The 576,716-nt window shown below is 39.6% G+C and overlaps 3 protein-coding genes and 1 pseudogene across 12 annotated transcripts; 2 read left to right on the forward strand and 2 right to left on the reverse strand.

The window, feature by feature from the left end:
- Nucleotides 1-814: 814 nt before the first annotated feature.
- Nucleotides 815-258,997, reverse strand: PAK5 (p21 (RAC1) activated kinase 5). 2 transcript variants are annotated; one of them, XM_037017616.2, is made up of 10 exons: nucleotides 258,682-258,997; nucleotides 144,652-144,799; nucleotides 90,454-90,668; nucleotides 41,284-42,069; nucleotides 25,959-26,450; nucleotides 23,669-23,802; nucleotides 18,391-18,517; nucleotides 6,815-6,940; nucleotides 5,090-5,224; nucleotides 815-2,973 (listed from the first exon to the last, which is right to left on the reverse strand). In XM_037017616.2, exons 3-10 carry the CDS (start codon nucleotides 90,655-90,657, stop codon nucleotides 2,818-2,820), a joined length of 2,160 nt encoding a protein of 719 aa, XP_036873511.2. In that variant the 5' UTR covers nucleotides 90,658-90,668; nucleotides 144,652-144,799; nucleotides 258,682-258,997; the 3' UTR covers nucleotides 815-2,817. The 2 variants fall into 2 exon arrangements, with proteins under 2 accessions (XP_036873511.2, XP_036873512.2); XM_037017617.2 differs by lacking the exon at nucleotides 258,682-258,997 and adding an exon at nucleotides 258,185-258,638.
- Nucleotides 258,998-443,462: 184,465 nt separating this feature from the next.
- On the forward strand, nucleotides 443,463-481,719 carry ANKEF1 (ankyrin repeat and EF-hand domain containing 1). Of its 9 annotated transcripts, none has more exons than XM_073236933.1 (10): nucleotides 443,463-443,876; nucleotides 448,475-448,848; nucleotides 451,103-451,302; nucleotides 452,027-452,176; nucleotides 453,247-453,370; nucleotides 456,696-457,518; nucleotides 458,953-459,179; nucleotides 460,382-460,545; nucleotides 461,735-461,872; nucleotides 481,567-481,719. In XM_073236933.1, the coding sequence occupies exons 2-10, from the start codon at nucleotides 448,503-448,505 to the stop codon at nucleotides 481,654-481,656; spliced, it is 2,262 nt and encodes a 753-aa protein (XP_073093034.1). In that variant the 5' UTR covers nucleotides 443,463-443,876; nucleotides 448,475-448,502; the 3' UTR covers nucleotides 481,657-481,719. The 9 variants fall into 9 exon arrangements, with proteins under 9 accessions (XP_073093034.1, XP_036873309.1, XP_017529673.1 ...); XM_037017414.2 differs by lacking the exon at nucleotides 481,567-481,719 and adding an exon at nucleotides 467,087-470,832 and having other exon boundaries at nucleotides 443,469-443,876; nucleotides 448,480-448,848; XM_017674184.3 differs by lacking the exon at nucleotides 481,567-481,719 and adding an exon at nucleotides 467,087-470,832 and having other exon boundaries at nucleotides 443,472-443,876.
- On the reverse strand, nucleotides 480,251-553,713 carry LOC108394214 (uncharacterized). Its single transcript, XM_073238066.1, has 10 exons — nucleotides 553,699-553,713; nucleotides 552,909-553,496; nucleotides 535,924-536,190; nucleotides 535,020-535,128; nucleotides 527,585-527,675; nucleotides 526,785-526,858; nucleotides 525,640-525,751; nucleotides 512,470-512,634; nucleotides 499,839-499,970; nucleotides 480,251-483,299 (listed from the first exon to the last, which is right to left on the reverse strand). The coding sequence occupies exons 1-4, from the start codon at nucleotides 553,711-553,713 to the stop codon at nucleotides 535,072-535,074; spliced, it is 927 nt and encodes a 308-aa protein (XP_073094167.1). The 3' UTR covers nucleotides 480,251-483,299; nucleotides 499,839-499,970; nucleotides 512,470-512,634; nucleotides 525,640-525,751; nucleotides 526,785-526,858; nucleotides 527,585-527,675; nucleotides 535,020-535,071.
- On the forward strand, nucleotides 522,330-535,007 carry LOC118972176 (cytochrome c oxidase subunit 1-like; annotated as a pseudogene).
- Nucleotides 553,714-576,716: the final 23,003 nt, after the last annotated feature.

Raw genomic sequence — 576,716 nt, forward strand, 5'->3', positions numbered from 1 at the left:
CTGCAGAAAAGCAGCCATATTCCCCTTTAGTTAACCCCGTGATGCATGCCTCCAGTGCACTCTCCACGTTGGGCACCCCATAACGTAGTCAAATGGTTTGTCTTGACATTGGTCCCTGTCCCCTCTCCATGTTCCTGGGGTCTTCTTCCCCATCCTGCAGTGGCTTTAAGGATGTGCCTGGGGGGAGGCTGCCTCCATCTTTCTCTTTATTGGCACATGATATATTACATCTTCTCTCACTCTGCTTTCTCAGGCTATTTCCTGGGAGTTTTTACCTTCTCAAATTTCCAGATGAGAAATGAACTCTATATACAAGTGTCTCTCTCAGCTTGACCTCTCTTATCACTCAAAGACAAGAAGGGACCCACGCTTTCTTTGAGGCAACGAGAGAACTCTTACTTCACCTTCTCTAACTCAGAACAATCTCTTTTTGATGTCTTTTGTTGGTAAAAGCCTTCAGATTAGTTCAGCATCTTTGGGACAGGTTAGTGGAGTGGGAGGCTTTAGCCATGAATCTGGCTTTCCTTGAACTTGGCTTTCCAGAATTTAATAATTATTTCCCATTAATATTGTTATCTACACCATAGTCTTATACTATTTGCAACTCCTGGGATGGGAATATTTGTCCTTGGTTCATGTTATGATGATGTTACATATACCTTTATACCAACTCATTGATAACAACTCATGATGTTACATATACCTATCTACCAACTCAATCCCCAAGGTCATAAAGAAGCCATTCTTGGTTACTCAGGAAAACAAATTTGGGAAATCTCTAGAGTTTCTAATAACACAATAGGAAAAAGGCAAACATTTATTTTTATTTGCAAGTGCAGTTTCTGCCAATCATCAGTGCTCACAAAACCTTTTAAGCTACAGTAACTTTCAGTAAACTCAAATAACACTTTAAAAAATACCCAGTGATAAGAAAATTACAGAAAAATTTCCATTACACTGTTGAAAATGTTTGGAATTCAAAATCCACTATTTTCTGCAGTGGTTTTTAATATTTGTTCTGGTTAAAAAAAAAGATTCTCTCTTTCTTTTCTCTCTACTTCTACATAGTCCTGTTCCATGAACTTTAAGGACTGCCATTTTCTGGATTTAGACTGTTTTATTTCTTACATACTTATATTAATATTTTAATATTTTACATAAAACATTGTGTTTTATGAAACAAAATTATAGATCCTATTTATGATGTGGCATTTCCAGTTTGGGGGAAAACTGGAAATCTAATCAGTAGCAGGTCATTTTACGCCTTTCTTTTCCTTTTTTAACTATAATAAATAATTAGCAACCTATTAATTACAAAAATTCTTAATTATGCTTAGAGCAACCAGAGCATTTTCACAGATTTAAATTCGTATTTGTTACGGTAAGTGAAGTCATTTAGAAAAGCCTCTGGATTTCCAGTTTGATAACACATGGCTTTTGTCTGATGCATAATTAACAGAAACTAATGATGACTATGTAGCTCTTTCAGAGTTTTAAAGGCAAATCTATATTGGCCTACAGTTAACATGCAAATTCATCCAACAAGCAACACAAAAGGTACTGTAGTAGTCATTCATTTTTACCAACATTCAAGAAGATCTAGTCAGCAGCACGACTCTCCTATATCAGAAACATGTAATCACACGGTCACAACTGAAGTCAGATCACACCTGGTAAAATACCCCTTTCCCCCTTCCTACTTCATCCTTCAGAGTTAGTTCAGACTTCCAGCACGAAACATAAACAGTAGTGATTAATACTGTGGTACGAAGGTGAATACAGACAAGAGTTTGGTGTGCTAGCATACAGAGCTTTAAAAACAGTGACAAATGAAACCAAACGTCTTGCCCCACTCTCTCGCCTTTTCCTTGGGGAGACTGGAATTCTTAGGGCCTTATTGCAACATTCACTTTGGGGGACTGAGTCTAATGATCCTAGCAATGAAACTGTTCCTTGAGAGGGAAATTGGGCTACAGGGGACACTGTACCTATTTGAGGGAGGATAAGGGAAAATGTTCTTTTGTGATGAATCGCCTTGAAGGAAAATGTGATTTTTCAAATTTTTTTATCCCAAGGAGTAGTTTGGTGGTATACTGTGGCTCAAATTTTATTATTTTTGGTTGGGTAAATGAAATGTGTACCACCATCACCATCACTCTTAATTCTTCTTCCATCACATAAGACACTTGTTAAGATAAGAAAGTTATTCTGGTGACTGAGAGTCATTCAGTATTCAAAGTTCCTAAAGAATCGTTGGTTCTCTGAAAGGGATAAAAAAAGTAGGAAAGGCTTTGTTCAAACTCTTACTAGTAAACAAGTATTACTTCAACTGATACAATGGCTACGTGACATCAAAGTACTATAAATTATCAAAACTATCATACAGAAAAATTACAAATTCATTGCAAAATACATTACACTGCTACCATTAAGAAAAAAGTGCTTTTTGTTTCCTTTCTTTTTTTTTTTTTGCCAGAAAAGTATTCTTTCAATATAGAAAATCCTATGTGTTACCCTGCATGTGGCTAGGATATATCATAACGGAGTTTATACTAAGTCCTTCTGATTTGCTGGATGAAAGGCTGAAAAATATAACAATGACTTATTAAAGCCGTGTTTCAAATGACCACGCCAGCTATCAGTGGAGAGATGCCTGTTTAAGACACAAGAAGATGCCCTGGTCTGTCAAACCCTGCCTGTCCCACCTGTCAGCTGGTTTGAATGCACAGGCCTTCTGCATGCCCTGTGGTTTCCTTGTGTCCTCCTGAATCAGTCTCACGTCCTCATCTAGCTTTGTCACCTATGTGAATCCTCTGCTCAGTGATGTCTGTATTGTCTCATGAGGGGAACAATGCAAGATGGTGGACCTGCCAGTTTCAGGAATGGATGTCCAAGGAGTGTCTGGGCTGTGGCTCTTTGAGAGGGCTCCCTCACCAGCATCAGGTCTAGGAATCCCCGCAGCATTGAAGAAACCTGTGAGAACACAAGATACCATCCTAAGGACTAGCACAGAAACCCAACCCAGTTCCCCTAAAATGGTTTCCCAGCTAATGCCCAAGAAAAGTCATTCTGTGGACAGTGAAAGTCAGCTCGAAGGGAAAGATGTTATGGAAGTAAAAGCAGATACGCCTCTACTATAATACCTGGTGTTTTCCTTACCTTCTTCAAGTTGGACCTAATAGGACTTCATGATAGCGCCATGAAGAATGATAATTTATTTATTAAATAAAATAATAATGGTAATAATAGTGACAATAGCCGCTGTTGCAAAACCCTTCCTAGGTACAGGCACTGGTCACACATGCTTGATAAAAGTTGGGTATAAACATGGAATAGCTTTATTTTTCTAGCAACTGCAACCATCTTGGCTTTGTGGAATCCCCTTTTCTGAAGAGAAACAAATCTCTGTCAGGTTACCTGACACAGACAGCATTTTTTCCTTATTTTTTTATAATTTACTTTTTTAGGTTTATCATACATTCAAGTGCATGAATATTAAGTATATGATTTACAGCTGTTTTTTTTACATATATATAAACCTGTTTACTCTCCATCCCTTTCAAAATATAGACCCTTTGTACCACTCCACAAGGTGACCAAGGGCCCCTTTCCTGTCAATACCCATCTCCCTGCAGAGAGTCCACTATCCTGACTTCTAATAGCATACATTTATTTTGTCTGCGTTTGTCCTTTACAGAGATGGAATCATACAGTCATATGCTGTCAACTCTTTCACTCAACACTGCAAAATTCATCCCTGATATGTGTGGCAAAGCTTTATTCTTTTCAATGCTGTGTGGTAGTAACAGTTGAATTAAATCATATATTATCTGTCCATTTGGGAAATAACCCTGGGCAGCTTCCAGTTTTTAACAACTGGAATTAAAGCTGCTCTTGTACATGATATGAAAGAACATCACTCATTTCTTTTGGGTGTGGGACTATTGTGTTACCATATTATTTCAGCCACTTTTCATTATTTAAACTTATTCCAATGCAGTAGAAATTTCAATCTCCTGTTCAATTTAAGCAGTCTTTTTTTTTTTTGCATACCTATGTGAGTGATTCTACTGGGGCTCTTCACTAAGAGTGAGGGAAGAAAAGATGCTACCATTACAAACTGTTCTCCTCATCCCCTCTCTTAAGGTCATGAGGCAGATATGGGAGGGAAGGTGTGCATATGGTCAGTGTTTATAGTACTAATCCTATGCAAATGGCCCCTCTCAGGAAGCTCTGCCCCTACTGGGGGCCCCTAAATTGCTGGTTCTTTGACTTGGCCTCATTATTTTGGAGCCTGGCTCTACTTGGCAATCCTTGGGAAACAGAAAATCCCCCACTTGGTCCCTTGGCCATGTCCTCCATTGCCCAGCATGATCTAGCCCCTGCCTGCCTCTCTGCCATGTTTTACCCTTTCCCATTGCTCACTTTGCCCCGCCAGGCAAGCTTTCCAACTTGGCATAGGGCCTTTGCACTTGTTGTCTCCTCTGCCTGGGACATTGTTCTCCCATTTATTTCACAAGACTTGCTCCTTCATTCTATTCATATTCTGGTTCAGATGATCCCTGCCCAGAGAGGACTTGTTTCATTCCTCAGACTAAATGAGCCCTCAGTCCCCTCTTCTACACACTGTTTTATTTGCTTCAGAGCATGTACCATTCTTAGAAATTATATTGTCTTCATCCATTTGTTTGTTATCTGCTTCCCCAACTAGAATAGAGCTCTCTGAGAGTCACGAAATCTGGGATCTTGTGCTGTGACACCCCCAGCAATTAGACCAGTTCCCAGCATATAACAGGTGCTCAGTGAGGGAGTTTTGAGTGGAGCGCCTGGTTTCCTCTTTCACCAACCCTATGGGAAAGCGCCAGTCATACCCCCATGTTACAGACGAACTTCAGAGACCGAGCGGCTGAATCACTTGCCCCATGAGTGAACCAGAAGAGCTGAGATTTGAATCCAAATGCTCTAATCTCAAAGTCCATGCCCATAAACCAGGATCTACTCCTGGAAATGACAGGCCAGTCTTTAAACTACAGAGAGACTGAAAAATCTAAGATGATTCTCAACTTCAGCAACAGATGCTGCTTCTCACCTTGTGTAGGTCCTTCACTCTTGGAGGTAAACTGTCCCGGATCCTCCGCATTGCCTGGAGGGGAGGCTCATTGAAGTAGGGGGGCTCACCATCAATCATTTCTATTACCATGATCCCGAGGGACCAGATGTCCACCTGTCAGGCAGAACCCACTGGTTATCTGAGGCAAGGAGACCGCTCTGAAATGGGTGTGCCCAGGGAACCCAATAGATTCACACTCGTTCATAAATGGAAGCGGTATTTACAATCTCCCAAAACTTACAACACAGATTTATAGGCTGAATTATTGAGTCACTGAGATTTGCTGATAGTTATTATTGTTTTTTAAAGACAACCTCAATGAAGATTCTGCTAACTAGGTACACAGGAATAGCTTAACATTCTGAAGTTTAGAACTTTTTTCTACTGTTAATTTTGGGGGTTAACTGTCTATGAGGGCAGATGAGAAAACATCCAAAGTTTTATGTTATGAACATAGAGAAAAAAGATTCACTTAAACCATAAAAAAATTAGAAAGTTTCTGGCATACTCATGACAAATTGCAATGAGCTACATTGTACAACATGGTATATTTTGATTCTGTCGTTAATTTGGTTTTTAAAAACAGTTCTCTCCCCACTACTTTGGGGCTCTTGTCTTTTTGTTTTATCATTTTGAAGCAGCATACACAAAACCCTGCTTTATAAAGTCATTTTCAGGAACTGGAGAAAAGAAAAGGAGGAGATGACAAGCAATTCTTCCTGAGTAAAGAATGGGCAGCCAGGACAATGAGAAGACATAGCTGTGTTATAAATTCCCAGCTGCAGTCATTTCCCCATAACGGCCTCATTACACCTCTTATCAGTTAGCTGCATTCCTGTTACAACTCCTGCAGTGACCTTCAATGGGAATTTATGCTCTTGGAACCACACTGAGAAAAACAAGTCGAGCACTCATCCAAGGTCAAGCAAACAAAAGAAAGAGACCAGAGTCCACCTTAACTTATGCCAATATCCTAGCTCATTGGTCCATGCCATCTCCTCCAAGCTTCTCTCTTAGAATCTGCCTTCTGCTCCATAATGTGTGGAAACACCGTGTGCCCCGCCGAAAAAACTCCCTGCCTCCGTGTGTGGAGTCTTGCACGCCTCAGGGCTTCTGCTGACACCATTTCCTCCCTAGAAGGCTTTTCCTCCACTCCTTCTGGACCCTCATTTTCACAAAACCAAACCTAATCTCTTACTAGATTATGAACGATGGTTTACTTGCTAGAGGACACTGAAATTGTACCTTATTTTAAAGTATGTTATAATGTTTGTATATGTTTTTTTCTGTGGGAAAACATTATTGCTCAGACAAAGATCACATCAATCTTGCGGAGCTTCTTCTGACCCTCTATGCTTTGACCGCCATTCCTGTTCCTCTGGGTATCTCCGGCCACTTCTCAAGTCACATTGTCTGCTTCGTGTATGCCTGCTACTGAGGGTGTCATCAAAGTTGAAATGATTTATTTCCCAGGATCCATTCTTAGGACCTAAACGAATAGCCCTAGATTGATGTGGCAGTATCCTCAGTGGTGGCCAGTCTCCTTTCTGCCACAACCTACTTGTGACAAGCCTAGTGGACGGAACTCAAAGATGGAGTCAGAAGTCATTGCCTTAATCTGTGGTCATTAGCCAGCTCAGAATCCCTGCATCCCTGTGCCTATGCAGGCCCTGCCACTCCCAAACAATGACTGTCACCCCTTACCTCTGTCCCATAGGGCAGCCTAGAAATCACCTCAGGTGCCATCCAGTAGGGAGTGCCAACCAGTGACTTCCTCTTCGGCACCTCTTTGGAAACTTGAGCACAGAAACCAAAGTCAGACAACTTTATCTGAAAAGGAAAGGAATGCAACAAACTAACGATTTAAAAATACTGGCTTCCAGATAGAGAAATACAGAGGCAGTTTCAAATTCAAAACAAAATAGTCTCATTAACAGGTCTTGGAGACACCAGAGGAGGTGTAGGAAGACCCTTTAATGGACAAACCTCTTAGGGCTCCACCAGGGTTGACTTACAAATGTTCAAACTCCTCTGCTTGTATCTTTTATAAAATTATGAAACCAAAAAATATTTACACATCAAATATACTCCCAAACAACAAATTCATTAAAATTGAAACCCACAACTTTTTGATCTCATGGATAACGCTTTGGTAAGTAAATTGTTATTCTCAGTGTGATTTTGTATAAATTTATAAATTTGTATAAATTGTATAAATTGTTGCAGTTTAGGTTCTGTATTGAACACATTTAGATTTCTAGGTACCATGAGGTGATTCAACTTCATTTCTGTATCTGAATTATTGCAAGACCTCATTTATTTTTTATGTATTTTTTTATTGAAATATAGTTGATACACAATTTATATTGGGTTCAAGTATACAACACAGTGATTTGACAACTGTGTACATTATTAAAATGCTCTCCCCCACTAGTGCAGTTGTCAATATAGAAAGAGGTTATGGAACCACTGACTATATTCTCTATGCTGTACTTCAGACCCATGATTAATTTATATTATGATTGAGATTTTGTGCCTCTTTACCCCTGTCACTTATTTCACTCAGATGCCCCTATCCCTCCCCCATGGTAACCACCAGTCACTTCTCAGTGTCCCTGAGTCTACTGCTGTTTTGTTCATTTTGTTTTGTTTTGTTTTGAGATTTCACATATAAGTGTAATCATATGGTATTCGTCTCTCTCCACTTGGCCTATTTCACTTAGCATAATACCTTTTAAGTCCTCATTTATGTAGGATGTTGTGATATCACTTTAAGTATTGAATCCCTTTTTCCTTTCTTTTTTCCTCTCTGCTCATGATAACTGAAGTTGCCAATGTGAACATCAGTGCATATGGAAATATGGTCATGGGAACTGGATGTTAGCGCTTGGTTATCAAATGTTTAGGTGGTCATCCTAATGAGCCCGTGTATATATGTTATTTATCTTAGATGTAATTTATAATCAAAAAGAAAAATAACCCTGGAAACTCTTGCACAGAGCTTTTAAGAATGCACATTCTGTACCATAAGGTACCCTGCCAATGTATATATTACAGATGACCTCTCTCAATAGGATTGCCATTTAGGGTTGTTGATGATGGTAGAATACATTCAAAGAAAATCATGGCTCAGACATTGGTTGGCATGGTTCAGCATGGCCATTTGAAGTTAAGATTTCTATAGATCAAAGGTACTGTCTCTAAACCACAAATTCTCCCCTTGCTTCTCTCCAGATCTCTGAACTTTTCTCAACCTTTTTCTCTGGCTTTGTCTCTGCTGCTCACACCTGAAACACTGGGGTTTCCTAGGGCTCAGCTCTTAACTCTCACTTCTCTTTTCACACACTCTTGCTAGATACTCTTTTTCTTCCCATACTTACTGCAGACCTCTCTCCTCCATTCTAAACCTACACTTTCATCTAGTATAATGTTTCCCCATGGAGTTAATTTTTGTGAAGGGTATAAAGTCTGTGTATAGATTCATTGTTTTGCATGTGGGTAGCCAGTTGTCAGCACCATTTCTTGAAGATAAGATATCTTTGCTCCAGCGTATTGCTTTACTCCCTTATCACAGATCAGTTGACTATTATTCATGGTGGGTCTATCTATTTCTGGGCCCTATATTCTGTTTCATTGGTCTTTTTGTCCATTTTTTCTTTTTGTCAGGTAGTATCAGTCTTGTGACAGGTTCTCCTTCCTCAGTATGTGTTGGCTATTGTGTTGTTTTTTGCCTCTCCATATAAACTTTAGAATCTGTTTGTCAGTATCCATAAAATAACTTGCTGGGACTTTGACTGGGACTGCATTGAACCTACAGATCAATTTAGGAAGAAATGATCTCTTGGCAATGTTGAGTTCCTCTATCCATGAACATGAAATATCTCTCCATTTATTTAGTTTTTTCTTTTTCTTTTTTTATCAATGTATCACTGATACACACTCCCATGAAGGTTTCACAAGAAAAACAATGTGGTCACCACATCCATCCCCACTTTATTTAGTTTTTTAATTCATTCATCACGGTATTGCAGTTCTCCTCATATAGATACAGAGCTAATATAAATGGCATTGTGATTTTAATTTTAAGTTCCATTTGTTCATTGCTGGTGTACAGGCAAGCATACACTTGCCTATATTAACCTTATATCCTACAACCATATTATGGTCATTTATTAGTTCCAGGAGTTTTTATCGATTCTTTCAGATCTTGTACATAGACAATCATATCAGGTCTGAACAAAGAGTTTTATTTCCTTTCTTCCTAATCTGTATATCTTTTATGCCTTTTATCTTATTACATTAGCTAGAACTTCCAGAATGACATTGAAAAGGAGTGGTGAGAGGGGATATTGTTGCCCATTTCCTAATATTAGTGGTAAAGCATAGTCAATGTTTAAGCATACCTCAAGGCCCTGATCACTTTTCACTTCTTCCAGAATTTTTCTCAGGAGCACATATTGATCTCTCCCCTCTCCAAATTTGAGAAAAGTTAGCACTCATTCAGTCTGGAACTGTTTTCTGATGCTAACCTTGTCCCTCCCATTAAAAATGACCTTCCTCAGGGACAACAGCTCCATCTTTTGTTCCTTAAGAGCTGGGAAAACAGTAGATACTCAGAAAAGAAACACATGCTACAAGATTGATTTTATGTTGACACATATTTGGCAGCAGATCATGGGATAGAAAACACTGGTGCTCTTCATGAAACCATCACTGACTCAACTGTACACAGTTCTTTCTAGAATCAAAGTTGCAACACAGATTAAATGGGGGTAATGTTTTAGAAATTATTAATATTTTTTCTTTTTCCATTTCCTTGTTCATGATCTTCTTTCTAATCAGGCCAAGGCTACAGTGGTGTGGTTTAGGGTGCGAGGAGACTGGATTGCTCCAGATGGAATGCTAGAGAAAGCTGGTTTAGTGGAAAGATGATTTTCTCAATTGCTTTGGCATATCAAAAATCAAAACCAGATGCCTTAGAACACAGAATTTCCATGTGGTATGAAGAAGAGAGCTCTGTGACCACACAGCCGGTCCATAATTCTTATTGCCCTATTATAAAATAATAATATATAATTCAGAGAAGTGAAAATCCTATAGTCCGTCCCTTTTTGCCTGGGATTATTTGCAGAAGAAAACAAAGAGTTGATTTGATTGTGTCAGGAGCCAACTCTTCATTATACATCATTTCCCACCATCCCAAACAGATGGTGGTAGGCTTCATAAATATCTGATAGCATATATCCCCATACAAAGAAGGAAGAAGAGAAGCCACATGCATTTATGTTCAGAGGTAATATTAAAAATACTTAATAACCAGATTCATCTAGACCAATCAGAATCTAGACATTAAGTTGAACAATGTCTTTGAGTTGTCTTGGGGACCTTACATCTTTAATAAGGCATGAGACATTCCAATAAAGAAATGGGGTAATGGGGGATATACTCCAATCACTTCAAACAGTGACTATTAACCAATAAACATGAAAATACTGTAATATTTTAACAGTATATAGAGATATAATAGGGAATGCCAGCTGAACATCAGCCTTGGCTGTGCCCAACATGGCTTCCCTGGTGAAATGGCACAACACGGTGGGTAGAAGTGGACTTGAGGCAGGCTACTGGCTTCCATGGCCTTTGTGTGCAGGGGTCCAGAAGCTCCTCCAAAACTCAGTGAGGGAATGAGCAGGTGCCTGGCACAAGCCTATGGTTGACATGAGGAGGCAACCTCAAAGATGGCTTTCAAGATTTGAGGCAAGAAACTGGAGTTGTAAATACTGCACAGATGCCCTCCCTGAAAAGTCCAGCAGCTGTTAGGTCCTGTCAATCCTCAGTGGTCACCAATCTGGGTAGCAGAAGAGGCCAGTTCTGCCAGGGGAGCGACCGGAGAGAAACAAGAAAATACATCTTATATTCTTCATCCTGAGGTTCCATAAGCCACATTTGTACCTTATCCTCCCAGACTCCCTCTGGAGAAAGATGAGGGTAGAAGGTACGAAAAGGCAGTAGGTGGTGCCCACAGCCAAAATACTGAGGTTTTAAAGGTATCCATTAAACCTTACACGAATGTGGCTGAACTTAGATAGAAAATGTTTAAATTATTTAAGCAGACTAAATGTAATGAATTGAATCAAAATAAGGTTTTTTTTATAATTGAGTCAGCAAGGCTTTGTGCAGAAATCTAGGTTAGTTTTAAGAAATACAGAAACTATAAATCTGTATGTGCACATGTGTGTGGTTATTTCCAAAGCTTGAGTGTGAGCAAATTTGCAATCCTATACAGATAGCAGAGAAGGAACACTTTTGCCAATATATTTTGTTTGCCTGTAAATTTAAGAAATGTGAATGGTTAAGGAGGTGAATGTATCAGCATTTTAGTATTGGCAGTTTTTAATTTCAGCATCTCTTGTGTGGTTTTCTCTGTCAAAACATGAAAAAAAAAGACCCCAAGCCTGACAGACTAATAATTATCTCCTGATAAAATGTAAGATGAGAGACTGAAACTCGACACTTGGAATCTAAGCCTGTTCCTCTGCTGTGGAAGTATAAGCACTTTCACGTGATCTTTTTTCCCACTCATCCAAGTACATAAAAGAGACAATTTTCTAAAAGAACATAATTGCACACAACATTCATCCAAATAAATCTGCAAGTAGATAATGAGAACTCAAGTAATGAGTATAATAAAGCATTGCAGGCAGATCTTAAAAGCAAGTCACACAGACTCTAAGCTGAGCCATATTTTAGATAGAATTGCACAATGTGGCTACTTAGAAAACCACCTTTGTCTCACTAATGTGGTTAGGCTAAGAAAACTGCAGCTAGCACATTACCACCCCCTTAATGGAGGAGATGTAGCTTGTTCCACAGGGGCCAGACAAGGAATGAGAAGTCAGAGCTCAGATCAAGCTGCTATTTAAATCGGAGATCCTATCCATCTCATGTATCCATCTCATGTGGCATAAGGGGCCCCACAAACACATGGGAGGGAGGAACAAAAGATATAATCTACAAGATAGCTACAGGTTTAAAACAGAATGTAAAACCCTCGTTCTGTAAATTGCATGCACTCTAAAGGATTCTTGTGTCTGCTGCAACTTTTTGCTAAGGCAAAGATAGATGCTTTTGTGTCTGTGTCCTGCATGCTTCCTATAAAGCAATGGTATCCAAATTATGTAGCATTAGCGTCCCCTGGGAACTTGTTAGAGATGTAGGTTTTTGGGTACCACCCATCCTGATCGAATCAGAATTTTGGGAGGTGGAGCCCCAGGAATTTGTTTTTTTGCCTAGGTCTTCAGTGGTTTTGATGTTCACCAAAGTTTGAGGACTTCTGTTTTTGGGCCCAGAGATAAAGGAATGGAGAGAGGTACAAAAATGGACCAGACAGAAGATGGCACCTCCAGCTTAGGGACCACTTCTTCAGCTACCTGATGCAAGAGGAGAGGGTGGGCACCGTAGCGGCTAAGCTGGAAGGCGATGGAGGCCTGCCCCGCTGCCACTTGAGAGAGTGCAGAGAGCAGTAAGAGCTTGCCCAAGACTTACAACAGTAAAGGAGGGGCACACAAACCTGGATCTCCTGACTTCTCATGCTGTGTTTCAAAGTAACCTCTGTAGACTAGCAGGAAAGGGAGGAGGGGGAGAGTCTGGTGTATCTCAGAGACTATTTGAAAGGAATGAATTTAAGCAAGCTATTTAATATGTACAATCCTCTGTTTATTTAAGAAGAGCTTTGGGGAGGTAATCTCCAGGTCTTTTCGCAACTATAAAATTCCAGTTACCTGAAAGATAACAAAGCTCAAATGCTTAAGAAGGGAGCCTAGCACATGTTATCAGTGTATTAAATGGGCCTGGTGGAGACAATGGAAAACTAGTGGTACATGCCATTGGTAAAGAGACACTGACTGCCAGCTGATCGTCAGGGGTACAGTAAAGAGGAAGTGGAAAGGTCACTGGCCCCGTTTGCTAGTCTGTGGCCCTCCACCTATCCTTCACCCTCACTCCGAATCCTGTGGGAGAGAGGCACACACCAGTGAATTGCCTCTGGGTACCATGTTAGTTTGGGCACCCCAGAAGCACACCCAGAGAAAAGGATGTGATGCAAGTCATTTATTATGGAGATATGGGAAACACTAGCAGTGTCACAGGGAGGTATGACAGGGAAGGGAAGGCAACCAGGAAGTGGGGAGTGACCAAGCAAGCTACCAGTGTGGGAACAAGAGCTTCATTTTGCTGAGGAAGCCTGGGAGACTGTGCAGAGCAAGTGCCTTTGAGATATTCCATCCAAGAGCGAGAGAGCTGGGATATCCACACACCAATTCCCATCACTTGTTTCATGGCTGCTCTGGGAGTGTGGATGTTAATTTCCTGAAGTTTCTAGCATGCTCTGTACTGGAAGAGCAGACTACAATGGCCAGAAGAAGTCCCCAGGCAAAGAGACTCAGGTGGCGGCATCTGAGGTGGAGCTAGAGGGGCTGAAATAGGAAGGCCATGCAGCCATGTCTGTGGCACCATAGCTGTGGTGCTATTTACCCTCATCCACCATGGCGCTTCCATTCCTGCCATGTGAGCATTCAGGTAGTACTATCAGATACTTGGATTTTTCTAAAGACAAGAATCTGAAATTTTATGTGAAATCTCCCAATTCTTAAGTTGTGGCAATCAACTTAGAGTAAAAAAAAAAAACAACCATAAAGAACACTTGTACTTCATGTAATTCCCACAAACCTTTATGATCTACTCTTCATTTTCCCTTTCAAGCCCAAACACCACATTCCATCTGCTTAACACAAATTAGTGACTCCTTATGTATTATTTCTGTCATGGACAAATATGAACACTTTGCTTTCAGTTGACAGCAACTAATTTCCTTTGTAGTCTTTGAAGAGGCCAGAAAGGATTTATCCTTTTAAACCAGAGCAATTCACCAACTTTTTTTTTACAATTCTGAAATAATCATAGGTTCATGGGAGGTTGCACAGAAATGTGCACCCAGTCCTTCCTCATGCTAGCAACTTACACAGCTATACTGCACCAAGAAACCGATGTTGGTACAGTCCACAGGGCTTATCCAGATTTTATCAGTTGTACATGGACTCATTTGTACACCTAGTGTGTATACTCTTCAATTTTATCACACTGTAGACTTGCAATAAACACCACCACAGTCAACATACCCACCAGTACCAATACCCTAATTTTTATAGCCACACACCCTAATCCCGAAACTTTGGCAACCACCAATGTGCTCCACATCTCTATAACTCTGTTATTTCACAAATGCTATCTAAAGGGTATTACGTAGTGTGCATCCTTTTGAGAGCAACTTTTATTCACTCAGCATAATGTAATTGAGGTTTAAGTTCTTACATGTATCACTTGTTAGTTCCTTTTTTTTTTCTGGGTATAGCTACACCAGCTTGCTAAACTGGTCACTCTTTGAAGGCTGTCTGTGTAGTTTCTAGTTTGAAGTTACTATGAATAAAACTGCTGTAAATGTGTATGTACATTATGTGTGGAAGTAAATTTCCATTTCTCTGGAATATGCACCTAAGAGTTCAATTACTGCTCACATGGTAAGTCCATTTCTAGTTTTGAAAGGAACTGCCTAACTTATTTTGCAGCATGGCTGCCCCATTCTGCGTTCCCACCAGCAGTGTGTGAATCAGTAGGACTATCACTATTTTTCACATGAGCCATTCTGACAGGTATGAGGTGATAGCTCTTGGTTTTAATTTGCATTTCTCTAAGGGCTCATGATGTCAAACATCTACCAACAGGAAGAGAACCCAGTACACCTTGTGTGACAGGCAGTATTTCCCTGAAGTGCCAACAATCATACTGCTCAGTCCATGAGCTCTTCTTACCATGTGACTCAATTCTCCCCACATTAAGGACGGTTTACATTCCCTGCCGTTGAATCTGAAAGGGCTGTGATACAGTGGAAGTGACATGATGAGGCTTTGAAGTTAGGCCATGAAAATGCCACGCACATCCACCTTGTTTCCTCGGGATGCTCATGTTTGGAATCTGGGCTCCATGCTGTGAGGAAGGCCACGTGGAGAAGCCACGCTGAAGGGGCTGGGCTGACAGCTTCAGCTGAGCTCCCGGCCACCAGCCAGGAGGAACGCCCTGATGTGGGAGTGAGGAAGACTCCAGATGCCTCATCTAACCACAAGTCAGAGTACCACTGGCCAGCGGAGCCTGGCCAATTCTCAGAGCCATGTGAGAACGCCAAAATGACTTTTGATTTAAAACCTGAAGTGTTGAGCTGATTGTATGACAACAGATAGGTGAAAATGTCTTCTGTACTCTAAAACTCCATGCTCTGATAGATTAGTATAAACTGTATTCTCAGCCTTTTCTCGGAGTAGCCACAGTCCATCGTGGCTCTCCTTCTTATAAAAACAGGTTTCCTTTCTGTGTAGACACAGAAGCCCACTGGGGTCATTACGGCAAGTTGTTCTGAAATGTGAATGATCATACTCCCACCAGCACGACCAGGAGCCACAGGATAGGCTCAACGTGCAGTTAGTTCCCTCTTCCTGGAGCACTGCCATCCCTGACAGCCAGAGGCTCCGCTCCCTCATGTGTCTCTTCTGCAGTGTCACCACTTCCCAGGGGCCCACTCCAACCCACCTCATAAGAGACATGCCCCCACCCCGTTCAGCAATTGTTCTCCACCCTTCCTACCCTGCTTAAATAAATAATTGTAGAAAATTTAGCACTCTAGTTACCTGTCTGGTGGTGATCTTATTAGCGTATTTATTTGTTTATTATCTTACCCCCATGCTCCAAAGAAGCTTATGGAGAGTAGTGATTTTCTCTCTTCCTCCTTAGGACCTAGAACCGTCGCTGGCACACAGCAGACATTTGTCAGCTGACATTTACTGCATGAGGGAGTGAACAAACCAATCAGACTAAAGGCACTCACAATGTACCAGTCTCTGTGGGCTCTTTGCTGGGTGCATAGAAATGCAGGACATGTTTCAAATGTAGGTTCTGCCCCCGAGAATGACCCTGAATGATTTAATAACTTTTTGTACATTGTGGGCGGGGGAGATCTTTAAGTAAGCTGATTAAGCTATAAATTACTATGGTGTCCCATGTCTGATTTTGACATCTGACATATACTTAAAGGAAGCCTATGCCATCAATCTCCAGAAACAAGGAAAGAAAGACTGGCTTGAAACTGCCTTGCTTTCTTATTTTGTAAACACCAGTCCCAAGAAACAATTTGTGGACCACTTCAATGCTTTGCAGACTGAGTTCTGAAAGCACTTTGTCGAGGTGCTTTCCTGAATCAGGCTAGTGGAGGGTTCCAGGGCCTTTTCTATAGCTTCCCTGCTTTATGAGACATTGTGCAAAATGGCTCATATCCTGCCACAACCTATCTCCACATCCCTTTACAATGAGACTTTGTACCTTCTCCCATCAAGAGGTAGAGTCTTTCCTCACCCCTTGTATCTAGGCTTGACCATGTGACTTACTCTGGCCAAAGGGACATGAGAAAACAAGATAGAAGCAGAGGGTTCAAAGTGCTTGTGCATCATGGTTTGCCTCTCTTGCTGCTCTTGGGAACCTTGCATGGCTGCCTTGTGGATAAGCCTGGGAGAGTCTGCTGAGAGACGAGTGACACATGGCCCAGTGACCTCATGTTCCTGCTGGGAGCCAGCCAAGTGCCAAGCAGGTGAGTGAGGCCATCAGCTGTAGGCTGACCGCAAATGGAAGAGTGAGCTTGGCTGATGCCATGTGCAGCAGAGATGAGCTGTCCCAACTGAGGTCAGCTCAAAGGCTAACTCAGAATTGTGGGTGATTAAATGGATGTTGTTTTAAGTCACTAAGTGTAGAGTGGTTTGGTATGTAGCAAAAGTTGACTAATACATACTCCCATGCTCTCTTTTTAAAAAAATTTCAACCAGAGTAATGTAAAAAGCAGGACTTAAAACTGCCCATTAAACAGAATCCTAATTTGCAAATTACATATACACATACATGGAAATATGGGAAAAATGAGAACTGAGATTCAGGGTGATCTAGCCTTTATACTGTGCTGAATTTTCCACAATAAAATTGACAATCTTTCTAAAACAAAAAAAGAAAATCCAAAGAGCTTGGGCAGTCTCTTCTGGCTGTACTCTGATTAACCCTGGGCCAATGTAGATGTGACATGAATGTTTTCCAAATAGCTATGAGTGTGGTCATAAAAGATAGTTACATTAAAGGGATGGCCAGCTCCATTCATCCCAGGGATATTACCTCAGGGAAGCATTTCAGGGAGGTTAAAGGGCCTACGTGGTAAAGCTCTGTGCTTCAAAAGTCTTCCAATCTAACCAAGCCTTCCTTAGAATGTCAGCTCATTCTTCCCTTGGCTGTAGTATTCTATGTTTCATCCCCTGGTGTGGCTGATGAGTTTCAACAGAATTCCATGAGCAGGTTACAGGGATGGGAAATGCAGAAATATGGGTCTGGAGATACATTAGTGTGATAGGTATCTTCTGTTTGTCGTTTCAACTCCACCTATTCTCCTCCTCTGAACCCTGGGAGGCCAACCTTTGTTGACTGCAGAGATGGCTTCTGAATGGGTTCAGCCAATGGGAGCACCATAGAAGATCAGAAGGAAGGAGCAGAGTGAGATTGGGTATTCATTCCTCCAGCTCCTATCCTGCAGGTTCACTGTAGTCTGGGTCTTGCTGCAGATCAGAAGTCCTGCTAGGTCATCCTCTTCACACAACAACTCTATTTCCAGATTCGAGTAACTAGTTCCCTGCCTCACCTTCCCAGGTATGGGGTAGTAGAGTGGGTCTACTGCCTAAAGTACTGCACAGATCTTCATGCAATTATGACCCTTCTAAGTGGACCCACACTTTTATCCAACTCTTCTCAAATTCCCACTGGTATTTATCATCTGTTTCCTGCAGGGGCTCTGAGAGATATTGCAGCCATGAGCAGTCACACAAATAGGGTGGACAAAGTCCTAGAAATATCCCCTCATCTCCGCCAACAAAAATAAGAGCATGGCAGAAAATGAAAAGAAATTTCCATAGCTCCTATTACTTCCTGCACTTATTGTTAAGGTGGAAAATTATCCATCACATTCGGGTCACAGATAATTCTGACTAACAGGATGACACACAGGACTGTGATTTCCTTTTTGTAAGCCTGCTGGGGAGAGGCAGTGGGCGACTTCTGACTAAGGAATTTAGGATTATGAGAAAGTGTTCTTAGGAGGATAATGCCCATCATAGACAAAGTGATGAGGCCAAACACAAAAAGCTTACCCGGCCATCGCTTGTCAGCAGGATTGAGTCACTCTTTATATCCCTGTGAATCACTCCTTGATTGTGAAGGTAGGAGAGAGCTCTCAGAACCGACAGACAGACAGTAGCTATCTGTTCTTCATTCATTCTAGAAAGGAAATGACATTTAAGGAGCAAGGACAGGTTTAAGAACATCTTTGAAATGATCAACAAAAGCATCTCCCTTGGGTCCCAGTGAACTAGTCCATGCGCTCCAGCCAATGTTTGAAAGAAAAACAAGTCTTTGGGATCTGATTCCCAGAAACCTAAGCTTGTCACTGAGAATGAGGGGCCAGATAGAAGCCAAAAGAAAGAGACCTCCATTTGCTGGCCTTTGGATCATTAATGAAAATATACTTTCTTGAGCTCTGATGGCTAATTCCTTAGGTAATGATAAACCTCCTACAGAAATAGTACACTCAATAATTAAGTAAGGTTCTAGGTGTGGCTGCCAGGTGACCTCGAGCATGTCCTTCAACTTCCTCAGGTTTTTTTCCTCATCTTTGAAATGGAGATAGCCATTGGTTTCTTCAAGGCGGGACTCAGGCAAAGTGGTCTCTGGGTCTCTCATATCCCCCTCTGGGGCTTTTCTTGCCCCCACTAGCCCTCTTCTCCCTCCTACAGGAACTGGAGGTTTCTGTTGCTCCAAGTCCCTCTGTCAAGGAGGAAACAGGACCTAGTTAGTTACTAGTAACTAAGCATGATACTTTAGTGGATGATACTTTAAGAAATGGGCCATGGGTATAAGAAGGGAAGCACAGCATTGGACACATGCTCCCACATTTCATGGCTGCACCCCCACAAAGAAGATATTTCTGGTTTCAGAGGAGACTGAGGTCAGGAGACCTGCCTAAGGTTACACAGTTAACAGAGTGACCAGATCGTGATTCCAACCCCATCTCTTTTTCAGTTCAGAGCTCATGCTTCTCCACTGTCCCCATTGCATCACGCTGCCATTGCAACTCAAAAGAATGAATTTTCAGCCATGGAGGAACCTAGGTAGGAGAATTATTTAGACAGGAGGGGCTGTTCAGTGCCCTCATAATGACCCATTCAGGCATTTGCCTAACTCATCTACGTATAAAACTTCCCTCTCTTGGAGATACTGTAAGGCCCAAAGAGAACTATCGCGTAAACCGAGGAAACTGCCAGGAGACGCAGAGGGTATAACTGACCAGAGCCCCAATTTAAGGACTGACTTGGGAAATAATCCCAAGTAACTCTTAGCTCAGCAGAACAAGGACATGGATGGCCCTGAATTTGTGTTTCAGTCTTACTGATGCTAGAAAACCCTGAGTAAAATCAGGATGCAAAGTAAAATCCAAGGAAGTAGCCCATTAGAATGTTGAAAACATGGAGTGAATGAGTATGAAGAAACATGCCCTTCCCTTTCAAGGGGACTCTTCCTGAAATGAACTGGACTCATGGAGGCTGGAGAGAAGAAATGTTCTTATCTGAAATAGAGTGGAAACCTACAACTTCTGTGTCCTTGGTTGTGTGGTGAGAAGGATGGTCATTGTGATGAATTGTGTTCAGATGTGTCCTATGGCCAATTTTCACATCTGCCCAAAGCATATTCTTTGAAGGTTTAGCACATCAGCAGCAGAGACATGCTCAAATATACCTTAAAATTAATTCAGGACCAAGAATCAACATGTTTAGTAAAAATATTTGTTTGGATTCCATGAGATTTGAATTATTTGAAGCAGGCCTATGGATTCTTTACAGGTCAACTATCACAAATATTAATTGAATCTGAGCCTCCATCACTAACAAAAAGTTCACCTTTAACTGGAAAATGTGACAAATGCAACTAATTCTGAATTCAATGGCTTTGTAATGTACAGAGCCCACTGTAGAAAGGCTGGTGCTTTCCTTCTGTAGGGAGGAAGCTCAGATTTGGGATAAAGATGCCTCAGATCTGGAGTCAACTCCAAATTCAAATTCTGGCTCCATCAATTGTTAAATATGTGATCTTGAGAAAGACGCTTTTCATCTCTGAGTCACAGCTTCATCACCTAACACAGGCACATCAACACCTCTGAGATGTGTAAAGGTTACATAACTTAATGTATGAAGAACTTGACAGTGCTTGGCACTTTACGTTTTCCTCTACAACCCTCTTGCTGGAAATCAGTAGAATATGATGTAACAAAATGCTTGGTAGGGCTAAAACTTCACTGTGCCTAAGAAACATATGAGCATCTGACTAGATTGTAGATTCTTTTAGCTGGTATGGATACAGTCTGAAATTCTGCATTTCTAACAAGTGCCTAGGTGAAGCTGATGCTGCTGGTCCCCAGACCACATTTTAAGTAGCAAGAGGTTAGATGTTTAATCAATCAATTAATCAATCAGTTATGCATTTATTGGATATCTAGTACAGCAACTTTGAATGACCAGCTTAGGGATTTCAAATTCTAAATATTCATGGTGTTCCTTGACATACAATTTCTTCTTGCTCTCTGGAACTACTCTGCCTTCAAGAGGAAATTAGTTGACAAAACTGGGTGGAGAGAAGTGGAAAACAGAATGAATCTGGAAAGCATAGCTCTTAAGTAGATCCCACTGATACAAAATAAGAATGGAAAAGAACCTTGACTAAAAGGGAGCACAATTTAGCTATCTGAGGCTCCGTAAGGCAAGAAAAATATAATTTTAGTATTTGTTTTATATGTAAGTCACATGTCTTATCCTTAGGTCTCTTCATTCTATTTGTTTCTCTGATTTAAGATGATCTTGTCTGTTTTGAGGGTGGTTGTGTCCTATGGCGATACCAAGAGGAATCTGCCAGCTGAAATGTTGGTGATACATGTTCAGTGTCTCCCCTCACATTCTTTTGATTTTAGATGGTTACTACAGACTCAGGGATGTATGGGGTCAAGGGTGAAATGTTGCCTCATTTTAGTGGAGAAACAGTAGCATATTCTGCCCCTCCTGGGGTCTCCCAGTGCCTTGCTGCCTTGTTTACCTAGTATTGTTCATCTGGATTCACTTATGATTTGGGTGCCATTTTAGTGTTATCATCTAATACCCAATGCCTCTCCTTCATGACAGTCTTTTTTATTATTATTAAGGTATGATTAATATACACTCTTATGAAGGTTTCACATGAAAAACGATGTGGTTACTACATTCACCCATATTATCGAGTCCCCCAGATATCCCATTGAAGTCACTGTCCATTAGTGTAGTAAGATGCTACAGACATGACAGTCTTTCAACTTTTTGCAATTTTACTAAAAAGAACAAACTTAGTTTCCTAAATGTATCATGACTTTTTTTATATGTCTGTGCCTTAGAACCTTGCTTTTCCAAGTGTGATCTATGAACTAACAGCACTGGCATTGCCTGGGACATTGTTAGAATGCAGAGAATTATGTCCCTCCCTATTAAATCAGGATCTGCATTTTAGTAAGATCCACAGGTAATTCATATGCATATTAAACTTTGAGAAACATTGTTTTCGCGTGTACTCTTTTGTCTGCCTTCATTGCCCTTTTTCTCCCACTTGCCTTCTTAATAAACCCTTATGCATCTCTCAAAACTTATCTTAGGTATCACCTTGTATTGGAAATCTTTCTGGACTCTCCTGAATATTGAGGTGCTCTTCTGTGCTACCTATATACTTCTTTCCAGTTCTGCACAGATTTTTTTTTTTTTGCACAGGTTTTATAATGTATTTACTTCTACTCTGTAACTTCCTTGAGGGGATGTATCTGAGCCTTATTCATTTGTATCTTTTGTATCCCCAGCACTTAGGAAGAGCCAGGAATATAAAAGGTGATCAGTAAACACTTGATGAAGTGACCACAATTGACAAATCAGGGAAGCAAGCAGCTGATACAACAAAGGTAATGAACCATGGTTACCTGCAAAGCTATTTAAAAATAGAATTGAAGAATTTCTCTCTCTTAGGTAGATCTGTTATTATGACAAAACTTGGGCTGCTCTTCCATCTGCTCTTCCATCTCTCTCTTCCTCCTCAGGTACCCTTGGTGGTGTCAACACATAGCAATGCCATGAAAACTCAGGAGAATGAAACTCAGTTTTAGAAATCTATATAGGGATGGGAAATTCTATTATTTGTCACTAAAACTCCATTTTCAGGAGCTTGCTGACTTAAAATCATTAGGCATTCCTGAACTTCTGGAGGGCAGGAAGTATTTTTTTATACAGAATATCATATTGGTTTTGAGTATACAACATAGCGATTTGACAGTGATCTATAATATTACACTAGTGACCCTCTAGTGTGGTATTATCTGTGAACATAGAAAGGTGTGACAGAACCATAGACTATATTCTCTATGCTGTATTTTCATCCCTGTGACTAATTTATATTGTGATTCAGTTTTATGCCCCTTTATCCCTTTCATCTATTTCACTCACCTACTCCAATCCCTCTCCCATGGTAACCACCAGTCACTTCTTAGTGTCTATGAATCTATTGCTATCTTGTTTGTCTTGTTTTGTTTTTAGATTCCACATATAAGTGAAGTCACATGGTACCTGTTTTTCTCTGTCTGGCTTATTTGACTTAGTATAATACCTTCCAGGTCTATCCATGTTGTCACAAATGGCAGGATTTCTTCTTTTCTGTGGCCAAGTAGTATTTCATTATATATATGTACCACTTCTTTTTTATCCATTCATTTGTCAGTGGAAACTTTGGTTGCTTCCATATCTTGGCTATTGTAAATAATGTGGCAATAAACATAGGGGTGCATATATCTTTTGCATCAGAATTTTTTTTCTTCAGGTAAATTCCTGAAATAGTATTTCTATTTTCAGTTTTTTGAGGAATCTTCATCCTGTTTTCCACAGTGGCTGTGCCAATTTACATTCCAATCAACAGTATAGAAGGGTTCATTTTTCTACACATCCTCACCAACTCTTGTTATTTCTTGTCTTCTGGATTATGGCCATTCTGACTGGTGTGAGGTGATATCTCATTGTGGTTTTGTTTGCATTTACCTAATGACTGGTGACATAAAGCATCTTTTCATGCACCTGTTGGGCATCTGAACATCTTCTTTGGAAAAATGTCTATTTGGGGAGAATGTTAATTGAATGAATCAACTTTACACATGTAGTATTACAAAACACACTTGGAGAATATAGAGAAGGGTAGATACATTCCCTGACTTCAGAGAGCTTACAATTTATGAAGAGTTCATAAAGATTGCCATTGGAGCCTCACTCAGGAGAATAATAATAAACACTTTGAATTATATGACTCCATAATAAAGAAATTTACCTGGTATGAGTAACAATGTCTGTCAAGGCACCACCTTCTAGAAATTCCATGACAACCCAGAGCTCGTCGCTGACAAGGTAGCTGTTGTACATGTCGACCACATTGTCATGGTGGTAATCCCGCATTATCACAACCTGGGCAAATGCAAAGATGCTTTTTAACTTGCAGTGGTGAAATTTGACATTTTATTCTCTTGTGGCCATATCTGTGCTGTGAGTACAATTGGTGAAGAAGTATAGATTGTGGGGAAATTTATTTAGGAGCTTACTAAAGGCGAAAGGATGGCATTGAATAGAATCAGAACAGAAATACAAGGAATCAAATTAGTAAATGCAAAGGAAATGTCAGGCCAACCGGACATTGGGTCAAGGAGAATGAGGAGCGAAAACAACAGAGCCATGGCAGCCTTTCATTCACAGGGGTAGGTTAGTTGACTGGTCTGGTGGGATATGATCAGAAATCTTTAAGGGTCTGCATCAAAATGAACCATCCATACTCTGCTGTTGGCTAGCCTGGCAAAAGGGTCACCAGCTCACGGTAAGTGAGTGAATGGTAAGCGAGTCTCACAAGTGAATTAACAGTTAGTAGGGGTGGGGTCACATGAGATCAGCTTATTTTCTTGGAAGAAGATCTGGATTGGTACAGAGAGGTTTAGGGACAAAGGATAGGTCTAAAATGCAAATATGACTTAGTCATAAAAAAGCTACCTTGAACCTTCTTACTTGAGAGAGCTTCCAGTAATTGCTGTCCTGTGGCTGCTTCTGGTGACATTTTTGGAATGAGTGTGAAATAATAAATTATAGAGTTGTTTATGTATATTATATTGCCCTGTCTGTTCTGACATCATGATTTGGAATTGCAGACTGAGGAGAAGCTGAAACCCCTTCACCTGGTGCTCTCTGTGAGGGTTGAAGCATGCGGCAAAAATGAAGACCTGAGGGCTCCAGAGGGGCAGGAGGCTCCTGGTGGTTTCACACGAGCTTCCAGAGAGGAGGGATCCAAAATTACAGCTGGTTGCATTTTTATGGGGTCTGTGTTTATTGCTCTGAGAGTGAGGAGACATGGGTGGCACATCCTTTGCTGGGGAATGACATATTATTTAGTACTGGAATTCTGACTTGAAATCTTTGAGACTTTGATTTTCCATCCACAAATGCTTATCTCTCTCCTCTAGATGCTCATAAAAGTATTAAATGGACAGTACTTCAAATGTTTTGTGTCCCTAGACATAGGTACTCATGTTTTTCCACCAGTTTGCATTTTAGAGCTCTCAAACAATAAGTAAATGTAAAAAGCAAATGAGAAAGTGGAAAATATGTAGAAAACATATAGAAAAGTGTTAACACCTTAATATATTAAGAGTGCTTACATTCCAGTAAGACAAATGTACCATCCTTATTGAAAGATGCAAAGGACATAAAATTTGGTGAAGTAATAAAAATGACGTATAAATACATAAAAATAAGTTCAGCTTCACTAGTAATAACAGTGTTAATTAAAGCAGTAAATTTTACTCGTGTCTATCAGATTAATAGATAACAATGATAGTATCCAATATCATTGAAGATGAATCAGGATATCAGTGGGGGATCCAAATTGTTACAAACTTTCTGGATATCAATCCTATATATCATTTCTAGGTAGAAAAGATACAAAGAGGAAGTAATGAAATTAATGTAGGTTATTTCTTGGTTTGTGGATTTATGGAACATTTTTTATATTTTCCATGTTTTCTAAAGGAATAATTCATTATTGCTATAGTTAGGGAAAAATATTTTAAAGTTTCTGAAGAGTGCTAATAGTCCATTGGTAAACTCACCTCTGTTTATTGTGATATAAAAAAATGGCTACAAAGGGTATACATGCTATCAAAACAGTGCAAAATGTATGTATACCCATGTAGACAGTGTAGCATAAGGCTTTGGAATCTGCTGCATTTCAAATCTCAGCTCTGCCATCAACCTGTTGTATGACTCTGGGCTGGTCACTTAACCTATTTTGAGCCCAGATTTCCTTGCTGCTAAGGTGATAACATCTTTCTGTCTCACAGGTTGTTGTGGGACTCAAACCAGCTTAGTGCTTAGCACAGTAACTAGATCCACATGATGTACTTAATAGAGTAAGCAGCCATACATGCAGAGAAAGACGACAAGGAAGGACTATGGGGGCACTCTTTTTGTATTTATATATTCAGTGCTTTCTAATGCCCTGAAATGTACATGTGTAATATTTTTGAAATGGAAATAAATGTTACATAGGAGAGAAGGGATGATCTGAACACACAGTTTACCTCATTAAAAAGCAGTTCTCGTCTCTGTTGCTTGCGGAGGTCCATTTTCTTCACTGCCACCTGCTTCCCTGTGTGTTTCTCAGTTGCGATGCACACAATGCCCGTAGACCCTTCTCCGATTTTGATAAAGTTGTCCAAGTATTCCCTGGGGTCTCCTGGGCTGACCACCAGCTGCAGGGCAGCGCGAAACTGTTCATGGGACACCCTGGAGGGCTGCTGGTCTGAGGAGGAGCCCCAGCTGGGTGGGGGGTAGGTGCTGGATGAGATACTGAGAGAGCTCAGGTACGAAGCTGTGGAAATGTACTGCGAACTGGTCTGCAGTGAGGGGTGGTGGTACAGAGTGGCTTTGTGGTACCCGGATGGGTACTGGTTGCTGCTTGAGGAATAGCCTGCTTTGCTTTGACTTTGAGGTAGTTTGGCGGGACCCCTGGGGTAGGTGTCGGACCCTGACAGTGGAGGGCTGAGGACCATCTGTGCTCGATCATAATCCACCTGGGAAGATAGACATGGATGGAGAATATTCACATGCTAGATCTAAATGCCACAGCCAGTCAGTGAATGAGCCTTCCCCCCAGCTGGCCTGAATGAAGAGAGAGCACCACTGCACGCCTGGCCAGGGGTGAAGCTCACCTTGTGAGGTGCCAGGCTGCCCCTGCTTCCATCCTTTATCTATTCTCCAACCTCCTCATGCAGCCTCTTTCTTCCCCTTTCATTACTAAAATCCTCAGAAGCAGACTCTGAGACCTGGATGTGAATGCAAAGTAGTAGGAGGTGATGCCAGGAGTTAGGAAGTGAGACAGGGAGGGGAGACTGCCAGTGAAGGGTGAGTCACAGAGCATGATGGTTAATTTTATATATTAACTTGGCTAGGCTATGGCACCTAGTTGCTTGGTCAAAAGCTGGTCTAGATATTCCTGTGAAGGTTTTTGTAGATGTGATTAACATTTAAAGCAGTAGACTTTGAACAAAGCAGACTACCCTCCATAATCTTGGTGGGCTGCATCTGTTCGGTTGAAGGCTTTAAAAGAAAAAATGGAGGTCATCCAAAGAGGAGGCAGTTTTGCCTCCAAACCACCCGTGGTCTTAAGACTACATCAACTCCTGCTGGAATTTCCATGGGCTGACCAGTCCTGCCTGCCAGCCCTTGCCATCACGTGAGTCAATTCCTTAAAATCTCTCTGTGTGTACATGTACACACACACACACACACACACACACACAAACCCTATTGGTTCTTTTTCTCTGGTGAAACCTGACTAGTACACAGAGCAAGTACCTCCAAAGCAATAGAACTTAAACCTACAGGGCAACTCTAAGCCCTGAAAAGCTGTGCAGAACATGTGCCTCATAACTGTCCCATCTGAAAGGCAGAAAGCTGGGGTATTCATGCACCAGCCCCCCTCAAACACTGTTGAATGTCTGCTCCCATGGATATTGATTTCCTGAAACCTCTGGCCTGCATGTCCTGGGCCAAGCAGGCTCCAGTGGCCAGAGAAAGCTCTTATACCAGAATTTCTTAACCTTGGCACTGTTGATATTTTGGGCCAGATAATTCTCTGTGAGGTAGGGGGGCTCTCCTGTGCACGGCAGGACTTTTAGCGGCACCCCTGGACTCTACCTACTAGATGTCAGTAGCAGCCCTCTTCCCAGTTAGACTGTCAAAAATATCATGAGATGTTGCCAAATGTCCTAGGATATGGGCAAAACTGCCCTTGGCTGAGAACCACTGCTTTAAACAAAGGAAAACAGTGTTGGCAGGTAGAAATAGATGATGAGGCTGAGGCAAGTATTCACTATACTTGGGTAGAGGCCTTCCCCGACTCAGTGCTCCACGGGGGGAATAATCCAAGGTATATTTGGTGTTTAGGCTCTATTTTCTTTGTAGGAATGAAAGACTCCATTCTTCATTAATGAATATTAGTCTTTGGCTAGCATTTCAGGGAGAAATTTTTGGGGTAGGAGGCCTTTTCCCATGCTTTTGAACTCACATCCTGGATGGTGGTATGTACTATCAACACACATAACTTAGCAGATATATGTAAAAGGAAAACATGGCTCTCTGAGCTAAATAGCTTGTGAGTATGGATAATAAGGCAAATGCATGCAAGAGTCTCACCAAATAAGTACAAACATAATGGACAGTAACCAAAATTTGCAGGAATGTGTATGTACGAAAGGGAAATTGTTCAGCCCTCAAAAGGATTCCAGCAAAGCACATGCTATCTGATTATGAAGAATGCACTGCAGGTACTTAATGGAGGAGAATAAGTATGGAGGGCAGAAATAGCAGGGGAGAGGGAAGCCAGCAAGGGGCTTCTATGACACTAGGTGTACATTCTCACATTACCTCCTGGAAGGGATCAGGAAGGAGCTCTGACCAGCCTGGAGTGACTGAGGTCAGGGATGGTGAATATACCATATCATAACCAAGGTGGCCTCTTTGCGTAAGACCAAGTGCTAATCAATCAATGCACTCTTGTGTAAGTGAGCTGGGTACACAGAAGGTGCTCAAAAGAGATTTTCTGATTGGACCTCAGGCACCTTCTTAACATAGAGCACCAGAAATTCTCTATCACTCTACTGGGATGTACATGGAATGACATTTATGTGCTCACTCCCCACCATCCACTCCAAGGATATAGATTTGTTCTAATATGGTGGGTACTGGACTCTTGTGGCAATTTATTAAAATCAATATAAATTAAATTAAACTTTAGTTCCTCAGTCCTACCAGTTACATTTTAAATATTTATTAGTTATTCCATTGGACAGCATAGATGTAGAGCATTTCCCCCACTGTGGAAAGTTCTATTCAGTGGTACTGCTCCAGATGAATTCACGGCTCCCAAGTAGTACATTTATTCATTAATTTATTTAGTCCATAAATTAATCTTTGAGCAACTATTTTATACTAGGCACTCTTTCAGGTGCTGTGGGAGAGTCCAGCGATAATCAAAATGATAGTATGTCTGCCCTCCTAGCATTTAGGTTCTAGAGAAGGAGGCAGATGATGAAAAAGGAAACCAATAAAAATACAGTATGTAGTCTGGTAGGAAGTGATATGAAGAAAAATAAAGCAAAGTGAGAGGGTTAAGAGCAAGGAGGTGCCATCTGGGATATAAGAGCAAAGGAAGGCCTCTCTGAGGGGGTGCCATTCAAGCAGAAACCTGGTTGAAGCAAGGGATCAAGCCCTATGACTGTGTGGGGAGGGGTTAATCCAGGCAAAGAATACAGCACATGCAGGATTCTAGGCAGACACAAGTTTAGGGAACAGCACAGAGTCTCCTCTGGAGCAAAAGGGGAGGCAGCTTGGAAAGGACAGAAAAGCAGGCAGGGGCACCAATCACGTAGCCCAGGGCAAGGGTGCTGGCATTTGCTCTGAGTGAAGTGGAAGCCATTCAAGGTTGCTGAACAGAGAGGAGAGACATGATCTTGGTTCTCTGGTTGCTGGAGAAGAGATTCTGGTGGCAAGAGTGGAAATGGATGCCAGGTAGCTTATTGTAGTCAGTGTGAGCTGCGATTAGGGTAGGGGCTGTAAGTGGAACAAGACTGGTGGGTCTGGGTAGGGTGTGGAGATAGAATTGACAGGGTCTGCTGATGGACTGGATTAAAATCCACAGGTCCAGGAGCAAGATTTTCACACAATGGATTCTGTAAAATTGCTACACGGCCCCAGTCTCAGTTCTTCTGCACTGTTCACGGGATCCTGGATGACAGTGCTGCCCTGCGGCACGTCCAGCCATGCAGCCCTTCCCAGCCTGAGAACACCATAAGTTACTCAAGCATTACACTTAAGACCTTTGCACCAACTGGCAGGGATCAGGATTCTGCTAAGCTAGGGTCCTGTCCAGTTGACAGAACAGAGAGAACCCAATGCTTTTAAGAGCCTTTCTGACCATCAGTTTCCTGTTCTGTAAAATGGAGATCATAATACCTCCCTCACAGGACTTTTATGAGGCTCAAATGTGGCAACCTACAGCAGCCTAGTGCTTAAGAAAACAGTTTTTGGTTCAAAAACTTCTTCTGCCACTTACAGCTTTAGGCAAGTGTGTGACATTAGGCAAGTCATTTAAACTCTCTGTGCTTCAGTTGTTTCATCTTTGAAATGGGAGTAATAATGATAATACCTATTTCCTTTGGTCCTTGTGAACTCTGAAGAGTAGAATGCACATCAGATGATTTGAACAATGACTGGCCAGTAAATTCTAGGTGGAGATACCATTATATGAAGTGCTTAGCACAGCAGTGGGAATGTACAAGAAAATAAATGATAACTAAAACATTAAAAAAACTAACTAGTACTTACTGAAGATGTACAATGTACTGGTAGCATATATATACCCATATATTAACCTTCAAAATAATCAGACAAGGTGCCTTTAATTATAATATATGGAAGACTGTATTATAATTAAACTGCTGTATTCAAAATCAAGCTGATTTTTTTCCTAAGCCCCTGGATTTATACTATATACAAGGAAAACTGGTATATATCTGTGATGGGGGTACAGGCAGTAAAACATCAGCAAAAATTAAACAACTGGGTTCTTCCTTTAAATGAAGCTCGAGATTAGTCAAGCCCAGGCTAATTACAAGGCCAGCATATTAGGGGAAGCCGGGTCTATGACTTATTTTTTAAAAGTGTGTCCTGGGAGACATCACATGCCATCATCTGCCAGTATCTTCCATGCAGGATTTGCTCCAGTACTTTAAGTGAAATTGAATTCATTCCCCGCAAGCATGTATAATTGATCTCTGAAGATATATTAAAAATAAAAAAGCTGCATCATGTAGGGATTGCAAACACTGCTCCATGTTATATTAAGCTACTTTTCTTCTTTATCGACTGTCAGCAGCATTATCAGTGTCTACTCTTAACAGCCGGCATGTGGCATAAAGAGGACACTTGCCTGCACGAATGGGACAGTTTCCAGTCAAAGATGGAATGCAGAGTTGCTCACTGGGAGCTAAACACCTTTGAAATTAGGTCTCGGAGTCAAAACGCCATTCTTATCTTTCACGGCTGCCAGTAAGAGGCACACACACTTAAAAAAAGTGATGGATGAGGAGCAACCACTATTGCAAAAGACAATTTTTGGAACCAAACTCATAGTGCACTCATCAAAGGAGAACTGACTGCTTCCAGGGAGGGCATACATGGTCTTCTCAGCTCCCACCCATTCAAGGAGAAGATGACAGATTAATAGCTGACTGTGAAATATCTAAGTGACCCTATTCAGGGCCACTGTGTCACTGACCCATGGTCCTTCAGTTGGGTCTTGGTGACCCAGCTGTGTGCTCTATGAAGACGAGGATCACTGACCTGCGCATTTGTGGCAGGACTCATTCTTTTTTTTCCCCGGGAGCAATTTACCCCATTTATTGTTGATCAAACTGAGGCTCAGGGAAGTGAAACAGCCTCCTAGAAATCCTAGGCAAAGGGCCCCACATCCCAAAGGGGACTGCACAACCCAATTCTTCTGCTTACATCAGCACCTCCACTCCCAGGGGGATAGAAGCTCAGCATTTGGGCACCACAGACTGCCTTCTTGCTTGTCTTGGTATTTCTACCATTAGCTGTCACCTCCCCAGTCTGCAAAATCAGGGCTGGGGCACTTGGTCCTCAAGAAAAATGCAGGAACCTTTCCCTGAGAGCCAAAGAAGGGTCCTTTCCATTAATCAGCTGCTCCATTAGAAGCCTATTCTCCCAGGAATAACACACTGTGATGTTAGTAATATGCAGATATTCCTCGACTTCTGATGGGGTTACATCTTGACAAACTCATTGTCAGTTGAAACTATCCTAAATCGAAAATGCATTTAATCACCTAACCTACTGAACATCACAGCTTCACCTAGCCTACATTAAACATGCTCAGAATGCTTGCATTAGCCTGCAGTTGGGTAAAATCACCTAATGTAAAGCTTAGTTTATAATAAAGTGATGAATACCTCATGTAATTTGTGGCATGCTGGGCTGAAAGTGAAAATGAGAACAGTTGTCTGGGTACAAGAAGGTTGTAGGTGCTGGTTGTTAACCCTTGTAATCATGTGCTGACCAGGAGCTGCGGCTCGCTGCTCTGCCCAGCAGCACACACCATATTGTTAGCCCGGGACAACATCAAAATTCAAAATGTGACGTACAGCTTCTACTGAATGCAAATCACTTTTGCACTATTATGAAGTTGAAAAATTGTAAGTCAAACCATTGTCAATTGGGGACCGTCTGTACTTGACATTTGCTGAGTGCTTTCCATGTGCCAAGGATTATATTAAGCACTTTATATACAAAGTTGCATTTAGACCTCAAGTTACACAATGAGATAGGTTCCAGAATTGTGCCATTTTACAGAAAAGGAGACTGAGGCACAGTGAGTTTAGGTAAGCAAAGGTCCCAAAGCTATTAGTAAGTAGAGCTGCAATTCAAATCCCATATCAATTTAGAATATGGGCTTTTGATTAAGCTCAAAGAGACAGCCTTTGATAATAAGAGGGTGGGCACAGTCAGGACAGAAGTGGACACAGTGCAGAGTGACAACTACAGAGCTAAAGTCTGGTGAGAGTGCTTCAGTGGGAGCCCAGATGTCTGAGCAGCCTGGGGCAAAGTGCACTAACTGGGCCAGAAAATGATGGATGATCATGCCTGGAGGAGGGGGATGGAAGAAAAAAAGTCAAGGCTTTTTTTTTTTTAACAGTCTTGGCTTAGAGAAATTAGCTCAAAATACACCAAAAAGGAATAATCATCACAGCAAAATGAGTTGATCATCTGTGTACATAATTCATCACTTTCAGTTTTGCTTTGGCTGGGGCAGAACTTTTGTTCAGTTATACCACCCAAACTTTCTTCCATGTGTTCTTCTAAAAAAGCAAGCCCACACTTTCTTCCATAACAAGTCCTCTGGCCCTTCCTACATGGCTCTTAAACTGTTATGATTATTTACTTGTCCTACTCAAAAGTGTCTTTCCCTTGATATCCTATATTTGGAAGTGGGTGAAAACGTAAATGGTAAAATTTGTCCATAATAGTGTTGACACACGCACACACACCTTCATGCACATAAGCAAGTCTCGCAAGGAGTAAGCCTTGAACTGTGCAACATTTTCTACAACCAGACTTACAAATAAATTCTAGAAAACAAAAAGAGTACATTTGGAGTCCTATGGTATCTTGAGGGGGATGTAGGGTTTTAATCATTTAGTGAAACCACACAGCGGTGGAATTTTACCAGTGAAAGGCACAGATATTGAATAAGCAAATCCAGTGTACCTCGCACCACCTATACCCCAAACCATTCCCAGAATATTTATTCATGTTGTTTACCTCCCAAGACCTTATTGCAAGGACATGGGGATGGGAGCTCGGGTAGAAAGCTGCAACACAGGAGAGAGAACACTAAAGAGATGCCAGAAAGTCTTTTCCCTGAGACCTGAAGAGAAGTCCTGGGTTCTCCCTGAGGAGAACAGTCCTCTGATTGTGTGAAAAAGTAACTTCATACAAATGAGACCATGGTGTGCATCCTTTTAAGGGGGATTTTCCACATGGCAAGATGTAACAAGAGAAGATTAGATTGGTTGGTTTGCAAGTTATCACCCAGGCTGCCCAAATGTTAGCTGTAGTTTTACAAGACAACTAATTGTCACTGAAAATCAGATACTTTCTAAGAAGGAATTCTCACTACAGGACACGTAACATACCTGAAAGAACATCCAGTCTTGTTCTCCTTCCTCTTTGAAATGGCAATAACATACATTCATTTTCTAGTTTCCTGACACCTTTAAGTAGACCTATAAGTTAGTTCCCAAAGAAATGTCTTTCTTCATGTCTCTACTCAAACCCAATCAAAGACAAAGGCCAAAAAAACAAATAAAAGCTGTATCATATGTGAATAAATAATTCCAGTTAACACCTCAGCTGGACTACCCTTCCCCAACGAGCCTAACATCTCCAAGGGTAGGGTCAGACACAGCCTTGTGATGTATCACAATTATAAATAATTATAGCAATGAATTCATTTAATCAATCAATTTCACCAGCAGTGTGCTGAGGTGGACAGGGCATAAAACTCCACACAGCTATCAATTGCTCCGATTACAGCTGGCTGTCAGCCAGAATTCCCCTGATCCATGTTCATTCAATGCACATTAATCTGAATTTGGCAGTGTAATCAAGGACCTAACTGAACTGTGAAATTGAATTCTGCAGTAGAACATCATTTGACCATTTTATGCCAAGGTTGGAAAAAAAGCCTTTGTGGGGGGAGGGTGGGAAAAAGAAAAGGAGGAAAAACAATTGTGCTGCAGCATCTGTTTGTCACAGAGGCTTTCTGAGCTGGTGACAGGGAGGCCATGCTGGACTGTGCCGGACTGGGGAGGGGGTGTGTGCGCGCACATGGCCTAAGTCCGTGCCCACAGAATGGGGATGGCACAATGTTCTGGGAAGGATGGAGAGTCTTTTTTGCTACGTCCCACAGAGCTATAGGGATAGGAGGCAGCTGGTTCCAGTGCCTGGCTGTGATGCTCCAATATACCTTTTCAGAGTACAATAAAGCAGAGAGACTGCTCATCTCAAAAACGAAAATGCCAGGCTGAGTGCTGCCGGCTCTACATACATAAATCAAATGTGGGATAAAATTGAATCATGGGCCTTTATTCTCTGAGCAAGCAAAGGACATCTTAAATTGTCCTTATGTGACCCAAAGCAAAACATAACAGGACCAGTCATGGCTTTGGGAAATGAAAACAGTCGGCCTGTAAGAATTCCATAGGGACTCCGTAACTGACTTTCTCTGCAGGGAATTTGAGAGACTGGAAGGTGATTCATTAAATCCTGTGACTCGAATGTGTGTTTATTCTCATGCATCCCTCTGCTTGTGCCCTGAATTTCCAGTTCTCCCTGCGGTGGGCAGGAATTCCGCTGCTGGGGACGATTCCCCACTTGCCCACAGGGTTCTGACAGCCTGGCCCATGGCCGCTGGGCTCATGCATCTCCATCCTTGAGTCTCCAACTTCTGCTTTCCCTGCTGAGGTGGCTGCCATCCTGAGCGCTCCAGTCTGCCACTCAGACTGCAGGGTGTTAAGGAACTGTTCCTTCTCCAGCTGCATCCTAATAAAACTGGCTGCTCCTTCTGCTTGAGGCAAAACTTTGACAAGTGCCCAGCCACAGTTAGTTTCCTCTGAATTTCATATTTTCAGTGGAATGGCCCTATTTCATGGCCTACTGTATCCATCCTGGCTGGATGGCAAAGGGATGTAGCACACAGTTTGAGCTGACTTCCGATTTCAGTAAAAGAGGCAGGCATGCATTATCACTGCTAATGAGCAGTGATCATGAGCAGCAGGCCCTGGTGGGACCTAAACAATTAAGATGCCTACTTATAGTCCTAATGCTGAGGGCTTGGGAAGTAGGACAAGTACTGGATGGTCAGATACTTGCTGGATTTCCATGCAGTAAAAAAATCATTTACTATAGTTAGTTAGCACTTTGCAAAGAAATCTCCAGCACCATGACACTGGATTCCTATTTAGGTATGTGGCAACTCAGACCTTATGCCCCGACATTTGAAGGGTCACACACTTCCCTGCCTTACCAAATATATGTCAAGTACACAATGAGAGTCTGGATGAGTGGCTCATGGCCTCTGCAAAAAGGCAAAGCCTAGTTATTGGGAGCAATGAACAGATCTGCGATCACCAGTCTCAAGAATATGGGTATTTTTGGCTTTCCTCCACCTGTGAATTGTATATCCATTTAACCCTCTCTGGTCGCTGCTCCAAACACGGAAGAATGCATCCTCTATTCAAGAGCAGATTACTCTGACCTGCCATCTGTCACTGCCTGCAGTGGCTTGGTGCTCTGTACTTCGGAACCCATGCCTTTAACTGCCAGAAAGTACTGACAAATGGGAGCTACAGGATAGTGGTTCTCAGCGAGGGCCGATTTTGCTCCCTCTTGCCGCATGTGTCACTTGGCAGTCTCTGGAGATATCTTGGTTGTTACAAGGGAGGGGTATTATTGGCAGTAAGTGGTAGAGGTCAGGGACACTGCTAAACATCCCACAGTACCAGGACATCACCCACAACAAAGGCTTATCAGGCCCAGATGTCGACAGTGTCAAGGCTGAGGAACCTAAGAGGACTTCCCTGAGGCAGGTATTACAAGGAGCTTGTAAGAAGGCAGGTTGAGGGCTTGGTGCCTGTAGAAGCTGTTTCTGTGCCATCAGGGGTGTATCCAGTGTCTGATGAAGGATAAAGCCCAGGGAACTGGGCCCCAGCTCTGCTATGAGCTGATTGACCTGGCTGTTCTGAACCTCTCAAAGCCCCAATTTCCTCATCTATACAAAGGCAGCGAGAATGGCCACACTGCAGGGCTGTGAGGCTCAACAGGGCAAAGCAGGGCACATAGCGAGTGCTCAGTGAAGTGGTGGAATTGTGATTACATTGGGGGCTTCTCAAGGGATGAAGGTGCTGACCCAAGACACAGGAGCGGCTGCATCCTGGTCTGTGCTGAACACCAGAATGAGCAAAATCAAATGCGTGATCAACCATATCTCCAGTCAGTTTCCCTCGCTGTAAGGCAGACTTGTCTGCAGGGGAGGACAGAAAGATTCTCTTTCCACATCTGGCCTTTCTTATAGTTCTGTGGTGTAAATGGTGCCATATAGATTTGGTTTGGCTTTATTTTTTCAGCAAAAAAACAAACAAAAAAACATTAAAAAGTAGGGAGATGGATGCCTGTTTCTCCAGACTTCGTAACACCCTTGATTCCTCTGATGCCAAGAGGAAAATTAGGTAACACTGGAGGAGTTTTTCCTGTGGACTAACATCTCACTTTTTTTTTTCTTTAGGCCCAAATGTAAAACTGGTGTCACTCTATGTACACACACCTCCTCACTTCTGCTCTATCTGGAGACCTACACAAGTTTCGTGCTTTTATCCTCTTATTAGAGATGTGAACGGCACCCACCAGCCTCTAGGATTTTCCATGAGGCAAAGCCAAATTATCTGAGTCGTGGTTGCTATTTCTACCCTCAGCAGGAAATCCAACTGTGATTGGTTGATTTTTGAGTACAGTTCTAAATACACAGGCACCTAGCTAGGTCTTTTTAGAAATGTTTTATTTTTAATCAAGTAAACGTTTTAATTACTAACATGCCTCCTACCTCCTACCCTCCTACAAAACCTGCTCATGACTTTTTCATGGGCCTCCTGTGAAACATGGACTAGCAGCTTGCTTCTTTGGAGTCCTGATTCTAAAGGCTGAAAAACTCTGGGTAGAAGTCCCTAGGGGCAAATATATTGGTTTTTTTTTTCCCTGAGTCACAATTATATCTCTGTTGTTTCTGGGTTTGACATAACCAGATATCAGAGCAGGTCTGCTTTGCCTTATATTTGGAGATCTATAGGAAGAGGGATTCAGCAAGGAATGGAGCAAATTATCACTTCCCTAACCCCCTCCTTCTCTTTACCCTCTTCCTATTCCTCTCCTTAAAGTTCTGGTGGCCACTGTGGCATCTCCTGGGTTTTACTGGCAAATGCAGCTGAATCCCAATTTAAAAACAACCCAATTTAAAAAAGGGCAAGAACCTGAACAGACATTTTTCTAAAGAAGATATACAGATGTCCGATAGGACATATGGGAAATAACTTATGCCCATAAAATGAGAAAAATCCTGGACTTGGAAGAACACCAGACCTGGATTTTTGTTCTTGTTTGGTAACCAGCTAATTATGAAACCTTAAGTGTACCATGTGACTTTCTGGACCTCAGTTTCTTCTTCTGGGAAATGAATGGGCAAAGGTTGCTGGTGATGATATTAAATCCTAAGTGCCTCTAAGGTTTGGGCTAATGGGAAAAATTAATGAAGTACACTAGGCAGGGCTTGTCCCTTCTATCAGGGCAGCCTTTGCCTCCAACCAAGTCTATTTCCAGTGCTATATGAACATGTGGGCCCAAAGATACCAGATCACCATATTTTTCTCAAGAAAACCCTGAAACCCAGAAGTGGAGGCTTCTAAGTGAAAGACCTTTATTTCTTTTAGATGTTAGAAATGACTACTGGGTGGGCCAAACATGTCAATGGGCCAAATGTGGCTCCAGGGCTGAAAGGTTACTGCCTCTGAACAAAACTCTATGATCATGACCTAAAAGAGCTCCCTACCACAAGTATTCAAATATACCACAGAAAAGTAATAATATTTGACCTTAAAAATATTATTTGACCTTGAACAGCCAAAGCAATCCTGAGAGAGAGAAGAACAAAGCTGGAGGAATCAAACTTTCTGATTTCAAAGTAAATTATAAAGCAATAGTAATCAAAACAGTATATCAGCATAAATGCAGACACACAGCTCAATGGCACAGAATATATAGACCAGAAATAAATCCATGTATATATGGTCAATTCATTTTCAACAAAGAAGCCAAGGATATATGATGGGGAAAGGGTGGTCTCTTCAATAAATGGCTTTGGGGAAAATGGAAGCCATGTGTAAAAAAAATGAAACTGGACTCCTATCCTCCACCATACACGAAATCAAATCAAAATTAATTAAAGACTCAAATACAAGACTAAAACCATACCTAGAAGAAACCATAGGGTGTAAACTCTGTGACATCACACTTGAAATGATTTTTTTGATTTGACACCAAAAGACAACAAAAGCAAAAATTGGTAAGTGTGACTACATTAAACTAAAAAGCTTCTGCTCAGCAAAGGAAACCATCAGCAAAATGAAAAGGTAATCTATGGAATGGGACAAAATACCGCATATCCAATAAGGGGTTAATATCCAAAATATAAAGAGAACTCTTACAACTCAATAGCAAAAAACAACCCAATTTAAAAAAGGGCAAGAACCTGAATAGACATTTTACTAAAGAAGATATACAGATGTCCAATAGGTACATGAAAAGGGGCTCAACATCACTCAAGAGATTAATACAAATCAAAACCTTAATATGACTTCACACCTGTGGATGGCTATTATCAAAAAGACAAAAAATAACAAGTGCTGGTGAGGATGTAGAGAAAAGGGAACCCTTGTACACTGTTGGTTGGAATGCAAATTGGTGCAGCCACTATGGAAAACAGTATGGCAGTTCCCCTCAAAATTAAAAATAGACCTACCATCTGATTCAGTAATTCCATGTTGGGGTATATATCCAAAGGAAATGAAATCATCATCTCAAAAAGATATCTGTACACCCATGCTCACTGCAGCATTATTAATAATAGTAAAGGTATGGAATAACCTATGTGTTGGTTAATGGATAAATGAATCAAGAAAATATATACACAATGGAATTTTATTCAGCCTTAAAAAATAAGGAAATCCTATCACTGTGACAACATGGATGAACCTAGAAGGCCTTATACTAAGTGAAATAAGCTATGGTATCATCTATATGTGGAGTCTTAAAAAAAACCATCAAACTCATGTAATCAAAGTAGAAAAATGGTTGCCATGGTTGGGGGTGTGGGCAGGGAGAAGGGGAGGTTGATAAAAGGGTACAGACTTTCAGGTCTAAGATGAATAAGGTCTGAGAATCTCATGGATAAAATGGTGACCATAGTTGATAATACTGTGTTGTCTAATTGACATTTGCTAAGAGAGTAAATCTTAAATGTTCTTAACCCTCTCCCACAAAAAAACATAAATAGGTGATGGATATGTTAATTAACTTGACGTGGGGGAATCCTTTAAAAAAATCATGCATATCAAATTATCCTATTATATACTTTAAATATCTTACATTTTTGTCAATTACACCTCAATAAAGCTGAAAAAAAATTACATTTTTTACCCCTAGATAAAGTAAAACCACTGATGTTCAATACCCAAGGATTCAGGTATGGACTGTGTTCATTTGATATTTTTACTCCAGAACTATGAAGGGGTTCCCTCAGTCAAGTGACATGCACAGGAAATCAAATTAACTATCTTGTGCATCATGAAACTTACGTGTGGCTTCATGTAGCTTGTGTCTGTTGGTTAATGAGACAGACCTCTTTACAACAATTGTATGGCAAGAACATAGAAAATAGAGGCAGTCATGATACCCTGACAGTAGAAGTTCAAATAAATAACACAGTGAGATGAAAAACATTCTCACTATTTACATTTTACCTGGACATACATACTTCAGGTCTTTATTTGCTCAAAATTAATTTTCATTTTATATATTGGGAACTAAAGTGACAGTTCTTTGTTTTTTCTAAAGTATGGCTTAAGTCTCTCCCAGCAGGTTCCTGAAGAAACTTTCCTCAGTATTTTGGATGGGGCTTATAAGAAATCATTGGCAGAGAAAAAATACTACCTACAATCAATAAAGCATATGAATGCAGGCAGGCTTGCCTTCAGTTTTCTGGACAGCCCACCGAGCCACCGAGGGGAGAGCATTTGGTAGAATCATACATGATCACACTCTTGAAGTAGAGTCCCACTTAACTGGTTTGCGACCTCTGTGTAATATACAGCCTAAAACCAAATACCCCATTTTCACTTTGCTGTACAGAGGAGGCAGCAGAAGCATTTCTAAGTTACCATGGGAGAACAGACCACTTGCATGTTCTCCAAGGTATTTTCCAAACTGTGTGCTTTCAGGATCAGGGACTTCTCCAGCAGTGGTTCCCGAACTTTGGGATATCGTGGACCAAATTTCAAAGCAAATTCGCAGCAGCAAACACCTTTTGTTAAAAAAGGTGCTAAGAGAGGAATTACAACAAAACCAAGCAAAATAAAAAGCATGCTGAGAAAGGTCTGACAACCAGCTTCTATCATCTCAAAATTTCATGCAAAAAAAAAAGATATTTCAACACTAAAGTAGTAGACAGTATGTACTCTCAGAGAGAAGGACTGTCCCTTGAGTTGAATAAAATTAACTCCATTAAAAACTTGCATATTTGCCTGATGTTTTTTCCTTTCCAACAGATCCATGTAAACTTTGCGAGAATTCAGGATCCACTCACTGTATTACTCCATCAAATGATCCATGATCGTATACTCTTTAACAGAAAACTTAGTACAATAAAGTATATAATATTTAGTCAAAGTATGTCAGAATCTTTCATATATATATATATATTTGCCTAATCAGAAGCCTTACAGGAGAACCAGAAAGACTTTGATTTTAAGGAATAAAGATGCCTTGCCCTGTATCTTCTGGCCATGGGGCTTGTGGACACAAATCAGGTAGGATTTTGATATGCATTCTGACTTATAAAACAAACTGGCAAACTTGAGGACCTGACTGTGTAAGAAGGCTGTGCTAGCACTACCTTTGTGGACGCTCCTGCACTCACGAGAAGGAGGTGGTGAACGTTACCTTTGGAATGCACATTGTGGGCTCAGATAAGCGAGGGTAGGTATAGGAGTTGTACGAGTGTCCCTGGGGGTGGGTTTTAAATGCACTTGCTCCGAAGGGCATCATGGGCTCTTGGAGCCCCGAGCCCGACCTGGACCTCTGCCGCATGGTGGGCTGAGGGCTTGTCTGATTCAGGTACGATGACTTTGGCCTCCTGTCATAGTCGTCCAGGCTGGGCCCCCATTCACTTTCGCTGTACGCCAGACTCTCCTTGGAGCACCCGCTGGTCCCTGCAGTTCTAGAAGGCGTGAATTGGAATGGGTAATCTAGGGGGGAGCTGCTGGAGGCTCTCTGGTACCCCCACTTGAGGTCACTGTATTCACTTGGTTTGCTCAGTGAGTCCAAGTGTGCCTGATAATCGACAGGAAATCTGGCGATACTGGATTTCAAAGGCTTCATCTCCGAATAGTAGGCCTCCCCGTGTTTCATCTTCATAACGTGTCCGTTTTGCTTGGCTGCATGGCCACCTTTAAAAAATGGATCCAAGTCATCTCCACAGAGACCCTTCTCTCTGTGCTTCTCGGTGGTGTACTCCGCAGTGGTGTCCGATTCGCTGGAGTACTGTGAGCACGTGATGAAGCCGTTCTCCTCCCGGCGGCCTCGGCCATGGCCGCAGGCGCCCTGGTCCGGCGTGGGTGGGCTTTCTTTCCTCAGGGAGTTGGAACGGGTCACCGAGATGTTGTCAAAATCCTCCAGCAGGCCATTGATGGAGGCTTCCTGGCAGGGCTTGTTTCCTCTAACGATTGTCTGGGAACAATAAAGAGAATACTATTTAATGAGGACATTTCACGCTTTTGAATCAGTGGAGGAATTCCACCCCCACTCCATCCAATTTAAACTGCAGAGGAAAAAAGACCACAGGAACGTTGCGTAACAAAATGGTAAAGAAAAGCTGTTGATTGATTTCAGTGGTGAAGTAAATCAAATATTAATAATCTCAAATTGCAGATTTTGCCTTACCTTTAATTGAGCTCAATTAAATATCTTAAAGACATTTAGAAGACTATACAGGCTATCATTGTCTTATTTCCCAGTTTATGGGGAATACCTTCCCCTGATTCTCTACTTAAAAACAAACTCTAACCATCTGACGAGTTGATGATTGTAACTTCAACAGCTTTAAAAAGCGTATTTATTATTTTGTACATTCATTATTCAGATGATTTGCAAAACCAGTAAGCATTGTCCTGTGAGTGTTAACATACCCAGAAATGTACATTTTTTACCCTTTTAGGGAAGACACAGAAAAACTGAAGCTATCAGATTTTATAGAAGAGGAAGGCACTTTCCAAACTGTAAACAGAGGATGAACAGCAAGAAGATGACTTGGGAGATTTAATTTGTGATCAAATGTGATTTTCTTATTAACTGACTGTGATGTTTGTTATAGCCGCACTTTTGTATCATCATCACTGAATTCTGGATGGCTTGGTAATGATTGAGTCTTAGTGACAAATTTGCCAAGCCCAAATGTTCCCTTTAATGAACCTAAATAACACCAGAATGCCAGGCACAGAAAGAAATCACACACCACTTACAAAGCCAGCCAGCTGTACCTTGATGATGACAAGGTTTGCAGCAAAAGATGATGGGGGTGGATAAGAGAACAAAGAACAGGTTGTGACTTGAAACTTTCAGGATTTTAAGAGAAAAATACTTTTGAGCAAGTAACAAGAAGTTCAAAATCATCTGTTATGCAATAGAAAATTTCAGACTGGAGGGAGAAGTCAGTTGTCTTAGAGCATATTTTTTACAGATCAGAGCTTCTCAAACTATCCATGGTGAAAGACAAGGTTATGGTTTCCCCCATCAGTTTTGGATTAATACTTTTGGCCTATGCCCTTCTCTTTTAAATAAAAGTTTAATTTTGGAATAGCTTTAGATACAGAATAGCAAAGAGAATACAGAGTGCTCTCAATAAATATAGCTTCATATATAGTGTCCCCAGGTCCCGCCCAGGATACCTCATATTTATTTGTCACGTCTTTTTAGTATCCCCTGGCCTCTGACAATTTTCTTGTTTTTTGATGATCTTGTCAATGTTGAGGAGAACTGGTGAGGTGTTTTGCAGAATGTCCCTCAAATGGCTATGTCTGATGTTTCTCTTACGGTTAAACTGGGGTTATGGGTTTGGGGAAGCAAGACCACAGATTTAGGTACCAAGTTCAGCACATCACCTCAGAGTATACACCATCAGCATGGCTTATCACTAATGATGTTGACCTTGATCACCTGGCTGAGGCCATGTTTGCCAGGTTTCCACTCTGTAGTTGAAGTCCCCTTCTGTCTCCCTTTTCCACATTACACTCTTTGAAATAAATCACCAAGTGCAGCCCATGCTCAAGGGGTGAGGAGTAAAGCTCTACCTCCCTTGTCTACAAAAGTATTTGGAATTCCATACAGGAGACTTTTATATTCTCCCAATTTATTTATTCAATCATTTAGTTGTATCAGCATGGATGGAGTCATGGAAATTTGTTCTATACTTTGGGTTATAATCCCATATGACCTAGTTGTTTTCTTGTCCCAATTGTTCTAGTTTTAGAATTAAAAGTTCTTTTAGATTGCCTGCTGTGTCCCTTTCACAAGCCCCCATCCTCTTACTTTTTGAGCACTTCCTTATTTTCTGCACTACAAGATGCTCTAGGCTCATCTCACATTTTCTCTGCCCTTGAACTAATATCAGCCATTTACACCAAAGAGCCCTGGTTCCTTTGATTAGATAATGATATGAGAAACTATTATCTGGGTGCTGGTGTGTGCAATGGTTCCAGGCCTTCTCAGCCAACAGATAGAAAATAATGTATGTATACTTGCCCATCTGTGCACATGCATCTATAATCAGATCCATCTGTATCTATATTAAGAGGTATCTGTAACTACATGAAGCTATAAGCCTTAAAATTATTGATGAATAAAACCTGTGTACCATGAACATGGAGGTGTGGTTGCAGACATTTGAAAAGAAAAACATTTTATCTACAGTAAAACAAAACCCAAAACAAACAAAAACTCAAAGACTCTAAAGCATAGTTGACATAAGACATGGCCTTTTCTCGGATCTCCTTTTTTGCATTTGATAATGTTCACTGATGCTGTAAAAAGATCACTTTTGAAGGAGGCACATGCTTTTCTCTTTTTCAATGAAAACTATTACATCAGTGTTAACAAGCAGAGGCTTGCAAAATGTAAATATTTATTAAAAATAAATTGTTAATCTGCCCAAAAAGAATGAAAATAAAAGGGTACATAAAAGCCTTATTTAATCAGGAACATCAGGTAACTAGAACCAAGAGAGTATTTGTTTCTGTGGCATGAGTTTCGCTTTAAGGAATTCATAAACAGCAAAGCAATAATAATGAAATCCGAACATGCGGAAGTTTACAACACAGTTTAACCAGGCTGCAAAATGTGAGGACCGCTATTTATTGCTGTCAGTACCTGGTGTTTATTAAAGCAAGATTGTGCAGTTTTATAGAGATCAATAATATAATAACTGTCAGAGTACTGGTGAATTTCATGCTGCAGAACAGCCAGGCATTAAAAATCAGTGCGACCCAATCTATTTGAGTTTGACGCCATGCTTCCCATTGTCTTTCCGTTGTATGTGGACCAGCTCAGCGTCTGCCCCGGCTCCTGTGACAGCGGCCATATTTCATAGTGCCCCTTCCTCAGGCTGCTGGCCAGCGATAAGCTATAATGGATCTGTCCGTAACAACAGCTGTCTCTCTTTGTTTTGGGGAAAAGATGAAAAAGTGCCTCTGTTCTCACAGACTGTATTAACCTTGACAATAATGAAGTGTGTAATTAACAGCTTTGCCCTAATAAGACCTCCCATTTCTTTTTTCAAAAACAATGTCTTCTCTCCTCAAGAATGCATTTCATTTTGTCACTCTGGGCAAACGCTTCTTAGGAGGTCAATAAACTAAATATTCCAGGACGCTCTCTTTAAGTATCTACTTTTAAACAATTTGTCTAAATCCTCACCCCATTTGCAGAGAAGTAGTGTCCTTGTTTATATTACAGAATGTACCTGGAAATGATTCTGTAACATCTTCCTATGTTGACAGATAGTAATTGCACTAGTGGCGGGTGAGAATTTAATACTGTGTGTAACTGTTGAACCACTGTGTTGTATACTTGAAACCAATATAAGATTGTATAGCAATGATACTTCAATTAAAAAAAAATGTGGCTGGAAACAGCCGGGTGCATGATTGCACTAAACAAACAGACCTGGTATACTAGACTCCTTAGGGCAAGAAATGCTAATTTTCAGTCATATTTTCTATCAAAATACCCCAGATCTTCTATTTTCTTTCCATTTCCTACATACATCATTTTTGGTAGCCACAGGGAGTGGGGCTAATTGGGTGAGTGGTGGTTGAGAATCATATTATTTCTGGGAAATATGAGAATTATGGCAGGGTATCTCAGAGTGGCAGGGGTGGTGTTTTCTAACCACTAAGACCTTTTGAATAAATTATGTAATAATCTCAGTTATGTGGAAGCCAAATAAGCCCATTCCTTGACTATCTAAAAATATTGCTATGTTCTGCACAAATTATAAGAAAGCAGAATGTAGTTAAGAAATATTTTGTAGAAATTGACATTTCCTCATTAAGTGGAAAGTGTTCTGTTTGCCATTTTCCCTACATCTAAATGCACAATGAATCCAACATATTAGTGATAGTTCCATACAAGGACAATCCCTGCAGGTGACTTTCTATTTGTTGTTAATTTGGCAGCACTGTGAACAGTTTACAGCCCTGGTTCTCCCTGCTTAGCCTGTGAGGCCACTGGGCTCAAGTCAACTGAAGTCAGGGTGATCAGAGTTAATAGTTAGAAGTGTTTTATGTTTGTGTTTAAAGTCAGTTTGATACTATGAGTATTGTAGTTGGGAACTGAACTATTACTTGCTTGCTGTTTTCTGGTTCAGTGTCTAGGCAGCAGTGGGGTCTAGGGAAATATCTCTATTCCTTCATTTACTCATTTACTCCAACAAAAAAACCATTTCTAGGTGCAGGGAGTACTTGCAGATGAATGAGACAAGATGCCACAAGCTATTTCTTAACTTGGGTAGTTGATATAAGAATTTAATTCTATTCTTTAAATATCCCATGTGCTACATATCCATGTCTTACTTAGCCTGACTTCCTCAAAAGCAGAGCAGAGACAAAGGCTTGCATGTGAGTAGTTTATTTTAGAAAGTGAGGTTAAGGTCAGCAAGGAAGGTGACCCAAGAAGGAGGAATACAACTCAAGGGGTGCATTCCTGAGCCGGCCATCTGTGGACCAGTTCTCAGTTCTTCTGAGAAGTTATGAAGTCTGTGTCACAGAACTGACCATTCAAGGGAATGAAGATGGAAGTATTCATGGACCTGCTTCCACATCCTGGGTCAGGATGGCTGAGGACTCCCACATGCATCCCACAAGGTGGCAGTAAAACAGGGGTAAGCGGTGCAACCACGGGGAGCAGCAGGTTACCTCAGCAATAGCTGGAATGAAAAAGGTTGGCCTAAAAGATGTGAAACAGGACACAGAGGTGTCCAGTGCACTTTTTTTAGACAGATATTTCACAATTTAAAAAATTAAAAATGAAAGCACACGGGGCCCCTTCTCATGAGCCCATGGGCACGGATATCAGTATTTTTGATCAATGTAGCAGATATTTTACGTGGCCACCAAAGATGTGTGCTCTCCTTCCATGGTGTAAAGTTATTGCTGCAAAACTGTTTCAGACCAATGACCACATTCCCAGAACCCTCTGCATCTACATAGACCATGGGTCAGTTGTTACCCATAGAAAATGAGCTCTGATGTGTATCTCTTCCAGGCTAACATTACAAAGAAATGCCTTTGCTTCTCTTTATTCTCCTGTCTGCCAGCTGAATGGAGAAAATCTAGCAGGATATTCTTAATTGCTAGGGGATGCCAGAGGCACGTGTAGACTCTGCATTACTGAATGACCACGTGGAATGCAACAAAAAATCCACATTGCATATTGAGTGAGAAACTTCTACTTTGCTGAACTAATTTACTGAGATGTAAGGGCTGATATCTTATATCAGCTGGAATTATCTTAACTAATATAATGATAAGGATTATAATGAGTCCAGAATTAGAAAGCAGATCATGAATTAAGGAGTAAGCAGGGAAAGACTTTATCTTGGTGTTCCTATCAAGTGTGCCCCTGCTAACTCTCTATAACTGGCATTGGTTGGCCATGGAGCCCAAGACATCCACACCAGCTCCACGGATATGAAGGGACAGGCGCTGAGAATGTCCTGATTGAAGAAATCACACTGGACACCTGAAGCCTGAGACAGATGGAGCACTAAGAGCTGTGAATAGGACTGCTTATCTCAGCTTGGTTTTGGGGTATCGGTAGGAGTGTGACATGCATAAACAAATGTTTAATTTTGCATGATTTTATGATGAGATAGAAACTCATGCAGGAGAATGAAAGAAGGCACATTCATCAGAGTGTATCACACAGACCGATCCTGCAGTTTGGTATTAGTCCTTGTGATAGATGGCTTGTGAAATGGGCACAATTATCCCCTCCCTATGCAACTATGACTTTGCAAGTCTTCACATCTGGAGATGGTGGAGTCTATGTCCCCAGCCTTGAATCTGGGATGGCCACATGGCTGGCTTAGGCAAAAGAGAGTGGCAGAAGTGACACTGTACCACTTCTTAGTCTGGGCCACAGGAAGCCTTGCCAGCTGTTGCCTTCTATGTCCTCTGCCTCTCCTGGGTGAACAAGCTTGGGCTGGCCAGCTGGAGGATCAGAGAAGAGCCAGTCCTACCAAGGCCAACCTAGATTAGCCAGCCCCAATTCATCTGTGGGCCCCTTTCCTCCATGCTGGCCAGGGAGACACAGGAGAAAGCAGGTATGAAAGCTAGGATCTGGGCCCATTTTATACTAGGGCAGGTGAACCAGACTCCAGTTTAAAGACCGTAGGTAGGGAATGGTAATCCTTGATGTGGTTAAAGAACAGGGCATTTATATGAGGAAACTCATTAGAGGTAAGTGCTGGGGTGGCAGATTTCTCTTAAGCCGTACTAATCACTATACCACCCTATATCTGCTTTTGCTCATAAAGGATGAGTCAGCATGTTCCCATAGGCACAGGCCTGGGCTTATCTTGGAGTTGGTCTTAGTTTTTTTATGGCTGAAATGATTTGTAACTGGTATAGCCTCATAGTTAGAATTTTGGTTCTATTTACATAAGCTATTTTTAAAAATCAGTCAAAAATGGGCATTTTGGTAATTATGCAAAGTTTCATATCATCACTTAAAACTTCTTAAGCCATTAGACATCAGGTTGCTTCAGCAAATTTAGGTTATTTATAAGGTAAGGCATCTAAGCCTTTCTATGGGAAAATTTGTTTTATTCTACCTTTTAAAAGTCATAAAAAATTGAGATGTTTTAATATATCAAGAACTTTTAAAATGTAACTATTAGGAAATGTAAAATAAAAGAAGTAGTTTGCATTATATCTCTACTGGATAGCTTTGATCTAAAGTGGGGATTGGCAAACTATTGCTTGGGGCCAATTCTGGCCTGTTTTGGTAAATAATATTTCCTGGTAAATAAGCTGTATCCATTTGTTTACATACAGTATGTGGCTGCTTTTGCACCACAACTTGAAGAGTTGAGACCATGTGGTCCATGGTCCTTCCCAGAAAGAGTCCGCTGACTCTTGATGTAGAGTGTCTCCAGATGTATAGATCCTTTTTTTATTGAGGGGTGGTGTCTAGGGTTGTTCTAGTATTTGATTCATGGGCTGTGCCATAAAAGAAAGCAGTCACCCGGTGAGATGAGGGTGCTGGGTCAGCGGTAGGGGGTCCCTGGGCACAAAGGGCCACCCAGCTCTGTGGTTCTATGGCAGAAGGGGACACAAAACACAGGTCTCTCCAGTCCTGAGGCAATTCAGTTTGCGGGCCAAGTCGATCCACCAGAATAAGAGACCATATCCTGTTCTCAGAGGAATGTTAAAGAGCCATCAGCACGGCAAGTTGGTTGAGTTCTTTGGGGTGGAGCTCAACCTCTGTCATCAGAGATGTGATGGGCATAAATAAGAGCTGAGCACCCCCCTTCCTCTACCTAGGATCTGAGCATTAAAAAAATTTGAGATAAATAAAATGACTGCCACAGTTTTATGTATTGTTTTCAAAGAGCCTCTAGTCACTAATGTTGACCGAAGCACTCACTGCAAGCCAAGATAATTAGAAATGTTTTACCCATATTTAATATTTACCACAAGACCCTGAGATTGATGGTATTATTGCCTGTGTGTACAAAAGAGGGAAATGAGGCTCAGAGAGGCCAAGTAACTCATCCGGTATCATTCAGCTAGTAGGTGAAGGGTGTGGGGAAAACAGAAGTTCTTATGGCCAGGATCTTCACCTGACCCTAAACTACCTAGAGATGTAATGGGCCTATTGTTAGGCTACTATTTCCACAACCTAGGCAATGAGCAATTATAGGCAACTGAGTATATAAAGAGCTCTGCCTAGTGCTCTGGGTGGAGATAGAGAGGAAACTGCAGATCTGCAGACTGTTGGACGCAGACATTATTCTAGTGCTTGACCTACCACCATGAGAATAAAGCTGGGTAATAAACTCTTTTACCCCAAGAATATTTCATTGTCATTTCTCAGTCTCACTGAATCCATAGTGAACTTGTCTGGGGCTCAAACCCTTAGGGAGTACAAAGGTCAGAAAACAAGACCCGCTTTTGTCTCTTAACAAATATTGCCTCCCCATGTACACAAAAATCACAGCACATCCTGACAGCATCCTCACCTTTAACCTCTGAGTGTGTGGAAAAGACAGCAAAAGCACACCAGGACACTCTCCACTCACTCTTATACAATGAAGGGAATGTAAGTATGCACTGTGGCAAAACAACATAAAATATTTCCAGAAACAAACTTTAAGAAACAATGTTTTAAACTCAGAATTATGGGAATGGGGGGAGGGGGAAAAAGAAGTTGACTGCTCTTGGGAATAATTAGTTTTCACAGCAACTTCAAAATTCTGTCACTGCAACAAAATAAACATCTTGTTATATTGCATTTGCTCAAGATTCTGACATTTAAAAATTTAACAGCTGAAAAAATGCGTAGTCTACACATCAATTGTTACCCTCCCCGTATTAAAACAAACCAATTAAATGATTCTTGAAATATTGCTAATATGCAATGCTAAATGTCATTTTTTTTTGTTTTCTCTTATAGACTATATAAAGAAGAGCAAGGCATATTTATTTTAAACTTGGCCAACAAAATTTTACCTTTGAGTGTCTGAAACTTACATTTCTGTTTTCTTCAACCTGACATTTTAAGCAATCTTAAAACATGAATATGATATCTTCAAGGCATAATAAATGTTAAGAAACTTGTTAGTCTAGACATAAAATTGTTAGGCAGTTAAGATTTAAAGTATAAAGTTGGTACTGTAATTATGTACTTAATATCTCAGAAACGGACTGCTCTTAGATGCCAGGAAAACATTATATCCTTGTGGACAAAAAGAATGGTCAAAGCTGGGCTCCAGATCTTCCAAATATTTCACAGCTGAAACCTGAAAACCCCAATATCAAAGTCAGCTTTACCAAACATTTCTACTTATTAGCCATCCATGTCTACTTAGTGACTGAAGTCAGGGTGATTATTTCCAGGGAAAGGGTGTTTCCTGGCAAGAAGCTCAAGGGAATTCCTACCATTCCCACCACAGGAACCTGGTGACCTTTCATCTCCCAACTCATCTCGCCCAGAGAAGCCTGCAAGTCTGTGGGGTTTTCCTTCCACACAGAAGTGCTAACCCAACATTTCTTTGACTTAAATAAGCTATGTGTATCATAAAATCATGCGGTTTCCTTTTATTGCAAAATGAGACTAATTTTTTCCACAAGTGTACCTATCAATCTACTTACCTATCCATCTAACCAGGACAAAAAAAAGATGGTTCACATTTAAATGAGTTTCTCTTTGAAACACAATACAAGGTTTAAGAATGCACCTGGAGGTTTTCTAACAGCCCTTGGGAAAGGAAAGGCACTGAGAAGTTCTGCTTCATCGGGAAGCTTCAACTGCAGCAGCTCTCAGCCACAGCTGGGAATTTGGACTCACTGCTGATCTTATGACACCATTCAGGAAGCCAGGGCCCTCTCCCCAGGCCAATTCTGTCTCTCGTGGTGGTTCCAGGTGTCAGTAATTTCTAAAGCTCCCAAGGTGAGTCCAAAATGCAGTCAAGTTTGGGAAGGACACTGCTGGTAGACCTTCTCCCACAGCTACCCCGAGTGTGGTCCCACAGCAGCAGTCCCACCTGGAAGTCTGCTGGGACTGCAGAATCTCAGCCCCCCATCCAGAACTGCTGAATCAGTACACGCATTTTAATGAAACTTCCAGGTCATTCACCTACATGCCGAAGCCTGAACAGCATTTGCCTGAGGTTCCATTTTCATAATGTGAACAATTTCCACACACACAAAGAAAAAATATTCTTTAATCTTTAAACTCCAGATTAGTAGGGTCATTTCTTTGTTTTATAAAAAAAGAAAGAGTGCGGGGGCGGAGCCAAGATGGCGGCGTGAGTAGAGCAGTGGAAATCTCCTCCCAAAAACACATAGAGCTATGAAAATATAACAAAGAAAAATCTTCCTAAAATAGAGACCACAGGACACAGGACAACATCCAGACCACATCCACACCTGCAAGAACCCAGCGCCTTGTGAAGGGGGTAAGATACAAGCCCCAGCCCGGCGGGACCCGAGCGCCCCTCCCCCCGGCTCCTGGCAGGTGGAGAGAAACCGGAGCGGTTTTTTTTTTTTTTTTTTTTTTTTTTTTGGCGAGCGCTTTTTGGAAGCCTTAGAGGGACGGGCCCCCGTTGCTGGGGAGGCAGGGTGGCGGGACCGGTGAGGAGGTGCCTGGGAACGGCGCGGGAGGACAAAGAATATCCCGCGTTTCTCCCTGCGAGACCTGGGGGCGGGTGCCTGAGACCAGTGCCTGAGGACGGAGGAGGTTGTGCGTTTTTCCCCTTTTTTTTTTTTTCTCTTTTTGGCCAGCGCTTTTTGGAAGCCTTGAAGGGACGGGGACCCCAGTGCTAGGGAGGCACGGTGGCGGGACTGGTGAGCGGGTGGCTGGGACCGGCGCCTGAGGACAAAGAATATCCCCCGTTTTTCCCTGCGGGACCGGTGGGCGGGTGCCTGAGACCGGCACTTGAGGGCAGAGGAAATCGCGCATTTTTCCTTTTTTTTTCCTCTTTTCTGCGAGTGCTTTTTGGAAGCCTAAAAGGGACAGGGACCCCGGTGCTAGGGAGGCAGGGCGGCGGGACTGGTGAGCGGGTGCCTGGGACCGGCACCTGAGGACAAAGAATATCCCGCATTTTTCCCTGTGGGACCGGTGGGTGGGTGCCTGAGACCAGCACCTGAGGACGGAAGAAATCGCGCGTTTTTCCCCTTTTTTTTCTCTCTTTTTGCCGAGTGCTTTTTGGAAGCCTTGAAGGGACAGGGACCCCGGTGCTAGGGAGGCAGGGCGGCGGGACTGGTGAGCGGGTGCGTGGGACCAGTGCCTGAGGACAAAGAATATTGAGCGTTCCTTCCCTGCGGGACCGGTGGATGGGTGCTTTTTGGAAGCCTTGAAAGGACAGGGACCCTGGTGCTAGGGAGACAGGGCAGCAGGACCAGTGAGCGGGTGCCTGGGACCGGCACCTGAGGACAAAAAAAAAAAAAAAAAAAAATCGCTTGTTTTTTCCTTTTTTTTCCTTTTTTTTTTCTCTTTGTTTCTGTTCCCTCTCTCATTGTTGCTGCTGTTGTTTTGGTTTGGAGAGTGCTTTTTGGAAATCTTAAAGGGGCAGGACAGGTCACTTAGACCAGAAGCAGGGAATCTGGGGATCTCTGGGCACTCTAACCCCCTGGGCAGCAGGGAGCACAGAAGCCCCTTACGAAGATAAATAGTTTCCTGGCTGCTCCCCCTCCAACGGGGCTCCACCATTTTGGAGGAACAGCCCCAGCCAGGCCAAGCCCACAGCAACAGCGGAGATAAACCCCAAAGCAACTGGGCAGGAAGCAGAAGCCCTGTCTGCGCGCAGCTGCCCAGCACAAGCCACTAGAGGTCGCTATTCTCCCAGGAAAAGGCTACAAACCAACAAGAAGGGAAGCTCTTCCAGCGGTCACTTGTACCAGCTCTGCAAACTATCTCTATCACCATGAAAAGGCAAAACTACAGGCAGACAAAGATCACAGAGACAACACCTGAGAAGGAGACAGACCTAACTAGTCTTCCTGAAAAAGAATTCAAAATAAAAATCATGAACATGCTGACAGAGATGCAGAGAAAAATGCAAGAGCAATGGGATGAGATGCAGAGAAAAATGCAAGAGCAGTGGGATGAGATGCAGAGAAAAATGCAAGAGCAGTGGGATGAAGTCCGGAAGGAGATCACAGATGTCAGGAAAGAGATCACAGAAGTGAAACAATCCCTGGAAGGATTTATAAGCAGAATGGATAAGATGCAAGAGGCCATTGAAGGAATAGAAGCCAGAGAACAGGAACGTATAGAAGCTGACATAGAGAGAGATAAAAGGATCTCCAGGAATGAAACAACACTAAGAGAAATATGTGACCAATACAAAAGGAAAAACATTCGTATTATAGGGATACCAGAAGAGGAAGAAAGAGGAAAAGGGATAGAAAGTGTCTTTGAAGAAATAATTGCTGAAAACTTCCCCAAACTGGGGGAGGAAATAATCGAACAGACCATGGAATTATACAGAACCCCCAACAGAAAGGATCCAAGGAGGACAACACCAAGACACATAATAATTAAAATGGCAAGGATCAAGGACAAGGAAAGAGTTTTAAAGGCAGCTAGAGAGAAAAAGGTCACCTATAAAGGAAAACCAATCAGGCTAACATCAGACTTCTCAACAGAAACCCTACAGGCCAGAAGAGAATGGCATGATATACTTAATGCAATGAAACAGAAGGGCCTTGAACCAAGGATACTGTATCCAGCACGACTATCATTTAAATATGATGGCGGGATTAAACAATTCCCAGACAAGCAAAAGCTGAGGGAATTTGCTTCCCACAAACCACCTCTACAGGGCATCCTACAGGGACTGCTCTAGATGGGAGCACCCCTAAAAAGAGCACAGAACAAAACACACAACATATGAAGAATGGAGGAGGAGAAATAAGAAGGGAGAGAAGAAAAGACTCTCCAGACAGTGTATATAACAGCTCAATAAGCGAGCTAAGTTAGGCAGTAAGATACTAAAGAAGCTAACCTTGAACCTTTGGTAACCACGAATCTAAAGCCGGAAATGGCAATAAGTACATATCTTTCAATAGTCACCCTAAATGTAAATGGACTTAATGCACCAATCAAAAGACATAGAGTAATAGAATGGATAAAAAAGCAAGACCCATCTATATGCTGCTTACAAGAAACTCACCTTAAACCCAAAGATAAGCATAGACTAAAAGTCAAGGGATGGAAAAACATATTTCAGGCAAACAACAGTGAGAAGAAAGCAGGGGTTGCAGTACTAATATCAGACAAAATAGACTTCAAAACAAAGAAAGTAACAAGAGATAAAGAAGGCCACTACATAATGATAAAGGGCTTAGTCCAACAAGAGGATATAACCATTCTAAATATATATGCACCCAATACAGGAGCACCAGCATATGTGAAGCAAATACTAACAGAACTAAAGAGGGAAATAGACTGCAATGCATTCATTGTAGGAGACTTCAACACACCACTCACCCCAAAGGATAGATCCACCGGGCAGAAAATAAGTAAAGACACACAGGCACTGAACAACACACTAGAACAGATGGACCTAATAGACATCTATAGAACTTTACATCCAAAAGCAACAGGATATACATTCTTCTCAAGTGCACATGGAACATTCTCCAGAATAGACCACATACTAGCTCACAAAAACAGCCTCAGTAAATTCCACAATATTGAAATTCTACCAACCAATTTTTCAGATCACAAAGGTATGAAAGTAAAAATAAATTCTACAAAGAAAACAAAAAGGCTCACAAACACATGGAGGCTTAACAACATGCTACTAAATAATCAATGGATCAATGAACAAATCAAAATAGAGATCAAGGAATATATAGAAACAAATGACAACAACAACACTAAGCCCCAACTTCTGTGGGATGCAGCGAAAGCAGTCTTAAGAGGAAAGTATATAGCAATCCAGGCACACTTGAAGAAGGAAGAACAATCCCAAATGAATAGTCTAACATCACAACTATTAAAACTGGAAAAAGAAGAACAAATGAGGCCTAAAGTCAGCAGAAGGAGGGACATAATAAAGATCAGAGAAGAAATAAACAAAATTGAGAAGAATAAAACAATAGCAAAAATCAACGAAACCAAGAGCTGGTTCTTTGAGAAAATAAACAAAATAGATAAGCCTCTAGCCCAACTTATTAAGAGAAAAAGAGAGTCAACACAAATCAACATAATCAGAAATGAGAATGGAAAAATCACGACAGACTCCACAGAAATACAAAGAATTATTAAAGACTACTATGAAAACCTATATGCCAACAAGCTGGAAAACCTAGAAGAAATGGACAACTTCCTAGAAAAATACAACCTCCCAAGACTGACCAAGGAAGAAACACAAAAGTTAAACAAACCAATTACAAGCAAAGAAATTGAAACAGTAATCAAAAAACTACCCAAGAACAAAACCCCGGGGCCGGACGGATTTACCTCGGAATTTTATCAGACACACAGAGAAGACATAATACCCATTCTCCTTAAAGTGTTCCACAAAATAGAAGAGGAGGGAATACTCCCAAACTCATTCTATGAAGCCAACATCACCCTAATACCAAAACCAGGAAAAGACCCCACCAAAAAAGAAAATTACAGACCAATATCCCTGATGAATGTAGATGCAAAAATACTCAATAAAATATTAGCAAACAGAATTCAACAGTATATCAAAAGGATCATACACCATGACCAAGTGGGGTTCATCCCAGGGATGCAAGGATGGTACAACATTCGAAAATCCATCAACATCATCCACCACATCAACAAAAAGAAAGACAAAAACCACATGATCATCTCCATAGATGCTGAAAAAGCATTTGACAAAATTCAACATCCATTCATGATAAAAATTCTCAGCAAAATGGGAATAGAGGGCAAGTACCTCAACATAATAAAGGCCATATATGATAAACCCACAGCCAGCATTATACTGAACAGCGAGAAGCTGAAAGCATTTCCACTGAGATCGGGAACCAGACAGGGATGCCCACTCTCCCCACTGTTATTTAACATAGTACTGGAGGTCCTAGCCACGGCAATCAGACAAAACAAAGAAATACAAGGAATCCAGATTGGTAAAGAAGAAGTTAAACTGTCACTATTTGCAGATGATATGATACTGTACATAAAAAACCCTAAAGACTCCACTCCAAAACTACTAGAACTGATATCGGAATACAGCAAAGTTGCAGGATACAAAATCAACACACAGAAATCTGTAGCTTTCCTATACACTAACAACGAATCAATAGAAAGAGAAATCAGGAAAACAATTCCATTCACCATTGCATCAAAAAGAATAAAATACCTAGGAATAAACCTAACCAAGGAAGTGAAAGACTTATACTCTGAAAACTACAAGTCACTCTTAAGAGAAATTAAAGGGGACACTAATAAATGGAAACTCATCCCATGCTCATGGCTAGGAAGAATTAATATCGTCAAAATGGCCATCCTGCCGAAAGCAATATACAAATTTGATGCAATCCCTCTCAAATTACCAGCAACATTCTTCAATGAATTGGAACAAATAATTCAAAAATTCATATGGAAACACCAAAGACCCCGAATAGCCAAAGCAATCCTGAAAAAGAAGAATAAAGTAGGGGGGATCTCACTCCCCAACTTCAAGCTCTACTACAAAGCCATAGTAATCAAGACAATTTGGTACTGGCACAAGAACAGAGCCACAGACCAGTGGAACAGATTAGAGACCCCAGAAATTAACCCAAACATATATGGTCAATTAATATTTGATAAAGGAGCCATGGACATACAATGGCAAAATGACAGTCTCTTCAACAGATGGTGCTGGCAAAACTGGACAGCTACATGTAGGAGAATGAAACTGGACCATTGTCTAACCCCATATACAAAGGTAAACTCAAAATGGATCAAAGACCTGAATGTAAGTCACGAAACCATTAAACTCTTGGAAAAAAACATAGGCAAAAACCTCTTAGATATAAACATGAGTGATCTCTTCTTGAACATATCTCCCTGGGCAAGGAAAACAACAGCAAAAATGAGCAAGTGGGACTACATTAAGCTGAAAAGCTTCTGTACAGCGAAAGACACCATCAATAGAACAAAAAGGAACCCTACAGTATGGGAGAATATATTTGAAAATGACAGATCTGATAAAGGCTTGACGTCCAGAATATATAAAGAGCTCACACGCCTCAACAAACAAAAAACAAATAACCCAATTAAAAAATGGGCAGAGGAACTGAACAGACAGTTCTCCAAAAAAGAAATACAGATGGCCAAGAGACACATGAAAAGATGCTCCACATCGCTAATTATCAGAGAAATGCAAATTAAAACTACAATGAGGTATCACCTCACACCAGTAAGGATAGCTGCCATCCAAAAGACAAACAACAACAAATGTTGGCGAGGCTGTGGAGAAAGGGGAACCCTCCTACACTGCTGGTGGGAATGTAAATTAGTTCAACCATTGTGGAAAGCAGTATGGAGGTGCATCAAAATGCTCAAAACAGACCTACCATTTGACCCAGGAATTCCACTCCTAGGAATTTACCCTAAGAACGCAGCAATCAAGTTTGAGAAAGACAGATGCACTCCTATGTTTATCGCAGCACTATTTACAATAGCCAAGAATTGGAAGCAACCTAAATGTCCATCTGTAGATGAATGGATAAAGAAGATGTGGTACATATACACAATGGAATACTACTCAGCCATAAGAAGTGGAAAAATCCAACCATTTGCAGCAACATGGATGGAGCTGGAGAGTATTATGCTCAGTGAAATAAGCCAAGCGGAGAAAGAGAAATACCAAATGATTTCACTCATCTGAGGAGTATAGGAACAAAGGAAAAACTGAAGGAACAAAACAGCAGCAGAATTACAGAACCCAAAAATGGACTAACAGGTACCAAAGGGAAAGGAACTGGGGAGGATGGGTGGGCAGGGAGGGATAAGGGGAGGGAAGAAGAAGGGGGGTATTAAGATTAGCATGCATGGGGGGGAGGGAGAAAGGGGAGGGTGGGCTGCACAACACAGAGAGGACAAGTAGTGACTCTACCACATTTTGCTAAGCTGATGGACAGTAACCGTAATGTGGTTGTTAGGGGGGACCTGATATAGGGGAGAGCATAGTAAACATAGTATTCTTCAGGTAAGTGTAGATTAAAAATTTAAAAAAAAAAAGAAAGAAAGAAAGAAAAGGGGGATTACTCCTTAACAGGATAAAACTATTGGTAAATCAAAGATCAACGCATGCTTTAAATATCCTTAATGTTGATCACTTAAAGGGTGTCAGATGATCAGCTATGGAGGTACTCTTTTCTGATAATATTCCTTTCTCTTAATTAAAAAAAAAAAAAGAAAGCAGTTACTGTGTGCTGACCTCCAATGAGTTCTGCACAGTGGTATAGAGGGCATGTCAAAGTGTGGGCAAAGGGTCTGTTTGTTTCTACGCAGAAGATCAAGGCCTAGCTTGGATACCCAGAAAATGAACTATGATACGATATGAGGAGGAGCTTCCGGCATCAGCACTCTCTGGAGGACTCGTGCCAGGGGATGATCATCAAAAAGCCTCCACAGGGATCCGGATGATGCTGCGGTTGTGGCTGCATCCAGCCCACCGTCTCCTGGACTTGCCATAAGAAGGAGGAGGGAGATGTCTAGGCTGGCATGTGCATACAGTGAGACAACGAATTTGACTGGATCTGTACTGTTGGAACTCAACCAGGAGTTGGGAGGGGTGCAAGTTGTAGCACCCCAAAATCTCATGACTATAGACTATCTATGGTTAAAAGAACATATGGGATGTGAACAGATCCCAGAAATGGGCTGCTTTAATTTGTCTGATGGTTCAAGTACAGTTGGACAATATCCATCATATCATAGATAAATTTTCACAAATGCCTAGGGTGCCTAAATGGTTTTCTTGGCTTCACTGGAGATGGCTGGTAATTATAGATTTGCTTTGTTTATGTCACCATATTCCTATTATGTTAATATGTGTGTGCAAATTAGTTAGTAGTTTAAAACCTATACATACTTAAGGTACTATACAAGAAGATATGTCAAAGAAATAATCAATCCTCCCATGTTTCCTTCATATGCTACATCTATAGCTTTTCTTCTTCCTTCCTAATTACAAACCTTAAATAGAATTCGTGCCTCATATCGAATTTACCGAGTATCATAATTCCTCCAGGTGGTAAAGATACCTCAAGACAAGTGCTGGGCATAGAAGCCACAGGGCATAAATCTGCAAAGAAGTAAAAAGCTAACCTTTGCAAACAATATGGCTTCTCTCTCACTTACCAACTTTACATTTCCCTGTATGGCCCCGGAAGATGACTGGTTAGCCAGAGACGGGTAAGATTCCTCAAGGGAGGAACAACCTAAGACAGGCACAGTCGCAGGGGGGCCATCAGGTGAGAATTTGGGGATCAACAGAGGTGAGGCTCAGAACCTCACCCCCCCTGCTTTGAGAGAAATCTTCTGCATCCGTGGATGTCTTGCTGCCCTTGTCTAGCCTGGATTAATACTTAGTCCATAGGCACACACCTGATCATCTGATCATCTATATTTGCCTTCTTACAGCACTAAACTATGTTTTCTACCTTTATCTTGCATCTACCTACCACTTCAGCATTTTATTAAAAATAAAAATAATAATAATAATAGGAGAAATGTGGGATCAACATATAAATCAAGTACAAAAATCAAATGAATATTCATATTTGACCTGATGGTTTATAGGTCATATTGCATGATCAAAACCGAAAGTTTCTGTGATGAATGCCCTTGTACTGTTCACCATGTAAGAATTTATTCACTCTGTAAGAATTCGTTCACCATGTAAGAACTTGTTCGTTATGCTTCAGAAGATTGGAGACTGACGAGAATTAGGCTTGAGATGGATTAATGATTGTACATTGAGCATTGACCCCCCTATACTGAATTTTATTGTTGTTAACAACCATTTGATCAATAAATATGAGAGATGCCCTCTCAAAAAAAAAAAAAAAAAAAAAAAAGAAAGAGTGCTCCAAAACAGAATAGAGAAAATGATTGATTCACAACACAAAGGGCAGCTCTGGGGTGTTATGTTTCTAGAACCTGTTCTAGGACTTAATGTTGGAGTATATTTATCCTATTATGACTGCGTTCAAATATCCCTGAGGGCAAGTTTAAGGCTGGAATGCAGGAGTCTGAGAAGAGTTTACTGGATAATCTTGTTCACCCATTCAAGGATATTAACAGAACAGCAAGAGCCCTTTCACCAGCACAGAGAGAAGAACCACTTCTCTCCCTCTCTCTACGGGGGATGATGTAACCTAGCCAAATTTATAGAGTGGGAGATATTACAACTCCCTTTCCCTAAGTATCTTAGATAAAGCTGGACACATAAACACACACCTCAGAAGAGAGTCAAACAATATTGTTTTTCTTTTTTCTAAAATTGTATTCCATCGGTCAGGTTTCATATTATGACAACAAATTTAATAAAAACACGTTATAAAAAATGTTATGCAATCCAGTCCTGCTTTTGCCCCCAGATTTTCTCATAGTTCACATGTCATTCAGTGTCTTCATAGAATGAAACATTTGTTTACGAATCAGAGTTAGAAAGCTTTGCTTCCCTATAAGAAAGACTGTGTCTCCCACTCTCTTTTTCTATTGATAAACATTTTGTAATTGTTTCAACTGTACTGCCAGGATGCTTGAAAGAAATAATATTTGGGCTTAACTATTGTTCACATGCAATGTCTGCACATTGGTGTTCTTTTTTCTTTTCTTTCTTTCTTTCATGATTTATATTTTTCTAGCTCCTCAATCTTTGTATTAAAATTTGCTAAGCTTTCATTATGTGGGATTTTATTTCACATTAGTGACAATCCTTTCCAGAAACAAAGTATGCTTTGAAAATTCTTCTCAATTACCAGTTCCAATGTTTAACCTTCTTCTCTTATAAAAACACATTTAAGTAATTTTCAGCAATTTATAAATCTCTTAGTGAAACTCAGGATCCTGCAGAAAGGTCATTAGTTAGGGTCTTTCCAAGGTTGTTTTTACTTATTAAGAAAATACTAGCTTATTGCACAGAAGGAAAACCTAATAAAAAGCTGCCAACATCTTTAGCACATCAGAGAGAGACTACAGAGCAGTGGTGGCTTAAGAGCTTTCAAAAATCCTTACAACCAGACTGCACTCAAGAACAGATAAATAAGATCCGTGGGAGGGAGCCCAGGCACCAGTAGCTCCAAATCGTTCCCAGGATAGCCAATATTGAAAACCTGTGTCCCAGTGCACTGCATCTTATGTATTACCATGCATACAAATGTCCGGGGCATCTTCTTAACATACAGACTCTATTTCAGCAGGTATGCCATGGGGCCTGAGATTCTGAATTTCTGAGTCTCTGAGGTGAACCTGATGTTTCTGGTCTGCAGAGCACACTTTAAGTTGCAAGGTCCCAAAGAACAGAGCAAGTTCCTTGGATGGCTGAGCTGCAGTTTGCATTTGCAAGGAAAATGAAATCATCACTATGGGGTGAGAGAGCACTGGACTGTGAGCTCAGCAATCTGGGTTCTAGGCCAAGTTCTGTCATTGGCAACTCAGAAGCCTTCATCAAACCACTTTATCTTGCTCGGTCTAGTTCCTGTCTGTACTGAGATTTGCCTGGCTTCTTTCCAACTCCAAAATTCTGCCGTTTTGAAGATTTTTCCATGTTTAAGCTGCTCTAAAGAGTTAGAACTCCTACAAAGCGTGAAGTGTGCAAAGTAATTGGATTGACTGAAATACAATCTGACAGGTGCTTAATGCCTGAGAGAAAAAATTATGTGCACAAAGTTGAGTGTGTGTATATTGCCCTACACTTTTAAATTCCTAGAACCACTGATCCTCTATTATAAACAACTCCTAGATTAGATACATGAGCCCATCCTGTCACAGACCATTTGGTGTCCTATAGTTCTCTGTTAACAATGTTGAACTGTGGTAGGTTGATGGCAAAAATGTTGCCAAGTCTCCTCTCTTGTCTCTATCCAGGTCTTCTGCAATGCAACTGAAGCTCTGCCCTGACAGGACATGGGGTCTGTTTCCATTCCTCCTGATACTGGCTTTGGCCACATGATTTGATTTGCTCTGGCTTTTGGAATGCAGCCATGCTTTGGACCCTCCCCTGCTGGCACTCAAACAAGCCTGAGTTAGCCTGGGGAACAATGAGAGACTCGTGGGCCAGAGACAGGTGATCCCAACTGAGGCCATCCCTGTCCGGCCAGCCTCCAGCCCACTCAGCCAACCATGGACGAGTGAGTGAGCCCACAGGAGATGAGAAGAACCGCCAGCTGAGCACAGCCCAAACTACCAACTTGCAGTGTTGTGAGAAACAAAAACACTTGTTTTAAGCTCCTTAAAAAAAAAAATCATAAAATATAATGTAAGATTTATCATTTCAACTATTTTGAACTGTATAGTTCAATGGCATTAGGTACAGCCATCACCACTATGCAAGTTCAGAACTTTTTAATCATCCCAAACAGAAACTGACCCCCCTTAAAAAAATACCTTCCCCTCTGTCTTCCCACTGGTCCCTGGTAATCTCTAATCTACTTTCTATCTCTATACATTTGCCTATTCTTGGTCCCTCATATAAGTGGAATCATACCATATTTGTCCCTTTGTGTCTAGCTTATTTCACTTAGTATATATCGAGGTTCATCCATGTTGGTGCACATATCAGACTATCATTCCTTTTTAAGGTGGAATAACATTTTATTGTATGCATATATCACATTTCATTTATCCATTCATCTGTTGATGGATCACCTTGTGGCTATTGTGAATAAGGTTGCTGTGAATATTGGTGTACAAGTATCAATTTGAGTCCCTTCTTTCAATTTTTTGGGGTATATAGTGATAAGCAGAATTGTTAGATCACATGGTAAGTCTATGTGTAACTTTTAAGAAACCACAGAACTGTTTCCATAGCACTTGCACCATTTTACACTCCACCAGCAATGCACGAGGATTTCAATTTCTCCATATCCTTGAAACACTTATTTTCCATGGAAAAGACTTTTATGATAGCTATCCTAATGGGTGTGAGGCAGTATTTCATTGTAGTTTTGATTTGCGTTTCCCCAGGGACTGGTGATGTTAAGCAGATTTTCAAGCACTTAACTGGCCACTTGTGTATCTTTTCTAGCAAAGTTCTTTGATCATTTTTGAATTGTTTACCTCTGTTGTTGATTTGTAGGAGTTTTTATATATTCTGGATATTGATACCTTATCAGATATCTGATCTGCAAATATCTTCTCCCATTCTGTGGCTTGTATTTTCACTTGATAGTGTCTTTTGATGTATAAAGTTTAAACTTCTTTTCTTTTGGTGTCATATCCAAGAAATTATTACTAAATTCAATGTCATGAAGTTTCCCCTTATGTTTTTTTCTGAGAGTTTTATAGTTCTTTTAGCTCTTCAGGTCTTGATTGATTTTGAGTTAATTTCTGTATATAGTGTTAGGTAAGGGTCCCACTTCAGTCTTTTGCATGTGGCTCTCCAGTTTTCCCAACACAATTTGTTGTAAATATTGTCCTATCACCATTGAATAGTCTTGGCACCCTTATCAAAAATCGTTTGACCATCTATGTGAGGGTTTAATCTGGGCTCTATATTCTGTTCTGTTCCATTGGTCTAGTTGTTTATCATCATGCCAGCATCATACTGATTTGATTTTTCTTGTTGTTTTGTAGTTAAGTTTCAAAATCAGAAAGTGTGAGTCCTCCAACTTTGCTCTTTTTGTAGACAGTTTGGCTATTTGGGGGCCCCTTGAGATTCTGTATGAACTTTAAAATGGGTTTTTCTATTTCTGCAAAAAAGCCAGGTTGAAATTTTGATATTTTGAGATTGTACTGACTTTGCAGATCACATTCTGTAGAGTCATATTAACAATATTGTCTTCAAACCAATGAAGGAGGGATGTCTTTCCATTTATTTGTGTCTTTATTTCTCTTAGAAATGGTTTGAGAGTGTTTTAAGGTCTTTCCTTTCACTTCGGAGTGCTTTGTTAACTCTACTTGTGATAATAGATGGCTGACCCTTCATTGAGATTAGTCTAAGCCACGGACTCTAACCTACTGTTTCTTCACTGGCTAAAAAACTCCAAGCAAGGGATTAACCTTACTCATTGCAAAATGGGTTGTCAGCGAGACTGCTTCTCCCCTGTCCTCATGTCTTCAGGAAGGGGCTTCCACTAAAATAATGCTCTTTTTCTCTCTTGCTTCCCCTACTCATTTGTCTGGGTGTGACAGGGAGCGTGACTTACCTGATAGGGGAGAACGGAGGAGGGCTGGGGCACACCCACAGCTCAAGGGCCCTTCTCTTCCTTTTCTGGACAATCTTCCTATGTATGCCTGAGTATTCTTCTACCTCAAGGCTGCGAGGACCCACAGCTTCTCTTGTCAGCAGTCCCTCTCTGACCCAATATTGGCTGGAGATGAGTGTGTAAGCAAGTGACTCCCCCTGGAAACCCCTGGGTTAAAGTCAGCTGTGCAGAGCTTGCTCTTATATTTAAACTGGGGGTGGAGGTATGTATAGTCCAGGGCCTCATTAGGAAATGGGGCTTCACAATCATAAGGCTGATATCTGCATTGCATCTATCTTTCCTGCAGTAAATACAGGGGCAAATCCTCAAAGATATTTACATTGTCCTAGCCTCAAGGGCAAGCATAATAAACCTGGAAATGATAGTAGGCCAAATAGAAGAATTCAGGAACTAGGGGAGAGAATTGCTGGTGGGATGGTGAAGGGAAGAGATCAGGAGGAGAAAAGGGTCCAAAATGGAAAGGGTGGATTCTATAACATCAAGTTATGCTTTATTAATCACTTGCTATGTGCTATCCTCTATTGCTTGCTTTTAATCTTCCCAACAGCCCTAGGAAGCAAGTGTTACTAAACCTCATTTTACAAACGAGAAAGGAAAGTTACAATTATTGTCCAAGGTGGTTTTGATTTTTCACCCCCCTTCCTGTAATGACTGTACATCCCACTCTGTGTGTGTGACTTTTTAGTAGGTCCAGTAGAGGATGTAGAGTATGTATACCTGATCAGTTGACTTTGAGCTTGGCCATGTGTCTTGCTTTGGCCACTGGAAAGTTGGTGAATGGACACAGGCAGAGGCTTTTACGTGTTTGCATGGTTTGGCTTTGCTCCTTGAGTTCTTGTGATCTTCCCTGAACAGAACCTAACCTGGGCAGTTGCTCATCCAAGAATCACGCCAAAAAGCATCCACAGCAAACTTGAACCCAACCTAAAACCTGTAGCCAGTCTCAGCTGTCCTGAAGCCTAAATAAACAGTGACCTTACCAGCCTGCAGATCCACAAGCAGGCAACATAAATAAATGTTTGTTGTTATAAATCCATTACACGTGTTGACGCTTGTTTGCTATGCAGCATTTTTGCAACCAGAGTTGACTAATCCAACAGTGGTGAAGTCAGGATTAAATTCCATGAATGTCTGAATTCAGAGTCCTTGCTTATAACTTCCCTAATACACAATCTAGAGAAAAATACTGCCCATGGCTAGCCCCATTGTACTTATCAGGGGACAATGCTCCTCAGTGTCTGAGATGTGCCTAGGGCACATGCTCTCTTGCCATGCATTAATCATCTTTATGGACAGAGCTCCAGGCTGATTTATCAATCAGGCCCTGAGACTAAATGTTCCTTCTGAAGTTTACTCTATTCTTATCATTTTGCACTGAAGGACTTTCCCATGTTAGACTGGTAGCTAGTCAAAAGTTTGGTTTACATGCAACCTTCTACAGAGCTGAGATGCAGAGCTGCTCCAGATCAGTCAAATGTGACCACAGCATCTGAGCAAAATGCAGAACGGATCCTCTTTATCAACCAAAGTTGGCTTTCCTTTTAGGAAATAATCTGAACTTAATCTAAGAATTCAATTCTTCACCATGCCTGAATGTATATGTAATAGAGTGTTTGCAGGCAAGAATACCAATTTACTTAATCTAGTCTTTAAGCAGAAAACAACAAAATAAAAATCAAAAAGCAAGCAAACAAAAAATAACGTGTCATCAGTCACGCATTTTAGCTGCTATTCTTCTAAGCCACAGACGGTTGAGACAGAGGTGGTTTTGATGGGAAAGCCAAATTGATTAATTTTGCTCTATTTTGTCTTGGCACAGAACCCAGGAAGCTGGGGGAGACCACTTTCAACACAGAAGCAGCACAAAACATAGCAGGCTGGTCAGTACAGTAACCTGAAGAGGAAAGATCATAGATGCCTATAGATGAATAAGCAACCAAATTTCCCACAAACTACCTGACCAATGACACAATGGCTTTCCAGGTAGATGAAGCTCTCAGGGAGTCATGCAACCTTCAGCCTCTCCTAGGCAGTGCCTTTGGGAAGAAGGAAGGACATGTGAGCTGCAGCCAGCTCTACCTATAGGGAGGGGTCATGCATCTACTTGACCTCTATCAACTCCATCTTTTCTGTTTTCTTCCTCCTGTTTCTGCGAATCCTTCCTCCTTAAGCCACCTCATTCCCTGAAGCTTTTAAGTTTCTGCCCTACTTTAATCAGAGAATCAGCACATCCTGGCACCTAAGGGTTTGGCATCTCCCTGGCTAGTGTCCAACTCACCCAGGTTTCTGCTCCTAAGGAAAATTCAGGACTGCCTTTTCACATTGTATTCCTTGACCAGCCAATGTCCCTCCCGCATTTGAGTGAGCCAAAGCTGTCTGGATCCGCAGTCCATCATTCCGCCTTCGTGCTACCAAACAGCTTCTGGATTCAAGTTGCTTTTCTAGATTTATGGATAACATTATAATTCTTTGATGTCCTACATATTGCTGGGTGTTCTATTTTTCTCTCTGTGTTTAATCTGCATAATAGCACTATCAGCTCTATCCTATTATTATTCCCATTTTATAGATGTGGAAACTGAGGCCTAAGCCAGTAAGTAGAAAAGCTGGGTGTTTGAACCTAGGCCATGTGGCCACAGAATTCATGTCTTAGCTGGCATGTCCTCATTGCTAACATTTAAAAAAATGCTCTATCTTCTAAGAGTTATGACTTAACATCTATTTTCAAGTTTAATCCACTCTACAACCCTACAAATTGGTGGAATTATTATTAATTGTTCCTGTGTGAGACAAGGTGCTCAGATACCGCTGATCCTCCATAATGTCTTTCTATTTGATTTTCAATCTCGTTTTCAAAATCAGAGGGAAAATATTTTAAATATCAAGTATCTTCTCCACAAAACCCAACAGGGAATTTTTCAAGGAAAAATGCATGTGCAACTGTGTACATATTCTCAAATGAAAACAAGATTACTAGGGAGTGTCGAAAAATTAATTTATAGGTTGCTGAAACTCTATCTGAATCATTTAGATTAAATCTGCTTTGCTGGCAAGTTCACTTCCACTGTGTTCTATTACCGGTGGTAGATTGGTCCTGACAATGCTAGTAAATTAAACCGTCCAGCTGATGCTCCTTCATCCGACACCACTGGTAACAGAAGCAAAGACTAAAGAGAGAAGGAAAACTCTAGTAATGAAGGATATCCAGTGCAGTGAAGGATAACACAAACCATCAGCAGATTTGCCAAATTAATGATACCCCTTCATCAAGTTATGCCCATTATCTGGAATGCATGAATTCAACCCCCCTTCTCAGGGCGAGAGAAAGGCTTCCCTCTGCAGGCAGACACCAGGCTCTGTGTGGCAGGGTACTGACAGCCTCGCGATGCTGGATGGGGAGCGGGGGACTGTGCTCTACATAGCCTGTCTAGTAATGAAGAGAAACTTGCCTGTGCTTCCCCAGGCCCAGGCCAGTGGCTCTCATCTGCCAGCTGACTAGCTGGCCTTCAGGTAGAGTCTGAGCCATGAGAATGAGTCAAAGGAAGAGGTCATCCTCAGTTGAAGCCCATTTGTGCCACCCTAAGCCCCTGAGCTGGTACCAGATTGAGGAGAATCAGAGACATCACACCTACTCCCGTGCAGGTGGCCACACATTCAAGCTGAGAGCAAACCATTCCTGTCCCTCTGTAAGGCTGGCGTTTATGGTGAGGGATGGCTCTGGGCAAATGGACCCATGGTCTTTGAGCTCTGAGGCCAACGGTCACCCACCAGTGGTCAAAGCCATCAGAGGAAGGGACATCAGGGATTTTCTGCATTTGGCCATTAAGCATGCTTTACTGAAAGATTTTACATTAGCAAAACAAAAACACATTAAAGGTGACCAATCCTGACAAATTTTCTATTCTAGGAATTTGGACACCATGGCCCATATACTAGCTGGTGGATCTTTAACACAGATTGTAATATCTTCCTGTTTAAAATTCTATTGAATCCTCAAAAATCGTCGCGAACGGAGTGCAAAGAAACGCAGACAGGACAGATAACACTTTAAAATCCAGACCACAGAAAGTTTGTAATGGGCAAGCACCAATGTAAGAAGTAAAATGCAGAATGGGAATTTTCCCTCGAGTTAGCCAAGTGTAGTAGGTGTTTTTTCTATTCATTGTAAATTAGATGCGGCCATTGTTTTAACTACAGGCAACATATTTCAAAAAGACTCAAGCCTGCCCTCTGGTGTTGGAGATAGGTAAAAGCAACCGCAGCTACTTGCGGTGATTTTGAATTGTGTTGGTGTTAAGGCTGAAATCACCCTGATAATACACAAAACCTAGTATGTACGGGATGCTAATGAAGTCCAAAATTGTTTCTGCACTGAATATTCAGATCTAGACTAGCACTATGGAGGGTATCTAATGAATGGAAGAGTTAGCCTGTGCCATCCACATAGACTACTTTATGTCAAACACATCCCTTACATGCTACCCCTGGAAGAGTCTGACAGTGGCTCTGCACACAGCCTGTGCTGTCAGTTATCTCGGCTAGATTTTCTGGCTTTCTCAAGCAAGTTGCTGGGCATGGGGTGGGGACAGTATTGGCCTGCCACTCCCCACTGGAGAGCCAGCTGGCAAGGTGCAGAGTGCTTGTAACATCCTTGCTTAGAATCATATGTTTAATATATTTAACAGAATAGAATGTGGGAAACGTGCCTGGTATTTCAATTACAAATGGGCAAGTATAAGGTGCTAACATATTTACAACATCCTAAGGTATTTCCTTTTTTAAAAAAAGTATTCCCTTTGGACTTTGTAGCAGACACTGTTGATAATCTGCTGGGGTCCACATGGGTCCCATTTACTGTTCTTGTATGCCTCTCTCTGGCTTCTGTGTGCTTTGCTGCTAATGACCTATTCCTGTAAGTCCTCCTTAAAGGAGTGTCCCCTACTGTCTGACTTCTGGGACCACTCTGCCTGTACAGACAGTGGTAGGGCTTTGTGTCCCACCCTGTTCCTGGGGTGATCCTCAGGCAGTCTGCTTGTTGTGGGAGACATTATGGTCTCCCAGGGACTCCTCCTGACACAGCCCTGTTCTTTTTTAATTCTTTAACAAGTATGAGCAATGTTATTCTGCTACAAGACCACCCCCGGCCCCACAGGCTAAAGGTGACTGGTCCATTTTGGAGAATGTGCCAGGGGTATGTGTTAAACTCTGAAGCAGAAGGGACACTGGACATCCAAATCCAAAGCTCTCGCTGAGGCCCACCCTCTGGGCCCTGGCGACCTCCCTGCCCTCAGCTCGCCCACCCGGCCCCTGCTCTTACTGCCTGGTGCCCCTGTAAGCCCTTCCCACCTTAACACCTGTTCTTTTCCTAGCTACTCCCAGACTTGCTCCTCATCTATCCCTGTCTGCTGAAATGTCACCTTATCTTCCCACAGCACTTTCTCTATTACTGTCCCTGTCACTTTCCCCATTCTTTGCTTTATTTTTCCTCCTGGCACTTATCACCATCTGATAGTTATTAGCTTTTACTTCATCTCTCCCTCACTAGACCAGAAACTCCATAAAATCAGGAACTTCCTTTTACATATCATAGGTCCCTATCAACTAGAGCAGGGGTCAGCCAAATTTTTCTGTAATGTCCAAAGAGTAAGTATTTTTGGCTTTGTAGGCCATACAGGCTCTGCGACAATCAGTTAACTCTGCCATTGCAGCATGAAAAGCGACCACAGACAATACGTAAATGAAAGAGTGTGGCTGTGTTCTAAAATAATTTACAAAAACCAGACTTCCAGTTTCTGTTCCAGCAGGTAAGAAGCCTGGAAGTTGCCTCTGGGTCCTAATAACAAGTAAAAAGTTGAACAAACTGAAAAATCAACAACTTTCCTTAGTGATGTCAGAGAAATGAGGTTACAGGACAAACTGCTGCCCCCAAATAGAGAGAGAAATAAAGACAGTCGCAACTTGCTGGAGCTGAAGCTCCTGAGTAGAAACTTCCCCAGGAACCAGTAACAGGGTAGAAAATTTTGATCTGCAATTGACAAATTGCTGGAGGCTCAGTATAGACAAGCCTGAGAGTTTAAGGACTTCAGGAGGGCCCAGTCATAGTGGGGCCTACACACTTCTGTGAGTTTTACCTCCAGAAGCTCAATCTGGTTCTTACAGTGAGTATCAGAAAGATCCGCATGTGTTTCCAGCAGGGGGAGGAGGAAAAGAAGCCATTTTGAAATATGTCAAAGCATTCTGTTCTTCTCAATAGAACTGCAAATTTAAAATTCCCTAATTGCATGAAGCAATTGCAAATTAAAACAATGAGATACCACTACACACTTAGTGGAATGACCAAAATCCCCAACATCTGACACCACTAAATGCTGGTGAGGCCATGGAGCAGTAAGAACTGTCATGCACTGGTGGGGGGATGCAAAGCCACTTTGTAAAACAGTTCTGTAGTTTCTTACCAAGCTAAACATACTTTCTCATAGAATCCAGCAATTGTGCTCCTTAATATTCCACCCAAATGAGTGGAAATGTCCACACAAAAATTATAGCAACTTAATTTATAATTACAACTTGGAAACAACCAAGATGTCCTTCAGTAGGTGAATGGATAAACTGTGGTACATCCAGATGGTAGATTATTCAGTGCTAAGAAGAAAGAAGCTATCAAGCTATGAAAAACATGGAGGAAACTTAAATGCATGTTACTAAGTGAAAGTAGTCAATTGGAAAAGGTTTCATAGTGTAAGATTCCAGCTATGTGACACTCTGGAAAAGGCACAACTATGGACATGGTAAAAGGATCAGTGCTTGCCAAGGGTTGGGGAGGAAGGAGAAATGAATGAGTGGAACACAGAGGACTTTTAGAGAGGTGAAAATACTCTGTATGAAACTATAACGATGGAGACTGTTATTGTACATTGTTCAAAATCCATAGGAACAACACCAAATGTGAGCCCTAAGGATAACTAGCTAACTAGGGTAATGATGTGCCAATGTAGGTTCATGGGTTAGACAAAATACAGCCTTCGGGTGGGGGATGATAGTGGGAGAGGCTGCATATATAATGTAATTACATATATATTATACATATAGTTTTAATATTAATTAGTATTAGTATACTATATGTTATATATATTATATGAAATATATATTGCATATATATATGGGCAATGAGATGTATATACATGTGTATATACATGTGTGTGTATGTACATATTTATATACAGGCAATGGGGTGTATGGGAAATCTCTGTACTTTCTGCTCAGTTTTATTGCGAACCCAAAACTGCTCTAAAATTGAAGCCTTTAAATAACACCTACACCAATCAAGCCCCCCATACATATGGCCACTAGGTCATAGCTCATTGGCTCCCGGCCTAGGTCCTGCGTTGAGGGAATGAATGAAAGGGTAAGGAAGTGTGTTGTTGTTGGCTGCTGCATAACAAATGATCCCACAACAACTGTTTTATTTTGCTCATAAGCATGTGGGTGGAGAATTTGTGAGTGCTGTCGGCTGGGCAGTGTCTGTAACTGAAGTCAGACGTTGGCCAGGCTGCGGGCACCCAGTGCGCTTGCTCACATGGCCGGGAGCTCAGCTGGCTTGCCTACCGGGCACCAAGCTCCCCGCGTGGCGGGGTCTCACGCGATGCGCGGCTTCCCCCAGCGCGGGCGTCCAGAGTGAACCCCGCAGAAGTTGCACAGCCTCTCCTTACCCAGGCCCGCGAGTCCCGCTACGGAGCTTCTTCCGTATTTTCCCGCTTACTCACCAATCAGAAGCCCAGTCTGATGAAGAGGAGGGAAGGTAAACACCACCTTGGACTGGAAAAGGGTCAAGGAAACTGTGGCCAGTTTTTAAAATCACACAAAGCAATGTTGAAACTCTATACAACTACACTTCACTTGGAGCAGGGGTGGTGGGCAAAGAAAGGAACAAATAAATATTCATCAGGGACAGACCGTGAGACAGGCATCAAGCCAGGCACGTGGCAGACATCAGCGCACACATCTCCCGTAGCAAGTATCATGTCTCCCCTACCACAGACAGGAGGAACCAGGGACAGGGGGAGATCAAGGAACTGGCCCAAACCACGTGGGCAGTAAGCAGCAAATTCTGATGCAAAAGCCAGATCTGTCTGATGCTTGTCCTAGTTTATGCTCCTGGGGACACAGCAAGGGGAAGCAGCCCATAAGGAAAGAAATAAGAGTTCCCTTTGGCTAAAATCTTGATGCTCTCTATCATGGTGCTTTGTAAGCGTCAGGGTGCACACCTATCACTTAGATGTCCTATTAAAATGTAGATTCTGATTCAGCAGGTCTGGGGTGCACCTGAGACTCTGCATCTAACAAGCTCCCAGGAGATGCTGAAGTTGCTGGCCTGTGCACTGCGCTGGGAGAAGGCTGTATGGCAGGATAGGGTTACATGCTGGGGTACGGTGCCAGACAAAGCACATATCTTTTCCTAGACACCCGGGAACTTGAGCTTTCTATGAGCAGTTAGAATCTAAGGACAGAAGCTCATGGTGGGCAATGAGTGGAGGTGGAGCACTGTTGTATCCCTTAGCAGTCTGTTGCTCATTGCCAGTAAGAATGGGAAGGAGTTAGACATTTCCATATTCCTCTGGGCACATTTTCTCTCACTTCTCTCCAGTCTTTCTGGAGTTGTGTAAAAATACAGATGGTTGCAAAAAATTGTACTGCTGCAACTGTGTGTGATTCAGACACAACCTAAATTCAGAAAAAGGCCAACTCATAAATCAAGAGAGAACAAAACAATTATTACAAGTGAGTTCATGAGGTAAGATTTGCTTATCTCACTACAGCACTGGCTTCCCTAATGAAATGCAAATTTTATTGCATTTTTAACTGGAAACACTGGAAGTTTGAGCTTCAGTATGTCCATATCTGATGTAGCAACATAACATGCTGAAGGTGTTATCCACTGCTTATTGATTCAGTTAATTCTGACTCGGAGGCTGTATAAACTGTTCATGGACACTAGGTGGCACCTTTGCATTTTTCTTGAATAAGCCAGAATTTAAAGCTGAAACCAACAGAAAGAAACCTGTTAAACCAGTGGTTCTTTGAGATACTGAATCAAACTCCAAGGGCGTGTCTCTGGGGATTTGTATTTTAATTAATTCCCAAGTGGAATTTTTAAAACTGTTGGTTGATGTGCTGGCATTAAAAACAGCAGACCCAGTTAACCCTTAACTGAAAAATGAAGAAACTGAAGCAGAGATATCGTTAGTTTGCCAGATCGAGACTAGGACCCAAGAAACCTGACTTTTGTTCCTAAATTGTGTCCTGAATTTGAAGACACACCGTGGAAAAAATATTGATGCTACCAAAATAAATTACACAACTATTTTACCTTCAATGAGCTAACATTAATATGAAAAACTTTTGATAAGTATACTGTACAGAAGATGGTAGACTTGTAATGTGGCTGCGTTCCCAGTAGAGGACAGCATACTCTAAGGAACACAGCACTCACACCATCCGAACGAGGCTGTAGCTGTACAGTAAATAAAACTTTAACAGATGGGATAAGTGCCTAATGTACAAAGTTTCAAGTCATTTTACGTACATGTATAAAAACATCAGGTGCCCCCAAAATTTCATCAACATACTACAGTATAATCAGAGTAAAGAAACAGCTCTGCTCATGGTTGCAGTATTTTCGGTAAGATTCCCTACTCAGTGTTACTGCTGGGATATAGGTTAATACAAATGACACGCTATTATGGACTGGAACATGTTAATTCAATCATCAAATATTTATCGAGCGCCTGCTTGGTGACAAGCACAGTTCTGTAAGTAGAATGTATTAGCAAATTCAAGAAAGCTGTGATGAATGCACATATTCCTAAGAGCATATGCTTCAGGACTGAAGGTTTTAAGCGGAGGTTAGGAAGGCAGACTCTCTTCTTTATTGCTGTTTTGTTTTTGGTAGACCAGAGGGAAATAGAAGAAAAAAGATAGCATGGTTGTATTCAGTCTTAGGAAACTTAGATGCCATCTAGGACTTGGCAAGAGGTAATAAAAAGCAGTTCCATTCTTCCCCAGCTTTTCCTTGAAGGAGACACAACTGCCTAACCATGGCCATGTTTTTTATGCCTCCTACCCCTTTTCCATTCCTCTCTACACTCTTCCTTCTCATGGCATCCCTAACAAATTTCTCTAGTCCAGTCCTTCTGCGATACTGGAACATTCCTGATGGGCATCTCACTACTCTCCCGGTGGCCCCTTCCAGTGCCGGAGAACACACACAGTTTCCAAGTCCTGCTCTACTGAGAGTGCAGTCCTGGGGCTTCTCTGTCCTTCCTCTAACTTGTCTCTTCCTGTTTTTCCTTCCAGAAGATTCCTAGAGTATCCTGAAGTCCTCTCCCACAGGGCAACCACTCTGAGACTGAGTCCTTGACACAGGATTCTCAACCTTCTTCCAATGGCCTCAGCTCTCAGTTCCCCAGCATCTTGGCCACCTTTCTTTGGATACACTTGTTAGACATTGTCCAAGCAAGAAACGGAATGAAACTGACACCTTTAGAGCACAGCTAACACGGCAGGTTGCTTGGTCAGGACAACCAGGTGGGTGCTGACGCCAGAAAAGTGAGAACCTCCGCCGTTCCAGCCCACGCTCTGTGTGCCCCTTTCCAGCACCCTACAGAGAAGTGTACGGATCACACCTGTAATTAATACCCCTCTGGAGTAAATGTTCTTGGGAGGCTTCCTGAGCTGTGCACTGCTGTGTCCCCGGCATGTGGCCCGGCACTTGGCCCATGGCAGGCATGTACTGAAACAAATGGGAGAATGAAAATCTGAATGTGGGTCTCTTCAGAAGGATGGCAGGAGCAGGAGGAGGAAGTGGGAACCACAGTGACCCAGGCATCGCTCCCTTCTTCTCCATGTCCAATTCTGGTCTGTCTACTTCTCTCCACCAAATGGCTTCTGGGGACTACAGGCAGCTGGACATCAGCAAAGTTCAGGTGCTGAGGACATCTCCACAGAGAGAGCTAGTGGGCTTGCTTCCCCTGAGCAATGGATGGGTGGAAAGCAGGGGCAGATCCTGGGAAGAACATAGCCCACAGCACAACGTGGACCCAGAGTGAGGGGGACTTCACCAGCACGGTCTGCCTAGCTCTGGAGAAGTAATACAGACAGAAAAGCCAAGCAGAGCCTCTGCCCTTGAGGCTGGGGACATACAAGGAGACTGTGGCAGAAGAGAGGGGCTTTCTCCAGGTGTCTCCATGGGGAATGGATCAGCCTGCACTGCAGCATGAGTCCCTAGAGGCAGAGCACTCCACCTTCCTCTAATTGAGGGACCACTGCCACTTGGAAAGAAAACAGCTAGGCCTGGGTATCAGTGAGCTGGAATATGAATGTGTGTGTAAATGCATATGTGTGTAGTATGTATAATATATATATCTCTCCAACTAAAGGGTCCAGCAACCAGAGAGAGGTGTCAGCTCAGAGCAAGTTAAAATTATAATCAGCAAACAGTTACTATAAGAGGGAGGGGACAACTTAGATGGAAAAAGCAAGAATGTCTGTGATGGTTCAAGTGTGGCACAAAAGCGTATGTCTAGAACTAGACAATTCTGTATGTGGTTTGAAGGAGGTGATGGTGAACTGCTGTGGCCTGATACTTGGGAGAAATGTCTTAAAAATGGCAAAAATACAGAGATGAAAATCATGAGGTGGAAAAAAGAGACTTAACATGCAAAATAACAAGAGTGCCAAGAGAATGAAAAAGAACAGATGGAGGACATAGTTTAACAAATAATAGATGGGCATTTCTCTGTGCTAAGGGAAGACCTGAGTATGCAGTTAAAAGGGTTCACTGAGCTCAAGGCAGGACTGATTAAAAAAAAAGTCACACCTCAGCATATCCAGGAAAATTCCTCAACTCTAAAATAATTTATATCCTTCGAGGAGAGGAAGAAGAATATCAAAGGGCTTATTTTCTGAACTCCTGAAGTGTAACGGGCATGGGGCACACACGGGGGTGCCTGACCATGTCCCCTTTACCGGGAGCTGAGTACTGGTGCTAATAGCACCCCACTGTCCACTTCTCCTGAGAACTGTCCTCAGTTTCCTTGAAGGGGCTCACGCCCTTCTTTGGAGTGGCCTATAGCCAGTGACTGATAAGTGGGAATAAAGGTCAAAGCTGTTACCTCCAGGTGTGGTGACCCTATAGAGCCATTCACACCTCAGAGCTCCCTGTGGGATCAAGCTGAGCTAGACTCCTGCTGAAGCCACCTCTCTGCCCGGCTCACTCTTCTGTCCTTCTTATCTCATTGTTACAGGTTTCTCCCCTTCAGTTAATCACTTGTACAAGAATCCCATCCCAGGTTCCAGGAACACACCCTGAGGGACAGGGACCGAGAAGCCTGTACTCAACCAAAATATAATTCACTTATCAGTAAAATCATAACCCAACCTCTACATGATCCTATATTAGAATTAAGAAAGGGAAGCATTCATACACTCACTGTAGAGCTAATACCAAAGTCAAGACACCTTCCAAACATCAAACGACCTAGACCCGTCTTATTCAATATGGTAGCTGCTAGCCATATGTGACTATTTAATTTCAAATTCAAATCAATTTAATTTAAAATTTAAAATTCAGTCCCTAAGGCACACTTGCCATATTTCCATAGCTCAGGATCTCTAAGTAGGTAGTGGCTACCCAACTGGGCAGCACCAATCCAGAACAATGACCTCAGGATGAGGCCAGCCTTGAAAGGAGAGGAGAAAGTCGAGCAACCAGCTGGGTGTGCACTCTGGCTCTGTCTCTGTCTCTCAATATATATACATACATATGAACTAAGAATGGATAAAGACATAATATTGCTAAATAAGGGTCTTAAGATAATGGAAATTTTAATAGCTTAGTGCTAGAAACGTAAGATAATTTCATAAAAATCTAAGAGTTTGGGAGATGTGAGCGAAATAAAAATATCCGTGGATAAGGGGAAGAAGAGGTGAACATTTTCTAAATATACTGCCTTACTGGAGTGGGGATAGGGAGGACACAGCACCTTGCAGGGGGACTCAGCACATCTCATTAGGGGAATTAGTTGGGATTTTGTTTATAAAATAGTAAAGGAGGAGGTATCTGATCCCAAGGGTAGAGAAAAGGGGAGAATCCATTAGTGGAGTGGAAAAGTGGGACCTCCAAGTTGACAATGCAAAGCAACATGATCAAATGAACAAGAAAATAAGCAAAAGAAAAAAATTACAAGATAATGTTAAGTGAAAGCACTCATATGGAAGAAAAAAAATATATGAGTCATGCTACTAACTGTAACTGTATTGAATTCTGATAAATGACAGAGTGGAGACAAAGTAACTTAAAACTAAACAACTCTATGCTGTTTCCAAGAAAATGCTTACACATACACACACAAAAGAAAATACAGCATCAGACAAAGATATACCAGATAAGTATAAACCAGAAGAAATCAGGTTTGGAAATATAAACATCAGACAAGGGGGCATTTAAAGTTCAATGCACTAAACAAATGCTTACTAAAGTAAAACGATGTCTTGCAACAAACACAACAGAAAACACAAGAAAACCCATAAAAAACTTGGCAAAGGATCTGAACATGCAATTCATAGACTAAGAAGTCCAACGGTCAACAGTGATATCAGGTGATGATCAAACAGACTAGCAGTCAGAGAAAAGAAATGAACACCACAATGAGCCCCTCCTTGGAACTGCAAATATTAGAATGGTTTATGATGCCAAGGCTTTAGGGGTGGGGTGAGATTTATGGCAGGGGGTGGGGTGAGTTTTAAGGGATGGCAGGTTGCACGGGTATCACCAGTCTGGAGAGACATTTGGCAACTCAATTTAAGGGTATATATGTCTTATGACCCAACAATTCCACTCTGGGGTGACAGTATGCCCTGTAGTCAAGGAAAATTTTAACTCAATGCTGCATCTGAGGTCCAACATTAGAGAATAAAATATCACACGGAAAGCATGTTAAAAATCACAGTCCTAGAGAGGGACTTACATCTCTCTCTCAGAATTTGGCAGAGATAGAAAATTTTTGCTGTAAAAATAAATAAGGCATGGGAGAATTGTACCAGGAAATTCAAATTTGGCCCGATTCTATAAAAATTTAAGCCTCTATTAGTTATCAGTATGTCAGTCATGGATGTACACATCTCACATCTCAGCAAGTGCTGGCACAATGTCTAGCGTGCTGAGCAAATACATGTTGAATACCTAACAAAGGTATTGCTGTGGTGAATAAATTAGAAATAGTATTTGAACACTCAGAAGGCGCTTAGGAAGGGTTTTCCTGCCATGCCCAGGATTGGGTGGAAATATTACAGAGATAAAGCAAACAGAGTTTCTTCCAAATTATATATATATTTTTAAATTAAGGTTTAGGTTTTCTCCTCACATCTCTGCCTTGGAATATGCTATTAATGCCGTTATTCCCTCAGCAACTGTCCATCTTAAACACAGCTCTGCTCCCTGGAAAGGCCCTGGCATCTCATGAGCTGGGTGGGGGTGTGTTCCAACTCTGTCATTGGATAATTGTGCACGTTTGGCAAGTCTCTGGTGTTCTCTAAACCCCAGATTACCAATCCGTAAAATAAGGATGACAAAAGCTACCCTCCCATAGTAAGGTTCCAATGCAGACATGTCTCCTCAGATGTACTAGTATCATAACTCCAGCTCCATGCCCTGGAGTGAGTTTGTAACCCATAGAGAAAACCAAATTGGTAATCTGTTACCAGCAAATTTGGAAGTCAAGTGCACACATACCCAATAGTCACACTGGCTTGTAGACAACTGAATTTTGTAATTGGGCATAAAATAGTTGTGAGGCTTTAACATGTACAAGTAGCCTTTCGTGAAGATTTAAAAGATTTTTACTGCTGACCTCCCCCCCAACCTTTGCCACCACCAACCACTTCTACTATCATCCCCATCACTACCATCTTGAATTTGCAGAGGATTCTTTTATTTTGAAGTTCTTTATTGTTTGCTTTGATCCACATGACAACTTTACAAGGCAGGACGATGTAGTTTCGAGTGGAGAGAATGTTAACCCAGCACGAGAAAGGGATGTGTCCTCAACTACAGCTAAAATCATGCCACAGAGAGATGACTAGCACCCGGATGTCTTCCCTCACTGAGCCAAGCTCACTCCTGAGGGAGGAGACAGTTCTGAGCATAGATTTTTGGTGTGAAGTTATCAAAAGTCAGGTGAAAGTTATTTTTATTTGCTTTTTTTCCTGTGTTCTGGGAGAATCTCTCTGGTTCTTGCTAATTTGCAAAATCTTGTTAATCCCTTGGCTTTATTTTTATTCATTAACTTGGAAATGTGAAGCATAGCTGATGGGTTAAAAAATTGTTTCCTGTTTTAGGCTCTTTGTTCCTAAAGCCAAATCACTGACAAACCATGAAGATCCGAGGATATGGAGGTGGAAAATCACAGCAGTCATGTCACATGTGCCACAAGGAACACCCACGATTTGCCAGGTTGGATTTTGGAACAGGTTTGGAACTGGCTAATGGGGCTAATTGGGCTCTGAAACTGGAAGGTGAGAATCTAAAGAAGCCAAATAACTACAGGTAGTACCTTGCATTCAAAAATTCTACCTTCACATAGAAGAATGGAAATTCTCACCCTTTTGGATATAATGAACTTCCCAATTTAAAGAAAATTAGCACTCAACATAACTAAATGTCCAACAACAGACCTAAGACATTGTTCCTCAGCCATTTTAGCAGGAGGCTAGAACAGGAGGGTTTATCTTAAAAATATCTATGGATATTGCTTTGCCTAATAGACTGAACCACAGTGAAATCACACACAATCTACAAAGTTCTTGAGAAACTGTTTCAGTAGAAACACTGATAGCTTGGACTGCAAGGGACAGAGACATTACAAAGGAGGCTTTCAGATCCCTCCTCCCCAGTCCTACTGGCAGTAGAAAGCAGGTTGATACAACTACTTGGCAGCAAACATGGGCTACCCTTCATGAGAAAGTAGGCCAGAACCAAGAACCTGAAGGGTGGAGCCTGAGCCACAGAGGATTCTTCCCGAGCCCTGAAACCCAATCAAGGAACATCCACCATTTGCCAGGTTGGATTTTGGAACAGCTTTGGACCAGTGCTTCCTTTTTACCTTTCATTTCTTTTGTACTGAACTGTAATGTCTATAGCTATTATCCTATTCCTGCCCACCATCAACCATCATAAGTTGGGAAAGCTGATGAATAGACTTGTCTCTTCAGTTTCCCAAATCCACAGCTGGAGAGGAATTGTGCCCCAGTGGTTATACTTAGTAGGTTATACTGAAGCACTTCTTCCATACCCAATCCTGATTTAACTGTGAGCTGACACAGTAACAGACGGACACTTTGGGAATTGGGGCAGGGGTGAGTGCATTTTGCATGTGGGAGGGACACTGGGAACCAGAGTGCACAAGCCCTAGAGTGACCCCCAATCCTCCAACTTCCTGGTGCCCATGCCTTTGTGTAATCCCCTCTCCATGAGTGTGGGCAGGACTTGAGGCTTGCTTCTAACCAACCTAATATGGCAAAGGTGACAGGATATCCCTCCCATGAATTTTTAGATGATATAGCAAGAGTGATGGGATATCACTGTGTGATTATGCCATGATAGATGCATAGGGCTCCAAGCTGTGTGCTGTCCCTCTCCTGCTGGCTTTGAAGAAACAAGCTGCCATGAGTTCTACAAACACAAGGAAATGAATTCTGCCAACAACTGAAATGAGCTTGGAAGTAGATTCTTCCCCAGTCAAGCCCCCAGAGAGCAATGAAGCCCACCTGACCCCAGCTGTAGCCTTGTGAGAATTAAGCCCAGTTAAGCCCAGTTAACATGTACCTCAAACATCCAGACAAAGAAACTGTGAGGTAAGAAGCATGGGTTCACTTAAGCCATTTGGGTAATTTGTTACGCAGCAATGGGAAACTAATACAAAGATTCTCCATAGGCAAAGGATTGTGCGATGATGGCAAACTCTTAGGTGAGTGTCATTTTGGCACAGCTTTTTTTCACTGAGATTTTAATATGCTTATAGTGAACATTAGTAACATCCAATCATCTGGATCGATGTGCTGCTTGGAAATCATGAAAGCATTGATAAATGACTTTATCACTCATTTAAATAGTTGACAATATACATGTTGTATCTAAAATTTCATGGGGTGATGGTTACATGAGTGTGTAAACATGTCAAAATTCATTGAGCTCTTCACCAAGATTTCTGCACTTTATTGTATGTACCTCAATAAAAATATAAAACTGCATGACAAAATGATAAAAACTATAGGATCTGACAGTGCCCCCAAAGAAACTTAAAGCTGCCATTCTAGTGCCCCAATTTCTGTGAGATGTTAAAGGAGAGGTAAAATTATATCCAGTTCCAAGCATGTGTGGGAGTCACTGAGAGCCACATACTTTTTTCTTTTGATTTAGAAGGATTATTTTCAGTTAGGTCGTTCCTGCCAGGAGAGAAGAGCTGGGGCAAATAAGGCATTTCTGAGAATATCATCTCCCTTTATATAGAATTTTTGTTATAAAAGCAGAGCCATCCTCCCTGGATGAGTTCAGCTGCCAGGAAGTCACAGCAGGCCACTCAATGGTAAACCAACAGAATTCTGTAGAGATGGTTGTGATTTGAGGGTTTGCTGTTTGACCTCAAATATGATTGCCTCTGGGAGCAGTAAGCCATCCTGGAGAGCAAGCAGCCTGTGTTTGCACATATACTCCTTTGCTTCTTGGTGCACACTTTCACTGATAGTTCCTGTTTAAATAGTTTGCTTAATTTACTGGAGAAGACTTGTGGATCACATGCATAATGAAGGGCTTTGAGTCCAACTAGAAAATGAAGTCATGGCAGTACTGATAAGAAATTGTAGTGAGGGAGGCACTTAAATGATGTCCATGTCGAAATCTTGAGTGCTAGTTCATGGGCTAAATTTTCTAAATGCTTGAATCAGAAGCATCCCCTGTACACAGAAAGAGTCTGACATCTGGCATTAACTTGCTCTGACCTCGAGAGAATCACTTTACCCTCCCTGAGTCTCAGTTAGATGAAAAGGCAAGACTAGATTAGAAGGAAGTGATTTTTTTTTTGACTTAGCATCTTTTATGCATGCAACATTTTCCCAAGCCCTAATACACCCTTATCATCGGGGGCGGGGTGGTGCAGTCATTGTAAACATGGGTTTTTGAGTCAGGTTTAGGGCTTGAATCCTAGGCCTCTTCCAGTTACTAGCTGTGAGATCTTCAGCAAGTTCTTTAACCCTGATACCACTCTTCACCTAAAAGATGGAGTAAATACCACCCAGCTGAACACCTGATTTGGAGGCCAGGATCATGTCAGTTGCCCAATAATGCTGAGTAACAAATGACTCCACCCTCAGTGCTCCATAATGAGCCTGGGCCTGGGCAGCTGCTTCAAACCAGGGATGCAAGTGATTCTGGCCCACGTGCTGCTAGCTTTTCCGGAATCGCTGAACTGTCCACGGCATGGACAGTGATGAGGAGGAGCACAAAGGGGCCTCTTGGCTGTAAACTGCAAGCCTGTGCTCACATCACCCCACTGGCCAGCACAGGTCACACGGGCAAGCCCAAATTCAAGAGGTGGGGAAGTACTCAGACCTCAGAGGTTGCAGTGAGAGGAGTGAAGAACTGAGTTCAATAACTCTGTCCTCCACCGACGGCATATGTGAAGCGCCTATGAACACAGGCTGTGCCTGATCAGTACCTCACGGATCATCCACATCTCTGATTATGGTGTTGAGTTTCATTGCCAGGCTTCTCAAGGCCAATCAATCTTTCCTGTGCTACTGGAAGCAAATTGGAGAATTTCCCCTGCTCAAAAATACAACCACTTCACTCACCAGTCTGGTACTGTAATATATAAAGGCTCTTTCCTTGGAATTAATGTCTTCCTCTTATGCTTCTCTTATCAAAAGCAAATACTTTGGAGGTGGAAGGGCACACAAAGTAATCATTAACCTTTTAGGGAAAAGGACGCAGAAGGAGGAGAGAAAGGGTGTGGGGCAACCAAATGCAGCTGGGGCTCTGTCACCCTAGGCAAGGGGTACAAATAAGTACTGTGGTATAAGCTGAGGAATTATAAGATGTATAGTGAAATAATGAATAAATGAATCAAAATCATACAATCAATATTTTTATTAGCCACCAAATATAGGTGTAACAACATATTTTGCAACTATTAGGACATATTTTATCTTGACTGTTTTCGTTTATGTGAGTTTGCTCTTTTTTAAGGTTGAAGTAGCTGAGAAGACTTGATATGGCCAACATGATATAGCCTCCCAATGAAATATTTGGGAGACTCTGACTAGTTAATATTCAAATGTATAATATAATTTGATCGATACAATTAATTCAATAATTAGTAGGTACTGATAGTTTTTCTAGAAATATTGCTTAACAGATCTGTAATTTTATCACACTATTAAACTAAGTACAAATAGCAGTGAATGTATTTTTCTCCCTGCACTAAAGCTCCTTAGACAATTCGGATCTGGCCATACAAGCTTGCAAAAGAAATATGGGCACTCTCTTTTACAGATGAGGGAACTTCTGTTCAAAGAAGTAGGCAGGTGACTTATCTAAAGCCACAGAGTTTATGAACTGGCAGGTTTTGGACCTAGAATGTAATGTGCTGACTCCTCGGGCTTCCTCTTGCCATTTCTAAGTGTCCAACTGGGTAAACATCAGGGCACTGAATTTCATGCTAAAGAAAGATGCTTTTATGCTCAACATTATATTTTAGTAGAAACACATCTAAGAGGGGGAGGTGGTAAAACCACAAGGACCTCAGAGGCTAAGAAAATCATGGGGGGGTCCATGATTTTTACTAGGGTACCCAGTGGAGAACAGTCACATGAAAAAAGAAAGGGCCGGATTCAGCCCAACTGAAGGTCAGTGTGAGGCTCTCCTGTTACAAGTCATGAAGTAGGCACAGGAGCCAGAAAAGTCGTGATGAAACAGCCTTCAGCTTGGAATTGCTGGGAGTTTCATTCAGCTAAGAGCCTGAAAACCCTCTGATGCATGTTTGACACTCCTTGGTGACAACCCTCAGACGGTAGAGGGGATGCTAAAACAAATCATCCTTCTAGACTCAATTTTGGCCAGTAAGGAAGAGCGCACAAGTTCTGAGGAAATGAGAAGAAACCTTGGGAAAAACTCTTACTCTGGGGCAAAGGGAAATAATGCTGGAAAACATCAGATAGTTGTCCTGTATTTTAGGAATGCTGATTACAAAAAATATTCAAAGAAAGGGCGAGTCCATGGAAACAGCACTAAGAAGGATGACATGGCTCTAAAAATTTAATTCCTGATGTAAAACTGTGAATCATGAAGAGAGAGAAAGGGTAAAGAATTACAGAGCACATAAGGTGGAAGCATTCATTGTTTGATGAGCTTCCAACATACACTGTGACAGAAGAGAAAACAAAATAGTGACACTAGTCTTCAAGAATGGGGTGGCCAGACCTGAGGAATTTACCTCTCTCAATTTTACCTGTGTTTGTGAGTAGGGTAGTTCTTAATGCAAAGATGTTAATGCAGTGGTAGGAGATAAACAAGAAGAGAACCTCAGCTTTGGGAGATTATGAAACATAGAAGATGACAAAGATAGAGGAAACCCAGTCAGAGCCAGTTTTGAGTGGGATTCTCTGTGAGCCTTCAAACTTGAAAGGGTAGAAAGGAGATTGCTACAAAGGGTTTGAAAGATCAGTTAGAAAGGGAAATAGTGAATAAGGATGTAGGTGTTTTAAATGACTTCAAAACTCTTGGTTTTGACAAATTATATTCTATGACCCTAAAAAAGGGAGGGAATATTCCTAATTCAGTTATCTTTGAGACAGTTGTAGAGACTAGAAATTTAGCAGCCAATTGGAGATGACAAAAGTCTCTGTTTTCAGGGAAAAAAACAAACACACACACCAAAAGCTATGGGTAGAGTTGTAGAAGCCACAGATAATCAGATTTTATGTCAGTCCAAAGGCAGTGGTTCTCAAACTTTCTAGTCTCAAGAGCCTTTTATAATTATTGAGGACCCCAAAATACTTTGGCTTACGTTACATCTATCAAAATACACTGCATTTGGAATTAAAACTGAGAAACATTTAAAACGTAAGAATACAAAACACACAATCCATTTCAAGTCAGATCAATGACATCAACTCATATCATGTGGCTTTTAGGAAACTCCACTGTATACTTAAGAGTGAATGAGAGTGAAAATAGGCAAATGATGTATTAGTATTTTTATGAAAATAGGTTTGATCTTGCAGACTCCCTAAAAGAGTTTGAGGGACCCCAAGAGGTTTCAGACTACACTTTGAGAACTGCTGCAAGATCACTTCTCACCATGTGCCCAACAATATTATTTATAAACAGCAAATACTTGGCAATATCCCTTAGTAGAGAAATACATAAGCTGTAAAAAAGCTATTATTTTTAAATAAGCTAATTTTCTACATATCAATATGAATGTGTCTCATAACCTATATTGCATTTATGAGATACAATGTGAATATATTTCATGGTAAGTAAAAAAGCAAGTTAGAGAATATTATAGTTTGTCACTTAATACAATTTAAATATGCAAAATAATACTATTAACATTATTTCTATAGTTCTACTTGAAAATGAAAAATAAATTTGAAGTAAATATTAAGATATGCTATTTGTTCACTTTAGGTAGAAGTAACAAAGGCTTTTTGATATTATCCTTTATATAAATATATATATTTTTAGCATTTTCCAAATGATTTCTAGGCTATTACAAAGGTGATCATTAAGTTCTGGCTTCTGTCCACCTAGGACAGTATTTCTTAAAGTGTGCCCCCATCCATTAGCAGCATCTGAAAGCTTGTTAGATGTACAAATCGTGGGGCCCACCCCAGACCTATTGAATTGGAATCTCTAGGGTGGGTCCCAAGAATCTGTGTTAATAGCAAGCACATCAGGAGATTCTAATAAAAGCCTAAGTTCAAGAACCACCAGGCAAGAACAAATCTGATCATTTAGCCTACCTTTTGCATAAATGCATGTAATTCAGCAGGAATTTTGATATTATTTAAAATGTTCTTGTGGACAAAATGACATTAGATATAAAATGGAGTTTCTCAAAGATATTTGTCAAATGTTTTAAAGGGATCCTCTTCCCACCCCAGATTTTGGGTGTTCAGGTTATTGTGGTGTGCCCACATGCTTGGGTACATGAATTTTAACTTTTGCCACAGGTCCAAACTAACCTGTGTCTTCTGGTTACATTTTTGAAATTTTGGAAATTTTGGCCAGTGTAAACTTGTACTGATTATACCATATGTGAATAAATTCCTTTATAATCACCTAAATCAAGGTTCTCAAAGTGTGGTCCCTAGACCAGGGCATTAGCAGCATCTGGAAAGCTGTTAGAAATGCACATTCATGGGCCCCATCCCAATCCTGCTCAATCAGAAGATGGGGAGGGCCCAGCAATCTGTTTTATCAAATCCTGATAAAACTCCAGGTGATTCTGATGGACTCCAGTTTGAGAAACACTGACCTAAATAAATCTCCACAGAAGAAGTGTGTCCTAGTAAATGTGACAAGCAATTTAAAGAGGGTTCTAAATAGGAACAACTGAAACTCAAATCAGAGAAGAGAGTGTGGGTTACAATGGTGAATTTCTCCCATCTTTTTTTGTTCCCTTTAAAGGAAAACTTGACCAAATTAGAATTGTTGGTTCTACTTGGACAACTTGGCTAAAAGGGCTTTAAATCTGGACAACTCTATTCACTCCTTTCTGTCAATTTACTCATAGCTTCTTATTTCAAGGATTATTCTGACTGCTGAGATCTATTTTGCCTGGCACGCAGTACACATGGTCTCAAGTGGCTTGGAAGATATCTCCAGAGAAGGCATTTCCAAAGAGGGGGATCATCCAAACTGCATGGCACACTTTGGCCTGGAACCCTTTATTTCCTTATTCTGAGAGGCTGGTGGTCAGCCAAATTCTCTTGGACCACCAACACTGTCTCACATGCCAGTATCACTGCCTGCACTCATAGCATCTGGAAACAGAAAGGATCAACTGCATGGAGTTTGGGGGAGTATGAAGTACGGGTTTCTTGGATGTTCTCCAGTTAAAAGCATTTGATCAACTCTACCCTTCCTGGGGAAAATTGAACCTAGCTGACTACTGCTTTGTCACTCCTCGCCTGTTTTTATTTTTTTTCTCATTGGCAAAACTGTGCCTGAAGTCCCATTTGCAGAAATCCAGGGTTCGATTGATACTTGAGATGTATTTTCCAGTCATCTCCCAGTTAGTGTGTCAGTGTCTAGAACAAACGTTTCCGTTTCTTACAGACTGGATGCTCACACATGGGCATCAAGGCTGGAAGCCCACATAGTAAGACAGTCATGGGGCTCAGAAGTTCAGCACTTAGGAAACCTTGCTCCAGCTCTTGGTGGGGCTCATTAACTCTGTCAAAGAGGATGAGCCAACCCATCCAGGAGATGGACGAAATGAGCTAGAAGGTCCTCTTAGGTTCCTACAGCCACTGAGCATGGTGAATTATCACTGAGATGGGAGCTTATTCCCTCACTGCTGGCCAGGACCTGCTAGGATCTGGACAATTGAAAAATTATGGTGAAATTAATCATACTCTGTCCTTATCTAATAATAAACATGCTCTCTAATAAAAGAGTACATATCCTCGGACTTGTGCTAGGTTGTCACACTAAGACTCTGCCTCCTTCTAGAATGCTCCTCATCAAATGATAAATGTACTCAAGGGTAAGAAAATAAGCCCTTGTTTCACGTGGGCATTTTTTCATTCACAATGATGATCAATAGCTGAGGATTCTTCTGAATTTACTGCATATTCCATTTTATGGGTTTTATAAAAACTTAGGATATGAGAAAAATAATGAAACTAAAAAGCAAATTCTTTCTAATCCCAGCTTCTTTTTAGATACGGTCCACCCTATTACTTGGTCATTAGTGAAGCATTAGCTGCTCTTAGAGAGAAACACATTTAATAGCAGGACGCTGCCCAATATTAACCAGTAGAGTTGGTTAATTGTTCAGTTTCTATTAAATATTGATCAATATCTGTTTTTAAATGTGAGGTTCTTTTTTATGTCCCTATAGATTTATCTTCTCATATAACCATCTTTTGAGTATTTTACATTTTAGGTAACCTGAAAAGTTTCCAAATCTTATCACAAAATCAAATTCTCGAGATATAAGACGAGAAGATTCTGTATTGATCTTTGATCAGAACACACCCACATGTTCAATATCAGAATAAAATGACCAAGACCATGTAGAGATGATGGAATAACAATTGTTAACTTACTTAGCTCATGTGTTATAAGCATGCCCTGTAATTTATCAGCTAGGCTTTGTATCCTTTAAAAATGTGCCTGCTTTTATTTTTCAAATGTATCCAATATTTATGTTAACATACAATAAAGTATTTGTGCAGCTGTCTACTAATACAATGACTAAGAGATATAGAATAGAATCTTATCTATTGGATAACATGATGATAAACTTCAATGATGTTCAATTTCCTTAGGGAACTTTCAGGGAATTGCTTGATGGTCTACAGAACTCTTATTCTGAGGTACAAAAGGAAACTGCAATGACTGGATTTCTTTGTAGTCTCCTGACATATCTCAAACTTACTGGGTCTGATTTCTGCTTTAATGCAGTAATTTTTATGAACATTCCTTGCCAAAAATCAACTAGCTGTTTGTTTAAGATAAATTATATCCTATTCTAGGACAGAAATGACTCACTTTCATTTGAAATACTCGAGACTATAAAGACAAATATGTATATATGTATACTTATTAAAATATATTCAATGATATGTAAAACATGTACATATATAAATACATATGTATACACATGTATGTGTGCATACATACATGAAGTCATTTATTATGTTAAAACCTGTCAGTATTAAATTTTATATAAAATAAAAGTTTAAACATTCTGAGGGCAAATGCAAAACAACAAAATGTTGCCTAATATGACATCTAATCAGAGGTTATTGCCAATATTTACCAGAGGGGATAGATAATATTCTTCAGTAAAAGGACTAGTCAATACCATTTAAAGCAGAAATAAAAATTTCCTATTTTGTGATTGCATTTTATGTGTCTGATTTAATAAAAACCTCACATCTGAAAGCTGAGGTTCCTTTCCATGTGTTGCAATTTACAATAAGTGGTGAACTTTATAATTACTGAAGAGTAATTGTGGATAATCTAGATATTTAACAACAAACCCATGATTGAGACATTTTAGAGCTTTCCTGTAAGGATGGTAACTGCATCAAATGAGAACGTACTTAAGCCAACTCAAAGACAGAACCCTCGCCATACCTTCATGGGGGCCAGCTGGATGGGAGTGATGCACGAAGGGTCTACCATGGGCTTCGGCCTGTTGGCAGTGTCTGCTAACAGGCTGTGCCACTGCTGGGGGAGGCCAGTAAATTTCTGTTCTTGTGGATCAAAGCCAGTATGAACCCTGTGTTCGAAGTTGGAAGGGCCAGATATTTCGATCTTTTTCTTTTTCTTTCCAAACATGATGCAAAAACCTGTGAAATACAAACAGAGAAGAGGCAGGTGTTCAGATCTTGCCAGTAGAAGACCATAGGAAAATTATTAAATCAGTGCCAGTTTTCAATTATTCCTCTATGTATCAGCTGCAAAAGATCAAAGTTTGGTTTTCAGGGTGTGTAGATTAGGTAATTTCATTAAAAAAAATTCTGCTCTTTCCTTGTACTTGCCATGTGGATTACAGTTCCCAGCCCCGCTGATTTTGGACTTGGTCACATGACCTGCTTTGATCAATGAAATATGTTTGGAAGAGCAAGCACACCAGTGCAGAGCGGTTTTTGAAGGCACAGTATGTTTCCACTTCCCCTCTTGTGCACTTGCCACGTGGCATGAAGATCTTTCTGGTGAATGATACTCCCTCAGCCTTGGTTCTGGAAGAAGAGATGGATGAAGCACACACAAATCTGAGTTCCAGTCTGGAGCCAAGCCCAGATTAGCCACAACTAGCCACGGGTGACTCATGAGGAAGAAATACATGCTTGTAATTAGCCCACTAAGATTTTGGACTTGTTTGTTATGTGGTATTATCAAAGCAAAAGCTGACTGTCACATGGGGAGGAGCATCTCAAAGTCTGACATGCACTTGAAATCTAAAACATTTGTATGACAAATATGTGTACACATAAAGAATGGGGTTAATAATTATATTCAACACTTAAAATTATTATTAGGGTTAAATAAGTAAACATTTGTAAAACACTTTGAAAAACACCTGGCACAAAGTAAGTGCTGTGAGTATTAAATGTTCTTCTGGACAAATAAATATACAAGAAATTTGACTGGCATTGCCTGCACAGAGGGGAGCCAGGGGGACAAGGCCGGCAGGAAGACCCACTTTGCACTGTATATTATATTTAGAATTTTGTACAATATATTTACCTCTTTGAAACAATGTATTTCACCTAGTTACAACATTTTCTGTGACCAGGGCACCTCTAGAAAATAGTCATTGTGTGCTTTATGGTATTGAAAATGTGTTAAGACAACCTGCTTCCTAGATGACTGTATTTTTTGCTGGAACCTTGTATGTGGAAGGGACAAGGGCAGTCCCTCTGGCCTCTTCTTATAACTGCACTAATCCCATTCATGAGGTCCCACACTTACGTGCTCATCATTTCCCAAAGACCCTACTTTCTAATGCCTGACCTTAGGGGATAGAGCTCAACATATGAACTTTAGAGGGACACATTCAGGCCACAGTACTGGATATATATTCTCTTGACAGTAATCAGGTTCTTCACAGCATTAACTCCCCCAGCCTCTACTGAAATCCATTGTCTCATTCATCCTGGTTGTTATTTCAGACCAATTTGGAAAACAGATGTAAGGTGGTGATGAAAAATGAGTGAAAGATGGATGAGAAAGGCTCAAAATACCTTGATATGCTCTCTTTCTTGGAAAACATATTTATACTTTTTAAAAAACATTCTTCAAGTACCTTACTACAAGTAGGTTAATAAATATCGGTTAACTGATTTTACACATTTGAGAACATGGAAGCCAGAGTTAAAGGAGTAACAGAATCCAGTTGTAGTGGACTGTCACAGGAATGGCCTCTGAGGTTTCATCCTTGTCCATGCCCTTGGGTGGGCGACTCCCACACAGTCTCTGGACCTGGGTGTGTAACTGATTGCAGCTAATAAGACAACAGAACCCATCACACAGCAAGAAATGTGCCTGCACATTTGGGTATACCATCCTGTTGCTCTTGGAACCAGCAGCCAGCATGAGAACAAGGCCAGGCTATCCTACCAGAGGATGACAGGCGATGTACCCAGTCACTCATGAGCCCAGCCAAAAATCAACTCTGGAAGCAGAGCCACCTAGCTGACCAGCAGGTGACTAGACTAGGTGAGTCTAGTCAAAACCAGCAGAAGAACCACCCAGCTGAACTAGACCCAAAGTGCTGACCTATAGAATCAGGACACAGATAAATGACTGTTGCTTAAACCATTCTATTTTGTAGTAGAAAAAGCTCAACTAATAGCAAAGACCTGTTTATTATCCCATACCTTGCATCTTTAGATGCCCGTAATTTTTTCTCTTTCTGTTTTAGCTGCTCCAGAATCTCAAGTAACAGCATCCAGTCTGGGTAACTGTATTAGTTGTTATACAACTGTGTTAACTCAAAGGAGTCTTGATTGTAATGCTACTGACTGGTTGGATGAGGGCCTGGAACATTTTCAGTGGCCAGGAAATCATGTCAAACAAGTAAGTAGCTCTATGAACCATCTCTCAGCATTATTTAGTGAAAATAAAAATACATTAGAAAATATAATTGAATTATGTGCTGGCTGAATCTACTTGGCATTTTGATAAATTTTATGAACATATTTTAAAAAACAAGGTAGCAATTATCTTAGAAAAATCATTTGAGAACAGTTCTTTTTGCAGGTATTCATACCTGAACAAACACTGAAAATGCTATGTCAAATATATTTAGAACCACAACAGAAATGTCTCACTATTTCCTTTCTGACTGTTAATTTCCCAGTGGTCACTATGCCATTCAACTGAGAATGTAAATAAGAAAATATTAATGAACAATTACTATTCTCTTTTTAAAATAAGACAGTCATGGAGAGGCAACCCATAGCTAAATTAATTTACCTATGCTGTATCCTGTGATACTATTCAACTGTAATTTAAATGGTAATAAATATAGTTCTACATATCTACTAAGTTTGAATTAAGGAGTTACAGAGGAAGCAACATAAAAGGAAAATTTTTAAATTCCAAATCTTAAAGCAATGTTCCCAGGAAGCTCAAAGTTGACTAAATGCAGGGAGAGAATCTTCATGCTGTATAGTGATACTCCATTAGTGATGGTCATTGGTCTAACAGCAATGAGGAATCTCACACTCCACTGAAAGACAGAGTCCTGAGGGTTTTTACACTACAAAGCAGAGTGACACATGGTAAAGAACCCTCTTAAAATCCCAACATTTGTTTGATAAATTGTTTTTTCTCTCTGTTGTGTCTATGCTTAGTCTGTACTTGGCACAGAGGGAAATGTTCATGCATCTGATCTCACTTAAATCTCATAATAACCCTATGTGGGGGGTCCCCAAGACCATCCCCAGGTTTGATTTGCTAAGAGAATCCCCAGTACTCAGCATATACTCATATTCATGGCTGTGATTTATTACAAAATCAGCAAAGGGAAAAGGCACATGGGCAAAGTCTAGAGGAAAGTAGGTGTAAGCTCCCAGGGTCCTCTTCCACTGGGCTCACAAAGGACGTGGTTAATGCCTCCAGCACTGAAGAGTAACAACACACATGAGATGCTGTCTCCCAAGGAAGCTCATTAAAGACTCAGTGCCTCAGACCTGTATTCAATATTGGTCATGCTGATACCCTCTGCCAAGCCTGTGCCAAAATTCCAGACTCTGGAAGGAAAGGAGAGGTTCAAGAGAAACCATAAGGTTTGCATGAACAGTTCAGTCACTGGGAGCTACTCTTATCAAATAATGGGGGGTACCTGTGGGTATAATTGCAATATTTCCAGAATCTCTTGACTGGCCTCTATACCAATAGGTGTTTCCAAGGGGTGGAGAGAAGTAGTTCATCTCCATATCAATAGGTAATTACAAGAGGGGTGGTGAGCAAGCATGCACCTGGTTTGGAGAGGCTTAGTGAGGTCCTTTTGCAGCTGGATTGCAAGAGACATGGGTGAGCTGAAGTAGACAACTGCTTGGAAGTCATAAATGGGTTTCTCCTACTTTATTTCTCCCTTTGACTGATTTTGGCTTCAAAGGTTATTTGCCCCAAGGTGGAAATATATTTTCCCCCTGGAGTTACAGTACCCTCCTACAATCCTATAATAAGGTAACTATGAGATTCTGGAGGATTCTGAAATGGGACTCAAGCCCAGGTAGTCCACATCCTCTGAAGTGTTCTACACTTGTTACCTGGACACCAGCCCCACCTCCACTACACGACATACCTGTAGCTCTGCAGTCTGAGAGACAGTTCTCCTGTCTGCATGGACATGATTCTGGATTTGCAGAGTTTGTGGAATAGTTAGGATAGCTAAACAAGAAGGACCTGGAAGAAGCCCTTTGACAACAGCATCAGCAACAGCTAACATGAAGTGAGTTTTTCCTGGAATCAGACATTATCTAGGCTCAGTATGACAGGCATTCTCTATATTCTGATAACTCTGTGAGATAATACCTTTATTTTTCAAAGGCAGGGAATGAAACTTAGGAAGGTTAACTTATTTGGTTTCTCAAGGTGACAGGGTTAACAAGGGGGCAGATACGGACTGAAATCCAAGTCTACCTAACCTCAGACTCAGTTTTGAAGGGCTGAGCTTGACTGCCTCATTGAGAAATCTTCTTCCATTATCAGTATGCAATTACTTTCATTTAAAGTGAATTTTAGGCAAACCCAATAATCATGTACCTAGAACCAGCCTGGCATGCATAGGGGGGCTGGGCGGGCCTCCCAAATCCTTTATGACATCATCAAGCAGCAGGGAATTTGGAGATGAACAACAAAAATACATGTCACCCTGCAAGATGTAAGCTCTTTAAAAAATAAAGGATTATTATAAAGAAGCCATTACAGAAAAGGAGAGAGATAACAGGAAACTGGTGGGGGGAAGGGGCAACTGGAATAGAAATAAAACATAATCATAATGCAAATCTTGGCTCAACAGGAAACAGTGACAAAAGTCACAAAATATAAGGACTGTTAAAACCAAAAGTAGTCCCCAAAAATTATATTGGGAAAATAGGAGAGGTGTGCTAAAATCTGTCTATCAAAAAAACTAAATTAAAGCTAAATTCTACCTATCAAAGCAGAAAATAAAAGGATGGAGATGCCTAAATTAATATAGCTGCATACATGCATTTTTTGTGGGAGGACATACATAAAAAATTAGAAAAGAAAAAATCCAGAACTTAAGAAATGCCATGGTAGCCTCTGGGAAACAGAAGCTGGAGTTAATGGGGTAGATCAGGGGACCACTGGATTTCTTTTACTTTTTTGTAAGCCATGGGTAGTATATTTCTTTCCTAAAATATTTTTAAACCAATTGAAAACAAACACTTGTTAGAATTAACATGCATCAGAATATATTCAAACAGAATTTAAAAATCCATCCTTTGGGTTGATGTTCAGAAAAAGATTGATTTATAAGGGTAGTCAAGTAACAAGAGGGCTACCAATCATCATTTTGAAATTGTACCTAGAGAGGAGCCATCACAAATGATTGGTGTAGCTGTTAGCCCTTGGGAAATATAGCAGATGACAATTCCGGTGTCCAAATGGCATCAGCCCATCTAGATTCTCTCATCTTGCCTGGTAAGTGGCAGTCACAACAAATGAGTATGCATGAAGGTGTGTGAATCACTAATAGATTGCCAATCATAGGCCCTTTATCCTTCTTTCAATTGTTCTATATCACTTGCTAACGTTTTGAGTATTGGCAAAACCTACCTAACTCTGTGGTAGCCATGACCACTGAAGTGTTGTGCAGCTTAGGAAAGAAATACCCCCTTTAACTGTTGAATTGCACATTTACAATTGGATGAACAGACTGACACGTGTAAAGAAACCATGTATGACAGTTAAGACATAAACTAATACCCCCTATTTCTAGTCTCTCTAGAACCTGTTTCTTAGCTGAAAGGTCCTCAGTTTATAGTATAAGCATTGTTTTGTCTAGGGTTCTCCTGAGAAACAGAACCAACAGGATTTTACATATATATATGAGGAGATTTGTTATAGGAGTTGACTAATGCAGTTACACTGGTCAAGATGTCCCATGATCTGTCTGCAAGCAGGAGAACCAAGAAAGTTTACTTAATTCAGTCCAAGTCTGCTGGCCTGAGGATCAGGGGCTGATACAGTGTAAGTCCTGGTCTGAGTCTGAAAACAAGAGAATCAGTAACATCAATGTCCAAGGGCAGAAGATGTCTCAGCTCAAGCAAGTAGGGAATGAATTCACCTTCCTTTGTCTTTTATTCTATTTGAGCCCTCAAGGAACTGGATGATGCCCACCCACATTTGGGAAGGCCATCTGCTTTATTCGGCTCACCACTTCAAATGCTAATCTCGTCCAGAAACAGCCTTGCAGACACATCCAGAAATAATGTTTTGCCAGCTAACTGGACATCCCTTACCCCAGTCAAGTTGACACTTAGTATTAATGACAATAAACATGTAGGGGAGAATGTATAAGGACATTCTTGTTTATGCAGAAAATAAAGTGACCTTGCAGGTATATTTCAAAACTCTACCAGACTGCAAGCATGCTTACTGTTCCAGAAAATTGCCACTAACACTTTTGATTTTCCTGAATATTTTTGGCTCAAAAGTCAGTTTCAAGACTGAATTATATTGTCAACTTTCTTGTTCAAAGTGTAACTTTTTAAAATATATATAGATAGATACACATGTAATTTAATTTTTAACCACTTCTGCCATTGTTTATTACTGTGTAGAGCTGGACTATTTGGTAAATGGTGGTATAATGATGGGAAATATTTGCAATTTAAAAAATGTTGGCTTGCTCATAAGGAGTTTTGAATGGAGTTGGAATCACAGGATATAAACTCACAAGATACTAGTTTTCTAGTGGATTCAAAATTAAGAAGGTATTTGAGACCCATGCTACAATGTGGATGAAACTTAAAGATATTATGCTAAGTAAAATAAGCCAGACACCAAAGGATAAAAGTATGATTCCACTTCTTTGAGATACCTAAAGTTGTCAGTCATAAGGACAGAAAGTAGAATGGGGTTGCCGGGGGCTGGGAGGACAGAAAAATGGGGTCTTACACTTGAATGGATCACAATTTCACTTTGGGAAGATGAAAAATTTTGGAGATGGATGGTGGTGATGGTTGCACAACATGAACGTACTTAATGGCACTAAACTATACACTTAAAAATGGTTAAAATGGTGAATTTACATTATGCATATTTTATAATAATAAAATAACAACAATAGGTAGCAGTGTGGATATGTTGAAGGAGATTTGACCTGCATGGGAGGTGGGGGGAAGCAGTTAAGAGAGGGGGGCCATGTTGCAGATGGGGTGTGGGAGGGACCCGGAAGATGAGCAGGGCTGGAGCCTATCTGTTAAACCAGCTTTAGTTCTCATCCCCCCTCACCACCAGAGTGATAATTGGTTCAACCCTTGGCCCTGACAATGACTTAGGAATATGCTTGCTGAAGTCACGATTCAGTGTAATTTCTGGACTATTAACGTTTTCAGCCAGACAGCTGGATACTTAGAGTAAGATCACAGAATTTAAAAACAGTGCCTTTAATGTACATCTCAGGAGCGAGTCTTTTCTCCTTGACTTCTTCATGAAGCGATTTTTCTTTTCTTAGCCTCAGCTTTATTCTGAAGAACTTGGTCATTGTAATAATGGATATTTAAGTATTTCAGAAATACCTGCCTATGTTCAGATAATTTAGGCATAATGACTGGCCTGTCACTGGTAGAAGAAAGATGGCTGTTTGAGAACTTGTACTGCTGAGGGCATGGCACCAGCCACGTCATCCCCTGGTTGAGATGTCATTGCTCAGTTATGCATTTGTCAGAGCCCCAGAATCAGAAACAGAACATTCACCAGGCATTTAGTTACGTTGCTTTCAGGTGAAATATAACACAGGTCACTCAGGTGGGGGAGTCAGGGGATAATATAAAAAAACTTGGAAAGCATTCATACTATAAACAATAATTACATATATAAACCAAAAATAAACTTATTTTCTAAGGAAAAATTGTTGTGTCCAAAAAGATGTAAATGACACAGTTTCTATTCCTTGGGTACTTTTATTTCGTGTCTCTTGGACATCATCCGTGGCACAGCCATTGTGTTACACAAGGTGCTTCCCACTCCAGGAAAACTGCTTCAAAGCATGTTGGGTCAGTAAAAAGATGATTTATGGACCTGGTCCCCATTTGTATTATAGACACTCACCTTCCAGTGGCATCTGCTTTTCTGACATGAACCCTAATCCAGCTACACCTGCATTCTCAACAGTGGGAACCCCTTTTTTTGCTCCTGTGGAACTCACTCTGACTTCCAGTTTCTATCCTTTGGATGTGAACTGAGCCTTCATACCTCACTCCTCATTTCTTATTCATCCTTCTCAACTGTGTGAATCTCTTAGGCACTTGCCATTGTTCCAGTTGTGTGGATCTCAATGATCTTCTGGCTTCTTCTCCTCTACTGATTCTGTCCTGATTCTTCTGGAATCTGTGGCAGCAGTTGGATTTCTCATATCCGTTCTCCCACTTGTACACTGTTTGGAGCCCTTAACCATGCAAGACCACTCTGGTCTGACCCAATTTTCCATCCTGGCTTCAATTCATCCATCTTACTTTTTTACTACCCAATACCCCAGGACTCACACAAGGCATGCTTTGAGGAAAACATACTTAAATTTTCATCATTTTCATACTGACCAGAGTGATACATAATGTTAAAATGGTAGAAGAAAATCATGGTTCATAGAGGAGCATCAACAGAGTAGGCACTCAAAAAAATAAAAAAATTGCAGAAAAATGTGTTAAATGTTATGGTCAAAAGCCACGATTTCACCATGGTGATTGTATACCATAAGTTCCCTTCCTCCTTAATGCCAATGACCCCAAATACAGAGCCATAACCCAGACCCCTCTCCTAAGCTCCAGATTTAGGCATCCAAATCTCTTGGGTTCCTCGCACTCCTGACACTCAGGATCTCCAAAACGAAAGTCACGATCTTCCTACTTCTCAACTTGTTCCCTTCTTTAGATCTCTCCATCCTCATACACAGCACTAGTATAAAATCAATGTATGTAATTGGCTACAGTAGTATACAAAACAATTGTATACAATCCTAGTATAGTTGCATCCAATTGCTGAAGCTGTTCTGGGAATCCCCTTTGATGTCCCCTCCTCTATCATCCTGCACACCCACTTCCCACCAATTCCTTTCCACTCTGCTCCCCAAATGTCCACTGTATCTGTGTATCTCTCTGAATTCCCACTTAATTAGTTTTCTATTGCTACTGTAAGAAACTAACAAAAATTTAGAAGCTTAGACAATACATATTCATTATCTCACAATTCTGGAGATCAAAGTCTGCTGTGGGTCTCAATAGCTGAAAATCAAGGGATCAGCAGAGCTGTGTCCCTTTCTGCAGGCTCTACAAGAGAAACCATTTCCCCTCCTTTTCCAGCTTATAGAGGCCACCCGCAGTCCTTGGCTCTTGGCCCTCCTTTCATATTCAAAGCCAACATTATTGTATCTCTCTCTGTGCCTTGTACACAGCTCTGCCTGACTCTGCTCTTCTGCCTCGCTCTTCTGCCTCGCTCTTCTGCTCCTAAGGACCCTTATGATGACATTGGGCCCATTTGGATAACCTCCCTATTTTAATGTCAGTTTAGTAGCACCTATAAGGCTACCCGCAATCCTAATTCCCCTTTGCAATGTAACCTAACATATTCACAAGTTTCAGGAACAAGGTAGGCATTACTCTGCCTGCCAGACTGTCACTACCACAATCTGTGCCACCATCACTTTCTTCTAAGCTACTACAAAGTCCTCTAGCTGTTTCCCTTCAATTAAGTTTGCCCCCTTCCAAGCAGCCCTTCACCTTGCAGGCAGACCAAACTTTCTCCTAAGCCTTTTCTATGGCTTTGCACTGACCTTAAAAACAAAACCCTACTCCTTATTATAGCTCCCAGGGCTCCCTGGGTCCACCCCCTGCCTACCTCTTTAACTGCATAACTCTTTGTCCCCTTCATTAAGCCTTACTGCCCTCAGTCACCTCCGTTACCTTAAAGGCCCTTGCCCCTTCCAATTTCTGCCTCCCTCCCACCATATCAACCCCCCCAATCTTGACCCTTACTTTAAGTCTCCCTTCTGGTCTTAGATCAGATGCTTCCTCAAGGAGGCCATTTTTGAACCCCAGAATTTCTTCTTATGTTCTCCACAGCTCCTTATATAACTATTATGCTATAAAAAAGATTATTTCACATTAAAGAAGTAATGCATGAACACAAGCTGGTTGTGGACAGTTCAAACAATAAAGCAGCACACAGAATAACAACAGGCCACAACTGCTCCCATCACAAAATCCCAAACCTGAACCTTCTGTTTGATTGTGCCGTCCCTGCACACAACTTGTATTTTCATACATTACATTATATCCACTGTTGTGGGATTTGCTTTTTGTGTCATTTAACCTGTTTTGGCTTTTATGATTTTTTAGAAAAAAAAGCAAACCTCCATCCACTATTTTTCCATATCAATACACATATCAATACTCACCTTTTTTTTAAAGTCCCCATAGCATTTTATAAAATGGAACATACTGTAATTCATCCATTGATTCCTTTATTGATTAACATTTAAGTGTGTGTGGTCTTTTTTTATTTTGACTATTAAAAACAACATTCCAGTGAGAATCCTCATGTGGGTATCATTCTGCATAAATTTGAGCAGTTCTGTGGCATAACAGGTAAGATATGGAAATAATGGGGCAAAAGGCATAAGTAGGCTGCTAGGGCTGCCATATAAAGTACCACTGACTGGCTGGCTTAAACAACAGGAATTAATTTTCTCACAATTTTGGAGGCTTGAAATCTGAGATTAAGTTCAGTGGGCTGCTTCCTTCTGAGGCCTCCCTCCTTGAATTATTGATGATCATATTTTCCCTGTTTTCACATGGTCTTTCATCTGTGCCCAATTGTTCCCAGTTTCCTGGGACACCAGTCATATGGATTAAAGCCCACACTAATACCCTCATTTTAACTTAATACCTCTTTAAAGACCTTGTCTCCAAACACAGTCACATTCTGAGGCAGTTAGAGTCTCAACATATGCATTTGGTGGGGGTAAGGGGTGGTATAATTCAGCCTGAAACAGTATGTAAGTTTAAAATTTTTTAAATGCTAGCAAGTTGGCTTTCAGAAAGCCTGGATCATTTTCCTCTCCAGCCAATGTTGTTGGAAAGCAAAGCTGGTCTTCCCTAGTCAGCCATGAGCCCCACAAGTTGATTTATCCATGCCTGGTGACAATTTTGGGTTAAATCAGATTGGCAGCCCACAGGGTGAGATTGGCGGCATGTGATGGGCATGGCATTGGCAGAGTGGGACAGAGAACACAGGCTGTATGTGGGTTCCTTAAACTTTCCTTGTAAGTTTTTATCACTCCTTCAACTATATTTCATGAAGCACTTATTGTGTTCTAAGCACTGTAGGAAAAGCAGGGGTGGGGTGGCAAGACTTTATGGAGTAGAGGTGAGAGACTTTCTAGCCGGGAGAAAACACACAGGTGTAATGATGTCTGGAGTCAGTCTTCTGGGTTCAAATCCTGGCTCTGTCATTTTACCAAGGCAAATTAATCTCTTCATGCTTCAATTTTCTCATCAATAAAATACAACTAATAATATCTATGTCAAAGCATTGTTGTATTTAATGAGTCAATGTCTGTTATGCACATAAAACACTGCCAGACACAGAATGGACATTCAATAATTATTTGGTAATATTATTAAAAAGAAAGAAAGAAAACATTATAGAGCATAAAAAGTACTATGAAGTTAATGAAATAAGGTCATAGATATAGACCTTGTCTCTCTACCTAATAGAGCTGTGCTATTCGATATAACAGCCTTAGCCACATGACTACTGAACCCCAGAAATGGGGCTAGTCCAAACTCAGATATGCCGTAAGTGTACAATATACACCAAACTGTGAAGACTTAGTGTAAAAGAGAGGTAAAGTATTTCACATATGTGTGTGTGTACTTTTTACTTTGAAATAATGCAGATTCACAGAAAGTCACAAAATAATATAGAGAGGTTCCATGACCCTTTATCCAGTTTCTCCCCAAAGTCACATCTTACATAATTATAGCATAGTATCAAAACCAGGAACTTGGCATTGGTACAATGTGTGCATGCAGTAGTATGTATTTTATCACGTGTGAACATGTGGAACCGTCTGCACAACCAAGATACAGAATGATTGAATCACCACAAAGACCACCCTCTTGCTACCCTATTATAGTCACTCTGACCCTCCTCCACCCTGGTAACCACTCATCTATTTTCTATTTCCATAAATTTGTAATTTTGAGACATAAATAAATGGTATCATACAGCATATGACTATTTGAGATTGGTTTTTTTTGTATTCAGCATAATGCCCTTGAGCTCTAAGTTGTTTTCTGATTCAATACAAAAACAATTTTGTTTCTTTTTATTGCTATATAATATTCCATGAGATGGGATACTAGAGTTTATTTACCATTCAGCTATTGGGGGATACTTAGGTTGTTTCCAGGATTTGGCTGTTATAAATAGAGCTGGTGTGAACAATAGCATACAGATGTTTTATGGTCATGACATTAAATTTTTATATTGAGTATGTATTAAAATGATAATATTTTGGATTAAGGAAAATATATTACTAATTTCACTTCTCTTTTACATTTTAAAATATGACTTCTAGAATATTTAGAATTAAACATTTTAAGTATTTAACATTAAATACGCCTTGTATTATATTCCTACTGAACAGCACTGTGACAGAGTAACTGTGAGGAGAGTAATTATGTGGCTACTTTTAGATATTGTTGAAGAATGCTCAGATAAGAACATGGATGGATAAGAAGCTGTAGGTCTTACACAGCTGAGACAGAGCATTCCAGGCAAAAAGTACACCAAAGATAATGGCCCCAAGATAGAAAAAGACTTGCCTTGATCAAGAAACAGAAGCAGCTTATCTGGCCAAAGCAATATTGATTGAAGGGGAAAAAGAGTGGCCTATCAACTTGAGACAGCCATTGCCTAGACAACTCCAGATTCTCCAGTGTCCTTTTGTATTCTACTCCATTGACACAAATGCCCAAATGTCTCCATCAACTTCCTGAGGGTGACAGGTAGAAACTTTGATCCAGACACTATTTCCAAAGTGAGTCTTTAAGTGGAGTAGAGTTTCCAAACAGACATTGACCCCTATATTAATCTTGGCAATACCATTGCCATTTGTTTGCTTAAAACTTACTGTTAGTTGTGAGTCATTTAGTTTATCAGTTAGTTTTTGCTGTGTAACAAACCATCCCGTACTTCATGACTTATGGCAACAGCCACTCATTGAGCTCACAGTACTGTGGGCTGGCGATTTGTGCCGAGCTCAACAAGGCAGTTATTCAGGTCTTGCTGGGCTTGCTCAAGTGTTCTGTCAGCTGTGGACTGGCTGGAGACTGTCTGGAATAGGCTGGCCACATGAAATCCAATCTTTCAGCATGTGGTATGGGCTTCTTATGGTGGTACCAGGGTTCCAAGAGACTGCAGAAGTGAGGCCTCTTGAGACCTAGACTAGGAATAGGTCCACTGTTGACTCCACTATATTCTATAGCCAAGGCAAGTCATAAGGCCACCCTAGATTCAAAGTTCGGGGAAACTGAGTCCACCTCTTGAAGGAAGGAGCTGCACAGTCACATTGCAAAGGGTGTGGCCACAGGGAGAGGTAGTGAATTAGGACCATGTTTGGATCTACCACAATTAGTAACAGTAGTATGCCAGTAAATGTTTAACAAGTGGCTCTGGGAAGGGGGCAGGCAGGGGGCTCTGATTGTAGTGTTTGTCAAATATTCCCACCATGGCTGATTTCAAACTACCAAAGTGACATTGGCAAACAAATCATTTTTAAAAGATATGCATAACTGTTTCTTACAGGTCCATTTAAGCCAGCTCCAGCCCCTCACAGAGAGTAACCTCTAAATCTGGGAGCAGGTCATGGAATGATCTGATTTCTGGCACTCGCCCATCAGCAGAGCACACCAAGAGCCCTGCACTCTCTTTCAAAGGCTGCTGCAGGGAGCTATGTGCCCAGCAACATGGACAAAGGCCTCCCAGGTCCCATATTGTGTATAGAGTTTTCAGAGGTCTTTGTAACAGAAACTATGAGATACATGATAGATGCTGCCATCATCTAATTCTCAAACTTCTCAGGTAATTGAAAATAGGATCATGCGTGTGCAGGCACACACCCACATATGTAGCTGGCAATGAGAATCAGATCTCCTATAAATCATAATTAGAAACACTGTCAAGTTTAACACCATTAGAGATTACTTTATTTCCTTCAGTCCCCAAGAAGATAAAAATTGCTGCATCGTAATTTCACATTGAGCAAAAGAACATTAAGTGACCTTAATTGTGCTTTATTTAGACTGGGCAGGTGGGTCACACAAACACTTGCCTAATTTTGCTCTTTCTCATCTGAGGGTCATATGCTGACACCACCTCCTGGTGAGAATATGGGCTTCATCTGAGCAATGGCAATGGTACTTTATTTCCAAAAATAAGTTATTATCATTGCCACTAACTGAAAACCTCAGAGTTGGGCACCTGCTTCAGTCTACAGAAGAATAAGTTGGCAAGCTGCCATATCTAATGTTTCTAATCATATGCAGTTTACAAATAGAAGACTGGGTTTAAGAACTTCTTTCCCTACTGAAGAATATTGGCTAAAACATCAAGAAGGGATCTTGCTGCTGTGAGTAAAGAACAAAATTTCCTTGGCAGTTAAATGCTACAAACTTATAGTACAGTTTTAGACGATCAATATTTTTTAAAACATTAAACCACTGGAGTTGACCATTAGGTATTGTTGTGTCTTCAAACAATTCCTCATTCTGAATAAATAAGAACTGTACTTCTGATGGAGTGTCAGCTTCAAACTGAAGTTTCCATGTGTAGAAAACCCTGCTTCAAGGTATAATTCTCACCTTCTGGCTTTTCTCCTCACATTTGCTTCTCTATGACAGCAAGCATGCCAAAGGCAAAAAGCCAAAATAGGGTTGATTGGTGCAGGCCAAGTCAGATTAGCTGAGAGGCCCAATAATAGCAGCAAAAACAACAATGATTTGCCTCCAATCCTTTAATGTAATTCCTCTCCAAACCCTAAGTTGCCCACTCTACTGCAAGAGTACCCCAGAGTACTCACTGAATGCCTGCCACCCAAGGCTCTCAAACCCCAGAAGAGCCCAAGGATCATGCTGGCAATGGGAATAAAGATAACAGCGTGCTAAAGGTTTCAGAGTTGGGCAATGAGGCAAAGACAATACCAGCAAATTGTATGGCAGACCAGCTGTGTAGACATGAGAAGGGATTTGTATTCCAAGCTCACTAGACCTGTTGTAGAGCAACATTATTTTAACTTGTCTCTATTTTTTCTTCCCTCAGTCCTCACTCCATCTTTTCTTTATCAAGTATATTACTGAGCATCTACTATATGTAGGTGCTGTTCTGGGTGCTGAAGACTCAATAGGACAAGGAAGATCCTTACCACCCTCTGGGGCTCTTTCCAGGCAGGAGAGAAAAGCAAAATACAAATAAATAGGTCAACTACTTAGTGTATTATATTAGAAGGTGATATAGCCTGGGCAGAGGGGAAAAACACAGGGAAGGGGGATAGTGAGGGGTGGTGTAGGGGCATAGAAATTTTAAATTGTGCAGCCAGGGAAGATAAGATGTCCTTACAAAGGAGGTATCTGGGCAAAGATCTGAAGACAGTAGGGGTGCAAACCATAAGAATATCTGGGCAAAGAATTCTAGTATGAAGTAACAGCAAGCTCAAAGGCCCAGATATGTGGACGTGCCTGGTGCACAAAACTGAAGGTTGGTTCATGAGCTGGAGAAGGGGGAGCAAGGGGACAGCGAGAAATGTGGACAGAGACAGAATGAGAAGTCAGATGGCACAGGGCAGTGCTCTTCAAGTGTGGTCCCCAGACCAGGAGCAGCGTCATTTCACAGTTCGTTAAAAATGCAACATCTTGGGCCTCACCCCAGATCACTGAATTAGCAACTCTGGGGAGTGGGACCCAGACAGCTGCGTTATATCAAGCTCTCCAGATGTTTCTGAGGCACTTAAAATTTAAGATACAGTGGTTTAGGGCATCATCTGCCACTGCAAGGAATTTGGGATTTTTTTTCTCTGAGTGGAGTAGGCAGGTAATTTGAATCTATGGTGTCCTGATCTGACACAATATTTGATCTGGGTTAAGAAGTGATTATCTGATTCTATTTTTCTAGGTAGATTCATCTGCCTAGACCACAGGTTGGGGAAATGCTCATGTAGGATCTGCCCCCTCAGCATAGCCTTCTAGGGGCTCTCTTTAGCTTCTCTGGAGGGTGGCTGGTCCTGGAAGAGACAAGCCCATCTGATACCAATACATTGGAAGAGAGAATGCCCTTCTGATACCAATACACTGCAGTGGAAGCCTGGGTTTGTCTGCAGGTCTCCATCACTGACTCTTGAATAACTGCAGCACAGAAATTTTTCTCTGTTAGTTCAAGATTCAGCATTGTTTGGTGCCCACCTGATGGGGAACTATTTGTCAACTCAGCAAAATATCGGCAGTGGTGTATATACCATGCACTTGGCATTAATATCAACTGTATGTCTTACTGTAATCACTCTGTAGTCCTCCTTTCTAGGATAACATGATCATGTCCAGTGTGATTATGGGATGCTGATATGGAATGATGATGCTAGACAAGAGTACCTTAAAGTTAACAGCCACAACAACAAAATGTTTCATCATGTATATGGATTTGACAGATTCCCCCTTTTGTAATGTGAAACTCACCCCAGGAAGTGGGTGCCCAGTCTGGTACTTCATTCCCAGTTCCCTTTGTACCCAGATATTGCCACGTGACTTGTTCTGGGCAGCAGAATGTGTGCAGAAATGAAATAAGTCAACTCCAGATCAGGGCTTTCCTGCTGCTGGATACAGAGAAAGATGGAAATATAAGGTGGTAAAATTTCTAGCTAGAAGGAGCCCAGGTCCTGGAATTGTTGCATGGAGGAGACCCACCTGCTGACCAGGAGCACCTGCACTGACCTTCATGCAAGAGGGAAATAAAATATATTGGGTAAGCGAATGAAATGTTGGGGTTTAGCTGTTACTGCAGTGAGCATTATCCTAATATACATGTCGTGTTTTTTTTTTTTTCCTGACAACAACCCTGTGCTGTCAGCTAATAGTATTAGCCTCTTGTCAAAGAGAAAAAAGCTGAGTGTTAGGATGAAATCACTTGCCTAAGGTCACTCGCCTAGAAGGAGACAGATAATAGGACACATGTCAAACTCTTCTGGCCTCTCTGGTTTTTACATTGTATTTAGTGAGCCAAAAAATGACACACAAATATGAGAAAGCAACAACAGGGATTAATAGCCACTATGCCAAATTTCAGTGGTTACACCCTCAGGAAGATTGCCAACGAAGTTGTTAATAAAATGTTTGCATATTTTAGGAGATGGACTCTTTTGTCATGACAGTAGCTGAAACTTAAAATACATAAATTTATACATAATTTTTAAATGCAAAAATTAATAAAGGTAAAAACACTGCAATGGTAAAACCTGCAGTGGTTTCAGGCAATGTTTTGTTTTGGCCAAACCTTGATTTTATTCTAGACGTTTTGTGTTCCTATGAAACAATTCCACTGTGCGTAACCTCCAGGAGGGAAATACTGCCAGAGTAGTAAGTCTTAATTTCTCTATCTTGAAACTGTGTCTAAAATGTAACACGAAGTTTCTAGAAGGGTTACTTCAATAGCATTGTCATTTTCCTCTCTCTGTTATGCATGATAATAACTCTTCGAAATGAAAATCTGAAAAAATGCCAAAATGCATTTTCCTCAAGAACTTAACGCTACTGTTTCATTTGGGGTGGTCTGTTGGGGAACAGTGGGATTTCTGGCTCTTTTAACATGGAAAGGAGCTAATGGTTCCTACTTTCAATACTATCAGAATAATGAAATATGTACACTCAGCAAAGGCTGCCCTTCACTTTGAAAACCTAAAGCAGGGCAGGGCTGCACTTTGAAGCCCACATCCAATACGTTTTTTTCTGAGTAAAGAGAAAGAATCTACATTACCACTGAGAAGGTCACTTTTAAAATATGTTCCCACAGTAGAAGAGAGGTGCTTTTGAATGAAAAGAATAAAGTTATTGCTTTATACATCTATTTTTCTACATACAACTGGCTTTATTGCCTACTTGCTCAAGAGCCCCAAAACTGGAAATTACCCATATCCCCACCAGTAGAAAGCATGCATAAATTGTGGTATATTCCTACCATGGAATGCTATGCAGCAATGACAAGGAAATAGAAAAATGTTTAATAAATTTCACAGACATACTGACTGAAAAAAGACATACAAGTGAATTGCATACTTCATCCTGTGACAGGAGGCTTTACATTTAGGTCACACTCAGGCAGAAGAACCCCTTTCATCAAAGTCACCCTGTAGGGTAGAAAGGGCCCCAGGCAATTTGTCAGAATGCCTGGTTTAGCGTGAAGACTCCTCTCTGGGATTCAAGTATCAGCTGAGCAAGGCTTGAAAGAGAGGCTGTAGACCCTACCAACCAATGTTTTAATCCTAAATGAAGGAAGCCCAACGTTTCCTCTTCTCTCTCCAAACAGTTTAAAGCACTGACACCTTCTTTTGTGTATGAACAAAGTGATCACAAGAGATTCTTAAAAATCCAATTGTTTCCCATAGTAAATCAGACCTTCAAGATCCTGTCTAGCTCTAAAATTCTGATTCTGTGATACTTTGAGAATGTAGACTTTGATAATTAGCAGGATATATATTTAAAATGGTTGGAAAACGATGATCTTACAGTATAATCTATCCAGACACAAACATTTTGGTCAGGCAATGGAACTCTGTCAGATATCCTTTAAATCTCATGGAATATCATTTCATTTCCCAAAAGAACCAAGAGAGTATTTCCTGCTGCTGTTGTTTTAATTATTTCCTTCCGCATTCTCCTATAGTTATCATTCTGTATCCTTGGCAGTACCAAAGGCAGTAGTCATGCATGGATGACGGTTATTGTTTTAAAAAAGATGGTTCATAGCCCCTAGCTTCCTGTTATGTATCATAGCCTCATAAACACAAGGCTAAAGGACATTTAAAATCTGAAAAATATTCATTGAGACACCGTCCTGACCCATAAATGTCAAATTATTTCATTAAAGAAGAGTCTCTTAGAAAATGGGCATGGGGAAGGAGGCATACCTTGGCAATACAACTTATGGGGTATAGAGGAACAATTGGATAATCATCATTGGGTATCAGTTATTCAAAAGTTGAGTTACTTTATAGAGTAGCAAATGTGGCACAGAATTAACTGTGCCCTCCTGCCTCTACCCCCAATTTCTGCCTGAATTTAAATCCTCCGTGGCTAGAATAACATAATGTTACATTTACATACATGCCTTCAGCAGGATGGCACATCATGAAGGCTAAGTTGTTCACTTTTTCTCCCTTTCTCAGGGCCAAGAAGAAAAATAGCTAGGACTAGGCGGGGAGTCAGTGGATAGATCAGCAAAAAGGCAATTGGCCTCTTGGAAAGGGAAACCATGAACTTTATCAGAGTATAAGCTGACAGTGAGAACCACATTTTTGTACATTATCTTTAATACTACACTCAACCAATAAACAAACGCATCTTTGAGAAGCTGAATAAGCTGTATCTGGACACCAGGACCACATTTGCTCAATGATGTAACAATCTCTATCCTACTGGGGAAATTTATTGAGACACTTCAATATTGCTAATTTGATTTGGGGATACCGCATCTAAGATACAGTTAGCTAAATGCTGAAGTGAAAGGGAATGTCCACTTATATACTGGACACTTATTCGAGAAAGCATGGTGGAGCCCTCTTGGCAGATCAGCACAGGCTCCTTTGGTGGCCTGTCAGTGCCCAAAGGCAACAGCATATTCAAGCAAGTTCCTTTCCTTGGATCTATAGCATCATGAAAGATATTTTTTAATGTATCATTGAACACAAAATCCAACCTTGTACTAATTGTAGAAGTCAGTGGAAGTATGTAAAACAAAGAGCATTTGGAATAAACATGGTTGAAATTGTAATGGGAGATGCTGCAATACATGTGCAACATACTGTTTAAGACATGTATAGAAAATATTCAAATGGTAAGCAATACCCATTTTTTGGAGGTAAAAAGTGGTCTGGTTATTTTTCATTTAAAAATGTGTATTTAGGATAGTTCCTACTAATCTGAGTTAGGATAGTAACTCGGATTATTATATTTACACGCTCTTTTTTATTTCCTATATGTTTATCTATACACATGGCATTGTGAAATATATAGTGTTCTTCTAGAAATACCTTGGAGAAACTGAGTTTTATATTTTTACTTCCACTTTTAAGTAGTTACCTTATTTTTAAGTGATTCACATATAACTTTTCTTCTATATTTAGGTGTAATCATATTAAGTGTCTTCCTCTATTTTCCTGAGAATAGAATTTCTTCTTGGATTACAAACTGAATAAATCTCTTCTTTTGGTTTTGTAAGTAGGTGTTAAAAGAGGATTTTGTTTTCCTCAAAGAAAGGAAGGTCTTTAGGTATATCATCAAGAAACATCCAAGTGGGGCACCACTGCCATGGTCTGAGATGAGAACTGGCCCCTCTGATTTGGTTTGGAGCTGAGAATTGGCCACACAACTGTTTCCGATTTTCCTTTTCAATTTACTCTATAAGGAGAAACAGAGGCAAGCATAAGTTCTTGCAAAGGTAGCCTTGAGTTTAAAATGGAACCTGCTTCTGTCACAGGACTCCTAGAAAATCAACTACATCTTTCAGAAAGCTAGATTAGAGCTTTTTTCTTAGTCTTTGAAGGTAGAATTTGGAAGGAAGGAGGGACGAAACCAAGGATAGAAGGAGAAAGGACTGTACTTTCTTATAGAAGTAATGGTAGAAATGGTCATACACTATGGATAAATTCAGCTTGTGAAGGCAGCCTAAGACCTTATGCAACAATTTTAAAAATTGTTTTTATGGACATTTTTTACTCTAAGCAATACTTTCCCAGTGTCACTGGAAAGATACCCATTTATGCCCATAAGATTTATTGGATGCCCGACATATGTCAGTGCTTGTGGTTATTTAATATATGTGAAATCCTCACACACAATAGACACTCAGTAAATTCTAAAAAGCAGAAGTTAGAAATCAGTATCTTCTCAATCCCAAATTTATAATAGTGAATTTTCTTTCCTTCTTTTCACTCTGTCCACATATACAGGTAACCTGTATATATACAAAGAGATGACTCTTGAGCCATAGTCTACATTTGGTAATTCTTGAATGGCAACAGCTTCACCCTATAAAGGATGCAGCAAAAATAGTTCTGCATTAGGTGCAGTGGTGATAAGAAGAACCACGGGGTCTCTTTTGAATCTAAGGTGTAGGACAAAGAATAATGTCCAACTCCTCTTCTTTCTACCTGCTCATCTCCATGCCAAACAATTCCCCACACAAAAGGAAGACTTAATGGGCAACAAAGAAAACTTAACACACATCTTTGGGGGCTTAAAGATGGTGGCAAGAGAAGTGAGACAGAAACCTCCTCCCAAAACCACACATAATATGAAAATATAGCAAATACAACTAATCCTGAAAGAGCGACAGGAAAGAAGACTGTGACAGATTGCCTGGGGAAAAGAGAAGACCTCATGGAAAAGGGTAAAGTAGCAAGGCCGTGATCTGGTGGGGCCCTAGCCCTTCCCCCACTCCAGCTCACCAGCAGGAGGGAGAGAATCAGAGCAGGGAGTGGGTGGAGGCCTGGGATTGCTGAACACCCAGCCCTGAAGATCTGCTCTGGGAGCATGAACCTAAATTATATGGTGCTCTGGAGATTAGTGGGGTTGGAAATCTAAGACAGGTGGAATACCTGGAGACACTGAGATTCCAGCCACTGTAGAGAACAGGAACCCACAACTGGCCACTCTGGGACAAAAGAAACGTAGGCACTCTGTGGGACTTTCCAACAGCAAAAGGGCTGCTAAAGCACAAGGATTGCACAGATCCTGCTGCTCAGGAGAAAGGACAAGTGGACAAAAATATCCCGGAACACTCAGCCCAGCAGGTTGGGAACTTTTGGTAGCTTCAGGCGCTCTATATCCCTGGCTGGCAATGTAGCTACGAGGAGTGGGGGAGGTGGGTGGGGAGGGAGGGAGAAGGGTATTGAGGGGCATTATGATTGGCACACATGGTGTTGGGGGTGTCATGGGGAATACAATGTAGCACAAAGTAGTGACTCTGTAGCATCTTACTATGCTGATGGACAGTGATTGCAATGGGGTATGTGGGGGGGACTTGGTAATATGGCTGAATGTAGAAACCACAATGTTTTTCATGTGAAACTTTCATAAGAGTGTATATAAAAAATACCTTTAAAAAAAAGAAATTTTAACACAGAGGGGCAGACAAAGAATGTTTTTAATGTGTTTGAAATCTTATTGCATTTAAAAATAACACAAAATAACAGTTGTCCTTCCTGTTATAACAGATGGAAAGAACCTGGCACCTTGTCCTTAACTAATTTCCAGGAAAGGGACTCAAAATGTGTTTATTATCATATTTATTGGAAAAGAGATAAAGAACTCAAATGAAATGAACCTCTGAAATCTCTTCCCCTGAATGAAAGGTATAACTTTTTACAATGAGGTATATGTTAGATATGTGAGTTGTTAGTGGAGTAGCAATGGGCCACATGTGGCTTTTAAGCACTTAAAATGTGTTGATGTGGTGAGGAATTTTTAACTGTATTTAATTGTAATTACTTTTATTAAATTTCAGTAGTCACATGTCTAGTGGCTACTGCACTGGACAGTACATCTCTAAAGGCTGGACTTTATATATTGTCTGAAGGTAATTTACTAGTGTAAATAATTCCCCTATAATTTATCTGATTGATTTCATGATGATTTACTTGCTTCCTAACTTTTCCAAATATGTTTGTATAATACTCAAGTTAAAAATTCCTCTCTAGCTCCTTCTGGCCATCAGGATACTGTTATTACATATTTTGTGAGACATTTCTGCCTATAGACCCCTTCTGGGCAATTTGCCTCCACTCAGTCCTACTGAATGGGAATCTGATCCTTGCAGACTATCTGACTTTCCCCACTAACCCAGTGCTCCTGGAGTACTGGCCCCAGTGCAGTCTATTCACAAGCTGGCTCACTAGTAACTTAAACCCGATGAGAAAAATTAAAAGGGGCTAATTGGAGACCTGGATATGGAATCAGGAATCTCAGTGATTCTACTAGTTAGCATGCAAATAGAACCAAAGAAATACAGTATGATTTGTGCTACTGAAGGATCTGCACAGCCTGATGGTCCCACCTGAATTGGAGAAGCTCCAAGAAAGCTCAGCAGCAGAAACAGAATGCGGATGGCCAGCCTTGCTAAAAGAAGTACAGAACTGTCAGCTCCTGACAGGCAAGGCAAGTCCCATAATCTGTTTTCACTATGGTCACTATGTTTTAGATATTTCTGAGATCCCAAATTCTATCAATGATTCCTCACTCTTTTTTCTCAGCTATCTGGAACCTGAGAAAGTCTCTGTTCATTTAGGTATATAGATTCAACATATGCATGTGGAATTGAACCATTCCCACCACCACCAAAGAAAAGAACTTGAGACTCCATGGGTCCCAGAGGTGATGATCCCGGGATCAATCCTAGAGGAAAAAAAAAAGGTGTGCACTTTATAGGGTGAGTTGCCTTTTCCTACATGTCTCTCTTTGAGGGTCTTCCTTTACTAGAGATTGCTGTAGAGTCATCTTTGCCACTGGAATTTCTCTTCTTTTATGTTAGAAAGAATCTTCATAGTTTTTTTAAAATATTTTAAATATTTCTAGATTTTCATAGGACTTAATTCTTATAAAGTTCTTCTTAAATTTTACTACCTGCAGGTAGACACTCCATTTATTTCAAGAGATATAAAACAAACAGAGCCGGTATAAACACTTTGTGATTAGCAACAATGCTTCATATATAGACTAAGCAAATCACAGAGGAGCTACATTTAAAAAAACCTCATTTGCCACGGCAATCTTAATTAAGTCTGTTATTTGAATATGAGGGAGAGCATGTAGAAGCAGTGAGGCCATCCTAGTCTCACAGAGGGTGGCAAAACTTGGTGTGATTCTTGTGGTTTTAGGTTGAGTTCCTAGAAGCAGAGCCTGAAGCAGGGATTTGGTAGTTTATGATTTCTTGAGGGAATGTTCTCAGGGAACCAGGGTAGGTCAGGGCTAGGAGCTGAGGAAGGATGTGGCCTTAGGTGGATCTGGTCTCAGCCTAATCCCTGGAGGAGTCCTGGGATATCAGTTGCCTCACAGACAAGGGGGTCAATGCTCACTGCAGCTAGGAGATGGTACCCAGGCCAGGTCAGGGGGCCTGGGGAGCTGGGTGGGACACTTTCAAAACCCACCACACACTTTTTTCTTAAACATAAAAAGTGTAAGCACTGAATTGAGCAAAGGAGTTCCCCAGATTGAGAGTGATCAAAGATGGAGAGATCCTGGGGGCTTTTTAAGTAGATAGACTTGAATACAGATACTGAAAAATGATACAGAAGAGAGGGCAAGAATTAAAACAGTCCTGCTGAACACCTGCAGAGCACAGAGATCTTTCTCTAATGTCAAGGTGACAAAATGAGACAATAGAACACTTGGCAGTGACAAAGGATTTAGTTTGAAATTGAAAGAGCAAATATGACCAATGGTGATCAGTACCAGGCATGGCGTATAGTAGGTATTTTTATATATTTGTTTAACATTGAAATATAATAATGAACAAATGAATGAACAGAACTAAACAGATCAATAATTAATCAATCCTTCCCAATATTCATTTCCCAATCCTTTCCCAATATTACATTGTTCAGTTCACATTTTTAAAATTAAAATTTACCAGAGGAAGAAGAAAAGCAAACTACACAGCCATCAAAAATATTTATGGATAATAAACAAATCAGTTAACTAATACCCTGTGTCTTGCTGCTTATTTTGTTAGTTACAAGGCTATGTGGTAACAACGTGTTATGAGCAATGTTAATTTCTCAATTCTATGACACTTCCCTGCAACACAGCTATAATTGTAAATTAGTAGAGCAAGACAATGAAATAACTGCTTTAAGCAATATATGAATTATTGAAATTAGATCAATCCAAATCTTTTATGTGAATATGTAAACTACCACATATGAATATTAAAATTTCATAATTTGTTATTTTTGAAGGATCTAATAAACTAAGATTACTGTCTTCCCAAAAAGAGGAGAGGTAGAGGAGAAAAGGCTTCTTCTGAATTCTTACATTCCTTTTCAGTATGAAAGTTCTTTCAAAAGCAAAGATAAAAGAAAATTTTTATTGAAACAGTAGATTAGCATAGGCACAGACATCTAAATACATTCATATATATGAAACACAGTGTCTTGTCTTTGATATAAAATCATTCTGACTGGGGATGATTCACTTCCCAAAGGCAAAAGAAACTCTGTCAATCACCTCTCATAATTTTGTTCACAGTTTTATATATTTGGTGCTATTTAAAATGTTTATTAGTTCATATTTTGTATACTGCATATGTATTTATTTTCAGGTAGTTTATTTTATGTATTAAATGCACGTGTGATATTCTAACAATAAAATTAGAGGTTAGTGGGTCCAAATGGCTGTTGGCTAGTGTTTCATAGACTAACATTTTAGCACTGAAGATTATCTACAGATAGGGGAAAACAAATATATCTTCCTAAAAGAACTGAGAGCAACATCCTTAGGGGCACACCAAAAAGGTATTCTTTTTCTTTCTTTCTTTCTTTTTTTTTTTGTATGTAAGGGGAAGAGAAGCACCTTCTCCTTTATCTTAAAAAGTAAGACTATTCACTTCATAATATATTCTGCATGAATACAAAGCTTAGGTTTTCCTCTGGGCTTAAACTCTCCTCTAACAAATCTCATCTACTTAGGCATTCTAACAAGATGCAGCACTTTCGTACTCTGGTTTCTGCCATCTAGCTCTAGCCCAGAGCTCTGTACTTATGGAAAGGAGTACAGAGTACAAGGCTGAGAGGCTCAGGCTGCTAGGCCCTCCGTGGCATTTACCTTTTTTTCCTAATTTCAGTTTCCATGTTTGGGAGCTTGGGCCTGAACCCACACAGCAGTGGGCAGCCTTAGACATTAGTTTATCAGGAGGGGCCTGTGGGACCACACTCATGCTTCTAAAATGATGTTGTTCACTGCAAGCATCTACTAGCTCCCATTTCCTTGGAGATAAAAAGTCAAAACTCTTTTGAATACATGCCAATTTCTCACCCATGGGTTCTTAACCTAACCCTGAAGGGCCAGAGCTTTGATGAGAAAATTTGTCATTTTATTTTTATTAACCATTCATAGAAACTTAAATTTTCCATGTAGCAACAGACCATAATAGTAGTAACAGTATCTGTGACACTTTCAGTTTCAGAAATCACGGATATTTTCATATCACAAAGTTTTTTCAGTGTTCTGATAATTGCAACTCAATATAACTGAAGTTATTCTGAGTAGGGCCCTTCACCAGATTACCACCCAATGGCATAAACAAAAGTCAAAAGCCTATTCTAGACTTATTTCTACTGGTTCCCTCTCCCTACTCTATGCTTCTGCTATAACATGCATATGCTACCCAACACATTCCTTTCATGACCTCATGTCTTGATCTCATAGTTTCTTGCTTGGGATCTTCATCTTTGATGGAAAATGAGTGTTTAAGAATGTTTTGGAAAGAACAAGCTTGATGAAGTCTTCCCTGATGTCACCAGGCAGAGTTTGAATATCTCTCTTCTGTGTGAATGGATCTATTTTGAGTCTGTGTGTCTGTCCCTTCCATTACACCTATGTCTCTAAGATGATAAATACCACTTTTTTTTTTCAGCTCCCAACTCACGGCATAGTAACTGTCACACTGCAGGCACTCAAAAAGATGCTTAAGGAATAAAGAGGAGGGCTATTTTCTGGGGAATAATACATTAATAAAGCATGCTGAACATAGGGCACAACAGCAGAGTGATACAGTGATGTGGCAGAATCCACTTGCTCAGAAATGATAATTTCTGAGTATAAAATGGTGCTCTCATTTACCAGCATCACTGTTTCTCATGAAATCAAATTACTGTGATTGCAAATAAATTCCAGTATAATAAAGCATCTCTTCATGTTATAAGCAGGGCTGGCTCCAGGCAAAATTGTGCAAGACAAAAGCCTGTCTCAGGAGCCCTGACACCCCTTCTCATCAGCCTTGTCCATCTTCCACAAAGGCTCCTTGTATACCTCCCAAGCAGGCTCTTAGGGCTCTTTTGACATCCCAGCATGTCTAGGGATACTCTCCGTAACATGCAGTCCAGGCCTGTCCTTCTAAGAGTTCAGACTCACTTCCACTCTTTCAAAAACTCTGCCTGCATGATCCACTCAGGCAGCCCTGTCTTGAGAAAGCTGATGATGAGTTTCAAATAAAGCTTCAGCCATTGATCTGATAACTACTACTGAATATTCACTGAACACTTTTAATGTGTCAGGTGCCCTGCCATGGTCTAGGATACAGAGGTAAAAGCAGAGTCCCTGTCCTCGAAGGCTTCCTAAAGAGATAGGCAACGGGAATTTTGTCTATAGCTTTGTTAGGCAGCACAAACAGGGGCACTGTCTTAGTTTGGGGTCTCAGAAGCAGATCCATAGATGAGAGTCTGGAGCAAGCCTTTTATTAGGGAGGTAATCCCAGGATGCATGGAGAGTGTGTGGGAAAGTGAGACAGGAAGAAAAAAACACCCAATCCAGGGTATGTTTTCAAGCAGGTTATATTGTCAGCAACTGGGGTTCAGTCCTGATGGGGATCCCCGGGGGTGGTGTGGAACATACACCAGAGTTGTCCTGAGGCAAGGAAGTGGTATATTTATGCTATTCCCATTGTTCACTGGTTTGGAACTGCACTAAGCACATTAACTCCTTGGCATCTCCAGCCTGAAGTGTATGTGGCCTGAGCAAGTTCCTGTGACCAGAGAAAGGAGAACACAAGGTGTTTGTAGAAGGAAGAGTGCTAAGCACCAACAGGGTCTTCCAGACCAGAGAGGGGGTGCTGCTGAGGAAGGTTTGCCAGAGGACAGGAAGCCTGAGAGGTTCCTAGACAGAGGAACACTTCTGATCTAGCATATGATCAGTGCTGGTGAACATTTCATGCCCACTTCTAAAGAATATTTATTCTGCAGTTAGGTGTAGTGTTTTCAATATGTCACCGAATTCAAGTTTGCAAGTTATTTTGTCCATATTTTCTAATTATTACTCTTTTTGATTTAACAAGTTACCAAGAGTTGTGGATTTGTCTATTTCTCCTTTTAGCTCTATCATATTCTATCAAATATATATATATATATACATGGTATATTATTCAGTACAATGACATTAAGGAGTTTAATATCTCTGTGGTGGAATGACCCTTTAAATACATGAAGTATGATATATTTTTCTCTCTAAAAATGCTTTCTGTCTTAAAATTTGCTTAAGTTTTGTACAAACATAACTATATCAGCTTTTTATTTTTTATGCAGTCTTTTTTATTAGTATTATTACTTCAACCTTTGGGCATCATTATATTTAATGTATTCCATCATTAGCATCACACAATGCTTTCCTTTGTATTTAATCCACTCTTTAAAATTTTGACTTAATTTTTTAATCCCTGTATATTTAATGTAATATAGTTGGGTTTAAATCAACTATATTGCTGAAAAAGTATTTTCTCCACCTGTGCTATGTTCCTGTTTCTCTGCTTTCTGGCCTTGTTATGGATATATCAAGTACTTGTCATTCTTTTTCTCCCACTCTCTACTAGTGGATTAATTACATATTATTTTGTTCTTCTTTGAATCATTTCACTAGAAATAATGACATGGGATTCTTATCGTTTTGAATAGTAACAATATAAGTGTATGTTAGTAGTTTTACTACTTCTATTCACTATTCAAAGAAAGAATTTTAGGATGCTTTCCCTAATTTATACTATCTTTTGAAATTCTGTACAAATTTAAAACCTTTGAGACATCATTATTTTATACAGTCAATATTCAACTATATATACTATTCCTCTTGGTCTTCTTTCTGCATGTTGGTGTTTGCTTCTGAGATCATTTTATCTCTGCCTAAAATTCTCTTTTCAATGCAGGTCTGCTGGTAACAAATTTTGTCACTTTTGTTATTCTGCAAACATCTTTATTTTGCCTTAATATTTGAAGATTTCTTCACCATATAGACTTGTTTCCTTTCAGAACTATAAAGATGTCATTGTATTGTCTATTGTTCTTATCACTTCTGTCAAAAATCAGCTGTCAGTATTATTGTGGTACCTTTGAAGGTAACATGTCTTTTTTTTAATTAAGATTTACTTGTTGTCTTTAAAATATTAAGAAATTTTATTGTAATGTGCCCACATGTGCATATCTTTGAATTATCCTGCTTGGAATTCTGATTCCTTCTTAAATCTGGGAATTTGTATATTTTCTTGAACATACTAATCACTACTATGTTAAAGTCCATATGAATAGTGCCAATAACTGTGGGTAGGATTCTAATTATCTGTTTTATTCCTCTAATTTTTAAGTCATTTGATCCTATTCTTAGCATTTCTGATAAATTTTTATTAAATGCTTGACATTCCCTAAGAAACCTAATAAAAACTTGAATCTGTGGCTGTCATTATCTTCTTATACTGAAGTATGACTTTTTTAAGGCAGACAGTTACAATAGGGACAATAAAGGTAATACTGTCTGCATTGGGTTTGCTGTAAGCTGGTTTCAGAGTGTGTTGTTTGATGGCTAATCCGTAGCCCAGATGGTTTATCCCTGAGCTAGGTCCTTCTGTTTATAGGGCCCCTTTTTCTTCTTGTACCATGAACTCTTATTTGCATCTGTCAGGCCCCATGAAACTGGGACATTTGAAAGCTCCTATTGGTTTTCTACCCTTTCAGATGATGCTTCTCACTTGGTTCCTTAGCTTCCCAGCCCTAAGATATTTATTTTAACTGCTTTGAGAGAGAAATTTGGGAAGGGGAATTGAACGTAATATTTGTTGATTAACTACAATGATTCAGGCACATTTTATAATTGTATTATTTGGGTCTGTACTGGTATCTTATGAAATACATAGTATTATCCCTACATTCCAGATATAGTCTGTAGCACAGAAAAGTGAAGTGACAGAGCAGTTATACAGCTGGTAAACAGGCAGAACAAAGATTCCATGCCACTCTGTTACCAAAGCATTATGCTTAGAAATGTCAAACTTAAAAATTAACAAATTTTCCAAGATCAAAGAAAGTTGGTGGTGTTTAATTTTAATAACCAATATGCATAATGTATTTTGCCTGGCATACTAATGGCACTTAGTAAATAATTTAAGATAAGTCATACAGTATCTGACTAGCCCATGGCTTTATCTGTTTATAGAGTTTTATTACATGCATTTCTTTTAATGGTACACAGCAAATTGGAGCCAGGATGGCTGGGCAGATAAATAGAACTACTGGTCATTGCCAGGGTGTGATCTGAAGATTTCAAAGAAGTTTCCCTTATCATAAGCATTTTTACCATTGACCTTTCTTGTGGCTAGCATCCATTATTAAAATACACGTTTTTTCTAAAATTTTCATTTATGAAAAGGATAGAGGACAAATTCTTTCACCAAAAACAACTAGTAAAGCTTGACAAATTATTATGGAACTCTGTTCCAGGCACCAGAAAGCTACTTAGGCAGCCAGAACTTGAGAGGCCAGGGGATGGAGAGAAGGGGAGTGCATATGGTGACATTCTGAGTTTCATTTCCTCTGAAAGCGTTTACGTGACACAGAAAAATTACAGATCCAAACCCTCAAAAGCCATGCACACATCAGTCACCAAAAGGCCAAGACACTGAACTGAAATTTTAGTAGCCTGGGGAATTAAAGCTTGAATATTAGGGCTACAAAAACTTGAGGACCCAAGGTCCTGAAGAAATAGGAAACACAGTGAGGTGAGCCCCACCATCTGTGCCACCTTGTGTTCTTGAGGCTGGGTATGTTTTTATACAGATTTAAGAAGGGAAGTCTATTGCAAATATTCCCTTTGCATGAGTCAAAGAGGTGCTTACTATCTTGGCCACAGCTCCTCACCCACTGGAATAACAGCATTTTACATATGGAAGGGTCCATGAATCAAGTATAAATTCCTAATTGTGTTCAAGCTCTAGGAGGCAGCTTTGTGGATTCTGTGAAAGCAGCTATGGGGTTGGCATTTACTCTAACTCCATTCTAGGCATTAGGTTGCTATGGTTTAAAACTTCATACTCAAGTAAACTGCAATCTCAGAACACTTGGGTACTATTAGGTAGGCAATGATACCCTTCCCTTTAGGGACTGATGCAATCCTACCTCGTTCATTAGAAACGTCTAGAAGAGATTTCACAAACCAACTGAGGAATTCTGTTCAAATATTCACATACTCTCTCTCAAACTTCTATTTAACCAAAAATATCTCATGCTGCAATTTAGCCTCTGTTTCTGCTCACAGAAGGAATGGAAAATTGCATGTCCCACACTCTGTGCATAATTATATTTTTACATAGAGAGAGACCTCAATTGACCATACTCTTGGGAATGAAGTTCCTATCAACATTCTCATTCATGTTGAAGGTAATTTTTATTTCTCAGAAATGTCAGACAGCAAAGCTGCCTATATTTGCAGCTGCAATATAGGTTCCATTAATGCAGGACCAAATGAAGATAAATAAGACTTATTACAATCCTAGGTGAATCTGTTTTCTGCCTCTTTTTCTTTGTACACATGGGTTAAGCTAAGAAATGAAGTTGTGACAAATTTCCTGTTTTCTCGTAAACACATCATTAAGTTACTTTCCAGCCACCCTTCCAGCCATCTGTGGTCGTAGAATTAAGTTTAGACCAGTGAAGTAAAGGTGATGGTTGATTTATCCTGTTTTATTCCAGGCATGTCCCCTAAAATTCCCTTAAGTGATTCCTAGCACTCTTTTCCCTCATAGTCCAGTTGAATAGAGAAAGGGGTGGAACTTTTAAGACAGTTTTCTGTAACACTGGCCCCTGACAAACACTGTGTTTGAGCACACTGGATACCTTTTAAGAATGTTCTGGTTGGGAACTTTTAAGACAGAAGGTCCCTGATGGAACTTGCAGAAGGCTGCCAAGGCAGGATCATTCACAGTGAACTGGAAAGTGACTGGAAAAACACTTGTACTATGCTAGTCAATGAGAATTTAATTTCTGTTACAGAAGCTAGGCAGCTATCATTATAGAGAAATGAACCAGAATCTGCAGGTGGTTAAGAGCACATTTACCCTCTGGAAATAGGCTTGCCTGGGTCCAGATCAGGGCTCTGCCACTTGTACTTGTTACGTTACTCTGGGAAACTCCCTAAAGATTCTGTTTCCTGAATGAGTATGTGAAAGGCTGTTGGCCCAGAACTCCTGTGGGACTGAGAACTGAAGAAGAAACAAACAACTTTTGCATTAAAGCACTGAGAGTTTTGAAGCTATTACAGCAATTTGCCTACTCTGACTAAACCAGAAGGCACTGAAGATGGGAGACTCATCAAGGCATGGAAGGCTTCAAGAAAGGGCAGATTCAAGGTTAGGAAATGCACAGAAAGGAAGCTATTGATACATTGTCAGTTTTCTTTTTCATGAATACTATGGGCATATTGGTTTGCTAAGGCAATATCCTAACCCTCTTTTCTTTCCCAGGAATGTTCACACTGCCTCCTGAATGACCTCTTTTGCTTTCTATAAATACATCTCTGCTCTCCACTCGCATGAAAAAAGTAATGATCAAACTGATTAAACTCATTCATGTGGCATGTTTCTTCAATCAGGCATGAGTATTTTTAAGCCTTTTCAGGAAAGTAAGGAGATTCCCCCACTTTCCCAGTAAATAGGGGGAAGATTTTCTTTTGACTCAAAGCTAGTTGGAAAGCAGACCTGATGGCAATTTGGGGACCTTTGGGGTGGGAGTGGGGGCACACCTGCCAGGCAGATGCCCCTCACTCTTGGAAGAGCTGCTGTACAGAGAATCTACCCTGACTCTCTTCGTTTATTTTCCTCAGACCTCCTGCCAGCCCCAACCTCTCAGGGTCTATGGACACCTGCTCTCCTAACAGCCCTACATTTAGTCTCTTTCCTCCTTGGGGATAGTTGAGTCCTAATATCTCTGGTCTTAATCCAACTCTGTCCTTGCTTTTATAAAACATTGGCCCCTGACAAACACTGTGTTTGAGCACTCTGGATACCTCTTAAGAATGTTCTAGTTGGGTAAACTTTATATTGCTTAAATTATTGCAGGCTTAGTTTTCTTATCTGATAATGGTGTTCAGGAGTCAACTGTGTTCCCCCCAAAATTCATATGTTGAAGTGCTAACCCCCAGTGCCTCAGAATATGACTTTATTTGAAAATAAGGTTTTACAGATGTAATTAGTTAAAATGGGGTTGGCCCTAATCCTGTATTAGTGTCCTTCTAGACTGGGGAAATTTGGACACGCACACATACACAGAGGGAACACACTAAGTGAAGATGATGGCAGAGACCTACAAGCCAAGGAATGCTGGAGATGCCAGAAAACCGGAAGCTAGGAGAGGGGCAAGGGACAGCTGTCCCTCTAACAGCTCATGGAAGGAACCAACCCTGCGACACCTTGACTTTGGCACTGGGAGCCTTCAGAACTGCGAATCAATAAATCTGTTCTTTAAGCCAGCCAATTTGTGATACTTTGTTATAGCAGCCGTAGCAAATTAACTCAAAGGAGACAACAATACCCATGTAATTAGGTTGTTTTGAGGACTTCAAGAGGCAATACTTATGGTGCTCATAGCACAGTGTCTAGCACATAGTAAGTGCTCAATAAATGTTAGCTGCCAATACTACTTCTGCTACTACTTACATATAGAACACTTAATCAGTCAATTGCATCATCTGTGTTCTGAAGTGCAGCCCAATTCTGCCTGTATTATTTCCATTCCTGCCCTTGAAGTTTCTGAATTAAAAAAATCTATTCTGTTGGAACATTCTTGAGTAGCAATCTTCTTGATTAGCAAAGCGTTGTTACATGCAATGAACAATATTAATTGATCCTTTAGACTTCTTTTTGTTGCACTAAATGAGCCTTTATGTTTTTCTTAGTGGGTCTTAATGCCTTAATTTTTAATTATCTCTTTAATAGCTAAGAAAGGCTCTCCAAGTTCTTCAGTAACAGAATATAAAATCTGACATAGTATCAGAAAGAACTGAGATTTTAACGTGATAAATTGCAGTATGTGAGCATATATTTTTGTGTGCTCTACCAAATCCAGTATTTGCCTTTCTCTATGCCTTCAGAGGCTGAAGCACACAGACCTCTTGGCCCAGACTCCCTTGGTGACTGATGTCAGGATGGGTTTGGCCACTGGGGAGGCACTGTCAGATGACATGACGGTAGAAGGAACCTCAGGTGGTATTTCTTTCCTCTCACCTTCCTGCTTTGGCACCTTGTCTCTGAAAGTAGCTGCATCCCTCTATGATCACAGCACAGAGCCTGGAAAAGTTCTTGCACCCCTGTGTCCTTGGGCCTGGGGATCATAAAGTCTTCCTGTTTGCTTCGTGAACCCTGTCTCTACCTCTGCAGGCATCCCCTGCATTGAAGTCTCTTTATCTGAACCACCTGGGCGGATTTTTTTCTTACCTGTTCTCTGACTGAGACGCTCTTGAAGTCAGAAGTTGCCCCTAAACAGATCCTGAAGCCAGGTTTGAGTGCAAGTTTAAGAAGTATAGGGACCAGTGTTAGGGAAGTGGTTTGGGGAGCGAAGACAGCCAGCTAAGGGGGAGTTAGTTAGCCAGTTACAACGTGTGTGCCTGGGGCTCAGTCCTGCTGGGGATCTCTGAGAAAAGGTAGAAAACACGTGCCTCACCTAAAAGGTGAAGGAGCTGTCTGCTTGAGAGACCAATGGGCAGAGAGTTACTCCTGGCAGTGTTAATTCACTGGAACTGCCAGCCTCTCTTGTCAGGATGGAAAAGAAAACCTTCAGTGCCAGATCTGCACAAACGGGCAGCTGGGAGCAAACGGGACAGCTCAGTGTCTGCAGGTGGTGCTCAGAGTCCAGCTACTGCATGTATCAAGTCTATGTATGTTTCCTTTTAGACATACTGCCAACATCCTCATTTTAGGGGAGCTTCAGTCATACCATCCCTCCTGGGTATTATCAGATGACACTTTTACCTGTAGTCTATCATTTTCCATCTTGCTTGTAAATGACTTCTCCTCCCTAAATATGGTTCCTTGTGCTTTTCTTTACTGGATTTTATTCTGACACTTCCAATTTTACCACATCATTTTGAATTCTGATTTCCTCTATTACACACTGAAAATATTACTTTACCTGATTCTCATCATCCAGGGGCTACTCTGAATATTATTTGGGTCAGGGATTCTCCATGACTTTTGAGAAGCTAGAAAAATAAATAAATGGTGATTAATTTCAAATGCTGCAAACTGTGGCTCCAGATATTCCCAGGGTCCCTAAGGTGCATTCACTTATCTATTTAGTTAACATTTAGGCTGTGTCCACCATGCACCCAGCCCTGAGAATGTTCTGAAGCAAATTATAGAGTCTGTGTTCAAATAAATAAATAATTGAAGTGGAACATGACAAGTGCTATGTGGGTGAATGTGAGTGTGTAGGGAGTGTGGGGTGTGTGTGAGATTACCCATTCCAGAATTGAGAATTGCATCAAAGATGTCTCAGAAGTGAGACTGGGGGAGATGTGGACTGGGAGTTGCAGGGGGCAGGGTCTGGGATAAGGATGCTCCAAATATTTAAATAGACACCAAGTTGAGAGGCTGGTGCCTTCTGAGGAGGTGGAAATGCTGTAAAACTGGGTGCAGTGCAACCATGGTGGAAGCCGAAGGCAGGGCATGGATATAGATGCATAGTCATCAGAGGGTCGACTTTGCTGCCTTCCCACTTCCAAACTAGACTTCTTCTGAGAGCCCCACAAACAGCCAGAGTGAAATGGCTTGCTTCAAATTCTGCTTTTCTCCCTTGTCCCACTTGTGTCCTTTAGGAGACAAGAGTTCTCTGCGAAGAGGAGAGAGCTGCTTCGGAAGGGAGTTGAGACTCTCCAAGGCCTTTAGGAACAGAGAGAAGATGTCTGTGTGCTCACACAGTTGGCAACCACCCCTAACCCAGGTGGTCCCCACTTCTGCGGGCTGCTCATCTGGCCTGGGAAGGCACAGGGCTCTCCTGCTAAGGGCTTCTTAGCACCCTTGTCTGCCTAGCAACGCCTTCCCACAGCAATGCCCCTGCCTTCCTCTTAGCCTCCCTGAAAAACCCGGTGCAAGTAGAGTCTAAGAAACACAGGTAATTCCTCCCAGATGCTCACAGAGCTTGCGCACAGGACAGCAATGAGGAGGGAGTCAGGGGCTGTAAACATTTCAACTTTGGGTCTCCTTGCCTCAGCTTCCTCATCAGCAAAAAACCTCCCAGGGGTTTTGTTCAATGTGTTATCCTACAAAAACAACATTAGTGCTATCTACATTTTAACGAGTTATTTTCCTCATCAGTCCTACAAAGTGATGATTTCCATGGGCTGAGAGTCTCAACCACGTACAAAGTACAGCCGTGTCAGCGTGGATAGAGTCCCACAGCGGGAGGCACAGTGACAACGGGGACTCAGGCCCTTCATTGTAGATACACATTCTGAATCGTTAGAAAATGTTTCCCTTAGACTAACAACTTCATAACATCGGAGTGATATTTCAAACTGTTGCCATAGAACCATGCATCCTTATTGCCTTTGTTTCTCATAATTAAGGTCTGAAGTTTTCCCTTCTCAGGTACTTCTTCATTTGTTTTCTGCGTCAGGAGGTGTCGCTGCTCTGTAAACACCCTCCCTGCTGCAGGAGCCGTGGGCGATTCTGTCCGCCACATCCCAGTCCTTAAACTCTGCTTCTGAAAGAGGAAGGAATCAGGATGCAGGATAAATTCACCATCGTTTGCTTCTTTTCATTCTGCGACCAGCCAAATTCTGTACTCAGCCAAGTACCAATTACCCGTGATCAGTGTGCTATGATGAAGTTCAAGAGCAGATGGACACCCAGTTGGTTTCAAACACTTTTTATTCTTCCTCCTTCTTTACCCCTTGTCTTCCTTTGTGTCTATGTCTGGCAGTCTAACTCTCTTGGTTTCCCTAACCTCCTTGCAACTCCACCAAACCAACAATGACTTCTTTCCCCAGCCTTTCAGAATTTAATGATTTGGAACTTAGCAATGAAACTTCCGGTAAGCAAGGGACATCCTCCACACTGGCTTGGAGAAAGCTATCTTTGGTGACTTGGACTAGATAAATGGATTATTATTCAGATTCTAAGTCTTTATCCAAAATGATTTTATGATCTCTTGTATCCCATAATCATTACTTTTGGGTTCAAAGTACATGGGAATTTGGGATAAGAATCATTAAATAACCAAATCTCTCTCAAATATCTGTGAATTCAGGTATAGAACATATACATGTATATTTATAGTCATGTGTGGAGATCACTAGAATACATCTGAGCTTTTAAGCCATTTCTAAGGCTACATGATCACCAAACTGGCCCTGTGGGCAATAAGAGCTTGTAAGAACCTTTACACACAGATACCAACAGGAAGAAATTCTTGTTTGAGGACAAGATGCTCTATTGTAGATCTTTGAAAAAGCGCACCTGACTCCACACTCAGAAAACTGTCTCTCTATATAGTGAGTCAACCAAAAGTATCATATAATAGGTGGCTATTTATAAATGATTCACTTGGGTCAGCTGATAGAAAAATTGCGAGCAACTCTGCCCCTGGTCAGAAAGGCAAAGGACAGCTGTGGTCATGAGAGGAGGAATCAGAATGGCAGCTGGAGTCCTGTCCTCCCTGAGGATTTGTGGTGACAGCCTAATACTGTGGATGACTACTTCCCAAAGAGAATTACCTTCTGATCAAACACAAGGTTGCTATGGCACATCATGTCCTTTTTGAAAGGAGAAATATGTTGTCTGGTGCTAGGCTCCCCTAGAAAGCAGGGTCTGGGACAAGGATTTGAGTATAAGCGGCTTATCTGTGAGGGAGTCCCAGGAAGCAATGGCAGGGAAGTAGGGGAATGACTCAGGGAAGGGGGGACCACCAATGCAAGTGGAGTTAATCAGCAAGTTACTGCTCCAGGTGACTGGGTCTCAATCCTACTGGACCTCTGGAAGGTAGTGCAAAGGTGCTTCAGAGTTGTCTCCCACCCCTTGTCCCTATGTCCCACCCAGAAGCTGGGAAGCTGCAGTATTTATCCAAGAACTCTTATCCACCATTGGTCGAGAGATACTGCCAGGGGTTAACAACCTTCCTCATCACTTCTGTCTGCCCCCCACATATAGGCTGAGCAGCCAGAGAAAGCAAAGGGGAGACAGGCAGGGGGACAGCTTCACAGAAACATGCGTAGATATGCCTAAGAAGAGATGCACCCATAGATGTTTCAAATGCAGGGGTTCTGGGGTTATGGAAAGAAAATCCACAGAGGTACAATAAACTGGGTAACATCTGTATCAAATGATGGATGCACTTGATTACCAAGGACATTCACGTGGCGTGGGAGAGGGTTGAGGAAGGAAGAGTGAGGGTAAAGAAGAAATGCTGTTGTAATTAACAGTCATCAGAAAGGTCTTAGGCAGGTCCGCCACCAAAATCATAGACTCTAGAAAGAAAAGGACCCACAGTCATTTTCTCAACCACCCATCCAATCAGTAACATGTTGATTGACCTGAATTTGGTAGAGTTTAAATCACCTTATTTTTCTAAAACCACTCCAAATAGACTCTTTTGCATGGTCCTTACTCTGGACAAAAAAAAAAATCTGTGAAGACACTATAGATTTTTGGTCACTCTCAATTACAATGATCATCTCATTTTAATAATTAGGATTCATAAGTTAAGCCACAAATCTTATTCTATCATTTACAAGGAAAAGAAAAATGAAATCACACAACTATATACCCTCTTAAATTCTTTATATCCAAAGAATATTGCCCATTATTTTGTTATAGAACAACACTTATTTCCTCTCAAGAGCACCTCATATTTAGTCTGCAATTTAAGATATTTTATTTTTATAAACACTTTTATTTGGGGTAATTAATTTTGATCTTTGATTAAAAAAAAAACTTGTTTTCAAAAGATCTGACAGGTGGTCACAAATCTCAATTGTGCCTTACCTTGAAAAACATCTCCCTCTAAACGACTCTGAGGTTGCTAAGCTTACTGCCCAGAATCAAATTTAAATCCACGTGCAAAGAGATCACTGAACTGCCCAGGTATATACATCACTCGAGTATTCCAACTTCGGTTATGTACATCCTCCCTACCAGAGAATCAACATTTAGTAATTCCTCATCCTAACAGAATTCTTGAGCATATGTTTAAAAATTTTATGTATAATAAATCAGCCAAATATCAGAACCTGTTTCACCAGTATTGCTTCTAACTTGACATTAATGTCGAGATATACTAAACCCACATTCATTTGTGAAAGCAATAAGAAGGTTAAGATCACTGCTGCATTCACCTTCTTAAATTACTCATATTACATCTTCCATCTAAAATGCAAATACACTCCTGGAACAGGATTCAGGAGAGTTAAGTTTCCACCTTTGTTACTGTATGAAGAGATCTATCTATGAGCCCTCATAAAGATCAGCTACAATTTTACATCAATTGGAAGTTCCTCTATGTTTTATTCCATGGATAAACTTTCGTATATGATTTAAATGAAGGTATTTGATACTACAGGAATTCCAACTCTCAGTGATTTTTTTAAAGTAGCAGATTCAACTTTATTCATTTAGCTGTTTTATTTGGAGGGAATAAGACATTGTTTGGGAATTAATCATTATCCCAGTTCTTACACATCCATTATGACTTTCTATCTAGTTGTAAAATTAGACTTACCAAACTTTAGAAATGTGTAATGATGTGAAATTATGGTGTGGTCACGACAAAGCTCTAAAACTGGAATGCTGGATATTATCCTGGAACAAGTGTGAGTGTAACCTAGGTCAGTACCTGCTTAGCAGCTGGATAAACTTGACAGGCAAGCACTGGATTAGTTCTTAATGCAACATATAAAGGGAAACACTTTCCTACCCCACTCACCACCAACACACAAATTCACAAAACAAAAAGTCTATCTCACAGGTTTACTAACAGAATTAAATAAAATTAAGTACATGAAGTGACTACCCCAGTAGAAATTCTAGTTTCTCCCTATCAATCTGACAACACATCTCTACTTGATTCTGTGTGCCATGCAATCTGAGTGAATCAACATATGGTTCCACGAATGACAAATAAGTCATTTATGATGAGAGAATGTAATTGACCATTTGTGGAGGTAATTGATATTGCTTTGTCAGAAAAGGGATAAAAGTTTCATTCTTTGTAAATCTGACATTATTCATGATGATCTAAGAGTGGGATAAGTCCTTCATTTAAAATGATGCTCTAACACAGTATATCAGGGAGAAATTGATTGGACTTTTCAATTCCACCAAATGAAGAAATTAGTGCAGAAATGAGAGCCTCATTATAACAGTTTATCTCCCTCTTCCATTCTTTCTCCGTCTCTCTTTTTTCCCTCCATTTCCACCTTTTCCTCCTTCCCTGGTTCTGTCTCTCTATTCCACTCTCACATACCCCAATGCGCAATCTTAATAAAGCCAAAGAACAGTAATTATAATCATTTCTAACTCGAAGAGCCATAAAACACATTACATTAGTAGAAACTTGTCAGTAAAGTAGTCTTGCAAAGTAGTCATGAATAGATGTTACATATCCCTAAATCGCAATCATATACTTAGATACTAAAACAAGAAGTGCATTTGAGAAAATGAGTTTTGAATCATATGATTTTTAGTTCAATAGTACATTATAAAAATATGCATTAAGATCAACTTCCTACTGGTGAAGAATACATCGATATACTCACTAAGGCTTCTGAATAAGCTGTGCTGAACAAATTATACCTTCCAAAATAATTCCTCTAAGTAATTTATCACTTCAATCTAATGCAATAACTGGATGACAGCTGCATAAACATATAATTGTTATAAATCTTTGGAAACATATGGAATTTTTCAAATCCCATGATCTACAGTACATGCCTGCCATCAAGGTCCTTTATTTTTTTAGCTCTTTTTAATGACAAATTGAATTATATAAATCTCCATAAGCCAGATAGCATCTGATTGAATGTAGAATACACTAAACTTTAACCTTCCATAATCCAGTGGTCATGATTTTTTATTTTCAGTGATAGGTATTTGATGTATTTAGGGTAAATAAAATGGACTGAGAGTTCCAAAATTCTCATTAGCTTAAACATTTTCAGTAACCTATAGTTGCAACCTATAGTTTTAAGTTGTGAAATACAGCTATGGCTGTGTGTGGTGGAGGGATGTGGGGTGTGTGGTGTGATGTGTTTGTATGTATTTTAAAGAGGAAAGTTACTTTTTGGAGGAGAATTATGAAGGTTTGACCTTGACTTCTTTTTGTTAAAGAAATAATTTTATTTTAGTATAGCATTGTGGGGAAAATTGAACTTTCTGACCAGGATTCCCACCTGGCCTTAATAGCATCCACTGTTTATATAATAAGGGTATGTTTGCAGTGAGGAGATTGCTGGTCCAGGGTGAGGGTGGAGAGGAAGCACCATTCTCTCCTCCCCTCCCTTCCTGGTATGTAATTGGTCAGGTGTCCACGAGTCACTGGGACCCACCCACAGAGTTTCTCCCAAGGCTGGCAGGGAGCAGAGTGTGCAGTGAGAGAGAGAGTGGAGCAGCTGGGGTTTGAAGCAGGGTGTGCTGCCAGAGAGAGAGATGAGCAGCCTGGGCTCTGAGCAAGGAGATACTGAGCCATGAGAATAAATCCTTTCATTTCCCACTTTTGAGTCTTTGCCTTTCTTTGGTCTCACCAAATTCATAAAGAACTTGCCCCAGGTGAAGAATGCCCTCCTCCCAGAGCTACAAGCATACATACATAAAAGTATAAAATTACAAGGGTACAGCTTAATGAATTTTCACAATTCCTGAAACCACAGTGCAGATCAAGGAGAAATGTGCCAGATGCTTTACTCAATCTGTGCTCTGGTCAACTCTACCAAAGATAAAGCATTATCCTGACTTTCCCCACCTGAGATTGGTTCTACTTGATTTTGAAATCTTGATGCATAGAATCACACACATGTATTCTTTTAGGTCAAGAGTCTTTGATTTGGTAGTTTGTGAGATTTATTGTTGTATGCCACATTCTTCCTTACTGCTATCTCATATTCCACTGTATGATTATACCACAAATTTATAAATTTGTTCTAATGTTGATGTATATTTGCCTGGTTTCCAGTTTGGGGCTATCAGAAATAATGCTGCCACAAATATTCTAGTACTTATCTTTTGTTGAACACATGTATGATGCATTCCTGTTCGATATATACATATGTAGGAGTAGAATTTCTGGGTTGTGATCACATGTATATATGAGTTTAGTAGATAGTTCCAATCAGCTTTTCAAAATGGTTACATAATTTACACTCCCACCAGCAGTTTATGAATTACTTACATCTTCATCCACACTTGCTATTGTCAATTTTTTCCATTATAGCTATTCTGGTGGGTATGTAGTGGCAACTCATTGTGGCTTTATTTTGCATTTCCCTAATGATTAATGAGTCTGAGCATCATTCACATGCACTGATCGCTTGGATGTTCCTTTTTGTGCACATCTTTTCAAGTCCCTTGCCCATTTCCCACTGAATTCTCTCCCTTTTTCTAACTCTTTTAATGGAATGCTTTGTAAGTTCTGGGTAGAAGTCCTTTGTTGTATTGTATTGGATACAACATATGCATCGAAAAATACATACATATTGAAATATATGTATTGAAATATTTTCTCACACTTTATTATTTTCTTTTCCACTCTCTTACTAATGCTTTTGATGAACATGTGCTTAATTTTAATTAGGCCAATTTTGATATCTTTTCATTGTATCTATAACTTTCTATGTCCAGTTTTAGAAGTCTTTGCTTCTACCAAGGTCATGAATATATTCTCATATTCTTAGATTTATAATCCATCTGTAACTAATTTATTTGTATTGCCAAAGGGGTCCCAACGGATTCAACTAAGGGAAGTTCAGTGGACTTTATAACCTTTGCTTTTAGAGAGCATTTCTGAGCAACTCCAAGGAGCTAAAGACAACTCGGGCAGACTAATCCAACTGCTATACATTAATTAAGGTTAAAAAGATGGTCAAGCATCTAGTGAACACATGCACTAGTGAATATAGTCTTCTTCACTGTAATTTAAAACAGATGGAAGAGGATATTGTTGAAAAGTATACCACTTATTTATACAGAATGTACAATACTTTCTTCTCCTTGGCTAGTAACCCTTAAACTCTGAAAAAAATCCAAATTCTACAACAAAACAAAAACACCCTCCAAATCTTTGGTGTACACATTTCAAAAATCTTCAGAGACCAGTGTTTTCCAGTAGAAATACAACACAAACACCAAATGTTAATTTTAAATTTCCAAGTAGCCACATTAAAAAGATCAAGTGAAATTAATTTAAATATATATTTTATTTAGCATAAAAGATCCAAAATATTTCATTTCAACATGTGGCACCAGCCACATTTCAAGAGCTCAAATGCTGAATGTGGCTAGTGGCTACCATCCTGGACAACCTTAGCATAGACAGATACATGAATTCATAAATATAATAGATCAATCAATTTTATATTTGTATTGTAGCCAACTATTTAAAGAATAACACAGTGGTTCTCAACATATAGCCTCTATATGGACAGCAGAGGCATCACCTTGGGACTGTTAGAAATGCCAGTTCTCAGCCCCATCCCAGACTTTCTGAATCAGAATCTCTAGGGAAAGGTCTAGCTATCTGTGTTTCTGTGATTTTTGATGCGTGCTCCAGAACTCTAGAAATAACAGGGTTATTTTCATTTTATTCAATGATATTAACTTTGTATTAGAACATTATAAATATATTGTCTGATCTGAAACATAAGCATTTTTGGGTGGTGTGTAGCCTTACAGTCAGGTTATCACCTCACATATTCCAAATTAGACCTCTCATGGCATGACAAACTGTCTAGTACTCTCTGCAACACACATGTGGGAGAAAGCTTCTTTTTTGTTTACTGATGATTCCCAGTTGCCACAGACATCTATTAAATTTGCAGAAGCAAAGAGTTGGGCACACACAGCAATCATCAGAGCAAGGAAACTGTATTATAGAGAAAGGGAAATAACTACCTTTCCTTTATTCGTTCTGTATGAATAAAGTGAATATATAAAGAGGTGCTTGAAGAGCCTTTATTTTTTCAATATTCATTTCTTTGGCTTTGGATAGATGATCTTGATATGTGATCTTAAAACCCACTTTTTTACATTAATATCTCCTCAAAGGCAGGGAGCTCTCCCCATACTTCTCACTGTGGTATTCCCAGCATCATAGCACCCCTTCTTGGGGTTTCTGAGTCTGCTGCTGTTTTGTTCCTTCAGTTTCACTTTGTTGTTATACTCTACAAATGAGTGAAGTTATTTATTACTTGTCTTTCTCTGCCTGGTTTAGTTCACTGAGCATAATACCTCTGGCTCCATCCATGTTGTTGCAAATGGATTCGTTTTCTTCTGATGGATGAATAATATTCCATTATATATATATATATAATTCCACCTCTTCTTTATCCAATCATCTACCAATGGACACAGGTTGCTTCCATATCTTGGCTATTGTAAATAGTGCTGCCATAAGCATAGGGGTGCATGTACATTCCCACGAATGGTGTAGGAGGTTCCCCTTTCTCCACATCCTCACCAGCATTTGTTGTTTCTTGTCTTTTGGATGTTGGCCATCCCAACTGGTGTGAGGTGATGTCTCACTGTGGTTTTCATTTGCCCTGATGATTAGTGATGTGGAACATCTTTTCATATGCCTGTTGGCCAGCTAAATTTCTTCTTTGGAGAGGTGTCTGTTCAGATCCTCCACCCATTTTTTAATTGGGTTGTTTGCTTTTTGGGTGTTGAGGTGTGTGAGTTCTTTATATATTTTGGATGTTAACCCTTTGTCGGATATGTCATTCACAAATATATTCTCCCATACTATAGGATGCCTTTTTGTTCTGTTGATGGTGTCCCTTGCTGTTCAGAAGCTTTTTAGTTTGGTATAATCCCATTTGTTCATTTTTGCTTTTCTTTTCCTTGCCCAAGTAGAAGTGTTCAGGCAAAAGTTGCTCATATTTATATTCAAGAGATGTTTACCTATGTTTTCTTCAAATAGTATTATGGTTTCATGACTTAAATTCCATCTTTGATCCATTTTGAGTTAATTTTTGTGTATGGAGTTAGACAGTAATCTAGTTCCATTCTCTTACATGTTGCTATTCAGTTTTGCTAAGACCAGTTGATGAAGAGGCTGTCCTTTCCCCATTGTATGTCCATTGTTCCTTTATCATATATTAATTGACCATATATGTTTGGGTTAATATCTGAACTCTCTATTCTGTTCCACTGGTCTGTGGGTCTGTTCCTGTGCCAGTACCAAATTGTCTTGATTATTGTGGCTTTATAATAGAGCTTGAAGTTGGGGAATGTAATCCCCCCAGCTTTGTTCTTCCTTCTCAGGATTGCTTTGGCTATTCAGGGTCTTTTGTGGTTCCATATGAATTTCAGAACTATTTGTTCTAGTTCATTGAAAAATGCTCTCAGTATTTTGATAGGGATTGCATTGAATTTGTAGATTGCTTTAGGCAGGATGGCCATTTTGACAATATTAATTCTTCCTATCCATGAGTATGTATTTCCATTCATTGGTATCTTATTTAATTTCTCTAATGAGTGTCTTACAGTTTTCAGGGTATAGGCCTTTCACCTCCTTGGTTAGGTTTATTCCTAGGTATTTTATTCTTTATGGTGCAATTGTAAATGCAATTGTTTTTCTGATTTTTCTTTCTGCTAGTTCATCATTAGTATATAGGAATACCACAGATTTGTGTGTATTAATTCTGTATCCTGCAACTTTGCTGAATTCAGATATTAGGTCTAGTAGTTTTGGGGTGGATTCTTAGAATTTTTTATGTACAATATCATGTCATCTGCAAACAGTGACCATTTAACTTCTTCCTTACCAATCTGGATGCATTTTATTTCTTTGTGTTTTGTATTGCCATAGCTAGGATCTCCAGTATTATTTTGAATAAAAGTGTTGACAGTGGGCATTCTTGTCTTGTTCCTGATCTTAGAGGAAAAGCTTTCAGCTTTTTGCTGTTATGTATGATGCTGGCTGTGGGTTTATCATATATGGCCTTTATTATGTTGAGGTACTTGCCCTCTATACCCATTTTGTTGAGGGTTTTTATCATGAATGGATGTTGAATTTTGTCAAATGCTTTTTCAGCATCTATTGAGATCATCATTTGACTTTTGTCCTTTCTGTTGATGTGATGTATGATGTTGGTTGATTTTCAAATATTGTACCATCCTTGCATCCCTTCTACTTTACTTTTTTCAAATCTACTGAGGTCCCTCCATTCTTCTCAATAGAGCTAAATTCTCCCACTCTCAAAAGGCTCCCCAGAGACTCAAGGTCATATGAGACTATGAGTCTCCATAGTCATATCCAAGTCTCCAGTCCTCTACCCTACTCAGTCCAACATCTGCCAACATGATGTCTTTTGTTTATACTTTTTGCACCATTCCAATTCATAAACTTTCTCTTGCCATGCAGATGCCGGCTTCTTAAAAGCTAGAACCACAGTATACATTGTTTTTTTTTTAATCTTTCCTACACCTAGCTTAGTGCATAGAACATATTAGACATAATTATGCCTTGACTTAGACGAGATACTTTTAAACAATATATATTTTTTTAGCCTACCAGTCCTAGCTTACCAATGCTATCCTGGTATAATTTACAGCTCTCCCTTTTACTCTCAAACCAGCCAAAATTATAGCCACACCCTAGGCCTGAATTGCATCACAGTCTGCCCTGCAATGGCCAAAGATAAGTCTTTCAAAGCTGCCATAGATGCCCTTTGGCTTTCAGAGCATGTCTTAAGTTGGCAATTAATTACCTTCAGCCTAACATTTTCTTTTTGTTGGTCAAAAGTAGTCACCCTCCTCCACAATCCATATAATCATCTTTGCTCTAATATTCACATGTGCTGCAGCTAGTTGGTGTCCTAACACTTGACCCTCCACCCACGTCTTATCCCAATTTACTACAGGTGAAAGCTTAAATAACTGTGATGCTACTGCAGACCAGGATTTAATTTTCATTCCAATTTACCACAAAAAAGAAATGTGGTCCCTATTGCTTTTAGACAGTTTAGTAATCCAATTCCAAAATCTATCCACATGGTCCTTTCTATAAGTACTTGTTTTAGGTTAGCTTCCCAGGAAAGTGACCCTGAGACAGGCATTAAGTGCCAATGCTTTAATTACAATATGCAATCTCAAGGCAGGAGAGAGATAAGAAAGGAAATGAGGCAGCAAGGCATAGGAACAAGACAAGGTGATACGTTATTGTTCTGGCCTCTGTGTTACAATGAACCATGACGAAGCACAGCTTGACAGCCCAGCAAACACACCTGCTAAGTGATGTGGACACCTGCAAACATGCTGTACAAGGACATATGCCTTAGAATCAGCCATCGGAGAATAAATGGAGAGGGGATTTATCTGCCTTGCTTCCTCCTCTCTCCTGTAGGAGCAAACTTTTAAGGATCTAGGTTAGTGGGTGTCAGCCAGGGACAATTTTGTCCCCCAGAGTGACATTTGACTAAAGATGTTTTTTTTATGTCTATAGACTTTTTTTTCTTCTTATCTCAACTGGAGAAACTATTGGCCACTAATGAGTAGAGACCACGGATAATGCTAAACATGCTATAACACAGGACAATATCCCACCATAAGAATTATTTAGACTGAGTTGTTGTTAGTGCTACTGCTGACAAGTCCCATTCTAGGTGATGGTGCAGCCAAGGGAATCTGAAGAGGTACGTGAGATGTGTCTGACAAAACAACCCAGCAGAAAAAAAGACAGATGATATGGAAGACATTTCACAGGAGAGGAAACACAACTGAACCTCATTAGTAGAGAGGGAACTCACATCACAATAAGGTATCATTTCAAACTCAATTATCTGGCAAAAATTATGTTACTGACAGCACCAAGCAAGGGGAGAATGGGTCTCAAGGGGAATTGTCATTTACTGCTGGTGGGGATTGTAAACTGCTACCATCTGTTTGGGAAAGATTTAGTATTACATTGTAAAGCTGAACACTTACACATTTAAGGTGACCATTCATGCCAGTTTGCCTAAGGCTGTCCTGGTTTTGGTACTGAAAACACTGCATCCTGGTAAACCTGTCAGTTTCCAGGCAAACTGGGATGGTGCATCACCTATATCTTATATCCTAGCAATTCACTAGTTATGTATATAGCCCAGAAAAATTGCATGCACACCAGGAAATACATAAAAAATGATCATAGTACCATTGTCTATAGTAGAAATTTCAGAAAATAGAAATGTTAATCTACAGAAGAATAAACTGCTATACATTCACATAAAGTAATATTATTTAGCTGTGAAAATGAGCTACGGCTACATGTAACAACATGGTTGAATCTCAAAAACATTCAAATGAAATGAGTAAATCTGTAAACTATATGAGTATGAAATCACTATTACAAAGCTCAAAAGACAGCAAAAATTAATAACATTAAATACAAATACATCCACATTTGGGCCAGTTTTGGAGGATATGGTAGGAAATGGCAAATTTAGAGCAGTGGTTACCTCAGGAGGGAAGGGGAGGAGATGAAAAGGGGAGGCACTTTATTCCCCAAGGAAAAATTAACTAATCAATTATTAGATTCCCAGAGTGTTCATTGGATTTTTTCATCTTTGCTATCAAAGATTTAACTATGTCATTTATTTTCCTTTGGCTGTTATTTTCTGTTTATTTTACCTCTAAAAAAAAATTCATCTCCATCTCACTTTTTAGAAATAGGGAGCAAAGAATCACCAACATATTTGGGAGAGAAGAATGAATGTAATACATTCTCCAAGCCAACAAGGGTATTTTGGCCCCTGGTTCTCCATTCACAGGTCTAGTCAGCATTAACTTCCACAGTCAAGTTCCCAAGGAGTGAGTGATGCTAACTTGTATCAGCCTGTTAAGCCTCACACTACAATTTGCTGCTGTACCTGGTCACTTGGGAGAGCACCACACATAAACACAGGCCCAGAAGAACAATAAAATCACCTAGGAACTAACTGTAGAATAAGACTTCTATTTAATTTACACAAGTCAGTCTCAGAGCAAAGAAATCCATGAACTGAAAATTATCATTTCACACATACATCCCAATGGAAACATGCACAGATCTCTATATAACTATGTTCCTGATGTCAGTGGGACCCAAATATCTCAGAAACCTGCCCCGGAACTTGGCCTCGTGTGAGTTCAAAGCCATGGAATTTTAGCTTGGGACTGAAATCTAAATATCCTTTATTAGTTTCCTCAAAAACCACTCAATAGGCCTAGCATGCTTACTGAAGGCACATCACAGGAAGAGTTTCTATCCTGTTATCTGCGCCATCGCATTACCTCCCTGAAGCCAAAAGGTCATATGCTGAGAAGTAGACACTTGCATTCAGGTCTACTCTCCACCTCATATTTTCCTCTAAGAACCCATCAAGGTATCTCTTTCTCCCTCCCCCTCTTTTTGAAATAAATACAAATCCTACAAATCATTTCCTAAGAGAAAAATCTTATGATTTTACTAACCATATTGCTGTAGCTATCTGTCCACCCACCTATTTATTTATTCATTCATTGACCTGATTTTGCTCATCTTCCCATGTACTTATCATTTTTTTCATAAACATTATTCTTCCCACAAACTAATATTCATTTTCCTGAATTCAGGTACATTCACATACTTCTAGTCTTGAATCTTGCTCTCATTTCTTGCCTCTTCTCTTTCCCTCAACACCTGTCTTCCTTCCCAGGTCAGCTGACAGCGTCAGGGGCACCTTTGCCTTTGAACACTTACTGTCCTTCTCACCTTAAATTGGCTTCCTACTTTATTTGGTGAGGGAACACTTGCTCACCCTGTATGCTTCATCCAGATGTTTCTCTTCTTGGTAGACTGCAATCTAGATATTCCCCTTCCTGTACCAATGCCCTTCTGCAATATGACTTCGAAGCTTCTCTGACTAAGAAGTGGAATCTACATCCACGTTCCTTAAGTCTGGGCATGCACTGTGAATTGCTCTGGCCCATCTAATGCAGCAGAAATGATGGTTCTGAGCCTAAGCCTTGCACTCTCTCATTCACCCTCTTAAGTCTTCCTCAGCCACCATGTGAAGAAGCCCAGGCTAGCCTGCTGATGAAGAGAGTTAACCCTGCTACACTTGCTCAATCTCCAGATACGTGCATGAAGCCATCTTAGGCTACCCATCCTGTGGCCAACCTGTCAGCTGATGATGACAAATGAGTGAGCCTAGTGCCGATCAGCCAAGCCTCACCCAGATCAGCAGAACTCAACACAACCATGGATGCACATGCAAGAATGTATGCTTATTGTTTTAAGCCTCAAAGTTTTTTGTTATGCAGAATTATTGATACTCTTCTTTTTTATCCTGTTTAATAGTAGCAACATACTTCCATTATAGACCTTATAATACTACATGTTGTCTTATCTTTCTCTTCTTGTTCTCCTTGAGAACAGGGGCAATTTTTTGTTTTGTATCCCCAACATCTTAATTGTGTCTGCCAACTATTCAATAAATGGCTGTCAGAAAAATATCAATAATTAAGTAGTTATTGAAGGACTTCAATGATGCCCAAGGGATGGTTTTGGAGGCAAACCAGGGTCAGAATACCAACTGTATTTCCTACATGTATGACTCCAGAGAATTTGATTAACCTTGCTCAATCTTACCTGCTCATTTATAAAAGGAAGGCTAGAATAATGTACATGCTGCAAGACTGTGGTAATTAAATGTCTGTATACATTTTACTGTATCATTTTATGTAGTGTGTGTGTGTGTATGCAATTTATACACACACACAGCATAAAGCATTTGATATAGTACATGGCTTAGGGTTACTTGAGAAAGTATAGCTCTATTAATATGATCATGATCATCATCATTTTCACTTCTTGTAGCATCAACTGTAGGTTCTCTACACATATCCCCTTGGCATTCTTGACCTGATGGTGGGTTCCAATGGCAAACATGTGGGACTCTTTAACTGAGGGCTTCCTCTTGCTGCTGGAGTCCCCTTGACACCCATCTATCATAGGCTACAAGTTTTGGGAAGCTAACAGCCTACACTTCTATCCAGGGCAGCAGCCCTCAACCAAGGCAGATCGGAGAAGCTGGCTATATATCCCAATTCCCTTGCCTTGATTAGGATAAATCCAAGGGATGTTCTATGCATATTCCAGAATTACCTAAAGGAATCATGTGCGCCTTTTGCTCACAGCAGTGATAAGGTACCTTTTATACTTTCCTTCTCTGCCCCATCTCATCCCCACTCCACTACAAAAGCATCCTATCACTTTCAAGTAAACACCAATAGCCAATTCTTTTTGTCTCACCATGTGATTCTATGGAAATCAACTTAAAACATTATATTTTTTTTGTTTTATTTTATCATTACTGATTCAGAATTCAATTACTTTTTTTTCAGGGACTTTGACTTTCATTGTTTCATTGAAGAGCTTAGTTTTTTAATGATGTGTCCAGCTAATCAAATAGTTGTATCCAGTGCAGTGAATGACAAGACCAACCACAAAATGTCTTCTTGGATATTTTCGTTATAGCTCAATTCTCTGAACATACACGGACAAGGTTGACTTGCAGTTGATCTTGGATAGTTCTGTGTCTATCTTGAAGAGCACCTAGAACCAGGGTATTGATTCCTGGCCAAGGCAGAGGTGAAATGTACTAGTTAGTGATTTATAATGTGCAGTCAGAAGTCTAAAGCTTCCCCAGAGGCATCCTGTACCAGCTTGTCTATGATGTTTATTGAAATTGTATGGATTGATGACTTGTTTATGAAGATCTGTCTACCTGTTCACAAAGCCTTCATTTAACTACCTGGACTATAGAATACGCTGCTCAGTAAGCTTTATCCTAAGCTCTGCTGAGACTAAGGTGTCACACATGCATCTTGGTGGTTCACAATCGAAAAACTAAAGATGCACTTATGTGATGGAGGAAGGGCTCTGGGAACTATACCTGGAAGTCCAAGTCCTCTCAGATGTTTGCTGGGCTTTCATTCTACTGCTGCACCCTATCCTTTGCCTTTATTACAGCCTTACATGGATCTACTTTGTACAGTCTTGAAGTCTTCAGTTACCTGGCACCATATAATTGCTGCACTGAAGCTGTTCTGATGACCAGAAGACTTTTGAGAGGGTCTTAGGTGGAGGAAAGAAGGCTTCCCACAGCACCCAAGTTTAGAACCATTTCAGAAGTTTATGAGTATTGGAAAGCAGGGCTCAATACTTTGCTGAGCTCTTAAAATATTGTTCCGCTGAGTTTTGAAAACCCTTCTGAACACAGACTTTGAGGCTGGCCCATGCTCCAACAGTGGCTGTTGGCTTCTTGAAATCTTGGATCTACCTGCTAAGGTCACTATGTAATTCCCTACTCCCTCCCCACTCCTCTGTGGGCTTTGCACACCGGTCACATACCCCAAGACATGAAGCCCCCACTGTGGAAGAGTGTTAACTTCTCTGGCAAATGTTGCATAAATCCACACTTTCTTGCCTTTTTGAAATACCAATTGCAAGTTGTATTTTAGCTGTTCCTTCTATGTTCCCACTAGGAGTAATCCAGTAGGGAATTTTCATCTTGAAGTCATGCTTGAGTGACTTGAGCCATCAGTACTTTAAAAATGCTTAGGTTTCTTCTCTATAAGGGCACCTCCATCCAGGTTGTCCCTCTGTGATGTGAGTAATAATGTCCTCATAAGTCAGGAACCATGCTGGAAGCAGGAGAGAAGTTGCAAAAGCCTCTGCAAGGCTCAAGTCTCCAAGTATTACAAGATAACCTGCCTACAACATGAGGTTTCAGGGCTGAATTTATTTCTTTTCACCTCTGGGCATCAACCCTCTCTAAGTTTCAGAAGCAGGCCACAAACACGTACAGCTCTTCTCTGAAACCACAGGATAAATGACCATTTCACTACTGCATACTAAAACACAAGCAGCATACCCTTCATTCGGAAATTAGAATTGTGTTTGGGGATTCATAAAGACCACTGGCAGTCATCTAGAGTAGACCCAAAATGTATTGCAAATGCATCTTTCTTCAGTGCCGTGTCCTTAAGCCAACTCATCCTTTGCCAATTTTTGTTTTATTGAGCTATAACTGACATGTAACATTGGATTTGTTTCAGGTATACAAGATTTGATATTTGCATATATTGTGAAATCATCACCACAGAGTCTAGTTAGCATCTCTCACCACACAGTTACAAGTCCTTTTTTCTTGTGTTGAGAACTTTTAAGATCTATTCACTCAGCAACTACTGAGGATGCAATACAGCATTATTAGCTATAGTCACCAGGCTGTACATTAAACCCACAGCACTTATTTGTTTTGTAACTGAAAGTTTGTACCTTTTGACCATCTTTAACTCTTTTGCCCACTCCCCACCTACTACTTCTGACAACCATCAATGTGTCTTCTGCATCTGTGAGCTGTTTTTTTTTCTTTTTTTAAGATTCCATATGTAAATGAGATCATACAGCAATTGTCCTTCCCCATCTGACTTATTTCACTTCATGCAATGTATTTGAGGTCCATCCACATAGTTGCAAATGGCAATATTTCCTTTTTTATGGCTGAATAATATTCCATTGATATATATGTAAAATTTTAAAGGGCAAGACCATAACATAATTTATTTCCCTACCTTTTTATGATGGCTGTGGATGAATCAGACTCCAGAGGAGTGTGGCTATTTCTGTTCTGCAACTTTTCGTTGGAGTTCTTTAGTGTTCTTCATTTTTCTTCAGTGTTCATTTTGGCAAGAGGTGGAAGCATTTCGCCACAGTGTATTTCTGTAACAACATGGCACCAATGTGAATCAGAAGCCTGCCAACATGACACTCTGTTTAAAAATAAATATATAACCTCATTTACTTCATATTCTCCTACATGCTACACATCTTTTCTTTATTGTTCCAATCACTTTCTCAGGAGTGCAGCTACTGATCTGTATATGATGATCAAGATCTCCAGGCAGTGTTAAGGTCCCCTTAGCACCTTGCCTGCATCTGTCACAGCACTTTCTCTAATCATTCCACTGACCATCTATTGAAGTCCATTTTTCCAATAGATGGTAAGCCCTATGGGGGTAGAAACTGTGTCTCTGGTCCCTGAATTTCTGGGGCTGAACCCACTAACCACTAATTAATAATTATACATGTTTAATAAAGTTGATTCTCATTATTTTCAGTAGTTATGTTCTACAAAGTTGCTACAAACACCAAATTAATGAATGCTGAAATACTGCTCCTAGGGGACTAGGTTTCTGCTAGTCTCTGGTCTCAATATTCTCATTAATCAACCAATTTTTAACCTTGTATTTTATGTGTCTTTCTTTAAAGATACTTTATTTAATATATAATATTGATTCATTAACATTCAACTCAGCCAACAGCACTAAACTCATGCCTGAACGAAGCTCACCTAAGACATGTATCTTTTTCATAAGGCACATCACAGCCTTCTTGCACTTAGGAATACTAGACAGCACTTCGGCACTATGTTGGGGGCTATTTCAAATAACAAAACAACAATAATAAAAAAGTGAAAAATAGAAAAACCATAAGAAGGTGGATCTGCAAATACAGAAATCAATGAATAATGAGGATCAACTGTATGTACATTAGCTGAATCAAAGTTATATGTAGATCTCTAAGTGTCTAACCTTGATTTTCATTCATAACAGCAGTGCCATTTAAATAAGTAAATAATAAATACTATTGATTAGGACAGAAAGGGACTAAATACAGATTTCATATGCTTCATGAAAGATACAGGAGCTGAATATAGTTATTATCTCCTATCCTATTAAAAAGACAAATTCCAAATCCTAGTCCTTTTTTTCTTCCTGATATGAATCATGGCTCATCCAATCTTCAGACAAGTCCAAAAAAAACTTCCCTTAAAGTAATTATAGGTTGATAGTCTACCTTCCATTCCAGGAGAACCTAAACTGCTCCCAGAAGCCAGCTCCATTTTTCTCCTGGGATAATAAGAAATACCTGCTTTTACTTAATTACATGCATCAGTTAACTGTAGGTACACAACGTACACACTTAGCTGACTTGTATTTTCTGTCAAAATGCCAGTACTTTGGGACATAAAAATGGAGGTATCACATTTCTACTTCCTAATGCATTTGAAAAATGCTCAAGACTTCCTTAGGAATACAGAGTTCTGTTTTAAAGCTGTTGCAAAGATTTTCCAATTAAATTTACTTTTCAATATTTTAAACTGGTTAAGTTTAACCTTGATATATTTGTAGTTCATGAATGTAATTTGTTTGGAAAATCATCTTAAAAGCATATGTTAAAAACATAGGTTTTCATTACCATTCTTAAAAACCTATGTTTTAAACAATTATGGCTAAGATCAGTAAGACTTCCTAAAAATAATATAAAATAACAAGATATACTAGAAGGATGGCTCTGAAAACTGAGTTCTTACATGCTTTTTAGTTAAAAAAGCAGCTAAAATATAAGTAGACAAATTCACTTTAAAGTCTTGGCATAGTCTCTTCATATATTTCAGAGTGCCAGAAGGTAAGTCACCTTGTTAGGAAGTGAGATTTCAGGATTTATATAATCATATGGGTCTATCACATAAATTCTAAATATTTTACAAAAGTAATTATGTTGATTCATAAAAATAAAATAAATTAAATGCATCTTATATTTTATTACTACCATTATATTACAATTTCTATATAATTAACCAATGTTTTGAGCTTACTTTGTAAGAATTATCATTACTTTAAATTTCCTATTTTTACTGCAAATAAGTAATAAAAAAATCAGATGCCATTAAATTACTTTAAAACATGCTTAAATCATCACTAAAACTCTCAAATATTTTTCTCTTTAAACATGTACTAAGAAACCTTTATCTAGATATCTCTGATAAAGTCATATTGCCACTACTGACCTAGAAAAGAAGATTTGAATGTTCAGTAGACAGTGCTCAGATAAGAGCTGTATCATTCTGAATGTGTTGATAATGTACATCTTAAAATGAGGTACTGATGCCAGTTAAATGTAATATTTGCATTTCCAACCTTTAAAAGGAAGGGCTTGGCTTTGGAATTGATAATTTGAGCCAATTCATTACAGACAGCTGCACAATTTAGGCCAATTCATTATTCCTCAAGTTTATTAATTCATCTGAAAAAAATGGAGATGGACACCATTTTCTCTGGCATAGAGTGGTCCTTAGGATGAAGTGAAAATGGCCAATATAAAGTATCTAGCCAATACTGAATAGTAAAGAATGTTAGTTCTTGTCTTTATTAAGTACAACACCAATCCAAGCAGCATTTTAGATAATTGAATTTAGCTCTTAAAACCAAAAAGCAGAGAGACCTGTCACCTGTGAACTGCAAAAATCTAAGTTACAGTTTCCCTACATTTTGACTTACCAGCACAATACACATCTCTATGGCTGTGATTGTGTGTGTTTGTTATAAAAACCAAGATATATTACCCATCAAACAAGCATGACTAAGTTTTTAACACATAAGCCTATGTCATTTTGTGCATTTCATTTTCATGCATAGTCTGATATATCCGCCCTCAATATTGAGCTCCTGACCATCAGGTCAAACAAAATCCCAAAAAACTACGTTACAAATGGCATCTGACTCTGAGATAGAGATTTACGACTGGGCTCATTGGCGATTTACTAAAAAACTCTAAGATGCTATTTAACATGAAACAGAACAAAGATTTAGCATCAACCATATTAATGCAAAGAGTTCTAGTCCCTGAACTCTTTTTTTTTGTCTCCTCTCATTCAAGGCTGAGAGCATTTCTGCAGATACAGTTTAAAGTGGTTTAGAGACAGGATGAAATGGTGCCATCAACCCTACAATCTTAGAATGTCTGTTGCATTATTCACCTTTTCACCCACTTGTACTCAGAGATGCAAATGTGTAAATGGTAGATTTTGATATGTCGTCAGTGTTATTATGGTAGAAAAACAGGACTTTTTTCTCTCTCTCTTTCAAAAAGAACAGGCTATGACCTTGGCCTCATTAATCTTGAGTTCTGACCAAATGAACTCCAATGGGTTATAAAATCATGAAAAATGCTAAATCCCATCAGGTCAAGTTTTCCAATAACCCTCAAGCACTGGGGTAAGCAGAGAAAAATAAATGGGTTGTATGGAGAAAACCTAACACACAATTTATTTTTTAGCCTTTTATTTTTTCCCACTGGGATAGAACCTTTCCAGAGGAAATCAAAATGGATCATCGTTCTTGAAAATATATCTTCACCACTGTGCCATATTACAATAGCTTTTTCTTTGTGTATACTTTGTAACATGAATAATTCTATCCTTTTAGCTAGATGGTATACTTGTCATCTAATAGGAGAACTCTAGATATACAAAACAGTTTCATTACCAGGTTTGATAGTATAAAAGCCAAGCAGAAAACAAGCTGGCAGAGACAGCATAATATAAACCACCTCTGAGGACTTGAAAACAACATCACATTTGTTTCCTGCTACTCATCTGCCCCTCTGTGATCTTTGTCTCTCTATATAATAAAATATTTATAGCCAGAACTCAGCATACCCTCCTTTCTTCACTGTTGGAATAAGGTGTGTTCTGCCTCCACAGGAGAAATCAACATTATAGAGACTCTAAAAATTTGAACACCTAACTTTGGAATATAAGAAAACCTGACCCATTCAAAAACAGATTTTCTTTCATTCAAAGCAAGATAACTGATGTGAGGGACGGCATTTTTGCAATGGTTATTTATGCACACACTTGTTGACTGCACCGAATCGTCTCTAGGGAAACTTCTTGGGAGCCTACAGAATTATGTGCCGCCTGGATTTCCTCAAATATGGATGGAGCACTATTTTGTTTTTCTTTCCAAGCAAAAATGAGCCTTGATTTTTAAAACCCAATCTCATCTTTTCCTACAGGAAAATACCCTGTTTGAATGTTTGGCTTCTATCTATGAGACATGTCCCCTGAGACAAGGGAAGGATTGAGCTTTTCAGGACTGTGAACTCTTCGTAATAATCTCATTTTGAGGCTCTCTTCATCTGGAAGAACAATTTAAATGGTTGGCTTTTATTTTAGGAGTAACTATTCTTTGTGCTAAAAAACCAAGTGAACAATCAAGTTTGGATATATTGACTTTCTAGTTGAATAGAGAAAGCAGTTAAAGTTTTTATTTGCTACATGCCCCAGGTTCTAACCCCATTGGCAAGTACATGCTTTTCAAACTTAATTGACTAAACCATTCTGTATTGGGCTCATTTCCAAGGTAATGACTGCATGTGCTCACATGGCACATAGTCATGCAATTTCCAAAGGATTAAGTGAGATGATGTACATTTAAGAAACTTAGATACTCAAGCATCATATGACATTAGGTTGCGAAGAGGCATTTTAATTCCTACGTGTTTGAATTATCCAGAAAATAAAGTTAGTCTCACATAGAAAACAATAAAAGATAACAGCTTAAAACTTGGTGATAATGTCTCTGGAATATGAGGGTTCTCTAATCTCCACTTCAATGGATCTGCCCTTTCAAGCTGAGCCTGCTGAGCTTAGATTTCCAAAGACAGATGAGGAAATGGGGGAACAGTGGTAAGAATGGTGGGGAAAGAGACACACAGAGAAGGGACCAACCATGAAGTCCATACTTCCAACCACTCCCCTCTCTACGGCTTCTTAACTGGGGTCTTAACTTTAAGTCCTTGGGCTCATGTAGACAGAATTCATGGATTCTGTGAACTTGGATGGGAAAGAAGTTATACCATTATTTTCATTAGCCTTTAACAGGCAAAATATCCCAGGAATATTCTAAGTACTTGTGGCCAAGAAAATGTAAACTTTCTCATATCACATTACAACTGCTGTAGACACCTTGAAATATCCGCTACACTCATCAATTCTTTGAATATAAGGTAGTTATTAGATCTGTCAGTAGGCCCTATTATATTTCAAACTAAAGAAACATGTATCAACATAGCACAAATTTATTTTATTTAATGTTTTGATAACTCTTTGTCAATGTAAGTGGTTTCCTTTATAACCCTAGGTACTGTATTTGATGCATTTTAAAACATAATATTGCCACTGTGGTAACCCAGCAATTCTACTCCTAGATACATAGCCCAGAGAACTAAAAACAGGTACTAAAATTTTGGTACTGGAATGTTTACAGTAACATTATTCACAATACCCAAAAAAGGGAAACGCAAATGCTCATCAACAGATAAATGGATAATGAAATATGGTATAGCCAGACACTGGAATATTATTCAGACATAAAAAGGAATGGAGTACTGATACATCCTATAAAGTGGATAAACCTCAAAAATATGCTAGTTTTTCAATGAACTAGAGCAAATAATCCTAAAATTCATAGGGAACCAAAAGAGTCACCAGATAGCTAAAGTAATCCTGAGAAAGAATAACAAAGCTGGAGGGGTTATGATCCCTGACTTCAATCTATACTACAAGCTACAGTAACCAAAACAGTATGGTACTGGCACAAGAACAGATCCATAGATCAATGGAACAGAACGGAGAGCCCAGAAATAAACCTCTGCATATATGGTCAATTAATAAACGATAAAGGAGCAAAGGAGAAAAGACAGTCTCTTCAACAACTGGTGCTGGGAAAAACTGGACAGCTACATGTAAGAGAATGAAACTGGATTACTGTCTAATTCCATACACAAAAGTAAACTCAAAATGGATTGAAGTCTTCAATGTAAGACATGAAACCACAAAGCTTTTAGAAGAAAACGTAGGCAAAAATATCTTGGACATAAGCAGAGGTAATTTTTTCCTGGACACATATACTTGGGCGAGGGAAACAAAAAATGAACAAGTGGGACTAGATAAAACTAAAAAGCTTCTGTACAGCAAAGGACACCATCAGCAGAACAAGAAGGCACCCTACAATATGGGAGAATATATCTGTAAACAATTTATTCAATGAGAGGTTAACATCCAAAATATATAAAGAATTCACACACCTCGACACAAATAAATAAATAAATAAATAACCCAATAAAAAAATGGACAGAGCGCCTGAACATTTTTCCAAAGGAATACAGAGGGCCAACAGGCATGTGAAAAGATACTCCGCTTCACTAATCATCAGAGAAATGCAAATCAAAATCACAATGAGATATAACCTCACACCAGTTAAAATAACCACTATTCAAAAGACAAGAAATAACAAGTGTTGGTAAGGATGTGGAGAAATGGAAACCCTACTACACTGTTGGTGGCATTGTAAATTGGTATAGCCACTGTGGAAAGCAATATGGAGGTTCCTCAAAAGACTAAAATAGAAATACCATTCACCCAGTAATTTTACTTCTAGGAATTTACCCAAATTAAACAAAATCCCTGGTTCAAAAAGATATATGCACCCCTATGTTTACTGCAGTATTTTTTACAATAGCCAAGACATGGAAGCAACTTAAGTGTCCAACAATAGATGAATGGATGAAGAAGATGTGGTACAGATACACAATGGAATACTATTCTGCCATTAAAAAAAAAAACAAATCCTGTCATTTGCAACAACATGGACAGACTCAGAGGATATTATGCTAAGTAAATTAAGCTAGGCAGAGAAAGACAAATACCATATGATTTCACTTACTTGTGAAATCTAAAAACAAAACAGAACAAAGAGAATAGCAGGACTCATAGACACTGAGAAGTGACTGATGGTTACCATGGGGAAGGGGTTGGGGTATTCATATTTCCCTATGTACTTCCAATATACACTTAGAGATATATTTCAGAAAACAGAGAATGACTAGAAACTTATAAAGATGGTATATTTAGGTTTCATAACAAACTATACATTTAAAATGGCCAGAAGTGATAGACATTACTCTTTCTGTGATAAAGTTTTCCTATGTTGTCAGTTCCCCCATATTCCATGGGACCTATTTTGGGAATATCTTCATGTTAGGTATGACACTTCTAGTACTTTATTCCACTTCCTTTTACTTTTTTTTTCATTAAACAAATATATAGTACAATACCCCAGAGTAACATATGTTATGAAGCAAAAAAGTTGGTCAGACATGAGTGACAGGAAGTTACTAGAAAAAGAGATCAAGCAAGAGACTTCCAAGAAGTGGCATTTGAAGAGAAGCTTGAATGAAATAAGTAAATGAGTAATATGGACAGTGGGGTCAACAGTAGTTCAGTCTATGGAGACAGCATGTGCAAGTGCCCTGAGGTCATGAACGCTCATGGAACAACATGAAAGGCCTGTGTGGCTGTAGCCAATAACAGGACCATTGGTGGCCCCACAAACCATGATAAAGATTGTGCATTTTATTGTAAATCTGATGGGCTGAAGAGCTCTAGCTAAAGGTGATCTAGTTTCTATTTTAAAAGTGTCTGTAGGTATGAGGAAAACACTGCAGGAGGTCAAGATTGAGAGCAGGAATAGTAGTTGAGGCTATTTAGGTAACATATGCAAACGATGATATCAGCTTGCACAGGGCGGATGGTAGTTGAAATAGTGGAAGTGGTCTCATTCCAGATAAACTTGGGAAGTATCAGGGACTCATTGATGGGTTGGCTATGGTATGAGAGAACATATTTCAGCCTGACATGGCAGAGCCACTTACTGAACTGGGACGCCATTGGAGAGCAGATTTAAATGATGCCTTAGTCTGTCTGGGCTGCTATAACAAAATGCCACGGACTAGGTAGCTTATAAACAACAGAAATTTCATAAATATTTATGCATTTCTCACAGCTATGGAGGCTCCTGGTGTGAGATGAAGGGGCCAGCGTGGCTGGGTGAGGGTCCTCTTCCAGATGTGTGTGGAAGGGGCTAGGAAGGGCATATATCCCAGTCCTGAGAGCTTTACCCTCATGAGCTAATCATATCCCCAAAGCCCTACCTACTATCATCATCTTTAGGGGTTAGAATTTCAACATACGCTTTTTGCTGGGGACATAAACATTCAGGCCATAGCAAATATGTTGGTCACAAAACTCAAGAGTTCAGTTTCGGACATTGTGACAGAGTGATGACAAAAAAAAAAAAAAGACCAATTCTTCATCTTTCACTGTATCCATGCTTTTTACCATGTAACTTTTTAGGTCTCTCCCTCTCTGACTCTAGGTTTAGCTAAATGAATCTGTTTGGCCAATGGGACATTAGCAGCTTCCCTGTATTTTGAAATACATGTGCAGTTCTGTTTTTTTTCTTACACACCTGCTGTTATCATGAAAACATGTCCAGGCTAGCTAATACAGAATGAGAGACACAAGGAAGAAACAGTGTGGCCCTGGTCACCCCAGCCAGAGGCGTCCTAGGTAAGTCAACAGCCACCTGATGAGTATGTGCAAACCCAGCCAAATCAGCAGAGCCATCTTGTCAACCAGCAGTGGACTGATGATGCATGAGTAAGCTCAGCCTATCAGCTGAACCCTGCAGAGATGCAAGCTGAATAAATGTATAAATAATTGTGTGCTAGTTGTTACACAGCATTTTCATGGCAATAGATGCCTGACAAAGGATTTTCCCTCTTCACCCAGATATGAGGAACAGTGTTACCTTGTGCCAGCCAATCCTAGAGGCTGTGAGTGACAGACCACTGTTCTTAATATTCTAGGGTGCTTGTGTGTTACTAAGAGAATGTAAGGAGAAATTAATAACAGAATCATCAATGAATGGATCACAAAACCCAGGCTCTCTTATTTGTACAGGCCCATTCCAAGAAAGGCGCAGCCTAGTTGAATGAAAAATAACCCTTTTTAATTTACAGTCTAAGAAAAATTATTAAAGTTTTGATACTGGAGTATGATAGTTTGAAGGATTAATGTTACATTTCAGAAACTTGTCTCCAGTGTAAGATCTCAGGGAATATCAGGATTTCTTTCAATTGCCAATACTCAGCTACTAATCTGTCATCAAAGTCCTCATTGGCTGGGCTTCTGATAGCTTTCCCGCTCAGGAAAAAACAGAGATAAATTTATCATGAAGCTAATAAAGCCAAAGGCTCATTATGAACATCAAGACACTGGGGAGGACCCTGAGGAAATGTTTATGTGGACATATTTTTGCAAAATATGCAAAAAGTAAGATGTTTTAACAGCAACTGGTTAAGACAGCTGTCTCTTTACTTTCCAACTCCCTGTATCACACTTCTCTATGTGTTGCGTGGAACTGGGGTAGTCAGAGCTATTTTGGGGCTATAAGGGGAACTTCAGAAGGGGGTGCATTTGGTATATAATTAGTGGGCTATATTTATGCATTTTGCTGTCAATTTGCATTATAGTTCAGTTATTGTTAGTCATTCCAATATGGCAATGGCTTCCAGGAATTTTCCAGCACCTCCATGTACTCATTGACCCATCACCAATGGCACAAAGATGCAGGACTTGAGGGCATATTGCAATATAAGTGTGCCCTGCAGCTCCAGATGTCTGTGTAGGGAGCAAAGTTTACAAAGCTTCTTGTGCTTTGTTACATGGGCACAAAATGCTGTATGCTAAAATGAATTTTCAAAGATTCACAAAAATTTTGTTTAGAAAGGTGATGAAGTCTGAACAAACCATTTAACGGCAATATGGAAAGTTGTTTAAAGGTGTCATTAAAACAAGTGAAAAATTAAACTTTACCACTTTGTATAAGAAGGGTATCTTTTTATGTCATCTTTATATCTTTTTATTAAAGAATGGAGGAAAAACTAAGAAAACATTAATGGAATCTGAAACAATTAAAAGGATTAAATCATTTTATTCTGACAGGGAGAAGTCTCTTCTACTAAAATAATTTTCAGACCACATCCTCCATTCAGGAGGGAAATCCTGAATATAACTATGAATAGAAGTAACAACCAGTTCTGGTTTGATAATTCAATTTATAAAGAAGAGTGAATCATACAAACCCTGGGAAATATTTAAATTGTTCCTGATTTGACACAAATTAAGATGTGAAGATAACATAAAACTCATCTTAGTCATAGCAAGGAAGATATTGACAAGTAACCAGTGATACAGTTTATCAAATTAAAAGGTGTTAAGTACACAAGTACATTGTTAGATTTTTAACTTTGTAAATTGTTAGTCAGTGTACAACTTTAAATGCACTGAAATCTTAGGGCTCACATATTCAAGAAATGTGGTGGAGGTTTTCCAAAATTTGATAGTCCCAAAAAAAGTTTACAGATGCCCTTACTGATAAATAAGATAAGATGCCAAAATAAGCTTTTCTAAATGTCAATAATAAAAAATAAATTTCAACCAGACATCTTAAGGAAAGGCTATGTTATGTTTCTATTCTCTGATTAGAAGGATGTTTTTCAATAATTTTTGTATTTAAAGCATTCATCAAACCATTTTCAGCCAAAATATATCAGGATCAAGGTATTATAGGAATGGGGTGGGTAATCTTAATAAAAATATATTGCTTTTCTGATTTTGTGATTCTTGTATTGTTAAATTTTTAACTTTGTGAATTGTTACGAATTATTTTATTCTAAGTAGTCACATTCCTACTTAATTTTGTATCCACAGGCACACCTTCTAACTCACGAATCTTTAGGTTTTTGGGTCTTGATTTCTAGGCCATTGGCTACTTTTCCCAGTATGACTTCTCAGAAGTTTAAATTTAAAAAGTCAACTAAAACATATATACAAAGCATGAGTATAGTTCAATCAATTTAGAAATCTCAGAGTCAAAAGCAGCAGCTTCGACAAACCTGTGTGTCTTTGTGATGGCTACACATACCAATTTTATTTCTGGAACTCATCTGCAACCAGGTGGTGTGGTTCAATAAATTGAAATCCTGATAAGGGCAAAACTGATTCTAAGTGAAATTGATGCAAACCAAATGCATGAAAAAATGGAACTCAGGAATAGAACTTTGATTCTGGAAGGAAAAAAGCAGAAGGACTTTTGATCATTTGATTAAGGTAGTATCATCTATGTACTAAAATGTTACTATTTCTCCCCCTTTGTAATCAGTAAGTATATCGGGGTGACACTTTAAGACTATGCAAATATCCTGTTGTCCACAAATGTTAGCCCACTAATTTTAGCATACATCAGTGGACTATGTCCACAATAATTATTACTATGATATTGGCCTAATGGTAATTTTCTATATCCTCTCATTCTTTCATTGGCATTTAATTCCATTTACTTAATCAGAATTCTTTCATAAAGGAGAATTGTCCTGCCACCCTATTTACATATTCAATTATATATTTATATCTGCATGTACTTGGAATATTTTATTCCATGAGATTTAATTCAAAATTCTGATTTTGTTGCTCAAATTGTCCCATATTGGCTATCTGGAACTCCACCAGGTTGGTTCATAGGGCCTTCTGTCAGGCTGCTCTTCTTTTTTACCTCAAAAAATACAAGAATATTCTGGACAGTTCTTGTGTTTTCCCTGCTCTGGCCATGGAATCAATTACTTCTCAAAAGAGTCTTGGTTCCTTTCATGGAGAATGGCATTTAGAAATCAAAATCTGGGTATGTTCTTTGCCAGTGGGGTGTCATTGATTTTAGACTCTCTCGGTGGATAAAGTTAGGAAGTGTCAAGTTTATGAAAAATAAGGAAAGAATGAATAATTGTCTTGGAGGAGTCCAAGGAGACATGACAACTAGATGTAATTTGAGATCTTGGATTGAACAGAAAAAGGACATTAATAGGAAAACTGATGCTTACTTTACAGCAGGAGTTGCAGACTATAGCCCATGGGCCAGATCTGGCCTGCCACCTGTTCTTGTAAATAAAATTTTACTGGAACATAGATACTCTCATGCATTCACATATTGCCTATGAGTGTTTTTATGTTACAATGGCAGAGTTAAGTAGTAGTGGCATAACCTAAAATAGTTACTATCATGTCCTTTATATAGAAAGATTGCCTGGGTTATTGTCTTGTACTATTTTTAAATTCCTAGTTCTGGTAATTGTAGGACAGTTATGTGAAATGTTATCATTAAGGATGAAGAGTGTACAAAAACTCTTACTATTTTTATAACTTCTCTGTAGATCTAAAATTATTTCTAAATAAATTAAAGTAAATCTAAAATAAAAATTAAGATATTTGAATTAGATGCTAACATAAATATAGGAAATTTCACATAAAATTTCTGTATTTGTGAGTTTTTTTGAAAATCAGGGTCCTTGATAACATTACCCAACAAAGTAAAATGAAAGTTGGGGGCCTGTGGTTAATATGTCTGATACTGCTGGTTATTGACTCAGTATTGGTTTCCATAACATCAGAACCCTGATTTTGTTTGTCATGAAGTATCAGTTAAAAGATATTTCCTAACCTATCTTATAGCCAGAGTTGGTCGATGTATAAGCCTGAGTGTTTTAGTAAGACTTAAGGGAAGGCTCCTTAGAATGGATCAGAAGGCTGGCATGAGCCCTTACCCATTCTATTGCTCTTTACCCAGAAAATCAATGTGATGTCTGGCATTTTAGAAGTCATCTTAGACCATGAGGTGAAGATAGAAATCATGCATTTAGCCTCACTTCAGGTAGGGATCCAAGATAGAAGCAGCTTCTGGTAGGTTTATTGCGACCTACTTTTTCACACCCTTGTCAACATCTTCATCAAGATGTTTATGCCCTTGTCAACATTTCCCATCAAGAGGTGGAAACTGTTGCCGAACTTATTTAATCCGGGCTAGTCTTATGACTTGATATGGACAAGAGAATGTGGTAGATGTGACAGAGTATCAGTTGTGAATATAGACCTCAACAGACTGATTCTACTCTTGCTCTCAGAAACCTTCCACTATGTGAAACATTCCATGCTAGAGAGTGATGGTGGGTCAGATGGAATGGGACCCATTTGTCCTAGCTGTGAAAATCCTAAAGCCAGGCCCCCAAATACATGAGAACACCCAGTCAAGATGAACAGAGCTACTTACTCAACCCAATGCTAACTACAGATGCAGGTGGAACACCAGCTAAGACCAGAAAATTCTCCCAGCTGATCTGTACTGTAGACCTATAAGCTAAGGAATGTCCTTCTTGCTTTATGACACTGAGCTTGGGGTGGTCTGCCTGATACAACCTACATCTCTGAGGAACATGGAGTCATTACTGTGGTCTCAGACTTCTTACCTAAGATCAACCTTATAAGAGAGAAAAAAAAGCCTTCTTTACTACATCACCCCTATTTTCAGCCTGTCTTATTTGTTACCAAACAGAATTCCTAACTGATAGAAATAGGGCATAAACTGTCTACTTTTTACAATCCCACTCATCATGCATCACCCATTTACGTTACCTGCTTTGCCCCTGTAGCACTTGAATGTGTGACTTCTACTCCACAGCCACATTTTTTTAACAGAGGAAGAATGATGATCTGTCATTCTCACTTGGTACTTTGAGGCTCATTTAGTTTAATAGATTTTTTTTAAAAGGAAGTGTCTTAGAGAACAATCATATGTAGTGCTTTGTAAATCTCATACGTACCCAAACTACCTGATCTATAGGACTGTGGCTCAGAACAGCATTGGAAATACCCATGGGAGACAAAAGAAATAATTGAAATGATGTTTTTTAGAGCTTTTAAAGTTCATTAAGTTCATGCCAGCCTCCCTATATTGCCAAGTGCTGCTGGAAGTTCAATGAAATTCCTTTAGAGATGAAATGTTTCTCTTAGAAAAGAGTAGCTCCAAACATTACTAGAGAAAAATGTGAAAATCCAGGCTATTGTTTCCTTTAACATACACACATATGGCTACAGAGAGAGAGAGAATTTGAAGTTCCAAACAGGTGCTAATCATATTCTTCTAAAAATAGTCCTAACAATGACATGCAAAATAATTAGTCACATATGTATCATATGTGACTAATTATTAATATAGTGAATGTTTAAAATATATAAGAAGTGAAACCTATCAGTTAAAATACATAACAACAATTAATAGTTTATATCTAATAAATAATACAACTCAACTTGGTCCTTTTATATTTACTTTTTAAAACTAATAGCACTTTTCATCGTAAACTTACCAAGAAAAAAAAAGATACTTCATAACTGGTTTATAACTGGTACTCTACTTGCTGTGTTTTCAGAAAAAATTAACAGATACTTCTCCTATGGAGATTTCTACTTTTTGACAAAACCTCAGTTTCTTAAGAATCTCAAGAATCTCAAGCCCATGTAATTTTAAATTTCCTAAATTTAGCTGCTTTTAGATTTTCTAAAGCTATATTGAAAAGATAAAAAGAAACAGGTGAATTAATTTTAATAATGAATTTTTTAAGACCAATATAGCCAAAATATCATTTCATCATATATTAATGAGATGTTTTCATTCATTTTTGCATAACAGATCTTTGAAATCCAGAGTGTTCATTACCTTTACAGCACATCTCAATTTGGAGTAGCCACATTTAAGAAGTTCTCAGTAGCCACCAGCCACATGCAGTTAGGGGCTACCATACTGGACATATTAAGTCTAGGGTACTCTATGACTTATTGTGATGATTTAAAGATCTTAGGAGTGACAGTAACTAGAGAAGAAAAGGATAAGCTTTCAAATATTATAGATTAATGAAAGTTCCAAGAAGAATTTTATAGAAATAATACTAGCGATACAAAAGTGGACACCAACTACAGTGAACCCTGGAACAACACAGTTTTGAACTGCATGGATTCATTTATACACAGATTTTTCTCAATAAATGTATTGGAAAATTTTTTGGAGATTTGCACAATTTGAAAAAACATCTTTCTCTAGTTTACTATATTGTAAGAATACAACATATAATACATATAACAAACAAAACATGAATTAATTGACTATCAGTAAGGCTTCTAGTCAACAGTAGAATATCAGTAGTTAAGTTTTGGGGGAGTCAAAAGTTATGTGCAAAGTTTCAACATTAAGTGGGATTGTTTGCTAAACCCTGTGTTGTTGAAAAGACAACTGCAGTTGGATTTTTGTTTTAGTTTTTAAATATGCCTGTTTTAAAGCAGATTTTTTGCATTATAGAGGATGTACATCATTAGAAATTGTCTCACTTATAACTCCTATACTTTGCAGGTAGAGTTCTATTGGGACATTAAAGTATGCCAAATTAGTTAGTTAAACGTCTCAAGCAAATAATGAAACACATTTATTTATATTCTGCACCATATATAATAAAACATAGTAATACAAGAAGTCTGAAGTGAATATAAATGTCAAAATTAACAGCACAATTTTATAACCATCTTTCAATGCAATTACTAGTCTTTAAAACAGAATTCATTTACATTAAAAATGACATGCTAGGATTTTCTCCAGAGTCAAATCAGTTCATTAAAATAATCTATAGATTTGGTAGGTCAAATAAGAGGTATAGAGGTTAGGTTGCATGTTAATAAGCATAAAATCTTTAGATAAAAATTAGTGCTATGAGAAAATGAAAAACTTTTCTAAAAGTTTTTTAAATAAAAACATTTATTTTAAAATAGCTTATATACTCTAAAATCAATAAAACACTGCAAGCCTTAGGGCTGTCAAATTACCTAATAACTCAATTATACTAAGAATATGTGATTCTTAGGGCAGATTTGAATTTGCATTCCATGACACTGTGAAACAAATAACTTGCAGCAAGTATAAATGGCAAAAGTTATACAATAAAAAGTCTCTGACTCTATATTGTTCATATGTTCATTCTAAAAAAAATTGGAAAATATGAAAGATAAAAATCACTCAGAATCCCAGCACCCAAGACGTTGCTGACATTTTAGTCTGTACGTTTACACACTATGCCAATATAATTATTACTGCCAGGTCTTGGTGATATAATAAACTTATGAGGTTTCTCTTGTAGATCTGAGCTGATAATCCCACTTGGTACATTTGTACCAACACACTTCCCCTCTCCTACACAGCCAACTACTCAAAGGTTGTACAGAATTCAGAGACACTTTAATCTGGGGTTGACCTGTCAGTATCTTCCCATCCTTCCTCCCACTCCATCCCTCTCAATCACAACCCCACATCCTACCTACAATCCCTCTCAATTATACAAAACTCCTATAAGAAGACCTCTGTCTGAACACACTTTCTTCCAGTTAGCTCAAAGGTTGTAATATCCTCTTATTCAAGATGAGATGGTGCTTGCATAGAGACACAAATTACCAGCTTTGCTTATTTACACTGCTAAAACAGTAGAATTATCTGGAAGGGACATTGTCTTCTATCTCTCACTGATAAAGTTGGTCCTGGCTGATAAACAAACCTTTTTGTTGCATCTTACTGAGCTTTACTTTGTGCCTGGAAGAACTTTTCTCAGAACTAGTTTCGACAATAAACATTTATCAAGTGCTTAAAGAGCTGGCATTGGGCTGAGGATGGGATAGTGAACTGTACATGAATGAGACACAGTCCTTTAGTCTCACAGAAGTAATAGTGTAGTAAGGAAGATAGTTTGCAATCAGCTAAACAAATACATAATTACATATTGCAATCAATGCTATGAAGGCAATGAACATTGATATTGAGAGGGAGAATATGACATTGACTGTTTTAGTGATTGCCAAGATGATCCAGAGGTTTCTTGCCTACTGCATCAGCACTGATCCTTCTGCTCAGAACTATAACAACTATGGTAAAAGAGACTAAAACAGAATGAGGTGAACCAAAAGTTCTATACCGGTTTTGACAAATTTTGAATAGCTTACTGATGTACAGTCATTTACATGGGTATGGCTCTTTTAACAAAAATGGAACTCCTTCCAGATCACCATGGAGAAAAAAGTGACTTTAAGAAGCTTCTATTAGACTTCCTATTGTAATAAAGGGATGTCTCCCTTTAACAGTATTGTGGGCACTCTGCCTGTGAAGTTGACCTCAGATATGCTAAAAGAAAATCTGTAATTGCAAAGTTTATGCCAGCTTTTTGTAGTAGGAAGAATGGAAAACCGGAGAAATTTTTGGATCTTTGTTTCCAACTTTTAAATTATTATTTCTTATGGCTATCTATGGTCAGTGATCCTTGATTTTACTATTGTAATTGTTTGGGGATGCTATGAACCATGCTCACATAAGATGGTGAACTTAATCAGTAAATGTTGTGTGTGTCCTAACTACTGTACTGACCAGCCAGTCTCCTGTCTCTCTCCTTCTCTTCAGGCCTTGCTATTCCCTGAGACACAACAATATTGAAATTAGGCCAATTAATAACCCTACCATGGCCTCTGAGTGTTCAACTTAAAGAAGATGTGGTAGAAATAGCAAGGTAACTAGAATTAGAAGTGGAGCCTGAAGATGAAATTGAATTGCTGCAATCTCATGATAAAACTTTCATGGATGAGGTATTGCTTCTTATGGATGCACAAAGAAAGTGGTTTTTTGAGATTGAATCTACTCCTGGTGAAGATGCTGTGAAGATTGTTGAAATGACAACACAAGATTCAGAATATCACATAAATTTAGTTGATAAAGCAGCAGCAGGGTGTCACAGAATTGACTCCAATTCTGAAAAAAGTTCTACTGAGGGTAAAATGCTATCAAACAGCATCACATGCTACAGATAATTTGGAAATACCCATGGGAGACAAAAGAAATAATTGAAATGATGTTTTTTAGAGCTTTTAAAGTTCATTAAGTTCATGCCAGCCTCCCTATATTGCCAAGTGCTGCTGGAAGTTCAATGAAATTCCTTTAGAGATGAAATGTTTCTCTTAGAAAAGAGTAGCTCCAAACATTACTAGAGAAAAATGTGAAAATCCAGGCTATTGTTTCCTTTAACATACACACATATGGCTACAGAGAGAGAGAGAATTTGAAGTTCCAAACAGGTGCTAATCATATTCTTCTAAAAATAGTCCTAACAATGACATGCAAAATAATTAGTCACATATGTATCATATGTGACTAATTATTAATATAGTGAATGTTTAAAATATATAAGAAGTGAAACCTATCAGTTAAAATACATAACAACAATTAATAGTTTATATCTAATAAATAATACAACTCAACTTGGTCCTTTTATATTTACTTTTTAAAACTAATAGCACTTTTCATCGTAAACTTACCAAGAAAAAAAAAGATACTTCATAACTGGTTTATAACTGGTACTCTACTTGCTGTGTTTTCAGAAAAAATTAACAGATACTTCTCCTATGGAGATTTCTACTTTTTGACAAAACCTCAGTTTCTTAAGAATCTCAAGAATCTCAAGCCCATGTAATTTTAAATTTCCTAAATTTAGCTGCTTTTAGATTTTCTAAAGCTATATTGAAAAGATAAAAAGAAACAGGTGAATTAATTTTAATAATGAATTTTTTAAGACCAATATAGCCAAAATATCATTTCATCATATATTAATGAGATGTTTTCATTCATTTTTGCATAACAGATCTTTGAAATCCAGAGTGTTCATTACCTTTACAGCACATCTCAATTTGGAGTAGCCACATTTAAGAAGTTCTCAGTAGCCACCAGCCACATGCAGTTAGGGGCTACCATACTGGACATATTAAGTCTAGGGTACTCTATGACTTATTGTGATGATTTAAAGATCTTAGGAGTGACAGTAACTAGAGAAGAAAAGGATAAGCTTTCAAATATTATAGATTAATGAAAGTTCCAAGAAGAATTTTATAGAAATAATACTAGCGATACAAAAGTGGACACCAACTACAGTGAACCCTGGAACAACACAGTTTTGAACTGCATGGATTCATTTATACACAGATTTTTCTCAATAAATGTATTGGAAAATTTTTTGGAGATTTGCACAATTTGAAAAAACATCTTTCTCTAGTTTACTATATTGTAAGAATACAACATATAATACATATAACAAACAAAACATGAATTAATTGACTATCAGTAAGGCTTCTAGTCAACAGTAGAATATCAGTAGTTAAGTTTTGGGGGAGTCAAAAGTTATGTGCAAAGTTTCAACATTAAGTGGGATTGTTTGCTAAACCCTGTGTTGTTGAAAAGACAACTGCAGTTGGATTTTTGTTTTAGTTTTTAAATATGCCTGTTTTAAAGCAGATTTTTTGCATTATAGAGGATGTACATCATTGGAAATTGTCTCACTTATAACTCCTATACTTTGCAGGTAGAGTTCTATTGGGACATTAAAGTATGCCAAATTAGTTAGTTAAACGTCTCAAGCAAATAATGAAACACATTTATTTATATTCTGCACCATATATAATAAAACATAGTAATACAAGAAGTCTGAAGTGAATATAAATGTCAAAATTAACAGCACAATTTTATAACCATCTTTCAATGCAATTACTAGTCTTTAAAACAGAATTCATTTACATTAAAAATGACATGCTAGGATTTTCTCCAGAGTCACATCAGTTCATTAAAATAATCTATAGATTTGGTAGGTCAAATAAGAGGTATAGAGGTTAGGTTGCATGTTAATAAGCATAAAATCTTTAGATAAAAATTAGTGCTATGAGAAAATGAAAAACTTTTCTAAAAGTTTTTTAAATAAAAACATTTATTTTAAAATAGCTTATATACTCTAAAATCAATAAAACACTGCAAGCCTTAGGGCTGTCAAATTACCTAATAACTCAATTATATTAAGAATATGTGATTCTTAGGGCAGATTTGAATTTGCATTCCATGACACTGTGAAACAAATAACTTGCAGCAAGTATAAATGGCAAAAGTTATACAATAAAAAGTCTCTGACTCTATATTGTTCATATGTTCATTCTAAAAAAAATTGGAAAATATGAAAGATAAAAATCACTCAGAATCCCAGCACCCAAGACGTTGCTGACATTTTAGTCTGTACGTTTACACACTATGCCAATATAATTATTACTGCCAGGTCTTGGTGATATAATAAACTTATGAGGTTTCTCTTGTAGATCTGAGCTGATAATCCCACTTGGTACATTTGTACCAACACACTTCCCCTCTCCTACACAGCCAACTACTCAAAGGTTGTACAGAATTCAGAGACACTTTAATCTGGGGTTGACCTGTCAGTATCTTCCCATCCTTCCTCCCACTCCATCCCTCTCAATCACAACCCCACATCCTACCTACAATCCCTCTCAATTATACAAAACTCCTATAAGAAGACCTCTGTCTGAACACACTTTCTTCCAGTTAGCTCAAAGGTTGTAATATCCTCTTATTCAAGATGAGATGGTGCTTGCATAGAGACACAAATTACCAGCTTTGCTTATTTACACTGCTAAAACAGTAGAATTATCTGGAAGGGACATTGTCTTCTATCTCTCACTGATAAAGTTGGTCCTGGCTGATAAACAAACCTTTTTGTTGCATCTTACTGAGCTTTACTTTGTGCCTGGAAGAACTTTTCTCAGAACTAGTTTCGACAATAAACATTTATCAAGTGCTTAAAGAGCTGGCATTGGGCTGAGGATGGGATAGTGAACTGTACATGAATGAGACACAGTCCTTTAGTCTCACAGAAGTAATAGTGTAGTAAGGAAGATAGTTTGCAATCAGCTAAACAAATACATAATTACATATTGCAATCAATGCTATGAAGGCAATGAACATTGATATTGAGAGGGAGAATATGACATTGACTGTTTTAGTGATTGCCAAGATGATCCAGAGGTTTCTTGCCTACTGCATCAGCACTGATCCTTCTGCTCAGAACTATAACAACTATGGTAAAAGAGACTAAAACAGAATGAGGTGAACCAAAAGTTCTATACCGGTTTTGACAAATTTTGAATAGCTTACTGATGTACAGTCATTTACATGGGTATGGCTCTTTTAACAAAAATGGAACTCCTTCCAGATCACCATGGAGAAAAAAGTGACTTTAAGAAGCTTCTATTAGACTTCCTATTGTAATAAAGGGATGTCTCCCTTTAACAGTATTGTGGGCACTCTGCCTGTGAAGTTGACCTCAGATATGCTAAAAGAAAATCTGTAATTGCAAAGTTTATGCCAGCTTTTTGTAGTAGGAAGAATGGAAAACCGGAGAAATTTTTGGATCTTTGTTTCCAACTTTTAAATTATTATTTCTTATGGCTATCTATGGTCAGTGATCCTTGATTTTACTATTGTAATTGTTTGGGGATGCTATGAACCATGCTCACATAAGATGGTGAACTTAATCAGTAAATGTTGTGTGTGTCCTAACTACTGTACTGACCAGCCAGTCTCCTGTCTCTCTCCTTCTCTTCAGGCCTTGCTATTCCCTGAGACACAACAATATTGAAATTAGGCCAATTAATAACCCTACCATGGCCTCTGAGTGTTCAACTTAAAGAAGATGTGGTAGAAATAGCAAGGTAACTAGAATTAGAAGTGGAGCCTGAAGATGAAATTGAATTGCTGCAATCTCATGATAAAACTTTCATGGATGAGGTATTGCTTCTTATGGATGCACAAAGAAAGTGGTTTTTTGAGATTGAATCTACTCCTGGTGAAGATGCTGTGAAGATTGTTGAAATGACAACACAAGATTCAGAATATCACATAAATTTAGTTGATAAAGCAGCAGCAGGGTGTCACAGAATTGACTCCAATTCTGAAAAAAGTTCTACTGAGGGTAAAATGCTATCAAACAGCATCACATGCTACAGATAATTTCTTTGTGAAAACAGGAGCCAACCAATTGTGACAAACTTCATTGTTGTCTTATTTTAAGAAATTGCCATAGCCACCCCAGCCTCCAGCAACTACCACCCTGGTTCATCAGAAGTAATCAAAGGTGAGGCAGGACCCTCCACCAACAAAAGGATTATGACTCATTAAAAGCTCTGATGATGGTTACTATTTTTTAGTAATAGAGTATTTTTTAATTATATATATACATTTTTTTCAGACATAATGCTGTTGTACACTTAACAGACTGCTGTATATTGCAAACATAACTCTTATACGCACTAAGACACTAAAAAATTCACTTGACTCACTTCATTATGATATTCACTTTATTGTGCTGGTCTGAAACCAAACCTGCAATATCTCTGAGGTATGCCTGTATTTTGGATCCTCTCCCACTAAAAATGACCCTGATCAGACAAACAGAAAAGAGACAATCGTCTCTTAAACCTAACCATATCAATAATCACACTGACTGTAAATGGTCTAAATACACCATTAAAAGGCAGAGATGTCAGATTGGAGAAGCACATTTTATAGGTAAATATACAAATAATTGAATGTAAAGAATAGAAAAAAATGCTAAAACTAATCAAAAGAAAGCTAGAATGCTATATGACAATCAAAGCAGATTTTAGAGTGAAGAACATTACCAAGGATAAAAACATTCAATAAGGAAAATTCAATACCCAACCATACTAAACACTTATACATTTAAGAACAGTTTCAAAATATATTAATCAAAAGCTGATAGAACTGCAAAGGAAAATAAAAAATATATAATTATTGTTGGAGACACAATGCCATCTCAATAACTGATAGAATAAGCAGACAGAAAATCAATAATGATATAGAAGACTTGAACAACACGAACAACTGATTCGGCCTGATTAACATTTATAGAATACTTCAACCAGCAACAGCAGAATAAATATGTTTGTCAAGAACACACAGAACACTTACCAAAAGAGACTATATCTTGGGCCACAACACCAGTCTCAATTAGTTTAAAAAATTCAGTCATACAAAGTATGTTACCTGACTATAATGGAATTAAATTAGAAAATCATAACAGAAAAATCTTTAAAAGTTCTCAAGTACATGTAGACTAAATAACACACTTCTAAATAAACCTTAAATAAGAAATCAAAAAGGAAATTAGAAAGTATTGAGAAGTAAATGAAAAAAATTTTAAATATATAAAATTCATGGGATGCCACTACAATAGTATGTAGGCACTACTGCACCTAGGTTTGTAATGCTAATGATTTGTAGTACTAATATTATATTCATTATAAAAGAACATAAGAAAGATCTCAAACCAGTGACTCCATCTTTCATCTTAACAAAACTAGAAGAATAGCAATTAAACCCAAAACAAAAGAAAGTGAATAATACAAATCACTGTGAAGGTCAATATATAGCATAAAAAGGGGAAAAAATTAATGAATTCAAAACCTGGTTCTTGAGAAAATTGAAAAAATTGATAGCAAGACTTATCAAGAAAAAAGAGATGACATAATTTATTTACAAATTGTGATTTTTTTATTGACCAACATAAAAAAATTACAGAAGGTACATCACTACAGAGTTTACAAATATTGAAAGGATAATAAAAAACGTTATGAACAACTTTATGACAATGAATTTGTGAACTTGCGTGAAATGGACAAATTCCATAAAAGATACAAACTACAAAGCTCACTCAACTGCAGTACCATACCTATTAGAGAAATTGAATTTGTCATTTAAAACATTCCAACAAAGAAAACTTGATGCCTAACTTCCCTGATGAACTTTTTCAATCACTTAAGAAACAATAGCAATTCTACACAAACTCTTCCAGAAAATTGGCAATGAAGGAATTTGTTCCAACTCATTGTTTTCAGCAAGCATTACTCTGTTATCAAAACCCAAAGGAGATATTGTAATAAAAGAACTACACACCAATAACCTTTATGAACAAAGATGTACAAATTCAAGTAATTTTTGAAAGTGAATCCAACAGTATGTAGAAACATTAATATATCATGGCCAAATGGGATATATTTGAGAAAAGCAAGGTTGGTTTACATTTGAGAAATCAATGTAATTCACCATATTAATAAGCCAAAATAATTATATTCTCAATAGATGCAAAAAGAGCCATAACAAAATCCAACATCCATTCTTGATGAAAAACTACAGAAAACTTGGAATTGAAGGGAATTACCTAACTTTATAAAGGGCATTTATGCAAAAAATAGAGCTAACATCATATTCATAATAAAAGGATTGATTTGTTCTTCATCTTAGAGGAAAAAATAGATGAGGATTTCTCTACTCTCGCCACAACTATTCAATATCATTCTAGAGATATATTTAAACTGTCTTCATTCAGAAAAAATCTGACAGAATCTACAAACTACAGAAAACAAATTATCAAAAATAAAAGATAAATACATTGAAATAAATTGCATATACTAGCAATGAACAGTAAAAGTTGAAAATTTTAAATGTCATTTAAAGTAGCTTCCAAAACTCAAATACTTAGGAAGGTGACAAAACTACATTCTGAACTGTAAAAGATTACTGAGAGATATTAAAGACCTAAATAAATGAAGATATATATCTTGATTTTTGGGTATTGAGTCCAATATTGTTAAGAGATCAGTTCTTCTAATTGGAGATACAGATTAAATGCAATGTCAATCAGAATCCCAGCCCTTAAAAAATAAAAAAAAGAAAAAGAGTCTAAAATTCATATTGAAATTCCAACAACTTAGAATAGCTAAAAACAAGGTAGAAAAATAACAAAGTTGGAGTAATCAAGATAGTATAGTATGATGTTTAGACAAACAGATCAATGGATAAAATAGAGTCCAAAAATAAAACCACAGATATATGGACTACTGATTTTCAACAAAGAAGCAAAAACAATGCAGTAGAGAAAAGGTAGTCTTTCCACCAAATGCTGTGCTTTCCAACAATTACATATCCATTTGCAAAACTATGAATTTCAATCATAATTATCACCATATAAAAATATAATTTAGGATAAATCATAGACCTCAATGTAAAACCTAAAACTATAAAACTTCTAGAAGAAAACATAGGAGATAATCTTAGTGATCACGGGTAAGGCAAAGAGTTCTAAGACACAACAACAAAGGATAAGGCATAAAAGAAAAATCTGAAAAAGTTAAGCTTCACCAAAACTAAGGATTTTTATTCTTCAAAGGACTTCTATTCTTAATTTGTATTAAGAGAACAAAAAAACAGGTCGAAGACTGAAAAAGCCTTTTTAAAATCATAAATCTGGTAAAAGGACCTGTACTGAGAATATATAAAGAACCCTCAAATATAAAAAGAATCTTAAAAACCAGCAGACCTAATTAACAAGATTTGAACAGATACTTCATGAATATATTGATATGAATACAGTGAAAATGTGCTCAATATCAATATTCCTAATTAATCATTAGGAAAATATAAAATAAAAATACAATGTGGTGTCATTATACTCTCACTGGAATTAATTGCTATAATTAAAAAGATTAACCATACCAAGTCTTGGTAAGGATGTGGAAGAATTGGCACTCTCATACATTCCTGGGGGAATGTAGAATGGTATACAGACTTTGGAAAATAGTTTGGCAGTTTCTTAAAATATTAAACAAATGCCTACTGTGTGATCCAGCCATTTCATGCCTGGGTATTTACTCAAGAGAAATCAAAGCATATGTCCATTTAAAGCCTTGTGCATGCATGTTTGCAGCAGTTTTATTGGTAATAATCAAAAATAGGAAACCACCCAAATCTTCATCAGTTAATGTATAAACAACCTGAGGTATATCTGTACTACAGACCACTGCTTTAAAATGAAAAGGAAATGAATTCTTGATACATGTTACAACTTGGCTGAATCTCAGAATAATGAGGTTTGAGTGAGAGAAACAAGACCAAAAAAGTGTGCATACTATATGGTCTCATTTATATAAAATTCTAGGAAATGCAACTTAACACACAGTGACAAAAATAAGATCCATGGTTGCCTGGGTATAGAGACAGGAGTGAATAGGGAGGAAAATGGGAGAGACATTTAAAAGTCCACAAGAGTAAGAACTGGTGGTTGCCACCGGGAAGAGGGTGTGGAATGAGTGAAATACATGAAAGGGATCAAGAGGCACAAATTTCTAATTATAAAATAAATAAGTCATGGGGACACAAAGTACAGCATAATACAGCCAATAATACTGTAATAACTTGTATGGTCACAGATGGTAATTACACTTATTGTGATGAATATTTGTAATGTATATAAGTGTCAAATCACTATGCACCTGAAACTAATATTGTATGTCAATTGTACTTTAATTTAAAACACAACAATTTAAAAAAGAGGTCACAAAGAACTTTTGGGGGTGGTGGAAATGATCATTGTCTTATGTTGATGGTTTCATAGTTGCATGCACATGTCAACATATACAAAATCAAACACTTTAAATATGGGAAATTACTTATATGTCAGTTATACCTCAAAAAGTGTTTTTTTAAAAAAAGATATTCAGTTCCTCAGTCATACCAGCCACACATAAGCCTGATAACCTTACAGGGCTAATGGCTACTGTATTGTCAGTGCAGATAGAAAACATTTCCATCAAAGCTGAGAGTTCTATTAGACAGCACTGTTCTAATTCCTATATTGTAATTAAGAAGTGAATGATAAATTTTAAAAAGCATACAGGGGTTACTCTTCCTCTCACAAACATCTCAGTACTTCATCCATTATTTGCAGAACTCTAATATATGCAAAGGCTTTCAAATATCCAGATGCCACACCACACTGAAAAATGCTTTGTTCAGCAACACAAGTTCTTTGTTTTGTTTTTTTGCTGTTATTTTTTTTTAAATCACAGTTTGCAACCATTTTATAAGTGCCCACTGTCCTCTCTACTTGGCTACAGTCATGGAAAGAACCAAATATTTCAGCTCAGTTAAATGATTCCATATATGGCCTTTCCTTAGACACAGAGATAATAGGAAATTTGGATGTATTTGGGGCACAGTCTTTGTGAAATACACTAGTCAACAATCGCTAAGAGTTCTAACACTACCCTTAACATATTTTATGGAAGTTTAGTTTAAAATTCAGGAAACAGATGAACTAAATTACCTACTCACAAGAGTGCTCTTTTTAATTTATTCTCTCCTTTCTCTTGATTTTTACAGTCTTCCAAGAGCTAAATGACATCAGTTTCATATATGAACGTATCTCTGCCTCACCTTGTTATCAGGGGTCAATCACCTCTGTGATTGAGACTGAATTGGATTCTTTCCAATTCAAACTGAAGAGAATCCCCAATTGAATGACTGATAGAGGGGATAAATATTTTATCTTCAGATGTGTCCAGTTACAAGAAAACTGATAGGCTCAAGCTAGAAGCCTATCATCTGTTTGTCACCGAGACTCTCAGTATGGAACTAGTAAACATGGAAATGGGAATCAAAAGGCCTAACAACAGTTGGCCATTTACCCCTGAAAATGGGTCCACGCTAACTCAAGCAGTGGCTGCCTTCATTTGGTCTAGCTTTTGCTCACTTCAGTGTTCTCATGACAACCAGAAGCTCTCTTTGGCAGTTGTACATTTTTCATATTTTTAAAGGGAAAAAAGTAACTGAGAACTTTGCTACAAAACAATTTCCAAACGTGGAGTCTATAGGGGAAAGAAATTAAAACTTCTCTTTGGTGGTAAAAATGTTGGAGCCACCCCCAGATTTCATCAGCAAACCCCTTAATTAAGAGTTAATATTGTGGAAGGGATTAGGGGACTGTTGGCAGAGGACAGGGCCTCAGCACAACTGGGGGATTAAAGGGAAGCCTGGCAGCAAACTGAAGGCTCTAAATACCTGGGGCTTATTTGGGGACATGTCTAAGACAATCTAGAAATAATGTGAAAGGCAGTGTGTGTGCTTGCGTGTGCACCGGAAAGGGAGGTGGGGAGAGTAAGGGGCCTGGCTCTATCCTATTTGTATTTCTAACCTGTTAAATAACAGATCAATAGATTTGGTAATTATCCCCATTAATTAGTTATTAACCTCCTTGTACCACATATTTTGCCTTGTGACTTTGGAGTTGCTCCCAAAGGATTAGTTATATTTCTCTACTTCAGTGACTTGTTTTGTCCAACAGATTAACAGTTTACCACTCCAAGGCTAGGTCTTGAGACCTCATCTGTTTGTGCCTGTGCTCTTACAGCACTAGAGAACATGCTCCCCTTGAGAACACACCCAAGCTAGCCTACTGGAAGATGAGGGACACATGGTGCAGGGCTGAGTTACCCGACTCTTCCAGTTGAAGCCAGCCTAGATCGGCCATCAGTCAGCCAAGATCATCAGAGCTGTGTAGCTGACCCCTAGCTGATCCAAGACCCATGAGCAATAAGCATTTATTGCAATATGCCAGAGGTTTTGTATTTGCTATACAGCATTTTCATGGTAGCAGGTAACTGCTGTGGCACCACACACTCTGAAAAGCTTGAAAATGGGAGCTTAATTAGAAGTCTCTCAGGTCCTATACAGCCCAGCTTTCTGCAACTGAACCACACAAGGTCTTGGGCTGACCCATCAAAATCTTTTCCCTGTCACCTTGGACATACCTATCAGACTGTAAGGCCAAATACTACCCCCAATCAGCCTCTAGTTAACCTTATTTAGGCAAGGTCCCCTTATTGGATAAACATCACTTACTAGTTTATGTACTTCCCCTTTCAAACTGTCTGCAAAATTGAAAGACAGGAGTAACAAATGTATGGTTCCAATATTGCTGATGAGACTAAAGGAAAGAAAGGGAAAACCGGCAATATATACCCTATAAACTGTCCACATTCCAGATTTACCTGAGCTCACCACTATTTCTATACTCACCGAACTTCACTCAGTTATGTTATCCACAGCCCCCTGAAGGCATTTGAATATGCCTATCATGGTTAACAGGACATTCTGATTAAGCTCCTGGAAGAACTCTACTCTGTTGATTAAGAGTGATACGACTTCAGGCAAGTTGCTTGACCTCTCTTAGCTTCAATTTTCTCATCTATAAATTGAAGATTAATACCTGTCCAGAATACCTCAGAGGGTTATTCCAGGAGAAAATGTGATAACATCTATAAGATTAATTTCAAAACCCTAAGGTTGCTCTACAAATACCAGGCTCTGCCATGAGCACAGCTGCTCAGGACAAACTCTTTGTTAAAGGAGTGATAATGCAATCAGTTAAGATCTGGGAGTCTCTTGAGGTCTTGCATGGAATCTTTGATATACCCACTTTTTAAAGCAACACTAAGTAGGATCCCAGTATTCCAGCAAAGAAAAGAATCCACCCTGTTCCCTTTCCTGAAAGCAATACTTTGAGTGTCCAGCCAACACTGGAAGTAGCTACCCAGAGATCTCGCTCTTTGGTCCTTACTTTAAATCCTACATTTAAGAAGTATAAAGAGAAGCTAGAGTCCACAGTGATCTTACATGAGTAGGTTTTTCTTGAGGCAGACGAAAAAGGAGAGCTTAATAAAGCAATGTGTTATCCAACCCTCACCGCCCAAGGCCATTCAGATGCCACACAGTGTTGACCTTCTTAGAAAAGATTCTAATGATGATTTCCTCCCTATACACCCACACATTACAGTGAATCTGTTCACAGCAAGGAAACCAACAGACAGATGGCACTGTAAATATCAGGTGCCAAGCAGACACTGTTTCTTCCATGCAAAAGCCAAATAAAAAGTGAAAGAGAATCATCTTCCTTTTATTATTGTTTCCATAGCAAAGGTTAAGTGGGAGGCTAAAGTAGATCTGCCCATAAATAAAAACAGAAGCCCCATTATTCCATCTAAGTAATTCTCTCATCAGATCAAAGTAGGTTTTTAATTGTTTTTAATCTCATGCAATAAAGGCATCTAAATATCCCATAAATAAGTTACACACACTGATGATCATTCTTTTAGCTGAAGCCCCTGAGGTATCTTCAGGATAAGCAAATATAAGAAGTTCTCTTTAAACATCAGACATTATGCCTCACAACCCTTGCTCTGACATAATTTTCTTCCATTTCTGCTCTTTGCTCCATACTCCTGCTGTAGAAAACACACACCAGCAAAGTCATTTCAGGATGGACCATTTCAGGATGGATTTTCTAGATTTATTTATGTACGTGCTCTCCAAATGGTAAAGTTTTAAAAATGAATATTCTATAAGTAGTTTTATGTACTTCCCCTTTCAAATTTCACACAATTCATGTGTGGGAAAAAAAATTAACTATGAATCTACCACTTCTCACTCTCTTCCTTTTTAGGATGTTCCCCAGGAAATGCTGATGTTGACAAGATCAGATCTTCTTGTAAACACTGTGATAGGATTTACTAGCAAGAAGACAACCCAGAAACTTCCTACCTAAGGTCTTGGCAAGTTATTCCTGCTCTGCCTGGATTGCTTCATGCAATTAATCTGGAATTTATGGTTTTATGGGATGCAACCTGCTGGGGAATGGACATAAGTCAAATAGTCTCTTTACCTGTGTGACTAATCAAGTATAAAACCTGAGAAGCCCTAAATTTAAAGGGTTTCACCTGAACTAACTTATATCACACTTAACTAGCATTAGTCAGTTACTCCTACACCAAAATGCATCCCAGTGCATAAAAAGGAAGCTTTAGAAGCTGCACTGAGTTTTTAAGGCCTCTTCAGAGACAGATGTTGGGATGTTGAGATTGAGATTATGTTTTGCTTATACTCTTCAATAATTATTAGTAATGATTGATGTTGGCTAAGGTCCATGATTCACTGTGGAATCTAGATGCAATATCTATTATTTAAGAACAATGAACATTTTAAAGGGAAATTCCCTAATTCTTTGTAGTCTGCGGAGGCTGAGGAATGGGCCCACCACAAGATATTCACTTCCTAATTCCTGGTACTTGTAAACATTACCTTATATGGCAAAGACTTTGCAGACAATGATGAAGGATCTTGCGAAGGTGGCTTGCCAACGCGTTTCAGCCCCAAACAAGTTCACTATGGGTTCAAAGGGTCTGAAAAAATGACAGTGGAACTTTCTTGGGGTGAAAGGGTTTATACCCAAATTTAGTCCCACGGTGACAGGTCAAGCAGTAGAATCCCATCCACTCAGAGCAACTCTTCATGCAGCAAGCTAGTCTCTGCCTCTGGGCCTCTCTGCCCCCACAGCTGTCTCAGTCTCTGTCCTCAGCACTACCACCACTCCAGACTCTACTCTCCTGCAGCCTTGTAGCCCTGCAGCCATGCAGCCATGCCACTGTGTCCCTCAGAGCACCGGGCAGAGCTCTCTATATGGTGATTCAGTCAATAATATTTCAGTGCCAACAGGTATGGAAACATTAGCCTAGCAGTAGACCAATTACATCATTAAGTAGTTTAGGGTCAGTTGAGGATCCTGGCCATTGGAACTTCCATTTTCCCCACAAATGCCTGAAACAGCTTATTAATTAAAAAAAAAAAAAAGCCTGACAAAGCAATATGGCTTCTTCTAGAACAAAACATTTATGCTATTAGCTCATTCAACTGCAAAACTGGCCTGCACTGCTAATATAAGAGCTAGACCATGTACGCTTATTAAAAACAAGGACTTTTCTGAACATTAGCATCCCCAGGATGCAGCTCTCTGAGGACATTTAAAATATGTCCAATGAGTGCATCAGAGAATTAAAATATTAACAAATAAAGAGTTTGGGAAAAAAAATCAGTTCATGCTGGGTGACTAAGTGGATGGATAGATGGACTATAAATTGAATTTAAGATTGGCAGACCATGTAGACTATCCCTGATGACAGGCAACATCACAGCAGAACTCTTCCACACTTAGGAGCTCTGTGTGGTGCAATGACAACCTTGAATGATGTTCCCTCCAAGCCCAACGTTATCTCCTCTGTGACTTTGGCCTAGTTGTGTGTCTGGATCTACCAGCTTGCACACCACAGCTCTCTGCCCTGAATGCTTTGTTCCCATGTCCCTTTCAGTATTAAGTTTTGTTTTCTGTGCTTCTGTTATTTGAGCAACATCAGCTCTTTCTGGCTAGGCTGAGAGGCCACCTAGGGAATGTGCAATTTATTTGCCTATGAGGGGAGCTGCTGAAACAGTCCAGTGGCAGGTGAATGGAAATGAGACAGACCCTTTGTTCCTCCCAAGTCACGCTCTAAAGAGTATGTCCTCAGTGCTTGGTTTGAAAGTAAGTCATCCCTAGTCAAAAGTAAGCAGAACAAACATAACAAAGCTAACAAAGTAGTATTAATCATCTGACAACTGGGGTCATTCTTTCTTTTTCTTCTCTCAATTTCAGAGATTAATTGAAAGCTGTCAGTACTAAGTTATTTCCCATTAAACCACCATTGCCTTAGCCAAAGGCTTAAAATGGTGCACTTATCTTTATATATATATATATGTCATTTTTCATGCTGAGTGATGTCACATCAAAAAGCAATTTTCACTTTTAATATACAAAATACATTTGACATCTCACATGACTGTCACGAGGGACTGCAACATTGGTGACTCAGTTTCTCTGTGAGATGAGAAATCCACAAGAAGGAAACCACCCTTTACAGCTGTTAAATTTTAGCTGATGATAGATGGTCAATTTAACATCCATAACTCATTTTGGCTAAGACACTACAAAAAGTGATCAACCTAATTTATCAGTGTGGTTAATTCAGTGTTTTGGGAGTGCTTTATATTATGTCGCCCATTCACCTCAATCACCTACACTAGTGCTTCTCTAGCGGCAATATGCACACAAATCTTTTGAAATGCAGGTTCTGGCTTTGTAGGTCTGGGGTAAGGACCAGTAAATCTGCATTTTAACAGACTCCAGGACACCAATGCTCTGCTCCCCAGATTACATTTTGTGTAACAAGGCTTTGAAGGAAAAGAAAATTAGCTCTGCTGAAATCCTCAAACTCTGGGAAGAAAAATATGAGAAAAAAGAAGGTGGTGAGGGGGGGAAATGTCAAGGTAAAAACACGAGGAAAAAAATTGTGGGTCTAGTTTAACAGAATGTATCACGTTCTCACTAATTGTTACCCTGGCTCTCCCACCCACCAGAAAACAGTGATAAAACATCTACACCAAGCAGAAGCAATGTTTTAAGATGACTCAGAGCAAGCCCAGCATTAATAAAAGTGTTTCCAAATCTCTCCCATAGAGAATAAGGCCTTCTCTGGTAATGACCTTCCAAAAACCGACGTTGCTCTTCCATTTGGGGTTCCAGGCCCTTCCCTTTAGGTTGGTGGGTCTGAGGTGGCCTCTGCCCACCTCTCACACCTTAGACACCTGCTGCATGAAGGGCTACCTCTGCTGTGGTGGTGCAGGTCTTGGGAATGCATCCTCTCTAGATAAGTCTTTGCCCAGACTTCCCAACATCCAGGAGTGGCACAGACATCCCTTTAGCTGAATTAGAAAAGCCAACAGAGCCAAATCTCTATTTTTTTTTCTTGCTATACTTATTACATTGATGTACAACTTACTGCAGTAAAGCACACAAGACTTAAGTATAAGACTCAATGATTACTGACATATTTGTACACCCAAATAACAAAAACCCAGACCAAGGTCTAATGCAGTGCTGTCCAATAGGATCTTCTTGAAAAATCCTGAAAATCCATGATTATCTACGGACCACAAAATCAAGAAAAGTGTTTTGCATATATATAGCACCTATCCAGGGTTCACTTATGGAAAGAGGAGGATAATAAAGATCATAAAATAAGTACTAATTTAAATGTTTATTTTGAAATACCTGTTAATGTGAGGTCATTTTGCTGTTCCATTAGTTGATATAATAACCTGTTATTTCCTGCTTTTTATATTAGCCACTAAATTAATGCTTCTCAAAGTAGCCAATAGACAAATTTTTTAATTCTGATCAGTAGCAAGATAAGCAACTTGCACAAGGATGAATCAATTTGCTATTTCCTTCAAGAAAGTCTTATACAAGAGAAACATCAGCTGGACTAAACAGTGTGCTTAATAATTTATGCTCTGGCACAAGTTCTTTAACTCATTGTTGACCAGTAGCAAGCAGTTTACAGATGGCACTGGTCCATGGACCATACTTTGAGTACTGTTGCCTTAGACTATGAGCTCTTAAAAGCTGTGTTTCCTGAAGAGGAATTACCCAAGCATTATTCAGTTCTGACTCCTCGGTGCTTTATGATTCCTGGCTCTTAGCAATTATCCAATAATATATTTAAAACGAACAATTGTTAAGCCACATAGATCTTCAACTATTTAACACATTAACCTTTATCAGTTTCTGCCCAGACTTTCTACCAGAGGGAATTATTCTCTTGCTGGTGGCAGCAAATGCTTGCCTCCCCAATACCTCCTAAAACATACAGTGAGAGTGATCAGACTCAATAGGAAACTGTTAAATAGGCTAACTCTATGTAATGAAACTCTATTTTAAGAAAAAAATCACAGCTTTTTAAAAAGAGTGAAATATAACAATGACCAAAGAGGCTCTAATTTTAAATTATGGCTATGATTTTTTTTAATTAATAAAAAATAATTGGGAAACCAATATAACAAAACTTTTAATCCTCCTAAGTGAGACATATATGTGGTGTCATATAGCTTACAATGCCATCATCATCTGCACTAGTCATAGTTCCTATTGGCCCGATGGCCCCAACAGCCACTATCACTACCAATAAAATAGACTTTCTCCCACTCTGATTCTTTACCTCATAGTTTAGGGTATCTGACTGCCCCAAACACAGGCCACATGCCTGTGCCCCAGCTGCAAAGAAGGCTGTAAAACTGAGCGTCTAGCTTCTCTGGCTTCTACAGATACCCAAAGAAAGGAATTCTCCCAGCTGAAAAAATGGATTACAGATATTTGGCAGCTCTCCCAAATTACAAATGCACATTGTGATGTGTTTCTAGACTATTCATGCTAAGAGATGATATGATTACTAATGAATCGATACACATAACATATAGATGACCTCTAAGTTAAAAGGTCCTCTCGCCATCTTCAAAACACCAGATATCTCTTGTTCAAAACGTAGGTTTTGCAACTAAAAACATTTTAGCCGAATCACTTTTAAACGTTATCCACCTAGGGAGAGGCTTTGCAATGTATGACTTCCTCCTCCATTTCTCCCTCTTAAAATGTATTTCCCAAGGCCATCATCTAATTAACAATCACAAAGCTTCCTGCAATACAACTGCCTATGAAAGGGCTGGCTTCATTAGCTTGCTTTTCTCTCCTCTTTTCTTCTGATTAGCAGCTGATAAAAGGAAATCAAAAGCACCTGATACCCATTTTTCATGATGGAGAGATTTCATTTCTCTCTGAAGCATGAATAAAATTCAATTTCAGGGAACTCTCTTCTCCATTTGGAAAATGAGACCCTGAACACTGAGGCCTTCATTTGACAAAGACCCCTTTCTGAAAATGTTTCCTTGCATAGTATCAAGCAAGATAGTAATAATATTTATTTTGTAAATGTCACTTCTCTGTACACAGTATCAGATGCATTCACTTTTAATTCTGTCATCCACCCCAATTCCATTTACACATTAAAAGATCATTTGTCATGATCCCTATTTATGTGTAACTGAGTATACTGCCATGAAAATATGGGGGAAAAAAAACCCCTACATCTTAAAAGGAATGTTTTAAGTATTCCTCAGTTTTGTTATTTAGTAAAAGTTTTATGTAGGAGTCTGATCAACAAACATTTATGAAGGGATTGCTATATGCAATGATGTGCATAATCAGATAATGTCTTCAGCTTTATAAAGCACACATTTTGGTAGAAGAAATAGGCAATAAACATGTAAATTAACACACCAAGCAGTATTGTTAAGGAAGTGCACAAAGCAGTGTGATGGAAGGTAACTGGGAGAGTCCTATTGATACCAGTGGTTAAGGAAGGACCATCCAGTACATGTGATTGTATAAGAAGAAATAAATCTTGTGAAAAGCTGGAGAAGGAACATATCAGGGAGAGGGCGCAGCAATTAAAAATCTTTGAGACAGAATATACTTGATATGCTCTCAGGCTTCAAAGGAGGCAGGTAAGGCTGAGCAGAAGTCAGATCACTGTGAGGTTATGGGCCATGGAAAGGAGTATAGATTTATTCTAAGAGTAAGAGTGATGAGTGACAAGAATTGATTTACATTTTTAAATGATCACCATGCCTGCTGTGTGGAAAACAGATTAGAGATGGCTAAGAGTGGAAGCAGAGAGATAAATTAGGGAGTTCCTGTGACCAACCATGTGAGATGGTGGCTTGGATTAATGATAGTGAGAGGCTTTTTTTTTTAGTGAATTATTAAATTTTGTTTAGTTAGAGATACATTTTAAAAATATTTTAGTGATAGAACTGATAAGAATTACTGACCGATTCAACATGGGGAATCAACCTGTGGCAGATTGCAAAACTAACCTCTAATTCTCCACCCCTCTCTGTACCCCAGATCATTACAAAGCAACCTTGCAGCTCTGCCCACCAGAGGTGGAGGCTGTTTCCCCAAATCTTGAATCTGGGCTGGAACTTGTGATTTGCTGTGACCAACTGGATGAGAAAGAAGAAACACCAAAACAGTTCTGAGGCTGGGTTTCAAATTGCTTCATAGCTTCTACTCTCTCGGAACCCTGTTACTGACATGAAAACCCACTGAGACTAGCCTTCTGGAATGTGAGAGACTGTATGGAAAGATGCCTGGTCATCCCAGCCCAGCAGAGGACATCCTAGACCAGCCAGACCCAAGTGGATCTCCACCTGATCTCAAGCCGACCAGCTGAAAACAACCAGACCTGTGTGATAAATAAAAGCAGCCCTAAGGTAATATTTATTATAATAAGAGAAAGGCCATGTTACTCAAGCATATACTATAATGTATCATTGGAGAGTAGCTCTACATTAAGATATACAACAAGCCAGGAAATAAAATTTCTGTGCTTTAAATTTCACATTAATTAATAATACCAAGTAAGGATGCAGGAGTTTACATGTTACAAGTTTCACAGAGGAGTTTTTCTTTTCATTCCAGGTGTCCATGAACATGGAGTCAACCACTTCTTATTTTACTTAGTAAGGGTATCTTACATCTACACACACTCATTGCTATCTACTTCTCTTAGCCCTATCATTTCATGAAAGGTGCTCCATAAAGAGAAATCCCAGTGGAAAAAGCTTATGAAGAGCATCCCACATTTTTCATGTTCTGCCAAGGCCTATTGAAAACATGGTCCCAAATCGGTGCTAGTCTATAGACTATTATAGAAGAAGAAGTGTGGGAGAAAGGCCACAGAAATGTGCATGTGGGCCATAATGTGCCCCTGGACAGGTCATTTCATCATCTGTACCACAATTTACTCATCTACAAAAAGGCAATAGAGGCTTGATGACCATCCCAACTTCAACATTGCATAACCGGAAGAGCAAGACTCTTTTTTTAGGTCACTCCCACTGAGGAGCACCTAGCACAATGCCTAGTTAACAGACATGCTCACAGTTCTTTGGTCTTTTCTATCCAATAATTCATGTGGGATGCAACATAAAGCCATCAAGGAAAACTCCAAAGCTAAGTCATAAAGCCTCAGAATATTGTCTCCATTTAATCCCAACACAGATTCAAGTAAAATGAGTAAAAGGGGTTTGAGGAAAAGTTAAATTTTTTACTAACTTTCCTGGAGGCAGAAAAAGTGTATGTGATGAAAAAAGTATCCTTGTCATTAGGTTGGGAGGTGGTACTAAACCACCCACTGGTGGGGAGGGAGCTCATAAAAATCACATCATGCTTTCAATACTTTGCATGACTCAAATTCTAGCCACTGTCACATGCTTGATAATGTTTTCTCTAAGTGTCTTCATTTTTATGCCAACAACTATCATATTATCCCCATGTTATCTAAAGGTTTTGTTATTTTCTTAATATCACATTTGGGTATGTGGTCAGAGGGCATGACTGATGCCTTGGTTTCTAACTACATGATCAGGATGACCATGGAAAATGGAAAAAGAAAGGGAAAAATTTCAGTCTGCAGTGGAGACCCGACCAAGAACAAAAATCAAAGAAGACAGGGTAGTAGTTACGGACTTGTGTTCAGGTACAGAACAGTTTCAGACTACTGGGATCATTGAGTAGTTTTCCATTCTGGAATTCTGAGTTTCTTTATAAATGAAAGCTTTCCCATCAAGTACCAACAATTCCTTTATTTTAACCATGAATTCTGAGAAGTATTGAGCAGTGAAGGCCACCAATGCTAAAACCTGAAACTCTCCTCCGTAGTGGCTGCTCACACTCTTGTTTGGAGTTCTTCCAGTGGAATTTGATACTCATGTGTTGTTTCTCTATTGCCAGAGATGGTTTTCTCACTAAAAAGATGTGATCCTCATTTTCAGTCTGGTAGTTCTACTAGACTGATTTCTGGATAACTCTAGTAACCAATGAGGATGTAAATAGGGACAAAGCAGGAAAAAGAACCAACAGAAGTCTGTGTCATACAGAACACAGCCAATAGGAAGTGTTGTTAATATTTATAGAGAGCTCAGACCCTGCAGTCAGAAGAGTTTGAACTTCTATCATGCCTCAGTCAAGTTACTAATGATTTTTGCCTCTGTTTCCCTGTAGGGAAAATGAAAATGAGAATATATCCCTCACAGGACACTGTGAAATTAAGTAACAAAGTATATCAAATAACAGAACCCCCAAATAAAAATAGAATAAATAGCAGTCCTTAAGGTCTCATGTAATAAAGCCACCAAAAATAGGTGGTTTTAGAGTTTTTCTAATAGTACATCAGGGTTACAAGTCAGCTTTTCTGTGATTTTCTAAGCCTTCCTCAATATCACAAGATAGGTAACATAGCTTTAGGAATCTCTTTTTATAAGGGAAGCAAATCTTTCCCAGAAGTTTCACCTCCTCCAAGGCCTCCCCTCAGGACCCACTGGTCAGGATTGGGCCATGTGCCTATGCCCTATGTGCAAAGGATGCTAAGAATGTCCATGTGTGGGATTTTTAGTTTCTTTAATGGCAGTAGGATTCTCTCATCAGGGAGGAAGTTCAGGAGAAAAACTAGTGGGTTGGCAACCAACAGTTTCTGCCACATATGGAGCAGTGAGAATAGCTGCTGGCAAATCAGTATTGACATTAAGCAAAAAATAATAAATGTTAGCTTCTCTTGTTACAGTTCTGCCAACTTCCACCCTATATGTAGTAAATATTGCCACTGATGCCATGTAGCCCCCACTGCCCATCAAGAACGGTTCTCTAGCCTCCTCTAGGGAATCACACTCTCCCCCATTTTCTATAGTCTTGACAGGAGTTAGTAGTTCCTTTCTACTGCTGAAGCACTAAGGACATCTGTACTCATACATTCCCGGTAGAACCAGAGGGGCACATGTGCCTTGAGGCAGGACCAATTTACACCTTCTCTCAGATCTTTGCATTTTCAGTGAGTGATGATGATAGCGGATAACCAAAGAGGTGGCAGGGCACAGCCGGAGTCTACCACCATCTCCCTGTTCCTGCTGTGTGTGGTGCTCTCCACAGTCCCCATGTCAAGTTAGCCTCTAGATGTTGCCCAGATCACCTTTCCTGGGCCACTCTGAGTACAGGCTGCTGACAGCTTACCATTGCCTCTTTCTGCAAAGACCTACCCTCATCAGACAGGAAGGCCCTCTCCAGGAGTGCCTGGGAGTGGTGATTTGCTGAGTCCACCTCATGCTAGCTGACAAGAGCATATTATGCACCTTTCTTCCCAACTCCAGATTCAATAGCTGTATCCTGGTGGCTTGAAAGAGGCTGTGGTGGGAGTATTTACACCATAGAAATTGGCAAGCAGTATAAATCTGGTTCTCACCTACCCCAGAGAGCCAGAACATCACTGCCTGGGAGGCTACACTCCATCCAGAGGCCATCCACAGTCAGTACAAGAACTGGTACAAGAACGCAGAAGGCTAGCAATTCTAGCAATTCCCTAATGATACTTCAGCTGGAGCCCCCTGCAGAATCAAGCTGAGGTCAGATTTCACCTGAAACCTGATTTTTTTTTTGCTTGATTCCTCCTCCTGCCTATCCTGTTTCCCTCACTCCTTTACAGCTTTGTCTACAGAGCCTTCCCTTTATAAGACATTTGCACAATAATCCCCTCATAGGCTCTGCTTCTAGGGACCCCAACCTCAGCCACTCTGAGAATGCCCTTGGCTCTTGCCTGCCTGCAATGAGGCACAAGACTTCTATTTATCCTCTTAACCCCACTATCTTTCCAATAAGTTCTTTTTGCTCCAGATAGCCAATGTCAGTTTCTAGTTTGCTGGCAACCGCTGTAAGATTAGGAAATAAGCTGTATAGAAAGAAATTCAATAGCCCCCTTTGCATACTGGGAAATGGCTTAAGAAGTTTCAGGAAGCAATATATCCTAGAAAATTAAATCTGTGAAAACAAAACATATGATCTTAAGTATTAAATCAACTGACCTAATCTGACACGTTAAAGATGTTTAAAAAGTAAATGCAATTTTTTCAATTAGTTACATTAGCATGATTCCAATAGCCAAATGAAATACCCACACTCATTAAAAGCAATTATTATGTAATAAAACACTCTATTATACCCAGCCAGTTAAATCCTACTGAATCTTCCTAGCATAATATATTATAGCTCCAGAAATATCCTGCATATGCAATCAGCTGCAGCAAACTGTATGCAAGTGTCATTGCTTCACTTAACATTTTAGTGTCTCAAACCTCAAAAGTCAATTATGCTTTGAAAACATCACATCTTTAAATTATTAAGTGCTTTCACATTTCACCCAATGAATAAAACAACTTTAATTAACAGAGAACCCATAGCCTTGTTCACATTAGCAACTCAAATAAAAACCTCCTAGGGTTCAACTGGAAATATGGAAATGTAAAGTCTTTGACCTGCTGGCAGCCACTTTTCAAAGTCTATAAAGTTTATACCAACAAGATGGAATACACAGTGATCTAGCCAGGCATCTGACAGCCCCTGGGAAAGTCTGATGTTTGAATTGGCCATAAATTAGGCACCAAGAGATGCAAACTATGGCAGTGCAAACATCTAACCAGACTTAGTGCAGCTTGTTTTACAGTACAGGAAAATCCATAAAAGTCCCCTGTAAATTAGTACAAGGAAAGAATCTAAATCAAGATTCTAATTAAAGGAACCCTGAGGCGAAAAGTTCTGAAAAGTGAGAAGTCCTCTTAAAGAGGATGTTGAATAACCACTATCAAACTTGTTTATTTTTACATATGATATTTGAGTTTTGTATATGGCATTTGATTATAGTAACATAAAGCCTAGTAACACACTGCAAGAACACTTTGCTAAGATGGGTTCTTCCCAGTGTAAACAATGGACTTTGGGAGCTAATGCTGCATCAGTGCAGGTTCATCTGCTATAACAAATGTACCCTCTGGTGGGCAAAATTAGCCCCAAATCAGGTGGGGGTGGGGTGGCTATGGAAATGCACATACCTACCTGTTAATTTTGCTGTGAACCTAAAACTTCTCTAAAAAAATACAAAGCCTTAAAAGAAAATATAGAACCTATCCTTCAAGCCATTTATTTATATGATAATCTGTTTACTGTCTGTGTTCCCTACCAAAATGTAAGCTCCATGAATGCAGACTGTGTCTCTTCACCCAAGGGGCACAGAGCCTATAATGGTGCCTAGCCCAAAGAAGGTGTTCAATATTTAGTAGGTAGAGGCAGAAAGGAAAAGAAGATAAATGAGGACCTAATTTTTAACTAGCAAAACCCTGTAGTTTAACAAAAACAGCAGCAATACATTTTCAAAGGCATTAAAAATGTAACAGTTTTCAAAATATCAATAATCAAAATAGTTCTGTAAAATAAGCAGAAGACTACATTTTGCAGGTTTCATATCTTGAGAAATTGGAGGAACATAATCTAGTTAAGTAAAGCATCATTTGGGCCAAAAACTGTTTCTGTGTATTTGATTCCCTGATGTACTGGGTAGAATTAATTTTGGGTGTTACTCAGAGAGTAACTAACACATGCCCACAAATGCAGGAAACAGTAAGTCAAATACAGGACCATCCTAGAACTGCACTGCTCAACAGTAGCTATTAGCCTCATATACTTGAAAAGTGGCCACTGTGAACTAAAATGTAAGATACACAGTACATGTAAAAGGCATATCAATAAAGTGAAATAGCTCGTTAATAATTTTAACATTGTTTACAGATTGAAATAACGATGTATATTTTACATTAATACATCAAAAAAAGTAAGCTGGATTTCACCTGGGTCTTTTTACAACTTAATATGGCTCCTGGAAGATTTTAAATTTCATAGGTAGATCACCTTAGTCATTCACATTAAACTCTTTGAAAGGTGCTGCACTAACTTACATCCTGCCACTGCACGGTGAAGCCTCCTGTTGCCAACACCTGTAACTTTCTGTCCAGAGGAATCCTACCAGACCAAAGGAATACACTTGGCCCTTCTGTAGGGTAAGCAATAGTGTCAAATAGTAAATAACCCTGACAACAGCCTCTAACCAGTGGCAGAGTGTGGGCTGAATAAACACACCAGCTTTCTCTTCTTTCATTTGGGACAATTCAGAGGCATATTCTGCAGCATGTCCTGGAGTTCCGCAGCAGGATGGACTACCAGTTGTACCTAAGGGCAACTCCCTTGGTAACATCCTCTTCAGTGAGTTTTCTCCCTTCCTTGTCTTACTTCTACTTGTCCATGTATTCCTGCAATTACTTCCCCCAAGAAACTATACTTGCATTAGAACCCTCTTGCAAGGTCTGCATCTGGGAGATCCAAATTCACATGATAAGAAAAGTGAAAGAAATCTACTAAGCACATTCCTCACCTTCTAATCCATCAAGAGGTTTCGTTTCAACTCTTCATAAACTTAACTCATTAAAGCTAAGGTGTACTAGTATCTTCTAATGCTATCACACTCATTATCGTGCTTTAGCCAAGACAGGATAAAAAAATATATGACTATAAAACTAAAACATGAACATCAAATTTCCTCAAATCTAATTATTCTCTGATTCTGTTTGGGATGTTCTGACTTTTTAAGGAGACACCAGAGTTCAGAGTTTCTGAGATGTAATGGAGGATTCTGTTTTATTTCAACAAGGATTTAAATCTTCAGGCCAGGTACCTCCTCATTTTCTCCCCCACATAAAATGGCCTGATGTCAAGAACTATGTACATTAATGAACACACTAATGAAACAAATCCTCCATATTCCAAGTTTTTGCCAAGTGAGTTTTTATCCCCAGTGCTACTGATTTCCTTCATGCTGGTCGTTTTTAAACTTTTACTTGAATTCTTTTACTCTTCTCACCAAAGACCTTGGTAGTAACAAATAAATAAATAAATAATCCCTAAATAAAATACATCCACTCTTTGTTATCTAACAGTGTGTAACCCATCATCACAGTATTTTAGGCCCTAAGTCCCACAGTGGCAGAAAAAGTCAAACACCGAACTCAGGTACTGGCAAAAGTAAATATGGACATTTGCTGCTCTTGGTATATGAACAACAGGGTTCTTTGGGGAAGAGGGTTTGCTTCAGAAGTCTTGCTGCCCTGGGAGCTATTTCCTAGTCATGTTTGGATTGCAGGCTCTTTTCATAAGAACTAGTGCATGCATCCCCTTTCTAGGACAATCAAGAACTGTGTGCACACAGGCCTGCTCTTGGGCAGCCTTAACTGGGAATAAGGGTGTTGCTAAGTCATTTATGTGAAATCTGAGGTGGTGTGATATCCTACCAAGCCTGATGCTTTTGTGGTGAATTTATCATGCTATCAACAGGAACAGAATCCTACAATTTAAAGCTCTCAGTGCAGGGAACCAACACATTAGCATGGAAGGAGAAGGCTCAAATGCATGAATATTTTCCCATCTACTGAAGGGCGAAAGATTTGCCACATGCCAAGTTTATGCACCAACAGTGATTCCTCCCTCCCATCCATGTCCACTAAGGCTAACTCAATTCCTGTTTTCCTCAGTCTCCTGGGAGAGCTGGGGAGAGCACTCTGAGCAGTGGTGTGCTGAGGCCAGCTGGCACAGGACAGTGCCACCCAGCTGTCCCCAACTTCACTTCATTAACATCATGTTGGTAGCTTGACATTTGCATGGCGGGAATAGTACTATCACAAAAATCCGCCAATCTACAATTCTGAGTGGCCCCCACTGTGGAGTAGGTTGATAACATTTACCAGTTCGCCACTGAATTTGGGGGAACTAAAATGAACATAGCAGCTTTTCAAAATAAAATGTGTTCTATTCACATAAGAGAGACCTCTACTCTCTATAAGGACAAGAAATGCCTCAGTCTGGTTCACAGCCTCCCTTATCCATGAACTGTCTACTTTATCTTTTGCCTGGAGAACATGTCTAGGGACAAGAAAGGCTGCAAAGCTCTTACCAACAGAGAAACAGGTTCCAGGGCTTAAGTTCATTCTAGGTCTGCTTTCCAAAAGGGACTGAAAGCTTTGTGACTCCAGTCATGGCACAGTCCCTTGGGGAGTTCACACTAATGTAATCTTTGCTGAGCTCCTAAGAATTCTTCATGAGAAAGCGAATGAACATCCATTATAGGAAAACATTCAAATGGGGAAGCTTTCACTTAACATTGTGTCCCACAGCAGGGAAATTTCTTTTGTAAAAATCTTAAGAGCCTGGGAGAATGCTACATGCTGCAGAACCTAGCTTTACCTCCCTATTTTATTCTTTTCACTGCTAAACATCTGATAATAATACCATATTTTAAGGAAATTACTTTGTAGCACATTTACATCTGTAAGAACCTAATCATATATTATAGATAAGTGTTCACCATTTGCATTTCGGGTAACAACTTTCATTTGGCAGGGTGAACAGATGATCATGATTATCTTTGGAGAAATGTAAAACTGTATGTCTGATGGTTGTCTCTCAGCTATTAGAAATAAAAGTTTGCTAGACTTTACAGAATTATCCAGGAGAGCTTCTTAAAACACACATTCCTGAGCCTCACTTCAAGGGATTCTGAGTCAGGAGGTAGGTCCCAGAATTAACATCTTTAACAAGCTCCTAGGTGACAGTGATGCTACTGGACTGTGGACCTCAGTTTGAGTAGCTCTGTTCTACACAATGCTACACCCAGAGCATAGATGATGCCCACTGTACAAAGTCCAGAAAGGAGGCAGTTCCGGTACCATGCGTGGGGCTTTTATTAAGCCCATAAATAGCACTGTTACAAGTGTTTACCCAAACACAGCTGGGAATAGTTTCTGGAGGCAGGAGGCATCTGGGAGCTGGAGGCAAGAGGGCAGTGTTGCCTGGTGATGGAATGTTGGGTCACTAAGAAGAGGATCTTATAAAACACAAGGAGACTGTTTTTAAACTCTTTGTCTAAGATTACATTCAGGTCACAATGTATATACCAACCATTTCATTTTCTATTTAACATCTGTCTATGAGCCATTTACTAAACGAAAACTTTTAGTTAAGTATATAACTCCTTACTGTGCTAAGCTACTACACTAGGAGGTGTCCCCCACCCTCATTTTCTTCCCAGGACTTGTATTGATAGGTATTTAAATTTTTGTAATGAATCAGTGTGAAAGTCCTTTCCATGTGGTTTCATTGCATAGCTGCGACTGCCAGACTGTTTCAGCTATATTATGAGGCATATTTACTACAAATAATAATGGCTTTCATTTTTTAAGATGTGTTTCAAAAAGTAGAATGAAAAAAATAAAAAGAAGTTTAAAAAGCTCCTTCCAGACTTTTAAGGCAATGACAAAAAATGAAAACATCTTAAAATACTATCATTTATTTCTCCAGGCTATTCACCAGAAGTTCCCATATTGAGGGTTGAATGTTTAATTTGATCAAAAATCCATTCTGGGACCAACCAAAAAAAAAAAGGACTCTTGTTTTTTATTCTGAGCAAAACTATCCCACACAGATCTGCTGCTCTGCCATTTGGATTTGAACTCATAAAAGGCATCCTGAGTGTCAATATTGCTTCTCCATCAGTCTGCTTCTGACAGAACAGCCAGGAAGTGTCCTAGGAGTTCCCAGCACAGGATTTCAAGTTTTTCATTTTAGAGAAAATGCATAGTTATCTGAGTTTAGCTTCTTTTTTAAGTTCATCATCTGTATCAAATCAGCTGACATTGATACTCTCACCACAAAATCACAGGGCCTGTTCTCAAAGGACCACTCATTCATTTAGCACTACAGATTATGCTAACTTGTTTTCCTTACAGCATAAGCATGTAAAGCATCCCTAGTATTATTCAAGAACTAGACAAAGATTTTCATTGACAGGACTGATGAAAGGGGCTGTTATTTCTAGCTTACCCTTCCTGATGTCACTGTTTCTCATAGAAAAATAATCATAATCCTTCAGGCATGATGCCATATTAATCCAAATACACATAAGGTCTTCTGTGCTTTGGGGGAGGCTCTTTCCTTGTTCCAGTGATGACTGCTAAGGGTCCTCCCTCTTGAAGCCCAATTCTTACCTTATTACTAGAAAATACAGATGAAACAACACAGTGGAGCTGATTCCAATAAGACTGATATTTTGCCCAAGTACTATATGGACTGAATTGGGAATTGCAGAATAAACGTAACAAACAATATTTTTCTCAATATTTTTATTTTGAAAAATTTAACTATAGGAAATTTACAGGAGTAGATTTATGCCCATATAACCTTCACCTACATTATTTAGTCAAAGTACAACAGTCACTTATATTTGGCCACATTTGCTTTCTCTCCCCCTCTCTTCACATGTGTATGTGTGTGTGTCTATATGTGTATGTAACTACACACACACTTACACATATATATAAATAAATGCACATACTTTTTTACAAATCATCTGAAAGTTACAGTAAGACATTTCACTTACAACTATTTAGCACATTTCTCATAGGACTAAAGTCATTCTCCCACATAATCACAATTACCAATGACCCCTTGGGAAATTTAACATTGATACATTAGTATCTAATGTATAGTCTAAAATGAAAATCTCTAAGATGTCTCAATAATGCCCCCTTTTTGGAATTATGTTCTTTTTTTCCAGGATTTAATCATGGATTTGATCATCATGATCCTTGACAGTTCTTTAATATAGGATATGTTAATTTTCATGGTATCGACATGTTAAAAGAGTACAACCAAGTTCTTTCATGGATGGTCCTCAATTTAGTTTACCTGATTTTTTTTTCTTCACAATTACATACAGAATTAACATTCAGATTTTACATTCAGTTTGGGCATAAATACTGCACAGATGACATTCCATCCTTTCCCAATATATCTTATGGGGCACATGGTTTCAGTTTGTCCCACCGTTGACAAAATTAAATTTGATCAGTTGGACCAGGTAATGTCTGCTAAAACTCTCCATTTTAAAACAGTATCTTCCCTTTCATAATAAATAATCTATGGGTGACACTTTTAAGACAGGTGATCTATCTTTTTCTTGTCCAACAACCTTAACCCAGTAGTTTTAGCATCCATTGGTGACTTGCCTGATCAATTATTACAATGTTTGCAAAATAAGCATTATGCTTAAAGCTTTATATATACTGGGGAGAAAATCCAATACAAAAGCCTATTAACTAATATATAGAAAATATTCTTCATTAGAATTGATCTTATTGCTTAATAAAAAGTTTCTTCTCTATTTTCTGAGACAATGCATTACTAGTGGGTAAGGGTAATTCTGTGAGTACAGCTCTGAGTTATTTTTCTAGAATAATTCAGATAAATGCAAGGATGGAAATATATAGAAATGAATTAATATTAGCCTTTTAAAAATAACAAGTGGCCCTGAGTAGATGGTCTCTTTGCATCAAACATCCATTTGTTCTCCCACATTTACCGATTGCCCTGCAGTTGGGGGGGTAATTAGTACTAGTCAATGATCTGCGAGTGGAACTGACAGTCACTACTGAGCCAAAGCACCTACAAATCCATGCATAACCCTCATCTCTCCTTTGCATCAGAGGTGGCCATGGAGACTGAGTGTGGAAATGAGTTGTAACACAGAAACAGCCTAGCCTGCTATATCACTGCAATGAGACAGCTGCAGTGAAGAGCTGCATGACCTGCAGTGGACATGGCATGAGTGAGAAATAGACTATGTGTTGAGTTGCTGTCACTTGGGGTTATTTATTACCCTACCATACATTTAGTTTATCCTGTCTCTAAAGCCAGTTTTCATTAACTTTTTTGTAAAATTCTAATCTTTAGATTGAATGCAATTTAATAATTTACCCATGTGAATAACTCAGTAATTGATGCAAAAGCACTAGTTATCTACAAAACAACTTGCTCTGCCTTCCCCCTACCCTTTTCTTCTGGAAGAGCCAACTTCAACTATACAGGGTGAAAATGAGAGCTGGTGGTTGCTGAGCCAGCTTGTGTATCACTGGCTATTTTTCTTTCCCAGGTTCTGCTATGAATACAAGGTGAACATAGACTCAATATTGACCAGTAAGGCCTGAGGGGAAATTGGATACAGAGCATCAGCTTCTTTCCCTATTAAAAATGAAACTCTGTATAGCCAAAATAAATGCAGGTATATGATCACTATAAGGTAGATACAAGAGTATTCATTGTGGCTCTACACATAATAACCAAGCACTTGTTACTATTCCAATGCTCATCAGCAGTAGAAGGGACAATAGACTACTTTAAATAAAAGAAGATAATTTACAACCACACAATAAAAAACAGCTGTCAGTGTCACAAACATGAGTGAAAGAAGCCAATGCAAGACAGTACATAGTATGTGGTTCCATTTAGATAATTTTAGAACAGACAAAATTAATCTACAGTGTTAGAAATTAAAAATTATACAACTATTTATACTTGCAGAAGGCAGTATGGAAAAGGGATCTATGAGAGACTTCTTGAGGGCGGTTATATTCTGTTTCTTGATCTGGATCCTGGGTGCCAGATACATATGGTTTTTGAAAACATATCAAACTACATTCTTAGGACATGTAGAGTTTTCGTATGTATAAAATACTTCAATAATTTTTTTTAAGAGAAACGGAAGAGACAAGAGAGAAAAGAAAAGGAGAGACTGACTTTGTTTTTCCTTCCTATGTTAAGACATGGACATGTGAGACCTGGGTGTCTAACACCATGGTGGCCACCTTGACGAACAGGACCAAGGATAGTGGAGCTGGGTGTCTGATCACAAGGTTGAATCATTGCACCAGTCTTGGGAGCCTGCTCATAAACTGGCACCTTCTTGCTGTGTTTTCACATGGTGGAAGTGACAAGATCTCTTTGGAGCCTCTTTTATAAGGGCAGTAATCCCATCCATGAAGGCTCTATCCTCATGAAGTAAGCACCTCCCAAAGGTCCTGCTCAATACCATCATCTTTGGAGGGGTAGGATTTCAACATAGGAAGTTTGAGGGGACACAAACATTCAGACCATAGCACAAATTATCCTAATCATTCCAGTTACTAAATTGGGTCTCGTAAGGACACATTTGTCTACTCAAATGTCACCTGCTCAATAACAGAATTTATTTGGAAATATGTCCTTATTCCACAATAAAAGAATCCCCTCACCCCAGACTATTTCCTTTCCATTGCCCTCCTTTATTTTCTTTAGCACACCTATGTCTCTGAAATTATATTATTTGTCTACATGTTTCTCTTCTAGAACATAAGTGCTACCTAAAAATAAACATAAGAGTAGAGAGACCTTTTTCATCTTGCCCAATGTAGCCTCTCTAGTGCCTAAATTGAACCTAGCAGAGTGTGGACAGTCAATAAGTGCTTTTTAGATAAAGAAAGAAAGAAAGAAAGAAGGAAAGCACATTTCCAGGCAATATTCAAGCATTGTACTGAGTGCCTGTTGGCTAGTTTTAGATTTCCCTGTTCTGTGTTCTTCAGTCACCCTGTTGCTTACTTCCATTTCTTCCTCTTACACACGCACACCAGGCAGATCTTGCGGTGCTGGGGTCTGCCCCGTCTTACTTGTTCTTGGGTTTCAAAGGCATGCCTGGTCACCTAGTTTTGTGCTAAACATTGTCCATGAATTTCCACTGTGCTATCAAATTGCCCTCTGTTTATAAGAGGATTTTAAAACATAATACACTATGCCTCCCAAACTGTTGATACCATCCCAGAATTCCTTTTAACTGTAATTTTTAAACATTTTCAAAATAACACAGTGGCATGCATCCCTTTTAACATAGGAAGAATACAGAGTCATAACTTATTAGGAACTTCTGGCTAATCAGAAGCACAGCACAATTAATATTTGTTAGATAAGTAAAAACACAGACAAATGGGGGCATGAATTGACCCACCACACAAATGAACTGACACTGAAGCAGGACATGTTTCCAAGAGCACCGAGATGGAGCTTACATCTCTCACTGTCAGTAGAATGAATATAAGCTGTAAAGTCTGCCCACGGAATAAAACACCATCTTGACACAAGGTAGTAGTTCTAGTAGTTCCTCTACATCCTTTCCTGCCTGCATAAATGCACAGGTGTCCCCATGATGTGCTCTACCCTTTAGCCATCAGGACTAAAAATACTTCTTTGCTATGATTGCTCCCGGGTGAAGACTCTGACTTTGACCTAATTTATCAGATTTGGCTATAGCTTTTCCCCCTCTTTTTCCTTTCCAATGAAGCTCTGAACCATTCCCCTCAAAACTGAACCTGACAATTGCAAACCAAAGAGATTTAAGAGAACAAATGGTTTGAAGCTTTCTTTTAAGGCCTGTTGGACAGACTTAATGTGCCTTTAGCCCAGCGGTGGGCCAGAGAAAGCACGCCTAAGCACAGAGTAAACTGAAATTCTTCAGTAAAGGTGTTGGAATGGAATAGTTTCACTTTTTCTCTAAATATTTTCCTTTTCTTTTCTGCTTGAAACCAACAAGCCTTCCTCACATGATGTGACCTCTGGTATTGAGAAAAAAAATTCTAAAGGAAGATGTTCTTTAAAAACTAACTATGGTATAAAGAAACCAGTAGCACTTAGTGGAGGAATATAGAACTGGGAGATCGTGGATTGACGTGACCTTGCAGAAAGGTATGAGTAAGTCTATGAGGAGTTTTGCTCTGAAGGGGAGTAGAAAAATGGGGTGATAGCTGGAGGGTCTTAAGTCAAGAGAACTAGTTTTTTAGATGGAAAAAAATGAGAGCATATGCGTGTACAATACAGGAAAGTGGTATTGGCGATTCAGGAGAGAGGGAGGAGTCACTGGAGCAGGCAGTAGAGCACGGCAGGCTCCTTCCTAGAGGAAGGGTGGGCCCTCGGATCTGACAGCAGCCTAGAGGGTCATTCTGAGAGAAAGGAACAAAGGCAAAGAACATGCAAGGTCGGGAGTGTGATGGTGAGGATGTGGGGGTATTCTATTCTGATGGTTTCTCTTTCCTTAACGAAACAAGAAGCAAGAATGTCCGCTACAAATGGGAAGGACAGAGGAGAGAGGAGGAAGTATGAGATGGTTACTCGGGGAATATAATCAGACTGCGCAGCAGCTCTAAGGCTTCATCAGTGGTTTGCCGCCATGAATGTAAAGTGGAACCAGCCCACACATGGTGTGCTTTTCTCCAGCTGTGTTTAGCTAGATGAGTGCAGGCAATGAGTGAGGGAAGATTTGAATGTAATCAGGGTTAGACTTTGCCAAATGAATACAAAAAAGGAAAGGGGGCACTGTGTGCAAAAGATAGGCAAGTAAGTACAACTGACCTTGAAAAACACTCCCTCCATCCTGTGCAGTCAAAAATTCACATATAACTTTTGACTCCCCCAAAACTTAACTATTAATAACCTATCATTGACCAGAAGCCGTACTGATAACATGAACAGTTAACTAACACATATTTTGTATATTATATAATAGCATATGTCTTACTTTAACAATAAAGCTGGAGAAAAAATGTTTTTTCAAATTGATGCAAATCTCCAAATAAAAAACCACCCCAATATATTTATTGGAAAAAAATCCACACAGTTCAACCTTGTGTTGTTCTAGTGTCAACTGTAATTATAATTATGGAGACCAGATCTGAGCTAGACCAGGGAAAATGAGGACACAAAGTGGGTGAGGGATGGTGGAATAGGGTGAGATCAATGGATTCCAGGTCACAGCAAGAGAATTGATGAAGTTGGGCTACTACTGGGCACAAGCGCCCTAAAAAACTTGTCCTCACTGCCACAAAGGGCTGCAATATTAGTATAAATGGAAAGTTGTCAAGGATAGATAAACAGCAGAGATAGTGCCCTTATTGTTTAGGGCTGCCATGGGAACAGACAACTCAGACTAGAGCTGTCTGAAGGAAAAGATAAAACTGTCTACTAAGGAAGATATTAGAAAAAGATTAGAAGAGGATGGAGTAGAACTCCTAGGTATAAACATATACCTAGGAACACCCTTTTAATCTAGAGATGGTAGATACAAGACAGCAAGGTACCAATGAGAAGGAAAAGCATTCTTGAAATAAGATTTCGTATGGCAGCCATCACAACGAGCCACATCCTAGAGCTTTCCTGCCCCCTTCAAGATTCATAAAACCAAGGACTGTTATTATTGAAAAGCTCCCTAGAATTTGTCAAGCTAAACCTATTTTACAGATGAGTAAGACCCAAAAACAAGGGAAGATTTTCCTAAAAGCCACGTAGCCATAATGCAGACATCCTGGCTTACTTTTTTAAAAGGGAAGATTGTCGTTATTTCAGCTGAACCATATGAAATTGATATTTTATAGATCAAAATGGTTGAATATTGCCACTTTTGTGTCATTCAACCTAATATACTTGGGTCATTCTTTCCACAATAGCAGAATGTCAAGAATAAGCAGATGATGACGATTTTTTAAAGCAATAAACTATTGCTCACTTGTTTCTCACTAACCCTCTGAATTTTATAAAGAAAATGTTTTCAGATAGCTATGTGGAATGAACAGTAAAGAATCTCCTAAAACTGAAGTTAAACTCCAGTAAGGAAATGACAAAGAATTGTTGAGTTATGAGTAACAGTCATTGGGAGCTCTGAGATCACTGGTAACCCTCAAAACTAAATTAATGTGACCTGGGAAAGTTTTAATTGGATTATGCTTATGAGTATAATAGTTATGGCTAAGGAATTGTATTGTGTATTAAGAGGAGAAGAATGGTCAGCCACGTGTCCAAAATAAAAGGAAAAATGCAGTCTCATGGAGGAATAGCTCTACCTTTGGGGAAGATGCCATTGGTCTACAGAGCTCAATGACACCACCAAGAAGCTCATGTCACCAACTCTGAAAGCCTCAATATTGTTGTGTGGATAATCTGACTTCCCACAAGAATATGACCACAAAGAGGGGCTGTCACTGTCAGATCACAGAGTCGAAATTGCTGTCAGATCACAGAGTCGGAATTACGTTTCTCATTGAATATTAATAAATCGGTGCTATTACTTTTCATGCATTAGCCTCTGTGCTTGGTGAATGGGGTTAATGTGTACCAGTATTTGAGAACTAACCAAGCAGATGCTGCCACTGCCCACGCATATCCCCTGAGCCCGCTCTGGGGGCTCCAGCAGAGATTTTCCTCACACACCAAGGCATTCTTCCTCCCTTTGGCATGACAGTCAAGGGGAGGTGCTAAGCCTTGTACAAGGCAGGCTGGATGTGCTAGAGAGTTCACACCCAAGAATGACCCTCAACCAAACAAGTGTTGGTGGATAAATATTCCAACTTCCTTACCCCTCTATGGGAAAACTCAGGCACATGCTAAACTGTCTACCCAAACGTCTTCAGGGAAAACTCAGACTAAGACAGGTAAGTCAGCACACTGAGAAATCAGATTCCTTGCCCTTCAAAAATCATATGAGGGCTACAGCAAATTCAACAGGGAATGGAAGGCTACCCGTGGGGATCCATCTGGAAGTTGAGCTGGCTCTTCCCAAAGAACTACAACATGCCCCCATGCTCATGCAAGTGTACCATACTCCACTTGAACAATAATAAAGAGACATGTGACCTTTCCTTGCACTGTTTCTCATTAAATTCTACATGATAAGCATTGGATGGTACATGTGAGTCTGGTAAATTATATTTGCTATTCTCTCCCACTTGGCTGAAGATCCCACTTCCTATAACTGGTTTCATAAGTGAAAGAGAGAAGTGCAAAGCCTAAAGATGACACATTGATGTGGCCAGGAAGTACATGAAAAGAAACAGAGAAAGAAAAGAAAGAAGATAAGGGCATGTGGCAGGCAAGGGCACAGGTCAAAGCCAAGTCAGTAGACACCAGAATTGACAACAGAGACATTAGGATTCTAACAGCCACCAGACAGCAGAGTAATACAGACAGCAGAGTAGGATCCCTGGGATACCTGTGGCTAAGTACTTCAAATACTTTATTCTCACAGTAATACATTTTATCATTTATTCTCACGTTAACACTACCAGGTGGTTATTATTGTCCCATTTTGCAGGTGATGAAAACAAGGCCTGCAAACATATCCAGGGTAAAACAACGGGTGAGCAGTAGAGTTAGGATGTGCACCTAGGCCATCTGAATCCCAGGACCAGGCTCTACAGCTACTCCAGTCTACTGCTCTCTTCCCTGTGCTGGACAAAGCCATGGACAGCTAGGGTATGCTCTATTTCAGGAGGCTAGGTCTGAGGATGGGGGGTGAGCATAGGAGGAGATGGGTGATGTACAGAGCAAACCAGGATGTGGGGTCAGACCTATTGACTCTGGCCAATTCTGAGGCCATTGCAGTGCAAAGAAAGTACAAGTCTGCAAGTGCCCAGCAGGCTGCAGACCTGCCTGGAGTGGCACCCAGCATTCAGTGTAACACCTGCTCTGGCAGGAGCACTCCCCACTAGAAGAGCTTGGGGGACGGAGGAGTAAAGTCGGTCTAACACTCCTCTTGTGTAACTAAAGCAAAGCTGTGATTGGAGAAAAATTGGAGCATGCATGTAAGCAGGAGAAACAATGTATTACCACCTCACACCTACTAAAGTGCCTAAAAGTGAAATGACAATCACTGCCAAATGTTAGGGAGGGTGTAGAGGAACTATGACCTCTCATACATCAGTGCTGAGAGTACAGAATGGTACACCATTTTGAAAAATGGCTTGGCTTTTCCTTATAAAACTAAGCACCAACTGCGGTGTTTCACTGATCACTCATCAATTATATTCCTTAGTATTTACCCAAAAGAAACAAAAGATACGCAAAACTGTTCATAAAGGCTTTATTCATAATAGCCAAAAATCATAAACAACCCAAATACTTAGCAGGTGAGTGGATATACAGATCGTGGTATCTCCATACACTGGGATACTACTCAAAAATAAAAGGAACTACTGATAATATACAACAGTGGACCTCAGAGGTATAGTAATAGGTATGGCAGTACATATGTTCTAAAACTGGCTAACCTAATTAATGATGACAGAAATCTAATCGGTAGTTATCTTGAGGGTGATGGTGAATGGAAAAGGAACATAAAGAATAGACTACTTTAGGGAGATACAAGTGTTCTATCTTTACTGGGCTGTGGGTTATACATTTGTGAAAACACAGAGCACTCTAGAATTTCGATCTGCACCTTTCACTTAATGTAAATTACACCCTGAATTTTTTTGAGGAGGAAATAGAAACTAGCAGTAGAATTACTCCTTGTTGATCAGGTTTAAGGACACTGGGGTGAAGTCTGTTGCAATTTGCAGGAATTTTGCAGGAATGCTATGTGATTCAACTTATTTCACAGGATAAGTTGTCAAGCAGTGCCCTTCTATGCATGGGGCCCCAGAGCCTCATTTCCCTCAATAAAATAATTTCCCAAATTCATCCTGCTGTTATTTCCCTCAGGAACAAATGGTGTAACTACAGATGAATCCTTTGACTTTTCTTCAGGTTCCTTTCCTTTAGACAGAATATTGGGTCTAAATTATAGCTACATTCCCAATACTAAAAAAAAACTGTATTTCCATTAGATACATTTGTTAATTTTCGCCCATGTACATATTAGAATTCTCTGGGGAAGACCTACTAGGCAGAGATTATGCATTTCTTCTAAAGTTCTTCCAACCTAATGTAAATTGCTTTTTCTCCAAAAATTAAACATTAATTCATCATAAGTAGAGTTAAATGAACAATTTTGACATCACATATAAAGAAATGTTTATGGTTGGGGGTGTTAGGAAGAGTGGAATGAAGGGGAAAAAATCAGGTAAGCTAAACTTTGAATGCTTACTTTGTCCTGAACCCTGAAGGAATGCTTTGCATATGCAATCCTATTTAATCATTATAGCATTCCTGCCAAGTAATTGTTAGTGTAATGCAGATGACATGACAAAACCCAGGCTCAGCAAAATGACTATGCTCAAAGTTCAGAACTAGAATTTCATTCTTGGTCTAGATAACTCCACAGCTTATATTTTTGGGCATCCATCCATTTACTCATTCGGCAGATGTTTATCAAAGTGCCTCCATTTCCAGGCACTAAGGACTAACAGCGAGTAGAAACCCATTCCCTGCACTCTTGGAGCCTTTATTCTATTTGGGAATGTGGTTATTTTAAATGATGCCCATGTATTCTTGGATGTTCCTCCTTTCAATAAGCGGAGCTTAATTTCCCTTCCCTTGGGTATGAACTGGGCTTAGTGACTTAATGATAGAAAATGGAGTAAGTCAGAAATGTTGTGTCATTTCTGTAACTAGGTCATAACACACCACAGCTTTCTTTGTGCTTTCTCTCTCAGATCCTTTGCTCTGGGAGAAACCAGTGTCCTGTGGTGAGGATGCTCAAGCAGCCCTGTGGAGAGATCCATGTGGTGAAGAACTGAGGCCTCCTGACAACAGCCATGGGACTAAGCTTAAAGGCACACCCCTGATCCCCAGTCAACATCTTTAGAAGAGACTGTAGCTCTGGTCAAAATCCTTGACTTTGACCTCATGAGAGAATATGAACCAGAGATAGCCAGTTAAGCTTCTCCTGAATTCCTGACCCAAAGAAACTCTGAGATAAGAAACATTTGTTTCAGGCCAATAAATTTGGGGTAATTTGTTACAAAGCAATTAATAGACAAAAATACATTCATTATAAGCCAATGGAATAGAACATATCAGGAAGAAAAAGAGGACTGAAGAAATGTAAAGGTATTAGTGCTATTGTGGGTACGGTGGGCATGGCAGGCATCTCTGAGGGTTTAATATTTCACTTGAGACAGAAAGGCTTAGAAAAGAGAAGTGTACATAGCAACATGAAGGTAGCTGGTTCCCTTGACAAGACCAGTTACAGTCATTGGAAACCAAGGCCTAATTAGAGTAAAATAAAGGGTAAATGGAAAGAAGAAGTGAAAGTATTATAAGTATAGGTCTTCCTAAAAGCTTAGCTAGAAAGGAGAAAAGAAATAGTGGGGAAGCAAGGATGGGATCCAAGTGACCTACTGATGGTGGTGGTGGATGTTGCTCTTTTGAGATGGGAGGTATTAATGTATTCGTGATGATGAAAGAAACCCAGTGACAGAGGAGGAAATGACCAGGTTAAGGATGTGTAATCTGGAGCAAAACTGAGGGATCAGATGGAAATATTTCTTGCACCATGACAAGATGGGCTGGGGAGGCTGAGTGCTAGGGTAGGTTTGTGATGCTCCATGGGTATGAAACTGAAGGAATTTCTGGCTAGTGTTTGTATTAGTAAGGGAAAATTCCTTTACAATATGCATATTAACTTTATATAACTGTTAATTAAAATATTAACCCAAATAGCCCTAAGGTACTCAAACTTATTTTTAATTTATTAATTTGGGGTTTTGTGTCTTTCTCAACATCTCATATGCCTCACGTGTATAACTTAACCATTCTGAACAAGTTCTCCAGTTTTATGTTTAAATATTTTTAATTTTATTTTATTTTTACCTCTAGTCCTTTAACCTGATGCTTAATTTAGTATACAAAATAAAGCATGGATAATCTTTCTACATATTCAGTTTTCCTTTTTATTTGATTATTCACCCTTTCTGCATTAATTGGAAATGCTACCTATACTAAATTCTCATATAAATATCAGTCTAATTTTGAACTTGCAATTCTTTGATATATTCATCTACTCCTGTGTCTAGGCCATTCTTTTCTATTGTGAAATATAAAATAACACAGAAAAGGGTATTCAATATATATGTACAGTTTAATGAATTGTCATATATTGAACTTTCAGGTAACCATTCACACACACACACACACACACACACACACACACATATATATATATATCCTTAAACACTACAGTTAAGTTTATTTATATTTCACTTTAGAATTATTATAGTAAATTTTGATATCTGGATGGATTAACCCTCTTCACCACTCTCTTTTCATTTTTTCTTTTTAAGCATTTTCCTTTTCCAAATATACTCTGGAATCAGATTTTATAGTTGATTATAGATGATAATCAAAATTAGGATTTTGGTTAGCAATGCATTAAGTTAACAGATTATGTTTCTTCTTGTTAACTCTAAGACCTTGACATTAGTGGGAGAAGAAGATGGAAAGTCTCTCCTTTATATATTTTCCTACCTTTGTATATTTATATTTGTGCCCATATGTACACCTACCTTTATGTCTTTTCTTTTAAATATATTTATACTTAATACTTCAGGTGGAAGTAATAGTAGCCCCTTACAGCCATTTCATTATTTCTTAAATAGCATTGCTAACATATTATCTACTAAAGACCTTCATTTTCAATTAGTGAAGGGTAAATATATCAATGCACCTTAAATAAAAACAATCATAATTACATGCTCCTTACCAATAGGTATGCATGCTCCTTAAAGCATAAAAAAGCATGATTTCTGAATATGTATAAGGATTCCTGCTTGATATCCATCCCAATTTCTATGTTCTATAGTAAAATACATATTTCAACATACTAAAATAGATTTGCAACTCTCAAGAGAAACATTTCTATGAGAATCTCTCATGGACCTACTGACATCACAAGGCATGTTTTCTGCTCCATCTAGAGACTAGGCCAAAGTACCAAAAATTACTTTTCTAGACTTAAAGGGAAAAAAGGTAGCTCCTTGTGAGCTGCTGTTAGTGTGGGGCAAAATCAGATGAAAAATACACATTAGATAACTCTTCCAGAAACCTTTTCACTTCTGGTTCATTGCCCTAAGCTGCTAAATGAGATCAGGAGAAATTATAAATAAGATCAAGAGAAAAATATGACATGAAAAGGGTGCTATTTAGAAAGTTAGGATAATATTTACCTAAGGATTATTTACTTTATGCTTCTTCAGCTTTGATATTCAAAGCAAAGTTTATTTATTCTGCTAACTCTATTTCCAGTTTGATTATTAAAAAAACACATTTTCTCAATCAAAAGCAAATGTTATCAGGTCCTGGAGGATGCTGTTTATGCCATATACACCAATCAAATAAAACTGGGCATATATCATCAATATATCTACATTTATTTAGAAATGTTATATTTATATCACTACTAATTCATTTTTAAATATCACATTAATCTCTCTATTTAGGTTAAAAATTATGTATAACTACACATCTTGGTTATTTTCTTCCCACTCCCTTATGTATCATCTAATTCACCCACACACCCTTGGAGACTATTCATCTAAACCATAATAGTAGCTTCCTCTGAGCAGCCTTTTAATATGCTATAACCATGTGAATGTTAAACAGAGAAAGAGTTCCTATTCCTTTGAGTGTGTTCTACCCATACGTCATGTACTTTAAAGGTTATAATCATAGAATAAGTAAGGACTTACTCTTCCCATATATCATCAAAACTCTAATGCATGTGTTCCTTTATTCATCTGGTTATTTTGATTATTTTTCCTTTATTGACAGAAGTTTCAGATTCTGTGTCTCTTTTCATAAAATTGACAGCGCCTCATGCAGCATGCTCCCCAACATAGATAAAAACTGCATGTTGTCCATTTGGCTTTTATTTTAAATTGGCAGCTATTACTGATACAAATACAACTTGCATAGATTTTGGCAAATGGAATACCTCCTTTTCAGAGTATTGAATCTTAATTGATGACATTTCTAAACAGATTCCATCACTGTCGCAATTTTGGATTTTAGGGACAGAATTGAGCAGGCTTGGAAGAAAGGTGCATATGATCCTTTATGAATTTACCACTAATAGAAAGGGCAGTTCATCTAAAATAAAGTGTAAGGAAATGGAAGGAGAAATTTTAGAAAGGCTTATATGGGTCAAGTCTAAATACGACAGTTCCTGCAGAGAAGGCTATCATGAGAGTGCTAAGTTAAGAGAATGTTGTTTTTGCTTGTTCTGGAGCCAAGAGGAGCACATGAGTTTCAGCAGATATACAGATACCACAAACTGTATTTGCTGAAATCAGAATGCTGGAGTTAAGTAGCATCGAGACCTGATCTCTTTCCCAAAACAGAGAATCTCATACCCAACAGCCTGCTCAAAAACAGTGGGATCACTTGCCATCAGTTACCCAACAGACAACTCAAGCTCGACATGTCCAAACATGGGCTCCCGACCTTTCCTCCCAAACTACTTTTATCCACAGCTGCAAACTACTTTTATCCACAGCTGTCCTCAGTGAGGTTAGGGCAACTCCTTAAAGTTTCTCATGCCAAGAACCTTGGCACTGTCCCTGACCATTTCCTTCTCTCACACCAACATCTAGTCCCTTTATATTCATAAAATATCCAGATTCCAACTTCTTCTCACTTGCTGCACTATCACTACCTGTCCTGAGCCACCATCCTCTCTCGCTCAAATCAATATGAAGTCTCAGAACAGGCCCTGTAGTCTCTCCCCTGGTTCCTATATAGCCTCTTCTCAGCCAGCAGAATAGATTAAAAACAAAAACAAACCAAATCATGTCAAATTTCTGCTCAGAACCCTGCATGGGCTCTTATGTCACTCAGAATAGAAGTCTGTCTTTACAGTGACCTTCAGAACCTTACAAGATCGAATGCCCCCATTCCCCATTCTCTCTCTGAGGAGATCTACTACTCCTCCCCTTACTACAGACACAGCTGCTTCCCAATGGGCTACTTGGATGTCAGGATGTCAGGTGCACCCATGCATTTACACTGTCTATTCCTTCTGTCTCCAGATATCTACATGTTCCTTCCTTCACCTCCTTCTAGTCTTTCTCAAATCCCATTTTCTCAATGATAACCATCCTGACTTATTTAATATGCAACTGTCCCTTCCTCACCCTCCTCCAATCCAGCCCACTGAATGCCTTTTACCTTATTTTCATTACAAAGCACTTACCACCTTCCAGCACAGCACACTTCACTGAATGTCAGACACCATCAATTGTGAGTTATACCATCCTGCTATGACACACCAAATTCTGACATAAATTGACTGTAAGAAACATCTTGATTTTTCAGGGATGTTAAAATGTGAAAATATATGTACCTTAGAGTACCCAGTCAATGACATATGGGTGGCAGGCAGTATTTTCAGAGTATCTTTCCTTACCTCTTACACAAAACTTAAAACAGCATGCCAGGAGGGGAGCCACTGAAGACTCTAACTTCAGACTCCTATTCTCATTCATTCATTAAACAAGTCTTTTCTGGGAAATTACTTTGCATCAAACATTGTGGATCTGGTAATAAAGAACAGCATCTGCTCTCAAAAGGAGGTTCAATGAGGAAGCCTGACTATAAATCATAAATTTACAGTGTGCCAACTGTTCTGATATTATCTCAGAGGAGGCCCCCCATATCATCAAACATTTCCAAAGCTAAAGAGAAAATGGACATTGTAGGATAAATTCTAGCCCGAATAAGCAGGCAAAGAGAGACAACAAAGGGCCAGGTAATTTATTTAAATACCCCCGGGTGAGGTTCTGTGACCTTCTTGCCAGAGGCCAGAGAAGTCACACCCGGTTGGGGAGATGGGGCGCTTATAAGGGATTAGGAGGGGGAGGAATGGGCAAGCTATCCTAAGGGGTGTTGAGAGGTATGATTGGCTAAAGGTGACATAATAGTCAACTAGAAACTTTTTTCTTTCCAAGAGGGAGGAGGCTGACATCCGGGTCTTAGTTGGCACATCAGGATGGAATTCAGGGAGAGCTGTCCCCTTTCCATATATGGCATGGACTTTGGGGTCTGGTCTGTTCTCCCCCTATGGCATCTCTCTGTTCTGTTTGCATGTCCTTGTTTTTCCTTTCTCCAGCCTAACAGACATAATTGTCTGCTTTTTCCTTTTTTATTTTTTTGTACACTGAAAGTGGTACAAATCATAGTACTGACATAAGAGACAACAAGTAAAATACCCAACTAAAGTATTATTAAATATATATATATATAAATTTTTAGTTATTCCAAGTCCACATAGCTGCTTGTCCCCACCCCATTCTGAAGTATGAACTCAGGCACCAGGTTATTCTTCCATTTCTGCTTCTAAGCAGATATTTTGTTTCATCAGTTCTAAGCAAGCAGCTCCTTTATTCTATTATTACCTAAATAACTCTCAAGAGGTTACCTTAACCCTCAGGAAAGAAATCTATTTTGTTTTATCCTACTAGGACATGTTAGAGAACATTGTGTTAAAATAATGTCTAATGATTTATTTCACAGGTTAAAAAAATGTGTATCTGATATGCTAAATCAAGTCCAATTTTATTAACTCTAGGACTTGATCCTTAATTTGCAATACAATGTTAACTCTCTGTAAGAAGAGTGAGAAACATTGTGCTGTTTGAATCTCATTTAACATGGTGCTTTCAAAGATCCTGCAGGCTGACAGTTTTCATCTCTTTGCTTAATAGATATAATCATATTAAGAATCTTCCATTGTAAAATTCTTCTAACTATCTCAATTGTCCTTCAATGCATAAATCAAAGCATTTATAATGTAATTCTTTGGCAAGAAATGGAAACATCAATCAACTACAATTCTACAATGAAATCATAATTTAAGTCCCATGAAAGGTAAAAGATATAAAATAGCAGGTGTCAGTGTCCTCTCAAAAATCTACAGTATCTCAAAAACCAACCACAGGAATCTCACACCAAAAATATAGGTAATACTCATTTTTACTGGTTTATACTTTAATTGAAAGGGCTATTTCTTATGCTCTTGTATTTCTATAATACAACAGAGAAGATTGTTTAATTTTGTGCTGTGGGGGTGCCACTGCTGAGATACAGAATTGAGGATGGAGGAGTGGCTTCAAAGATGAGAGGGGGTTGGAAACAAATTCAGTTTGGGATATATTTTTAAGATACCATTCAGATGGATATACCCAGCATAAGCTGGAAATACAGTTTTGATGCTCAGGGGATAGGCTGGATTTGGAGACATGGATTTGGTGATAAACATTGTAGAGATCACTGTGAGAGACATGGGGCTGGACATGATTCTAGAAGGACAGAGTAACCCATGGAGAAAAGCAGAAGAAAACCTCTTCAAAGATAGTGAAGAAAACCACAGGGCAATAGTGAAGGAACAGAGTCAAGAAGGGAGTGATGGAGAATCTTCAGAGATCAGGTGGCCTGAGGGTTAAGTTTATATTGTTGGATGTTTACGCTATTGGTTCTCTCTTACTAAGAACTTTGCTAAGGGGGAGTTCTGGGCGAAGGGAGAATGAGGCAAGGCTGAAGAGAGAATGGGAAAATCCACGAGCATTTCAAGCTGTTCGGAGGGAAACATCTTGAGCGGACGGTTGCTTGAGGGGAAAGGCAAGTGGTGGGGAGACTTGACAGTATTTGTGGGTTAAGGACAAGGAGGCAAGAAAGAAACTCTTTGAATATATTTATGAAATGTAGGGCGTATCTGGAGATGCAAAGTCCTAGATCAGGTGGGAGTCGGTGAGATCAAACGTTTACAGTAAGTTTGGTGTTATTATGATATGAGGCTCAGGGTGGGAGGGAGGGAAGCAGAGACTTGAGTCACAGATGCACTTCATTCTCTGAAGTGGACGACAGGATAATATGATAAAAAGCAAGAGAGGAAACTATAAGACACAGAGCCACACCATTGCTTGGAGTTTCACAGTCGCCCTTACCTAAACTCTTACTCTTTGCAGATGAATAAGGAGAAGACTGATCAGATACCTGTTGCATTGAACTAAATGCAGTTTAGTTTTAAATAAAGATCATTCTTCATTTTAATATAATACTCCTTTTCCAATAATTTCAGTAAGTTCTCATATACTAGATACCCCTTTACTTTCATTGTATCTTCTATCAAAACATATCTATCAAATGATAACTTTAAATATCATAATCTCTAGATATGATTTCAGTCAGTATCCTATGATCATGAGAATTCCTGACATTAATAACTTACTCAAGGAAAGGATACAAAAAACTCATCTGTAACTATTACACAGATTGAATTCACTTTTCTCCTCAAAGTTGGCAAATTAACATATAACTGTATTTGTATCATTTAAATTCTGACTGTGCCTTAGGATGTCACATATGACTAGCATGAATATAACAACAAAATGCAAACAGAAACAAAAAGTCTGGTGATGAATGACAGTAAGGAAAGAATTTTAATGTCACAGCTTCAAAATGTGATGAAATGTGCTAGCTCAGCTGAAAATCACAGCATCTATTGGGTCAACTTTCCAAGTTTATCAAATTCTCTTCCAATCCCTCCATTTCCCTCTGAATATATCTCCTTGGAAAGTTATCAGCATCCAAGTAAAGATAAAATATTGTCTCCAGATATGGAAATGTTGAAAATGTTGCATCTTATAGAAAACTGCTCCAAGACTAAAATGACCTAAGATTAACCTCTTACTAGGAAAAAAAAAAAGTCCAAGGAGTAGGAAAGAAAAAGAAAAATGTTTGAATCAGTAAAAACCTTCTGCCAGTAACTTTGAAAAAGTTGGGGTAAACAAAACTTTGATTAACTCAATCATGTGTTGCTGCTTCCAAGAATATGTCAAAACAAACACCTAAATAATTGTTAGAGAAAGGAGCATGTTGGCAGATGATGGTGTCAAGATTCCCAAAGGGCAACTTTCTGGGCATCTACAAGGTCAGAAGGGCAGTGCCCTCATATGGACTGACCCACATTCTGACCCATCCAACCTGCCTGTCAGGCAGACCAGCCAACCAGTGAGAAGCACTGGTCCAGAGGAGTTCACTGGTCCCACCTGACCATCCTCCATCCTCCATTCTGTCCTGATGCTCGTCATGTCATGGTGGAATGACTGCTGACCTGCTTCTGGCACCATAAGCACATTCCAACAGGATGAAGAAAGACAAAGCAAAAGATGGAAGGACTAAGGGGTATGCCCAGTGAGTCTACCCCTTTTAAAAGACTTTTCTGGAAGCCCATTCAGCAATTTCAGATTATCACACCTAGCTGGAAGGGAAGTACAGAAATTGAGTATTTGATGGAAAAGGCAGGCCAAGGAGAAGTAGATTGTGAATGAGTTTAGGGTACAGGCCCCAGCGTCTTCCATCTGGAACACAGGAAGTGCTCAACATTTCCATTTTGTGCAATAATCCGTCTCTTCTCTGAAGCACATATGCCATGTCCACTTTAACTCCAGCCTCATCTCATTTTGTGTCTTGCATTCTTGGCCCAGTAGAGAAAATACTTTCCCCTCTGTTGAAACCCTATTCATTGTTTTAAATAAAATTTCCTCAAAACTGCAGTATCACACACAAAGAGAAGTGCATGAAACATAGGTGTACAGCCTGTTCAATTTTGAAAAACTGAATGTAAGAAGAAATAGAACATTACCAAGGTCACAGAAGCCCATTAGGTTTATATACCTTTATATAACTATATACTAAGATAGACCTGTATCACTGATACATGGCTAAGAGGACTTGATAACCTATACTAGGGATAATGAAGACTGGTAAAAATCTGAAGACCTGGATTTTCAAAACACAGAATGGTTTTCTTTCTTTTTTTTTAAATCTTGTATGATCCACTACACTAACCATTTGAAAAGGGTCATAAAAAAGTACCCCATTAGTACTCTTCTGTGCTGTCAATAAGATAAAGACTGACCCTAGTAATCCCAGGAGAATTTAAGCTGCATTGCACTGTGGATTTTATATAGGTACTTCTAAGGGGTGTATTTAAATATTTCCAAATCACTCATCATGCAGTTGCTAAAGATGGCAAGAAAAATTATTCTTCCTTAAAATTATATTTAAGTGAAAAAATAAAAAAGAACACTGATAGAGGCATAGCAGTGGCATAGCTTTACTAACAATAACTTACTTATAACCCAGTGAATTCATGTACACTACCCTCAGTTTGTTCTGTTAGCGTGAAGTAACACTTTCCACAGATCAGAAAAATGAGGCATAGAGAAGAAAGCTACTTGCCTGGTTTCATAAGGGTAGTTAGTTAGCGATCTAGACCTACTGCTGTTGCCCCTTCAAATCCTCCCCCTGCCTCTCTCTACTGAAGCCCCAGTAGTAGCCCTTGCTGTCCTCAAACAGCAAGCGTGATCCTACCTCCAGGCCTCTGGACTGGCTAAATACATAATTAAATAATAATAAATTATTTATTTACATAATAAATTTACATAATAAACACATAATTAAACAAATGTTATTTTTAAAAAATAGTAAACACTCAAAATACACCACTTCTTCATATTTTAAACATTTTTTCCTATTATCTATGCTATTGAAGGTATTTATGTGTATTGTATGTATAGGGGAAATACTAAATATAATTATTACATATAATATATAGTATTATGTGTGCATAACATTATATAGACCCTAGTAATCCCAGGTGAACTTAAGCTGCATTGCACTGTGGATTTTATATAGGTACTTCTAAGGGGCGTATTTAAATATTTCCAAATCACTCATCATGCAGTTGCTAAAGATGGCAAGAAAAAATTATTCTTCCTTTAAATTATATTTAAGTGAAAAAATAAAAAAGAACACTGATAGAGGCATAGTGGTGGCATAGCTTTACTAACAATAACTTACTTATTCCTAAACTGCATCTTTTTTTTTGAGAGCTAGTTGTTAAACATTCATCAGCACACCACTGTAAATGAACACACATACTCTTACACAGATATGCAAACTCTTCCCATACCCATGCAGACGGGTGTCAGTTTTTCTTACAGATGAAGAAGCAGAGACTTAGAGAATTTAAGTGACTTGCCCAAGGGACCACTCTCATATCTCCATTCTCCTAAGTCTCAAAACATTAAAATAAGTTAGCATAGGGAATGGCTAGGGAAGACTGAAGCTATACTGGCACAGGAGTGAAAGTAGAGCCTGGAAGGAAGTGAGAGCTGGAGCCATGTGGAAAGTCAGCGGAGGAGCAGAGGAGAATACACACACATACACACATGCACACACACGCACACACACACACTCACACACACATGCACACACACACATACACACACACACACACCACTGGATAAACCAAAACCAGTGTTATTTGCAGGAAAGAAAATCTACAATAGTTGCTTTGTTTTCTCTGAACAGACACAAATTAAAAGAAGCATTGACTTCATTGAATGTGATCTTATAACAGTGATGGCTAATAGCAGATTTAATTGTAGGGCTGCAGCAATGACCTCAGTGCTAATGCACAGAAACTCTGAAACATATTAAACTGAGAATTACAAAGGAATCTCAACCAAGGAACCACAGAAAAACGTGTCCCCAATAAAAAGGCAGGGATCTGTCCCTGATGAATATTTTGTCACAATAGATACCTGGCCCCTTTACTGAAACCTCACCTTGACAAATTTCCAAATAGCTGATCAGGACATGTGCTTAACTTATTACAGACCCAGGCAAGCTTTAAATTGAAATGAGGGTGAAATCCTTCCATGCCACCACCCAAATCCTAAACTGCTAATCAGCTTCAGCTGTGTTAAAAATCCCAGCAGGGGGAATACGATCAAACCAGGGAGAGAAGCACTACAACATTAGCTTCGACATGAGAACTAAGGAAAGGTAAAGGTTTCTCTATGAAAAGGTATTGTTTGGCAGATGCAGAGCAGAGATAAACCTGGTTATCTATCAGCTTGCAGAAAAACCAAAAGGCATTATACAAAGCATCTTTCTTTTCATAGCCTCTCCTCGGAACTAAGCCACGGCCATACTTTCCCCTTTGTTGAAGTTAGATATTTGAACCAATTTATGTATTATTCCATCCATCATTCAAAGTTCCTCTTCTTATTCTTCATGTGTTACACATCAAAAAGGTGCCAAGATACAGCTTAATCCTAGAGTTATCCCATCACCACAAAGCAGACAGAAGAGCAGTTAAATGGGAGGGGTAAAATCTTGTGAGCCAGGTAGCAAGGAAACACAGCCATGCAGGTGAGTTTCAGGCATCAGAGCTTTCAATAACCATCAAACACAGACTTAGGATGTTCAAGGACATAGACATACAATTGAATAAAGACCTGGACACCATTCTCAGAAATCTCTATCTGCTGATCAAGATTCACTAACCAGAATGCAGCCTCTAGAACAGAATGCACCTATTAGAGTAAGACCCCCGGGAGGCCTTAGTAGCACTCCTAGCTGAGCTCTAGTAGACACTCTCAGTATGCAGTTTGGGCTGAATCAATCAATTATTCATAGAAGTATGCGCTGGCTGCCATGAAGTCAAGCCTTCAGTTATTCCAGTACATTTGAACATTTCTGTAAAACCTCTGCATGGTGTACTGTCTTTCTCCTTTACAGAGCATGCTGTGTGACAGCAGGTGTGCCTAATTCACAACTCCTAGTCCAAACAGGTGTCATTTTTGCTTTGTCTTGCTGTCAAGGCTGCATTTTCTTGGGGACAGATGGATATCAAACTGCTCTTCCATTCAGAATACACATCCTAATTCTAAATAAATTCTACATAAATACTAAGTTCCTAAAGGTGTGAGCACATTTCACTCTAAGTTTAAAAACTCACTTAACTCTCAATCCTTCCAATAGGAAGAAAAAAAAAAGCTTTCATTACATTGCTCTTTTCTGTTTCCCATAAAGCATCACTTAAGTGAAGTTTTTATTCTTTCCATCATTAGGAGTTGATGTCAAAGGTGACTTCAAGAACACCTCAGGCTTGACCTTCCTCAGACTAGGTAGGGTTCACTACTTTAAGTGGCTATTGCTGGCACTGTGCATGAATTCCCTTTCCTGGCCCCATTTATGGTAGCCTGGAGAAGACTGGAAAGACCAGGATTTCTTGAAGAAAGCAAAAGTACTTCCTCTTGATTTCAAACTGAGGCTCAGGAAAGGCTAAAATAAAGCAGCCCCTCTCTCTGATCCTCCAGAGATTGTTACAAAGTCATTCCTGAAGACCATAAGAACTGTCATCAGTCAAAAACTGCCCCAGAAATGATATCAGTAAACCTAAATGGCTCATTTCCCCATAATCACAACCATATGGGTTTTCAAAAAGATGCTGATGCAAATCAAGAAAGTAGGGCTCTCTCTCTACATAAGATGCAAGCAAATGAATGTACATCACTTGAAGAAGGTGAGGAGTCAGCCGTCAGAGAATTTAACTCAAGTAACCTTCTCCCCAGGAGAGCTTTCTACCCCAATTCCCAGACAGCATTCCATGACAGCTAGAAGAACCTGCCTCATGCTGAGGCAAAGCAGATCTACCCCCTGAAACCTCTTCTACTGGTTCTGCTCTTGTGTTTGAAATTTCTGCAGCCAACTGCTCTGGCTCCAGGCTTTGAGAACCAAGGTTAAGATGCAAGCCGTACAGTGCCATTATTACGCCCTAGCACCTTATATAAAACGATCAGATTTGTTTCGCTGTCACAGAGTAAATGGTACAAAAGGGGCCCCAGGGAAGATAAGGTTTTATTTTGAGGTGAAGTGTGGGAAGAGGAAGAAAGAGGAGAGAGAAACATATTCTGGGGTGTGAGGCAGTGGGAGGACAGAAGGCTTGGCACGGGAACATTATATAACATTACGCAGGGAGAACAGTCCCTAAAATAAGCCACGTATGGAGAGTTCTAGTTTATAGTCTGATCTCGGGTCAAAGATGAGGAAAGGGGAGAGAGCACCTCCAAAAATCAGCTGCCCTGACTGCAGAGTTGGTCTGCGATCCAATGGCGCCACCATCTTTGACCAACAAGGGACAGCTTCCAGCTGGATACACACTGCTACAAGGTCAAGCACGAGCCATAGGCACTACCACGCTCAACTTCCTGGCATGTTATAGACTGAATGTTGGTTTTCTGCTAAACCCTATCTGGTCATCACTCCACTTTTCCTCCCCTGTATCCCTAAGTTCCATAAAAGAGCAGCTTCCCCTGGGGACGTCCATTCTGGATCACCCATTCCCACTGCCCCTTGCTACTTCCCATACAATAGGGTTGATTCTGATTCCCAACTTAGCAAAGGCAGGGGACGTGGTCCTCATCTCTCTCCTCTCTGCAGCACTGGGAACGGGCGGGTTGCATTCCTGTCTCTCAAAACCTTCCTTCTCCCGTTTTTGCCCCCGCTCTATGAGACCAGTATTCAGGCCCATCTCATTTCCCTCCCCTGACGCGACTGTAGCATCCGATATTCAGCTTTGTCCGCTCAGTGCTCTCTTCTTGCTGTCTTGTGTTCAGTCGCTGTCATTAGCCACAACTCACTTGCAGATGACTTAAAAATCTTAATGTTTAGTCTAGACATCACCTCTAAGCCCTAGGCATATACTCCAAATTCCCTGCTTCCTGAACAAATCCATCAATCAGCATGCCATCAACCACCTCACAGTCTGCATATCCTTTCACAACTGAACGGTAGACAGGTCCTCCTAAACCTACTCCATTTTGTCTTCCACTAGTAATTTTGCAGAATAACCTACCACTCACACAATCACCTTAAAGGAAAACCCTGAAAATCATCCTGGATTCCTGTCATTCTGATGCACATTAGTGATGCAGGTGTGTGCCCCCCCCGCCCCATTCGTACCCTCTGTCTTCACCACTCCTCATAAACACGAGACTTCCAAATACCAGCACTACCTCTCCCTTCCCATCGAGTCTCTGCCCACCTGTGCAGCAGGCTGGGTGTTGCCAAGAGCCACAAAGCACTCGGGATGGATTCGTAGGCATAAGCAACTCAGCAATCTGTTTAAAAAATACAATCTTCTTAAAAAGCATTTTTAAAAGACTTCAAACAGAATGTGGGTGCCTAAGCCAAACTACTCTTAGAATCACTTTGCATAAACTGCTTTATATCTAAGGTGTATGTGCTGGTGAAAAAGCAAAGAAGGATTCCTTTAAAAAGACATCTGGTGGGTAAGCCTAGGGACCTGGCCCTTCTGTTGGGTCATACCTCCATGGCTTCGCTCAAGCTGCTGGCTCTACCTGTTTTGGCTTCTTGCCATGTCTTTGGAAGGTTCTGTCTTAGAGGACTTGATCCAAGTGAAACCTAAGAGTCTCTTCTATCTCAGAGTCTCCATCATATTATGGCTTATCTTTCTTTGTCTGCCTATCTCCCATAAGCATGACTGGGCTTGATGACTATTTTGGATCCTCCCACAGTGCATGTTATAAGTATTAGATGGATAGATAAGAAAGAGGAGTGAACAATTTATGAAAAGAAAATATTTCTGACAGCTTTACATTTGCAGGAAAAATCAATGAGGATGCATTGAGCATTTAAAAGATCCATTCCAAGTAATAAAAAGTCACAGGATCCAAGATACAGTATCTAAGGGGGAAAAGAAGTTCAGTAATCATGTGAACAAAATCCCTGGTCCTGGCCCCTGGACTGAGGCAGTATCTTGCATCAAGAAGTCACAGTAGTTCCACAATGGAGTACTGAGTCAAGAGTTTTAACAGAGTGCTGTTTCTAGGAATTGCATTCTTCAGCCTGTGAACAGTACAAAGATTTATTTTCACATGAAGATGTATCCAAGGATTGCCAGGACCCTTTTAATTTATAGCAGACACATCTCTGAACACATTTCTGAGTTAATTTTCAAGAGGCATAAATGGAGGCAATCCTTTTGAGAATACCTAATAACAGACCCAAAGGAAACAAACCCAAAGAAATATTTGAATAGAAAGCTGGAGAATAATTTACCATTTTAGAGATGACTGACAACCCATTTATATTTTACTCCATGTTATCGTAGTAATCCCAGCAATGCAGTATTTTCAGAAAGCAAGACTATGTGAGAAATTTGTAGGTTGTAGGAGGTATAATTAACCTCGGATCAAGAGGAAGTTGGCACCTGAAATCCTTCTAGGAATAAAGCAAAGTATGACTCAATCAATCATATATGCTGGCAGAAAGCTAACCAGCAGAAACGATGCTTGCTTAGAGAACAGGGACTCAATCAAGCTTGCTCCATTGCCATCAGGAGAGGAAGAGTTGAAAACAGAGGAAGAGTTTTTTTAGTAATGGTGATAGTGCCTCATCAATTTCTCATCACAATGAGGATGCTATTTTCTCTCTTACAGGCAGAAAAGCAGAAGAGTTTACAGATCACTTCAACACAGTGGCTATTCTACCTCTTAGTGCTTTTGTGAGAGCTAACTTCATTAATTTATTATGCAATTATTTGAGTATGAACTCTGCCGAAGACATTGGGCTAACTTCCTGGGAATATGAACTATATTCATAACCTTGTGAATATCAGTCTTTGCTACCAAAAGCATAAAACAAATGAGTAAACACATAAATGTTTAAAAAAGATAAGACGATTTTGTAAAGAACATCAGTATGTGCTGGTACAAAATAACCTGTGGGTCAAGTTACCTACACCAATAGGTTATCCAGAGGTACCTAAAGGTGACCTACAGGTTAGTCAGTTAAGGTGGCAAGAAAGCTGACTCAGCATTTTAGAAGTACAAGTTTCAGAGGAATGCAAAGACATCAGAGCTGAAGAAGGTGCAAGGAAGTGAATGTAAATCACTGAATCCCTATGCATAACTAATAAAGGCAAATAAGACAGGGCTACAGAAGAGAGAGAAAAGTGTGGATTGATAGATTGATGGTGCTGGTGAAGGAAAAGTATCACCTATGGGAGAAGACACCAAGTGAATTAGGAGGGGAGGTCTGGTCCGAGAGTAGGAAGTATGGAATCATGATGTTGAAGGTGGTGGTGCTTCTGGTCACAACAGGATCCAAGGTGTGACCTTGAGAGAGTGCAGTTAAGGTGAAGTGCACAAAAGGTCACTGGAAATGAAAGGATGAAGGAACTACAGATGAAACATAAACAGACAATGCTTCCCTGTTTTTGGAAAGTTGGTCATAAAGATATTTGCTGAAAGCCAGCATTTCATCTTTCCTTAAGGCAACCATTCCCAAATCTGATAATTGTCTTTCTTTATCCAAGTTTCACTCATAAATATCATGATGTTACCATATGAGATTCCCTTGATGGCATTTCCTCTTACTCCCATTCCATCAGGCCTTCCCTTCCCTACTACACACTGTATGTTTTTTCCCCATGACACTATGATATCCCTTCCATTCCCCAGGTCCCCCACTGGGCACATTCCACTTACAACTCAGCTTCCACCACCCCTACAGCTTTGTCCTTCAGGATTCAAGATGTGGCTTCCATGAATACCCTCAGGTGTGTGTTACAAATATTAGCTAATTACCAGGAGACCCTGACTCTCCCCTGGGTACTCATTTTCCAAGATGAAAATATCACTAGGCCATGTTAGAGAAATAAGTCTCTAGGCAAAGAAAAGCAAGACTGAATTTCATGTTTCCTACTGGGAACTACTGCATATTTAGAAACTTTCTAAGCTGTAAGTATTCCACATATTTTTATAACTGCATCTGCACCAAAGGTATTTATTTAACATAGTCAATGAGTTTTTCCCATCAAAGTAAAAAGTACACACCTGGCCAAGTGAACTATTCTAAAATAATTAATGAGTGTTTTGCCATATAAACATTTAAATGCCTTTAAGAATAACTTAATTACAATCTTGACCATGTCTATCATAAAAAATTTGGAAACAAGAAAGCACAATGAAATCTAACTGTAATTCCTCAAAGATAAGCCTCATCATATTTACCTTCTTTTTTCAATACCCACTTTTGGGGGAAAAAATGGATCCTACTGTATATGAAACCTCTAGCAGGTCCTGGTACATAGATGCTGAAAAATATTTATAGATGGAATGAATGTAGTATAGTATACTACAAATATGTAAACATACAATATATAAATAAAATAAAGACTTTGTTTTCAAGGCAGGATGTTATAAAAGAAGTATTTGTAAGTTACAAAAATTAAAAATATCCAATATTTCAAAAAGGAATGAAGAGAAATTTCTCACACTCCATATTGCCATTGCCTGGAAGAAGTCCCAGTAGAAATCCTGGAAATTCACACAGAGAGAAAGAGAAAGATACATATGCAGATATAAATATAAAGGTGCATTCATGAGTAAATAGTATTATTCTATATGATGTTTAGCAATGTGCTTTCTCCACTTAATATTTCTTAAATATGTTTCCCATAACCACATATATAAATTTACTTCTTTCTTTATAAAGGCTTCATGTGATTGTTCTGTAACCTAATCATTAAGTTGATGTACCTTTACACTGTGGCCAGATTTTTTGCTGTTAAGAGCAATGCTCTATTAAACATTCAGTCTCCCAACAAATACTGAGCACCCAAGTGCCATTCAATAAGCCAGATGCTGGGGATTTAGATGCTAACGAAACAGCTAAACTCTCTAACCTCACCAAGTTCATGAACTACTAGAGCAGACTGATAAGCAAGAACACAAAAATGAACATATCCTCTCAAATTTTAATTGTACTATGAGGGAGAAGGAGAGGGAAAGCCAGAAAGAAATGGCATATATCAGATGGGAAAGAAGGTCCCTCTGAGGATGTAACCATTACGTTGGGACCTGAAGGATGAAAATGAGGCAGGTTGCAAAGGCATGGGGACATTAAAGCACAGGAAACATCTAACACAAAGGCCTCAGTGACAGATCTTCTTTTCAAGAAACTGAAAGACAATGAATGAGGCTACAGTATGGGGAATACAGACCAAGACAAGTCTGGAGAGGCAGATGAGCGGATCTTGCAGAATGCTATATAAAATGTTTGCTTTATTCCAAATACTATAGGAAGTTACCAAAGAGTGATATGTGACAGATCTGATTTGCATTTTAAAAAGCCTAACTGATCTAGAGGAAATGGGTTGGGGAGAGGCAAACAAGGAGACTTCTGGGTTATCACAGGGTACAGGCAAGAGATGGTGGGGGAGCTTGGTCTGCAGTGTGGGCAGTGGAGGTAGAAAGGCATGGAAGATCAAAGACTGAAGTCACAATTTGGGGATGGATTAGATATAATGGATAAGTTGGGGAATTGTCAAAGGACTCTCACTGGACTGTGAACAACTTCGTGATACCTTTTTCTAGAGTAGAGGAAAAATGGGAGAAGAATGGAGTTGGAGGAAAACCTAGGGAGTTCCATGTAGGGTATGTCAATTTTGAATTGTTTATTAGACAACCAAGTAGAGATGCCAGTTCGGTGCAAGTTAGAGTTTGGATTTCAACATAAAGGTCTGTGCTACATATAAAATAAAAGATTCCTCAGCTTATGAATAGGGGGATATCATCCAAGGAGAGATGAGTAAAATGATGTACGAAAAGTGAATTGAGAAGAGAAGTAACAACCTGTAGAGATGTTTAGAGACGGCTGCTCTTGCCAAGAAGGCAGAGAACAGGTTAACTGGGTCAAAACTATGCAGATGAGAACTAAGAGCTCTGCTAGACTGAGAGGTAGAGAGACAATTCAGAAATCCATTTCCATGGCATTTGGGGGCAAAACCAGATTGGAATGAGTTGAGCAGTTACTGGAAGATGTTAGAAAGTATACGAAGACAATTCTTAGAAGTTTTACTTTAAAAGTCTGCAGAAAACTAGAGCAAGTATAAGAGATGCAGGGTCAAACATATGGCTCATAGCTGTTGCCCCAAGTACCATTTTAAAATGTGGGGAAACCTAACACATGATTGTGTATTAATGGGAAGAATCCAATATAGTGAGAATAACAAAGCTACCAATTGATTCTGGAAAAGGTTACAAAGTACAGGGTTTGTCTTTGACTTTGTGAAATTAAGGGAAACCTCATTGAAATGGCATGTGGAGGCCTGCAAGGGAAGTTCTCACCTCCATCCCTCCTCATTAATCTCAGATCCCACCAGAAAAGTTGGATGTGATACCATCTTAGCTACTTTACCACTTGCACCAAGAAGAAGGTTTCCGCCTTCCATCTCCCCCCCAATAGTCCAGCCAATGAGAAGCCATGATATGTAGCACTCCCACTTTCCTGCAATGGACTTTTTGCTTAGAAACAGCTCCCTAATCAGCCATTTTCCTCTGTAAAAAAGTGTACCTCTCAGTTGTCCTCCAGACATGCCTATGGTTCTGCTGTACATGTTCCACATTGCAATTCTCTGCTATTCCTGAACAACCCATTTTTGCTAAGATAACTGTTTTAATTTTAAGGTTAACAACTTCCTCCAGGAAAGATTAGGGAAGAAGGAGAAAATGGGATTCAGACACCAGCTGGTTTATGGCTTTGTGACAAAAATGTCAGGAATCTTCCCTCCAGTGGTTTCTATTTGCTCAAGAAAACATGAGGAGACTCATTAGCTTAAAGTGTGTGTTAGTTAAGTATAAGAAGAAAAGCTAAGTTTGAAAGGGAAAAGCAAGATGTCAAATGCTTTATGAACATGGAAAAGGAAGCCTGCTACAATTTCCAGGTAATGTTTTGCTTCTATTTAAAGTTGGGAATCATGCATTTATAGTGACGCCCATCTGCCAGCTCTGAGTCTCTCAAGTAACACTTAAGAAGGGTTGTATTCATCAAGGAAGTGGTGCTAGAAGTGTGCTACTGGGACCAGCACCATAAGCCTCATCTGATAACTTATTTTAAAAAATGCAAATTATTGGTCCCACCCCAGACTACTTATACCGGAATACCTGGGGGTGGGGCTCAGCAGTCTGTTTTTCCAGGTAATTCCGCTACACTGGGAAGTTCTCAAACTTCTAATCTAGGGAGAGCTTTTTTATTTTTTGCCATGTAAATACAAAGGTGGGAAAGGGAGCAAAAGGGTTAAAATGTATCTGCAAGAATAATTATACTGACGATCCAGGGAATAAAAACTGAATAAGCAGTGAAGACATCCTTTACAGTTATCTTGGTCCCTTTTAGGAAAAATCTTTAAAAAGTATTCTTAAATGAAAGATGTGCATATTTTAAATTGGGATACATATCGTAGAATGGCCCTCCAAAGACTTGATGTAACTGCCTGCAGAGCAAAAGAATACCCACAGTACTGTATGCTTGCTCAATTTTTTTCATTGTTTTTCATTTAACAGGTGAAAGTGGTATCTTTCGGTTGTTGTTTTGTGTTATTCCTCATCATTTATTGCACTTATGTCCTGAAAATCAAACGTATAAGAACAACAAGGAGGTATCTTACAAAAACATATAAGAGAAAAGACCCAGTAGTCTTAACTGGAACATGCAGGAAGTCCCAAGTACGGTATGGCTCTATTAATAGGTATGTGCACCCCGTTCAGTTGCCATGACATTCCCATTCAGTTCTGACCTGGAAAGATTCCTATGGGTCTTCTATTCAGTCCTAGATTTAATGCTTTGAGAAAGAGATTTATAATCTAAACGTCTACTATAGCGATAAAGTGCTTTCCTGAGACCACTGAACATAAGGTATAGTTGGATATTTTGGAAATATTTGGGCTAAAATGGAGACTTCCATGCAGTAAAGGAAATGTAGGGAAAAGAGAGACTAACACACACTGAAAGAAATATGAATAATTGACAAATGAAAAATAGTGTAGACCATCATAATAAACTTTTTAAAACAATTCAAGGGAGAATTTATAATGAGACAACTTATTAAAACCTACAGGCATACCTCAGAGACATTATGGGTTTAGACCAGGCCACCACAATGAATTAAATATTGCAATAAAGCAAGTCAGATGAAATTTTTGGTTTCCCAGCATATAAAAGTTATGCTTACACTATACTACAGCCTGTTAATCGTGCAATAGTATTATATCTAAAGAAATAGTGTGTATACCTTAATTAAAAACACTTTCTTGCTAAAAGAAAAATAAAGCTAATTATCATCTGAGCTTTCAGCTGATAGAGGATCTTACCTCAGTGTTGATGGCCTGCTGACTGATCAGGGTGGTGATTCCTGAAGGTTGGCATGGCTGTGACAACTTATCAAAATATGACAATAATGAAATTTGCCACATCAACTGACTCTTCCTTTCACAAAGAGTTTCTCTGTAGCATGTGATGCTGTTTGGCAGCATTTTACCCAGAACAGAATCTCTTTCAAAACTGGAGTCAATCCTCTCAAACCCTGCCACTGCTTTATCAAGAAATTTAATGTAATATTCTAAATTCTTTGTTGTAATTTCAACAATTTTCACATCATCTACATCAGGAGTAGATTCCATCTCAAGAAACTATTTTCTTTGTTCATCCATAAGAAGTAACTCCTCATCCATTCAAGTGTTATCATGAGATGGCAGCAATTCACTCACATCTTCAGGATCTGTTCCTAGTCTAGTTCTCTTGCTATGTCTACCACATCTGCAGTTACTTCCTCCACTGAAGTCTTGAACCCTTTAAAGTCATCCATGAGAATTGGAATCAGCTTCTTCCAAGCTCCTTTTAACATTGTTCCTTTGACCTGTTCCCATGAATCATGAATGATGAATCCTTTCCAGAAGCTTTCCAATTGACTTTGCCCAGTAATCAGAGAAATCACTGTCTTGGTAGCTAGAGCCTTTCAAAATTTATTTCTTAAGTAATAAGACTTGAAAGTCAGAAATTATTCAATCATTAGCTGCAGAATGGAGGTTGTGTTAGCAGGCATGAAAACAACATTCACCTCACTGTACATCTCCATAAGAACTCTTGGGTGACCAGATGCATTGTTAATGAGCAGTGTTACTTTTAAAGGAATCTTTTTTTTTGAGCAGTAGATCTCAACAGTGGGCTTTAAATATTGAGTAAACCATGTTGTACACAAATGTGCTGTCATCCAAGCTTTGTTGCTCCATTTATAGAGTATAGGCAGAGTAGATTTAGCATAAATCTGAAGGGCCCTAGGATTTTTATAATGATCAATGAGCATTGTCTTCAACTTAAACTCACCAGCTGCATTAACTCTCTGACAAGAAAGTCCTTTGAAAATTTGAAGCCAAGCATTGACTTCTCCTCTCTAGCTATGAAAGTCCTGATTATATTCTTCATCCAATAGAAGGCTGCTCATCTATATTGAAAAGCTGCTATTTAGTATAGCCACCTGAATTGATTATCTTAGCTAGACCTTCTGGATAACTTGCTGCATCTTCTCCATCAGCACTTGCTGCTCCACCTTGTACTCTGATGTCATGGAGATCATGCTTCTTTCCTTAAACCTCATTAACCAACCTCTGCTAGCTTCAAACTTTTCTTCTGTAGCTTCTTCACCCTCCTCAGCCTTCCTAGAATTGAAGAAACTTAGGGCCTTGCTCTGGATTAGTCTCTGATTTAAGGGAATATCATGGTTGGTTTGATCTTTTATCCAGACCACTCAAACATTCTTCACAGCAGCAAGTAAGTCCATCTCACTCTCTTATTATTCGTGTGTTCAGTGAGTAGCACTTCTAATTTCCTTCAAGAACTTTTCCTTTGCATTCACAACTTTGCTAACTGGTGCAAGAGCCCTAGCTTTTAGTCTCTCTCAGCCTTTGACTTGCCTTCCTCATCTTGCTTAATCATTTCTAGCTTTTGATTTAAGGTGAGAGACATGCAACTCTTCCTTTCAATTGAAAAACTAAAAGGTCATCATCGGGTTATTAATCAGCATAATTTCATTATTGTGTCTCAGGGAATAGGGAGACCCCAGGAGAGGAAGAGAGACAGAGAACACTTAGTTGGTGGAGCAGTCAGAACACATGCATGATTATTAAGTTTATTCTCTTATATGGAGTCAGTTCGTGGCACCCCAAAAATGTTACAATGGTAACATCAAAGATCACTGATCACAGCTCACCACAACAAATATAATAATGAAAAAGTTTGCAATACAGTAAGAATTACCAAAATGTGACAGAGACCCAAAGTGAGCCAATGCTGTTGGAGAAATGTTCCAATCGACTTGCTCAACACAAGGTTGCCACAAACCTTCAATCTGTAAAAACTGCAGTATCTGCAAAGCACCATAAACTGAGCACAATAAAATGAGGAATGCCTGTCTAAGAATACTTCCAAATAAAATAGAACCACCTCCTCTGATCTGCTAGGCGTTCAGGCTGAGATTGAATGGCACTTGCTAAAGGCTTGAACAAGGATGTTTACCTTCTTTTCTAACTGAGATTTATGATGTTGTGAGGATTCCAAACTCCATTTTCATCAAGATAAACTCACTTTGTTTCTGTTACCTTAATTTCTAACATAGCCTCCTTCCCACCATATGGTTTGAGTCTCTCATTTAACTGCAAGAAGTTAAAGGTTACTCTCTTAAGCAAGGAGCTAAAGGTCACTTACATTTTAAAAATTTTGAATTTACTATCCAACCACTATCAAAAAAAACTTACTTTTTTACTTAGAACTATTTATCTTGAAGATGAACAGCTATCTGAACTTTGTGCCTGGCAAGAAAAATATGCCCAGAGAGCTATTTCCCAATATTGCTGCAGGAGGACTAGTTTTGACAGGATGATAAACATGACCAGCAAGTGAGACGTGAATGTGTAAAGCCATACCTAGAGTTTGAATTTATAATGATGCAGTTCATTATGGTTCTTTTGGTAGATTTACTACTTCCAACACCTCCATGGCTGACAAAATGACCAACTATGGCCTAACCACCTTTCCTCTCTACAAGCTACTTTCTAAGAAGATAAAATCTAAGACACAAAGGTCAACCTACTGCCCACCTACTCCTTTCTTAAAGAGATTAAACCAACATCACAAACAGAAGCAACTGGCCTTTCTCATCTGCACACCTCTGTCCACTCATCTACATGCTGGGAGTCACAGAATCTACATACTCCTGCTCCAGGGCAGAGACTACTGGGAGAGGCAAAATGTGTTGCAGAAATTACACAGTAAAAGAAATCAATGGAAAGACATATTCTGAAAATTCAACGACTACAGGAGATTTTGAGAAGTCTTTTAACAGCAGATAGTTAGATGAGGGGGCATATCTCATTATCCAGTTAATTCATAAACATAACTTTACAATAAGATATGAAATCAGTAAACAGGAAAAAAAAAGAGAGGTTTCCTACTTCAATATTACTATTATCCCTATGGGAAAACAAATCCTAAAAGCCTGATATGTAACCCCTGTCAAGAAAGTGTTCAGGTCATGACTGAGCATAATTTAGTGGGTTATACTTTCCTTCACTGTAATCTGCAAGGAGGAAAAAGACACTGGCTATAAACATTTACTTGCAATGGATGAAAATGTAAGGCATCGCACATCCAGCTTATTCCTCCTCTTCTGCCCGGCCCCGAAAAGTCTCCTCAAATTTTCAAACTCTAAGTGTATATGCAAGTGTCAGTCTTAAACTGTTTGATTTGTTAGAGACAAAAGTAATTAGATAGGACACCCTACATATCTGACAACAATGTCCTGTTGTGTTCTGAATGAAGGCTTTTCCTCTTCTGTACTTAAAGTGGTAGCAAATATTTGGACAAAGGTTCTCCAAGAGTTTCTTGATCACTTGAAAAATATCTCTGAAACTCAGCTCCTTAAAAACAGAAGACAGATATTTTTATAATGTATGTGTTTATATCTATCTATCTATCTATCTATCTATCTATCTATCTATCTATCTATCTATCAATCAATCTATCTATCTAAAACATTTAACCAGGTAAATGATTTCTGCCAGCTAGAATAAAATTTCTTCTCTCTCCATCCCCACCACGATTTCAAATTCATTTTAATCAAATGTTATTGGCAAGATTTGTAATTCAACATTTGAGTGTAATAAAACCTTAACTCCAACTAGCTGTAGGAAAGGGCAGTGTGAATTAAAGTATTAAAGTATCCCAACTCTAAATAGCTTGTGATAAATTAAAATTGATATATAAAAGTAATCCCCAAAGACCACCAAAATACCATGACAGAGGAGGGCTGGCGGCAAAGGTCTGTGTTGCTACTCCATGAGGAAGTGCCATCTCGGGGAACAAGAGGGAGGGGACATGAGGTCAAACAGGAAACACAAAATGCCAATACAAAAATGGCTTATGGTAATGGCCCCTGTTAAGGGTGACTGATTGCACTTGATCTCATGGAGCCATCCTTTGAGAATCCCTCAGAAATATTTCTTAGGACGATCTGGGGAAATCAAAGGGCAAAAACTTTTTAACCGGCTGTTGTTTCCCATCACCCAAATATTAGCCCTGGTGACCATTAATTTCCCATATTTCTGGGTGGTGCATTTGTGTGCAATAAGCAGCATCTCATGGAGTCCCAGGCTTTGCATATAAACTTGAAGTAGGCAAAAGGCATAAGGCTCAGGTGTAATGTCAGGTAAAGCCTGGTTGTCCTTGTGAGATTATGATGGTGTCCCTGCAGGGACTAGAAGAGCAGACAAGTGAGGCCATGAGGATCTGAAGAGGCATATAAACCATGCTTCACACGACATCACCGGTCATGTGGGCAAAGGAGCTGGTGTGCACACACACCTCTCACATGTATTGAAAGTGTCTAGAAGGGTCATCCTGAAATTAACAACTTTGGTTACCTGTGGGGGCAGTAACAATGTAAATGGGGGAGGGCAAGGAGCCTCAATGGCTTATGATTTTATCATTATGGTTCTGATTTTAAACCACATGAATGTATTTCCTAGTCAAAGAATCTAAATTCAAAAATTTTTAACTCTGAAAAAGAAATGGAATATAGGCATAGATTTTAAATCATAAAAAAGAAATACATAACTTTGGGAAGTAGAGAAATTGGGAGTTGAAGAAGATTGGGAAAGTAAGAGATATTATAATTGCTCTTAATTCCCCATTTTTTAAGAGGGGTTGAAGAGATTCTGCATTGTCAAGAAACAGGTATCAAAATATCGTTTAAAGCAAAGCAGAAACCAGCAGGAGGAATGGGGCTAGAAGGGGGTGGGGGAGTAATTTTCATTTTATTCCCTTCTATACCATTTGATATTTTTAACATGCACATGCACTACTTATATTAAAAACACTGTTAAGTAAAAATGAAAGAAAAAATACAAGTTCTAATCCATGCCTCAAATACAAGCTAAATACAGAGGTCATAAAATAATTGCACCAAAAAAGATTTCAAATCAGAAAATCACCACTAACCCTAAAACATGATTACTGAAAAAGCACCAAAGCTTTGTGAAACATTTAAAAAATGGCTAAGGACAAAGACAGGCAAACAAAAGACTGAAGTGCTCATAACTCGAAGCATTGACACTGCTATGAAATCATGTACTGCACAAGAATTCATTTTCAAAATGCAGGTTTACTAGAAACTGACATCCAGAATTAATGGCTGCAGCTGCCTGAAACTACAAAGCCCATTTACCAGGAAGTCTATGACTACTGACTACACTGAGCCCAGGTAGCATGAGATGACATGGAAGGACACATCCCAGTACACATCTGGGGACTGTGAAGGGCAAGCCTCACCAAAGTACTTGAGAAAAAACAGTTTTCCTGAGAGAGGAAAGGGATAAACACTCCTTATGTGCAAACAGACATGTTCTATGTCCAATTAGGATGACTTCCTGAAGACAGTTAGCAAAAGAAAAAAATTAGGCAGATCCTAAGAATAACATATCAGCCTTCAAAACAGACCAACTCTGAGATAAAGGCAAATGAAGTGGGTATTGGAATTGCTGATGGAATCTACAGAGCACTTGTGATTTTTCTAAACCAATTTTTAGGCAAACATGCTGCAATTATATATCTGCATTAAAGTATCAACTGTAAGAGAAAAATAATCTGCCAATAGACATCTTCTGGGGAAAAAGTAGAATTAAAGTAAATGGGAACATTAGAGTCAGTATGTTGTTCAGAAACCAATAAATCCCTTTCTTAATTATTCATTCAGCCTCCCCATGACTGTATTTGTAAGACCAGGAGTAAATCCTGAAGCCTTTTCAAAAACCATCCCCAAAATCTGACATGTAAGCACCATATAAAACTGGAGAAGTTCATTACGTGGGTAGTATTAAAATAAATAAAGGCAAAGACTAATGCGGAAGAACAATTAAGCCTAACAATGCCCCCAGAGACCTACCAAGAGGACGAGGGTCCTGGCTACCTCCTAGTGTGGACACTAACAGCGTAGCATGTGAACAAGCAACAGCACCTGGGAACTTGTTAGAAATTCAGGAGCTCAGCCCCCAACTTAGACTTGCTGAGTTAGAACCTGCATTTAATGAAAACCCACATGAGTCACCTATTCATGGAAGTTTGAGAAGTGCTATCATGGTTGTTCAGTCTTGACCCCAGAGTCACCTGGTAGTGCTTATGTAAAACAAAGATTTCCAAGCATTTTCTAAGACATCCTCAATTTACAGGAATCACCCACACAGATACATTAAGCAAGCACTTTGGGTAATCTTCCAAATCAGGCACAGAGGAAAGACATGCACATCAATGAAACAGAAATAAGTCCCGAAAAAAAAAATACATTTACAGTCATTTTTTTTTTCTTAAAAATTCAATCTCTGGACATGTCTCAATTTTTTTATTTAGGCATGATTGACATACAAAAAGGCTGGGTGTATTTGCTATACTTCTTCCTGATTTTGAAGGTAAGTATACACTCATGAAACCATTGCCATACACAATGCCATAAGCTTAACCATTTCCTCTCAAAGTTTTCTCCCTTCCCATCTTACCCCCCAACCCCTCCCCTAGTGAGATGGCTGACTTCCAGCTGCTTGATGAGTGGTGGAACTCTATGAGACATCACAGTTGGTGTCAGCATCTTATAAATTTGCCACTAAAAATACTGTGTACAGGATTCCTTAAAAACATATTGCAGTATTTCAGTTGTCAGAAAGAAATGTTTCTGCCCTCTTTTTTTGAAACTAACATTTAATATACTATCTACTCTTAAACTCTTTATAATACAGTATTGTTAAAACTTTATATATAATATGCTGTACAGTAGATCCCTAAGACTTATTCACCTTGCACAGGTGAAACCACATACCTCCCCTTTGACCGCTTCCCTGAGTCCCTTTCCCCTCAACCCCTGGTAACCATCATTCTTCTCTCTGCTTCTAAGAGTCTATTTTAGATTCCTAAATATAACTGGGATCATGTAGTATTTGTTCTTCTATGCCTGGCTTTTTTCACTTACATAATGTCTTCCAAGTTCATCCATGTTGTGGCATATGGCAGGATTTCCTTCTTTTTCAAAGTGCTCATGATACAACTTAATATACAATAATTACAATAATATTCCATTGTATGTACATACCACATTTTCTTTATCCATTCATCTCGCAATGGACTATTTAGGTTGTTTCCATGTCTTTGCTATGGTAAATACTGTTTCAATGAACACAGAAGTGTAGACATCTCTTTGAGATCTTGATTTCAGTTATTTTGTGATATGCTCACAAAGGTGTTAAGACAGTTAAATGAGGGAAGGAATAGTATTTTGAGAAAATGGTGCTGGGACAACTAGGTATCTCTGTGCAAAAGAATGAATATGACCCTTACCATCTCACACCACTTACAAAATTTAACTAAATATGGATCAAAGCCCTAAGTATAAGAGCTAAATCTACAAAACACTTAGAAGAAAATATACACGGCAAATCTGCATGATCTCAGATTATTTGGTAGTAGTTTCTTAGATGTGACATCTAAAGCATAAGCAAACTAAATGAAAAATAAACTTGACTTAATCAAAAAGTAAAACTTCTACGCAAAGGATGCTATCAAGAGAGAGAAAAGACAATCCATAGAATGAGAGAAAATATTAACAAATCATTTATCTGGTAATGGTCTAGTATCTAGAATATAAAAAGAACTCTTATAAATCAAGTTCTTATTTTTATTATTGAGTTGTGTTTTCAAATAGCCCACTTTAAAAATGATACATTTCCCAAAGAAGACATACAAATGGCCAATAAACATGTGAGAAGATCCTCCACATCATTAGTCATCAGTGAAAGGAAAATTAAAAACAGTGAGACATTATTTCACCCCTCCTAGAATGGACAGAATCAGAGAGTCAGACCATAACAAGATGTGATGAAGATATGGAAAAATCAGAACTTTGGTAGAAATATAAAATGGTACAGCAACTGTGGAAAACAACAAATCTTCAAAAAAAGTTAACCATTGAGTGACCAAATAACCTAACAATTACACTCCTAGTTATATACCCAAGAGAACTGAAAACATATTTCACATAAAAATGTATACTCAAGTAGTCCACAGAAGAAGCACTATTCACTATAGCCAAAAGGTAGAAACCACCCAAATGTTCAATGGATGATTAATGGATAAACAAAAGGTAGTATAGCCACATAATGGAATATTATTCAGTCATCAAAAGGAATCAAATAATGATAGATGTTACCACAGGGATAAACCTTAAAAACAATACACTATGTTTTGAAGAAGGCTAGTCACAATCAATGGAACACAGATTGTATGATCCTATTTCTATGAAATGTCCAAAATAGGTAAATCCATAAAGACAGAAAGTAGACTTGTGGTTGCCTAGGACTTAGAGTTTGGTAAAGTGAGGAGAAAAAGGAATGACTGCTAATAATTATTAGGTTTCTTTTAAAGGTGATGAGAGTGTCCTAAAATTCATAGTGATGATGGTTACACAACTCTGTAAATATCATTGAAGTGTATACTTCAACTGCATGAAATATTAATTATATCTCAGTAAAGCAGTTAATTTAAAAAAATCAGAGGGGTGATTATTTCTTGGGGAAAGAAGGCAATGCAGCCCCAGATTATTTCTGGGACAAGTACGTAGATATACCCCAACTATACTAGCAATATATTATTTCCTATGCTGAGTGGTGGGTATATGTGCATTTATTATATTATTCTGTCAATCTAGGGTGTGAATAAATTATTTATAATAATTTTATTTAAAAGATGCTCCCAGAAAGGGTATCTCATCATCATCACCTCCAAGTTCTCAACCAATATTCTAAACTTTGAGTATACACCAGATACACCTATGATGCCTACCAAAAAATACAGATGCCAGGGCCTCACCCCAGATCAAATCAGACTCTCGGATGGTGACACTGACCATGAAAAAGAGGCAGGTGTTTTGCTGAACAATTTAGTTATAGAGATATTGGTAGTACTTCCCAGTTGAGGCAATCCAAGACTGTCTCCTGTTTCTGGCAGCCTCATAATGATGAGTCAGATTCTGGACTTTGGGGATAAGTCCATGTTTAAAAAAAAAAAGTGAAAAGAAGAAGCCAAGGCCACAAATGTCTGCCTTCAGAAAGGAAAGGAACAGCTGAGACAGCTGAATGATCACACAGGCAAATTACCCACCTTTCATCCTCCCATCAGGGACGAAATTTGGTGTGTGGTTGGATCCTTTGTCTTAACTATGCTGGACTTAAATTTGGTTCTAGTTCATTCAACTTGATGGGAAAATCAGACTTGGAGAAATTTGAAGAGTTTGGGTTCTCTGCCATCTCTACCTTCTACCAGTTGCCCCTTCAGAAGCAGGTTTATTCCCTTCCTGGTTTCTCTTTTCAGTGAGGACATCACTTGTTCAAGGTTTTTCATTATACTCTCTGTATTTTTGAAACCCTGCCCAATCTTTGGACCAGCCGAAAGTGCTTTTTAAAGGCTGAAATGTCAAGACTTTGTCATTGTTCTTTGGTCATTTCACATTTGTAAGTGCCATTCCTTCAAAATTCTGAACTCGGGCTGTCATTTTTTAAAGATCCATTGGTCTTTCCTGGCTCCATGTTTCTCAAACATTTTAAGCTTTATTCATACTCTATATACTTTTTATTTATGCCATAGACACTATATAATTTTTCATAACTTTGTTCAAACCAATTTTAAATTGACTCACTTTTAAAAATTATCCTAATCTATTGCAAATAAATTCATGAAATCACAGGTTTGATGTGCCTCATATGTTTGGTACATTTTAAATTACATGCATAGTCAATGGTTCATAAAGGTTTGTCTGTGAACTCCCATTGTCATCCTGTGTACCACACATGGTACAGGATCCACCTTTTGGAAAACACTGCTTGAAAGGTTGCAAGGTCAGAATCTTATTCTGAAGAAGACTCTTCGTCCTCTTGAGTTCTCAAACTTTTGAAAGCTCTGGCCACAGGATCCTATTTAGCTTTCCTCTGATTTTCCATTCTGTAGCATTTTCCTAATACCATAGCTCTACCTTCCAACTAAAATGACAGCCACTTCCTCCCAGGACTCACTGGCTTCATTTTATGACGTTAACTTTGTTGATCAAAGCTGTCTATGATCACGGAGGCCCCTACTTGCTTCCTTTACCTTTTGGTCAGTGGTTCTCAACCATCTCTGTACCTAGAGGGCTTTCAAAAATCCTGATGTCCTAGCCATAACACAGATCAACTAAACCAGAATCACTTGGAATGGGACCCAGACACCAGTATTTTTAAAGCTCCTCAGGTAATCCAGCATGTAGCCATATCAGCAAAGTAAACCAAGAATCAATCAAAGGCAATATTTAACTAGATTTGATTTGCTTTACTGACATCTCCAGGTACTATGATTTATAATTCCAACTTTGTAATATCAAGTTTGAAATAACACTAGGACCAGTTAAAATCATCTCCTTGTAAATGTACTCTACCTGCCGGTACCCCAATGGAGAATCAGTTTCTTAACACAGAGTAATAAAAACTGGCAGTTAGGTTTCACCATTTCTTGCTCTGAACCAAAGATCTGCAAAGATAAGTTTCACTACACACACACACACACACATACACACACACACAGTTGGAGACACTGAGGAAGTAAGTCTTCAAATAACTAGTGATATGGAAAACACTATAGAAGTCAGCTCACAAAAGAGCCATCTGGTAGCCACATCAGCAATGGAAACTGTGTAATGGTTTATATAGATAGCATGATTGCTGTGCATTTTCATACATTTTGTGCTGCCTAAGCACTACTTGAATATCTTTTTAATGACTGTGGAATATTTAAATTGAGTTAAATAAGCACCAGATTGTTTACAAAGTGCTGTTCAATGATCTCCTCCTTACAAATTAATCTGCCCCCAAATCTGATCAAATTTGATTTCACAAAATGTACTTATCCTATTCAGTTTCCCTTTTGATTTACCAAAGACCACCCAATAACTCTTAAATGCTACTAAAACACACACACACACACATACATATACAAGCATTCTCTCCCCCAAAATAACAGGTTCCTAGAATTTAAGGGTGAAAAGAGAGTGAGTTGGGGGGGGAGGAAAAAAGGGTTGGAGAGAGAGAGAAAAGCTCATTTGTTTTATTAATAAAGAATAGTCTAGTACAAACATTAAAGTGCAGGCCAGTCAAATGCTGGTGCAGAGAAAACCGCTTGTAATCTCCAGATATCAGTCTAGCAATATGCAGCAAGAGAGGAAAAGGGAGTGGCGGCACTGTGAGCAGAGGCGAGCACCCCCGCTCAGGCACAGGCTGTGTGGCTATGAGGCTGCATGGCCCATGGAGCCCTAGGACCATGGCTGCGGGCAGCCAAACCGGTGTCTCTACCCGGGGCCTTAGCCAGGCTTGTAACTACATTTCTATGTCTTTAAATCATGTAGTGTAACACCTAAGTACATGTCATTCTTCTAAATTACTATCTTAAAGTACCCTCCATATGCTTTCACAGCCAGTGAAACAATGCCAAGTTGGGTAATGGAAAAGTTACTGTGCTCCATGCAACTATTCTTCAGCCCTTCTATACAGCCCACCCTCCCAGGACTATTGAGTCAGGATGCCTTGTTCAAACACTGGCTTCACTAGTTTCCCCCCTGGTCACTTTGGACAAAGTGACTTCATATCCATCAGCCTCAAATGCCTAATTTTCATAATAGGGATAATTATAGCAATTAAAGTATCTATCTCACATATTTTTGTTTATGAATGAGAAGTGCTTTCACCAGGGCCTGGCACATAGTAACTACTCAAAATACATTAGCTATTATTATTGCTCTTAATATGAGAAATTCCCTTAAGTAAATTATATACTTCATATACACCATAAATATATATTCATATGTAAGTATATGTACTTCATAAATTTTTATACATCATATGCTTCATTATACTATACATGCCTACATGTGTGATGTACATTGATGACAATTTGGGGCTGTGGAGTCAGTCAAACCTGGAATCTAAGATATTTGCTAAGGAACCACCTTTCACTAAGTCTGCTTTTCAAAAACAATGTTTGAGCACAAACATGTGCCAACCACTGCTCTAGTTTAGTGCCAGTACTAAAACAAAAGACACTCAAGAAGAATGAGATGTTAAATCACACTCTGGGAGGAAATATTTGTAAAATATATACCTAATAAAGGCCTTTCATCTAGAATATTTATAAAACCTCATAATCTCAATAACAAGAAAAAACACCCAATTCTTTAAATGAACAAAAAGTTTGAACAGATAATTCAAAGGATATATATAGAAGTGGCAAGTAATGCATAAAAAAGATGCTCAGCATCCTCGTTAGGACAACATGAATTAAAACCATGAGATACCATTACTCTCACTAGATCAGCTAAAATAAAAAATTGATCAAAGGGTTGGGAGTAACTGGAACTCTTAAGCAGAAAACAGAGTGACAGCTTGGTATAGAGTTAAACATACATCTACCTTACAACCCGGCCATTCCACTCTTAGATACATACCCAAGGGAAGTGAAATCACATACATGAAAGCTTATACATCTATGTTCATAGCAACATTATTTATAGTGGACAAAAACTATAATAACTCAAATGTCAATCAACAGATAAATGGATCAACAAGTGATATGATACAATAAAATACTACTCATCAATAATAAACTATTGATACATGCAACAAAATGAATCTCAAAATAACTATGCTGAATGAAAGACAAAAACAACACACTTATGATCCTACTTATATAAAATTCTAGAAAGTGCAAACTAATGTATAGTGACAGAAAGCAAATCAGTGGTGGCCTGGGATGGGAAATACAGGGAGAAGAGGCAGAGAGAGGTCATATAAGGAGCAAGAGCAAACTTGTGGAGGTGATTGTGGTAACAGTTACATGACTATATACATATGTCAAAACTCAAACTGTAAATATTAAATACATATATATTACTATATGACAATTATCTCTCAAAGCTGAAAAATAAACACAATCACAACAAAATATAAACAAGATCTCTATCTGCATCTGACTACATTTTAATGGGGGTAGAACTAGACAGAAAAAGTTGAACTACGTATCACATAGTTTTAGTAGAATTAAAATCAATTTCCATCATGCTCACCAAAAAATGTATTTGAGAATATTCATAGCAGCACTGTTTGTAACGGCCCCAAACTGAAACCCAGCCAGATGCCTATCAACAGTAGAATAGATTAAATGGTTGTATACTCAGACAATGGGATACTATGTAAAAATGAGAATGAACCATTACTACATATAAGAACATGGAAGAATCTCACGTATGAAATACTGAAAGGAAGAGGACTTCCCCTATGATTCCAATTTTAGTCAATGCTAATACAGGTCAGGATAGCAGTTGCCCTTTGGTGTAAACGACAGAAGGAAACACAAGTAGGACTTCTGGGTGCTGGCATACAGGTGTGTTTACTTTGCAAAAACTCATCAAGTTATATTCTTAAGATTTGTTAACTTTTAATATGTACGTTAGGCTTCAATAAAAATATTTTCAATGGCATTAAAATGAAGGCACATGATGTGATAGGGATTGATTGGCTCTTTTGGCTGGACATCAGGAATACTTCTCTGAGCAAGTAGCATTTCAGCCGAGACCCTAATAACAAAAATGAGCTACATATGTCAAGTTCTTGGTCAAGTGCATTCCCAGCAGTGATAATGGCTGGTATAATATCAGTGAACATAACTAGCAGAGCCAAGCAAAGGGAGGTATGAGATGGGGCAAGAGAAGCAGACAGGGGTCGTATCACAAAAGGACACCACGGGCTAGGTAAGGAGTTTAGATTTTATTCAGATCCAATGTGAAGCCACTGAAAAGTTCTACGTAGGAAATGTTATGAAATGATTGGTATTTTTTTAGTTTTCTTACCTAATTAATCCATACATCTGTGAAATGGGAATGAGAAAATTAATGATATAATGCATATCAAGGTCTTCACAAAGTGCTTAACATGCCTTCAGAAATTGCTTGTGGTTAACATTAATATGTTTCTTTGAACTTAAGACATCAGGAATTGCAAGATGTATCATTATTTTATAAGTTACTATAAAAAGAAAAACATTGCCAATTAAATATCTATTTAGCACTATTATTCTATCAGTTAGATTTTTAGTTTACTTTGTAAAAGCATTCCTTTGGACTTAGTCATAGCTGTTATCATATATCCCTCTTTAAGGGTATATATAAAGTAAAAATACAAGTTCTTACTAAAATGCCTTCCCACTCAGAATTTTATTGCTCTGAATTGCTTTGGGGATCAATCTCCCAATTCCAGGGCTTGAGCATCTAAATAGGCAAGAGCCATGGTGTGACTGTCATGTGATACTTTTCCTATCTACACCATTAGCCATACGAATCTGGTTTAATAAATACATTGAAAAACATGAATATGAATACTTGCCACCATTCCTCGGAACACAGGGGGTGAAACCTGAAATCCGTTTGTGGAGTGCTTGGAATCCAGGTGGCATTCCTGGGCCATTCCTCCCTCCTGGAGCGGTTCTCTAAATATAGTCCCCAAATAGTCTCCAAATTCACGCACTCAGGTTTAGACCATACTTACTGCTTCATCCCCTAAGCCACACACACCCCTTCCCCCCAGGTCCTACAAGGAACAGCAATTAATATCAGATGTCTAATCATTGTTCAGGGTTAATTTTGCTCAAGTACATCTCTCATAATTCCTTAAGGTCTGAATTATCTATTCCTACCATAAGCCCAAGTGTTTAAAAAACAAGCCCTTATTATGATTAAAGGTCTACTGTAACAATTCTTTTTGTTTCTACTATTTGCAAATTTTCCTTTATTCTGCCTCCTAAAATGGTAGTTAAATTTAATCCCCCTAACCTACTCAGGGGAAAAGAAGATTCAAAACATTTCTATTTCACAAGCTTGATGACAGCTCCTGACTCGGAACAACGCCAGCTAACCAGTTGCTTCTCTGGTCTTCGCTTCATTGAGGCCAGATGCTCAACTTCTCAAGTCCAAGGTGAAGATTGCTTTTACGAAGCAGAAAGCATGGGCGCCATTTACGGAGCTCAAAAGTCACACTACAGTGCAAATGCCAAGCTCCGAGTAAATGGAGTGTTAAGGCCAGTGCGATCTAACAAAAGTTCTAAATTACAGGAACCGGTATCTGGGCATTAGCACTGTTTTGCAACTTGGAAGGGAGGCTCTAGAGAGACTTGCCTGTGTTCAGAGGTAGCAGTGTGACCAGACCCAAGGTAAGTAACTTCTCTAAAGCCTCAGTTTTGTCACATGAAAGAAGGGGATTACGAAAGCAATAACCTCATGGGATTATTGTGAACATAATATCCTGTAGCATTAAGAGTGAAATAAAGGTTACCTACCATTACCAATACTATCACCTACTACTACACAGAGTTATTGGGGGGATAACAGGAGACAAGACCTCTGAAATCTCATCCTGGATCTCCTACTAACTGCTTAAAAATTAACAAATCCTTGACTGGTTTTTGTTTTTTCACTGAAGCAAAATCTTGGTTTGAGTTTAAGAATATACAAATAAGGGTATTCAGCACAACAGTTTGTGGCAGAAGTGGAATCTCTAAACCGCTATAACTTCAAACTAAGTTTCCATAATTTAAAATATATACAATTAAAAGAATGTATCCAAATGACTTTCAAGTCTGCACATAGGAGAGCCTCAGGTATAAGCAAATGACATAATAATGTACATATATTGAGTTCAGACTAAGTACGTTGTTCTGCGTAAAAATATTATTTTTTTATTCATTCCTTAATTCAACACAACTTACTAATCCCCTACTATATGCCAGGCCCTAGAGATAGAGGGTTGAATAAAATAGACAGGGTCTTTGATCTTGCAGGGAAGATATTTTAATGGCAAGGGAGAAAGATATTAAAAAACAAACACATAAACGAACAAGATAATTTCAGATGGAAGAAAAAATGTGTAAAAAGTAAGCCAGAGCCACATGTTGGGGTGAGGATGCTGGTAACCCATAGCAATCCTATTTAGGTACTTAATAGTATTATTATTTTTTAATGCTTATGAAATGTATGCTCAGACTAACTAACAAATTCTATCAATCTGGACAGCTAGTAATTGTCTGGGAAGGGCTCAAACCCATGTCTGCCAAGTTCAGAATCTAGTATCTTAGCCCCTATGCAAAATGCCTTTGTAATAATGAGGTTTTGCTTAGTTAACTATCATGGCTGGTACAGGGTGTCCCTATGATTGATATCAGTTTCCAAAGCTGTCAATTCTGAATTAATGAGGTTGAACCAGGTAAGGGCCAGACACAACCAGATTCCATAGCGTATCCTTCCACACAGGGTCACAAGGCAGCTCAGGCCATCAGCTACCTTTGCCACAGGACATTCAACTGCCATTTCCAAAGTAAACACTCAATTGCTTTTGTTCTGAAAAGTAAAGGAAGCTGAGTTTCTTTTGAGAAGAAAAACAAAAGAAAAAATGCAAATGTATTTCCCCTCACTGTTCTTTCTGCCTTTGGTGTACAGGAAAATTGTCCTAGGGAAAAAATATTTTTTTTCCTGGAAGGACAGGAAGACTTAGAGTTTCTCTTTTCTGGAGAATAAAGTAGAGGAATATACAGATTGTTCAAGAAGGCAACCCAAAAGGGAGGGAAAAAGAGGGATCTGCAGCTGTCAATCCCTAACAAAGGAAGAGCATCTTACAGGGCTGAGTATCTTGCAAGAACCAAGAACCCAAACCATGTCACAGAAAGCTCAGGTACCTGAACAGATGCACACAAAACCTGCCCCTGTCCAGACCACTCTAGCTGTGCAAATTGATCAAACGTATTAGTTACTCTGAACAGAGGCACAAAGTTCCTAAAGCCACTAATATTTAATCTCTAGACAGATTAAATTACCAAAAAGTATGTATGTGATAATGTTCCATTGGGGCTGAAGGCAATCAATAGACAAGGATTCTAAGTTTGCCAACTTTCTTAAGGAGGCACAAACATCCAAAACCCCACAAAATGGTAAGTGTACATTGTTAAAACAGAATGTAGGACAGCAGATAAGGCTACAGAAAAAATACAAAGGTATTGGACATTGTTTCAACTAAATCTTAACAGCCTAAACAACAGAATAGTTACTGAAGGTATTTTCCAACGTGTCTTGTCCAAAGGTTGAACAGACCTGATGAAATGTGCAGCTGCACAGAATAGCATGAGACCAAATCCCTTAAGGTGTAGAGAGAAAATAAATTCCACATGAGAAACCCAAAGAAACAAATTATCAAGAGAAATTGAGGGCCTGGGTGCATATATTTCATATTAGTTTAGTATGACAATATATGTCTCCACAAACGCACATAAGTTCATTTCCCTGAGAAACATTTAGTTGCAATTATCACTAATTTTCCTCCCATTAAGTTACGTTTTGAATATGCAGATGACTTCTCATTTGAATTTCATACTTAATCAGTATATGTGCACAAATCTATTTCTTACCAAGATTCCAAAATAGAAGCAGCAGTACAATGGAAAAATTAGGACATGAAGATGAAAAGCAAAGATCACAGGAGGATGAGAAAAAAGAATCTATGTATAGTGTCTTTGGAAGCTGCTAATTTATTTCCAGGAAAAATAGATATCTTCAAATACCATCAGTACAATAAATTATGACAGCCAAAACTATGTGACCAGAGGAATTTCACTGGGCCAGAAAACTATAGAGAATGTAATTATGTTGGTCAATTTTACTTTTATCCACTGTTAAGGAAAACTTTTTTTTTTCCTCACAAGCACCTCCATTGCTCCTGCTTCTGATAACGGCATTCAGATAATCGCCATGAGCCCTCTCTACCCTCACTCTTGGTCTGGGTGGTTTGGGAGAATCCTTTGACCTCTGACTTCAGAGACAGGTTTGGACACAGAGGGGGTCCAAGGGCAACATATTCCCCAGACTGCAGTTATTAGACAAAGAGTGGGCACTGTCTGGTGACCCCAAAAATAACACCTGCACCCCTGAAATTCAACCCTGAGACTGTTGTTGGCATTATTGGACTAGTAAGCATTTCCTGCTGCATTTTGAAATTAGTAGGCTCTCAACCTAGAACTGTAGGGAACCTTAATCTTGCCAGAAAAAATGGGGGAATGGAGCCTGAGAATGGAGCACACCCAGAAGCCTGCAGAGCTGAGGGGGAAGAAGTGGCACCATGCTAACACGGCTGAGCTCCTGACCCAGCTCTATTTCTGGACTTCTCGGCCACAAAGGCCAATAAATTCCTCGTTTGCGTGGCACACTTTGAGTTGGATCTCTTTTCAGCAAAAGAATCCAACCGGGCCACTCACTCTGTAGTTCCCATAGTATCTGACTGCAAAGACAATGTTAGCCCATACGGAATATACACAGTATATCATCCTCCTAATACCAACTTTCATGGAAATGAATCAAGAGAAGGAAAGCTTATTTTCTTTAAAGGCATTTGATAAAACTCAAACTTCCTCTGTGTGCAGAAAGCCTCTCCTCCTTTATTTTAGATGCTAACTAAATGGGGCCAAACTTATTTTTCTAGTAGATACAAATAAAATGTGTGCTTTAGGATTTTAATTTGCAGCCATGGTTTCCTTCATACAAACTGATGGAAATACATGGAAATGTTAGGGTCTCTGATGGACTCAGTTTCTGAATTTCTGCAGAGGCCATTTCGTATTTTTTCTACTCTCCTTAAAACTGCTGCCATAACCACCTCAAATTGAATGATAACTTTGCCTCCTTCATTAAAAATAAAAAGAGAAGCCTTCAAGCAGGAACTTTCAACTTCCCACAACCAAGTTTCCCTGAATTAATCTCATCCTCTCCTTTACTCCTTGTTCTAGAGAACAATCTTCCTCTCCATTCCTTCATGGGACCTCTACATTTATCTCCGGATGGTATCAATGATCAGTTCTCAAACATAACGTCTTCCTTCTCCTTCACAACTGAATCCTTCCCATCAACATTCAAATATCATAGAGGAAAAATATATTCCAGATGAGAAAGCCAAAGAAACAAATTATCAGGAGAAGTTAGGGGCTTGAGTCCACACATCTCCTATTAGTTTGGTATGACAATACTAATGCACAGATGTTCAACCATCTTTATATAAAATGTTCACCATCTTTATATAAAATATCCTCCCTCAACCCAGTGTCCTATTGCAGCTACATCTTCTGTTCTTAACTCCCTTCAGTCCTTTACATTACAATTCTTGGAAGAATTGTCTTCACTGACTGTCTCTTCTCATTCACCTCTGTGCACCACCTCAGTGTCCTCAGAGAAGAAATGAAAGCAATATCTACCCAATGGGGTTTCTGTTTAGATTAAGGAGCACTAACAGGTAAGATATTTTACACAGAGTCAGGCTTCACATGTCACATCATTACTGCTCATTCATGTATTTCATAAAGATTTATTTGTCTACCTATGTGGAGAGCACCATGTGAAATGCTTTATTAAAAATACATAAAATCTTCCCTCGAGCCTCTTACAGACCACAGGGAGGGAGAGAGGAGAAGGAGAACAGAAAACACACGTAACTACAAGTGATCCATTTCACCAGGTTTGAATTAAATCAATGGACAATATAAGTGGCATTGCTGCAGAAGGCCATTCAGGAGGCACTATTCCCAAGGGCCAGATGTGAATGGGGCCCCCTCAAGTTCAACAACACAGAGGTCCTGAATACAAAGGAAATGAATGCTGAGCCCTGACATTCTGGCTAGGGAAGGGCAAAGCTCTACCACTCAGGAACAGTCAGAGCAACCAAAGATGGTAAAAAAGGGCTCATTGTTAAGGACCCAAAGCCACTGAGGACCACTCTTCCTCTGGCTCTGACAGGTATCAAATTTCTTCTCTTCATTCCTTTAGAAACACCAGAAATTATGGAAGGCCCCTCTACACCTTTCTGCCATTGCAGGTGGAAAACTCCAATATCTAAGGTGCTGTCTGGTGTGAAAAAAAATCAGGGATCTTTGCTTATCCCCACAATGATGAGTTGCCATATCTCACACCCAAGGCTTAACAGCTATTTCCTTTAAGAGCCCAATAATTGGTGGCCCACTAAACAAGAATATTCTACTAGCAATCGCTGATATGACCTCTTCAACTCTGGCTCCCCCTTCTTGCTCTACATTGTTCGAAGCAGATGGCTAATTTTAAAACATTTTCCCAACTATCCTAAACCACCTCAACTGATAACATTCTCATCAAGGAAACCATCTGGGTTATCTCTGAAATCCCACCACAAGCTGCTACTAACTTCATGCCTTATAACCATTCCTCACTTCTTGGTGACCTAGTACATTTCAACACCCAATCAAAATGCACTAACTTTTACTGTACACCCACATATAAATATGACCAAGACTTGTCTCTCTGCCCCCAGCATATCCATTACACTTTCTCCTCCCAGACTATTTTTAGTTTGCAGTTTTCAGCAAGGTCTAGACTAAAATTAATTTTTATCATCCATGCCAATATAACTTTTACTATATTTTCTCCAACTTTCCCTACTGTCATGTATCTGTTCCTAAAAATGATATGGTGTGAACTACATTATTTGGGACACAGAGTTCCATTAATACCTTGGAGGAGGTGGCTTACCAACTGGTCCACTAGTGCCCTACAAGAATGCAATTGCATTACATGGATAAATGACTTACTCCTAGGGAATATTTTACCCTTTCTGTTTCCTCACAAGGTCAATTGTAGCCTCACTTCTGTCCCATTTTTCAATATTAGATTCATTTAACATAATGCATGCTTAATTATCTAAGACTCCAATTCAGTACATATAGTTATATTATCTCTTTCGTTTGGAAATGTCTTTGAGTGCAACTTAACTCTCTGGCACAATGCCCTTTTACCTATTAAACACACAATGTCTGTGTCTACACTAATAGATGGCCCCATCAATACACTCACAGTTGGCTAGCCAAAGATAGCTTGTTACATTTTTTTTAGCAAGGACTTCTGAAGTTTTGGAGAAGGGAGAAACAGGGAGAAACAGGTACAGATATAGCAAGTCCTATTAGTGACACCCACATACCTACAGATGTCCAACTGCTAGTATCCATGTTCCTGGAGTTTCTTCCAAATTATGGAAGGTTGGAAATGCAGAATTAACACCCCCTAGGAACAGACTTCAACCAATTAAGAATGACAATTGGTGCATAAATATCTCAGCTCCCTCCCCTTTAGATGGTGTAAAATTCATGTGTCAGTATTATTCCATTTCCCATTTTTGCACATAAATTCCAATTTTGGTGGATTTTCCTTATGTTACTTCCCTCTCTCCTAATGGTGTTCCTTGAACTTTCCAAATAAACTACTTGCCTTTGAATCCTTACACAAGGTTCTGTTTCTGGATGGAAACCCAAACTAAAACAGATGAGGTCAGAGTATAATCTTTAGAACTTGAGGAAATACATTTTACCTTCACCTTTTATACTTGGGAGTATAATGTTAATCAACTGAGCAAGGCAGGCCAAATCTGTCATTTACTAGTCATAAAATGGGAGTAAGACAACACCTAATTTATAAGCCTATTGGGTTAGACAGGCTACAATGCATATAATATACTATCTGATAATAATATAGAGGTTCAGAGAATTTTAGTTATTGTTACTATCATTGTTCTAACTGAGGCATATCTTTTCTTATTATAACCAACAAAACAAAACTGACAATTTATTGAGCACCTACTATGTGCCATGGCTTCATCCTGGGCATATTAAATCTCTAGGAGACAGAGTTATGGTTCAAATTCTGTCAACATTTACCTGTATGAAAAGCCATTTTCACTGAGAAAAATCCAGAGGAGAATTAGCATGGCTGCTAATTCTGTCCTCAGCAGCACAAGAATGAGGTTGAGGTCTGACCCAACACTAAAATTTTATTTCTGAATGAAAAATTTTGAGGTCTTTGCAAGAGGCCAATCATATGCAAATTGGAGCAAACTGTGAAAAAAATGGATCCAATCTTCACTTCTCACTGTATTCATTGCAATGTGACTTTGCAGCAACTCTTAAGAAGTAGAGTCTACTTCCCCATCCCTCAAATCTGGGCTGGTCCTGAGGCTTGGTTTGTAATGCATCTGTAGTGACATGGCGCCGGTTCCCAGCCTAGGCTTTAAGGTGCCTGTGTGCCTCCCCTTTCTCTAGGAGCCCTGCTCATACCATGTGAACAAGCCCAGGGTATCCTGCTGAGGACAAGGGATATGTGACCCAGTCAGCTTCATTACTCCAAAGTACAGCCAGTCAGCCACCACATATGTGACTGGCTTTATCCTGGAACAGCTGGTTCTGCTGATTCTGTTGGATCCACCTCTTCTATCAAAACTCTTCATTTGGGAACTGGCCAGGATTCAGTCCTTGGATTCCTTCTATGTTTAAACTCGCTTGCTTTTGTGATGTCATCTAGTCTGTTGGCTCTTAATACCTCCCATTATTTGGCAATGCTGAGTCCTACAGTTATACCTCCAGTCCAAACATTTCTTCTGATTTCCACACTCACATGTCCCACAAGTGACCCCTCAACCTCTCCACCAGAAGTAGACATCCACTGGGAAGTGTGATGTCCAAAACTGAACTGATTTTCCCCCTAGATCACAGTTTCTGCTTTGTTAGGTGAACACAGTCCTATTCTTCTAGCTGCTCAGGTCCAAAACCTTTGAGTCAGACTTGACTCCTCACTGTCTCTCATAACACATACCCAATCCTGAGGAAGCACTGCCTTCAAAATATATGAGAATTGGGTCACTATGCACCATTTTCACTGCTGTAAGTCTGGTCAAATCACTATCATCTCTTGCCTGAATTACTGCAATGTCCTCCTAATCAGCCTCCCCTGCCTTCAGGCTTTCCCTGTCTCAACAGACAGGCCAATGTGACTCCAGTAAAATATGCCAGATTCTGTCCTTTGCTCAAATCTCTCTAATGGCTCCCCATCTTGCCTAGAGAAAAGGCTAGTGTTTACCTCTGCCTCGAAGGCCCTACCAGCTCTGAACCCTCACCTCCTTGACCTCATTTCCTGCTCTCCCCCTCATTCACTTCATTCCAGCCACACTGGCCTCAGACAAGCCAGGTATTCTACCTTGGAGCCTTTGCACTGCCTCCTCCACCTGTGATGCTTTCCCATAGGGACCACAGAATAGTTCTACGTGAGCAGTTCCCTCCCCTCTGTCAAGGCCACCTTCTCAGTAAGGTCTACACCAACCCCCTATTTAAAACTGCACCCTTTCCTGCCACCATCCCACCATTTGGACCCCACTTTTTCAAGGCAGAGATTCCCCTTCTGACATTCTATACCTTTATTATGTTTTTTCTTTACTGTCTCTCCCTGCATAGGAGGGATTTTTATCGATGTTCATTGGTGTGTCCCTACATGCTTAAGTGCTGCTCCAAATAAACATTGTAGTGCTCAATAAAGATTGGTTGGATGAATGACTGGTTGGGAACTTAGCCTGTCAAAGGACAAAAGCAGAAGCAAGCAGACACCACCCTAACAGATCCAGTTATCTCTGTTTATTTTAATCCTACCAGTTAAGTGATTAACTTAGAACTAAAGGGTTTTCTTTTTTATAGTAAAATCTACAGGCATTGCCCACCCTGGTTGATATAGGAAAGAAAACCCCCTTCAATGGGCAGGCTGTGCTCTGTGTTTCCCACTCTCTAAAGTATTCCCTCACTCTCCCATCTCAAGCAAATAAAAACTCCAGAACAACTCCAGAATTTTCTCACTTGTTTTTAATTACTTTTTTGGTAAGGTACAGTGATATCGCTATTCTCAGTTCACCCTAAGGGGATTCCAATATTGACTTTGAGATTTTTCCAGCTAGTCTATAGAATTTATAAGGTTCTATTTCACCTCAGTGGGCATATTTGCATTCTGCATGGTTTGTATTTTCCAGATAGTATCATGTGAAATAGGATAGCATACTTCTGAGTTGTAATAATCCCTACCTCCAGAGCAAGCTCTAGATGACATGATTTTTTTTTCTATTTTGGTTTGATTCAAATGAAACTGAAGAGGAAAATTTTAATAATCATCCAATGTTGAAAAATATTGAAAAAGTTAGTTGCTGATGACTATGCAAATATTCCTACCAAATATCCCAGAATTCTATCCCTTAAGTAAACTTCATAACAGCACAGAAGGCTTATTAACTCTAGATTTTCTTTTTCTAGGATGGAATTTTTAAAATGCCTCTTTCTAAAATGTCATTTGCCTTATAAATTGTTAAATAAATTTGGTCATATTTTCAGGAAATGAGATAAGAAGGAACAATATATAAGAATAAAATGATCAAACACAGAACAATCCTCTCTTATAATCCAAAGATGATGAATTGAAAAGTCTTCAATGACCAAGAGGGTAATATAAACAAGTAAAACGACCTGATGGAACACAGTAGGGAGTGATGGCAACTGTGGCAAAGTGAAGACTCCATTATCTGTCTATTGTGGAGAGAGCTATTCTTCAGCTAATTAACCACAGGGGATGGTTGCCAAATTTTGTATTTGTATATACATGTTTTTTTAAGAATAGGAAGTGAGAAGTGTGGATTTGGTGGGGGGGAGGGGAATATCATACTATGTGTGCCAAAAAGAACACATCTAAACCACAAGACTCTGCTCTAAATTAGCATTGTCAAATATTTAGTACCTCATAGAATTCATAGTACTCTCCTACAGCTTCTAGCTTTAGAAGGATGGCTCAACTATATTTCATAGATAGTAAAAGTGTCCAGTTGTGGTTCCCTGATTCCTAGTTATCAGTGGATATTAGGTGGTTCAGTGTTTCTTTGAATCAGTGGAGACTGTTAACATAGCAAGTTACCCTCCACAAGATTTCAAGCTGACATAAATATAGTAAATGCTGTCAGAGAGTATCTATATACTGCCTTTAAAATCCTTCCAAGTATCTCTCTTGAATCTTCTATCTCTGGAAATTCTGCCACAAACATACGTGGCCAGAGCCTGAAGAGACTCCAGGTCTCACACTGGGAACCCTTACTTGGACCACTTACTTTGATTCATTTCTCTCCCAAGCTTTCTCCATTTTTCTCATTTTATAGTGCATCCGTTACTATGGAAATAAGTGGTGCCAAAGACTGGGCCTAACTGAATAAAACTCCAGCTTTCAATATAAAAAATATCAACTGATGTTCAGGCAGGGGTCACATCACCAACCAACCATATTCCTATCAGGTTAGGGATGACAGAGCAGTGGGTGTAAGTTGCATTTGGTAATTAAATAATTATTCATAATGTTTTTCAAGAAGCCTGGTTTATTTGACTATTGCTAGAAAGCTGCCTCTTAGCTTATGGTTTGCTCCATTACTTCCTCTCTTCAGTGTATTTGTATTGTCTAATTTATACTCACATCCAATATTAGAATTTTAGTCTCTAACCAGAAAGAGTATGAATCTTTCCTTCCATGTGTCATTTATAAAAAGCAGAACATTAATATTAGTGTGCAACTTTTTTTCAAGGAAATGGATTAGATCATTGGTAGTTCCATTCCAGAATTTTAAACCATGGCATTGCCCTTTTGCATTTGGACTTATTTTTTAGCCTAGGTTACAATCATTCATCCACAAACATTTATTAAAGACCTGACATATATATATGCATAAAGGTAGGTGCTGGGGATACAAAGATAAAGAGACAAGATACCTGCTTTATAAGAGTTCTCAGTCTAGTACAAAAGGGAGTCAAGTAAAACTCTACAAAACATTGTGATGAATACTTTGAGAGGGATAACCCAGTACTCTGTGGAAGAATTTAGGGAAAAGGGTAACTGGGTAGGGAGAACATTTCAATGAGAAGATCATAAACAGAAGATCAGATGATCATTCTGGGGTAGGAATGAAGACAAAGAGAAAAGTCAGGAGGCTGACAATGTCTAGTTGGCAGTGGGGACAGGGAAGGATATATGCATGAAACTGTTAAGTTGATGAGACTTAGGGGCTCCTTGACTGTGAGAAGGAAGGAGAGTGGATGCTAACTGTGGTAAGACTGAACCAACTTGGAGGTAGCAGTTACCTTAAATACCTCTCATAAAAGGTAAAATACTTACCTCAAGTCATGAATAGCTGTCCAAGTATTAATTGGAAAATTCCTTTTATTACTTTGTTTCCACGTCTCTAAAGCCTAGAGAGGGACATGGTCCTAAAAACCACAAAGATGGGGAAAACTCTACATTCAGTGTCTTTGAGATTTGTCTCCTTTAACCCCACTCACCCCCATCACTGTTTACATTTTTAAAGGTTAAATCATACCCATGTAGCAACTGTTCCTGCTTTAGAGGAATAACCTTTCCTTTAACCCAACAAAGTTTTCTAATTTTCTTTTCCAGGCAGTTCTCTTCCTGAGTCAATAAATTGCAGAGGAGATAAATTAGTCAAGGGCGCCACTCAGTTGACAGTTAAGAACAATTCGATAGAAAATCAGAGTTTCATACCAACATTTGCATGACTCAAATGACCATCCTTAGAAGTAAAGGGATCAAGTTCCACCTGGAATACAGCTAGAGTTTCTTAATTAGTATGTCAACTTTGAATTTGAGTTTGAATTGAAAAATGAAGCTAGCAACTGTTGACTCTCTCGTAGATCTTACATTTGGGACTGAAGGTGTGAGTGAGTGAGCTCATGACCACCCTCTCATCTTCCATCAGTAATCTGTTATTAAAAGAGTGATGAAACCAATACTGTTTGTATAAAGTCATCTTGATTTAGTTAGACAGTGAGGTAACAGAGGTCTTGGGATATGAACCAGTGCTTTACGGGAAAAAGAGAGGTACTCTTCATTGCCAATTCATCTCCATCACCAAGGACCAAAAGGCAATTCCCTTGAAAACTGGGAAAGGGAATGCTGTAACTGATATCTGTCTTCACATGTTAAGTTGAATTTGTTTCTAATACAAGCAACCAAATATTGATTTTGGTTTTGATCATTCAGTTCATTGTAAGACTGAACACAATAAGGCAGTCAATTGCATTTACTTTCCCTTTTCATGAAATTTGCATGAACAGAAAGGCCGCATCAGAGGGTTTGAGAGTCCAAGGGGGTTGATTAATCCAGGGATGTTTTGATTATTGAAGGTTCAAGGACTCCAAAAAACTTCACTGCCTATCTACTGAGTTGCCATATACCAGAGTGTTTATGGGCACTGGATTCGGATGAGCCAGGACTTGATACCTCCTTGCCTCCTTACCTAACTGTGTGCTATTTTGCCTGGGATGACCTATCTTAGCCCTTATGAATGTTACAATACAAAGGTGAAATACTTGGTGGAAGACTTAACACATCTTGTTCAATATATTAGCTATAAACCCAGTGCTACCTACTTTTCTTATACTCTATACTGCTGTTGCACAAACAGCTAATTATGTGTGTGTGTGTGTGTGTGAGAGAGACAGAGAGACAGATAGTCAGAGACAGAGAAAAACTGTTATGTTTCTAAAACAGTTACTGAGCAGCCCAGATCCTAACACTTGGGTGGGGCAAGAGCACAGAGTCCCAGTTATTATACAATGCTGAGTATGTTCTATCGACCTAGCTTGTATTGTAAATGAAATACACCTTCATTTACAGCCTGGAGGCCAGGTTTCAACTTAGAATACTTGAACTCCAGAAAATGGCAAATAAGGAGAAGCAATTCCCACTCTGCCCCCTTGTTCTTTCCAACCTGGCCTCCAGCCCTGCGTGTGGAGTACAGTGTCCACGTATCCAAGCTCCTCCCACTAACAGTCTTTCTTCAGCCCACATGGGACCCAGAAGCTTTATGAGCAGGGAAATCTAAATGCCCAGAGAGTGCACAGGTGGCACATGGGCTTTCCGATTGGTAAGAAAGCCACGGCTGTACACATGCAGAGGCTGGAGGATGGGGCAGCCGAGCCCTTTATGATGTAGTATCCAGGACAGGGGCCTCTCCTGGTAATTCAAGATTTTCTCTGTCTTGTTTTTAATGCAACTGAAGAATTACTTTTCTCTCCATTTGCAAGTCTTCATTCCTCAGTGAAAAGTTTGTAAACAGTTATAAAAGCAATGTGAACCTGAGCATTACGCTACCTGGATAGCCACAGACATTTCTGTTTCTAATGAGAACCACAGGAAGAATGCACACTGACCTATGGATGCTTTTTTACTATTATGTACTAAAGTTCTTTGAACCAAGAGCTCAGTATTCACAGTGCACTAAACTCAAACATTACTAAAGAACTTGCTAAATGTAAGATAATTCAGAATAAAAAGAAGCCAACACTTGTGATGGTGCCCCATCTATTTCCAAACCAGACCTCTTGCTTCTGATGAACCATCTAATTAATCCTTTTAACCAGTCTCACTTGAGAATGGATCTGCCCTTCAAAAATCCTGCTATACATGAAGATCAAGTCTGAAAAGCCACATCGTTTAGGACATGTCCCTGCTGACTCCAGGAGAAAACACCTCCTGTGCAGGGCACCCCTGTGCACACTGTACTGCAAACCTTGTGTTAGCTGTGGTTCTACACCTCAGCAGATGTTCCCTCTGAAGGGGAGGGATGGCTGGCTGCCATTCACCCCTGTTGGCCTCTAAGTCCTGGGGTAACGGGCACTGTGGATGAAATGAAGGTTCCTGTGGCCAGGTGATTGACCTGCCACTGTGGAAATAAAGTTAGGTGTAACCATTTCACCCCAAGAATGTACTACAGTCATTTCTTTGGTCACATTGAATCCATAGTGAATTTGCCCGGGGCTGAAACCCATTGGCAAGACAGGCACTTTTATTCTTTTGCTTTTGTTTTGACTAGCACCCATTCCATCTTTTTGGTTTCTTTCATTGGAAAAGGGACAGTGGGCCTGCCAATCAAGGTGACCTCCCCTCCCTGAGACCAAGTAAGCTTGGGGGTGGGAAGTGAGCCCCAAGTACACCAACCAGGGGAATATGACCCAGACCGAACAGGCTATTCTTGGCTGCAGCCTGTTTCTCGAGCACCTAATATCTAGACCTGGAGCTAGCTAGGTTTCAGTTTATTTCCAAACCTGTTTTTCGCAGTTGTTTTTTAGGTCACCCCCCACTCCCACCTCCCCACATTCCTGGCAATTCTTTTAGTTACCTGATAACCTTCTAGCAAATTCTTCTTGCTCCAGTTAGCTTCTTTCAATGGCATACTAACTAAGAGTTGTTACTGATACACTTGGCAGAGCCCCTGACACAGAGATAATCAATGAATGTTTGTTACATAAATGAATAATTATGACCAGAATGTGTTTCACCACCATTTTGTAAAATTAAGGGTTTTTTCCTGATTCATACATAGGGCAATATATTATCATTGACTAAATTTTGAAACAATTGGAAATTTATTAAAAAAAAGGAAAATCGTCCATATTTGAACTACCCAGACACTGCCCAACTTTCTCATTCTAGTTTTTACGTGCCTGTATGATATTTCCATTGCACAAAACACCTATCATTGTAATGCAATAGTGCTTTTGGTTATTTCCACTTAAAATTGTGAAGGTTGTTCCATGTCAGTACATAATCTTCAAAATGATAAATTTTAATATCTACTTTAATAGTCTATGGTTTGGGGACTTTAAAATACCTTTAGCCAGTCCCCAGCTTTTAGTTATGTAGGTTTTCTGCTTTTTATTATTGTATAATATAATAAATGATTCTCTATATAAATTTTTGCCTGCATCTACTTCCTAAGCAGAGGCTGAAATAAAAATAAAATGAAAAGCCAGAGAAATACTTGTGCCAAATGAACTTTCAAAAGCTTTGACAAATATTTTCAAACTGTTCTCCAAGGAGATGGTACCATGTAATTTTCTCAGTAGTAATGAGAATGTCCCTCTCATTGCATCCTTGCCAGCACTGAGTGTTTTATATATATATATATGTATTTTGTATATGTATATACATATACATAGATTGGGTTTTTTGCTTGTGTAATACATGGAACATGGCATGTCATTTTTGTTTTAAATATTCTTACTTTTAATCAAAGAAATGTAAATTATTAAATATGGGTATTAGTCTTTTTATTCCTTCCTTTTGAATTACTTATCAGCTATCTGAACAATTCTATTGGAATGTTATTTTCTACTTACTGATATGCAAGAATTCCTCAGGTACAATTATTATATTAGTTGTTCTGTCATGCTTAGTGTCAATATTTTTCTCCATAATTATTTTCTGCCTTAAACTTTATTTTTTGCATAGAAGTTTAAAATATATTAAAATCTATCTTTGTTTTGTGACATATTAATGTATAATTAATTTCCATTAATTTTATATTAAAAAGTCTTTCCCCTAAAATTGTGAAATATTTTCTTCTAGCTTTATTTCTCACCTGGCAGATAACTTTCCAATTTACTTAGAATTTTGTCTAGTGAGTCACATAAACAGAGGTTCTTAGTTGAATGTTTCCTATATAGTTAGACATTTTCCATGAATATTTTGTCAAATATTCCTTACTGTTTCAGAATTTCTCCACCACAGTTCTGGTTCCAAAAATGACCTGAATCTATTTTCAGGCTACTCTATTCCATTGAGCTATCTATTGATTCTTACACCAGTATTACACTGCCATAATGTGGTGCAATGATCAGATTAATTTTTATTTCTGGTAGGGCAACTCACCCCTACGCCCATATATATTCTTTTGCAAAATTTTCTTGATTGTTGTCATATAGTTACCCTTCCAGATGGATGCTAGTATCACTTTGTCAAGTTTTCCCAAATCCCAATGCAACAAAACTAAATAATTGATTGTGGAAAAAACAATCATTTTATAGCATCCATCTTTCTGCCCAGGAAGAAAGTATGTTTTCATTTGTTCATTTTTTATTTTATGTGTCTGAGTAAAATTTTACAGCTTTTTATGTAAGTCCTTAGATATTTCTTATTATTCCCAAGTATTTTGTGCACATTCCCTATTATTCCTAAGTAATTTATATTTTCATGTATTCATGAACAAAATCATTTTCTATCACATTTTTTAGCTGGTATAAATTCTGACATTTTGGGTAGCCACTGCTTTTTTATTATGTATTTTTTAACCAAGCACCTTACTGAAATCTCTTCTTAGTTCCTTTAGATTTTAGCTGACTCAATTGTGTATCCATCACTTTTAAACAAAATCAAGACGACCTGATTTTTTGTTACTTAGGTGAAAAGCAAACTGGAATATGCATAAAATCATGATTTTTATTTTTAAAAATCACCTTGCCTGCAAATAAAATGACAGGTAATTTAGGCCACCCTAGAAATCCAAAATGTAAACTCTGTTCCACCACATTTGTTTCCCTTGAGTACTCAGTCTTACTATTCAAAACTTAATCCCAAAGGGTTTTGAATAAGAGAGACATTAGTCATTTCTCACTTGGATTAAACAGAATAAAACAATTCAGCTGGTAATTAAAAATTTTTGTCAACTGTGGAAAACAAAGAAACACACCAGGAATTTGTTCTTACATAAAAAGAAGTTGTCTCTTATTTTAACCCCAGAGACAATAAGCAGAATTTTTAAAGTATAACAGGACCCACCTGGATATATTGAGAAAGCAACTGCATGTTCTTTCATATGTGAGCAGATTCCTTTTTCCCCAGATTAGCATAAATTTCCTATTTAGAAATATCAGGATAATAGTACCTATTAATTATTAAGTCATCAAATATTTGTTGTGCCTCTGGTTTGTGTTCTGTGTTATGAGAAAGACTGGAGAGCTATTTATAGTAATGAGTAGAGATACAGCCTGAAGAGAAGCTGGCATATAACATAAGTTCAATAAATAACATTATTTATTTATTATTATACCTGATTATTTATTGCTTATTATTATTAATCTCTAGAACACTGAAAGTGTAGTTCTCCATTGTCTTCTAGGATCTAGCACGGTAAATATAAATGTGCAATAGATATTTGTGAAAGATTTGTTGACTGAGTGATGGAGCATTACAAAAACTTCAATTCTCAAAAAATATTTTGACTCAATTCTTAACTGCTCATTTAAAACCATTCTTTGAAGACGTATTTGTTAAAGCCAAGAGTACTCCTCTTTTGAAGTCAGAATGAGGTTCTAAATTGCTCTTTTTATAGTAGTAAAATGTTTCTAAAAACATGTCTTGAAACAGAAAAATGCTATGAGGAAGAGTATTCATTCCTTTACTCGTTCTTTAAACACTTAGTATATGCAAGACAAAATATATGACCATTTGGAGCTTACAGACATTAAATAAATAGCCAAGCAAATAAATAGGAAATTGAACACTGAGGTAAATGCTGTGGAAGAAAGATGAAGACAGATGTAGGTGGGTGGGGACAGGAGATCAAGGAGGCCCGAAGGATGAGTACAGTTGGGACTGGCCATGTATAAGGAAAGTGCTTGCATACTCCAGAAACAGACAAGAGGCTAGTGTGACAGCAGCAAGAAGAGGAGCTGCCTGAGATGAGGTGACCAAGAATCCAAGTTCTGAGAGTCTGTGGAATCTGTCCCAGGTAAGTGATGCACTTTAAGCAGGGAACTGACATGATCCTACCTGCTCTGTAAGAAAGATTGGAGGGGACATGCAAGGAACCCAGAGTCTTGTTAGAAAATGTATCTAGTGATCCTAGAGAGAGATGACAACTTGAAGTTTGACGGTGGCGGTGGTGATGAGGATGGAAAGAAGAATCTATCACTATTATTTAGAGATAGGCAGACGAATATATAAGACTTCGTGATCTTTAGCTATTGGGCAAAGGGAATGCAGGTATCAAAGATGACTATTGACTTTTGACTAACACAACTCCATGGACAGTCATTTTCTAAGCCATTTACCAGGCTAAGAAAGCTTACAGAGGTAGTAAAATTGGGGTATTTTTGTTGCAGTTCTCATTTTGGTTGTTTAATTTGGTTTTCTGTTGTTTGTTTGCATTGTGTTGGTGGGGTGGCAGAAAGAGAGGAAAGCAATATTAACAAATCCACTGGGACGGGGTACATCAGATAAGGGACCTGTGCCAGACTGAGACCCTGGACTGTCTGTGTTTCCAGATAAATACATTTGTGTGACTGAGGTATCTTTGAATGCTGCTCTTCACCATGAGTTGGCATATAAAACCTCAAATAGATTAGCTGCATTAAATAACCCTTGAAGTCTTATTTGAACACATAGGACAATCTTTACCTTCTTTCATATGTTAAAATAATATTATCATTAAATGCTGGCATACTGAGTTGAACAGTGTCTCCCACAACCCCTGACCCAAATTCACTCCCAACCAGAACCTGCAAATGTGACTTTATTTGTTAATAGGGTCTTTGTACATGTAATCAAGATGAACTTATACTGAATCAGTGTGGGCCCTAAATCCAATATGAATGATGTCTTTATAAGTACAGGGAACTTTGCCTCCGAAGTGGAGGCGGAGATTGGAGTTATGCTATCACAAATCAAGGAAAACATGGGGCTATTAGAAGCCAGAGGAGGAAAGAAAGGATCCTCCTCTAGAGGCTTTGGAGGGAGCATGACCTTGTTTACATCTTGATTATGGACTTGTAGCTTCCAAAACTGTGAGAGAAGACATTTCTGTTGTTTTAAGCCACCTAGTTTTTATTAATTTATTGTAGCAGCCCTAGGAAACTAATACAGTTTAGAAGATTAAGTGAGCTATGTTTGAATTTGCATAACACACAGCACATAGTACAAGTTAAATAAACATTCATTTCCCTTCCTCTTATACTAATGTTCTTGGTGGTTTATGAGTAATCCACATACCTACCCATTAGGTAAATCTCACTATTCCTAGTCTTGTTTTACAGATGAGGAAACTGAGGCTTGGGAAAGTTGGGCTCCTTGCCCAAGATTACAATGCCAAAAATGAAAGTTAGAGCTGCAGTGCAGCTTTGTCTTATCACCAAGACAATGCCACATCCTAGAACACCTGCCTCTTGCACCTGCCTGCAGCATTTTAGCAAACTGACAAAGTAAAGGTGAGGCACTTCCAAACTGTTTTCAATGCTTGCAATTAAAACTCACATTTATTAACAAAACAACAAGTTGTAGGGTCCTAGTACAATCAGTCACTCCCATTCACAGAGGAACACAAAAATTTTATTTTGAGACCAATGCTATCAGTGAACTCGTCATCAACTTCTACTGCTTCCATTAACAATGCCTCTGCTCTTCCCAAGCTAAGGTATCATCATCAGAGTGGTCAATTATGGCTTTAATGTACTTAAATGCATTTTCCTCAAGCATTCACCATTTCATTTTGGTGATAGTGACTCATTCTTGCCACCTAAGGAGACCATAAAAAATACTGTAAGCACAGAGGGAAGTATCTCTAAACTTCATAGTCACAGATGCCTATCCTTTAAATTATAAAACAAAAAATAAAAGCATATTCTAAATTTACCTTCTCTCCTTAATTCATTCTGTTATACTACTGAATATAATAGATATACAAATACAAGGTAGCAGAGCTATTCTTATGGGGTGTCAATTTCATAGAATTTCCAGGGTAGGGGGGACTTCTAAAGAGCACTCCCTCCTTTAGGGAATCAAGAAAGAGAGTGTACATGCCACCAAAACCCCAGGAGAAAACAGGAGGTAGCTAAGAGATTTTGTGGGTTATCTAAAACCCTGTGGCCATTTCTTAGTAGAACCCACATTCTACCAAGGGCCACGTTTCCTGATTTCCCCAAAAGTGTATTCAGCCTTCTTAGCTGTCATCAGCTATTAACGATGACACTTTCCTCTGGGTTTATGCCAAATTCTCTCTCTCTTTTTTTTTTTTTATTTATCAATTTGGCTTTTAAAAGATTTCCATAAATGGCCTTAATGATTCACATTTCCTTGATTGATATCTAATGCTGAATTCAAACTAATCCTATGTTTAAAGCTCCGAATACACACACACACAGCTTCAAGAACGGCGAACATGCTCCTCCTCCAAACTGGGCACTATGATCTCTGGACTTTTCAAGTTTACCCTCCAGGAGGCCGACGTCGCACGGAATTTTGATAAGAGTTTGGAACCAAGATCCTCTTCCATGCTCTGCCCACACCCGTGCCCACGAGAAGTTCTCTCTCTCCAGTATAACCCACCACGCACACACACACACACCAAGCAAGTAACAAAGGAAAACACAGCCTCATAAAGGCTCAGCTTATCGCACCTTCCAGTCCACCACACCTGCCAAGAGGCAAAAATCCATACGGGAATCCTGCGCTGGCAATATGTCCAACACTCCTCGGGAGAAGCAGGCACCGTGGCATCCCCGGGCGTGCGCGCCTGTACACACAAAGAACCGGCGCTGGGCTTGCTAGCGGTCCGGGCGACCAGGGCACTCTCACAACTGGTCTCGGGGTTCTCTCCCACGCCCTCCTGCCCAGTGGAAAGGAACGATCCTTTATTTGACCCGTAGAGAACCCAGGCTGGATGGTAGAGCATGGGTGTGGGGGGCGGGGGGTGCCGATCCCTTCCTTTCAGCCAGCCGGTCCCCAGCCTTTGGCATCTCCTAGGAGATGCACAATTGCGCGCTGTCACAGATGTCCGCTTCGCATCCTCTCCCGGCAAAGCAAGATGCCCCGGGTCCCAGCCGTGCGCATCGCCGGAGCGCCCCTCCCAGCGCCGAAATCCGCCCAGGCAGCCCTGCTAGGCGCGCTTGCCTACCTGGAGGCTGGCTGTCAGTGAAGCGGCGGTGCCTTATCCCCTTCTCTTCCACGGCTGCTACATCGCTCGGAGCGCCATGTTCCCGGTCTCCCCGGGCGCACGCCGGGCAACTACTACGGGCTGGGTAGGGACAAGGGGGGCGGGGGCCAGAGGGAGGAGGTGGGAGGCAGAGCCGCAGCTTTCTACTCTCCACCCTAGCCTCCCCCAGCTACTGAGCATGCCCAGCTGCCCGGCTTCGCCCCTAGGAGGACTTTTCAGGAGCGAACGCAGCTGTTCCGGGTTTTCGTAGCAGCCGGCTGGAGGCAGACAGTAACAGCTGCGGGTGGTTGGGGTGGAGAGGTGTAGGGGGAGGGTCGGGGGGAGTGTCTACACTCGCACAGTCGAGAGCTGGAGAAAGCAGTCTTTTCGCCAATCGAATCACACTTTCCCTCTGCCCTCCCCGGCGGGGGCAGCTCCTGCACGCCCCCTCTGCACACACCCGGGGTTTGCAGAGATTTTGTGCAGGACCAATGCAGGGCTGAGCTTTGCTTTAGAGGAGGGCAAAGAGGGGGAGGGGACGCAGCTGAGAGGCAGATCCTTCAGGTAACCTCATTGCTGCCCCTTGGACCTGCGCTCCTCAAACTTGCACGTGCCTATAATCAAAATGCAGATTCAAGTTCCCAGAAGATGTTGTTGTCGCTGGTCCTCCCACCACTGTGAGTAGAGAGGATCTAGAGAACCCCGCTCTGTGAACTCTGTGTGGCCATCCCTCAATCAGCAAACCCAGAAATGGTCTCTGGCATCCACAAGAGTCAGATGGTGTGGCAGTTAACGAGTGAAGATGCCGCCAGGTTTGCTGTGCCTGCCCTAGAATGAATCTCAGTAGGACTGGGCTCTGAGCACCCAGCGCTAACTGGCTACTTTCTTAGCATTTGAAGCTTGGGGAAGATGTGTTCTGGGCCCTTTCTATGCTCACTCACTTTGCTAGTTGGCTAGCTAACTAGTTGCTACTTCAGCTGCTCTACCCAGGTCTGAACCAGTCTGCATTGGCTGTTCCCTGCCATTCCTGAACTGAGATTAAAAAGGCTGGGCTTGTCCAATTAAGAAGACTGGCAGATTATTTTAAGAGTAGGGTGTTTATGCACCAAGAGATGACAGGGCTTTTGGATGAGGGACGTTCGAACTGAAGCCTGCAGTGCTATCTTGTACTTCACCTTAAATCCCGGAGTTGTTCACTCCCTTTTCAACCCCTTAAGTCTCCGGTATTGCCGATAATATTCACTGACCACACCACACAGAGAGACATTGACAAGACCAATCATGATTTTCAACCTTGGAAACGAAGAAATCCCATCCTAGTCTGTCTTTAGTTGCACCAAAACCTTCATGAGTTAGTGATATGGTATCAGATCCCCATAATTGGAGAGCAGATTAAAAATAAGGATTTTTAACTATTATACTCAAATATTATAAAGTTTTTCAGTTAATGATGCAAAGGTTATCATTTCCCTCTTGCTTGTTTTCCTTCATTCAGTACCCTTACAGTTCAGTAGTAGCTGCTGTATCAAAACAAGAACTATAGGATAAATGGGTGATTACTTTAGTTTTGAATACTCCTATGTATAAAGGAGAAATATGTCCTGGTATATCATACTCCACAAACATATATTTTCTGTTTAAAGAAATAGGAGTCCCTACCTCCATCTCTTTATTATCTAACCACACATAGAGCCCTAACTACCCACTCACCACCCCACCATTATTTGCATATCTTCTATTTTTTACTTTCTTGTCTATGTGTCCACAGATGCAAAAGCCAGAACATACTGTTATACAGGTGTTGTTTATTTCTGACTGATTGGTGTCATTTAAAATTCCTTGAAATGCTGAACTTTAAATAACACTGAAAATGTCTTTCACTTTAAAATATTAAAATATCTTTCCTGTTATATATAAAGCTTATGTTTGTGTGGTTGTTTCTACTGGTTAAATACTGTGATTATTGTTAAGTGCCTCAAATTCACTTAGAATTTATACAAGGTAAACATTGTAAATGAATAACAATACTATTTGTGCAAATACTGCATTGTATTAAGTCCAAGGGGGGTTCTTTTTATATAATGTCATTTCTTAAGAGTTTAGCAGGCAGGAAGTTGATTAAGGACCAACCCCTATGGGTGGAAGCTACAGGAAGCAGAAATGAGCAGAGATAAAAGTCAAGTTATGAATCAGGCCCATGACAGCCATAGCCAGCCCTCCAGGGAGCTCTGGAGCTGGGATGACTCCTCAGAGCTGTCCCGAGTCAGTCTGAATTGTCTAGTTCTACATATACTAACAGTAACCACTGAGTGTGAGTGGCCTTGGGAGAGGCATGAAGTTGAGACAAGGCAGCTCCCTAAGGCTGAGGCATTCCTTGAAAAAGCTCTGGAAGCTGGCAGTAACAAGCCCTTCACTTAAGGGGGATCTGGCAATTTGTTACTTTGTCCACCACACTTACACATTTATTTAATACACACTTTTTGTACACAAAGTAGGACTGTATTGATTTGTCAAAGGGATTCAAAAACTTTATTTTTAAATAAGTAATAGACTTTCTCCATGGGTTGGAGATTTAAAAGTTGGAAAATAACCTGTACTTAGCAACTGGGAGTTGTTGGAGGAGGTCACCAAGAGGACATGACCTCAAGTTGGCCCTCTAGTTGGACCAGAGCTTAGAAACTGCTTACCCCCTCCCCTGTCCTTGGAATGAACGTTCTGCCTTACATTCCCACGGTAGGACCCAGTTTCGGGAACACAACTTTAAAGATTAAGGAGTTGTTGAGACAATCTGGACAGAATGTGCAACTGAAAGCTTTAAAACCTCCATATAAACTTTTAAGATTCTGGTGGGCAGATGTGGAGAGCTGCTTCTCTCTTGGCCACTAGACAAGCCGTCTAAGTTCTCTTGTTCTTTAAACCTGCCATCTGCTGATCAAGGGTGGCCTGCCTCTTTCTTCAGTCTCTCTTTGTCTTCCATGTGTGAAGGCCCATTTCAGATTTTACAGAGCTCTTAAGTTTAGAAACCAACAGGAGTTCATTATCTATTTAGGTATCTGGCTCTACAATTTTCTTGTATGTAAAAGGATCAACTATGATTGCTTGAACTGGTATGGATTCATTCTCCAACATTTAAGAAATGATTTTTATCTACTATCAATCTATATTCATAATATGTAAATTAGGAGGGGAAAATAACCTAAATAGTACTGAAAGTATTTGTTTTTCAATATAATATAGCTACCTACTAGTGAATATTTCCCAAGAAACTAATCTCAATCAACCTTATTAGCACCAAAAACTGAAAAGATGCACTTGAAGGGTAAAGAACTTAGTAGATTGACCAAGAGGGATGTTCAAGACATCCTGGAATCAAGGTTCAGACTGCCCCAGTTTATTTTCCATCCTTATCCATGCTATTCATCAGCAAATAGTTAGGATCTCTTTGAATGAATCACAATTATAAAGGAACCAGCATGGACTACAGAAAAGACAAGACATTTGCTTAGATAATGTGAGATGGGAGGAAGAACAGGGGACAGAAATGCATATTTCAAGAAACATAAACAAAAATCCTAAGAAGAATATGCATTTGAAGAAAAATTATCCTCAGGGAACAGAATAAAAGGTCAGAGGAATATGTCTCCAAAGTCCTAAAGAAATTAAAGAAAATATAATCTACCTTAAAAAAAAGTGTGTCTAAAAGAATTGAAAGATGAGACAATATGGCCAAAATGAAAAGGAAACTAGTGAGAGTCCAGGGATATAGTTAACAAAACATGTACAGGATCTACATGCTAAAAACTGCAAAATGCAAATTAATCAAGAAGACTTGATTAAATGAAAGGACATACCGTGTTCACACATTAGAAGACTTAGTAAAGATATCAATTTTCCCCAAATTGACCTAAAATTTAGTGAAATTCCTACAAAAATTCCAGTGGACATAGCCAAATTCTGTGGACATAGCCAAATTTATTCTAGAATTTATATAGAAAGGCATGGGTTCTAGAATAGCTAAATGATTTGACAAATAAGTGGAGTCACTCTTCTCAATATTAAGGATTTTTTTCCACACGTACAGTAATCAAGATAGTGTAGTATTTGCAGAGGCATAGGCACATAGATCAATGGAGCAGAATCAAGAACTCAGAAATAGACTTATGCAAATATGTCCAAATGATTATTAACAAAAGTAAAAAGAGCAATTCAATAAAGTATAGTTTCTTCAAGAAATAGTGCTAGAACAATTGAACAGACATATGCAAAAAGAAAAAAATATCCTTCTCACAGCTAACATCATACTTAATGGTAAAAGACTGCAATCTGTTCCTCTAAACTTAGGAACAAGTCAAGAATGCCACTTTTTCCACTTCTATTCTACACAATATTGTAGATTATAGTGAGGGCAATTAGACAAGGAAAAAAAAGGCATCCAAATAGGAAATGCAGAAGTAATATTAATTCTGTTTTCAGAAAATGTGATATTATATGTAGAAAGCCCTAAAGATTCCACACACCAAAAAAAATTGTAGTCTTAATAAATGAATTTAGTAAAGTTTCAGATAGAAAAACAACACATGAAAAACAGTTGCATTTGTATACACTAATGATGAAGAAAGTCCAAACATTAAGTTAGGAAAACAATTCCACTTTTAATAGTATGAAAAAATTAAATACTTAGGAATTAATTTAACCAAGGAGGTGAAAGATGTGTACATTGAAAACTATGTAACATTACTGAAATAAATTGAAGAAAGCATACATAAATGGAAAAACATCCCATGTTCATGTTGTGGAAGACTTATTGGAAGACTGGTAAGTTGCCAGTACTACCAAAACAATTTAAAAATTCAGTGCAGTACCTAGGAGAATCCCAATGACTTTTTTTGAAGAATAGAAAAATCTGTCCTAAAATTTACATGGAATCTCAAATCACCCAAATAACCAAAAACAATCTTGAAAAAGAGCAAAACTAGATGACTCATACTTTCTGTTTCAAAACTTATTACAAAGCTAGTAATCAAAATTATGTACTGGCATAAGGATGGACATAAAGACCAATGGAATAGGATGGAGGGCCCAGAAATAAACTCTCACATATATGGTCAAATGATTTTTGACATGGATGCCAAGACCATTTAATGGGCAAAGAACTGTCTTTCCAATAAATGTTCCGGGGTAAACTGGATATCCACTTACAAAAGAATGGAATTGGACCCTTACCTCACATCATATACAGGAATTAACTTAAAATGGGTCAAAAAATCTAAGTGTAAGAGCTAAAACTATAAAAGTCTTAGAAGAAAATAGAGCAAAATCATCAGGAGGTTGGATATGGTGACAATTTCTTGACTATAACATCAAAAGCACTGACAATAAAAGAAAAGTTAGATACACTGGACTACATCAAAATTCAAGTCTTCTGTTCAAAAGATATAATCAACAGAGTGAAATGGCAATCCATAGAATGGGAGAAAGTATTTGCAAATTACATATCTGATAATGGATTAATATCCAAAATATACAAAGAACTCCTAAAACTTAACAACAGATAAACAAACAACCCAATTTAAAAATGGTCAAATGATTTGAATCAACTTTTCTCCAAAGAAGATGTAGAGATGGACAATAAGCTCATGAAAAGATGCTCAGTATCATTAATCAGGAAAATGCAAATCAAAGCCATCTCACAACCATAAGAATGGTTATATATAAGAGAAACTAAGTGTTGGCAAGGATGTGGGAAAATTAGAATCCTTGTGCACTGTTGGTGGGAATGTAAAATGGCATAACCACTATACAATACAGTATGACAATTCTTCAAAATATTAAACATAGAATTGTCGTAGGATCCAATAATTCCACTTCTGGGTATATACCCAAAAGAATTGAAAGCAGGAACTTAGATACTTTCATACCAATAATCACAGCAGTGTTGTTTACAATCAAAAGGTGGAAACAACCCAAACGTGCACCAACAGGTGAATGTATAAACAAAATATGTACATACATAGAATATTACTCAGTCTTAAAAAGGAATGAAATTCTGATACATGCTATAATATGGATGAACTTCAAACACATCATGCTAAATGAAGTAAGCCAAACACAAAAGGACAATTGTTAGGTGGCTCCACTTATAGGAGGGACATAGAATAGGTAAATTCAGAGACAGAAAGTAGAATAGTGTTTACCAGGGACTAAAGGAATGGGTTGGCAGGGAAAAGGAAGTTATTATTTAATGTGTAAAGAGCTTTCAGGACTGGAGATGGATAGTGGTTATGGTTGCAAAAAAGGATGAGTGTACTTAATGCCACATAATGTACACTTAAAAATGGTTAAAGTGGTAAATTTATGTTATATATATTTTACCATATTTAAAGAAAAAATGAAACAAAACAAAACTGAACCTAAACCTCACATCTTATACAAAAATTTACTCAAAAAATGGATTGAGGACCTAAATGCAAAACATGAAAATAAAAACCCTTGGAAAAGCATGGTAAAATATTCAGAATTTCAGTCCAGGAAAGACATCTTAAACTTGACACCAAACCATGACCTATGAAAGGAAAGATTGATAAATTAAACACCATCCAAATTTAAAAACCTATTCTCTGTGAACAGACAAATTACAGACGGGAGAAAATATTTATAAACTACATTTCTGACATCTAGTATATCTATCTAGGGTATCTAAAGAGCTATCAAAACTCAAAGTGAAAAAATAAACAATTAAAAAATATCCAATTAGGGGAGCCAGGATGGCGGCGTGAGTAGAGCAGTGGAAATCTCCTCCCAAAAACACATAGAGCTATGAAAATACAACAAATAAAACTCTTCATAAAATAGAGACCAGAGGACACAGGACAACATCCAGACCACATCCACACCTGCAAGAAACCAGCGCCTTGCGAAGGGGGTAAGATACAAGCCCCGGCCCAGCAGGACCCAAGTGCACCTCCCCCCGGCTCCTGGTGGGTGGAAAGAAACCGGAGGGGTTCTTTTTTTCGCGAGTGCTTTTGGGAAGCCTTAAAGGGACAGGGACCCCGGTGCTAGGGAGGCAGGGCAGCAGGACCGGTGAGCGGGTGCCTGGGACCGATGCCTGAGGACAAAGAATATCACGCAAATTTCCCTGCGGGACCGGTGGACGGGTGCCTGAGACCGGCACCTGAGGACAGAGGAAATCGCGCATTTTTCCTCTTTTCCTTTTTCTTTTCTCTTTTTGGCGAGTGCTTTTTGGAAGCCTTAAAGGGACAGGGACCCCAATACCAGCGAAACAGGGCAGCAAGACTGATGAGCGGGTGCCTGAGACCGGCACCTGGGGACAAAGAAAATCGCGCGTTTTTCCCAATACTAGGGAGGTAGGGTGGGGGGACTGGTGGGCAGGGGCCTGGGGCCGGAGCATGAGGACAAAGAAAATTGCGCGTTTTTCCCGTTTTCTTTTTTTTTTTTGGCGAGTGCTTTTTGGAAGCCTTGGAGGGATGGGGACCCCAATACCAGGGAGGCAGGGCAGCAAGACTGGTGGGCAGGTGCCTGGTACCAGCGCCTGAGGACAGAGAAAATCGGGCATTTCTCCCTCTTTTTTCTTTTTGGCAAGCGCTTTTTGGAGGCCTTAGGGGGACAGGGACCCCAGTGCCAGGGAGGCAGGGAGGCAGGGCGGCAGGGCCGGTGAGCAGATGCCTGGGACTGGCACCTGGGGATGGAGAGGGTCGCGCATTTTTCCCTTTTTTTTGGCGAGTGTTTTTTGGAGGCCTTAGAGGGATGGGACCCCAGTGCTAGGGAGGCAGGGCGGCAGGACTGGTGAGCAGGTGCCTGGAACTGGTGCCTGAGGACAAACAATAACATGTGTTTTTCCCTTTTTTTTAATTTTTTGGCAGGTGCTTTTTGGAAGCCTTGAAGGGACAGGGACCCCGGTGCTAGGGAGGCAGGGCAGCAGGACCGGTGAGTGGGTGCCTGGGACCAGCGCCTGAGGACAAAAAATATCGTGTGTTTTTCCTTTTTTTTTTTTTTGAGAGTGCTTTTTGGAAGAATTAAAGGGGCAGGACAGGACACTTAGACCAGAGGCAAGGAATCTGGGGATCTCTGGGCACTCTAAACCCCTGGGCAACCACATCCACACCTGCAAGAAACCAGCGCCTTGCGAAGGGGGTAAGATACAAGCCCCAGCCCAGCAGGACCCAAGTGCACCTCAGTGCGCACAGAGTGAGTGGTGTGTTGAAGTCTCCTAAAATGAATGCATTGCAGTCTATTTCCCTCTTTAGTTCTGTAGTATTTGTTCACATATGCTGGTGCTCCTGCGTTGGGTGCATATATATTTAGAATGGTTATATCCTCTTGTTGGACTGAGCCCTTTATCATTATGTAGTGTCCTTCTTTATCTCTTGTTACTTTCTTTGTTTTGAAGTCTATTTTGTCTGATATTAGTACTGCAACGCCTGCTTTCTTCTCACTGTTGTTTGCCTGAAATATGTTTTTCCATCCCTTGACTTTTAGTCTGTGCTCACCCAAGTGCGCACAGAGGCCCCTTATGGAGATAAATAGCCTCCCGGCCGCTCCTCCTCCAACAGGGCTCCACCATTTTGGAGGAGCAGCCCCAGCCAGGCCACACCCACAGCAACAGCAGAGATAAACTCCATAGCAAACAGGCAGGTAGCAGAAGCCCTGTCTGCGCACAGGTGACAAGCATAAGCCACTAGAGGTCACTATTCTCCAGGAGAGGAAGGCCACAAACCAACAAGAAGGGAAGCTCTTCCAGCGGTCACTCGTACCAGCTCTGCAAACTATCTCTATCACCATGAAAAGGCAAAACTACAGGCAGACAAAGATCACAGAGACAACACCTTAGAAGGAGACAGACCTAACCAGTCCGCCTGAAAGAGAATTCAAAATAAAAATCATGAACATGCTGACAGAGATGCAGATAAAAATGCAAGAGCAATGAGATGAGATGCAGAGAAAAATGCAAGAGCAATGGGATGAAGTCCACAGGGAGATCACAGATGTCAGGAAGGAGATCACAGAAGTGAAACAATCCCTGGAAGGATTTATAAGCAGAATGGATAAGATGCAAGAGGCCATTGAAGGAATAGAAGCCAGAGAACAGGAACGTATAGAAACTGACATAGAGAGAGATAAAAGGATCTCCAGGAATGAAACAACACTAAGAGAACTATATGACCAAGCCAAAAGGAATAATATTCATATTATAGGGGCACCAGAAGAAGAAGAAAGAGGAAAAGGGATAGAAAGTCTCTTTGAAGAAATAATTGCTGAAAACTTCCCCAAACTGGGGGAGGAAATAATCGAAGAGACCATGGAATTACACAAAACCTCCAATAGAAATGATACAAGGAGGACAACACCAAGACACATAGTAACTAAAATGGCAAGGATCAAGGACAAGGAGAGAGTTTTAAAGGCAGCTAGAGAGAAAAAGGTCACCTATAAAGGAAAACCCATCAGGCTAACATCAAACTTCTCAACAGAAACCCTACAGGCCAGAAGAGAATGGCATGATATACTTAATGCAATGAAACAGAAGGGCCTTGAACCAAGGATACAATATCCAGCACGACTATCATTTAAATATGATGGCGGGATTAAACAATTCCCAGACAAGCAAAAGCTGAGTGAATTTGCTTCCCACAAACCACCTCTACAGGGCATCCTACAGGGACTGCTCTAGATGGGAGCACTCCTAAAAAGAGCACAGAACAAAACACACAACATATGAAGAATGGAGGAGGAGGAATAAGAAGGGAGAGAAGAAAAGAATCTCCAGACAGTGTATATAACAGCTCAATAAGCAAGCTAAGTTAGGCAGTAAGATACTAAAGAAGCTAACCTTGAACCTTTGGTAACCACGAATCTAAAGCCTGCAATGGCAATAAGTACATATCTCTCAATAGTCACCCTAAATGTAAATGGACTTAATGCACCAATCAAAAGACACAGAGTAATAGAATGGATACAAAAGCAAGACCCATCTATATGCTGCTTACAAGAAACTCACCTTAAACCCAAAGACAAGCACAGACTAAAAGTCAAGGGATGGAAAAACATATTTCAGGCAAACAACAGTGAGAAGAAAGCAGGGGTTGCAGTACTAATATCAGACAAAATAGACTTCAAAACAAAGAAAGTAACAAGAGATAAAGAAGGACACTACATAATGATAAAGGGCTCAGTCCAACAAGAGGATATAACCATTCTAAATATATATGCACCCAACACAGGAGCACCAGCATATGTGAACAAATACTACAGAACTAAAGAGGGAAATAGACTGCAACGCATTCATTTTAGGAGACTTCAAGACACCACTCACCCCGAAGGATAGATCCACTGGGAAGAAAATAAGTAAGGACACACAGGCACTGAACAACACACTAGAACAGAAGGACCTCATAGACATCTATAGAACTCTACATCCAAAAGCAACAGGATATACATTCTTCTCAAGTGCACATGGAACATTCTCCAGAATAGACCACATACTAGCTCACAAAAAGAGCCTCAGTAAATTCCAAAATATTGAAATTCTACCAACCAATATTTCAGACCACAAAGGTGTAAAAGCAGAAATAATTTCTACAAAGAAAACAAAAAGGCTCACAAACACATGGAGGCTTAACAACATGCTACTAAATAATCAATGGATCAATGAACAAATCAAAATAGAGATCAAGGAATATATAGAAACAAATGACAACAACAACACTAAGCCACAACTTCTGTGGGAGACAGCAAAAGCAGTCTTAAGAGGAAAGTATATAGCGATCCAGGCACACTTGACGAAGGAAGAACAATCCCAAATGAATAGTCTAACATCACAATTATCGAAACTGGAAAAAGAAGAACAAATGAGGCCTAAAGTCAGCAGAAGGAGGGACATAATAAAGATCAGAGAAGAAATAAACAAAATTGAGAAGAATAAAACAATAGCAAAAATAAATGAAACCAAGAGCTGGTTCTTTGAGAAAATAAACAAAATAGATAAGCCTCTAGCCAAACTTATTAAGAGAAAAAGAGAATCAACACAAATCAACATAATCAGAAATGAGAATGGAAAAATCATGACAGACTCCACAGAAATACAAAGAATTATTAAAGACTACTATGAAAACCTATATGCCAACAAGCTGGAAAACCTAGAAGAAATGGACCACTTCCTAGAAAAATACAACCTCCCAAGACTGACCAAGGAAGAAACACAAAAGTTAAACAAACCAATTACGAGCAAAGAAATTGAAACGGTAATCAAAAAACTACCCAAGAACAAAGCCCCGGGGCTGGACGGATTTACCTCGGAATTTTATCAGACACACAGAGAAGACATAATACCCATTCTCCTTAAAGTGTTCCAAAAAATAGAAGAGGAGGGAATACTCCCAAACTCATTCTATGAAGCCAACATCACCCTAATACCAAAACCAGGCAAAGACCCTACCAAAAAAGAAAATTACAGACCAATATCCCTGATGAATGTAGATGCAAAAATACTCAACAAAATATTAGCAAACAGAATTCAGCATATCAAAAGGATCATACACCATGACCAAGTGGGATTCATCCCAGGGATGCAAGGATGGTACAACATTTGAAAATCCATCAACATCATCCACCACATCAACAAAAAGAAAGACAAAACCATATGATCATCTCCATAGGTGCTGAAAAAGCATTTGACAAAATTCAACATCCATTCATGATAAAAACTCTCAGCAAAATGGGAATAGAGGGCAAGTACCTCAACCTAATAAAGGCCATATATGATAAACCCACAGCCCACATTATACTGAACAGCGAGAAGCTGAAAGCATTTCCTCTGAGATCGGGAAGAAGACAGGGATGCCCACTCTCCCCACTGTTATTTAACATAGTACTGGAGGTCCTAGCCATGCAATCAGACAAAACAAAGAAATACAAGGAATCCAGATTGGTAAAGAAGAAGTTAAACTGTCACTATTTGCAGATGATATGATACTGTACATAAAAAACCCTAAAGACTCCACTCCAAAACTACTAGAACTGATATCAGAATACAGCAAAGTTGCAGGATACAAAATTAACACACAGAAATCTGTAGCTTTCCTATACACTAACAATGAATCAATAGAAAGAGAAATCAGGAAAACAATTCCATTCATCATTGCATCAAAAACAATAAAATACCTAGGAATAAACCTAACCAAAGAAGTGAAAGACCTATACCCTGAAAACTACAAGTCACTCTTAAGAGAAATTAAAGGGGACACTAATAAATGGAAACTCATCCCATGCTCATGGCTAGGAAGAATTAATATGGTCAAAATGGCCATCCTGCCCAAAGCAATATACAGATTTGATGCAATCCCTCTCAAATTACCAGCAACATTCTTCAATGAATTGGAACAAATAATTCAAAAATTCATATGGAAACACCAAAGACCCCAAATAGCCAAAGCAATCCTGAAAAAGAAGAATAAAGTAGGGGGGATCTCACTCCCCAACTTCAAGCTCTACTACAAAGCCATAATAATCAAGACAATTTGGTACTGGCACAAGAACAGAGCCACAGACCAGTGGAACAGATTAGAGACTACAGAAATTAACCCAAACATATATATATGGTCAATTAATATTTCATAAAGGAGCCATGGACATACAATGGCGAAATGACAGTCTCTTCAATAGATGGTGCTGGCAAAACTGGACAGCTACATGTAGGAGAATGAAACTGGACCATTGTCTAACTCCATACACAGAAGTAAATTCAAAATGGATCAAAGACCTGAATGTAAGTCATGAAACCATTAAACTCTTGGAAAAAAGCATAGGCAAAAACCTCTTAGACATAAACATGAGTGACCTCTTCTTGAACATATCTCCCCGGGCAAGGAAAACAACAGCAAAAATGAGCAAGTGGGACTACATTAAGCTGAAAAGCTTCTGTACAGCGAAAGACACCATCAATAGAACAAAAAGGAACCCTACAGTATGGGAGAATATATTTGAAAATAACAGATCCAATAAAGGCTTGACGTCCAGAATATATAAAGAGCTCACACGCCTCAACAAACAAAAAACAAATAACCCAATTAAAAAATGGGCAGAGGAACTGAACAGGCAGTTCTCTAAAAAAGAAATACAGATGGCCAACAGACACATGAAAAGATGCTCCACATCGCTAATTATCAGAGAAATGCAAATTAAAACTACAATGAGGTATCACCTCACACCAGTAAGGATAGCTGCCATCCAAAAGACAAACAACAACAAATGTTGGCGAGGCTGTGGAGAAAGGGGAACCCTCCTACACTGCTGGTGGGAATGTAAATTAGTTCAACCATTGTGGAAAGCAGCATGGAGGTTCATCAAAATGTTCAAAACAGACCTACCATTTTACCCAGGAGTTCCGCTCCTAGGAATTTACCCTAAGAACGCAGCAATCAAGTTTGAGAAAGACAGATGCACCCCTATGTTTATCGCAGCACTATTTACAATAGCCAAGAATTGGAAGCAACCTAAATGTCCATCGGTAGATGAATGGATAAAGAAGATGTGGTACATATACACAATGGAATACTACTCAGCTATAAGAAGTGGAAAAATCTAACCATTTGCAGCAACATGGATGGAGCTGAATAGTATTATGCTCAGTGAAATAAGCCAAGTGGAGAAAGAGAAATACCAAATGATTTCACTCATCTGAGGAGTATAAGAACAAAGGAAAAACTGAAGGAACAAAACAGCAGCGGAATTACAGAACCCAAAATGGACTAACAGGTACCAAAGGGAAAGGAACTGGGGAGAATGGGTGGGCAGGGAGGGATAAGGGGGGGGGGAGAAGAAGGGGGGTATTAAGATTAGCATGCAATGGGGGGGAGGGAGAAAGGGGAGGGTGGGCTGTACAACACAGAGAGGACAAGTAGTGATTCTACAACATTTTGCTAAGCTGATGGACAGTAACCGTAATGTGGTTTTTTAGGGGGGACCTGATATACGGGAGAGCATAGTAAAAATAGTATTCTTCATGTAAATGTAGACTAAAGATTTAAAAAATGAAAGAAAGAAAGAAAAGGGGATTACTCCTTGATAGGATAAAACTATTGGTAAATCAAGATCAACGCATGCTTTAAATATCCTTAATGTTAATCACTTAAAGGGTGTCAGATGATCAGCTATGGAGGCACTCTTTTCTGATAATATTCCTTTCTCTTAATAAAAAAAAAAAGCAGTTCCTGTGTGCTGACCTCCAATGAGTTCTGCACAGTGGTATAGAGGGCATGTCAGAGTGTGGGCAAAAGGTCTGTTTGTTTCTATGCAGAAGATCAAGGCCTAGCTTAGCTACCCGGAAAATGAACTAAGATACGATATGAGGAGGAGCTTCCGGCATCAGCACTCTCTGGAGGACTTGTGCCAGGGGATGATCATCAAAAAGCCTCCACAGGGATCCATCCAGTTGATGCTGCGGTTGTGGCTGCATCCACCCCACCATTTCCTGGCCTTGCCATTGGAATGAGGAGGGAGATGTCTAGGCTGGCATGTGCATATGGTGAGACAGCAAATTTGACCGGATCTGTACTGTTGGAACTCAACCAGGAGTTGGGAGGGGTGCAAGTTGTAGCACTCCAAAATCTTATGACTATAGACTATCTAAGGTTAAAAGAACATATGGGATATGAACAGATCCCAGAAATGGGTTGCTTTAATTTGTCTGATTTCTCTCAGACTGTTCAAGCACAGTTGGACAATATCCATCATATCATAGACAAATTTTCACAAATGCCTAGGGTGCCTAAATGGTTTCTTGGCTTCACTGGAGATGGATGGTAATTATAGATTTGCTTTGTTTATGTCACCGTATTCCTATTATGTTAATATGTGAGAGCAAGTTAGTTGGTAGTTTAAAACCTATACATGCTTAAGGTACTCTAAAAGGAGATATGTCAAAGAAATAATCAATACTCCCATGTTTTCTTCCATATGCTACCTCTATAGCTTTTCTTCTTCCTTCCTAATTATAATCCTTAAATAGAATTCGTGCCTCATATCGAATTTACCGAGTATCATAATTCCTCCAGGTGGTAAAGATACCTCAAGACAAGTGCTGGGCATAGAAGCAACAGGGCATAAATCTGAAAAGAAGTAAAAAGCTAACTTTTTCAAACAATATGGCTTCTCTCTCACTTACCAACTTTACATTTCCCTGTATGGCCCCAGAAGATGACTGGTTAGCCAGAGATGGGTAAAATTCCTCAAGGGAGGAACAACCTAAGACAGGCACAGTCGCAGGGGGGCCATCAGGTGAGAAATTGGGGATCAAAAGAGGTGAGGCTCAGAACCTCACCCCCCCCCTGTTTTGAGAGAAATATTCTGCATCCGTGGATGTTTTGCTGCCCTTGTCTAGCTTGGATTAATACTTAGTCCATAGGCACACACCTGATCATCTACATTTGCCCTCTTACAGCACTAAACTATGTTTTCTACCTTTATCTTGCATCTACCTACCACTTCAGCATTTTATTAAAAATAAAAATAATAATAATAAAGGGAGAAATGTGGGATCCACATATAAATCAAGTATAAAAATCAAACGAATATTCATATTTGACCTGATTGTTTATAGGTCATAATGCGTGATCAAAACCGAATGTTTCTGTGATGACTGCCCTTGTACTGTTCACCATGTAAGAACTTATTCACTATGTAAGAATTCGTTCACCATGTAAGAACTTGTTCATTATGCTTCAGAAGATTGGAGACTGACGAGAATTAGGCTTGAGATGGATTAATGATTGTACATTGAGCATTGACCCCCCTATACAGAATTTTATTGTTGTTAACAACCATTTGATCCATAAATATGAGAGATGCCCTCTCAAAAAAAAATATCCATTAGATTAAAGATGGGAGCATGAGAGGTGAGACAGAGACCTCCTCCTAAAACCACATATAATATGAAAATATAATTAATACAACTAATTCCTGAAACAGCAACTGGAAAGAAGACTGCACCAGACTGCATACACCTGGAAAAAAGTGTAGACCTCACAGAACAGAGTAACTCACCAAAGCTGTGAACTGGCAAGGCCCAAGCCCTTCCCCCACCCCAGGTAACTGGTGGGAGGAAGAGAAAAAGAGCAGTGAGGAAGTAGAGGCCTGGGACTGCTGAACACCTAGCCCTAGAGATCTGCTCTGGGAGTATGAACCAACATTGCATGGTGCTTTGGTGATTCAGTGAGGTTGAAAAACTAATACAGGCACAATACCTGAAGAGATGGAGATTCCAGCTGGTTGTGGAAAACAGGGACTCATATCTGGCTGACCTGGGTGGGCAGTCTGAGAGACTTCCTAAAAGCAAGAGGGCTGCTAATGGGGCAAGGATTTCACAGAACTTACTGCTCAGGAAAAAGGACAGGTAAACAAAATTGTTCGGGTGCACTCTGTGCAGCAGGTTGGGACCTTAAACAATCTTCAGGCACTCCATCCCCCTGGCTGGCTATACAGCTCCAAGGCCCTCTACCATGATACACAGCCTGCTGTGTCTTCCTCCCAGCTAGCTTGCACCTGACTCAGGCTTGTAAACTGACAACCCCTGCACTAGCATCAGGCCAGCCAGAGGGAAGCCCTGCCTATGGCAGCTACAAACACAAAGAATAGAGGCTTACACCCATGTGTCCAGCCTACTGGTTCTGGCAATGGAGACAGTTATAGCAGCCAGGAAGCAGATAAGTGCTCTTCTTCCCCCCAAGCACCAACACTGCTCCACTGTGACCCCTGACATTGCTCCAGGGGCTCAGCAGCTCTAGAGAGGCAACACAGACGAATTATGAAACATCAAAGGAACCTGGTTCAAAGCAAAATTGTGAATACACCTAAGAAAGATTCAAATGAAATTGACCTCATGGCTCTTCCTGAAAGAGCTTGCAAAATAAAAATCATTAACATGTTCATGGAGGTACAGAAAAATATTCAAGAATGCAGGAATGAATTTAGGAGGAAGATGCAATCATTGAAGAACACAATGGAGGGTACTAAAAGCAAATAAATGAAATAGAAATTAGGGAAGAGAAATACAAAGTACTTGAGGAACAAAGAGAAAAAAGGATCTCTAAGAATGAAAGAATACTGAGAGAACTGTGTGACAATCCAAACGGAACAATGTTCATATTATAGGGGTACCAGAAGAAGAGGAGAAAGAAAAAGAGATGGAAAGTGTCTTTAAGGAAGTAATTGCTGAAAACCTCCCCAGTTTGGGGAAAGAGATAGTCTCTCAGGCCATGGAGGTGCACAGATATACCAACACAAGGGACTGAAGGAGGACAACACCAAGACATATAATAATTAAAATGGCAAAGATCAAGGATAATGACAGACTATTAAAAGCAGACAGAGAGAGAAATAAGATCACATACAAAGGTAAAGACATTAGGCTATCATCAGACTTCTCAGCAGAAACCTTACAGGCTAGAAGGGAGTGGCATGATGTATTTAATGCAATGAAGCAGAAGGGCCTTGAACCATGAATTTTATGTGAAAAGATTATCATTTAAATTTGAAGGAGGGATTAAAGAACTTGCAGATAAGCAAAAGCTGAGAGAATTTATTTCCCACAAACGATCTCTACAATGTATTTTGGAGGGACTGCTATAGATGGAAGTGTTCCTAAGGTTAAATAGCTGTCACCCTAGGTAATAAAAAAGGATAGACAAAGAGCACAGAATATGATACCTAATATATAAAGAATGGAGGGGCAGAAAAGGAGGGAAAAAAAGAATCTTTGATTGTGTTTGTAATACCATACTAAATGACTTAAGTTAGACTCTTCAATAGTAAGGAAGTTACCCTTGAACTTTTCATAACCACGAATATAAAGCCTGCAATGGCAATAAGTACATATCTTTGATAATCATCCTCAATGTAAATGGTCTGAATGAACCAATCAAAAGACATAGAGTCACTAAATGGATAAAAAACAAGACTCAACTATATACTGCCTACAAAAGACCCACTTCAAACCCAAAAACATACACAGACTAAAACTGAAGGGATTGGAAAATACATTTCATTCAACTAATAGAGAGAAGAAAGCAAGTGTTGCAGTACTTGTATCAGACAAAATAGACTTCAAAACACAGAAAGTCACAAGAGACAGAGAATGACATCACAGAATGATTAAGATGTCAATCCAAAAAGAGGATATAACCATTATAAATATCTATGCACCCAACACAGGATCACCTACATAGGTGAAGGATATACTAACAGAATTAAAAGGAGAAATAGAATGTAATGCATTCATCTAGGAGACTTCAACATTCTACTCACTCCAAAGGACAGATCAACCAGACATAAAATAAGTAAGGAGACTGAGGAAATGAACAACACATTAGAACAAATGTACCTAATAGAACTTTCCTCCCAAAAGCAGCAGGATGCACATTCTTTTCAAGTGCACACAGAACATTTTCCAGAATAGACCACACACTAGGCCACAAAAAAGCCTCAGAAAATTCAAAAAGATTGAAATTCTACCAATCTAGTTCTCAGATCACAAGGGTATAAAACTAAAAATAAATTGTACAAAGAAAACAAAAAGGCTTACAAAAACATGGAGTCTTAACAACAGGCTCCTAAATAATCAATGGATCAATGACCAAATTAAAACAGAGACCAAGCAATATATGGAGACAAATGAAAGCAACTGCACAACACCCTAACTTCTTTGGGATGCAGCAAAAGTAGTTCTTTGAGGGAAGTATATAGCAATCCAGGCCTTTTTAAAGAAGGAAGAACAATCCCAAATGAATATCTAAATTCACAATTATTGAAACTGGAAAAGAAGAACAAAGGAAGCCCAAAGTCAGCAGAAGGAGGGACATAATAAAGATCAGAGAAAAAATAAATAAAATTGAGAAGAATAAAACAATAGAAAAAATTAATGAAACCAAGAGCTTATTCTTTGAGAAAATAAACAAAATAGATAAACCCCTAGCCAGACTTATTAAGAAAAAAAGAGAGTCTGCACACATAAACAGAATCAGAAATGAGAAAGGAAAAATCATCACAGACACCACAGAAATACAAAGAATTGTTAGAGAATACTATGAAAATCTATATGCTAACAAACTGGATAGCCTAGAAGAAATGGACAACGTTCTAGAAAAATGCAACTTTCCAAGACTGACCAAGGAAGAAACAGAAAATCTAAACACGCCAATTACCAGCATTGAAATTGAATCAGTAATCAAAACACTACCCAAGAACAAAACTCCCAGACAAGAAGGATTCACCACTAAATTTTATCAGACATTTAGAGAACATATAATACCCATTCTCCTTAAAGTTTTCCAAAAACTAGAAGAGGAGGGAATACTTCCAAACTCATTCTATGAAGCCAGCATCACTCTAACACCAAAACCAGGCAAAGACACCACAAAAAAAGAAAACTACAGACCAATATCCCTGATGAACATACATACAAAAATACTCAAGAAAATATTAGCAAACAGAATTCAAAAATGCATCAAGAGGATCATACACCATGATCAAGTGGGATTCATCCCAGGGATGCAAGGATGGTACAACATTTGAAAATCCATCAACATCATCCAGCACATCAGCAAAAAGGACAAAACCACACGATCATTTCCACAGATGCTGAAAAAGCATTTGACAAAATTCAACATCCATTCATGATAAAAACTCTCAACAAAATGGGTAGAGGGCAAGTACCTCAACATAATAAAGGCCACATATGACAAACCCACAGCCAACATCATACTTAACAGTGAGAAGCTGAAAGCTTTTCCGCTAAGATCAGGAACAAGACAGGGATACACACTCTCCCCGCTTTTATTCAACATAGTACTGGAGGTCCTAGACACAGAAATCAGACAGAACAAAAAAATAAAAGCCATCCAGACTGGTAACGAAGAAGTCAAACTATCCCTGTTTGCAGATGACATGATATTGTACATAAAAAAAACCCTAAAGACGGAAAGGATTAAAGATGGCAGCAGAGAGGAGAAACAGAGGCTTCCTCCTAATACCATAAACAATTAGAAAATATAGCTGGTGTAACTAATCCTGAGAGAGCAATAGGAAAAAGGACTAAGCCAGACTTCATACACCTGGAGAGAAGAGCAGACCTCACAGAACAGGGTAACATACCAAAGCCGTAGCCCAGTGGGACCCAAGCTCTTCTCCCACCCGAGCTCACTGGCAGGAGGAAGAGAAATGGAGCAGGGAGGGAGTGGAAGGCCTGGGACTGCTGAATACCTAGCTTCAGAGATCTGTTCTGGGAGCACAAACCTACTTTCAATGGTGCTTTCATGGTACTCATGTGATTATGGGGTTGGAAAGCTAATACATGCAGAATTCATGGAGAGACTGAGATTCCAGCTACTTGTGGAAAGCAGGGATCCATATCTGGTTGCTTTTGGGACAAAAGCTTATACCTGTGTGCTCCATCCACTGGTTCAGGCAGTGGGGGCAGGCATAGCAGCCAAGAAGCAGGAAACAGCTCTTTGCTACCCCAAGGCACCAATACCGCTCCCCTCTGACCCCCAACATTGCTTCAGAGGCTGAGCAGCTCCAGAGTAGAGCTTCTGGATACTAGAGGACTCCATATACAAATATGAAACACCAAAGGAACCTACTCCAGAGTAAAATTAATGTAACTCTGGAGAAAGATTTAAATGACATGGACCTTATGACTCTTCCTGAAAGGGAGTTCAAAATAAAAATCATCAACATACTAATGGAGGTATGGAAAGATATCCAAGAACTCAGGAATGAATTCTGGTCAGAGATCCAATCGTTGAAGAGCAAGATGGAGGGTATTAAAAGCAGGTTGGATATGGTGGAGGAGATGATAAATGAAATAGAAACTAGAGAAGAGGAATGCAAAGAAGCTGAGGCACAGAGAGAAGAAAGGATCTCTAGGAATGAAAGAATATTGAGAGAACTGTATGACCAATCCAAACAGAGCAATATTCACATTATAGGGATACCAGAAGAAGAAGAAACAGAGAAAGGGATAGAAAGTGTCTTTCATGAGATAATTGCTGAAAACTTCCCCAGTTTGGGGAAGGAGATAGTCTCTCAGACCATGGAGATCCACAGATCTCCCAACACAAGGGACCTAAGGAAGACAACACCAAGACTTATAGTAATTAAAATGGCAAAGATAAAGGATAAGGACAGACTGTTAAAAGCAGCCACAAAGAGAAATAAGATCACATACAAAGGAAAGCCCATCAGGCTAACATCAGACTTCTCAGCAGAAACCTTACAGGCCAGAAGGGAGTGGCATGATATATTTAATGCAATGAAGCAGAAGGGCCTGGAACCAAAATTACTTTATCTGGCAGGTTTATCATTTAAATTTGAAGTAGGGATTAAACAATTTCCAGATAAACAAGCCCTGAGAGAATTTACCTCCCACAAACCATCTCTACAGTCCATTTTGGAGGGACTGCTATAGATAGAAGTGTTCCTAAGGTTTAATAGCTGTCACCAGAGGTAATAAAACCACAGTAAAGAAAGTAGAACAGCTAATTACTAAGCAAATGGAAAATTAAATGAACTATCCCCAAAGTCAATCAAGGGGTAGACAAAGAATACAGAATATGATACCTAATATGTAAAGAATGGAGGAGGAAGAAAAAGGAGGGGAAAAAGAAAAGAACCTTTATATTGTGTTTGTAACAGCATATTAAGTGAGTTAAGTTAGACTCTTAGATAGTAAGGAAATTAAACTGGAAACTTTGGTAATCACGAATCTAAAGCCTGCAATGGCAATAAGTACATACCTATCAATAATCACCCTAAATGTAAATGGACAGAATGCACCAAGCAAAATACATAGAGTCACTGAATGGATAAAAAAACAAGACCCATCTATATGCTGCCTACAAGAGACTCACTTCAAACCCAAAGACATACACAGACTAAAAGTGAAGAGATGGACAAAGATATTTCATGCAATTAACAGAGAGAAAAAAGCAGGAGTTGCAGTACTTGTATCAGACTGAATAGATTTCAAAACACAGAAAGTAACAAGAGACAAAGAAGGACATTACATAATGATAAAGGGGTCAAATCAACAAGATATAACCATTATAAATATTGATGCTCCCAACACAGGAGCACCCACATATGTGAAAGAAATACTAACAGAATTAAAAGAGGAAATAGAATGCAAGGCATTCATTCTAGGAGACCTCAACACTCCACTAATTCTGAGGGACAGATCAACCAGACAGAAGAAAAGTAAGGAGATAGAAGTACAGAATAACACAATATAAAAGATGGACCTAGTGGACATCTACAGAGCTCTACACACAAAAGCAACAGAATACGCATTCTTCTCAAGTGCACATGGAACATTGTCAAGAATAGATCATATACTAGGCCACAAAAAGAGCCTCAGTGAATTCAAGAAGATTGAAATTGTACCAACCAGTTTTTCACACCAAAAAAGTATGAAACTAGAAATAAATTGTACAAAGTGAAAAATCCCACAAACACATGGAGGCTTCACAACATGCTCCTAAATAAACAATGGATCAATGACCAAATAAAAACAGAGATTAAGCAATATATGGAAACAAATGACAACAATAATTCAACACTGCAGAATCTGTGGGACACAGCAAAGGCTGTGCTAAGAGGAAAGTATATTACAATACAGGCCTACCTTAAGAAAGAAGAAAAATCCCATATAAGCAGTCTAAACTCACAATTAATGAAACTAGAAAAAGAATAACAAATAAAGCCCAAAGTCAGTAGAAGAATGGACATAATAAAGATTGGAGCACAAATAAATAAAATCAAAAAGAGTAAAACAATAGAAAGAATCTATGAAAGCAAGAGCTGGTTCTTTGAGTAAATAAACAAAATAGATAAACCCCAAGCCAGACTTATCAAGAAAAAAAGAAAGTCTATACACATACACAGAATCAGAAATGAGAAAGTAAAAATAACTATGGACAACACAGAAATACAAAGAATTATTATAGAATGCTATAAAAAATTATATGATAACAAACTGGATAACCTAGAAGAAATGGACAACTCTCTAGAAAAACACAACCTTCCAAGGCTGACCAAGGAAGAAACAGAAAATCTGAACAGACCAATTACCAGCAAAGAAATTGAACTGGTAATCAATAACCTACCTAAAAACAAAAATCCTGGACCACATGGCTTCACTCCTGAATTGTATCAAACATTTACTGAAGACCTAATACCCATTCTCCTTAAAGTTTTCCAAAAAAAAGAAGAGGAGGGAATACTTCCAAACTCGTTCTATGAGGCTAGCATCACTCTAATACCAAAAGCAGGCAAAGGCCCCACAAAAAGAGAAAATTACAGACCAATATCCCTGATGAACATAGATGCAAAAATACTCAACAAAATATTAGCAAACTGAATTCAGAAATACATCAAAAATATCATCCATCATGATCAAGTAGGATTCATCCCAGGGATGCAAGGATGGTACAACATTCGAAAATCCATCAACATCATCCACCACATCAACAAAAAGAAGGACAAAAACCACATGATCATCTCCATAGATGCTGAAAAGAATTCAACAAAATTCAACATCCATTCATGATAAAAACTCTCAACAAAAAAAGTATAGAGGGCAGGTACCTTAACATAATAAAAGCCATATATGACAAACCCACAGCCAACATTATACTTAACAGCTAGAAGCTGAAAGCTTTTCCTTTAAGATCAGGAACAAGACAAGGATGCCCACTCTCCCCACTTCTATTCAACAGAGCACTGGAGATCCTAGACATGGCAATGAGACAACAAAAAGAAATAAAAGGCATCTAGATAGGTAAGGAAGAAGCTAACTGTCCCTGTTTGCAGATGACAAGATATTGTACATTAAAAACCCTAAAGAATCCACTCCAAAACTACTAGATCTAATATCTGAATTCAGCAAAGTTGCAGGATACAAAGTTAATACACAGAAATCTGTGGCATTCCTATACACTAACAATGAACTAGCAGGGAGAGAAATCAGGAAAACAATTTCATTCACAATTGCATCAAAAAGAATAAAATACCAAGGAATAAACCTAACTAAGGAAGTGACAGACCTATACTCTGAAAACTACAAGACACTCATGAGAGAAATTAAAGAAGATACCAGTAAATGGAAAAACATCCCATGCTCATGTATAGGAAGAATTAATATTGTCAAAATGGCCATCCTGCCTAACGCAATCTATAGATTCAATTCAATTCCTATGAAAATACCAACAGCATTCTTCAACAAACTAAAGAAAATCATCCAAAACATCATATGGAACCAAAAAAAGATATCGAATAGCCAAAGCAATCCTGAGAAGGAAGAATAAAGCAGGGGAAATTACACTCCCCAACTTCAAGCTCTACTAAAAAGCCACAGTAATCAAGACAATTTGGTACTGGCACAAGAACAGACCCATAGACCAATGGAACAGACTAGAGAGCCCTAATATAAAACCAACCATACATGGTCAATTAATATATGATAAAGGAGCCATGTACATACAATGGGGAAATGACAGCCTCTTCAACAGCTGATGTTGGCAAAACTGGACAGCTACATGCAAAAGAATGAAACTGGATCACTGTCTAACCCCATACACAAAAGTAAACTCAAAATGGATTAAAGACTTGAATGTAAGTCATGAAACCATAAAACTCTTAGAAGACAACATAGACAAACATCTCCTGAATATAAGCATGAGTGACTTCTTCCTGAAGCTATCTCCTCGAGAAAGGTAAACAAAAGCAAAAATGGAGTCATGGGACTACATCAAACTAAAAAGTTTTTATATGCAAAGGACATCATCAACAAAACAAAAAGGTATCCTACAGTATGGGAGAATATATTTGTAAATGACATATCTAACAAGGGGTTAACATCCAAAATATATAAAGAACTTACACACCTCAACACCCAAAAGCAAATAGCACCATTAACAAATGGGCAGAGGATCTGAAGAGACAGTTCTCCAAAGAAGAAATTCAGATGGCCAACAGACACATGAAAAGATGCTCCACATCACTAATCATCAGGGAAATGCAAATTAAAACCACAATGAGATATCACCTCACACCAGTAAGGATGGCTGGCATCAAAAAGACTAAGAACAACAAATGCTGGGGAGGATGTGGAGAAAGGGAAACCCTCCTACACCGCTGGTGGGAATGTAAGCTAGTTCAACTGTTATGGAAAACAATATGGAGGTTCCTAAAAAAAATAAAAATAGAAATACCATTTGACCCCAGCATCCCACTCCTTGGAATTTACCCAAGGAATACAACTTCTCAGATTCAAAAAGACATATGCACCCCTATGTTTATCGCAGCACTTTTTACAGTAGCCGATATATGGAAGCAACATAAGTGTCCATCTGTAGGTGAATGGATAAAGAAGATGTGGTACATATATACAATGGAATACTATTCAGCCATAAGAAAGAAACAAATCCTAACATTTGCAACAACCTGGATGGAGCTGGAGGACACTATGCTCAGTGAAATAAGTCAGGTGGAGAAAGACAAATGCCAAATTATTTCCCTCATTTGTGGAGTATAACAATGAAGCAAAACTGAAGGAACAAAATAACATCAGACTCAGAGACTCCAAGAATGAACTAGTGGTTACCAAAGGGGAGGGATGTGGGAGGGAAGTTGGGGAGGGAGGGAGAAGGGGACTGAGGGGAAGTACGTTTAGTATGCATGGTGTGGGGGATCATGGGGAGAACAGTGTATCACAGAGAAGGGACATAGTGGATCTGTGGCATCTTGCTGCACTGATGGACAGTGACTACATTGGAGTCTTGGTGGGGAGTTGATAATATGGGTAAATGTAGTAACCGCATTGTTTTTTCATGTGAAACCTTTGTAAGAGTGTATATCAATCATACCTTAATATAAATAAATAAATAATAAATAAATAAATAAATGCCCCCCCCCAAAAAAACCCCAAGGAATCTACTCCAAAACTACTAGAACTAAGATCTGAATTCAGCAAAGCTGCAGGATACAATATTAATACACAGAAATCTGTGGCATTACTCTACACTAATGATGAACAACCAGAAAGAGAAATCAGGATAACAGTTCCATTCACAATTGCATCAAAAAGAATAAAATACCTAGGAATAAACCTAACCAAGGAAGTGAAAGACCTATACCCAGAAAACTACAAGACACTCCTAAAAGAAATTAAAGAAGGTACTAATAAGAGGAAATTCATCCCATGCTATTGGCTAGGAAGAATTAATATTGTTAAAATGGCCATCATGCCTAAAGCAACCTACAGACTCAGTGCAATCCCTATCAAAATACCAACAGCATTCTTCAATGAACTGGAACAAATAGTTCTAAAATTCATATGGAACCAGAAAAGGCCCCGAATAGTCAATGCAATCCTGAGAAGGAAGAATAAAGCAGGAAGCAGGGAGCATCTCACTTCCCAACTTCTAGCTGTACTACAAAGCCACCGTAATCCAGACAATTTGGTACTGGCACAAGAACAGAGCCACAGACCAGTGGAACAGAATAGAGAGTCCCGATATTAACCCAAGAATATATGGTCAATTAATATATGATAAAGGAGCCATGGATATACAGTGGGGCAGACAGCTTCTTCAATAGCTGGTGTTGGCAAAATTTGACAGCTACATGTAAGGGAATTAAACTGGATTATTGTCTAACCTCATATACAAAAGTAAACTCTAAATGGATTAAAGACCTGAATGTAAGTCATGAAACCATAAAACTCTTAGAAAAAAACATAGGCAAAACTCTCTTGAATATAAACATGAGCAACTTCTTCAAGAACATACGTCCGCAGGCAAGAGAAACAAAAGCAAAAATGAACAAGTGGGACTATATCAAGCTGAAAAGCTTCTGTACAGCAAAGGACACCATCAATAGAACAAAAAGGCATCCTACAGTATGGGAGAATATATTCATAAATGACATATCCGATAAGGGGTTGATATCCAAAATATGCAAAGATCTCATGCACCTCAACATACAAAAACATATAAGCCAATTAAAAAATGGGCAGAGGAGCTGAACAGACAGTTCTCCAAAGAAGAAATTCAGATGGCCAATAGGCACATGAAAAGATGCTCCACATCCCTAATCTTTGGAGAAATACAAACTAAGACCACAATGAGTTATCACCTCACACCAGTTAGGATGGCCAACATCCAAAAGACAAACAACAACAAATGTTGGTGAGGATGTGTGTGAAGAAAGGGGAACCTTCCTACACTGCTGGTGGGAATGTAAATTTGTTCAACCATTGTGAAAACAGTATGGAGTTTCCTCAAAAATGAATAATAAAAATACCATTTGACCCAGGAATTCCACTCCTAGGAATTTACCCTAAGGATCCAGAGCCCAGTTTGGAAAAGACATATGCTCTCCTAAGTTTATCACAGCACTATTTACAATAGCCAAGAAATGGAAGCAACCTAACCTAAGTGTCCATCAGTAGATGAATGTATAAAGAAGATGTGGTCCATATACACAGTGGAATATTATTCAGCCATAAAAAGAAAAGGTCCTACCATTTGCAACAACATGGATGGAGCTAAAGGGTATTATGCTCAGTGAAATAAGCCAGACGGAGAAAGACAAGTATCAAATGATTTCACTCATCTGTGGAGTATAAGAACAAAGAAAAAAACTGAAGGAATAAAACAGCAGCAGACTCACAGAACCCAAGTATAGACTAACAGTTATCAAAGGGAAAGGAACTGGAGAGGATGGGTGGGATGGGAGGGATAAGGGGAAAAAGGGGCATTATGATTAGCACACATAATGTAGGGGTGGGCACAGGGAAGGCAGTATAGCACAGAGAAGAAAAGCAGTGTTTTTATAGCATTTTACTATGCTGATGGAGAGTGACTGTAATGGGGTATGTGGTAAGGACTTGATAATAGGGGGACTCTAGTTACCACAGTGTTTTTCATGTAAGTGCATATTAATGATACAAAAAAAAGAATATAAAAAAGGAAAAAAGAAAAAATCCAATTAGAAAATGATTAAAAAGAAGGACAAGTATTTTACTAAAAAAAGCATACAGTTGGCAAATAACCCCATGAAAAAATTTTCAATGTCATTACTTTAGACATTGGGGATATTCAAATTGAAACCACAGTGAGGTATCTCTACATACATATCAGACTGGCTGAAATAAAAAATAGTGACAACATAAAAATGCTGCTGAGGATGAGGAGAAACTGGATAATTCAGATTGCTTGTGGAGTATAATACAGTACAGCAATTTGGAAAATAGTTTGGTTGTTTCTTATGAAAGTAAATGTGCAATTACCATATGACTTAGCAATTGCACTCCGTGCATTTATCACAGAGACCTGAAAACTCACATTCACACAGAACCATGTACAGGAATGGTCATAGCAGCTTGATTTGTAATAGCTAAAAGCTGGAAACAGCCTAGCTGTCTTTCAATAGGTGAATGGTTAAACTAACTCTGGTATATGCATACCATGGAATACTACTCAATAATAAAAAGAAACAGATCATTTATAAATGCATTATCCTAGATGAATCTCCAGGGAATCATGCTAAGTCAAAAAAAAAAAAAAAGGAATCCCTAAAGGTGGCATACTGTATGATTCCATTTATATAACATCTTTAAAATGACAACATTTTAGAACTGCAGAATAGATTGGTGCTTGCAGGGTTGAGGGAGGCGGTGAGAGGTACAGAAGGAAGCAGTAAGGTTATGAAAGGGCAACAAGGGTATTTTTCCTGGTGATGGAAGTGTCTGCATCTTGACTGTGGTAATAAATGCATGAACCTATACATAGCATTTAACTGTATAGAATTAAATACACACACTCACAGAGAAATAAGTACAAGTAAAACTAGAGAAATCTGAATAAGATCAGTGAATTCTATCAATGGCAATATTCTAGTTGTGATATTGTCTATAGTTTTGCAAGAGGTTGAGAAAAATTGGACAAAGGGTAGACTCATCTCTCTGTAGTATTTCTTATAACTACATGTGACTCTACAACTGCCTCAATAAAAAATCAATTAAAAAATAATTCATATATTCATAATTTCCAACAGTTACTGAGCACTTCCTATTAACACAGTCCAATAAAACTTTCTGTGATGATGGAAATACTCTATATCTAAATTGTCCAATATAGTGGACACTAGCCATATATGGCTTCTAAGTACTTAAAATGTAGCTGTGTGAGTGAGGAAGTGAATTTTTAATTTTAAGTGATTTAGGTCTAAATCTCCACATGTAGCTAATGGCTTCCATGTTGGGCAGCACAGCCTGCATGTCAAGCACTAAGTGAGGCCCAGGAAACCTAAAACGAACACTTGTTTTTCAGAAACAAAAAGTGTATTTGAAAGAGGCTAATAAAAATATTAATATTATATAGCCATATACCAGAATTGAGTTGCTCATTGGCATTTTGAGAACAATGGTGAAGGACACCTCATCTAGCCATGGTGAGAGACGTCATGAGGAAACGCTTGCAGAATGAAACAATCCTCAAGCCAAGTCTTCAAGACAATTAAAGTAGGCCATGTGAGGCCATTTGAGGGAACAGAATTTATAAAGGTACACTGTCCTGAGAGGCATCCAGATAGGCAAGTGTTTGATGAACTGGAGCAGAGTCCATGTGTCTGGAGACATGGGAAGGGGTTGGATGGGGAAGGGCCTGAAATGCCATGCCTTGGCCCTTGAATTTTATCATGCTCATGGAGAGACATGGAGGTAGTTCACAGATGGCCTAATTTGGTTTGCGTCTTTAAAATATTGTTCTCCCAGAAGCGCACTGGAAGAGAGCAAGATTCTAAGTAGGGAGCTATTGGTGTAGCTTCTGAGAAGAATATCAAAAGTTCAAATATGGGAGTGGAAGTAGGGGAGGGAAGAAGGAAATACATTCAATAAACATTAAAGAAGTAAAACCAGGAGGATATTGTATCCAAATGATTGTAGGTGATAAGGGGTAACAAGTAATTGAGATGGTTTCTAGGCAATCGACTATGATAACTTTACGGATGGTGGTGCTACTGGCTGAGATCGTTGATGAAAGAGAAAGAATTCAAGGAAGATCTTCCCAAAGAGTAAATCTATGGCTCAACTTCTTTAATGTATCAAGACTGAAGGGACTCCAAACTCAGAGATGTTGAGTCATAAGAAGAATAAATCTGAGGCTCAACAAGGGAGTGTGGGAGGCATACTACTTTGAGTGTCAGCTGAAAGTAGATATAGTTGAAAAAACTGTATTGAATGAGAATGGAACTTGAGCAAACACCAACCTGACAAGAGTGGATGAAGGAAGAAGTGACTGCAAGGGAAAAAGAGTGTCCAGAAGGATGACATGAGGAAAACCAGGAGCAGCACCAGAGAAGACACGTGGGGCAATGGCTTCATTGAGGTTGAAGGTGTCCACATTGACAAATATTCATAGAAGCATTTTCTTTCTGGCCTGAAAGATATTGAAATGAATACATTTTTTTGTATCAGCACATGAAATAAATGTGTCCATAGAACAGAAGAGTCTGGAAATAAACCCAAATCTTTATGGGAATTTCATTCATAATAATGGTGGCATTGTAAGTCAAGGAGAAAAGATGGGTTTCTATTGGTAAAAGAGTACAGCTGAAGTTCTGTCCTGTTGAGCTGTAGGTGTCAGTGGCCTTAGGCAGCAGTAAATTACTTTATCCAATTTAGTGAGCATGCTTCTCTTTCTGCAAGGGAAATCTATGTACCTTTTAGGTCATGGGTTTCAGTGAAATTTGTTTGAAAATCACCTTGAATGGTTCAGATTGATCTTCACTCCAGAACAACCTTAAGAATTATGAATGAGATGACAGGTTTTAGAAAATTAAAATACTTGCTGTTATCTACTACAAAGCCACAGTAATCAAGAAAATTTGGTACTGGCACAAGAACAGACCCACAGACCACTGGAATAGAATAGATACTCCAGACATTAACCCAAACATATATGGTCAATTAATAAATGATAAAGGAGCCATGGACATATAATGGGGAAATGACAGCCCCTTCAACAGTTGGTGTTTGCAAAACTGGACAGCTACATGTAAGAGAATGAAACTGGATCACTGTCTAATCCCTTACACAAAAGTAAATTCGAAATGGATCAAAGACCTGAATGTAAGTCATGAAACCATAAAACTCAGAAAAAAACATAGGCAAAAATCTCTTGGACATAAACATGAGTGACTTCTTCATGAACATATCTCCCTGGGCAAGGGAAACAAAAGCAAAAATGAACAAGTGGGACTATATCAAGCTGAAAAGCTTCTGTACAGCAAAGGACACCATCAATAGAACAAAAAGATATCCTACAGTATATGCGAGAATATATTCATAAATGACAGATCTGATAAAGGGTTGAAATCCAAAATATATAAAGAGCTCACACACCTCAACAAACAAAAAGCAAATAATCCAATTAAAAAATGGGCAGAGGAGCTGAAGACACAGTTCTCCAAAGAAGAAACTCAGATGGCCAACAGACACATGAAAAGATGCTCCACATCACTAATCATCAGAAAAATGCAAATTAAAACCACAATGAAATATCACCTCACACCAGCAAGGATCACCACCATCCAAAAGACAAACAACAACAAATGTTGGCAAGGTTGTAGAGAAAGGGGAACCCTCCTACACTGCTGGTGGGAATGTAAATTAGTTCAACCACTGTGGAAAGCAGTATGGAGGTTCCTCAAAAAGCTCAAATTAGAAATACCATTTGACCCAGGAATTCCACTCCTAGGAATTTACCCTAAGAATGGAGGAGCCCAGTTTGAAAAAGACAGATGCACCTCTATGTTTATCGCAGCACTATTTACAGTAGCCAAGAAATGGAAGCAACCTAAGTGTCCATCAGTAGATGAATGGATAAAGAAGAGGCAGTACATATACACAATGGAATATTATTCAGCCATAAGAAGAAAACAAATCCTACCATTTGCAACAACATGGATGGAGCTAGAGAGTATTATGCTCAGTGAAATAAGCCAGGCGGAGAAAGACAAGTACCAAATGATTTCACTCATCTGTGGAGTATGAGAACAAAGAAAGACTGAAGGAACAAAAGAGCAGCAGAATCACAGAATCCAAGAATGGACTAACAGTTACCAAAGAGAAAGGGACTGGGGAGGATGGGTGGAAGGGAGGGATAAAGGGGTGAAAAAGAAAGGGGGCATTACGATTAGCATGTATAATGTGGGGGAAGGTACGGGGAGGGATGTGCAACACAGAGAAGACAAGTAGTGACTCTACAGCATCTTACTATGCTGATGGACAGTGACTGTAATGGGGTTTGTTGGGGGGACTTGGTGAAGGGGAGAGCCTAGTAAACATAACGTTCCTCATGTAATTGTAGATTAATGATACCAAAAAAAAAACTCACTGTTAATATATTATGTATACTCAAAAAATATAAGGTGTGCCAGCCATACAATTAAGGCTTTTGCTTGTGTAAATCTCTCATACACAAGTGTGTATAATTGCTCCTCTCCTGCTAAAATCCAAGCATGCTGCAGAATGTCAATGCCAGATTTTTTGTCTGTAAAAACTATCATCACACCCCCAAGTAAGGGCTACCCCTTAATGCATTTCCAAGCCACTGTTTAGTATGAAGGTTAAAGGATGGAAAATAAAGCAGAACCTCATCCTCAAATAAAGCAGAGACTTAGTCATGCTCCCTGTTCCGTGCCCAGGTGATGAAAGATTATGACTCACTTGTCATTTAGCAAAGCTGTCAGCATGGAGAACAGCATGGACTCTTGTGAAAGGATTACTGGCCACTTCTCTTTACTTTGCACAAAACTAGTGTTTTGGACTAGATGAAAGAGTTGATCAGAGATCTGAAGAAGAACCCATAGCCTTACACCAAAAAACCATGCTCTTTGCCCAATAACCCACCCCATCTTCATCTTCACTTGCTTTTTCATTTAAAATACATCCTCACTGATGCCACCTGAAGTCTCAGTTGCCTATTGGAGGGGAATTTAATAAGTGCTCCTTTTTCTGGAAAACCTAACTCTGTCTTGTAAAGATCTAGGAGTGGTTTATTCAGAGAAAACAGATGGGACAGTGTTGCAGTTTCTTTTTAGTATCTGGTATTGTGCGTTAAAGCAAAAGTTATTGCCAGGCTCAAAGCCAGCACCATGTGATCATCTATGCCAGATAGAATATAGTTGGAAATCTATTATTACCATGACAGGGACAAACTCTTATTTTTATAAGAAAGACCACTAATATAACATCAGACCAATTTCTAAGGATAATGAGGGCATTCATTTCATTTTAAGAACAAGATGACATACACAGAAATAAATTGTAAATATATGAAAAAAGGAGAGAAAGAACAGAGAGGAGGGGGTGGTGGCTTAGAGGAAGAATGGGCAAGTTTGAGCCTGAGTAATATTTAGTAGCTGTATGACCTTGGCCATGTTACTTATGCTTTCTAGTTTCCTTATCTAAAAAATACAGGTGTCAGTTCTGCTTTTTTTCATGGAGTTGTATCAAAGGGAGATGCCTTGAGGCAGGAGAGATGTCCTACAAGCAAAGGACATAGTCCTGGCCCAGAGGCTTTACACAAGGGTTTTCAATGAATATCGAAGAGAGTAATTATCAAACTTCTGTGCACCAAAATCATCTGAGAAGTATATTTAAAATAAAAGTGTCTAGCTTTATTCCATGTCTACCAAATCAGAATTTTGAGAGATTCTAAAGCACACATTTGATAGCATGGATGCTGTGCGGTGTCACCAGCTCCCCCTTCAAGGGAGAACTTGCTGCCCAGCTGCTGGGATTGTGGTTGGCAGATGGCCTTGGAGCTCTAAGCATCTTCGAGGATTGCCTCAGCCACAGAGGGCTGTTCTATACCAGGTCATAGTCCTTCTCCGGCAGCCCCGGTCAGTGACCCATCCCTGAAGAGCTATCAAGGCCTGGGAAATCCTGAAGGGCCACCCCAAGCTTCCTGTGGGGCTAGCTGAGATACAGTGACTTATAAGAAATATATATTTGATCATCTAAATGACCCTTAAAAGTGAAATGGGTGTCTTATTATGTTAGTGAGAGGCTTTTGGACCCCCCACACAAGGGCAGGGACTGGAGGCTGAATCAGCCAATGGCCAATAATTTAGTCAATCTTGACTATGCAATGAAACCCTCACAAAACCCTTGGCAAGAGCTCTCACTCTCAGCTCTGCTTTGCCTGCTCTGCTTGGTTGGGTCCTGCTTCTCAGCCAGGCAGAGCTTCTATGCTTGGGCCACCAGGACGCCTCCACATGCCACTGAGCCAGGCCTTCCAAGCTCCATCAGGATAGAAGCTCCTTTATTTGAGACCTTGCCCTATGTCTCTCTTCATCTGGCTGTTAACTTGTATCTTTTACGGTATCCTTTATTAAACTGGTAAACAAAAGTGTTTTCCTGAGTTCTGTGAGCTGCTCTAGTAAATTAATCAAACCCAAAGGTCATGGGAACCTCCAATCTGTAGCTGGTAGGTGAGAAGTGCAGGTAACTGCCTGGAGCGCATGACCTGTGTCTGGAGTAGGGGGTGGAGGGCAGTGTTGTAGGACAGAGCCCTTCTGGTGCTGTCTCTGGGCATAAAGCATCAGAATTGAGCTGAGTTCTCCAGCACCCTGCTCGTATTCGAGAACTGCTTGGTGTCATGTGTGGGAAGACCCCTCCCACATATTTACATACATTGGAATTGGGTCCAGGAACCCAAGTGTATAATATTGTTAGTGTTACACATACACGTAGGTAAAAAAATACACCATGGTTTTTGGTGTCAGAGATATTACACCCATAAAAATTTATATCGGAATTACAATGTTGTTCATAATATGGTAATTTTAATCACTTGAAATGCATTAAAGAATAGCCCAAACATCCAAACCCAATGTTTTACAAAATTGCTGCTATGCACTTACTTAAACATATTTTGAGACTCAACATCATGAATTTAATTCATTCTCTCCTTGTCTTGACATCTCAGTAATTCTTAAAGTTACTCCTGTTTTTATTTTTCCCCACTGGTTTCCTAATGTTATTTTAATAACTTCCCAGGGTTTTCCGTTATCTTATAAGAACATGGGGAAAGTGTTTATTTTCTCAAATGAGCTCTAATTGGTGGCTCTGGATTGCTACCTAATTTTTATAAAAAATGTCTGAAGTGTAATATGGATAACAAGGCACAAATTACAATACCTGTATAATCAGTCCCCAGAGCAAGAAAACCAACATCTCTAGTGAACGACAGGAGTTAACGAAGCAGGTCTGTTTTGCTCAGTTCTCATTTATCTCTGCAGCCATGGTGATGACCCTTGGCCGGCTCTGAGAGCTGAACTAAGGGGATGTTCTCATATTGACTAGGTGAAGATACTAGTACACATGCTCAAAGCAGTGAGCCAAGATGATCCAAGTAACCAGCATTTAAAGTAAACATCAAGGTTCATCATGGGCACCCAGAGCCTGGTTTGGGGTTTGCACCATGGCTTGTCATGTGGCAGGGATGTGACCAACTCTATTTAAGAACTTTGCACCCCAAGACTCAAGCTGACTTTCCTGGGCATTTCACACTTGTCCCTGAACTTCACAGCTGGAGAAATTGTGCTTATGCACTCTTGGCAAGAGGTCCTACAAGAAAGCCTGCAATTGACCCCTCTATCCTTTGCCTATATATATTTTTTTTTCTGTTATTCCTATCTTATACCCTTTGTTGAATAAATCTTAAGCCATGACTGTAATTCTATGTTGAGTCATATTGGCCCTTCCAGCAAATCCCCAGACTAGTGGGATCACTGAGGCAGTGGCATCTCTGCAGCTCCCCTCATGCTCCCTTAAAATCAGTATGTCTCCTAAAAATAACTACTATCCTTTTTTTTTGAGTTATCATTGATATACAATCTTATATTGGTTGCAAATGTACAACACAGTGAATCAACAGTTACCCATATTATTAAATCCTCACCCCACTCTAGTGCAGTTACTATCCATCAATGTAGGAAGATGTTAAAGAATCATTGACTGTATTCTCCATGCTGTCCCCATGACCAACTTACATGGTAACTGCCAATTACTGTGCCCTTTTAGCCCTCTCACCCTTCTCCCTAAGCCACCACAGCCCCTCCCCCATGGTAACCACTAGTCACTTCTCAACTATCCTGACTTTTAATAGCAAAAATTAATTTTGCCTGTTTTGGAACCATATGTATTTGGAACTGTGCAGTCTGTACTTTTCAGTATCTGGATTCTTTCACTCAAATGTTATGTTTGTGAGAGTCATACATGTTGTGTGTACAGCTGTAGTTTATTCATTTTCATTTCTAGAATAGAAGAGTCCATTGACTGCAGCACAATTTATGTTTTCATGCTTCTGTAGATGGACATCTGGGTTGTTCCAAGTTGTGCATTATCATCAATATTGTTGTTATGTATATTTTGATTCCCCTGTTTTGGTGAACATGTGTATGCCCTTCAGTTGCTTATATACCCAGAAGTGAATTGTTGCATCATAGGAAATATGTATGTTGAACTTTAGTAAATTCTACTGCCAGAGAATTTTTCCAAACTGGTTGTATCAATTGAACCTTTCAGCAGCAGTGTATTAGAGTCCCAGTCACTCCACATCTTCGCCAATGTTTGGCCTTGCCTCTTTATTTTAAACTGATCTAGTTAGAAGGTGTGATATGGAATGCAAACGCCTTTTGAGTTAATCCACCTGATAGAGCAAAGCAGCTGAGAGGTTTATAAACGACTTACTTTCAGTCACCAGTTCAGGGCTACTTCTCAGCTGGGGGTACATGTTAATTCCCCAACACACCCAGCCTGCGCCATCCACAGGAAGAGCAGGTTCTGGTTGCCAGATCAAGCACTTAGCATGAAGTCACAGGTGCTGGCAGTTGGAAGTCAGATATCTATATAAGTTCAGTTTCCTTAGATGGAATACTAAGGAGGAACTTGAATAAGAAAATAAATCTTAAAGGATAAAATAACTATGTACAAAATTTCATCTTTTGGTCTTGTAAAAAGATCTTGACTGCCTAAAGATTTTTCTTTAAAATTTCTACTATGGTCTTGTAAAAAGATCTTGACTGCCTAAAGATTTTTCTTTAAAATTTCTACTACATTTATACATATCACTACTGGTATATATATACATCTATACACACACACACACACACACACACACACACACACATATAATAGGCTATGAGTAATAGAAAGCCCCTAAATAGTAAGGCTTTAAAAATAGAAATGTATTCTGCTTTCACATTCATGAAGTCTGACTCAAGAAGTCAGTCAATCCAGAGTTAAAATGGTGCTCTATGGTGTAAGATACCCAAGCTACTACTATGTTGCCTCCCTGTTTGGCATGACCTCTGCTCCCAAACTTATCTTATTGTCTGTTATGGCTGCTGGAGCTCCAGCCACTCCACTCTCTTACTGATGCCTCAGGGAAGGATGGAGGTTTGAAGAAGAGGTGCAGCGTACTTTTCAGAAGTCACATCCACTACTTCTGCTTGCCAAGAACTTGTTCCCATTGCCAAGAACTTGGCCACAAGACCAGACCTAGTTGCAAGGGAAGCTGGAAAGAGATCTCTATTCCAAGTAGCCACATATCCAACTAAAATGGAAGCTTTGGAGGAAGAAAAAAAAGATGTAGGAAAAGAGATATTTGAGACAACTCTCATTTTCTTGCTCACAAATTCGAAAATACGAAATATCAAAAAAATTTAAAACAAATTAAAAAAAACAGGAATTAAAAAAATTAAAACAAATAACTTTCAGGAGAAAGTCTTAGTTTTAACCAATGACTGTTTGAATTTAAGTGAAAACCAGGGTTTTCCTAAGAGCCACCTGAATTCATAATTAGATCAGAATCTTAACTTGAAAAAAAGTTAAATCAAATACAGTGTGCAAATTGCATGGACCTAGTCCAAGGAGTGCGTGCGTGTATGTGTGTGTGTGTGTGTGTGTGTGTGTGTGTGTGTGTGTGTGTGTGTGTGTGTGTAATTAACATCTTAAAGGGAGTCCTTTCTTTCTGATATTAACAAACTGATAAACATGCTCATACAACTTTAAATTGTGTGAAAAAGAGATGATGTAATTACAATTAGCATATAAGGGGAAATTCTCAAACATGAATTTGTTTTTAAAGGTCTCACTTCTCATCAGCGGGGTATTCCAATCCAAGCCACTTATTTGACTCCTGAATCTATCAAGCTGTAATAATATGATAAGCATTTTAAAGTCCCCAGATTACTGGAAGCATAAGTAGTTCCTTAGAAAATGGAATGAAAGATATTAAAAAAGAATGAGAGACATTTACAAGCTAGACTTTTCCTGTCACTATGAGAAACAAACCCAAGGAAAAGCAGCCCACTGGCATTGTTATTGCTCATAAATTCAGCAGCAGATTTCATGGCTAAAAATAAAACCATGAGTCTCTTGACAAGAATGAAGGGTAGAAACCAAAAATCTGTGATTCTCTTTGGGTGATTGTGATGGATAATCAAAGACAGTGTTTTCGTATTGATTTGCCTCATCTTTCTGGAGACCAGAAATGGAATCCATCTGGACATTTGCTAAAGGACAGCAGATGGAGTTATACCATGTGACAATAAGCTGTTTTCTCTATCATAATCCACTAGTGGTGTTCTTTGTAACAGTAACAGTCCTGGAGATGTGGAAGATCATTTTTTTCTTATGGTTTAGCTCCAGATTTGTTATGGCTGTGCATTTGCCATATTAGGAGAGAAAGTTCCTTAAATACTCTCAGCACTTTCTTTTTTTACTTTGGAAAAATAAGGAGAGACTACCTAGCATGCCTTCCGTATCTGAAAAGGTTCTGGAGAAATTCATTAAAGGCTTGTTTGTAGGCATTTTGAAAACAAGTGTATGTTAATGAACAGCAACAATAATTTTCTTAAGTAAATTATGCAGGTTAAAGCAAATGAACTTTCTCAGCTGTGTAATACATTAGTTATTATATAGTAAATGTGAAGATTAATTGGTATCACCTATTTGCAGTTATTTACTTCCCCAAATCATCATCATAGAACCCAGATCTATATTTACAGCAGTCTTCAGGATTTAGGTGAAATTGTTTTTCTTCACTGTATCTCTTGTTCTCATCTGTCTTCATCATCTTTAATATAAGTTGCATCATTCCTATTTGCTTGCTTCTCTTTCCACCTTACATTACATATTTACCAAATAAGTATTGCTTTCATGATATCTGCAAATTAATTCCCTCCAAATCTTTATCTACTTACTATCTGTCCCATTCTCCCAAGAAGCTTATTTCAAGTTCAGACTCCCATTCACTTCACCAAGACCCTTAATCTTTCTTTTGAAACTTCCTTTCCATGCTGACTGAAAAGGCCAGTTAGTTTTGTGCATTCATTCAACAAGATTATAAACATCCATGCAGCCCTTGGTTTTGTTCCTGAATTTCAAGAACAGAAAGATATGGGATAATAGCATTAACAACAAAGTCACTATTAGATGATCATAAATACACATAAATAAATAGAGGCTGGTGCTTCTGGTGAAAAATAGAGGTCAACTTTTTCAGCAGGTCACTCATCAGTAACTTATCAGTCCCTCCAGGGTTCATGTGAAATATGCATTAGGTGGTATCTCTCTCATTGATACTTTTTTCATCTCCTCCATGGTTTTATTTTTCTGGGCCACCCACCCTATAGACTTGAAGAATTTTTATCAGGTCATTCAGATACTGTGAAGCCTCTGGAGATGGTTTTAATTTCTCTAGTTCCCAAAAAAGTGCTTTCAGGTTCAACAAAATGGTCTCTTATTAATATAGGCCAATTCTAAAAACACAGATTGGGAATAATTTTATGCTCAGGAAAGACCTCTTCCCAGGAAGAAAGAAAAAGAGAACAAGACACTTTGAGGATGCTTCAGTGATCCATATAAAACCTCTTAACATTTGGTATGCCCTCAGGCTTCTAATTTCTAGATTATCCTCAGCACTAGATAATTGGCTTTATTTTTACCCTATTATCACATTGCTGAAGAAAATCAGAGAGGCAAGCAGATTGACTTACTATAAGTTAATATTCTGTAACCTTACTGACATTAGGGCAGAAAGGCAATACTTTTCCACATGGAAGCTTATGCATGATACCTTCTTATGGGCCCTTTTCTGATTCCCCAAGAGCTATGTCACCTTTTCCTACAAAAACATCTACTTCTATAGTGATAAATGGAAAGTTATTGCATAGATTCATTGGCTTATGTCCTCTTTTACTCACTCAGCAAATAGAGCAGTTACTAGATACAAATTACTGTGCTAAAAACTAGAAACTGAAAACTGATTTTTTAAAAAAGTCCTGAGCATTTTAAAGTACAGTGCAAATGAAACCCACTTTAATTTTTTAAAATGAGTACATAAACATAAAAATTATAATAGTGAAAACTGAATATAGAATTACATAGTTCTATAAAAGCCTGTAATAGAAAGATTTAACCTAATAAGGCATGTCTGGGAACTTTCCAGAGAAGGTGACTCTGGACCTGAGATCTGAGGAAGAGTAGGCATTAACTAGGCAAGGGATTAGGTAAGGAGAAGATTGCAGAGAATTTTCCTAGTAGAACAAAACAGTAATGACAAACATCCCATGGCACACAAGAGCAAGAAATTTGGAGGAACTGAATGTAAGGAGGGTAGATGGCTAAAATATGGAAAGCAAGGGGAATGTGATTTAAGATGAGACCTGAGACACGGGAGTGGAGTAGAGTCCAGATCATGCAAAATCTTGTAGGTGGTATTAAGGGGTGCTGGCTGTAGTGCAAAGGGAGATGGAAAACCACTGTCTTAGCTCAGGTTGCTGTAATAAAATACTATCAAAGAAGAGGCTTAAAAAATAACTATTTCTCACAGTTCTGGAGACTGGGAAGTCCAAGATTAAGGCACTGGCTGATTTGGTGTCTGGTGAGGGCACACTTCCTGGTAGAAGCTGACAGCTAGCTGTCTTGTCATGTGTCCTAACAGGGCTGAAGGGGTTAAGACACTCTCAAGGGTCTCACTGATAAGCACTAATTCCATTTATGAGGGCTTCACCATCATGACCTAACCCCCTGCCAAAGGCCCCAACTCCAAATACCATCACACTGGGCATTAGGATTTAACAACACATGCATTTGGAGCAGGGGGGTACACAAACATTAAGTTTATAGCAGCCACTGAAGAGGTTTAAGCAGTGTATGGGATGTAAAAAATAAGACCTGGCTTTGAGAAGTTCTCCTGGGCATTCTGAGTGGAGAATGGATTGGACAAGACCCAGAACAGATTCAGAAGATCAGTTAGGAAGCTGATACAAAAGACTAAGTGGGAGATAAGGTAGATGGGCCTCGGGTTGTGCAAACAGATGGAGGAAAGTAGCTTTGAAAGCTTCTTAGGAGGTAAACCTACAGAATTTGATGATTTGAATATAAGATGTGAGGAAGAGGGAATTTTCAGAGATAATTTTTAGGTTTGTCTATTGGGAAATTGGGTAGATGGTGGTTAAACTGGATGTGGTTCATAGAGAAGACCGTCTATGTTGTTGGATTCTAGTTTTTTCTAGTCTTTCAAGGAAATTTCACTCTGTTAGACTCAATTCCACTGGAAGTGAGGATTTGAATGCAAGTCATCGTTTTGGGGAAACAAACATGGAAAATGAATAGGAAGAGGGAAATAAGGGAAGGAAAGGGATCCATTTGCTGTTGATGGACAAGTCAGCATTGAGGGCAAGTGGGGCTCACCTGTTAGGGATATAAGGGGATGGGTAGAGCACGTCTCTGAATTGTCCCACCTGGAGAATGAGGAATCTGGAATATTTATATGCCAAATTCTATTGATTATTGGTTGAAGGGCCTTCCCAAAGCATTAATTCACAGCACTTCCAGCTTTGCCCTGTGCTCTGGCCAATAATGCTCTGGAAGCTGGAGGAAGCCTCAGGCTTTCTCAGTAAGACATCAGAGTGTATTGGAAAGGAGAATGCTGAAGGGATATTAGTGGCGCATGAACAGAGTCTGTTGCCCTTGACTTCCCTTCAATATTTTAAATTCTACCCTTTCTATAAGTGTATTTACTCTATCTTGATGCTTTTGTCTTTTTCAAATCTTTGTCTATTATTCAATTTTCTTTCACTGCCACACTTTGAGTAAATCATTGATCCACAAATTCTTTGAACCTCCAGTTAAAATGGTACTTTCTATAGCACTCCACACCCATAACTTCACATCTTTTTTATGAGACAGTAATTTATTAAGGATAAAGCCATGCATGATTGTAGGAAAGTTGTGATGAAAAGCTAACATGAACTCACAGCCATGCATACAAAATACAAGTGCCATGAAATAGCGCTATAAATAATATTGACTTTAAAATACTCAAATGTAGCTGTCAGTGCTTTGGTCTTAAACTGGAAAGAGAAATCAAGTTGTGTGCCTTAAGGACCTAAATCCAAAATTACTCCTTATTTTTATTAGTGACCACTATGATGGAGTAGAGAACATATTTTACCACATATGCCAGTATTGCCAAGTTGCAACAACCAGCAGTACTTTGGAAGGTGAAAATATGCCTAATACACCATCGGGCATAGACTAGATGCTCTATAAATACCTTGTGATTAATGGATTAAAATCTAGTACAACCTTTGCAGACATTCCTCACAGATCTTATGCCAAATTTTCCCACTCTCTTGGGCTCCCATCCTCGCCTACTCCTTCTTTGACAAGGACTTGATGTCCAACTTCATTAAGTTCAATATCATCTGATTTGGACTCCCCCTCCCCCATTTTCACTTTCTCTGCTAAAGGGATGTCCAGATTAATTTACTGTTATCTCTCTAAGTCTCACCATCCAACTACCATCCCTCCTTCTCCCTCCAGCCTTGTTTTCTCCTACCCTCTTCCTGCATGTTAAGTTTTTTTCTCATCATTCCTTCATGCTCATGGCTGAAAACCTGCTCAGGTGTCCCGTAGATCTCATCATGTTACTCCTCTGAGTCTCTAAGTGCCTCTCAAGAGAAAAATAACCTCCAGCCACCCCTCTCCTTCCTCCTCCTTAGCTGTGTATTGCCATAGAAGAAGCTGCACATAAAAATCTGGTTTATAAGATATTCTATCCCACTCCCGGCACGGCTCCAGACACCTCGTAGGCAATGACTGATGGCTTGTTGAGGGGTAGCCAGTCATCACTTTGCAATTTATCTTCTTCCCACCCCAATCCTTGTGAAAATCTCCACTGCCTTACTCATTCTGCCTCAGAGCCCTTCATCTTTGTCTTTTTTCTAACACATTTATGGCTCCTTCCATAGTTTTCTTCTATTCTTGGTCCTCTTCCTTCTTTCCCTAAATTCTCTCATTGGAGTTTTGCTCTCAGTCACCTAGGAACTCTTCCTCTCCCTGCTTGCCTGTCACTTTTATCTCCTAGCACATTACCCCATGGGCAACTTACTTTCTTGAAAATGTAACAACTTGCTGTTTGTCCAGCACATCTTGAACTTTGTTCCCTCCATACCTTTGCTTATGAGGTTCTGCCACCTGTGGGCCTTTTTCACCCTTCCTTCCATGTCCACACTGCCAATCCTGTGCATTCAGGAAGGCCCAGACCACAGTTACCTCCTGCATCTAATATCTCCAGCAGTCCTGCAGTCTGAGGTATTCACGCCTCCCACTCCGTTATCTGACTCCCCACAGTATGTATTACTTTTCTCCATGTACAGGCTGTGTGATAATATGACATCTTCCTATACTTCAGGCTGTTTTAACCCCCTTGAGAGATCTAGATCCATCACAGAGATAAACACTAAGATATAGTAATAATGGAGAGCACACTTGACTCATTTCTAGAATTATGACAAATCCATCCACCTCTTCTTCCATATTCTTGTTCTCCCACCTCCTGCTTTCCAATCCCTACTTACTTCATCAGCTATGTTCCTGACACTCTACTCACTGCTGACCCTCTATTTCTCATTACCTTTGGATATGATTTATATCACTCCTCAGAATAACAGGCCAGAGATACTCCAAACCCCCTACCCAGGACTTCTAACATCCTGAATTCCAGTTCAGGGAAGGGTGGGCAGATAATAAAGAGACTGAAATCCTCTTGATATCAGGTACCAAAACCTACACATTTTTATTATGCCCATTACCATTAATACTACTCCTTTAATATTGTGATTTGAATTCAAATCTTGATTCCATTGTGTACAGGGATCTGTAACTTAAACTTTCTATTCTTCATGTCCTCCACTGTGAAAAAGGATTAATAGATTGTACTGTATAAGGTTGATAAGGAGGTTAAATGAGATAGTATCGATAATTAGTATGCAAGTTATTATAATTCTGATATATGTTAAATAATCAATAAACGTTATTAATTACAGTTGACTCTTGAACGATGTTGGGGTTAGGTGCTGACCCATGTGTGGTGAAAATCTGCATAGAACTTCCAACTCCTCAAAAACTTAACTACTAATAGCCTACTATTGATTTTATGGTGATAAATATAAAATTGACTAGTGTCTACATACATCTTATGCATTCAGGACATACCTAACTTGTTCTTAATTTGTTCGGTATTTCTAAGCCAGGTGGTTTCTCTGTGGTTTTTTTTTTTTTCAAATTGTTCAAATCTCCAAAAAATTTTTGAGTATGTTTATTGAAAAAAATCTCATATAAGTGAACCCACACAGTTCAAACCCATATTGTTCAGGGGTCAACTGTATTATCATTAAAGGGAAAAGGGTGTTGAAAAAGGAATAGAAAATCATGGAAAAAAAGTTGCCCTCTTTGTAATTTTATCTAGCAGTAGGCTTGTGTAGGATCTCCTTTATAGCCATAATAAACTAGTGGCATCATTTAAAAGATTGGACACCTAATTAGTTACTAAAGTGATCTAGGCTCTTTCCATGAGTATTTCTCATCAAGGTCCTTAAAGTCCACTCTCTCAGTCAGTGGATGAGAAAAACAGGAGGAGTACCAGGAGTCCCAGTTTTTTATGGGTCAGGACCGGAAGTGGCACCCATCACCTCTCCTCACATGCTATTGGCTAGAACTCACCACGTGACTACAGCTGGACCAAAGGGAAGCTGGGAGATATAATGTAGCTGTAAGCTAAGTCAAAAAAGGAGATAACATAGACAGGAGTGAATGCTTATGGTTTTGGCCCCCAGTGCATTTAATACACACTTGCCCTCAGAGTATGGGCCATTTCCAGAGTATGATCATGACAGGAAGTAGCAAGCTCATGCACATGTTCATGACCATTGCCACATCCTCCATCATGGCCCTTCTCTTTTTGTCTACATTGTCTCATGCAGTGCCATGTTGGGTTCAAAGGTTGGGTGTCAATGTGCATGGTAGGGGAACCAGCTGGTGTTGTTTTCTACTTCAATTAGTCAACAGATGATTACAGAATGCCCTTTATATGTATGCACTGGACTATGGAATACATTTACAAAAGCCAGGTCCATCTACAACAAGGCTTCTGACCCCAAAACTGAAAGTTTACATGAGTAAGAAGTGTTTGGAAGAATGACATGAGACAATGAATGTACGCTTTCTTTTTCTCACTTAACATTCCTGAACAGAGCTCTCCCCAAATAGGCTTGAGCTATTTTCAACCTTTGCTGGCTAACATTCTCAGAGCTAATATTTTGTTCCAAAGTGATGAAAAAATGTTCAACAGTAATGTAAACTATCAGATCATATTTGGATGTCAGTGTATTTAAAGTTAAATTTAAAATTCACACCTCTGACCTAGTTGGCTTGCTTTTTGATTCATGACATCAAGGGAGACATTTACTTCAAGTGGTATTATTTTTCATATACAGAATAATAATTAACATAAATAGCACTTGCAATGGTCCAGACACACTGTTGTAAGTTATATATATAGTCACACTTCATTTTCCCTGTTACCCTGCAAGACATCTAGTATTATCTCCATTTTAAAGATGAAATCATTCCTCAGAGATGTTAAGTAATTTGTCCAAGATCACACAGCTAGTAATAGGCAGGGTACTTAATCACAGACAGTCTTGCTCTGAAGTCTAAGCTCTTAATAAATTCAAATACTAGTTCTCTCCTCCACTCCCATTAAGATATGAAATTAAGCACAACTTTTAAAAAAAAAAAGATCCTATAAACTTGTAATATTTGAGCATATATAAAATACATTAGGTAAAATGTTCAGGTAAAAGTAAAACAAACTCCAGACTAATTAACGTGTGTCATCTGAATGGCACACTATGAAAAATATACTTAGATTTTTACTTTATTCTTAGGAAACAAATTAATATCTGTTATTCCAACTAGGGAAGTTTAGCCATCCATGATGCTTCTCAAACATATGTTCTGGAAGGTTTTAAAATATATTTATTTTGGAGGATTCAAAGAACTAGAGTAAGCAGCTGGCAGGACCTAGCTGGGTTCCTCTTTTCCCCTATCCACATAAAAAAATTCTCTTTTAAACAATAATACAGATAGAAAGGAGATTCAAGAAGGTGGCCCAAGAGGTGAAACAGAGAACTCCTCCCAAAACCACAGACAGTGTGAAAATATAGTTAATACAACTAATCCTAAAACAGCAACAAGAAAGAAGGCTGCACCAGACTGCATACAGACCTCATGAACAGAGCAGGCCTCACAAAACAGGGTATCATACCAAAGCCCTGATCCAGCGGGACCCAGGCCCTTCCCCCAACCCAGCGGGAGGAAGAGAAATGGAGTGGGGAGAGGATGGAAGCCTGGAACTGCTGAGCACTTAGCCCTGGAGATCTGCCATGCAAGCAGAAACCTACAGTGAGTGGTGCTCTGGAGGATGGGGAGCTGGGACAGATAGAGTGCTTTAGAGACAGATTCCGGCTATTTGTGGAGGATGGGGTCCACACCCAGCCACTCTGGGACAAGGGAAAGGCCAACGGTCTGAGAGGCTTCCTAGCAGCAAGAGGGCTGCTGAAGGAGTGGGGTTTGCATGGAGCTTGCTGTGAGGGAGAAGGGATAGGGGGACAAGGTTGTCTGGGAATCCTCTGCCCCGCAGACTGGGAACTTTAAGGAGCTTCAGGCACTCCATCCCCCTGGTTGGCTACTCAGCTCTGAGGCTGCCCACTCTGATATGCAGCCGGCAGAGCTCTCCTCCTGGCCTGATAGCACCAGCTCACAAACCAGCAGTCACTGTACTGGTGTCAGGCCAGTTAGAGGGGAGGCCCCACCTACAACAGCTAGAGACACAAAGCATGGAGGCTTATACCTGGGTGTTCAGACCACTGGCTCTGATATGGGAGACAGGCATGGCAGATGGGAAACAGGGAATAGATCTTTTCTCCTCCCAGGCAACAGCTCCACTCCCATACGACCCCAAACTTCACTCTAGGAGCTAAGCAGCTCCAGAGACTGGAGCTTCTGGACACTAAAGGGCACCACAAAGAAATATGAAACATCAAAAGAACATGGTTCAGACTAAAATCTCACAAACCCCAGAAAAAGGGCCAAATGAAACTGAACTCACCAATCTTCCTGAAAGACAGTTCAAAATAAAAATCATAAACATGCTTATTGAGGTACAGAAAAATATTCAAGAACTCAGGAACTAATTTAAAATAGAGATTCAATCATTTAGAAATTCCATATCTGAAATGAAACATACAATGGAGGGATTTAAAAGCAGATTAGATGTAGTAGAAGAGATGGTAAATGGAATAGAAATTAGAGAAGAGGAATACACAAGAAGCTGAGGCACAGAGAGAAAAAAGAATATCTGAGAATGAAGGAATACTGAGAGAACTTTGTAACCAATCCAAATGGAACAATATTCCCATAATAGGGGTACAAGAAGAAGAAGAGAGAAAAAAAAGAGATAGAAAGTGTCATTGAGGAGGTAATTGCTAAAAACTTCCCCAATCTGGGGAAGGAGATAGTTTCTCAGGCCATGGAGGTGCACAGATTTCCCAACATAAGGGACCCAAGGAAGACAACATCAAGATATATAATAATTAAAATGGCAAAGATCAAGGATAAAGACAGACTTAAAAGCAGCTAGAGATAGAGAAAAGATCACATACAAAGGAAAACCCAAAGCTATCATAAGATTTCTTAACAGAAACATTACAGGCCAGAAGGGAGTGACATGATATATTTAATGCAATGAAGCAGAAGGGCCTCAAACCAAGAATACTCTACTCAGCAGGGTTATCATTTAAATTTGAAGGAGGGATTAAAGAATTTTCAGATAAGCAAAAGCAAGGAGAATTTACCTCCCACAAACAACCTCTACAGCACATTTTGGAGGACTGCTCTAGATGGAAGTATTCCTAACACTAAATATATGTCACCCAAGGGATTGACAAAGAGTGCAAAATATGATTCATAACATACAAGGAATGGAGGAGGGTGAAAAAGGAGGAAAAAGAAAGAATCTTTAGGTTGTGTTTGTAATAGCATATGAAGTGAGTTAAATTACACTCTTATATAGTAAGGAAGTTAACCTTGAACCTTTGGTAACCATGAATCTAAAGCCTGTAATGGCAATAAGTAAATATCTATCAATGAGCACCCTAAATGAAAATGGACTGAATGCACCAATCAAAAGACATAGAGTCACTGAATGCATTAAAAAAAAGACCCATCTGCAAGATGGCTACAAGAGATGCACTTCAAACCCAAAGACATACACAGACTGAAACTAAAGGGATGGAAAAATAAATTTCATGCAACTAATAGGGGAAAAAAAGCAGAAGTTGCCATACTTGTATCAGACAAAATAGACTTCAAAACAAAGAAAGTAACAAGAGACAAAGAAGGATATTACATAATGATAAAGGAGTCAGTCCAACAAGAGGCTATAACCATTATAAATATCTGTGCACACAACACAGAAGCACCTACATATGTGAAACAAATACTAACTGAATTAAAAGGGGAAATAGAATGCAATGCATTCATTTTGAGAAACTTCAACACACCACTCACTCCAAAGGACAGATCAACCAGACAGAAAATAAGTAAAGAGACAGAGGGACTGAACAATGTATTAGAACAGATGGACCTAATGGACATCTATAGAACACTCCATCCAAAAGCAACAGGATACACATTCTTCTCAAGGGCACATGGAACATTTTCAAGAACAGATCATATACTAGGACAAAAAAAGAATCTCAGTAAATTAAAAAGATTGAAATTGTACCAATCAGCTTTTTAGATCACAAAGGTATGAAACTAAAAATACAAAAAAGCCCAGAAACACATGGAAGCTTAATAACATGCTCCTAAATAATCAATGGATCACAAATGATGAAATAAAAATAGAGATCAAGCAATATATGAAAACAAATGACAACAATAATTCAACACTGCAAAATCTCTTGGATGCGGTGAAGGCCATGCTAAGAGGGAAATATAATGCAATACAGGTCTACTTCAGGAAAGAACAATCCCAAATGAACAGTCTAAACTCACAATTAATGAAACTAGAAAAGGAAGAATAAATGAGACCCAAAGTCAGTAGAAGGAGGGACATAATAAAGATTAAAGCAGAAATAAATAGAATTGAGAAGAATAAAACAATAGAAAGAATCGATGAAAGCAGGAGCTGGTTCTTTGAGGAGATAAACAAAATAGATAAACCTCTAGCCAGACTTATGCAGAAAAAAAGACAGTCTACACACATAAATAGAATCATAAATGAGAAAGGAAAAATGACTGCGGAAACCACAGAAATACAAAGAATTATGAGAGAACACTATGAAAAATTATATGGTAACAAACTGGGTACCCTAGAAGAAATGCACAACTTCCTAGAAAAATACAACCTTCCAAGGCTGACCAAGAAAGAAACAGAAAATCTGAATAGACCAATTACCAGCAAAGAAATTGAATTGGTAATCAAAAAAATACCTAAGAACAAAACTGCTGGACCAGATGGTTTCACTGCTGAATTTTATCAAACATTTAGTGAAGATCTAATACCCAATTTCCTTAAAGTTTCCAAAAAGTAGAAGAGGAGGAAATAGTCCCAAACTCATTCTACAAGGCCAGGATCACTCTAATAACAAAACCAGGCAAAGACACCACAAAAAAAGAAAACTACAGACCAATTTCCCTGATGAACATATATGCAAACTTACTCAACAAAATATTAGCAAACTGAATTCAGAAATACATCGAAAATATCATCCATCATGATCAAGAAGGATTTATGCCAGGGATGCAAGAATGGTACAACATTCAAAAATCCATCAAAATCATCCACTACATCAGCAAAAAGAAGGACAAAAACCACATGATAATCTCCATAGATGCTGTAAAAGCATATGACAAAATTCAACATCCATTCATGATAAAAACTCTCAACAAAATGGGTATAGAGGGCAAGTACCTCAGCATAATAAAGGCCATATATGACAAACCCACAGCCAACATTATACTTAACAGCAAGAAGCTGAAAGCTTTTCTTTTAAGATTGGGAAGAAGACAAGGATGCCCACTCTCCCCACTTTTATTCAACATAGTTTTGGGGGTCCTAGCCATGGCAATCAGACAACACAAAGAAATAAAAGGCATTCAGATTGCTAAGGAAGAAGTCAAACTGTTCCTGTTTGCAGATGACATTTTATTGTACTTAAAAAAACCCTAAGGAATCCACTCCAAAACTCCTAGATCTAATATCTGAATTCAGTAAAGTTGCAGGATACAAAATTAATACACAGAACTGTGTTGCATTCCTATTCACTAATGATGAACTAGCAGAAAGAGAAATCAGGAAAACAATTCCATTCACAATTGCATCAAAAAGAATAAAATACCTAGGAATAAGCCTAACAAAGGAAGTGAAAGGCTTATACTCTGAAAACTACAAGACACTCATGAGAGAAATTGAAGAAGATACCAATAAATGGAAATACATCCCATGCTCATGGATAGGAAGAATTAATATTGTCAAAATGGCCATTCTGCCTAAATCAGTCTCTAGATTCAATGCAGTCCCTATGAAAATACCAACAGCATTTTTCAATGATCTAGAGCAAATAGTTCTAAAATTCATATGGAACCACAAAAGACCCCAAATAGCCAAAGCAATCCTGGGAAGTAAAAATAAAGCAGGGGGAATTATGCTCCCTGACTTCAAGATCTACTACAAAGCCACAGTAATCAAGACAATTTGGTACTGGCACAGAAACAGACTCATAGACCAGTGGAACAGTCTAGAGAGACCAGACATATACCCAAGCATATGGGGTCAATTAATATATGATAAAGAAGCCAATGGATATACAATGCGGAAATGACAGCCTTTTCAACAGCTGGTGTTGGCAAAACTGGACAGCTACATGCAAGAGAATGAAACTGGATTATTGTCTAACGCCATACACAAAAGTAAACTCAAAATGGATCAAAGACCTGAATGTAAGTCATGAAACCATAAAACTCTTAGAAAAAAACAGGCAAAATTCTCTTGGACATAAACATGAGCAATTTCTTCATGAACATATCTCCCCAAGCAAGGGAAACAAAAGCAAAATTTGAAAAGCGGGACTATATCAAACTAAACAGATTCTGTACAGCAAAGGACACCATCAGTAGAACAAAAAGACATCCTATAGTGTGGGAGAATATATTTATAAATGACATATCCAATAAGGGGTTGACATCCAAATTATATAAGGAGCTCATGCACTTCAATAAACAAAAAGCAAATAATCCAATTAAAAAATGGCAGAGGATCTGAACAGACACTTCTCCAAAGAAGAAATTCAGATGGCCAACAGACACATGAAAAGATGCTCCACATCACTAATCATCAGCGAAATGCAAATTAAAAACAGAATGAGACATCATCTCACACCAGTTAGGATGGCCAACATCCAAAAGACAAACAACAACACATGTTGGCAAGGTTGTGGAGAAAGGGGAACCCTCCTACACTGCTGGTGGGAATGTAAATTAGTTCAGCCATTGTGGAAAGCAGTATGGAGGTTTCTCAAAAAACTCAAAATAGAAATATGCCATTTGACCCAGGAATTCCACTGCTATGAATTTATCCTAAGAATGCAGGTGCTCAGTTTGAAAAAAATATATGCACCCCTGTGTTTATTGCAGCACTTTTTACAATAGCCAAAAAATGGAAGCAACCTAAGTGTCCATCAGTAGATGAATGGATAAAGAAGAGGTGGTACATATACACAATGGAATATTATTTCCAGCCATAAGAAGAAAACAAATCCTACCATTTTCAATAACATGGATGGAGCTAGAGGGTATTATGCTCAGTGAAATAAGGCAGGTGGAGAAAGACAGGTATCAAATGATTTCACTTATCTGTGGAGTATAAGAACAAAGAAAAAAACTGAAGGAACAAAATAGCAGCAGACTCACAGAACCCAAGAATGGACTAACAGTTACCAAAGGGAAAGGGACTGGGAAAGATGTGTGGCAAGGGAGAGATAAGGGGCAAATAGGGGTATTACGATTAGCACACATAATGTAGTAGTGGAGAGAGATACAGGGAAGGCAGTATAACAGAGAGAAGACAAGTAGTGATTCTATAGCATCTTACTACGCTAATGGATAGTGACTGTCATGGGGTATGTGGTGGGGACTTGATAATATGGGGAGTCTAGTAACCAAAATGGTGTTCATCATGTAATTGTACATTAATAATACCAAAATAAAAAAATAAAATAAATTTAAAAAAGAATAAGACAGATGAATAGAAAATGAAAATATTAAACTATGGAAAAGTCAGGAGAGACAAAAATTGTAATTCTGTAAGTAATAAGATCATATATGAAATTTGGTTTTCCTAGAATTTATTTGAACAATTCCATTATTTATTTTGTCCAGTACAAAGGAAGATCATTGGGAAATATATCCTGAATCCCTAGGAAAAGTAATTGGAGTAACAGTGTGGTAGGAAAGGGAAATGGCAAGGTGAAACAGACAAAGGCATAAGCAGGCTTAACTAGATGATAGAGGAGCAGCAGGCAGGGTGGCCTGGGACTGATAAGCCAGATGCAGTAGGAACCAGCTGGAACTAGATCAGACAAAGTTGGTGTCCAATTTGACCAGGACTAGACCTCTAACTTCATTAAAATCTCATTTACATAGTAAATATCATGCCCATCAGCACCATGGCAATTTATAATTGTCAAACAAGCCCTGGAAGAGACCTAATAAGGAAAAGCACCCTTCTTCTAGGAATCTTCCCAAAGAAATCATGATTACTCTGCCTCCTGCTTTGCATACTTATTATACTCTCAATAAAAGAACTAACAAATTATGGGGAGTTAAGAGAGGTTGGAGGTAGTGGCTATTGCCTATGGAGCAGTCTGCTTCACTTGACTACATGATCTATACCTTTTACCTGTTCATAAGTCTGCTTCATGTTGTACCTGGTTCGCATTTGATTTCTGTCTGGTGCATAACCATTTGATTTCTATCTGGTTATGGGCCTATGATGGAGGCCCAAGGGCTAGGGTCTCCAGCTTCCTCCGGTGACAAGAGGATAAAACAGAGCAAGAGATGCTGAAGGGCCAGATATCTCTGACAAAGGTTTTCTTCAGATGGGCCTGATTAGATAGATATAAAGCATGAAGCATCATGGTCAAAAAACACTAGAACATAAATTGCATGATGGCAAGAGTTATGCTTCTTTTGGAGGAAGGAACACAGGAAAGCTGAAGGGGTGCCAGGAAACTTTTGGGCAAAATTAATGTTAACCATCTTGACTGTGGTGACTGTTTCCTGGTGTATACACACATCTCAAACTAATCAAATTAAATACTTTAATACAGGCCATTTGTTGTATACCATTTAAACCTCAGTAAAGATGTGTGGTTTTTTTTCTCAGTAAAATTTACTTTTTGATTTACTTTTTAAAAATGAGACTGATCTTAGTAATCCCTAAGCAGCTTCCAGCAGGAATGATACAGGATTTTGGCAAATACTGGGGCTTTCCCAGGACGGCTGGGAGGACGCGGGGTAAATGGAAGTTTTCAACCAGAATATCTCCCCCAGCCCTGAGTGATATGCATATAAGGGTCTGTTTACATACCAATAGGATGTTTACCACTAGGAGAGCCTCTGGTCCATCGGGAGTAAGGGGTGGAGAATAACGACCATTCTCTCCTCCCCTTTGTTCCTGGTATGTAATTGGTCAGGTACTGCCTGTCACCAGGGACCCACCTACAGAGTTCCTCCTGGAGATAGGAGCTGGGGTGAAGTGGGTCACATGCAACAGCTGCAGGGATTGCTGAAGCTGACTTGCTAGCCAGGCTTGGGAGCATGCCAGGAGAGAGAGAGAGCCATGAGAAATAAAACAAACCCTTTCCCCAAACTCTAACCCTTGTCTTCCTTGGGTCTCACTGGATTCATAGGGAACTTGTCCCGGAGGGGAACCCCCTTCCTCCCAAGGCCACAGAGGACCTTCCTTACCCAGGCCTTAGGAGAGAAAACAACCTTCCTTTAATGAGTGCCAGGTATGGTCCCAGTCAGAAAATATAAAGAAAATTTGAAAATAAAATGTTATATGTTAGAATAAAAAACCAAAATCCAACTATCTGCAAAATATACAAGATAGATCCAAAACAGGATAACAAAAATGATGTGCAAAAAGAATAAAAAAGTTAATGCTAACCTAATTTGGAAAAATTCACAGTATTGATATCAGACAAAGGTGAATTTACAGACAAAAGTATTAGATAAAAGGTAGATTATATTCCAGCATGACAGGATGAGATGCTGAGGAACTCTGTGGACCTGCTCCCCAGGGAAATATTTGTGTTTGTGTGAGAGTGTGTGTTTGTCAATATTTGTGTTTGACAATAATTGTGTTTGACAAAAAAGTCTATACAAATAGCAAGTGTATACAGCTAAAGAAGAAATATTTAAGAAACTCTACCAAAAAACTGAGTAAGAACAGTGAGTCTGTGGTATTAGAATTGAAACCACTCCCTCTCTGCCTTCTAGTTTAGGGAGACAAAACTTCACTCCAATCTAGTGCTATTATGGTAGGTAGATACCCAGACATAAGCAGAGAGAGGGGTGGGAACTTTGGCCAGGAATATATTCAGTTAGATGTTTGTTCAAATTCTAAATATTCCATGTAAATTGTTCTCTCAGGATGTAGGGAATGAGGGTATAGATAAAAGACCTGCCAAACTGACTGGTTCCATCATGGAAGTTGACACTGGTTAAACCTCAAAATACGTTATATGCTCATTAGCATACTAAAAATTACACCCCTTGGCACCGTAACAGTTCAGAGGCAGAACATCTAAGGTGAAAAACAGGGCATCACACTATTTACCAGAAATCCCCTCCCTATTTGAAGAAAACCCCACCTATCCTGATGAATATTCTACCCCCTGCTTAAACTCCAGCCATAAGACCACTCAACCCAAACCCAACGGGGCTGCTCATCTCTGGAGCACACCCACCCTCTGTCTATGAGTGTGTACTTTTGCTTTATGAAACTACTCTTTGCTGTACCTATTCGATCTGCTCACAAGTTCTTTCTCAGTTAGGTCAAGAACACTTTCCCCAGTTAGGGTCTCATGTAGTGTGCAGGGAGATCTCTCTGGACTGGATTGCCTGGCAACAGTGCAGCCAGAAATACAGGACTCCCTCTGCAATCCCCTGCAGTTTCCAGTTTAGAGGGCTCTTACTGGAAGGAGCAGGATGTCAATGTTTCTCATGCTTCCTCCAGCTACCTGTTGCTAAGACTAATTTCTGGAACAGTTCACTCAAGAGGTGGGGGTCCCTCCTTCTGCCAGCTGAGAGGGAGGCTCTACTAGGGCACAGTACCTCTGAGCATATTGGGGTGCCATGCCTCAGCTCAGAGCATACTGGGGTCCCATGCCTCAGCTCACAGGCCATGGTTCCATGACAGAAGAGGCAAGCTGAGATGGCTTGAGACTATGGTCCTCCCATCTACCTAGAGTTCAGTTCCTAAAGGCATAAGGATGGCTCAAAGAAAGGTACACCCAACTCCAAAGTCTAAACTCAGGCATATTGCTAAAGGGACAAAGCAAGCTTTAGAACAGATTGCTCCTAATCTCTTCACAAAGGAATTGACTTCATTTGCCACAAAGTGTAGAAAAGGTCAAGCTTTCAGGTGCTCTCAAAAACAGTGGAGGCTGTGGTGGGAGGTAATAGGGGGTAGAGAGATAGTTTCACTGGATGCCTAGATTAACCTATGGGAGAGGTAGTTTGCCAGAGAGAAGTGGGATCCTCTGGGGGTCAGAATAAATCTAAAACACTGACTTTAGTAACTGCCCTTTCAAAGGAGCCTGCATTTGGTAGTATTAGTTTGTAGAGCCATTCATGCCCTAGGGCATTTTGGAACCAATAGAGCAATCAGCCTACAAACTGTGGCTCTTAACAGCTGGGCATGGTCTGGAAAGGAAGTTATGGAGAGTTTTGCTAAGATCTCTGTCCTCTCATGTTGAAACTGGCTTATCCAAGGCATCAACACCTGAGTATCATCATCAAAGGCTTCACACTTATGTAGGAGAAATGAACACCACTAAAATTATCCATCCAGTCACTAAGCAAATAAAAAGTTACACAGAAATGTCAAGCTCCAGAAGCAGGCAGGGTGAGGGGAATGGGGGAGAAGTACCCACAGTGCCTACAATATATTATCTAAAATATCCAACATCCAACAAAATATTATGAGCCGTGTAAAGAAATAGGAATGTATGACCCATGCATTGGATAAAGAGCAAACAACTGAAAGTACTTGTGAGACCAACCAGATGTTGGATTTAACAGCCTTCAAAATAGCCATTACGAATATGTTCAAAGGACTAAAGGAAACTGTGATTAAAGAGTAAAAGAAGATACAATGACAACATTGCATCAAATATAAAATAGAAATAGAAATTATAAAAAAGAACCAGATGGAAATTCTAGAGTTGAAAAGTACAGTAGCTGAATTCTGCATATAAATGGTACTGCATTCCTGTCTTTGGCAACTGGGTGAACAGCTTTTCCACCATTTTCTTGTCTTCCTTTTAAGGAACTAACTTAAATACTTCTTCAATTACAAGTTCTGCTATGTATTCTTTTATCTAAATAATCATAAAAAATATTTTTTGGTAATGCATTAAGTTGATTTAACAGGAAAATAACAGACTTTCTTTGAATAGTGGGCTTCATGAAAACTCTGATGAAAAATGTTCTTAAAATAAATGTATCAGTAGCAAGGGAAAGAACTAATATTTGATGAACAGCAACGTCATCTCAAGTACCTCCTCTGTATGTTCTTGTAACTCCAGGGGAACAATATGTTCCCAGCCTGGGGCAAATAACTTTTGAAACCTAAATCAATCAAAGGGAGAAATAAAGTGGGAAAAACCCATTTATTGCCTACGAGCAGTGATGTACTGCTGCTTGCCCATGTCCCTCATGACCCAGCTGCAAAAAGGGATCCCACCCAACCTCTCCAGTCCAGATATGCCCTCATTCCCCCTGTAAGTACCTATTGATATGTAGATAGACTACTTCTCTCTACCCCTTGGAAACAACTATTGATATGGAGATTCACTAAGGCCAGGTGAGAGATTCTGGAACTGTTAGATGAATCTCACCTCACAATCTACTCGCTCCCCATCTTCCACAATGGCCCCTTTGTGGAGAACTGGAGCATTGTAACCAGACAAATAACATATAATAACAGCAATAAAATCATGATAATCCTCAAGCTGGAGGGTCCAGCTATGTTCAAAGTCCTTTGCAGATTTAGTACATAGCTTGCCCATTCCACAGGCAGTCAGTACCTGAATGGGTAGAGTTCAGAGCCATCATCATGTGGTAGCTACAGCCAAGGGGTAGGTCCAGGACACAGGGACTGTAGAATAAAATAACATTAAGGGCAATAAGATACATGTTTTAATGACACCAGCATAGTAAAATCTTGTCCATCAGGTAGGATGCATGCAAGAGAGTGGCCCTATGATAGGCGGGAATGGGAGCTCTTCCTGTTCTAGTATACCAGACTTTTACCCACCTCCTTGTGAGAGTTACAGATGGGTCAATACATAGGGCTATGGGAGGTACATGCACTGGCCATAAAGATAAAACAAAACATCCCCGTAAGATGCTCTTACTTTCTGGACATTTTGAGTATACCACTTTGATCTGTGGGGGTCACTCTGCTGTTACTCCAGGAACACACACGAGGCCAGCTTCCACGCCTTTTCCCCAAGGTGGCAGAAGGGCCAGACATTGCTGGTTCATGTGTCAAAATGTCCAGAGCCACATCCACTCAACAGTGTCCCCAGGATTTAATGCAGTTGTGGCTGACAGCAGGATTTTGCTCTGCTGGTCATATCCTGACTTCAATAACTCCTCTTTTGTTTGCACACACAGTTGTATAGGAGAGGCTGCAATGTGTGTTAGTATGTCCACAGGGCTCAAGGCTCCTTTTTGGGGCTTTTCATTCAAATGCTGTAGCATTGTCCATAAGCAAACTGACCAGCCCCATAGACTATTGGTGTCTGACTTTAGGCCATATTTCAGTAAACCATTGTACCTCTCTATCATGCCTGACCCAGTAGGGTTATATGGTACATGAAACTTCCACTTTATTACTAATTGCTGCACCCATTCTTGTAATGCATGTCCAGTAAAGTGGGTGGCTCGTTCTCTCTCAATCACCTGTGGCTGGCCATACGTGGCAAAGAGATGCTCTAGGCCTCTCTTGGTGGTTTGCTGGTCTGCATGACATGCAGGAAAAGCAACCAACAGTCCAGTAGCTGTGTCCACACAAGTCATGGCACACCAATATCTTGATATGGGTAAAGGCTTAATGGGTCTATCTGTCACCTGATAAGGGGTACCGTCCCCTTTACGATTGTCCCATATTGCTGCGGGACTCAGTGTAAATCCCTCTTATAGTACACAAAGCACTCCTTCTGGGCTCTGCTGACTTCTTCAAAGGTCAAAAGCAAGCCCCACCTATGGGTTACAGCCCACATTGTCTTTTGCCCTGCATGCAACCAACACTGATGTAACCATACGGCTACATCAGAGGCAGGCTTTCCTTCTAACCAGTGCACCTGGGCCAATGTGTCTGCTTTATCATTCCCTAGGGATGCCAAAGGCAAATGGCCAGTCACATGATGTATGGTAACAGTCTTAGTCTGACCAGAGGCCCACAAGTCTTGCCACAACTCTTGCCCACAAGGGGCCAGTGACCAACCATGCAGTGGCATGATACCATGTCGGTAGCCACAGAGTCAAGCCCCGATAGATGGCCCAGCTGTCAGTGCAGACAACTACAGGGGAAGACTCCTGGGTGATCATGAGCCATGCTGCCCACAATTGAGCCCATTGGCTGCTCTTCCCCTCTCCATCCTCCATCTATATTGTCTCAGTCTTAGGATGGAAAGCCACAGCCCTCCACTTGGGGGCTGCCCACTACTGGAGCCATCTGTATACCAAGCATCTTCAGGTATAGGGGCTTTTCCCTCCTGATAAGGAGTCTCAGCTATCAATGGCTCAAAAGCAAGTTTCTTTCTGCTTTCCATGGGTATACATCACTGGCCCCAATAAGCATTGGAATTCTCCACTTAAGGGGCTATTGGAGAGGGCGCTATGCTGTTGTAAGTATGTGCCCCACTTGGCCAATGTAGGCGTCTATGCCATGTCACTCCATGGTCTTTGGGTCCAGTCTCATACCTACCCTGTGATGGGATGGGTGGTTATTACCTTGGTCGGAGTTGTTCCAGTGATGGGCCCCTTAGCCAGCAAGGCATGGTACGCAGCAGCCAGTTGCTTCTCTATCAAGGTGTACTGGACCTCTGCTCCTTTCCATAGCTGTGACCAGAATCTAATAGGTTGGTGCGTCCATTCAAGCTGCTGCCAATAGCCCCATCCATAAACATCTTCAGTTACACGAACATCTAGCTCACAGGGCCTTGATGAGTCCATTACACTCAAGGCCTCACTTAGCAGTAAAAGCAGCTGCACATGTGTCATCTCAGTCCTACCTGATGCCCTTTCATACCAACCATTATAAGGGCTTAAGAATTTGTGCCAAGTGCAGGATAAACACTCTCCAGTAGCCCAAAAGACCCAAAAAATCTTGTAATACTGCAACAGTGGTAGAGATAGAGAAAGCCTCGACCTTGACTATGACTGCTTCTGGGGTAATTTAGTTTTACCCAACCAGACAACCGCCAAGAATTTTACAGAGAAACCAGGTCCTTGAACCTTGGTGCTGTTCACAGCCCATCCTTTCTTCTGTAGATGTTGTAGCAGTCTACTAATTGCCCCTTATAAATCTCCAAGAGAATCAGATGTGATCATGATGTCAGTGTAGTGATACAGCTGCGCTGTTTGCAGTTTCCTCCATGTGGCCAAGTCCTGGGCTACAAGTCCATGACAAATGGTGGGACTATGGAGGTATCTCTGTGGAAGGACAGTGAATGTCCACTGCTGGCCTTCCCACATGAAGACAAACCTTTCCTGAGTTTCTTGTGCTATGTCAGTAGAGAAAAATGCATTAGCAAGGTCCACAACATAATGATACGTCCTTATTTCATGACTGAGGGTAAACATCAGGGCTGCTATAGAGGGCACAGCAGCATGCAAAGGGAGTGTGATTTTATTCAGTTTTGAATAGTCCACAGTCATATGCCAGGAGCTGCCCAGCTTTTTCACTGGCCATATTGGGGAATTTAAAGGACTATGAGCAAGTTTTATGGTGCCCACCTTCTCCAACTCCTGTAGAGTCTCCAATTTCCTTGTGTCCTCCAGGAAATTTATATTGCTTAGTATTTGTCACCTGCCAGGGTATAGGCTTGGCTACAGGAAGGTGCTTATCATGTCCCCTCAGAACTGCCTTTACCACATGTACCCTCAGTCTGAACTCACCTGCAATGGTCTCTAACCACAGGCCCTGCAGGATATCCACCCCCAAAATATATTCAGGGATTGGAGAAATGCACACAGTATACTCCTTTGAGGGTAAATGCCCTATCCTCATTGTGATTTGGGCTTTCTTCACTCTAATTGCCTTCCTTCTATAGCCATCTATCACAGCAGGGGTCCCAAGAAAATGCTCAGGGTTGCCAGAAAACAGAGAACATTCAGTTCATCTGTCCACCAGTGAAGAACACATTGTACATTCACGGGGTACAAATGAATTGCTAATTCTACATGTGGCCTCCAGTCCCCACCACATCCCCCAAGGTGAGGGCCTTGACCCCAAACTCAGTCAGACCACAACACCCAGTTGTATTCCCTTGGGAGCAAAGGCCCATATAGAGCCTGAGTACTGTCCTCCAGAAAGTCTTGCAGGGACACAGGTTGGACATGGGGCTTTGCCTCCAGATTACATGTCCTGACCCTCAGCAGCTGGAACTGCTGGTCTGGCTTTAATTGTTGCCACAGTTCTAACAAGATCTTATTGGACTGCCCATCAAGTTTTTCTTTCACTACCCCAGCCTTTTCAAATCAACCTACATCTGGTCCTTGAGACATTCATGGGCCCTTTGCACCTCTCCTTTTAGTCAAAGCCCATACTTCCTTCCATGCTCTTATTGTTTCAACCTTCCTCAGATCTGATAAAGTATGAGAAGCCTCACTTACAGGTTTCCCTATGTGGGGGGCAAGAATGATGATGGAGAGATGGGGGAGCAGTATGGAGCACCATATTTCTCATTCCTATGGTGAACAACTCCTCATTGGGGCTCTGAGGGTCCATATTATAGGTGACATTTTTCATGCCCAGCTCCTGCAGCGCCTTCTGGAGCTCTACATATGTTTTCCATCTAGTGGGTAAGGATGGTAAATCACCATGATTAGGCCAAACTTCCCTGATGGCTGCTGTCAGCCAATCCAGAAGTGCCTGATTCCCTGAGGTATGATGAACACATTACAATCACTGCCAGAGGGAAGAGTGAGTCATTAGGGAAGCCAGTCTATCCATTTCAAAACCCAATATAAAAACATCTTCCACCCATATCCCAGAGATGCAAAAGCCACGTAGATAGAGTTTCTGATGGTTTCTGCCAAAACTGGATGCTCATGTCCACTAGCTCATCCCGGGTATAGGGGCAGAGCATGGAGTGCTCCACAACCTGGGGAGGATGCTGCTCCTTCCCCTGAGGAGCCTGCGGGTGTTGCATTTTCATTTTCTTAATTACAACCAGGTGAGCCTTTAATGTGGGAGAGGCTGGTGCCTTAGGTGGTGGCCTCAGCAACAGATTGGCCCTCGGCCCCACCCCCTAATCCTCCACCTAATATCTCCTCTACCATCTCAGGGGCTGAAGGCACCACTCCTTCCTATCCTTCCCCAGTGGTCTGCTGCCATGCAGATTCTCCTTGATGCCTCCTCCCTCACTGCTAACATATCTTTCAGGAGTGTGATCTGTCTTCTCAATAACTGTCTCTTTCTTAAGGGCATTCTACAGGTCATCACCCAGGTCCTCCAAAGCAACCAAAGTGTGTCTTCCTCTTCAATAACACTTTCCATTATCTCAAGAAATAAACATGTCACAGTCCTGTGTGCCACAAGGCCACTCAGGGCCTCTAAGCAGTCTTCTCTCTCATGCAGGGCTAATTCCACAGCTTCTGATGTCTGCAACCTTCCTGGAGGGGCCCAAACATCTAGAAAATGCTTTACCCTAGACCAGTTCCCCACTAGGGGCTCACTGAGTGAAAGTCCCATGGATGGGAGGATTAAAGATGGCAGTGTGAAAGGTGAGACAGAGGCTTCCACATAAAATTGCATATAATACAAAAATATAATTAATACAATTGACCCTGAGAGAGAAACAGGAAAGAGGACTGTGCCAGACTGCATACACCTGGAGAAAAGAGCAGACCTCATGGAACAGAGTAACGTACCAGAGCTGTGGCTGGCAGGACCCAAGCCCTTCCTGCACCCCAGCTCACTGGCGGGAGGAAGAGAAACTGAGCAGGGAGGGAGTGGAAGCCTGGGACTGCTGAATACCTAACTCAGGAGATCTGCTCTGGGAGCACAAATCTACATTTCATAGTGCTTTCACAATATTCTCATGATTACGGGTTTGGAAAGCTAAGACAGGCAGAATTCCTGGAAAGACTGAGATTCCAGCTGCTTGTGGAAAGCAGGGATCCATATCCAGCTGCTCTGGGACAAAAGCTTATACCTCTGTGCTCAGCCCACTGGTTCAGGTAGTGGAGGCAGGCATAGCAGTCAGGAAGCAAGAAACAGATCTTTCCTTCCGCCAGGCACCAATACTGCTCCACTGCCACCCCTAACATTGCTTCCCGGGATAAGCAGCTCCGGAGAGTAGAGCTACTGGACACTAGAGGGCGCCATATACAAACGTGAAATGCAAAAGGAACCTGGTACAGACTAAAATTAATATAACCCCTGAGAAAGATGACATGGACCTCATGACTCTTCCTGAAAGGGAGTTCAAAATAAAAATCATTAACATGCTAATGGAAGTACAGAAAGATATTCAAGAACTCAGGAATTAATTTCGGTCAGAGATCCAATTGTTGAACAGTGCAATAGAGGGTATTAAAAGCAGATTGGATACAGTGGAGGAGATGATAAATGAAATAGAAACTAGAGAAGAGGAATACAAAGAAGCTGAGGTACAGAGAGGAAAAAGGATATCTAAGAATAAAAGAATATTGAGAGAACTGTGTGACCAAACCAAATGGAACAATAGGGGTACCAGAAGAACAAGAGAGAGAGAAAGGGATAGAAAGTGTCTTTGAGGAGGTAATTACTGAAAACATCCCCAATTTGGGGAAGGAGATAGTCTCTTAGGCCATGGAGATCCACAGATCCCCCAATACAAGGGACTCAAGGAAGATAACACAAAGATATAATAATTAAAATGACAAAGATCAAGGATAAGGACAGACTGTTAAAAGCAGCCACAGAGAGAAATAAGATCACATACAAAGGAAAGCTCAACAGGCTAACATCAGCCTTCTCAGCAGAAACCTTACAGGCCAGAAGGGAGTGGCATGATGTATTTAATGCAATGAAGCAGAAGGGCCTGGAACCAAAATTACTTTATCTGGCAGGTTTATCATTTAAATTTGAAGGAGGGATTAAACAATTTCCAGATAAACAAACCCTGAGAGAATTTACCTCCCACAAACCATCTCTACAGTCCATTTTGGAGGGACTGCTATAGATGGAAGTGTTCCTAAGGTTTAATAGCTGTCACCAGAGGTTAAAAAAAAAAACACACAGACTCTCTTCCGAAGATGGCGGCGTGAGTAGAGCAGCACAAATCTCTTCCCAAAACCACATATATCTATGAAAATATAACAAAGACAACTCTTCCTAAAATAGAGACCAGAGGACACAGGACAACATCCAGACCACATCCACACCTGCGAGAACCCAGCAGCTCGTGAAGGGGGTAAGATACAAGCCATGGCCCGGCGGGTCCCAAGCGCCCCTCCCCTCAGCTCCCAGAGGGAGGAGAGGAGTCAGCAGGGAGGGAGAGGGAGCCCAGGACTGCTGAACACCCAGCCCCAGCCATCCACACGAGAGCACAGACACAGTGCATGCATGGGGTCCAGGATACTAGGGAAACAGAGTGGCAGCACCACAGAGCGGGTGCCTGAGGCCGACGCTGGAGAACAAAGAAACGGGAGCGGGCATTTTTTATTTTTTTTTGCGAGTGCTTTTTAGAAGTCTTAAAGGGACAGGGACCCCAATACCAGGGAAACAGGGCAACAAGACCGATGAGTGGGTGCCTGAGGACAAAGAAAATCGTGTGTGTTTCTTTTTTTCTTTAATTGTTTATTTAATTTTTTTGTTGCTGTTGCTGTTGTCTTGGTTTGGAGAGTGCTTTTTGAAAATCTTAAAGGGGCAGGGCAGGACACTTAGTCCAGAGGCAGGGAATCTGGGGATCTCTGGGCACTCCAACGCCCTGGGCAGCAGGGAGCACAGAGGCCCCTTACGGAGATAAATAGCCTCCCGGCCGCTCCCCCTCCAATGGGGCACCACCATTTTGGAGCAGCAGCCCGAGCCAGGCCATGCCCACAGCAACAGCAGAGATAAACACCATAGCAGCCAGGCAGGAAGCAGAAGCCCTGTCTGTGCACAGCTGCCCAGCACAAGCCACTAGAGGTCGCTCTTCTCCCAGGAGAGGAAGGCCACAAACCAATAAGAAGGAAAGCTCTTCCAGCCGTCACTCGTACCAGCTCTGCAAAGTATCTCTATCACCATGAAAAGGCAAAACTACAGGCAGAGAAAGATCACAGAGTTAACACCTGAGAAGGAGACAGACCAAACCAGTCTTCCTGAAAAAGAATTCAAAATAAAAATCATGAACATGCTGATGGAGATGCAGAGAAAAATGCAAGAGCAATGGGATGAAGTCTGGAGGGAGATCACAGATGTCAGGAAGGAGATCACAGAAGTGAAACAAACCCTGGAATGATTTATAAGCAGAATGGATAAGATGAAAGAGGCCATTGAAGGAATAGAAACCAGAGAACAGGAAAGTATAGAAGCAGACATAGAGAGATATAAAAGGATCTCCACGAATGAAACAATACTAAGAGAACTATGTGACCAATCCAAAAGGAACAATATCCGTATTATAGGGGTACCAGAAGAAGAAGAGAGAGGAAAAGGGATAGAAAGTGTCTTTAAAGAAATAATTGCTGAAAACTTCCCCAAACTGGGGGAGGAAATAATCGAACAGACCACAGAAATATACAGAACCCTTAACAGAAAGGATCCAAGGAGGATAACACCAAGACACATAATAATTAAAATGGCAAGGATCAAGGACAAGGAAAGAGTTTTAAAGGCAGCTAGAGAGAAAAAGGTCACCTATAAAGGAAAACCCATCAGGCTAACATCAGACTTCTCGACAGAAACCCTACAGGCCAGAAGAGAATGGCATGATATATTTAATACAATGAAACAGAAGGGCCATGAACCAAGGATACTGTATCCAGCATGACTATCATTTAAATATGATGGCGGGATTAAACAATGCCAGACAAGCAAAAGTTGAGGGAATTTGTTTCCCACAAACCACCTCTACAGGGCATCCTACAGGGACTTCCCTAGATGGGAGCACTCCTAAAAAGAGCACAGAACAAAACACATAACATATGAAGAAAGGAGGAGGAGGAATAAGAAGGGAGAAAAGAAAAGAATCTCCAGACAGTGTATATAACAGCTCAATAAGCAAGCTAAGTTAGGCAGTAAGATACTAAAGAGGCTAACCTTGAACCTTTGGTAACCACGAATTTAAAGCCTGCAATGGCAATAAGCACATATCTCTCAATAGTCACCCTAAATGTAAATGGACTTAATGCACCAATCAAAAGACACAGAGTAATAGAATGGATAAAAAAGCAAGACCCATCTATATGCTGCTTACAAGAAACTCACCTCAAACCCAAAGACATGCACAGACTAAAAGTCAAGGGATGGAAAAACATATTTCAGGCAAACAACAGTGAGAAGAAAGCAGGGGTTGCAGTACTAATATCAGACAAAATAGACTTCAAAACAAAGAAAGTAACAAGAGATAAAGAAGGACACTACATAATGATAAAGGGCTCAGTCCAACAAGAGGATATAACCATTCTAAATATATATGCACCCAACACAGGAGCATCAGCATATGTGAAACAAATACTAACAAAACTAAAGAGGGAAATAGACTGCAATGCGTTCATCCTGGAGACTTCAACACACCACTCACCCCAAAGGATAGATCCACCAGGCAGAAAATAAGTAAGGACACAGAGGCACTGAACAACACACTAGAACAGATAGACCTAATAGACATCTATAGAGCTCTACATCCAAAAGCAACAGGATATACATTCTTCTCAAGTGCACATGGAACATTCTCCAGAATAGACCACATACTAGCTCACAAAAAGAGCCTCAGTAAATTCCAAAATATTGAAATTCTACCAACCAATTTTTCAGACCACAAAGGTATAAAAGTAGAAATAAATTCTACAAAGAAAGCAAAAAGGCTCACAAACACATGGAGGCTTAACAACATGCTTCTAAATAATCAACGGATCAATGAACAAATCAAAATAGAGATCAAGGAATATATAGAAACAAATGACAACAACAACACAAAGCCCCAACTTCTGTAGGACACAGCGAAAGCAGTCTTAAGAGGAAAGTATATAGCGATCCAGGCACACTTGATGAAGGAAGAACAATCCCAAATGAATAGTCTAACATCACAATTATCGGAACTGGAAAAAGAAGAACAAATGAGGCCTAAAGTCAGCAGAAGGAAGGACATAATAAAGATCAGAAAAGAAATAAACAAAATCGAGAAGAATGAAACAATAGCAAAAATCAACAAAACCAAGAGCTGGTTCTTTGAGAAAATAAACAAAGTAGATAAGCCTCTAGCCAAACTTATTAAGAGAAATAGAGAATCAACACAAATCAACAGAATCAGAAATGAGAATAGAAAAACCACGACAGACTCCACAGAAATACAAAGAATTATTAAAGGCTACTATGAAAACCTATATGCCAACAAGCTCGAAAACCTAGAAGAAATGAACAACTTCCTAGAAAAATACAACCTCCCAAGACTGACCAAGTTAGAAACACAAAAGTTAAACAAACCAATTACGAGCAAAGAAATTGAAACGGTAATCAAAAAAGTACCCAAGAACAAAACCCCCGGGCCAGACGGATTTACCTCGGAATTTTATCAGACACACAGAGAACACATAATACCCATTCTCCTTAAAGTTTTCCAAAAAATAGAAGAGGAGGGAATACTCCCAAACGCATTCTATGAAGCCAACATCACCCTAATACCAAAACCAGGCAAAGACCACACCAAAAAAGAAAATTACAGACCAATATCCCTGATGAATGCAGATTCAAAAATACTCAATAAAATATTAGCAAACAGAATTCAACAGCATATCAAAAGGATCATACACCATGACCAAGTGGGATTCATCCCAGGGATGCAAGGATGGTACAACATTCGAAAATCCATCAACATCATCCACCACATCAACAAAAAGAAAGACAAAACCACGTGATCATCTCCATAGATGGTGAAAAAGCATTTGACAAAATTCAACATCCATTCATGATAAAAATTCTCAGCAAAATGGGAATAGAGGGCAAGTACCTCAACATCATAAAGGTCATATATGACAAACCCACAGCCAACATTACACTGAACAGCGAGAAGCTGAAAGCTTTTCCTCTGAGATCGGGAACTAGACAGGGATGCCCACTCTCCCCACTGTTATTTAACATAGTACTGGAGGTCCTAGCCATGGCAATCAGACAAAACAAAGAAATACAAGGAATCCAGATTGGTAAAGAAGAAGTTAAACTGTCACTATTTGCAGATGATATGATATTGTACATAAAAAACCCTAAAGACTCCACTCCAAAACTACTAGAACTGATATCGGAATACAGCAAAGTTGCAGGATACAAAATTAACACACAGAAATCTGTGGCTTTCCTATACACTAACAACGAATCAATAGAAAGAGAAATCAGGAAAACAATTCCATTCACAATTGCATCAAAAAGAATAAAATACCTAGGAATAAACCTAACCAAAGAAGTGAAAGACCTATACCCTGAAAACTACATGTCACTCTTAAGAGAAATTAAAGGGGACACTAACAAATGGCGACTCATCCCATGCTCATGGCTAGGAAAAATTAATATCATCAAAATGGCCATCCTGCCCAAAGCAATATACAGATTTGATGCAATCCCTATCAAATTACCAGCAACATTCTTCAATGAACTGGAACAAATAATTCAAAAATTCATATGGAAACACCAAAGACCCCGAATAGCCAAAGCAATCCTGAGAAAGAAGAATAAAGTAGGGGGGGATCTCACTCCCCAACTTCAAGCTCTACTACAAAGTCATAGTAATCAAGACAATTTGATACAGGCACAAGAACAGAGCCACAGACCAGTGGAACAGATTAGAGACTCCAGACATTAACCCAAACATATATGGTCAACTAATATTTCATAAAGGAGCCATGGACATACAATGGCGAAATGACAGTCTCTTCAACAGATGGTGCTGGCAGAACTGGACAGCTACATGTAGGAGAATGAAACTGGACCATTGTCTAACTCCATACACAAAAGTAAATTCAAAATGGATCAAAGACCTGAATGTAAGTCATGAAACCATAAAACTCTTAGAAAAAAACATAGGCAAAAACCTTTTAGACATAAACATGAGTGACCTCTTCTTGAACATATCTCCCTGGGCAAGGAAAACAACAGCAAAAATGAACAAGTGGGACTGTATTAAGCTGAAAAGCTTCTGTACATCAAAAGACACCATCAATAGAACAAAAAGGAACCCTACAGTATGGGAGAATATATTTGTAAATGACAGATCCGATAAGGCTTGACGTCCAAAATATATAAAGGGCTCACACGCCTCAACAAACAAAAAACAAATCATCCAATTAAAAAATGGGCAGAGGAACTGAACAGACAGTTCTCCAAAAAAGAAATACAGATGGCCAACAGACACATGATAAGATGCTCCACATCACTAATTATCAGAGAAATGCAAATTAAAACTACAATGAGGTATCACCTCACACCAGTAAGGATAGCTGCCATCCAAAAGACAAACATCAACAAATATTGGCAAGGCTGTGGAGAAAGGGGAACCCTCCTACACTGCTGGTGGGAATGTAAATTAGTTCAACCATTGTAGAAAGCAGTATGGAGGTTCATCAAAATGCTCAAAACAGACTTACTGTTTGACCCAGGAATTCCACTCCTAGGAATTTACCCTAAGAACGCAGCAATCAAGTTTGAGAAAGACAGATGCACCCCTATGTTTATCACAGCACTATTTACAATAGCCAAGAATTGGAAGCAACCTAAATGTCCATCAGTAGATGAATGGATAAAGAAGATATGGTACATATACACAATGGAATACTACTGAGCCATAAGAAGAGGGCAAATCCTACCATTTGCAGCAACATGGATGGAGCTGGAGGGTATTATGCTCAGTGAAATAAGCCAAGAGGAGAAAGAGAAATACCAAATGATTTCACTCATCTGTGGAGTATAAGAACAAAGGAAAAACTGAAGGAACAAAATAGCAGCGGAATTACAGAACCCATAAATGGACTAACAGGTACCAAAGGGAAAGGCACTGGGGAGGATGGGTGGGTAGGGAGGGATAAGGGGGGGGGAAGAAAAAAGGGGGTATTAAGATTAGCATGCATGGGGGGAGGGAGAAAGGGGAGGGCTGTACAACACAGAGAAGACAAGTAGTGATTCTACAACATTTTGTTATGCTGATAGACAGTGACTGTAAAGTGGTTTATAGGGGGGACCTGGTATAGGGGAGAGCCTAGTAAACATAATATTCTTCATGTAAGTGTAGATTAAAAATAACAAAAAAAAAAGAAAGTAAGAAAGAGAAGGGGGATTACTCCCTGATAGGATAAAACTAACTGTAAATCAACAATTAATTCATGCTTTAAATATCCTTAATTTTGATCACTTAAAGGGTGTCAGATGATCAGCTACGGAGGTACACTTTTTGGATAATATTCCTTTCTCTTAAAAAAAAAATGGTTCCTGTGTGGTGACCTCCAATGAGTTCTACACAATGTTATAAAGGGCATATCAAAGTGTGGGCAAAGGGTCTGTTTGTGTTTATACAGAGGATCAAAGCCTAATTTGGCTACCCAGAAAATGAACCAAGATACGAAATGAAGAACTTCCAACATCAGCACTCTCTGGAAGAGTCATACCAGAAGATGATCATCAAAAAACCTCAACAAAGATCCAGGCGATGCTGCAGTTGTAGCTGCATCCATCCCACTGGTTCCTGGACTTGCCATTGGAATGAAGAAGGAGATATCTAAGCTGGCCTGTGCTTTCAGTAAAACAACAAATTTGACTGGATCTATACTGCTGGAACTCAACCAAGAATTAGGAGGAGTGCAAGTTGTAGTGCTCCAAAATCTTACAACTACAGACTATCTACTGTTAAAAGAACATATGGGATGAGAACAGTGCCCAGGAATGGGTTGTTTTAATTTGTCTGATTTCTCTCAGACTGTTCAAGTACAGTTGGACAATATCCATCATATCATAGACAAATTTTCACAAATGCCTAGGGTGCCTAACTGGTTTTCTTGGCTTCACTGGAGATGGCTGGTAATTATAGATCTGCTTTGGTTATGTAACTGTATTCCTATTATGTTAATGTGTATGTGCAATTTAATTATTAGTTTAAAACCTATACATGCTTAAGTTACTCTACAAGAAGATATGTCAAAGAAATAATCAATCCTCCCATGTTTTCTTCCATATGCTACCTCTATAGCTTTTCTTCTTCCTTCCTAATTACAACCCTTAAATAGAATTCGTGCCTCATATCGAATTTACCAAGTATCATAATTCCTCCATGTGGTAAAGATACCTCAAGACAAATGCTGGGCATAGAAGCCACAGGGCATAAATATGCAAAGAAGTAAAAAGCTAACCTTTTCAAACAATATGGCTTCTCTCTCACTTACCAAGTTTACATCTCCCTGTATGGCCCCGGAAGATGACTGGTTAGCCAGAGACGGGTAAGATTCCTCAAGGGAGGAACAACCTAAGACAGGCACAGCCGCAGGGGGGCCATCAGGTGAGAAATTGGGAATCAACAGTGGTGAAGCTTAGAACCTCACCCCCCCGTTTTGAGAGAAATCTTCTGCATCCGTGGATGTTTTATTGCCCTTGTCTAGCTCAGATTAACACATAGTCTACAGGCACACACCTGATCATCTACAATTGCTCTCTTACAACACTAAACTATGTTTTCTACCTTTATCTTGCATCTACCTACCACTTCAGCATTTTATTAAAAATAAAAATAATAATAATAATAAAAGGAGAAATGTGGGATCCACATATAAATCAAGTATAAAAATCAAATTAATTTTCATATTTGACCTGATTGTTTATAGTTTATAATGCGTGATCAAACCGAAAGTTTCTGTGATGACTGCCCTTGTACTGTTCACCATGTAAGAACTTATTCACTATGTAAGAATTCGTTCACCATGTAAGAACTTGTTCGGTATGTTTTAGAAGATTGGAGACTGACAAGAATTAGGCTTGAGATGGATTGATGATTGTGCATTGAGCATTGACCCCCCTATACAGAATTTTATTGTTGTTAACAACCATTTGATCAATAAATATGAGAGATGCCCTCTCAAAAAAAAAATCAAATGAATATTCATGTTTGACCCGATTGTTTATAGTTCATAATGCGTGATCAAAACCGAAAGTTTCTGTGATGACTGCCCTTGTACTGTTCACCATGTAAAAACTTATTCATTATGTAAGAATTTGTTCACCATGAAAAACAAACAAAAACAAAAACAAAACAAAAAAACACACAGTAAAGAAAGTAGAACAGCAGTTACTAAGCAAATGCAAAATTAAATGAAAAATCCCCAAAGTCAATCAAGAGATAGATAGAGTACAGAATATGATACCTAATATATAAAGAAAGGAGGAAGAAGAAAAAGGAGGAGAAAAAGAAAAGAACCTTTAGATTGTGATTGTAACCGCATATTGAGTTGTTAGACTCTTAGCTAGTAAGGAAGTTAACCTTGAACCATTGGTAACCATGAATCTAAATTCTGCAATGGCAATAAGTACATACCTATGGATAATCACCCTAAATGTAAATGGATGGAATGCACCAAGCAAAAGACATAGAGTCACTGAATAGATTAAAAAAACAAGACCTATCTATATGGTGCCTAGAAGGGACTCACTTTAAACCCAAAGACATACACAGACTAAAAGTGAAGGGATGGAAAAAGATATTTCATGCAACTAATAGAAAAAAGCAGGAGTTGCAGTACCCAAAGGCTTGCTGGTGCAGAAATGAAATGTTTTGACAGAGGGCAGGACTGTGTGGGATGCTTTATGGGAGACTTGGGGTGGCTGGCTTCATCGTGGAACCACCATGTAAGGCTACCTTACATTAAAAAAGAATGTTTTGGAAATATATTTGTTTGCTTTTGGAACTAAGAAAACGTTCTGGAGAACCAGTTACAAGGTGAGCTAGGGGTGTTAAAAATAATGTTTCTGTGAACCTTTGTGTACAAGATGCATCTGTTTTGATTTTCCTCTTATATAAAGTTACTATTTTCCCTCCTTTAATTAATGAATATCTTGGAGGGGATGCTTTAAGATTCTGCAGAAATCCTTTCTTCTCAACATTCACCCATTAATTTTAACAACCATAATAATTATGCCTGCAACAAAGATGACTGTGGTGTTTGCCTGACAGTGACTTTGCATTTCTACCATTTCTTCTACATTTATTAGTTATGATATTATTATATTATAATAAATTAACATTCATAAATGTTACATATTAGTGTATATTTATAATATACATTAATATGTTTGATGATTTAGTATTAATTATATTATAAGGAAGAGCTAACCCTACTCCTCCATTTACATATATACTTAAATATCATGCAATATGATCATATCAGCTACTTCAGTCTTTGACCATAGGTTGCTCATCCAGGTGTTTCCTGTGGTCTTTTAACATAACCCATTCTTTTTCAGCACCTCTTTATTTTCTTTTTTATTTCATTTATTTATTTATTTATTTGTTTATTTTGGTAGCATTAACATAAAATTATATGAGCAACATTATGGATACTAGACTGCTCCCATAATCAAGTCCCCACCACATGCCTCATTACAGTGTCTGTCCATCAGCATAGTAAGATGCTACAGAATCACTACTTGTCTTCTCTGAGTTGTACTGCCTTCCCTATGTCCCCCCACTACATTATGTGTGCTAATCATAATGCCCCATTTTACCCCTTATCCCACCCTTCCCACCCATCCCCCCCAGTCGCTTTCCCTTTGGTAACTGTTAGTCCATTCTTGGATTCTGTGATTCTGCTGCTGTTTTGTTCCTTCAGTTTTTGCTTTGTTGTTACACTCCACAGATGAGTGAAATCATTTGGTACTTTTCTTTCTCTGCCTGGCTTATTTCACTGAGCATAAAACCCTCTAGCTCCATCCATGTTGTTGCAAATGGTAGGATTTGTTTTCTTCTTATGGTTGAATAATATTCAATTGTGTATATGTACCACCTCTTCTTTATCCATTCATCTACTGATGGACACTTAGGTTGCTTCCGTATAGTGGCTATTGTAAATAGTGCTGTGATAAAATAGGGGTACATATGTCTTTCAAACTGGGCTCCTGCACTCTTAGGGTAAATTCCTAGAAGTGGAATTCCTGAGTCAAATGGCATTTATTTTTTTAGTTTTTTGAGAAACTTTAATACTGTTTTCTGCAATGGTTGAACTAATTTACATTCCCATCAGCAGTGTAGGAGGGTTCCCCTTTCTCCACATCCTTGCCAACATTTGTTGTTGTTTGTCTTTCAGATGGTGGCCATCCTAACTGGTGTGAGGTGATATCTCATTGTGGTTTTAATTTGCATTTCTCTGATGATTAGTGATGTGGAGCACCTTTTCATGTGCCTGTTGGCCATCTGGATTTCTTCTTTGGAGAAGTGTCTGTTCAGATCCTCTGCCCATTTCTTAATTGGATTATTTGCTTTTTGTTTGTTGAGGTGCATGAGCTCTTTATATAATTTGGATGTCAACCCCTTATCATACATGCATTTATGAATATATTTTCCCATACTATAGGATGTCTTTTTGTTCTACTGATGGTGTCCTTTACTGTATGGAAGATTTTAGTTTGATATAGTCACAGTTGTTCATTTTTGCTTTTGTTTCCCTTGCCCAGGGAGATATATTCATGAAGAATTTGCAAATGTTTATGTCTAAGAGATTTTTGCCTATGTTTTTTTCTAAGAGTTTTATGGTTTCATGACTTACATTCAGGTCTTTGATACATTTAGAGTTTATCCAGTTTCATTCCCTTAAATGTAGCTGTCCACTTTTGCCAACACCAACTGTTGAAGAGGCTGTCATTTCCCCATTATGTATCAATGGATCCTTTATCATATATGAATTGACCATATGTGCTTGGGTTAATATCTGGACTCTCTATTCTGTTCCTCTGGTCTATCGGTCTGTTCTTGTGCCAGTACCACCAGTACCAAATTGTCTTGATTACAATGGCCTTGTAGTAGAGCTTGAAGTTGGGACGCAAGATCCCCCTGCTTTATTCTTCCTTCTCAGGATTTCTTTGGCTATTCAGGGTCTTTTGTGGTTCCATATGATTTTAAAAACTATCTGTTCCAGTTTGTTGAAGAATGTTGTTGGTATTTTGAAAGAAATTTCACTGTGTCTGTAGATTGCTTTAGGCTTAATGGCCATTTCCACAATATTAATTCTTCCTAGCCAAGAGCATGGGATGAATTTCCACTTATTAGTGTCCTCTTTAATTTCTCTTAAGAGTGTTCTGTAGTTTTCATGGTATAGGTCTTTCACTTCCTTGGTTAGGTTTATTCCTAGATGTTTTATTCTTTTTGATGCAATTGTGAATGGAACTGTTTTCCTGATTTCTCTTTCTGGTTGCTCATCATTAGTGTATAGTAATGCCACAGATTTCTGTGTATTCATTTTGTATCCTGCAACTTTGCTGAATTCAGATATTAGATCCAGTAGTTTTTGGAGTGGATTCTTTAGGGTTTGTTATGTACAGTATCATGTCATCTGCAAACAGGGACAGTTTGACTTCTTCCTTAGCAATCTGGATGCCTTTTATTTCTTCGTGTTGTTTGATTGCCATGGCTAGGACCTCCAGAACTATGTTGAATAAAAGCGGGGAGAGTGGACATCCTTGTCTTGCTCCCAGTCTTCGGGAAAAAGCTTTAAGCTTCTCGCTGCTAAGTATAATGTTGGCTGTGGGTTTGTCATATATGACCTTTATTATCTTGATATACTTGCCCTCTATACCCATTTTGTTGAGAGTTTTTATTATGAATGGATGCTGAATTTTGTCAAATGCTTTTCCTGCATCTATGGAGATGATCATGTGGTTTTTGTCCTTCTTTTTGTTGATGTGGTGGATGACGTTGATGGATTTTTGAATGTTGTACCATCCTTGCATCCCTGAGATGAACCCCACTTGATCAAGAGGTGTATGATCCTCTTGATGTATTTTTGAGTTCTGTTTGCTAATATTTTGTTCAGTATTTTTGAGTTCTGTTTGCTAATATTTTGTTCAGTATTTTTGCATGTATGTTCCTCAGAGATATCAGTCTGTAGTTTTCTTTTTTTGTGTGTGGTGTCTTTGCCTGGTTTTGGTATTAGAGTGATGCTGCTTCATAGAATGAGTTTGGGAGTATTCCCTCCTCTTCTATTTTTTGGAAAACTCTAAGGAGAATTGGTATTATGTCTTCTCTAAATGTATGATAAAATTCAGTGGTGAATCCGTCTGGTCCAGTGTTTTGTTCTTGGATAGTTTTTTGATTACTGACTCAATTTATTTGCTGGTATTTGATCTATTTAGATTTTGTGTTTCTTCCTTTGTCAGTCTTGGAAGGTTGTATTTTTCTAGAAAGTTGTCAAGTTCTTCTAGGTCACCCGGTTTGTTAGCATAAAGATTTTCATAGTATTCTCTAATAATTCCTTGTGTTTCTGTGGTATCCATAGTGATTTTTCCTTTCTCTTTTCTGATTCTGTTTATGTCTATAGATTCTCTTTTTATCTTGAGAAGTCTGACTGGGGGTTGATCTTTGTTGCTCATTTTCTCAAAAAAAAACCAGCTCTTCATTTCATTATTTTTTTCTGTTGTTTCATTCTTCTCAATTTATTTATTTCTTCTCTGATCTTTATTATGTCCCTCCTTCTGCTGACTTTGTCCTCATTTGTTCTTCTTTTACCAGTTTCAATAATTGTGCCTTTAGACACAAATTCATTTGGGATTGTTCTTCCTTCTTTATATAGGCCTGTGTTTGGGTCTGGATAGCTATATACTTCCCTCTTAGAATGGCCTTCGCTGTGTCCCACAGAAGTTGGGGCATTGTGCTGTTGTTTTCATTTGTCTCCATATATTACTTGATCTCTGTTTTAATTTGGTCATTGATCCATTGATTATTTAGGAGCATATCGTTAAGCCTCCATGTGTTTGTGAGGCTTTTTGTTTTCTTTGTACAATTTATTTCTATTATTATACCTTATGATCTGAGAAGTTGTTTGGTAGAATTTCATTCTTTATAAATGTACTGAGGTTGTTTTTGTGGCCTGGTATGGGGTCTATTCTGGAAAATATTCCAGGTGCACTTGAGGAGAATGTGTATCCTGCTGCTTTTGGGTATAGAGTTCTGTAGATGTCTGTTAAATCCATCTGTTCTAGGATGTTGTTCAGTGCCTCTGTGTCCTTACTTATTTTCTGTCTGGTGGATCTGTCCTTTGGAGTGAGTGGTGTGTTGAAGTCTCCTAAAATGAATGCATTGCATTCTATTTCATCCTTTAATTCTGTTAGTATTTGTTTCACATATGTAGGTGCTTCTGCATTGTGTGCATAGATATTTATATGGTTATTTCCTCTTGTTGGACTGATTCTTTTATCATTATGTAATGCCCTTCTTTGTCTCTTGTTACTTTCTTTGTTTTTAAGTCTATTTTGTCTGATACTAGTACTGCAACACCTGCTTTTTTCTCCCTATTGTTTCCATGAAATATCTTTTTCCATCCATTCAGTTTTAGTCTGTGTATGTCTTTGGGTCTGAGATAAGTCTCTTGTAGGGAGCATATACATGAGTATTTCTTCTTTATCCATTCTATTACTCTGTGTCATTTGATTGGTGCATTCAGTCCATACATTTAGGGTTATTATTGATAGATATGTACTTGTTGCCATTGCAGGCTTTGGATTTGTGGTTACCAAAGATTCAAGGGTGGCTTCTTTACTATCTAACCATCTTACTTAACTCTCTTATTATGGTATTATAAAAACCATCTTATGATTATTTCTCTTCTTTCTTATTCTTCCTCTTCCACTCTTTATATGTTAGGTGTTTTATTCTGTACTCTTTTGTGTTTCCCTTGACTGATTTTGTGGATACCTGATTTTATTTTGCATTTATTAATATTTGGTTATTCTACTTTCTTTGCTCTGGTTTTATTTTCTCTGGTGACATCTGTTTCACCTTAGGAACACTTCCATCTAGAGCAGTTCCTTTAAAATACACTGTAGAGATGGTTTGTGTGGCACAAATTCCATCAACTTTTGCTTATCTGGAAATTGTTTAATCTGTTCTTCTAATTTAAATGGTAGTCTTGCTGGATATAGTATTCTTCATTCAAGACCCTTCTGTTTCATTGCATTGAATATATCATACCATTATCTTTTGGCCTGTAAGGTTTCTGCTAAGAAGTCTGATGATAGTCTAATGGGTTTTCCTTTGTAGGTGATCTTTTCTCTCTCTGGCTGCTTTTAATACTCTGGCCTTGTCTTTGATTTTTCAATTTTAATTATTGTATGTCTTGGCATTGTCCTCCTTGGGACCCTTGTATTGGGAGATCTGTGGGCTTCCATGGCCTGAGATACTATTTCCTTCCCCAGACTTAGGAAGTTTTCAGCAAGTATTTCTTCAAAGACCCTTTATATCCCTTTTTCTCTCTCTTCTTCTTCTGTTACCTCTATAATGCAAATATTGTTGCATTTGGATTGGTCACACAGTTCACTTAATATTCTTTCATTCCTAGAGATCCTTTTACCTCTCTCTACCTCAGCTTCTCTGCATTCCTGTTCTCTGATTTCTATTCCTTTAACAGTCTCTTCCACCTCATCCAATCTGCTCTTAAATCCTTCCATTATTTGTTTAATTTCTGTTATCTCCCTTCAGAATTCATCCCTGAGCTCTTGCATATTTCTCTGTAGGTCCATCAGCATGCTTATGACTTTTATTTTTATTTCTTTTTCACAAAGATTGGTGATTTCAGTCTCACCAGGCCCTCTCTCTGGTGTATGAGGGATTTTGTACTGAACAAGGCTCTTCTGCTTTTTCATGGCAATGGAAATGATATCCGGTGAGTGGCGTGTATGTCAGCTGGAAGAACAAAGTCCCTTCCTGCTTGCTAGTCACTTTGCTGGTTTCTGATGTTTGTGTCAGGCAACTGCACACAGGAAGCAGCCTCTCGGTTGATCCCCTGAGCTGCCATGGACGGGGTGACCCTCGGGATGGCCTAGGGCACTGGCAGTGATTGCAGGCAATCAGTGCACGTTTGCCATGAGAACAGAGCACCTATGTGCTTTGCGGATGCCACACCAGTCTCTTCTGCCTGTGCTGGTCAGCCACACACAGGAGCCAGCCTCTGGGTTAGTCCCCTGAGCTGCTGCATGGGGGTGGCCCTTGGAATGACCTAGGGGTCTGGCAATGTTTGCAAGTGATCAGTGCATGTTCATCCCAAGAACAGAGCTCCTACATGCTTTCTGGGCTCTGCACAAGCTTCCTCTTTCTGTGCTGGTCAGCTGTATGCAGCAGGCAGCCTCTGGGTTGATCCCCTGAGCTGCCACGGACAGGGTGGCCCTCGGGATAGTCTTGGGCACTGGTGCGGGTTGCAGGCAAGCAGAGTGTGTTTTCCATGAGAATAAATCCCCTTTGTGCCTTCTTGACTCTGCACTGGTCTCTGCTGTCTGTGTCAGTTGACTGAGGGCAGGGGGCAGCCTCTGGGTCTGGTCTGGTTAGCCACACGCTGGAAAAAGCCTCTGTGTGATTGCTGTGGGTGGTGATGCTCCCCAGTTGCTCCACAGCAATGGTGGATCAACCCATTTGCTTGCAGTGCCTGCAGGGGGAATGAACAACAGGATGCTTATCACCGTGAGGGGCTTCAGTGCTGCATTGCTGCCCAGGGGTTTAGGGCACCTGAGTTTCTGGTTATTTAGAAGTCCTGTGCTTCCACTCCCTCCCCACTCTGATTTCTTTCCTCTGGCTAGTGAGCTGGGGTTGGGAGAGTATTCAGGTCCTGCTGTGTCATGGCTTTCTATCTTACCCTTTTCATGAAACGCTGAGTTCTCACAGATGTAGACGTAGCCTGCCTAGTGGAGTGCATCTTCTGGTCACTCTTTTAGGAATAGTTGTATTTGCTGTATTTTTAAAGTATATTTGGTTTTGGGAGGAGATTTCCACCACCCTACTCAGGCTGCCATATTGAGGATCCCAATGTCTTCTTCTTTACTCTTATACTACAAGGTAGTCCAAGGACTTGGGCTTTTTCTCCAGGAAGTTTATATTTTCCATGCCTTAGCCATGGAATCAACCACTTTTATAAGGAGCCCTGATTCCTTTTATTGAAGAATGGTTGTTTAGAAACCAACATCTGGGCATTTGGTGTGCTCATTGCTACTGAGTTATCACTGATTTCAGGTCCTTTCCATGGACAGAACTATGATATATATATATATATATATATATATATATATATGTAAAATATGTACAGTTGTATTTATATGTATGCATATTTACATTTGCATTTATATATATTTATAGAAATATGAACATACATTATATATATTATGTATGTGAATATATATAAACATGTATATATATTTTCCCAGACTTGAATGAAATATTTGCTTCATGTCCAAATCTAACTCATTCTTTGAGTCAATCTAATTTTCCTTTGTCTGATGACACCAGTCTTGACGCACTGCAAGCTAGAAGGCATATTTCACTTTACTGAAGTTGCAGAGATATTCATTTGTAAAACATGTTCCTTTTTCTCATGGATTATATTAATTTCTCTCTCTACATTACAGTTGATGCTAGACTATAAGTGCTCTGAAAGAAGGACACAATTTTAATTCTTTTTACTTAGAACTCCTTATAGTCTTTTGCATATATAATCAATAGTAGAGCCACCTTTCTGGTTGGTTATGCATTTCAAAAAAAGGCCATTATTTATTTGTAAAAGTGAATTAATTAACTTACATCACTTCTCTTTAAAATAAAGCTGTTTAAGAGGAAACAAAATTAGTAAAGCATGTGGAACAGTGTTTACAACACTGTAGGTATAAAATATGTGTGAATTGCTTCCCTTTTCCCTTACAGAACTACTTTTTCACAGGAAGGATTTAATGATCCAGTAATCTAAATAAATTAATTCATTCTAAGGAAGCAGCTAGCTTCTTATTCCATTATTATGTCTTAGGAAGTAAAAAAGCCATTAGAAATATGTTAAAAAAATAAACTCAAGAAAGAACTGGTTAAATATTGTAACATAAATAAGACTATAATATGTGTTTTGTCCTTTTAATTATAAGTAATGATCAGCATTGACACCTTCCTCCTATTAAGACTTATTTTCCTCAATTGTATATTTTAGAATACTAATTAAATTAAACTATTTAATGGATACTTGGTAAGTCCTGTGATCTCTTCTTTCTTTTTCCACATACTATTCAGGAAGCCCAACTGGTCATATTACCACAGGTTATCTCATTAAAATGCGTTTGAGATATGTATGTGTGTGTAGAAAAAACTTTTACTTTAAGTCCTCTTTTCTCTATTACTGAATTGGCAAACTATGTCATGTAGATCATATTTCACCCCTAGGCCAACCAAAGATTCTGCATGCCATCAAACATCTTTATTACTTTTGATTCTGATCTTATTCCCTAGCACTAGACCATCTGTTATTGCTGATGGCAAGGTTAATAAATATCATGGCTCTAAGAATTGCCATAAAATGATCAGTTTGTCTTCTCTACTTGCCCCCTCTTCTCAGAGATGAGGTCATTTGGGTTCACTGTCAGTCCTCTAGAGCCAATTTTTACCTCAGAAAAAAGATACTCAAAATGTTTGGAACTCTCTGGTGCTTAGAGTCAAATTCTTTCTGCTCTAGGTCTGAATGGTATTGGACCTCTGCAATTATTTCCTGGGGCCAGGTTCCCAGTTTCCATGCCAGTTATTTCTATTGGGCCTCATGTTGTTCTGTGTCACTGAAAACTGCCTGATAGTCAAGTCTCTCTAGGACCTGAGAATCTGACTTCCCCTTATAAGTAAAGCTCCCAAGAACTGGGGATTGCTCCCCAGGAAACCCATCAACTCCTTAGATACCTGGTTAAATTTCTCAGACCTGCTAGAAACATTGTGTACAACACAAAATGTGTTCAGACTTTAGGTGACATACTTTCAATTCTACTCAAGTCAATTCAGCTCAACAAGGATTTATTAAGCAACTTCAGGGACAGGTCCCATACTATAGCCTGGGGATATAAAGATTACTGAGACATAAGACTGCTCTCAAGGAGTTCCTAGTCTTGTTGAGGAGACTGATGTATAAATACACTACAACAGTATGCTGTAAGAATTAAGCATATATGCTTAGTCAGAGAGAGAAGTGGCTCTGAGGAAGGAGTAGTCAACCATCTGAGAGGAAAACATGGAGATGACAAAATTTCCATGTGCAACGACTACATAAGCACCATGCCTGAATTTTTTCCTTTGGCTACTAGAAGATGGATTGCATTATCAGCCCCAATATTTATATTTTTCCCATGTATACTTTTTGACATGACTTCATGAAAGCAGTCACCCATCACATCCCTTAACTCTAGAAGATTAATGCACATAAGGTAAGCAGGGGTATTGACTAATTTGAACATTGGAGCTTGTGAACAATGTTGGTGCTGCTAACACTGTCATAAAGAGATGCTCAAATCAGTCTGCTGGTTCCAGGAGGGGACTAAAAGACAAGTGGAATGAAGTGGCTCAACCAAAGCTACCTCAGCCAAGCTAGCTTAAATCAGCACCCACAACTGAAACACAGATGCATGAGAAAGCCTAGATGAGGCCAGCTCATTGTTGGCCTCAGGATCTATTGGAGTAAATTATTGTTGTGTCCAGTCCCTTAGTTTTTGACAGTTGATTATGCAGCAATAGCTAGGCATACAGAAATCATGGAAACTGATGAACAGTTTATCAGATACATATTTTAGAGAGATCACTCTGGAATCCATTTTGACAATAAACTTGAGAGAGAAGAGATTAGAGGTGGACAGACAACCCAAGAGATCACAATATTTAGTTGAGAGAGTTTGAAAGCTTGAGTTACAATGATCATGAAAAAAAGAATAGATTCAAGCATCATATAGGATATAGGTCAGAGTGATTTATTCAATGTGGATGGAGAAGAAGAGGATGGAGTTGAGGATGGCTTTCAGATTTCTAGGTTAGATTATTGACAAAACTGTCTAATAAATGAAAAATACAGAAGTTAAAACAGGTTTATTAGTGGACAGGAAACAATACCAGGTGAATAACCCATTCTCTTCTTAGCAGAGATATCTGGAAGTAGTGATTTCAGCCAAATCTCCATTTAAATGCAGTAATAACCTGAAGACAATATATCTTTGTAAACATACTAATAGTGTTTATAGGATGAAGAATACCAGGGAGTCCGTACCTATCAATTTTCCTACAAGATATGCCTTCTGATTGTTTACTATACACAAAACTGGAATTTATGGATTTATAGGGCATGGATGGCTAAAGAACAAAAAGTTGTACCATAGACTACAATTAACAGAGTATAAAATGGGCTTTTCTAAAAATGGAAATGGGTCATTTTGTGTGAGTAGTATCTTCATATATACATATACATTTCTCAGAATGAGTCTTCTCTATTTAAATATGAAGCCAAAATTCTATTACATTAGGGAGAAAAATTATCTTTTTGATATCTGTGCCTCACTGTCTCAGATTTCTCCAAGAAATGAATGTTTCACCACTGACTATTGACTTTCTAATTCCTTTGAATTATCAGTAAGTTTAGATATTGAGTAGGATCTATAACTGTGTGAGTCTTCTTTTACAATTCAGTGCTTTGTGTTCTCAAAATTTGGATGTAGGTGCTGGGGCAGGCACAGGGAATGATGGGAAACTTGGATTGAAAGTAACGCTAATAAAGTCAGCAGAAGCTACCAATAAGGACCTGGCACTTCTTATTCATAATTAATGAATGTTCTCCAAAAGACAGTCCCATCCTAGAAAGTATAATGAACAGGGTTGGGGACTGTTTTAACTTTAGGTAAGATAAAAGAGTTTCTTTGATTATAATATGAGGACAACATGGGTAAATTAAGTGCCAGAGTTGCTAGAAGAAGATGGTACAGTTATCAGATTAAGTAAGGGTTATTAGGCAAACAAAAGCAGTTGTTCTTAATGAAATTCCCCTAGGCTGACACACAGTTCTAATGTTCACATACATTTGATGTCAAGTTCCTTGTTATTCTAGAATCACTTGAAATGTTGCATGCATTCACTGTTTTGCTCATTTTACTGGGTTTATAGTTTATTTCTCCCCAAGTATTATTAACTTTCAGAGAGCAGGAGTGTGCTATACATATATTATTCTCAAAGTAAAATAATACAAGTCACCAGGGCATCCTGATAAAATGAATATTCTGACTCAGCAGGTCTAGGGTGAAGCCTGAGAACCTACATTTCTAATGACATATCGGGTATTGCCAATACTGTTGGTCCATAGACCACATGAGTAACACTGATCTGAATCTAGGTAGATCATTTATCAAAGTGAAATATCTCACAGCTGTTTAATATGGGCTCTTAATTATAGGAATTATTCCCATGACTGCCTTCCACACAGAAATTCCCTGTTTGAGTGAAACTCCTTCACTGTCTATCTTTTGTTCCTTCTAGAGAGTAGAATAAATCAGAGAGAGAAACTCATGCAGCAAAATGAGACTTTTCTCCTTATCCACCATAAAGTGGTTGCTGGTTGGCTGGATGAAAACATGACTCCCATCAACGGCAATATGTTAATCAATTGTCTTCAGCAATCAAAATTACATGCATAAAAAGTGTATGGGCAAAAGATGGTAGCATGAGAAGTGAGGCAGGAACCTCCTCCCAAAACCACATATAACACAAAAATAGAGCAAATACAACTAATCCTGAAAAAGGGATCAGAAGGAAGACTGCATCAGATGGCTTACCTCTGGGGAAAAGAGAAGACCTCATGGAAAAAGGTAAAGTAGGAAAGGCACGATTCATCAGGACTCAAGCCCTTCTCCCAACCCCCGCTCACTGGCAGGAAGAAGAGAAACAGAGTAGGCAGGGAGTAGAAGCCCAGGAGAGATAAATACACACCCCTGGAGATCTACTCCAGGAGCTCAAACCTGCATTATCTGGTACTTTAGAGATTAGAGGGGTTGGAAAGCAAAGACAGGCAGAAAACTCAGAGAGAATGATATTTCAGCTGCTCGGGGGAACAGGTACCCACAACTGGCCATTCTGGGGCAAAAGAAAGGTGAGTACTTTGAAAGAATTCCCAACAGCGAGAGGCCTGCTAAAGGGGCAAGGATTACACAGAGCTTGTTGCCTAGCAGAAAGGACAGGTGGACAAAATTGTCCTAGCACACTCAGCCCAGCAAGTTGGGAACTTTCAGGAGCTTCAAATGGTCCATCCCCTTAGCTGGCAATGCAGCACCAAGACCCCTCACTGCAATTTGCAGCCTGCTTCTCCTCCCACCTGGCTGACACCTGCTCACAAACCTGCTGCCACCACCCCTATGCCAGCCAGCTGGAAAGCAGTACCACCCCTGGCAGCTGTATGACGTAATGCAGAGGTCCTCCCTGCACACTTGGCCCACTGGCCCTGGCAGTAGAAGCAGACACTGTGGCTGGGAAGAAGGAAAGAGTCTGTCCTCCTGGCAGGCACTGGCACTGCTCACTGGCAAACCCCACCATTGCTTCAGGGGCTGGGCAGCCCCAGAGAGCTCCTGGGCACTGGATGGTGCCGCCTACACAAAGTTATTGTTCCATATTATTCATTAGGAATATGAAGCAGCAAAAGAACCTGATACAAACCAAAATCTCTCAAACACAGGAAGCGGGTTCAGTGAAACTGAATTCACCAATCTTCTTGATAAAGATTTCAAAATAAAAATCATAAACATGTGCATGGAGCTACAGAAAAATATTGAAGATCTCAGGGACAATTTAAAGAAAGAGACAGCAACATAGAAAAATACAGTATCTGAAATGAAACATACAATGGATGGATTTAAAAGCAGATTAAAAGAGGTAGAGGAGATGGTAAATGGAATAGAAATTAGAGAACAGGAATACAAATAAGCTGAGGCACAGAGAAGAATAATAAGACAACTCTGTGACCAATCCAAATGGAGCAATATTCAGATTATAGGGGTACCAGAAAAGAAGAGAGAGAAAAAGGGATAGAAAGTGTCTTTGAGGAAATAATTGCTGAAAAGTTCCCCAAATGTGGGGAAGGAAATAATCTCTCAGGCCATGGAAGTATATGATCTCCCAATACAAGGGACCCAAGGAAGACAACACCAAGACATATAACAATTAAAATGGCAAAGGTCAAAGACAATTACAGAGTATTGAAAGTAGCCAGAGAGAGAAAAGAGATCACTTATAATGGAAAATCCATCATGCTATCATCAGATTTCTCAGCAGAAACTTTACAGGCCAGAAAGGAGTGGCATAATATATTTAATGCAATGAAGAAACAGAAGGGCCTCAAACCAAGAATATGCTACCTGGAAAGATTATCATTTAAATTTGAAGCAGGGGTTAAACAACTTTCAGATAAGCAAAAGCTGAGGAACTTTACCTCCCACAAACCATCTCTACAATGTATTTTAAAGGGACTGTTCTAGATGGAGGTGCTCCTAAAGCTAAATAGCTGTCACCAGAGAAAAGAAAACCACAGTAAATGAAGTAAGCCAATTAATTGCTAAGCAAATGCAAAATTAAATCAGCTACCCACAGTCAGTCAAGGGATACACAAAGTGTACAGAATATGACACCTAACATGTAAAGAGTGGAGGAGAAAGAAAAAGAAGGGAGAAAAGGGGAAAAAAAGAACCTTTAGATTGTGTTTGTAGAAGCATAATAAGCTACTTAAGTTAGACTGTTAGATAATAAAGGAGCTACCCTTGAACCTTTGGTAACCACAAGCCTAAAGCCTGCAATGGCAATAAGCACATATGTATCAATAATCACCCTAAATGTAAGTGGATTGAATGCAAAAAAAAAGACATAGAGTTACTGAAAGTATAAAAACAGAACCCATCTTTATGCTGCCAAAAGAGACTCACTTCAAATCCAAAGATATACCAAGACAAAAGGGAAGGGAGGGAAAAATATATTTCATGCAAACAATAGAGAAAAAAAGCAGGAGTTGCAGTACTTGTATCAGACAAAATAGACTTCAAACCAAAGAAAGTAACAAGAGACAAAGAAGAATATTACATAATGATAAAGGGGTCAGTTCAACAAGACAATATAACCATTATAAATATCTGTGTGCTCAATAAAGGAGCATCTCATATGTGAAACAAATACTAAGAGAAATAAAGGGGGAAATAGAATTCAATGCATTCATTTTAGGAGACTTAAACACACAGCTCACTCTATAGGACAGATCAACCAGATAGAAAACAAATAAGGAGACAGAGGCACTAAACAACACATTAGAATAGATGGACCTAACAGACATCTACAGAACACTCCAGACAAAAGAATACACATTCTTCTCAAGTGCACATGGAACATTTTCCAGAATAGATCACATAGTAGACCACAGAAGAAGAGCTTCAGTAAATTCAGAAGGATTAAAATTGTACCAACAAACTTCTCAGACCATAAATGTATGAAAGTAGTAATAAATTGAGTGATAAAAACAAAAAAGCCCACAAACACAGGGAGGCTTAACAACATGCTCCTAAATAATGAATGGATCAATGGCCAAATAAAAACAGAGATCAAGCAATATATGGAGACAAATGAAAACTACAGCTTAACACCCCAACTATTCTGGGACACAGTGAAGACAGTTCAAAGAGAAAAGTATACAGCAATATACGCTTAACTCAAGGAAGAAGAACAATCCCAAATGAACAGTCTCAATTCACAAATAATGAAATGAGAAAAAGAATAAATGGGGCCCAAAGTCAGTAGAAGGAGGAATAAAATAAAGATTAGAGCAGAAATAAATAAAATTTTAAAGAATAAATCAATAGAAAGAATTAATAAAAGCAGGAGCTTGTTCTTTGAGAAAATAAACAAAATAGATAAACCCCTAGGCAGTCTTATCAAGAAAAAAAGACAGTCTACACACATAAACAGAATTAGAAATGAGAAAGAAAAAATCACTATGGACAACAAAGAAATACAAATAATTATTAGAGAATAATATGAAAAATTATATGTTAACAAATTGGATAACATAGAAGAAATGGAAAAGTTTCTAGACAACTACAACCTTTAAGACTGACCCAGGAAGAAAGAGACTATCTGAACAGCCCAATTACCAGCAATTAAATTGAATTGGTAATCAAAAAACTACCTAAGAACAAAACCCCAGGAACAGAAGGCTTCACCACTGAATTTTATCACACATTTAGAGAAGACCTAATACCCAACCTCCTGAGAGTTTTCCAAAAATTTGAAGAGAAGGGAATACTTATAAACTCATTCTATCAGGCCAATTTCACTCTATGAAAACCAGGCAAAGACACCACAAAAAAAGAAAATTACAGACCAATATCCCCTGATGGACATACATGCAAAAATTTTCAACAAAATATTAGCAAACCAAATTCGAAAAAAACATCAAAAAGATCATCCATTGTGATGAACTGGGATTTATTCCAGGGGTGCAAGTATGGTACAATATTCAAAAATCCATCAAAATTAGACACCACATCAACAAAAAGAAGAACAAATTCACATGATCATCTCTACAGATGCATTTGACAAAATGCAACATTCATTCATGATAAAAACTTGTAACAAAATGGTGATAGAGGGCAAGTACCTCAACATAGTAAAGGCCATATATGACAAACCCACAGCCAACATCATACTTAACAGTGAAAAGGTGAAAGCTTTTCCTCTAAGGTCGGGAACAAGACAAGGATGACCACTTTCCCCACTTTAATTCAACATAGTTCTGGAGGTCCTAGCCACAGCAGTCAGACAACACAAAGAAATAAAAGGCATCCATATAGGTAAGGAAGAAATTAAACTGTCACTATTTGCAGATGACATGATATTGCACATTAAAAAACCCTGAAGAATCTACTCCAAAACTACCAGAACTAATATCTGAATTCAGCAAATTTGAAGGACACAGAATTAATACACAGAAATCTGTTGTATTCCTACATACTAATGATGAACTAGCAGAAAGAGAAATCAGGAGAACAATTGCATTTATAATTGTATCACAAAGAATAAAATAGCTGGGAATAGAGCTAACCAAGGAGGTGAAAGACCTATACCCTGAAAACTATAAGACATTCATTAGAGAAATTAAAGAAGACACCAATGAATGGAAATATACACCATGCTCATAGATAGGAAAAATTAATATTGTCAAAATGGCCATTCTGCCTAAAGCAATCTACAGATTCAATGCAATCCCTATCAAAATAGTGACAGCATTCTTCAATGAACTAGGACAAATAGTTCTAAAATTCATATGGAACCACAAAAGACCCTGAATATCCAAAGCAATCCTGAAAGGGAAGAGCAAAGCTGGGGGGATTACACTCCCCAACTTCAAGCTCTACTACAAAGCCACAGTAATCAAAACAATTTGGTACTGGCACAGAACAGACCCATAGACCAATGGAACCAACTAGAGAGCCCTGATATAAACCCAACCATATGTGGCCAATTAATATATGATAAGGAGCCATGGACATACAATGGGGAAACGACAGCCTCGTCAACAGCTGGTGTTGGCAAAACTCAGAAGCTACATGCAAGAGAATGAAACTGGATTATTGTTTAACCACATACACAAAAGTAAGCTCAAAATGGATCAAAGACCTGGATGTAAGTAGTGAAACCATAAAACTCTTAGAAGACAACATACGCAAAAATTTCTTGAATATAAACATGAGCAACTTTTTCCTGAACACATATTTTTGGGCAAGGGAAACAAAAGCAAAAATGAAAAAATGCAACTACATCAAACTAAAAAGCTTCTGTACAGTAAAAGGCACCATCAGTAGAAAAAATGGCACCCTACAATATGGGAGAATACATTCATAAATGACATATCTGATAAGGGGTTAACATCCAAAATATATAAAAAACTCACACACCTCAACACCCAAAAAGCTAATAACCCAATTAAAGAATGGGCAGAGGAGCTGAACAGACACTTCTCCAAAGAAGAAATTCAGATGGCCAAATGAAAAGATGCTCCACATCACTAACCACCAGGGAAATGCAAATTAAAACCATAACGAGACATCAACTCACACCAGTTGGGATGGCCAACATTGAAAAGACAAGGATCAACAAATACTGGTGAGGATGCAGAGAAAGGGGAACCCTCCTACACTGCTGGTGGGAATGTAAACTAGTTCAACCATTGTGGAAAGCAATATGGAGGTTCCTCAAAAAACTAAAAACAGAAATACCATTTGACCCAGGAATTCCACTCCTAAGAATTTACCCAAAGAAAACAAGATCCCTGATTCAAAAAGTCATATGCACCCTTATGTTTATTACAGCACTGTTTACAATAGCCAAGACATGGAAGCAACATAAGTGTCCATCAGTAGATGAATGGATAAAGAAGATGTGGTACATATACACAATGGAATATTATTCAGCCATAAGAAGAAAACAAATACTACCATTTGCAACAACCTGAATGGGGCTGGAGAGTATTATGCTCAGTGCAACTACCAAATGATTTTATTCATTTGTGGAGTATAACAACAAAGCAAAACTGAAGGAACAAATCATCAGCAGACTCACAGACTCCAAGAAGGGAGTAGCAGTTACCAAAGGGATGGGGGTGGGTAGGGAGAAGGGGATTGAGGTGTATTATAGTTAGCACACATAATATCGGGGGATTACAGGGAAGGCAGTGTAGCACACAGAAGACAAATAGTGACCATAGCATCTTACCATGCTGAGGGACAGTGACTGGAGTGGGGTGTGTGTGTTAAGACTTGATAATATGGGTGAATATAGTAACCACATTGTTGCTCATGTGAAACCTTCATAAGGTTGTATATTAATGATACCTTAATAAAAAAGTATATGGAAAGTGCTTTGAAGAAATTTCAGGGCATTTACTTTCTCTTCCTTTTACACTCCACCTACTTCACATGGCACAGCTAAAATCCTTCCCAACCTCGTGGTCCCTGCTTATATCTGTAATTTTCACTCACTTGCCCTATTGATTTAGAGATATCATCTTCTCCTAAATTTCACCATCGTTTATACATATCCTTGCTTGACTTGTCTCCCCTAGAAAATGTTACAGTATTAGAGGTCAAAGATGGTAATAATAAAAACTACATCAATTAACAATCAAATACATACTATGTGTCAGGCATCAAACCTTAGACTTTTACATGCATTATTACATGCAGTACTTTCCACAACTCTATTATATCCTGTTTCACATATGAGAAAACTGAGACTTAACAAGAATAAGGAACTTACTTGAGGCATATCAGATACTACAAGTTGCCACCCTTTCTCCATTTCTTCTCTTGTATTAAAACCACAGTTCCATTTCGGACAGCAATGCAAGTAGCAAAAAGTTGATCTTTCCCAGCATTTTTGGAGCTAGGTACTGGGACATAGTTGATGAGATGTAAGCATAAGTGTGGTATAGAACCCCAGAATGCATAAAGAGAGCTGACACTATGAGGAGAAAAGCATTTTTTTAATATAATTATTTGTCACCCTTCTGATTTTCCTCCTTCTGCAGGCCCCTGATGACCCCTCCATGGCACTGAGCTCTGGCAGCCATATTAGGAATGAAGGTCACTAGCATGGTTAAAAAATAAGGAAGAGCCTGGGTCCCTAATGACCTTGAAGCTGTACTTTCAAGAACTATTAGCTGCAAACTTCTGTTACTTGAGAGATAAATGAATATACAGTATTTCAGGCATTTTGGATTTTCTTTCACTCAATTTGGCCTTACTCTAACTGAAGTACATCTCACAGCTTTGAAGAGATATTGCCAAGATTTGATCCTAGGCAACATTCTATTTTCTTCTTATCCTCAGTGCCTAACTGCATAATATGTACATTACAGGTTCTGCTTAGTTGGGCTGCAAGAATGAACCCCTTTTTGCGAAGAAAAAAAATGTTTGTTTTCTGTACTAAAGTAACACTTCCCAGGATTTCCTTGAAAATCCAGCAATTAGAAAGTGGAAATACATCAGCATCCCCCAAACAATAAGGAAATATGATAAAGGTATTCCTTTTTTAAAAATTTATTTTGGTATCATTAATGTACAATTACATGAGCAACATATGGTTACTAGACTGCCATCATTATCAAGTCCCCACCACATACTCCATTACAGTTACTGTCCATCAGCATAGTAAGATGATACAGAATCACAACTTGTCTTCTCTGTGTTTCTCTGCCCTCCCTGTGCCCTCACACACATACCATGTGTGTAAATCGTAATGCCCCTTATTCCCCTTCTCCCTTCCTTCCCACCCATCCTCCACAGTCCCTCTCCCATTGGTAACTGTTAGTCCATTCTTGGGTTCTGTGAGTCTGCTGCTGTTTTGTTCCTTCAGTTTATTCTTTGTTCTTATACTCCACAGATGAGTAAAATCATTTGATATTTCACTTTCTCTGCCTAGCTTATTTCACTGAGCATAATACTCTCGAGCTCCATCCATGTTGTTGCAAGTGATAGTATTTGTTTTCTTCTTATGGCTGAATAATATTCCATTGTGTATATATATATCACATCTTTTTTATACATTCATCTACTCATGGACACTTAGGTTGCTTCCATATAGTGGCTATTGTAAATAGTGCTGTGATAAACATAGGGGTACATATCTCTTTTTGAATCTGGGATCTTGTCTTCTTTGCGTAAATTCATAAGAGTGGAATTCCCAGGTCAAATGGTATTTCTATTTTTAGTTTTTTGAGGAACTTTCATACTGCTTTCCACAGTGATTGAACTAATTTACATTCCCATCAGCAATGTAGGAGGGTTCCCCTTTCTCCACATTCTCGCCAACATTTGTTGTTGTTTGTCTTTCAGATGGTGGCCATCCTAACCGGTGTGAGGTGATATCACATTGTAGTTTTAATTTGCATTTCTCTGATGATTAGCGATGTGGAGCATCTTTTCATGTGCCTGTTGGCCATCTGAATTTCTTCTTTGGAGAAGTGTCTGTTCAGATTCTTTGCCCATTTTTTAACTGGATTATTTGCTTTTTGTTTGTTGAGGTGCATGAGCTTTTTGTATATTTTGGATGTCAACCCTTTATCAGATATGTCATTTATGAATATATTCCCCCATACTGTACGATGCCTGTTTGTTCTATTGATGGTATCCTTTGCTGTACAGAGGCTTTTCAGCTTGATATAGTCGTACTTGTTCATTTTTGCTTTTGTTTTCCTTGCTGGGGAGATGTGTTTCATGAAGAAGTTGCTCAAGTTTATGTCCAAGAGATTTTTGCCTATCTTTTTTCTAAGAGTTTTATGGTTTCATGAGTTACATTCAGGTCTTTGATCCATTTTGAGTTTACTTTTGGGTATAGTGTTAGACAATAATGCAGTTTCATTCTCTTAAATCTAGCTGTCCAGTTTTGCCAACACCAGCTGTTGAAGAGGCTGTAATTTCCCCTTTGTATATCCATGGCTCCTTTATCATATATTAATTGACCATATATGTTTGGGTTAATATCTGGACTCTCTAGTCTGTTCCACTGGTCTGTGGGTCTGTTCTTGTGCCAGTACCAAGTTGTCCTCATTGTGGTGGCTTTGTAATAGAACTTGAATTTGGGAAGCAAGATTCCCCCAACTTTATTCTTCCTTCTCAGGATTGCTTTGGCTATTTGGAGTCTTTTGTGGTTCCATATGAATTTTAGAACTATTTGTACCAGTTCGTTGAAGAATACTGTTGGTACTTTGATAGGGTTTGCATTGAATCTGTAGATTGCTTTAGGCAGGATGGCCATTTTGACAATATTAATTGTACCTAGCCAAGAGCATGGGATGAATTTCCATTTATTAGTGTCCTCTTTAATTTCTCATAAGAGTGTCTTGTAGTTTAAAAGGTATAGATCTTTCACTTCCTTGGTTAGGTTTATTCCTAGGTATTTTATTCTTTTTGATGCAATTGTGAATGGAATTGTTTCCCTGATTTCTCTTTCTGCTAGTTCATCATTAGTATATAGGAATGCAACAGATTTCTGTGTATTTATTTTGTATCCTGCAACTTTGCTGAATTTAGATATTAGTTCTAGCAGTTTTGGAGTGGATTCTTTAGGGATTTTTATGTATGATATCATCTGCAAATAGTGGCAGTTTAACTTCTTCCTTACCAGTCTGGATGCCTTTTATTTCTTTGTTTTGTCTGACTGCGATGGCTAGGACCTCCAGTACTATGTTGAATAAAAGTGGGGATAGTGGGCATCCCTGTCTTGTTCCCAATCTTAGGTGAAAAGCTTTCAGCTTCTTGCTGTTATGTATGATGTTGGCTGTGGGTTTGTTATATATGGCCTTTATTATGTTGAGGTACTTGCCTTCTGTACCCATTTTGTTGAGAGCTTTTATCATGAATGGATGTTGAATTTTATTGAGTGCTTTTTCTGCATCTATGGAGATGATCATGTGGTTTTTGTCCTTCTTTCTGTTAGTGTGGTGGATGATATTGATGGATTTCTGAATGTTGTACCATTCTTGCATCCCTGAGATGAATCTTACTTGATCATGGTGTATGATCCTCTTGTTGTATGTTTGAATTTGGTTTGCTAATATTTTGTTGAATATTTTTGCATGTATGTTCATAGGGATATTGGTCTGTAGTTTTCTTTTTTGGGGGGGTCTTTGCCTGCTTTTGGTAATAGAGTGATGGTGGCTTCATAAAATGAGTTTGGAAGTATTCCCTCCTCTTCTATATTTTGGAAAACTTTAAGGGGAATGGGTATTTTGTCTACTCTAAATGTCTGATAAAACTCAGTGGTGAATCCATCTGGTCCAGGGGTTTTATCCTTGGATAGTGTTTTGATTACCAATTCAATTTCATTGCTGGTAATTGGTCTGTTTAGATTTTCTGTTTCTTCCTGGGTCATTCTTAGAAGGTTGTATTTTTCTAGAAAGTTGTCCATTTCTTCTAGGTTTTCCAGCTTGTTAGCATATCCATTTTCATAGTATTCTCTAACAATTCTTTGTATTTCTGTGGTGTCTGTCATGATTTTTCCTTTTTCATTTCTGATTCTGTTTATTTGTGTAGATTCTCTTTTTCTCTTTATAAGTCTGGCTAGAGGTTTATATATTTTGTTTATTTTCTCAAAAACCACCTCTTAGTTTCATTGACTTTTTTTTCTATTGTTTTATTTTTCTCAATTGTATTGATTTCTTCTCTGATCTTTATTATGTCACTCCTTCTGCTGACTTTAGGCCAGTTTATTTTTTTTTCCAGTTTCAATAATTGTGACTTTAATCTATTCATTTGGGATTGTTCTTCCTTCTTTATATAGGCCTACATTGCTATATACTTTCCTCTTAGAACTGCCTTTGCTGTATCCCACAGAAATTGGGGCATTGTGCTGTTGTTTTCACTTGTCTGCATATGTTGCTTGATCTCTGTTTTAATTTGGTTATTGAGCCATTGATTAGCATGTTGTTAAGCCTCCATGTGTTTGTAAGGCTTTTGGTTTTCTTTGTACAATTTATTTCTAGTTTTTTACCTTTGTGATCTGAGAAGTTGGTTGGTAGAATTTCAATCTTTGTGAGTATACTGAGGCTGTTTTTGTGGCCTAGTATATGGTCTATTCTGGAAAATGTTCCATGTGCACTTGAGAGGAATGTGTATCCTGATGCTTTTGAGTGTAGAGTTCTGTAGATATCTGTCAGATCCATTTATTCTAGTGTGTTGTTCAGTGCCTCTGTGTCCTTACTTATTTTCTGTCTGGTGGATCTGTCCTTTGGAGTGAGTGGTGTGTTGAAGTCTCCTAAAATGTGTGCATTACATTCAGTTTCCTCCTTTAATTCTGTTAGTATTTGTTTCACATGTGTCGGTGATCCTGTTTTGGGTTCATAGATATTTATAATGGTTATATCCTCTTGTTGGACTGACCCCTTTATCTTTATGTAATATTCTTCTTTATCTTTTGTTACTTTTTTGTTTTGAAGTATATTTTGTCTGATACAAGTACTGCAACACCTGCTTTTTTCTCCCTATTGTTTCCATGAAATATCTTTTACTATTCCTTCACTTTCAGTCTGTGTATGTCTTTGGGTTTGAGGTGAGTCTCCTGTAAGCAGCATATAGATGGGTCTTGCTTTTTTATCCATTCTATTGCTGTGTGTTTTGATTTGTGCATTCTTACATTTAGGGTGATTATCTATAGATACATATTTATTGACATTGCAGGCTTTGAATTCTTGGTTACCAAAGGTTCAAGGGTAGCTTCTTTACTATCCAACCATCTAACTTTAACTCACTTTTTATTGCTATTATAACACAGTCTGATGATTATTTCCCTCCCTTCTAATTCTTCCTCCTCCACTCTTCACATGTTAGGTGTTTTATTCTGTACTGTTTTTTGTTTCCCTTGACTGCTTTTGTTGAAAGTTGATTTTGTTTTTTGCCTTTAGTTGGCATTTGGTTGGCCTACTTTCTTTGCTGTGATTTCATTTTCTACATAGACTTAGGAGTACTTCCATTTAGAACAGTCCCTTTAAAATACCCTGTAGAGGTGGTTTGTGGGAGATAAATTCCCTCAGCTTTTGCTTATCTGGAAATTGTTTAATCCCTCCTTCAAATTTAAATGATAACCTTGCTGGATATAGTATTCTTGGTTCAAGGCCCTTCTGCTTCATTGCATTAAATATATTATTGCATTCTCTTCTGGCCTGTAAGATTTCTGTTGAGAAGTCTATGATAGCCTGATGGGTCTTCCTTTGTAGGTGATTTTTTTTCCCTCTCTGGCTGCCTTTATACCCTGTCCTTGTCTTTGATCTTTGCCATTTTAATTATTACATGTCTTGGTGTTTTTCTCCTTGGGTCCCTTGTGTTGGGAGATCTCTGGGCTTCCATAGTCTGAGAGACTATTTTATTCCCCAGCTTGGGGAAGTTTTCAGCAATTATTTCTTCAAAGACACTTTCTATCCTTTGTCTCACTCTTCTTCTTCTGGTATCCCTATTATGCAAGTATTATTCTGTTTGGATTGGTCAGACAGTTCTCTTAATAGTCCTTCATTCATAGAGCTCCTTCTATCTCTGCTTCAGCTTTCCTGTATTCTTGTTCTATGATTTCTATTCCATAAAGAGTTTCTTGCACCTCATTCAGGCTGCTCTTAAGTCCTTCCATTGCTTGTTTCATTTCTGTTATTTCCCTCCAGACTTCATCCCTTAGCTCTTGCATATTTCTCTGCAGCTCCATCAGCATGGTTATGACTTTTATTTTGAATTCTTTTCAGGGAGATTGGTTATATCTATCTCACCAGGCCCTCTCTCTGGTGCCTGAGTGATTTTGGACTGCACCAGATTCTTCTGCCTTGGTGATCGAAGTGATCACCCATGAGCAGCACATGTGTCAGCTGGGAGAACAAGGTCCTCTCCTGCTTGCTGTTTGCCTTGCCCTTTTCTGCTGCCTGTGTCAGTTAGCCACACACAGGGAGAAGTCTCTGGGATAATCCTTTGAGCTGCCATGGGTAGGGTGACCCTTGGCATGGCATAGGGCACTGCAGGGGGTTCCAGACAAGTGTCATGTGTTGTCCTGTGAGAACAGCTCCCCTTCATACCTTCCGGACCTTGAGCTGGTTTCCACTGCCTGTGCTGGGTAGCTGTACATAGGCAGTAGCCCCTGGATCTGTCCTGGTTAGCTGTATGCTGGGGGAGACTCTGTGTGATTGCTGTGGGCTGGGCTGCTCCCCAGCTGGTCTGCAGCAATGGTGGGTCAGCCAGTTTGCTTGCAGTGCTGGTTGGGGGGTAATGAATGGCAGGCTGCTTATTGCTGTGAGGGGTTTTGGAGTTGCATTGCCACCCAGGGGTTAGAGTGCCTGAAGTGTTTTAAAATTCCCAGCCTGGTGGTCTGAGTGTGCCAGGATGATTTTGTCCACCTGTTAAGCCCTTGTCCCTTTAAGGCTTTTAAAGTGCCCATTTTTCTTTTGTCCCAAGAGAGCCAGCTGTGGGACCCACTCGCAGTCTCCATCTTAGATTTTACTTTTCTGTTTCTCTAATATCCAGTATACCATGTAATGTGTGTCTGTGCTCCTGGTACAGATTACTACGGCTGGTTATTTAGCAGTCCTGTGCTTTCACTCCCTCCCCACTCTGATTCTTTTCTCCCACCAGTGAGCTAGTATCTTTGTATGGCTTTGTATCTTACCCTTTTCAAGATAAGCTGAGTTCTCACAGATGTAGATGTAGCCTGACTGTGGTACTGTTTCTTCTGGTCTCTCTTTTAGGAATAGTTGTATTTACTGTATTTTCAAAATATATATGGTTTTGGAAGGAGATTTCCCCCACCCTACTCACACCACCATCTTGAGAAATCCCCTCAAGATATTTCTTGAATACTGGCACAGGAATTTATTGATAATCCTGTACTTCACACTTTTCACATTTGCAATGCATACTGAATTGCAATTCATCTGAAAATGTCATTATCTGTGTGCATTCATTTGACAAATATTTACTAAGCACAGAACAAGTTAGTTGCTGGGACTGAAGAGAGAGAGTGACAGACAATGAACAAACAAATAGTAAGTAAGATAATTACAGAAGAGTTGCCAAGACTGGGGTACTTGCCTGAAACAGGTGAGAAAACAAATCAAGAAATGTGTGTTTTCCATATATGGCTGTCAACATACATTTTTAGTTTGGGAATGAACATATATCCTGGTGACAGAATATTGATACATTTCTGAAAAGGTTCTACAGTATTCTTGAGAACTAGAAAAACTTTCTGTGGACTTGCCTGAGCATTTGTTTTCCAATAATCTCAAATGGACAATAACTGGTTTGCTTTCTGTTTTCTTTGCCTTCTGCTATTATTGTGGTGTCATTCCATCAGGAGTCTAATTACTCTTTTCTTCAAATGGGATCACACATTATTAAAACCAACTTGGAGAAGAGAATGTGAATAGTTGAGTGTGCATGGGGTATAGGTGTGTACCTCAGATAGGCAAGTACAAAAATAGGGGCTGGAATCGATAATATAATCCTGATATTTATTTTGTCAAAAGACTGATTTTCCCAAATATTCAAACTTAATTTGTCTCAGTCCTCTTAAAATGCAAGGCATAACATTATTCTCAAAGTATGTGGTCTAAAAATAAGTGGAGGTGGAAAGAGAAGTAGGAGGCAATATGAAAGTTTAGAAATTAAGTTAATGAGGAAGCTAAAAGTAAACCTTTAGCTGTTAAAGTTTTTGCACAAGGGTAAGAAGACTTCCTTCAATGTTTAAAGACACAAACTTGCAACCTTTTCCATTTTGATTTCATTTTTCTCATCTGAATGAATGAGAATCCATATGATCTGTAGGTTAAACATTTTCTAGAAATAACAAGTCCAGAGTTAATAGTTCTTGGCTTTGCCCTGGGACTAAAATCCATCTGCCTAGCATAAAACTAACAGAAACTAACTTTCTTTTCATTATCATTCACAGGAAACCCTTCAGAAGCCTATCATGACTGTTAATATTTATCATTGGAATTAAAGTTAGTAACTTCTAATCTCCAATGTGGAAATATCAATACTTGTAGGTACTTGCAATATCAATATATTGTTGTCTCTAAAGAATACTACAAACTGAGTTTTGACTTTAACTGTGATATATATATAGATCATAAAGTGCCATTACTACATCATTGTTCTCTGATATAGTTTGGCAAAATCTGATCACACCCTGGCAGGCTGATATTTTACTATTGTCTTTTAATGAGACATTTAGTATTAAATGTTTTATTGGTCTTTGTGTTTTATGTTTGTCAGAATTCCTTAGAAGCAGAAACTGAGGCAGGAATTCAGAAGTAGGTGATTAATTGAGGAAAAATTCTCAGGAGAAAGGGAGTAGGGAAACCAGGTCAGAACATGGGAAAAAGTAAGGAAGGATATGGTCTCACCTGGAATCTGACCTCAGCCTGATCCTACAGGGAGTTCTGGAGCATGAGCTGTTTCATTCTCATCTAGTCTTTCTATCAGTCTATCAGTCACTGGCTGTAGGATGTCCTTCTCCCCTACTGTAGAAGATAGGTCCCACTGACTGAGCAATTCTGTGCTGCTTGTGAGCCATTAGCAAGTAATATTTAAAGAAGCTGGGATATGGGTGCACTGGCCCATGGATATACCAGCCTGACAGTAGTGATCCAAAAGCACTGACCACATTCTCCTTCCTTGTTTTCATCCAGAAAATCTTCTACCTGTCTTCTTTTGTAGTATTCTCTCACAATTCTCTTGTTTTCCTTTAATACTCAGCTCTTCTTTGTTTTACTCCTAAAAGATATGAATGATTGCATTATTTCTTGAATAATTGACCACTCTATGAATGAGCAATGGCTTATCAGGAGAGAATAGATCTCTGAATTTTGTGAACAAAGCATAATAATTCAAAGATAGCACCTTGGGATCCTCTTGGTGTACAATTGTCAACTAAAATTTCTCTAAGTCTACATTTTTTTTTTGCTTCTATTGGCTATGTTATGAATATCTTGGATCGACAGCAATGGTCATGTTTGTCTTTCTATTTCCATCCTCTGGCATGGTTCCCAGCAGAGAGCAGATATTCAATAAATGCTAATGAATAACTGAATGATTAGTGAAGGTGAGTATTGAGATATGAAATTTTACTAAGTCCTAAGATTCAAAAGATTTAAAAGTGTATAGGGGCCAGGCTGATACCATAAATGAGTGAAAGAGTTGTGGCTAGTTGGAGAGACTATCCAATATCCTACAGAGGCAGCAACTAATCAGATAGTAGAAAAAAGGTGGGAATGCTGGTCTAGATGTTTTGAATTATTTTTTCAAGAAAATCCATAAATTTCTTTAGTTTTACATGTTGGCAACTAAAAGAAAACCAAACAACTAACATTGTCGGAACTAAGCACTATATTTATTAACTAACTCACCTGAGGACCTTCAGTTTAGATCCTCTGCCATGGAATATTTCCTATTGGCTGTTTCTATTTTTCCTATTTGAGTGAACAACAAAAAAGGGAAGAGCTAGAGACCAACAGTCTGTCATCTCCTGCTAATCAAAAATAGCTCAACCAAGAGCATCTTTTTGTTCCCTATAAAACTCTGTTTTGAGTCTTTTTCTGTTTCAGAGACAGCTTCTTAATCTACCTTCTTTTTTCTTGTCTGTACTTAAGTGATATTGTTCCCAAAGCTCCAATTCCTTAACCGTCTTGTCTTCTCATTCCATAGTTGGAGTTCCTCATTTCTGTTCCAGAAACCTTGAGGAGATCCACGGCTATGGTTCAAAGGACATCGGTGAACACCTGGAAATTCATTTGCAGAATTGAATATATGTGTTTATATACATTTTATGTGGATGAGTTTGTATTTTTATCAGACTCTAAAAGTAGTATCCCCTTGTTCTTTCACTCAAGGTATCTTCCAATCTTGAACCCTCATCTATACTTGCAGATACATTGGTGTCTTACACCTAGGCCATAATATGTTCCCTTCCCCTCCTTTTAAAAATATTTTAGTGGGTCCCCACTGCCTTCAAAATAAAACGCAGGTTTTTTAGGTTAGCATACAAGATCTATCATTATCACTTCTACCCCTTCTGCCCTCTGATCCATCAATTGTCACTATTCACAGCCTCAAGTTCCCCTATGCTTCCATGTTTGTGCACATGTCACCTATACTGCTCCCCACCTCTCTCCCATCTGCACATGGACAGCTCATGTTTACTCTTGGGGTGAGTTCTCCCAGAAGTAGCTCCTAAAACAAAGATTTGAGTGGTAGTGTTTTATTTGGGTGTTGATGCCAGGAACAACCAATAGGGGAAAGGAAAGTGAGACAGAGAATGGGAAGAATCTAGTAAAAGTTACCATGCCAATTACCACTATGGGCAATTAGAAAACCTATTCCACTAAGGAACTCTAAGACACTGTGTAGAACAACTTCAGAGTTACCTCACTGGTAAAGAAAGGAAGCGGGGACATTTATTTACCCACTCCTGGAAGGCTCTGGTTGAAGGCTGCTCTTGTGGGACCTCTTGCAGCAACTGGGTATGTTCCAAGGCCAGACTAAAGCTCTCAGGTGGTGAGAGTTATAGGTATTATAGGTATTCCCCATAAATTGCCTGTAGCATAGAAATGAATGTTGAGGAAAGATGAGCAGGGTAATGTCAGTTTTGCTATAAAATCCCAAATGTACAACTTACTCTGTAAATATATCCAGCCAAAGAAAATTAACCCAAGAAAGTTCTCCAAAGATCTTTCTCCCTCATTTGAGTTACTGACCATTATGTTCTTAGTGACCTGTGATGACTTCTATCAACCTATTAATTACATAGTTGGGAAAATATTAAGTAGATACTATGGGCAGGGCATTGTGCTAGGCAATAAGGGTGCAGTAGTGAGAAAAGCACATAGCCAACCAGCAATTACAGGTGTGATGCATCACACAACTCCAGCTATATAACTATATAACAAACAGGTTGACCATTTGTCTGTCTCCAAGTCTAAGTGGTATCTTTTATTTCTTAATGCTCAGGCCTTACCCATTATCTGGCACAGAGTGGGCATTCAATAAATGTTCACTCAATGACCAGTGATGAAGTATATTCTCAAGGCTTATTTGGAGCCATTTATTTGGAAATTGTGAACACATGGAATAAATCCAAGTTGAATTGGGCATTTAAGCTCTAACTGTAGGCACAGATCTGAGAAATCACTACCTGTTTGAAATATGTCACCTTGACTGGGGGCATTTGAGTGAACTAGAATCCCTGATTAGCCGATATCCAGAAAGAATACTCTGTACAATTTCAAATTGCATGGTTTTTTTTTCAGTAAACTCAAAACAATCCAACTTTGCAGCCAGAATCGCCTCAATTTATCAGCTATGATTAAACCTAAGCCTAAGAGGCAGACTTTTAATCTTTGAAGTAATTTCACAGTGTGAACCTTTAAGGATCTCTACCAAGGTGAGCCAAAACAAGCAGAACGAATCACTTCCTGGCCTTCTAGTGAAGTCATGTGCAGTATAACATACGAAGTGTTTTCTTGATCATTTTTTTCTGGACAGAACTGAGTTTTTCTTAAGAATGAATGCAGGCTAACATAAAAAAGTCTAAAGAAATATTTTCAGATTCAAGAATGGAAGTTTCCACATGTTTTTCTAGAAGACTTATTAGGAGTCACACATTCAGACATTGAAGAAGAAAGGCATTTGAATTATTCTGCAGATGTAACTTTAGTCTTTGGTCCATTTGCTACTTGTCTGGAAATGTACCCATACGCAAACCAACTCCTGTTTCCCTACACAGTGCTGTGATCGAGTGAGCCACCTTTTGGTCATTGCTGACAACTGCATCATAATTAAGTCATTTTGTTTTCTTTCAATGTGGCCTCATGCTTAGCTTTGCTGTCGAACAGCGGTTATCAAACTTTGGTGTGTCTCAGAATCACCTAGAGAACTAATAAAGAGCACACATGAGAAAGTGTCTCAAAATGGCACAGGGGGGCTGGGACTTTGCATTTTTACCAAGTTCTCACACCCATTGAACTGCTACATACACACCAGTTTCTCTCGTATATTTTGAGCCATTACTTTATGCAGAACACCTATGAAAAAGTGTTTATGTCTTTATCACTCCAAAAAGTTAATTACAAACACAATAATAAAAGAAAATCAAAAGCTTATATTGCAAAAAAAAAATGGTGGAAGCAATTTAAGTCTTTGTCTAATGAAGAAGTAGTATTTCATTTTGTTTTAATACAGAAGAAATTTAGTACACAATTGGATTGTGTACTAAATGTTGATGAGAAACCCACCAGTTATTCTCAGAATAGTGGTTTATTAAATACTGATCTAGAATATCACAACCTTCCTTTATTTAATTTTTTTTCAGTTTCCTTCTTAAGTTCTAACCACAAGTCAAGGCCATCCACACTTTATCTTCCAAATTTCTTTTCTAACCAGTATTTCTTTTTCTAGTCATTTAAATTATTTTTATTTAAAAGGGATTTATTTATTTGTATAACATTGTATATCATTTAAAATCACATGATCTAAATAATTAATATATAAACTAGTCTGGTAAGATTATAGGAGACTACAGCTCAAAAGATGATTTCTATCTGTAGCAAACATTTTAAAAATTAAATATAAACCCAAGAATTAAATAACTCAGCTCAAATATGGACAACTTCAGATGAGTGTACACTGATAAAAAATGAAGCAAAAATAATAAATGTTACTACTCAAGCTTACTAGAATGGTTTAAATGAAAAAGACTGGTTATACCAAATGTTGGTAAAGAACCTCATGTATTGCTGTTTGGAGTGTAAAATGGTATAATCAGCTTTGAAAAAAGTTTCTCATAGAGTTAAATATTTATGGGTATGACACAGTAATTGCCTTTCTGGGAGAGAATATACCCAAGAGAAATGAACACATATGTCTACAAGAAGATTTGCATAAGAATCTTCATAGAAGATTTACTGACAACAGCTCAAACCTGAAAATAACCCAAATGTCCATCAACATGAAAATAAAGTAATTTTGTTATTTTTAACTAACGGGATACCATTCAGAACACAAAAGAGTAAACTTCTAAGACACAACAGTATGGCTGACTCTCACAGTCATTACACTGAGCAGAAAAAGGTAGACACAAATGAGGACACAGTGTGTGATTTTCATTCAAGAAAAAGTGAGACTAATATGTGGTGACAGAGATCAGGATGTAATTGCTGTTGGACTGGCTGAAAGGAGGCATAAAGGAATTTCTAAGGTGATACTTACGTAATATTTGTGTGATGTTGCATTTGTCAAGACTCGACGAATTTTATGGTTAAGAGCTATGCATTATTCTGCCCATAAATTTTACCTCAGTAAAAGTGAAAAATGTAGGATTTTGAAATGAGTGAAATCTTTAGTTTGCTCCTTGTCTTGCACTGAAAGCCTGAGAAGAGCCTATGAATGGTCTCGTACACTACTGTGAGCAGTATGTTTGTGTGCATGCATATGTTTGTGTACGTGTAGTGAGGGTGTTAATACACCTAAAGGTGAATACACCTGCAGAAACTAGAGGTGAAGAGCTACTTGGATTTGGTTTGGGGATGAAGATAGAGTTCTTTATCTGAGACCAGATAAGATGCTCTTTCTTGAACAGAGAGTTTGATTATTTTAAAGCTTGGGTGCCCAAGTCTGTCCTCACAGTCAAAAGAGGCAAGTTCCTTAACCTGGGTGAAAGATACAGTAATTTACTTAGGTCTAGAAAGGAATGCATAGTAAAAGCCAGAGCTGGAGGAAGAGAAAAAACAAGGGAATTCCCCAGACTTCAGGTAGTGGTCCAAATGGGGGGTGGAGGGCATCCTTCCATGGGTGAAATCATACCAGGAAGTGGAGGAAGTGGAAGAGTAGGTGGCAGCCTCTGGCACCAAAATTAAACCTATGAGCTATCATCAAAATGACCCCATGGGTTTCTCAATGAAGCTTCATCAGAATCCAAAAAGAGGTAGTTACAATTCTATGGAAAGATCAGATTATTCCCTGAGACTAGGTGGAGGCCTATGCCTGGGTCTTGTTCATTTATAGACAAATCTCTTCTGTTAATAGAAAAGAAAAACATCTAAGGTGAAAACATCCTTAGTAAGGGTGAGTGGTAGTGTGTTGCCAGAGTCAGTGAACTGGCGGAAAACACCATCTTGGCTAACTGCAGTATTTTGCAACCCTGGTTGTGTTGTAATCATCTGAAATGCTTCAAAAAATACCAGTGCCTGAGCCCCACACACACAGATTCTGCATCCAGGATTGGTTTAGAGCAGTGTTTCTCGAAGTGTGATCCTCAGACCAATGACATCATCATACCAGATAATTTGTTAAAAGGCTAGTTTTCAGATCTCTCCCTAGATGGACTGAATCAGAAACTCAAGGATAGGGTATAGCCATGTTTGTTTCAACAAGCTCTCTAGGTAATTCTAATGCATGATGTAGTTTGCTCACCAGTTTAGAACATTTCTTCCAGGCTGTTTCAAGTCCAAGTCTTCCTGGGTTTGGTTTTAAGTTCCTGTGTTTGAATCATTCCTCTTTTTTATTATTATTATGATTTTGGTATCATTAATCTACAATTACATGAGGAACATTATGTTTACTAGACTCCCCCCATCACCAAGTCCCCCCCCCACATACCCCATTACTGTCACTGTCCATCAGCACAGTAAGATGCTGTAGAATCACTACTTGTCTTCTCTGTGTTGTACAGCCCTCCCTGTGCCACCCCCCCTTACATTCCTCTTTTAATATAGTGGTATTAACTTCAATCTTATGCAGTGATGGACTTACTTAATGTAGCTCTCAGAGTAGGGGGGTTCCCCTCCTAGGACAATTTCCCTATGAATTTGGTGAAACTGAAGTAAGACAAGGGAATGGACAGGTTGGGTTAGGGGTTTTATTTTTCACAGCTTGCTCTGGTTTGCTGGCCAGGCTCCACATTCAGTCCCCTCTGACCCCGATGCATGCTCTGGTCCCCCTGCCCACCCCTTCTGGCAGAAACTTCATGGGTGAGTCCATGGTGACTGATGGGCACCATACCAATTAGGTACCAAGAATGGAGGGGAGGAGAGAATGGCCATTTTCTCTCCACCCCTTGCCCCAGATGGACCAAAGGCTCTGCTATGGTAACATCCATTGGTATGCAAGTGGACTAAGGCCAGGTTGGAAATTCAGGGTGAAAACTTCCATTTACTCCACACTTAACATGAATTGCATTTTCTGTAATTCTCCCTCTATTTCTTGAATTCCCTGCCTGTAAGCTTTCATCTCCTCTGCAACCAGCTGCTTTTGCTCTTCCTCCCTCCATTTATTCTCCTCCTGACTCAGCTTTTACAGAGCTTCTTTATATGCATTCAGGATCCCTATGTAGTGCTGCAAGGTTTTGCATGTGTTTTCCAGTAGAGCTTCAGTCAACATAGTGAACAAATCTCATGTTCTTGATTTGTTCTTCCAGCTCATGCGTGGTTGGCACCTCATCACTCAGTCTGGATGGGAAATGCCCTCAATATTTTCCAGCTATTATTAACAAAATTATATCCAGGAGATATATATATCATCTGTCATCTCTGATTTATTTTACCTTTTCACTCTGGCGATTTCCCCTTTAGTTAAGCTGCCCAATGCAACTACTCAAAACTTCAAATTCCTTTTTTTTGTAAACAAGAGTTTTCTAGAGGTCTTTATGAATTTTGTAATAAACTAACTTGATTGGGTTTCTCAACTAACTATTCCTCTTATTCTAGTTTTCTGCTTCCATATTCTCCTTAGGTCTTCATTGTTTTTCTCTTGAACCTGCCAGAAGTGAGACCTTCATTGTCTCTTTGCTGAATTTAGCTTACCTAAGGTTTTTTTTCACTTTGAAAGTTTTACAAAATTCCTTGAAAGTATTTATAATATTTCCATAGACCTCTTGTCTCCCAATGCCTGGTTCTATTTGATTTTGTTTTACATTTGTTTTTTGTGTTTTATACTTTCTATGGTTCCCCAAACCTGTACAATTTCTACCAGCACTTACTTTTCAATTCCTTTTTTAAAGATTCTCATTGGGAATTTTATGTACTCTCTTCCTCAGAGAGATGTTTAATTTTTGTCTTGATTTTTACCCCCATAAAAAAATAAAATCTGTGCTGCCTTCCTTTCCTGTTCATATTTGACAACTTTATTTATAAGGTATTTTTAGAGTTCTATAAATCATTTACTTATCTACATCTCTTAATGGAAAGGAATCCTCTCCTAAACAAAATAGCTGGTGAACTACAGCTACAATGTTTATTGACTCATAAACTATTGAACAATAGCTACAATGACTTATTGACTCATAAGGCCCTTCATGAAAATCAAACCTGGCCACACTCCAGGGAACATAGCTTGTAGCATCTCAGAATCTGGTGTTTCAGGCCTACATAGGCTGAAACACTTTCTCCACACCTAAAATACACCATGACTCTTCTGGAATTTTTCCTGTACTTGTTGTCTCTTAGGGCACATAGAATCAAATCTCTCTTTCAATAGGCCTAAATCATCTTTCAAATACTTCTTAGCTTGAGTTCTGCATTTTCTGGTGGCCTATTAGTTTCTCCTCTGCTGGGTAATTATCCTCATGCACTTCATTTATTTGAGTCATCAATTCCAGGAGTCTCCCGAGTTGTTTCTTATTTTTCAGTGACTGTGAGAGAATGTTCATATACAGCATGCGTTGGCACAGTACAACCCATGTGCCAAATCTGGCCCACCAACCATCTTTGTAAATAAAGTTTTATTGGAACACAGTTATGCCCATTTGTTTATGTATTGTCTGTGGCTGCTTTCACACTATAAGGACAGAGTTAAGTATTGTAGCAGAGACCCTATGGCCTGCAAATCCAAAAATATTTATTATCTGGTGCTGTATAGAAACAGTTGCCAACTCCTTGCCCTAGAGCTTCATCAAAGCAATTGAAACTCTTTGCTCCACTGCAGAGCGATGGTGCCTGACTATACTGTCATTCTCTGATCTCCTGTATACCTCTTTGGGCTTTAACATTCTATCTTCGCATGTTAACATTCTGAATTTCTCAATGGAACATTGTTTCAGCCCAGAAATGCCCAGTCCCAATCTGCCTCATTTAGTGATGCTTTGGCAGTTAGAATTGCAACACAGAGCAGCAGTTAAACTCATAGGGCCTGGAATCAAGGGTGCGAGGAAGAGTGGAGATACAGAAGGCTTGGGGTGAGGTTGGAGGACCGTAGAAAATGCTATTGGGACAGAGATCCAGGGACAGGAGTTGCATCTGTTTAGGCCCTAGGAAAGTCTCCAGGGTTTTTTTTATGAAGTCATTTTTGTGGACCTTGTTAGGGAGGAAGAAATATCCTCTACCCCTCAAGGTTCTTTTTGCTGGGCTAAGAATCAAATTGACATGACACAGATAAACAGGAGAAAAACTCAAAGTTTAATTATGTAGGTATGAGGAAGCTATAGAAATGATTTCCAAAGACAGTCAGGGAGATTGAGGTATATATATGTCATCCTGAACCACGGAGAAAGGGGTAGGGGTCTAGGATTTCAAAGGAAAAGGGAAACAGTTCACAGGAATATGAAAAGAGTAAATGTTTGGCGATCAAATGTTTTCTGGGCCATGCAGAAACAATGAGAGGCACGAAGAGGAATCTTAACAGACATAGCAATACCCCTCCATCTACCACATCTAGTTTACATTAGATAGAGCTACCTAAGGTGCTAGCTCTCTTCCTAAACATGTGCTCTATGAAAATTCTTTTTATGCAGTTGGGGGGTGGGAGGTCAAAGCTTCTTTTTTAATGTTTTTGGCCTTAACTGTTCTCAACTCTGAAATAATCTGAAGGTCATGATGGCACACCTTGAGGGGCCTGCCCTTGGTCCTCACAACTTCATATTCAGGGGTTAACAGGTTTGTTTCCTTCCTAGTTTCAACTATGGGCTTTTTCAATAGGATGTCCATTGAGGAAGGGTTCATTCTGCCATCATTCTCACCTAATTCCTATTTTTCTCCCCCAGAGTAGCAAAGCTTTGTTTTCTATGAAAACAGATACAGTCTTTACCTGTTGATAATGCTGGCATTCTCATAATCTCTCATTCTCTCCCTCCCTCGTCTTTTCACTAGTACTTCATGTTTAGTTGGATTAAGTCACTTAGAAATTACCCACCAACAAATGACCAAAGCTCCCACTAGCTCATGAGATACTTGCAAGTCCCACATTTAAAAATTTTTGAAACGACCATCAGGGTTGGCAAAACCCTGCAGGACTTTGCCCTCACACATTAACATTCTGAATTTTTCAATGGAACATTGTTTCAGCCCAGAAATGCCCAGTACCACTCTGCCTCATTTAGTGATCCTTTGGCAGTTAGAACTGCAACACAGAGCAGCAGTTAAACTCATAGGGTTAAATCAAGGGTGCGAGGAAGAGTGGAGATACAGAAGACTTGGGGTGAGGTTGGAGGACCGCAGAAAATGCTATTGGAACAGAGATCCAGGGACAGGAGTTGCATCTGTTCAGGCCCTAGGAAAGTCTCCAGGGTTTTTTTGTGAAGTCTCTAGGCCTGTCTAGCATGTCCCCTTCGTTTGTATGAGAGCAGAAGCCACCTGTGCTTCACAAACAGCAGCTTCCTCATTGATAAAGCAACAGGATCCATCGTAAGGGCTTCCAGCCACTGGTGTCTCCCTTTGAGTTCCTTTCCCTTTAGACCCATCTAGCCTGCCCTCCACTCAGCCCCACTTTTAGGATTAGAGTCAGGACTCACTCCATCTTTCATATGTTGTGAGATAATTGGAAAGCTAGATAATGCTTTGTAAAACTATAGGCTTACAAATGGTCAATGAGATTTCAAGAGTTTATTCTGTGGAATAAATGTTAAATTCTAAACTGCTAGCATGTAATGATTATTACATATTTCTGGAAGTGCCATTTATCAAATTAGGGCAGATTCCTCTATTTCTAGTTGACTAATAGTTTGTGTGTGTGTGTGTGTGTGTGTGTGGAGAGAGAATTATCTATTGAAGTGGGTTTTTTCCCCCTTTAATCTAAAAAAATCAAGATACTTACTAAGGAGGTTAATGTTGAAATATCCTTATGTTAATGATGCAAAGAAGTGGATAAATATATATTGACAAAAGAAAACAATGGAATTTTAATATCTGGACATTAGAATTAATGGTGGAAATTACAGAATAAAGCAATGTTGTTTTATATGAAAGTCATAACAGTCATGAACATGATTATGTGAACCGTCAATCCTAAGACGGACAAAGAAACAATATGAGTAGCAATTCAAAAGACCATACATGTAATGAGAGATTTAATTAAATTCTTATAGTCTGGGAATCATTAAGGCCAAAATTAAATAACGACATGTAACAATTGAATAATAAGCAGCATTGACCATATTGAGAATTATTTCCAATGTCTATGAAAATTTCATGGAGAGGAGTTTCTAACTAGAGGTGGAATTAATCACACACACACACACACACACACACACACACACACACACTTTTATATATGTTTATCATGTATCCACCCATTTTACTGAGCTTTCTCAATAAGTCTATTAGCATTTTTAACTGAAATTCTTATTGGTTGCAGGTCTGAAATCATATCATTTGAAAACAGTTATGTAAATTTTGATTATTTCTTATTTGGGATATTTGTATCTTTTATTTTGTAACCGTTGATTGCTTTGTAAATACTTTGTGATCACTGTTACGTAATGGAAGATGCACCATCTTAGAGAAGATGTGAGTGTGTTGTTTAAAGAGAACAGTTAAACATGGTGTCTGGGAAAGGGGATGCCTCATTTGAGGAATAAGGAAGAAGAGGGGATAATGGTGGGAGATGACAGTCGGATGTGCAGCATTTAAAAGGAGGTGATGCACAAATATTGATATATTCCCTGCAGAGAAGATATATATTTGGAAATCTGCTTGGCTGATCTGTTAGTGTTGTAAGAGCTCTGAGAACAGAAACTGCCTCTTGTATTATTTTATACTTAAAATAACTGTTTGCTTTAGGTGAACACCAAAGAGGACAATTCAACCCATGTAACTGTTGATTTTCCACATTTTGCATTTTTGATGCACATTCTGCTTTGAGGACATTATAAAGATAACCCAAGAAGGCAGTGATACAAAAAATGAAGTGCAAAAATTCCAGAAACATCAAAATATAATATAAACTAGTCTTATAGTTGAGCATATTATAAAAATGGTTCAAATTCCCTGCCCCTTCCTTTTCAAGGTGACTTTGCCACTCCTTCTATCAAGAGATCTCCCTACCCAGCAATTCTGGTTTGGCCTTGGGATTGACTTGAGCAAAGAGAACGAAGTAAAAGTGATAGGCCAATTCTGAGCCTGGGCCTCAAAGGACTTTGCTTTCTTTCATTCTCATGCTTAGATCCTGGCCTCCACCAGGGGAAGGAGCCTGAGCTAGCTTGCCAAAGGATGAGAGACTAAGAAAGAGAGCTGAATTTTCCAGGTCAAAGCCATTCCACACCAGTCAAGTTCAAGCTGACCCACCAATAGACCAGGTTCTCATGAAGGAGTTCAACTCAGATCACCAGAACCACCTAGACTGAATTTAGATGCATTAGAAATAATAAAGAAATTATGTTTTGAGCTGCTAAATTTTAGATAGTGGTTACTTAGCTATAGTTGACTAATACAATAGTGTTTTTGAAAAATCCATGCTATGTTGAGTTAGAATGCTGAGCCAGCGATTGGTAACAAGCATATACCTGGTGCTCCTGTCTCTTTTATTTATCTTTGACTCTTCTCCCAACCAAATAGTGGTTCCTCAGTCACTCATTAAATACCAGAGTCCCCAGTCTGGTCTCCCCAATGTTTGGCCTTCATTCATGCTTAAGTGGTAATGACTAACAGAAGATTTAAATATTTTTCTTCTTTGGGGACCTCTATATTTTAACTAAGCTGATAGGTGTTTGGTTTTTAAGTGGCTCTATTTGTAGTTTTTAAGTGGCTAGGGCAGCTGTACTAAAGTACCATGGACTAGGTGAAAGCAAAACAGCAGAAACTTCTTTTCCCATAGTTCTTAAATCTAGAAGTCTGAGATCAAAGCATCAGCAGGCATGGTTTCTTCTGAGGCCTCTCCTTGGCTTGTAGATGGCTGTCTTCAGCTTGTGTCCTCCCATGGTCCTCCCTCTGAATGTGTGTATGTCCTAATCTTTTCTGGTAACATCACTCATATTGGATTAGCAACCGCCCCCCACCATTACCTCATGTTTATTTAATTATCCTTTCAAAGATAATTACCTATCTCCAAACATGGCCACATTTTGAGGTTCTGGGGTAGGAGAGTATGAATTTTGAGAGACACCATTCAGCCACAATGGTGGCTTTAGTGAATGTCACACAGCAAAGGGTGGGAACAGACAAAAGCTTCCAAAGTGGAGCAGCTCTGTAAGGCTAAAGACCGGTAAATATGGAGAGAGAGAGACAGCTAGAAACCAAACAAGGGAAGCTACTAGTTTTAATTGAATGCTGACTATTGGTCAGCACTCCACGGAGCTTATTGCTATGATGGTTCATTTGTTCCCCACAGCAACCTTACAGGTAGTATTCCAAAGGCCGAAACAAGGAAACTAATTGTGATATTTTGAGTTTAATTCTTACAGAAATCACAGGCTTGGAGAGGACCTGGAAAACATCCTCCTAGATCCTGAGAACATGCATGGGGCTCAAGTCCCGCCAACCAAGAGATGGAGATTATTTCACCTATGTCCTGCTCAGACCCTTGGGGACATTCACTCAGCTAAAGAATGATTACTATAAAACCCCAAAACTTTTTCCTTTTGGCACTGTAGTCTCTCCAACTCAGCCCTTTGCTGCCTCTGTAGTGAAGTCCTCTGTTAAACCTTGCTGTCATCAATCTGGACTCCTGCATTTCCTTGGCATTCTCAACCAAACAGGTAGTTCCTATTGTTTTTACCATAATAGCTTTTTCCAGGTTATACAGTGATATAAGTGGCAAAGCTGGGGTCTTAAGCCACTCTATCTGACTCAAAAATCCATATTCTTTCCTCTGGTAAATATGAATAAGAATTGGGTTCCAAACATAGCTGTCTTGATGGAAGGTTTCACATCTGGACTTGGTGAGACTGAGAAATGACAATGGAATGTTGAGGGTAAAAGGGTTTATACCCGGCTTTATACTTGTAGTGGCCGGCCAAGTACTAGAATGCCATCTGCCTCAGGGCAAGTCTGCATGCAGCAATCTGGTCTCTGCCTCGGGGCCTCTCTGCTGTCTTGCAGCCCCAGAGCACTTGGCGGAGCTCTTTCTATAGAGTCAGTAATAACTCATTGCACATGTGTGTGCAAGCCTACACCTGCCAGCATTGCACACACACAGTGAGCAAGCAGACCAGGGTCAGGTGAGGATCCTGGCCAGGGAACTTCCATTTTCCCTACAATAGCTAAATAATTAGAGGGTGCTTCTGGATCACATACAGGAACAAAAGCTGAAGGATAGATGAACTCAGTAAGCAGTAAATGAAGTCAGACAGAAAGCAACATCAGAGTATAATTTCAAAAACGTCAAAAGCACTTCTTTCTCGCAAATATATAGGGAGCATATGTCAATTAATAGCAGAAAAAAATCACTGATGGCAGAAATAACAGAATGGTGAAGGTAGTTTAAAGGAGAGTTCAAAAGGCTGAAGTCCATATTGTCAGTGGAAGAAAAAAATATTGAAGTAAGATTGTTAATGAAATATAAAGCTGGTTATATTAATGTATTACAGGGCAATAAAACAGTCTTATTGCCCTGCAGTAAAGGACAGAAATAATTTGCAACTTATCAGTCTTTTAGAAATTAACATTTAGCTTTGGAGTGTCCAGGCCCTAATCAACAGTAAATAGAAAGTCAAATGAAGGTGTGTTTGCTAGAACTCTGTATATGACAGCTCTTTCGAATATGGTGGGAAAGCATCTGTGGCTACTTAAATTTAAAATTAAGTGAATTAAACTTATATAAAGTTAACTGTTATGTTTCTCAGTTGCACAAGATGTATTTCAAAAATGCTCAAGTGGGGCTACCATATTAAACCACTCAGATATAGAACATTTCCATTATCACAGACAGTTCTATTGGACCATACTTCCCTGGAGAGTACAGGAAACCTTAAGCAGGCTTGTTAAAAAATACTCTATTATGACACAAAAAGACAAAGTCTTGCATGATTTTCATTAATAGCAGAAGCCATGAATTGCAGGAACTTGGAGTTTCATTGGAAGAGCCATGTTAGTTAAGATGAGAGGTTAGCTGTGCTGACAGCTAGTAGGACAAAGGTTTTTTTCTGAGATATTTGCCTTGACTTCTACCAGGCTCACACCAGTTTCAAAGCATCCTTACTGCACTGTGGCTGGGATGCTGTGCTGCCCACACCTGAGCCTGGTCCCCTACGAGTGGCATCCCAAGACAATGGTCTTGAAAGGCTTTGCTGCCACATCCCAAAACTAATTTTGAAAAACCATAGATCCCTTCACAAATTTTAAGTTGAATCCAATGATATAATAACACTGTTACATCATATTTCAAGTATAGTCAAAGGAATCTCAATTTAAATGGCATTTTGAAATTTAGGATCATTCATTAGAAAGAAGAAATTCTCCAATGATAGAAAATTCACAACATTTCTTTTACTGCTTGAAATCAAATTTTCATTAGGGTTCCCCTAAAGAATTTTATCTTAAAGTAATTTGTTTTAGTTTGAAAGTTTTCATTGATCATTTACATTCTTCTAGGCACCAACAATATGTAGAATCAATTGAAATTTTTTCTATTTCCATAAAGGTTAATATAGTTAAAAATCTATTGATATCATTGCAATTATTGGTAATTCACAATTGATAAAACATTATATATCTATTACAACTTTTGATAAGTATTAAACATAAAGTAAAATCTTTTTGCAAGTGCATCTCAATTAGATGAATGAGACTTTTACCCAATTCATATATTTGTGTATATTTATGAAGAACATAAATATTTATTGCTAAAAGGACATGGGTCTCACCATGGATTTCATTTCTATTGTGTTTTGTATATATAATCACTATGAAAGTTTGTTTTCATAAGCAAGCATATGAATTTCATATTCATAAACAAGCATTTCATAACAATGGCATTCAGTTTTTTGAACTTTCTAAATATATGCCAAAATCACATTGTAATCTATCATAAAAATCTTTTAATAATTCTATTAGCTATGAATTTGACAAACCCCTCCTTCAATTTTGCTGAAAGCTTATGATTGGAAATCCGCTGACTTGCAAAAGATCTATCTCAATCCCTAGGGTTTATAAATTCTCAGTTTCTGGAAGGAATAACAAAACGGCTATACCAAGAATAATCAAATACTACTAACTAGGCTTATTACTCTTTCAATTAGAGAGATGCTCTGAAAATTTTGCGGAAATAAAAGTACTACAGATTTTGATACACCTTTGCAAATGAAATACTTTTATAGCAGGTCTTAAGGTATTATGTGCATTAAATGCAGTTTTTTTTTAAATGAAAATCTCAGAGCTAGACATCAATTCATGGAAAAGTCCCCTGAGTGACCTTGGCAAAGCCAGCCCTCATTTTTAGTCTCATCAGCCAAACCCACCTTATCTGACATCATTTATCCATACTAGATATGTAATGAAGCATATTGAAATATTACCCTACAGAATGCATCTGGTAAGGCATATTACTGAAAATATGATAAAAATTTATTCATTTTATGATGTTATAAAAACAAGATAATAAATCAATATTCTGCTTCTCTTAATCTGTAATTATTAAACATGGCTAACAAATAGATTATTTATGAAACAAGGAGTATGATACAATGGATAGTCTTTCTTTGAAATATATGTTTGTATGTGTGTGGGTTTGTGTGTGTATGTGTGTGTGTTTGGTATTCTGGTGTTCTGTTTTTGAGGATAATTAAATAAGACTTAGGAATTAAAAATTAGAAAATTTCTTAAATTTCATTATCATGATCAAACTATCTCTGTGTATTTAATTTAAAAGAAGAGCATAAACTGTTAAAAACAAATTGATATGACAACCAGCAATAATTTAATTTTTTAACTGCATGAGAAACACTATGACATTTATAAGATGAAAGCAGATAAGGTTACTGTAATCAAGATAAATAGCTAGTGATATTATTTGATGAAATGTAATTCTTTTATTTAACAACAAATGTGAAAGAAGTATCACAGAATTTTACCCCTTATTTGTAACCAGAACAAGGCAATATTTCCAGGAAACAGTCTAGTGAACATTTAAATGAATTAGTCACTTAACTGTGACCCTTGATTCATTCAAAGTTTCTTTTCTTTCCTTTTCCAGGGATGGAGATAGAGAATCGACATGGCTTCCATTGGAACACATGAAATTTGTATTTTAGCTTTTAGTATTTCTTATGATCTCTTTGCTTTGTGCTCAAGGAATTCACACAAAGGAGATTCTTTCTTTGATAATATTCAGGGAATTAAGAAGTTAGGTCATGCAGCCCCATCTCCCTGCTCCACAATACATCTAAATTAAGAAACATTTAGAAATGAATAGTAGTGAAACACCTGTGACATAATAAATATGTGTTGGGTCTCTGACCCCATTTCCTGGCACGCAGCTCCAAAACCCTTAGGATCTCCAAAATCCTTTTAAATGACTGGATAGTAGTAAGCAAAGTGATTTACTGAGTTCTGAGAGCCATTTAAGTAAATTATCAAAAACAATAGGGAGTTGCAGGAAACCTGGGTTTATAGCCAGTCCATCAGAAGTATGGGCATTCTGGACTTGTGACTGGCATCTGAAATGGGGGCAGTCTTGTCAGATAGAATCTATAACTTGCAGGATCTGACACTAACTCCAGGTAGACAGTGTCAGAATTGAATGGAATTGTAGCATACTCAACTGGTGTCAGAGAATTAGCTGTTGTGCAGGGAAAAAACCCCATACATTTGGTGTCAGAGGTATGTGGAACAGAGAAATGAAGTTTTCTCCTTTATTCCCATGTCAAATTCTGAGGGATGTAAAAACAGTACCTAGAAGAAAATATATAGCTTTATTACATATATTATAAACCAAAAAGGGTAAAAATATTAAGCTAAGCATGCAAATAAAGAATATGAAAAATAGCAAAGAACAAATCCCAATAAACCAAAGACAAAGGAAATATTAAAATGATGACAGAAATCTATGAAATTATGAATAATAGAAATAATAGCAAATAGCAATAAGTAAGCAGAACCAAAACTTGGCTCTTTATAATAAATATTTGAAGCAACGGGTAGAGTAGAATTTACAACTAAACAAATCTATAAAGTGAAGGATAGAAGATGTGGTATATATACATGATGGGATATTATTCAGCCATAAAAAGAAAGAAATCCTGCCATTTGCAACAACATAGATGGACCTAGAGAGTATTATGCTAAGTAAAATAAGCCAGGTGCAGAAAGACAAATACTATATGATTTTACTTATATATGGAATCTAAAATCAAAACAAAATGAACTAAACAGCAGTAGACTCATAAACACTGAGAAGTGACTGGTGGTTATCATGTGGGAGGGGTTGGGGTAGGTGGGTGGGAGGTTGAAAGGGATAAAAGGGCACAAAATCTCAATCATAATATAAGCTGGCCACGGGGATGTAAGTGTAGCATGGAGAATATAGCCAATGATTTTGTAACATCTTTCCATGTTGACAGTAACTGCACTAGTTGGGGTGAGGATTTAATAATGTGTGTAACTATTGAGTCACTGTGTTGTATACTTAAAATAAATATAATATTGTATATCAACTATACTTCAATAAGTAAAAATAAAAATAAAAAAGATTGTTGATATGTGAAATAAAGACTATACATGCAACATAAACCTAAAATAAAAAATATTATGAACTACTCTATTAATTTGAACACCTAGATGGAATGAAAAAATTCTTAGTAAAGTAACTGCAAATGTAATCAAACTAAAGAAAAGCTATATGAACCAGTAAGAATTAAAGAAATTAATTTGGTTGTCAAAGACCTCTTCTTCCAAACACCCCAGGTCTTACTGTTTTTATAAGCATTATCTCCCAAATATTTGAGAAATGGTTAATTCCTATTGTTTACCACTTTCTCCAGAAACTACCAGAAGCGAAAAGCCTGCCTTTCTATAAATGAGAAATTGAAACAAGAGTTTAAAAATGAGTAGAACAATCAAACATCATTAAAAGAATTTAAAAGGGGAGTGATGTGCCCAGATTTACAGCTGCATATCAGTCTGCCTTTTGCACAGGGCATAGAGCGGATGAAGTTTAAATTGAGGCAGAAGGAGGTCAAGATAGGAGAATATTTCAGTAGTCAAGATGAGAGAGTCCAAACTAAGGAAATAACAAGGATGGTGGAAGAGATGCATTAAAGAGCTTTTAAAGAATGAGAATGAACAGGTCTTAATAACTGACTGACCTTGAGAAGTGATGCTGGGGGGCTCCAAGGTGACTGCCAGATTTCTGGACAGTGGACAGGGAGAGTCACAGTTCCATTACCCAAGCTGGGGGTGGAAGTGGCCACCAAAGGGAGAGGTACACAGTTAGGAGTTGGGGAAGAGGAAGACATCAGGTGATTTTCTGGACCATAAACTCCCCCAGAAGTTGATGGGCAGTAAGCAGATGAATATAAGCATCCAGATCACAGGAGGAAAATCTAGACCAAAGATTGGGAAGTTTTCAGGACCAAGAAGGTAATGGAAGGCATGGCCATTTCTGAGGTACATCGGCAGAGACCATGGGGACTTTTGCAGATATTTTCAGTGTCTTTCATATCTCCTCTGCTGGCACTTGTTCCCTCTTCCTGAGGTCATTCTATCTATGCAACACAGTGGCTGTGAGTGGGCTGGAAATGTTATGGAGTTAATGTCCCCAGGAAAAGCCCTCAGCCACCGAGTACTGGGAGGTGTTGGTAGATTGACACCCAGCCTTCTCCCACTCAGCTGGGACAGCTCTGAGCTGCATCCTATACTACCTCTCAGCCCCAAGTTGGACTGAGCTCCAGTTGCATATAATAACAACGTGTTTTTATTGAGAAAGCACCTTTTATCAGCTTTTCTCTTTCCTATCACACTTCCCACTCCCATTCATTTGTTTCCTAGGTTCACCTCTGAAATTAAGTACCTGCACACAAATTCTTGTCTCAGGGCCTGGTTGTGGGGAAACCCAAACTACCATAGAAGGGAAATGACAGGAAGAGGGGTAGAACTTTGGAGAAAGGGCTTTAAAGGAAAGAGAGAGACCAGTTCAATATCATAGAAGGAAAAGGTCAAAATAATTCCAGCTTGCCCAAGTTCCTCCACTTAAGTTCACAGTTCTCTTTCTCATCGTCTCCTGTACCCATTGGCTTTGGCGAGACCTTGACTTTAGGCTCGATCACATGACTTCCATTTGGTCATTAGCACACATAGGGACAAGAAGAGGCTTGAAAAAGCATTTGTGGATTTCCGCTTTCACTCATAGTACTCTGCCTTCACCAGGAGAATGTGCCCGTACCAGCATGCGGGAGGATGAGAGATTCGTGTAGCAGAGCTGAGCTGGCTCAGTACAACCAAGGTCCAGACATGTCGGAAGGTCCAGCCAAGATCATCAGAACCACCTAGGTGACTGACACTAGACAACAGATGAATGAGCCCTACTGAGCCTTGGGCTTATCAGCAGAACCACACAGCCCACTTACGGATTCCTGACAAATAACAAATGATTTTTAATTCAAGCCACTAGGTTAGGTAGCAATAGCTAACTAATTCAAATGGCTTCTTCTATATTCATCTGTCCACCTATCAATAGTATTACTATGTATTATTATTTCATTATTGGTACTATTGCTCAATTGATTAATAAACAATATAGAAATTAAGAATTCAGGGGGTAGTCTTTTTCTGCTAAGATGACAGTTATATGTCATGAAGATGCTAAATGTTTAGAAATCTAATGAAATAGTGCCTTTTACAATTAAGAATTCAATGAATTAAATATATGTTCTCAGGGTAAGAAAGAAATGGGAATCTGACTATGCAGAGATTTGTTTTTCAGCCTCAGTTAGCTTTAGAAAATATACCTGATTGGTCTTATTTTCTGGGTATTGAAATTAGACATCTGTGGCTTTACTGGTTTCTTTACTTCTGAAGAGGGAGAGAAATCTTATTTTGAAGAGGGAGAGAAAGCTTTAGGAAATAGCTTACTCCGCTTTCATCCTATTTGCAAAGTCTGTGTTGTCTCTAGCAATATTTGGTTTTCTCGTCTTCTTTCCCAGGAATGTTGTGCTCGATAACTACATGCTTCCTCTGTATACACACACAGTATTTTTACTTACAAATTCCTTGGAAAATAAAGTAAGCAGGAATTTTAAAAGAAAGGGTATATAGTATATTTTTGTTTGACCTTAGCTTTCTATTTAGTTTAAGTACACCAATATGTCCTCAGTAGTTACACAGAGGAAAATAAGTGAATTAAAAAGTAACATGTAACAAATTTATAGATATCTATCACTAATCGTGACTCAATGATCTTTATTGGCATCTGTTAAGCTTTGGGCCTGGAATGTAGCAGGTAACCAAGAAATGTTTGCTGAGCAATTGACTCAAAATGAACACACCTAAAGACAGATTTACACAGGTGGACACTGCCAACATTAATGTTTGGATTAAGTACTTCTCCCCAAAATAACATTCAGGCTGTTCCTACAAATCTATGTGGTTTCATCACATTTTATCAGTAAGAAATTTATAGCAGTCCCAAGTGAAGTATCGAAATAATTTTTGCCCCCAAGTTCAAAGAGGTTGAATTTTTCTCACTTAGGCACATCTATTGATTAAGCCCACATCACACTTGTCATGCAAAAGTGAAGTGCTTTTGAAGACCAACTTATGTGAATTTATCTTTTTTCATGTTGTTCATTTTTAGCCAGCCTAACTGCCTGAAAAGCTGATGACGATGTTATCAGGACAGTGATAAATTGTGCAAATGTTTACCATTGAACCACAAGCACAGATTTTGTGTCTGTATTTTTTTTATCTTAATTTTAAAATGCTTTTGGAAAAAAAAGCAAATTAAAAAAGCAAAGAGCCTTTCTCAGTGATCAATTAACTTCAAATGGGTGTTTGTGATATAAAGCCCATACCAGAATGAAGACTGTGCAGAACTCCCACTTTTGTAGAGATTTTATATTCTTAAAGTGCATTCTGCATACACACAAATCAGTGTATGAAGAGAATCTTTTAAGGATGCATGGGGCCTTTCAATACTATTGACTAATAAAAAGGAACCAATTACTGGCATACACAACAACATGGATAAACTGTACAGACATTGCAACAAGGAAAAAAATGGACTCAAATGAATATATACTGTATGATTCCACTTATATGAAGTCTAGAACAATTATAACTAATCTGTGGTGATTGAATTCAGGAAGCCATCACTTCTGGGAAAGAATTTGACTAGGAAGGGACACAAAAGAACTTTACTGGGGCAGTGACAATATTCTATATCCTATTTTGAGTGGCGGTTACACAGCCCAATTCAATTGTCAAAACTCACCAAAACTGAACACATAAGAACTATGTTTCATTTTATGTAAATTATACTTCAATTAAAAAAAAACAGGCACTCAAGAATAATTTTAGCTTTGCTATTTTGATTATAAAGAATGAAAGTTGATTTATAACTAGAAAGAATATTGCCAGAAAGGAATCAGATATTATCCAAATACACACAGCACTAAATAAATGTTGGGGACTGTACTGGGAATACTGCTCAATTTTGTGTCCCATATAGGAAAATCCATGAAAAAGTCACTGTGAAACTTTATAGACAATCAAATAAGCATAGAGTACAGGTGTGCAGCTCTAGCAGAGTGAACTGACCCATTCCATACACAGTGCCTTGTAAAGATCCTAGCTATACATCATCCAAATGTATAAATGTTGATATAGATTATTCATTTCCATATTTCTGTGGAGACCGTCTTCCAATATTGTACTTAGGTTAAGTGCCTGGCTGAGCCTCTGGGCACACAACTTTCCATTTCAGTCTGTAAACTCTTATCTGTTTTATATATTACTAAAATTGTGTATAAAATTTCATTCAGAAAGGAGGTCTGTAGCTAAAATCAGATTGAATTTCACTGTAGAAATGGGTATTTTAATTCTTTTCAGTCATACAAAGGAGTATGGTTCAAGTTTTTTCCAGGAACACACAGTAGGGGCAGATGTCATGGGTTCTGCTAACCTCCATACTCTCTTGATTTGCCTGTTTGGTGGCCAGTGGTCTCCCTTTTCAGAATGGGAATCATAATTCAAATTCCTAAGAGGTCACTATATTTCTTCCTAGAGATGCTGACCAAAAATGAGGCTGCTGCCGTAAACTTGGATCACAACTTTGTGGGCCAAAAGATTCCTCATAAGTAAAACCAACAGTGTTAGGATGCACAGGCTTTTGCATGCTTTTTAGGAACTCTTTTTAGAAAAGTGATTTTTAGTTACTGATATCTGAATCTCTGTACTAACATTGTTTCTGATTTAGAGCGATTTTAAAAACAAACAAAACTTTTGACTTTGTACCAATTTATTTTCAGGCAAATTTTATTATATGACCTGGTTCACTAAACAAACAAAACTAGAGCTCCTGTGGTTGAAGCCGGACTGGGGAACCTAGAGCCTCCCTTCCTTGATGTGCGGCAGCCCCCAAGGAGCCATAACACAACCGTGGAGCCCACATAAAGACACTGGTTTCACAGAGTGATCCTGAGGGAGGGGCACTTTTTATCCCAGGGGACATCTGGAGCCATTTCTTGTCACAGCTGTACAGAGGGGATGTTGGCCTCTAGCCGATAGCGGCCAGGGACACTGCTAAACTCCATACAATACACAGGACTGTCCGTGCAACAAAGAGTTCCTTGGCCCAAAACATCAACATTGCCAAGACTGAGAAGCCCTGATCTGGAGCAAACTTCAAAGAGATGCAAATACTTAGGTGTAATTTGTTCCATTGCTGAGGCTGAGTTAATCAATATCCATGTAAATATTCTGCTATATTATAAGAAGAAAATATAGAGTTCATCTCTGATATTTAACATTTCTCAGCAGCTGCTCTAGCATGCTCTTCTGCCTTAACTATCTACCTAGAACTAACTGGAAAGAACACTTCAAGGGATCTCTCTAGGGCCCTCAACTGGGTCTTCACATACTTGGCTTTCATTTCTCTCCCCTGCCAGGAGTCAGAAGCTTCAACCTCATCATACAGTTCTAAAGAAAAAGGATAACTTTGGGCCATTTCTGAAAACACTGAAGCAATTTGATTCAAATTCCTAATTATGCTACCCTACTATTAGACCCGTTATAACTAATAAAACTAAGAAGTCAGAATTCTTTCCAAAGGTGTGTGCTTTTTAGACATGGAGCATCAGATCTCTCTGCCTGTAAAACAAGTAACATGTGTCCATTGTTTGGGACGACAGATGACAGATCTAAGTACATGTTTCCATCAGATACTACTGTTATAAAAAACACTCCACCCCACTGCACAGAAAATCAAGCAATAATTAATGAGAACAGATTATTAACACTTTTTCAGTACAAAAAGCAATCAAGACTGCTTGCCAGTACCATATATAACCTTTAAAAGAAAGACTTGTTTTAAAACTCATTATATTGGAACTTGACTAATTAGAAAACTAATCTGCAACACCTTTCAGTTCAAAGACACAATGTCATAGGCAAGTTTGCATGCTTGGTGTGCCCTGAATCTTTAAAACTATGAACCTTTTCAAGTTTTGATGCTATGTGACCCAATCACTGGCTTGTAAGCTCACTCTATCAGTTACTGCTGCATAAAATAGTAATTAATTGCTATGTAAAAGCTACACTAGAGCTTAGTAGCTCAAAACAAGAGTTACGTATTTAGCTCCTGATCAGTCGGTCAGCAGTTTAGGCAAGGCTTAGTTGGGGGGTTATTCCAGTCTTGGTGCGGCACCCTTACACAGGTGCCCTCAACAGTAGACCAGCTCAGTGGCTCTGCTTCCTGCTGGTGCCCAGGTGTTGGCTGGTAGAAAATGGGACAGCTGGGTCATCAGCCACCAGGACAATCCTGGCTTGTTCACACAGAGAGTCAAGGGCCTGAAGAGAGAGAGCAGAAGCAGGCAGGGCCTTTTCATGTCTAAGTTCAGAACTGGCACAAAATTGCTTTTGTTACATTCTATAGGCTACAGAAAGTTAAAAGGTCAGCCCAAATTCAAGGCATGGGGAAACAGGGGCTACCACTTACTGGGAGGAGCTGCACAGTCACCGTGCAGTGTATAAAACATCAGGCCAAGTAGAGGACTGAGGCCACTTTTGTAATCAGTGTGCCATACTCACCCAGCATGCTGCTGTCATCTTTACTGTCACAAGCTGGGGCATCCCCAGGGTGACTACCAGAAGAACAGTGTAACACAATTCAGAAATGCATGGGTATTAATGCCCAGAGGAGCTAACTTGGACCAAACAGGAGAGGAAAGCGGCTGGCAAATACATTCTTTTCCTTCCCTCCGACAGCCTGTTCCAAGATGTGTCTCCATAAGGTCCCTTCTGGAGATAGATGCTGTGGCCAAGGCACCATGGTTTTCTTTTGTTTTTGAAACTGGCTAGCTCCCAAATACACCTCTTTGTGCTTTCTTTCTCACTTTCCTTGCCTGTCTTCTCTTTGCTTGTCTCACTCTCACTAATTTTTCACTCCCAACCAAGCATGGAAGGGTTAGCTTCTGCTATATGACAAAATGCAGTGGCCTAAAACAATATGTATTTATTTAGGGCAATTCTATGGGTCGGCTATATGGGCTGGGTTCATCTGGGCAATTCTTTGGGTCTCCGGTTCAGTCAGTTACTACGCTGACTAAAAGTCAGCTGAGGAAGGTTAGCTCATTACTGCTCCATGTACCTTCCCCCTCCAACAGGCTGGTCCTGCTTTGTCCTCATGTCAGCTGAGCAGGGGCCCAAGAAAGCAAGAAGCATCCAAGGCCTCTTAAAGCCTATGCCTAGAACAGCCAAAATATCATTTTACCACATTTCCCTGGGAAAAAAACCCTGACAAAGCTCGCCTGGACTTGTAAGGTACAGGAATAAATTCTACCTCTGGATGAAGGGAGTTATGCAGAAATGTCCCAAATATGCAAATATGAGGAACAGAGAATTAAGGACAGTTTTGCAATCCACCACAAAGCATTAGCACATCGCCTCAGGCTTTATTTTCTATGGGATGCAGGCTATGACATTGTCTACTTTTTTTAATCAACATCCTTGAATAGACTTAAAGGCTTTTTTTATAAGTACTATTAAACTAGTATTGAGTAAAGTAAAAATAAAATAAAATATTACACAGTCTTGCCCCCTCTATGAAACAAATAGCCCATTATTTCCCAATTTTCTTTTCTAGTGCTTTTCTATATAGATACAAAATTTTGCAGCAATGCCTGCTTAGATTCCTTTTTAAGCAACGCTAGATATAGGCAAAATATTATTTATATCATAGCATATTCTGGTGTTTTTTTTAACCTAATCCCATATCACAGTCATTTGCACTGCTAAATTATCTTCAAAATTTTTGCTAACACCACAATACTACAAATTTTGAGGCATCCAACAGTTATAAATTTCCATTTTCTTTGATAGACACTAAATCTATCTTGTTCTATTATTGGCTCTTTGAGGTTTTACTTTTAAAGATACTCATCCAAATTTATACATAAAGCTTTTCTAAACTCTACCTTTTAACACATGGCATGGTTGAACCAAAGATCAAATGAACCTTGTGTGATTTGGATTATCATACAAATACAGATAATACAGCACTTGGTATAAAACATGCTGCAAAAAATAGTCACTAACAATAATCAGACTATTAGTTTTATAGTTTTTGTGCAGTTTATATGAATGAGTCATTTGATTTGTTAATCCAAAAAATATTTGTTTTATGCCAACATCATTGTAGTCTTTATGAGGACTCACATGAATAAAATGTGGAATTGACTTTAAGGAGCTTTCAGACACTGAAGTTCTCGCTAGTTTAGTTACTTGATTAGTTACTTAAAGTTATAGTTATTATTTTTTATCATAGCTAAATTAAAAATGAAAATGATATTTTAAAGTTATAATAAAACAGTGTAATATTTAAGCAGGAATAAAAAACTAATGTAATGGAGCTCAGAAATAAATTCATGATAGATGAGAAAGTATTATTTGTTAGACATGACATTTCAATTCAGTGGGGGAAAGTTAGACTATTAAATAAATTACTGTTGAACTAACCATCCATCCATTTTGGGAAATAAGATAAAATTAGTTACCTATATATTCCATGAAAAATGAAATCTAGGTGGAACATACTTCCAGATATAAAGAAATAGAAGTGTAAGGAAATATAGCAGAATAACTTTGAGATTAGGAAGTTCTTCCTTTATCAGATTCAAACTTCAAAATTTATAAAGGTAAAGATGGCCAGATATGATTTTATTAAAAAATGTTTTGAATCTTCTGTAATGTGAATGTAAACTGACAAGATGAGTGACAGATAAGAAAATCTGCATAACATATCAAACAATTAAAAACAGATAGTATTTCTGTAATGCTCAGCTTTCAGTTGCAGACAACAAAATCCACACAAAAATCTAATACCAGGACTAGAAAGCAAGTAAAATCAACATAGAAACTAGAAAAATAGAAATTATTTCTAGCCTCAAAACTACTCTGCCCACATACGATCAGGAAAGCTGCCTCTACGGCTGCTGCAGGAAGCTAACAAGCCCCTGTACCTGCTGCTATTGCTGAGAGAAATCCATGCTACATTTGTCTAAATCAGGAGAATGCCTTCGTTAATGAAGAAAGAAGATAAATCAAGAAGCTGCATACAGATTAGAAAGTCGACACAATAGTCATTGACTCCAAAACCATACCACCTCTGCCACAAGTCACATCTGTGAAATAATTGACTTGGGCCCTGCCTCTCCCTTCTCTTCTGACCAAAGTATTTTGTAAGGGTGTCTAATTGGTGGCTCCTAAATTAAGTTCAGTAGCCAAGTTTCAGAAAAAATCTGGGAAATCTGTTTTTTACCTTTCCATATTTGCATGCCAGAAATGGGTTGGAATGAAAATTAAATGAGTCTATCCACTGTATCCACCACCATCCCTAATATGCAAAGAGTGCCTATCAATTAATAAGGAAAGGATAATGAACTGATGACCAAAAAGAATTCACAGAAAAAGAAATAAAAACAACATACATATTATAAAAGAATGTTCCTCTTCACTATCACTCAAGAAATAACTTTACCTAATTTTTAAACAATCAAATTAGCTGAAATAAAAATTAATACCTAATAATGGCAGGAAGAAGGAATTCTCATTGACCTATTGACCTGTGGTGTGACAGTAAGTTTACACAGTTCCCCCTGCCACTTTTGAAGGGCAACTTGTTTTTATAAATCAATATTTAAAGTCTTTCGACCAGCAATCTATCTGCCCTTCAGAAATATCTGCACTTACAAAAAGAAATAGGTGTAAAGAGATTATTGTGTCATGGTTTCATATCAGATAATCAGAAATAACATAAGTGTTCATCAGACAGGCAATAAACAATCATTTTATAGAAATGTATACAGATTTTTTTAGAACTACATATATAAAGACCATCATGTAAAAATCCCATGAAAATCAGTAAAAGTAAATGCAAGTTGCAGAACCATAGAAATGAGAGATGTCATTTTTTAAAAATAAAAAATAAATACTATCAATCCATCCCCATTTCTCTCCAAAAAAAAAACCCCGTAATATCTACACTGCTGATTTGAGTGTGTGTGTAAGATTCTGAAAGGATATTCGCTACATTGTTAACAAATACTCCAGGATGATGGGACTGGGGAGAGGGAGATGTTGGTTTTTACCCTGCATATTTTTACATTGTTTGAATATTTTACAAGTTACAATGCTCTTGTGACTTAAAAAGTACATGATGTACCAAGGAAAATGTTCTCAACAGTTATTCAAACTGTTACTTAAAACCCTCATTCCAAATGCTGTCAACAATAATTTCCAGGATTAATATCATAGAATATCCTTGAGGTCTAAAAACTTGCCTGTGAAATCTTTGAGATTTGCCTGTCTGATAATCATCAAAACTTCCAAGTTAAATTAATTAACCTTGATATCATTCCTAGGGCCTGTCTACACCACATGCACTCTTTGCCCATTATAGTGCTCTGTTTCCAGTTGGCAACAGATGTCACATGCTAATGAATGCTACTGCTAAACTCTAATCTAATAAAACCTTGCTCAGAACCTTACCAAAAAAGAGCTGAAATACAAACCTCACTGAAATGGGGAATTATTTTGGCTACTCCTTGACCTAAGTAAACATGACCTGAAATTTGTGCTAGACATTTTAAATTAATCATAAAAATAGCTAATGAAGCTGTACTTGTTTTTTGCTTTATATAAGCTGCCTGATTTCCCTGCAGCTCACCTTGGTTTATTTTTGTTCCTGAGTAGTTAATGAGAATGAATATCATATAATGCAACTTTGGGGCCATTTGCTCTTTAAGTTACCAAATACCAATGTCACTGGAAATAACATTGCCCATATCATTTTAGACAAAGTTCCTGCTCTCATCAAAGCCTGAGAGATATTTTCAAAGAGCAACATCCAGTTTGTTTGGTTCTTACAAATCTTTACTATGAAGCTGATTAGAAGAGCTAGCCAAGCCATTTAGAGTTTTAAGATATACTGGATAATTCCCAGCCCAAATGCATAAACCCAGGGTAAGAACCCTCTTAATAAGTTAATTTCTAAACTAGGTGGAAATGCAAAAATATATTGATTAGAGGCAGATAACTATCATAACAAATGAAGAGAGTTTAAAATGAAAACATGATGTTCTTCCCAAATAGAATTTCATTCTGTCACCTGGAAGTCTTCAAAACAAATAAACATATGCTCTGGAAGTTTTCTTCGGCTACTTTTATGTATATATATATGCTAGTTCTTCGAAAATTGAATATTCATTTATGGTGCAAATTGATGACTTTTAGTATACCAGTAAGCTAGTAATAAGTAACAAATCACCCCAAAATTTAGTGGCTTAAAGCAACAAACATTTCTTTGTCGCTCATGAGGTCTCAGGTGAGCTAGGCAGCTATGATCTTATCTAATGTCACTCCTGTCTACCATCAACAATTGTTTGACTGACAGCTCTACTGACTAATCCAGGCTCCCTCATATGCTTGACTGTAGGATATTTTAATGTGGCCTTAGCTAAGCCTACCGAGTTCTCATCTGTGTTGTCTATCATTTTCCAACAAAATAGTCTGGCTTGTTTTCATGGCAGTGGTAGGGGTCCAAGAGAAAGTGTGGGAACAGACATGGTTCCCTCAGAGTTAGCACACCACCACTTCCATGGCATTCCACTGGCCAAGCAAATCACAGTGCCAGTCCAGATGCAAGGGTGGAGAAATAGATCCACCTGTCAATGGGAGTTGTTATGAAGTCATGTTACATAGAAAATGCACATAGGAAAGGTGAAGAATTAGGGACATTTTTACATCCCATCTTTCACACTTACAAAATCAGAATATTCTATTAATTAGGTCTCATTTTCCTATAATTGTAAATAAATAAAATTTTCACTGTATTCAGCTCATGAACATAAAACTAATTAAAATAAACTTCACGCTTCACTAAAAAAAGTACTTTTCCTAATGAAAAGCTCAAATGACATTATTGGATTTCTTTCAATTGAATAAATACATGTAATCTAAAGCTAAACATTACCATTCTGATCTTCTGTCAATACCACTGAATCCATGTACATAAAAAAAATACTCCAATGGTTGTATTAATTTGTTTAAATGAGAAGGAGGCATGAAATAAGGAAGATAGTTTATAACTTCTTAGAATTAATTCCCTAATATTTTTTTTGAGAGAGTAACTTTATGAAGTTATACAGGAACATAGTTAAGAAGAAAAATAGTTTTCCACCGTTTGTTATGAAAAATAGCAGTCCTCTATGTTCCTGTAGCCATGGCCATCTTCCAATGGGCAAGTATTTCCAAACTTTCACAACTATTCCTTTGGTTTGGGAATCCATATTGCTTAAAATTGCATGTTTATATTGCTCCCTCTTAATTTTCAGTCGTGGGCATTATCTACTCCCTATTACAGGAAGTGATGATTCCTGTAACTTCCTGCTCCCCTTTCTGCACCAAATGCACCTTTTCCCTCTTTTCATTCTTTGAGGATAGTTGTATCCCAATTTAGGTTAGAATAATACGCAATTATACAAATGCTATCCACCGCTAATTCATTGATAGACTTTTCATTTCTCGCAAACTTTATGTTTTGTTTATAACTAATAATCATGTTTTGTGTGTTTCCTTAATTCTCCATGTACATTTTTTAGCAATTCAACCCTAAATTCTCTGCCAATTACTTATAAAATTCCTCTTCACATATCCATATATATCATTATTCAATAATTTCATTTTTCTAACAAATTTCTCCCAAAGCTTTCTGGCATGCTTTCATCAAGAGAGATGTCCTGTGAGCCTGGTGAGTCATCATCCTCCTGGAGATTCTCTTTATTGCTCCCTTACATTGAGTTTTGCTTTTTAAACCCTGTATCTTTTCTCTCTTGGTTGATTTATTCACTTTGGTGATGCATATCCTCCAGTTGAAGCCTGAAGAAAAATTTTGGAGACCTTGCATGTATGAAAATATTTCGTCCTCACATTAAGTAACGCGTTTCCAGGGAATAGAATGCTAAGTTGAAGACAAATTCCTTTGGGATTTTGAGGGCATTTTTCTGTTGTCTACAGCCTCAAGTGTTATTTATAGCTTCTGGCGTTGGTCATAAGATGTTCAAGACTGTTCTCAACTTGTGTTCTTTCTCATACAGTATCTTCTTCTTGTCCTACATCTTTGGCATTTCCTCACTATCTTGGCATAGTAATATTTTCATCTATTGTGCTTGGTGCTTGCTGGGTACTTTCAATCTGAATACTTATGTCCTTCCATTCTGGGGAATTTCTTGAATTATGGTTTCCTTCTCTGCTTCCTTGATATCTGTCTGAAATCGCTACTGTTTTTCTTCTAGGCCTTTTGGACATTGGCACTCCAGTTTCTGTTTCTTTTTCTTTCTTACTTTATATCTCTGTCTTTATATTCCTTCTGTGGAGATATTCTCAACTTCATTTTCCAGTACTTCTAGTTTTTATATCTGTTCTTGCATTTCAATTTCTAAGAGCTCTTTTTATTATCTGAACATGACTTTTTATAACTCCTGTTCTTTTGCCCATAAATGTAATATCTTCCTTTATGATTCTGAAGATATTGATGTAAATGATTTAAAATTTCTTGTGGCATGATACATTTCTCTCTAAATAGGTTTTCTTTTTTCCTCTTTCTTTGGCTCTTAATTGTTCACACTAAGGATTTCCTTAATGTCTGGTGATCCTTGACTATCTGCTTATATTTAAGCCTAATTCTCTGAAAAGCTGATTGGATGTTCTGAAGCTAGTGAGTGGTCTTTGTTGATACTCAGTTTTATTCTAGAGGCATTTAAGGGAGTTCTCTGGGAGAATCACTAATGGCAGAGTCTTCAGCTCTTTTCTTCTGGGGCAGATTGGATTCCTCAGAGGAAGACTTCTAATGTCCTGCCTGGAAGGCATAGACCTTGCTGCCAGTACTCTCGAAATTCATAGGAAAAGAGGACTGGGGGGTCTCAGAGGTTAAGCATGCAAATACAGTACCACTCTTAAGCCTGTTAGGGTGACCAACCTTCACTATTTGCCTGAGACTGAGGAGTTTCCTGGGATATGGGACTTTCAGTGCTAAAATCAGATTGGGACAGTTGATCACTTTAGCATGGAAAACATTCTTTAAAGGACCCTGCTTTGGCCCTTCTTTGGAATGTCATTCCCCAAGGTTGAAGGTACCTGTCCATCATTTGTAGATCAAGCTTCAGAATTCCTGCCCAAAGGACCTCACGCCCACCTCCAGGGACTGTACGGGCCTCTCTTCTTAATCTGTCCTCCTTAGGGTGAATGATCATACCCACCAGGACATTTACACCTGACGCCAAGGCATGGGCAAGAAGCAGCCATTTGCAGGTTCTAAGTGCTTGAACAGGAGAGCTGGGTCTCCATAGGTGCTTATTTGAGGCCCCTGATGGTGAGACAAGGAACAATGTTAAGAGAGATGGGAAGAGACGGTGATCACAGGGCAGGAACTATGGCCCCCACGGCCACTCTTGTTCTGGGTTCTGCAAATGCCAGGTGAGGGTCTGAAGCTCTCTGTTTTCACTATGATGTCTATCTTCACTCCCAAATGTGATTAGAGCCCTTCAGTCCAGAGGACTTTAAGTTACTCTCTCCCATAACTAACCTTATATTTTACCAGGATGTAAAAGGGCAATTGCCCAGCTCCATAGACTAGACAATAGGGTCTGGAATCACTATTCCTTAGGAGACTTCCAACCAATCCCATCTTGGACCATCTTCACTCCCACTTACAGGAGCACCGAATTCAGCTAATTCCTGAGCCTATGGAGCCCAGTGGGTGTTAACTGGATTGCTTCTCATCTTTCTCTGCTTCAGGTTTATAGTAAATCTTCTTTGGTTTGCGAAGTCAGGCTCCTCTCATCCATCCATTTTCCATCTTCCAACATCTTGTGGCACAGTTGCCTCTCCTGCCCTTTGTACTCATAAGTATAGTAGGTCTTATTCTTTGAAAAAAAAGTGCTTTCCTGGTATGTTAATAGGACCTTGGAGGGAGAAAAAACAAATGTGCATGTTTAATATCCATGTTGCCAGGAAGTTGAAATGTCAAAGTATTTCCAGCAAAGGAGTAGAATGGAACAGGAAGAAAGTGAACACTTGGGGTAAACGTGGGGGTGACAAACTGGGATGGAAAAGCCAATTCTCATTTGAGCCACTAATGAAACAATCTCCCGAAATTACATTAGATTCCATCTACCAGTTTGTCCCCAAACGTATTATATGAAGCAAACATTCAGCTGCACTGGAATATGGGCTGAGGAGAGCAGAGAACTGAATTTCTTTCCAAGACATTATTTCTGACCTCTGCTGGTGAGAAGCTATAGCAAATGTACTACTTTATATATGGATAGAGTACAAAACCAACTATAAGCTCTCCATTGGTGAGACACATATATTTAAAAAGCATTTTTTTTTAAGAGATGAAATTTTGGGGGATGGCCTCAAAATAACAGATTGTAGCCTCCCTTTAGCCATGACTCCTAGGCATGCTGCATTTCCATGGTAGTGAAGGCTGTCGGTAGCATGTGTAAAGCTAGGACCCTCATGAGTGTGGGAAGGCAGGGTGCTCTGCTGGGGAGAGCCCATGCATCATTACAGGCCACTCCTCTCAGCGTGAAGGTGGGCCCCAGATAGACAGAGTGGCAGGGCTGTCACCAGGGCTAAGTCATGGCTGTGTTAGCTCAGGGAAAAGCTCTAACCTAGACTATGTGCCTCCTGTGGCCTCATGACATGCATGATTTCATTGAAATCTGCCAGTAACCCCATTCTATGTGTAAGGAAATGAAAGGCTAGAGAGGCTAAGCAATTTGCTCATGGCCCTCAACGGGGCCTCGTCAAAGGTGAACTGGGAATCCCATCCAATTCTGCTAGTTCCTTAAACCATATAAAAGTAATCATGGATCTGGGCAGAGGCAAGGACCTCTGCATGTGCTCCATGCTATGTTTTCCCAGGCAAGATGAGGAGCCCTTGGACACAGCTTTCCTCCCCTTGCATTACAGATGTGCTGGGCTTGCCCTTGGCAACATGATCTAGAGTGTCTCTCTGGCAGATGCAGCCTGCCTTACTGGGCTGCGCAGTCAGCTTCCCTCACACGCAGGGACCAGCTCACTTGCAGGTGTCAGATCTCCTGTCCGTGGATCATCAGGGGATCACTCGCCCATTTTAGCAAGAGTGGATTCACACTATTAAGTGTGCTGACATCTCCTTGGTCTTGGCATTTTACCCTTGGTCTGTTATTGTTCAAGTTGTGGAATGAGTGTGTTTATTTCATAATAAGTAACTCAGCCAGTGGAGATCGGATGAGGGCATATGGTAAGAGTAGGGAATCTGTCCCTTCTTTGGTGTAGGATTTATTTTTAATCATTTTGAACCACTTTTAATCTAATTATTCCCTCTAAAATTTACTGGTTAGGTTTTTCTCAGGAAAAGTTCATAGGTGGTGCTTAAGTACTGGAGGGAAATAAAGTATTTGAGGTCAAGATGCCCATGGTCGTACCAACAGCCTTTCGCATAGGCCTTGAGGACAGTAACCAGCGGAGAACAGCCTGGCCGCAGTCTGCAGCACAGCTCAGAGCCTGTGGCATGAGGCACTTCTCCAGGGGAGAGGAGAAGCTCTCTGCAGCCAACACTTGCAACAGAGGATCACAGGAACCCTGGGCCAGCCAGCACAGGGTACTGGGGCACAGATCCTAACAGCATCCCATCTCTGCCCCCTCAACACACAGCAAGCAGGCTGACTCAGCCCCTCGCTTGGTCACTGCTTCTCTGCTCCTAAATAATTGACCTCATTTTTATTTGATTTTTTAATTTTAGAAATGGAAAGTTATTGAATATGACTTAAATAACAGGGGAAAACCCATACATAGTCACCAGGCAGAAATAGGAATTGTTAGTATGGGTTGTAATTATTTTCAGAAATAAAACATTACATAGTCCCTTTCCATCAGAAATCCCCTGGGGCTCACTCCCTAACCCTTGTCCCAAAGGTAACAAGACTCAATGGTGAATTTCTTTCCACTCCATGTTTTATACCCTGAACAATGTCTAGACTAGAATATTTGCATGATTTATTTACATAAATTATGTCAAAGTGCATCTTTTCTTTTTTACTTTATATAACCATTTGACTTTTATATTTTATGTGTATTTGTACATTTATGCACATACACATAACAGGCATCTCTTCAGGCTGCTGTATAGTATTTCCTGATATGAATGTGTCACAATTTATTCTTTCATTAATAGAATTTTTTACTTTAACTTTTCTATTGATATAAAAATCTTGTAATAGACACTTATAATATCTGCTTATGCAAATATGCAAGCTAACATGGATTATTAGAAGCAGAATTCTTAAATCAAATGTTAAGAACATTTTAAATTTTATGCTGCCAAATTGCTCTCTAAAATGGGTGTATCATTTGACATTCTTGGAGTAATGCTTGAAAGTTCCACTTTTTTCTAATATTTTACCAAGACTTGGTTTTGACAAACTTTAAAAATTTTCCCCATCAGATGAAATGGCTTTTTTTTGTCCCTATTTTTGTTTTGTTTGCATTCCCCTGAAATCTAATTTGATTGCATTTCATTCCAATTACTGATTGGCTATTTGAATTTCCTTTTCTGCTTTTTCTTAGTTTATAGGATGTTTACTTATTCACCCCTTCACCAATATTTATAGATCATTTATTCTGACTGGCACTGCTGGTACAGTGGTGAAAAAGACAAAGACCTCTGCTCCCTTGGAATACAGATTTCAAGGGAAATGGGAGAGGCAAGAGCTTAATAAAAGAATAAAGACACTTCAGAAGCATGCATGAGAATTCCAGACAGTAAAGAAAAGGAACACATGATGTGAGAGTAACAGATAAGGAACGGTAACTTATAGTGGGTGAACAAGATGAGAATCCCTGACAAATGGACATTTAAGTGGAGGCTTGAATGACAGGAAGGAGATTTGGAAGGAGAAAGCAAATGCCCTGAGAACACAAGCCTGATATGTTCTTAGGATGGAAGGAAAGCCTGCTGGATGAATCCCAGTGAAAAAGGCAAGGAGGTAAGAGATGTTATCTGGGAGGCCAGATGATGCAGGGACTTCTCCTTCCGGCTAAGACTTTGATGTTCATCTAAGAGCCATGTAAGGCTTTAGAGGATGTAGGGGAGGGATGTAGTCTGTTACTTGTTAACTAAGTTAACTCTAGCTGCTTTGCAGAAAATAAACTGGAAAGAAGAAGTAGGGAGAACAGTTAAGAGGCCACTGAAATAATCCAGGTTAGAGATGATGGAGGCTTGGGCTAAATTGTTAGCAGTAGAGATGAGAAATGGACAGATTCAGGATATACTTTGGAGAAAGAGGGGACAGGACTTTGTGCTTGATAGAATAGGGGGTAGAAATTGAGAGAACTAGAATAATCAAGATGGTTCCTTTGGGTTCGAACAACTGGGTGAGTGGTAGAACCATTTGCTGACAGAGCCAAGCCCTCAGGAAGTGGGAATGAGTGGGGAAAATTGGTGCCAAATGCAAAACCTCTTGGGCATCTGGATGCCCAGCATTAGTGCCAGAGTAGGATACACAGGACCCTGGAGACATTCTCAAATCTCCTTCATCAGGGTGATATTTCAGGGGAAGTTAAAGAACAGGGGTTAGCAATTGTATCAGTCAAGATGCTTCTGGGGAACAGAAGCCAATGCAGATTGTTCAAGAGATTTTAATTTTACAGAGGTATGTACAGGGTTAAGGGAACCCACAGGGAGGTTACAGCCTCCAGGGGACTAGCAACGGTGGGAAGCTCTTGCCGCCTAGGCCTGAAGTGGCCGGGGAGGAAGAAGCATTTCAGAGATTAATGCACGTGGGTCCTTTTGGCAATCACTGCCACAAGTGTGGCAAATTATGGAGGGAGCCAGGGGAATGAATCCACTGACCTCTCACTTTCCTCCTACAGTTCTATGAGCTGCTGCAATCTTTCAGATTCACCCAGAATCCAGAAGAGAACAGAGATTGGACCAGGAAGTCCATAGGAATCATTACCCCTCTCCCCAGGGTGCAGAGCTGGCCAGAGAAAGACTGAAAATGGATCTAGTTGGGGGAGGAGGGTGGGCAAATAGAGAATCACCTGCCTGGTTGTGTGAGAGGACATACCTGGTTAAAGATACTTTGGAAGCATTTCCTTGACTCTCTCGTATTCTTCAGTGAGCCCTCTCTCATGAAATTCATTTTCATAAAAATATGTCAGTATTATCTCCTAATAATCTGTGTGTAAGCTTTTTTGTGGGTCATATTTTTGTCAGTGATGAAAACCTGTATTTCTGGCACATTTAAAGGAGTTCAGTGGTAAATCTGTTAATATTGGAAACCTTCCAATGACAAGTAAGGTTTCAGGCCCTTGAGGGCAAAATTTTCAGATACTTAACAATTCCTTGTTAGCCTATATTCTCAAGATTCTATCACTATATTGAGTTGGCATATCCCAGAAACAAGTCCTCTTAGACTACTTCAGCTTAGCTCTCCACAGAAAAACCTTCATTAGCTGTGGTTTAATACTTCCAGTTTAACTGGAGGACAACTTGAGAAATGGCCATATGGAACATATTTCTGCTTATTCTACAAAACTAGGTTTACAGATAACATGTATTATATTACATGATGTCCCTTATATAAGAAGTCATATAAAAAAATGGTTCCTCCATTCTTTTCAGTATGTACTTGGCCTATTTTGTGAGTTTAACATTTTTTTCAACTATTTTTTGAAAAACATGTTACCTAAAATTCTTTTTTTGAAAGAGTGGAATATAAATTAAGAGTTAGTTATGAAATAAATAACTCATAGATGTAAAGTACAACATAGGGAATATAGTCAATAACATAATGACTTTGTATGGTGACAGATGCTAACTTTTCATGGCAATCATTTCAGAATACATAGAATGGTTGAATCATCATGTTGTATACCTGAAGCTGATAAAATATTATACATCTGTTAGGTAAAAAATAGACTTGAGCAGTGGGGGAAGGGGAAAATAAGGTACAAGGGAAAAAAACCACCCAGTTAGGGGGTTCCATGTGAAGACAACAAAGGCTTTGCAGAGAGATAACTTCTTGCCTATTGGGACCAGGCCAGACGGGTCCCAACCAGGTCCCAATGCAGGCCCAAAGGAACAAAACTAAGAACCACCCAAACCACAATTCATCATAATCTCATTAAAATAAAACGGTGGTTTTTCCCCTCTCCACCTGCCACTGTGGGCTTTTCTGTGTGCATTTTGGGAAAAGACATGGTACCAAAAGGAATGGGTGTAAAACTGGAACTGCCAATCAAATGACCTCACCCTGTCAATCAAAGAGGCACCTCCCAGCAAGGACATGATAAATAGACCTATCCATAAAAGACTGGGGCCTTTGTCTACCTTAACTTTAGCCAGCTTCTCTCTTGGAGTTCAAATAAAACTTTCACTCTGCTTTGCTGTTGTGTCTCTGCCTTTTAATTCTTTGTTTTGGCAGGGACAAGAACTGAACAGAACAAACCTGACCTGCAACATATTAACTAGAGTTCAATAAAAAAGAGTATTAATTATTATTGGGTAGTTAATTAAGCTAAACAACAATATAACCAAATAACCACATAACTATATAAGACAGAATATGTGTGTGTTCATATGTATATACACAAGGATATATGTGTGTTTCCATATGTATATGTATGTATAAATGTATACACACACATTGCATAAAATATCACAAAGGGAAAAGTGTGAAGTGAATGATAAAGATAATTCATAAAATAAATCATCTGAGAAAAGGCACAGTGTGCTGAAGAAGGCAGTTAATTAATTCTATAAATATTTATTAAGCTGCTTCTATGTGCTAGGCACTTAGCTGGATGATATAAAGTTGCATTACACAGTGGACCTGTCCTCAAATAGCTTTAGTCCAGTGGGGAAAGGTATGGTGGGCAGACAATAAATTTATTATAGAAATGTGCTATAAAGCGAATAGTCTGGTTGCTAATGAGAATACAAAGCTGGTTCTCAAAGCATAGGAGGAATTTAGAAAGGCAGAAAGGCCACACCATAGAACACTCACATCAAAACAATGGTGGAGACCAGAAAACTGGGGAGTACATTTGAAGAGAGCACGCTTACTAGTCTTTCTAGGAGAAAGAGAGCATGTATACTAGTCTATCTAGGAGAAAGAGAGCATGTTTACTAGTCTATTAGGAGAAAGAGACCATGAATACTAGTCTATCTAGGAGAAAGTATTCATAGAAAACCTTGAATAGTATGTTACTCCAGTAAGAACTCTAAACCCAGTGTTACTTATGTTTCTCTGAATTGTTTTTCTCTTTGCTACTTCCCTGTCAACTTTCATATAATTATTGCAAAATAATTCTTAGTACAATGCTATGGCAGATGAATTGCAAAATGGCTCTATTTTTTCACCCCTCCCTGTATTCCCACCCTTGCAGCAACTCCCACTGGGAGGGGAAATCTATTTCTTCTCCCTTGAATCAGGGCCTGACCTCATGACTTGTTTGGGCCAATATAGCAGAAGTGATTGTGTGCCAGGTCTGAGCCTCAATAGAACTTGTGTACTTTTTTCTCTGTTCGGAACCCTGCCTTTGCCATGAGAACAAGTTCAAGCTCGCTTGCTGGAGGATCAGAAGTCACCAGAAGCAATAATAAATTGTCCCAGCAAGATTCCAAATGTCTGACAGATCAACAATCAGTAAACTACCTAGCAGACCCACAGCTGACCAGGATGAGTGCAGGGCCCCACCAAGTCCAGCTCAGATCATCAAAACCAGATGACCTGGAGGCTCAAGAGAAATAATTAATAGTTGGTGTTTTATATCAGTAAGTATTGGGGTATTTTATTAGGCAACCGCAGCTAACCAAAAGATTTAGGGGGGGGGGGAAATGAATCAAGGTATTATGGAAACACAAGGGAGAATGGGAATAAAGAGCTCTTGTAAAGTCAAAGAGACTTCTGTTCTCAGCTCTCTTGTTAACTGGCAGGTGCCCCTGAACAATTTATGTAAGCCTTTACTTTGGTTGTCATATCCATGGTTTTGATAAGATAAGGGTGTTTTTGATTCATGATGGAAGAGTAAAAGCACTTTTATTTCACCTCCCTCTTGAAACACACCAGAGAAAGAATGATAAGTACAGGGCAAAATGTTCCCTCTACAAAGACTAAAGAGTACCCAAAGAAGTGAAAACACGTCTGCACAGAAGTTTGCACATGAGTGTTCATAGCATCAGTTTTCATAATAGGCAAAAGGTGGAAACATCCCAAATGTCCATCAGAAGATGAGTGGAATACATATTTCAGTCACTCAATATATCCACACTGTATGGTATGCCCACACAATGAAGTATTATTTGGCAATAAAAATAAAGTACTGATACACAGTTTATCCTTAAAAACATGCTAAGTGAAAGAAGCTAGACCTAAAAGACCACATACTCAGCGTTTCCATTTATATGAAGTGTCCAGAGTAAGCAAATCCATATAGACAGCAGGTTTATGGTTGTTAGGAACTTGGGGGAGGAAGACTAATGGGGATGACTGTTAACAGGTCTAAAGCTTCTTTTTGGCGTGATAGAATGTTCTGGAATTAGATAGTGGTGATGATTGTACAATGTCATGAATATACAAAAAAAATTGTACACTTTAAAAGGTAAATTTTATGATATGTCAATTATATATCTATATTTTTAAATGTAAAAAAGAGGAGTTATAATCTCAAATCATAGACTATGAAATATAATGCCCCAACCAGTGAAATCTACACAAACTTGACAAGGCATTACAGTCATGAAACAAGATGCAAGAACTCTGTTGCAATGCTAAAGGAGAGAGAAAAAAAATTGTCAATTTCAAATGATAGCTTAGATTTCAGGAATTTGGTTGTCAAACACACCAATTTCTTGAAGACTAAAAATACAGATAGACTTGTAAGATCCAAGGACAAAACACATTTGTTAAGAGAATGCTGGGAATACCATATCATCTTAGAACCACAGACAGCCTCCAGGACACTGCTTCTTTATGCCCTTCCAGTATTAGCCATCACATAGTTGTCCCTGTTCAAAATGAGTGTTGATTAGGAACCAGCTTGAGATCTGTTCTTGAGTTTATCTAAGCTCCCTACGGTATTACTGCCTCAGAGTCCGTTGTGTTTGGTCAAGTGGCCTGCAGTGACATTAAACTGGCACTAGTCCTTCATGAAAGCACATACACTACACATCAGCCCTCAGAATTACAAGCAAATGTTAAGTTCCTAATAAAACTTCTCCAACAGCCCTTGTGATGGACAGTCTCCCTTGCCTCCCAGCACCTGTACGTCTTAGATCCCTTAGGTAAGGGCCTTACCTAAACCTTGCTCTCTTGGTTTGAATTGACCAATCCAGCCTTAGCCTGGAAACTCCAAAGCACTCCACCCACAGACCCTATAAAGGTACATGCCCCAGGTCCTGCCTCTCTTTGCACCCTTCCTTGACCTCAGTGTGTAGCCCCCTGAGGCATGCTGTGCATGTTCTCTCATACCCTGGAGTAACAAACTTCTCTATTTCAATTTCTCTTGTGGTCTATTGATGAACAGCTTACCACTGACATCCCGTGCTTCACTTAATAAATGGCAATTTAACAAAGTCATGACACCTGCTGATAGATACTATCAAATAATGAAGCAAGGAAATGACATAAGTAAAAAGTAAATGAAAAAAAATATCACAAGATGAATCCCAGATAAGCATATAGTTCTCCATATTTTCAAAGAACTGACATGCACTATGTTGACTCAAAAAAAAAATGAAAAAGAAAAATATCCCCTCCCCCTTGGTGAGGAGCATTGAATCCAATAAAATATACAAGAATTCAAACAAAGATACTGGAAGACAACAAAAGTTGATGAAAATCAGCTGGCTGAACTTCAGGAAGAAATGGAATAGAAACATAAAAGTATTACAGAAATGAAGGGCATATTAATAGTAATTTTAAAAGTCACTACTAAAAATGTAATTGGGATCGTGATGAACAGGCCTGAGAAAATCACACAAAACAAACTGAAACAGAGCTGATCAATACCCAAGACACACAAAGGAGATGAAGTAATGGTGGACACTGAATTGATTTCCTATGGCTGCTGTACCAAATCATCACACATTTAGCGGCTTAAGACAACACAAACTTATTATCTTACTATTCAGGAGATCAGATGTCCAACATGGGTTTCATCGATCTAAAATTAGGTGTCTGTAGGGCTGCATTCCTTCTGGACATTCTAAGGGAGAAACATTTCCTTGACTTACACAAGATGCCTGAGTTGTGTGGTTCATGGCCCCTCCTTCATCTTCAAAGCCAGAGTGTAGCATCTTTAAATTTCCCTCTGACTAACTTTGTATCCTCACAACTCCTTCTCTGATTTCCTAAAGGACTCGTGATTAAACTGGATTCACTTGGATAATCTAGTTAATCTCCTCATCTCAAGATTCCCTAATTGCATCTACTACACTCCTTTTCCATGTAAAACAACAGGCTCCAGGGATTAGAATGTGGGCATATTCTGGGTGGGTGGGTCGCATTACTCTGCCTACCATAGACCCAACATTTATCCTGTTGAAATTACAGAGTTTCAAGGACAAAAATAAAAATCTCATGGGTGTCACAGGTGGGAAAGGTTAGTGATTTGCAAGGGAAAAAGTACTTTACCTCATACTTCTCTCCAGAAATAATCAATACTGGAGGACTAGAACACTATATATAAACTTCTGAGAAGAAAAAAGAGGGACTGAAGAATTTTATACCCCCTAAGCTATCCTTCAAATGTAAAGACAAAACAAACATTTTCAGGTATACAAGCTGTCATGCTCATGAATTCTTTTTGGGAAAAGGAAATACTTGAGATGAAATCCAGGCAATTCAGAGTTCAATAAACAAAAAGAACATAGGAATAGAAAATTAAAATAAAATATTTGGTGGTGAATATTAGACGCATTTAAATAAGAAACTAAGACCAAAACAGCACATTGTGGAAGGACACTGTTAGAGCCCCACCCATTTGCCCCAGATGAACCAGAGTGCCCATCTCCCATTTGTTGTAAATATGAGATGCGAATGGCTATCAGCTGCTCCTTCTCCAGAGAATTGCCCTCCATGAATAAGAGATGTCTTGCCAGGGAAGTTATGTCTTCTTCTATGCAACCAGGGACGAACTTATAGCCAATGACTGACTGATAGGGATGTACAAATCTGCGTTGTGGCTTATACTCCAGAACTCCCACATGGGATCTGGCTGAGGCTAGACCTTACCTAAGACTACATCCTTGCTCTACTGGTTTGTCCCCTTCATTACAGGTTTTTCCTGAGGAGTTCTGCCTTGGTACATCACATATACATGAAGCCCTGTCTCATGCTCTTCTTTGAGCCTCACCTATGTGCACTGTGATTTGATAGTCCTTGTATTCATTCCTTCTTCCCCTCCCTGCTTTTCAAATATTTCTCAATCCCTTACACTGTGTGAGTCATGTCCTTTTTATAGAGCCAAACATCAGGAAGCTATGGTGAAGACTTTTAACATTCATTTTAATTATTTATTTAGAATTCAGTCTTGGTGTGGAGATCTTTACATCCAGCTTCAAAAGAATCTTGTATTTTTGTCTGGTCAATTCAGCAAAAACAGGAATAAGACAGAATTTCCATGTTTTCTGCAAGTGAGATCTTTAATTGGATAACATATTCACAAAATTATTCTGAAATTATATTGTATACAAGTAGCAGGGATACTCTCTGGTTCCATTTAAATAAGATGTTAATATGAACTCATAACTCAAGGTTTATTATGTCAGTTCCTGCAAGCAGAAACAATATTTGGTTAAGGAAATAAAACTGAATTAGGCTAATTAGCCAGTGTTATTAAACAGTTAACTTTATGTGTCTTCTAAGATGGCTCTTTTACACTATACTGAAAAACTAATAAAAATTTGTTATTTATGGTATTTACACAACTTAACGATTTTAGAAGAGTTTAGAAGCTAAGAAATTGCTTATCTTAAAATTAATTTTTAATAGCAGGAAGCTATTGGACTAACTATAAAATTGCTGTACCACAAAGCTGCTCAATAGAAAACCAGAACTGAGAGAATCCTAAGCTCCCGGAAGTACTTTCCCTACTTGCCAGGTGAGTAGTTACCAAAATGACCACTGCAGAGAAACAAATAGAATATGCCGATAGATGGTGCTATTGCTATGTGTAATACTCCAAAAGAGACAAGTCAAAATGCTGGGGGAAAATATTTGCCAAAAAGAACCCAGGACAAAAACATACCCCTTGCTTCTGAATTCTTCAAGAGATGGTTGTGTCATTTCTCTGTCTGCCTTGTCTGAGCTTGAACCATCACTTATCATTAATTCACTGAGTTCATGGAAGTCCTTAATTTTTGTGTCCCACGCCAGACCTGTGGTCAATATGTCCTTTTCATATGGATGTTGTAAGTGAAGGATATCTATTCGATAGATCTCTGATGTTTCTCAACTCACTTGAAAAAAAACATCTTCACCCACATGCAAAAGTAAATACCCTCTAGGACAGAGGTCTTTAAAAATAAAGCACAGTGGAAAGTTCTCAGAGTGCAACTGATTTCTACAACTTTTGGTAGAATGATTCCATAGCAATCTTTCTGGAAAAGTAGAATAAAAGAGTTTTTTAATTTCCTAAACTAAAACAGATAATTTTCAATGTTTTTTGAAATTCAAAATTGTTCTCCAAAGGAGCATTGGCACTGTTAAAGGAAAAGGACCATGTGGATAGTCAATAAAAAGTAAAGAATCTTTAAAGCATTGTTTTATGCAGGAAGAAGTGTTTTTTTTTCTTCTATCTCTGTGATGGGATTCATTATCTTAGTGTTAGTTCTGTGAAATCAGTCTTCATGGTCTGTAAAGAGGTCCAGGTGTAGAAACAAAGTCACTTTGCGATTAAAAATTTGACACAAATAATCAACCAAATTGTGGCAATTAGACCATATTTGACATGCATTTAAAGGCTGATTTGGGGAGACTAATTGTTTTTGACTCCAGTGGTCTCACAAGAAGATACCAGTCTCATTAAATGAGTCCATTAAGCATCCTAAATTATTGCTGCCCTTCAAAGAATTGCAAAGAAAAATAAGTCATGATGTACAACAAAGTGAGAAATAGGAGATGACAGAAATAATGCTTCATAAAGTCTAAAAAGTTCTTTTAAGGCACTTGATACTCTGGCAACTTTTTGAGATAGGCAAGGTAGCTAATAATGTTAGCTTACATTAATTGAGTACTTAAGGAACTATTTCAGCATTTTACCTCTATTACCTCACTTAATCCTTGCAATGACCAGGAGGTAGGTCCTCTTACTGTCCTTTTTTTTCCCAACAGAAGACATTGAAGTACAAAAAAGTTAAGTAGCTTCCCAAGGGCATACGGCTAGTAAGCAGCATGGCTGGAATTAAAACCCAGGCAGATTGAAAGATCCTGCAGTCATTAAGTTATCATTTTTTTAGAAATAAAAATGGGTACTAAAGTTTATATAACAAACTATTAAAAGTGGTGTTGAACTTAGAACTAAGTTCTTAACGATCTGTGACCTGCTAGTCTTCCCCCAGTTCCATCCCATTTTAATTTGGACAATCTCAGACTCGTCAAAAATTACATTCCCCTTGAATAGAGGTGCCATCTAGACTGTGCCAGCCTAGCTGGTCTACCACAGTAGGTACTGGACCAGTATGCCCTTTGGCATTTCATGCTCACTCACTTCTGTAGGCTCCCCTAAAAATTGAGGCAGCTGCTCTCCCAAGAATCTTCCCAGACATACATTCTCACCTGAGAAGTCTACTGTGACAGGCTTAATGCTGCCCTCAGGGAAGAAGTGGAAATCAAGATCTCCAGTCTTTAAGACTCCAAGCCTGTCTCCTTTCTGTCAAGGAAAGGGGAGATCAGGTCCCTTCAAGTATAGGCATTTAACATTCCCGAAAGTAACACACCCAGTCTCCAAAGTTTTACAAAGGACAAATAATGAGGGTGGGCCAAGAGTGCAGAAGTCCAAATATCTCAAGAAATAAGATACCACTCTCACTGGCAAAAGCTTGGCTGGCCTTTTTCTGCTTTATTGATGCTCAGACATTTTTTACAGTTTCTTTAAAGGATGCTGACTTTGTTGGATCAAAACCTTCTACCCAAAATCTTAGTATCCTACAACAGATCTTCTTTTTTGCCCATTTTCCATGCCCTCATAGGTTGGCTTTGTCTCCTCCATCTGGAGCCCACACAGGTTGAATGAGCAGCTGCCACCTGGGACCTGTCAGCTCAGTAGCTGTGGGAAAAGAATGATGGTGAAACCACACAGTCGTTCTTGGAGTTTTTCTCTGAACTGGCATCTAGCATTTCTGATCACATTTCATTGATCAAGCAAGTTACGTGGCCAAGCCTGAAGTCAATGAGCCTGGAAGGTCCTGATGTCAATTGGCCTGGAAGGTCTGACAGGAAGAAATGGTTAGCTAATATTGGGAAAAATAATATAAGCATCAGACATATTGCATTGTATTTTATTAGGCTCAGGGAGCCTCCTATCTGAGTAAGTGAATAGGGTGAAAATGCAAGCAAGCTCTAGCAGCTTTAGTTTAACATCTTAGAAGAAATATTAAACAAGTTCAAGTGTCGAAGCTTCTCTCAATCTTTCCCAGCAGTGGTCATTTCAGGCCGTGGTGACTGACTTGTGAGGGCAAACAGCAGAGCTCAGGGGCTGCTGAGCTCAAAGTCCAATCTCTCCACCAGGACCAGCTGCACCACACAGGCCAGGTCACACCGCTTCTTATCTTGTGACACTGGCAAAACTCCAGGCCTCATTTTAGGTGAACTGCCCTGCAGTTCTTTTCAAGTACATTACCAGGACTTTATAAAGATTGATAGAGTGCTGGGAAGCCATTGGGTTGGAAGTCCAGATGGTCATAAATCAAGTCATAACACTATTTAATTCAGGATGTTTCTGCCCAAGTCATTATGGGGTGGAAGTAGAAATATTTATAGTGAGTCTTTTGGGATTTGATGCTCTGAAAGGTAAGTGATATTAAATATATGATTTAGCTTCAGGAGTCACTACAGTAGTTTTAAATCGAATGAAACTTGGATTGCTGCTGGTTTGAAATGCATTTTAAATAATTGAAAATATATTTTCAGGGCACCTTAGGATGAAGAGTTGAATGTGATTTTTGGCAGTCAAAGCAAGGTCTGATTTGCATTGATAAAAAGTATGTCAGCAAACTTCTTTATATATTAAACCACTGTTCTCTACTATAACTAGTTCTAACTCTACTGATTGTTACATAAATCTACCTTAGGGTAAGAACTCAGAATGAAACAATCTTGTGTTTGATGAAAGAATTTCTCTGATCCTTCTAGTTTTGAGCATGAATCCATCTATATTTAAAACCATCCCAGGTTTTATACCAAGGGATGTGAAAAGCTACAGTCCCTCAAGGTCTCACACTAGCCAGGCACAGTCAGTTTTAAGCCTATAAGTAACTGAGGTTTGCTATTATCTTCTCTGAGCCCAACACTGTCTGTAATCCTTCTTTGTTTGAATCTCTTGATGTTCTCTAATGCCTCTCTCTCCCTTTTCTCTTTTCCTATTAAAACCTATTCTTTAAAATAAATTATTTCAATTAAAATTTACACAGATCTCAATACCTCAATGACAGGAAATTTAATCTGTTAGCATAAGCTGTGCTGTGCAAATATTAATAGAAAACAAAATTCTAGCCAAAGAAATGATAGTCTAATGGGAAATTAAAGACAATTAAAAGTAAAAGTGGGATATATTCCCCTCTTTTATAAAATCACACAGTGGAGAAAATTTTAAAGCAAAGATCCAAAGAGGACAATTGGTTCACATTCATGTTCCACTGCTGCTCATCCCTTTAAAAACTTTACAGGTATTTTTGACAGAACAAATTCTTAAGAGGAGAGAGAATTTTCCTCCCCAATGTGATCTCTGAAAACATTCTCCATCGTGAAAGACTGAACTCATCTATTTTCTGATTATTACTAAAATTAGTTTAATTTCATATAACTGATGTGCCTGAGACATTTTGAATGTACACTTTATCTTATTAAGTACTGCTTGCAAACTTAGTTTTATTAAATTATCTGTAAAGGCAATTATAATAGAAAATCTGAATTCTTTCCCTGATGTTGTTACTTCTCTAGCAGCTTTGTAAAATCAGGAGGTTGAATTTATGAGACAATATTTAAGTGTGTTTGATTCTGAAGTTCTTTGTTGGTTCTTTTAGTTAAGGATAAGCTTCTTTGGTAAAGCGAGCATTCCCAACCAAGTCTATCTCTTTGTTAAACTGGAGCAGGTATGTATCACTTTAAGAATAAAGCTAGATACACCTGTACTGACAATCACAATGCCACCATCTACTAGCTATTTTACATTTATTATTTAATATAATCTGGAGGAAACTACCCAATGGTTCCTAAAATTGAGTTTTGAGGAGAAAAATGCACTATCAATCAGTCTATTACATTTTATAATTTTAACCTCCCTCCCCAATTATAATTACCTACTATTCCTTTCATTCTTATATAGTGAAAGGTATGTAGTTTTCACATTTTACCTAAATTACTCTCCTCAAGTTCTGTTGATTTTTGCCTCCAGTCTACTCACCTAATCTACTCTTTTAAAAATGTATCATGATTTTTATTGATTGCACATGATCTTTTATTTGTATTTCATTAGATGTTTATTTAAAGAATAATAGATGGACTTCATAATAAAAATTCAGACCATTCAAAAGGGCACAAAAGGAAGATATAAAGTTTCTTCCTCCCTGACATCTACCCTACTCTCCAGAGAGAACTATTTTTCAATTTTACAGTCTTGGTTTTCTGGGCGATTAGCCCTAAAATTCTAGACCAGTACTCTCCAATAGGAGTATGTGAGCCATATTTAATTAGTCTAATAGCCACATGTACAAAAGTAAAAAGGAAAAGGTGAAAATAATTTTAATGTTATATTTTATTTAATCCCATATATCCAAAATATTATTCTACAGCTAGCCAACATGAAAACTATGAATGAGGTATTTTTTAATTCTTTTTTATGTTGAGTGTGTATCATACTTAGAACACCTATCAATTCAAATGTTCAATAACCAATGTGTGCTTATTGGCCGCCATCCTGGACAGCATAGGTCTAGATGATATACTTAAAAATCTAGTTCATTATTTAGCAATTTTAAACAGTATCTGTTGATTTCCTGCCATAAAAATGAAAAATTTAACATTTTCTATTACCCATTCTATCTTACAAATTATGATAAATTTGTATTTTTGGCTCTCCCATTGGTCTTTATTATTTATAAAACTAGCCTAATCTTTATTTGTTACACCCATATTAGGTTTTCCTTGAATTCCAACTACGCAAAATGTGGAAATCAATATTCCTTTGCCTGTCCATCTCCCTCACATACCTCCAAACTTTTGTCAGCTCTAAACTGTCAAGGATTGTAATGTATACATTCTGTTTTATCACTGTAATACATTAAAATTTCCTGTCAAATTTTAGGTTCTATAAAAGAAATGTAAAACTACTGTAGAACATTTAGAATACTATGAGTTTGGAAATATTTATTGAAAAATCAAGCAGTGTGATTAAACCCTTGAAAATACAAGCTCACACTTATTCTGAGCTACTTGTAGCAGAAGGTTCCTGAATATTAGGAACAAATAGACTGACATTTCTCATATTTTACTCAGAATTATGCTCCAGTTTAGTTTGCTTCATTTGAGGACCATCACTTTATTAGTCAACTTAATGTTCTTCTGGATTTTTTAAATTATTTAAATGTTTTAAAATTTCACTCACCTTGTTAACTAAGAAATATCCTGGCAATTTTGTTTTTATATCACCATGCTTTTTAATCATGCCATTTCATACAGGAAGGTGACTCTCTTCTTAATGACTGTTTCTGACAGCCCACAACTTACTTTTCTAATTTGAATTTATTACCCTGTATGTCTGCATCTAAGCTGTGATTCTGGGATTTAATTTCATTGCTCTCTTGGTTAAATTCACAGTTTTTTATATGCCAAGTATTTCTCTTTCAATAAAGAATTGGATTATATTCTCTTAATTCTTTGTTTTTCAAACACATGCAAGAGAGTAAACTTTCTGAGTCCTTGCATGTTTAAAAATGGCCTTATTTTCCTTTCACACTAGACTGGTATATTTTAATTTTCCAAGAAACATCAGATTTCTACAGGAAATTTGCATGTACATTGGTGTGTCCCTACCCCTTGGAAATTATAATCCCATTGAATCGGTTACAAGTTGGGTATAACATAAGCCCCTGAACTTCTCTCCATGAGAATATTCATGGTAAAGCCATATCCCATACTTTACCTTTAGCCACTGTTCTGTGTAAGTTGGGAAATCAAAGTTTCGTTATACAGCCCTCCTGGTAGATAGTTGGAAGGATTACAACACACTCTTGCATGTGTAGAAATGTCCTTTTTCCTGCCCACATCGTACAGACATAATTGCATGGAGTGTGCCTTTGGGGATTTTTAGATACCTTCTGTGAACCAGAAGAAATGCAGACATGTTGGCAAAGTTAATCATTTTTGTTGTGGATCTCACGCTAGTTTTTGCCATTTTTGTTATCCTATATGCTGTTTACTTAATAGCAATCATAGGTATTTTTGTCTCAGTCCTTCTTTATATTTTTAAAGGGAGATGGAAAAAAACTTTGACTTCAGCAAGGGCAGTGTCTGGGTACTGGATTCTAACAATGCTCCTGGGAAGCCACTTACAGGCGACATCATCAGCTCCAGGATGCTTCTCGCCCTTTCCAGCAGCAAGAGAAGGGGCTTCTTGCCCAAAGAAAGTGGTTCTCTCTTCTAAACAGTCACGAGCTCTCTGCGGTGGAGGACATGCCTGGGAAGACTTGCCGGAACACTGCACCCACCCAACGGAGAGGTATTTTTTAAAAAGACGTCCTGCCCCCCAAATGATATAAGCTTCTGGTCCCATTAACCCTGGGTTCACCCCTGCTGAGTGATATCCTTTTATTAAATAAAGGCACCTCTTGCACAATATTGTATCTTATTCATCAGTGAACTTGGACCAAGCAGTGTCTTTTCTTCTGTATGAAAGGTATCCTTAAGGTGAGAGCAGGTAATGTTCAAGTTTAATGCTCCCGTTTGTGAAAGATAATACAAGTAACATGCATGCTTGAGGAGAAATGAGAAAATCAAATGCTTTTTCTCACTGCCTTCCACTTTTCCAAAGTGGAGTTGGCAGCTCTATAGGACCTACAAACAGTTTTGGTTTTCAGCTGGAAAGCCTATTTGCCCAGTAAATCAGGGAATCCTACCTGTGTTATTTCTCTCCTCTGGTTAGACACAGGTCAGAAAGAGTGGAGTCCTCTGTTTGGGTCTTCCCCAGCATTTTGGCTAAATGACTTGTTAGAAGAGAAAGCTTGAGAAAATGGATGTTCTTTCCATCTATGGGTTCTTTCCTAGACATCAAGTGGTTGTCCTTGAGTGGGAAATGTAATTCCAAAATGGTCCTTGGAGCAGAAACACTGTTTGAGCATGTGAAATGGCAGCAAGGAGACTTAACTCATTTTGGTCGGGTGTCCTGGGAGCACTAGAGATTGTAAGGGAAAATATTTCAGGGCTGTGTAACCATTCACGCTGCAAATCCTAAAACAACTCATTTAGATTTACCTGGTTCATTATTTTATTTCACTGCTTTCATCCAGGGGAATCAGATGATCAGTCCTGCCTTGGTTTCTGTTAACACCACAGGTGGTGGTGTGACAAGTATGTTCCCAATGTTGCACAGATATTGCCACCATCAATACCCTATGTTGGGATTTTTACTGTATAAATCCATATATTTCATGGCATGTAGATACATTTTTTCCAGGAGCAATATCTTGTTAGTTTGCAGAAGACTATGGTTAATTGGTTCAGTTCTAGCCGTTGTGATTACAACTTCTAAAATCAAGCCCTTGTCCACCTGCTTCCACTCCATTGCCTTGTGGACTTTTGATATCTTAACTTTTTGAAGTAGTTTTTCTGAACACACTGGAAAATCATTTCAGTCTATGTGTAAGGTAACTCTAAATGAACTCCTTACAAAGGAAGTAGCAAAATTTCACCCAATAATGAAAAATAATAAGCTTAGTCATGGGGACAATAAATACTTAAACTTTAGTAGATATCTCCAAGAAAAAGAAAAAAGCAAGGAAATGGTAATTATATGAGGTCTTGGATATGTTAGCGAGCTTGATTACTTCATAATGTATACAAGTTATATACTTAAATATATACTATATACAATGTTATAGGTTACAATTATATTATTATATATGTTACATATAAAACACCAACTTGTTAAATATACAGTTTCTAATTAGTAAAACTGAAAAAAATAGCAAATCTTAAAATAAGTAAAAGCAAAAAGAAAGAAAAAATACTCAAACTTTTAGAAAATAATGAATTAACTTTTAGTATAATAATAGTATCCACATTTTAGTCATGATATTGATTCAAAAATAGAATAATAACTGTTCCACAGAATAGATTGATACATTTTTGTGAATGAGTATAGACTATAGCAAGGGATTTAAAAATAATTCTCCATTACATAGTTTCCAGCTTTATACACAGGTAGAGTGGATGAACCTCTCTGGTGAGATGTGCAGCGTACGACGAAACCATGCTTTAAACTACTGCTCCTGACCGTAGACCACCTGCATGGAATTTCCAGTTATAGAAGCATTATTTTGTGAAATGGTTTTTCAATTCTAAGAAAACTCAACTGTCCTATAAATATCATGGAAGAGGTACACAGAGTATGTTCCTATTTGTCTTTAACTCTTAATTCACTCAGCAACATATCTAGAACACACAGAGGGATGGGAATGCAGCTCAGGTCAATTCTGGTTCTGAAGAGGCTGAAGAACAAGTCTCAAATGTGAGGCATTGCCTGAAGTCAGGGGTCCTGGGGAAGAGCTAAGAGAAGAGGAGAGGGAGAGGAGCCCAGAGAAGAGGAGGAGGGCATGGCATGCGATCCTTGGGTGTGAGAAAACTGAAAGGTAGCAAGGCAAGCATACAATTTTGCCTTGCATAAGCTTCTGGATGCCTGAGAAACGTCTATACTCACCAGTGCTAACATTCAGAGATAACAGGCCACAGTTTTTTGCTAGCATAATCCCTACCTTCTGTCCCAGTGTTCTCTTCTCTCCAGCATGTTCAGCGTGAAGATTTAGGGTCATGGGTAATGATTTGATAAGAAAGGAAACCAAAATGCATTACGTTTTGAATATCTTTTGACGCTTGCTGTCAACCTGCACCACATGCCTGTCTTACAGTGGCCCTCAGACAACCTGCTGGCCCTGCAGGGCACTGAGCGTACAGCCCTGCCTGGCTACTGCAGCTCCTCTTCATGTCTAATGCTATGACTCTCCCTCAGCCTCGTTGTGGGCTCCAGAAACTTAGAATTAGTGTAGCTAAATTCTAAATGCTGTTATGTGAGAATTCATTTTTAAGAGATATTATATACCAGCTATTCAACCAAGACTCCCTTTGGCTTTGTTTTATAGGATGGAGAATCAGTCTTAAAATTCAAAAGGACCTTGAAAGCCCTTGAGTACATTTCTCATCCAGTTAAGGAATATCTTCCACAATAACCCTGAAAGATGGTTGTCCGACTTCTGTTTAAGCATTTTTTGTGAGATACACAAGGTAGATGCACACAAGATGTTTTTCAGAAGTTCTTTGTAATACCCAGCAGAAATCTGCGTCCCCACAACTCCCAACTCTTTGTCCTACTTTTGCTCTATTAAGCAATCTCCAAAATAGTTGACTAAGTACAATGAATTCACTGGAATTATGAATTACAAATTCTAAAGAATTACAAATTTTAAGAAGGAGCTTCTCTCTTGATGAATTTTCTACTTGCTATTCACACCATTGAACAATGTTGCCCTTTCTAGTACAAACAGTCCCCATTTAAGATAATAAATTTGCAAGCTAAATCTAGGGTTTTTGTGTGCTTTCATAGAGGATTCTTAATTTGTCTTTTCTGACTTCTTGTACATATTTGTTAATCAGAAATTTTGAAATTCATCTCTCCAAGGCTTCCTGAAATCTGGGAGTGTGGCCAATTTGCACTGAAGAACAGCATTTTATTGGCACATTCATAACTATTAGAATGTGATTGTAATGCACTGACCCAATTTCACAGCACATCAAAAAGTTAATTCAACCCCAGATGACTCTCCAGATGTCCAATAATTTTCCATTGGATGTTGTTATTTGGAAGGTCAGATGAATTTGAACATTTTGAAAAACTGGCAGTCTTGTCAATACAATTTTTTGTGAATAAAAAAGCAGCAACACTTTATGGAATGAAGCCCCCTTTTTAAATCAAAGATAGCTGAAAGGGGAAGAAGTTGGAAAGGGTCCAGCAGTCTCATTTCTCATGGCAGTGGGAACAGCTAAAGGGTATCTAGGGCCAGTGAGGGGAAGTTCCCATGGCCAGTAGCTCCAGGGCTTTGTTCCCAGGTTTGGAGGAGTTTGGGAAGCCAAAGGTTTTCGGGCTTAGTGAGATAGCTGGCTTTCAGAAGGTATGAGCCAAGGAGAGAACACAAGTACTGAAACACATATCTATTGCTCCTTTTTTTTTTCTGCTTCCAGTGACATTTCTGACGATATATAAGCTTTGGGATGTGTGAGTCCAGTTAGGATCTTGACCACGCTCCTTATGGGTGGTTTATTTCTGTTGAATCACTGCTTTCCTACTTAGCCTCTGTTTTCCCATCTGAAAGGAAGGGGATGAGAGCCCGATGACTGAGAAAGCTTCATCAGGTCTACAGCAGTGAACATTTTACAAAATAAAACGAGCTAGAAATATGGAACTTGGTCAGCCAAGATGGCAATTTGTACAAATGATTTCTTAGCATCTCTCACAATGTCTTGTTAATAACTGGGGGATGCCTAAAATGTGGGAACCCTGAGGGGACAAGGTGATGGTTTTCAGGAGCATTTATAGAACTGAGGGAAAAACTCTTGGAATAAATTTTCTTAGAGACCTAAAATTTATCCCCATGTCCCTACTGTGCCACCTGCTCACAATTAAAGAGTGACATCATAGGCACGCCTGCATCCCACAGCTCAGACAGGCTATCAAAACTTCTAAGCCCCATGCATTTTAGTAGTATTTGAAAGCAAGTCATCTCTTTTGTATTTGATTTTGATCACTTAGAGTACCTTTCCTCCAGGATTTCAATTTGTTCATCAATTAAACAAATACATGGTGTAAATAAAGTCAATAGCTACTCCTGAGCTAGTATTTCATTATATTAAGAGTTTACTGAGTATTTGTCACCCCCTAGGCAATTTGGCAAAATAAAAACACATAATACATAGACTTTGACTTCAAAAGTGGTCCCTTTATGTTTCAATTTGCAAGGAATTCATTATATTGACATGAATCAGAAGCCTCAGGCAAAGTAATCAACTAATTAAACAAATAAAATTTAATGCTTCCTCAAAAGCTAAAATGTCAATAAAACCCTCAGAGTTTGCCAATTTTAATTTTATTCATTTTTAACATCCTGTGTTTTAAATGAGCAAATTAATCCAGGTTATCCAATTGATTTGCATTGTAAATTATCTTCGTGCCCTAGAAGACAGACTTTGCTTAAAGTATATGGATTGTTTAGCAATGACTTATTGAATATGACACCAAAACACAGGGGCAAATGTTAAAATAGAGAAACTGGACTGCACATACACACACAGACAAGTTTTGTGCAAAGAAGCACAATCAACAGAGTGCAAAGGCAACCTACAGAATGGGAGAATACATTTATAAACCATGTATCAGCTAAGAGGTTAATATCCAAAATGTATGAAGAACTCTTACAACTCAAGAAAAAAAAAACAACAAGCAAACCGATTATAAAATGGGCAAAGGATTTGAATAGACCTGAAGAAGATACACAAATTGTCAATAAGCACATGAGAAGATGCTCAACATCACTAATTATTAGGGAAATATAAATCAAAAAACCAAAATGAGATACCACCTTACACTCATTAGGATAGCTAACATTAAAAACCAGAAAATAACAAGTGTTAGTGAAGATGTGGAGAAACTGGACCCTTTGTGCACTCTTGGTGGGAATGCAAAATGGTGCATCCCCTGTAGAAAACAGTATGGCAGTTCCTAAAAAAAGGCAAAAATAAAATTATCACATGGTCCAGCAATTCCACTTCATTCCTAAAGGATTGAAAGCAGGCTCTTAGAGAGATAGTTGTACATCCCTGTTCATAACAGCATTACTCACAATAGCCCAGGGGTAGCAGTGTAAATTGACAGCTGAATAGATAAACAAAATATGGTATGTACATGCAATAGAATATTATTAAGACTTAAAAAGGGAGGAAATTCTTATATATGCTACACATGGATGGACCTTGAGGATATTAAATTATGTGAAATACACCAGTCACAAAAGGACAAATACTGTGATTCCACCTATATGAAGTACCTAAATTGTCAAATTCATAGAGACAAAAAGTAGAACAGTGGTGCCTGGAACAAGGTTAGAGGGAAATGGAGAGTTACTATTTAAGGGGTACAGAGTTTCGGTTTTGCACCACGAAAAGAGTTCTGTGAACAGAGGGTAGCACAAAAATATGAAAATATTTAATGACACTGAACTGTACACTTAAAAATGGTTAGGATTGTAAACTTTGTTTTGTGTATTTTACCACAATTAAAAATAATAAGAAAAAGAAAAAAGAAAATGAATTGTAACATTGGCACAATCTGATAATTGTATTTTGTTTCTGAATCAATATTTTTAAGTGCACACATTCAAGTGAATTTATTTTGTTTTATTTTGGTTTGTTTTTATCCTGGCTTTAAAATTTTGGCTACAAGGAATGAAGCTCTTCATGGGGCATTTTTTATAGATATGCTATCTAGATTATTTGGCTTTAAAAAATTGCATAAAACATATATGCCCCATCTGGGTATATAAAACATATGTACTTGGCTGCATAGTAAAATCACCCAGTGAACTTGTAAAAAATAATCATTCTTTCATCGGGGGAAGCCTTAATATTGGCTTTTAAGACAAATATCCTCAGGTGATTGTAATGTGTGATCAGAATTGCGAACAATTTCCCTAGGCTCTCCACCACTGAATTACCTTTATTAGCCAGTGATCATTTGATTTGCTCTTATCATTAATATCCATGGGGCCTCCCCCATTGATTGGCTAGCTCTGCATAATGAAGAATTCAATATTGTTAAACCCCATCATGGAAATCCTACAAATAAGTAATGTAAATTCTTACATAAATTGAAAACAACTCATCACAGGGTTAAAGAACACATTTATTAGGTGTGCTTTCAGTAACAAATGAGTCAATAAATCTCTTGACATTCAGATGTTGTTAAATCTTAGGAAGGCCATTCAAACACTTTTAAGAAACAATTACTTGATAATGGGGGGAATCTAATAACCACAATGTTGCTCATCTAAGTGTATATTAATGATACCAAAATTAAAAATTAAAAAAAAAGAAACAATGAACTAAAGGCATCATTTCAAGGCTCCTTTCAATAGAGAACCAGAGTGGGGACAGCAGAAAATAATTGCAGACAGCATTTCAAGGCTGGAAATTATTTATCATGTATCCTTTAAGTCCCTTCTTCTACCTCCTTCATAACTGCTGCTGGCTCAGCTACCCCAGATGTGTACACAGATGGGGCCAAATGTCAGTTTTGTCTTGGTAGAGCAGGAGCTTTGGGGCAGGCAATGTCCCAGCTCTACCACAGACTGGCTCTGAACTTGGGCAAGCCATATAAACTCACAAGTCTACAGTTTATTTACTAAAAAAATTCCCAGGCTGACAAATGGGTTTCTGTGTTTATTAGGTGAGAGAAAATAATGGAAGTACATTTCACATATTAACTAGAAAATAGAAGTCCTTATTTACAATTTGTCTAGACTATGGTCTCTTTAGGTTTTTAGTTCCCTTCCACTGTGTTTATTTACTTCATTTGTCTTTAGTTAGTAGCTGGTGTCATTAAGAGCAGAGCAAAATTTTTTATATATAGATAAATAGCTAATAACATTCTTGTGTTAATTAATTGCTCTTAGAAACACTGAAATAGATTATAATAAAAATGATCAATTAGGCAATTATTTAAATTTGATTTTAATAATATGGGATACCATAATTGTTCTAAAATTTCCATTTCATAGTATCACCTAACAGATACTGACCACAAAGGAGATTAGAGGGATCAGAGATTAGAGGACTGAAGCAAGAAATTTTTCCTCATTTTTATTATATGTGACAGCTATTCCAATATAAAATTCAAGGCTTAGCAGAATTCAATCAGATAGCACTCAAAGTATTTAAGAATTGCCAGAATTCTCCATTTCCCTTTTCATGTTAATGGTTTACTGAATAGGAAGAAAATGACTGGTGCATACTTTCTGGGTATTTTTTTTTTGCACCTCAAGTTTTGATCTCTAGCAGTTTTCCTAAATAACATCTCTATAAAACATTATGATTTTATGTCATTTTTAGTCTTGACAAGTTCAAAAGAATTAAATCACAATCTTTGAAACAAGATTTGTTTCTGAAACAGACCTACCAAATTTAGACAAATATTTTTGGAAAGTCTTTATTCTTAAGGGCTGTATGCCCTCTACAGCTAGGTTCTTTTAACCGGAGAGTACCTATAGAATGATCAAGAAAAATAACATAAACACAACATTCATGGGATCATCAGACTGTTTTTATATGCTCACAAATCTCAGACATATAATCATTCAGAGAAAAGGAACAATTCTTGAAATTGGACATGACTATGATAAAACCTATCAGTAGCTATGTAAAATCCATCTTTCCAAAGTTATAGTAGTGTTTTATAAATACCAATACAGAAATAATATTAATTTTTTCGAATTTGTTTTTAGTCTGAAAAGTAGAGACTGTTGCAAAGTTCATAAATGCTATGTAAACATTTTCAATACTCCCAGAGTTAAGACCATCTCAAAACTTGAAAGTGGAAATGCTGACGTAGGGCATAGGACAACACATTTTAAAAGCCCCCAAATGAATGGCTACACAATAGACTTCATTCCATTTTTTTTAATGATGGAATTGTCTTCCTTTTAATGAAAAATGCTCAAGACCCTAAAACAGTCTGAGGTGCTCATTTACCTTACCCATAATCATGTATACTTAGATATCTGTATCTACTTTCTGGGCTCACTAGGAAATGAGATTACGTATTTCCTTGTATTAATGCAAATGGCAAAAAATAAAAGTAAAAGGGACACTGCCAGTAGAGGGCACAGGTTAGCGATTAGTGGGTGTGGTGGGGGTTGGAGATGGGAGGCAAAGGACCCAGAAGATGGCTTCTGGACAAAGTTCATCTGGAAGCAAGGAATGAGCCAGGAGGTGAGGGCTGCAGGAGGTGGCGGCCAGCCAGCAGGAGGGGAGAGCCCACACAGGGCACCTGCATGAAAACAGTCCCAGGGGTGGGCAGGGAGCACCTCCAGGCATCCAGGCAGGCCTGCGTGAGGCTTATCTGTACTCCTCACCTTTTAGAGCACTTCCTCGGGTACCCCACTGGCCATCTCTCAGAATCTCTCTTAGTTCCAAAATGCACTATAAAGTGTTTGTTTGTTTTTCAGTATTTACTTAATTGATTTTGGCAAAAAAAAATCCAAATATTTAAAATAACTGAGTATTGAAATTATTTGATGGAGTGCTCTCTGTTCTTGGAGATGTGCATGCCACCAACAGGATCATTCCCTTTGTTCCCTCTACAACAGGAGATGAGAAAGGGCCGGTTCCTCATTCAGAAAGAGAGGCAAAGTAGTTGAAATACAATTTGTTTTGTTTCTTCTATTTGAAAGTGATTTTTAAAAAGTCGAATAGATAGATATGTATGGCCTGTCGGTACTGGACACTGAAGAACCATACATGAATTGCGTCCTCTTTCGGTTTTTCTCACGATGAGTGTTCATTCCTCCTTGTCTTTGTTCTTGTTGTTTTTCATGAGCAGGACATTTATTTACTCACTTGTCCATTTCCACCCTTTACTCAGTAAACCCCAAGCCACGTTCAAATTTAAAATCATTTTTTACATTAAATGAAACTTCTGTTTCAGGGTAGGTTTTCCTGGTAACCCCAGGCAAAATTAAATCTCCACCACAGCTGTGCATTCACATCCCTAAGCATAGCACTCATTTTATGCTGTGATTGTATTTGCACCCTGTATCTTCCCATTAAACCATGGGTTCTTCAAGGGTCAGGTCCAGGAATCTGCTGCCCCTAGAATGTTGTAGACTTAGAAACAAAATTAAGATAAATGCATTAGAAATTAAATATATAATAATATTTCTAGGTCATACTGAAATTTATTTACATTATAAACTTTGGTCTATGCATTCAATATTGGACTACAGTGATTGTAATAGTACCTAACTTTGCTAGGTCTACCCCAAATTTTAGTCAATTAAAGTACCTTTAATGCATCAAGGTGATTATCTTTCTGATGGGAATAGTTGCTCCCTATTAATAATATTAGTTAGATTTTCCCATTAGGTTTGATTCATGAGAGCCACAGTTTGAAACATGCCAATTCACCCCTCATTTCATCTGGCACATGGATATATATATGACTAAAGTTGGGTTCCAAATAAGTAATGTGAGAAACAGAAGTACTGAATGTTGAAAAAGAATGAATCACATGACCCCAAGGTGATCTGTTTGTCTGCCATGATAACTAATACAGCTATCCTTTATATCCAAGAATAAGAAATACCCTACAGGCATATTGTATTTAAAATAAGATTTTAATAACCTACTCCAACATAGATTTTTATTCCCTTGGATAGCCAATCAAACTATTCTCTCTCCCAAAAAACATCATACGTTTGCTCATTTATCTTCTCAATCTATAGTCTTGTTTTAGATACCTGTCAATTTAGTAGGCACTATGTTAGAGACACATAAATAGCCCAGGAAAGTGTTTTAAAAAATGAAACTATTTTATGTATTCATCATTGCCTTGATCCCTAAGAAAATTTACAGCTTATCTGTGAAGGAAAAATGTGCAATTTGTTGTACACTTGAAACTAATGTAATGTTAAAGGTCAATTACACCTCAATATAAGATGAAAGAAAGAAAAATCTGCAGGTTCTTCATATAGGATATTGCTCTTAGCTTTCCCAACAGGTAAGAATGTTTCATTTCATTTGACTTATTTTTTCTTTTTCTTTCTCGGGACAGTGAGATACAAGGATACTATTTGTCTCATAATCATAGCAAATATGGAAACCAATACTGGCAAACATTTCTGAAGTAAGAGCATGCACAGTTTGTTGAGCGCACTGCTTCCAGTTGGGTATAACTATATTTCAATGGAAGAAATAGTAAGGCTTCTCCATCAGGGTCTGTGTCACCCAGAGGGTGGGGACAGGTCTCAGGTTCACATTCATTGTAGACCTTGTATTTGGGTTCCTGATATTTACATGTACAGTCACAGACAGAGCAGAAGGGGTGAGAGGTAGTACCACCTGGATTCTTGAAAGTAAACATTGAAAATATACCCAAATTTTTAACCCAATTTGGTCATTAATTCATTCCTTTTAAAAAAATACACTAGGTGTCTTAAAAGGTAAAAATGTCCTAGAACTCTTTCCGTCTTTAAAAGAACCTACTTTACAATAAAAATTAAATCTTTTGCTAAATTATTTGAGTCATGGTCCTGGCTCGGCTTCTCCTTACCTCATTATCCCCAGTTCCAGATTCAAGCATCTAATTTCCTAAAATATTTTTTAAAATCAAAGCTCCCAGGAAGAAAAAGGCCAATGCATAGAACTCTGAAATAGGTCCCTCAAAAGGGTGCCATAAAAGTATTTCAAGATAGTAGTTATTTACTTAAAATATGCCCCATGAATCAAGGAACAGACAATATTGTATCTCTTCTCTTAATATTTTCCCCCCTTCATTGTGCCATTAATTTGAAATAAGAATACAGTGCAGAATTCCACACACTTCCTTGTTCACAGCTTGGTAGGCGCCCCCTCCCAAGTTCACCCCTTACATCTTTTCACAAACCTAATAATTATAAGAAGAAAATTATGTTTTTATTTTTGCTATTTTATTCTCAAAAGGAGATTGAAACTCTGGAGGGGTTGTGTGAATAATGACAAAGATGTAGAGTATGTTTTTAAGTTAATGAATTTCATGAGGTCTCTTACAGTTTTAAAATTTGAAAATAGTGAAAATAAATCCTACCATATTGTCATTTAAAAAAAAATCCTATAAGGAAAAAGTCAAAATGCTGTTCTTGAATCCCTTGCCCTTGAGGTGACCATTGTTAAGAGCTTGATATCTGTCCTTCACAACTTTTTTCTCATGCTTATTCTGAAATATGTATACACTTACCTTATAAAATGGTTAACAGGCTGTGTGTATCAGATTGAAACTTGATTGTTCCAGTTAAAATTGCACATTTTTTTCAAGGTTCATTATATGTATATGTACTTATGACTGCTGAAAATCAGTACCTTTTTAGTATTGACAAACTTCTTGCCAACTTGCATTTTAAAAACTACCTGAACTTAAATGTTGTTTACTTAATCTAGTAAGAGAAAACAATTCAGAACTCACACATTTCTCAGGAACCCTACAGCTGAAAATTGCTAAAAAATCTTTCTTTGAGTAACTATTCTTGAATTTTTCTCAATTTCTTTGGGTGGCACACGTGCTCTGAAATTTATAAGCCTATCTTTTCAATGTAGCTGTGTATACTTTTTTTTTTTTGGCTCAGAGGAAGACATTCAGAAGAAAAACATAATTATTTTAAAAGTATGCATTTTTTTAAATGAACAGAGATTAAAGATGGCAGCATGAGAGGTGAGACAGAAACCTCCTCCTGAAACCACATATAACATGAAAATATAGCAAACAAATCAAATCCTGTAAGAGCAACAGGAAAGGAGGCTGTGGCAGACTGTTTACACCTGGGGAAACCAGAAGACCTCAAGGAAAAGGGTAAAGCACCAAAGCCATGATCAGGAGGGACCCAAGCCCTTCCCCCAACCCAGCTCACCAGAGGGAGGAAGAGAAGCTGAGCAGGGAAGGGGTGGAGGCCTGGGACTGCTGAACACCCAGCCCTGGAGATCTGCTCTAGAAGCACAAACCTACATTACATGGTGCTCTGGAGATTAGTGGAATTGGAAAGCTAAGACAGGTGAAATACTTGGAGAGACTGAGATTCCAGCTGCTTTGTGGAAAACAGGGATTCACATCTGGCCACTCTGGGACAATAGAAAGGTGGGCAGTCTGAGAGACTTTCTAACAGTGAGAGGGCTGCTGAAGGGGCAAGGATTGCACAGGGCTTGCTACTCAGGAGAAAGGTCAGATGGACAAAATTGTCCTGCTGCACTCTGCCCAGCAGGTTGGGAACTTTCAGGAGCTTCAGGTGCTCCATCCTCCTGGCTGGCAACACAGCTATGAGGCCCCCCACTGCGATAGGCAGCCTGCTGCACCTTCTTCCAAGATGGCACCAGCTCACAAACCAGCTGTCCCCACCATTGCGCCAGGCCACCTAGAGGGTGGCACTGCCTACAGAAGCTACAAGTGCAAAGCATAGAGGCTATCCCTGTTTGCTCAGCCCATTGACCCTGGCAATGGAGACAGGCACTGAGCCAGGAAGCAGGACAGAGCTTTCCTCCCAACAGTCATCAGCACTCACCTGCGACCCCCACTATCATTCCAGGGGTTAAGCAGCTCCAGAGAGTAGAGCCTCTGGGCACTAGAGGGTGCCACATACAAATATAAAATGAGAAAGAAACCTAAATCAAACCAAAATACCACAAACACCAGAAAGAGGGCCAAGGGAAACTGAACTCATCAATCTTCCTGAAAGAGATTACAAAATAAAAATCATAAACATGCTCATGGAGCGACAGAAAAATATTCAAGTACTCAGGGAGGAATTCAGGAATAAGATACAAACATTGAAGAACACAGTATCTGAAATGAAACATATAATGGAAAGATTTGAAAGCAGATTAGATGAAGTAGAGGAGAGTAAATGAAATATAAATTAGAGAAGAGGAATAAAAGAAGTGGGGGCACAGAGAGAAAAAAGGATCTCTAGGAATGAAAGAATATTGAGAGAACTGTGTGACCAATCCAAACAAAACTATATTCACATTATAGGGGCACCAGAAGAAGAGAGAGAAAAAGGGATAGAAAGTGTCTTTGAGGAGATAATTGCTGAAAACTTCCCCAGTTTGGGGAAGGATTTAGTCTCTCAAGCCATGGAGGTGCACAGATCTCCCAACACAAGGGACCCAAGGAAGACACCAATACATATAATAATTAAAATGGCAAAGATCAAAGATAAAGACAGAGTATTAAAAGCAGGCAGAGAGAGAAAAAAGATCACATACAAAGGAAAACCCACTAGACTCTCATCAGACTTCTCAAAAGAAACATTACAGGCCAGAAGGGAGTGGCATGATATATTTAATGCAATGAAGCAGAAGGGCCTTGAACCAAGAATACTCTACCTGGCAAGATTATCATTTCAATTTGAAGGAGGGATTAGACAATTACCAGATAAGCAAAAGCAGAGAGAATTTAGCTCCCATAAATGGGCTCTATAGTGTATTTTGGAGGGACTGCTCCAGGAAGTGTTCCTAAGGCTAAATAGCTGTCACCAGAGGAAATAAAACTGAAGTTAACAATTAACTACCAAGAAGATGAAAAATCAAATCAACTACCACCAAAGTCAGTTAAAGGATAGACAAAGAGTACAGGAAATGATACCTGATATATAAAGAATAGAGGAGGAAGAAAAAGGACCAAAAAAAAATCCTTTAGATTGTGTTTGTACTAGCATACTAAGTGAATTAAGCAAGACTGTTAGATAGTAATGAAGTTACCCTTAAACCTTTTGTAACCACAAATCTAAAGCCTGCAATGGCAATAAGTACATGCCTGTCAATAATCACCCAAAATGTAAATGGTCTGAATGTACCATTTCAGAAGACATAGTCACTGAATAGATTAAAAAACAAGACCCATCTACATCCTGTCTATAAGAGACTCACTTCAAACCCAAATACATACACAGTCTAAAAGGGAAGGGATAGAAAAAGATATTTTATGCAACTAATAGGGAGAAAAAAGCAGGAGTTGCAGTGCTTGTATCAGACAAAATAGACTTCAAAACAAAGAAAGTCACAAGAGACAAAGAAGGACATTGCATAATGATAAAGGGGTCAGTCCAACAAAAGGATATAACCATTATAAATATCTATGCACTCAACACAGGAGCACCTACATATGTGAAACAAATACTAACAGAATTAAAGGGGGAAATATGATGCAATGCATTCATTTTAGGAGACTTCAACAAACCACTTACTCCAAAGGACAGATCAACCAGACAGAAAATAAGTAAGGAGACAGAGGCACTGAACAACACATTAGAACAGATTTACCTAAGAGACAGAATAACACATTAGAACAGATGTACCTAAGAGACATCTATAGAACACTCCACCCAAAAGCAGCAGGATACACATTCTTCTCAAGTGCACATAGAACATTTTCAAGAATAGATCATATACTAGGACAAAAAAAGAGCCTCAATAAATTGAAAAAGACTGTAATTGTACCAACCAGCTTCTCAGACCACAAAGGTATGAAACTAGAAATTGATTACACAAAGAAAACAAAAAAGCCTTCAAACACATGGAAGCTTAACAACATGCTCCTAAATAATCAATGGATCAATAACCAAATAAAAACAGAGATCAAGGAATATATGGAGACAAATGGAAACAATAACTCAACACTGCAAAATCTGTGGGATACAGCAAAGGCCTTGCTAAGAGGGAAGTATATTGCAATACAGGCCTACCTCAGGAAAGAAGAACAATCCCATACAAACACTCTAAACCCACAATTAATGAAACTAGAAAAAGAAGAACAAATGAGGTCCAAAGTCAATAGAAGGAAGGACATCATAAAGATTAGAGTAGAAATAAATAAAATCGAGAAGAATAAAAGAATAGAAAGATTCAATGAAAGAAGGAACTGGTTCTTTGAGAAAATAATAAAAATAGATAAACCCCTAGCCAGACCTATCAAGAAAAAAAGAGAGTCTACACACATAAACAGAATCAGAATTGAGAAAGGATAAATCACTAAGGACACCACAGAAATACAAAGATTTATTAGAGAATACTATGAAAAATTATATGCTAACAAACTAGATAACCTAGAAGAAATGGACAACTTTCTAGAAAAATACAACCTACTGAGGCTGACCCAGAAAGAAACAGAAAATCTGAACAGACCAATAACCAGTAACAATATTGAATTGGTAATCAAAAAACTACCTAAGAAGAAAACCACTGGACTAGTTGGCTTCACCACTGAATTTTATCAAACATTTAGTGAAGACCTAATACCCATCTCCTTAGTTTTCCAAAAAGTAGAAGAAGAAGGAATACTTCGAAACTCATTCTATGAGGCCAGCATCACTCTAATAACAAAACCAGGCAGACACTACAAAAAAAGAAAATTACAGACCAATATCTCTGATGAACATAGATGCAAAAATACTCAATAAAATATTAGCAACCCGAATTCAAAAATACATCAAAAAGATAATCTATCATGATCAAGTAGGATTCATCCCAGGGATGCAAGGATGATACAATATTTGAAAATCCATCAACATCATCCACCACATCAACAAAAAGGACAAAAACCACATGATCATCTCCACAGATGCTGGAAAAGCATTTGACAAAATTCAACATCCAGTCATGATAAAAACTCTCAATAAAATGAGTATAGAGGGCAAGTACCTCAACATAATAAAGGCCATATATGACAAACCCATGGCCAACATCATACTTAACAGCAAGAAGCTGAAAGCTTTTTCTTTAAGATCAGGAACAAGACAAGGATGCCCACTCTCCCCACTTTTATTCAACATAGTATTGGAGGTCCTAGCCATGACAATCAGGCAACACAAAGAAACAAAAGGCATCCAAATTGTTAGGAAGAAGTTCAACTGTCACTGTTTGTAGATGACATGATATTGTAAAAAAAAATACTAAAGAATCCACCCCAAACTACTAGAACTAATAACTGAATTCAGCAGTTGTGGGATACAAAATCAATACACAGAAATCTGTTGCATTCCTATATACTAATGATGAACTAGCAGAAAGAGAAATCAAGAAAACAATTCCATTTACAATTGCATCAAAAAGAATAAAATACCTAGGAATAAACCTAACCAAGGAAGTGAAAGACCTGTACCCTGAAAACTATAAGGCACTCATGAGAGAAGTTAAAGAAGATATGAATAAATGGAAATACATTCCATGCTCATGGATAGGAAGAACTAATATTGTCAAAAATGGCCATCCTGCCTAAACTAAAGCAATCTACAGATTCAATGTAATCCCTATCAAAATATCAAAGGCATTCTCCAATAAACTAGAGCAAATAGTTCTAAAATTCATATGGAACCACAAAAGACCCCAAATAGCCAAAGCAATCCTGAGAAGGAAGAATAAAGCTGTGGGGATTACACACCCCAGCTTCAAGCTCTACTACAAAACCACAGTAATCAAGACAATTTGGCATTGACTCAAGAACAAACTCATAGACCAATGGAACAGACTAAAGAGCCCAGATATAAACCCAAGCACATACGGTCAATTAATATATGACAAAGGAGCCATGGATATACAGTGGGGAAATGACAGCCTCTTCAACAACTACTGTTGGCAAAACTGGACAGCTACATGTAAGAGAATGAAACTGGATTGTTGTCTAATTCCATACCCAAATGTAAAGTCAAAATGGATCAAAGACCTGAATGTAAGTCATGAAACCATAAAACTCTTAGAAGAAAACATAAGCAAAAACCTCTTGAATATAAATATGACCAACTTTTTCTGAACACATCTCCTCAGGTAAGGGAAATGAAAGCAAAAATGAACAAATGGGACTACATAAAACAAAAAAGCTTCTGTACAGCAAAGGACACCATCAATAGAACAAAAAGGCATCCTATAATATGGAAGAATATATTTGTAAATGATGTATCCGACAAGAGGTTAACATCCAAAATATATAGATAACTCACATGTGTCAACACCCAAAAATCTAATAACCCTATTAAAAAATGGGTGGAGGATATGAACAGACACTTCTCCAAATAAGAAATTCAGATGGCACATGAAAAGATGCTCCACATTGCTAATTATCAGGGAAATGCAAATTAAAACCGCAATGAGATATCACCTCACATCAGTTAGATGGCCAACATCAAAAAGACTAGGAACAACAAATGCTGGAGAGGATGTGGAGAAAGGGTAGCCCTCCTACACTGCTAGTGGGAATGTAAATTAGTTCAACCGTTGTGGAAAGCAATATGGAGGTTTCTCAAAAAACTGAAAATAGAAATACCATTTGACCTGGGAAATCCACTCCTAGGAATTTACCCAAAGAAAACATGTTCTCAGATTCAAAAAGACATATGCACCCCTATGTTTATCGCAGCACTATTTACAATAGCCAAGATATGGAAGCAACCTAAGTGTCTGTCAGTAGATGAATGGATAAAGAACATGTGGAACATATACACAATGGAATACTATTCAGCCATAAGAAAGAAACAAATCCTACCATTTGCAACAACGTGGATGGAGCTAGAGGGTATTATGCTCAGTGAAATAAGCCAGGTGGTGAAAGATAAATACCAATGACTTCCCTCATTTGTCGAGTATAACAACGAAGTCAATCTAAAGAAACAAAACAGCAGTAGACTCACAGACTCCAAGAAGGGACCAGCAGCTACCAAAGGGATGGGTGGGGAAGGACATGTGGGGAGGGAGGGAGAAGGGGATTAAGGGGTATTATGATTAATACACATGTTGTGGGGAGGGGGTCATGTGGAAGACAGTGTAGCACAGAGAAGACAAGTAGTGACTCTGTGGCATCTTACTGCCCTGATAGACAGTGACTTCAGTGGGGTATGGGGCAGACCTGATAATATGGGTGAATGTAGTAACCACAATGTTTTTCATGTGAAACCTTTATAAGAGTGTATATAAATGATACCTTAATAAAGAAAAAAAAATGAACAGTAGATAACGGAAAGGTTAAAATCCTCCATTCTCCCAGCATACCACTTCCTAGAGGCAGCCACTGTGAATAGCTGGGTGTCTATCCTTAAAAGTATTTTCTCTGCAGAGACCTGTAGAGCTATCTCATCTAAATCTGTATTTGTAATCTCTATACATATCTGAATCTAATTACATATATCCTAGACACCAATTTATCTCTTTGTTCTTAATAACTATGTAATATTCTCCTGTATGGTCACACTAGAATTAATTAAACTATCGACTGCTGTTGATAGACATTTCGTTGGTTTACCATTTTCATGTTTATATAAAATGGTGCTTTGAACATTCTAATACATGTTTCTTTACAAACACATGGAAATGTATCTGTACAGTACATTTCTAAGGTGGAACTTCTCTTTCAGAATGTATGCCCACAGAAAAGTTAGATATGTCTTCCCAAAATTTTAGGTCAAATCATATCTTTACCAGTTGTACATCAAGCTGTTTTCCCCTTCTAAAACCCTGGAGTAATGATGCCATTTATTACTTAATCTGATGGCTAGAAAAACTCCTATATTTAGAAGAAAAATAGTTTAAAAATTTCAAAATATTAAATACACTGCTAGGACATTTATCATTTGGGCAGATATGAAAAACATTCTTTTATTCCTCAAGAAATATGCCCAATATATGACTCCTAACAGGGTTCTAAGTGTCTAAAATCTAAAACTTTCCTCTGTGAATCAGGAGCACTTATGTGATCAGGACAGAAGGAGCAAAATTATCTTTACTATAAATTAATATTTCAAACATATTGATACATCCTAAACCCTAAGTGCCATGGTTACCATGTGTCCCATGTGTCAGAAATCATTGCAATTAAGGCCAAAGTTAGCTCTTAAAACTTGCAGAGTTATAGCTCTAGAAAACATATCAGGACCTCTCAAACTATAAAGTGCTTCTGAATTGAAGGACATCTTGTTAAAATGAGGATACTGCATGAGTAGTTCTGGGGTGGGGCCCAGGATTCCATGTTCCTAAGAGCCCAGAGGTGATGCTGATGATCTGAAGACCACATGTTAAGTTAGGAAGGCTTTAGCCCTCAACTGATTTTGCTCCTCATTTTACAGACACACAAAAAATGGTTACTATACCCTGACACTCACTTTAGTAATTTAAAAAAAAAACACAGAATTTGCTTAAGTGTGTCAAGCTAACAAACATCCAATTTGTGTGACATAAATAATAGATGAACAGACTATTATGAGTAATAGAACATCTGTAGCTCTTAGAAAATAAAGTATAGTTAATTAGGGAGTGCATGAATTATGTAAACATTTTTTGATGTTTTGTTCTTTCTAGGTCATTCAAACTGTCATCTACACATGAATTACAAAGAAATTCTCCTAAACAAGCAGAAATACTCAGAAGGCATGAAGAGTCATAATGCTTCCAAAAATGCATGTATTTAACATTACAACTGTAGAAAACATTTCATAACTCTAAAAGCTCGACCTCGGAGAGCATAAACATGCTATTCAACCATAGCACTAAAACTTGATGAGCTGCGTTTGGAGCTTGAAATACCTGGAGCCATCAAACTGTTCAAGAATTAAATTGGAAAATATTTCTTCAAAGTGCCATAGCCAACCAAACGTGAGCATTTTTGCCTTGTAGCAAAACTGACCAGAGCCTTTACTGATCTAGCATGGCTCAAGTAGGGCATCTTTTATACCCCACCTGTGAAGTCTATGCTTCCTTCTAGATTTGACTAAATGTGACTTCTCTTTCCACCATAATACCCTGTCAACACTGTGCTCATCCCACTTCTCACATTCTGTATTTGACTTTCTTTGGTTATTTGTAAAGTTTTTCCTATTTCATCCTTTGATTATCTTTAAACTTAAGCAACTGCTTTTCAGCCATTTTTTTTTTGAGAGGGCATCTCTCATATTTATTGATCAAATGGTTGTTAACAACAATAAAATTCAGTATAGGGGGGTCAATGCTCAATGTGCAATCATTAATCCATCTCAAGCCTAATTCTCATCAGTCTCCAATCTTCTGAAGCATAACGAACAAGTTCTTACATGGTGAACGAATTCTTACATAGTGAATAAATTCTTACATGGTGAACAGTACAAGGGCATTCATCACAGAAACTTTCGGTTTTGATCACGCATTATGACCTATAAACAATCAGGTCAAATATAAATATTCATTTGATTTTTGTACTTCATTTATATGTTGATCCCACATTTCTCCCTGTATTATTATTATTATTTTTATTTTTAATAAAATGCTGAAGTGGTAGGTAGATGCAAGATAAAGGTAGAAAACATGGTTTAGTGCTGTAAGAGGGCAAATGTAGATGATCAGGTGTGTGCCTATGGACTAAGTATTAATCCAGGCTAGACAAGGGCAGCAAGACATCCACGGATGCAGAAGATTTCTCTCAAAGCAGGGGGGGTGAGGTTCTGAGCCTCACCTCTGTTGATCCCCAAATTCTCACCTGATGGCCCCCCTGCGACTGTGCCTGTCTTAGGTTGTTCCTCCCTTGAGGAATCTTACCCGTCTCTGGCTAACCAGTCATCTTCCGGGGCCATACAGGGAAATGTAAAGTTGGTAAGTGAGAGAGAAGCCATATTGTTTGAAAAGGTTAGCTTTTTACTTCTTTGCAGATTTATGCCCTGTTTTTCAGTCATTTTTTTATCTGCACATCCAAGTGCCACGAATAGTAATATTTTTCTGAATCGATAAATCCCCATAAAATCTATAATTACACATGTACATATTACATATATATAATATATAATACATATACATTATATATACAGGTATAAATACTGTATATTCCAAGGAAAAGTAGAAATTAATGGAGGACCATTGGCTGAGGAATGATTTTATCAGCGTTCTCAAAAATGCCACAAGAAAGTCTGGAAGTTAGATTCCTAAACATCTATTCATATCTTTACAAATGGTTAATTCCTTAAGAGTGATTAATCAGCAGCAAAATTCTAGTTTTGTTTATTGGAAGCAAAGTTGAGACCGTGTTAGTATCAGAATAGCAGTTGGGCTGGGAGTGGAAATCCCAGTGTGTGAAGAGCCATTGGAAAAGGAGAAAAAGGGGAAGGCTGACTTTCTGGAATGCAGACCTAAGCAGCACAGAGTTCCTCAGAAAGCTGAGGTGGACACAAGGTGTGTATGCAGGAAATTTTCTTCGGATACTTGCATCTCAAGGAACTAGAGTGGGAGACGAGAGAGTAAAACGAAGGTGGGTTATCAAGCTAAACACTGTGGCAACTGGGGATCAGTCCTCCAGGGGGCGCTCAGAGAGCTGTGTGGAATACACCTCCAAATTGTCCACCAGGAGGACAAACAAGAGAAAGTATGCATCAACTTTCTTCTGCCATTGGTCAAGAGGTGCCCCGGGAGGTGTTCATGAACATGTATTTCCAGGATTGTACATGCTTCAGAACAGCTGAATGGTTTCCAGAAGGCATCTTAACAGACAGCAAAAGAGAAGTTCCAGGTTAAAAAGCAAGATGTAGGTGCTACCACTAATGTAAGGAGCTTTAAGGTGACACCTTCACAAAACCGGTGCTTCTAGATATGATCTAGAAGTACCTGAGTCTAATGCAAATCTGTCCACTCTGGATATAATGAGCACAGGATCATACCCATCCCTTCTGGACGACAGTCGGAGAAAGGGGCACTCAGACCAAGGGCAGCCAGAGAGAGAAAAACTAGTTGGGGTGGAGATGGGAGAAGCCTAGGCATTGTGGGCATATTTGAACCCAAATCCACCTTCTTTGTGGTCCACATATGGACCAACACCTCAGGGGGCAAGGAAGTGTTTGTTTTTCTTTCTATTGATTTATGTTTTTGTTCTTTTGTTGCTATGTATTTTAACTTGCCAGAGTAATGCTACCTGCCAGCCATTTTTTTTATCTGCACATAAATTAAGTTGCGTTATTGCTTTAGGTGCTCTGAGTTATCTGCATTTTAGGAAAAGCTCTCAGCTTTTTCTGCTCATAGCCTATCTTAGTTTGGCTTGCCCCAAAAGCCGACCCTGGAGCAAGTATGTGCATACAAGTAGTTTATTTGGGAGGTGACCCCAGGAAGTGCTGCAAGGGGTGGGGAATGAGGTATGGAAGGAAAGGCCGTGTGAACGTGGGCAGGTTATTGGCATCCTAGTCTTTCTGTGAGGGTGTTTCCTGAGAGACAGATAAGTTGGGATGTTTATGCATAGGTTCCAGTTCTCCTTAGATGAAGGTAACTACTGGGAACATAAAACTTATTCCCCATCCAAGCTGCCCTGCATTGCAGGCAGTGCCAGCTCCCCTAGTGCCAAGAAAGCCTCCCGCAGCAAATATGCAGAGAGGTGTGGTTGGCTGAGGTGGTGGTATGGGTGTACACCCCAGCTACAGTGAGGTCAGAAGTTGGCTGAAAGGATATAGGTTGGGGCATCAGTAGCTTCTACTAAATAGTTTGAGATTATTTTGCAAAGGACAAAATGTCCAAAAACGGAGGAAAACAATAGGAACTACCTCCTTCTGGCATTTAACCAGAAAGAAGAATAGTTAATTAGGAAAAGGTTAGAGCAATTAAAATTAGCTTTGAGACTGAAATTATTTATTCACTTTGCAGACAAAAACTTCAAAAAAGCATTAGAGCCTGTGTGTAAATTGCAATATTTCCAAATCTCCCTCTTGGCCTTAGTCCATTTACATATTAATAGGTATTTACCTCTGCAGCCTGCTGGGGCCAGGGGTAGAGAGAGGCTGTTCTCTCCTCCCCTCCATTGCATAATTGGCCTGGCACCTATCAATAGCTGAAACCAGACTGAGGAGTTCCTCCCAGAAGGGGCAGGTGGAGAGGCAAGGGGGTGCTGTGTGTGCCCTGACTGCAAGAGACGGAGAGCACCAACTGGGCTTTTGCTGGCAGGGACTGGAAGAAAGGAGAGAGCACATGCGCGAACCGAGCTAGGCCTCATTGTGAACAATAAAAGGGCTTCTCCCAAACTATTCTTTCCCTTGACTGATTTCAGTCACACCGGTTTATTCACCTCAGGCCAGGAACCCGCTACTGCCAGGAACTACAGAGCCCTTAATAAAAACACCCCTTTAGCGTTACTGAAGAACAAATTGGAAAGGAAATCAACATATTTATTGGCCCCTAAATGAAGGACCTCACCGAAATGTGTTAAATAACAACCGCTTCATTCCTGTATGAACAGGAAGAAACTATCAGGGGTGTTTTGATTCTCTTGTACTGGTCATGGCTTTGGGTCATCAGCAGGGTGGAGGCACCCAAAGGTGAGAGCGATTCTTCTCCACCCAAGCAAGAGGACTAATGTTTACTGTTTTAAACATTGAATTTTGGGGTGAATTTATTATGTAGTATTTTGTGGCATAACTGTTATCAACAAACACTGATGGATCCACTATACTATTCCCATTTATTTGTATTTACATATGTAAAATGTTTATTATACCAAAGTATTTATCACCCACAGAGCAAAGAGATTGAGGGAGGAGAAGGGTGGAAAATGAGGGATTTTTACTTTTACTCCATCCACTTCTATAATTAGTGAATTTTATATAAGTATGAATTACTTGTATAATTTATAAAAGGAAAATAAGCCTGACAAAAATTGTTTCCACAAATGAAAAAGTTCATGAAACAGAAATATATTTGGTGAACATTAAAGTGCCAAATTCTCATTTATGTTTCCTGGTAACCACTATAATGAATTATAATCTTGCTACTCAAAGTGAGGTCCTTGGACCAGCAGCAAAGGCATTACCTGGGAGCTGGTTAAAAATGCAGAATATTTGGCCTCATCTCAGAACAGCAGAATCTGTAACAAAATCCCCATTGATTCACATACACAGAAAAGTTTGAGAAACATCTCTCTAAAAACTGTTACCAAGTCCAGGCTCATGCTGCTCCCTGCCCAACATGCAAATAAGGCAAGAGACAGGTGTGGATAAAAGGAAGGTTCCTGTGGCCAGGATTCTCACCTGGCCCTGGTTAGCTGGCTCACTACACATGTGTGGACAATACATTGTTATTGACTCTATATAAAGAGCCTTGCCCAGTGCTCTGGGCGACGTGGTGGCATGGCTGCAGGGACTGGAGTGATGGCAGGACCGAGAACAGAGACTGGGATGGCTGTGCAGGCAGAGAGGCCCAGAGGACAGCTGCCCAGAGATGGCTGTGTGAGGGTAGAGAGGTCCAGGGGCAGAGACCTGCTTGCTGCATACAGACTCGCTCTGAGTGGAGGGAATTTTAGTGATTGACCTGCCACCCTGGAAATAAAGTTGGACATAAACCCTTTCACCCCAAGAACATTCTACTGTCATTTCTTTGGTCTCACTGAATCCATAGTGAACTTGCCCAGGGCTGGAACCCATTGGCAAGACAGAAGGTGTTGGGGCAAGGAAAGTGACTTTATTCAGAAAGCCCGGGCACCAAGAAGAGTCTCACTTACAGCCTAAAACCACATCTTAACTCAGGGTTGATTGCAAGCTTCTTTCATGCTAGGGAAGGAGCAGCAGGATAGGGGGTGATGGAAGGTTGCAGACATCTGGTGCCAGTGAGGGTCCGAGGAGAGCAGAGAAGGTCTGTGTCCTTGGTTAGTTGACTCTCCTTGACCTAGGTCTCATCACGATGTTCCTAAACAGGGCAATCATTTGCATGCATATTTCCCCAATATCTCTTGGAGGAGGCAAGCTTTGGGTAAGGAGTTATTTGCAGAAATCTCAAACCATATGCAAAATTCCTTTTGATGAATAACAAGCCTAAGTTCAGGGCTGCAAGGCTCTGCAGGAGGGCTTTGCTTTTTCCTCCTTTTGGTCCGAAGGTCAAGGCAGGAAAGGAGACAAAATACCATATGGAGGCAGAGATGCCCAGCTTTATCTATCAGTTACAAACCATTAAGCATTTTTTTATTTTGGTTTAAGTCAAGAAAAAGAAACTATTTAAAAAGTGAAATATTTATTTAAATGTCTTTCCTAATATGTGAAAAGTATTTGAAAGGATCCTCAAATATCAGATAATTTGTGAAGATAATCCTTTCACAATATTAAAAACATACCTAAACATAAAACTAGAATTGTTTGGTAACGAGGGAGGCAAGACAACTGAGTTAGAACAAAACAAAAAAATGGCATTGACATACTTCAAAAAGGGGAGGGTGAAGTTGGTGAATTGTGATTTTTTTTCCTCCTATATCAAAAATCAACATTTCCATTTCCTGAGCAGTGAGCCAGCCACGCCCCAGGTGTCTGGATTCTGCATTCCCAGGTAAACTTCCTCAGAGCATCAAGAGACAAGGTGGCGAAGTGGCCACCTGGTTGATTCCTTATTACCCACACACTACAGAGGCCTCATCTTCCTGCTTGCACATGTAAATCTAATCCATCTCCTTTACAACCTCTCACAGAAATCTCACTCCAATTCCCACCTAGCCTTCCCCAAAGGGAGCTCCCTGGACCAGGTGTGACTCCACCTCTAATTATTTGTGACCTACATTTACATGTGGTTTTCCTCAATATACTGTCATTAATGAGGAAAGGACTCTCATTGCCTGGGAAACCAGAAGCAGCACAGTATTGTACCCATCGAAAGGACCTACTTCCAGTTTTTCTGTTATGCTCTTCGATCACCTCACTTTTATGATCAAAATAATTCAGTCCCTTCCCCATTTCTGCCTCTTGTCCTATGGCTCTGTCTGCAGATTTATCTAATTTCTCATTTTTTTAATGTATTTTATGTCCACTGGCTAACACCTGCTGTTTTCCTTCCCCTTAACCAGATCTCTCTTTGAATTGCCCACTCAGATCAAGGCTGCCAGGTCAACACTTTGCTCTCCTTTAAGACTTCTAAAATGTTACGGTCATTGTAAAAATGACCCCACTTATCAAGTTTCCTTGTCTGTCCTCCTTATCTCCTTCCTTCTCCAGTTCTTTTGCTACTGGAATCCAAAGCTGACAGAAAAATGATGCCCTCTATTATCGTAATTCCTAACGCCAAACTACATAAAATATTATCTTCCCAATCACATTTTCTAAAGTAGTGGTTCTTAATCTTGGTTGCTCTCTTGCCAGTGGGCTTCGTCCCTGGCCAAGTTCACCATAGAGTCAATGAGACCAAACAATGACAGTGGAACATTCTTGAGGTGAAAGGGTTTATATCCGACTTTATTCCCATGGTGGCAGGTCAATCACTAGAATCCCATCGACTCAGAGCAAGTCTGCATGCAGCAAGCTGATCTCTGCCTCTGGGCTTCTCTGCCACCACAGCCATCTTTGGGGCTGCCACCACTCTAGTCTCTGCTCTCCTATGGCTGTGCCACCATGTCAGGCCAGAGCACATGTCAGGCTGGAGCTCTTTATATAGAGTCAATAAACATGTATTGCCCACACATATATGTTTAGTGAGCTATAGCCACCCAGGGCCAGGTGAGAATCCTGGCCATAAGAACCTTTACTTTAGCCACAGTGCATATTGGAATCTCCCAGTTAGTTTAACAAAACATGGATGCTTAGGTCCCAGCCCGCTGATCCTGGTGGAATTGGTCTGGGGTACAGCCTGGGGGGAATTTTAGAAAACCTCTTGGGTGATTCTAACTAACATCCAGCCAAATTTGGGGAGCAAGAAAGGTAAAAGCTTTTCAACCAGGCCTTTCTGGTTTTTACTTCTTTAATTAAATTAAAATTAAATCTGATCAAAATTTATGGAGTTTATGATGATAAACTACAAATTTACACTTCCTTTAGGTCACATGCCAGCCTTTGATCCATTCCCCTCTATTCCTCTTTCTCCTACTCTGCACTGTGTGTTTCAGAGGGCTGATCCTTATAGGTTCTGTTTCCCACACTCCTGTGTCAGGTTTCCAATGAACTTCAGGCAATGAGAAGCCCTTCCAGGATCCAGTAGTACTGTGGGCTGAGTGTGTCCTCCCCAGATTTGTGTATTGAAGCCCTAACCTCAATGTGGTGGTATTTGGAGGTGGAGCCTTTAGGGGGCAATTAGGTCACGAGGGTGGAGTCCAAGTGAATGGAATTTGTGTCCTTACAAGACGACGCAGGAGAGAAATGAGCTTTCTCTCTGCCCTGGGATGTCACAACCTGAAGGCATCTGTCTGTAAGCCAGGAAGAGAGCTCATACCAGGAACTGAGTGGGCTGACACCATGATGGTGGAATTCCCAGCCCATCAAACTGTGAGAAATAAATGTCTGCTGTGTAAGCCACCCAGTCTGTGGTATTTTTGTTATAGCAGCCCACATTGACACGGAGAGTGGGAGAAAGGGAGAAGCCAGGGTGTTTCTCGTCCACTCTCCCTACCTATGCGGTGGCTCTGTCTGTGTCCCCTCTGGGTCTCCAGCTCCTGCCAAGACAGAGAGACAGACTCACTGTGCTTCCAGCTTCCTGGGTATGAGGTGGCCCATCAACTTTAATACAGTCTTTTCCTTTTGATGAACCAGCCAGGGCACCTTAATAGTTTCCTACTGTTGCTGAATTTTGGAGTATCTTACCATCCCATTGGGTATCTCAGTTCACACATCACCTGTGCAACCAGTTCCCAGTAAAATTTCCTCTGTGTTAAATACACTGCAGTTTCTGTTTCACTGGTAGGGCCCTACTTGATACAGTCTTAATATACTGTGTAGTTTCCCAGATGCAATATCCTTAAGGTTCATTCACTAGAGCCTGCTCTGATTGATCCTCAAAAATAGAGATCGGTGGGGTGCTAGGATGTGTGGCATACATACCATCTTAAGGAGGTGGGTTCTATGTCCCTTTGTGAGATACATACATCACACATTGACCCACGATCTGTTGTCCAGAGTTATCACTTTAACACTGAGATATAAGAGGGACTCTCCTTTCCAGCAAAATACAACTACATATCACTAGTATTGTGCAGAAGTAGAGTACTGTATGCCCCACTCAGCCCCCAGAACAAGCTCTCTAAACCCTTGTTATCCCAAGTGTGACTTGTGAGCCTGGCGCCTCAACATCACCTGAAAGCTTTTAGAAAACCAGAATCCCAGGCCCACTTCAGCCTTGCATTTCTGTAATTCACATACCATAAAATTCTTCCATTTGAAGTGTTTGACTCAGTAGATTTTTTGTACACTCATGAAACTGTGCAACCGTCAATGCTATCGAATTCCTTTCAATGAAGAAAGATTGGTTTCCTAGGAATATATCATATGCACTGACATGGAAGATTTATACTGTTGTAATAGTATAATAATTGTCTGGAATTAGAAGCTCTTAATTGTCTTGGCCAAATTCAAGAGTTGGATTCAATTCTTTGAAGAGATGTGGAGAGATGTAACATTCCTAAGATGAAGGAGTGGAAGAGTAGAATGAAGAAATGAACATGTTCTTTTTAGATTGAGGAAAGCATTGGGCGAACAGAGCATCTGGAGATATCTAACTATTTTTATAAAATGAAAAAAATTGGTTGATAGTGCCTAAAAATGGAAGTTAATTATTAATGGGATGGAAAAGTTAATCAGATTTCCCAAGTTAACCAGGAAGAATTTGAGCCAACCAGAAAAATCAGGAAAAAAAGTCATAGAATAAATGAAATAAGCAATAAATAAGATTAAAAGACTAAAATCAAGCCTATCACTTGTTACACTGAATGTCAATATATCAGATTCCTTCAGCAAAACAGAGACAAATTGGATTAAATAATAGAGAAATTTAGTTACAGTATTTATAATAAACAAATTCCAAATAAATTGATAATAAAAGTTTAAAAATAAGACATTGGAGGCAAGGCAAAAAATAAAAAGAAATTAATATTAGACCAGGAGGAATTAAAGGTTATGGACACTACCTAGGAAAAGGGGAGATATTATGTAACAATAAAAAGCAAAATAGAAATCAGATATGTCATAAGTCTATATGCACAAAAATATGGCAGTAAAAATTACTAGAAACATAAGAACTTGAAAAAATATACTTACTGTGGAAGATGTAATACATTCTAAGAATCAAATTGATACAGTAAATTTAAAAATCACCAAGTATATAGGAAATCTGAATAATACGCAATAGCCTACAAATGAGAATATGCTCAGAAACAAGAGGACTTCTGAGATGTTTATTTCAGACCCACAAAATTCTTCCCATATGATTTTAGAAGGCTTCTCTCTAAGCCAGATAAAAAAATTCAGACCTTATAATGATACATTTATCCACAAACTGCTCAAATTCTAAAGGAATAGATGCTCAACATTCATTATTCAAGAGGTATTTTGTAACTGCTACAATATAAAAAATTAATATAAGTCCTTAATGGAAGTATTAAGCAGTGTTCTTTATTGTCAACTAATTTGTTTCCTATTTCAAAGCTATTTGACATGTTTTTATTTCCCTTTTCGAGAGGAACAACTCAGTATCTGTTATCAATCCATCATTTACTTGTACTACATAAAGCTTTAAGTCAACATGCAGTGAAAAATAGTAAATAGCCTTCCTCCCAATACAGAGGCACCCTGAAAGATTCAATTATTTTTAGAGGGAAAAAATATCAGGCATTATAAAGGATGAATTTTGTAAGTATTTGTGAACAGGTAACAACAAAATCTCTACTAATTTTGCCTCAGTCTTATGAAAAGATCCATAATGATTCAACAAATTTATTTCCAATTACACGTACCATCACTTGCTGGAATGCCATATGAGTTACTAATTCATATTTCAATTATTTTCACATTTAATTAATACAGTTATTGCTGTGGAACAACTCTATGGCCTGCCTTTCAAGTCAGTAAATAAAAGCTTAAGAGCTCTGGTAGCTAATGCAGTTTAATTCTCGATTTTAATGATAATTTTTATAAAGATGTGTGAAGTAGCTCAACAGAATCACTTTCATTTACTAAGTGTTTTGCAGAAGCCTGGGACTATGGAAGAAATACTGAATGTACAGCCTCTTGGCGTAGTTGAAACTCAAAGATAAAATTTTATTTATTACCAGTAAAGATGCAAACATGAATTAAAATTGTGGTAGAGAATTTAGCTTGTGCATCAGCTTGTCTCATAGTTTGTGCTGGTAAGAAGTGCATAAACTTTTCTCTCACTTTTCAATTCACTTTGTTTTAAGCAGTAGGACTATTAATACCCTTTATGCCCATTTTTCCTTTGTGTTGCCCAAGTTCTGACAATTCTACTACCAAATGGTTATGGGCAAAAAAAAAAAAAAAGTAAAGTTACAAGTTAAGAACATCGCAGTGTTTTAACACCTCTGGTGAAAGAGGGGAAAGGTGGTGTCTATTTACTGATCTGTGGGATTTCTAAACTTTTACCCATGTTATGCCTGCCCCCTAATTAGTAGGAAGCTGACATTTAAAGATCTCAGCATAACTAGCCTCCCTAGACTATCAAAACTTTCAAATTGAATATGATTATTGCAAGACTACTTTTCAGCTATCTGCTCATAAAATCAAAGACAGTTTTTATGAAACTAATAGAATTACCTTTTCAGGGAAAATATGTACCTGAAACAAAATTAGGAGAGAGTCAGTCTGTTTTGCTTATCTCCAAGGTCTCAATTAACTAACAAATGTTTACCTAAATTCTATTCAAAATATTTGCACCAATAGTTCTGATAAATCCAAGCGTAGTTTACACATTACTAATATTTTCCCTTCAGTCTTCTAGATGTGTTTCTTCTAAAATCTATGGGATCCTCAAATAACTTTAGGCACTTTCTCCAGAATTAAACAATGCTGCCATCGACATCAAACTTGTCTCCAAAATGAGGAAGACTATCATTACAAAAATCCATTGATGACCTGTAATGCAGAGTTAGAACTGTTCATCTACAGAAGCATTCCCCCCAAATCAATCACATTTGTCCAGCATGGGCAAGATGAAATCACTCATGGAGCCTACTTCCTTTATGACTTGTAAGGGCAGTTCATGTTATTCTGATTTTACAAGCTGAGACCCAAGTAACCTAAGAGACTTGCTCAGCATCAACAAACCCCACAGGTCAACAATCAGTTTCAAACATGAGCCTTTGCTTAAACTGAGAAGCAGAAATTCAAAGAAATGGTGCCCTTATTCTGTTAAAATAATCTAAAAGAGTTATGTGGCAAGTACTTGAAGGTGAATAATGTAGCCTTCCAATAAGATTACACTCAAACAACCTGCAGAAGTTGAGCTCTCAAACTAATAATGAGTAATCATAGCATGCAAAATGAAATCATGAAATACCAGTTACTGCCACTAGATTGGCAAAGAGTTTAAACTGTGGCAAAACCGAGATTTGGCTAAGGCATACTGTTGATGGAGTCTAAATTGCTAAATATACTTGGAAAACAAGTTGACATTATTTTGAGGTTATAAATAACCTATGATCCAGAAATTTCACTCCTACGCATATACCCCAGAGAAACTCTTGAACTTGTATATATAAAGACATGAAAAACATGATTATAGCAGCATTAATTATAATAGCAAGTACTGGAGACCCCCAATGTCCATCAACTGTAGAGTTGATTTTAAAAGAGTATGGAATGGGAATACAATGGAATGGTATACAGGTGATAAGATAAAGAAACTACACTGGGTACACTCACATTCAGAATTTTTTCAAAAAGTACATTGGAAAATTTTTTAGAGTTTTCTTACAATTTGAGAAAATATTTTCCTAGTTTACTATATTGTAAGAATACAATATATAATACACATACAAAACACATGTTAATCAACTGTAAGGGTGAGGCTTCTGGTCAACAGTAGGCTATCAATAGTTAAGTTCTTGGGGAGTCAAAAGTTATATGTGGATATTCAAATGTCGGTGCCCCTAGCCCCCAAGTTGTTCAAGAGTCAACTGTATAATTATATATATATCAACAAACAAATCTCTTATCTATTTCAAAGATAAGAGAGTGGAAGAAAAAAATCAGTAATGCAATACATGCCATTCTACTCCATTTTTATAAATTCTAAAAATATGCAATACTAAATACACTTTTTTTAAGGGAAGCATTGACACAAATCAACTTGTTTTTAAAAGGCAAGGGAGTGATAAATACAAAGTTCAGGATAGTGGTTAACTGTGGGGACAGGACAGGGTGGCTGAAGTGTAAGGAAAAAATAAATGCACAAGGAGTCCAGCAGTAAAGGCTGACCTCCTTCTAGCCATGGTATGCTTCGTTTTTATAAAGTATGGTATGCATACTTTCCATTTGTTATATAGTATATTCTTTTGTGTTCACGAAAAGTCCTTTTTCACAATATTTTTAAACAGAGTCTGTGGGTAGAAAAACAATAGATTGGGGGAGGGGAAAATTTGCTTTAAATTAGAAGCTATTACGTACTATTTCTAAAAGCATTCATGTTTTACGTTCACATAGACAAATAAAAGCTTTCAGAATTTGTCTCCAAAACTGTGTGTTTTGCGGGCTGGGGTGTAAGGGCACATTTCTGGGCCAGGAAATACAGTCACTTCCTTGTTATATTTGCTCCCATTTGTGTATATTTTGAAGCATACTTGCATCCTAGCTTATGCAAAGAAACTTTCTGGGAAGATATACTCAGAGAATCTATAGCCATTGTCTCTGACAAGTGGTTTTCCACTTTTTATTTTGCTGTATAATTTATTTTATTTTTTCATTTAATTTTACTTTTTAAACTACTTTACATTTCTTTTTTGAACTCTATGCAGCTTTTCTAAAAAAAAACTTATTAGATTATTTTTGAGCAGGAGCAGGAGGTGGGTGACGAGGAGGAGAGGAGGGCCCCGGGAGACCTCAGCACTAGGCGCACCGCCCCTGCCATCCCGGGAGTGCTGTGTGCTGAGCCCTCTGCAAGCGTCCTGGTCCGGCCGGCCCCCGGGAGCGTGGGGACACGGCCACCTCTCGGGGCGGGCTGTGGGCGGAGACGAGCCCCGCCCCGCCCGCCGCGCACCTAGGCCGTTGCCCCGGCAGCGGGCCTTGCGTGGCCGGAGCTCACAATCGGCCCTGTCTGCGCGGCGGCCACACCGCCCCCTGCGCCCACCTGGCCGCGCGCCGGCCCTCGGCTGACTCGGGGCCCATGGACACACACACACACTTCTTTGCTGCCCCGCGCGCCCGCTCGCCTGATCGGCCCAAGGGGACGCCAGGCACTCCTGAGCGCCCGGGCCGCGCTGCAGGAGCCGAGGTGGCGGCTGCGGCCTGCGCCAGGCGCGGGGAACCGGAGCCGGGGCCGCCCGCCCGCGCGCAGCAGAGGCCCCCGATCATCCCCAGCGCTGAGAGGTGAGCTTAGCACCTTGGTCCTGCCCCCTGGCCTCCCCTTTACAACTTAACCCCCACACCCCGTCAGATTATTTTTGAGTTAAAACTGAAAGGGACAGTAAAGGGTCCGGCAATGTAAAAGTGGCTTTTGGGGGGAATTGAAATCCACCCAAGTCTTGATTTATTCATAGCGAGCCGTGTTGAAGGACTTGGCCAAGGACAAGGATTATCCCTCATTTTCTATTCACATGGCCACAAGGGTACTTCTTGAAGGTATGCGTCTGGGTTTATTTATCCACCCAGTTTGTATAAATAATGAAGCAGAAGAGGCAATATCACAAACAGCAGACTTCCCCACGTGCCGCCGTACTCTCCCCACTGTTAAATTATTTAAATTAGAAGCTATTACGTACTATTTCTAAGTACGTAATGTATCCTTCTGCTCCTCTTTTTAACAAACCATCCACCGACTTCTTTGAGAAGTTGATGAACTCTATGGCTCTCTCTGGATGGGAAAATTCACCTGGACACCTCCCCACCTCCCACAGATGTCTCTACGATTTCAGAGTGATCAGACCCAAACATGACATCATGTTAAGAAATCCTGTTCTTTTCCACTATGTTTTGAAATTGCCCATATAGATGTTTAGATGAGGATTATGCCAAGGAGCCCCAGGGCCATGCTGAGATGAAGTATCCATGTTGGGGGTGTGTCTGTGTGGTGGTGCTCCTGAGGACCAGAGGTGCTACCAATTCATGAAGAGCCCAAGACAAGGAGGCAGGACTTGTTATTTCCTCCAGGGGTGAGGATCCTGGTCAGCCTTGGCAGTTGGTTGCAAAGAACACTGCTTTATCCACAGCATTTGGGGGCTTTAGCTGGGAGGGAGGTGATCCACAGAACTGGCCCATTGACAAATGAATCCATCATTGTAGCTTGAGTGGACAAGGCACATGTTGCTAATTGTATGTCAGGGATGAGAGCCCTTAGAGACAACACTGAAGTGTCTGATTAGGATGTCTCTGTCTGTACATATGAGGTGCCAGGGTAATAATAAAAACTATCCTTAAGCAGCTGCTAAAATAATACCACCAAGCCACACGGCACAGGCAGGTGGATGACTTCTGAGGCAGCTCAGGACGTATTGGGAGCCGGTTTATACACATGGTTCTAACAGCTGTGTCATCCAGTTTCCTAGTCCACCACACATTATAAACAGATTAGAGGGCAAGAGAGAGGCTACAGCAAACAGGGCTTTGAAACTGTAAGCCATGTGATGGCTGATGTCCCGGCAGCAAAGGAGGAAGAAGCACAAGGAATAAACAGCAGGCAGGAGCTGGGAAGGGGATGATAAGGCGACAGCCTGCATGTGATGGAGGTGGTCGCTCGTCTTAAGATGCTCTCTCCCCTCGCCTTCACCCAATCTCAGACTGCCCCGGGAGCTCTGAAAACGTCGTAACTACCCATAGACCAGGCTCGAATCTCTCTCCTGAATTATGTATCCTATTGCCTTGTGGGCTGTTAACTTGGCATGCCCAAGGCTTAGCCATCTGTGCTCTCTGACCAGTCTGGATCTCATCCTGAGCTTCCCCTCAGACACAGGTGTCCAGTTGCTCATACCAGAAAACTGGGAGTTTTCTTCGATTCTTTCCACTCCTCAATTCTTTCAACTTTCAGTCATCATTTATTGAGCAACTGTTTATTGAATGCCTGATATGAGTCAGGTTCAGGGTGATGGAGAAATAATGGAAATTATATATAAAGTCTTCTGTTCCATGAAGACTATATTTTAGTGGGGCAGATGCACAGTTATTGAATATATTTATATCTGCATGTCTATAGGAATGGCATAGATTCATAGAAATGTTTCATTTCATTATGAAGAAAATAAAATGAAGGGGTGATGTAACCAGCTGACTGCAACTTGAATGGTGAGAAGTGATGGCCAGTAGGAATCTGAGCAAAAAGCCCTCCAGGCAGAGGGAACAAGAAGTTCAAGAGGCAGGAATGAACTTTTGTTGCATAAATAGAAGGTCAGTGTGTCTGGAGATCACTGAACCAGTGCAATATTAGAGTGAAGTCAGGTCAGGTACAGAAGAAGGATTCTTAAGGGATCATCATGAGGAGTTTGGATTTATTCTGGTTCTGATGGAAAGCTTTTAAGAGATAGTTTGGAAAGAACTTTCTGGCATGAAAGAAATGTTCTATATCTTGAGGGGGGTTTGGGCTGCATAGATGTGTGCATTAGTGAAAACTGATGGTATGGTATATTTAATGATTATTCATATCATTATGTATTCAAAAGACCAATGAGAAAAAAGCTAAACAGATATTGAACTTTGTTTAAGGCTATGTATGTAGAGAATGTTTGCAAGCTACTTTGAAATGGATCAAAAAATAGGATGAATTAATGGATAGAGGGATACATACATAGGTATGGATAACAAAGCATCAAGGATAGGATCTCAGTGGTAGATACATGCGTATTACACATTTCTTTATGTTTAAACATAGTTATGCTAAAATGTTGGGGGTGAAGCTTGTCTGATCTTGTCTGATATACCTTTTTAAAAGATATTTCTGGGGACTGAATAGAGACTGGGTTGCAGAGGGCTGTTGTGGAAACAGAAACAAATTAGAAGGCTATGGCAAAGATTTGGCCTACTAGGACAGTTCCACTGGGAGTTGATGTCATGATATATTCGGGAGACAGAGTACAGTATCTGCTGATGGATTTAAAGCATAGAATTGGTAAAGGGAGGAAAGAAGGAAAAACGACTTCTAGTATTTCAATCTGAGGAGGTGTGTGGATGGTGATGCCATTCTCAGAAATGGGAGAACTGGAGGAGGTCAAGGTGAGATCAAGCATTCAGCTCTGGACATGTTACTTTTTAGATATGCATTAGACATCCACACGGGGTTGAAAAGGTGACAGGTGGATAACTCTGGCTTAGGGAGAGCCAGAGATAGCTGTGTTTGTTTGAGAGTGAACAGTCAGCAGCTGTAAATTGGGATGAAGTCCATGAGATGGGATGAGATCATGGGGAGTGTGTGAGCGTAGAGGAGGGTCCTGAGGGTCTACTGTTAGCAACCTAACAATTAGGCTTCTGGGGAAGGGGGGGTGACCAGCAAAGGAGAATGAGAAGGAGGTAGGAAGGAAACAGGCAATGGAGATGCTAGGGCTGCCCAGAGGAACACAAAGAAGGAGTGAGTGGCCAACAGTGCCACTCACTGGCCACAGGGAATGTAGGTGAGGGAGCAGGGCTGCAGTGGGAAGAAGATGGTACAGTTTCGTTCCCATAAGATGAAATTTTTCTGTAAATGACACTCAGCTAACTAGCTTGTGCTACATTAAGGTGGGGGGAGGGATATATTTACTTATGCAACCATACACGTTAAAGTGGTGGGTGAATTCCAGCACAGCTGAGTCCTGAGTGCGACTGCTGCCTTCAGCCTGAGCCTCTCTCTGAGTCTTCGTTCATTACAGGCCGTTTCATGACAGCCAAGACAGCTGCCTGCAGCTGGAGACCCTCACCGTACGCTTAACTGCTACAGCAAAAAGAGTGGTCTTTCCATTTCATGTTTACTTCCACAGAAAGGTCCTGTAGGATGCTGACCAGCTGAGCATATGCTGGGACGTTCACTAGCCAGGGAGGGGACTCAGTCCGGCTAAGCCTGGGTCTCATTCCCATCGCAGGGGATAGAAGGGGCAGCCCCATCGAAGATGCTAGGGGTGGAAGCTTGCTTGGTCTTACCTGATCTACATTTTTTAAAGATTTTCCTGAGGACGGAATAGAGAAAGGAACTTAGAGGGCCATTGTGGACGCAGACAAATTGGAAGGCTGTGGCAATGATTTGGCCTAGGACAGTTGTTCCCCAAAAGAGTTTCCAGCATGATGGGTTCTTTTCCCAGAAAACGGGAAAAAAGAAAAACAAGTTGGATATACCTTACATGGCTGACTTCTCAATTCAAAAGATTGTTTATCCATAAATAACAAAAGGAGATACATAGAATTAACAATGAAAAGCATTTATGAGATATTTATGAATATTCATATTTGTGAAAATTTCCAGCTGTCTCTCAACTATTCACCTACCTCATTCCCATTTAAGAAACACAGGAAGCCTCCATCATGTCTCTGATATCTCACAGAGCCCCGTAGATTCCCGCACCTCAGCCTTCTACGTGTTTTACTAAAACCTGTATGGTCTCTACATAGTAGGGGGCATGCTGTACAGAGACATAGAATAGGAGCTGAAGTCCTTACCTTGGCAATTTACCTTCCTTCTCCATGGGTAAAATGTGAAGGCTGTGTCAAGGAAGGAATATTAAATGAGGTAACAAGAAAACTGCATAACAAGGCCAGTGTTCATTACAAGGGGAGATTTGTTTTGAAATATTTTAATTTCATGCTAGCTGAATATTTTTTGTACTTTTATGTAACTTATGCTTTCATGAAATCATTGCAATAAATTACAGTAATAATGTTCCATAAGAAACAGCCTGTCTTCTTAGGGAAGGCATATATTATTAGTAGTATTTAATCAAAGTAAAGATGACAAAATTAATTCTGAGTTGTATGTTTTTGTTTCTGCTGCTATATTTTTTATTTTGGTCCAGAAAAGCATTTTTAAGAAGCTGATGAAGTATGGCTTTAGCAGATAAGAGACTTGAGAACTTGCAGATCTACAAAGTTCTTCAATGTGTTCGGAACAAAGACAAGAAGCAGATAGAGAAGCTAACCAGGCTTGGATACCCCGGGCTAATCAATTTCACAGAACCCGTCAGCGGACACAGTGCTCTGCACTTAGCCTCTGTTTCCAATGACATCGATATGGTCAGCTTTCTCCTTGACCTTGGTGCTCACCCGGATGTGCAGGACAGGATGGGCTGTACTCCGACGATGAGGGCCGCAGAACTGGGCCATGAATTGTCCATGGAAATATTAGCCAAGGCCAAGGCTGATATGAGGATAGTTGATAATGAAGGAAAAGGTAAAAATCCCAACATTCTATTTCACAGATGCAATTCACCTGGTGGCCAGAAATCTGTGCAGAGGACATTTTGCTTTCTGACTGTACATGTGAATTACTCATGGTTTTAAGGGAAAGACCAGATTCTCACTCCTGCATCTAAGGACTCACTCCCCCCATAATTTGAAAACGATATAGGGCTATCTTAGGGAAAGTAGTACTGAGAGTTTTCTCACTTAGGAAGAAAATTAGAATTAGATTAATCTGCATTTGGGGTTTTTTTTCCAGGTATGGAGAATTTTCAACACATGTATCACTGTGATCATAACCATGTATTATAAAATATGAATTCTTACTTAGAACAAAAGGTGAGGTAGAGCATTTCTTACTCTTTTCCACATTTTAGAACCTCAAGTAGTACTAGACTCAGGATTCCTGTCCCCTCTCAGTAGCAGTCTGATGGAGGAAGGAGGTGCATTTGGGGCTTTGTAGGACTTAAGTAGACTCTGAAAGAAACTCTAATTTCCTGGGGTTATTTTAAGTGTATTTGGAAATACGGCTTGAAACTTGAGACAGGGCATTTACATGACTTCAGGTGAGACAGTCGTACTTCTCAATGCTGTTCTCCTTTATCCCGTCTCAGGTCCACAGTCTGGGAACTTCTTGTCCAATTTAAGGTTCCAGCAGGAGGTGACACAGCCTCATGAAAATCACTAAGAAATTTACCACCAGGCCTAATATAAATCAGTAGATGTAGTCAGTTGTTCCAAAGAGTTGCTTCAAGTGCAAAGCCGTTATCAGTCCTACATTGGAGACCTAAATCCCATTTTATTATGTTAATGATTTCTGCCAGGAACAAAATCTGCTTTTGTCATTTTCTCCAGACTTAGTATTTGATAAGTGACTTGCTTCAAAGAAAAGGAAGAATTATTTGATTACTTAATGGTATCACATAACAAAATAAACTTCAGATGCACTCATAGGTCAAATGTCTTTTAAAATGTTAAATTCTGGGGGGAAATAAAAGCCTCTCAAAAGGCTATAGAATATCATTTCCCAAAGTGTGTTCCATGACCCCTTAGTCCCTGGGATGTTGATAAGGGCTACATTCAAAATTGGTTTCACTGTCAAATTCATTAGAGAAACACTGGATAAAACAAATGCAGACATGTTGATTTCACATTTGTCAGAAAGACTAAAGACAGTGACATTTTCCATATTCTCTTCATGAAATAGTTTTTCCTTATGGCATCTTATATACCTGGAGTTTTGTGGAATATACTTTGGGAAACCACTGTAATGGAGAACACTTTACCTCCTTGAGTTTGAAACAGAGATATAAATCACAAAGAAAAATTGAGAAATTTTGTGGCATGAAAATCTAAAATTGTGAAATTAAAGCTAAGCTGTCATTTCTTTATTATCTGGGAAATGGGTCAGTCAATAATTTTCATGTGGTATAATATTTCTAGTGTATATTTTTTGCCTAGTTTCATTAACAGGTGCCTTTCCTTTCTTTCAGCACCCGTTTTTGCTTAAGTCATGTTTCTTGTTAGCTACTGTACCTCTTTTAAAGAAGCCTCTGTCTAGAGGGAGGCCATTACAAAGTCAGTGTGGAACTTGGCTGTCGTTTACTTGACTTCTTCTGCAGAATTATAAGAATACAACGGATCTGGAGTACACTTTTAATATGCATTATTTCAAGGCCACGTATGTCAGAAGTCCTGGGTGTGGAGAGTGCCTCTCTTCAGTGGAACAAAACAATTTGCCAGAATGGCAGAGCTACTCGCCATCTACTTTTTCTTCTCAACGGTTACTCTGCTGATAGCCTGTTTCATAGACACTCAGCCAGTCTGCGCATTTCATTATATACTACTATCTCCTTTGCCACTCTGCAGTTTCAGAAGGAACAGAGTGACTCCCACCAGTAGCCCTCTGGGACACACAGTCCTACACATTTCCACAAGGGATGCCTAAGGTATAGACTGCAAGATGCCAAATACTGGGGTGGACGGGTTCACATACTGGCCCTCAGATTCTTTCCTAAACCAGGTCCTATCATATTTGTTTGTGTCTGTTTTCTAACTCTTATCAGAGGTTGAGTTTTTTTGTTTGTTTCTGTCTTGGTTTCAGAGGGAAAACCAAGGCAGGTATATGTCTTTGCTCAACCACCTTCAACTAGCTAATTGTGGATTTTAAAATTATTCATTTTTCCTTCCTGACTCAAATATGTAGAAAGTATGAAGTACTCTTTGGGAATTCTATTTTTCTACAGGTATTTTGTTTTACTGCATTTTACCTACTCAGAGGCATTATCGCTGTGCTCTGATTGCCCTGGAACATGGCGCTGACATCAACAATTCTTCCTATGAAGGAAAGCCAGTATTCCTTAGAGCTTGCGAAGAAGCCCATGATGTTAAAGACGTGTGCCTGACATTTTTGGAAAAAGGAGCCAATCCAAATGCTATCAACTCAGTATGACTATTCCTGTGATTATAAATATTCTTTATTATCAATTATAGAATTGTATTAATTTTTGCATTGATATATGGTAAAAGTATCCCATTCGCCTATAGACTGTTCATTTATATTCAAAATGCTTTAAGATATACTTCCATTGTCTTTATATTGCCATAGCTCCAGTGCATTTCCTAATTATATTTGGAAATCGGTATTTATTATGCATAATAAAAAAGATAGTAATAAAAGATCATTATAGGAAATAAAAAAGATATCAATGATGCCTAATAAAAATTATCTTCTTAGAAAGAAAATAATGTAGTTCTGCTGTCTCTATTCATTTTGCTTCCTCTCCTCATTTGGCTAATTTTATTGAGTTTTCTTATCTTTTAATTGCCATTTTCAGACCATCAAAAGATTTTCTTCTCATTAGAAAATACCCATAATCTAGTTTCAGTATATACTTTATCCCTTTTTCTCCATTTTGGTTTTCTTTCTTTGCAAGAAAGGCATTTTCTAGCTTGATTTTCTCACAGAGACATCTGGGGTGACCTTGACACTGATTTTGAAATTCTACATTTTGGACATGGTCCCGGCTTCATTTGTCATATTTGTTACATGAAACTGATAAAAATGTAGAAAAGTAAATATGTCACTCTGAATCTAAGGCCAATTTAGACCATCTTTATTTTGTTTAATATGCCAGGAACTAACAGCATTTGATCTGTTTCATGCCTAGGTCACAGGCCGCACGGCTTTAATGGAAGCATCAAGAGAAGGAGTGGTAGAACTAGTTCGAGGGATATTGGAAAGAGGAGGTGAAGTGAATGCATTTGACAATGACCGACATCATGCTGCACATTTTGCTGCCAAAGGAGGCTTTTTCAATGTAATAACCTGTTCTTTGCTTTAGAATTTATTGCTGAAAATTTTCCATTTCCTCAAAATTTTTAAATATCGTGTAGGTGATACAATTTTTTCTGAGTTACCATCTTGATTTCCCTAAATAATTCTAAAAACTGTATTTTATACCAAACATTATTTTTGAAAAAATATTCTAGCTCTTAATTGTTTTATCTGCTTTGTTAATTTATTCATTTAAGATGACTAATAATGTTTTTTCTGTCTTAACTACGATAATTTAAAAGTTTAGCTAACCAGGACTACTTTATTTTACGCCTCCATTACACATTAGCATCTTCAAAATATGGTCTGATCTAATTGTGGGGAGAATAATGCTAACATGCTCTCATCTCTTTGATTTTTGTGTGCAGATGACTCACCTAAATTTTAAATTCTAAGTCTTTCTAGACATAGGCATATCAGCAAAGGATTATCTCATAGGTACAGGACATTGTAGAAATAAAATTAGAACCAGTGCTATCATATTTTTTAAAATTCTGGATTACATTTCTTTACTCAATTTTCTTTGAGTTTTAACAAATCATCTTTCTCTTTTGTCAGTCTCTTCCTGGCAATAAAAGTATGTGTCACAACAGAAATCACATTTGATCCATTTTTACTTTTTATGACTGTATAGGGAGCTCATTCCCTATCGCTCCAAAATAAAGAATCTGCTCTCCTGATAATGTTTGCCATAGACCGATGCTTTCTAAAATTGCCTAGATTCACCAACTTGGTGGTGCCCGGTTGAGTACAGTTTTCTGTACTCGAGATGACTGTTGTTTGATAGAACTTTTGGCAATGTTGGGAATGTTCTATATCTGTGCTGCACGATACACTACAATGCAGGAGCCACATGTGGCCTTGGAGTACTTTGAATAGGGCCAATGAAACTAAGGAACTGAATTTTTACAATTCATTTTCTATTTAATTCATTTGTTTCATTTTAAATAGCCACACGGGGCTAACATGTATTGGACAGCACAAGCTTACGTGCCTGTATTTACTCAGTAAATGTATATTCCTCTTCTACAGTATCCACTCTTTATTTTGCAGATACTGAAGCTGCTTTTTGCCTATAATGGAGACATGGGGCTGATTGCAATGAATGGGAACACACCACTTCATTATGCTGCCATGGGCGGTTTTACTGATTGCTGTAAATACATAGCTCAGCGAGGTAAAATTGCCTAGCAATTTTATGCTTAAAGTATCTGTAATTTACTCGTTTCATAGAGAACAGAGAATTTGGGCCTGTCACTTGTCAGTTAAGTGAGCCAACTTCACTCATAGATACAAAAAGAAACTGGAAATTTTTTTTCTTAATCTGCCTTCTGTTAAATCATGAATCTGGGTTTAGAAGCAACGAAAACCCATTTTTACAAATATTTTTGGGTTTGGGTTGAACATTTAAAGAAGATTTTTCATGAGTCAACCAATTATTAAAATACTTAGAGTTATTAAACTCCTTAAAGAAGTGTCAACATCAATCTAAAGAAGGGCAAACACCAGAAACCACATCGTTTAGTCTGAGTTATTTTATTTAAAAAAATATTCTGTGTGTCAAGTGCAAAGATAACTCTTCTGGATCACTTGAGATTATGGGGGAAATATTTTGAGAAACAGGAAATAAAATGAAGATTTTCATAGAAAATTTGAAATGTAAGTAAGTGTTTAGATTTTCCTGTAGCTTTTAAGTAACTTTGTGAATTTACGAATATAAGCTATGTTATGGATAGCTTACCGTGTTCCTTAAAATGATAATCTTAGCTAAATTTAAGGATATGGATCAATTTGGTGTTAATTCCATGCTAATTGAATGTACATTGAAAGTTCTTAACTGTTTTTTTAGAGATGGAACTGCATTCTGCTGGACTTTATGGGAGTGGGTTTCTCCCCACCCCAGTTTATGAGAAATAGGCAAGAACTCAAAGTCCAACAACTTTTCAATAATAGACTTTTAAATTTAGTTAACCAAATTAAATTTTAATTTAATCTTAACTTTTGTTCTAGAAAGAGCAGAGAAAGTGGTTTTGTTTTTCTGTCCTCAACACAGGCACAGCATTTTAAAGGCACCAGGACCTAGAGATCCTGTACTGTAACCACTAATATTATAAATAAGACTAGTCTGCCTGCATAATTCGAAGTGTAGTAATGGATCCACCTTAATTTTCTATAACTTATACAAAGCTCATACTCTTTCCCCATCCCCCAAAGTAATACTTCTAGCAAATAGAAACTATAAATGCAATTTTTGCCTTCACAAACCATCTCATCAGTCTTCTCAAATCTGTCACTCAGACATTATTCTGACATTTCATTTTGAACATTGTGCTATTGCTACAAACTAAAGATCTGCCCAAATTGAGACAAGCTTCTTTGACTTTAACATGTTGACTGCTTTCCAACTGGGACAAACATCACGAAGCGTATAGTCTGTCATTCATGTATGTACTCCCGGGAGAAGTCATTGAAAGCAAACTGAGAAGCAAGGGGCCAGAGCTTGGGCCATGACAAAGGCCCTGCTCAGTGACACAGAAGATATATGTTCCTGGCAGAATCATAGGAATGGACTGTGTTTCTAAAATAAATGTCTGAAGATGTGGGGGACACTGCAGCATGTCGGGAAGGACAACCACGTCACCAGATCATATGTGGGTGGTCCAATTCCAGAGCAGAAGTGTTAAAGTTACTTTTCCACTTGCAGAATCTGAAAGGCCGTTAGAGCAGCAAGAAACCATTAGCAATGAAATGCTTGTTTCTGAGTACACTCCCTGGCTCTAATCTCTTCCATACTTTCATGTAAGGTATACTTTTCCCACTTTAAACTATCTTCCTCGATATGCTCTTCTTTTGCTCCAGTCCTGTTACTGGAGCAACTTACAAGTCAGTGTAAGCAGCGTGAGCACCGCATCCAGGGCAGAGGAGGCGATTGGGGTAGCTCTCCTCCTGGGCCTCTGGTCCCCAGCTTCTACAGCACCAGTCTCCTGAAGGTTGGGTCTCTTAACCACAGAAGAATATAAATCACAAAGGGAATGAATAGACCTTTATTTACTAATTATAGAGGAGGAGACAAAAGTCCTAAGTCAAAAGGAGAGGAAAAATCCTTCAGATCTTCAAGCTGGGATGTTGGAGTCTTTTATTTGCATAAAGGTTTCTAACTAGGAGGAAACTAGGAGTAGAAGCAGGCAAGACAAAGTAGCTTTAAAGTTTTAGCTCCTTAGTGCCAGGGTATTATGGAAGGAGTGGCTTGGGAGAATACAGATAACCCCCCAGGCAACCTGAACAAGCAAAAAAGCTAAGTAAAAATGGCATACTTGTAATTACTATGGAATTACACTTTCAAGACCAGTCTCAAGGTCCCTTTCTCAATAAGTCACTTGTCTTAAAACTGTCTAATATAAAAATTTTAAAATCCTTTTTTATTCCAATATTCTTTTTGAGTTTTTCTCTCACAGGTCATGTAACCAGCTTTAGAATAAAATTTTAAATTATTGACAATACGAAAGGAAGGATTAATCTTGACAGCACTGGTGATTAATTTTCTTTTTGACAAGGAATAATATTATAAAGTGTTGAAAGGGCATGTTTATTTTTTAATACAACTGCTTATGTTTTAGTTGCCAGAGATGCTGATTGGGCAGCAGTCTCTTTTGATTAAGTGATGTTGGCAGAGTAACAAGAGCCTTCTAGATTCAAAACACTAGGAAGAGTTTCTTTAGTCTGATTTATTTATATACACAATGGATTTTTAATGTCTCAAGACACTTAATACAGACAACATAGCCCTTCTAGTATCACTAATAGACTCTCCTGATGAGTTCAGAAAACTTTATTTGGAGAGTACTAACATATAATGTTAGTCTCATCATTTTAAGTAAAGGACCAAAAAGGAAAAAGAATTTTAATGTCTAACTTGCACCAATAAAATACTGGAATCCTTTCAGATTGATGACCAAATTACTTATTCTTCTCTTAGGTTGTTTACATGACCTCACCACAAAACAGCAGCTCAACATAAATTACATTAATTTCATGGAGCAAACAAAATATAGTTTAAGATTGTGTACAAATTTAGTCAGAATCATTCACAAAGCAGCAGCTGTTGTTCAGCATCCCGAGTTCCTAAATCCCTACATAAGATATCTGAATTCAATTTGCTTCCAAATTCAAATGTCACCCTTATTCTTTTCCTGATTAGATGAAGTCTCCTTAGCAAGTATCCCAGTATGACATTTGTTTCAAAGAACTATAGGGATTAATGTCCCAGTCCTTTGGGGGCATATCTCCCTCAGAATCTACCAAAGTGAAGCTCACAGAGAAAAAAAAAAAATCACAGCTTAATTTGCAATTATAATAGTTAAAACAGGTTCATTGTTTTATATGAACAATTTGGGGACAAACTTCAGAGTAATCACTCAAAATTAAGAAAACAGGTGAATGTGATTTGTAGAACCATGTGGATGCCTGAGGACCCTTCATAATAATGGCACTTCTTGTTTTAGGATGTGAGCTGAAATGGAGGAATTTAAACCACAAAACACCCAGGGCTTTGGCTAAGGAAGGCGGCTTCAAAGCGGCAAGCAAAGAAATTCGGCGGGCGGAGAGAATCGCTGATAAACTAGCAAGGCCAGGAGCCAAAAATCCCAATCCACTTTGGGCCCTTAGACTTCATGATTGGTCAGTAGAACGTGAGGCTTTCCTTTGGGAAGCCTTTTCGCTTGTGGATAGGGGCGATGGGACAGTCAGCAAGGAGGACTTTGTGATGACCCTGGAGGAGAGGCAAGAGTTCGTGACCTCAGAACAGCTGGCTGCAGTCGCTCAACTTCATGAAAAAATCCTGGGAGCTGGGGTCAACATTAACGATTTTTTCAAAGGAACCAAATACTTAAGCAAGTCTTTTGTCTTGGGATCCTATAGGCCTAAGAAAAAGAAAAAAGGGATGGCCAAAAAAGCAAAGAAAGGCACGTTTGTTTTACCCCTCCCAGTCTGCATCATCCCAGACCACGTGTTTCCACACTGGAGCAATGGTGGGCCACCCTATTACATGATTGACACCTGCAAGAACGTAACTGACTGCAGCCGGTTTAATAGAGATCACCCGCCAGAACATCCCATTCAGGATGACTTGGCTTGGTACATTGATGACTCAGGGAAGGTATTTTCAAACATTAATTTCATCACCAAGGCGGGAGACCTGGCTTCTCTGAAAAAGGCATTTGAGTCAGGAATGCCTGTGGATATACAGGATAATTACTACAAAACACCGCTAATGACGGCATGTGCAAGTGGAAACATAGAAGCAGTCAAGTTTCTTCTTGAAAAAGGGTATGTTTTCTGGTTGACGGAAGCTTAAATTTTCATGTCTTCACATTGCAAAGAAGGGAAAGGGAGGTTTATATACATTCATCTGCAGAACTCTCCTAGTAGCAGAAAGTGCTTCATTCCTGAAGTCCAGGTCACAGACAGCTGATACGTGGGTACCCAGGCTAATGGGAATATAGAAGTGGTGTGTACACAAAGATAGTTCTTCAGTAACCACTGTGCACAAAGTGAAGGCCAAGAAGTTTTCACTCTGGGAGTAGAAGCAGCCTTCTGAATGGGTAACTCTAGCCTCCCGAGACAATTTAATTTGGTCTCAGGCTCTACCTAAATGATGTGGAGTCACTTTTTCTTTTATTTTAAATTAAAAAATTATCTTTTTTTGTAGTGAGAATAACCTCTACCCTCTTAACAAATTTGCATATACAGTTCAGTATTAACTAGCAATATTAATAATATTAATATTATTCACAATATTATACAGCAGGTCTCTAGAACATATTCATTTAACATTGAGGTGCTTTTTCATCTGCCTCTTTTGTGTGCCCCAAAAAATTCAAATAAGCAGTGTGGTGGCCATAAATTAGAAAAAGAACATTCAGTGTTTCATTCCTTCTTTCAGAGGGAGCAGTCTTTTCCTTGGTTCATTTGTAAAAATATCTAAAATATCAAAGCATGACATTTTGATTTAACTTTCTAATCTAAAGCAGGTGCTCAGGTTTAATTTCTTTTTCTACCATAGCTGAATAACCTGGTAAGTTTCTTAACCTTTTTGTACCTCAGTCTTCTCACATTTACATGGTGCTCAGCTCACAGAATTTGTTGAAGATTAAATGAGTTAAAATACATAGAGCACATGCTAGCACAGTAACTGCATACTTGATATAAAGGGTATTGTTATTACTGCCATGTTTGTTTAATATCAAAAAAGGATTCAAATTTGTATATTATGAAGAGGGAGTATAAAGTAACTAATGAGAATTTGAACTTTGGGGTGGTGAATTTTTAAAAAGGATTACAATTTTAAATAATGCATTATACTGCCTAGAATTTTAATAATGAAAGTGCATTTAAAATTCATAACTTAGAGAAAATAGATACAAAATGGAATAATGTAACATTTATATTTCCTGTCAGTTTTTATCTTCCTTTGATGCAATTTTGTACTTTTCCTTGGCCGTAACCTTTGCAAAAATTGCAACCCCTAGGATTGAATGGCCTTTTAAAACTAAAAGAACACATATACATAAAGAAAGTTAAAGCTGTGAGATAATGCAGAACACGAGTCAAGAAAAATTATGGCCCAGCTTTTTACTCAGAGCTTCCCTGGTTTATAGATGAAAACCTCTCTAAAACATAGAAAATCTTACTTTGCAATTTTAGCTTCTGGTGCTTGGGACAACCCATATTTTTATCTTGTGCTTCTACCTCATTTTATAGGGCTAACGTGAACGCAAAAGATAATTTTCTGTGGACTCCTCTTCATTTTGCATGCCATGCAGGACAACAAGATATTGTTGAGCTTCTTGTTAAATCTGGAGCCATGATAGATGCATTGTCAATCAACAACTCAACTCCTTTAAGTAGAGCCATTGAGAGCTGTAGACTTGATACTGTAAAATATCTACTTGACATTGGTGCTAAATTCCAGCTGGAAAATAGAAAAGGTATATGTTCATGTTACCAATGGTTAGGGTTGGACAAGGAGAATTTATTTTAGATTCCAAACCTCTTCTTAGTCTAGTCTTGTAGGAACATCTTTTCCCCAAGCTACCGCTGCAAACACAAGTCTGAGTTAAATGTCAGAAGTTTCTTATATTCAGTGCTTCTCAAATCATTGGTGTGAAAGGACCAGTTTTTTATGTTTGCAATAGTTGTAGACTGATAGTTTTGGAAAATGCAATAAAAAGTAATTTACTAGAAAAATGAAGTGGAAAAAAAACATGAAATAGAAACTCCAACTTTTTTTGATCATTAGATTAAAATGCCAAAAAATTCTTCTATCAATTACTATAAAAATGTCTAAACACTTACTCTTAATTTTCTGTACTTATTTCATTGTAGCCCAATAACCATGTTTGTGAACTCGAACCAGTTTGTAGATCACATCCTGAGTTACACTGTTATAACTGCCAGTTCCTAATAATTGGCATAGTTTAAAAACCATAGACTTTGGGTTCTTTCTAAAGCTAGATAAAGTAATTCCTCAATTGAGGTTCTCTCTAGGAGGCAAATGGAGGCCTACCTGTGTTGTAAATATCACACATGAAGAATAAATAAAAGTTGAATCTTTGACCTTCTTGCTTAGAGGTGTTATTTTCACATAGTGGAACCCATTGCTTCCTTTTGATCTGAGAATGCATTAATATTTCTGGCCACCTCAGGCTTCCTCTAAGTCATGGGTTGCTCTGTTAGGCCTACTGAATATATTACAGTTGTCATAAATACCCAGCCATCTGCATAGAGCACTGTGACCACTTTCCCAGGCCTTTTTGAATATACCTCCTTAAATCACAGAAAGGGGATGATAATATAAAACTGTCACATAACAGGAAATGGTCATAATGTGTGCGAAAAAAATCATCATTCAAATACTCAAATGCATCCTATCAATATTTCCTGTCAACTTTTTAAGAAGCATGCTCCAAAGAAAATTAACAAGAAAAAGTCGTTTTGCTAGTAAATGGCCCTTGAACTTGGAATTTTAGAGCTGGGTCTATCTTAGAGAATGTTTGATCTAGCTCTGTGACCTTACACATACCATTTGCAGAATTCACTCATACTATCACATGCTCTAGGCTGATGTACTAGATGTTCCTATGTGGTTTATTATTTCACAGTTTACTGTAACTCGATTTTTTCTTAACAGGTCATAGTGCTATGGATATTGCAGAGGCATATGCTGACTACAGAGTAATTGGTTTGATTAAAGAAAAGCTAGATAACTTGCCAAAACCAACAGAAAATAAAAAACTGAAAGGCAAGCCACCTCTTAAAATGAAGAGCAAAGGCCCTGAAATTAAGAAAAAAGAGGTGAGAAAAGCAAGTGGTCCCACATTAGTGATTCAAACTTCTTAAAAACTTGTTTGGGTTGGGAGTGGGTGCTTGGCAATGGCGTTGTTTACATATTTGTACACAGCATGAGCAAATAATATGGAATCAATCTATATTTTCAGCAACATTTTGCAATACTTTCAAAGAAATCTAGCAAGGAAAGTCCCATCACTGAAAAGTCTAAAAAGTGCTCATGGCAAGCAGAGTCCACATTAAACCAAGTTGGTTCAGCCAACTACAACTAGAATTTTGAAAAAAAGAACAAGTATTGGGTATGCATATATGTGGTCCTATATTAAAAAGATTTAATGTCCCAAACAGGGAAGAAGGGTATGAGGAATGAAGTAAAGCATGATTTTCCTTCATTTTGGTCTTTAATAGTTCATTACCCACCTTACTATAACCCTAGCAAGGAATTTTAATGACTACCACCAAACTGTGAAATATGGGGCCACTTGTAAGTTGGATATCCTGAAAAATGATTGTAGAGGGTTTTGAAGGCACAAAACTGACTATTCCTGGTAAATGGGAGTGATCTGTGTACCTCTAATCTACCCGCAGAAGGTTAAGATAGTTGTCCATGGGGATTACTGAGATACCAAGACTTTGATAATTAGCCGGGAAGCCCAAGTGCTTTTCTAGGCTGGATGTTTCCTTTAGGTAACAGAAGGGTCCTTGGAGATTCTTGGCAGACAAAGGGCTGGGAATGAAATTCAAAAAGGAAAAGCTTTAATATTATCAAGTTGGAAAGAGTTGGAGAAATGTAGGTGGGAGGAAGTGGACAGGGTAAGGGATTGTAGGCAGACAGTAGAGAGTAATAAACGTGGAGGACAGCAGTTAGGTTGGACAGAGGTGAGGGAGGGTCAATCAGCTGAAGATCCAACTGCAAACATCATTATCATTTTAGCAGGAATACATTCTTCTGATTAATGAATGGCCACAGGCCAAGGACTTAGGTGACTTGTAATTAAGTAGAGTGAAACCAGGCAAACTAATTATGTCTCCCCCACTCAAAGTAGTGGTAATATTCTATTTCATTTCAAATTATTTGTATAGTAGCATTCTTAGGGGTTTTTTTTTTATGGCACCAGGGTAAGATGTAGAACAACAAATAATATTAGAAAATATATACAGGGTTTTTCAATTGATAGTTTTTTCTCATTCCCAGGAACCCCTTTCAACAACTTATACTGTACCAACTATATCAGAGGAAAAGAAAATGCATAAGGATAATGTGGGTTATCTCAACTCGTTGATTACCAGAGGTTATACCAAGAAAGTGGATATCACATTTATTCCACAGAGGGTAAGAACTTGGGAAAGACCTTTATAACATGGTATAAACTCATAATGTCACCTTTCAAATACTTTTTATGTAAAGCATGTAAACAAATGTCCAAAGGCTATCTTTCATAGTCACTATTTGAAGGTGTCCTTTATTAGATCCTGTTACTTCTAACTCAGTAAGTTGAACTTATTTACCTCCCAATATCTGGGTCTCTCTATTATTTCTACAATGATATTTTAATTTTCCTTTAAAGATTGAAATATTTGGTCAATAACATTCCCTAAAGCCATTTAGCAACAAGTTCTACAGATACTTTTTTTTGGTACTTCAAAGGCCTAATCCTACCTCTTTGTACTCACTAACACCACCTTACATGGAAGTTTCAATCAAGACTGGATTTATTCAGTGGCTTCCTAAAACATTAACAACTTAAGAGGTGGAGACATCTTTGGAGAATAAGAGAGGTCTTGTTGCTGACCACTTATTCAATCATGCTGAATAAAAAACTACCAGTCCCTCTGTCTTCAGTTAGGAAAATGACTTTGGTTTCCCCATAAAGGTAGCAATCCCAAATGATCTTGTCATTCTGTTGCTTCCTTGTTTGGACATCCTAAAAACGAACAGCAACATAGAGTCACTAATGGATAAAAAAACAAGACCCATCTATATGCTGCGTATAAGAGACTCACTTCAAACCCAAAGACAAACAGACTGAAAGTAAGGGGATGGAAAAAGATATTTCATGCAACTAATAGGGAGAAAAAAAGCAGGAGTTTCAGTGCTTGTATCAGACAAAATAGACTTCAAAACAAAGGAAGTCACAAGAGACAAAGAAGGACATGACATAATAAAGGAGTCCATCTCCTTTATTGATAAAGTAGTCCATCCAACAAGGGGATATAACTATTATAAATATGCACCCAACACACAGGATCACCTACATATGTGAAATAACTACTAACAAAATTAAAGGTGGAAATATGATGCCGTGCGTTCATTTTAGAAGACTTCAATACACCACTCACTCCAAAGGACAGATCAACCAGAAGAAAATAAGTAAGGACACAGAGGCACTAAACAATGTATTAGAACAAATGGACCTAACAGACATCTACAGAACACTCCATCCAAAAGCAACAGGATACACATTCTTCTCAAGTGCACATGGAACATTTTCAAGAATAGATCATATACTAGGCCACAAAAAGAGCCTCAGTAAATTCAAAAACATTGAAATTGTACCAACCAGCTTCTCAGACCACAATGGGATGAAACTAGAAATAAATCACACAAAGAAAACAGAGAAAGTTCACAAACACGTGGAGGCTTAATAACATGCTCCTAAATAATAAATGGATCAATGACCACATAAAAACAGAGATCAAGCAATATATGGATAAAAATGACAACAATATTCAACACCACAAAATCTGTGGGATGCAAAAAAGGCTGTGCTGAGAGGAAGCTATATTGCACTACGGGCCTACCTCAGGAAAGAAGAACAATCCCATATGGACACTCTAAACTCACAATTAATAAAACTACAAAAAGAAGAACAAATGAGGCCCAAAGTGAGCAGAAGGAGGGACATAATAAAGATTAGAGCAGGAATAAATCAAATCAAGAAGAATAAAACAATAGAAAGAATCAATGAAAGCAGGAGCTGGTTCTTCAAGAAAATAAACAAAATAGATAAACCCCTAGCCAGACTTATCAGGAAAAAAAGGGAGTCTACACACATAAACAGAATCAGAAATGAGAACAGAAAAGTCACTACGGACACCACAGAAATACAAAGAATTATGAGAGAATACAATGAAAAATTATATGTGAAATAATTGGATAACATAGAAGAAATAGACAACTTTCTAGAAAAATACAACCTTCCAAGACTGACTGAGGAAGTAACAGAAAATTTGAGTAGACCAATTACCAGCAAGGAAATTGAATGATAACCAAAAAATTACCTAAGAACAAAACTCATGGACCAAATGATTTCACTGCTGAATTTTATCAAACATTTAGTGAAGACCTAATACCCATCCTCCTTAAAGTTTTCCAAAATGTAGAAGAAGAGTGAATACTCTCAAACTCATTCAATGAGGCCAGCATCACTCTAATACCAAAACCAGGCAAAGACACCACAAAAAAGAAAATAATAGACCAATATCCCTGATGACCATAGATACAAAAATACTCAACAAAATACTAGCAAACCGAATTCAAAAATACATCAAGAAGATCATCCATCATGATCAAGAAGGATTTATTCCTGGGATGCAAGGATGGTACAACATTTAAAAATCCATCAAGATCATCCACCACATCAATAAAAAAGGACAAAAACCACATGATCATCTCCATAGATGCTGAAAAAGCATTTGACAAAATTCAACATCCATTCATGATAAAAACTCTCAACAAAATGGGTATAGAGGGCAAGTACCTCAACATAATAAAGGCCATATATGACAAACCCTTAGCCAACATTATGCTTAACAGCAAGAAGCTGAAAGCTTTTCCTTTAAGATCAGGAACAAGACAGGGATGGCCACTCTCCCCACTTTTATTCAACATAGTACTGGAGGTCCTAGACACAGCAATCAGACAACACAAAGAAATAAAAGGCACCCAGGTTGACAAGGAAGAAGTTAAACTGTCCCCGTTTGCAGATGACATGATATTGTACAACAAAACCCTAAAGAATCCACCCCCGAACTACTATATCTAATATCTGAATTCAGCAAGTTGCAAGATATAAAATTAATGCCAAAAATCCGTTGCATTCCTATACACTAACAATGACCTAGCAGAAAGAGAAATCAGGAAAACAATTCCATTCACAATTGCATCAAAAAGAATAAAATACCTAGGAATAAACCTAACCAAGGAAGTGAAAGACCTATACTCTGAAAATTACAAGATGCTCATGAGACAAATTAAAGAAGATACCAATAAATGGAAACACATCCTGTGTTCATGGATAGGAAGAATTAATATTGTTAAAATGGCCATCCTGCCTACAGCGATCTACAGATTCAATGCAATTCCTATTAAAATACCAACAGCATTCTTCAACAATCTAGAGAAAATAGTTCTAAAATTCATATGAAACTACAAAAGACCCCAAATCATCAAAGCAATCCTGAGAAGGAAGAAGAAAGCAGGGGTGGATTACTCTCCCCGACATCAAGCTCTATTACAAAGCCACAGTAATCAAGACAATTTGGTATTGACACAAGAACAGACCCATACACCAATGGAAAAGACCAGAGAGCCCAGATATAAACCCAAGAATATATCAATTAATATATGATAAAGGAGCCATGGATATACAATGGAGAAATTACAGCCTCTCCAACAACTGGTTTTGGTAAAACTGGACAGCTACATGCAAGAGAATGAAACTGGATCACTGTCTAACCCCATACACAAAACTAAACTCGAAATAGATCAAAGACCTGAATGTAAGTCATGAAACCATAAAACTCTTAGAAAAAAACAGGCAAAACTCTCTTGAACATAAACATGAGCAAGTTCTTCATGAACATACCTCCCTGTGCAAGGGAAACTAAAGCAAAAATGAACAAATGGAACTATAACAAACTAAAGCTTCTGTAGACACTATCAGTAGAACAAAAAGGCATCCTAAAGTACGGGAGAATATATTCATAAATGACATATCCGATAAAGGTTTGACATCCAAAATATATAAAGAGCTCACATGCTTCAACAAATAAAAAGCAAATAATTCAATTTAAAAATGGGCAGAGGATCTGGACAGGCACTTCTCCAAAGAAGAAATTCAGATGGCCAACAGACACATGAAAAGATGCTCCACATTGCTAATCATCAGAGATATGCAAATGAAAACCACAATGAGATATCACCTCACACCAGTTAGGATGGCCAACATCCAAAAGATAAACAACAAAAAATGCTGGCAAGAATGTGGAGAAAGGGGAATCCTCCTACACTGCTGGTGGGAATGTAAATTAGTTCAACCATTGTGGAAAGCAGTATGGAGGTTTCTCAAAAAACTGAAAATAGAAATACCATTTGACCCAGGAATTCCACTCTTAGGAATTTACCCAAACAAAACAAGATCACAGATTCAAAAAGACATATGCACCCCTATGTTTGTTGCAGCACTATTTACAATAGCCAAGATATGGAGGCAACCTAAGTGTCCATCAGTAGATGAATGGATAAAGAAGATGTGGTACATATACACAATGGAATACTATTCAGCCATAAGAAAGAAACAAATCCTACCATTTGCAACAACATGGATGGAGCTGGAGGGTATTATGCTCAGTGAAATGTCAGAGAAAGACAAATACCAAATGATTTCCCTAATTTGTGGAGTATAACGAAGCAAAACTGAAGGAACAAAATAGCAGCAGACTCAGAGACTCCAAGAAGGGACCAATAGTTACCAAGGAAGAGGGGTGGTGGAGGGTGGGTGGAGGAGGGAGGGAGAAGGGGATTGTGGGACCAAATGATTTCACTGCTGAATTTTATCAAACATTTAGTGAAGACCTAATACCCATCCTCCTTAAAGTTTTCCAAAACGTAGAAGAGTGAATACTCTCAAACTCATTCAATGAGGCCAGCATCACTCTAATACCAAAACCAGGCAAAGACACCACAAAAAAGAAAATAATAGACCAATATCCCTGATGAACATAGATACAAAAATACTCAACAAAATATTAGCATGATTGGTATCATGATTGGTGCACATGTTGTGTGTGGGGTCATGGGGAAGGCAGTGTAGCTCAGAGAAGACAAATAGGGACTCTGTGGCATCTTACTACACTGATGGACAGTGACTGCAATGGGGCATGGGGGAGGACTTGATAATAAGGTTGAATGTAATAATAACCAGTTTTTCTTGTGAAACCTTCATAAGAGTGTATATCAATGAGACCTTAATAAAAATAATAATAATAAACAAAAATGCAAAAAAACAAAGAAACAAAAAGAAAAAACCAACAACAGCCACCCCAAGGGTCATCAGAGGTAACTTAAGAGCATTCCAGTTGTCCAAATAGTTACCATCAGCAGTAGTGATGCCCGGGTCACCGCTGATGTCCTATAAGAGGGAAAAGTAAATTAATAAAGATTTAGAAGTAAATTTGATAGTTTTAAATTAACAATATTAAGAACTGTCTGGTCCCTGACATGTTGACTGGCCAATGTACTCACACCTGCTCTGCATTGTTTAAGCTCTGGAGTCCAGAAGCCACGACAACAGAGCTGATCAGAAAAAGGGAGCTGCGGCGGGAGCGGTTCTCGTACGATGTGGACTTTGATGACTTCATGATGCCCTTTCAGAAGAACATCACAGAGAAAGCTCAAGCCTTGGAAGCAACCTTCAAGACCTAAATCACAGCAGTTGTTTCTTGGGGTAAACATTTCAAGGCCCAGACACCAAACTTTGGAGAAAGTAGATACTTCCATCAAAGCCAAAGCAGTCCTCAAATTAAGAATTTATAACCAAATCTTTGCTTTTGCCTTAACAACTATAAATATTTTGAAGCCTCTGGGTTGATGATTTTATTGCTGTTCCTATTATGTTATTAGTGTAGTTATAATGCTCCAGTTTTCTCACCCAGGGGCCATTGTGGAAAATGGGGAATGTGTAGATTTTGAAGCAAAATATCTGGAGGTGTGGGCTGTCTGTAAAATTGCAGTATTTCCAGAATCTCTCACCTGGCTTTCATGCATCTCCATATCAATAGGTGTTTCCAAGGGGTGGAGAGAAGTAGCCTATTTATATATCAGTAGGTAATCTTTTGCCCTGGGATTTTCCAAGAGTTATACAAAGTCTGTCATTCCAAAACTGTTATTGCTCAACATTTTATCTCCAGAATTTAGAACAATATCTAGCATGTTGCATATATTCAGTAAATATTTTCTGAATGTGTGAATGAATGGTGTCCCATTCAGATGCCAGGTACCTCTGGCATCTATGGAAAGGAAGTATGAATAACCTTTTCCTCCTTTCTAGGGTTTCAGCGGATGGAGTAACATGCAGGAAAAAAGAAATGAACATAGAGCTTATTTTTTTTTTATAAGAATTCAGTTTTTTCTGAAAAGACTAGGAAAATGTTCTTTAGTCAGGACACCAGCTAGATAGACTGAAGGCTGTTGGCATGGGGAGACTGGAGACGGGCTAAACAGATGTGAAATATTATATTTGATTGGTTAGGGTTGCATATTTGGCTTTCTTTGGTTGGGTCTAAGTTGGAAAGAGAGACAAAAATTACAAAAGCTGACTTATTAATCGAGTCCTGGCCATGATAGGCCAATTGCTATAGGGGTTATTGTTTGGTTTCCTGGATTGTTGTAGTAGCGATAACAGTCTGACTTCCCACGAGTCTAACTTATAGCAAGATGGCTTTCTGGCTGGTTATTACAGATGAAGAGATTGGTTTCCTGGGAAGGTTGCTGTGGGTTGTGGGTCAGAATTCTATTTTTATATTTGATCTGTGCCTTGTCTGTTGTATATTCAGTCTCTCTGAAGTAGGGAAAGGCCAGAAAGGGGAGGAAATCTCCCTTCTCTATGGCTATCTCACTCCCGTTGTAGGTGCAGCTTTCAAGATCAGAAGCTTAAATGTGAGGAAAGGAGCACAAGTAGGTCCCCCTTGCCAACCAGTCTTGAAAATTCCCACTGAGGATTTATCCCAAAAGTCATCAAGAAAAACAATGTGTACAACACCCCCCCTCAAAAACAACTAGAGTTCAAATTAAAATGTGTGTCTAGCACAGAGAAAATTTCTAAGTGAGACAAATTTCCCTATGAAAACATGAATGACACATTATTTTGCAGTACCCTGTCATTGGGGATGTGTTAATACAGGAGTGAGCCTGGCAAAGAGGGAGAGACCAAAGCTGAGAGCCCAAGAGAGGTAACTTGCTCCACTAGAGCTGTGTATGACCCACAGGGACCTGGAGAATACCACTGCTAACTTTACCTTTGAAATAGACTGTATTGGCCATTCCAGTATCGCACACGCAAATCTCTTAGCCTTCCTACTTGATTTGTGTTTCTCATCATTCTGTTGATGGGCTGGCTTTAGCAGAGTATGCCCTGGTTAATATTCATTATGATTGATTTTACAGTCTGACCCTAGTCTCAGCGGACTGATGCCAGTGAAAAGGAAAGGTATTTAGAAAACCAGCCAAAATACCGATACTGCACCTATGAAAAATGGAACCCCAAATGCCCTGATATCCACTCCAATTTTCCTGGTTGACCTGGTGTTAATTGCTTCCTGGCCTTACTCCTTAGAATGGACCTTGAAATTTCATATCCTGTTCACTTGGAAGCCTGGCATTTTAGCCCTTTCCATGGTATGGAAGTGGATGCATTTTTATTTTTGGGCTTTACTAAAGACAGTTCAATTAACCTTTGAGCACTGTTTGACAATTCTGACTTGGCATCTAACCATTTTCTTATATTTTCTCCTCTACTGGAGTCTTGGTGGAAAGAATAGGAAATTAGCATGAACAATTCACTTATTTCCTAAATCAAATCAGGCAATGGGAATTCATGCAAGAGTTATTACTGTTTTTTGAAGTTGAATTTTTTTTTTGAGAGGGCATCTCTCATATTTACTGATCAAATGGTTATTAACAACAATAAAATTCTGTATGGGGGGTCAATGCTCAATGCACAATCATTAATCGATCTCAAGCCTAATTCTCGTCAGTCTCCAATCTTCTGAAGCATAATGAACAAGTTCGTACATGGTGAACGAATTCTTACATAGTGAATAAAGTCCTACACGGTGAACAGTACAAGGGCATTCATCACAGAAACTTTCAGTTTTGATCATGCATTATGAACTTATAAACAATCAGGTCAAATATGAATATTCATTTGATTTTTATACTTGATTTATATGTGGATCCCACATTTCTCCCTTTATTATTATTTTTATTTTTAATAAAATGCTGAAGTGGTACGTAGATGCAAGATAAAGGTAGAAAACATAGTTTAGTGCAGTATTACATTAGTTTCAGGTGTACAACACAGTGATTCAACATTTATATACATGATAATTCTAGCTACCAGCTATCATCATACAAAGTTGTTACAATATTTTGACTATATTCCTTATGCTATACATTACATCCCTGTTACTTATTTATTTTACAATTGGAAGTGTGTACTTTTTTTTTTTGAGAGGGCATCTCTCATATTTATTGATCAAATGGTTGTTAACAACAATAAAATTCTGTATAGGGGGGTCAATGCTCAATGCACAATCATTAATCCATCTCAAGCCTAATTCTCATCAGTCTCCAATCTTCTGAAGCATAACGAATAAGTTCTTACATGGTGAACGAATTCTTACATAGTGATTAAATTCTTACATGGTAAACAGTACAAGGGCATTCATCACAGAAACTTTCAGTTTTGATCACGCATTATGAACTATAAACAATCAGGTCAAATATGAATATTCATTTGATTTTATACTTGATATATATGTTGATTCCACATTTCTCCCTTTATTATTATTATTATTTTTATTTTTAATAAAATGCTGAAGTGGTACGTAGACGCAAGATAAAGGTAGAAAACATAGTTTAGTGCTGTAAGAGAGAAAATGTAGATGATCAGGTGTGTGCCTGTGGACCAAGTATTAATCCAAGCTAGACAAGGGCAGCAAAACATCCACGGATGCAGAAGATTTCTCTCAAAGCAGGGGGGAGTGGGGTTCTGAGCCTCACCTCTGTTGATCCCCAATTTCTCACCTGATGGCCCCCCTGCGACTGTGCCTGTTTTAGGTTGTTCCTCCCTTGAGGAATCTTACCCGTCTCTGGCTAACCAGTCATCTTCCGGGGCCATACAGGGAAATGTAAAGTTGGTGAGGGAGAAGCCGTATTGTTTGAAAAGGTTAGCTTTTTTACTTCTTTGCAGATTTATGCCCTGTGGCTTCTATGCCCAGCATTTGTCTTGAGGTATCTTTACCACCTGGAGGAATTATGATCATCGGTAAATTCGATATGAGGCACGAATTCTATTTAAGGGTTGTAATTAGGAAGGAAGAAGAAAAGCTATAGAGGTAGCATATGGAAGAAAACATAGGAGGACCAACCACCTCATTGACACATCTTCCTGCAGAGCACCCCAAGCATGCACAGGCTTCAAACCACCAACCAACCTGCACCCACACACCAACACAATAGGAACACGGTGACACAAACAGAGCAAATCTATAATTACCATCCATCTCCAGTGAAGCCAAGAAAACCACCCAGGCACCCCAGGCACCCGTGAAAATTTGTCTATGATATGATGGACACCGTCCAACTGTACCCGAACAGTCTGAGAGAAATCAGACAAACCAAAGCAACCTAACTCTGGGATCTGCTCACACCCCACATGCTCCTCCAACCACAGACAGTCCACAGTCATAAGATTTTGGAGGGCTACAACTTGCACCCCTCCCAACTCCCGGCCGAGCCCCAACAGCACAGACCTGGTCAAACTCGCTGTCTCACTGCATGCACACGCCAGCCCAGACATCTCCCTCCCCACTCCAACGGCAAATCCAGGAAACAGTGGGGCGGACGCAGCCACAACCATAGTATCATCCGGATCCCTGCGGAGGCTCCTTGATAATCATCCCCCGGTACAAGTCCTCCAGAGAGTGCCGACGCCGGAAGCTCCCCCTCACATCGTATCTTAGTTCATTTTCTGGGTAGCCAAGCTAGGCCCCGATCCCGTGCATAGAAACAAACAGACCCTTTGCCCACACTCCAACACGCCCTCCACACCACCGTGCAGAACTCACTGGAGGTCACCATACAGGAACTGCATTTTTTTTTTTTTTATCAAGAGAAAGGAATATTATCAGAAAAGAGCACCTCCACAGCTGATCATCCGACACCCAAGTGATCAACATCAAGGACACTTTAAGCATGCATTGATCTTTGAATTACCAATAGCCCTGTCCTATCAAGGAGCAATCCCTCCCTTCCTTCCTTTTTTTTTTTTTTTAATCTTTAATCTACACTTACATGAAGAACACCATGTCTACCATGCTCTCCCCTACATCAGGTCCCACCCAAAAACCACACCACGGCCACTGTCCATCAGCTCAGCAAAATGTTGTAGAATCACTACTTGTCCTCCCCGTGCTGCACAGCCCACCCTCCCATCTCCCCCCACATGCATGCCAATCTTAATACCCCCCTTTTCTTCCCCCACCCATCCTCCCCAGCTCACCTGCCCCTGGCACCTGCTAGTCCATCTTTGGGCTCTGTATTTCCACTGCTGCACTGTTCACTCAGTCCTTCCCCTATTCTTATACTCCTCAGATGAGCGAAATCATTCGGTATTTCTCTCTCTCCGCCCGGCCCACCCCACCGAGCATAATACTCTCCAGCTCCATCCATGTTGCCGAAAACGGCAGGACCCCTCCACCTCCCATGGCCAAGCAGCACTCCACCGTGCACATGCAACACACCCTCCCCATCCACCCATCCACCGATGGACATCCAGGCTGCCCCCAACTCCCGGCCACTGCAAACAGTGCTGCGACAAACATAGGGGAGTATCCGTCCCTCCCAAACTCGACCGCTGCACTCCCAGGGCAAACCCCCAGGAGTGGAACACCCGGGTCAAACGGCAGGTCTGTTTTGAGCATTCTGATGAACCTCCATACTGCTTTCCACAATGGTTGAACTAATTTACATTCCCACCAGCAGTGTAGGAGGGTTCCCCTTTCTCCACAGCCACGCCAATATTTGTTGTTGTTTGTCTTTTGGATGGCAGCTATCCTTACTGGTGTGAGGTGATACCTCATTGTAGTTTTAATTTGCATTTCTCTGATAATTAGCGATGTGGAGCATCTTTTCATGTGTCTGTTGGCCATCTGTATTTCTTTTTTAGAGAACTGTCTGTTCAGTTCCTCTGCCCATTTTTTAATTAGGTTATTTGTTTTTTGTTTGTTGAGGCGTGTGAGCTCTTTATATATTCTGGACGTCAAGCCTTTATCGGATCTGTCATTTTCAAATATATTCTCCCATACTGTAGGGTTCCTTTTTGTTCTATTGATGGTGTCTTTCGCTGTACAGAAGCTTTTCAGCTTAATGTAGTCCCACTTGCTCATTTTTGCTGTTGTTTTCCTTGCCCAGGGAGATATGTTCAAGAAGAGGTCACTCATGTTTATGTCTAAGAGGTTTTTGCCTATGTTTTTTTCCAAGAGTTTAATGGTTTCATGACTTACATTCAGGTCTTTGATCCATTTTGAGTTTACCTTTGTATATGGGGTTAGACAATGGTCCAGTTTCATTCTCCTACATGTAGCTGTCCAGTTTTGCCAGCACCATCTGTTGAAGACACTGTCATTTTGCCATTGTATGTCCATGGCTCCTTTATCAAATATTAATTGACCATATATGTTTGGGTTAATTTCTGGAGTCTCTAATCTGTGCAACTGGTCTGTGGCTCTGTTCTTGTGCCAGTATGAAATTGTCTTGATTACTGTGCCTTTGTAGTAGAGCTTGAAGTTGGGGAGTGAGATCCCCCCTACTTTATTCTTCTTTTTCAGGATTGCTTTGGCTATTCGGGATCTTTGGTGTTTCCATATTAATTTTTGATTTGTTCCAGTTCATTGAAGAATGTTGCTGGTAATTTGAGAGGGATTGCATCAAATCTGTATATTGCTCTGGGCAGGATGGCCATTTTGATGATATTAATTCTTCCTAGCCATGAGCATGGGATGTTTCCATTCATTAGTGTCCCCTTTAATTTCTCTTAAGAGTGACTTGTAGTTTTCAGAGTATAAGTCTTTCACTTCTTTGGTTAGGTTTACTCCTAGGTATTTTATTGTTTTTGATGAAATGGTGAATGGAATTGTTTTCTGATTTCTCTTTCTATTGGTTCATTGTTAGTGTATAGGAAAGCCACAGATTTCTGTGTGTTAATTTTGTATCCTGCAACTTTGCTGTATTGCGATATCAGTTCTAGTAGTTTGGGAGTGGAGTCTTTAGGGTTTTTTACGTACAGTATCATATCATCTGCAAATAGAGACAGTTTAACTTCTTCTTTACCAATCTGGATTCCTTGTATTTCTTTGTTTTGTCTGATTGCCATGGCTAGGACCTCCAGTACTATGTTAATTAACAGTGGGGAGAGTGGGCATCCCTGTCTTGTTCCCGATCTCAGAGGAAATGCTTTCAGCTTCTCGCTGTTCAGTATAATGCTAGCTGTGGGTTTATCATATATGGCCTTTATTATGTGGAGGTACTTGCCCTCTGTTCCCATTTTGCTGAGAGTTTTTATCATGAATGGATGTTGAATTTTGTCAAATGCTTTTTCAGCATCTATGGAGATGATCATGTGGTTTTTGTCTTTCTTTTTGTTGATGTGGTGGATGATGTTGATGGATTTTCGAATGTTGCACCATCCTTGCATGACTGGGATGAATCCCACTTGGTCATGGTGTATGATCCTTTTGATATACTGTTGAATTCTGTTTGCTAATATTTTATTGAGTATTTTTGCATCCACATTCATCAGGGATATTGGTCTGTAATTTTCTTTTTTGGTGGGGTCTTTGCCTGGTTTGGTATTAGGGTGATGTTGGCTTCATAGAATGAGTTTGGGAGTATTCCCTCTTCTTCTATTTTTTGGAACACTTTAAGGAGAATGAGTATTATGTCCTCTGTGCGTCTGATAAAATTCCAAGGTAAATCCGTCTGGCCCGGGGGTTCTGTTCTTGGGTAGTTTTTTGATTACCATTTCAATTTCTTTGCTCGTAATTGGTTTGTTTAACTTTTGTGTTTCTTCCTTGGTCAGTCTTGGGAGGGTTGTATTTTTCTAGGAAGTTGTCCATTTCTTCTAGGTTTTCCAGCTTTTTGGCATATAGGTTTTCATAGTAGTCTTTAATAATTCTTTGTATTTCTGTGGAGTCTGTCGTGATTTTTCCATTCTCATTTCTGATTATGTTGATTTGTGTTCTCTTTTTCTCTTAATAAGTGTGTCTAGAGGCTTATCTATTTTGTTTATTTTCTCAAAGAACCAGCTCCTGGTTTTGTTGATTTTTGCTATTGTTTTATTCTTCTCAATTTTATTTCTTCTCTAATCTTTATTATGTCCCTCCTTCTGCTGACTTTAGGCCTCATTTGTTCTTTTTCCAGTTTCCATAATTGTGATGTTAGACTATTCATTTGGGATTGTTGTTCCTTCTTCAAGTGTGCCTGGATTGCTATATACTTTCCTCTTAAGACTGTTTTCGCTGCGTCCCACAGAAGTTGGGGCTTTGTGTTGTTGTTGTCATTTGTTTCTATATATTCCTTGATCTCTATTTTGATTTGTTCATTGATCCATAGATTATTTAGTAGCATGTTGTTAAGCCTCCATGTGTTTGTGAGCTTTTTGTTTTCTTTGTAGAATTTATTTCTACTTTTATACCTTTGTGGTCTGAAAAATTAGTTGCTAGAATTTCAATATTTTGGAATTTACTTAGGCTCTTTTTGTGAGCTAGTATGTGGTCTATTCTGGAGAATGTTCCATGTGTACTTGAGAAGAATGTATATCCTGTTGATTTTGGATGTAGAGTTCTATAGATGTCTATTAGGTTCGTCTGTTCTAGTGTGTTGTTCAGTGCCTGTGTCCTTACTTATTTTCTGGCTGGTGGATCTATCCTTTGGGGTGAGTGGTGTGTTGAAGTCTCCTAAAATGAATGTATTGCAGTCTATTTCCCTCTTTAGTTCTGTTAGTATTTGTTTCACATATGCTGGTGCTCCTGTATTGGGTGCATATATATTTAGAATGGTTATATCCTCTTGTTGGACTGAGCCCTTTATCATTATGTAGTTTCCTTCTTTCTCTCTTGTTACTTTCTTTATTTTGAAGTCTATTTTGTCTGATATTAGTACTGCAACCCCTGCTTTCTTCTCACTGTTGTTTGCCTGAAATATGTTTTTCCATCCCTTGACTTTTAGTCTGTGCATGTCTTTGGGTTTGAGGTGAGTTTCTTGTAAGCAGCATATAGATGGGTCTTGCTTTTGTATCCATTCTATTACTCTGTGTCTTTTGATTGCTGCATTAAGTCCATTTACATTTAGGGTGACTATTGAGAGATATGTGCTTATTGCCATTGTAGGCTTTAAATTCGTGGTTACCAAAGGTTCAAGGTTAGCCTCTTTAGTATCTTACTGCCTAACTTAGCTCGCTTATTGAGCTGTTATATACACTGTCTGGAGATTCTTTTCTTTTCTCCCTTCTTAGTCCTCCTCCTCCTTTCTTCATATGTTGTGTGTTTTGTTCTGTGCTCTTTTTAGGAGTGCTCCCATCTAGGGAAGTTCCTGTAAGATGCCCTGTAGAGGTGGTTTGTGGGAAGCAAATTCCCTCAACTTTTGCTTGTCTGGGAATTGTTTAATCCCGCCATCATATTTAAATGATAGTCGTGCTGGATACAGTATCCTTGGTTGAAAGCCCTTCTCTTTCATTGTATTAAATATATCATGCCATTCTCTTCTGGCCTGTAGGGTTTCTGTCGAGAAGTCTGATGTTAGCCTGATGGGTTTTCCTTTATAGGTGACCTTTTTCTCTCTAGCTGCCTTTAAAACTCTTTCCTTGTCCTTGATCCTTGCCATTTTAATTATTATGTGTCTTGGAGTTGTCCTCCTTGGGTCCTTTCTGTTGGGGGTTCTGTGTAATTCCGTGGTCTGTTCGATTATTTCCTCCCCCAGTTTGGGGAAGTTTTCAGCAATTATTTCTTCAAAGAGACTTTCTATCCCTTTTCCTCTTTCTTCTTCTTCTGGTACCCCTATAATACGAATATTATTCCTTTTGGCTTGGTCACAACAACATAGTTGTTAGTGTTGTTTCATTCCTGGAGATCCTTTTAACTCTCTCTAAGTCAGCTTCTATACGTTCCTGTTGTCTGGTTTCTGTTCCTTCAATGGCCTCTTGCATCTTATCCATTCTGTTTATAAATCCTTCCAGGGATTTTTTCACTTCTGTGATCTCCTTCCTGACATCTGTGATCTCCCTCCGGACTTCATCCCATTGCTCTTGCATCTTTCTTTCCATCTCATCCCATTGCTCTTGCATTTTTCTCTGCATCTCTGTCAGCATGTTTATGAGTTTTATTTTGAATTCTTTTCCAGGAGGACTGGTTAGGTCTGTCTCCTTCTCAGGTGTTGTCTCTGTGATCTTTGTCTGCCTGTAGTTTTGCCTTTTCATGGTGATAGAGATAGTTTTCAGAGCTGGTACGAGTGACCGCTGGAAGTTTCCCTTCTTGTTGGTTTGTGGCCATCCTCTCCTGGAAGAATAGCGACCTCTAGTGGCTTATGCTTGTCACCTGTGCGCAGACAGGGCTTCTGCTACCTGCCCATTTGCTATGGAGTTTATCTCTGCTGTTGCTGTGTGCGTGGCCTGGCTGGGGCTGCTCCTCCAAAATGGTGGAGCCCCGTTGGAGGGGGAGCGGCCGGGAGGCTATTTATCTCCGTAAAGGGCCTCTGTGCTCCCTGTTGCCCAGGGGGTTAGAGTGCCCAGAGATCCCCAGGTTCCCTGCCTCTGGTCTAAGTGTCCTGTCCTGCCCCTTTAAGACTTCCAAAGAGCACTCTCCAAACCAAAACAACAACAGCAACAACGAAAGAGGAAAGAGAAAGAAAAAAAAAAAGAAAAAAACATGATTTTCTTTGTCCTCAGGCGCCGGTCCTTGGCACCCGCTCACTGGTCCTGCTGCCCTGCCTCCCTAGCACCGGGGTCCCTGTCCCTTCAAGGCTTCCAAAAAGCACCCGCCAAAAAAAAAGGGAAAAATGCGCAATAGTTTGTCCTCAGACACCGGTCCTTGGCACCCGCTCACTGGTCCTGCTGCCCTGCCTCCCTAGCACTGGGGTCCCCTTCCCTCCAAGGCCTCCAAAAAACACTCGCCAAAAAAAAAAGGGAAAAACGCGCGACCCTCTCCGTCCCCAGGTGCCAGTCCCAGGCACCTGCTCACCGGCCCTCCCGCCCTGCCTCCCTGGCACTGCAGTCCCTTTCCCCCTAAGGCCTCCAAAAAGCACTCGCCGAAAAGAAAAAAAGGGAGAAATGCGCGATTTTCTGTCCTCAGGAGCCGGTCCCAGTCACCCGCCCACTGGTCTTGCTGCCGTGCCTCCCTGGTATTGGTGTCCCCGTCCCTCTAAGGCTTCCAAAAAGCACTTGCCAAAAAAAAAAAAAGGGAAAAACATGTGATTTTCTTTGTCCTCAGGCGCCGGCCCCAGGCCCCCGCCCACCGGTCCCGCCACCCTGCCTCCCTAACATTGGGAAAAATGCGCAATTTTCTTTGTCCCCAGGCGCCGGTCTCAGGCACCTGCTCACCAGTCTTGCTGCCCTGTTTCGCTGGTATTGGCGTCCCTGTCCCTTTAAGGCTCCCAAGAAGCACTCACCAAAAAGAAAAAAAAAAGGGGGGGACACGCGCGATTTTCTCCGTCCTCAGGCACCGGTCTCAGGTACCCGCCCACCGGTCCTGCTGCCTTGCCTCCCTAGCACCGGGGTCCCTGTCCCTTTAAGGCTTCCAAAATGCACTTGCTCAAAAAAAAAAAAAAAAAAGGGAAAAACATGCGATATTCTTTGTCCTCAGGCGCCAGTCCCAGGCACCCTTTCACCAGTCCTGCTGCCCTGCCTCCATAGCACCGGGGTCCCTGTCCCTTTAAGGCTTCCAAAAAGCACTCGCCAAAAAAAAAAACCACTCCAGTTTCTTTCCACCCGCCAGGAGCCGAGGGGAGGGGCGCTTGGGTCCCGCCGGGCTGGAGCTTTTATCTTAACCCGTTCACAAGGTGCTGGGTTTTTGCAGGTGTGGATGTGGTCTGGATGTTGTTCTGTGGCCTCTGGTCTCTATTTTAGGAAGTTTTTGTTATATTTTCATATATCTATGTGTTTTGGTGAGATTTCCACTGCTCTACTCACACCGCCATCTTGGCTCCGCCTGAAGTTGATTTTTAAAGGAATGATTTATTCTTTCCTAATGTACTTATCATACTTTTTTGCTATAGGTCACCTAGCATGTATTTCTCATTTGTTTTATTTCTCCATAGAAATCTCCTCAGTAGATTGAAAAGGAAATGAAAGCAAGCAAGCAAATTAATCTAAGGGCCTTTGGACCACACTTCTATATAGATGCTCTGCTTCCCCAGAGCTTTGTGAAACTGCAGTACTGCCCTTCCTTGTATTTAATGAGACCTGTGGGCAAACACATGATTCAGGGGAAACCAAGAGGCAGAGTTTAAATATGCTCCAATGACAGCTGGCTTACTTGTGCTAGCCATTGCAAAAGAACTTTACTAATGGTTCAAGCAGATGGACAGAAGGCGGCTAAATGTTAGAATGTGAGAGGTCAAAGGTCAAGGTGAATGAGGCCGGTGATTTACTGAGGTCTGTAGGTGTTTCGTGTTGCAGCCTAAATTGAGGGTTGTTTTTAATTTGATGCGTTTTTCTAAACTTTAAGTAGGTTCATTAAAAATAAAGAAAAAAAAATCTCAGCTTCTCTTTCAGTTCCCATTAAATTTGGGGCTTTAACTTCCAAGATAATAAAGCATTTATTTGTAAAGTGTGGGAATGTGGGAATTCGTAATACATTTTTAAGTGGAAGTCCAAAATGGTTTATTTAATAGATATTTTCTACAAAACATGATCCCGAGTTTTCTTTTAATCAACAATGAACATATATCTTTTGCCTTTTTTTAACTTCAAAATAATTTTTCTGCTGGAGCAGGGCAATTATAAAAGTTTAAATATATTGTGTAAGGAATAAATACCATTTGTTTGTTTCTGGGAAATCCTACTGTCCAGATATTTGCTGAGATTTAGGCTAAAAATTAATGCCACTTTTCTATTTCTTATGATTTTGTAAATATTGTATCTTCAGCTTTAATCAAGTTTTATTGAAGCCAAGACATGAACTAACCTTTAGTTTGACAATCAAGCCCTTTAAAGGAGGTCATAAATTTAAAAGGAAGATTGTTTTTGTTCCAGAAAGATATTATTTCCAAAGCTGAAATGTAGGTAGCACTTATGGGAAGAAACAAAGTCAAGCTTTGTTACCCAAGGTACATTCTGTATTTCTCTGGTTCAAGGAATGGAGCAGGTCCCCACGGGAAGTGGAGAAACTCTGGAGGTGCCGCTCCAGCCACCCAGGTACCAGGCCTTTCTTCTAACTGGGATGTCACTGGCATTGGCAATTGCCCTGGGTCAGTTATGTGTTTATTTAAAAATAAGATTTTAATGATATGAAACCAAAAATTTAAGGGTGTGTAAAACTGCACCTCAACAATTAGACATATTCTTTATCACCTTGATTTCCAAACCCTTTCAGACTAAAATTCACTTGGGAGTCATAAAAAATTGCCAGGAGTGGCCATTAAAAAAATTACCTCAGATCACAATTAGCAGCTCTTTATTGGTAGTTTTAATACGTACATGGAGGTGCTTACCATTTCAGGAATAATTCACTAAAATCAGCTACATTTTTTAAAAGAGTGCACAAGCTGAAGCTGGGGTAATTTAAAACCAACACATTCAAAATTCAAAGTAACATCCTTCCCTTAGGCAGTTACTTTAATAAATTAGTTTCTGGTGATCAACTGGGTGAAGTCTCTGAAGGTTATATTCATTATTAAATGGGTTCTTTGGATGATGGGAAATTCCTCAAAAGAAACCTAGAAAAACAAAATATAACACCTGCAGGAGGTAAGAATACATATAAAGTGGTTATTTCTTTGTAACTGTTTTATGTTTCTAGCTAAAGACTTTAACTAGAAAATTTTTTTTACAATATTTAATAAGTAACACCTAAAGAGAAAAATTTCCATTCCATTGATTTATTTCCCCAAATTGCTTAAAGCTTACTAAGCAGTTTATTAACAGAAAGATACAACTTTTGCTGACAGGAGACTTGATTGAAGAGCTAAGGCATTAAAGGGAGAAGAAATGTCAGTAAACTTGATTATGTGAACTTGATTTGTTTTTAGTATATAATTTAAAAAATTTTTCGTATATAATATAAACATGTATTTTGAACTGTCTAGTTATGATAGGTAGATTTTTATGATTTTTAGTTATTGCCTTTCAATGCTTTTTAAAAAACATCTATCCAGGAAAATGTTCCTTTGTACCTGATGTCACTGTGAGGAAAGACAGCCTGGTCTACACCCGGAGCAGTGAGCATGGACCCTGAGAGATGCGGCTCCTCTCGCAGTTTTATCAATGACTGGTTTTGTGAGATTGGTAATGATATAGTGGATCAAGGAGTAAGGGATGAGAAAGACTGAACATTTTTGTGAACCTAATACATGTAGGTTGAACCTGTTTAGAGATGACAATGAAAAAAGCATACTGTAAATGTTAGGCCACATACACAGATACAAAAAAGAAAAAGTTATCAGAAAAAAAAAGGGGTGGCGTTGAGTAGGGCCTAAGTGGACAGAGGGTTTGTTGGTGAATCCTCTATAACGAGGTTATTGTGATGTTAAACTGCTGGCATTATTAAGCATATTCCTGCAGTCCATACTGTATTAGTCAGGCTAGGCTAGGTTATGGTACAAAAACAAATAGCAGCTAAATCTCAGTGGCTTAATTAACAAAAGTGTTATTTTTCATTTGTACAAAATCTGTTGAAAGTCTGATTGCTTTTTCAGGGTTATTGTACAATTGTCCTCCATATGGTCACCCAAGAACTCATCTATTTCAATCTCAGGACTCCATCACCTCTACCTGCTCTGACTGCTGCATCAGGGGAGAGAATGCGGGAGGACTTTCCTGGACAGTTAAATGTGTCCGCTCTTAATCCACCAGTCTCAACCAGAATGTGGCACAGGTCCTGCCTAACTGCAAAGGAGAACTGTACATTGTGAGTATTACAAATCTGTATCAGGCACACTTAAGACTCTTGGTAGATTGCTGTTTATTTCCAGACTCTGAACTGTGACTTCTATAACTATTTTACTGAAATAGTTTTTATAAGCTAAAATTCCTTCAGCTTAGTAGAAAAGTATCACTTTGATTTTAATCATTTCTGATTAAGACACATTATTGTTTTTTAAATTTTAAGTGGGAGATGTTATCTGGAATTGATTTTGAAAACAATATTCATTGATCTTTAATGAACAGGGATTGTGAATGTTTTGCTGTGTCAAGCAGCACAATGTGATCTTACAGCAACAAAAATTTTAGACAGAAACTAAATAAAAAGCCCCCAAAACTGCTCTTTATTCTCCCATAGTGGATTGGAGGGGACTGTCTTAGAGACTGTTGCTCATTTGCTGAAGGGCTACTGAGCAGCAGGACAGGGTTGGGAGAGGCATGAGGGTCATGACAATTTCAGGGCACATACATCTCCAGGTTCCTCTACAGTGTGAACCATCAAAGCTCTGGCTTCCACCTCCTACTGTTTGAACAATGATGGCAGGTCACCTATGGCATAAGCAAATAATTCCACTGGAAGCAGTCACTATTTCAGTAATCCAGAAGGCAAAGCCATATCATATCAGCGTAAAAGACAAAACATTTTTGGTTAAGAAACATAAAGAGGTACATCAGTCGGGATTTTTAGAATAATTGCTGATCCTGGTTGTCCTTGGGAAGTTATTCTATCAATTATTGAGAAAGCAGAATTTACTTCTCTGTTTATAACTATGGTGAAATTACAGGCAAAGTAGTGAAAGCTTTCTAGTAGTTTAAACCCATTGTATTTGTTGGCTTCACATATTTGTTTTTAATAGGTTAAAATGTCACATTGATCAAAGGTTATTTCAAAAACGTGTTAGACAAGCACACTGAACACTGCATAGCTATGATCCAGGAATGTAAACATAATTGGATAAAGAAATCCATTAAGTCAGCAACAAACCAGGCCAAACTAAAGGCTTTTATTTTTATTTATTTCCTTTAATTGGTTGGCATCTAAGTCTGTATACAAGAAGATTTGTATTGTGCTTACATTTCCAAAATGGCTTCTCCCTTATGCTTTTATCTATGAAGTGTTACAAGAAAAACTAGTTCCATCATCAGAAAGTTTGGGGAACTATAATTTCCTGATTCAGTTATCTGTGGCAGGGCTCTGAAATCAGAATTTTCAAAAGAATTCCCCAAGTGATTCACATACATACCTGTTTTGGAACCTATGAATAATTTAAACTGCTTCAGAGCACGTGAAACTTGGGGTCTAAGAGAGATGTAAATATTCCATGGTAACACTTTATGACAGTGTTTCACAACAGGATGGCTTTTCGGCAGCCCTGTGACTCAGTGAGTTACACTCTACCCAAGGCTCCTGATTCTTACCTGCCTCCAGGACGCACGCATTCAAGCTCTGCCCTTCATGGACTCTGGCCTGCATTCTTGGTTCTTCCGTTTTGTAGCAGTACGATTTGGGGCTAACATTTAATTCTCAGCTCCACTTGCTTCTTCTGAAAAGGAGCTACTTTTTATCTGTTTGGTAGCAGTAGGAAACATTTTCGTAAGAAAGCACCCATTCAATGCCTGGAACGTAAGTAAGTGTTCCATTTCTATCTTAGAGTAAGAGCCAGAAAGCCCTCCATAGTGTTCAAAAAGAAAATTCCACTAGAGTAAATTTTAAAGATCTTATTGGCTGTTTTCAATGATTCACAAATTGGGCAGCATCGCATCTAGCAGGTGGAAAGGAGCTTTAAAGAGCTGCACAGAGTGAAAGGTTTTCATAAGCTGAAGGGCTCAGGAACAAGGAAGTCACATTGGAAAACAAAAAAAGGACTGGTTACTGCACGGTCACTTTCCTGTACGGGGGTGGCCAGAGTCTGTCAGGCAGGTCCCTGAGCTAGAGCTTGTGTTTTCTGAGTGACTGCTCTAGGATTCCAGCTCTGAGAGCCAAACTGTAATTAAGTCTTGATTCAGTGATACGTGGCTCCATTTTGGATAAGCAGATCCATTTGGGGCATGTTGTCTTGTTTTTAACAACAGACCGTGCCCCTGCTTCCATTATCCTGACATTTTCTATTATCCTCCCCTTTGTTGGCTTCACACCGGCCTTCCTGCTGTCGCTCAAACCCTGCTGGCACACTGCCCAGGTGGGTGCCTGTACAGAAAATGGAAGTTGCTACAGCCAGGATCTTCACCTGACCTTAAACTACCTGATGATGTAATTGGCCTACTGCCGAGGCTAAAGCTTACACACCCTGTGGCAATGAGCCATTATTGTCAGTATTACTGGATAAAGATTAGATTAATGATACCAAAAAAAAAAAAAAATAGTGGACACAGAGAAGTTCTGCATCTCTGGACAGCTCAGGTAACCTCTCCTAGCAATGGCAGAGCAGTGCTAGTCTAAGAGAGGAAAAACACTGACGTGGGGTGATGTATGTATCAATCTAAGGAGTGACTCATTAGTTATATTAATTATAGTGGTATAAGTTTGAGGATAATCATACTTCCCTTAGCACAAATAACTTATTTCCAGAAAACCTGCATGAGAAGCATATTTAAACTGAGATCCATGGAGGTGCTGCTAGTAACTGGCAGATGTGGTATTTGAATCCAGTTCCCTTAGATCCTAAAAATGTGCTTCTAACCACTATGTTCATATTTTCCAACCAATTCATAAAATCAACTCAGTGAGTGCAGCCTACACTTAAAAAATAAATATAAATAAATACAATAGAATAGAAAATATCACCGTGCTTTTTACAGGGTACAGCTTCAAGAAACTTTTAGTTGAGGTGGGTTTGTGTATTATCAGATTCTGATTAAAAAATGTATTTCTTACTTTAATTAGAGATAAAAAAATATCAAAAGCCACAGACAGAGAAACCATGACAGGTATCAATTTTTTTAGGTCCAGGCAAGGTTAGGGAGACAGCTCAGAAACCAGGAATGTTCAACTATAATGTTTGACATTTTAGCCACTTCATGCTTTCTTACAATAAAATCTATCTGTATGGCTCTAAACTGGTATTAAAGACACTTTGTAAAGGATCCTATTTTATACAAGCTACATCAGACCATCTTCATTAAATCTTACCAAAAACTAATATAGGGTATTGGAGTAGCAATGTTTGAGAAGGAATTTTTCTATTTGAAGCAGAAAGTTTTTCATCAGGTGCTCTGTTACGTATTTCATTTATAATAGTTCTTACAGCACATTTTGCTTTGTCTTTCAATGAAGCAGGAAAAGTAGTTTTTGTTGGTTCGGTTTTGAAGTAAGATTCTACCTTCTCAAGACATGGGTAATAGGAATTTTAAAATCTGATCAATAAAAGCAAATTACTTCCAACAACCAAATGTGTGAATTTTGATTCAAACAAGGTAACAGTAGAAGGCACTTCTAACACAACTGGCAAAATCTGCATGTGGCCTGGTATTTTATCAAGAAATTGTTAAATTTGCCAGGTATAAAAATGACACTGTGGTTATTTAAAAAAGAAAAATCTACATAGGGATGAACTAACATAGTAGCTGGGATTTGCTTTAAAGCACTTTAGCAAAAAAATAAAAGTAAAAGGGACAGATAAAGCATACTTTATGAATCAATATGGTTGGTATACTGAATTCACAATTCTATTCTTTTTATATTTGTGAATATTCACAAAGTTCAACACATTCTGAGAAAATAAAAAAGATATACTTAAGAATTTAACAAAACAAATTACTAAGATAAAAATTATTGCTAAGTACCCCAGGAAAGAAAAAAAACAGTGATACTTGCCAGGTATAATATAATCAAAGTTCAATTTCATTTGTTCTTTAAAAAATAGGATGAAGTCATAGCATGGCTATATTTCTAAGTCTAGAACAATATTATCAATCTTATAAAAGATTGAGGTGCCATCATCATCCTATTATAAGATTAACAATTTCTATAATGTTGGTAGGCACAAAAAAATAGCACAAGAGATAACTGGCAAATGCAACAGACAAATCTTCAGTAGATATCTTTCAAAAGCAAAAGGTATGTACTGGCACCCTAACAGAGGCACAAAGAACATACCGTACACTCTAGGGGACTGAAGGAAAGAAGATTTGGGCTTTCTGCTTGTGTACACTGTTCCTAAGATCAGGTATTTTAAAAATATATAACACTTCTAATTTTGTTTAAAGAGAAACTGCTTTGTAATGCATTTCTCTTGACCTTTGTTTGAAAGAAATAATAAAGCAAGCTGTGCAGTGAAGCAGCTTGATGTGGAAACTCTGTGGAGCAAATATCAAAGAAAAGACATTGCTGCGGTCTATTGAATCAATGTATCTGAGAGACGGCACTGATGCTCAGAGAGGTGGATTAGCCTCCTGTCCTCGGTTTTATTTTCCTTAGTGTTGTTTCAATTTCTATGGACCCTTGATATTGTCTTGACAAAAATATGTTTCCCAAGATATACCGTTGGGATGCTGTGTCACCATGTGACATTCAAACCCTGCTAAGTGGCTGGACTGGGTGACAGGAGAAATAGGTTTTCAACAGCACAGAGCAGTCTTGTTCCCCCTTGAGAACACTGTTTAAACAGTCCCTCCAAATTTATGTTACTATTTTGGTCACAGGCATACTCTTTCCACCTGTTGCAATATGCAGTTAAAGTGAAGCTTCTGTCTAGGCTAACTTGAAAACAATCTTGTCAATAGCATCTTGTCATAACAGTAGTTTCCCATAGTGTCCTTGATATTAAAAACCATAATGTCTTAATATGAAGGGCTTTCAACACACTGGACGATTGTTCACGAGAAAACTTCTTGCAAATGGCATCACATAACTGATAAAGACAGAAATATGAAGAATGTATTTCCAGAGTGCAAAGTTTGCCTAAAAAGGGAAATATGTGTTCTTTTTTAATTTTCTCCCCTCTTCTTCCACTTACACCTTCTAAATATTTTTAAAATGTATAACTCTCTGGTAAGAATGAAAGTTAAAACACACAAAACAGTAAAGTATTAGTATATATAGATTAAAATATGATTTTACTATATAACTATATTAAATATGTTAACTTTTTTACCACTTATCCTTTAAAAATATGTAAGGCTAAAGTAATATTATTTTAAATGAACCATACTTAGATAAAGGGATTTGTGTTTATGGTGAGAAATAAGGCACCTTAAATAATTCTGATAATAACTTAACATTAATATTTGATGAACTTCCTTAATCTTCCTCAAAATAGAAAATAATAATATAAACTAACAGAACCAAACAGCTACCCAACTGCCGTGGATTTCCTGAAGTAGCTTAGCTCTCATTACAAAAATTAAATGAGTTTTAAATGAAATTTAACAAACAATACTTTTGTTACTACCAATAATCAGATGTTAACATGAAAATTCTCTGGTAATGATTTTTAAAATGGTTCTCAGAAGAAAGAAGTGCATCTCTGCTGGGGCTAGTTCTGCTGGATGCCACAAGACACTTCTTAAATTCACCAAGAAGAAAGTGTCTCCAAGAAAACAGTCATTCTCTTGCGGATAAAGTGGCTTATTAGCAAAGGGGATGACAACACCATTCTCCAACTAGAGCTCCCCAGTTCTCATTCAGCAACGGGAGCACCCGGAGGAGCTTCCTAGTGGAAACAGGAACATCTACTGTTTACAGAAAAAAATGGAAATGTAGCATTTTAAAAATTAAATCAGAATGAAGAAATGAAAGAAACTGTTCAACTGCATTACTTGCATATTAGTTTTCCCCCAGATTACTAAAGTAATATACACTTAGTACACACAGTTTTGAAAATGAAGAGAGATATAAAGAAAACAAAAATCCTTCTTTCCTTACTACCCAAGGACAAGTAACAACTTTGCAGATGTATTTCCTTGGTATCCTTTCAAGAGACACAGTTGTACACATGCTCAGAAGTCTGGATCAGAGGATATACACAAACTGCCTCTTGCTCTCATCATTTCATTCAACAACTCCGTTCTATTCTGGAAGTAGGCCAAAAGTTTTCAGATCACTCCCTCACTGGTTAGGTATTTGGGTTTTGAGTCTTTCATTATTAGGAACCCAGAGATGAACGCTCCTACTAGAAAACTTGTGAACATATCTATTTCCTTGGGAAAAAAATTTTGTGTGAGATTACAAGCACAAATGATATGCATATTTTTAAACCCAACACCTGTATTGGCAACCTGCTTTCTGGAAGGGTTAAACCAAACTATAATTCTTCCATTTACCTTCTTCAGAATTGAATATCACTTTTCCATGTAATGGGTGACAATTTTCTCAATACTACTTTAATAAACAATTTTTTAATTACTGGTGAGATTGAACTGGTTTTCATATTTATTAATCACTGTGCTTTTGTGAATCAGGATCAATGACTATTTTCCAATGAGGTGACATATTAGTATTTTCTTATTATTCTGTAAAAATATATTCTACATTATTCACCCTTGACCATCTTCAATAAATATTTTCTCAGTGTTATTGCCTTTTAATTTGGTTTACATGTCTTGAATTTCAAATCACCTAATCCATTCTTCAGTGATTTCTCACATTACTATTTTTAATAAACATTTTATTTGGAAGTAATTTTAGATTTACAGAAAAGTTACAAAAATAGTACCTAGCTCTCACATACACTTCACCCAGTTTCCCTAATGTTAACATCTTACACAACTGTGGGAGATTTGTCAAAACGAGAGACTTTATCAGGATTTCCCTAGTTTTTCACTCATGCCTCTTCTATTCCAAGACCCAATTCATGATAACACACTGCACTGAGTCATGCTTCCCTAGTCTCCTCTGGTCTCTGTCAGTTTCTCAATCTTTCCTTATTTTTCAGGACCTTGAGATTTTTGAAGAGCACTGGTCAGAATATCCCTCAATTTAAGTTTGTCTGACATTTTCTGAAGATTACACTGTGGTTATGGGATTGGGAGAAGAAGACCCTAAGAAGTGAAGGGCCCTCCTCATCACATCATAACTGAGGGGATATGCTATCAATGTGATTAACTCTACTAACACGGGTGACAGAAACCTTGATCACTTGGTAGGTGGTATCTGCTAGGTTTCTCCACTAACAAAACTATTATTTCCTTCTGCATACTCGATCCATTGGAAGTGAGTCATTAAGTCCAGATCACACTCAAGGGGAGAGAAATTAAGCTACACTCTGCCATTATTTTATGCTTAGAACATTCTTATAATAAAGTGACCACTTATATTTGCTACCTGTTTTTTTTCCCCAATTATTTCATTTTTTTCTTTGGACAATAATAGACACCTGAACTTTACCAGGAAGACAGCTAAACATGGTTTACTCCTATCCCATTCTAAATTAGGAAGATCACTGGTCTAAGGGGAGAAGAAATATGGGTAGGATGATAAAGAAATTTCTAAATAATTTATCCTGAGGAAAATAGAATAGAAACACAGTCATGCATATTCAGGAAACATGCTTATGGTCTTCCAAATGCCCAAAAGCACTGTGAGTACCTAAAGCACTGAGTACTTCCACACTTGTGCTCTCAGCTGAACCACATGTTTACTAAGAGTAAGCTTGATTTAATCACAGATACGTTTATGCTACTTAAACATGTTATTTTAGCTATATACCTTAATTAAACAGTATGTAACCCAAGGAAATATGAGTTACTATTTAGTAACTACTTTGTTACTAAAAGTAAAGTTGACAGATTAGATGAAAGCCAGTTGTTTAAAACAATAAATCACTGGTGGGAGGTAGAGATAACTACAGAGCACTGGGGAGAGTGAGGAAAGTAAAACCTTAAAGAATCCTACACTCAAGATTGCTCCAACAGTATTTAACTTTGCATGCCACTAAAAAGACACACAAATTGAAAAAAAGCAGGTATTAAATTTAGTATGGCTTAAGTGAAAAAACCTGCAAAACAGGGGACTCATATTCAACAAAAAGATACTGGCTTTGCAAATAATCTAATAAAAAAATGGGTAGAGGAGCTGAACAGACAGTTCTCCAAAGAGGAAATTCAAATGGCCAACAGACACATGAAAAGATGCTCCACATTGCTAGTCATCAGAGAAACGCAAATTAAAACCACAATGAGATATCACCTCACACCAGTAAGGATTGCCACCATCCAAAAGACAAACAACAACAAATGTTGGCGAGGATATGGAGAAAGGGGAACCCCTCTTACACTGCTGGTGGGAAAGTAAATTAGTTCAACCATTGTGGAAAGCAGTATGGAGGTTCCTCAAAAAACTCAAAATAGAAATATCATTTGAGCCAGGAATTCCACTCCTAGAAATTTACCCTAAGAATGCAGCAGCCCAGTTTGAAAAATACAGATGCACCCGTTTATTACAGCACTGTTTACAATAGCCAAGACACGGAAGCAACATAAGTGTTCATCGGTAGATGAATGGATAAAGAAAATGTGGTACATATACACAATGGAATATTATTCAGCCATAAGAAGAAAACAAATCCTACCATTTGCAACAACATGGATGGAGCTAGAGGGTATTATGCTCAGTGAAATAACCCAGGCGGAGAAAGACAAGTATCAAATGATTTCACTCATCTGTGGAGTATAAGAACAAAGAAAAAACTGAAGGAGCGAAACAGCAGCAACTCACAGAACCCAAGAATGGACTAACAGTTACCAAAGGGAAAGGGACAGGGGAGGATGGGTGGGGAGGGAGGGATAAGTCGGGGGGAAAGAAAGGGGGCATTATGTTTAGCATGTATAATGCAGTGGGTGGTGGGGCATGGGGAGTGCTGTGCAACACAGAGAAGACAAGTAGTGATTCTACAACATCTTACTATGCCTATAATGGGGTATGTGGGGGGAACTTGGTGATAGGGAGAGTCTAGCAAACATAATGTTCCTCATGTAATTGTAGGTTAATGATATCAAAATAAAAAAAATTAAAAAAAAGATATTGGCTTTGAAATGGTTCAAAGATGGCAGTGAGAAAAATGAGGCAGTAACCTACTCTCAAAATGACATTTAAGATGAAAATACAGCAAAAACAACTAATCCTGACAGAGTGACACGAAGATGGCAGAACAGACTGCTTACATATGGGAAAAAGAGAAAAATGTCACAGAAAAGGGTAATGTACCAAAGCTGTGATCCAGAGGGGCCCAAGCCCTTTCCCCATTCCAGTTCACAGGCAGGAGGAAGAAAATGGAGCAGGGAGGGAGTAGAAGCCCATGACTGCTAAACACCCAGCCCTGGAGATCTGCTCTGGGAGCATGAACCCACTACATGGTGCTCTGGAGATTAGGGGGGTTGGAAAGCAAATACAGGCAGAGTACTCAGAGGGACTGAGATTCCGGCCACTTGTGAAGAACAGGTATGCACAAATGGCAGCTCCAGGACAAAAGAAACGCAGGAATTTTGAATGACTTCCCAACAGTGAGAGGGGTGCTAAGGGGGCAAAGGATACACAGAACTTGCTGAAAGGACAGGTGGACAAAATCATCCCAGCACACTCAGCCCAACATGTTGGAAACTTTCAGGAGCTTCAGATGCTCCATCCCCCTGGCTGGCAATGCAGTCCTGAGGCCCCCCAACTGTGGTATGCAGCCGGCCGCTCCTTCCTCCAGGCAGACACCAATTCGCACACCTGCTAACCCATCTAACACGCCAGGCCACCCAGAGGGTGGCCCCACCTATAGCAGATACAGGTGTGTAACACAGAAGCTCCTATCAGCACACTTGGCCCAGTGGTCCTGGTAATGGAGGCAGGCACTGCAGCCAGGAAGCAGGAAAGAGCTCTTTCCTCCCGGCAGGCACTGGTACCACTTGCCTGCAACCCCCACCTTCACTGTAGGTGCAGGGCAGCTCCAGAGAGTAGAGCTTCTGGGCACTAGAAGGCACCATCTACACACTGTTATTATTCCACAGGAATCACTAGAAAAATGAAATGGCAAAAAAAATTTGTACAAAGAAAGAATCAGAAGAAGCCAGAAAGAGGGCTAAATGAAACTGAAATCTCCAATCTTTTGATAAAGATTTCAAAATAAAAATAAATAACATGTTCATGAAGAGACAAAAAAAAATATTCAAGATCTCAGGGAGGACATCAAGAAAGAGAAACTTTGAAATATACAGTATATGAAATGAAACATACAATGGAGGGATTTAAAAATAGATTAGATGAGGTAGAGGAGATAGTAAATGAAATAGAAATTAGAGAAAAGGAACACAAAGAAGCTGAAGCACAGAGAGTAAAGGATTTCTAGGAATGAAAGAATACTGAGAGAACTGTATGGCCAATCCAAACAGAATAATATTCGCATTATAGGGGTACCAGAAGAAGAAGATAGAGAATAAGGGATAGAAAGTCTCTTTGAGGAAATAATTGCTGAAAAATTCCCCGGTCTGTTTAAGAAAATAGTGTCTCATGTCATGGAAGTGCACAAATCTCCCAACACAAGGAACCCTAGGAAGACAACACCAAGACATATAATAATTAAAATGCAAGATCATCATTTAATTTGAAGCAGGGATTAAACAATTTCCAAATAAGCAAAAGTTGAGAGAACTTACCTCTTACAAACCAACTCTACAAAGTATTCTAAAGAGACTGCCACAGATGGAAATAGCTGTCACGAGAGAAACTGAAACCACAGTAAAAGAAGTAGACCAATTAATTACTAAGCAAATACAAAATTAAATCAGCTACCCAAAAACTCAGTCAATGGATACAGAAAGAGTATAGAATGCTATCTAATATATAAAGAGTGGAAGAGGAAGAAAAAGAAGGGACAAAAAAAACCCTTTAGATTCTGTAACAGCATAATAAATGAGTTACGTTAGACTTAGACAGTAAAGAAGCTGACCTTGAACCTTTGGTAACCACGAATCTAAAGCCTGCAATAGCAATTAAGTACATACCTATCAATAATCACCCTAAATGTAAATGGACCAAATGCACCAATCAAAAGACATACAAAATGGATAAAAAACAAGACCCATCTATATGCTGCCTACCAGAGACTCACTTCAAACCCAAAGATAGACACAAACTAAAAGTGAAGGGATGGAAATAACGGAGAAAAAAACAGGAGTTGCAGTACTTGTATCAGACAAAACTGATTTCAAAACAAAGAAAGTAACAAGAGACAAAGAACGACAATATGTAATGATAAAGGGGTCAGTCCAACAAGAGGATACAACCATTATATGTATCTATTCACCCAATATAGGTGCACCCAAATATGTACAACAAATACTAACTGAATTAAAGGGGGAAATAGAATGCAACACATTCATTCTAGGAGACTTCAACACACCACTCACTCCAAAAGACAGATCAACCAGACAGAAAATAAGTAAGGAGACAGATCCATCTGTTCTATTGTGTTGTTCAGTGCTGTTAACAGAAATCTACAGAACACTCCACCCAAAAGCTACAGAACACAAATTATTTTCAAGTGTACATTAAATGTTTTCCAGAATAGATCACATACTAGGCCACAAAAAGAGCCTCAGTAAATTCAGAAACACTGAAATTGTGCCAAACAGCTTCTTAGACCACAAATGTATCAAACTAGAAATGAATTCTACAACGAAAACAAAAAACAGCACAAACACATGGAGGCTTAACAACATGCTCCTAAACAATCAGTGGATCAGAGACCAAATTAAAACAAGATCAAGCAATATATGGGGACAAATAAAAACAACTCAACAGCCCCAAACCTGTGGGATGCAGTGAAGGCAGGTCAAAAAGGAAAGTATATTGCAATACAGGCTTACCTCAAGAAAGAAAAAAAATCCCAAAAGAACAGTCTAAACTCACAATTAATGAAACTAGAAAAAGAACAAATGAGGCCCAAAGTAGAAGGGACATAATAAACATCAGAGCAGAAATAAATAAAATTGAGAAGAATAAAACAATAGAAAAAACTCAATGAAACCAAGAGCTAGTTCTTCGAGAAAATAAACAAAATAGATAAAACCCTAGGTAGACCTATCAAGAAAAAAAGAGTCTACACACATAAACAGAATCAGAAATGAGAAAGGAAAAATCACTATGGACACCACAGAAACAAAGAATTATTAATTAGAGAATACTATGAAAAATTATATGCTAACAAACTGGATAACCTAGAAGAAATGGACAACTTTCTAGAAAAATACAACCTTCCAAGGCTGACCCAGGAAGAAACAGGAGAATCTCAACAGATAAATTACCAGCAATGAAATTGAAATGGTAATCAAAAAACTACCTAAGAACAAAACTCGTGGACCAGGTGGCTTTCCTGCTGTATTTTATCAAACATTCAGAGAAGACCTAATACTCCTTAAAGTTTTCCAAAAAGTAGAAGAGGAGGGAATACTTCCAAACTTCACTCTAATACCAAAACCAGGCAAAGACACCAGAAAAAAAAAAAGAAAATTACAGACCAATATCTCTAATGAACAGAGATGCAAAAATACTCAATGAAATATTAGCAAACTCAAAAATACATAAAAAAGATCAACCATCATGACCAAGTGGGATTTACTCCTGGGAGGCAAGGATGGTAAAAATTCAAAGATCCATCAACATCATACATTGCATCAAATTAAAGAAGGATGAAAATCACATGATAATCTCTATAGATGCTGAAAAAGCATTTGACAATATTTAACATTCATTCATGATAAAAACTCTCAACAAAATGGGTATAGAGGGCAAGTACCTCAACACAATAGAGGCCATTTACAACAAACCCACGGCCAACATCATACTTAACAGTGAAAAGTTGAAAGCTTTTCCTTTAGGATCAGGAACAAGACAAGGATGTCCACTCTCCCAACTTTTATTCAACATAATACTGGAGGTCCTAGCTATGGCAATCAGACAACACAAAGAAATAAAAGGAATCAAAATTGGTAAGGAAGAAGTTAAACTGCCACTGTTTGCAGATGACATGATATTATACATAAAAAACCCTAAATTAAAGAATCTACCCCAAAACTACTAAAACTAATAATTAAGCAAAGTTGTAGGATACAAAATTAATACACAGAAATCTGTTGCATTCCTATATACTATTAATGAACTAGCAAAAAGAGAAATCAGGAAAACAATTCCATTTATAGTTGCAACCAAATGAATAAAATACCTAGGAATAAACCTAACCAAGGAGGAGAAAGACCTATACCCTGAAAATTATAAGAAACTCATGAGAGAAATTCAACACACCATTAAATGGAAATACATCCCACATTCACGAATAGGAAGAATTAATATTGTCAAAATGGCCATACTGCCTAAAGCAGTCTATAGATTCAATGCAAACCCTATCAAAATACAAATAGCATTCTTCAACAAACTAGAACAAATAGTTCTAAAATTCATACGGAAAGACAAAAGACCCCAAACAGCCAAAGCAATCCTCAGAAGGAAGAACAAAGCTGGGGGGATTATGCTCCCTAACTTTAAGCTCTACTACAAAGCCACAGAATTCAAAACAATTGGTACTGGCACAAAAAAAGACCCATAGATCAATGGAAGAGAACAGATAGCCAAGATACAAACTCACACATACATAGCCAATTAATACACGATAAAGGAGCCATGGATATACAATGGGGAAATGACAGCCTCTTCAATAGCTGGTGTTGGCAAAACTGGACAGGTACATGTAGGAGAATGAAACTGATTTATTGGCTAACTCCATACACAAAAGTAAACTTGAAATGTATCAAAGACCTGAAGAAAAGTCTTGAAACCATAAAACTCATAGATGAAAACATAGGCAAAAATCTCTTAGACATAAACATGAGCAACCTTTTCCTGAACACATCTCCTCAGGCAAGGGAAACAAAAGCAAAAATGAACAAATGGGACTACATTAAACTAAAAAGCTTCTGTATAGCAAAGGACACCATCATTAAAACAAAAAGACCTCCTACAGTATGGGAGAATATATTTGTAAACAGCTTATCTAATACAGGTTTAACATCCAAAGTATATAAAGAGCTCATAATCCTCAACACCCAAAAAAACAAATAACCCGATTAAAAAATGGGCAGAGGATCTTAACAGGCACTTCTCCGAGGAAGAAATTCAAATGGCCAAAAGGCACATGAAGAGATGCTTCAAATCGCTAATTATCAGTGAAATGTAAATTAAAACCACAATGAGATATCACCTCACTCCAGTTAGGATGGCCAACATCCAAAAGACTAGGAACAACATATGCTGGCTAAGATGTGGAAAAAGGGGAACCCTCCTACACTGCTGGTGGGAATGTAAATTAGTTCAACCATTGTGGAAAGCAATATGGAGGTTCCTCAAAAAACTCAAAATAGAAATACCATTTGACCTGGGAATTCCACTCCTAGGAATTTACCCAAGAAAACAACTTCTCAGATTCAAAAAGACATATGCACCCCTATGGTTATCGCAGCACTATTTACAATAGCCAACAAATGGAAGCAACCTAAGTGTTCATCAATAGATAAATGGATAAAGATGTGATACATACATACAATGGAATATTATTTAGCCATAAAAAGAAAAATCCTACCATATGCAAGAACATGGATGGAGCTATAGGGTATTATGCTCAATGAAATAAGCCAGGAGGAGAAAAACAAGTACCAAATGATTTCATTCATTTGTGGAGTATAACAATAAAGCAAAACTGAAGGAACAAAAGAGCAGCAGACTCACAGACTCCAAGAAGGGACTAGCAGTTAACAAAGGGAAAGGGTTGAAAGGGTAGGTGGGGAGGGAAGTAGAAGGGGATTAAAGGGCATTATCATCAGCACACACAATATACCTAGGTCATAGGGAAGGCAATATAGCATGGTGAAGACAAATAATGACTCTATAGCATCTTACTATGTTGATGGACAGTGACTGCAATGAGATCGGTGGGGGAGTTGACAATATGGATGAATACTGAAACCAGAATATTGCTCATGTGAAACCTTCATAAGATTGCAGTATCAGTGATACCTTATTTAAAAAAAAAGGTGTTGGTTTCATACTCAAATAACAAGTAACATAACGTACATCTTCATGCTTTAAAATATTTAAGATGCAAATATATCATTTGTTAATGATTCCCCCCATGATATCCTGTTTTCTTTTATTCCCTAACTCAACTGTGAGTTTCATAAAAGGGCAAATACAATATGGAAGACAGTAGTTTATAACTCCAGGGGTTAAAGCTAGGAGCAAGACTTATTTTAGTTTAATACAAGACAGGACTTTCCCTTTCTAATAAAGAAATGCTGCATGATTAGCATCATTTGAGCTGTTGAGCCTGTTAAGGATATTAAGAACTGATTCTTTCAACATACATTTTCTAAAAGTCTGCTATGAATCAGGCATTGCACTGGCACAAAATATTAATATAGTTCCTTCTCTCAAATACTCATATTCCAGTAGGAGACACAGACCTACAAATAACAAAACCATAATATTACAAATGCTCATAACAGAGTAGTGGTTATAAATTCTCAGAGAGCAGGGTGGGCAGCTCAGACCCCTTTGAAAATTTGATGAAAGCTTTAACCCTTTTCTTCAAACATACATTCCCACATAAATTCTGCATTGTACTTAAAGGAATTCATGGATTAGCAATACCGATCCATGAATTCATAGCAATATAAACATTGTTAGGGGGGTAAAGTGTTCACGGACTTCAGAGAGGCAGTAACATCTCAGCTGACCTCTGGAGGAGTTCTCTAGGCAATGAAATGAACTAAAGGGCTCCTGGGTGGAGGAAACCATATGAAGTGGGCACCATATCTAGCTGCCACTGTACTCCTTGTGTCTGGCACAGAGCTGGACTCATAATGTAAGCTCTTAAATATTTGTTAAAGGACTGAACAAGCATATTCTGATAACTGTAACATACAAGGCCCCTAGTCAGGTCTGTTGCATACTGACATGAAAGAGTTAGCAAGCCTTTTCCACTGCTGCTTTAGAATGTGACCTGTGGTTTAACCACCTAGCTCTGTTACCCTGGAAACCAGGTAGATGGCAGGTGTCAATTATATTGCTAGGCAACACTGCTTATGGTAAAAATGATCCTGACAGGTAAATTGCATCTGGACTGGGAAGAAGTATGAATAAGCTGTAAATACTTGCTAAGGATCCCTGTTTAGGACTTCCTGCATGCAGGCCTGTGTGGAGAACCCTAGGAACTATGCCAAAGAACCACAAGGATACTGGCTGGTCAGGGCATGGGACTGCTTCTCAGTGTAGCTCTTGCACCAGCCTGATGCACCAGGATCTGGAGCTTTGTACCTGGAACCATGTCACACAGGGAGACAAGAGTCCGCAGACGAGCATGTGAGCTGTCATGGCTGGAAGTGCGACAGGACTCCTACCGAGAGGAATTCCCGATGCTGTCCTACTGGCAAGCTGGCGAGACATGCGACCTGTGTTAGTGTCACACACCCGTACCTTTGGTTGCTCAAGCAGACCTCTGGTGGGCACCACACACACCTGATTCCATGTATGCTTACTAAAGCTGTGTGAGGTAAGAGTTTCCATTCCCCTGTTACAGAGGAAGAACGGTAGGCTCAGAAATGTGAAATGATCTACACAAGTTCACAGAGCCAGAGGGGATGAGTGAAGGCAGGATCTTAACCCAGGTGTTTCTGGCTCCAAAACTATAAACTCTCACTTGGAATATATTCCCTCCCCTGGCAACGCAGAATGCAAGTAAAGAAGCCTGGGTGGTGGCAAACTATGTGGGGTATTACATGTACCAACCTAAGGGGCGGGCATGTGGTTCTACAGGTGGGTGGGAAGTGTTACAGAATTTTAAGCAGGAAGTTATGGGTCACATTTGAATTTTTACAAAGAGGAAGAAGGAAAACAAAAGTGCCTGTTTAGAGTGGGAGGTAGGCCTAAAAAGGCCTCTAGATCTTCTCCATTACTAAGATTCTGTCTTGTGACATTTTGCATGTAGTGCCAATAGATTCTCAATACAGTGCAAAAGACAGTAATGCCAAAATCTCATACATGATCAGAGATGTGAAAGTGCATCAAAATTTACAGAGATCTGGGAGACTTGATGCACATTAGCACAAAATGTGTTATTTCAAACTTAACTTGAGCCTGTATCACAGTGAATAAAAGTTTTAACATATCCCGTAACTATTGACATAAGACATCAGGAGCAAGAAAGTGCCTAATTCACAAATCACTGCAAAGATCAAAGTGTCTTTATGGCAGAAAGAAATGTTTCTGATGATTTGAAAAAACATAAAATCTTTAAGAACAGAAGATTATTTTAATTTTAATCACAGGTCTACTGAAAGTAACTACTGAAAACGCTAAAACTTTGATATAATCTACTTCCCAAGAGAACTTTCAAAATAGAACACATTTTTTTCAAGGTAGTGTTTAGGTAAAAAGCTCATAAAAAAGAGTTAAATTATTTCTTGAATTTTCTTTCAGCTTAGGATTCTATGACAAACAGCAACATATGTTTATAATAAATTAAAATTTGCTAGTTATTTTTAATGCATGTTAAGCATAAGCTTTTGAGAAAAATAATGTAAAATGTAATTTTAATCAATGCTATTAATTATGCTTATTTAAAACTTAAAGGTAGAGACAAGAAAATGAAATGCCCCTTAACTTTAAAAATCAATTATTGAAAACAGTGGTAATAACATGAAGTTTTTCTGGATTGGATAATAACCTACTGGACATTAAGAATTTTAAGGATATCAAATATCTAAAGCTCAAAATATGGCTACTGGAATTTAGATAAACTGAGCTGACATTATCCAACTGGTGAGCTACAAATCCTATGAACTTGGCTTTGCATTTTATTAACATTGTGTACATAGTATCATTAGGCCCATAAAAGTATAATGATTTTATTCCAAAAGTTTGTACAGTGTTGCCAACAATCCTTATTCTTTTTCGCCTCTTTGTTCTCTTTCACAGAAAAGATTATATTCAGGGGAATAGTTACTTCCAGAGACTATAATTACAGCTGGTCTGTCAAGTGGATATATTCTGACATATCCTATGTTTCCAGAAAGTCCATTCTGCTCATTTCCTTCTAGAGTTTCAATGCCTTCACGAGCTTCTGGGCTGAGACCTACCTCAGCTGGTGTCCGTAGAATGGGGAGGCCTGTCCAGAGACCTCAGGAAACCTCTCAAGATGGAGTGAAAATCAAAAGCCTTGCTTCAAAGTCTGGCAACTGATGCAATTCAAATCTGAGATCAATTTATTCCTAGGAAACATAACAAATTCCAACACAATGATTATTTAAATTTTTCTGAGACTATTCACAAAGAAGTAGATTTTGTTATTATTGTTGCTTAATATTAGGGCCTGTTAGTCTCAGTAAGAGCATAATCATAAACTATGTATGTTCAGATAGTTTTTGTAGAAAAACTCTGCTAAACTGGTAAAAATGTAAACTGGAGAGTTTTGTATTAAAGAAGCATTATTTATTTTCAGGTAACCAAAACAAATAGCTAAGAGCATGCAGTCCTAAATTAGCAAAAAAAGACTGTTGTAATTAGCAGATTTCTTACACCCTGGTACTAGTAAGTATTAAAAGCCACTAATGAGTCTTAATAAACAGTCCCCCACACCTTATTTCTATAATTTGCCTGACAAATTTTATTTTGTTAAAAAAAGAGGAACAAGCATTAGTCTTGCATTACCCAAACAATCATGAATCACAGAAGCTAAGGTACAACTTCATGATTCACCAGTCACAGAATTTCCACGCCAGCAGGGCTCACAGGCTTACCTAATCTATCCTCCTCACTTTACAGATGAAAAACACTGGAGCCTAAGGAATTAAAGCGACCTGTTCCCACATAACAAGGCTAGTCAGCAAGTCGATTCTAACTCTGCTCCATGGCTGCTATTTGAGGAGCTCCCAGTACAGATAAATCAACATATTCCTAGGTAACCTCCTGGAAAAATGGCTTACAATTAGTTGATTTTGATTATAGCACCTACAAGCCTCTTCTGGAATAGCTTTGTTTCATTTTCTATTCAGGAAGCACAGATGTCCTTACCACCCGCATAAAACAGATAACTGAGGGAGGAATGAGAAGACCACCAGGCTAATGAAAACAGTCAAGATAAAATCCTTGTGCAGATACTGCAGGATGCTTTTTTCCCCATAAAATAGTCATGGGGTATGCTGCCTAAGAGGGAAACGTAAGCAAAGCCTCGGATCACTTACTAAAGGTTTTTCTGCATTGTTCAAGAGGCATTCACATGCCAGACACACAGGTGTGACAGGAAAAGGCGTGCGGGTAAGCCTTGCCTAATTAAGGCAAGGGCTAAGTCAACTTCACAATTTGACTTCCCAGTAAGAAAAAGGGGGAAAGGTAGATCATTTCCCTGACACACTTGAAAAATAGGGTTCTGAACCATAAGATTTGAAATACTAACAAACAAGATAATTTGTTAGTCTGCTAATAAAACCAATTTGGAAAAAGGTTGGAAGGCGTCTCTAAAACCAATTAAGAGACTGTTAAGCATTTACTATTATACATGCTACACACTTGAACTTTTCTGGCAAGTCTGGAAAACAGGCCTTACTTACTGTGCTTACTTAAGAAGCTGAGCAGTATATGGACGAGGCTCCCCAGCTACTAAGTGTAAAGCTGGAGGTCACTCCCCATTCTTGCCTTTACACCACAAGGCCTCCTGATGGCCTGGGTCAGGGAGAAGGAAACTGTCCTTTGTGTTGGCCTCTAAGAGCCCTACTAGTTATCAAATCCATAATCATAATAAGGATTTTTGTGTCAACAAAACAGAAGATACAGTTCCTGAATAGGAAAAATGGGGGCTACGCATAATGACTTCACATCACTCTTTTCCAAAGAAACACAAATTTCATGAATGAGCATATCATTTACTGTAAGAAGCACCAGGAAATACTGTTATGTGAACGTAAGTTGTTCCTACTGTATCTCTTAGGTCACCTTATTTGTAGTATAGTCGTGCATGTTTCAGAAACTTCATATGAGAGTTAAACCAAAGCCTGAAGTGGACTGGAAAAAGGAAAAGTCTCCTGGTTAAATTACTATGTAAATTGGGATCCCTTGGACATTTCAGGCTATGGTGGGCCTACCACAGAGAACATACTCTACAGCAACTTCCGCCTCAGGTAATCTGAGCAAGGATGTTCTCCTCTCCTTTACAGCTGCTGTACCTCATTTCTTATCCAAGATAACCATTCAGAGGATATGCTGTTCATAACGCCCCACCGGGGTAACTTTCCGTTATCTCACTTACCTGGAACATTGCCAGGAATTACAAAGCAAGCATAAGAGGTTGGTGGAGGGCCAAAATAAACACCCTCACATTTACTCAATTCAATCCAGCAATAAGTCATTGTGAGTGCGCTGTTCATGAGGCTCTGCCCAACGCTGGAGATGATGAAGATGGTGATAGTGATGATGATAAGAATAAAAATCGTAGCAGTGGCTATCACATCGCTCACCATGTGCCAGGCACTGTTACAAACACTTAAAAACTCATTGGATTCTCCCAGCAACCCTATAAGGTAGCTCCTATTGTTACCTATATTTTTGTAGCCGTCAGCAAAAATCCTGTTAGTCAGAAGCTTACCCCACCTGCCTTAACACTGATGTTTCCTCTTAGTAACTTCCAACTACTGATCTCCTTAAATATAAATTCCTACTTTTCCTTGTATTCAATGCCAAGCCCAATCTCTCTCCCCTGCAAAGCCCCATTGCAGTGGTTCCCTAAATCTATCCCAGCAGTCCCTGAATAAAGTTTACCTTACTGTCTTTAACAAGTGTCATGAATAACTTTAACAGAATTACATTATTTTTCTTGAAAACAATCGATAAACATGGAGAAAAAGTATAACATCTTTGAGTCTCAAACCTCAGTATCCTCAAATTCCCTTTCTAAAGCTTCTTCAATATGCATATTGACTCTACAAATATAGAAAACATCTGGTATGTATATGTATATACCAGATATACATTTAGCATGTTATGTGTACCTGAAGATTAAGTGGAATTTATTTATTCCTTCATTCTTCATCTCTGGCTCCTTCCCATTTGATTGATTTCTGGTTATCCTTCCCTTGCCCCCACCTCTCTTCACTGGCAGGGTATTGTGGGGATGTAAGAACCTCAGCCCCTCCTCTCTGCCAAACCCGTGTTTCTGACCCTGTCCCATCACTTGGCTCTTCTGCTGAGGACTTCTCTCACGGCTCCAGATTCTCTGGTTTGGGATGGTATCTTCAGCCTGCCATTCAGACAAAAAATGGTATGGGATTCATGCTGGTATACTTCCTATGGCCTCATCATCACCCTGTTGTTGAAAAAGATAACTATATTGAGTGCGGTGGTTTTACTTATCAAATATTTGCTTATCAATATAGGCATCATTACTTAAAATGGCCAAGGGCAAGCCTAGGGGAGCCTTAGGAAGGATCTGACACGGGAGGCCCGTCTGGCTTCCAGATCCCTTGGCCTTTCTAGATCCTTGTAAAGGGCAGGATGCAATTCCCTTGCAGCTCAAGCTTAACCCAGATTTATCTCTGATTGTGAATTTAGCTAGAATGTTTCCTTCCTTTCCTTTTCTTTATTCTTTTCCTTGGTCATTAGTTTAGTGTGTCTCTTAGATACTCTCAGTGATGTCACTGTGTTTTTGATTTAATTTCCAAGTAACTGTAATGTAATTTCACCTGCTTAATACAAATAGATTTATAGTTATTTCCTATCTCTACCCTCAGTTTTTCATTTATTTTGAGTACAATGAGAATGTAATCACCCTTCAGAAATTTCCTTTATCTTGTTTATCTAGTGGCTTATCTTACAGTGACAAGAAGAATCTGTTTTTGCCTGGACTACTCATTTTGATGAAATTTGAAAATGTAATAGATTTCTGAATAGATGTTTCCATTCACTATAAATTACGAGTAGGAAAAGTATTTGGGAATATCAACAAGTTGCAAATGATTATATAATAATACGTTGCTCATTAGCAGAGCCAAACTCATGGTCCTTATCTTGTGTTTCATTTTCTCTTCAGTTTCTAGAACTTGCCATTTTAAGTAATGATGTCTATATTTACAAATGTCTTGGTCAGAAAAACTACCACAGAATTTTGGAGGGGAAAAAGATGAAGGAGCAATTTATGTGGGGTGGGAGGGGGTTCCATGTTTTTCTCTCATTTTCTTGCAACTTTCCCCACATGGGTGGGCCTAATCTTGGAGTTAAGTAGCAGTGGTGGTACCAGAGAATAAAAACCCAGAGAAACTTTCTCTTTCTATCCAAAGAATAGGGAGCAGGGCTTCTTTTTGTGCAAAAACCTCTTTTTGTGTTGAGGGCAGAATTCTGTTGTTTTTCCACCTTTCCTTCTGCACCTTTACTGGGCCACCAGTAACAGAGGTCCTCATGGCAATGGTATGCCCATCTAAACTCTAAAAGAAACTACAACTGTCAGGCCAGAGTACCTAGCAAAAAATGACCATCACGGGCTTGAGAATGATAGTAAAATTCCAGAGAGGAAAAAGCTCTAAAGAGTGCCAGTAGTCTTTTACGTGAACCTTCACGAGTCTGGGGTTTAGCCCTGAGCTGAGCATGTGGGAGAGACACAAAGTATCACAACAAAGGCACTGGGAGATTTCAGCCTCTCTGTGAATGTCATATGTGTGTGACAGACCGAAGCAGCAGTGCTGCTGCCAGCACTTGATAAAGGTTAAAACCACCATTCTGAAAAGGGAGAGAGAGAACTCATGGTCTGAAAAGCTAGTGTTTTGATTGTCTAAAAACAAAACAAAAATCAAATCAGGAAATGAGCAATTATAACTCCATAAGTGGACCAACTATGCTCCATGAGTTTAAAATTTTAAAAATTAGTACTAAATTGAGGAAAATTCTCAGCAGCCAAATAAAAACCATAGCAAATAATCAGATGGGAATTTTAGAACTGAAAAATACAATATCTGAATTAAAAAACTTATTGGCTAGGCTCACTAGCAGAATGGAGATGACAGAGGAGTCAAATAACCAGTTGAAATGATTCATTCTGAAGATCAGAGAGAAAAGGGAAAGTAACAAAAGGTCTAACCTGTGTCATTTTGAGTCCCAAAAGAATAGTAGAAAGAGATTGCTGCAGAATAAATATTAGGGAAAGTGGCTGCAAACTTCCCAAATTTGGTGGAAGATCTACTTATAGAACTGAGAAAGTCAGCAAATGTCAAACAAAATAAACTCAAAATCATGTTTAGATACAGCATAATCAAAAAACTGAAAGCTAAAGGTAAAATATGTAGACAGACATACAGATCTAGATTAGATAAGTAATATTTATATGTAATATGTATATCTTTATATCAGTCTAAATGCACATCTGTGTACATAAATGTATCTTGAGAGCTGCTAGTGGAAAATATCACTTTATATAAAGGAATACAGTGATTTGAATGACTGAACACTTTTTAAAAATCCAATATGGCAGCTGGGGACTGTAGAACAACATTTTTGATGTTCTGGAATAAAATACATGCAACAATCAACAAAAATATCTACCCATAATTTTATGTCTAACGAAAATACATTCAAGAATTAAGGCTACAAAATACATTTGCAGAGGATGGAAAACTAATGAAATTACTCACCAGCACGCTTGCTGTTAAAGAAATGCTAAGGCAATATCTTGAGAATGAAAAGAAATTATAACAAAGGGAAACTTGGAACTCCAGGAATGCATAAAGATCAGTAGAAAGTATATAAATCTGAGTGTGTATAAAAAATTAATTCTTCCTTCTTCAGTTTTAAAAAATAAGTCTGAAAACTATATGAATTCAACATAATAATTACACATTAAATGTAAACCACACATTTTCTGTTAGCAATAGTATAATATATATGTTTAGCTTTGTGGGTTGTGTGGCCTCTGTTGCAACTGATCAACTTTGCCGCTAAAGTTCACAGCACTCATAAACAATATGTAAGTGCATGGATGTGATCGGGTTGGTCTGCAGTAAGCTGGATTTGACCCATAGGCTGTAGTTACTATCCTAGGTCTAAGCATAACAAAGAAAACACAGGTGTTGACACATTACATAAAAAACACAATACTCAGTTATTCTCTCTACAAGAAACTTGTCATAAATATAAATAAATAGATTAAATGATGATCAGTTGCAAACAAAATCAGAAGAAAGCTGGAGTGGCTATACTCATAACAGACAATGTACACTGCAGAACAAGGAATATTTCTAGAGGCAAATCATCATGATAACGAAAGATTCAATTTACCAAATAGTCATAACATACTAAATGTGTACACAACTAAGAGCAGATCTTCAAAGCAAAAGCTAATAGAACTGAAAGGGGAAAAGACACAATTGCAATCATAATAGGGAACTTTTGTCTTCTTCTCTCAGCAATAGAACAAGTAGAAAGAAAACAAGCAATACAAGAGAAAAACTGAACGAACCTTAATAAGCTTGACGTAATTGACATTTATAGAACAGTCTATCCAACTACAGCAGAATGCACATGTATATAAATCATTTCGATGTTCAGCCTAACAGGTTGTAAGAAGAAAAGCAAATCAAAAGAAGCAGAGGAAGGATGAAAAGTGATAAGGTACCAATAAAGTTGAAATGGAAAAACAATAGGGAAAAACAACTAAACCCTTTTAAAAAGATCAATAACATTGATAAAATTTTAGTCAGACTGATGAAGTAAAAAAAGGAAAGACCATAAATACAAATACAGGAATGAGAGAGGATATAACTACAGACTCTAAAGCCACAAGAAGGAAAATAAGGGATATGACAAACAACTTTTTGCCTTTAAACTTGATGACTTAGATGAGCTAGACTAATACCTTGAATGACACAAACTCTCAAAGCTCACTATTTAAAGAAAACCTCATTATTTCTAACTCAATTTTAAAAATTGAATTTAGAGTTAAAACCCTTGCAACAGTAACAAGAAAACAAATTTTAGCCTCAGCTATGTTACTGGCATACACTGCCAAACACTTCAGGGGGAAATAACAATTCTACATAAATTTTTCCAGAAAAGGGAAGAATCAGAAACACATTCCAACTCATTTTATGAGGCTCTGTTTGTGTGGTTCCAAAACTTGACAAAAATATTACAAAAACTGAAAACTAAAAAACAATTTCCATCATGAAGAGATGCAGAATGCCTTAAAATATTAGCAAATCTAATCAGTAATATATAAAAAAGGATAAAAATATGGTGGCAAAATACTGCTTATCCTGAAGAAGCTAGGCTGGTTTGATTCAACATACAAAATTAACCGATGTAATTTATTACATCAAAAGACTAAGAAGAAAAAACATACGATCATGTTAGTTGATGCAGAAAAAGCATGTCACACAATTTAATACCCACTTAGGAGAAAATTCTGACTAGAAAGGAATTATTAAACATGACATTGAACATCTACTACAAAAAAACCTACACCTACTATATTATTTAAAACCAGTGTTGTCCTTAATAGTGCTTTTCCTCTAAGATTGGAAACAAGGCAAGGATGTTTATTCAGCCTTATACTGGGGATCCCAGCCAATGCAATAAGGTGATAAAAAGGAATTAAAAAATAAAGATAGGAAAAAAATAAATAAAAATGCCTCTATTTTTATTTATTATTGCAGACCACATGATTCCCTAAGGAGAATAACCCAAAAAAATTTACAAAAGAAAAGAACAAAACTTAAAGTGACTAGAACAAATAAGTGAGTATAGCAAGGTTTCGGGATACAAGGAATAAAAATAAATTGTATTTTTAAACACTAATAATAATCAAAAAATTTAAAAACAAGTGTCATTTTTAATAGCTAAAAAAAAGAAAATAATAAACGTGTTGTACTTTGTTATACACCTAACAAGTGTGAAGGATCTGGATGCTGAAAATTACTCCAGGAGGCAGTCAATTAGCTTGGCTTCACTATGCACAGATTTGAAGTATCATGACTTAGTTTAATAATGCCAGTACCCCCAAACACAGTCAGATTCATTTGCCACAGTATATCAACTGTGACTAATTGCATAAAGTATAAACTTTACTGCTAATTCTTTAGTCCACAAATTACTGTGTAATTACAGATCTGCAGCATGATCAGCGACCAATGATGTCATCTTTTGAACTCTGTTCAGGATTGGTCCCTGTGCATCTGTTATTTGGTTCACACTCAGCAAAATGTATAGTTGTTTTATTTCCTTGTCTTCCCGTGATAAACCCACATGACATTTTACAAATATAAATAATCAAAAGACGGAGTGCCCAAAATAGGTAAAGTGCAGCAAAGGAACAAAAAGTGATCATGCTGCAGGTGAAATTATACTCAAGCATGAATGGAGTTACAGGAGCAGCCAAGGAGAATGCTGACAGTACCGTTTGAGAGCCTCTACCTAAGCAGCTGGGGGAACTCAAAACAAAACTTACCAACATAAAAGAAAGAAGAACATAGTGAAAAAGATGAAGACATCCCAGAGGAAGTAATGTTGACAAGAAACTTCCTATCAAGGGAACTCTTGAGAGAGATTTTATACAACGTAAGTACCAAATACGATGAAAGCCAATCCAAGCTTACAAAGAAATGTGACAACTCACGAAAGCACAGAGAAGATGCTTGTTCCATATCGTTACTGATATGACAAGAAGAAGTAGGCATGGATGTTCAAACATCTCCAAAATTGTGGCAAGAAAATAAACCTGTAAAAGTACACATGAAAAGCAATGCAGCTTGCTAAAATAAGATTGCTACTCATATCATGTTCACTGACTTTTCTATGCTATTCCTCACATTTTTACACTTACTTTATGTGATTATCAATTAAAGTGATATAATTAATTATTTGTTTGTTTACTGAGCAAAGCACCATGGTCAGTGAAATGTGTTTCATTTATTGTAATAAACTCCAGCAGAATTTGAGTTCAGAATAATTTTATCCAATCTGCTAATGAAATTCTTTTTTATAAATTGCTTTCTTTTCCTTCATGGTTTAAACCATCAGTACCACTACAAATCTACAAACTATAACAAAAGTTATAAGAATGTTACAAAAGATATAATTTTAAATATCAATAGACTACACTTCATTTTTGCTCCCCATTATTATAATTCCACAATATTTTATCCTCTTTTAACTAAAATCAAACTCTGAAGAAAAAATCAGGAGCAGTTCTTTATAAATACTCATTTCTCTGATAATATTCTCCCCTGCTGTCTGTGGAAAGGTCCTTTAATGGTTTCCACAAACCTCAAGGACTGGTTTTAGTTCAAATAATTCATCTGATAGATGAATCTAATGGTAGATACCATTAGAAATATTCTTTTGATGGTTTTAAAATTCATTTAAAAAAAGGACAGTATTTTTAATTCATTTATTAACTTTGGCATTCATCATAGTTTAGAACCATTTTTGGTTCCTATTGTTTATTTTGAGGCAACCAACTACAGTGTGTGTGAGAATATTTGGCATATTCAGACACCCTGGAAGGTTTCAAAGCCATCAACAGAAGGTATCACCACCACCAGTACCACAAAATGTGCTTGTTTCCTAGTATTATTATATTATAGGCCTTGGCCTAAGCACTTCAGAAATTTTAACTCCCTGAATCCATACAAAAGGAACTGTTATTATTTCTCCCACTTTATAGATGATAAGACAGAGGCACAGAGAATCTAATTGCTCACTGTAGCACAGGCAGTGGGGAAGCCAAGAGTCAGACCAAAGCATTTGGAATCAGAATTCATGATCCTATCCACCACACCAAACTGACTTAGGACAAGTTTCTTTTGAGCAGGTCATGCTATACAGACCTTGCAGACTATCTTGCAAGCAAACGGTTAAGCACTTAATGTTTATTTTCTCAAAACCAGAAGGATGAGTAGACAGGAGTACACAAGAATCTGGATGATCTTCACTTTCCAATGATGAAATTATGTGGTTGAACTGATGAAATATGAAAATATTTCTCTCAGCACTATGCTCTCACCCATCCTGCCAACTATGATTGGAGAAACCCTTACTATACTTTGCAATGCATATATATATACACATACTGAAAACCCACATGAAATCAAGCATAAACACAGCAAATTATATAAGAGCCATACAAAATTTTATCAGTTTATGGAAGACATCTGTAGTTAAGGGAACAATGTCAAAGAAACATTTATTTTTCTGATGGTGTCTCCTTAAGACTTCTCTTAGGGACAGATCAACTACCAGATGAGGGTGTCCTTAACAGAGTTGCAGTTGGAGCATATGACCCCAAAATTCTACTTAATGTACAAAATAAAGTTTTTATTGGTCAAGCCATGTCAATTGTGTAAGTATGAATAAGTCAAATCAATGTCACCTTCACAAATAAGTCAAACAAGGTGGCTGGCATTCTGTTCCCTTATTTTCCCTAGGCCAAGCACTTCTGTGTAGGGCAAATACTGTGCAAACACATTTAACAGCCCTAATCAAGATTAAAGGGCAGGCTGTTACACTGTCCCCAATATCAAGAGTTCTTTTTAATTTTTTTTTAACAATTTCAAAAGTGGACGGAGTAGCAGCAAGCAGATATCCATCTGTGACTTCAATCAATAGAGACCAATTCCTGTAACACACAGGTGACATGGCAAAGGTCAGTGAGGTCTTATCAATCAATTTGCTGAAAGAAGCTATAGTCAAGCAGGGCCAGGACCTAAACCATCTGCTAACATTTGAGAAGAATTATAGAATGTTAGAGCAGGAAAAGTCTTATATAGGATCATATGTACCCCTTCATTAAAAAGATGAAGGAAATTGAACTTAAATACGTTTGGAAAGTTTCCCTAAGATCAACTGTACCACAAAGGACTTGCAAATGACTGACCCAAGTATACTGTAGAGAATACATGGAAGATATACTATAGAAACATGAGTAAATTTAGTATCTTAAATCTTTCCCCTTTTGTGGCAACAGTAGTCATTTTTTTCTGCAAATAAGAGATGCAACAAATGTGAGTAGTGGTTTCACTTACTGATAGATTCGTTGATATTTAGTGTTTACCAGCCCATTCACCTTGCTATTTATACTGTAGACACCACGTTAAGAAAAAGGAATCACCAGCTAAAGATTGGCCAAGTTGATTATACAATATAAGCCTTCTGCCAACACAACAGAGCTTATCTGTGCAATATAGTGCAGTTGGTTAATATATGGCCTTATTCATCTGTTCCCAGCCTTATTTCTCTTTCTTCACAATACAGCATAGCAATCTAGAACATTGTATCTCTTATATATTTCATGTCACACTCATCATTTTCTGGTCTTCCTTCAGAGTCAAAATTGACCAAGATTTAGCTATTTCTAGACTCAGAGGCTCTGTCAGTGCTCTTTCTAGACCACCTTCTAAGTCAGATCAGTGTTATTACAACCATTACATTTTTCTAGTAACTATGCTAACCTACAGCATACTTGAAGAGAGACTGTAAGTATTCCCCTTCATTTAGGCTTGATCACGAGGTTTCCTTATCTCAGAATATTTTTCATTTCCTTTTCTACTTTTCAATTCCTAAAAATAAAATTATTTTTGAGCTGTGGGCGGAAGAACTAATCTTTAGCATATGGTCTCATCACAGACTGTGACAGTGTTATTTCTCTGAATCAACCAAAGCTCACTAATTATTCCTTCCATGAGTTTGATTCTCTGTAGAGAACTAGAATGAAGGAAAACTCTGAGGTGCATATTGGCAGTAAGCAAAGATGCCAGAGTGATCAGAATCTTTAGCTTTCCCAAACTTTAATTCTTAGTCCAATATTAATCTCTGATTGAGCCACCCTTTGTCCTGTTCTTTTTCAGAGTTCGGAAGCTTTGCTGACTAGGTGCTAGACTGACACTTTTGCAGACAAAGAGGCATCATTTCCTCTTTCCTCTGGCATCTTCAAATGTCTATCTGTACTATGTGAGGATATGTAGTATTTGACTGCCAAGGAACTACTTAAAAGTGCACAGCATGCCACTTTTGGAGGATCTGCCTCGTGGTCCCCACAGGGCTTTGGCTTTGGAGTCTCTGCCCTGGGAGCCCCTGCGCTTTGTCTCCTCAGTCTTTGGGCTAGTGGCTTGACTGGTGTCCTCCTCTTTTATGTACCAAGTAGAGGTTTTATTTTTCAATCTCTTCAGCTTTCTACTTGCTGTTAAGACAAAGTGGCAACTTTCATGCTCCTTATATATAGAATCAGAAACCAGAAGTCATTATAAGCATTTTTAATTCACTTTAGAGTGAATTAAAAAAATAATACTTTCAAACTATTTCTACTGTAGTTTATGTCATTTTATATTCATATATATTATAAACAATACAATTTAATCAAATTTATAACACTTTTTAATAGATTAAAACAACTTCCAATTTATCACTGCCTCTTTTGTTCTTAGTGGTAAAGATCCCTTTATCTGGCTATTAATTGAATTAATATATATCATAGCTTGCTTTCTTTTCAGTGAAGAGTTGGCATTTTGACAGAATTCTACTTAAAACTATTGCATTTAGCTTTTCAAAACTTGTAATTGCTAAGGTAATAGTGGACTGGCAAATACTAGATGATTAAGACAATGCCACTGTCAGATGCTATGAGAACAACACATAAACAAAGGCAAGCATTAGCATTTGGTGTCTCTCCCATTGATCGTCTCCATAGTTTCCCTGTGATTTTTTTTTTTTTTCTGCAGTAGATGTTGCTTCCATTCTTACCTCATTCTGTATTTTTCTTTCAGTGAGACTGACTGAGAACATCACAACTGTATGCATCTGAAGTCAGTAGACCGAAGGCCAGGGCAAAGGTATGGCCATCCGTGTAAAGCTGTCATCTCTGTGATATGACAAACTGGCTGAAAGGTCCATAGTCTTCAACACAGACTTTAAAGAATGAGGAGAAAAGAAGACCACAATAATACAAACCAATTCTGTTATTCACAGAATACTGCACATGTATAAATAATAATTAAACTCATAATCATGATGATATAGGTAATAGTAACAAGAAGAAAGAGTGGGAAGTTTGGCTCCTCAATGAACTTGCTACAAAATGATAAAAAGGAGGAAAATCAATCCAATGATAATTAAATTATAAGGGAATTGGTCAAGAGAAAAAAATAAGCATTCAAAAAATTATGTGAGATACCCCTTAGTTTCAAGCATCCCAAACCTTCCCTGCAGGAGCTCATCCCCTAGGCTCCCCAGCCAGTCAGCCTCTCCTCACCGAAAAAAAAAAAAAAAAAAATTATGTGAGAGCCCGGATGGCAGAGACAGAACAGGATGTTGAAGAAGACAGTGATACTGGCTTTGGATTCTTGCCCCGTTCAGTTACTGCCCAGGGTAAGGAGGTTGTTAGATATTTATTATGCCTTGCATTTATATAGTACCTTATAATTTACAAAGCATTTTAATTTTTTTGGCACATTATATTCTCATTTTGCATATTACAGCGTATTAAAGAGACAGATGTAGGTTACATTTTGGTCTAAAATTCATTGCTAGTGACAGAGGTGGGCCAAGACCTTAGGATATTTGACTGTGCCCAACATCTGTTACAGTACACATCATAATTTTATGCCTAATTCTTCCTATTTTTCCCCACCCATCGCAGTCCTTCACTAAATTCACTTCCTATTAAGGGCAGCTGTTTAGAAGGATCTGGGCACTTGTAAAGCAATCTGGATCCACTGCCTCTTTCTCACCCTCCTTGTCATCTGTGAAAGAATTCTGATACCATGCAATCAGTGCTTGCTGCTGATAATTTTGACATTACTTTTGAACAGGAAAATTTATGTGCTATTGAGTATCTTGAATAATTTTTTATACTAGTAAATTCTTCATATCTAGTAGCTAAAATGTGGAATAATTATTTTTACTATCTTTAACAGATTCTTGGTAGATAGAAATTTAAATTGTGGTTCAGAGACTAACATATTTATAGATACAGATTTGCTAATCTAACAAAGTGTGCATATAAATTCAGCTAAAAATTAAGGTAAGTATCAAATCATTAGACTCAAACAGCTTCTTCACTATTACTCACACATCTTGAAAAGAGTTAATAAAATAGTGTCATCATAGCAATTTTTTATTCAAGGACAGAAATGACTAGAACAATTTGTATTCCCCTGTCCCTAATTTTTGAACTAAGACCAAAAATGTTTTTTAAACTCATAAAACTCTTCCATTAATTATTTTTAATAAATACTTACTTTTGGAATTTAAAAAATCATTTAAAAAATCATTTTAACTCACTACAGTTTTAAACAAACCATAATTTTATTTGTAATTACTAGTCTTGTGAGTCAACCAGGGCCACCAAACTATAATTTACTGACAGATTGTTTTCTAAAGACACAAAAGAGTTTCAGATTAAGCAGAGTAATGAGAAGACTCTAAAGTAAAGTAGGCATAATACACTGGCTGCAAACACAAACACTTTTCCATATATACTATAATATCACTGAGATAACACAGGGGAAAAAATTCTTATAGGGGTGGGACTATAGTCACATTTTGAGTTTTAATAGATGGGGCATAACTTATAAACAAATCACTTTTGAAAAGAAATAGCTTTAATTTTGGTATTACTATGGACTTTTTCAACTATTCAAAGTATACTGCATTACGGAAATCAGGAAACAGTCATGTAATTCATCAGCATATAAAAGAGAAATCAAAATGGTTTTACGTGATAGCTTTAGTACCTTTACAATCTCATATAAAATGTTTACCAATGTCACAAGATTGGAATCTGCTGAAATAGAAAATAAAATATCATTATTATACTTTAGAAGGAGTACCTCAATAGCATATTTAAAATGCTAGTTTCTCTGGGTCTTAAAAAAGATTTCCAAACATCCCAAAGACTGTTTCTGGAAATCACACTGTAACATATTTGTATTTATAGGACTAATTTCAAATAATATGTTATGATAGCAGCTCTGAGATCTAGGAACACAGTTAAGAAGGCAAAACTCATCTCATCATATTAAGATCTAATCCTAATATATACCTGGGAATATCTTCTTAACATCCTTGTCAGCTGTCTAAGGAGTCTTCCAACTTTGAAAGACCCACCTAGGAAAATGCATCTCTGGTTATTAATTTATGGTTATATAAAAACTTTTGCCTAAAGACAGTAAATGAGTATCTTGAAATTTATGAGTATGATTATATAATGGTGTACCCTGAATGTCCAAGTGAAGTAACTGAAATTAAAAAAAAAAAAATTCAGGACATGAAATATGCAAACTTTATAAAAAAAATCTTATGACATAGTAAATATATAACACAATGGAAATAATACGAATGATAAACAGTACATAGAAATATATTTTTAAAAGTACCTTGAAGTTTTTCCGTTGGAAATATTACAAAATTTGACTAGAAACGTAAGAGAAATCTAGATGAATTATAATTATGTAGCAGTGTATTTATGGATAGGCAAGCCTCACTACTGTTAAGTTTATTCACAAAATAATAAAGAATATTTTGAGGGCAATAGGATTTGTATTCCACTAAGACTAGTGTATCTATGTTATACTATTTATTTATTTATTTACCTGCTGAATTGTATTGTAGCTGTAGAATGTCTCAGCTGTACTTTCAGAAAAGGGTCTTCCCCACTGGAGATTAAAGCCTTAGAAGCTCATTTAAGGGTAAAAAGAACAAACTCCTAGGTCAAAACAAGACTCACTGCTACAAGATAGTGTAGCTACTGGCGAAATTATACCCAATTAAAATTTCTTTATGAGGATAGGGGTGGAGCCAAGATGGCAGCAAGAGTAGAGCAGCGGAAATCTCCTCCCAAAAACATATATATATTTGAAGATACAACAAATACAACTAAATTCCTAAAAGAGAGACAAGAAGATACAGGACAAGAGCCAGACTACATCTACACCTGCAAGAACCCAGCGTCTTGCGAAGAGGGTTAAGATACAAGCTGCAGCCCGGCGGGACCCAAGCGCCCCTCACCCCAGCTCCTGGCGGGAGGAGAGGAGTTGGAGCGGGGAGGGAGAGGGAGCCCAGGCCTGCTAAACACCCAGCCCTAGCCATCTGCACCAGAGGGCAGACACACAGTGCGTGGGGTGCTGGATATTACAGGAAGGGGGCAGTAAAATCTGCAAGCGGGTCCCCGCAGCTGGTGCCCCTGGGACAAAAAAAGATGGACCTTTGAAAGTCTTAAAGGGACAGGGACTCCACAGGAGGGCAGAGGCACCCTGGCACAATCAGCTCAGCAGCTGGGAACCCGGGGAACTCCGGGTGCCTTAAACCCCTGGGCGGCAGCATAGCTCCGAGGGCCCTCATGGAGATAAACAGCCTCCCACCCATTCCCGCTATGGTGCGACCTCGCCATAGCAGACTGCAGCAAGTGCAAGCTGAGCTTCCTTCACAGCGGCTGGGCAAGAATCAGAGACCCCATTTGCACGCAGCTGCCCAACACAAGCCACTAGAGGCCGCTGTTCTCCCAGGAGAGGAAGGCCACAAACTAGCAAGAAGGGACATTCTCCCACCTGACACATGCCAACTACCCATGACTATCTCTATCGCCATGAAAAGGCAGAAGAATTTGATACAGACCAGATTAACCCAGACAGTCTCCCTTGAAAAGGAATCTGGGGAGATAGATCTAACCAATCTTTCTGAAAAGTAATTTAAAAGTAAGGTCATAACCATGCTGATAGGCTTGCAGGGAAATATGCAAGAGTTAAGGAGGGAGAATACAGAAATAAAACAATCTCTGGATGGATTTAAAAGCAGAATGGATGAGATACAACAGGCCATGGATGGATTAGAAACCAGAACAGGAACACATAGAAGTTGACGAAGAGAGAGAGAAAAGGATCTCCAGAATTGAAACAACATTAAGAGAACTGTGTGACCAAATCAAAAGGAGCAATATCCCCATTATAGGGGTACCAGAAGAAGAGAGAGAAAAAGGGATAGAAAGTGTATTTGAAGAAATAATTGCTGAAAACTTCCCGAAACTGGGGGAGGAAATAGTCACTCAGACCACAGAAATACACAAAACCCCCAACAGAAGGGACACAAAGAGGACAACACCAAGACACATAATAATTAAAATGGCAAAGATCAAGGACAAGGACAGAATTTTAAAGGCTGCTAGAGAGAAGAAAAAGGTCACCTACAAAGGAAAACCAATCAGGCTATCATCAGACTTCTCAACAGAAACCTTACAGGCCAGAAGAAAATGGCATGATATATTTAATGCAGTGAAACAGAAGGGCCTTAAACCAAGAACACTGTATTCAGCATGATTATCATTTAAATACGGAAGGATTAAACAATTCCCAGACAAGCAAAACTTGAGGGAATTTGCCTCCCACAAACCACCTCTACAGGGTATGTTAGAGGGACTGCTCTAGATGGGAGCACTCCTAAGGTGAAACAGATGTCAACCAGAGAAAATAAAAGCACAGCAAAGAAAGCAGACCAGCCAAATACTAACTAAAGGCAAAAAATAAAATCAACTACCCACAAAACCAGTCAAAGAAAACACAAAAGAGCACAGAATAAAACACCCAACATATAAAGAATGGAGGAGGAGGAATAAGAAGGGAAACAAATACAGAATAATTAGACAGTGTTTATAATAGCTTAATAAGTGAGTTAAGTTAGACAGGAAGATATTAAAGAAGCTAACCTTGAGCCTTTGGTAACAACGAATCTAAAGCTGCAATGGCAATAAGCACTTACTTTCAATAATCACCCTGAATGTAAATGGACTGAATGCAATAATCAAAAGACACAGAGTAATAGGATGGATAAAAAAGCAATACCCATCCATATGCTGCTTACAAGAGACTCACCTCAAACCCAAAGACATGCACAGACTAAAAGTCAAGGGATGGAAAAAGATATTTCATGCAAACAATGAGAAAAAAGAAGGTGTCGCAGTACTAAAATCAGACAAGCTAGACTTCAAAACAAAGAAAGTAACGAGATACAGAAGGGTATTACATAATGATAAAGGGCTCAGTCCAACAAGAGGATATAACCATTATAAATATATATGCACCTAACACAGGAGCACCACCATATGTGATACAAATACTAACAAAATTAAAGGACAAAATGGAATGCAATGCACTCATTATAGGAGTCTTCAACACACCCCTCATGCCAAAGCTTAGATCCACCAGAAAGAAAGTAAGTAAGGACATAGAGGCACTGAACAACGCACTAGAACAGATAGAGCCTCAGTAAAATAAAAAAGATTGAAATTCTACCAAACAACTTCTTGGACCACAAAGGTATAAAACTAGAAATAAATTGTACAAAGAAAGCAAAAAGGCTCACAACCACATGGAGGCTTAACGACATGCTCCTAAATAATCAATGGATCAATGACCAAATTAAAATAGAGATCAAGCAATATATGAAAACAAATGACAACAACAACACAAAGCCCCACCTTCTGTGGGATAGAACGAAAGCAGTCTTAAGAGGAAAGTATATAGTAATCCAGGCCTATTTAAAGAAGGAAGAACAATCCCAGATGTATAGTATAACATCACAATTATCAAAATTGGAAAAAGGACAAATGAGACCTAAACTCAGCACAAGGAGGAACATAATAAAGATCAGAGAAGAAATAAAATTGAGAAAAATGAAACTAGAAAAAAATCAATGAAGCCAAGAGCTGGTTCTTTGGCAAAAATAAACAGAACAGATAAGCCTCAAGCAACTTATTAAAAAAAAAAGAGAATCAACACACATCAACAGAATCAGAAACAAGAAAGGAAAAATCACGACAGACACCACAGAAATACAAAGATGAGAGAATACCATGAAAACCAGTATGGTAAAAAGCTGGAAAACCTAGAATAAATGGACAACTTCCTAGAAAAATACAACCTTCCAAGACTGAACAAGGAAGAAACAGAAAATCTAAACAAACCAATTACCAGCAAAGAAATTGAATAAGTAATCAAAAAACTACCCAAGAACAAAACACCTGGACCAGATGGATTTACCTTGGAATTTTATCAGACATACAAAGAAGATATAATATCCATTCTTCTTAAACTTTTCCAAAAAAACAGAAGAGGAGGGAATACTCCCAAACTCATTCCATGAAGCCTATATCACCCTAATACCAAAATGAGGTAAAGACACCACCAAAAAAGAAAATTATAGCCCAATATCCCTGATGAATGTTGATGCAGAAATACTCAACAAAATATTACCAAACCAAATTCTAAAATACATCAAAAGGATCATACACCATGACCAAGTGGGATTCATCCCAGGGATGCAAGGATGGTAACAACATTCGAAAATCCATCCACACCATCCACCACATAAACAGAAAGAAAGACAAAAGCCACATGATCATCTCCACAGATGCTGAAAAAGCATTCAACAAAATTCAACATCCATTCAAGATAAAAACTCTCCACAGAATGGGTATACAGGGCAAGTACCTCAACATAACAAAGGCCACATATGACAAACCCACAGCCAACATCATACTGAACAGCGAGAGGCTGAAAGCTTTTCCTTTGAGATGGGGAACAAGACAGGGATGCCCACTCTCCCCACTGTTATTCAACATAGTACTGGAGGTCCTAGCCACAGCAATTAGACAAAACAAAGAAATACAAGGAATCCAGATTGGTAAGGAAGAAGTTAAGCGGTCACTATTTGCAGATGACATGACATTGTACATAAAAAACCCTAAGGACTCCACTCCAAAACTACTAGAACTCATACCAGAATACAGCAAAGTGGCAGGAAACAAAATCAACACACAGAAATCTGTGGCTTTCCTATACACTAACAATGAACTAATAGAAAGGGAAATCAGGAAAACAATTCCATTCACAATTGCATCAAAAAGAGTAAAATACTTAGCAATAAACCTAACCAAGGAAGTGAAAGACCTATACCCTGAAAACTGTAAGACACTCTTAAGAGAAATTAAAGAGGACACTAACAAATGGAAACTCATCCCATGCTCTTGGCTAGGAAGAATTAATATCATCAAAATGGCCTTCCTGCCCAAAGCAATATACAGACTGGATGCAGTCCCTATCAAATTACCGACAGCATTCTTCCACGAACTGGAACAAATAGTTCAAAGGTTCATATGGAAACACCAAAGATCCCAAATAGCCAAAGCAATCCTGAGAAGAAAGTGTGTCTGTCTGTGTGGGGGTGGGGTATCTCGCTCCCCAACATCAAGCTCTACTACAAAGCCACAGTCATCAAGACAGTTTGCTACTGGCACAAGAACAGAGCCACAGATCAGTGGAACAGAATAGAGACTCCAGACATTAACCCGAACATATATGATCAATTAATATATGAAAAGGGCGCCGTGGACATACAATGGGGAAACGACAGTCTCTTCAACAGATGGTGCTGGCAAAACTGGACAGCTACACGTAAGAGAATGAAACTGGATCACTGCCTAACCCATTACACAAAAGTAAATACGAAACGGATCCAAGACCTGAATGTAAGTCATGACACCATAACACTCTCAGAAAAAAACATAGGCGCAAATCTCCCAGACAAAAACATGAGCGACTTCTTCAAGAACATACCTCCCCGGGCAAGGGAAACAAGAGCAAAAATGAACAAGTGGGACTATATCAAGCTGAAAAGCTTCTATACAGCAAAGGACACCATCAATAGAACAAAAAGATACCCTACAGTATACGCGAGAATATATTCATAAATGACCGATCTGATTAAGGGTTGACATCCAAAATATATAAAGAGCTCATGCACCTCAACAAACAAGAAAAGCAAATAATCCACTTAAAAAATGCACAGAGGGGCGGAACAGACAGTTCTCCAGCGAAGAAATTCAGATGGCCAACAGACACATGAAAAGATGCTCCACATCGCTAGTCATCAGAGAAATGCAAATTAAAACCACAATGAGATATCACCTCACACCAGTAAGGATCGCCACTATCCTAAAGACAAACAACAACAAATGTTGGCGACCACCCTCCTACACTGCTGGTGGGAATGTAAATTAGTTCAACCATTGTGGAAAGCAGTATGGAGGTTCCTCAAAAAGCTCAAAATAGAAATACCACTTGACCCAGGAATTCCACTTCTAGGAATTTACCCTAAGAATGCATCAGCCCAGTTTGAGAAAGACAGATGCACCTCTATGGTTATCGCAGCGCTATTTACAATAGCCAAGAAATGGAAGCAACCTAAGTGTTCAGCTGCAGAGGAATGGATAAGGAAGATGAGGTACATATTATACACAATGGAATTATTCAGCCATAAGAAGAAAACAATTCCTGCCATTTGCATCAACACGGATGGAGCTAGAGGGTATTCCTATTATGCTCAGTGCAATGAGCCAGGCGGAGAAAGACAAGTACCAAGTGATTTCACTCATATGTGGAGTATAAGAACAAAGAGAAACTGAAGGAACAAAACAGCAGCAGCATCAGAACCCAAGAATGGACTAACAGTTACCAAAGGGAAAGGGACTGGGGAGGATGGGAGGGTAGGGAGGGATAAGGGTGGGGAAAAAGAAAGGGGGCCTTACGATTAGCATGTTTAATGTGGGGGGCTGGGGGAGTGCACAGGGAGGGCTGTGCAACACAGAGAAGACAAGTAGTGATTCTACAGCATCTTACTACACTGATGGACAGTGACTGTCATGGGGTCTGTTGGGGGGACTTGGTGAAGGGGGGAGTCTAGTACACCTAATGTTCTTCATGTAACTGTAGATTAGTGATAAAATGAATAAAAATAAAGAAATAAAAGTACGAAAATAAAAAGTGTTTTCCAGTTTACTGTGTTGTGTTACTCGTATACCAGACACAGGCCCCAAAATGAGACCAAAGAGAAAATCTGGGATGCCAGGCTCAGTCAGAACGTGGAATGTTGCTATGCTGAAACCTGGTGGCCCCTGACCTACGCTTTCTGGGAAGCAAAGAAAGAACCTGCCTGCTAGCTAGAAAGGGAAGTCACGCAGTCGGTCCCCGCCTCGGAATCTGCCACCTGCCTGGCTGGCCAAGGCGAAGAAAGCAGGCCTGGCTCCAGACCTCCCAGAGAAGATGGGAAGGTCCGGGGCGAGGGCGGGCGGCGCCCCGGCAGCCCCGGCCTCTGGGACAGTGGGGGCACAGCATTGGCTGCCGCACCCCGGGTGCTGAGCATGTGCAGAGTTGACACACAGGCGGGCTGAGCTCTGACAGACGCGGGCACTGTGGCCATGAACGGTCTGCATGGTGGTCTCGCTGGCCCAAACACCTGCACAGCCCTCAGCGGGCAGTCCCGGGGGCTAGGGACTCGACTGGGGTTGGCGTTGGGGCCACGCCCTGTGACATTTGGCCAGGGTCTCCTCTGGGTGGGGCTGGTATGCTCACGGCAGTGGGGGCTCCGTGATGCGTCCCCCCCGGGTGGCATCATGGTTGCCCGGGTGACTGCTCTGTGATGCGTCCCCTGGCTGACCTATCAGAGGCTGCCCTAGCTGGGCAGCTCAGTACACGCTTGGCCTGAGGAGTTGGAAGCTCTCCCTAGCTTCGTACCCTATTCTCATGCCTGCCTCAAACGAAGGACCTATGGACACCATGCCGCTGGGGCCAGACTCTGACGCGGAGGGTGAGCCAATGGACACCACGCCGCCCCCACAGGCCGCCGGACTGGGGCCGGACTCTGACACGGACGGTGAGCCTATGGACATCACGCCGCCCCCGCGGGCCGCCGGACTGGGCCCGGACTCTGACACAGAGGGCGAGCCAATGGACACCACGCCGCCCCCGCGGGCCGCAGGCCTGGGGCCAGACTCTGATGTGGAGGGCCAGCCTATGGACACCACGCCGCCCCTGCGGGCCTCCAGCCTGGGCCCGGACTCTGATGCAGAGGGCGAGCCTATGGACACCACACCGCCCCCGCGGGCTGCCGGCCTGGGCCCGGTCTCATACACGGAGGGTGAGCCTATGGACACCACGCCACCCCCGTGGGCCGCCGGCCTGGGGCCCGACTCTGACACAGAGGGCAAGCCTACCAACACCACGCCACCCTTGCGGGCCATCTTCCGGTCCCCACCAACCCGATGCCACACGTGGCACAACTGCCGGACTCAGCCCTACCCACGACAACGGTGACGCAGTGGACACGCCGCCACCCTTGCGGCCGTCTCCCGGTCTCCCCCAGCCCCGTACAAGGCCCATGTCCTTTTGTAGGGGCTTGCTATCCTCCCTCCTACCGATTAAACAAAATCTCTACCAGATCTGTGTGTGTGTCTTGTATTTTCCCACTAAACCCTGTTCTTGCTGATATGCCTCTGGCTCTCTTTACTCTTTCACTCAGCTACAGAGGAAGAACTCACATACACGAGTGATAATGTTTTGAGCCACACCTATCAGTGTAACATGCCCCATGCCCCAGTGACTGGGATGTGGAAGTAGCCGCATTTTATGACTGTGCGTGTTCAATGCGAGGTCTGCGTGCTGAGCGTTTAAGGGATGACAGCCCAGGGGGAGGCAAGTCCAGAGGAGGGAGACCGGTTGGCTAACGAGACCCCTTCCCTCTTCTCTGCCACTGCTCTGAGCTCGCCGCAGGCTAGGGATAGGGAATCCCTGCTGTGACACAGAAAACCACTCTTTTCATTTTGGTTTTTAAACATGTTTAATTCTGTGCCTGTGTGTGTGTGTGTGTGCATGTGTGTACAACTGCCCCTATCGGTCTGAAAGGAACAAAGGAATGCGAGATAGAGCGAACAACTTGCAAACAGTGACCAGAGAGAGTAAACTTTTCCACTAGCCTCTGGGGATATAGATATCCCAAGTGTCCCTATGGAATTGTAGAAAGATTTTGCTGGAAATGTCGCTGGGACCACGCTGAACCATCAAGTTAGTGAAGGCAATAAGCCAGGACAGGAGAGCAGCAAAGAGCACCCACGGTGCGTCTCCTACGTATAAGGCCAAGGGGTACAGGCTTTAATTCTACTACCTCACTTCATCTCACCATGACTGACGTGGGGTGACCTTACGCACCACCTTCATACATGAGTAAAAAGTTACTTCAGAATCACTTCGCTTAACAGAAAATAAATAAACTCAAGGACAGAAACATTCCTAGAATTCCTGCCACCACCACCCAACTCTTTATGCTCAGCACCCTTTCCATACAAACAGAAAACATAGCTCTAAATGCTACTATTCCATTTCAGATAGACCTCACTCACATCTAAATGCCTAAATGCACTGAAACTCCACCTCCACCTTGACAACAGAGGGGAGCAGTTTCCCCGTGAGCTAGCTGGCCTGCCACCTCAGCAAGCCCACGCGCCACTAGCCCACACCAGCCCCACGTGTCCCCAAAAAGGCGGTTCACTTAACCTGTGACTACACATGCTCCCTGGAGATGGGCAGCCAAGCAGGGCCACCCAGGTGACATCAGCGCGCAGGCACGAACACCTACTGCTGGGCATGCACCTGCCTCGGCCCCAGCAGGCCAGCCAGGGTGCTCCCTGTGTGGGGCCTCGGATCTGCCCCATAGCTCACGCAGCCACCCCAGCAGGGCCAGCCCCAGGGCAGAGCACCCGGAGGGCCCCAGCCCGCACTGGTTAGAGAGTCCAGCTGGCCATCTACACCCAGCGGACTCGTGCCACCTAGCCAGAACCCAGGTGTTCCAACCCATGGCCACTCCTCTCAAGACCCAAAGACACAGCTAACTCACAGAAACAAACACAAGGAATCAGGAATGAGAAGGAGACAGAGGAATGACTGTGCGCCTAGTGACAGTACACTGACAAAAATGGACAAAATAGATAGATAGATAGATAGATAGATAGATAGATAGATACATTAGATAGATGGAGAGATTAGATTACACTGATAGATAAGATAGATAGAATGATAGATTAGACAGATCACATAGATAAATACAGAGAGAGTAGATCAAATAGGCAGACAGATTAGATTAGATAGATGATGCATGATAGATCAGGTGGACAGATTAGACAGACACCTATAGATACATATAGGTAGATGACAGGTAAATAGATTAAGATGATAGACTAGGTAGACGATATAGATACATATAGATTAGATAGACACATTGACATAGATACATACAGATGACAGATAACACACGGATAGGTGATAGATTAGATAGTTTGGATAGATAGACACATAGATGACAGTAGATAGATGAGATCAGAGAGATCAGATAGATAGATAGATAGATAGATAGATAGACAGACAGATAGGAAAGCCTAATACTAAACAAAGCTATCGCTCATAACCAGGACAGCAACGATGAAAGCACAGAGAAGAACTACAAGCAAAAAAAGAAGAAAGAAATCAAGTTTAAGAAGTGCAATAAGGACACAGCTATCAATTACCACAGTAAAGGGAAAGACTTTCAATGCTCCAATCAAAAGACACAGGGTTGAATGAATGGATGAAAACTCAAGACCGCCTACGTGCTCCCTTACAGGAGGCTCACTTGAGATCCAAGCACACAGACAAACTACAAGTTGAAGGGGTGGGAAAAGGTACCCTACACAAGTGAAACTGAAAACGAAAAGAAAAAAAAAAAAAATTAAAGACGGCTTGGTGGGATTAAAGATGGCAGCGTGAGAGGGGAGGAGAAATCTCCTCCGAAAACCATGTACATACATACATACAATATGGAAATACAACAACTACACCAGATCCTGGAAGAGAAGCAGGAGAGAAGGCTGCCATGGCAGGCCGTCACCTCACGGTGAAGGGTGACGGACCAAAGCCGTGATCCAGAGGGACCTGGCAGGCCCCTCCCGCACCCGAGCTCACCGGAGGGAGGAAGAGAAACAGAAACGGGGAGGCAGGTGGGGGCCTAGGACTGCTGAACACCCAGCCCTGGAGATCTGCTCTGGGAGCACGAACCTACCTTACATGATGCTCTGGAGGATCGGTGGGGTTGGAAAGCAAAGACAGGCGGATTACTTGGAGAGACTTGAGATTCCTGCCACTTGCAGAACACAGGGATCCACATCCGGCTGCTGTGGTACGAAAGAAAGGCGGGCAGTCTGAGAGACTTCCTAACAGCGAGAGAGCTGCTAAAGGGGCAAGGGTTGCACAGAGCTTGCCGCACAGGAGAAAGCACAGGTGCGCAAAACTGTCCGGGTGCACTCTGCCCAGCAGGTGGCGGAACTTTTAGGAGCTCCGGGCGCTCCATCCCCCTGTGGCTGCCTACGCAGCTCCAAGGCCCCCCACCATGATGTGACTGATATACACAACACAGCCTGCTGCACCTTCCTCCCCCGCCAGCACCGGCTCGCAAACCAGCTGCCCCCTCCATCGCGCCAGGCCAGCGACAGGACGGCCCCACCTACGGCAGCTACGGGTGTAAAGCACAGAGGCTTCTCCGTGCGTGCTCCGCAAACTGGCCCTGGCAGTGGAGACAGGCACTGCGGCCGGGAAGCAGGAAAGACCTCTTTCCTCCCGTGGGCGCCAGCGCCACTCCCGTGACCCCTGCCTGCCATCACCCCAAGGGCTGAGCAGCTCCAGAGAGAAAAGCTTCTGGGCGAGACAGGGCGCCACCTACAAATACGAAAAGTCAAAGTCAAAGGAACCTGGTACCCAGACTCAATCACTCTTTGTGAAAGGGATCTATCTCAACATAAAAATCAGAAACACGCTCATGGAGCTACAGCAAAAAATTGCCCCTGTCTCTTGGGCGTAATTCTCTCTCTCTCTGTCTCTCTAACCAGGAGCAGTTTGGAGGCCTTGTTCTGAGGGGGATGCTGGCACAGCCCAGCAGGAACAGGCAGAGCTCTCAGATCCACCCCGGCCAGTGCCAGGGCAGTCCCACACACGGTCTGACCGAACTGCAATGGGGGGGCGCCGCACATGTCACTCCACAGGAAGTAACAGTGCCGCACGCTAGCCTTCCCATTAATGGCTAGTGGCTAGGTGGCTCCATCGATACCAGGTGATGTCTACATCCCAGGCCTTACCTCCGTGGCAACCTTTGTTCCCTGTGAACCTTGAAAGCAGCACATGGAAAGATACTACCAGTCTCCACCATCTCACCTCTCAGTTTAGGCTCGATATTCCTGTATCACATCTTCTCCTCTTCGTTCCAGTTTTCTCGGCGGGTTGGTGTTCTGAGAAAATAAATAAGTAAATAAAATGGACTCAGAACTGGAATGAAATGGCAGGGGGTATATGATTCTGTTTAAACACCATCAGTAGAACAAAGACATCCTACAGTATGGGAGGATAGATTCACAGATGACATATCCGATAAGGGGTTGACATCTAAAATACGTATTAAGTGCTCACGCACCTTCACCCACAAAGAGCAAATAATCCAATTAAAAAATGGGCAGAGGATCTGAACAGACACTTCTCCAAAGAAGAAATTCAGGTGGCCAACAGGCACATGGAAAGATGCTCCACATCGCTAATCATCGGAGAAATGCAAATTAAAACCACCATGAGATATCACCTCACACCAGTAAGGATGGCCACCATCGGGAAGACACACAACAACAGACGTTGGCGAGGATGTGGAGAAAGGGGAACCCTCCGACACTGCTAGTGTGAATGTAAATCTCAGTTCAACCATTGTGGAAAGCAGTATGGAGGTTCCTCAAAAAACAAAGTCCAAATACCATTTGACCCAGGAATTCCACTCCCAGGGATTTACCCTAAGAATGCAGGAGCCTAGTTTGAAAAAGACATATGCACCCCTATGTCTATAATAGGACTATGTACAATAGCCAAGAAACGGAAGCAACCTGAGTGTCCATCAGTAGATGAATGGATAAAGAGGTGGTACATATGCACAAGGGAATATTATTCAGCCATAAGAAGAAAACAAACCCTACCGTTTGCAGCAACACAGATGGAGCTAGACGGTATTATGCTCAGGGAAATGAGCAGGATGGAGAAAGACAAGCATCAGATGATTTCACTCATCTGTGGAGTAAAAGAACAAAGACAATACAGCAGCAGACTCACAGGACCCTAGAGTGGACTAACAGTTACCAAAGGGAAAGGGACTGGGGAGGATGGGGGGGAGGGATAAGTGGGAAAAAGGGGCATTACGGCTCGCACACATAATGTAGGGGGTGGGGTGGTGGGGGTGCCGGGGCGCGGGGAAGGCAGTATAACACAGAGAAGACAAGTAGGGATTCTACAGCGTCTTACGACGCTGATGGACAGTGACTGTAATGGGGTATGGGGAGGGGGGTCTTGGTAATGGGAGGGGGAAGTCTAGTAACCATGTTGCTCATGTAATTGTACTTTAATGGTCGGTCTCACACACACACACAGAAAATCACAACGAGCTATCACCTCACACCAGTCAGAATGGCTAGTACCAAAAAAAAAACAAACAAGAAATAACAAGTATTGATGAGGATGTGGACAAAGGGAACCCTCTTGCACTGTTGGCGACCATGTAAATTGGTGCAGCTACTATGGAAAACAGTGTGGAGGTTCCTAAAAATATTCATAGCGGTAGCATATGACCCGGCGTTCTTTTTCATACACAGCAGTGGAACTCCCTTCAGGATACCGGACCTGTTTGCAATGCATACAACACCAAGCAATTCTCAAACACCAGCAGGGTTTCTGAGAACTCAACTTTGAGGATATCTGCCTGGAGGCAGCACCAGATTCCCCAGGGTAAGGTTTCTATCCTCAAGACTGCCCTCCACCCCAACTCCAGAGCCCGGTTGCTAGGCCCATGCAATTAGCCTGTGCTTCCCACCTACAAACAGGCTAACACTGGAAGTTCCAACGACCTCCCCCTTAGGTCTGCCCAAGTTGCTAGGGTGCCTCAGCAGCTCAGGAAAACACGTTTACCAGTTTAACAAAGAGTACCATAAAGGACACAACAGCACGCACACACACACACACACACACACACACAACAGCGTGCACGTGCGTATACACACACACATGGCAAGGTCCCAAGTAAAGGAGCTTCTATTCTCCCGGGACTTGGGGCCTGGCATGGTGGCATGTGCAGGCGACCTGGTTCCCCAAGCATGGAAGCTCTGACAGAGAAGCAGGAGATGAGAGAGAGAGATGTGCTCTTCTCATACGGTTTTGTGAAGTCTTCACTGCAGAGTCATGACTGACTAAATCGCTGGCTATTGCTGATTCAACCTCCAGCCCTCATCCCTTTCCTCTTCTTCCCTGGGGGCTGGGGGCTGAAAGTTCCCACCCTCTAACCACAAGCCTGGTGCCCCTGGCAACCAGCCTCTACCCTGGGCTAGGGCCCCAAAGCCTCTGCATTAACCTCACAAGACACCCATTGGACAGTTATAGCTCAGAAGGATTTTCAGGAACTGTGGATGAGGAGCAAAAATACCTAGGAAATGTATTTTGGTCATCTGAATTACCAAATATTTACTTCTTATCAATCACTACATCACAACAGGTGTCCCCAGATACCTATAATTCCTGCAGGGACTTCTCTCTCCCCAAGAGAGGCACAGAGCTCCCAACTTTCACTATCATTTCCTTCCTTCTCATGACATTGATCTGCACCAAAGACGATCCCTTCCAGGAGAATAAAGTCAAGGCTTCCGGCATATGCCAAGGCCAAGGAGGCCCTCCTCCCCAGGGACATGGGCAGAGAGATGGGAGAAATAGCTTCAGGAGTCTGTTTTCCTGTCAGCCGCTCTCCAATCGCCCATCCTCAGCTGTCACCTCACCACCCACCCTCACACACAGGTGCCTATGAAGAACAAAATCCTGGAGTCGGAGCAGCTGAACAGCTGCCGTGTGTGCTCAGCTTTGCAATGCAAGGGGCTCCGCTCCTCTCAGGGTTCAGATTGGAAAAACCCAACAGAGAAGAGGTGGCCCAGCGACTCCCCGTCGCCATGTCGAATGGGGCAGTGCAAGCTCCACTTCCGCCGGAGATGCTTCCTGGCTGTCTGAGCACTTGCAAGGCAGCACGATAAGGTGTCGTTGGGGGGGCAAATATCCCAAACCTAGAATTTTAATTTCCTGAGTATGAGCAGACTTTCTGCTGCTCTGACTACAATGCAGCACAAAGAATGTCTAAGTAGCAGGTCCCACTTCTGAGTGACAGCACCCACGTCACCCGTTCACAGCTGCCTCTGGTGACCAAGATGAGAAGTAGCTGGATGTTACTAGGAAGTTTTGACTGTCAAACGAAAGTGCAGAACTTTTCGAGACAATTTGTCAATCTACTCTCTGCATTCACAGTGACACAGAGCAGGGAAATGGGATGAGGGTCATGCCACTGTAAAATATACTCAGCCTAAAAAAGCCCCCTTTATACTTAAACTTCATCTACATGCTGTTCTGCTTCCAGCCCCTCTATCAATTAAGGAACATTGTAACCACGATGGGAGAGAGACCTGAGAAGGGCAAATGAAACTAGGATAAAAAATGCTGAGATCTGGATGAACACAGCCCCCTGAATAACTACTCTTAAGACAAAACTTCAAAGGAATTAGGAATCAGCTGTATGCAGCATGCCTTACGCCCAGAGCTATCCAAAAGGCCCTTAACTGCGCCTCCTCTCTCAAGTCACCTGCACTCCGGTCTGGGTGTGTACACTGTCTGACAGTAAATGAACCTTCTTGTTGCACAAGCCAACTGGACTTGTCTCTGAACTCTTTACCCTAAGACAAAAACCCTCTGACCTCCACGTCCAGAGGTAAATGTCTGTCACTTTGCTATTTTATTCAGCTTTCTAGTTTTATAATCCTTTTCTTTCTCCCTGTTTTATTTAAGGCCAATGGGGAAGCAGCAGTTCTTAGGACATAATCTCACTCCATCCAGTGCTCCATGGCTCCCCAAATTCTGGGACTGTAATGATATAATTCTCACGCCATGCAGATCAAGTGGACACCGGATGCCAGGAGTTGCCAAGGAATATGCCCTGTGCCAAGCAGCAATTCAGTGAACTTTCTTTTCTCCCTCTGCTCTGCCTTCCTCTCTACTGCCTGCACAGCTGCTGACATTCGCTTCTACTCTTGCTTTAATGAATTCCTTTCTTCCTGGCACATGTTTGACCTGGTCGAGAATTCTTTCCCTATCAGAGTCAAGAACTGTCCCTGATTCGGGGTGAGGTTTCACCTAGTACCCAGGGAGAGACCTGCCCAGCAACACCAGCATTCAGCTGCTGCTGTATAGGAGAGGGACCCACATGGGCTGAGTCCACACCCACAGCCACGTTCCTGGAAAAGCAGGTGAGGCCAGGCTTCCACTCCTAACCCAGGGCCTTGGGCTCCTGAATTCTCTCCAATTCCCCTTTCCCATCCGTCCCTGGACAGTGTCTGCCACTGCCGCACCTTCTACAGCACTGCAGTCCATCTGGCTCTCTCCAGGTCTCCCCCAGGACTCCAAATAAAAATACTTGCTATAGTTCCTATTTTAATGAAAAAATTCAATCCATGAGCTATAGAGGCAACAACAAAATATTTCCTAGTACAAGCTATCACCTGCATCTATGTTACTAATGCTAGCCATCACTACCAATCTCATATTCTCTGGACAATGGGCTATTACAAAAATGTATGATACCACGGCATCTATCATCATTACCACAGCCATAGCCATAAAACTGGGAATAGCCCCATTCCACGTCTGAGTTCCAGAAGTAGCACAAGGAACTCTGCTGTCATAGGGCATACTACTATTAACCCGACAAAAAATCGCACCCATCTCAGTTCTGTGTCAAATTTCACCCACAGTTAACATAAACTTGATAATACCTATGGCAACTCTCAATTTTAATTGGAGGCTGAGTGGGTCTAAACCAAATTCAATTACAAAAAATTATAGCTTACTCCTCAATTGCCCACACAGGTTGAATAACAACAACAACATATAACCCAACTATTACTATTCTAAATCTCCTAATGTATATTATAATGACTCTATCCATACTCATAATGCTAGTATACAACTCATCGACAACAACCTTATTTTTGTCTCACCTATCAAAAGACACTGCTAACTAAAACCATTATGCTCACAATCCTATCACTTGGAGGCCTTCCACCATTATCCAGATTTTTACCTAAGTGCATGATCATTCAAGAACTTAGCAGAAACAACAACATAATATTGCCAGTAATAACAGTGATAGCTCTACTAAACTTATATTTTTATATGTGCTGACTTGCTCCACAACACTAACAATATTCTCAATAACCAACAACATAAAAGTGACAATTTGAAACTACAAAACACATAAAATTAGCCCCACCCCTAATTATTCTATCCACAATAAATACTTCCACTAATTCCGACCATATCAATTCTAAACTAGAAATTTAGATTACACAGACCAAGACCCTTGAAAGCTCTAAGCAAGTACAAAACACTTAATTTCTGATCCTAAGGACTGTAAGACTCTATCCTACATCACTTGAATGCAAATCAAACACTTTTATTAAGCTAACTCCTCACTAGATTGATGGGATACAAACCCACGAAACTTTAGTTAACAGCTAAAAACCCTAATCAGCTGGCTTCAATCTACTTCTCCCACCATAAAAAAAAAAAAAAAAGGTGGCAAGAGAAATCCCGGCAGAATTGAAGCTGCTTCTCTAAATTTTCAATTCAGTATGTAAAACACCTCAGGACTTGGCAAGAAGAGGACTTTACCTCTATCTTTAGATTTACAGTCAAATACTTATTCAGCCACCCTACCCATGTTCATCAATCGTTGATTATTTTCAACTAATCACAAAGACATCGGCACATTATACCTTCTTTTTGGCACTTGAGCTGGAATAGTGGGACCTGCTCTAAGCCTCCTTACTGTGCTGAACTAGGCCAGCCTGGGACCCTCTTAGGTAGTGTAAGCATATAATGTAAGCATAACTGCCCACGCCTTTTTAATAATTTTCTTTATGGTGATACCTATTATAATAGGGGGCTTTGGAAACTGACTAGTACCTTTAATAATTAGTGCCCCAGACATAGCATTTCCCCATATAAATAACATAAGCTTTTGACTCCTCCCTCCCTCCTTTCTTCTTCTCCTAACATCCTCTACAGTCGAAATGAGCTGGAACCCGGTGAACCGTATATGCCCCCCTTAGCAGGTAATTTAGCACATGCAAGGGCCTCAGTGGATTTAACCTTTTTTTCCCTTCACTTAGCAGTTGTCAATTCTAGGGGCTTTATTAACTGCATCACAACTATTATTAACACAAAACCTCCCACTATAAGCCAATATCAAACTCCACTACTTGTGTGGTCAGTTCTAGTTACAGCCGTACTCCTACTACTGTCTCTACCATGTTCTAGCTGCTGGCATTACTATGCTTTAACAGATCTCAACCTAAACACATTTTTTGATCCTGCTGGGGGAGGGGATCCAATTTTATATCAACACTTATTCTAATTTTCAGTCACCCCGAAGTATATATTTTAATCCTTCCTGGCTTTGGAATCATCTCTCATACTGTAACCTACTATTCTGGGAAAAAATAACCTTTTGGGTATATGGACATAGTCTGGGCAATAATGTCAATTGGCTTTCTAGGCTTCATCATATGAGCATATACATTCACAGTAGGCATAGACGTTGATACACAAGCCTATTTTACATCTGCCACTGTAATTATTTCAATTCCAACAGGTGTGAAAGTATTCAGTTTATTAGCAACTCTGCACGGTGGAAATGTAAAATGATCCCCAGCCATATTATGGGCCCTGAGCTTTATTTTCTTGTTTACAGTAGGGGGCTTAACTGGTATTGTTCTACTTAATTCACCATTAGATATTATTCTTTATGATACTTACTAAGTAGTACAGCCCATTTTATTATGTGCTCTCCATAGGTGCAGTTTTTGCTATTATGGGGGGATTTGTACATTGATTTCCTCTATTTTCAGGATATACCTTCAACCCTACATGAGCAAAGATTCACTTTACAATTGTATTTGTAGGTGTTAATATAATTTCCCCCCCCTCAACTTTTTCTCAGACTTTCAGGAATACCACGTTATTCTGATTACCCAGATGCTTACACAACATGAAATACTGTGTCACCCAGAGGATCCTTTAATTCACTGCCATTATAGTTTTTATAATCTGAGAAGCTTTAGCTTCTAAATGAGAAGTGCACATAGTAGAACTAATACCAATCTTGAATGATTACACAGCTGCTCCCCACCTTACCATACATATGAGGAGCCTGCCTTTGTCAACTTAAGCAAACAAGGAATCAAATCACCAAAAAATGGTTTCAAGCCAATATCATAACCTCTTTTCCAATTATTGAAATATTAGTAAAATTTACATAACTTTGTCAATGTTAAATTATAGGTCTAAGTCCTTCATACTTCTATAGCATGCCCCTTTCAACTCAGGCTAAGGCCTTGGGAGACACAAGCCTAGAGGGAGAATCAACTCGATGCTACCTGACATTTACCCCATGAAACTGACCCTCTGGCTGGGCTTCCCAGTGCTCATCAGGGTCTGTAAGTAACGGCAAGGAGAGGGGGGCCAGGAGTTTATGTGCACTTCAGGCCTCCTCACCTCCTCTGTCCAATAGCACCATGTTTTGATAGCACCATGGAACAAAATTTTAACTCCTATACTGTACACTTCATTATTTATTAATTTTCTAATAGCATGTACCAGATTGGGTTGCATCAGCAAGCAGGAATGACCACTTCACTAAGTAGCCTGCCTAGACGGCTACATGACAGAAACTACCCATTCCTACACCCACGAATGCATGTATATTAGAGCAGCCCAAGTTCACCTCCACAGAGTGCCAGAATACATGCTATGTCTCTTCAACACTGACCCTTGTCAAAGGACCACAATTTTTGTTCTTAAAAAAACTTTACACCAAAATACATACAATAAAATGCACAAATCGCAAAGCTCGATGAAGTCTGATGTATGTACACACATCACCATCGCCTAGATCAAGACATCAAATATTCTCATTTTCTCACCCCCCTCACCTACTTCAAAGACATTTTTGCCAAGGAGGCATACAGATGGCCAACAGACATAAAAAGATGCTCAATATCACTTATCATCAGGGAAATGCAAGATTAAATTCTATGAGATGTCACGTCGCATTAAGTCAGACTGTCCAAAATCCAAGAGACAAAAGAATTACAGGTGTTGGCAAGGATGTGGAGACAACGGAATGCTGGTGGGACAACGGCTGCAAGTTGATGCAGCCACCACAGAAAGCAGGAGGGAGGATTCTCAGAGATCAGCTGTGCTCTCTGTAATGCTATGGGATGAGGAAAGACACTGAATGGGGGCTTGCTAAGGATGCTAAAAGGACTTACCTACCTGCCTCGTGTGACCCTGAAGGTAGGGAAGAGCAGATGTTTGCAGAAATGGATCAAGTAGAACTTTCATGAGTTGACTTCAGACAGACGAAGTTGTTCCCTGTGGAGACCTTACAGGGAAAACAAAAATGTCACTAAGAGGGTGAACCTGACCTACTGGGCTTCCCCACTAAGAAGGGACAGTGGATTGGCAGATGGCTTTTTCGGAGGCAGGGGCAGTGGGTCACAGGGGAGGCCCTGATTTGCAGGCAACCTGCCAGGTGGCAGGGGGTGGGGAATGATGCTCTCACCTATGACTATGCATGCCCCAGGGGCCTCCCAGCTGAGGCCAATCTCCCCAGCAGCCTGCCCCAGTCTCCCCACCTGACTTCTCAGTTACGGAAAACCAGCTGCCTTCCTCAAGCTCTCCTAGTGCACAGGCACCCAGAGACACAAACACTGTCCCAGGCCGCACAGTGCTCTCACACAACACCACATGTGCAAGAGCTACCGCACACACACGTGCGCGCAGAGGGCAGCAGACACCACGGCAACACACTCACCAGTGGGCCAAGCCACCACCACGCAGCCGCAGGGACCTTGACACACTCCCTGGACTACTGGACTACTCCCGCGCTGACCCGTTTGGCAGCACAGGAGACCCCCCCGAATCCCGCAGATGCACCCTCGCAGCAGCCATGCCCATGTACCCACGGACCAGACATCTGAACCATTACCCGAATTCAGAGAAGCTGGCGGGCTTGGGGAGCTCCTAGCTGAGACCCAGTCATCTTCCTGGCTGGGTAGGTGAATGTGCTGCCCATTGCTTTCCAATGCCCACTCACAGCTTTCCACTTTCCTCCCAAGGACCATGCAACACCCCCAAACTCCCTGACAGAAAAGCCAACATGGGGGTGGCTACTTACTATGACCTGAGGTTGCTGCAAGGTGGCGAGGCCTGCATGGGAACCAGGGAGCCGGGTCCCTGGCAGGGGGGGCCCCTGCTGGCAGTGGTACGAGTCTGAGGGATCTCGCAGTGGAGGGCCGTGAGCGCTGGAGAAGGCAGCAACGTCGGCATCAGCGGAAGAAGGCATTGGAGGGCGGTGGTAGCGGCAGGCGTCTAGGGCGGGTGTCAGCGGGAGGCACCGGCGGGCAGGGCAGGAGAGAGGCGGGCTCCAGGACGGGTGGCTGCACTTTGGTGGAGACAAGAGGCGACGGAGGCCAGTGGCTTTGCCTGGCGCAGGGGGGCATGCTGGGCGTTGGCTGCGGGCCGACTCCGTCCCCTTACGCCGCTGCCCCTCCGCCCCCAGAACCGACGCCATCGCCAGCCATGGACGCTGCCCTCCCACTACCAAAGCCCCCGTCGCCGTGCCCTCGCCTCTGGCTGCGCACCTGCCGACGGCAGCCTCGGAGGTCCGCCTCGGGCACAGACACCCGCGCAGCGGACGCCACGTCCCACAATGGAGCGCAGCCTGTCCACGCTGCCGCCCACTGGAGACCCCGCTGCCTGCCACCGCCTCTGCCGCCTCTCACGGCGCACCTGCAGACGGCGGGCTGGACCCCGCACCTGGCCGCAGAACCCACCTCCGAGGAGCAATAGCCCGCAGCTCTCCGCAGCAGATTCCTTCCCCGCCCCATCCTTCACCGACCCGAAGCCGCCTGCCCCCTGGGGATGGCTGCTTATGGTGAGCTGCCGCCGCGAGGCCAGGCCTGCATGAGAAGGGCGCAGGGTCCCTGGCAAGGTGGGGCCCTGGAGCCGGCGGTAGGCAGCCGCTGTTGGAGGGCTCCGGCCGGCGGTGCAGGGCTTTGGCGAGCGACGGCGACATCAGCGGGCAGAGGCCTTGGCCGGCGGGGACGGCGTGAGCGGGAGGCACTGACGAGCGGCGGGCGGGATCAGATAGGAAGCTTCCTTCTCTGCAGCAGGTGATGGCGCAGCTGGAAGGACACGTGGTAGGCAACGGAAGTAGGCGGTGCTGGCCGGCGGGAGGAGCGTGCGCAGCGGGCACCGGAAGTGGGCGGCGCTGGTCGGCGGGACAAGTGTGCGCAGCCTTGGCTGCGGGCAGACTCCGCCCCCCTCGGGCGCTGCCCCCAAACCCCAATGACAGAGCACGCGCATCAGTCCCACACTCCCCTTTCTGTGCAGCATCCATGTAAAATAAAAGATGGTACTCACAGAACCCAAGAATGGACTACAGTTGCCAAAGGGAAAGGGACTGGGGAGGATGGGTGGGAAGGGAGGGATAAGGGGAAAAGGGGGACATTACTATTAGCAGACATAATGTAGAGAGGGGCACAGGGAGGGTTGTACAACAGAGAAGACAAGTAGTGATTCTATAGCATCTTACTGCGCTGATGGACAGTGACTGTAATGGAGTATGCGGGGGGACTTGGTGATAGGGGGAGTCTAGTAAACAATGTTCCTCATGTAAATTGTGGATTAATGGTACCGAAATTTAAAACAAAAAAGACGGCATACAACAAAAATGTAGGAGCTCAAAACAAGTTAGCAGAAACAATATTCTGGGAAAATCTTGGTAGCCGGAGTTCAAACTTCATGTGGGAGGGTAAAATATGGGAACAGGAGACTAGACAAGTATACTGGACACAGACTCACTCACTCACTCACTCACTCACGGACTCACTCACTCACGGACTCACTCAACTCTCACTCACTCACTCACTCACTCACACTCACTCACTCACTCACTCACTCACTCACTCTTCCCCTAGAGAAACCTAATCAACAAAAAGGAAAGGTACCTTAAAGACCATTAGCTTGGAGTTGGTTTGGCCCGTCCCCACAGCTCAGCAAGGCAGGACGTGGCTCTAACAGGGCAGGGGGATGTTATCAGGCCAGCCCAGAAGGCTTGTGAACCCCTCTCTCAGGAAGCCAGCTCCACTCAGACAAGGCACACAGACACCCACATGTGTCAACAAGCATCTCTTGGAGACTTCAAGCCCCAGTTCAGTCCCTGCCCTCGGAAAGTATGATCTACAGGGAGAAGTCTCAACAAGTCCTGACCTGGTGGTGTGGACAGGCCACCAGGAAACTCAGAAGGGTGTCAGAAGGAAGTGAGGTCTGAGCCGGGCTTGAGGAATTTCTCCAAGTGATACTCCAGGCAGAAGGGAGCCTGGACGCAAGTGGTGTGTGTGGTGGGGCAGGGGCAGAGGCTACCACAGGACGTGGGCAGCTGTGAAGGGACTGAGGGACCCACTTTCAGAGGTCTCCAAGTCCAAGAACAGACTCCCTTGGCCCAGTGGACAACAGGAAGGGAGTGGTATTTACTACACACCCCTGGCTTGGCACCACCAGCACTGTCACCTCACCGAGTTGGACACTCCCCCCTACACCCAGCTGCCTTGACATAAAACACTGCTTCCTTGTTAGGCTGGATCCAGCGAGGGTCAGAGAGGGCAGGTCTCAGGGAGAAGGCCTCACAGCAAAGCGGCTGAGCCACCCATGTGAGGAGAGCAGGACAGGAATGGTCAGCAGAACATAGGAGGCCCAGAACACCCCTGAGAAAGGACACTCAGCAAGGGTCCACCCGAGTGCACAAAAGACATAGGGAGAGAAGGTCACAGGCATTCAGTCAGCCCAAAGAGCAATCCATCAGACACTCAGCCCCAGGAGGGCAGGGCCCCACACAGTCCCCCTAGGGATGACACCAAGAGTCCTAGCATCTCAGGTGACCCCACAGCCCTTGTCCTCTACCACTGCAAGTCCTGACCACATACATGTATGCCTAGCCTCGGTGTCCTAGACTTGAGCATACGGATGGTCTTCGTGATCACTGCATTCCAGGTCCTCAGGACAGGGGCTGACACACAGTGGGGGCTCAGCAGGTATCTGATGAGTAAATGAACCCAAGTTAACTCCTTAAAGGCTGAGGCTGAGTTGTTCCTTTAACAATTAATTGAGAACCCACTGTGTGCCGGACATGTTATTGGTGCTTGCTACATAACCATGAGCAAAAGAGCACAAGAGCCCTGCCCTCCTGGGGCTGACAGCCCAGTGGCCACATTCACCTTTGTGTCCCCATCACACGTCACAGCATCCCCACCCCCTATGCCAGGCTCACTGAAGCAGAATGAATGGACTGTGGGAGGCGGGGTGTCTCAGACCTGGGTTGAAGCCCTGGCTCTGCACTGACTAGGTTCTGACCCAGCTAACACCACCTGTCATCAGACGCAGGCGGTAAGCAGCATGCAGTGCACCAGAAGCCCTATCCGCATCCACACTCCCCTGCGGCCACTGCTGACCTGCCGGCTTTCTCTCCCTGTACAGGACTGAGTATCTGGACCTTTCCATCAGTCAGGCTGCTTCAGACAACACTGATGCCCAAAACATGGCTCTCTCAGGAAGCCAGCTCCACTCAGACAAGGCACACAGACACCCACATGTGTCAACAAGCATCTCTTAGAGACTTCAAGCCCCAGTTCAGTCCCTGCCCTCGGAAAGTATGATCTACATACAGGGAGAGAAGTCTCAACAAGAGAACCTTAGCCCCCCAGGAACCCAGCTGCACCCTGCAGCCCTGGAAATGGTGCTGTCATTGCTCTCCTCAAGGAGACATTCTGTCTCACCACTTGGACAGTCATGTGCACAGTCTAGTCCTGGGACTCCCAGAGCCACAACCACCTGGGAGCTAGTTAACAATCCTGCTTCCTGAACTCCAGCCGCACAAAGAACTCCCAAAGCAGAAGACCACTCTCCACGGGCCAGCCTCACTCCTAGGCCAGGTGCCCTCATGGCCACGAGATGGCTGCAGCTCCAGGCCTCAAAAGTGAACAACATTCTCAGAAGAAAAAGACCATCATTCTTCCCTCTTAGGCATGTACGGTGCCCACTCCTACCACCAATGCCTCTAATGTCTCATTGGCAGAAACTAAGTCACTCAACATGCTCATACCTCAGCCAATCCCAGGCAAGGGAGCCGACCCAAGAAGTCAGAGCCCAGGGCCACTGTCTCGACAATGGGTTTCAACCTCAGGTAAGTTGGCTATGGATTCAGTGTGACCAAAGAAAATGACAGCAAAACGTTCTTGGGGTGAAAAGGTTATACCCAACTTTATTTCCAGGTGGCAAGTCAGTCACTAAAAACCCATTCACTCAGAGCAAGTCTGCATGCAGCAAGCCGATCTCTGCCTCTGGGCTCCTCTGTCCACACAGCTGTCCACTGAGCCCCTCTGTCCACACAGCCATCCTGCACAGCCGTCCTCCAGGCCTCTCTGCACAGTCGTCCCCCAGGCCTCTCTGCACAGTTGTCCCCAAGGCCTCTCTGCACAGCCGTCCCACACAGCTGTCCTCTGGGCCTCTCTGCACAGTCATTCCACACAGCTGTTCTCTGGGCCTCTGTCCTCGGCACTGCCACCACTCCAGCCTCTGCTCTGCTCTCCTGCAGCCTTGCAGCCCTGCCACCCTGTCACACCCAGAGCACTGGGCGGAGCTCTTTATATAAAGTCAACAGCCATGTGTTGCCCACAGGTGTGCAGTGAGCTTAGTCAACGAGGGCCAGGTGAGAATCCTGGCCACAGGAACTCTCATTTTATCCACAGCCACCCACAGTGAAGCAGAAGGCAGGCAACTGGAGGGGCTGAGAACTGAGCAAACCTGGGCTCAGTCTGGAAAACAGTGAGTGCAGTGGAAAATGCTGGACTGACAACCAGGGGGCCTCTGGATGTCCCCAGGTCACCTGACAACAGCAGGCCCAGAAGTAAACACCAGTCCTCGCAGGACACCACTTCTCAGGGACAGCCACCACCTGTACTTTAGCCCTCACTTCCATTCCAGAAGGCCCTTGGCCTCACTTCTCTAAGCCTGTTCCGACTGCTGAGGCCTCTAGAGAAAGTCCTGTGGGCCAGTTCAGCGCGGCACACCAAGTGTGAGCCTGACAGCTCATGACCACACAAACACAGCCCTCTGTCCTCTCGACACCGACCACCTGGGTGAGGAGAGACAAGGTGCACACTGAGATGGGCGGTGTCGGGGAGAAACAGCCCTGAACTGGGAGATGGGGGAGGGAATGACAACACCTGCCAGAGACAGTGGCTGAAGGCTCACCCCGCACGGGCACCTGACCGGCACTTACAGGTGGGGGTGCTGGTTGGGGTTTTTCCTTCCCTCTCATCTGGTCTTTACAACCACCCTACAAGTTTGGCACTATTATTACAGATTAATAATCCCTTATCCATAATTTTTAAAATCCAGATCTCTCTAAAAACCAAAAGCTGATTTTGTTGTAAACTGATTGGGCAGCAGAGCTTCAACTGAACCAACACAAGACTATGACCTATCTACCTCTTCTGCAATGACTGCTCATACATTTTGAATCAGAAATAGTGACATGTTTTATGCAGTGCGGCCCCTAAACCCCACCAGCAGCACCATATAATCCAGTATATGTTCCACATTCTGAAAAATTCTGCATTCAGAAACACATCTGACCCCAAGGGTTTCAGAACAGGACTGGGGGTGTGTATTACTACTCTACACAAGGTAAAGTAACTCTCTTAGGAAAAAGCAGAACCGCACTTGGAACTAAGCAACTGAACTCACAGGCCAGAGCTATGACCCACTGTGCTTCCATCACTCACCCACTGGTGATTTTTAAGGAAGACACCCCCCACCCCACTGCCATAGACCTCATCTGTCTTCTCATCCATAAAATGGTGAGCTTGGACTAGATTAGTGAGTTTCAAATGTGGTTTAAAGCCGATTTGCCCTTCCTTCAAGGACACCTTAAGGAAAAGCGTCACTGCTCCAGTGAGCATGTTCCCAGCAGGGTTCCTCAACAGCACAGCTTGAAAACTGCTATGCAGTGATCTTTCGGGGCCATGTGGTTCTAACATTATATGGTTGTCTTCTCGAGGCAAACAGCCTTTCCCATGAAAGAAGGACACCTGGAAAGAACGTGAACCAGACCCTGACAGACAGATAGGCTTCTGACCTGCAGAGAGGACTCCAGAGCCAAGCAGCATGCATTGGGAAGAGCCAAGCAGCATGCATGCAGGTGGGAAGACCGTAAGTAAGGTGTGTGAGAGGTTCCGGGAGGCCAGGCCAGCCAACGGGGTTCCTGGGCCAAGGTGACAGGAGGACGTACATACTGGAAAGGTTGGCTGATCAGGCAGATGAGTGTCAGGAATCCTCTTCCCTACCCCCTCGGAGCCTGAAATTCCTCCAAACAGGAGGCCAGGGGACAAGTTGGGCAGTCCCGGCCCCACTGTGTGCAACCACAAATTCACAGTCCTTCTGTCCTCACTATAGCAACCAAGAGCCCCAAAGCTTAGCTCATAGCCATCAATATGTTATTGTCAAATAAGTGACTCCTGTGATTCCAAAAATCAGAACATATGATCTGCCACAAAGACACGTCCTTCAGAAGACAACAGGACAGAGTAAGAGCAGGACGGCGGCCCTGGGCAGGCCAAAATGGAGGGTCACCAAGGTCTCACTGGTGTTCTTCCCACTGTCTGGGGACAGTATGACTCCCAGGAGTCTGTAGCAGACCAGGAATGTCCAGAAGCCATTCTAAACAACAGTGCCACCTTCTCGCCTCGACCCTGCAGACTCTCAGGCTGTTTCCAAAGAGGCTCTTCAGGCCAGTGGGCAGCCCCCCCGTCCACCATTAACTCTTCCCTCTTTGGGAAGGCTCCAGAGGCCTTAGTGAGACCAGAGAGTGGTCCAGGAGCCCAGCCTGCCTCCAGAAGGGGAAGCCCCAGGGCTGGCAACAGTGCCATAAGAAATATCAGCTATTGGCAAATGCAAGAACTTCACTCCCACTCAATGGTGTAAACACATTTTGTAACCAAACTTTGTCCTAGAAATAGTCTTTGTTTCAGGCACCATTTCCCTACCTACCCATCACCAAGAGGTAATTAAAGTGTCTCATAATCACACCTAATCAGAAGGGCAATGATCCCTTAAGGGACAAACTACCATTTGGGGCCTAGTTGCTCTCTCTCAGGGAGCTCACTAACTGAGCTCCTGTAAAAAGATTAACAGATGGGCAAAGGGAGAAAGAAGCAGACACTGCCTCAGAAGGGAGTGGCTAGCTGTCAGGGCTGGCTCAGGCCTCCAAGATGCCTGCTTCTGTTATTGAAATATGTGGGAGGCATGAGTTCAGGTGTGTCACTTCTAGCCAGGTCTTCCTCCCAGCCAGCTGACATCAAGGACTTGGCCTGCCTTGCCTGGGGTTATGACGAGTCAGTGGAGGAAGTGAACACCAGAATTTTGCATATACCAAGTGTTAGGCTGGAGGAAGGAAAAAGAAGGACATGCAAACAGAACAGAGAGATGCCATAGGGGGAGAACAGACCAGACCCCAAGGTCCATGCCTTATATGGAAAGGGGACAGCTCTTCCTGAATTCCTTCCTTCTGATGTGCCAACTAAAACACAGATGTCAGCCTCCTCCCTCTTGGAAGGAAAAAAGTTTCTAGTTATCTATTATGTCACCTTTAGCCAATCATACCTCTCCATGCCCCCTAGGATAGCTTGCCCACTCCTCCCCGTCCTAATCCCTTATAAACCCTCACCTCCCTTACTGGGTGTGACTTCTCTGGCCTACAGGCGGTGGAACATTACCGAGGGTGCGGGTGCATTTAAATAAACTACCTGGCCCTTTGTTGCCTCTCTTAGCCTGCTTATTTCCGCTAGAATTTATCTTACACCAAGGTTTACATATCATCAAACCATTACATCCTCACAGCCACCATAGAGGAACAGGATTACTAACCCTATGGTACCTATGTGGAAACACAGACTGATGGGTCAAGTGACCAGCTCAAGGTCACCCAGCTAGCTATAGTCAGAATCCAAATAGAGTAGTACAGTTTCTCATAGGACAATGAACCTCACCATCGGGAGGCTGGAGGGTGACATTCTGGGGAAAGAGGGCAGCTGGGACCTAGTCTTGAGTGGAATTTTCTCCCACCACCCCCTTAACTTGTGTGATGACACTCTTGCTGGAACTCACCAGGGCCTGGCATAAAGCTGCTGCACATTTTGCTTTTTTGAGATGGAGTGATTTTGAGATGGAGTGATTATCATTTGGGGCATTGCTCTAAGTGAACTCACTAGCCTTCATGGGGGAGATTGAGGCAGAGAAGGGATTTCTGGGTTCTGTTTTCAGCTTGGCATTTGCCCTTTTCTTCCTTATCCACCTCTTGGCAGAACTGTCTAAACTTGTTTATCTCCAAGGAATCAGGCTGGAGCAGCATGCTCTGAGAGTGTCCACTATTTAGAGCCCTCGTGGGGAGGGGCTGCCAGGCTCCCTTCCCATAGGAACCAAAGGCTGCTGAGGGGGGAGGCCCACTGCAGGCAGCAGCATAGGGATTGAGTGCTTCCTCTGCTCAGAACCCTCCCATGGCTCCCATGTCACTCACAGAAAAGCCAAAGACTTGACCATGATCTCTTAGGCCCCACGCGATCAGGCCCTGCCACCCCTCTGCCCTCATTAGGCCTCTGCCCTTGAGACCCCCTCCCTGGGACACACTTCTCCATCACTTCAGGCCTTATCTCAGATGCTGCCCTCCTAGTGAGGCCCTACCTGGTCACCCTATTTAAACCAGTAGTCCTGTACCCCCACACCACCACACTCCCAAAGCACTGTATCTCCTCCCCTCTTTATTCCTTTGCTACCACCAACCACTTTCTCACATCCTGTAAATCTGACTTAATGATTTGATTTATCTGTCTCCCTGCCCCTTCCCCACTGGCACATGTGCTGCATAAGAAGAGGATGTTTATCCATTCTGTTTTGTTCACTGGTATACCCCTAGTGCCCCAAATGGAAACTAGCACATAGCAAGTACTATTTGCGGAATGAATGAATGGCTTGCCTACTAAGGCATCAGCCCTGGGATTCATTAGCTCCTTCGATCCTCCTCACAACCCAGACCAACTAAGTCTTTAACTCTCTGTTCTAAGATGAGGAAACTGAGGTTCAAAGTGATGAAGGATCTGGCTAAGGACATAGTTAGGAAGTGGCAGGGACTCAGGCATTGGTCTGGATGGTTCCAAACATGATGGTTTTTTCTGCGTGGGGCTGCTTTCAAACTTAGTACAACACACGACATTAACTTGCTTTCCTTATGCTCAGCAACAAGTGCTGTAGCTTAAGGATTTTGCAAACATGCCCAGAATCTGATGTCTAGTGTAACCAAAAGGATTTAAGGGGGAGGTGGTATGACCAGATCTATACTTTAAAATCACTGACTTTAACTGCATCAGGACCTCCTCTTTCCCAATTCTATCCTTAAGCACAGACAATTCCTAAGGCCCATTAAAAGTTATGATAGAGTGTACATTTAAATAAAAGATGAATGCTTTGGTTGAAATATGCACTCCTAGAAGTCCTGGTTTCTATGGAAACCTCTTGACTATTAAGTGACAGTTGTTCTTAATGTTTATATTATTGTGGTCCCCAAAGGAGCAATTCTGTGGCTTCCTTATCTGTGGCCATTCAACTTCTGCTTCATTATATCCTTGGGAACTACAATTCTACTATTGAATAGCTCTTTTCATTTGTATGCTTTGCCTAGATCAAGCCCAAACTGGCCACTGTTTAACCTCTTGTGCAGCCTTCTGGAGAGTTTTCCTATTACATCTTCTACAGGACTGACTGATCCCATGTCCCCCCTTCAAATTTAGTCTTGTTCACAAACAGCCCCATTTCCTACAATAGCTCCTCACGTGGTTCTGTTGTTAGCAGAAAAAGGGAAACAGGAAGGGTGATCTGATTTGGTGGTGAATAAGATGAGTTCAAAATTGGGTCACTCAGAGATTCAGTTGACCTCCGAATGGAAATGTACCACAGCAGGAGTGGAGCCCAACTCATTCTGAAGATGGACATTGACAATTACCCTTATAGAGGGGCTTGATTTACTATAGGAGTTGAGTATAGAGAGGGATGCAGTGGTGAGGACAGGGGCAAGAACCATCAAAGAAGAAAAGCAAGTGAGCCAGGGGGGAAGATGGGAAATAACATTTAGTAAATATCTACCAGAGGCCAGGCACTGCGGGCTAGGCAAACACTACCACATTCCCGTCTCCCATTTCTGGGTGCCCTTCTTCCTGCTTTACAGACAGAGGGAACAAGACTCAGCTTGCTAGGTCGCTGGGTACCTTGTCTTAGGGCAAGAGAAGCCCAGAGGCTATGAATATCTGTAACAGTGGGGCTGTGGGGCCCAAGGAGAGGCAGAAAGGCTTCCTGGAGGGATGGAGCAGAGATTATCTACACTAGACTTACTTGATTCCCAAATTCATGCTTTCTCTAGCCCCGCAAATTAGAATACATCTAGAAAGGAGTAGGAGGTCAGCAGAACTGCAGACCTACAAGAAGTCCAAGAGATGGGGCCTGGAAGAGGCAAAAAGTCAGACAGAATGGAGCCACTGTGACCCTGAAGGTGGGCTTTCTGCAGACCATGTGAATGGGAATGAGACTAGGTGGGGGACATGTGGGAAGGAACAAGAGGCTGTAAGCACCGATCGTGTGTTTGAGAAGAGTGGCCAGGAAAGGAAGGAGGAAAATGCTTAGAGGTAGTGGGTTTGGGTGGGGGCTTTACTTTTTTGTTCAGTTATAAGTTTTTTTGGAAGAGTAAGAGGGGTATGAGAAATTGATAGTATCCAAAAACAGGATTGTTTTCCTGACCAAAGATCAGAATGGAATAATCACAGGTTCCTGGCAGAGGGTGAGGAGGGAGGAACTTATTTGGCAGGGTGCTCACTCAAGTGAGAAAGGCGGGTTTGAAACTGGTATTTGAGGGAGAGGCAGGAAAAACCTTGACTGAAAAAGAGGAGCCAAATGCTGTGGAGACTGAGTAGATAAGGAAATGGAAGTACCGCCAGTGTAGCAGCCTGGAAGCCTTTACAGAAAGAGTAGGATTAAATCTCATGGCTCTGTATTACTCTGTAATACGGCTATCACAGAGAATAGCTAAAATTCAAATAATTGTATTTGATAAACACAACATTTATTACTACTGAGTGTTTCCTAAGTGCAAGCCTACAGGTATTACCTTTCTGCATGGCATTCAAATGAAATGAAACTGAAGTTTCAGGGAAATTAAGTTAATTTACTCAATTCATACAAGTTTGCATAACCAGAAAGTTGCAGTCGAAACTCAAACCCAAGTTTGTCCATTTCCTGAACCATCAGCCCTACTGAGTCTTCAGGCTGGCAGAGATGACCTCAGGGAACATATCTGGAAGGAAAAGATGAGTATCAATAAGAATTCCTTTCTGAAAGACAGTAACCAACAGAAGCAGTAGAAAATGAACTTGGGATGTCTGGGAAGAGGTATATCTGAGTGGGGATTCATACCCTTGGGGACAGAGGTTGGGTGGTGAGTCACTGGAAAGGAACTCATCATAGGAGAAGCTACAGGTTACAGGTTCTTGGCCCTTGAACACTATGGATAGGGAAGATGTGGCTTTCCTAACATGGATCTCAAAGCTGGTCTAATAGAGGCAAGACAGAATAGTTTCTTCTACCGTCTCCTGAGCAGTAAAAATCTCATGTATTAAAAAGCAGAGCTTCAGATTATTTCTTGAGTTTCTCAGTAGACAATACGATCTCCCGAATAATACAGATGGCAGTAAAAGAAAATCCCATCTTGCGCTGAATTCAGCTACTTGAAAAAGAACTAGTTGTGAAGTGGAAGGAAAGGAACTCTGGGGAAATGAATTACTTCGTATGAGCCAGGCAGATCATACATAAACCTGGACATTAAGAAGGCATATTAAAAAGCAGAGATTTAGATCAGAGACTGTAAAGAGAGGATAGCTTGAGACCAAAAAGTTCACAAAAGCAAAGTTGTGAAGACACAACCACAATCAATAGGCAGAAATAAGTAGAATAAGGAGAAAATGGACATGCTGGCATATGTATTAGTAGTTTTTCAGTCACTCGGAAATGGCAGTTGTATAGTGGTCAAGTTACTGAAGATCAGAGATGGATTTCCAAGGGACAGGCACCATGAGGGAGCTCTGGAACACAGGCAAGATTATGACATGATTCCTAGCTCTGAGTTGTATACAAAAGTGTCTCTCTCAGTACTTAAAACAGAATAAGGACTCAAAAAGTGTTCAGATCAGCTTGGGGAAGAACCAAGTGAAATTCTATAAATCGATTTTATTTGTTGAGTCTGATAAAAAGATATTGTCAGTATTACAATAGCCATCATTTATTAAGTGGATTCCACATGCTAGGCATTGTTTGAACTATTTTCCATGCATTTAATATTTACAATAACCCCAAGAACTAGGTGTTATTAATATCCATATTTTATCCTCATATGAGGATAAAGAGTTGATTAACTTGTCCTGTAGAAGGTGGTCTATAGTCATTACTGTAAATGAAAGTGTTACCTTCACCAAAGGCTGATTCTCTTTGTATGACATTCAGGAATCCTACTGGAAGGGATTTCATTATAGTGGTTTCTGTGTCTGTTACTGCATCATATGGATCCTGCTTTACTCATGGTGAGACACATATCCTGTTAGAAGAGAAATTCTGCTTCCCAGATTTGTTCTCATTCTTTAGTCAGTTGACTTTGATGCTGAGCTTCTATGCTGTAATTGTTCCTGGGGATCTGAACAGTGCAGCTGAGACACAGTGAACCTGGAGCAGGAAGACTTGGCATACAGGGCCTGCCCTAGAGCTTGGACAGGTCACCTGCCACCATGGAGACAGTCAGCAGCAAGCTTAGATCAGGACTTTGGTTCATGGTCAGTTGTCTCACAGATGGTGAATGACTGTGCAAGTTAATGTCAGCAACCCAACCCCACTGCTATGGGCTGGACTGTATCCCCCCAATTCATATGTTGAAGCCTTAACCCCCAGTGTGACTATAATTGGAGTTTGGTCCTACAGGGAGGTCCTTAAGGTTAAATGAGGTCATAAGCGTGGAGCCTCATCCAATATAACTGATGTCTTTCTAAGAGGAGGAAGTTAAATTAGAGATCTCTCTCTCCATACATGCGCAGAGAAGAGGCCATGTGAAGACACAGCAAGAAGGCAGCCACTTACAAGCCCAGAAGAGTGGCAGGCCTCACTGATAATCAACTTGAATGGCACCTTGATCTTGGCCTTCCAGCCTCCTGGACAGTGAGAAGATAAATCTGTTATTTGAACTATCCAGTCTCTGGTATTTTGTTATGGCAGCTCTAGATGATTAACAAACCTGCCAAGCCTGCTTTCCTACGAGGTGGGGATTAATGATAATACATACTCATAGACCGTCTGCTCGTCTGTTCTAAGAAAGGCCATGTAAAAAGCTGAGGGTAGTGCCTTGTGCACAGTAAGAGCTTGATGATTTTCAGTTATGTTATTAATACTGAAATACAGTTCCTTCCCCAGTATCCTGGACATGACAGTCCTACTTCCTGCACAGTAGTTATGGGGATGCAATGAGATGTGTTTCTTAGGTCTTCCTTCCCTGACAACAGTCCAACAGGAGACAGTGCACACATACACCTGGGGACAGGGGCGTGACAAGAAAGGTCTACTGGAATGATTTTTGGTCTCATGTTTTATCTTAAAAACACATATGCATCTTGCACTCTAATTCATATATAGTCATGTTTGTTTTAATTCGTAAGATGTTTGCCATTATTTATCAGGTAGAAGACAACTTATGATCTAGACAGACAACTTGGTCTTGTGCGCCTCACCCACATGACCGCTTCATTCATATTTTAAGAAGGCCTTTGCAAGTCACAAAGAGCTGTCCTGATGTGAGGATTTAGTTATTATTTTTGAAAAATCAACATTGCAATTAATTAATTTGGGGGGGAACCATAAGGTATGTTTCATATTACTAATTAACTAACTGAATCAACCACTGTTAGTGAGCTTCTACTATGTGCCAGCAGAGCAACCACACAGATCCATTCCCAGCCTTCCATTAGCTTACAGTCAGGCAGGCAAGTGGACACCAAATACACAGTCCAATAACTAACTGTTAAGAGTTATGGCACATCATGACAAAAGCTGTGAAGGAAGAATGTTAGGAAAGCCTGCAGCAGCAAGGGAGATGGTAAAGAGACCTAGAACATTCTGAATATGAACAGATTCCTGGGAAGTCCAGATTCCTAAGGAGAATGCTCTGGAGGCAGCCTCCTGAAGTGAGGTGTCAATTATTATGCTTTTAAAGCTCAGTTATTGTCACCCTTGGTTTGTCTAAGGAGGATATTGTTTCCACAAGTCTGGGAAGGCTAGGTATGAATTTTTATACTGGGGACCAGACAGGGTGATATTTGACAACTTTCAGGGAGGTGATGGACTTAGGGGCAGTGCTCTTTGCCTTTGATATACAGTATGATGTTGGAGGTGGCAGAGTAGGCTTGAGGGACATTAGAGGTGCCTCCTTTCTCTTCCTGTTTTTCTTCCCTAGTGAGAGTGTATGCACTTTGCAAACTTGTCCAGGAGTCACTTAACACGTGAGAACTGCTTTACAGATCACAGTCTTAGTACCAGAACAGCCAAACAGAAGAAGCCCCATCCATTTCCTGCCTGCCCTTTCAGGGCCTGAAAGGAGGAGGTGTCTGCAGTATTTTGTTGGGATTGGTGGGGGCGGGGGACAGCTGTCACCAACATATTGGACTGGAAGCCAGGGGTTCCCTACAGAACTACCGCCGCCTGGCTTTGCCTGTCCTAGGAGTGCAGGGAAGCTTATGCCAAATCCTGCTCATGTGCTCATCCCTGTCACCAGCCCTTCTGTAGCTTCCACATCCCCAGTCAGTGCATGTTTCCTTCCTGGGGGCCTCAGCACAGCAGAGAGGCAGATAGAAGAAAGGTGTAAAATTAATGTAGGGAGCGGGAGGGACTTTCACAACAGCAACAATGCTTCAGTATGTTGGCACAGCACTCTACAACTTACAAGTACATTCACACCTGCTATCTGTCTGGCTCTCAGAGGTGGGTGCTGATTTCCAGCCTTAGATTCTGCCTCCCATTTCTTTACAGACACATGCCCTTTGAGATGTCTAGGTCTTTTCTAGACCACTGTCCCAGAGGAAGAATGAATTCTTTCCTCATGTCAATTCCAATTTCTGCAAGCCCTCACCACTTCTGTGAAACTTCTATCAAACACACTTCTGAAAGAGTTGGGGCAGGAATGGGCTGCAGAGACCGTCTAGTCCAACTTAGTCACTAACCCAAAGAAGAAGAGGGACTGAGCTAAGGCCACACAGCCTGTCAGGAACCCAGCAAGGCTCAGACACCTGAAGGTAGACACGCACACGTACACTGCCCCCATTCTCCCAATGCCTTGCATAGCTGCAAACTTCGCCCTCCTGGGGCTTCTCACGGGCACACAGTGGCTTCCTATGTTGGGGTGTTTGGGAGTGTAACCTGTCAACCTTATTTTACCCTTCCTGAGGGGAATGGGGTGGGAGGAGATCGCCATTCTCAGGGATCCTGTAGGGGATTCTTTTACAAAATGAAGACTCTAGTATGAAAACTGGTTTTGCACACAGGAGGCGACTCAGTCCTGGGACTGAGGGACTGACACACATGCGGGCTGCTCTAGCAGGAGGCACCTGGTAAACACAGCACCCGGCCTTAAAAACCCTGAGGCCTTCCAAACCCTGATCGCGTGAGCCCTCTGAACGCTGCTCAGCCCCCACCCCACTGCCACCTCTCCCCTCCACCTCCACCTCTCCAGACGGTTCTCCCAAGGTGGGCTGAGGTCTTAGACGTCTGTTTGCTAAACAGTAAGTTAAGAATCTTACTTCTTAACTTCCTGGGTGTTAAAATGCAATCTTGTCTTTAAGATGGGATCCTTTCTGCCTTTTACTATATATTGTTTGTGGCTGGGCTTACTTGCTATATTAATTGCCCAGGTTATATATTACTTGATTAGGGGCTGGAGGAGGAAGAGCAGCATCTAGGCAAAGTTAAAGATAAACTGGGCCTTTTAGCAGGCTAAAGTGAATTTTACAATAGCCTCATTTAATTGACACAATGAAGACATGGGCTAGGCTGAGGTATTCTCTTATCTGGGGGATGTTCAAACATTCCAGGCCAGGTTACTCCTGGCTTTTTAGTTTTAACTAATCTTCACGGAAGAATGTTTATACGACCAGTTTGATATTTTACTTTAGAGAATTAATGTGACTCTGACTTTGCTGAATTGTTTAATATGGAGTTTTGGTAGGGGTCTTTTCCCAGAGGCCCCCACCCTACTCTGACTACACCCATGGTCCCTGTCTGAGAATCCCTGTGGCTAGTTATGTTAGTTACTCAGCTACATATTTCAAACCGAAATGACAGAAAGATATTAATTTCTAAATACAAGAAAATGCACTGTCAGTTCCCAGATCAAAGTAAAGAATCTTCATTACCAAATAAAAATTACGAGAGATACCTAATGAAAAAAATTTTAATTTTAAAGGCGCTGCTTCCGGGCGGCCCCTCCCCCACCGCGGGTCACACTTGAACTTCAGCCCGCCCGGCCCTCGCCAAAAAAACCCACATACGGCAAAACGCCCGCCGGCCTCCCCGTCTGCGCGGCCCCGGCACGGGCGGCGGGAGCAGGTCGGCGGCGCGACCCCGGACCGAGCGGGCGCGCGCCGCGGAGCGGAGCAGCCGCCCTCACCACCCGAGCCGGGACGGAGGAGCGGCGGCATCGGCGGGCCCCTACCCCCTGCCCCGGCGAACTTCGGACGCCCGCCCTGGGCGCACCTGTTCCTCTCCCTCCCTTCACGGACGGTCCCTCCGGCGGAGCACTTCAACTGCGGGCCCCACGAGCCCACCACCCACGTCGGCCGCTTCCCGGCGCTGCGGGCCACGCGCTGCCCGCAGAGACACCTGCACGGCCGCCCCCTCGTCCGGCTCCACCGCGCCCTCGGGCGGAGGCAGGGGTCCCCGCGCCCTATCCGGGTTCCGCCGCGCCCCGTGGCCACGTACCTTCCAGCCCGCAGGGCTGTCGCTGTAGCCTTCACCGCTGAAGTAGGGCCCGCTCTGGACCCTCCACTGCAGATCTGCGACAGTGGGAGCCGCTTCTCGGCCGAGCTCTCTGAAGTCCGTCCCGGGCAGCGGCTCCAAGTCCGGGTCAATCGCAGCCCTCCGCACGCCGCGGGAGACCCGAGAAAGGCAAGTGCGGCGCCGGGCGCCCAGAGGGCGCGAGGCGGCGACGATCCGAGGCCGGGGCACGCGGTCGGTGCCGCCCCCGCATGCGCGCCGGGAGGATGGCGCAGCCGAGCACGGAGCGGGTCCATCAACATCTGATCTCCGCAGGGCCCTCTGCACGGACGGGACGGCACGGGCCGCTCCTGCCCGGGCCAGCGGACCGAAGCACGGAGAGAGCAGCCGGAGCTGCCCCGCCCGCGGCGCTGGAGACGCTACTGACTTGAATATGGCGGCAGAGACGCCTACAGCTACTACGCAGCCGCAGCACTTACGCGCCTGCGCCCAATGACTGCCCGCCCTCGACTGACAGCCCTCACGGCCAATGAGCGCGCGGCGCTGGCAGCCAGGTGTGTCTATTCCCTCCTGCTACCCTGGCCAACCCTCCCCTCCAGGACCCACCGAGACCTGGGCACCCCTGTGCATCAGGCACTCAGATGCCTCCTGCCAGGGGCTACGATTTCCTTGTGCGGTTCCAGCCTTGCCCTAAATAACACCACACATTACTAGGCAGGGAGACAGGTCCTTCTACCTACCATGTGGTATGAACTCCATTAACATCTGCTCTAACCTGCGCTGATTCCATCGTTAACGGCACATACATCTCAAAATCTCCCTAATGCCAAAAAGTAGTAATGGGCGTCTGCTATGCTTGTTTAGTGAGTCCTAAAATGAGCCAGTAGGACGATGTGTTTCTTCCCATCCAGCCCCCGGCTAAGTAATGGCCAGGAACTGGAAGAAGGGCAAGATGCACCACACAGTAGCTCAAAGCGTTGGCTCTTCTAATCACAACTGATTAAAAGGCAAAAATATTTACATGCACATACTGTTTTCCATTACCTTAAAAAAATCTCAGTAATTACTTTCTCCATCATCATTTTGGGAGAATGTTAACAACATTGATCTTTGATCCCTTAATTATGGTAAGCCCTGATAGGAGGATCCTAGGGGCTGGCTCCTCCCCACCTCCACTCCTCTGCTCAGACAGGCCAGCCTGCCTCACCTGTGTCCGGCTTCCCACTGCGGTCCCCAGTCCCCAAGGTCGTTCCAGCTCAGCAGGGATCCCCTGACCTGAACTCCTTTCATGTCTTATATTTTAGCAAATGCTGACTTTTTGTGAAAGAGAAATTTGAGAAGAAAACACACCAATAATTCTTTTACTGTACAAATTCTTGCTCCCATTTGCTCACATCCACTACCATTTTCATTATTAATGTGGACATTTTACTTGGTCTCTGCCCTAGTGCACATATCAAATTGTTTTTACATCTACTCGGCACTATTTTCTCAAGATCTAGGTCTCTGAAAACGACCACTGTATGAACTGCATCATATCATTCATCTTCCATCCCACAGGTGCAGACATGGTTCTTCCCCCCCACCCCACCCCCGTGTGAGCACTCACAGGTAAAGACACCAGGGTCTCCAGGAATGCGAGCCTACCTTTTGTTGTTGTTACTAAGCTTTCCTTTGTTTCTACAGTTGATTTCCTCGTCGGGTCCATGGGGATGAATAGCTTTGTGGGTCTTGATTCCCAATGAGGCCATGCAGATCTACCATGACACCTGTGGCACCTGGGTGGGTTTCCCAAGGACAGAGCTGGACAGAGCCAGGTGACAGGCTCACAACAGGTGACTCGCAGGACTCTGTGTCGGATGGGGTCCCCTCCCCTGTGCATGGCCAGGCCCTGGGGACTGACTTCTAATAGGCGGGTGACAGGACAACGGCTCTTCCTGGGGCATTCCACGTCTCTCTCCCACCCTCCGCTGCTCCGGGGACACTGCAGCTCCTTTGTCAGGCTGTGTGACAGACAGCGAGTCTCAGAGTGCTGGCACCGACGACTAGCCTCCCTGCCCCAGGCCTCTGACCATGCAGCCCACTGAGAATCTACCATCTGGAGCCCGATGCACATCCCTGTTCCTCATGGCCCATGACTTCCTAGTTCTCTGTGTCCCAGACTCAGGGCAGGCCAGGCACCTCAAAGGCCTTCCAGCATGGCTGCTTAGTGAGCTCAGGGTCAGGGAACCAGATGCAAGGCCACCGTGAGCCCCAGAGGATTACTCCCAGGGGCCCACAGTGCTGCCAAGGGTGGCCAGAAGCTGGTTGGTCTAGGTCTGCGGGCAGGTTTGTCCCCAGTGGGGCAGTGGCCTTCCTGCTGCTGTGCCCCTCCCATCTGCTTTCCAAGGGCCCAGAAACTTGGCTCTGCCTGGAGCCACACAATAGCTTTGAGACCTAGTAGGGGGAAGAGAAGACGTGCTTGGTGGAGACAGCCCTTTCCAGAGCCGTACCCCAGTGATTGGACCTGCCCAGGTGGTTCTGAGCCAGGCGGGCAGAGCCCTGCAGTTCTGTTCTCTCCGTTACTCATCTCCATGCAGCGGCTCCAGGTGGGGGCTGACGCCCAGCCTCATGCGGTGGGAGGAGCCGGGGTCTGGCTGGGGCCTCCAGACCCATCCAGAGAAGCCCTGTTCCTCCGGGCCTGGGGACATGGCATGTATATACATATATGAGTTCACATGTACACACACACATATGCACAGAAGAGACTCCCAGGTGTGTCCCTTATCCCTCAGCTCTCCCCCCACAGGGCTCATCCTAGCTTCTTTGTGCAGGTATCATGTCTAGGTTCTGAGCTCTCCGAGTATGCTCCAGAAGGCACCTTAAGGAGCTGGGGCACCCATCGGGGCAGTCCTGTTCCTTCCCCCTGCCATCAGGCTCTCTGCAGCCAGGTCTCCCTTCTGGGCCTGCATTTCAGAAGGACCAGTGCCCACTGTTCTGAAGCCTCTCTCCATGTGTGACCTTGACATGTGCCTGCCCTGGCTTGCCTTAGTTTACCCACTGGTGCAGTGAGCAGGTAATCAGAGCATCGCCAGGGGCCACTGTAGCCTTGGTGGTGGAGGACTTAATGCCGCATTGCCCCAGTCCTGGCCAGTTCTCCCTGCATCCTGCAGTTTTCTGACAGTGGGGGGCATGTAGCACTTGAAGTGTTCTCACCTCCTGCTATTTTTGCAAGAGGCCTGAACACAGTTGTTAAAAATAGAAATAATGAGGGAAAACAGCCACTTCTGACCTTGAGTCATGAGGCAAGGACAGGATCCCAGTATTCTCTCTGGCTCCTGATGATAAATGATCATCGCTCTGCGTCTGTCCTTAGCTAATTTATCCTTGGCCCAGAGATAAAGTTTCTGCAATTTTTTTTTTTTTAGAAAGCTGGAAGTTTCTCAAAGCCCAACAGCTTCATCTGCTCTATTCTGTGTGTTCTCTGCCTGGAATGCCATGGGGAGCCTGTTCCCTCTGCTCTGGGGCATTGCCAGAAGCCAGCATGATCTGGGCAGACCTGGATGTGCTGGGGTGATGCCCCTGCTCCTGCAGTTGTGTCTGGCCCCCTGCAAAGGGGTCCAGGAGGCAGGGCCTTCAGCACCCTTGGGGAGACTGTGTCAGAGGAGCTGCCAGGGCAGGGTACATGGTGTTCCAGGCCCCCATCCTCTGGCTAATGTGTGTACAGTGTCTCTTGAAGATGCAGAAGTCCACACCTAAAAAGCCCTTACCATCTGCCCCAGGTGGCTCCTCCTGGATCCAGGAGGATTCAGGTGTTGGTGTCTCTTTTAACTCCCCACACACACACTGCCACTCCCTGCACTGTGCTGATGCTCTTCTGATCAAGAGGAACCCCAAGCACCCAGGACCATCAGAGTGTGGAGGAGGTCATCAGAGAGGCTGGCACCCACCTCGAAGGCGCCCAGAAGTGAGGGCGACACTGCCTCCCTGGCCTTGGGTTCATGGTCTGCACTGATTTCAGCTTCAATTTTTAAATTCCAGGTTGAGCTCACAATGGTGTCTTCTGTCTTCAGAGCGCTAATCCAGGAGAGACTCAGGAGGAGACAGACTAAGACTCTCCTGAAGTTACAGGGAATGCCTACACAGCTGGGCAGCAAGAGGTATGTCCCTGGTCCACAGGGCTGCCTGGCCCATGTTAGCGCCCCAGTGTGTTTGGAGAGGGAGCAGGTTAACCTTTTGTCCTTTATAGTTTACTTCCAAGGCAGGTTTTGGGTCCATGCCAGGAACTACCTAAACAGTTGCTTCTGCCCATCTGCTGTGTCTGCTGGCACATGGACATGGATGTCAGCCTGCTGTCATACCTGCCTTGCATTTGTGTCCATTCACAGTTCTCAGTGTAGTTCCTGCTGGTGCAAAGAGTGGGTGTGGAGCTGTACATATATGTGAGTACACAAACAAGTGCATGCACACATATGTGAACATACATGCACATGTGACATACATGCCTGTGTGTGCACCTACATATGTCCTGTGTGCACACAGGCACATGCCCAGGTGTGGAAAGGCATGTGCAGGTGTGTGTGTATATCTGCCAGGCACTCAGTAACACTCTGCCCTAATTCCCTGGGGCCATGCAGTTGACATCTGGCTGGTAAGCCCTGGTGAGCCCATCCTTGGCTGGCTCGTCCTGCTGCTATGACAGAGTAGCTCTTATACTAGATGAGTAGGAGCTGAACTACCTACTGGGGATTCCCAGGGTTTCCTCTGGTCCACCAGGAAGATGACAGCAACGAGACCATCTCAGACAACAGTGATGCCTAATGTTTGCATAATCTTTCATGTCATTCAAAATAATGTAAAAATAGTAGCACAGAAGATTAAGTAGCACAAAGTCACACAGCAACTTAGCAATGCCGCTGTTCCCAGGAAGCCTGCCCTCACTGCACAATTTAACTGACCAGCTTTCAGAGAACTTGTGACTCCAACAGAGGCCCAGGGAAACATACCTTGTGCCAGTGAATTCCTCCATGTTCCAGGAAATGATGCCCAGCGGCCTCAGCGGCCTCCCAGGTAGGGTGTGGCATACACCCACAGAGCCCGAGGGTGAGTGACCTGGCTGCCAGTGGGCTCAAGGGATAAGGGGAGGTTAGAGGGCCCAGGGGTCTTGCTTTGAAACCAGCATCAGCCACTCAAGATGGACAGGAAGGTGGTGCCAGGTGGGTTCAGGGGAAGACAAAAGCCTGCAGTCCTTGCAGGGCTGAGAGTCTGTGATGTGACCCCAGTGAAAACTGCTCTGCTTTGTGCTTTGTGCCTGGCCAACCCTCCTGTCTGACTCCACAACCACCACGCCAGAACAGTACATAGCGAGCACATGCGACCACATGCACCTGGGCCCAGCCAGCCTAATGGGCAGTGCCCAGTGCTCTGTCTCCACTGGGCTCTCTGGGAGGGCCGCTCCCTGACGGCTCACAGGCAGACATGGTCCAGTGGAGGGTGGGCCTGAGTGGCCTCCAGCAGCATGGGCTGGGTACTCCCGGGAGTGTCCAGGGCCTGACACTATCACCACGTTAGCTCCTGCCTTTCCTCCTTGGGACAGGGAGGCCCCATCTGAGGCCCTACAGCTACTAGACACCCCTGCTATGCTGCCTTCACTGGTTTCCTCACTTTCAAAACCTCTCCACTTCCAGAGCACAGCCCAGCCACCCTTCACGGGCTCCTCTAACGTGGCCATGCCTCCCATGGGCAGGAACCCTGTTCTGAGCACCTTTGGGCATGCCACACTTCACACACCTGCTCTCCAGGCCTGCTTAGCTTATCATTTCCTCCTGTGCCCAGAAGAGGAAACTGAAGCTTTGTGCCACAGAGCTGGGCTGTAGGGTCTGGGGTCCCCTTACTGCCCAGGACTCCAGGTAGCCTCAGAGAAACGCCAAGGTTGGCTGTCCCACAGGCCATGCACCTGTTCCCTCCATCCATCCACGGCAGAACCTGCAGCACCAGGCCAGTACAGGCTGGCACAGAGGTGGCAGCAGAGGGATGTGAGGAGAGCCCTGGCAGAGGGGCAGTGGGCACACAGGCACATGCCTGGGTGTGAATCCCAGCAGCAGCAGCATGCCCAGATTTTAGAAACGGGCAGATTTGTTGGGATGAAACCCCCACATTGCTCCTCATTGTAACTGTGAAGATTCTGAGGATGGGGGGGCCAATGCTCTTCCCCTCCGCAAAGGTCAGCCAGTGAAGAAGGGCCTGCCACTCACCCTCCTTATCGCCTGGATCCACCTTGTGGGGTCTCTGCTTCCACCCCTCCTAATGGGGATGGGGCTCACCTGTGGGTGTAATGGTGATGAAATGCAGTGGGGGGCTCCTGGCACCAACACTCAGCATGTGCTCAGTGGCACTAACTCCCGGGTCCCTGAGTCCCCAGCCTCCATGGCCCTGGTCCCCACAGTCCCTCTGCCGGCACCTTTCTCAGGCTTGGACCCTCCTCCAGCACTACGGGTCTCAGCTCCCTTGTGAAGAGGCCAGGCCGAACCACGCCCAAGTGAAGATGGTGGGCCACCTGAACAGTCAGAGAGAGTGGGGAGGCAGGAGCCAGAGGAGCAGGGAGAATCAGGCCCTGCAGGGAGGGGTCCCAGGAACAGGGACGCTAGAGAGGTCTTGAGGCATGTGTAGGAGCTCACAGGAAGAGGGCCAGTGTGTCCCCAGGGAGGACTGGGTCTGCTTTGGCATCCTACCAGGAGGCTTTCCCGAAGCTCTTGCACCAGTAATTCAGCAAATTCACCCTTTATGGTTTTTCTGTTTCTAGTAGTCAGAGCTATAGGGTTCTTAGGCTTTCAGAAATATGGTGCTTTAAAGCCCATGTCCCAGATCAGTGTCCTCCAGAGAGCAGGCCTGTCTGTGTGGATGAGGGAGATCCTGGCTGTGGTGCTGAGAGGGCCCAGCCACACAGGGAATGCCACCCGCAGCCCACCCCAGGGAGGGAAAGGGCAGGGAGAGAAGTAGGACAGACCCCCAGGTCAGGGGCAAACCCAAGTGGCCCGAAGGGCCCCCCTGAGCACACTGTCCCTCTTCACTCTGCCAAGGCCCCACAGAGTCCTGAGTCAGCAGCACTGGGAAGGCCCCGGCTCCAATGCCTGCATGTGGGCGCCCCTGACCAGCCGAGGCCCTGGGTTTCTGAGGAGCAGGCACAGCTCTTGATTTGAGACCCAGAGTGAGCAGGATTTGACCTGGAAAACCACTGCTGCTAACGCATGCAGCACCCTGGGCCCGAGGGGCCTCATCCTTGGCTGGTGGCCCCTTCCCTGGCCTTGGTGGTCCCTGGGGGGCTTCCAGGGTGGTCTCCTCACCGCAGCAGGAGTGGCCAGAGGCTTGCAGATGATGCGGGGTGTGTGGCTGTCCCATTCCTGGGTGGGGCACAGGCAGGGGTGCGGGGCGAGAGGGTGGGGGTGTGGCCCGCAGTGCTCTCATCCTGCAGGAGACTCCTCTGGGGTGCCCTCTGGGTTCTCCCCCTGACTCGCAGCTTCCCTGTTACCCTGTCCTGCTGTCCTCCGTCTGAGTGCTTCCGTCCCTCATGCTGTTTACATAGTGGGTGATCAGGATGCGGCCAGTCAGGCAGGGCCAGTCCCCTTCTAATTTATGGTGGATTTGGGCCCTGGGATGAGATTTGACCCAGAACATTTCCTGCACCACTTCTACAACAAACTGAGGACTCGTATCCCCCAAAGCAGATCCTGAAGCCTGACAGGGGGCCATTGGGAAGTGCCTGTGTCGGGAGGGTGGAGCCTCCGTGAGTGGGATCAGTGCCCTTGCGTGAGAGCCCAGAGAGCTCTTTTGTCCCTTGGGCCATATGAGGACACAGTGAGCAGACAGCCCTCTAGTGACCCAGGCCCCAGGCCCCAACCAGACACCAGATCTGGCAGTATATCAGATGCCCAGCCTCCCAACTGGACTTCTGGTGTTACCAAAGCAGCCCAGATTCTCTGTGGCCACTGTATGGGGAGCCCCACTCAAGGCCAGATGTACAGGCTCTGCCTACGTGCACCACTCAGGTGCTCACGTCTACAGGGGTCTGCCAGTCCCGTTCCCACAAATGACAATGCAGAGATGTGATAAAAGCCACCTGTCAATCATAGAATTCAACGTCGCCTTTCTGTAAAGCCGTAAGCCATCTGGACCTCAGCCAAGAAATTGCCTATAAAATCCTGAGTAATGACCTTTCCAATATAAAGAATATTTTAGGCAGCTGTTTTCAGGATTTATCTGTGTGAGTAATTTTATGCCCCAATCTATTACATGCTCAGTGTCTGATGCCTTCCCTGTTCAGCAGCTCCTACACATTTTATTAATTCACATCTTCATTTGGGCATTATAAATATAAATACAGGTAGAATAGTGCAGGGAAGACTCAATGTAGGATTCTCTTTGTGTCACCTTATGGATTCCTTGCATTGCTTGTACTGAATGTGATTAAGGCACAAAGTAAACTAGGCCACCTGTAATAAAACCTAGATTAATCATGGAAATGGGTTGGTTCCAACTTGGGGGTGATAGAAGGACTCCCTCAACATTGCCCATTCTGTTTGGAACAGTAGGTGACGAGTGACAGGTTTTGCCTAGGTTCTCTGTCTGTCCCTTTTCAGTGTATCCGTAGTTCCGGGTTATCACATCCTCTTTACCTCACCTTTATACTTTTGAGATTACAGGGTAGAAATGAGGAGTTGAAATTAAGCGAAATGCAGTGGTATTTTTTCCCTCTGATTTTTCAACAAACCTAAGTTGATAAAAGATTTCATTAAACTTGTTTTTCTTCTATATATGATACTTCATGCTGAGAAAAACAAATGAACTTGATAAAGGCTTTCCCAAAAGCCTATCTTACATGCAGAGGAAATGATGGTAAACTGTCCTTAAATTGTGTTATTATTCTGTATATGTCTCTCTGCTTACTACACATCTACATACATCCTGGGTAACTAGGCCTATTTAGCCTGAATTATCTCTTCAAAACTTAATTTATAAACTTCCATCAGTAGGGAATACCCCTCTGTTCTGTTCTGTTTTTTTCTGGCTTATCAATATTTTATTTCATGGTTCATACTTTTTTGTCTTATCTGAAAAATCTTTTTTTTTAAATTTTGGTATCATTAATCTACAATTACATGAGCAACATTATGGTTACTAGACTCCCCCTCCCATTATCAAGTATCCACCCCGTATCCCATTACAGCCACTGTCCATCAGTGTAGTAAGATGCTACAGAATCACTACTTGTCTTCTCTGTGTTATACTGTCTTCCCTGCACACTGCCACCCCCGCCGCCACACCCCCTTCATTATGTGTGTGAATCGTAATGCCCCTTTTTCCCACTTATCCATCCCTTCCCTCCCATCCTCCCCAGTCCCTTTTTTCCCCTTGGTAACTGTCAGGCCACTCTTGGGTTCTGTGAGTCTGCTGCTGTTTCGTTCCTTCAGTTTTTGCTTTGTTCCTACACTCCACAGAGGAGTGAAATCATCTGATGCTTGTCTTTCTCCATCCTACTTATTTCACTGAGCATAATACCCTCTAGCTCCATCCATATTGTTGCAAATGGTAGGATTTGTTTCCTTTTTTTGTTGTTGTTTGTTTTTTTATTTTATTTTGGTGTCATTAATCTACAATTACATAAGGAACATTATGTTTACTCAATTCCCCCCATCACCAAGTCACCCCACAAACCCCATTATAGTCACTGTCCATCAGTGTAGTAAGATGACATAGAACCACTACTTGTCTTCTCTGTGTTGCACAGCCCTCCAGTACCCCACCACCACATTATACATGCTATTCATAATGCCTCCTTTCTTTCCCCCTCCCTTATCCCTCCCTTCCCACCCATTCTTCCCAGTCCCTTTCCCTTTGGTAACTGTTAGTCCATTCTTGGGTTCTGTTATTCTGCTGCTGTTTTGTTCCTTCAGTTTTTTCTTTGTTCTTATACTCAACATATGAGTGAAATCATTTGGTACTTGTCTTTCTCCGCCTGGCTTATTTCACTGAGCATAATACCCTCTAGCTCCACCCATGTTGTTGCAAATGGTAGGATTTGTTTTCTTCTTATGGCTGAATAATATTCCATTGTGTATATGTACCACATCTTCTTTATCCATTTATCTACTGATGGACACTTAGGTTGCTTCCATTTCTTGGCTATTGTACATAGTGCTGCTATAAACAAAGGGGTGCATCTGTCTTTTTCAAACTGGGCTGCTGCATTCTTAGGGTGAATTCCAAGGAGTGAAATTCCTGGATTAAATGGTATTTCTATTTGTAGTTTTTTGAGGAACCTCCATACTGCTTTCCACAATGGTTGAACTAATTCACATTCCCACCAGCAGTGTAGGAGGGTTCCCCTTTCTCCACATCCTCCCCAACTTTTGTCTTTTGGATGGTGGCAATCCTTACCAGTGTTAGGTGATATCTCAGGGTGGTTTTAATTTGCATTTCTCTGATGATTAGCGATGTGGAGCGTCTTTTCATATGCCTGTTGTCCATCTGAATTTCGTCTTTGGAGTACTGTCTGTTCAGCTCCTCTGCCCATTTTTTAATTGGATTATTTGCTTTTCGTTTGTTGAGTTGTGTGTGTTATTTATATATTTTGGATGTCCACCCTTTATCCTATACGCCATTTATTAATATATTGTCCCCTACCGTAGAATGTCTTTTTATTCTACTGATGGTGTCTTTTGCTGTACAGAAGCTTTTCAGCTTGATATAGTCCCACTTGTTCATTTTTGCTTTTGTTTCCCTTGCCTGGGGAGATATGTTCATGAAGAAGTTGCTCATGTTTATGTCCAAGAGATTTTTACCTATGTTTTTTTCCAAGAGTTTTATGGTTTCGTGACTTACATGTAGGTCTTTGATCCATTTTGAATTTACTTTTGTGTGTGGGATTAGACAATAAAGCAGTTTCATTCTCTTACATGTAGCTGTCTGGTTTTGGTAACACCAGCTGTTGAAGAGGCTGTCATTTCCCCATTGTATATCCATGGCTCCTTTACCGTATATTAATTGACCATATATGTTTGGGGTAATATCTGGACTCTCTATTCTGTTCCACTGGTCGGTGGGTCTGTTCTTTTGCCAGTACCAAATTGTCTTGATTACTGTGGCTGTGTAGTAGAGCTTGACATTGGGAAGCCAGATACCCTCTCCTTAACTCTTCCTTTTCAGGATTGCTTTGGCTATTTGGGGTCTTTTGTGGTTCCATATGAATTTTAGAACTATTTGTTCCAGTTTGTTGAAGAATGCTGTTGGTATTTTGATAGGGATTGCATTGAATCTGTAGATTGAGTAAGGTAGGATGGCCATTTTGACAATATTAATTCTTTCTAGCCAAGAGCATGGGATTACTTTCCATTTGTTAGTGTCCTCTTTAATTTCTCTTAAGAGTGTCTTGTAGTTTTCAGAGTATAAGTCTTTCACTTCCTTGATTAGATTTATTCCTAGGCATTTATTCTTTTTGATGCAATTGTGAATGGAATTGCTTTCCTGATTTCTCTTTCTGCTAGTTCATTGTTAGTGTAGAGAAAAGCAACAGATTTCTCTGTATTAATTTTGTATCCTTCAACTTTGCTGAATTCAGATATTAGTTCTAGTAGTTTTGGAGTGGATTCTTTAGCATTTTTTATGTACAATATCATGACATCTGCAAATAGTGACAGTTTGACTTCTTCTTTACCCATCTGTATTTCTTGTATTTCTTTGTTTTGTTTGATTGCCATGACTAGGACCTCCAGTAATATATTGAATAACAGTGGGGAGAGTGGGCATCACTGCCTTGTTTTCAATCTTAGGTGAAAAGCTTTCAGCTTCTCTCTGTTAAGTATGATGTTGGCTGTGGGTTTGTCATATGTGGCCTTTATTATGTTGAGGTACTTGTCCTCTATACCCATTTTGTTGAGAGTTTTTATCATGAATGGATGTTGAATTTTGTCTAATGCTTTTTCAGCATCTATGGAGATGATCATGTGGTTTTTGTCCTTCTTTTTGTTTATGTGGGGGATGATGTTGCTGGATTTTCAAATATTGTACCATCCTTGCATCACTGGGATGAATCCCACTTGATCATGGTGTATGATCCTCTTGATATATTTTTGAATTTGGTTTGCTAATATTTTGTTGAGTATTTTTGCATCTATGTTCATCAGGGATATTGGTCTGTAATTTTCTTTTTTTGTGGTGTCTTTGCCTGGTTTCAATATTACAGTTATGCTGGCTTCATATAATGAGCTTGAAAGTACTCCCTCCTCTTCTATTTTTTGGAAAACTTTAAGGAGAATGGGTATTATGTCTTCTCTATGTGTCTGATAAAATTCAGAGTTGAATCCATCTGGCCTGGGAGTTTTGTTCTTGGGTAGTTTTTTTTATTACATTTCAAGTTCATTGCTGGTAATTGGTCTTTTTAGATTTTCTGTTTCTTCCTTGGTCAGTCTTGGAAGGTTGTATTTTTCTAGGAAGTTGTCCATTTCTCCTAGGCTTTCCAGCTTGTTAGCATATAGGTTTTCATAGTATTCTCTAATAATTCTTTGTATTTCTGTGGGGTCCATCATGATTTTTCCTTTCTCATTTCTGATTCTGTTTATGTGTGTAGATTCTCTTTTTCTCTTAATAAGTCTGGCTGGGAGTTTATCTATTTTGTTTGCTTTCTCAAAGATCCAGCTCTTGATTTCATTGATTTTTTTCCTATTGTTTTATTCTTCTCAATTTTATTTATTTCTTCTCTGATCTTTATTATGTCCCTCCTTCTGCTGACTTTAGGCCTCATTTGTTCTTCTTTTTCCAGTTTCAATAATAGTGACTTTATTCATTTGGGATTGTTCTTCCTTCTTTAAATATGCCTGAATTGTTATATACTTTCCTCCTAGAACTGCCTTCGCTGCATCCCACAGAAGTTGCAGCATGGTGCTGTTGTTGTCATTTGTCCCCTATATTGCTTGATCTATGCTTTTATTTGGTCATTGATCCATTGATTATTTAGGAGCATGTTGTTAAGCCTCCATGTGTTTGTGAGACTTTTTCTTTTCTTTGTACAATTTATTTCTAGCTTTATACCTCCGTCATCTAAGAAATTGATTGGTAGAATTTCAATCTTTCTGAATTTACTGAGCCTCTTTTTGTGGCCTAGTATGTGGTCTATTCTGAAGAATGTTCCATGTGCACTTGAGAAGAATGTGTAACCTGCTGCTTTTGGGTGTAGAGTTCTGTAGATGTCTGTTAGGTCCATCTGTTCTAGTGTGTTGTTCAGTGTCTCTGTGTCCTTGTTTGCTGTCTGGTTAATCTGTCCTTTGGAGAGAGTGGTGTGTTGAAGTCTCCTAAAATGAATGCCTTGCATTCTATTTCCTCCTTTAATTCTGTTAGTATTTGTTTCACATATGTCAGTGCTCCTGTGTTGGGTACATAGATATTTATAATGGGTATATCTTCTTGTTGGACTGTCCCCATTATCATTACATAATATCCTTCTTTGTGACCTGTTAATTCTTTGTTTTGAAGTCTATTTTGTCTGATACAAGTACTGCAAACCTGCTTTTTTCTCCCTATTGTTTGCATGAAATGCCTTTTTCCATCCCTTGACTTTTAGTCTGTGTATGTCTTTGGGTTTGAGGTGAGTCTCTTGAAAGCAGCATATAGATGGGTCCTGCATTTTTATCCATTCTATTACTCTGTGTCTTTTGACTGGTGCATTTAGTCCATTTACATTTAGGGTGATTATTGATAGATAATTACTTATTACCATTGCAGGCTTTGGATTCGTGGTTACCAAAAGTTCAAGGGTAGCTTCTTTACTATCTAATTGTCTAACTTAACTCTCTTATTACACTATTATAAACACAGTCTGAATGATTGTTTATTTCTCTCCCTTCTTATTCTTCCTGCTCCATTCTTTATATGTTAGGTGTTTTATTCTGTACTCATTTGTGTTTCTTTTGTCTGTGTTTATGGGTAGTTGATTTTATTTTTTGCCTTTAGTTAGTATTTGATTGTTGTGCTTTTTTTACTGTGATATTATTTTCTCTGGTGACATCTATTTAGCCTTAGGAGTGCTTCCTTCTAGAGCAGTCCCTTTAAACTATCCAATCAAAAGACACAGAGTCACTGAAAGGATAGAAAAACAAGACCCATCTATATGCTGCCTATAAGAGAGTCACTTCAAACCCAAAGACTTACACAAACTGAAAGTAAAGGGATGGAAAATGATATTTAATGCAACTAATGGGGAGAAAAAAGCAGGAGTTGCAGTACCTTTATCAGACAAAATAGACTTCAAAACAAAGAAAGTAACAGGACACAAAGAAGGACATTACATAATGATAATTGGGGCAGTCCAACAAGAGGATATAACCATTATAAATATCTATGCACCCAACCCAGGAGCACCGACATATGTGAAACAAATGCTAACAGAATTAAAGGAGGAAATAGAATGCAATGCACTCATTTTAGGAGACATTAAAACAACGTTCACTCCAAAGGACAGATCAACCAGACAGAAAATAAGTAAAGAGACAGAAGCACTGAACAACATATTAGAACAGATGGACCTAATGGGCATCTACAGAACACTCCATCCAAAAGCAACAGGATACACATTCTTCTCAAGTGCACATGGAACATTTTCAAGAATAGATCATATACTAGGCCACAAAAAGTACTTCAATAAATTCAAAAAGACTGAAATTGTACCAACCAGCTTCTCAGATCACAAAGGTGTGAAACTAGAAATAAATTACATAAAGAAAACAAAAGAGCCCACAAACACATGGAGGCTTAATAACATTGTACTAAATAATCAATGGATCAATGACCAAATAAAAACAGAGATCAAGCAATATATGGAGGCAAATGACAACCAGAATTCAACACCACAAAAATCTGTGGGGTGCAGTGAAGGCTGTCCTAAGAGGGAAATAAATTATAGTAGAGGCCTACCTCAGGAAAGAAGTATAATCCCAAATGACAGTCTTAACTAACAATTAATGAAACTAGAAAAGGAAGAACAAATGAGGCCCAATGTTAGTAGAAGGAGGGACATAATAAAGATTACAGGAGAAATAAATAAAATTGAGAAGTATAGAACAACAGAAAGAATCAATGAAAGCAGGAGATAGTTCTTTGAGAAAATAAACAAAATAGATAAACCTCTAGACAGACTTATCAAGGAAAAAAGAGAGTGTATACACATAAACAGAATCAGAAATGAGAAAGGAAAAATCACTATGGACACCACAGAAATACAAAGAATTATGAGAGAATACTATGAAAATTATGTGCTAACAACCTGGATAACCTACAAGAAACAGACAACTTTCTAGAAAAATACAACCTTCCAATGCTGACCCTGGAAGAAAGAGAAAATCTGAATAGACCTATTACCAGCAAAGAAGTTGAACTGGGTGATATTGGAAAATATTCAGCATATATTTGCATTCAAATGCATGTCACAAAGAGTTTATATAATTTGATTTTAGTTTTTCAAAGAATGTTTATAAAGCACACATGTAATGTATCTTGCAATCTGTCTTCTAACTAGGTCTATTTTTCTTTCTTTCATCATCTCTATCATCTCCCTATCTGTACCTATAAAGAAAACATAGTGGAGGAACATAAAAATTTTAAGAATTTTCTCCCTGAATTAAGGAGTTATGAGCTATTTTTCTTTCTTATCTATATGTTTCTGCATTTTCTAAATCATCTACAATTCATGTCTTTGCTTTACATTTTTTTACTATTAATGATTTTTTTACTATTTTTAAGTAGCATTTTTTACTATTAATAGATACAATGTATCCATTGACAAAAAAGAAATATACATTAAAAAGATAAATCATGTATGATTTCTCCTTTTAATCTCTTAGTTGATAATGAATTGTCCTGGTTTTCTTCAAAAACAATGAAAAAATTTAGAGAAATATATACCAATATTAGATCCTATGAGATTCTGTTTGATTTAATCCCTGCTCCTTTGCAAGAAGTAAATGTCAGCTAACTCCAAAACTTTGCCAGATGTTAGGTGTTTATGCATGCATATTTGCTCATTTGACAATATTAGCTCTGGCTTAAGTCAAATGTTACTTACAGGGGAAGGAAAAAAACATTGATATTTAAAGCATCCTCACCTATATATGCCACACACACACACACACACACACACACACACACACACACACACACACACACATTTTCTCTATTTCTGTTTCGATCATATTCAGTTCGTTCTTCCCTGCCTCCTCTTCAAATAATATTTTGAGGGTATTGCTTGCAAGTTATTCTATATAGATCCTACCATCTAGGTAGTGGTGAAGTGCCACAGTTTTGGTAGTGTGACCAAACTATGGATTTCTAGAATTGAGTTTAATGATTGCTACTGAGATTTGGCAGTAGACTTGATTGTTTTAATTCTCACAAGTCTGTACCACTCCTCTGCCCCAGCCAGCAAAGTTTAAAAAGGTCCCATGGACAAATGGAGCTTCCATAATTCTTTTAATCGGTATACTTAATAAATGTTGTTCCATTGCTCTCACATGCTGAGCCCCTTCTTTCAGCACAGGTGAATCCGAGTGCATACCTACGCTGGGCACTATTATTGGCCCTGGAAACACGTGCAACAGGAGGGGACCCGAGACATCATGAAACTCTCATTCAGCTTTCCCTAAAATAATGCCACTGGGATATCTAGAAAAACAGCTTTGTATTCATGCCTGTATATTTATTGTTTAATTAAGCCTTGCATTGCATTTGGCTCATGAAGAAAATTTCTCTCTTCTTCCTTGAAGATTTTTAAAGAAAATTTAAGGTGATCTTTTCATTCATGAAAAGAAAGAAAATCTATGTTTACATTGTCTACTCTTTTCCAAGGGTTAATACAAATTTCCAAAATAATACTTGAAGACACAGTATAAATCACATTTTCATTTAGAAAGATGTGTGCCTATATAACCCAAAGATTTCCTATCACTATAAGGAAAATTTGGGTATCATCATTTTAACTTAAGCTCCTTCATAAAGCTTAAAGGTACTAGGAAGACTGCAGATGAAATTAAACTCTGACAGAGGCTTTGGACTGATGATAGTGTTCCACTCACTGGTTGAAAAGGCAATCAGATATGCGCTCTGATGTCAGACAGACATGAGTTTGAATATATCCTGTCAATTACTAGTACTATAATTTCTGACAAATTACTTTGTTTTAAGTAATCTGGGGAAGTAATAATCACCTTACAGAATGTGGGGGAGGTATTTAACTGAGAGAGCATATATTCAGTTACTACAACATCAAAATGAAAGAACTCAATAAATGGTAGTTTCTCTCTTCCTTCTATAAACAGTGCAAGCTGTTTAGAGGAACTTACTCTAGTGTGTAAGGGGATGGAAACAGAGCCCTTTCAGGGCTCGAATCATATCCTCACCACTATGATACTTTGGTGTCCTAATTTACACATCACTTTACTCTTAGAGATGGTAAAAGGATTGAATGAGTTATGCTATATAAAGAACACTGGCTGAAGTATAGGTAGTAGCTTTTCTTATTACTGTATCATTATTATTATTATTATATTTAAGGAATAGACGGAGCCCTCTCACCTGGGGCTAACCCATGTGTAGATACTCTGTCTGCAAATTTGGTGAGATACATATAAGGAACCAATTCTTCTCCAATCCCTGAACTAAAGAAGTTTAAGAAATCAATCAACATTTGTACATGATCAATTCCCCTTATTCAATTCTGGTACTTATTATAACTTGGGGAACTCATGAGAGAACCAAACCATCTTGTAATTATGCATGGGGAATAATTTTCCTGGGACAAAAATGACAGCATAACCAAACCAGCAAAAACAGTCATCACTTCTTGGAGTCATCAGCACCCTCTGGAATTCCCATAGGTGTGCCCAGGACATTCCAAGTTACTCTGCTTCAGTGTATAATTAGCTCAGTTCTCTCTTGCCCTTCTTTCCCTCTCCTCTCTCCTAAGGAGTCAATTTCTCAAGAATTTTTTGAGCATTCTTTCTTCCCTAAGAGTTATATTTCAGTCTGCCCATCTCTAACTAGTTATTTTATAGTCTCTGATAAGTTATAGCTTTTGATAGTCTTCTTTAATGAAGACTTAAGCTAAATAATTTTACTAGGTATCTTTTATTTACTTGACAAATTCTTAAGAAAATATCTTGATGTTCTATTATTTTAGATAATAGAAGAATATATCTGTAAGATTATTTCTTTTCCAGCTTTATTTTGAAAATAAGAATTGTAAAAACACAGAAAATATAATACGTGTGTGTATTATGCATGTATATATATTATATGCGGTATAATATAAATATATATAATATTGAACCAATAACCCTTAAAAATATTTTTCTCTTTTTCTCTACCCTACAAACACAGCTTTACTAGCTAAGTATATTTTCTAAATAACAACACACATGTTTAGGAATGAATATGGAAGATGGAATTTGCAATGTCTTAAACATGGAGATTAGTTGTGAACACTCATATGTATGCATGTGTGTACACCTACGTTCTATTTTTATTGTGCATTCTTTACTTCAGCCTAATATCCATCCATGTCAAACCCTTGATTGTGTAAGATGAGAGGAATGAGATTACTGATTGAGGCCTTGGCAATAAAAGCACAGCACTATGAGGACTTCAGGAAAGCTTTTTACCCAATGCTTCTCCCTCAGGAGTTTACATTTTCTGTTTTCTCTCTGGGATTGAGTTTAGTGACAAGCATACATTGAAAGTCTGTGAGAAATGCCATGGGAACTGTTTAACAGCACTCAGATGAGGAGATGGCATTTGAGTCCCCAGGATCTGGCCTGCCTCTTTTGCATTAGAAATCTTAATCAGGTGAACTCATAGGGTAGTCAGAAAAGAGACCGTCTACATACCTGTTTTCACCAGTAAAAGATGCATCTTAGTTTTGAATCATATCTAAACGTTAGACACTGGAATAATTTTCATTTGATTGGCATGCCTAAGGTAATAAAGTGGCTGGTTCTTTGAAACAACATGTAGAACTTAGATTTTTCTACAATCATTATACTATGTAGAATAATTTACAAATTGACCCATTTTATAAATCATGTATTTTGCTACAGTCCTCTGCTCTGTGATTCTGCTCAATTTAGTCTACATTAAGTGGCCAATATGTTTCAAATTATACTATTGTAGTATTTGTGTGGCATTTTAGAGACAAAAATTAAGCTGTTGACTGGTAATCAATAGCAAGCTTTATATTTAATACTCAGGGCTTGAAATGGGTACACATTTTATTTCAAATTGTAATTTAATTGAGTTATTGCAGTAATCCTTCTACCATTAAATATTTCTAGAATTCCAAGTCTGAGCTGTACAGCGTAATGAGCTATGAAGGTGTTTTTCTCCTTCATTCAGTGATAAGTACAATGTAATTCATTCAATAGTATGAAATTTAAAAAGGGACAAGAAATGAATATAAAAGCAAATGACTGAACTGGAAAAGTAATAAAAATCTAATTACTGAAGCTGTTGAGGTAAGGTACTTAGCAATGTTAGTACTCTGAACTGTTACTAAAATATAAAATAATTCCATTTTGCATGATATTGAAAATTCAGGTAAACCAATTGACTTAAATTTGAAATCTTTGAAGTACAAAGAATTAACCTCACCTTCCAGACAATATACTTAAGGTTAAGTAGAATAGAAACATAAATATGTAAGTCTTATTAAAGGAGAAATATCTGTAGTTTCTGAGTTAGATTTCTTTCAACCAAAAACTTCCATTCTGAAATGCTAGCATTCTGACATGGTGACAAATTGCTGGAACAAATGCTAAATAGTTAAATGGACAGGTGATGGATGGCCTCATAAGCCTTGCAGGGCAGCCTGTGTAAGATACTAATTGGTTCTGTGGAACTGGTTTTAGTCAGTAAATTCAGTTGAGAAAATTTTTTTTGTGTTAGACATCTTTAAAGAAGGCAGTGCTGTAGGTGACAAAACACTAGCACACTTAGGCCACCAACAACTTTATTACACCCAGCTGTGCATGGCATTTCTCTTCTATGTAGATCCAGCCTACACTCAAACACTAACATTCAGTATTAGTGCCCAGGGGAGGTTCTGTATCGGTTCTCAGTTTTACCATCTGACCTTTTGAGACTACTTACTTTTGTCACTCCCAAAGATTCCTTAATTTTTTCTTCTTCCAGCAAGCACCTCAGGCTTTTTCAACTAAAATTTAAGTGATAAAGTTTTAAAATTTTCCTATAGAATCACAATGCAAAGAATAATATTTTTCTTCCAATGTATGTGAAATCTTAGTAGATTTAATATTTTTTAGAACAATTTGAATCTCTTCTTTTTAAAAATAATAAAATCATGTACTATGTATTAAAATTGATTTTCAAATTTCCAGAATCTTATTTAACGGAAGGAAGGTAGAAAGGGAGAGAGAGAGAAAGGGAAGAAAGGGAGAAAAGGATTAATTTCCAAAGGAATACTGTGGCTTTAGGTAGTCACTGAGAAACTAAAACTATACTTTCTTACATTAGGAGAAATAAATACTAACAAACCAATTTGTTCATTTTTTGCAACTGCTTCAGGTCTTTTTGTACAGTAACAGAGGAGGTCAGTTACCAATTCCAGTGGTCCAGCATAGAAGAAAGTTCTTGTAAATCCCAAACTGTGATTCCATTTTCAAAATATCTCACACAATCCTTCCTTCAAGACTGAGCTAGGGCTGTGAATTAGAATAATTGTTCTGCCCACAAATATCCCACCTTTGCCCAAAAAAGAAATGAGACACATTATATATGACATGCAAATAAGCTCCGCTGAAGAACTGTGTCCATTTAAACTTACTCTAGGATTTACTACTGTGTGACCTTGAGCAAATTACTTTATCACTTTGTACCTTAGTTTCCTCATACATAAAACTGGCAATAGTACCAGATTCATAAGTCTGTAATTGATGTATGTATAAATTACTAATACCAGCATCCAGAACATAATAAGTACTCAATAGATTTCAGCTATCATTATTATAATTATGATTATTATTCTGTGTATTTGTTTTCATTTCTTTAACAAACCTAGTTTTATAAAAATTCTGTGAAATGGAGTTTTTTATGTAGAGATTTAGGCTTAATATTATTATAGTCATTAAAAAGTGAATAGGAAACAAGATATGTATTAACCTACAAAATATTAACCGTATACCAATGAAATACTTGTCTTTTTGTTTTAAGGATACTTCTTTCAGCATGCCCAAGTATTCTCTCTGTATGTATGAGACACAGCCAAAACTGTGCTAGCAAAGTAAAATGGAAGTTTATCAATTAGCTCAGAAATTTCTGACAGTATGTTGAATTATCTTGGTAACCCTTATTCTCCTGACCTGTATTAACTGATTGCTGTTTTGATGTTATGAATTTTCCTAGCAAATCACAGCTTTTCCTGCTTTTCATGAACAGTGTGAATCCAACCATAATCATTATACAAAATAAAATTTGCTCATTGAAATAGCCAACCTGAAACAAAATAAACAAAAAGCATTGTAGAGGTTAAAAGTACATTTAGCTGTCTAGAATAACATTAATATCAATAAGAATCAACTTGACCTACAGTGTCCTAAACAAATAGGAGTCAATATTTCTCATAGATGAAGAAATAAGGACATTAGTTTGAGCAAAAATGTATATCTATGGCTGTAATGGACATTACCTAGACTTATTATCTAGGTGATCATATCACAATATCTACAGACTCAATATCACAATATCTGAGTCATTATGTTGTACACCTGAAACTAATATAATGTTATATATCAACTATATCTGAAGAAAAAAGGAGCTCAATGATATTGGTCTTAGAATCTTGGAGTTTCTCTACCTTTTTGTCATGGTGGCTTGAACTATGCAGCAGCTCTAAGCCTCATGTATGAGTTTAAGAGGACAGACATGAATGGCACCGCTGCATATGTTCCTATTTTAGGAAATGCAAAACCCTTCTTCAAAGTTTTCAGTACCTTCTACTTGCTATTCATAAATCAGATCTGTGCTCCATGGCCATACCTCACTGCAACAGAGGTGCAAAAAATGACTAGGTAACCTTTCCTGTCCAGAGAGTAGAGGTGGCAAAAAAGAAACTTGGATCTCTGTCTGGTTAGCCAATAAACAGTATCAGTGCAATAGTATTATTCATATTTATAGAAATAAAAATAATATTGATAATACTTGAAAACAGTTTTTTACCTTTTGCTAAACTGAGCTTTTTGAAAAATGGTTATCATCCTTGATGTTTACTATATCAAAATTATATTGTACTTTGGTATATTAAAAACATTTTTTAAAAATTAGATGAAAATGAGAGTAGTTTATTAAGCTAAGAAGTAAATGAACCAATAGAGATCAGAAAAATCATTACTGTTATAACAAAGTTAATCAATATGTTCACTAATTTATATGTAATAGATAAAGTCAAGAAGTTTTATATATGACTTTGCTAGAATGAATATATTGACAAATTGATCATATTTTGATGTATAAAATTGTGAATTAATCTACCCATTATTCACACATTTCTCAGAAATAACATATTTCTGTTACTCTTAGAAAAATTTCACAACCTTTTCCACCAGGCTATATACAACTATATAAAATTATAGAACTGTATTTTGGGAAGCAAAAGTTAAAAAAAGTAGAATATCAGAAAAAAAGGTTAAGCATTCAAATTAGAAACATTTCTTCAGTAACTGAAATTAAAATGGTGATGCATATAAAGGCCAAATCTGAATCATCAGTTTCTGACACATTCAATAATAAAATCGTTTTAATTTAATTTTTGATAGTATCAATCATATTGATGTTAATGGCAATTTGATCTGTTCTTCCAGAAATCAGCATAGCATGTTTTGAGCACTCATTTAATTTTTCTCATTTATTTATTCAACAAGAAAAAAAAGTTGTATTTATGACAATGTAAAAGTCATGTTGGGGGTAATTGTAGTTTATTTAGTATCTAGAAAAGGAGAAGTTATCATCTGATATTTGTAAACTGAATATATTTTAATCCTCTTTTCTTACTTGGTTTTTCCCCTCCATATAAAAAATATAGTTAAATAAACACAAGCCACATAATAATAAAAATAAAGCCATAATAGTAACAACAACAGACATGTTAATCTCTAAACCTATTTTTATTACAAGATTATTGTGGAAAATGGTTTATGTAAACTAGTAAATTATCTAATAATTTTTTTGTTGACTTGCAAACATCATGTGATGAAATTTAAGGGAGGGAAACATACATTGAAGTAAAATATAATCTTTGTGTTGTTTTAAGAAAATCAAAGTCATTATGTCTATTTACTATAATCAGAAATACACAGGAAAGAAGCCTATATCATGTAAATTTTTGTCTAAAATTGGAATTTTACCTCTATATGTAATTAACAGACAGTAACTTACATTACAGTGATTTTCATGAAAATTAACAAATTAGCCTGAATACCATGATGATTAATTATTACAAAGAAGATTATTTTAAGCTTAATAATTTGCTATGGTTCACTGGGGACATCTAAGAAACGAAGAAGCATAGATAATATTACCCGATACAATACAGGAGGGCAACAAAATTTAAAAACTGGTAAAATTTAAGCAATAAGTAACATTCCAGCTATAAAATTTAAGCAACAGGAGCTGGAGGAATATTCTTAATATATTAAATTCAAATTTTATACAAATATCTCCAACTTTGTATCTTAGAGGCTTTATATAATTCAGATTCTTGTTTCTGCA

The sequence above is a fragment of the Manis javanica genome, chromosome 5 (assembly GCF_040802235.1).
Source record: "Manis javanica isolate MJ-LG chromosome 5, MJ_LKY, whole genome shotgun sequence".
NCBI classification, from domain to species: Eukaryota; Metazoa; Chordata; class Mammalia; order Pholidota; family Manidae; genus Manis; species Manis javanica.

Bases quoted from the DNA above. Each gene is read 5' to 3' on its own strand.
- ANKEF1 (XM_037017414.2), top strand. From the start codon at position 448,503: ATGGCTTTAGCAGATAAGAGACTTGAGAACTTGCAGATCTACAAAGTT. The intron at 451,303-452,026 runs GTATGACTATTC...TTTCATGCCTAG, and splicing joins ATCCAAATGCTATCAACTCA to GTCACAGGCCGCACGGCTTT. The intron at 459,180-460,381 runs GTATATGTTCAT...TTTTCTTAACAG, and splicing joins CCAGCTGGAAAATAGAAAAG to GTCATAGTGCTATGGATATT.
- LOC108394214 (XM_073238066.1), bottom strand. The intron at 536,191-552,908 runs GTACGTGGCCAC...TCTCCACCAAAG, and splicing joins ACAGCCCTGCGGGCTGGAAG to TGCAGCCACCCGTCCTGGAG. The intron at 535,129-535,923 runs GTAAGTAGCCAC...TTTCCCTGTAAG, and splicing joins TGCAGCAACCTCAGGTCATA to GTCTCCACAGGGAACAACTT.
- PAK5 (XM_037017616.2), bottom strand. From the start codon at position 90,657: ATGTTTGGAAAGAAAAAGAAAAAGATCGAAATATCTGGCCCTTCCAAC. The intron at 42,070-90,453 runs GTATGGCGAGGG...TATTGTTCCCAG, and splicing joins TCCAGCTGGCCCCCATGAAG to ACAATCGTTAGAGGAAACAA. The intron at 2,974-5,089 runs GTGAGAAGCAGC...GTGTTCTCACAG, and splicing joins GAGTGAAGGACCTACACAAG to GTTTCTTCAATGCTGCGGGG.